The sequence below is a fragment of the Camelus dromedarius genome, chromosome 13 (genome assembly GCF_036321535.1).
Source record: "Camelus dromedarius isolate mCamDro1 chromosome 13, mCamDro1.pat, whole genome shotgun sequence".
NCBI classification, from domain to species: Eukaryota; Metazoa; Chordata; class Mammalia; order Artiodactyla; family Camelidae; genus Camelus; species Camelus dromedarius.
Window position 1 is genome coordinate 66,303,576 of NC_087448.1, and position 483,925 is coordinate 66,787,500.

General features: G+C 43.3%; 6 protein-coding genes and 2 long non-coding RNA genes across 25 annotated transcripts; 5 read left to right on the forward strand and 3 right to left on the reverse strand.

The window, feature by feature from the left end:
• Positions 1–5,592: 5,592 nt before the first annotated feature.
• Positions 5,593–165,308, forward strand: FLT1 (fms related receptor tyrosine kinase 1). 2 transcript variants are annotated; one of them, XM_064493239.1, is made up of 30 exons: positions 5,593–5,727; positions 30,510–30,606; positions 30,987–31,213; positions 52,206–52,330; positions 56,284–56,446; positions 56,574–56,710; positions 60,754–60,928; positions 61,902–62,019; positions 64,137–64,306; positions 64,716–64,875; positions 82,944–83,058; positions 91,292–91,400; positions 97,522–97,830; positions 102,244–102,390; positions 117,836–117,967; positions 129,200–129,306; positions 134,299–134,431; positions 137,153–137,257; positions 140,879–140,992; positions 142,214–142,302; positions 146,183–146,339; positions 146,771–146,868; positions 147,599–147,721; positions 149,215–149,326; positions 150,728–150,827; positions 155,364–155,469; positions 155,752–155,894; positions 157,767–157,851; positions 159,485–159,579; positions 162,475–165,308. In XM_064493239.1, the coding sequence occupies exons 1-30, from the start codon at positions 5,664–5,666 to the stop codon at positions 162,674–162,676; spliced, it is 4,017 nt and encodes a 1,338-aa protein (XP_064349309.1). In that variant the 5' UTR covers positions 5,593–5,663; the 3' UTR covers positions 162,677–165,308. The 2 variants fall into 2 exon arrangements, with proteins under 2 accessions (XP_064349309.1, XP_064349310.1); XM_064493240.1 differs by lacking the exons at positions 117,836–117,967; positions 129,200–129,306; positions 134,299–134,431; ... (11 more) ...; positions 159,485–159,579; positions 162,475–165,308 and adding an exon at positions 110,693–111,716.
• On the reverse strand, positions 84,174–89,501 carry LOC116157160 (uncharacterized). Its single transcript, XR_004141086.2, has 3 exons — positions 89,290–89,501; positions 88,739–88,841; positions 84,174–84,680 (listed from the first exon to the last, which is right to left on the reverse strand). It is a non-coding gene; the product is annotated as an uncharacterized LOC116157160 (long non-coding RNA).
• Positions 165,309–169,135: 3,827 nt separating the features above from the next.
• On the reverse strand, positions 169,136–279,581 carry PAN3 (poly(A) specific ribonuclease subunit PAN3). 14 transcript variants are annotated; one of them, XM_064493242.1, is made up of 21 exons: positions 278,683–279,570; positions 264,605–264,726; positions 263,455–263,521; positions 261,523–261,593; positions 257,447–257,560; positions 247,080–247,241; positions 229,604–229,751; positions 198,271–198,518; positions 197,097–197,153; positions 196,052–196,156; positions 195,170–195,227; positions 192,610–192,768; positions 192,257–192,373; positions 192,071–192,172; positions 189,289–189,454; positions 188,113–188,203; positions 183,578–183,717; positions 180,982–181,111; positions 180,449–180,513; positions 174,516–174,654; positions 169,136–172,079 (listed from the first exon to the last, which is right to left on the reverse strand). In XM_064493242.1, the coding sequence occupies exons 1-21, from the start codon at positions 279,101–279,103 to the stop codon at positions 171,939–171,941; spliced, it is 2,823 nt and encodes a 940-aa protein (XP_064349312.1). In that variant the 5' UTR covers positions 279,104–279,570; the 3' UTR covers positions 169,136–171,938. The 14 variants fall into 14 exon arrangements, 9 of the variants coding, with proteins under 9 accessions (XP_064349312.1, XP_064349311.1, XP_064349313.1 ...); XM_064493241.1 differs by having other exon boundaries at positions 192,610–192,771; positions 278,683–279,568; XR_010383697.1 differs by having other exon boundaries at positions 171,945–172,079; positions 173,520–174,654; positions 192,610–192,771; positions 278,683–279,572.
• Positions 279,582–296,254: 16,673 nt separating this feature from the next.
• Positions 296,255–364,537, forward strand: FLT3 (fms related receptor tyrosine kinase 3). 4 transcript variants are annotated; one of them, XM_064493248.1, is made up of 24 exons: positions 296,255–297,254; positions 324,444–324,565; positions 326,522–326,724; positions 329,547–329,662; positions 333,490–333,619; positions 335,335–335,462; positions 335,784–335,923; positions 336,021–336,174; positions 337,158–337,326; positions 345,360–345,463; positions 346,140–346,248; positions 346,706–346,884; positions 347,675–347,781; positions 347,869–348,001; positions 348,086–348,190; positions 350,410–350,520; positions 351,404–351,557; positions 353,370–353,452; positions 355,146–355,273; positions 357,750–357,872; positions 358,288–358,399; positions 358,708–358,807; positions 359,216–359,321; positions 364,039–364,530. In XM_064493248.1, exons 2-24 carry the CDS (start codon positions 324,458–324,460, stop codon positions 364,159–364,161), a joined length of 2,925 nt encoding a protein of 974 aa, XP_064349318.1. In that variant the 5' UTR covers positions 296,255–297,254; positions 324,444–324,457; the 3' UTR covers positions 364,162–364,530. The 4 variants fall into 4 exon arrangements, with proteins under 4 accessions (XP_064349318.1, XP_064349316.1, XP_031321664.1 ...); XM_064493246.1 differs by lacking the exon at positions 296,255–297,254 and adding an exon at positions 303,652–303,782 and having other exon boundaries at positions 350,410–350,502; positions 364,039–364,537; XM_031465804.2 differs by lacking the exon at positions 296,255–297,254 and adding an exon at positions 303,652–303,782 and having other exon boundaries at positions 364,039–364,534.
• A 200-nt stretch (positions 364,538–364,737) lies between these two features.
• Positions 364,738–380,731, forward strand: URAD (ureidoimidazoline (2-oxo-4-hydroxy-4-carboxy-5-) decarboxylase). Its single transcript, XM_031465803.2, has 4 exons — positions 364,738–364,917; positions 370,751–370,838; positions 372,602–372,939; positions 380,056–380,731. The coding sequence occupies exons 3-4, from the start codon at positions 372,765–372,767 to the stop codon at positions 380,400–380,402; spliced, it is 522 nt and encodes a 173-aa protein (XP_031321663.1). The 5' UTR covers positions 364,738–364,917; positions 370,751–370,838; positions 372,602–372,764; the 3' UTR covers positions 380,403–380,731.
• Positions 380,732–388,563: 7,832 nt separating this feature from the next.
• Positions 388,564–394,957, forward strand: CDX2 (caudal type homeobox 2). The gene is made up of 3 exons (XM_031465631.2): positions 388,564–389,252; positions 392,737–392,882; positions 393,767–394,957. Exons 1-3 carry the CDS (start codon positions 388,712–388,714, stop codon positions 394,004–394,006), a joined length of 927 nt encoding a protein of 308 aa, XP_031321491.2. The 5' UTR covers positions 388,564–388,711; the 3' UTR covers positions 394,007–394,957.
• Positions 394,958–401,755: 6,798 nt separating this feature from the next.
• On the forward strand, positions 401,756–422,027 carry LOC135322792 (uncharacterized). Its single transcript, XR_010383703.1, has 3 exons — positions 401,756–401,866; positions 417,845–417,952; positions 421,112–422,027. It is a non-coding gene; the product is annotated as an uncharacterized LOC135322792 (long non-coding RNA).
• Positions 422,028–422,666: 639 nt separating this feature from the next.
• On the reverse strand, positions 422,667–427,068 carry PDX1 (pancreatic and duodenal homeobox 1). Its single transcript, XM_010977108.3, has 2 exons — positions 426,666–427,068; positions 422,667–423,112 (listed from the first exon to the last, which is right to left on the reverse strand). Exons 1-2 carry the CDS (start codon positions 427,066–427,068, stop codon positions 422,667–422,669), a joined length of 849 nt encoding a protein of 282 aa, XP_010975410.2.
• Between the last annotated feature and the right edge of the window lie 56,857 nt (positions 427,069–483,925).

Consider the following 483,925-nt stretch of genomic DNA (forward strand, 5'->3'; position numbering starts at 1 on the left):
GCCCAGCCATTACCTAAAACTCACACGTTCTCTGTGTTGAAGATTTTGGTCTAGCATTAGGGGACAGCAGTCTGATGATGAATTTCTACTTCCTTAAAGTGTCTGGGCCTGAGCTAGACTATCACTTTAAACCCTGTCTTGGCTCCAGCAGGAAAATAAAGTAGGGTGCTTGCAAATGCCCTCTCACCTCACCCTGGCTGAAACCAACAAGTCCTCCCCTCTCTTCTCCCCTCCCCCTCCCCATCCTGGCTATGCTCAGCAGCCTTAGAGTCCTCCTTGGAACCTTGGGGTCCTCCTGGGCTCCTCTCTCTCCCTCACCTCAACCTCAAAGTTAATTTCTCTCCCCATCCCTTCCCTGAACTACTAGCCAGAGCCACCCCGCCTTCTTGTGCTCTCCTTCCCATCACCGACCTGGCCCCATCCTATGGCCTCTTAATAGTTTGTTTCTTCATAAATTTATTTCATAATACTTTATTCCTTGCCTCTCAGTCTCACTTCCCTTTAATCCCCTGTAGGCCAGTCTAACCGTCCTAAACCATCCCTCCCTAGGGCTGGTAGGATGAAACACATTTAAATTTACCTACCAAGCAGTCAGGGTCCCTCAGTCTCACCTGCTAGAACTTGCCCTCCTGTTCCCTGGTAACTTCCCTCCTCCGCTGGCTGCCTCTGCCCCACACTCTCCGCCAGCCCTACAGCTGCCTGGGTTTGCCCCCTTTCCTCCTTCACGGAATGCTTTCTCTTCTCCGCTGACAACTTCCAAACCGGCTCCCAATTCAGTGATTAATAATTCCTTTTAGTACTTACATCTGTACCTTGTTCTCTTTTAATTGCCATAGAACTGTTTCCTAACGTTTCAATGTGCACCTTCTCAAATAAACTGTAAGTCCTTCTAGGGCAATAATTCTATCTTCTGTGCTACTAATTTCAACAAGACTGACCCAGGATTGTGCTTCCGTGCCCCCACCCCAAAAAACACAAAACCAAAAACCAAAAAACAAAAGTTTACTGAATGAGCAAATGCATTTTGTGGATTTTGCACCATGACATGAACATTTTTCTTCTGATCACTTAGCCAGGTTTCTGTTGGACGAAGCTGGTGCAAGTCTCCAGTGAGACAAGAGTATTTGGGTGGGTGTGTGTGTGTATGAAAGGGGATTAGAGGAAGGGGTACTGAGTCTGTGGATGTGCCTAATGGACTAAAAGACATTCCAGTGTCAAATTAAATTCATTTTGGAATTATTTATATCAGTGAAATGGAAATGTCCAGCAGTAGGATAATATTTTATAGCAATTAAACACAATAATTATGAAAGCTATATAGAAACAGAAAAAAAAGCACTCTATAAGAAAAAGACTTAACATTTTCATCTGTCTAAAATGTTTTCTCACTAAAACAGTGTATTAAAAGTAATATCTTTAAAAGAAGAGGAAGTCAGGAGTGACAGATACAGGCTGCGATGAAACTAACCTTTGGGAAAAGCTGCTACCTCTGTTGGTTAGATGATCAATACGATGGGCAGACTTCTTGGCCAGCTGCTTTCCCTTCAGGAGTTAGTTCCTTCTCTGTTTCGCCTTTTCTCCTGCCCCAGTCTTCTCTGTTGATCTCAGTCTGGGCTTTTTTTTTAAACTTTCCTAAAATATTTTGAATAAAACTAAACTGTCTTGTTTCCTCTTGCTAGGACCATCAATTATCCCTGAATAATGACATGGTAAATGTTAAGCTAATGTGCAGCCTCCAATGGTGCAGCTACATCTAGAGATAATGACACAAATAATACTTGGGTTTACTCAGCCTCTACGGATTCCTCCCTCCCTCTCACCCTTCCTTCCTTCTTTACTTCTTTCCTTCCTTCCTCCCTTCCTTTATTCATTCATTCAGCTCTGCCCTAGTCAATGATTTTGATACTACAGAAGGCACATTTTTCAAAGTTTTGAAATAATTTGAAGCAGGACATACAGAAAATGCATTGAACAGCAGAATTGGAAACGAGCAAGATTTCAACAGGCCAGAAAGATGCACTAAATCAAACAAGAAGTTTAATAAGAGTGTGTATAAGGGTCTGCAGTTTGAGTTGTCAGACGCTGTGACTAATCCAGTACAGCCAGACCACAGCTCCTGTGAAAGAGCCTCAGGGCTTTTAACTCGAGAAAAAGTCCCACAGGCATCCAGGGTACCAAGTAGCCAACAGGAAGGGCTCCTTTGATCTAGGGCTGCAGTAACAGAAGTATAGTGTCTACATCACAGCCTCTAGGGAGGTAGTCACGGGCTGGGTGAAGCATGTGGAGCTAAAGCAAGAGAGAGAGGGAGCATGTCCACGCCCACAGGCCCCCAAGGGACGCCACCAGAACTTGTCAGCATCTGGGAATGGGAACAGGTGCGTCTGCCTGGTGAGCTCAGCAGAGCCTGCCGCACGGGAGCTGTGAGCATGCGCTGCTTAGAGCTAGGAGCCTGAACTGTCAAACGGAGATGCGCTAGGAAGTGTTTTTTCACATAACATGGAAGACTTCTATAAAGTCACTTGGTTCTTGTGCCCAACCTTATGTGTTTATGCTATGCAGCATGGAGCCATGGACTACAGTTTTTCTTTGCTCTGAAGCTACCTAACCCCTGGTGTGGGGGCAGAGAAGGGGGTGCATGGAACGAAGTCCTGATTGAGCCCCAGTGACTGCAATCTGACCAGTTCCACGCTTGGTCCACTTTAGGAAGATGAGGCCCTGGGTTCCCTTCTGTCTCTCACACGGATGCTCCCACACTATTCTCACTCTTGAATATTAAAGCTGTTCGTTTTTATCAACAGTGTGCCTCTGAATAGGGACTAGAAAGAATCCTCAAGAGAATGTTTGTAGCTGATAACGAGAGAGAGTGTCTGGTTTTGCAGGAGATGAAATGTTCTTTTGTATGGGAGCAGGAAGCAAGCAGCTAGTCTACTTCAATAGCTTTTTATACCCACTAAGCACGCTGAAATTGATCTTTTCCATCACTATTATCTATAAAACACCTTTCGTTAGTGATTTACTTAGAAGAGGGCTGTAGCCCATTCTCATTCAAACGTTATCTCTTTTGCAGGGAGGGGGAGGGTTGAGAATCATACTTTTATTTCCCATCATTTTAGCTTAGATATTCATTTACCTAAATGCTGAAATTTATGTGAGCTAAATGAAATCACAAACAAAACCTTGTGGTAACTTTTAGCATTTTGAGCTCTTTGTGAGGGAGGCTAATGCAGTTAACAAAAGAAAAAGTAGTAAAGCAATTGCTGACTATAATTAGAAGCCTGCAACTTTTCCAAAGAATTGTTGGGGAATTTGTGGAGGACCACTCTTAGTGCAGAATGATTTTGGTGTAAAGTTAGATTCAACCAGGACTCTTTTAATCTTAAATAATTGAGCAATATGCTACTATTGTTGCTTGACATCTGAGGCTATGAAGATTGTTTCAACTGTCCACCATATAGCTGTTCTGGCTTCACAAATCAACTCAATGTAGATTCATGCAGCAGGTAAGTGGAGTGTTGTAGCTCAAATAGCATTTGAAGAGCTGTAGTAAACTTCTGTAGATTGTACTACAGACCGCCTCTTCTCTGCCTATCGTGGACCCAAGCTCCCTCCAGCACCGTGACCCTCGTACTTCAACGTCAGCCAGGGCTCTTATGGTCAACCTCCTTTCCAGATTCTAAGCCCCTTGGAAGACATCTTCCCATCACAATGGTTTTGGTCCCAACACAATGTCTGGCTCTGTGAGGGGCTGCCGAAGGGCGATGCTGACAGCCTTTTCTTGGGAGAGAGCGTCGGAGTGACGACAGCTCTGAAGTGAGGCAGTGGGAAATTTCGGCTCTGCGCGTGTGTCCCAGGATATGACTGAGGATGGGGGACCGATTATGAGAAAGATCAGCGCTGTCAGCCTCTAATCCTGAGATTCATACTCAAGTGTTCACGGAGTGATCCTCCGGTTTTGCAAGATTAAGTCTGGGGGAGAAGAGAAAAGGAGCCAGGGAGAGTGGAGAGGAGCCCTGGAAAAATAAAGAAAAGGAGGTGAAGCCTGCAGGCGCACAAAAGCTCCACGTGGTCTTCCCCTGATCTGAGCTGCGTGGGGTTGCGGCTCCCGGGCCCCAGCGCCGGGTGCGCAGACGCATGGTTCCCGCGTGGGGCGCCCAGCGGGACGACCTGTCCTCGCCGTGCCGCCCAGAGGTGTGGCAACTTCAGGTTGAGCAGTCCAGCCCTTCAGTAAAAGTCGCTGGCCCTGTTTTTAGGAGCCATCACATTCTGACCATCTGTCAGGTTCTAATAGAGCTATTTTTCAAACCGGCAGTATCTACAGGGACGAGACTGGGCTACTCCGTGGAGCCTAGGACGGTATCAGCCTTCGAGGTAATGGAGACGTAATTGGAGAACAAGGTGGAATTAGTGTCATCGCAAAAGATCTAGGGCCTCATGTTAATTTCACCTAGTTTTGTTCGAAGAGCAGTGGAGTCACTCATCCTGCGTAGCAAGCTGCCACCAGAAAGATTCTTTTCGAGCACTTAGAAAATAAAGTTCAAGTGCTCGGCCCTTAAAAGTTGAAGGAGCAGCTTCATGCTTCAGCCCTTTAAAAGGTATCATGATGTTATTGCTTGTTTTGCTTCTAGGAAGCGGAGGGGTTAGGAAATGACTTGGGCGGGTGCATCTGTGCGGCCGAAAAAGCCACAGACGCGCTCCCCAGGGACCTGAGAGGCTTCGCTCTCTTCCCGAAGGTGCCAGCCGAGCGTCCGGGCCCCGCGGGAGCTCTTGGCGCAGTCCCCTGTGCCAAGGGTGTCCGGCGCCTTCCTAGACGTCTGGGGAGAGTCGCAGGGAGTCGGGGGCGGCGGGACAACGCGGGAAGAGCAAGGAAAGGGAGGGAGCCAGCCTGCGCCTCGCCCCTCCGTGCCAAGGACACCGTCGCGGAGGCGCAGCCAGCTTCCCAGGGTCGGACTTTCCGCCCCGGGGGCCGGGCGGTGGAGGTCCAGCCCTGTCCCCTTCCCAGCTTCGGGCGGCCCCCAGGGCTGAGTAAGCCGGGCGGAGGGAGACTGCAAGGATTTCCTGAGAGCTAAAGGAAGGAGGGAGGGGAGGAGGCAGGAGCCGGGAGCAGGAGCCGTGAACCTGCCCGGCGGCCCTGCGGGGCCCCGCCGCCCGCGCCTCCCCACGCACGCTCCCTCCCCGCCCCCGCCCCCGCCCCCGGCGGCCCCCTCCCCCTCCGGAGCCGGAGGGAATCAGGTCCCGGAGGAAGAGGGTTGTTGGGGAGGCGGATGAGGGGTGGGGGACCCCTTGACGTCACTGGAAGGAGGTGCCGGGGTAGGAAGTGGGTGGGGGGAAAGGTTATAAATTGCCCCCGCCCTCGGCTCCTCTTAATCGAGGTCCGCTGGAGGCTCGGAGCGCGCCGGGCGGACGCTCCTCGAGGCTCCTCCCCGGCGGCGGCGGCGGCTCGGAGCGGGCTCCGGAGCTGGAACGCAACGGCCAGAGGACGCCGGGCTGCGAGGATTACCGGGGGGAAGTGGCTGTCTCTCCGGCTGGAGCCGCGGAGAGGGGCGCTCGGGGCGTAGGGTCGGAGCGCGGGGCCGGCGGCGGCGCGAGGAGACAGGCTCGAGCGGCTGCGGCGGGCGCCCGCGAGGAGCGCGGGCACTGGGCGGGCAGGCCGCGTCGCGCTCACCATGGTCAGCTGCTGGGACACCGGGGTCCTGCTGTGCGCGCTGCTCGGCGGTCTGCTTCTCACAGGTGAGGCGCGGCCCGGGCGGGAAGCCGGCGCGGGCTGGCTGGGTGGCAGGGGCACGCCCCGGGGCGCCGGGTGCGCGTGGGGGGGGGGCGGGATGCAGCCGTGCGGAGCTCGCAGGGAACCCGCGGCACTAGTTGCGGTGGGCACTCCTGCGGCCATGGCGCCCTTTCTCCTCCGCCAAGCGGTCGGGGTAGGCGCCTCGGAGAGCAGCTTGCAGGGGTCCGCGAGCATCGCCGCTCTCGGGTCTACGCAGCGGCTGCCCCTTTGCGGCTGGAGTCGCTGATCCTCTCTGCCTGGCGACCTCCTCCAAGTCCGTTCTCTCCGCCCAGGCTCTGGGCTCCGAGAGCGCCGAGCCCTCGGACCTGCCGGTCTCCCAAAGCCTGCTCTCAGGCGGCCTGGCCGGGTCCGCGGCGCCCCCAGAGCGGCTGTTCCTAGGACGCCCGCGAGGCTGCCCCGGGGCTGGGCTGAGACCTGCAGTTGGTGATGTTGGGCACTGGCCACGACGTCGCGCCTCCTGAGGGAAGGTGAGCCCCCTTGAAGGGAATTGCGTTCCTGGTGGGAGCACACAGATTCCAGGAGATGGCAAGAGCTGTATCCGTTGACCCACTTCGGGCCCCCGAGCCCGCTTGCCCTGGGGAACCTTCCCCCAGCGGCCGCTCCTTCCCGCCGCTCGCCGACCGCTGGGCCTGAGCGCGCTGCGCGCGGTACCTCGAGTGGAGCCCCTGCCGCTGGTCCAGCCCAGGTCGCCGACCTGAATGACCGTAACCGACGAGGGCAGTCGAGGACCCAAATACTGTTAAGTTTCGGAATTGCAATTCTAGTCTTTACATTCCGCGAGAAGAAAGGGCAAACGATTTGGACCAAAAGATGCGGTTTGAGGAATCGGTGAGGTCCGTGGGCGGCAGGGAAAACCGCCGGGGGCCCGGAGGTGGTACTGCGGTTAGAGTGGAGGCAGCTCCCACAGAGGCGCCAAAACCCAAGGGCACTTAGCGGCCGGGACTTGCCATTCTGCTCAGCGGGGCTATATGGCCAAACCCCCTGGTTCAGTCCACCTGGGCGCAAAGAGCCAGATTTGGGGGGCGCTTGTCTTTTAAGCAACATGGAAGAAAGGTAAAATATGAAATAAATTACAATAACGTAAAATAACTCTCTGCAAAGATCTCTGGGAAAGCCAGTAGGGTTGAGCATATTTTTTAAAATACTTGTTAAAAGGCAGTAACAGATAATACTTTCTCAGTGGGAAGACTAATTTGACCATCAGTTTCTAAACAACAAGTAATGGTTCTAATTACCGAGATGCAAGGCGAAGTCCTACCGTCTGAGAGCTGGCTCTAAGTTGGAACTGTTGCTAAAATAACTGTTAATGAAGTACGGCTTTTCTATTTCAAAAACACCTTTTGGGGTTTGAAAAGTCACTTATTTTGAAATATAATTGCTTAGAGCATCAAAATAACTTGCTGATGTCCGTCTGTTATGTAAAAGTAAATATCGGTAAATTACTGTGAATTAAAAACATGGCAGGAAAAGTATGTTTTATTGGATTTTCTGTTTCACACGTATATATCTTTATTTTGTTTCAAAAACTAGCAAAGTCTAGTTCTGTTCGTGGTTTAGGAGCAATTTAAGATCGGTGAAAGCTTTTCAGAAACACGAATGAGATTCTGTTATGATTCTCTTAGATTTTATTTTACTTAAATGAGGCAGAAGTCTTGGAAGTCTTTTGTGATTTTGAAATTTTTTACATGTGTGTTACAGGGAGAAAGCAAGACAAAACATTGTCAAGGTGAGAACTTCACCTGCGGGTTTAGGGGAACGTTCTATCAGCAGCTGGAGTTTGTAATTGCAAATTGTGCCTTTGTAAACCACAGGCTTCTCCCATCAGTTAACTGCTGCCTCCCGTAAAACAGTCAGCCACCTGCTTTCTAAGTTGCCTCAGCTTTCAGGCTCAACGGAGGGGCTGCGTGTCTGGAGAGTGGAGTACAGACAGGGGCGAAGTTTCTGCCCTGTGCAAGGAGTCAACATGCACCCATCACGGGCCAGGTCTGCTCACTGTCGGGTGCTATATAATATTTATGAGTTATTAATATTGTGTATGCACAGTGCACTGAGATATAAAATAATCAGAGGTTCAGTAATACAAAAAGATAATGCATTTCCCCATAAAGAGTATATTTACCATCTTCCAAATATCTTGGGAAATAAAAAGATGCCAATAATTCAGATACTTCTAAGACTCTGTATTGCAATCTCTTCCTCTCAAAAGGATACCAGTCTTCCTTTCTCCAGCTCAAAGTCACATTTTCTTACTTTGAAGGCACCACACTCTTGATTAAAGCCACAGACCCTTTTCGTCTGCTCCCATTTTTCTTGAACTTTGGAGCAACTGACACGTACAGTTTGCTATAACTAACTGAAAATGCCCCACTTGCAAATTTTGTGAGGGAAGTCTAATTAGTAACATAAAGTTAAATCAAAATGTACACGAAAATAATACTCATTTCCAAAATGAATGTCACAAATCTCTCAAGCTAATTTTACATAAGTTTTTGTTTTCCCCAAGGTTTATGAAGCCACCGTTTTTTTGTTGTGTTTTTTGGAATTGCGTGTTTTGAAATGTTAATTACATAGCAGTCCACGTAGCTTTCCAAATGATGGAACCTTATCTATTTATTATTAAGTTTTTTCCTTTCCCTGTTGAAAATTCTCTAATGGACTATCCAGTTTCTTTTCTAGTGAGCACTAAGTGGAGTTTTTGTTTTGTTTTCATTTGTAAAATTCAGACATTAGCAAGATGGTTATTACTAGGGGCCTTTTCCAACTCTAAAATTCGATAAATGATTCCAAGAAATAGACTGACAGAGTGTCTCTTTGCCGCCCACCCCTAACTACAGTGCATATGGGATGGATGATAACCCGGTAATGCCAGAGCTGGGGCTGGAAGGATGAACTGGTTCCCCCTGCTCTCAGTAATCACAGTGTGTTATTCGTACTTTCACTAGTGGAATGCACCTGATTCCACCCCATCTCCTTGCTCTTTATTGGGTTGCAAGAACTAATTTGTTAAGAGTTTGCCCACACCAGTAGTAAACGTTATCTTGAGCTTTGTTTACTAACAGAATGTGTAACTCTATGAAGGAGAATCTACTTTATAACCCTAGTTACATCATCTCTTCTAAGGATATCACTCATTTTATGCTCGTGTGTATTTCTTGTTTTCTTCTTAATGAGTGCTCGCTTGAATTCCCAAATAACTTAAGTCTAAAAGAGTTTCAGATTTCAACGAAGATACTAACCGTTTTATTTAAAATTCAATCTATTTTTTATGACTTTTTAGAACCAAATAACCCCTTTGTTCCTCCTGAAACTATTGAGATATTCTAAATCTACTTTGACTGTATATAATATAGAAATTGAAAATGATACATTGCCCCCAAAATTCGTTTTGTATCTATGAAAAGAAATGCAGTGTCCTTGAGGAATGTTACTCAATCGATTGGAAAGTTATGACTGATGTTTACTCTGGCTTGGGAATTCTGCAAAGTGAGGACAAATAACAGAGTAAGTAGTTTCTGTGGCGCTTTAAATTGAGATGTGTATTCGAGTGAGTATGAGAGTGGAGAGAGAGTGATAGACGCTCTCTTGGCACTTGGGTGTTAAATGCAGAGCTGGCTGGTGTTAGGGTCTTGGTTCAGCTGCACGGTCAGGAGTTTGTTGGATATCAAGTAAATATCATCACTTTGCAGAGCATTTGTCACTGTGGACAGAGGAAGAAGGACATTTGAAATAACACCAGACCTTATTTTTTTTTAAGTAAAAATACGTCATTAGGAATGGTTAGAAGCATCTGTTGCATTTGACTTAAGTGATTTAATAGAACAGTCCATTCCATTCCACTGGGCTCAGTATACTGGTGAGGCTTGTGAAGGATGACACGATCCCCTGCCAGATGCTTCCCAGGATCATTGCTGATCCCTCACACACTTGGGTGCCTTGGAAATTGCACGCTGCTGATTAAAGTGCTTGATTTTATACCAGATTGAGGGAGGGGAAGGAAACGGGAGCAATGGGGTAATGGAGGGAGGGCTTGAAAGGAAAGCCTCCGGCTTAGTATCTGGGACCGCGGTGGGGGGGGGTGGTTTCATTAAGGAAATGGTTCCATTGAGTCTGCTGAAGATAGTGGACTGGATTTCCTGCATTGCTGCTGGGGCGGATGTCGAGGGGCGGGGTCAAGAATTCCTGGGGATTTCCCATCAGTCTTGGAGAAGCTGGAGGCCTGCGAGCCATGTCTGATTATCGCTCTTACCTGATTGGCAGCTCCTTGAGAGCCTAGATCTCCTCTCACAGACACATAGATTAGCAGCCTAGATGGAGCCTCATGGACTCAGTCTACTCCTTCAGAGATGAGAATATCCACCCAGGGCAGTTGAGGGATTTTTTTTTTCAAGGTCAACAGCTGGCTAGCGGTGGCTCCAGGAACAGAACCCAGTGTTCATTTTACATTTCTTCATTCTTGACATTTCTTCATTCTTGTATTTTGTATATAAGAGGAATCTCCCTTAAACAGAGTACATATGTTCAAATATCTGTTGAATGACATTATTACAGTGCTAAAATTTCTTTTTAAATGCTGGCATCTTTTTTTAAATCTTTTTTTTTCTTTAATACTTTTGGGGGGGGAGGTAATTAGATTTATTTACTTATTTTATTATTATTGTTTAATGGAGGTACTAGGGATTGAACCAGGACCTCGTGCATGCTAAGCATGGACTCTACCACTAAGCTCTACCCTCCCCACTCTTTTTAAATCTTATTTCTCATTTTACTGAATGCATTTAATGGTCTTTCCTGCCATTGACACACAATTTTTTTACACACATACACACAATCAGGACCATATGAGCATACTGCAGTGGTTGATATGTGTTTATAGGCTGCTCTGTGAAAAAATACATTTAAACTGCTTTTCTAAACTTAATGCTTCATTCATATTATAAGGCATCACCATTAATTTTTTTTACAACAGTGTTTTTAATGACTGTGTAGCATTTCATGGTATAGCTGTGCTGTAATTTATTAAACTAACTGGCATCTTTTTTAATATGAAAAAATATAAAAGCCCATCAGGCGTTTAATGAAGAATATCCAAATGGTGGCTGCTTCGTATTCCAAGAGATTTGGTAAGAAGACTGCTCATTTTTCTTGTGAGCAGTTGGAATCCTCCTTTTGAACTGATCTGGTTTAAACAGTTGTGGCTTATGGTACCAGTTTTGTCTGCCACCACCTCCCTGCACACACCCTGTGTCCCAGCCTGAAACTACCCCCGTCAGAGAGATTACTCACTAATCTTTAGCTGTGCCTTGCATTTTCATTATTCTGTGTTCGTGCTGTTTATCTGCCTGCAAGAGCCCTTTTCTCCCTCTGCATCTTCTCCCCTGCCTCCAAAATTCAGCTCAGAAATCGCCAGCTCTGTAAGCATCTCTGTACAGCCCCAGACAGAAGCCTAGTTTCCGCCACTCCTATGTGTCACCTCCTATACTCTCTGGGTCCCTCATCCCGTTCTTGTCACCTTGCATTGCTGGTATTCTGTTTGGGTGTCTGCCCTGGCTCTTGCAGGAGGAGAGCCCACGTCTTAGCTGTCCTCAGAGCTCCAGCACCTTGTGTCATGCCTGGCATGGAGGCTCTTGGTCAGTGTTGGGATGAATGAATGAGTGAATGATGTAGCCACGCTATCATTTCAAAGGAGAAATCTCTCAGGGCCAGGTATGAATTTATTCCAGTATATTCATGCACTCCTGCTTGTCCCTTTGGCCTCAGTTACAGTGGTTTCCTTAAAGGGGCTGTTCTCAATAGATAACATTTGTCCTCTGCAGTGAGTGGCTCAGCTGTAGGAAATCACCTGTGGTCTTCATCTCCCTGAGATACCCATGTCCTTAGTCCTGTTGTGTTCTGTCATGATGCTTCCCTGGGACCCCAGTCCACACAGTTCTGCCCGAGCCTCTACTGGCGAGGGGCCAGCACTTCGCCTTTCCTCCAGTGTCTTACACAGTTTTTAGTGTTCTCAGATTTCATGGTTTGATTTGCTCATCCTCTCGTAGACTCAAGCCTGAGTCACTGGGTGGTGGGCTGGGTTGCAAATCTGAATGACAGAGACCTGGCCACACTCAGAATCCAGGCTCTGTTTCAATAGGACCCTTGTTACCCAAGGAGGCTTGTTGTCTGATTTCCTCCTTCCTTAGAATGAGTTCTCCTCAACCATTCATGCAAATAGATTCCTGGCAGGACCCACCTACTAGGTGTGAAACTGTTTCTCTGATCCTGGCTCAAGCTGGTGCCTCCCTTCCCCCACGCCCACCCCCCCACGCCCACCCCCACACTTTGCATATGCCCGCAACATGCTTCTCAAAGCAGGATCCACAGCCCAGCGTCCCCTGGGAACTTAACAGGTCAGAACCTGTACACTAATAAAGTCCCCAGATGTTTTGTTTGCACATTAAAAACTGAGAAGCACTGATTTTAGTAAAGGGTTCTTAGCCCTAGTGTCTCTCTGCCAGCATCCTAGTGATGACCTTTGACCTGTGTGACCAAGGGACTAGGCCTGGGACAGCGAGGAGCCTCTTCCTGTTCTTGTCTTTGCTGGGACACCTGTGTCCTACTTCAAGACTTTTTTTTTTTTTTTTTTTTTTTAACAGAATCTTAGACTTAGCTTGGACCTGGAATCAGAGTAAACAGAGGTGGTGCTCTTGAAGAGTACCAGAGTTAAGCACCCCATGTGTGTAAGGTCAGGGTCTTAGAAAAGAGGGACCTGGTGAAGAACACTAGAAACAGCATTATATAGATAGGCTTTAACCAGAAATAGAAGTTTGACAAGGCATTTGCTTCCAAAGCAAAGCCACTTGGTGTAAAAATCAGCGAAGATTAAGTATCCTTCTCTGGAATCCCCGACGTCACGGCGGCATCGCCGTCCCATCGTGCTGGGCTGCGCCTTCTTCCTGGGCAGATCTTTTGTCTTTTCACAGGTGACCCCAGTGCTTCTGGGCACTTTTCCTCAGCCCCGTCCTCTCTCCTTCCATTTAACTGAGTTTGAATAAACTTCCATAAACTGGAGTTTGAATGCATTTCCTTTCAAGTGACAGCCCCACCCATGCAGTTGGTTGACACCAGTAAAGCTATAACAAGGATCAGATTCTTTTGTGAAGGAGGTCTTGTGTAAATGAGAAGCCTTGGCTTTTGTTACATACAAATACGAAATCACGTGAACTCAAGGCCACCTTCTGTGGCCTTGATTAGTAATTGGTATGCCAGCTGAGTTCTGTGAAGCCCTCTGCTTTTCTCTCGGGCCACGGTCCCCAGCCTTTGTTCTGCAGTAGAATCATCTGGGGAGCTTGATTTTTAGAATCCTTTTGCCCTGGCTGCACTTCTGACCAATTTGATCAGCAACTTTTGAATAGGACCCAGGCATCAGTAATTTTAAAGCTCCCAGGTCGGATTCTATCACGCACCCAGATCACCTGGAGAGGTTGCGCTGTGGTGCTGGGCCTGCCCCAGAGTTTCTGACTCAGTAGGTCTGGGGTGGGGCCAGGAATTTGCATTTCCAACAGGTTCCCAGGTGGTTCTGGGGCCCCTGCCCTCGGGCTGGTGTGAGAGGCCTGGTCACTGGGGAGGCATCTGACCGGGGCCAATCTGTCGAAGGCACTAAAACGTCACTGGACATCTAACACGGTGGGCTTCGGAGGAGGAGTGAGTGTCAGTGGAGGAACACCGGGATAAAGTGCTTGGGGCGACCCTGGACGTGATGCGGTTGCCTTCTGAGGAAAGCGGGTCTGTTTTGCCGAGTGAGGGATGTGAGTTGGGAGCCAGAGCCGAGCTGCTGGTCTGGACAATGAGGCTGACAGTAGCCCTCCTTCCCTGCCTCACCCGGTTGAGCCCTCAGCCTCGGCTCTACAGAAAAGTTGGCACGTGCCTGTAGGGTCCTTTGGAAAGGTGCCGTGCTGTTGGCCCAGCCTGGGCCACCACGTGCCTTGGTCCAGCCCTGCTTCCCTCCAGGGAGCCCCGCACGAAGCTGCCGGAAGTCTTGCGGTGCTCTGCCTCTGACCGAGCGTCTGTGTCTCTAGGTCTCTGCTGGGGTCAGCGTCCCCAGCTCGGGTGGCTGATGGAGCAGTCGGGCTCTGCTGACTTCCGTGACATGCTGTGGCTCTGTCCCCACTGGTGAGCTGCACCACCGCCATACTGGAGACCGAGCTGGCCTCCCACCGTGTGGCCTTCCCCTGAGAGCATCTGAGGGCACCGGGGGGCACTTAAGCCTATTCTGTGAGCTCCACTTGGACACTTTCGTTTTCAAATACAGAAAGAGCATAGCCTTTTTCCACTGCTGAATCACTGCTTCTGCAGGCCTGAGTCACCACACGATTTTGTCTGTCATCTGTTGCCACATAAGAGCCTGCCCCGAGACTCCATGGCCTAAAACAAGAACCCGAGATGTCTCCTGAGTCTGGGTTAGAAATCTGGGCGGGGCTAAGCTGCGTGGTTTTCTTTGGACTTCACCTGGGTTGCTCCTGCAGCTCTAGTCACCTGGCGTTGTAACTGGGACAGTGGCGCTGGCTTTCCCTGGCCTCCCTCCATACCCAGCCTCCTGCCATCCAGCCGTCTAGCCTGGCGTCCTTCCTGGAGGCAGGGGCTGTCTGAGAGGGCGACAGTGGATGCCTTAGGGCCTTTGCAAGTCCTGCAGCACCACTCCTGCGACCTGACATTGGGCTGGTCAGAGAGGTCCTAACTCAGAGTGGGGGCTGGGGAGAAGGCTCCTCTCTATTAGGGGCTGCCCAGTCTCGTGGCCACGCCCCTCAAGCTGAACACACTGCTGTCCAGCACTTAACCTTTCTTTTCAGTCTAGATATTAGGCTGGAGTTTGGCCAAGAAAATCATAGTGAATAATGCCTTGGCCCTTCTTAACCCATGAGCTAAGGACAGCTGAGCCCAAGGAAGAGTCCTATTCATAACTCTTGATTAGGGGCCATAGGCCACAGTGAAGGTGGCCTCTCACAAACCCCGTGGCATCGGCAAGGGGGGACGGTGGACCCCAGATTGTGAGTGGAGGCAGTCTGCAGCTTCTTGGCTTATCTCACAGGGTCTCTGAGCATCTTCTTCTGGATGATGTGGTGAGGCTGTGTGTGCTGGGGGAGGGAAAGGAGGAGACCAACCCTTATGAACTGTCAGGCACTTTGATTTACACATATTATATTACTCAGTCCCGAGGTAAGTGGGCTATGCTCTTAAATATGAGGAAACTGAGGCTTAAGTAAATTAAATACTTTTCCTAAGATCACAGATAACCTAAGTATTTAGGTAAATTAAATACCTCCCTAAACTGGGATAATTTCAGTCTGGTTTTATCAGACCCTCAACTTCCCTTCTCTCACTGTGCCTTACGGCCGAAAGGCAAAGGGGAGAAGGGACAGACTGTGGGTGAGAGCGGGCTAGTCTTTCTTCCCTTCTTTCAAAACCATTCTATCCTTGGAGTTTTGCCGTCTCCAAAGAACATGAGACACCACTGCGACTCCAACCTGGAGTGGCCTTGAGAGATCCCACTGCTGTGTGTCACAGGCACCATTAAATTCTCCACTAAGACAGAATTTTTTTCTTAATTGAAGTACAGTCAATTACAATATGTCAATTTCTGGTGTGCAACACAATGTCCCAGTCATGCATATACATACATACATTTGTTTTCATAATTTTTTTCGTTAAAGGTTATTATAAGATATTGAACATAGCTAAGAAAGAGATTTAATCATGTGGGTTTTCTTATCATTGGTATTCAAGGACCTTCCCAAAAATTCAAGTCAGGAAAGGATCTCCAACACCAGTATAAGAACTTGACTTTATATAGGTTTCCCAACTGCTCTCCGACATGTGACGTGTAACTGATTGAGATCACATAGAGGGACGGATGAGGCTATGCTTTGATTCTGGAAGAATTCCCTGAACAAGCTGGGGCTGCCTTTGGCCAGATTGTTTCCAGGAATCAAATGTCTACTTCTCTGCACCTTTTAGATCCCAGAAACCACAAAGACTTGGAGCTTTTTCTTAGTAAAACTGGACGATGAGAAAGGCCCCGAAGGCAGATGCTTCCTGAGCTGGCATGGGGGAGGACTCTGTCCCCGAGGCAAGGGGAGGAATGTGCAGCTGGGCACCTCCAAGCGCAGGTGCCGTGTGCCGTGAACCTCTTCCTAACCATCCAATGTGCGCACTTTTAACTCTGTTTTATGAATTGAAACCCTGAGGCTCAGGGAAACTGGTGATTTGCTGAGGGTCGCATTCTTACAGAGTGACCAAGCCAAGACTGAAAACATAGGTCTTTCCGATTTTAAAATTGGTACTCTTTCCACCAATATTTACCCAAAAGACCTTGAATGATAACATCTAGGAATTCAGGAAAACCACAGAGTTTGGTTTTCAGCGTTTAGTAGAAAAAGCTCCAATGCTCATGGGAAAAAGACAAACGTCCGAGGGCAGTGCACTAGAGGATGCTCCCGGCGCTCTGGGATGGGCACCGCCACAGGCTTTGGTTTCCCTGTTTGATTGACAGTCCTTGTACAGTTTTCAAAAATGGAAGCATTTCTATAAGCCCTGTTGCTCCTTGGGTCTCTTGCTCTTCCTTAGACCCTTTCTTTCAGATACTCAAAGCCTGCAAGTCAAGAAAGAGAAGGAAAGTATTTGACTTCTTCCTGGATCATTACTAGGAGAGGGACCCCTTCTGAAACCAGAATATGACCATGTTTATCTGAATCTGAGAAAAATCCAATTCTGCCACCTACAGAGGAGTTTTATCTTTCATCTCAGGGAAGCAGCTGAAAATGTGGTCAAATGGATGAAAGTTATAAGGAGTGGTAATATATATGCTGTTTGATTTTTATGATTGTTTTCTTTTTCTGAGTGGGCATTAGAGAAGCCAAAAATACATGTAAACAGACGGAAAGACGGGGTTGTATTAGAGGGAATTGCAAGCAAACAACTGTAAAAGGCAGTGTAAACTCGGGTGCCAGCGCTTCGTCTATGATTAATGGCAGTGTTTTCTTTTTGGAAAACCTGTTTAATTCTCTTTTCCACTCAGTGTCTCCTGCTGGATCAGATTTTTGTGTTCTGTTGTTATTTGGAAATTTTTATAGCTTTGAAATCTTCTCCAGAGGGAATTCTGCTAGAACTGGAGGGGAAGAAAAAGAAAGACATGGGAACTGAGCCATCGCGCGGCCCCGGATGGACTCTGTGTACCTGTAACTTCTCGGGGCCAGGGGATATTTGACACACATTGCTGGTGTACAGATTAGAAGTGGTTCTGCCACTCACTCCCCCGTCCCAGCCTCTGCCCTCAAAACTGGTAAATGGAAAATACCTTAAGCCAAGTATTTGCCACACAAAGTCGCTTAGATGTGCAGGAGACTAACATGAATGCTGATTTCCAAGAATTTCTACGTTGCTTTAGCCCTTTGGGACTGGACTTTAAAGTCAGTGATTCTAAATCCCAGTAGGTCTCTTTTTAGGGGGAATAAAATTCCGACGTGTGGAAATAGAGTTGTTGTTGATTTTAAATGTGCTTTGTAGTCCAAGCAGACGGGCGTGGAACTGCCGTGCTCAAATAATTCACTCACCAGTTTGGAAGAGTCTTAAGTACAGACTGAGGAGAGGAGATTTCTTTTAAGAAATGTATTTTCTTAACGATGTTTTTGTATGCCATATGTATATACCTATGTGTGTGTGTGTGTATATATATATATATATATATATATATATATTTTTTTTTTTTTTTGGCTGTGATTTCATGAGGGAAGACATGGATGATGTTGAATTTAATTCTCCTGATGCAGTTTCATAACCAGTCATGAGTCCGGGTTCCTGTTCAGCTGCCAGTGTGTGGTGCCTGGAAGCCCGTTTTATATTAGAACATTTTAATATATTCCCTTGAAAGGTGCTCAAGCAATTCTCACCAGTTAACCCACTATATTTTCTTTCAAGAGGGAAACAGGGTTGTATTTATTGTGCTCTGGGTTCACCATTGAGCAAGTCTCTTGCGAAGTGAACTGTGAAGTTAACTGAAGCTAATCACTTACGTTAGCAAAGAATTTATGACTCCCTGTACTCTAAAACATGTCCTTTAAAAAAAAAGTGTGCATAGCTTTGAGGTGATCTGTTTGTTGACTTAGATAATCTTGAACACAGCGTGGTGTTTACCTAATCTGCTTCTTTGTGACTCATGTCCTCAGGGGCCACTCAGGGCTGAAAGCCCTTCGGGAGGAAGGACTGGCTTCTGCTCCATTTTCACGGCTGTGATCCAGTACAGAGCCTGGCATGTAGTAGTCACTCAATAAACGGTTGAACTGCCTGGCACTGTATCCGAGTCGGCCCTCTGGGTCTCAGAGGCTCTTCTGGAGTCATGGTTCCATACTGGTTCACCTTCTGAGAACCTATGTGTGGCTGTAGTGGAGGAGGTTGGCAGAAATATGTCTAAGAGTTGGCAGGAATTCTCCCTACACATCTGAAATGTGCTGTTACCTACCTGGGCCATCCTCTGGTTTCAGTGACCCCTTTCGTATCCTTGGCCAAGCTGCCATGTTCTCCTGTACTGAATCTAGACTCAGGATTCAGAACGAGGATGTAAGTTGCCTGGCCGGGAGAGAAATGATCACCAAGAGATACTTCCTTTAGATAGACCCTCCTGCTGGGATGCTTTTAGTGGTCAAGTTTCCCAAACAGCCCAGAAGAGAGACAGTTGATTGGGAATCTTAATTTGTAGGTACATCAGCGCATCCTGAAGGTACCAGGTAGCATTGTTACCACTGCTGCTGGTTTTGCCATCTCAGTTAAGAACATTTGTGTTGGAAACGATTTCCTCTTGGCTCTGAACCGTCCGTCATGCAGGCCAGGAAGAGGAGAGAAAAGGAGGCACAGGTTAAGTTCTGGCTGGTATGTCACATCTGATCATTTTCGTTTATTCCCCTCACTCTGCATCCATCCTTACATGATTTCAAAAAGCACAATGTGACCTAGGCATATCTTCCAGTGAATATCTCAGCAAAGAGGTCAAGGAAAGCAGAGCTGTGGAAGCAAGAGAAGAATAGTTGGTAAAAGGGGAGGAGGGTATAGCTCAATTGGTAGAGTGCTTGCTTAGCATGCATGAGGTCCTGGGTTCAATGCCCAGTATCACCGTTAAAAAATAAATAAACCTAATTACCACCCCCCTCCAAAAAAAAAAGTAGTTGGTAAAGAAAACAATTGTTTAAAAAGTAAAGATGAGTTTTAGAGGGTCTGGAAACTCTAGACCCTAGAGTTTCCTTTAGCAAACACACACTCATTCTTCAGGTCTTACCTTTAGTGTCCTTCTCCTGAGAGAATGTCCTTCACTCCCTGGGCTCGGTTGGCCACCCCCATGTCGGGTGCTTCCCTGGGATAATGCATCAACATAATGTCACTTTATATTTGTACAAAAACTAGTTTGTACGTATATAGTTGCATCTATCATATATATATATAGAACACACACTTGTGTATCTGTTGTCCAGCCTAAGATATAAACACTTTAAAGAAGTGATCTTGCTTGTCATAGTTATTATTGGTTCCTTCTCTTAGTATATGTTTGCAGTATTAAGTGGAAGAATAAATGCTGAGGTTAAAGAGCAGAGAGAAACAGGTGAGGGGGTGAGAGGAACGGGTCACATTGGGAATGGAGTCGGGAAAATAAGCCAGGGTTGGCTGGCAGGGAAAGAGAGAGAAGAAGAGATAAATGAGAGTATCGCGTTTCCAGACTCCAGGAATCACAGATGGGGACCAGCCCTTAGCCCAGTCCGTCAGTGTCACATCAGGGTTGGTGGCTTTGCTTTACAGGGACCGCTCCAATATTGGGAACCTTACTGCCTCTCTTCAGAGTTCTTTCTTCTGGTTTTCTGTAACTTCCACTTACTGGTTTTGGTCTTGTCTTCCAGAAGGAGTTATTTTAAAGCCTGTGAGGTTGATGGCCAACCAATCACAGAAACTGGTGTTTTATTTTTTTTCTTCCGTCAGACGTATGATATCTTGGATGATATAAAAATGCTAATTCTATAATAGATTAATGAAGTTGTACGAGTAAAAATGCCCCAAGATTTAAAATCAGTATTCTCCAGGCAGGTCTGGGGTGCAAATGACTTTAAAGTCTTCCATGGATATTTGTAAGGAAGACCTTAGTATCGCATACCTAAGTAAGTGAGGGACCTTCAGTAAATTAGTTCTTTAAAAATTGAGATACTTCTGGTGCTGGCACGCTGCTTGTAATGGTTACTTTCCCGTCCAGAACCTTGGCTCTCAGCAAAACTGGTACCACATTAATTCAATTTGAGATAATATATTTTTTTTGAAGTCTGAAATCTTAGGGAGGCCAGCTCTTACAAATATTTACTATGTAAATTGAGTGTGTCTTAAGAAAACGTGAAAATTAAAGCAGACCAGTATTTAAAAGCACAGTTCAGTCAACACACCCATCCCATTGTCTATGTAGGATTAGTCTCAAAAATACGTGTAATGAAAAGCAATTGTATTCCAAATTGTTTAATTTAGAAGGAAACTGATTTTGACAACAGAAACACAATGGTCAAGGACAGTGTTTAATGAGCCTTAGAAAGTATGCTAACGTAGCTTTCAAAAACTCAATTCCCTGATGATGGATAACTTTACTGCACACTCTTGGCCAGTTAAATCTCGAGGGTCAGAAGGTTTGTATATGTTATTGGTAACAAAGACGGAGATCGCTCAACTTTCCTCTTAGGGAGTGAATTTATAAAGCACCTCCTTTATAGACGAACTCCAGAAAAATGTTTTCTATGTAGTCGAGACTTCATAAACTATCAGGGGAAGCTTAAAATTAACACCAGAACTTTATCTCACTCAGCCTTCCAATCTGTTTTCTTTCTCTCCTACTTTTATATGCAAAGCCAATGGTATTGTGTCCTTATTTATAACAGATTATGAAGTGGAAGAATATATGACAAGAATAGACCAAACTTTGGGTTTGCGATAATAATGTTTTCAGCTTTTTTCTCGCACGGACAGCTAGAGTGTTAAGGTGCGTGTTTGCCCACCTGCCTGCTTGCCAGCCTTCTTCATTTTATGATCCAAAAATTTAAGGCATTGTTTTGGATTTGAATTTAAGACTTCAGCATGATAGATTTTTTGTGGGTACTTAGCTGCGTTCCAGCATACAGCTCCATGATCTATTCATTTTTTTTCCAGAAAGAACTGTGTGTGAGTCTGAAGCTGATCAGTATTACACGACAGGTTATAGGCAATGGCTAAACTGAAATTTAAAGTTCCAATTCCTGTCCTTAAGCTTTCCCCATTCTATGGCAAGCTCTTATATCGAACCGATAAAATACTTCCCAGATCTTCTCTGTTGTGCTTTCCTTCTTAAAGGATCCCCAGGGATCATGTAAAGAACATGTCCACCTGCCGTCCTTGTCTCCAAAGACGCCTGGAACTCCGGCGTGGAACAGTAATGCACACAGAGAACTCGGCAAAGCATCTGGTGGCAGACCAACGTGTAATCGTACTGCCGCGTAGAGTCAGGATGGCTTTAGATTTTAAATGGTGGGTTGATACATCCTGTCCTGTGCTTCCAGACTAATAATTCTTTATTTAAAAACAGAAAAACCCCAGTTGCTTCCAGTCAGCCAAGTGTTGTGTGCATTGTGTGTGTGTGTGTTTACTGAGACTGCACCTCTGTTGAGCATTCTTTGTTTCAGGTGTTTATAACCTGAAAGTGAAGATATTCTAGTCCTGAAATAACTTGGGAATCAACATGAGTGATGGCAGAGCGGGCTGGTGCTTACGAGCCATTTTCGATGAGGGGGCATCAGGCCGCTTCCCCCACGGTCCTCTGAACGGTCGCATTGGATAAGCACAGAGGCCGGGAGGGTGTCTGCTTCGCATGTAGTGAGCTTCCCGCTCCTGGTAGAGACGCAGCCTTGTCTGAGCCCCCCGCCCCCGAAACCTGCCTCTGCATCTTCAGCGTGTAACGAGTGTCTGTTCTGTCCGTCTCCCTTGGTGTAGCCAGATGAAAGCGGGCCATCTTCTCTGCTGAATGCTTTGCAAGCTCTGTCCCGTGTCCTGTCGACAGATCTTGACCCTTGCTCCTGGCCGCTCAGATAACTTCCCTGACAACGTACGGTAAATTGAAATGACATGTTGTTAGACGGCTCTGTGGAGGTGGTTTTTGAACTGATTCAATAAAAAGACATCAGTGTGGGACGAGAGCATTTTTGGGGAAAAAGGTAACTCCTCGGTCGGCAGGAGATTTCTCACTGACCAACCTTAATTAACTCTGATGTCACGTGAAAAGGAGCTGTGCCCGGGTCCAGGTCATTGGGAGGGTAGGCTCCTGATGGTAGCTGGTGACAGGCCCGGTGATAAATGAATGTGCCCTGTTAAAACCATGACCCTCCGAGAAGCCAGTGTCAAGTAAAAAGCTCAGAGAGGAACCCTGGGGACGCGGCCCTCATAAACACTGACAGTAGGAATGTTCGTGTCGGTAGAGGACTTTCCTCTCGGTACACATCTTCCACCACACAGGTTTTCTTTTTCTTTCCAATAACTTTTATGGAGTTTTGTTGACTGATAATTACAGTATGAACTGTGAGACGGCTTTAAAATTATTCAAATGAACGTCTCTAGGGTTGTGCCAAAAGTCACTGATGAAATTAAATAATTTTCCCCCCTGAATTCAAGACATGCATGCTGTATAGATGACTTTGGAAATTTTCTATCAAGGCATGGTGATCAGATGCTTCACATTTCGGATCTGATGACTTGGGGATTATTCAGGAGAGCAGAAACTCCAAAGCAAGAAGCCAGTGAATTCTTTTTTGTGGGTCCGAGTGAGAAGACAGTTTAGCATGATGTAAAGATGAAAAGGGAGTAGCAAGTCTCCGGCGTCAGCAACTTTCTACAAGTTAGGTGAACTGCTGCTGGAAGCAGCCACCAAACTATTCATTTGTGGACCCGGAAGATCAATAACACAGTTACCCTGATCTAAAATATCCTGTATTTGTCCACTTGAAAGTCACAGTCTTATCTCCGCGAGGGATTAGTCAGCGGTGAGTCAGAGTTTCGTGCTCTTGCTGGATGCGTGTCAATTTCTGAATCCCAGCGTAGCAAGAGCTGTCCCTGCGCCTCCGAGAACGAAGAGTGCGGTTAAAACGCACGCGCCACCACCCCTCTCGTTTCTGCCCCCGCCGCCCACCACCTAAAACCAGCTTCCCAGGGAGAGAGGCATGCACCTACCCGTAGGTAGCAGTCTGTGCACCTGTGGTTACGTAAACAGCCTTTCCTTTCCTTAGGTCCTTCCCTGATTTAAGGCCAGTTGTTTATGGGGGGAAAATATCATTTAAAAGAGTAATATCACCTGTCGTTGTGGGATCCAGTGACGCTGCCGTCATACAAATTCCCATGGCTTTCCCACCTTCGGTTTAGTCTGTGGATCGAGGGAACGTGAGCGCGCTGGTCCTTCTCCATCATGCTCGAAGGGAGGAAAAATGCACATTGTGATGGGCTGGTGACATAATCTTTATTTAGGGCGGTCATTCTAACCAGTGTGTTCAGTTATAATGTCCCCTCCATACTATCTACGCAAGTATCAGATAATCTGAAGTCATGACACAGAAGTTAAGACCAAGAGTTAACTTTTTATTAAGTATTACAGCCCTTTAGGAATTAGCATCTCAAACAAAACTTCTGGTAGTTTCTGGAAATTTGGTTCATCTGCAACTGTATTCGTAACCTTTCTTCCACCCTCGCCACCAACCAAAAAGATTCTATGGGATTTAGTCTATGGGACTTAAGCTTTTAATAAGCTACATCTTGAGGAAAGAAAGTCTTCTTTTATTAGGAATTATGTTTCATTAACCTCACGCAACCTTGGTAAAGGCCCAGAGTCTTAAAATCAAATTTTAGAAACATGATACTTGGGGATTGATATTTAGATAAAGAGGTCATTTATCATGAAAGATTATGTAGTATTGAAAATGTGGTAGGCAAAATCAGAGACAGATGCATCTCATTTGAAATAAACCTAATATGCAAAGCTTTGCGTTAAAAACAAATAAATGGAAATCAATAATTTTAATATAAAAGGAAATAAAATACCAGTAGATTTCTTCCAAGAACTCAAGCAACATAATTTTTGATGTGCTCAATTTTTAAAAATTTAAATAGTTAAAATTCAAATTATGCAGTTAGAAATTTTAAATGAATGTTAAATTTAAAAGGTTACAATTTGGCGGAACAATAGTAAGGTTTTTGCAATATGTTTATAAATCTTCTACTACATAAATAATGATGTTATTGAACAGGAAGGAAAAATTATTTCTCTAAAATCAGCCTTCTAAAGCCCTAAGCTGGAAAAGCTAAAGTATAAAAATCTAACAGTGTTGAGATTATATGTAGCAACAAAGCTCAAAATAGCCCAATATTTGACTTAACTCTGTGATTATTTTAGTCATAAGACTTGTTTTTATAACAGCTCTATTGAGATAAAATTCACTTACCATAAAACTCACCATTTTAAATTGTGTAAGTCGGTGGTCTATAGTGTATTCACAGAATTGCACAACCATCACCACTATCAAATATTAGGACGTTTCCACCCCCAGAAGAACTCCCGTTACTAGCCAGTCTTGTTCCCTTCTCTCCCCAGCTCCTGCCAAGCACGCCTCTATTTCCTGTCGTTATGAATTCGCATATTCTGGACATTTCATAGAAATGGAATCATATAGTATGTGGCCTTTTGTGACTGGCTTCTTTTAATTAGCATAGTGGTTTCGTGTTTTGTTTTGTTTTTTTAACAAGAGAATGTGATTTTCTCACCATGCTGGAAGCTGGAAGTCTAAACTCAAGGTGTTACCAGTTCCAGTTTCTCCTGAGGCCTCTCTCGGTGGCTCGCAGACGGCCGTCTTCTCTCTGGGTCCCCATGCAGACTTTCCTCTGTGTGGACCAGCAGAATGTTCTCAGGGGTCATCTGTGTTGGAGCAGGTATCCATACTCCATCCATCCCTTTTCACTGCCAAATAATATTCAGTTGTACGGATCTCCTACATTTTGTTTATCCACCCATCATTTGGGTTGTTTCCACTTTTTGGCTATAATGAGTAATGCTGCTCTGGACATTTGTGTACAAGTTTTTCTGCAGACATATGTTTTTAGTTCCTTTGGGTGGATACCTAGGAGTAGAATTTCTGGGTCATATGTTTAACCATTTGAGGAACCGCCATCTGTTGTCCAACGCAATAGCGCCATTTTACAATCCTACCAACAATATATGGGGGCTCCCGTTTCTCCACATCCCCATCAACACTTGTTTAGTCTGTTTTTTTGAAGCTATCCTAGTGATTGTGAAGTTGGTGTCTCACTGTGGCTCTGATTTGTGTTTTCCTGAAGACTAATGCCATCCAGCGTCTTTTCCTCTGCTCATTAGCCATTTATATATCTTCTTTGGGAAAATGTCTATTCAGATCCTTTGTCTGTTTTTATATTGGGTTATTTGATTTTTTTCAGGAGTCTTAAGTATTTTACAATGTGATTTCTAACTTGTGCATTATTAATTACTGTGGATTTCAGAATCATTGACTTTTTAGGCTGAAAGCAAAGGTCAAAATCTCAGTCCAGCCCCCTCTGTTGGCAGATGAAGATTCTGGGGCTTAAAATGACTGGCTTGTGGACACAACAGAACTCGTTAGTAGCAGAGCTGGGGAGATTCATGATTCTAAATCAAAAATGGGAAAATGTAGCAGTTTCATGAGTCCTATTTGAATAAAGCCCCTTTCTTACAGGGAGCAGCTCTTGATTTCAGTGAGTTAGAGACAAGGAGGTGTCATCCGGAAGGAGGAGCTCAGGGACTTGTCTGAAGTTGCATTCAGCTGTCAGAACACTTGTTATTATTTAGATCAATAAAAATAGCTGTTTTCTACCCCACAAGTCACTGGCTATCTCCAGTATGGTTGCATCTCTGAACATGGTTTACTTTTTCCTGGCCATAAAAGTAATACATACTAACTACTTTTTTTTTTTTAAGTTCAGAAAAGTACTAAGAAATGGGGAAAAATTATCCATAATGTTACAACTCAGAAACACAATCCTTGCTAATATTCTGGAACCTTCCCTTTCACTGATTTTCTGTTGCCTTCTTATTTACATATTTGAGTTCATATTGTTTACACAAAAGTTGTAGGTTCTTCCCACTCCATTAACATTATAGAGCATAAAATATTTTCCAAGCCAGTAAAACTCTCCATGAACATCCAAAAAAAAGCTGTTTTCTAAAGATACTTTTAGTCAAACTTTACATAAGAATCTTCTCTCTGTCTTAAAAGTGATGGGCAAGACTGTCTGGCTCATAGTGGCCTATGGTGAGAGTTCCTGCTTTTAGTGTCCGGCACAGTAGCCTTGAAGAAAGAGCCTCAATCACTGGGACTTTGATTTGGTTGCAAAATAAAGCCTGTCTTAGAACAGTCTGTGTATGGCTTCTTCCTGGAGGTTCATCGTGTAGGGAGAGAAGGGTTTTGCCTTGTTTTGTTTTTGTAATTGGGTTTATTTTTTATTCTTTTAAAATGGAGTTGCTGGGGATTGAACCCAGGACCTCATGTGTGCTAAGCGTGCACTCTACCACTGAGCTATGCTCTCCCCTCTGAGAAGGGGTTTTGGTAAAGAGCGACAAAACTCTATTCTCTTTTTACCTACCAGATAATACAGAACAAACAATGAGGAAAATATTCAGACAAGAACAATACAAAGTGTTGGCGTGTCGGCGGACAATTCCACGGACACACATTGGCTTTTTAATGTTCTTAGCCCACTCTGCTTGACCTTAATAGTTTTTTCTAATAAAAAAGCATGTGATAAAGCCCATTTCCATAGTCTGCATTTGGTTTGTTTTGGTTTGGGGTTTTTTTTGGATTCCACAGGGATGTTTGTCTTTCTCTGACCTCCTTCACTTAGCATAATGCCCGCAAGGTCCACCCATGTTATCGCAAATGGCAGGATTTCATTCTTTTTTTTTTTATAGCTGAGTAATAGTCCATTGTAGACATAAGTATACCACATCTTCTTTATTCATCCATCAGTGGACACTGAAGTTGCTTCCATGTCTTGACTATTGTAAATAGTGCTGCTATGAACCTGTGAATGCTTATCTTTTCAAGTTAGTGTTCTCGTTTCATTCAGATAAATACCTAGAAGTGAAATTGCTGGATCATGTGATAGTTCTATTTTTATTTCTTAAAATGTTTTTGATAATTTTATTTTTAATTATTTGAGGAACAGCATACTGTTTTCCATAGTGGCTGCACCAATTTACATTCCCACCGGCAGCGCACAAGGGTTCCCTTTTTCCCACACCCTTTCTGACACTCGTTAACTTCTTGTCTTTCTGATAATAGTCATTCTAGGTGTCGAGGTGGTATCTCATTGTGGTTCTGATTTGCATTTCCCTGATAATTAGTGATGTTGAGCATATTTTCATGAACTTGTGGACCATGTGTCTGTCTTTGAAAAAAATGTCTATTTGGATCCTCTGCCCATTTTAAAAATTGGATTGTTTGTTTTTTTTCTATTGAGTTGTATATGTTATTTATGTTTTGGATATTAAGCCCTTATGAGATACATAATTAGCAAATATTTTCTCCCATTCAGTAGATGGCCTTTCCGTTTTGCTGATTGCATTGAGTTTTTTATTTGTTTTATTTAAATAATAATTTGCCCGATGTAAGGAGATCTCTCTGACCCTCGTGATTATACTGCAGTTGACTTTGATGAAAACAATAGCTCACGGACCACCTAGTTCACTAAGGGGACAATAATTCTTTTAAGCCAGACTTCGAGACTGCCATGGCAAACAGTGGAAAATTCTGATCCCCATCTGAGCTTCACAGTGGGGGATCATTGTTAAATTATAGCGCTCCACCCTTGGAAAGAAGCAGCCTGTGGATGTATTTCTAAATGGACAATGTGACTTTGAGCTACTCAGGAGAAGAGCAAACTGAGTTGTCTATGGTGGAGGCGGATCCTGCACTGGATCTTGGCTGTGTGCGCATTCACGTCCTCATACGCATCACAACCGAGGCTGAAAAGGTGTCTGAAGTGCAGGAGAAACTCCAAAAATGTTAAATATCCATTATTCCTCAAGTGGGTTAAACTGCTTCAAAGAAATATTTTAAGGCCTGATGTAATTTCAGAGCATTTGAGGAAGAAAGATTTCACTTTCCTTTTTCCTTACTAGTTTTCCTGTTAAACTATAGTCCTGGCACCTCCTTTCATCTTTCTGAGATTCTGGTTTCCTATTGGCTGAAGAATGGTGACATCTCAAAGTATCCAGTTACTTAGAAATGCCGTGTCTTTTCACTTCTCTTTTCTTTGGTTCCAACCAACCACTTTTATCTGGCTTCCTCATTCCAAGTGCAAAGTCATTATGTCCATGGAGAAAATTATATAACAAAATACCTCTCTTCCCCACATTTCCCCCTGAACTTTCCAGTAATCCCATGTCTCTCTCAGTGTCGTATTTTAAGTACTCAGCTGTGTTGTCTTCTTTGGGTTGGAGGGTGGCCTGGGGAGGGTGGAGTTGGACAGGCAGATGGCATGTTTTTAAGGAGATCGTCTCTACATAACACTTTTCTCTGCTGAGATTTGGGTGGTCCCTTATGTTTTAAGTTTCTCTCTGATGAGGGTCAGGAGTACCGGTGTTCTAGGGTGTTGATAGAGAAAGTTTCGGACGATGTGGAAACCAAGATAGCAGGCAGTAGGAACCACCTCGCCCATGAAAAGGAAGGCGTCTTCCCCTTCGCCTCCCCTGGGCGGGAAAGCTCACTGCCTGCCCACAAACCAGAGAGATACCTCCAAGTGATGCCAGAATTTTCCGCAGGAAGCTTGGCTAGCTCTGTGCCGACACGTGAACAACAGCGCAGCCACATCAGCAGAGTTTCATGCCGTAAAGAAGGGCAGAAACGAGCCTGCCGGGACATTTTCCAGGGCAGGTGTTATCAGTTGCTGGCTGTGGCTTTAGTAAAACCTAGTGTTCTCGTAGGTGGATCACAGCCACCCAGGGATGCCCGACTACAACAGCAAAACAACCATTAAAAAGAAAAACCTAGTCTTTTCCTGGGTCACTGCTTCTGAGCTACCTGTTGCCTCAGGAAACTCATCGAGATGAGGAAAGTACAAAATTTCCCCTCAGGTACCCGAATGGGTTGATTTGTTCAATAGGGTTATTTGATAGACCAATTGGATCTCTCCGAAACAGTCCTTTTAAGTTAAATTTAGCTAATAATGAGCCATTTGTTCCAGTCATAATTTGATACCAGGACCTAGCGTACGTAAAAGTGACTTCTCACATATTAATTTAGAACACCAGCAAAGCAGATCATGTCAGTTTAACACCGTTGCAATTACATACTCAGCAAAACATTTTCTGGTGGAAGTAGGGGAGGGGGTGATCCTGCTGGGAGGTCATGACAGGGGGCATCTGCACGGTGCCAGGTGGACTACATGGCACTGAGTCCACACACTGCGCCTGTGACGTAGGTCGTGGGCTGTGCAGTTTCACACACAAGGATGCTAAGGAGCAGCACATCAAGTCATGCCGAGGCCAGGCCGTTAGGAAGTGTAGACGTTTAGATTCCAGGGCAGGCCTCTGAGCCTTGTTTCTTTCCTTCCTCCCCTTGACACTTACCTCTCTAGTCCTGAGCCCCGATCTCCTATTTTTACCAGGAGGAGGAGGAAGGACAGGTGGATGGACGGACAGGACAGATGGGTGGGGGAAGGAGGGCGGAATGGGAGATGAGGGAAAGGAGGGAGGAGAATTCCTGATGGAGACCCCTGTTGATGAACAGTCAACAAGACCTTCAATCTCTATGACCCCAACGGCTCAAGGAATCGTGGGTCTGGGAGTGTCAGAAATGGACAGTCAGAGATGCAAAGTCACCTGGTCCAGTCTCCCATCTTACCGATAGGAGAACTGAGGCCTGGAGAGAGGTGACTTGGCCAGGGTCTCCCAACCTGCCGCTGGGGTGGACATCAGTATTGCTCTGTACAGAGATGTGCGGGTGGGGACCACTGCCACAACGCTTCTCTCACCGTCTCAGCACCCCCGTGAAATACACTTGTCAACTGTCACGTAGGAGCGGGTGGTTCCCTCTTTTCTGTTCCACTCTAGAGGGAACTTGAGGATGATGTAAGACAAACCGAATGGCTTCTAAAACTGATTTTGATTTTATAATTAGTCTTCCAAATGAGGAAACTGATTCAGAAAGAGCAATGACTTGCCCAAAATATGGTTCAAGTAATGACTGAACTATGTCTAGAAACCAGGAAAATTTCTATGCCTTTTATTCAGAAAAAAGATCAGACAGGCCTATATGTCCAGGTGACCCACGCTGCTAGTTCAGTGTTAGGAATATATTTTGCATGGCACTGATATTTAATCTTGAGTTTTTAATAAGTTACTATCTATTCCTCATATGGTTGCATTTTGAACCATGATTGGATTTATTAATGTTCTAAATTAATGGGCTTTTGGATATTTAGATCATTTAGCAAAGTAGGCTGTTTAATATCCGTAAGCAAGTCGTGGGCTAGCAAAAATTTGCAAATGAAATATGTATTAGGGGTACCTTTTTGCATATGAAAGTAAGAGGAAAATTTGCCTTTTATGGAAAGATTAAAAAAAAAAAAGACGAGAGGACAATCTGCAAATAATACATTTCAAAAATTTGTTTTCCAGGATCTAGTTCAGGTTCAAAATTCAAAGGTCCTGAGCTGAGTTTAAAAGGCACCCAGCACGTGATACAAGCAGGCCAGACGCTGTATCTCAAATGCAGGTGAGTGGCTGCGTTGGTCTGGGGGTCATCTGGTTGCTCTTCCTAAGGCAGGATCATTTCCCTGGTAGCGTAGACAGGTGGCCCCCCAGAGCAGACAGGTAGATTTCAGTGGTCTTCTGTGATCTGCCAAGTGCAAACCACACGTACCCAGCTTCCTGTGGACAGTGATTCATTCATCTGAGGGAGAGAATGACTCACTCCTGGGAAATCAGGGGAAGGGATGCCCTGAACATTTTCAGTTGTTTAAAAGCTTTTCTAAACATGTTGCTTTTATGAGTGTACTTAAGGAAGGACCTCAGAATAGCGCTTCCTGATGGAATGAATGCTTCGAAACTGGCCCCAGCCATGACTGAGTTTTGTTTTTTTCTCTGTGATGGCAGAGGGGAAGTGGCCCATGCGTGGTCTTTGCCTGCAACAGTGAGTCAGGAAAGCCGGAGGCTGAGCATAACTAAATCTGCCTGTGGAAGGAGTGGCAAGCAGTTCTGCAGTACTTTGACCTTGAACGCCGCTCAGGCAAACCACACCGGCTTCTACAGCTGCAGATACCTATCTCCACCTGCTTCAAAGAAGAAGAAAGCAGAATCCACCATCTACATATTTATTAATGGTAAGTCTCCCACCTTCCACGTGCTGTTTGCATTAGCTTTGCAGTGGTCGTAAACCCACCTGAGCCATTGGAAAGAGGACTTTCCTAGGGAGTGTGCAACCTGTGGCCCTGGCAAGAGAGTCCCCCCAAGCTGTAGAAACATGTGGAGTGCGTGTTCATGTATTTCTGAAGTGTCAGTTTCAACCAGAATTTTCAAGGACCCGTCAGTAGGCTCCCTGAAGGGAGAGATGCTGGTCTGTTTTGTTCACACTGTATCCAAGCACCTAGAATACTGTCTGGCGCATCGTGGAAGGAATAAATGAATGGCAAGGCTTTAGTTCTATTTCTTAATGATTGAGAAGCCCAAAACAGAACACAAGATTTTTATCCTTGAACACAACTGCGTTCTCGGATATGTTGGATATGTAAAATATTGTTCTTTACTAGATTCAAAAGTGTAATGTCGCTAATGTCTCTTGAAGGTTACACAGTTCATTTCGGTTGATGACGCTGTGTTATTTCATGCTCACGAAACGGGGATCATAATGATGTAAGAGCTGGCACGTGTCATTACGTGGTGAGAAGGGCGAAAGACAAACACGAACGATTTTCTGTGTATAATTTTTATGGCAGTGTTTTTCCCGCCTTGGAGGATGAACAAAAGAGGAAAGAAGTGCAAACTCCTTACAAGAAATGGAAGTTGACGAGAGAACTTCCCTGGAAAGAAGGGAGATGCCCTGTCCCTTTTTCCTTCCTTGCTGAGCTCCAGCCAGTCTCCAAATCTTGTTGAGAGAGGTTGAAAAGCAAACACAAGGCTCTAGCCTTAAAGCTGGAGCCCTAAGAAGGCGTAAAGCCCCATGAGTAGGCACGCAAGGCACTAACTCAAGTTGGAAACCAAGACAGCCAGTCATCGGGTGTCAGCAGACCTGCCTCTCATTGCAGGTCTACCTCCTGGTGAGTTAAAGAACCAGGTCTCTGCCCTGAAGGCAGCATCAGAGAATTCCGTTTGGGTGGGAATCTTTTTTGAAGTAAGGCAACTAGAGAGAGAGCATTGATTGTGTGTCGTAGGACGTTACTGTGGAATCCTGTGAATAACAGACACGTTCATTGGGAAGATCTTTGTGACCTGTTGTTTTTGAATAGCACTAGTACTAAAAGATACTTCAATCAACAATAGTAACCACAGAAAAGTGGTTAAATCTTCTTTCTTTGTTGCTTAATTAGCAAGTATTTAGGGAACACTTGCTTGGTGCCTGTAACTGTCCTGCCCTGAAGAGTAACTCTGTTGTCTGTTCCCTGGGAGATATTGGTCTCAAAACCACACTCGACTAAAATCCAGGTTAGCTGTGATATAATTCATCAAGCAGGTGTAACTTTTCCAAGTATCCTAACATTTTATGCATTTCCTGTTTTCATTCCTTAATTAATTTCATTTCTGAGAAAGTTTGGCTTTAAGCTTCCATTTTTAGGGAATACGTACAACATGACAGGTTTAATTTTATTCACGGGCACAAAACTTACCTCTGACTCAGGGTGACGCCAACCAGTTCCTGATACACAGCTGTGATTACTTACTAGATATTAAGGGGTTATCACTTGTTCGTTATTGCTGAGTATTTACTTCAGAACATGTTACTCTGTTTGGAGGGCCTGCAGATGTGCTGGCATTTCATTTTGGTTTCCTGTGACCATGAGGAACACTATTAGACGCGTCTTTTGAAAAGGCATAGATTTGTAGGCGAATAGGGCTCTGAGAAGAAGAATCAGGGTATAGCTTTGTCTCCGTAATGCCAAACCCAGCACGTGGATTACAAGCAAACTGTTATTTCGACATTATCGACTGCCTGCTGTCCAACAGACGTGGCTCCTGTGAGCCCCGATGTGGACGTAACATCAGATATGCATATATAATGTATAGAAAAATCAGTATCACCACTCTGTCATTATAGCTTATATAAATCCACCGAACCTCTGACATAATGCATTAAAATCAGTTAAATTACTCAAGGAATAATATTGAACTGCTTTGCTTAATTACTAAATTGTCTGATACATTTAAATTTCCTTTAATATAATAATGTCTTACACTTGTGGTTTCTTTTCATGTAAATATATAGTTTTTTTTTTTTTTTACATTTAATTCTCACAACAATCCCATGAAGATTTTGTCTCTTCATTTTACAAGCAAAGGACCTAGGATCCACTTCACATGAGGCTACCTGGGGAGTAATGGAGAAGTGTTAGCAGCAGAGTAAGGTGGTCAGATTTTCCCCTCCAGATTCTCAGTGGCTGGAGGAGATCAGAGGTGCAAGGCTGAGGCAGGAAGACCAGGTAGGGGCTACTGTGTGCGTTGAGGTGGGAGAGCTGGTGGCCCATGGTCACATCAGTCATATCGTAGCTGTGGGAAAGGAGAGAAGGTGATGGATAGAGGGATTCAATGGGCCTTAGTGGGTGAGGGGAAGGAGGAGGGAAAGTGACACTTGCAATTCTGTAGAGGCACCTGGCCAATGCGCCCCAGGTCCCATGGCCAAGGAGAGCTTCGTCTCACTAAATCACACTGATGCTAAGACTAACATCATCCGCTTCTTGGCCTGATCTTGAGAAATGGCTGTTGAATGAAAGTAGCTGGAAAAAGCTATATACATTTTGAAAAATTGCTTTTGTGAAAATGAATGGAATCCCCCAGCAGGTATAGCTACAAAATTCTGGGTCCTAAAGAAAAACAAACCGTAAAGTACTTATCAATGCCTTGCTAACTACAAAACAAAAAGATGTTAGACAAATGGTAATGTCAGGGCTGCTTAGGTGCTGTTCATCCCCTTTGTGGAGAAGGAACGCATTTGCATTTCTTTGCTGACCCTCTGGTATGCATAAGAAATTTGCTCCAGATCAGCCTTGTCTAAAAGAGGATTTCATTGCAATTAGTCTTGTAGTATATGAGTTGTGACTGTAAAGGAAGGAAACTGACCAGAAGAGTTTTTAATGGCATCTCCAAAGTATTTAGTACTTTGTCAGTGTCTCCAATTTAGTTAGGAAGACCTTGAACTTAGCCTGTTGAGCCCTCGACGCTTTGAAGTCAGCCTATATCCAGGCCCAAGACTTTCAGGGCTATTTAAGTGTAATGTCTTCTTTTGAAAAATTGTAATTGAAAAGGGGCGGGGGGGAATGGGAGTGCATGTGTTGTGGGCAAGTGCATAACTTCTCGTCTTTCCCTATAGAAGAGACTCATCTCTTTTCTTCTTCTTCTCTTTACTTGATTGATTTTCTCTGTGTGTCTGTTAAAGCAACCAGGTTGGAATATTGTCATAACAGATTTTTCTTCCTTTGATTCTCCAATGTGTATAAAATGGATGACATTTGCATAGCCGCTTAATTTCAGGTAGAAAAATTCCCAGACACACCGAGTATATAATTGGAAAGTAGTAGAAATTCTCACAACCTGATATTCTGGGGGAAAATGATCATTGTGCCTAGACATTAGTATATGTCGTGAGAAAAAGCTCCACATGGCTGTGGGACTCAGCAAGTAAAGATGCTAGCGGTGCAGATATTCTGAGAAGGACTCAGTGTCCTCACTGGTACAACACCTCCGATTTTCCTGAAGAGCTTTCACAGAGCTCTCTGAGAGAGAAACCACGCTGGAGTTACTTCTCCTACTTTAGATGTGAGAATGCAGCCTCCATGCCCTGCACAGGGTAGAGCTAATAAAACGACAAGCCAGGGTGAGGCTCCAGGTCAGACCCCCAGGTCAAGGCTGTTCCACCACACCGGAGTTTCAGCTGTTGACTTCAAACTATGAACCAGTTGTTGTTTTAATCTTTGAACATATAGATTATATAGTGTTTTTTTTAACATTTGAATTCAGTTTTTTTCTCTTTTGAGGAGTGATAGGTTACTCTGGTTTCAGGGTGTTTTTCTGAGCGACAGACCTGAGGTAAACAAACCCCGACCCCAGAGATCTTCATGCTGTCGCCTGTGGGGTCAGGACTGGCCCCTCACCATCTGCACGCACCCTTCCCTCGCTGTGTTCCAGCTCACAGCGCAAAGGGAGGAGATGCCACTTACTGTGACGAGCAGGGCTCTTAAAAATCTCAGCCGTTGGTGGGCTGTGGAGTAAAATGAGTGGGTTGTGATCAGCATTAAAAAAAATAGAGCAGAATAAAATGGAAAGTAGACAAATATATCGCAAGAAGTAATGGTATGTATTGTTACAGTGAAACTTTTTTTTTAATGAAATCCTTTGTTTCCATTTTATAAACACACGCACACATACATACTTTATACCCACGTATGTGTAAAATGCATATCAGTGTGTGTGTTTAATGGGTCTGTGAAATGTATTATTGTGGAACTCAGTACAATAAGTTGACAGGTTTTGATCTTTAAGTTGAAACAGGGAAACTTACTAAGATTTTAACAGATTTAGGCAGGTCCTATCAATGCTTTTTATTTAAGAAAACACCGATCGTAAGCACCACGGTGGTTTTTGCACACCGCTACTGAAACAGGCGCGACCAGAACGTGGTGGCGGAAACCACCTCTCCTCCCGTTGATGTGGTTCTTGGGGCTCCTGTGTGGCTTTATGCTGTGCACACTCATCACATTCCTGAAATGGGGTTTCCCACCAATAGGTCTGACCCAGCAGGTGTGGTCAGCAGGTAGCGTCTGTTGGTGGATGTGAATTAACACACCTGCAGTGTGCAAGGCCCTCGGAGGCACGAAGAGCAAAGCGATGGCATCTTAGGACCTAGGAGTCCCCTGGTCCCTCTGTGGGACCATGACTTACAGTAGATTTATGAGGATTTTAAAATGCGCATGTTTAACTTTTTAAAATAATAGCTATTGTCCCAAAGCGGGTCTTTCCAGGGGGTGAGGAGGACTCCTCCAACAGCCCTTACTGAGAGCGCCCCAGAACTTATTGATGTTCTGTGGATCCTGGAAGTTCTGCTCCAGCACCGCCCTCCACTGGACTCCTACCAGGGTCTGATGCCCCGCCGAGCACACACAGGATGCTGGGGCCACACCGCTTAGCTGGGTGGCAGCTGAGCAGCTGGCGTTTGTTGCTGGATTTGCCATACTTGTATGATTGGCCAGTCCAATCAGCACGGCCATGAAACGAGCAGGGACACTGATGGAAAGAGTAGTGATCAGCAGATTTACTCACAGAGTCTCACCGCTTCCACTTTCCCCCCGGTGGTGACAACATTTCTAAGGTGAGGATGCACTGGAGATACCAGCCCTCCAGCCAAAACTAAAGGAGTCTGGAGAATATGAAAACAAATAGATGTATGTATGTGCATGACTGGGACATTGTGCTGTACACCAGAAATCAACACATTGTAACTGACTGTACTTCAATTAAAAAAATAATTTAAAAAATAGTAAGGGAGGTCTGATGCGCTCAGCTACACCACTGGCTGCCTCATTAACCCATTGCCTCCTTGTGGGTCAGGACTGGGATGGGCTGAACAGATTTTCAGAGCCTCTAAAACATTTTCAGTGGCATCACTGTCATATTTTTGTGTGGAGAAACTTTAAAGAGAACTGTTTTTTTCTAGTCATCAAAATTTTCCTCTGGGGGAAAAACAGGCTAAAACAGCTTACATTTTGTGGGAAGAAAAAGTTAAGAAACCAATTAGAAAAAAAAAAACCCACTTAGCCACAGATTGGCAGAAATCTCAAGATCTGGATTTCTCAGCAAATTTATAACATTATCTGTTATTGCTGGGTTAATGTCCAGAGTCTTCTCTGGTTTTAAAAGCCCGTTTTCAGCAGGTACTCATCACCCCTTCCCATCCGTTCACCTCGCTTACTGCACCTCCATTCCCAGCTCGTGGCTGCTTCCATGTACTTTCTGAAACCTGTGTTTATTTTAGCATGAGTGTTTCAGTAAGAACTGGTTTCCAAAGTTTTGGTCTCAGGGCCTAAGATAGATGCTGCTTGAGCCCAAAGTTGTTGAGAAGAAAGTATACCAGACACCTTGTACCACCAGGATGCAGCCAGCGCAGCCAGGACGGGTGATAGATCGTGGTTCTCATTCTTTTCACATCGTTGCCTGCCGTATTTGATCAGGAGACAGATGAACACATTGGGGTGAACAAAGTTTGGACTCTCAGCCTCTGGATTGTGTCCCAGGTGGGTTTCCTAAAATGGCAGCAGTTTGAGTCTGCCTTGGATTTGCTGAATTCTACTTCAAATGATCTTCTGTAAATTCCTAGGAGTTTGGGGGCCTGCCTCTCTGCATACAGCTTCAGCAGAAATCTAGTACAAGGTCAGGTTTGGCTGGATTTTTTTCTTTGATTTTGATGAAGTTGTGAAAAAGAGGAAACCAGTATTGCTGGGATTTAAAAGATACACTGACGACATTGTTGATTGGAATTGCAGAGTTTTCCTTGGGAAACAGACTCCTCTATAGCCCTGCGCTGGGCTCCCTCTAGGGCTGAGGCTTGAAGGAGATTATCCGTTCTATCCATCATGGGGAGGGACAGCTGATTAGGACCACATGGCGAGAGCTCAGAGAAGAGTAACTTAACTCTTATCCATCTTCCTTTCCGGCTACATGAAAATTTGATGGAAGACAGTCTTGATATCGTTAAGCCCTGCCATTTCACATTTCCCTTCTAGAGACATTTTTGCTGTTAGACACCAAGGGACTTTCAGAAAAGACTTGCATGTGATTGGGACAGAAGCCACTTGTGTTGGTGGATTTGGTGGCTGTCAGGAGTGCCCCATCTTCTTTCCTTAGATCCTGCCCCAAACCCTATGTTGACCCAGCACATTCCTAGGAATTTCATCCTTAGTGCTTTTTTTTTTTTTTAAAGTATAGTCTGTTTACAGTGTTGTATTAATTTCTGGTGTACAGCATAGTGTTTTAGTTATACATATATATATTTCCTTTAAATAATCTTTTTCATTATAGGTTATTACAGGATATTGAATACAGTTCCCTGTGCTCTACAGTAGGTCCTTGTTGTTTATCTATTTTATGTACAGTAGTGTATATCTACAAATCCTGAACTCTAAAATGTATCCCTAACCCCTGATCCCTGCTGTAACCATAAATTTGTTTTCTGCGTCTGCGAGTCGGTTTTTGTTTTGTAAATAAGTTCATTTGTGTCATTTTTTTCAGACTCCATATGTAAGTGATGTGGTATCTTTCTTTCACTTTCTGGCTTATTTCACTTAGTATGACAATCTCCAGGTCCATCCATGTTGCTGCAAAAGGCGTTATTTTATTCTTTTTTATGGCTGAGTAGTATTCCATTGTGTGCATGTGTATGTGTGTATACACACACACATACACAGTACAATTTCTTTATCCAGTCATCTGTTGATGGGCGTTTAGGTTGCTTGCGTGTCTTGGCTGTTGTAAATGGTGCTGCTGTGAACATTGGGGTGCACGTATCTTTTCGAATTAGTTTCCTCTGGATGTATGCCCAGGAGTGGGGTTGCTGGATCACATGGTAACTCTGTTTTTAGTTTTTAAAGGAATCTCTGTACTGTTTCCATAATGGCTGCACCAATTTACATTCCCACCAACAGTGTACGAGTATCCTTAGCGCTTGGTGGTAACTGCCAGTTAAATGTTCAGTCATTCCTTGAGAAAGAGGGCATTTCTTGATGCTCTCTAGGCTCCATACCAGACGAATGTGACAGGCCACCTCTCTAGAGCCACACAGCTATTATAGACAGCATTGTCTATCACCAGGTGTTGAGTTCAACTACATAAATCCTCAGAAATAATCAGAACGAACTTACTCTTGAATGAGCCACTTGGATACGACCTAACACTTGGAAAAAGTTAGTGATTGAGGTAGAATGATAAAATCTCAAGAAGGGAGTGAAGTCCAAGGAAAAGTCCAATAAATCTGACCTTATCCTCTCATTTCCCCCCTACAAACCAGAAGTGTGAAAAATAGGTTAAAACTTTATGGTTTTAAGGATTTAAAAAATCTCCTCCATGTAATTTTTTTTGGTTTTGTTTTTTTTTTTTTTTTTTTTTTTTTTTTAAAGAAAAATGAGCAGGGGACTTTTTTCAGGAGAAATTCCCTTAAGCTGAAAAGGTTTTAGTTTCTGACATTTCCTAATTTTCTCTACCAATGGTAATGAAATGCCAGCCCTGCCTGGGGACAAAGAGGTGCCCTGGTTTGACCTTTGGGCCTTGCCGTTTGGACACTCTTCCGTTTTCTTTACTGTTGAAAATATTTGTCGATCGGTCATCTGATGCATTTTTGCTGGGTTATGTTGGCAGCCATCGTGGCTCACTGATTACACTATTCAAAATCGGAGACTTACTAATGCAATGAACGCCCCTCCCTTCCTTCCCATCATCAAATATCAATTAATAAACTATATTTGAAACAACATGAGCCAGGGTTCAAATTGGGTTCAAAGCCCTGTTCTGATACATGGGAGGTCTTTGACTCTGTACAGATTCCTTAGTAAGAATAACTGTTCACACTTCAGACCCACTGTGTGCCGGCTGCTGTGCTAGGCACCTGCGTCTGTTAAAGGGTTCATTCTCAGAACCCTGCGAGGTAGCGCGGTCATTTTCAGGTCCGTTTCACAGAGAGGTTAAGTATAAGTAACTGCCCATATAACTAGTCATATAACTAGTACCCGGTGGAGAAGGCAGCACGGCTCTTGTCCTAAGCCGCATCTCACATCAGCAGTTCATCTGCTGGAAACAGTTTCAGTGTCTGGCGTGTCGTGTGCACTGTTCACGTGTGCCCATTTCTGTTGCTAGTGTTCCCGTCTTCTGAGCCTTGGTTTCCGTGTGTGTAAAGAGAGAGGAGCGCACTCCGGGGGGTTTTCAGGGATTCAGTGAGGTGACGGCCACAGCGCTGCGCCCACAGTTAGGAGGACTAATCAGGAGTAATCACCACGGTGAGAGGCGCTGTGCCAGGCAGAGGAGTGAAGACAAAGATGATCCCGTCAACTTTCCTTCTTTTTTTTTTTTTTTAATTTTTTAATTTTTAAAATTTTTTTACATTGCTGTTTTTTAGATTTTTATTTATTTATTTATTTGTTGGGGGTGTAATTAGGCTTCCTTACTTTCTGTTTTTAGAGGAGGTGCTGGGGATGGAACCCAGGACCTTGTGCATGCTAAGCATGCACTCTACCACTGAGCTATATCCTCTCCCTCCCAGTTTTCAAGGGCCAATAATTAATTAGTAAGGCAACTGAAGTAGGTCACAGCTAACCATAGTGCAAAGCACCGTGGGAAGAGAGCGGTGAGAGTGTCGCAGACAAGGGATGCTCCCCGAGAACCCTCCACCCCTCCCCACCGTCTCCCCCCACCCAGCTCTCCTGCACCGCTGTGCCCTCACTCATCTTCCAGGTCTCGAGTTAAACATCACCTGTCCTGAGAAGCTCCCCCAAATTAGGTTTGACCTCCCTTCACATAGGACTCACCTCTCAAAGCTCTGTGAGGACCAGCACTATCTTGTTCACCCTGAAGGCTTCCAGCACAGGGTCTGCCACGTAGGAGATGCTTGGAAATGTTTGCTAAATAAAAGAAACTTGGGGTTTTCGCTTACATTAGTCTCACCTGTCCTCCTGAACGTTGATGAAGAAACTGAGGGCACAGTGAGCAAAGGAAGCAAATCTGGGAGCAAAAACTCACATATCGTGTGACAGAATCACCATCCAAAAAATTTCCAACAGACTAGAACTGTGACCTGGGATTAATAAGCAAATGAAGTTTGACAGGAATAAGTGTGAGAGTCTGTATTTAGCTTGGAAAGCCCGCTAACCACCCTGGGACTGAGGGGGAGGCGGTGGCTGGGACAGCACACGGGAGGAAGGCTTCAGGCTTTCAGTGGACTCCACATTCGCCAAGAAAATGAGCCCAAGCTCGGACTGTGTGAATAAATGTGCGGTCTTGGGGTAAAGGTGGCCCCAGTCTTACTGTTTAGTTTCCATTTCAAGAGGGACCATGAGAACAGGAATTCTAAGCAAATTACTTAACCCTTCTAAACTTCCTTTTCCTCATCCATAAAATGGGTACCTGCCAGATAAGGTTAGGAGCGTTAAGTAATTTGACAGGTTTATTATTTTCATTAGCAAGGAACAACTAAGGGTACTGAAATGTTTTTAAAAAGTAAAGAATTAGGTGGGAAAATAGGAGACACAAGTGTGTGACAGTCTCCTTCCAACCTTTCTAGATGATTAAGCTCCATCTTTGTCATCCCAGACAGCAGAACTACTGTCTAAGAAAGAGAGAAGTCAGGACAGGCAGATCAGCTTGACATAAGGAAAGACTTCCTCGCATCTAAAGCTAACCACCCGTAGAATGAACTGTCTGGGGAGATGGAGAGTTCCCCACGCGGCTAGGTAGTCAAGCACAGCACAGGTGCTCAGTTGGTGGGATTGGACGAGATGATGCCCCAGGGCCTTTGCACTGTTGAGATTTGGGCAGGGCCTGGTGTGTGTCACTCTCATTCACTGACGTCCGACTGAGGCTCATTACCATATATCATCTCATTTCATCCTTAACAGTCAGTGGGATAAATTCTATTTATCAATCTCCTTTTTCAAAAAAGTTGGAGACATTCAATACCATGCTCAAGCCTGCATACTTGGTAAGTTCCCAAGTCAAGCTTTGGACCCCGATCTGGCTGACTTTGAAGTCCCTGCTCTTTCCAACATGGCCTTGCTGAACTCCCCCTACCCGCCCCCCACCCCAACTCCTTGGAGCTTTGTGTGCAGGATGAAATGGAGTTGGGGGTGATGGGGCGCAGTGAAGGGTTACAGACAGGAACTGTTCAGGCCAGATTCAGCTGACTTACGTTTTGATTGGCAGGCGTAGTGCCTTGGGCTGCCAGTATTCAATAATTGGAGGAGTTCACAGAGAAATCTGATTTCCTACTTATCTTTAAAAACTGGAAATTCTAGCCACGCTGGCTCATAGCCCCACTTGGCAATACCTGGCTGCAGCCAGCAGGAACTGCCCCTGCCAGACCTGGCCCCACATCCTCCACTGCCACTGCTCCGACTGCCTCCCGTCCTGCTTGCCACCATCCTCCCCACTCCCCAAACAAGCGTTTGCCTCCCTTGCTCGGCCCCTGAGGGGTGTCAGTGTGCTACAACCAGAGTGAACATTCCATGTGAATGCATAACAAGTCCTAAGCCGGGGGACAGGAAAGTGCCAGTTGCATTTCCTAGAGGAAAACACAGTGCTGGACCTCAGCAGAAGCCTGGTTCCCGACTCCCGCTGCGCACCACCCTGGAGGGGCTGTTCTCCTGGTGGGAGACCTTGTCTGCCCTCCTCTCCCTTGCAGTCTCGTCAGGTTTACTGTCTACCTGGTACTCCACTCTTATGTGGGTCTTCAACTAACTGATTTAGATCTTCGCTGTAAATTTTTTAAAAATGTGTTCTCCTTCAAGGCAGAATTTAGCACTTAACTTTTCCCTCTAATCAGGAAGAAAGTTTCTGTGGGGGGACGTATGTGTGTTGTCTGTGCAGCTAGACTCTTAAGGACCTTGAGTTCGTGGATATGCTTTGTGCACAGGGCTGGGTACATAATATGTCCTAGTTTTACTTTTTTCTGGCTTCGTCTGGTATCTTCTCCATAAACATCAGTTGACTGTGCACCGTGTGCCCAGCCTGTGCTGGACGGTGGGGTGAAATGATTGATTATCCTGATCGCCTGCTGCTAGCTACCCACATTTCAAGGGGCAAGTTCATAGAAGAGATAAGAGGAAGGAGAGAGGGTGGACCACTGTCCCATTCTCTTCTCTCCTTTCTAAGCCTTGCTCTTTTTTACCCTCCTGCTATCCAGTCTGCTGTTGTAAGTAGACAGACAGGGCTTCAAAGTGAGATAAGGGAAAACGACATGTTTCTCTTTTGATGCAAGGTAGGTAGTCAGGAAAGAGCTTTTTGGAAAGAGGCACCTCTTATTTTGTACCACACAAATAATACATTTTTTAATTTTTAATTTTAGGATGGCATCTTGAGTCTGGAATATAGCGACCTTTCTCTATTTACCTTGCTCTAATGGAAATATTTGTGTAAGGTGACCTTTTTATTGCCAAATAATATTCCACTGTGTGGATCTCCCACATTTTTAAGCTCTCCACGTTTCAGTAGCTGGACAGTTGAATCATCTCCGTCGTTTGGCTATTATGAATGATGCCGCAGTGAAGAGCATTCACACGTTTTTGTGTGGATGTAAGTGTTCATTCTCGAGGGTGGATACCTAGGGGAGGAGAGGCTGGGTGGTATGGTAACTCTGTGCTTAACCATCTGAAGAACTGCCAGACTGTTTTCCACAGTGGCTGCACCACTTTACGTTCCCGCCAGCAGCGTGTGAGGGTTCCGGTTTCTCTAGATTCTCGCCGTCACTCGTCACCGTGTCTTTCCTGTCGTAGCCATCCCCGTGGGTGTGAGGCGGGATCCTCGTGGACTTGATGTGCGTTTCCCTGATGGCTCGGGATGCTGCGCCGTTTTCCATGTGCTTGCTGATTATTTGTGTATCTTCTTTGGAGAAATGTCTGTTCAGATCCCTTTTCCAATTTTAATTGGGTTATTTGTCTTTGTTACTGAGTTGTAAGAGTTCTTCAATTTTTTGTTATTAACATTATATATTAATATATTCTATATAATTTTCTAAATATATTGTGTTATGAAATATTTTATATTCTAGACATATAATTTAGAGATATATATTAAGATACACATAATATGTATATGTAGATTTAATATATTCTAGCTATATAAACATTTATATATTCTAGATACAAGTCCCTTATCGGACATATAATTTGCAAATATTTTCTCCTATTCTAGGTTCTCTTTTCACTTTCTTGATAGTATCCTTTGAAGCACTAAAGTTTTAAATTTTGATGAAGTCCAGTTGATCTAGTTTTTTCTCTTGTTGCTATGTCATGTGGAAGAATCCAGTGCCAAATCTGAGATCATGAAGATTAACCTCTATGGTTTTAAGAGTTTTAAAACTTTAGCTCTTAAATTTAGGAGTGATACATTGTGAGTTATTGTTTGTGTCTGGTGTGATATAAGGTCCAACTCCGTTCCCATTTGGCTTGTGGAGTTGCTCCAGCACCATTTGCTGAAAAGACTATTCTTTTCCCATTGAATGGTCTTGGCAGCCTTGTCAGAAACCGATTGACCATGGACTCCTGGGCTTATTTCTGGACTCTTGATTCTACTTCATCGATCTGATTGTCTGTTCTTATGCCAGTACCACGCTGTCTTAATCACTGTTGTTTATAGTGTTAGTAGTAATTTTTGAAATGCAGAAGCAGAGTCTCAGGGCTACTGAGTCCCTTTCAATTCTGAATTTTAGAATCCACTTTTCAGTTTCTACAAAGATGTCAGCTGGCATTCTGATAGGGACTGCAGATCAATTTGAGGAGAGCTGCCATCTTAACAATATCAAGGCTTCCAATTCATGAACATGGGATATTTTTCCATTTGTTTAGATGCTTAGTTTCTTTCCACAATGTTTTTGCAGTTTTCAAAGTATAAGTTTTACACTTCTTTTGTTAAATTGATTCCTACATATTTTATTCTTTTTGATGCTATTATAAATGAAATTGGTTTTTTAAATTTCATTTTCAGATTGTTCATTGCAAGTATATAGAAGTATGATTATTTTTTGTATATTGATCTTGAATCCTGAAATCTTGCTGAGCTCATTTACTAGTTCCAATTAACAGTTTTTTTTAGTGGATTCCTTAGGATGTTCTATATATAAGATCATGTATTTGAAAATACAGAAAATCTAGATGCCTTTTATTTCTTTTTCTTGCCTAATTGCACTGGCTGGAATGTTTATTGCAGCATTATTCATAATAGCCAGTGGATCCCTAGTACAATGTTGAATAGAGTGGACAACTTGTCTTGTTCCTAATCTTGGGGGGGGGGAACATCCAGTATTTCACCATTGAGTGTCATGTCAGCTGTTAGGTTTTTTTTAGTATATGCTCCCTATCAGGTTGAGGAAGTTCCCTTCTGTTCCTAGTTTGTTCAGTGTTTTTGTCATGAAAGGGGTTTAAATTTTTGTCAAATTTTTTTCTGCACCTAGTGAAATGATCATGTGGTTTTTATTTTTTATTCTATTGGTATGGTATATTAATGACATTAACTGATTTTTGGATGTTAAACCAACTTTCCATTCCTGGAACAAATCACATTTGGTCATGGTGAATCATTCTCTTACCTGTATTGAATTCCCTAGGAATTTGAGGTTTTTTGCATCCACGTTTAGAAAAGATATTGATCTATAGTTTCCTTGTGATGTCTTTGGTTTTGGTATCAGGGTAATACTGGCCTCGTATAATGAATTGGAAAGTTTCCCTTTTGTCCTGTTTTTTAGAAGTTTGTGAAGAATTGGCATTAGTTCTCTAAATATCTGATCGAATTCACTTGCCTTCTGGGCCTGGGTTTTTCTTAATGTCAGTGTTCTGATTACTAATTCAATCTCTCTACTTATATTCATGTTGCCTATTTGTTGTTGAGTTAGTTTCAGTAATTTATGTCTTTCTAGGAACTTGTCCATTTTACCTGTTATATAATTTATTGGCATACAATTGTACTACTGCTTTAAAATGCTTTTTATTTTACTAATGTCAGTAGTAATATCTATTGTTTCTCATTTTACTAATTTGTCTTTTCTTTTTTCTTGAGTTGTCTGGCAAAAGGTTTTTCAATCTGTTCATCTTTTCAAAGAACTAGCTTTTGACTTCATGGATTTTTTCCTGTTGCTTTTCTATTCTCTAGTTTAATTTCCACTTTAATCTTCACTATCATTTCCTCCCTCCTGCTTCCTTTAGGTTTGTTTGGTGTTCTTTACCTAGAGTTCTAAGGTGGAAGATAGGTTATTGATTTGAAGTCTCTCCTTTTTTCAATGTAGGCATACTGCTTTAAATTTCCCTATAAACATTGTTTTAGTTCCATCCCATGAGTTTTGATATGTTGTGTCTTCATTTTCATTCTTAAAAGTATTTTCCAATTTTCTTTTTGATTTCTTTTTTGATTCATTAGTTATTTAGGAGTGTGATATTTGATTTCCATGTATTTGTGAGTTTCTTTCTCTTGCTCGTTTCTAATTTAATTCCACTGTAGTCGGAGAACATTCTTTGTATTATTGGCATCCTTTTAAATGTATTGAAGTTTGTTTTATGGCCTAGTATGTAGTTCATCCTGTGGAGTGTTCCATGTCCACTTGAGAAGAGTGTATATCCTGCTGTGACGGGTGGAGTGTTCTGTTCATGTGTTAGGGCTAGTTGGTTATTAGTGTTGTTCAGGTTCTCTGTTTCCTTTTTTAGCTTCTGTCTAGTTGTTCTGTCCATTATTGAAAGTATGATATTGAAATCTTCATCCATTATTGTTGAATTTCCTCCTTCTCTTCGTTCCTTCATGTGTTTTGGTGCTCTGTTGTTAGTTGCCTATATATTTATAATTATTGTATCTTCCTGCTGGCTTGGCCCTGTCATTATTACAAAATGCCTTCTTTATCTCTAGTGACATTTCCTGTTTTAAAGTCTATTTTATCTAATGTTAGTATAGTTACTTCAGCTTTCTTGTGGTTGCTCCAAAGCTTTGATGGGCAATGAAAGTCGATGAAGAAATTACCTCTTCTCCGTTTTTTTTTTTTTTTTTCGCTCTTATCTCAAATGAAATACTTCACCAATCAGCAAACTTCCTTGAGCACTAGGTGTGGTTCACAAAGACTTGCATGATGTGAAAACTCTGTCTAGACAGAATCCTTTTCATGGATGGATTAATTAGTTTCTGAGCCTCTTCACTTCATCCTCAATAAAGTAACATCACGTCCTCCTTGAAAATAACTAGGAGTCCTTATGACCAGGACTTAGAGGTAAGGAAAATAAAATCAAAGGGAAAGGAAAGCAAGAAAAAGTTTATGAAAAATGGGAAGAGACAAGAGCTAGGAAGCAAGATGTTTACTCTTGCACTCCTCTTCAAGTCAGAAAAGCTCCCTAAATTCGTTGGGTCATTCACTTGCTCCAAGCCCAGTGGGAGAAGTCGCAGGCTATACCGTTGGGAAATGGAGTGGAATGAGAACTGGCACGCTGGGGCCTCGATGTCTGTGTGCTGTGATGTGCCAGTGTGATCACAGATTTCAAAAGGGAAAAAACACATTTAAAAAGCAGGTGTAATACCACGCTGAGCAAGGGTCCCTGTTTGATCTTTCCCTGTGTCCGAGCCTGCTCGTCCTGAAGGATAGCCCAGCTACTCCCATTGGATGGGAAAACCTCATATTCTGTGCCAGTTTCCTGTCACTGCTTTGAGTTCTAAGAGTTCAGAGGGGGGAGTGGGTGGCGTGACCTCTCCAGAGCTGTGTGTTGGCATGCGTCCCTGGTGACAGTGTGTCTGTAGCTGCGGGTACACCGGCAGTCTCGGGAGCAGCTCTTCCTCACTCTTTCAACAACCAGCCAATTTGGGCTCAGGAAACCACTCTGCAGTGCTGGCTGGGTTTGGAAGTCATTTTTAATTTTGTGACAAAGACAAATGCATCCTATGGGAGTAGTAAGTGGTTTTACTGGTGATATTAATGGAACCGTGACCTCTTCCGTATCTAGGTCCTACAAAACAAAAAATGTTTGTATTATAGTACGTCAGGCAAGTGCATTCTTAGCCCTTCCTTGAAACAAATTGCAGAGGAAATATACTATTAATAAGCCCAGAGAAGATCGTGCGTGCGTGTGTATCTACAGGCATAAGCTCATTTGCCAGCATAGTGGGTTTATAAGGCCACTCCTAACTGTGCTGCGAAGGATGTGTTTTGCACTGTGCTGGGATGGACACAAATCAGGGAAGTTCTGATATCTAGGAACAGACTTGCAGGGGACCCAGTGCTAAAATGGGTATTGGCTTTTAAAGGCCAATAGCTCTGATATCATTCAGGTGTTTGAGGGATCCAGAACAACCGACCGAAGGAAAGTTGCGTTAACCTTTTCTCTCTTCTTTCGGAATTGGCATTCATTAGCCTAAAAATGACCACCCTGATGTTTACTATTTCCTGCAGGAACTTTTTATGGCAGTGTCCTTTGTTGAAAATGGTTGCTTAAGGAGATACTAAATGAAATGTGAAGGATTTACAGTTCAGTTACATGAATTCAGCCATTTCCTGGTGTTTATGTTTACCTTGGGACTCACAAAGGAGACAAAAATATAGACTCACAGGAGGAAGGAAAAGAATGATCAAATCCCAGTAGTCCCTGCCTGAACGTCTAGCTCAGCAGTTTTATTTAGGGGAGGAATTTCGTGCTGATAAGTGAATCTTTGTCTCTGTGTAATTAACTTTTCCTCTCCACAAACGCTGCTACCCCCCAGTGAGCCTTCTTAATAGACATATAACTACTAATGTGATAGTTAGTGTCTCGTTCTATTATTTTGGACAAAACTGAAGTAAGCCAAACACAAAATTTATAGTTTTCCTCAAGTAAAAATGGATGATGCTTTAGAATTTGAGACTTAGACACAGTAATTTAAAATGTTATTCCTATACTTCAATTTAAAAAAATCAGACAGAAAATAAAATGTTATTATAAAATAATACGATTGTTCTAGAAAATTTGACGAATACAAAAGAAGGTAAATAAAATAACTCATAATACTCAAAGATAATCATTGCTAAGATTTTAGTGTATTCATTTTGTCATTTTCTGTGCCATTATATGAGTATATATTTATACTTTTTAATTTTTATTGATCTCAGAATGCTTTTGTTCTTTTTTAACAGTTTGGTGGGGGGAGGGGTTAGTAACTAGGTTTATTTATTTAATGGAGGCACTGGGGATTGAACCCTGGACCTCGTGTATGCTAGGCATGTGTTCTGCCACTGAGCTATACCCCTCCCTATATTTATACTTTTTATAGTTTGGATCTTGAATATAATTTGTGATTTTAATACATCCTAACCCCCTCTCTCCTTAAGTTCCAATCTCTCATAAGAAGAAGAAAATCAACAGCTGACACATACATAGTACTGTCTGCCGGGCACCGTTCTAAGCACTTTACATGTATGAATTCACGTCACCCTCATAATAACCCTTTGAGGCAGATTTTACAAATGAGGCACAGAGTGTAAAATGAGTTTGCCTGGCTCTCACAGCTAGGAAGGGGTTAGAGACTGGAGAGGGTGACATCTTAACCATGCTCTGTTTGTTGCCTGCCACTGACTCTAAGCCTCGTGCTGGCCAAGTCCCAAAGCCGCCCCACTGCTCTGCCCTGGGTGAGTGTCCTTGTCGCAGAATTCCCCCAACACTAGATGGTGTGACATAGCACCTACTTTCCCCTGGGAACCGAAAACAGTGGCCACCTACAGCCCTTCCTTGGATGGAGGAGGGGGCCCCACCTAGGGAGAAGGAGGCAGGACATCCAGGTCTGCATCCAGGGGGGCGGGGAGGAGCCCTGAGCTGGAGGTCAGGACGGACTGGCTCCAGGCCTGGCTCTGACCTCAGTGAGACAATTCACCTCTTTACACGTGTTTTCTCACCCTTAAAATGATGGGGCTGGATAGTAGTTCACTCGCTTGTTCATTTGTTCATTTAATACCCATCAGGCAGAGATGGATATGGCCTGGCTCCTCTCCTCTAGGAATCCTTCATCCAAAGTGTTCTAAGTGTGGTCATAGGAGAATGTGCGGGGGTGGTGGAAAAGCCCCCAGGGTGGGCTGGGGCCGAGAGGGTATCAGACAGAAGGGCCGGCTTAGCAAGGCTCCCCCTAGGACCAGTAGGAATTGTTGCGGCTTCTCGGGGCACACAGGGCACACTGTGCTGATCGGGTCTCTCTGGGGCCCCCTCGAATGTGTGTCCGACTCTCCCATGTTCAGCAGGCTACGGCAGTGCTGCTTGCCAGTGGGGGTGCGGGTTTAAACGTACAGAAGTTTCTTGTCTAACATCCTCGAAACTAGAATTCTGAAGTCCAGGTGCCAGCCCTCTGAAACCTTAGGGGATCCTTTTTTGCCTCTCCTTGCCTTCTGGCGGCCGCTGGCAATCCTTGGCGGTCCTTTGATACAGGAAAACGGGGCACGAGAGGATGGCTGTGTTCCAGGTCACAGGTGAGTCCCTGGGATGCACCCAACCAAGTCAGGGTCCCTGGCTTCGCACAGGAAAGAGTTCAAAAGCAAGCCATAGTTGAGTGAAGGTGGATTTATTTTTATCTGTATCTGTGTATCTATCTATATCTATATCTATCTATGTTTTAGCTATTTGTGTTTGTTAATGGAGGTACTGGGGATTGAACCCAGGACCTTGTGCCTGCTAAGCATGCGTGTACCACGGAGCTATACCCCCACCCCCCAAAAGTAGATTTATTCAGAGAGATGCAGACTCCATAGACAGAGTGTGGGCCATCTCAGAAGGCCAGAGGGAGACCTCAGGGTGCGGGGTGGTTAGTTTTTAGGGGCTCGGTAGCTTCACATGCAAGCGGGAGGATTATTCCAACTACTCTGGGGGAGGGCTGGGGGTTCCCAGGGAGTGGGCCACAGCCCACTTTTCGGCCCCTTATGGCCAGCCTCAGAACTGTCCTGGTGCCTGTTGGGGTGCCATTTACCTTGCTGATGTATTACAATGAGCATAAAATGAAGCTCAGGGTCTACTGGGAGTCTCCCACCACCTCGGGCCTCAAGGTCTCCTGGGAGTCAGATCTCTACCTGCTGTGTCACTCCTTCAGGGGCTGCACCCTGCCCCCTCCCTCCTGTCTCACCTTGACCTGCAGCTCCATCACTCCAGCCTTGCCTCGTCTTCACCTGACGTTCGTTCTCCCCGTCGCTCTGTCCTCCTCTGACCATCTTCTTACATGGACACCAGTCTTAATGGATGGGGCCTGCCTTACTTAACTGAAGTAATCGTATTGACAATGACCCTGTTTGATCCAAGTGAGGTCAAATTCTGATGTACCGGGGTTAGAATGTATCATGGCAGGGAGGCACAGTTTGACCCACAGTGATGTCCACAGCCACCATTTAGTCTGGGAGCCATGGCCTACTCTTCGCTTTGTTCTCCATCCAGCATCCAAGATGAGCTTCCGAAGCTACCGCAGGCAGGTGGAGGCTCAGGTAGTTCTTTCAGGCCCAGACAGAGAGTTAACACAGGACGTCTTTGCATCCGGGCATCTAAGGCTGGAGCCAAGGGGAGGAGATGAGAGCACCTTCTGAAGGATGGTTGTTGGTGGATTCCCGAGGGCCAGGGCCAGGTGGACTGTGAGAATGTTTCTGAAAGGTTCCGAAGCCCATTCTGGTCCAGAGGGATGACAGGGAAGCCGAGTAGGTGGTTTGAGCCCTTCTGACCCCTGAGACTAGCCCAGTGCCGCACATTTAAGGGTGGCCTTTTCCAGACCTCTCTGCGTGCACGTGCACATACTTGGCTGTTAGTAGGTGTGCAGTGCAAGCCAAGGAAACAGATGTGAAATAATTGCAGGATTCACGCTGCTGCTCCAGCCCTTCCCCGCCCTGAAGTCGCTCGCACCTTCCTTAGTAGTTGCCACGAAGGTCTAGAAACCGGGAAGCGATGCTTCTGTCATTCAAATGCTAATCGCCCCTCCAACCTGACACCTCTCTATCACCCTCTCCGCCCTCATCTGTGCCCCAAAGACAGCTGACCTGCACCCAGCCCCTTTGACTTCTTACAAAGGCTCTGGAGGGCGCCTCCCCAGGCACTTAGCATAGCTGTGGGAAGAAGTTTATGCGGAATATTCACCTTTCTCTCCCCCTGCCCTTTTATGGCTTTTCCCCTTAGTGGTCTAAACACCTCCCCAGCCCACCCCCAAGAGGTCGCAGTTGCAAAGGAGGCATAAGAGCAATCTGATCGGAGGCCAAGCCCGAACCAGGATTAGGTTTTTATTAGAGATGCACTCTTTTTTCTGGGCAGAAACACAGAGGGCCAGTCTCAGAAGAACGTGGATTTATGGGTTCCTGGACAATGATGTTAACTGCGGCAAGGCCCCCGTAGCCTCGCCAGCTCCGGAGTCCGCGAGTTCACAGTACGATCATTTATGTGTGTGTGTGTTCATTTTCTTATTCAGATACAGGTAGACCTTTCCTAGAGATGCACAGCGAAATCCCCCAAATCATAAACATGACGGAAGGAGAGGAGGTCGTCATCCCGTGCCGGGTCACGTCACCCAACATCACTGTCACTTTAACAAAGGTAAAGCCGAGCGGTGCTACTCCCCCAGTAGTTTTGCTGCCAGGGAGCACGGCGAATTTTGAGTCGTTTTATCTCTCTGGGATGCTTTTCTCATAGACCTTTGGGCTGTCGATTTCTAGGTAGACTTTTCTATGACAGCTTTTTACTTTAAAGTGTATGCCGTGCTGGAAGTTATATCCATGCATGCGTTTCAGTGGAATAAAATGATAATGTCTAAAGCATAAATCTATGTGAATGAAAGAAGGAAAATGAAATGAAAATTTCTATGTATTGCCACCAATTCAAATGCATGTAAATGTCAGAAAATCCAATTCTATTGTGCATATAAATCAATAATCCAGATTTTTGCTCAAGGCAGAACTGTCAGGCTGGGTGTCTGACTCTCTGGGCATTTAAGAGCTCTTGCTTTGCTTTGAGTTGGGAAGTTCCTGGTAACAAAAGCCTTATCTCCTGCTGGACATCCAAACTTAACCTCTTAGGGGGAGAAAAAAGGGAAAGGAAGTTATAAGTGAGATTGTTCTTCATATTATGTTGTAAATTGTGCACGGAGAGAAGATGATGATTCAGGGTAAAATCTAATAAAAACAAAACAAAACAAAAACCTAAAATGGGACGTGCCAGCCAGTTCATCTGCAGTAACTTCAGGAGTAAGCTAAGTCTGGGAATTGGATTAAAACCTTCCCAAAAGGGAAATCACAGTGAATCCTGAGAGCTCGGAGCTTTTAGAGGAAAAGTGAAGGCTGTCCCAAGGCAGCATTAAGAGTAGGGACTCAGCAAGTGTTTGGTGGCGACAGTAGTCAAGTCGGAAAAAGTCTCCAGCGATTTGCAGTATTGCAGGTTGCCCCTGAGTCCTGAGCTGTGATGGGTGGTCTGCCTGTCTTCTTCCCTGGCTTTCACCCTCCCGCGTTCTTGATTTAAGTCCTCAGTATAGCCCAGCGGTGACAGGTTCTGGCTTCCCTTCCCTCACCAGGAATTATAAAATCATTGTATGTTGGAGCTGGAAACACCAGAGGAGCCAAACTCCGTTGGCAGAATTAAAAATGGAGATCCCCAGGGGGTTGGGGACCTCCGGGCCCCCCTGGGCATTGGAGCCGAGGTCCTGACTTCTCCCTCTGGCTTCTTGCCATCCTTTGCTAATAGTTTAATTGGAATTGGTGTCAGAGGAAGACGGGAGTGTTCAGAGCAGGGGCCGGGGCCACACTGCCTGGATTCTTTCTTTACCTGCTACCACTGACCTGCTGGACAAACTGGCAAGTTCTCAAATCTCTCTCCACATCAGTGTCCTCATTTGAGAGATGGGAGCGGTTCCAGGGGCAGCCACCTCACCTGGCTGCTGGGACGGTGATGTGCCGAGCTGTGTGAACAGCACTGAGGACCGTGCCTGGCCCGAGCCCTGTTCAGGGCTTAGCTATTAATGTCATACATCTAACCCCCAGATGCCCAATAATTGATTTATTATCAAGCGATGTTTTCAGTGGCCTGACATCACTCTTAGTCCTGGATTGTAATTACTCCATGATTAACATGGGACAAACCATGAGGAGAGGAAACTTCTCTGTTTCTTTCAAACCCCTTGCCTTTTTGCCCTGATGCAGATCGCTGGTCTGTTTGAGGAACTTTCTCACGTTCCCACATGCAAACATTCCAGGGGAAAAAGCTTATTTTCTCTGTCCTGCCACCCAGATCTATAATACAAAGAGAGAGAGAGAGAGAGAGAGAGACGACTTTATTACTATGTTCTTATAGGTCACTTCCATTCTTAGAGAATGTGAGTGACTTGCCTCACTCAGGAATGATAGAAAAATCACAAACGGAAAGGTAATTCTGAGTAAGTTAAAATGTTGTTACATTGACAGCATGTAACAGAGTTCTTGTTTTTTGTTCTAACGGGGATTTTGGTTTGCCGCAGATATATTGCAGATATTCTAATCCAGGAGCTTTCTCTCCCGTCTCTCTCCCCTCTCCCTGTCCCCATGCCCCCCCCCCCCCCCCCCGTCTCTCTCCCCGTCCCTGCTGCCCATCTGCCGGCCCGCCCTCCCCTCCCACGCCCGCTCTGCCGCGCCCTGGTCAGCTGGAGAGAGTGCTTGTTCCCAAGGCTGTTCACCTGTCTGCCTCTTGACATACAGCAACACAGCTCATGAGCTACGTAGTCTTTTGTTATTTCAGCTCCTATCAGCTAGAAATAAAGTTACTTTGTCCATGGAGCTCTCCTAGCGACAGTAATGGATAGATTAAGAAAACACCTTACAGGAAATTTTCACGGGTTTTTAACCGGTGCAGAGGAAGGCCATCAACCAACCTTTTTTTAAGATTCAGTGCATGCTTGTTTTCACATGTTTTTATTTTTTATTTATTAATTTGGGAGGGGGCATTAGGTTTTTATTTATTTATTTTTAACAGAGATACTGCGGATTGAACCCAGGACCTTGTGCACGCTCAGCACATGCTGTACCACCGAGCTGTCCCCTCCTTCACATGTTTTTAAAGCATCACAAATTTCAGTCCCTGACGTACATTTTTCTGAGTTTTTCCTTTGATAGCACCAAATTAGAAGAGAAAGTTCTCCCCCTCCGCTGAATGTGGAGCATTCGTAAATTTACAAGTAGAATCCTAATTTACTAAAACGTGAAATGCATCCTTTCATTGCTTTCAGTTTTGCGTAAACAGGATGCAGTTCGTCTCAAACCCAGGTAGCACTCTGGGAACATGGATCCACACGGGCGTGTTCACTGGGAGAGGGAACTAGAGGCTTTTGGAATAGAAATCTGCTGGATCACACATCCCAGCTATCTATCCTCTATCTCCTTCCACAAGCAATAGAAATAAATGCTAAGTGGGTAGAGTGATCTAAGGTGTACTTTTTTTTTTAATGGAGGTACTGCGGATTGAACCCAGGACCTCGAACATGCTAACCATGTGCTTCACCGCTGATCTGTACCCTACCCTCTGAGATGTACTTTTTAAAAGAAGATAGGAAAGATTTGAAACTTCTTCATGACAGCTAATGCTGTGAATCTTTATAACCCATTGTGGGAGGGTGATCTGATACTTCCCCCCTTGTCCAACTGGAGATAAATCACAGTAGTTGGCAGGTTTCAGCCTCTGAAAGTGGCAGGCATTCTGGCATCAGGGGAGTTTGGTGGGGTGATGACCCTTTACAAAGTCAACCCCAAAGCCGATGGTTTCAATTACGTCCTTGGCAGATAGGAAAAGGCAGTAGGAGAGACTCAAACCGTGGACTCTTCTGTTTGGACTCGCTGGGTTTGGGACTTATAGGAATTTGAGAGCACTCCATCCATAACTGTCTCTGGCCTTGCATCTCTTTTCTGCTCTCTTCACGCTCAGCAGCCGCAGCCTCTGGGCGTTTCCCTCCCAGAGGCAGTCGATACCCTCAGTCTTCCCCAGAGTGATAACCCCAGTGAGTGTCAGGTGAACGCTAGCGTCTTGGGGGACCTGGAATTATGTACCATCCTTTTCAGGCAGCCACCTCTTTAACAAGTCACGTGAAGGTGGGAGGGCAAGGTCTGGCTTGTTAAAAGCTCCAGGTGGTGAGACTCGGAAGGATAACCCGGCAGCCCCAATGGAAAAAATACTAATTTTTTTTTTTTTTTTTTTTTTTTTTTTTTATTGAGCATAAGGCCAGTTTATTACCAGGATTCCCAGAGGCCAAAGAGATTCAGGCTCCCACCCGGAGGCTGACGTGACAACTAGGTCTGTCCCAGGTGGATGCAGCTTGTTGCAAAGGCCAGTAACAAATCATGTTTACCATAACTTATCATAGTAAATGTAGAGTTTGCTACACGCAAGGAAAACCGAAGAACCAATTACAACAAACAGGAGTTTCTACCCGCGCCATTCTCATCTTGGACTTATTACATTTCCACAAGCTGCGACTGAAGCTGCTGTCACGGCGCTAGTACAGTTTTGCTAAAACCTGTTGCTTCCTTTTCCAGTTTCCACTTGATACTCTGGTCCCAGATGGGAAAAGAATAACCTGGGATAGCAGGAAGGGTTTTACAATATCACGGGCAACCTACAAGGAAATCGGGCTTCTGACCTGTGAAACGGCTGTCGGCGGGCACTCGTTCAAGACCAACTATCTCACACTCCGACAGAGTAAGTGGCCTCCAGAGGCGCCAGCACGAGCCAGGGCGCTCAGGGGCTTCTCTGCTGAATGAAACGGGTTTTTTGTTTGTTTGTTTTGTGTTTTTGTTTTTTTTAATGTTATTTCTTATCCTCGCAGCCACCACAATCACAGACGTCCAGATCAGCACGCCCAGCCCAGCCAGGTTACTGAGAGGCCACACTCTCACCCTCAACTGCACGGCTACGACTCCCTTGAACACGAGAGTTCAGATGACCTGGAGTTACCCTGGGGAAGTGAGTGACCCACTTTTCTTTTCTTCTACAGGACAATATTTCGTTTTAGCCACTGAAAGGCTACACTGAGTTTTTGATGTGGGGAAAATCAGAATATTCTGACTCCTGTAGCCGTCTGAGTCAATACAGAAGCTTTGGGTTGGGTTGGGAAATGTCCCCTGCCTTGCATGTCATGAGTGTGATATGCAGAGATAGGGTCTTTTGATGTCTGGAGGTTTTGTTTTGAAGTGTATAGGCTGGCATTTCTACTGCAGGATTCTGGGTGGAAAAAGGGATTGTTTCCTCCTTGGAAACTATTCTCGAGGATTTAGAGATGAGAGAGAAATTTATCACTGCGTGCCAGGCAGGGGCTATCTTTTGTAACAATAACAACAGAAAGTTGTTGTCAGCACATTAATTTAAAGGACTGGCAGACAGGCAGGCACCTGATTGGAGCATGTTTGGGAAAGATAGTACAACTCAGCCGTCCCGGTGTTCTGTTTGTTCAGTGACAAAGGAGCGATTCTGTCCTTCAGAAAAACGAGAAGAGGGAAGGTTGAGTTGGCTTCCCTTATTCAAATGAAACATCCTTGCAAACAATCGTTGTTTTAAAAATGTGTAGGTGGACAATTTATGATAAACTGTTCAGAAACATTTGACAGTGTTTCCAGCCCCATTTCTCGTGCGTCTATATGATTTATGCGGCATTTCCCAACTAAATCATTTGCTACAGCATTTAGGTGACCCAGTCCTGAAGTTAGCTTGTGATTAAATTACGTATGGGCAATTGATGCATTGGCCCCAAACTAATTTTGTTTAATTGAGGTCTAGTTGATTTACAATGTTATATTGATTTCAGGTGTACAACATAGTGGTTCACAATTTTTATAGATTATACTCTTAAGTTATTATAAAATATTGGGCTATATTCTTTGTACAATATATCCTTGTACCCAAGCTCATTTTTTCTCATCAACGTTTCTTGCTATGAAAATAGAATAACAACAAATGGCAACAAAAATTGTGTCACAGGTGCGCTGTAGAGACACATTAATAACTCATCAGTCATAAAGTATTTTCTAGAAAATGGCATTGTTTCATTTAAATAAAAATGCTATGACTTGTAGCAACATTTTCTGGGTTTTGATAGAAATCATATATTCATTCTTTTTTAAATGGAGGTCCTGGGGATTGAACCCAGGACCTCATGTGTGCTAAGCATGCACTCTACCACTTGAGCTATACCCACCCCACCTCAGAAATCATATATTCTTAATAAATGCAAAGAGGGAAGAAACTTTCATCCTCTTGGTTTTGCTACTGTAAGTAAGAGTAGGGTAGTACATCTATCAAATGCCAGTAACCTTTGAAAATGGCACGGTCCAGGAGAACTTTCTGTAATAGAAGCAATCCATAGCTCTGCTGGCCAATACACTGACCACTAGCTGCATATGCCCTAATGAACACTTGGAGTGTGGCTAGTGGGACTGAGAACTGATTTTTTTTTTTAAACGAGAAAATCCATTTATTTAACTACAAAAAATCGTATCACCATAAAAAAGTCAAAAGACAAAGGACAGATGGAGGAATTTTTTTGTAATTCATCTCACAGACAAAAGTCTAATTTCCTTAATGTATAAGAATGCTTACAAATCAATAAGAAAAAGGTCAACATTCTAGAAAAATGGGCAAAATCTCAGGAACAAGGAAGTATATATACTATGAGAAATGCAAATACTGTGACAATAGGGTATTGAGAACTGAATTATTAATTTTGTTTAATTTTATGAGCAGAAGACTTAAACAGACATTCCTCTAGTGAAGACATACAGATGGCCAACAGGCACATGAAAAGATGCTGATTATTGCTAATTATCAGAGAAATGCAAATCAAAACTACAGTGAGGTATCACCTCAGACCTCACATGGGTCAGAATGGCCATCATTAAAAACTCCACAAATGGTAAATGCTGGAGAGGGTGTGGAGGAAAGGGAACCCTCCTACACTGCTGGTAGGAATGTAGGTTGGTGCCGCCATCATGGAAAACAGTATGGAGAGTCCTTAAAAAACTAAACATAGACTTACCATGTGATTCAGTCATCCCACTCTTGGATATACATCTGTGGAGAACTTAATTTGAAAAGATACATGCATCCCAATATTCATAGCAGCACTATTTACAAAAGCCAAGACATGGAAGCAATCTAAATGTCCGCTGACAGATGACTGGATAAAGAAGTTGTAGTATATGGACACAAACACACAGTGGAATACTACCCAGCCATAAAAAAGAATGAATAATGAAATAATGCCATCTGCAGCAACATGGATGGACCTAGAGATGATCATACTAAGTGAAATAAGTCAGGCAGAGAAATACAGATATCGTATGGTATCACCTATATGAGGAATCTTTAAAAAAATGACAAATGAACTTATTTACAAAACGGAAAGAGACTCACAGACATAGAAAACAAACTTACGGTTCCCAGGGGGTTAATGGGAGGGGAGGGATAAATTTGGAGTTTGGGACTCGCAGATTCACACTACTGTATCTAAAAAAGATAAACAACAAGGCCCTACTGTAGAGCACGGGGAACTGTATTCAATATCTTGTAAAACCTATAATGATAAAGAATATGGAGGAGAAAAAAATATATATATAAAACAACTGAATCACTGCTGTATACCAGGAACTAACACAACATCGTTAGGTCAACTATAATCCAACAGAAAAAAGAAATGATTGGAAGAAATTAATGAATTTTGTTTAATTTTAACGTCAATCGTGGTGCCCAGCTAGAGGCGTCGGCGCTCACAAAGCAGCTCTAATCCTGGGGCAGCTGCTTTCCGAGGCAGAAGCAATAGCGATGTTACTGGAACTTGGGGAGGGACGCATTCTCCAAGGGAGAAGGGAGAAGTAACACCCACGTAACAGTGCTGCCCAGAATCCCTGAGTCTGGTGTGCGGGGGATTGATTCTCTGAGTTTTGATGGCGATGACTGGTGTTCTCTCTCTGGTCAGTGCGGAGAGTGGAGAAGGTGGCGTCACGTGCATCTGGTCCAACAGGGCAGCGAGAGGACAGGTGGGTGGGATTTGTCACACAGGGCAGGGCTGAGTCACGACCCAGGGATCAGTTTGGCCCGCTTCCAAAGGCTTTTCCAGCCCTTCTCATGGGGCCAAACTGAAGGGAGGAAATAACATATTATGTGTTATAAAATATAATGCTTAAAAAAAAAGAAAGAAAAGAAAGAAAGGAAGAGACAATTAAAGGAAAAGGCAATGTGACTTCATCTTCCAAAACCAGGAGTGGGTCATTGTGGCTGGTTTCCACGGCTGAGCCTGAGGCCGGCTCTGGGCCCTCCCTGAGGGGACAACCCCTTCCCCCGTTACCCCACACTCACTCCCAGAGCGATGGTTGAACTTGTCAATGGCTTTGGGTGTCCCCAGATCCACGTAGCATGATTTAGCAGAAACCGGCAAGCATTTCTCAAACAACACAGCAATGAAGCCCGGAGTATCACACCTTAGTAGGTGGAGCCGGATGCGTGGTCTTTTCCTTCATTTCTAGGAAGAAGGCAAAAGAAAACCCACACAGTGACTTATTAAGAGAAACACTGTCATTAAACCCAGATACTAAAGATAATTACTGCCTGCATTTGTGTGTGATGTCCATGCTTAGAGGACAGGTTTGTGCTGGAGGGAAGCTGTTAGATTTAGCCTCAGAAGACCTGAGTGCCCAGCCTACTCTGGTCAGTGTCTCTGATGCTGTAATTTCTCCATTTGTAAAAGGGCATTGACCCTATCAGTCTCGCTGGCTTGTGGTGAGACACCGCGGAGATAATGTGTGTGAAAGTCCCTGCGAAGAAAATGAAGTGCTAACCAGACGCTCCTGCAGCCCGTATCTGACACACCTAGATGGAGCTGTGCTTTCCCAGCATCCTGGTCGAGGTGGGCTTGCCTCTTAGCATAGAATACTCATGCTAGGAAGCCTCTGGGAAACGCTGTAACTTGAAGCCCAAACTGTGACTACGTCCACATTTGTCATGCATTTTCTTTCTAGATAAATAAGAGAGCTTCTATAAGGAGAAGAATTGACCGACGCAGTTCCCATAACAATGTATTCTACAGCATCCTGATTATTGACAAAGTGCAGAGCAAAGACAAAGGACTGTACACTTGTCACGTGAAGAGTGGCCCATCCTTCAAATCTGTCAACACTTCCGTGCATGTCTATGGTAAGCAACTCACGCCCCGCTTCCTAATCGTCGCAGATTTTGGAGGGTTCTGCAACACAAGTCACTTTTCTTTTGGCCAAGAGGCCTACTGTCACAAACAAACACAATTTCCCGCCTCCCCACCACTGCCAAAGAGCAAAGCACATCAAGTGCTCTTTAAATGTAACACTTTTGCATTTTGGGCAGAGAGACCTTTCCTTATGAGTTCATTGTGATGAATGATTCAGTTAAGATCGTATGATAATCTCCGTGGCATTCTTATTTTAGGGTTTCCTATAAACAAAAATACAATCAGTTTTACCTTTATTTTCTGGGAGAAATTTCTCAGGTCCTACTAATTCAGAAGAAAATGTGGTGTGATAAATACTTTAGAATTGATGCTCTTTTATCCTTGGTTTTACTCTCATGAAATTCTGATATTGTTGCTTAATTCCAAGAGGCAAATTCTATAAAGAAACTACTTAAACTTAGAATGCTTAAAAACCTACTTTATTTCTACTGTTTATTTCTACTGTTGAAAAATTGTGAGGAACAGAAATGAAGGGACCGTTCTATCAGTGGTCTTGGTTATTCCAGTTGATTTTTTGTATCAAACTCACTGTTTTAGAGCACGTGAAACAGCCTCCTCCCATCACACTCATATTGCCCAGGTAGATTTTTAGAAGTATCTTTCTCCTTTTTATGTCATTGTGACATAGATGGTTAAGTGTTTCCCCTTCTCTTGCCCTGCCTCTGTGTTTCCAACTTCTGTCTCTGGGACCATTTGATTTTGAAAGTATTTCACCAGATAGGCAACTTTTAAATCATTTTATTCACCGAGCAATATGTGGGCTCACTGATGGACTTGATCATAATTCAGCTCTATTTCTTGTTGCACCTTCCTTGAAGGAGGCAGTGAGTTGGGGTTTCTGTTACTGTTTTGTTTACAAAAAGAGAGTCTTTCCTAATGGATTTGTCCCTTCTCCTTTCAAAGATAAAGCATTCATCACTGTGAAGCATCGAAAACAGCCTGTGCTGGAAACTGTAGCTGGCAAGCGGTCTTACCGGCTCTCCATGAAAGTGAAGGCGTTTCCCTCGCCGGAAGTCGTATGGTAGGACCACAGTTATGTTCATATCAGTTTAAGATAGGCTTTGTCAATAGAAGATGCAGGGGCCCGATGACTTGAATTCTTGGGAAAAACAAAACAAAACAAGATAAGTTTCCTAGACAGCCGTGGAGAGACTGTGTTGCTGGGCTGCGAGTGGTGTGGGTGGGAGAGGTTGGGGGTGGCGGAAATAATGTAACAGGATGGAGCGAGGGATGAGGGTTTCTGAGTGCTCATTTCAGTGTAGTCGTTCACTCACTGTGACTAAACTTCTGCTTCTCTAAACCTTCCTATGCTGTCAGCGTCCTCTGAATGGACTATGCCGGGCATCTTGAATATGTAACATGCTCTATTAACCCTGAAGAAGTGGGCCCTTGTCATGAGGATAATAATTCTTTTATTATCAGAAAATAATTCTTTTAGATACAGCTGGGCTGAAAGTTCCAGTCCTGTTTTAAAATTAAACAAACATTAATAGAGACAATACTTAATTCAGTTGCAGGGGTGCGCGAATGGACCTCCTTGAACCAATTAAGTGTTTTTTGGCTCAAGGTTTGCATATTCAGAAACTCCTTAAGCAGCTTTTTGCTTTTTTTTTTTTAATGCTAGCACAACACCTGATATAAAACAATGTAATCTTTCAAATCTGCATCATTTTGTTAAATCATTTTTAAGTGCCGGTATCTTTGGCTCAAGCCATCATATTCTAAACAAAGAGTATGGTGCAAAACTGATGAGAAAAACCACTCATACAATACAGACCTGGTGCCATTTTAGAACCTCCTCAACCAGGATTTGTTTTGCTTTCAGGATCATATGGGTGTGGTGTTTGTTTTCAGCCTCCTCAGTTAACTGGGAATTAGAGAGAAAGTTAGACTTTGTACTGTGCCCTTTCGTGCTGCTGGGAGTAGAAAGATTCTTTTTGGTTTCATAATATCTAAAGAGTTGAGTAGTAACTTTCCAATGAATGTGCATTCTTCCTGAATAGGAACTGAGTCACAGAGGAGCTGTATTTCCTCTTTCAGTGTCTGAGCGCGTCCGCATCTATTAAACACCACTAATTTCTTCAGGAACTAAGGAGCAAGAACCTAAAGCAAACAAGCAAAATCAGTCCATTTTTGAAAATACTGACTTGTTAATGGGAGATAATGTAGAGGAATATGGACCTGTAGTCACAGAGCAGAGCACGCTCACTTCAGCTGCTTTGGAACCGAGACCCACGCGTAAGGGGATTGGTTCCCGTGACTGTGGCACATTCACGAGCAGGACGGGATGCTGTTCCCACACGAAAGTTCTGTGCAGAACAGTCGCTTCCTACGCACAGATTTAAGGTGCCCATTTAAAGAACTGTGTACCTGAACGAAATCAGAGAATTTTAGAGCTAAAAGAGATCTTTAAGAAACCCAGAGAAACTGAGGCTCACATGGATAAGGCAAGGCCACAGCACGGGGCAAGCATTCAGGCCTGACTCTCAGTTCCGTATGCAACTGCATGATACCTGGGCATTGACTCTGTCTCTAAAGTTAAAAAAAAAAGTTTTATGTTCATTTATGTTTTGTTTGTGAGTTTTGTGCCTTAACTGTTCTTCCTCAGGGGAAAAGCCCTGATAACCTTGGTTTCACTATAGCTTATGAAAGGACAACTGGCGTGACCATTTAGATAACTAATACGAACTCCACATGAGGCCACAATGGGAAAGTCTATTTTTGTTTTTATCTGGAGAAGAGATCTAGTTGATCTGACTTACAATGACGCTTATATGGCTATTGGAGCCTTGCGGAGAATTCTGAAAAACATCTCTGATAGAATCAGCCTGTGCTTCTGGGTTAATACTTAAGTCATAGTGGTGACCGGCATCCCTGTGAATACAGTGAACCATCACTTACTTTTCTTTCTTCCTTCAGTTTATTTCTTCCTCTTTGCCAACAAGCATGAAGTGTTTCCCAGTCTAAAGATCACACTTGGCTTTACTGGAAAGTCAGTCTGTGCATTTTTTTTTAATGAATATTGAGGATCAAAGGCTTGAGATGTAGAACCACGAGCTCACGTCCTTAAATGGCAATGTTGAAGTGATGTCTGAGAGGTAGTGTCAAATGACTTACTGACCGTGCGCTTAACCACAGGTTAAAAGATGGGTTACCGGCCACTGAGAAATCTGCCCGCTACTTGGTTCATGGCTATTCGTTAATTATCAAAGATGTAACTGCAGAAGACGCAGGGGATTACACAATCTTGCTGGGCATAAAGCAGTCGAATGTGTTTAAAAACCTCACTGCCACTCTGATTGTAAATGGTAAGTTCGCCATTTCATGCTTTCTTCTGCTTCTGGTAGGGATAAAATTAGTGAAAATTTACAAGTTGAAAGTCAGTATAGCAAAATCAGAGAAAACAACATTTTAAATAATTGTTTTAAAACCATATCCTCCCCCATCACAACTCTGTCATGTTTGCTTCTTATCGTCCATAAAGCAATATGATTTTTTTTAATTATTGTGATCATAATGGACGTACAATGGAATCCATTTTTTAAAATGTTCTCAAAACACTTCTACTTCTTTTAAATTGGCATAAAATGACAAATATGAAGGTTTGATTTTTGTTCATGTGTTTGTTTCCTTGACATCAAAACCAGTGAGACTATGTGGTCCAGGAGAAAGTCATTAGAACTGTCTTGACTTTTGTCATTCTTTATCTCCTTTCAGTGAAACCCCAGATTTATGAAAAGGCTGTGTCATCGTTTCCAGACCCGATCCTCTACCCACTGGGCAGCAGACAGATCCTGACGTGTACAAGCTATGGTGTCCCTCAGCCTACGATCAGGTGGTTCTGGCATCCCTGTAACCGTAACCGTTCCAAAGCAAGGTAGGAGCCATTCACTTCTGGAATAACTCTCAAATGCTTTTTGACACGTGGACTCACGGTCTTTAATGGACACAGATGGGAGCCTGCAGCTGGGATGTGCAGTGCATTGAGGGCAAAGGCTTTCCCTGCCTTGGGGAAAGGCAGGCAATTATCTACTCTTCTTCCTTGCTCGTGTCTAACCGTTTCATCATTTTTCTCTCTAGTTTGTAGTTTGAGGATAGGCGCACACAGGGACAGAATTAAGGTCACCCCGTGAGCCATCCTTGGAACTCGGGTTGGAATTCCAGTCTCTTGTTTTCCACTCAGGGACGCCCAGACTTGGGCTCCAGTGCTGCGTCATTACACGGGTTTCCCCAGTTCTCATCCTGTAAGCATCGAGTGTGACGTGAAACCTTCCCATTGTGGAAGATGACCCCTTTCCCCAGGCTTTGCTCGTAAGTGCTCTTCCATCTGTCAGAATTGAGTGCCAGCCCATCTCCCGCCTCCTCAGAAGTCCTCCTTTATCCTCCCAGCTTGATCAAAAAATAAACAACACTTAAAAGAGGCTATTTGGTTTTCTAGATTCTACCCACAATTTCCAGTCCATCATCTTGTGTTTAACTTTCTGTTTGATGCATGTTATTCTGATTGCAAAAGTTACTGGTGAATTACAGAATTCTTGAGAAGTCGCTGTTTCCACATACCTGATTTCTCATCTGATTGAATCATTTGCTAAGAATAGAAATATGGAGAACTTACAAATCTTGAATACCTTCTTTTATCCCTGGGATGATTCCACCCAAAAGAAAGTGAGATCTACTGAGATTTTGTATTATTTTGCTAATTTGGGGGTAGGCATGCACACTTATGGACCCTCTGAGGCCTTGATATTTGTGCTAACATGCAAATAAATTAAAAATAACGAAGTAACTTAAGCTATTAGATTTGGACAAAAGTATGATTGAATTTTTATGAGATAAAATAGCCTTTTATAGATAACGTTAATTTCTTGTTTGACAGTAGCAAATCTAAGATTTCACCTCTATTTAGGATAAGAGTTAGTAACTATGTGAAAATAACAATTATGAGTGAGAGCATATAATAAAGCGAGGTTTGAATATTGCTGGTGAAACACAGTTTGGGAATGAGACCTGCTGAGGTGAAAGGTCGCCCTCTTTTTCGATTTCTGTTTGGTCTGTGGGATCCTTCTCCCACGTTACAGAGCAAGTTTGCTGAGGCTGGAAAGATGTCTTACTCCTCTTGGAATTCTCTCAAGATTCAGAGCAGTACCTTCAGTCTTCAATGTTTGTTGGCCTTTTGACTTACTCGCTTAATGTTAAACGCATTCTTTTTTTTAACCAATCACAAGATAGATCCAGAATGAAAGCTTTAACTCTTTCGTGATGATTTATTTTAAAAAAACATGTTGTTGTTTGAAATTATCTGCTGAACATGCACCTTTCCATAAGAAGTTCTCGTTTTTTAAGTCAGCAGACTGATCGAGTAGCTTACCTGTGTCAGGCTCAGATTTGATGCTTGGTGGTTAAATCAGTACATTTAACTTAGAAATATTTCAGAGAGAGATATGGGGCCTTTGTGTACTAGGAAACAAGCAGAGTAACTCTGTTTTATCCTGTCACAGAGAGAAAAGCTCAAATGGACAGATAAGTGAAACCCTCTTTAAATGTGAAAATCTTTCAAATATGTCTTTATATAAGTCTATTTTATATGCTTAGATTCAGTTGCAGACAGGAATTTTAGTGACATTTGAATATGGGATGTTCTATTCATGAATTTAAAAAACCTCATTTATTCTGGGGCACATAGTACATATTTGCACAGTAACTTGTTCATGATCTGATCGTCAAAAGGCGACTAACACATACACATTGCTCTTGAATATGTAGAATAATTCTTGGTATTTGAATTTTAGGCCCTAGTGAAGGGATATATCTATATAAGGACCACAACCAAAAAATTAGTTTAGTTTAGAGGTTAGAATATGTTTGCTTAAAGTAGCTCGAAATTAATTGGCTTAATATAGCCAGCTGGTCAGTGGATCTCAAGTCAAGAGGTGCAGACTTAACTTGTACAGTTTCCTGGACTCCAGTAAGTGTGTATTTTAAAATTATCAGGACTACTGCTCAACTCTTTCATTTTTATGGATCATTAAATACATTTAACAGAAATTTCCTCCTTTAAAAAGAGTAAGTGTGGTAAGCTACTGGGCTATGTTGTAACTGAATAACATTGTCGTTTTTGATTCACCTAGAATTTGTTTTTATAAAACATTAAGAATAGAGGGCAAGGGGAAGGGTAGTTATTTTTTTAACTCAGAATCTTTCCCCCTTTTACTTTTCTGCATAGTCTGGGTGGTCAAGTAGTAGAAGACAAGAATGTTCTTTTTGAATGTTTAATAACATTAAAATAAGTTATTAACACCGAATGGGGTGGAATTGGGGATTCTTCTCATCCTCAGCAACTGGCAGGGACTTCTCAATAGATCATCCTAAACTTGTTCCCTGTTGGCCTGAGCATAAACTCAGGGAGCGCACGGAAGGGTATGGAGCATGCAATTCCTTTCACACGTGTGTAGTTTACAGCTTGTGTTCATAAGAAATAGAGAAAATTACATACACGTCATGGAATGAGGATCAGAGGAAGTGGTAATGTATCTGGGAAAGGCATAGAGCGCTCCAGAAATGCGAGCGTGTAATTACTGCTGGTGTCAGGGTAAGTGTCTCTAAACAAGGCTCCAAAACTTTTAAGGAACTTGAACAGAGCTTTCCACTTACTGTAGAACTCGTTTCACAACAGGGAGGATTTTTACCTAATACTGCTAAGAAATGAACACAAATTGTGGAAAGTGAAATGTAATTTTGCTGTGCTTTAGATGTAGAAATTTAGTAGGTCTGGGTGGTAGGAGTGAGGAAAGTAGAAACTGTGATTTTTCAGAAGAAGCAAAAAGGAAATGGGAATAGAGATGAGTAAGTTAGGCGGAAGTAAAAGTAAGAATGAACAAAAGTGCTAGAACGGGGGAATGAGTGACTTCTCAGTTGGGTGGCCTGTCCCATTCATTTGTTTCCCGTCATGGGAGGAAGTGGTTCTGACCTGTGGGTGGGCTGACGCCGGCGTGGGGCAGAGTGGGACGGTCCCAAGAGCTGACTCCTGCTCCGAGAGCCCACACTAGATTTCTAGAACTTCACCTCCCCCGCTGGATTTTGAGGGACTAAGCAGGACTCCTGAACCGCCCGTGCCGTGAGCTGGTCTTGACCTCACAGCCCTGGGTGGGCTGGTCCAGTCTCAGAGGAAGCCTTGTTTGGATAGGGTCGCCCACCCCTAGAAGGACAGACGGTCTGTGAAGGAACAAGGAACCCCACTGGAGTGCTGGGAAGGGGCCCCTCTTTGGGGAGTGGATGGGATGGATTTGAGGAACCCAGAGGGCATTGTTAGAGGGCATCTTGGCATAAGAGCAGACAGTCTTCAGATCCCAGGTTGTTTTAATTCCCTCTCCGCATCTCACAGTCACAGGTTATAACTGCCAGGGAATGAGTAACCTGGTAAATTGCACTAGAGTTGCAACACATACTGTGTTATTGGTCTTCAGTGGGAAAAATGTTGGGTATATTGGGCTCTTTGCAAAAGCCTCATTTTCTATCAGCTATCTGTGATGAACAAAAACAATATGCAGAGAGAAACTTCCACTGTGTTGACAACGCTCACATCTTACAAATGCATTTTACGCATCATCAGTATTCAGTCGAAAGATGCTGTCAGCCATCTGTTAACCACACAGATATTTACTGGGCACCAACCAGGTGCAAAACACAGATACATACCATTTGTGTTTAGCATGTATGTTTGAATTATGTAAAATCTAATGAATTTGGTGATTCCTTACTCTATCTGTGTATGTACCTACAGAATCTCCCTTCCACAGCTGAGGGGTGGAGAACTGGGAATCAAGGAAATGGGTTCTATTCTTGGCACCGTCCCTGACTTCTGTGTGACCTTGGCCAGTTATTTAATCTGTGCTTCAATTTCCCCTTCTGTAAATGGTAATGGTTCTGCTTCCCTTTTCCTATAATACTCAGCTATGAATGAGTGAACGAGCAAGTCGCTTAAAATTACGTTGTCATCTTCAAAAAAGCTTGAAATAATTTCCTAGTTGTTGCGCACTAATTTTTTTTTCCCTTCTGCTTCTTACAAATTATAAAGGAATTTGGCCCAAGGGCTAACTCTGGGGATCAGGGCCAAATTAAAAGGGGAAAAATAAAACCAACTTATGAAAATAGAATGAGAACTCGAAAAAGAATGTGCCTACCTACGTATAACTGAATCACTGTGCTGTACACCAGAAATGAACACAACATTACAAATCGGGGGGAGGGTATAGCTCAAGTGGCAGAACATATGCTTAGCCCTGGGTTCAATCCCCAGTACCCCCTCTAAAAATAGATGAATAAGGAAACCTAATTACCTCCTCCCAAAAAAATGAAAAAAAATTTTTTTAATTTAAAAAAATTGCAAATCAATGATACTTCTATTTTTTTTTTAAAGTAGAATGGTTGTAAGAGAAGTCTTACATGTAATTATGTATTCTGTGATACAGAATTGACTCCATAATTATAATGTCAATAATGTCCTGTGAAGAAAAAAAAATACAGCCGCTGCTCCACCGCTGGTGTTGAGCCCCGTGTCCTTCACTGCCAGCCGGGGGTTCCTTGGTCGGTGATGGTCCAGCCCACACAGAGGAAGGCGCTCTCACTCTTCGCCCAATTAGCCCTAAAACCTTGCTTGCTTTATTTGGCCTTTTGCCAGCGAGCCCCCTTTAGAATGCAAAAAAAAAAAAAAAAAAGTGATTGGATTCTCAACTCATGGAAGGGTGGGGGGGGCAGGGTATACTTTATTACTTCCTTGGCTAAAATAGTCGATTTTTTAAGAAAAGCCGGATAGACATACATGGCTCTCAAGGAGCTGCTTCCAAACCTCTGGAGTCAGGCAGAGCTGGAGTCTCAATTGCACGCTTTAGAAGTTGGGTAGAAAATAGTACTTCCTGCCACACGATCTGATGCCCCAGTTCTGACACCCTCGCCCTCTGCCCCGGCAGCAGGGTGCGGCGGGGCGTCTAGAGGAGGCGATCACTCCAGGACTGAGTGTGGTTTGCTAGGGTTTTTACTGGAGTGCGGCTGGGGGGAGGGTGGCCTACAAACCAAAGGAAGGCAGGGGCACCCAGGAACTCTGAGGAGGGCTTGCCTAATTGCATTTCTTTGTTGTTTACGTCACCAAATTGGCAAAGAAAGGAAGGCCTGAATCATTAGGGACATGTTGGGGATAGATCATTTGGGAGAAACACAGTTTTGTGCATCAGTGGGGTATGTGAAATGACCAGGACAAAAACAAAACAATTGTTAATGGTAGTTAATTAGAAATGTATTCAAGGACCCAAATTTAATTGACTACCAGCATGAATGTCTATTATTTTTATGCCGAGACAGTTTTATGTCCCATATTCTCCTTGCTAGCTACAAAATGAAGGTTTTTAGCAATTTGAGTATCTCAAGTCACCCTTGCCTGGGGGCTGCATATAGGTCAGACGTCTGAGGGAAGCTGCCACTGCAGACTTCTTCTTTTGGAAATAAGGTCACATACCACACGTTTTAATATCCATCGCTCTCCCCTTAGTGTACATACAGTTTGCATCCGTGTGCCGTGTGTATGTGGGCAGGCATGCTACAGGGAATTTTAACTTGCCACACGCAAAACCTTGAATCAAAACGGGGACTTTAAGAAGACCGTGTCACCAAAGCGCACTTTAGCAGGACTTTGAGCGTGAAGGAGCCACCGAGCGGGAGAGCTGGCCATCTTGTACAGGGAGCTTTCATCACAAGCCAAAAGGGAGCGCTCACTTGCTAACGGGACACGTCCTGCTTTCTCTTACATAATTACGGGATGGGAGGTGCAGGTTGCCCCGCGTGAACGTTCAGACAACAGCCCTGATTGATGTTTCAGGCAAGTGCTGAGAACAGAGGGCGCTCGTTTGCCAAGTGCCTCTCTGCCACTTTTCTGTGCTCTGTGAGGTTTTCCTCCCTTCCCACTCTTCGTGGGAATACAGGGAGTCGGATGAAAAATTGTTTCTAATGAATTAACTGTCTCCTGTAATTCCTATCAAACGGTTCATTCTGGGTTTAAATTGAACCAAAACGCTGAGTCATAGGAAGTCTGTGCCGGATGGTTTTCAGAGGGGTCTTCTGAGCACACTTCAGCGCGGCTTCCCAGGGTGAGGAGCAGAAGGGAGGGACGCAGAGTTTGGGGAGATTTCTTGGGAAGATTGGCAGAACCTCTCAAATTTTCTTCAGCACATATTCACAGATTTTAAAGATTGAATGGACATTCTCATAACTGAATCTAGAAACTACTGCCCTGACCCCAGGCCTTAGGTGACAGATGAACAGGGCAAAGCAGCTGTGAAACATGCCCATTTCCTTGGAAAGCTGCGTTTCAGTTACACCTCCACTGCCTTGGGAGACTGTTTCTTGAAATATGGACCCTAGTGTGTGGTTTTAATGTCACTTCGGTGCCCTTTTAGGTGGAGAAGCAGAACCTGGTGGATTTGAGTAGAAGGAAAGGGTGTGATGGATTTAGACCGTGGCCCCGGTGCGCCTTTCTAATGATCGTCAATACTTGTTCTTCATACTTCCTCGAAGCCTCACAGGGTGTTTTGTCCCCTTGAATGCAGCTGACCACTTAATGACAAGGGCTGTCACGGATGTCATCAGTGAGCCCTTTCTGGTGCCAAAGCAGTGTCTGTCCCTTTCTATGCATTGTCTGTAATCTGTGCAACAATTGCGCACAGTGGACACAATTTCTCCAAACTTCCCATAAGGAAACTGAAACTCAAAGTCATTTCCCAGGTGTTTTCAGGTAATGGAATGAAAAAGGTCAAGGGGGCTGGCCTTTCAGAAGGTTACGGTTCATTGGTGAGCCGCGGGACTCCTCGAGGGGGGTCCTGGCAGGTTCCCAGGGGAAGGAGCAGAGATCTTTGAGGGGACAGGTTTAGGAGGGCGCCGGCCTGATTTATCGGTTTACTCTTGTCACCAGTTGAGTTTGACTTGAACTGAGGATGGGAGAGGAGAGGAGAAAGGTTAGCAGCTGTTGGGAGAATTTGACTCCAAGTTCACAGTTTCTTTGGGAACCAGTGATGATGTGGAGCTGGTTCGGCCCCAGACCTGCAGGTGGGAGCAGACCCTTTGATGAGGTGTAGAGCCCAGTGGGGTGAGCAAACCTCAGTAAGACCAGCCTCAGGAGGACAGCAAGTCAAAGTGTTCATTTAGCACTTTTCCCCTGACAGTGCCGTCCCTCTCTGGGACTTTCTCAGCCCGTGGGGTCATTTGATTTCTTGCAGGGAAGTCCCATTCCCTCATTTATTGTTCAGGATTAATTTTGTGAATCAGGGCTCAGCAAGCCCTCAGCGGGCCTCACGAGGCTCGTGGTTGTTCATGCGAGAGACACAGGGCAGGGGTTAAAGGAGATGAGAAAGCTTAAGGGTTTACGGCTGATGAGTGAGTGAAGTGGGGATACGGGGGCTGTGAATCCCAGCCTTGGCGTGCCTAGAGCTGGTCCCTCTCAATGATGAATTCACTTAGAATTTAAGGCATTTTCAAGATTTAAAAAAAAAAGAGAGCTTCTTTTATAGATGAGAAACAGGCTCCAGTATCCCTGACCTCACAGCTGATGATGGCGAGCCCAGGACGAGGCCCAAGTCTGATTTCTGTGTCTTCTCACTTCCACCACGACAGGGTGTTGGGCCCCACGGGAGATGCTTGTAAGCTGGGGGGCTCAGTGAACCAACATGGTTTCAGTGGCAGGTGGTGCAGTTTAGAGGCGGCACCGTGGGGGAAGGAAGATCTGAGTCCGAAAGGTGAGGGGAAGGTACTGGAAGGTCAAGTGGAAGGAGAGAGGGACAGATGGGGATAGAGTGGTGTGGGGATAGGAATGGGCTGAAGAGGCATTGGGCTGGCTTAGGTTGGGGGAAAATAAAAACCAAAACTTGGCCGGGGAGAGGGGAGGGTACAGCTCAGTGGCAGAGCACGTGCTTAGCATGCATGAGGTCCTGGGTTCAATCTCCAGTGCCTCCAGTACTTATTATTAAATAAATAAACCTAATTACCTCCCCCCTAAAAAAAATAAAGTAAAAAAAAATTATAAAAACCCAAGCTGGAAAGGGGGGTTTGGACCTGAGGTGGACTTTCTTGAGTGGGGGCTACATAGCTGAGCAAGCCATTTTCCTCCAGCCCGCCCTCCCTGGCCAGTGCCCAGGTGGTCTGCTCTCTGCTGTTTCCCGGAGGCGCACCCTGGCCTCCTGCAGAGGGACGGACTTGAGCGGACTCAGTGGGCCGGGGGAGTGGGTGTTTGGAGACTACCTAGAGCCGAATAGATTATGGCCAGTAGAGGATGGTAAAGCGAGGTAATTCTACCTGTATTTATTTATTTTTATTTTTCTAATGGAGATGCTGGGGACTGAACCCAGGACCTCATGCACGCTAAGCACGCGCTCTGCCACTGAGCTCTGTCCTCCCCAGCGCCTGTTTATATTCCTTTCGTAGCTGAAGTTTATTAAGCGCCTGTCTGGAGGACGCTAAGGGCTTTGTGTGTGCTATCTCACTAAATTCTTACAGCACTTCTGGGAGCGGGTACTGGGATTACTGCCCTCCCATCTCCAGCGACCTCCTCGATGAGGCACAGAGAGTTCCAGGTACCCTGGTAGGAACCCAGTCCTGGTCGGCATGTCAGAGACGGGAAATGAGTGGCCTCCCAGCACGTCATCGACCAGGCACTTCATCTGTCACAGCGAGGCTCGGTGTTGTATCAACTACTTAGAAATTCAGATGAGTAATTTTTTTATCAGAAGCTCATGATCCAGAAAGCAAGTATGTTTTGAGAAGCCTGTGTTACGGACACCAAGGGCCAACTCTACAGGGTGTGAGGCTGCAGCAGGGCCGCGTAGCCTTGGGCGTGAGAGCACGGGCTCCTGGGCCCGAATCCCAGCTCTGCCACCCACTACCCCTCACCAGCCGTGTGGCTCGGGGCAAGGGAAACCAGCTCTCCGGGTCCAGATTTCCTGGTCCTTACGGTTGAGGTAACAGCACTGACGTTGTACGGTTGTTGAGAGGAATTAAATGAGATAATATACAGGAAGTACGTAGCCCGGGCTGGCGCCGTTCAGTTTGCTGAAAGTTGTCCAGTGTTTTTAGCTTGGGGCTGCCCACCACAGAGCTGCTTCTCTCTGAAGTGGCATCACTACACTCCAGTGTCCGGGGGAAGCTGACCCCCTGACACAGTGGTCCGTGCTATTGGGTTAACATTCTCCCGGGAAAGATGCTTTTGCTCTCTGGACAGTTCTTCTGACGGTGGTTGATTTCCTCCAAAGCAATGAAGGTGGGACCAGAAATAGAGCTTTCAGATTGTTCAGGAGATTAGAGGAGTTGTAATATCCTGGACCTACTGGCGTTTGTGAATTCTCCCTCACTCACTCAGACGTTCACTGCCCCCAGCGCTGTCAAGCTTAGGGTGGCCCACGGGCTCCATATGCTTTACCAGCTCGCGCTCAGCTGTGTTCTGATGGTTCCCCATGTATTGGACTTACCTCTGGTAACATATTCTTAATAACAGAAGGAACTAATTCCTCTACTTCTTTTGGAGGATCTGAGTTTACTTCTTAAATAGAATATGTGTGAACCAATCATTTTTTGTTTGAATAAGATGGTGCTGGTAATTGCCTACCCGTGAGAAAGGGGAGGAGCATTTTCTGGTAGACCAGAAGGCTCTTCTCCACATGTCAGTGTCACTGCCTGAGTTGAAACTGTCCACGATTCTCAGTTTGTCAGATACGGATATTGCTGTGATGGGTTCATCCAGGTCACAGCCAGGGCCTTGTGTCATTAATGCTCCTCCTTGGGAGCAGGCAGCCCTGAAAGGTGGTGACATGGCGCTTGGTTGAGGGGTTATGTGTGAGGTCACTGGAGGGTCAGCAGTGCCCCCTTTTTCAACACGTTTGAGGTAAGTGATGGATGGGAGGGTTGACACACGAGGTTGAGTCCACAGCTAGTCAGGCTCTTATCAGGGTCCACTGAGCTGTCACTGAGCTAGAGACACCTGTGCTCTTCTGCGGTCCCCCAGGTAGCTGGGCTAAGCCCTGAGGTTAAGATGATGAATAAGACACAGTCCTCGCTCTTAAGTAGCTCTCAATCCGGTCCAGTGATGAAATGACCACTAACGTTAATGACCTGACCGCCATGTTCCAGGTCTCACAAGTCATTCACTTAATATCACCCTCGTGTGTGCTGAGGATTTCCCTTCTGTTTGTTTTTGAGCCCCTATGAGAAAACCAGTAAGGCGTGCTTCTTTTGAGTTGGCGATGTTAAGGCCACATCCGTGTGCAAAGAATTCATGATGGTTCACAAAAAGGATGATGAATAATTTAGCAAATTTGGATGAAAGGAGAAGGACGTGGGCTAAGACCAGGACAGAGGTATGGTCCACGTGCTTTACTTGTTGTCAAGAGAGGGCAAGAGGAATGAAATAGACATTTGCAAGATTAAGGGGCTCATAAGATAAAAACTGACCAAGAGAACTACAGCTTTTCAGGGAACTGAGATCTGAGAAAAATGACTTCTCCTCTTGCACTCTGTGGGCTGCAGTAGATAACCCCCTTGACCACGCTTCTGCTACAGGGAGCGTCACGGGACTGGTCACCACAGCCTCCTTCCGTGGTGACTGGTGGCATGACTCCAAAGCAGAATTTATTAAAAGGGATTGTGTGGGCCAGCATTTTCAGAACTATTTAAGGGATGGAAAAGACCGCCAGTCCTCTGAGCAATTTCCTAGGAGGATGATTCTCCCCATCTTGCTGTCCAGGGTTTCGTAACCAGAAAGTTGCAAAACCGTGATTTGAGCTCAGGTTCGACTAGCTGTAGGATCCGTGCTGGGTGTGATGCCCCACCCCCGCCCCCGCCGTCCTCCTGGAGATTTCAGTCTTGACCCCTATGTAGGAAGTAATCTGCTCTCTTCCTTTTTATGAGAATAAAATGTCACAATAGCTTGAAGTAGTCTTCACTGAGTGATGGGAGTTGATACCTTAAGACTCCCCGAATGTGTCAGAGGAAAGGATGTTATTTGTAGCCACTCCTAACATTTCCCTTAAGATTTTTCATTTATCGAATCACCCTTCCTCAGCTGGCCAGTCTTTCACTAGGAAGAAAAATGAATGAAGAAAATAGATGGCCTCTCGGAGGCTCCTGTCTGGGTGCGGCCGAGCACGTGTCCACCCTTCAGCCTCGCGGTCGCCCCAGTGTAGCTCTGTCAGGATGCCTTGGCCCCTGGCTCAGAGGCCCTAAAGGAGAGAGAGTCAGCGTCAGGGGTGGGTGATCCGTGGGGCTTTTGGTGGAAATGAGCAGGAGAGCGAGGAGGCAGGAGAATAGAGGCTGGGAAGACAGGCCTTGCTCTGAGGGTGAATGGAGCCCAGGGCCTTCGAGAGCAGGAAGCAAGGCAGGCCAAGATGCTCGCGGAAAAGCTCTTATCTAAACAGAGGTGGCCAGGACTCCACCATTGTCCAAAGAGCTGACCCACAGCCGTCAGTCCCCGAAGTCTTCCCTGCTCCCGGCTCCATTCAGACGAGGAGTCATTTTCATTGTGGGCTCCATCCAGGGCATCCCAGGGTCTCTCACAGCCGCAGGAAAATCCCCTCTCCAGAATCTCCCCAGCCTGACCCACTGGCCACCCCGAAGGCCCAGGCCCTTTTCCTGGAGCAGAAGGAGCAGGAACCCTTCTGTCTAAACACTCCTCCCCAACGCTGCGTCTTTCTCTGCCAGCATCCTCTCCCCTGTATTGTTTGATTTGTTTGAAGAGAATGTGAGAGAAGGGGAAAAGATAGTGCTGGCCAATTCTGTTAATCTGATGGCTCGGACACACTGTCACTAACGTGTTGACAACACCCCTAGTAGCAGCGGGAAGTTTACACGAGGCCCTTCTGCAGGCTGGCGGGCCGATGGGGAGCCGGCCCTGGCCCTGCCCTCTGGCAGGCTGCCAGTTCTCTGATTTATTTTTCCTTCTTTCCACTTTTTAAAAAGACATTTTACAGCCTCGACTTACTCTTTTTCGGGGGAGTAGGGGAATTAGATATTTATTTGTAGCAGAGGTACTGGGGATTGAACCCACAACCTCATGCATGCTAAGCACACGCTCTACCACTGAACTCTACCCTCCCTCCTCGACTGACTCTGACTGCTCTACCCCTTTGCTTCCTAACTTAGAATGATTCCACATTCTTTACACATGGATTCTCTTCCCAGCATGTGCAGTCAAATCCCATTAAACAGAGAAGCAGAATCCACGCAAGAAACCCTCACCTTTCATCATCCAAAAAAGAAAAGAAGAGAGGGGGAGATGACTGTCTTGGGACTTTGCAGAGCTTTCTAGAGCCTCTTTTTTCCTTCCCCAAGTTAAATACACTTTAACTATAAATTAATATATACGTTCATTCCTGGGCAATGGCTCAGACTCCCAGGAGGCAGCCATGGGTGGTGGGATGCTCAGCTCCCACTGTGGTCCCCCAGTCCCATCCCACAGGCCCTCTTGAAAGCCAGCTGCCTGCTGTAAAGGTAGTGGTGTTCTTCATAAAACAGGCCAGCTTCATCCCAAACATGTTCTGGAATCATGCAGACAAAAGTGTTACGTTATCAGGGGGGAAAAAGTTGATAAAAGTTGGATTTTTAAAATTTTTGCAAGATTTTTTAATATAATGAAATTCATCAAGCCTATAGAAGGCCAAGATTTTCTATATTTTAGCATTAAAACATCTTCGTAACTAAAACTAACCAGAATGTATGTAAAAAATGTAATGACGAGATAAATAACAAGGTCCTACTGTAGAGCACAGGGAACTATATTCAGTATCTTATAACAGCCTATAATGAAAAATATGAAAAGGAATATATATATAGCTGAATGACTGCGCTGTACACCAGAAACTAACACGACTTTGTAAATCAACTGTACTTCAATTTTAAAAATGTGACTATTGAGTTGTCCTCTGCCTCAGAGGACTAGGCGCTACTTCTGCCCTGAAAGCTAGTGTTTCACTTCTCTGGGTGTCTGACTTTGTACCTGCTGGATTCAGAGAACCCCAGAGTTTCCTCTCTAAAACGAGACTCTGAGGCATGGTGGTAAAGGTTTTTTTGGGGGGGAGGGGGCAGTGCTCCTTGGGAACGAATTCATCCTGTGTGACGGACTGAGTTCTGCCGTGGTGGAAAGAGGAATACTGGGTTCTAACCCCAGGTCTGCTACTTTCTCCCTGAATCTGAGCAAGACGTTTGATGTTTCTGAGTCTCAGTTTCCTTATTGGTAAAAGGATCTGTGAGATGAGGCCCGTGATGCCTGCTTCACCGCGTAGCTGAGCATTAGCTGAGCTTCAGTGTGTACAGCTGCTCCCCCAGCTGCCCAGCAACAACTGATATCCCTTCAGCCAAGCAAGAGTCCGATTTAGCAGAAGAGAGATTTTGAAAGAAAGGTCAGCTTAACATCATTTATCATAGGGTGGAAGGAGACCCTAAAAGAAAACCACAAAACTCTTAGGCAAGATTCTGGCTGTAAAGTAGACCTTCCAGTGTTGGGGTGGTTATTAAACATGCTAGAAACCATTTATGAAATGAGAATTTCACACAGGGCAACTACACGAGTCTTGGGTACCGTAACAGGCACATAACAGTACTAAACCGGGCAATTTCTAGAAGGGCTGAATGAAGGGCTGAACCATCCCTCCTCTGGCTCTTCAGAGAGTCTGCTGTTTTCTCATATGAGAATCCCTCCAAAGAAAACACAGGTCTGAACCGTGAGTGGCTAAAGCTCACCTCTCCCTTCTGGTTCCCCCAGATACAACAATCCATCCTGTAAAGAAAGTTCTAGCTCTGCATTTTAGGCTGGGGGAGGGGAACGGAAGGCAGGAGGGTTCAAGGACATCTGAATCGGAATGGTTCAAAGCCAACACCTAAGGAAAAGCACAGGTGGGCCCAGGAGGGTACCTGTGGGTGCACAGTCTGCGTTGTGTTTCCTGTGCTGGATTCATGAGGGTGCATGGGAACTGAGTTTAGAAACCTTGGGGTGACAGATGTGAACTGTCATGGCAGATCACACACACAGTGGGCACTCAGTACGTTCTGGTTGTGTCTGATGGGAGCTGTTTGCCAAATTTGGGAAGAAGCTGATCATATTATGTAAAAATGGCTGAAAAAAAAAAAAAAAAGACATTTCATCCCCAGTGCAGGAATGGGATGTGTGTAGTGAACACCTGAAAAGCCTTTTCTTCCCACATACAAAGCGCTGACGTAGAACAGCTTGTTTTCAGAAGACGCGAGACCACGGGTGTCACATCACACGCGGTGTGCTGGTTCCGTGCGCAGACTCCAGGATGACGGGTTCTGCCTCTGCCGCTCACTAGCTGTCTAGCCTTTAGGTTAACTTCCTTAACCTCTCTAATCCTCCGTGTCCTTATCGGTTAAACAGGGGGTGACAGTGCCTACTTTTCAGGATGTTGTACAGATCAGTGAGACAGTGTGTATGAGTCACTTAGCACAGTAGAAAATGACAGTAGAGTGTATTATCACATAGTGTTTGGTATAAATATTACAACCTGTGGCTTGCTGGCTGGAACCGGCAGTCAAGATAGTCAAGATTGTCAAGATTGTAGCTTGAGTCCCAGGGTTGGCTCTGCCTTTGCTCTGGCCCCGGTCTGCCTTCATCCATCTTTGGCCACCGAGGAGTCAAGTATTTATGAGCATGGAGGGAACAGGGCGAATCCATTAGCGCGACAGGAAAAAACCCAGAGCGTGTAACACGGTCAGTAACGTCCTCTACACCCACGGAGGGAGGTGCTTCCCCACCACGTGTCTGGTGGCGTTGACCAGAGGGGAGAGCCTCACAGGTGTCTCCCACGTGGCATTCGACTGACTGCCGTGTCACGTGGAGGGTCCCAGCTCTGTCTGTTGGAGGCGTCATTGGCTGCAGTCTTTTCATTTATTTCCATCAATCTCTAGTCTGAAACGAATTTGTTTCCACTCTGGGGCAGCTGAGATGACACGGAGTACACTCTTACCCCGGAAACCTTGCCCCGCCTCTCCAAGGTTATAAATACCTCCACGATATTGTCCTTGGCGTGCGGCATGCAAATGGAGGTAGGAGTCCTAAAGCTCATTAGGACAGGCCCGGGGCCTGGAGCCCCGAGAGGACGGCGAGGAGCTGAGGCTGATAACGGTGGCCTTGTCCAGAATAGTGCCTGGGAGCTTTCTTATCTCCCTTTGGCAGGAGGTGCTGAGGGCTTCCTGTGCGAAATCAGGAGCGAACGCTGCTTTCCTCTTGTTGTTCGATTTCCTCCCCCCTCAAGACGGTTCCCAGCACAGTGATTATCTTTGCATCTTCAAACATGGCACAATCTACTTCCTTAAGAGCTTGATGTATTCTTAAGGCTGTGGCAAATCCCCCTCCCCCTAAATCTCTTTTCAAGTGCTGTTATATAGTCAGGCTTCTAAATGACATTCTATTTTTACGGTTCCAATGACAAAGAGGGAAAAATAACAGGCCCCAAGTTGGAAAAGAGCCACAGAATCTGTCCTTTTCGTTTGGAGGAGCTAGCAGGCAGTCTGGCCTATATTCTCTCTACCAGAGCTTGTGCAAGTCAGTAGCTGCCCTTAGAGTGATGGGTGGGCAGGGGGAGGGGGTAGGATGGGGGGAGGGGGTGGGTGGCGGGTGGAGGTTGGCAGCCACGGCCCCGAGTGAACTCACAGCCGACTGCGTTTCCCTCGGGAAATGCCTCGACCTGCTTTACTCCAGCGAATTTCTTTGCATTTCCTGACAACCAAGAGCATGAAATTAAGAGCTTTGTCTAAGGCCTCCCTTCTCTTTTCTACTTCTTGGAGGAAGAAAGAATGAAATTAAAAGCTTCTCTTTCCGATGCAGAGAGCTTCAGCTCGTAGGCGTCGCAGTACCAAGTACGACTCTAGGCGTTCACGTCCATTACCTCTGCGCACACGGGCCCCTGCGAGCGTGAAAGATGTGAGATCAAACGGGAGTTCAAAACAGGTGTTCTCGTCTAGAGAATGGAGGATACTGGTGGTGAAAAATAGGGCAAAATGACCTGTCTCATGACTTTAAAACTATCATTGAAGTATGTCCAGTAAAGGAGAAAGTATGTAATTTCTCTTTGGTTCCGTTTTCTCTACTAATCAGTGAGGTAGGCTGTTCATTTATCTCACCTGATGATTATAAGGAACTCCTGGTCAAAATCACAGAAATTCCTCAAGGAATGGTTAGTCCTTTTTTTTTTTTTTTTTTCAGTCTTATACTCTAAACTGTAAAAAACAGACATTTTAAAAACATTCGGAGGAATCTGATGTATGGATCAGGTCCAGACAGCACCAGGGAATTACTGCTTATGCTATTAGGTATGATAATGGGGTTGTCACTGAATTAGAAAAAGTGTATAATTTTTAGGCACATGCACTAAAATGGGGCTAAAATGACATGCTTTCAATAGTTCACAAAAAAAATTTAAAAATTGGGGTAGATGAAACAAAGCTGGAAAAGTCATGATAATTACTAAGTCTGGGCGATGAGTGATGCTATGTCTCTGCTCATCGATGTGTCTGAAAATAATGAAGAGCAATGAAAATTCCTACTAGAAACAGTATGTTTCAGAAACCCAGGGCTGTATGTCTACAAATGTCTATGGAGTGCTGGTGAGTGAGGATGGAGGTCAGTTGCAGCCCTTTGTGACACAGGAAGAATAGTCCCTCACTTTTCTACAGTGCCTGTAATTCACAGAACTTCTCCGAGCAAATCAAGCCATTTAGTGCTTGTCTAATCCCATGAGGTTAACAGGGCAGGTGGCAATTTAGTCTTGTTTTTAAGAGCAGGAAACTGTCATACAGCTAGGAGAAGTCAGGGTGAGACTACGACTCAGGCCTTCTTGGGAGGAGCTGAACCAAACAGCGGTTTACCCAGGACCAGGGGTGCCGGTATGGGCAAGGCTGGAACGGCAGGTCGGGACTGACCTGCAGGCGGCCCTGTCAGTCACAGGAGCCCAGGCTTTCTTCAGAGCAGTTGTGGAAGCTTCTGGAGCAAAAAGGATTCCCCTAGAACCCAGGTCGTTCAGAGGGTTGGCCTGGCAGTTTCTGTGGGTGTTGACTTGGGAAAAGCCATCGCACAGCAAGGCCAGTCAAGATACTACTGCCCCGCCTGGGTTAGAGTGGACTTGAGTGTCTTTTTTGTTGCTTGGATTTTTGACTCCTGCATAACCTCGGGTACGTCGGACATAATAAACAATCCATAGAGATTTACACCAATAACCTGGGGAGTAAACTGTCTGAGGACAGAAATCTGCTGATGATAAGGCGTTGGAAAGACCATGCTAAGGTCCAGATGTAGGTCTGGTACCCCACCAGCTGCTTAAATAAGACTTTGTAGACTTTTAGAAGGAAAAAAGATCTTAAAGATAACCTCCACACACTTATAATACTTCAGGCTTGAGACATTGAAGAGTTTGCCATGGCCCCCAAAACCCAAAAAGAAATAGACTGAGTATAATAACTGCTCCGTGATGTGCATTTCCATACACACTTAATTAGCCCTGGAAAAAATTAGCTGTAATACGGAGTCTTCTCATTAAAGGCCATCCTTTTATAGATGTGAAATGCTGTTATTTCCCTGAGGTTTCTATTCGTTAACGTAACTTCGTTCTTTTCCCTGTGTTTGCATGTCTCCTCCACTAGGAACTAATTAAAATCAAAATGCTAAATTTTTGAATATGCGTTTTTATTTAATATTTAACATTTAGAACAGGAAGGTATGGATGGAGAGACACTGGTGTAGGGTTTTTCCCAGATCAGGCAAAATCTGTTTGCTACTTTTAAGTTTTGAGGATAGATATTAGCGGGGGGAGGAATCTAAGGAAAAGAAGAAAATTTTTCTTTTCACGCATTACCATGGGCTGGACCAGGCTGCAAAGCAACATAGTGATGACTTCCTTTCTTTAAAAATAGGTATGACTTTTGCTCAAGTAATGAAGAGTCCCTTATCCTGGATGCTGACAGCAACGTAGGAAACAGAATTGAGAGCATCACTCAGCGCACGGCAGTAATAGAAGGAAAGAATAAGGTATTGTTTGTATAAAAAAAAGCATTGGGATATTTATTCCAAAAACACGCACTCAGCTTCCAGTTCTGGGTTAATGGGAGCCGGAAGTAATTCAAAAGCTCAAACAAAAATTCTGAGAGAAGAAAGGCAGTATGTCTTCAGACTTCACAGACTGCTGGACTCACCAGCTGACCACCGGTTCCAAGGGAAGGGGCATGTGGTCCCAGTGGAAGAGGTGGAACCAGGCTCCTGAACATCCGACTGGTCCCCGTCAGTGGCTCTCGGCCCTGGCTGCATGTTAGTGTGCTCCACCAATTATTACCACTCTACCAACTATTTATAAATAAAAGATCACAGAATCTTTAAGGTGGAGCCCAGGGTTCACAGAAGCTCCCTGGGAGATTCTAACATAACCAGGACTGAGAATCTCTGGCATTTATCAAGTGGGATGTAAACAAGCAAATGCTAGTACAAGAGTGTAGGCTAAAATCAAATGTTCCCATTTCACCTAATGTCTTGTTTTCCCCTCTGTCTTTGCAAGGACAAAGCCTCACTCAGTTGGGGTAGAAAAACACACACAGTATATCAGATTCCCTGACCTGAGAAATGCAGATGAAAACCACCATGAGCTGTTACCTCCCACCTGTCAGAATGACTGTCGTCAAACAGACAAGAAGTAAATAGATGTGGGTGAGGATGTGCAGAACCCCTCGTCCCCTGTTGGTGGCAACATAATTGGTGTTATTATACAGCCACTGTGGATAGCAGTATGGAGGTTCCTTAAAGAGTTAAAAGCAGAACCACAATGTGATCCAGCAATTCCATTTCTGGGTAGAAACCCTTGAGGAAAACAAAAACACTAACTCAAAACGTATATGCACCCACATGTTCATTGCTGCATTACTTACAGTAGCCAAGATATGGAAACAACCTCAGTGTCCATTGATGGATGAATGGATAAAGAAAATGTGGTAGAGATACACAATCTAATATAATTTGGCCATAAAAAAGAATGAAATCTTGCCGTTTGTGACAACATGGACAGACCTTAAGGGTATTATGCTAAATGAAGTAAGTCAGACAGAGAAAGACAAACACCATATGACCTCCCTTATATGTGAACTAAAAAAAAAACCAAAAAACCAAGCTCATAGATTGGTGGTTGCCAGAGGCAGGAGGTAAGGGGGTAGATACATGGGTGAAGGGGGGGCAAAAGGTGCAAACTTCCAGGTAAAAAATAAATAAGCCATTGGGATGTCATGTACAGCACTGGGACAATCATAATACTAAAATGCGTATTTAAAAGTTGCTAAGAGAATAGGTCTTAAAATTTCTCATCACGGGAAAAAAATTTTAACTACATTATTTTGATGGATGTTAACTAGACTTACTGTGGTCATCATATTGCAATACATACAAATGTTGAATCTTTACCTTGTACACATGAAACCAATATAATGTCGTCACTTATACCTCAGTTTAGAACAAAATTCCCTGACCTAACCGGGCTCTGGCAGGCATGGAGAAAAGTCCCTCTCGCACATACTTCGTTCACGCCCCCGAGCTTCCTTAGCCGCGGCGGGAGCTGACAGCTCGGGAGCCAGGCAAATCTCAGCAGGTCTCAGAGCTGGCGGCTTGTTTCTCTGTTGAATGAGTGAAAAATACACTTAAACATCTATTATCAGGCCCCAGGGGTAGGGATGCTTTAAAAAGGAAAAAAAATTGATCAAATCACCGCTTGCTGAAGTGTCTACTTACACTTGCATGTCTTCATTTCGAATAATCTTAACACAGACACCATCTGCTTTAGTTTGGTTATGCTCGTGTTACCTGTTCAGCTACCTTCTTTGCGTTTGAAGGCAACAAGGTAGGTGGCATTGTTCTCCATGTAGGACTTGATTACTGAGTTTTGTTTGTTTGCCTTTTTCTTTTTTTTTTTTCCAGTGGAGGTACTGGGGCTTGAACCCAGGATCTCAAGCATGCTAAGATCTACCATTGAGCTGTTTTCCCTCCACCACCCATGTAGGGCTTAACAATAACAAATCACACCTGGATTCTTCATTCTGTAAAACTTTGTGACCTATGTAATGCCTGCATCATTCTTTGGCAGGCCAGAGAGTGGTTATCTCCATTTTAAAGATGAGGAAAACTGAGGCAATACGATGATTAATTCAAAGTCATACAACTTAAAACTGGCATATGAGGTGGGGGAGGGTGTAGCTCAGTGGTAGAGTGCATGCCTAGCCTGTAAGAGGTCCTGGGTTCAATCCCTAGTACCTCCATTAAAAATAAGTAAACCTAATTACCTACCCCCACCAAAATAATAATAAAATAAAATGGACAAAGAGAATTTAAAAAACAAAAAACTGGCATATGAGAAACTCAAACCAAAGTCTTTCTTTGCCAAAATCTAGTGCTCTGCCAACTAAGCCAATACAGAAATTAGTTAAGGTGCTGACAGCCTGCCTGATAATATCGGCAGTCACTTGTTCACTTAGGAACAGTCGTTTTAGCTACAGGCATTGCTGTGGGTGGCTTACAGCTCTTTTTCTCTAATACAGATGAACTGTGGTTTAAAACGCTCCATGATGTGTGGCTCTAGGTAAGAGAGCAGCTTAATGACATACTTAAGAGGAAATTCTGTAAACCTGAAAGTTTTAACTTGAGTGACACTACATGACTTAAGAAAGGAAACTGCCCCAGAGTAGAAAGCGAGCGAGTGGTCACGACGTACTAGGAAACTCCAAGATGCCCTTGAGCTTGTCAGTGCAGGCTTGCCTTTTCCTGACCATACCAGGTGGTCGCACTGTGAACCGCCGGATAGTAAAACAAGAATTTAAGAGCTTCATTTCAAGCGTAGCTTCTAGTCCTATTTTGGTATCCCAGCCACCTAAATATACAATAGAAAAGAAAGTGGAAACGAAAAGACTAGGTGAGGTTTCTGCTTAGCCTGAACCATGAAATAGCAACCTGATTCCATATAGAGTAACTTTTAAAAGAAAAAAAAAAAAAAAAAAGATGGGAGTAGAGTTAAGAAAACCTGGGTGAGAGGGAGGGTATAGCTCAATGGTAGAGCACATGCTTAGTATGCATGAGGTCCTGGGTTCAATCCCCAGTAGCCCTATTAATAAAAAAAATGAAATGAACCTAGTTACCTCCCCACTCCCATAAAAAAGCTTAAAAAAAAAAAAAAGCCCTGCATGAAATAAACGTACCTGCTTTTTTTTCATGCATGCTTGAGCCAAATTTATTGTCTTGTAATTCTGTAGTTATACAGAGGTTTTAAATATAGACCTCCAGACACAGTTGGCCCTGGTGCCATCCAGCCTGCAGTTAGGAGCCGTGGGCTAAGCTCTGTGCTTTCTAGTGTGCGTAACCACGTGCAATCAGTTCACCCCTCCGAACCTGAGTTCCCTCCTCCAGAAAAATGGAGCTCATATCTGACCTACCTCGTTTGCCTGTTATAAAGATTGTCATATATACCCTGCTGCAGTCCCCCAAACTGACTGAACATATGCAATGAAGACTGTTTGTGAAACTACTGTTTGCACTGAAAAAACTTTGAATACTCCTTCCAAACTATGTGTGTGTGCGCGTATATACATATATGCACACACACACACACATCCTATCAGTAACTAACATTAGACTATGAGTTATTAACTTGTCCTAAATTTAGAAGAATTTACTAATTTTACTTTTAGCATCTATAAATATATTTTTGTGTATGTGTGAAAAAAATCTAATGACAAATGGAAGTTTTGCTATCTCAGAATTCTTTGCACTGGTCTTTACAATTAAAACTGCTTTTATTTTCTGTACATTTTAAGAAAGCAAATTAAAATCCTAGCTTAGAGCACAGTGACCCCTCGACCCACAGGCATGTAGTCAGCACATCCAGCAGCCCCACTCCACCCAGCAGTGGAGCGAGGTCCTGCTGGACCACCTGTTGGATTTCAGGGACAGGATTTTTCCCCTCACTGTTGTGTTTTGTTTTGTTTAACCCAAGGAAGGGTGCCGAGGACAATAAAATTCAGTTTCCTTATGGCCAAGTTTTGGCCTAGATTTGTGAAAAGTGAGTCATCAACCGGAGTTGCTGTTAGCAAATGTGCAGCTTCGGTATTGTTTAAGTGCAGTTGCCAGACTGCTGGTTTGTAGAGATGGAGTAGGAAGTAGAGGGAACCCTGTGTGAGGGGGAAAAAAAAACAGGACATGCGTTTTATAGCATTAATTCTGTGAGGCTGGAAGATGGCGACAATTTAACGTCTTAGCAACATTCCCACTGAAATCGTTCTAAGGCTTCATTGAGAAGTGTGTGTGCCGTCAGAGACACGTCCAATCAGAGAAGCATGAGTACCTCGTCACAGAATGACAGCTTGGGTTCCGTTGCCCACACGCCACCCAGTTTTGTCTAGTTCTCACGTTCTGTTTTCCCATCAGTTGGCCCAAATGTGCCACCCTGAGATAATTTTAGATTCTTCCATGACCTTTACGTATCTGCTTTTATTTCTCCCTGAAACATTTAAAAGGAAACTGTATTAGAAACATCCCGAGATTATTTTTAAAAGCTGGTGCTGGAAATTAGGCTGAATTACACACAGCATCCCATTCATTCTATTCCGTGAGGTTCCAACCACACTGTAGTAGTGAATCACTGGGTTAGCGAAAGGGAAGGAAGGAAGGAGTATGAATAACTTCCAGATTTACAGGACCTGACGACAGCTGTCATCAGCGTTCCTGGGCCATACAAAAAGACCCAGAGGATGGATTTTAAGGGTCTGTTGCTAATATCTTAATCCTTGCAGTCCTGGCCGGGCCAGAAGAGGCATCCAAAGTGTAGGTTCAGAACTAAGAACATTGTGGCAAATGGAAACTAATTATAGAACTAACACAAGCAGACATCCTTGAGAACTTCTTTTGGTATCCCTTATAACGTATGATTTTAATTTCAAACACATTCTGCAACTCAATCTTGAGTCTGAAATACTTTCTCCTTTAAAGTGATATTTAGTGTTCCAACTGTTTTACTATCTCCATTTTTTTTCCCCTCTTGAAACAGTATTTGGTTATGAGCACTGGCGATCAGATTTGTCCCCTTAACTCAGAAAACCTCTGTCCTGTAAAAAGTTGTCTTCGGTCCAAACTACACTGACCTGCAGTTCACACCTGACCTCCTTTTCTGCCTCTATAGAATCTGTGCATCAGTTGTCATATAATTTTGTTTTTCATGAAAATGTGCTTTTGATTTATAACTTAAATATCCTCTAGAAGCAGATAAATTTTAATGTTGATCACAGGTTATAAGTTCCATCTTATTCCTAAATTTTCCTTATTTTCAACTTTTGCATTATCAATCATATTTTAAAACCATATTACACTATCATTTGGAAAACAGCTTGCAGCTTGCGTAAAATACTAAAAAAAAAAAACTTTTTTTTAGCTGAAGTGTAGTCAGTTTACAATGTCATTAATTTCTGGTGTACAGCATAACAGTTCAGTCATGCATATACATGCATGTATTTGCTTTCATAGGCTTTTTCATTATAGGTTAGTACAAGATATTGAATATATAGTTCCCTGTGCTGTACGGTAGAAACTTGTTGTTTATCTATTTTATATATAGTAGTTAATATCTTCAAATCTCGAACTCCCCGTTTATCCGTCCCCACCCCTGGTAACCGTAAGTAGGAGTCAGTCTTACCTGATGTCTCTCTTGTCCTTCCGGCCGCCACCAGCTAATACTTCCGTTCTCACTGCCACCTACAAGCTCCTCTTCCAGCTACTTTAACGTCTCATCCATGACTCTGAAGTGGTAGATGTAGTCATTAAAAGGAACAGCTGTCCAGACTTTGTTACTGCCCACCTCTTGTCAAGATTAATAATCAAGATAGAGAACGAGACACCTGAGCTCACCCCATACTCTCCTCCACTGGTTATTTGCCTTCGTGAGAGTGTTTCTCTGACAAAGAGAGAATAATATACACCTGACCTTCAAGTAGGGACATTCTTCCCCGTTGCCTTAAAGTAGTCCTTTGAGGTTAAGAATAGGGGTTGCATCAGATTGACCTCCCGCTCCCTCATGTCATCTGGACAGTGCCTTCACAAACAATAAATGTCTGCAAAGTTGAATGAAAAATGCCACCCAAGGCAGACACTTTCACTTCCCATCCTTTCAATAATACACAGAGGCTAGGTCAGTAGATGTAATTGAACATCCAACAAACAGAAGAGGAATCATCATGAAATACTTACTGTAGTGAAAATTACAGAGAATTGGGAGCAGTGAACTTGCTGGCTAAAACAAACAGGCGTGTATTTTTTAGTCTTCCTGATCTGTAGGTTAAAGACAGAAATACCTTAACTTATTGGAAGGGATATGAGAACACAAAGTACCCACCACATTGCTTAGCAACTCAGAAAAGGGTTACGACTTCTTGTAGAATTTTTGTTACCGTCTTAGAAAGTCTGTCGTCACATTTCGGCCTCTGTGTGACTTTAGCCCGTGAGTCTCTGGGTCGTCACACTCCAGCTCGGACACTCGCTGGTTGACAATTGCAGAGTTTGTGACCAGTTTTGTGTGTCTGAGGAGACAGGCTGCAATGATTTATAAATAACTAGAGCAACCTTTTTTGTTATTTTAAATATGAAAAACTTATTAGCTTTTTATTTTTCATATATAGCATGCATTCCCTCTTTTGCACAATTGGGTTAAATTTTTTAATTCTCAATTTATTTCATACTACTAATCTTTATCTTTAAACGAAGACAGCAAGGGCAGTCTAAGCTGTATAAATTCATGTCTTATTACTTTTTAATGTACTTTTTGTATTTTTTTAATTTTTTTTTTTGGGGGGGTGAGGTAATTAGGTTTGTTTATTTTTTAATGGAGGTACTGGGGGTTGAACCCAGGACCGCATGCATGCTGAGAACGTGCTCTACCACTGAGCTATTCCTGCCTTTTTTTTTGGGGGGGGAGACATCACTTTTTGCAACATCACAGCTTGGAAAGTGTTTTCGAGGTCACCCATTTTGATGACTCATGTTTCTGTGAGAGCTCATTTGCCAAACAGCAGCACTAAAGTCTAGTAAAACGATATTGTTAATTGGTAACGTATAGCTTCCTTTTGTAGAGCAGGAACGGACAGGCTGAGAGACTCTAACCTACAAACACACGCGAGGGTCTTAGGGAGCTGTCTGGCCTTCTTGGTCCTTGCTCACTTAGCACACCCGTCACAGAACCAAACAGCAAAGAGTCTCCTGTTGCCAAGTGGTGTCCACGATCGTGGGTCCTCCCAGCAGAAGGGCAGACCTGGGCCTCACCTGCCCTCTCCCTGACGTGGAGCTGACCACCTCGTTAGAGTAGGACGTGCCGGCCTGCAGCTCGGCCTCAGGTCGGTAATTGTTACGCCAGCAGCATCAGATAAATAAGCCTGAAGCCCTCGAATGAGTCGGATGTCGTAGCCCCCGGTCTCCTGAGGACCTGCTTTCCTGTTATTTTTCCATTCCTGCTGGGGCTCGGCGAGGAGAGTTTCTGGGAACCACCCCAACTGCAATGCTACCTTTGTTGAGTGATGGCACAGCCGACTCCTGCCCCCTCAGAAGGACCTGAGGGCTGTTCCAATGGTTCTTTGTTGTTTTCTTTTTTTTTTTCAATTTCATTGCTTTACAATGTTGTGTTGGTTTCAGGTATACAGCAAAGTGATTCAGTTACACATATACACACATATATATATACACACACACACTTTTTCAGATTTGTTTCCGTTATAGGTTATTACAAGCTATTGAATGTAATTCCCCATACTATATAGTAGGTTCTCATTTCTTTTATACATAGTCGTGTGTATCAGTTAATCCCAAATTCCTAGTTTATTCCTCCTCCACCCTTTTCCCCTTTGGTAACACAGTTTATTTTCTATGTCTGTGAGCCTCTTTGTTTTGTAAATAAGTTCATTTGTATAGTTTTTTTTAAGGTTCCACATATAGGTGATATCATGTGATATTTGTCTTTGTCTGAGTGACTTAATATGATGATCTCTAGGTCCGTCCATGTTCCTGCAAATGGCATTATTTCATTTTTTATGGCTGAGTAGTATTCCATTGTATATATACTACATCTCTATCCAAGCATCTGTCGATGGACATTTAGGTTGCTTCCATGTCTCGGCTTTTGTAAACAGTGCTGCTGTGACCACTGGGATGCATCTATAAATGGTTCTTTGTCTGGTTGCTAAAGTTGACTTTTCTTTTGCAGACGGCTAGCACCTTGGTTGTGGCTGATACTAGAATTTCTGGAATCTACAGTTGCATGGCTTCTAATAAAGTAGGGACTGTGGAAAGAAACATAAGCTTTTATGTCACAGGTAAGCCACATACCCTATACTCACAAAAACAGCCTGGTGACCTCAGTCTCTCTTCACATCTTGTTTTTTTCTCTGAGTGCACTTGAGTGATTTTAATTTAAAAAAAAAGTTTTCCATAGAATTGTTCAACTTTGAGTGCCTTCATCCTTGCTCTCAGGAACAGTTTCTCCATCACTGGGTCTCCTAAAGAGGTATTTCCCTGAATTCTGTAGAGCTATTTGTGTCTGTCTCCTTCCCTGGCTGGGCTGTGAATCTGGGATCTTGTCATATGCATTTTTGAACCCCCTTCAGTACCTCGCACAGGGCCCAGCACACAGAGGTTGTTTAATAATAATCAAGGAAACCAGTTATAATATGTGTGATGACATTTTTTTTTTAACCCAAGAAGTGAATTGTTTTACAACTTCAGTAATTCTGGGGGAAATGAGGCTTTCCTAAAGAAATCTGAAACTGACCTTCATTGACAATTATTCACGTGCTACTTTTTGGTAGCATTTCAGAATCTTTCACCTTAAAAGATGATGGTGTCTGCAAATCTGAAAATTTCCAAGGCACACAAATGGCACTCCCTGTGTCCCTCCATGGGTACAGGAAGGAAGTAAGAGCTCAAAGTATAAAAACAATTGCCTGGCTCCACACTCCCCCAATTTTCTGAGGAAACCTGGGCAGGTTGCCAACTCTCTGGAAACTTCGCCCTGTGTGAGGCAGGCCCTAGCAGTTGCCTTGAGTTCTCCAGAAAGAAATAGGTCGGTCCAATTTCATGAGAAGCGTGGGCTGCCAGATTACAGGGAGACTTCTGGCAAGTTCACCAGCCCTCAGGGAAGCCGTCCACGGGAGAGAGCCTTGAACAGGCCCTCGGAGACCATCAGAGTCAGGGCAGGCGTCAGGGGCTGCTGGGCCACACGGCCCTGCAGTTTCCAGACGAGGCAGTGGGATGTGGGGAGGAGCAGTGGCACACAGCAGGGCCTCTGAAAACCAAGCCGTCCCTGTCCTCCCACGCTCCAGAGGTGGAGGGAAAGTCACACTGACACCGTGCCAAGTAGGACAGCCCTCTGTTTAGAGGAGGATTCAGAGCCCTTTCACACATTGATTCTCTAATCAATCGCAGATGATTGGGACTAATTAGGTCCAAAGGTTTGTACTGTGCTTTGTATTTGGTTGGAAACAAGTTACCACTCACGGCCGCCGTCTGCGTGGCGTGGAGTACCAAAGAGGGAGCCGTGCCCGTCCTGCACACCCGGACGCGTCGCCGCGCTGAGCTTGCCAAGTGACGCCGCGAGGCCTGTCTTTCTAGGAAGAGTTTTGACCCCACAGAAACAAAAGAGATGTTCCGTGTAGCCTACTATCCAAAGAAAGAAATGAGCAGGAGTAAATACGACAGATGAATTTACCAAAGCTCAGCCCACACCTTCCAGTATCGTGTCGGCCACATACGTGACTTAAAATTGTCTAGTAGCCATTTCTTTTAAATACAAAAGGGAAAAGGTGAAACTAATTTGATTTAACCTAGTCTATCCAAAGTACTATCATTTTAACATGTAATAGGTATTTTTTTTTAAATATCACACTGCTTCCATTTTAAAAGCTGAAGTTGAAATAAAATTAATTGAATAAGATTGAGTTTAGTCACACTGGCCACATTTTCAGTGCTCAGCAGCCACTCGATGCCCTGTTCTGTACAGTGTTGCTCTGAGCCTCTGAGAAGGAAGCCGGGCTCAAGGTAGTCCTGGACTCAAGGTGGTCCTGAGGGGTTAGAACTTGAACAGGTAGATGGAGGACAGCCTTGTCCTGACACTGTCAGAGCCGAGGCGAGAGCGCCCCCGGAGGCCTGCGAGCTGTATGTCTAGCTTTAGCTGTTAGATGACTGCTTCTGTTTTAATTACTAATTTTCTAATGTGAATGAATCCCCAAACAAAAGTATATTATTTCTTCTTTTCAAAGTACTATCATATAACATTTTAGTATAGATCGTTTTCTTTTAGCAAAACCATTGAAAACCTGCAGTCATTAGATATTTTTAAGTATTCATTAAAGTTTGTGGATTTATAAGAAATCATTTTACCCTTCAGGCTCTTGAGAGCCTAAGAGCAACTTAAAAACTGGACCTATTATTAAATATCACAGAACCTATTATTAAATTATCAAAGGATTTGGGTTTGTCGTCATAGCAATTAACTACTTGCGAGTTCTGTCAAGCAAAGGAGCTGTTAAATATGTTTTAGCCTCCAGTGGACAAATAGACTTTCATGATGACCTGAAAGGTCAGGTCCAAATGTAGAATTCTGGGACTGCTCGGAGCAGATGGTGGCAATGCCTGGAGGTGCAGGGAGAGCCCACCCGTCCTGTCCTTTGGCTCCTGGCTCAGCCCCTGTGGCAAGCGGCCATGTACCCAGGTGGGTGGTCCCCAGCCCACACATCCAACTCTGCCCACACCTCCTGGTCCGAACAGTCAGTCTCCCTGGGCCACAGGAGGGTGCAAGGCTGGCCTCAGGAGGGCAGACTGAGCAAAGAGGGGAGAGGCCTGGGACAGTCAGGAAGCAGACTCAGAGACATCTTTGCAGAAGGAAGATGAAGAAATAGGGGTAGGGCTCTGGGTGGGCATGCTCACTTGGCCCCGCAGACTCTACACTGTGGAGGGATACAGCCAGCACAGAGAGCCCTCTTGACTGGGTCTGACGGCGGTACTGGCAGAGAATGTACTGAGAGGAGGGGGTGTCATGCTCTTTTCCTTATTGTTCAGAGATCCCAAGAAAGGGGTGTCGAGGCCAGTGTTAACGGCAGCACCATCTAGCCTACCTGTACCCCTGAGTTCTTCACTGCTTTGTCCGAGATCTGTGCACAGTACTGCTGCCCAAAGGACCCCAGTGGATAAATCTGATCACCTGCTGAATTCAGACAGAAACCACCTCCCACCACCTGATACTGTTTATAACCGTGCGACGGTGGGAAACTTTTCTAGATCCTGCTGAAAGGAGCAATGAGAACTCTATTCCAACATACCTAACTTGAAGTTCCCAACACTTTTCCTCTAGAAATGTAAGAGTTTTCATATTAAAACCAAGCACAAATTCATCCATTCAAGCCCCATTGCCTGGAACAGAATTCTTCGCTACCAGTTTTGAAAGATTCTAGTTTGGTTTGGTCACAATAGAGTAATTTACTTACATTGATTATTTCTAAAACTATTCTCTTTTTCTTAATCTCTGTCATGAGATTTATTCTCACTAGAGACGAGATTAAATACTCTTAGGACTGTTGCACCTTCCATGACTGTTTTCTGAAAAATGAATGTATGTTTGTTTCATGTTTATACTTGACCTAGTACAGTTACTGTTTTGAAAGATGTGTCTACAATGTAACTACTCTAAATCAAAAAATCTAAATTTGGATCTTTATTGATCCTCATTTCAATTACGTTGCCCCTTCCTTAAGATACAATAACAGAGCTGCCTTCCAAATTGATGCAAACTAGTTCACTCTGGCCATTCACATCCTTGCCTGCTGCTTCTCCAGACTTTGCGGTTCACTGGTACGTAGAATCTATTTGCAGCCAGCAACAGTTCCTAGTAACCCCTCACTGTCTTTTTTGAGAATGCTATTTCTATTCTTCAGTACAAGTAAAACCTTCTTATTTCTACCCGACAAATGAGATAACTTTCATTCTTTTCATTTCTTTGCTTGTCTCTTTCATGAGCTCAATTCACACATTGGATCCAGTCAAGTCAAAATGTTCACCCCCAAATGTGCCCCTTTGTAAATAGATTTCACCTAACCTTCAGTGGAATGTCTCTCCTGAGCAAGGGTTGACTCTTCTCCACGGCACCTTCTAAGACGTGATTTCTGTCAGATGGCTGAGTGTCTGCTGGTGCATTGACATCAGCTCCTGAAGTGTGGGAACATTTCTTGTTTTCACTCTGAGAGTTAGAAGGCAATTCTTTCTCGGGTCTGTTTTAGTACTCAGGAAAAAAAAACAAAAAACCTACGTAAATTAAGGGAAAAAAATCCCTCTGGATTCATTAACTAGTTTAGGACATTTTATCATCTTCCATGGATCAAAAAAGAATAGCAGAGGGTCTATGCTGAGAAACGGGTCATCATTCTAAGAGCTGTCTGACAACATATACCAAATTCGCCACCGAACAGTGTCTCCTGTGTGAGAAACCTACCGGGTTCTGAGTTCTTTTCTTTTCCAGCGTGTGTGCTTTTGTTGTTTTGCTGGCACTCAGCATGACCATGGGTGTGTTAGCAATTACTGAGGGTGAAACAGGAACAGCACTGCCTTATCTCCCTGGTTTCCCAATGTCACTAAATGCATTTTATTTTGAGATTCCTGGTGGTGCTTGGCAAAGATAAACAAAATCTTCCATCAGGAAACCTGTGAGCTATTTCCACAGGAAGTTTCAAATCACTAAAGTAAATAGGAACTCTCTCCACGCTCTCCGTGGTGTTACTTGGGCCCGCCTGGGTTCTAGCCACCGGGATGAGACTTCGCAAGTGGAAGTCCGTGGTCTTTGCAGACATGACTGGGTAGCAGCTCGCGCACAGTGCTTCTGCCCGAGTATCTGTGTAGAAGCTGATGGCCGATGTCTTACTCCTCGTGCTTGGAAAGCGTCCCAAGTGTAAAAAGACGCTGAACTAGAGGGGGCGATTTCTGACACCTTGTTGTTATGTTAAAAATGACGGTCAGCTGCTTCAGCATTTTCTGGAACATTCTTAGAGTTTCATTTTAAAAGCAGGAAACCCACCATGGGCCTCCTCTCTCTCCCGTTATTGACCACATCGTAAGCCACTCCCCGCTCCCAGGTTTCAGATGAATACTTTGGCATTTCTTCAGACGTGACACTTTATAATAAAGCCAAAGCCCAGAAAAATCAGAAAAACAAGCAAAGTGGGATTTAGGAAAGAGCTGATATGATGTCTAATTTTGGACTATTGTCCCCTTAAGGTTTAAAGGTTTCTTTATAGCTTTGTGTGCAAAGGATAATAATAATAATAGCATAACATAGCGCTTTTCATCTTCAAAGTACTTTGTAAAATGTTGGCCCCAATTCTTTACTTAAATACAGATGCGCCACTAGTAACTAGCAATGGGAGGGGTCTGAGAGCAGGCCAGTTCAGGGCCAGTAACCAATGATTTTCTAAAATCCTCTGGTGAAATGGTCCAAAGGGAGACTAAGGAACGCTGAGTGGAGAGGCTCAGTGATTGTCCAGGTGTAGAAAGCTGAGGAGGAGAGCTCACCAGGTGGGGCCAGAGGCCCTGAGAAAACGGACATGCAGGTTAGCCAGAAACTGACCTTGGAGAAAAGGACTTCAAATGATGCAGTCACTTTAAGAAAACGGTTCATGTTTGTTGAGAGTAAATTTGATTTAAAAATGATTTTCCCTGACGTTGCCCCTGCTCGGGAATCTGGCAACTCTTCCAGATTCGCTGTCCACATTTTCAGAAGAAATCTTGCTCTTTTATGTCTGAGTAAAACAATCACCATCAAAGGAGCCCTGAGAAAGTGAGCCGACTCCTCTCTGCCCCTCAGTACCAGCCAAGAACAGGGAAGGCGATGGACCAGTAGCGGGAGGAGACGGTCAGTCGAGCTGCAGGACACTCGGGATGTCAGTGGGTTTTTTACTGGAAAAGTTGAGGATTAAAGGGTTGACTGTCAGGACTGAAGTCCCCTAGTGTGGACCTGGGACGTCCTGTTCTCACTTGTTCACAGCTCATTTAAATAAGTGGCTGTAAAAGCACGTATGGTTTTTAGCATAAACTCCTCTTACACGACTTCCCTGTTTTGCCCACGCGCCAGGAGGAGTCCTGGACATGACCAGGAATGGAAGCGTGCCACTCTGAAGAGCAGCTCTGGGCAAATACGGAAAACGTACATCCTCATTACGTCCTGTTTTGCATTTCCTGCCTCACTTCTGATGGAACAAACTTGGTTGGTTCCTACCTGCTGTTTCTGCTCAGTTCCCCTAAAATAAAAAGACAAGCTCCCCCCTTTTACTGCTGATACCCAAAGAATTCGTGTGGGAACCGTTCTTAAGATCTTTGGGGATCTCGTGATGAGATACCGTTTCAGGAGCAGGCTGATTTTCCTGCGGACTCAGGTTCTTTATTCTTATCTTACAGACGTGCCAAATGGATTTCACATTCACGTGGAAAACATGCCTACGGAAGGAGAGGACCTGAAACTGTCTTGCACAGTTAACAAGTTCTTATACAGAGACATCACCTGGATTTTGCTGCGGACAGTTAATAACCGAACAATGCACCACAGTATCAGCAAGCAGAAGACGGCCGTCACTAAGGAGTACTCCGTGACTCTGAACCTTACTATCAAGAATGTTTCCCTGGAAGACTCAGGCACCTATGCCTGCCGAGCCAGGAACACGTACACAGGGGAAGAAGTCCTCCAGAAGAAAGAAGTTACAATTAGAGGTGAGCACTGCAACAAAAAGGCTGTTTTCTCTCGGATCTCCAAATTTAAAAGCACAAGGAATGATTGTACCACACAAAGTCATGTCAAACATTAAAGGACTCATTAAAAAAAAAAGTAACAGTTGTCTCATATCATCTTGATTTATTGCCACTGTTGCTAACTTTCCGGCTCAGAGGAGAAGCTCCTCCCAAAATGAGTTTGGAGATAGTAGGAGTAACAATGAGCCCCGGCCCCAGCTCTGGGCGCCCGTTCAGGCCGTGGGGGCCGCTCCCTGGGGCCGGCCTGGTGCACGTTTGGATTTGGATGATCCCTGCCCTGCGTTCTCTGTGTGCTCTGCTCTTTGCTGTCTCCTGCCTGATAAACCACCACCTGGGACTGACCCTTTCCTCCCACTTTGATGCCAACCTCTTTGTTATTTTTATGTGTCACAGCTGCAAAAAACCGAATAATTTAAACAGAGGCTGGTGTCTGCCAAAGATGGACACGAATAAGTTCGTTTTCCAGCTCAGAATGAGTACAGTTGAATTTGAGACTGTCGGACCTCCACCGGGTTTTATGTTGTACTGTTTCACCTGCTCTTGATTTGTAAATAGCACCTGGATAGCAAGTTATAAAGCTTATTTATTTGAAAATGCTTTTTTTTTTTTTTTTTTTTTTTTTTTACAGTAAGCACGTTAATCTTAAACTGGAGCTTTTAAAATGGGCCCCAGGGGTGCAAGGTGTTGGTGTCATTCAAGGGATTAAAGCTTTATCACAGCATGAATTATGAAAGTCCACCCAGGTCAGGCCCACTTTCCTCTTCTGCAATTCCAGTTGCTAGTAAATGTCCATTAAAAAAAATCTGCTTTCGCCATATGCAGAAGTTAACAGGATTTTTTAAAATGGGGATTAATGGCAAAACTAGAGAAGCAGAATGCAGAGTCATTTAAAAACGCACACCATTTGTGAATCAAGAGAGATTTGTAATCTCTTGTGTTCAGCTTACATTTGCGGGGAAAGTGACTTTTTCACCAATTTAATATGCATGGTTCTGTTGTTTTCATTTATGATTGATCATTATATGTGACTCACATGAACTACTGGAAAACAAACTATAATGACCAAAATAGCCCCGGCCGAGAACACAGTGGCTGAGCTGTTCAATAGGAGGTGACAACATGACAACTTTCCAGGCTTGGGAACTCACCAGACTGTTTCCTCCTTTAGGGAACAGACTCTGTCCCACGGCTAAACTTGTCTTTCACATGGGAATTGCTTGTCAAGTGTGAAGGAGTAAACAATAGCATTTCCCCAGAATGCCAGGTTTACGGAGCCCCAAATGCACTGAAAACAATTAGTAACCTGGAAGTTGTCAGCCCAGAGGAAAGAATAATCAATTGCATCTGGAAATTTTACCGATGGCTCTTTGGCTCGGGCGTCTTTGTTCATTATAAGTCAGTGTGTTCCTTCGGGAAACAAGGCCTCAGAACCCCAGGGTCTGGGGGGCCTTGGTCTTTATGAAAGCTGGAAAAGCAAATGCAATGGTTTAGGGGATTGCTTTGGAAAAACGTGGTGAATTGGACATGCAAAACCTGTCATTTCCTGGAGAGGGGAAGGGGGTCCAAATTTACAGAAGAGGATTTTCAGTACTCTCCAGGAGATGATTTTTTTAAGCGCCATAGAGGAATCAATTGTTCACGATGTAATTATTCCTTTCAGAGAGTTTCAGAAAGAAAAAAGCAATTTGGTAGGTTTTGTTTTTTATTAGTTTGTCTCTGGGTGTGAGAAAAGAGGATTGGATGGAGTGGAGGGCTCGAGGCTGGTTCCTCAGTCCCTGTTCCAAATGGAGAAAAGAAACTATGCATTTGTGGGGTGTGGCACATCTCTGGGGCTTCAAAAGAACCTGCTGGGAGCTATCTTTGGCTTCTGATAACCAGCAGAAATAGTCTGTTAATTCTGATTTTCTCAGTTTGAAGGGATCAGCTTCACTTTGTCCCATTTTAGAATGCAGCGATCTATTTCCATCAGATAACTTTGGTTTGAAAATATGGGTTCCATGTCCCTTCCTTACTGAAAGTGCCCAGATGACTAGAAAGCGGGAGTTGCTAAAACGATCCCTTTGGTGATCGCTTATTTAGAAATTTGCCCAAAATGAGACTTTTCACCTAGGAGAACATTTTTTCAGAAATGGGTACAAAGGAAAAATAAATCGTACTGCTGTATGTTTCAGACATGTTTGTATGAACTTTGTATTTAATTCAGAGTCCTCTGTTGATTCTGCAGCCACTCTGCTGCCTCTCTTCAGTTTGTATAGAACAGACAGGGCCTTGAGGTTTCTCTGTGACATTGATGTTACAAGAAAATGTTCTCTTTTATATAAGCACTGTTTTCCAGTTCACCTGTCAGGGAAGCCAAATCCTATGTGTTGATGATATTACAGTTTGTAGCCATGGAAAGAATTTGGGTGTGATAGGCCATGTATTCAGACTTCCTTTTTATAATAAGACCTACAGGCAATGGTAGATTATTTTATCACATTTAGTGCATGGGAAATAGCAGATGTGTTAGGAGAAGCTACCACAAGTATAACTCAGAGAACTGGCTCTGTTCTGAGTTTTAAATGAGATATGCCAAAGTGGGCTTGCCACTGTAAAAGAAGCTAAAGAGTAATATAATACTGTTCTTTGTTATCTTGTCATGTTTCGCTGATTTGTTTGAGGTCTTTACTGTGTCAAAATGTCAAAATTGTAATGATCAAGTGTGTAAAATTTATCAAAATTGGAGATTTTGATACATGGCTGCGTTTTCAATTAGGAAAAGCTATTTGACAGATTGGACAGGATGCAAACACAGAAATATTAAAGCGGGTCTGCCTGGGGCGCATGCTAGACCAGGAAAGCTACACTGAAACAGGCAGAAGGACTGTTGCTCTCATCCGTTTCACACTATTTTTGAAGAGTATAAACTAGCACTCCTTCAACTCTCTTCTTTGCCTTCAGATTTCATTTTGTATAAAATGAGAAAAGACGAATGATAAACTATAGAATCAAAATTGAATGAGAAATCTGTTTCTCCTAACAGATAATAACCCTGCCATGGTATACTCTGTCAACATGTTATGAGTCATATGGTAATATACTTTTTAACCTGAGATTTCTCAATTGCTTTAATAAATGCTAATCCTGAGAGTTTCCCTGCAGGAATAAAAACAGAGAGGTTTGGGGACTCAGCAGAATTCTGCAGGGACATGGAATCAAAGCCATCGAAAGGTGTCATCTCTTATAGCATTGTAATCACTCCTAAGCTGCTTTCACAGTTTTATTTAGTACAATAAGGTGAGGAAATCAAAAGCGGTTAGAGAAAGCTCAGACTGTGTAACTGAAACCAGTGACGCAGAATATGTTAAGTTATGCCAAAACTCTCTTGATTTCTATTCCAGGATTTGCAAGGAGATGGGGAAAGGATGACTGGGGAGGGTGGGAAAGACTGTAGATGTCTTTATTCTTTTACCTTGGAAGCTTGAGTTACCAAGCCCGCACCCGCGCAGCTAGAACGTGCACACACCAGCGGGACTGACGGACTACTTCATTACGACAGGCACACTGTGCTCGCGGGGCCTCGGGGGTGCTGCTGTTCCTGTGTGCGATTTTAATGTTGTAATGTATTACATTCTAATGTATTAAATTCATTTTGTTGTACTATATTGGTTGGCATTTTATTAAAATAAATTGTATTGTATCATATTTGTATGTTTTAAGAGAAAATAATATAAAATACAATATTTGTACTATTATATAGTGCAAAACCTACAAATCTGTGCCTCTGCCTCTTGAATTAATCCTTTGGTCGCTTGCATTTGGGAAGGGACTGGAGGAAGGAAACAATCAATAAAGCTTTCAAAGTCCAAGAGCTGCTCCCGTTTGGTCTGCTGCCCTACAATCTAGGCTGCTGACAGCGGAGTAGCGCAGGCGTGCCCTCACAGACACAGCAATAAAAGCACACACTTACATTAGTGCATTGCTGTCACTCTGCATATTTAGGTAAACGTTCATTACAAGCCTGTATCCAAAAGTCATGATCTTTTTTCCTTTTTAGTTCCTAAAATATCATACAAAATCCTTAGGTTTTAGGAAGAGCTTTTCTCAAAAAGGAAGAAAAGTAGTTGGCCAGGCAAAAACCATGATACTGAAATCTAACACTACAGAATTCAGTTCTTGATTTTACTCAGTGTTCTAACAGATTTCAATTTATTATAGTGACTTAAGAGGAAGCAGTAGGTTAACCATCAAAGAGAAATTTAGGGAGCAAACTGTGAATGAAACCTTACAGTGGAGTTTCACTCTTGTTCCATATATTTTTAAAATGTTGATATGCGTCTGTAACAAAAGCATAAAATTGCGGCGTAGTAACAATCCCCTTTCTTTATTCACTAGATCAGGAAGCGCCGTACCTCCTGCGCAACCTCAGTGACCACACAGTGGCTCTCAGCAGCTCCACGACCCTAGACTGTCATGCAAACGGCGTTCCAGAACCCCAGATAACCTGGTTTAAAAACAACCACAAAATACAACAAGAACCTGGTAAGAGACTTTTTTCCCCTTGTGTTTACTCTTTCTCCTTCCTTTAACCTTCCTATCACCTCCTTCCAGTTTGTTGAGAACCCCTTGCTGGTAGAGCTGCAAAAAAACGGGGCTCCGGTCTGGGTTTAGATCACTTCAGGTGAGGATTGTTTGAGCCAGTTCTTACGCAGACATATTCCTAAGCCTATAGAAAGAGCCTCATGGAATCTGCTTTAAATCGTGCATTCAGAAAGAAACGCTAAGAGCCGCTCAGAAAATATTTCAGTTTGTGACAACAACAGGGAAAGTAAATCCATTCCTTGGCTTGCAGTATAACAGAGTTTGGAAAATATATGAAGTTAAGAGCAGATTTATCATCTTAGTTCACCTATAGCGATGTTAATGATTTGGTAAAAAGAAGAATATTTTAAATTATGTTTTATCATACTGGTTAAAAAAAGACATCTAAACTCATGGTCATGTGTTGATCTTCTTTCAACCAAAGGTATATTTAAAGACGACTAGACTGAAATCAGAAAGTAGAAACAGTACCTATTGTGTGCCTCATGATCCCATGGTTAAGTAAGATTAAAATGAACTTATCTGTAAGTTTGATTAATAATTACGTTTATATTGAAGATAAACTTGCCATTTATTTCCAACATTCCAACACCCTAAAACATAACTGGCACATGGGGTCATCCTTCAATGTGAATCCTCTCCTCTAAATGAAGTCTCCACTTGAGTTTGATGCAACAAGAAAGGTCCTGGTGTAACATCTCCAATTTTCCAATATCTACAAATACCTTAGGAAGGCCTTACACTAAGCAGGTCCAGAACTAATCCCACAACACCATTCTTCTCCTCTTGCATGGACATCAAGTACTTCATCATCCACGCTAGGAGGTGACCCCTCTCCTTCCGCCTCTGATCCATCAGGCTGAGCAGGTTGGACCCACTAAACACAAAACGTGTCCCGGTCCATCCTCTCCTCTGCTTACTCTTGTCAGTCTCTCGGTTCAGGTGCTGCCCATCCCCTGGACATCCGCAGGGCTCTCCTAATTGGTCTCCCTGCCTCCCCCTCCTTTCTTTACATCTACTTTCCACTCAGTTGCATAAATTGTCACTTCCCCGTTTTGAGCCTTCCATTGGCTCTCCATCGCAGGACCGGGTTCACGCATCTGATGAGGAAGACCCTCAGCAACACGCCCTGCCTGCAGCTTACAGCTCTCTGCTTGCCCTCCCCGGCCTTGAACTTTAAATTCCAGCAACTGCCAAACTCATAGATCACGGCACATGTTCTGCTGCTTCATCTCCCACGCTTTTTTTGTTCTCGTGTCCCCTTTGCCTGGAGAAGCTTCCCTTCCTCTAATCCATCCCTTAAGACAGACTGGACGTCTTCTGTCCAGAAAGCCTTGTTCAACCCCTGCGAAGAGGAGGCAGGTCCTCTGTGCGTCTTAGGATCTGTGAGCATTTCTATTCTCTCACTGAGTTGTTTTCTGGTCATCAGTTCATGTGTGTCTGTATGATCTATGCCTGTTTCTACTGCCCTCTGACTGCAGTGTCATGACTTCCTGTGGACGCTCTCTTCCTCTGTGCGAATCCTATCACACTCGCATCCTGAGGACCAACAGTGTAGATACCACAGTGCATGGTAATCGATAAATGTTTCATGAATGAAAGAATGAGTAGTTTTCAGAAAATCTTATTCTATCCTTAGCAAGTTCACTTGGGAGCACAAATGCCCAGACTTTGGGGGAGGAGAGAGGCTATACCATAGAATTTTAAAACTGAAGGGATCTTTGGAATATCTTTAGTTCCATTTGTAGAAGAGAAAATTTAGGCACAAAGAGGGAAGGTGATTTGCTCAAGAAGACACACTATTAAGATGAGTAATTTCATAGAACGCTAATCCCTTGAACAATTCTACCAAAGTAAAAGGATGAATGAGTATGTGAGTTAGTAAACAGCTTGTGAAACAATGGCTGTAATATCCTCCCCCTGGAGATTCAGAGTTCCCATTAGTACATTAAAGACCCAAAGAAGTCCCGTAGTGAAGAAACCAGGTAAACCATGGTTTTACGTTCTGTATTCCTCAAGTGTACTTGATCACAAAATGTATTTTATGAAATGTTTTTATAAGATGTTGGTTCTTTGAAAGTAGTAGATTTGGCTTACATTCAGGTTTCATACTTTGGATGTGGGTTAAAGAATTGGAGTTGAACCGACTTGAAAGCTCACGACCACCCTGGGATTAGAGGAAAGACAAGGCAGTTACTGCAAATGGAGAAAGACGGTGAGGCGCTGGGAGGGGGTGGTCCCAGCATCGTCCTCAGGGGGCAGAGAATCTGGGCGACTCAACTGTCCTTACTCTCTGAGCCTCTGTTTCCTTATTCACAAAACTGGGATAATACTGACCACATAGGGATGTGGTGTGATTTAAACACGTTAATATAACTAAGCTGACCTATGTCATGGCTTAGTAAATATTACCTTCTGACCCACCTCATTGATACAGAAATTGGTCAATGAGTTGTCAGAATTTATTGGGTGGTTTCAGAGAGTTAATTAATAAGTCAGCTCAAATGTCAAACGACTCTAAATCTAACAAAGATGTCCTCTTCACAGCTTTCTTTGTTCTTCTGAGGGTCAAAAGAAGAATATCTAAAAAGAGTCATATAAATTCTTACATAAAATCTTTCGTATATATCATCCTAATATGTCATATTATTAGCATTTTTTGAGTTCAGCAATACTGTGTCAATTTTCTCTCTCTCTCTCTCTCTCTCTTAACTTTACTCTCTAAAACTAAGGTAGCTTTTTGGAATGGAACTTCTTAGTTTTCTGGAGATAATCTTTCTTACACGGATACGGTGTTTGTAAGGTTTCATACGTAAGATCCCCATCTGAGACGGCAAACTCAGCAGCCCAAGCAGCACGCTCCGTGACCGTGACCCGCGTGTCCGTGCGTGTGGGCGTCTTCAAAAGCACCAGTTCTTTCTATAGTTATTTCTTTTTACAAATCTGTAAGTAAAGATTATGGGCAACCAAAGGCCCATCCTTGACTCACTGGTTGTTCCCAAGCTGACAGGGAAAACCATCAACATCACCCCCCGAAAAAGACGGAAAACTAGTTCACTGTGTCCGAAGCCTCTGGAAAACTCAGCTGAGTTTTAAAACCCTGAGAATAAACTACATCCTTTGGAGACCTGAGATGCATCCTTTGTATGAAGCCTGGCGACCCAGAAAGCACTGACATGCGATCCGGCGAGTATTTTGGTGGCCCTGGCTCACGGCTGGGATGGAGCCCACTATCACGGAAGCAGGGCACGCACCAGCGTTCCCGCTCCAGACAAGCAGTGGGGGAACGCCTGCCTCCAGAACTCAGGGGGGTCGGACTTCTTCCCGCCCTTCTCATGTCCTTTCAGGGAAACCCTCAGTGGGGCACAGGCATTCTAGGGAAAAATACAATTTCAAGAAAGTTCTGTGAAAGCCAAGTAGGAAGTTCTTGGGATTAAAGCATCAAGCAGCAACAGGAGGGCCTCTAAGCATGCAGCCCAGGGAGTCATGTGCACAGCAGACACAAGGTCACCTCCCCGGGTACCCGCGGGGCGGGCTCCCTACTGCCCGGCACACAGCTGCAGGCTTTCCCGGGCCTCGACTGCCCGGCCACCCTACTAACTACCCCCAACGCCGCCCGGACAGCCTTTACTGTTTTTGTCTTTGTTTCGGGGGGGGGGGTAGGTTTGTTTATTTATGTAGTTAATGGAGGCACCGGGGAAGGAACCCAGGACCGTGTGCATTTTCATGCGCTCTACCACTGAGCTGTACCCTCCCCCGGACAGCCTTTACAGGATCCTCTTCTCCCCCCAGCCTCTGGCCCCATCAGGCTCCTCCCTTCCCGTCCCAGCACACGGACTGCTGCCTTCTCTCTGATGCCTGGGCTCGTGTATAGTCCGTGTCACGCCTTAGGGAGCCTCACTGGTTGCTCTCTCGTGTGATGTTTTGAAGCTCTACACTCTTCATATGTCTTTATTGAAAATAATTATAAAAATGCATTGAGCATCACCAGGCACCCAAGAACCGTTAGGAGTTTTACAACGGTCTCAGTTTCTTTTCACCCCTGTCACCTGTGGTAGGTGCCGTTACTAGACACGTTCCCATCTCTGCTTGGACTTCACACACTTGCTAGGTGGCCGGTGCTGTTCTAAGCTCTTTGCTAAAATTAATCTGTTTACTCCTCCTAACAAGTCTGTGAGGCTCGCTAAATTACGCCTGTTTTCCAGGCTAAGGTTTGAGGAAGCAAAGACACAGGAGAAATAACTGGCTCCAGGTGGTTGAGTTAGTGGGTAGCAGACCAAGCTTCAAACCAGAAGAGGGACTCAGAGCACGTGGAGCTAAACATTAGTTTGCATCTCTCAGGACAGAACAGATGCTGGTTTTAAATGACTCCATGCGCATTAACAAGCATTTATAACAATGACTATTTTCTCATTTCCAGTCCTTAAAGATTAAGCTTCCTGAAAACTATAGTTCATTCTTAAAATTTTATTTATTTTAAAAAATGTAATGCATATTAAAAATATTAAAGCATTTTTTTAGAAAGTGGACATGCTCTATATAAAATTTAAAATTATTTTGAACCAAAGTCTAGGTCTTTTTAAGTTTTAAAAGGTCCAGAATTCATTCCATATCAGCCCAACAATCTTACTCATTTAACAAACTTTCTCTTTTTCCCCATTTGAGAGATTTAATCCCATTAATGGTCTTTTTTTTTTTTAATTGAAGTGATGTCAGTTCAACAGTGTTAGTTTCAGGTGTACAGCAAAGAGATTCGGTTACACATATATATACATATATATTTTTTCAGTTTCTTTTCCATTACGGCTTATTATAAGAAATTAAATTAAGGTCCCTGTGCTCTACGCTGGGTCCTTGTTGTTTATCTATTTTATATATAGTAATGTGAATCTCTTAATCCCAAACTCCTAACCTATCCCCACCCTCCCCTTCCCACCCTGGTAACCACGGTTTGTTTTCTATGTCTTTCAGTCCGTTTCTGGTTTCAACAAACATTATTAAGGCACTACTTTGTGTATGGTGCCATGCTAGGCTCTGTGAACACAACAGTGACTAGGAAAACTAAAATCTGAAAAACCACATAGCTGAGGTAATGAATTAGTGTATGTGTTAAATGAGACGGTGTCTTCCCGCAGCAGCCACGTGGGTCCCAACTTACTCTTTATCAAGTGTCAACTGGGCACCAGAGTTAATGAGTCTAAAAATGGAATCAGGTGAACTAGCGAACAGGACAGGTAGAAAACGTGGTGCAATCACAGGATTAAAATATCTTTAATACATTAGATACATCCTTTATGCTTTAATTTGCCTACTTTAATGCTGAGCATACAAGAGATCTGCGATCATTCATTTTTAGTGGAATACACTGAATGGTAGAGAGAGAAAAAGGAAATAAGAGAAGATGTGCAAGAAGTAATAAAGGGAGAAGCTGCCAACCAGAGCCAAGTAAAGCAGCAGCTGGGAATGATTCCGAGGGACAGATAGGTGGAAAGAGAAAGGTGATTTGAGACATACTTACTTTTTTTTTGTTTTGTTTACTTACTGAAGTATAGTCAGTTTACAATGTTGCATCAGCTTCTGGTGTACAGCATCATGTTTCAGTCATACATACACACATATATTCCTTTACATAATAGGTCGCTACAAGATATTGAATATAGTTTCCTGTGCTACACAATAGAAACTTTTGTTTATCTATTTTATATATAGTAGTTAGTATCTGCAAATCTCAAACTCAAGACAACAGTGTTACTTTGAGGTGACAGGTGAAAAGAGGAGCCAGCTAAAGTGAGTATAGTATGAAGGACCAGACTTGAAAGAAAAACATGACGTGTTAGGACTAGTTCCAAAAATGCATCCTCAGCACTCTCAGCCAGAGACGAATCCTACCTGCCAGCGGCTGCTTTGAGCACAGTTTGATTCTTAGGAGCATACCAACAGCAAAGCTCCTTTAAGGAACATTCTTTCTGTCGGGCTGAACATTTTAAGGGTTTGCACCCAGACTTGGGACAGTAGTCTGAAGTCACCTGGGAGAACAGCTGCCTCCCCTGGGTGTCTTCATTTCTCTCCAGCCCCCTGCCCAAGGGACTGGCAGTTCCCCCCACCAAATGATCAGAAAGTCACCTTTCTAGCTCACACTTTTCCCAGATTCTCCAATGACGTCCTAAAAGTACTCAAAGGTGTGACAGAGCTGAGTTAGCACTGCGAGTGGAGCTGCTGGCCACTGACTTTGGAGCAGCGCTGTAAGGGATCAAGGTCAGTTTGCAAAGCAGAGGTGGCAGGAGGCGTCTGACTTGGCTCTACACGAAGTGATGCAAGCAAGCACCAGCTCCCAAATGGGGGTACAGAGAAAATGGGGTTCCTGGGGAAAAAGCCATTCAAATGCTGAAAAAAATCACGAACTCTTCTTCTCTGAAAATATTTAAGAGAACAGAAGGCAATGTGACCTGAGCTGTTTGAGTCAAGTCCACCTGAACCGAGAAATCATCATCAAAATTTCTAGGACGGCAGAACATTTTCAGAATATTTTAAGATTAAAGCAGTAGAATTGGAACCACAAAGTGTTTAGGAAGCATAAATTCTGTCTTGACTAGATGAAGGCTGGAACAGGAGAGAATCACTTGAGCCCACTGATCACTCCTCCTTCCCAAGTGGGGTCTTGGTCACTAGGACTGTTTATCTAATGATCTGAAAGGGACATCTTTCCTGTCATCACTGTAGCACTGACACCAAATACCTATACTTGGAAGCACATATTCAGATCAGGGTGCCCTCCTGTCCTAGTACCTGGGGGACAAAATTACAGCTGAAGTGCAAGGTGGCTGACAGAGATCATGGAAAGATCCTGAGGAAAAGCAGGAGAAAGATGGATGAGGATGTTGTAAGGCTCATAAACTGACTGTCACTCTCAGGCTATTCGAGCTTGATTTCCTAGAGTAATAAAATTCAGAAATATCAATTACCTTTTGCAAAACTTGGGTAGTAATTGCCTTTTCTTCCTCATGACATCTACCCTGAGAGTGCAAAATGAATTAAGAAACGTTTCAGGAAAAAAAATGAGTACAGGATCCCCAGGCACACGCGGGGCAGTGCATGGAAGGGGAGGCCGGCTGCTGTTACCCACGCTAAGCCCGTCAGTCTGCTCACGTGATTGGCTGCTGGTGACTGACTAAGCAGCCAATAACATCATTCCTTCCTCTTCAATGTGCCTTTAAGGTGAGGAGGTCTATGTACCCAGACCAAGAAGGGCCAAGCTTCACTAGAAGCTATACCAGGTGCTCTTCTCCCTTGCAGAAGCTTCTTAAGGTTTAGTTGTTCCTCTAACAGCCACCGAAGCACGAAGGACATCCTGAACAACTGGCAGAGCTAAGGCTCAGTCCCTTTCTGGGAATAAACTTCCATTTAGAAGGTGAGGAGAAAGCAATGCAATTAAGGAGTGGAGCTGGGGGAACAGCAGGGAACACAGTTCTTTGGTTGGCATCACCAGAGTCGAGAGCTACAAGCCCAGCCCCAGACAAAAGAGGACCCCTGGGCCCTAACCACTGCTCCAATCCGGTGAGAAAACAGTGGAGACAGTTACCTTCTGCACTTTTTGCAACGACTTGTTAACGTTTGGCTAGTTCTGTGAGACTGACCCACATGGGGCAGTGGAGCTGTAAGGTTTACACCCAGAAAAGTAACGTAGCCCAGGAGTAGAATCCCATTTTGTATTGGAAATAGAAAGTTACTTATGAAGACTCAATCCTGACACCCGTAAATATGCCTCTTTTCATTGTCAATTTCCACTGTACTGAGGTCTTGCATATACATACATAGCATCATATCCTAATGCTTTGCCCCCAAAAAAGCTTTTTGGATGCATTTTCCAGCCAGCATCCTCATCCCCGTTCAGCCCAAAAAGCCTCCTGAAAGCTGTTCGCTACAGCAGGACCCGGCTGAGGATCACAGCCCAGCTGGCACAGACTCGTTTATATAAATAACAGGGTCCCTCGTTAGTCGAGTTCAACTGGGTGCCTTTTTAGAAGTCATCTTGAATTTTCAAATGAAAAACTTAGAACCTAAGAAATGGGAGAGATCTTGCAGATGGGGGCATCACTTTAGAAAGAGCCTCTTCCTTTAAAAAAAAATTGTGGCAAAATACACAAAACAAATTTTACCACCGTACTCTTTAAAAGTGCACAATTCAGGGACACTATGTATATTCACAATGTTGTGCGATCATCACACCACTATCTAATTTCAGGACTTGTTCGTCACCTCAAACGGAAACCTCAGACCCATTACGACTCTTCCCTTTCGACTGTGAATTAACCTCCTCTTTTGATCCTTTTCTGTGACCTTCTGTGACACACGGAACTGTACTTTGAGCATGGCCACGATCAGAAGCCTGCTTTGTCGGAAGAGCAGTCAATGTCTGTGAAGCCAGGAGCAGAGGAAAATAGGGAATGAAGAAAAACAAAGAGACGAGAAATGTATGGAGTATGAGGGGGAGGAGGGAGGGCCGACTCTCCCAGGAGTCATCGCAGAGACTGTCAAGGACTGTGCCCCGTCCAACGTCACTAACTCCAAAACTAAGATCCACCATCTGGGCTCTTGGAGTGGAAGGGGCTCTCCAACCCCAATCCACAATTTCCTGCTTACACGGAAGCCTGGGTGACTAAGAAAGAAAACTCAGATACTACCTAGATAAGTTTTCTCCTCTAATCTCTCAGCAAAATAATTAGATGAGGTTTTTCTGTCTCACGAGTCCAGGATTTGCATGGAAGCCCCACCTGCCGCCAAGTACAAACTTTAAACAGCTTAACCAGGACTTAAAGTAACACAAGGCAAAGTAGCTGGGGTCACCGCTGTGCCTAATTCAATTAAGGAAAATATGCAAACAAATAAATTCTCAGATGACCTTAAGCTCAGCCCATCATTTGCATGACTAAATTGCTGCTGGAAAAAGTCAAATCAAGAAAGTTCACTCCAAACAAATATATGTAAGTATATGCCTGACTGGGACATTGTGCTGTACACCAGAAACTGACACATTGTAACTGACTGTACTTCAACTAAAAAAAAAAGAAATTCCTCCTCCACTCCACATTCAGGTGACAAGCTTGATTTTTGCATAATCTGCTACTTAGATGTCTTAAACAATAAGGTTATATATTAGCTTAAGCAGCCGTCTCATTTGACTCTGTCATAATTAAACTATCAGTGAAAAATCAAACACACACACACACACTCTATAGGGGCTAGTCTTCTAATGGAATAGGTTTTGGTTTGTCCTTTTATTGCTTTAATCCAAAATTGTAATTTATTATGAAGCAGAAATCTGCTTTTCTTGCTTCAAAAACATTTCATCATTCCATAGTCAATATTATAAAGTTTTGCAAATGTATACATATTTGGATCCATTAAACTTTCATCGGTGTCTCTTTGCTGATCGTAAAGAGGACTACAATTTCATTTTTAAAACTACTGTCATTTATTTTCATTAAATAAATAGTACAAGAATACGTTTTTGTTGTAAAAGATCACATAGTACCAAAATAGAATAAGCTATAAAGGTTTCCATTATGGAGAAATTACACATGCTAGCTGATGTGTATGTTGTCAAAGAGTTTTCCATTTTGCACCTATACATGTGCATATATGCAGCCGTGGGGCTTAGTTGTATGTGGGGCAAATGATAGGCAGGGGTCATTCACTCATGCATTCAGGAGCTGTTCACTGAGAGCCAGCTCTGTGGCCAGAATACACGAGGTGCTGGAAACAAATCAGGCACCTTGAATTTACTTTCTAATGGAAAAGCACAGGTAGTAAATTTAATGAACAGAACTATAAGCATATAGCATACCATTACATAGAAATACCTGCCGTGATGAACAAAACGAGGTAATGGATTGCAGCAGGGCTGCGTGGGGAAGCGGCCTCCCTAAGGAAAACCTGAGTGAGATCATACTCTGTTTTGTGACTTGCTTTTACTGCTGTGTATCCTGAAGGTCTTTCGTTATTGGGATATATTGTCTGCCTCATTCTCTTAGGAGCCATTTGCTGTATTTTCTTATTTTTATTTTTTATTGAAGTATAGTTGATTACAATGTTGTGTTGATTTCTGGTGTACCTCATAGTGATTCAGTTATATGTATATATATTCTTTTTCATTATAGATTATCACAAGATACTGAATATAGTTCTCTGTGCTCCAGAGTAGGACCTAGTTGTTTATCTATTTTATATACAGTAGTTAGTTTCTGCAAATCCCAAACTTCCAATTTATCCCTCCCCTTCCCCTTTTCCCCTGGTAACCATAAGTTTGTTTTCTATGTCTGTGAGTCTTCTTGTAAATAAATTCATTTGTGTCAGTTTTTTAGATTGCACATATAAGTGAAATCATGATGTTTATCCTTCTCTGACTTACTTCATCTAGTATGACCAGCTCTGAGTCCACCCATGCTGCTGCAAATGCAGCAGCCATCCACTATAATGTGGCATGTGTCCCCATACTTTATTTAGCTATTCTCCAATTGGCAGAAAAACACTTTTCTGACTTTAACAGGTATTCTACCACTGAGCTACACCCTCCCCACCTTCAAAGATTTGAAAAGTGTAGGAAAACTATAACCCATCATCAAGATAATCAGATGTCAGCATTTGGCCATATTTGCTTTAGACCCCACCCCCACCCCTTTTATATGTATGAAATTTGTACTGTCCCCACTCTTCGTCCCTCTCTCCAGAGGCACCACTGCCTTCTCAAGCCCGCTTGTGTGCTTGGCTGCACAGAAGTGTGTCTCTGGAGAGCGCAGAGTGCTGTTTTGTGGCCCATCTGATGCTGACGCTCCCACGTGGATCCCTTGAGTCCATCTTTTTTTTTTTTAAGTTAAAAAAATTTTTTTTGTTTTTCTTTGGGGGGGCTTAAATATATTTTTAAATGTTTATTTATTTTTAGAGGAGGTACTAAGAATTGAACCCAGGACCTTGTGCATGCTAAGCATGCACTCTACCACTTGAGCTATACGCTCCCCCTCAGCCATCCTTGTTACAGCAGCACAGAGTGAGGCAAAGTCAGAAAGAGGAGCTGTGCTTGTTGACTTTGGACTCCCTCGCACCCCATCTCCACTCCTCCCAGTGATGGAAAGAAGGACCTGTGCCAGACGATGTCAGCTCACCAGCATCCGTGGCACCACCCTCTCGCCTCCACAATGACACATCTGTCTCCCTGGGTGAAATCGAGGTCCTCTGGCTTTACTTGTTCGTGCTGTTAGCCTTACAACTGGAGATCTGAGCGACAGAAACTTGTTTGAGGTTCAGTGTGCTGCAGTGGAGAGGACTGCGGGTCAGCTACGTGTTCACTGCCCTGACCGCCCGCTATCCAGCCACGCTTTCACTTCCTGTGATCGCCACTTCTACTCTCTTAAACTTTTCAAAGCTTTCACTTAAATTCTTTCAGTTGATCCTCATAGCAATACCATGAAATAGGTAAAGCAGGTTGTTTTGGGTTTTTTTTGTTTTGTTTTTTTCCAACTAATGAGAAAACAGCCCCAAAAGGACTAAACGATTTAGCCAAGGTTACAGGGGAGAGCTCTCATGTTTTCCTGGAATCATCTTGGACTCATCTGTCTATTCCTGGATCCAGAAGCACCAATTCCTATAGGTTGTTTCTACAAAGGGTCTGTTTCCATTCCTTCCCCTCCACTTCCTTTCCCATCCTCCAGGTTTGGAGCCTCCTCATTCCCTGCCTGAATTACAACTGGTGAGCTGGACTGCCAGAGACCACTTTTCCTCATTCCAATCCATCCTGCATTCTCCTTCTAGACTAAACTTCCTTAAACATCACTGTCATTATGTCATTTCCCTCAAAAATCTTTGTGACCCTCTCTTTCCTTCTACATTGAATGGAAACTCCTCAGCCAGGATTTCAAAGCTCTCCATCTGAGCTCACCTTTCTTGGCCAAATACTCAAAACAGGTGCTTTCATTGAAAATAAAAACGGCTAACAGACACATGAAAGGTTGTGCCCCCCAAAATACAAATTAAGACAGTAATCATTTTTATCTAGGGAATCAACAAAATTTTGTGTTTTATATTTTGTAGATGATACTGCTCAGTCCTGGCAGGAGAATGATAGATGGTCTCTGCTCACAGAAGTGTTAACGGTGGGGGGAGGGGAGGGGGCGGGTAGAGCGCATGCCTAGCGTGCAGGAGGTCCTGGGTTCAATCCCCAGTATTTCCATTATAAATAAATAAATAAATAAACCTAATTACCTCCCCCACCAAAATAATTAATTAATTAAAGACTTAAAAAAAGAATATGAAAAAGTAACCAACAGCAACAACAAAAAAGTGTTAAAGGGTATAATCTTTTTGGAAGGCAGTTTGATTATGAGTCAAGAGCTTTTGACTCAATAGATCTGTTTCTAGAAATCTATCCTAAGGAAATAGTCTGAAATACAGAAGAATCTTTATGCCTAAAGACACAATGGCACTGTTACTTGCAGTTACGAGCAATTAGGTATAACCTCATACCAATCAGCAGGGACATACATAAAATGAACCATCATATTCAAAGCATGTAAGGCCATGGGAGAACATGCACAAGGTCCTGGGTTCAATCCCCAGTACCTCCATCAAAATAAATAAACAAACCTAATTACCTCCCCCCTCCAAAAATAACGTTGCAAACATTTCTCCTTTCTCCAAATTCTTCTGAATTTGTCTCCTTTCTCTCCCAGCACACTCTTTCACACCTTTTTCTCTCTCTTGAAAGCTCCAAAATTCCTTCCTCTTCCTCAACTGAAACAAATGAGGACCTCTTATCTACTGAGAAAATATATCACCAAATTGTCCAATCTACCGGTCCCTTTATGCTTAGCCATCCTTCCTGTTGAGGTGAACTATTTATCCCTACTTCTTTCCAAAGCCAATTTGGCCACTGAATTCCGTCCTCTCTCACTTCTTCAGGAATCCACTCCAGGCGTGGTTCCTTCTCTTCTCATTCTCTCTACCAATCTCTTCCTCCCGGATTATTCCTATCAGCACATATACATGCTGTAAAATTCCACATTTGAAACAGAATTCATTCCTTGATCCCCTGTTGATCTCCAGCTGCCTCCATGAAAGTAACCTCCTAACCAGCTCGACTCATCACCTCCTGTCTTCTCTTTAAGTGACATCAATCATGCTTTTGCTCCCAGACTTCACCGAACTGGCACATTGTCAAACCCAGCGGTGAGTAACCTCCCCTCTCCGGCCCTCAGCGCCGCTGACCGTCTTCCCCCTCTGGGACCTCTTCCCTCGCGCTCCAGGAATCACGGTCTCCTGGTTTCCTTGCAACCTGCGGGGCTACTCCGTCTTAGTCTCTGCTGTTTCCTCTTCTGCTTCCTCTAAGTTCCTGCAGCTCAGCCTTCAGACCTGCTGTCGGCCCTCCCTGCACTCACTTCCCATGAGGTCTGTTTCTGTTCCCACAGCTTCACTTGCCTCCCGAATGTTGATTCCACTTCACGGTCTCCAGCCCTGACCTCCTCCCTGAGCCCCCGTGAAACCTCCTTTGGATGTGTCGTGGGCCCCTCAAACTTGGTGTGCACGAGCAGAACTCTGGCCTTTCCTCCCTCACACCTGGCCCCACAGGAAAGGGACCACCATTCTCCTTGGTTCAAGCCATCAACCGTGAAGTCAGACACTTACTACTCTTTTATGTACCGCAAGCTAATCCAAAAGCAAGCCTTCAAACAGATCCCCGAGGCCACCAACTCCCAGCTCTTCCCACGGTCGCTCCAGGACAGAGCCGCCGTATCTTTCCCTCAGCAAGCTCCTTCCCGCCCCACGGGCTTCACACAGGTTACTCCCTGTGCCACCTCCCCGGACACCCCACCCAAAGCAGCCTCCCCGCCCTCCTTAACTCGTGACCCCCTTCACCCCATTTATTTTCCTCAGAGACTATTTGGCACCTTGAAGTGACATTCTTCACTTTTACTTCTCCCAGACTATAACTTAAGCCCTTTGTAGGCAAGGATTTATTTGCCTGGCTTATTATCACATGACCAGCCTCTGGAATCGTGTCTAGTACATGGTGGAGCTCAAAATATATATTTAAACAACAACTGGAAAAAAAATAAGTATGATGTCAATGAACAAAAGCTGTGCAAAAACATCCTCCTCAAGCAGACGAGTGCAGAGCTGACCGGAGAGGAGACTGCAGGCTTGTCTGTATTTCTACATATTCTTTCTGCTTGCCTGTATTTCTCAAGTTTTCTATATTGAATTTATTTTTTATAATCAGGAAGGTACAAGCTATTTAAAGTAACAAAATAATATAGCCGCTGGCCTGGTCAGGCCCATTTTATTCCAGAACGAGCATTCAGGGACTGTTCCTTTCAGAGTCATGCCTTTTATCAATGCCCCCATTTTTCTCATCGCCTCTGATAATCCTTGAGACCTCAACTCAAGGCCTGCCTCCTCCAGGCTGCCTTCCCTGATTATTACTGTTCTTACTGATCTCCCTGCCCGGGCTTTGCCTTTAATTGGGTGTGCTTGCTTACACGTATTCATTCTCACTTGTTGAACATTTTTCTGTTTGCTGGTGTAGGTGTGTGTCTGTGACAGAGCGTGTGTGCATGTGTGTGTGTGTGTGTTTGGTATGAGTTAATTTTCCCTCCTCAAAAATACCCCTGTATTTACCGAGCACCTACTATGTGCTGGGCACTTGCTGTTCATTTTCCCATTGATGGAGTAGAAACTGCTTTCATTTTCATCCGAAGACCGAGGAAGCGGAAGCTGAGAAAGGTTAAGGAACTCGCCTAAAGGGACAGAGCCACAGGCGGTGAGACCCAGCTGGAAGCCCAGCCCGAGGTCTTCCCCGCTGTGAGCCAAACGGGACTGGCTTCCAGCCCTGGGCCAAGGAGTGCTTTCTGTCCAGCTGTGTGCCCCGGGGGGGGCAGCGCCTGAACCTCGCCAAACCTCAGTCTCCCCGTCTGTCAGAGGGACAAGGACACCTCACAGGGTGGGCGCCAGGAGACGGGTGGCGCCCGGAGCCGTGCCTGGCCCCGGCAGGCGCTCAGGAAGCGGTAGTTACGCAGTTAGAGGCGCTGCCTCCTCGATGTTTGCTCTCTCCAGTCGGGGACGGCAGCCCCATCGTGTCTTTCTGCACAGTGAGTGGCCCGGGGCCGGTCTCCATCTCCAAACCCGGGGCTCAGAGCTCTGCCTCAGTGGTGAAGGTGCTTTAAAAAAAAAAAAAAGCCCAGACGAGAGAAAACAAATAAGCAGACCTGGTCCAGGTGAACCAGAGCTCGGATTTCCTCGTCTGAAGGCATAATGATCGGAAGAGGGCTGTGTTACAGAAGTAGCTGTTATTGTTTGACATCCAGGCTCACTAATCTAAACACCTCTCACTCCTCAGGAATTATTTTAGGACCAGGAAGCAGCACGCTGTTTATTGAAAGAGTCACGGAAGAGGATGAAGGCGTCTATCACTGCAAAGCCACCAACCAGAAGGGGTCCGCGGAGAGTTCAGCCTACCTCACCGTTCAAGGTAAACAGCTGCTTTGGGAAGCCATGAGAAACTGCTCAGACATCTCTTTCCCTGTTTGTTTAGCTTTCCACCTCCTGGTCTCCTGCTGCAGCTCCAGCCCATTCCTTTCCCTGACCCCCTCCTCCTCTCCCCATCCCTCTGGGGAGGCCTGTCTGGTCCCTCCTGGAAAGGCCAAAGGTGAGGACACTGGCCAGCCACCCTTGAGAGGTCACCATTGGAACAGCCTCCTTAGGGGAGGTGGTTTCTGGAGTGCCAGCTGCTGCGAGTGATGACACTGACCCGCAGAGAATGACCGGACTGGCCAGACCTGTGAGACAGAAATCCAAGAAGGAAGAAGATGAGGGGAGAGGCAGGGGAAAAAGTCCCCACACTGGAAATTATTCTTTTTCCTTTTCCACTTCCCACGAGTCACACATCTGCTGGCTCTCTCTCCAGGGTTTTCCTAAGCTGCTTTTTAACACGAAGTAGGCTGCAAAATATTATCAGAGAGAAGCAACAGTAGACAGGCCCAGTTAAAGAAAATATTCCAAGTGCTTCCTCAGACAGTTTGTGCAGCAGCAAAATCCAAAGAGGTCTAATCCTGCCCTGGGCGATGGCCACGTGGCTTCCATTTAGGAAGGAGATTAGACCTCAATTTCAATTTCCCAGTGCCAAGAGTCAGCCAAACACCTAACATTGACAGCACCATAAAGTATTCAGATTGGCGCCCCTTTAGATGTAAACAGCCCTGGCATGCTGAGGTTTTACAGGAAAAGATGGAATTTGCTCAGTAGCCTGTTTACAAAGGCTCCTCAGTAGACTTCAGAAAATGAGGCATTTCTGGAGGAGGAACTAAGGGAGAAGGCAAAATACATCAGTTCTTCCACCCTGGAAACTTACACTGCTTCAGGGTTGTAACTGAGAATTCCTTATCTCGTTCTTTTACCAGGAAATGATTTTTAAGTCTCCTGAAAAACCTGAAATGACTCTACCACAAATTTATATCTTCAGAAAAAGCCCGGGGTAGCATTTCCCAAATACTTTCAGTAATGGTTCTGTTTGTCTCCCGGATAATCCTTGTTTTAAAGTATTCTTTCTACCCTTCTGCTAACACATGGAGGAAACAGTGGATTAAGTGTGCCTCTCTCTTTAACACCTCCATCTTCAAAAGGTTGTTCATTTATCTTTTAACAAGGACCCCTGCCCCTCAGGAAGTAGCTGCCCCAGGCGAGGGAGGGACACAGGTCTGATTCAGGGGTAGCAGGAGGGAGCGAGGAGGGCTCCCTAATCCTCGGTCAGGAAGGCATTTTCCCCACATCCTCACAATAACCCTGTTCGACACACAGGACAGTCACTACGAAATGTGGAGAAAAATGGAATGACTAACCCAAATCCTATAGCCAGTAATAACAGACTTGCGGGGTTACCTGCTTTGATTCCCTCCAGCCCCCAACATTGCTGCCTTCCCTCCCCGACCTCCTTGATCAAGGAATGTTGTCCAGCAACGGCTGGGCAAAGATGGCTTGGGAGAAACCTTTGCCAATAGCAGAGATACTTATGCAAGTTTGTAGGCTTCCCCGTCCTGTCCCTTCCCCGTCCTGTCCCTTCCCCTTTTCTGCCAGGCTGATCTGGGTTTCCTAGAAGCCACGTTATCTTATGACATCAGTGAGTTAGTTATTTATCTGTAACAGAGGCACTGGGGATCCAGCAGTGCTAAGCACGTGCTCTACCACTGAGCTCTACCCTCCCCACAACCGGTGTTTACTTAGTATCTTTGTGTGTGGGCACCACACTAGGCACTTGTAATACTTAATCCCACTGACTTCATGAGAATCCAGAATAAGTCGACTGTCTTCAGTCTACAGATGAGAAGATGGAGGCTCAAAGAGGTTAAATTACTTGCCCAAAGTCACACAACGCACATGCGGTGAGGCTGAGACTTGAGTCCGTAGCTGTAAACTGGAAAAGCTTCATTCCTTCCTCCTGAGGCACCTCAGAACTTGTCTGCAAGGCCTTCATGTAAAACCGAGCCTGCAGACTCTTCCAGTCACCTGTGATGCGGTTTTCCCTCTGCCTGCTTCTAGATTGCCTCCAACGATTCCTTTTCCCGCTAATCTTATGCTTTTCAGAAAAGTCAGACGATGTTAAGAATACGCTGTCACTGATCGTTTCTGCAAGTTTCTATCAGCCTGTATCATTTGCGCTTGAGGAAAGGGGAGACCATTTTCACTCGGATTGCCCCCTATCAGCTGCCACTGCAGGTGTTCTGACCCCCATCATCCCTGGACACCATCGCTGAGCCGCACCAACAGCCTGCCCGCTTGTGCTCTCACCCTGCTCCAGCCCGCTCACAGATCTCCAGAGAGAGCTTTTTAAATGACAAATCTGTTGTCCCCCCGCTTCAGATCTCGCTGTGGCTCCTGACTACCCATGATCCTCATCCAGGCACACAGGGTCCTCCATGTGCTCCTTCTCCAGCCTCGTCTCTTCCCCCTGCCCACACGCCCCAGCCCCCAGCTGCACTAAACCACTCGTGAGTCCCTGAACACACCGCACCCCCTGACTCTTCTGCTCTTACACAGCACTTTCCTTCTGTCTGAACAGCCTTCCTTCCCAAATGGTTCTTCCCCAGACAATCCAGCTCATCTTTTAAAACTCACTTTTGCTCCCATGTCTTTCTCTACACCCAACCTCCTGTTTTACCGTCATTTTCCCTCCGTGCTCCCACAGCGATTGACGTGGCCCTTTAATGCAATGCTTATCCCTTTTCTCTTCCAGTGCACTCAAGAAATATTTGTTGGATTAATCTATTTAGAAAACCACCACTGAATGTCTGACAAAAAATAATGTATCAATGGGAGGGTATAGCTCAGTGGTAGATTACATGCTTAGCATGCTCGAGGTCCTGGGTTCAATCCCCAGTACCTCCATTTAAATAAAGAAACAAACTTAATTACCTCCTCCCCGCCCCCCCCCAACACACATAAGAAAAAAATACATCAATATATTGTTTAGGGCAATAGAGAGAAGGCAAATTAAATTAGTCGTTAGCTCAAAACTTACTTGCCCAAGACTATGCAGGATATGAATGTATAAGTCATGATCCCTAACCTCCGTGGATTTTGAAAACCTAGTTGGAAGGAGATTAAGGGGAACATGAAACAACTAGAACCAGACCAAGAAACATCTTGAGCTTGTCCTAGAGGTAAAAGAGGAACACTAGCTTGTATAAAACAGACTACACAATGCTGCTAATAAGGGCTAAAGGACTTCATAAACACAATAAATGATATAGAGAGTGACCCGACCTCTGAAGGAGGCATTGCAAGATGTCAGATTAGGAAAATGAATGAGGCAGGAAAGAAGACAGCAAGTTATGAGGCAGTCTGGGGCTTCCTACATGGATATCTCCCTTGGCAATGATACAGTCTAAGTAATTCTAAACATTTCTTATTGGCTAGTCCATTGAATTTTCTGAGGAATTGGTACTTTTGATTCATGACCTCTTTCTCCTCATGTGGCGTTAACCTTCAACATCACTTAAAGAGATGGTGTAATCTGCAAGGTAGCTGCAGACATTACATAGATGGCTCCTTCTTTTTACCCATTATTGTCCCAACAGCTGTGCTTTTTCTAGTTTTTCTGTCTTCTCCTTTGCTCTTTGTGATTTTTTTTCTACTCTCAGAGTGATGGCCGTATCCAGCCTCTCTGCTGAAAAATTGTGGTTAGCTGAGAAAATGATGACCTGATCAGCGTCATCAAACCACACCTGAAATATTGGTACCCATTTCTAAGAGAAGCACAAATAAATGAAGCCATGTCCTAACAGAGTAATGGTAAAATAGTGCAAGGAAATGAGGATGTTTAGTCTAAAAAGGGGTTAACTTCATGGTGACATGATTGTTTCCTTCAAATATTTAAGGAGCTTTCAGACAGGAGGCACTGACCTCATTCTGTGATACACCAGAAAAGATAACCAGAACCAAGGAAGGGAGATGCTGGTGAAGTTTCAAGGAGGCAGATTTCAGCCCATATAAGGATATAATTTTGCATAGGAAGAATTTTTGAAAGTTGGCATTATGTAGACCTTATAAAGCAGTATCTCGAACAGAAGTACTTTGGGCTCACTGAATAAAAATTTGATCTTTGGATGCTGTTCAGAACAGTTGAATGCCGTACCTGCTAAGTGATTTCATCACTGAAATTAAATTCTCGCTTCCAGAGTCTAAGTCAGTCTTCTCACTCTGGTGGCTGTGAAACGTTCCCTAATTTTCTAATATGTGCAATACAGACCCTTCACACTGACCTATCTTGTCAGGTGGAGTTGAGGAAATGAAACCAGGCAAGTAAGTTGTGTCTGTGGCTATGTTTAACAGATTTAAAGAGGTTCGTGAATTAGCCAGGAAGGAAACTGTCTGCTCTTTTTATTTCCCTTGAAAAAGGATTCTTATACTCAGAGATAAAACAATGTGTTATTTTTGTATCTGAAAAGGATGAGCGGACTGGGGAGTCAAAGTCATTTCTTTAAATAATCACAGGTCGTGTTTGGTTTGGACCGCGCAGGAGCACATGCGGAGTGCTCAAAGGGGAAGTTCTAATATTAAAAACAACAGCAACAAATCTGTTACTAACCAAAATAACTTCTGAAATTAACACAGCGCTCCACAGCCCAGGGAACTCAATGGCACTGTTACAATGGAAGTGTGGCACTTTTTCATCCAGGGACTTAAAATAAACTAGACTTTATCATTATTACTGCAAGGAATAACCACAATACATATATACATACATTCGTATAACAGATTTAGGCCTTGCTCTTGAAATGCTATTTCAACAGCATTTCTAATTACACAGGAGAAAACAACTTGAAGAATAGCTACCATTTTTAACATTTTTTGAGGATGACTGATGGATGCAAAAATCACGGGAAGCACAGAAAGACTGCCTCAAGGGTCCTGCATACTTGAAATGGCATTATGGGTGGGAATCTGTAAATTTTGTGCCACAAAAATTACACGTTAACACATTTCAGGAAAGGACTCACAGCAGGAAGGATACACTATGTTCTTTAATAAAGTCCCAAGAGTAAGAAGAGGAAGAGCTCAAAACAGACTCATCTTAGGCATCCAGCCTCTCCTGTTCACCGGCCTCCACCAGCGTTCAGTCTCCACCTCTCTTTTCTGAGCCTCCCGTGGTCCCTGACTCTCCACCAGGTTAGCGCCTCTCTTCCCGAAGCCGGCCCCCAGTGCTCTCCCAGGGCTATCCGGGCACCAGGAAGGATGTGGTAAACTAATTCACATGAAGATGTTGGTGACTGATGTCACCCCTCTCATGGGTGTCGGCAATTCCGGAGGGTTTCCTAAGGAGAAGACCGTCTGGAGACAGAGTTCGCTGTTCCACATGGGAGGGCTGGGGGCGGGCCGTGTGTGCCTTTGCACTTAAGGCTACACAGTGACACGCAGCTGGCCTTGATCAAGAATTCAAAAACTGGTGATGGAATTCGGCTATAACATCTTGTGCTTGTGGAACATGCCATGCACTGTGTTAAGCACATAACATGCATGAGCCTCCTTAACTTTTGCAACAATCCAGTGAGGATTTTTTTTTCCTACTTACAAGCGAGTATCTGAGGCACTGAGAGGGTTAGGACTTTGTCCAGGGTTTCAAAGCAAGGAGGTGGCAGTGCTGAGAACGGAGGCTCTCCTGACCCTCAGCTCTAAGGCAGTGGGACTGGGTGGGGCAGAGGCCCCGATCCGAAGCCAGGTGCGTCCCTGCTTTGTCACCTCAGGCAAATGACTTACATCCTGGTGCTTGAGTTTGCTCATTTGCAAAATGGGCGTGAATAACGGCCTCCCAACCTTACAGGGATGTGGCAAGGATGAACACATTTAAAACAGTATCTGACATGTGACTAAAAAAATCCTGCAAATAGTAGCTAGCATTACTGTTTGTTAATATGATAAACCAAATTCCATTTCAACAAAATTTTCCATGTTGTAGTTTTCTTACACTGAGCCAGTAAGTCACACAAATGGTGTTCCAAACCACAAAATTCCTATTGGACCTAAGGGTTTAACTTGCTGTGATAAAAATGTTATGAAACTGACAAGACAGAATTTTAATATCTTTACCTAAAATTACTCTTGAAATGCATTTCACATTTAATCCGATTATAGTATGTCCACACCTCACTGTCCTTAAGAGGGGTTCCAAACTGGTATGTGTACACTAATCTAGGTAGAGTCCTAAAAAGCTTCATAAACAGGATGAAGGCCAATTTTAATATCCAATAAGCCGTAGAGAAATTGCATAATCAGGTTAACTGGATCACTGGTTACTGGATTCGAGATAAAAGGAGGCAGCACTACTTGAGTGGCTCACGGGGGGAGCCAGCTCCAGATGTACCTGATTCATTTTATTTTTATCCACATATAAATATGTGTTGAGACTTCCACTAGGCCAGAGCTTAAGATGCAAAATGAACAAGAAACACATCCTTCCCTTGATGTCCTGATAGCTTCACAGGCCATAAACCCACACACACAGTTACCTCAAAATTAAAATAATGACAGAACCAGAGGACAACACCCAAGCCACACTGCAGTGCCAGGCACAATTCTCAGGGAAAGTAACTCGGTTGTTTGCAGAAAACAATCGGTACTTGGGTCAAAGGCTGTTTAGTTTTAGAACAAAAGGACGGACTGTGATTTATGCAATATGTTTGGATGAAAAGAAAAAATTATCTTGTACTTGAAGGTCCAGAAAGAGGGGAAAAGGGGGAGAGAGGGGAGCAAGAAGCCTTCAAAATAACAGCTCCCACTTGTTTTCTCCATCTCCTCTGCGGGGTGGGCTGCTGCCATCACCTCCACACTAAGGATGAGGGAGCTGGGGTGCAGAGTCCTTGTCTCGGGCACAGCTGCTCGTAGGGCCACTTTATATAAAGACTTACTGCCCTGATCAAACCTGCGTTCAGTCTCTGAGGTCCGGGCAGGCCCTGGGGCTGGGGGCATTGCCCTGACTTCTTGGGAAGTACCATCTGTTTACACCACGTGAGCTGAGCTGCCTGTTGGCGCGAGCAGTCTGGTGCCTCGTGTCAGGGTGGGTGTGATGCTTCCAGTGCCACAGCCTGGGCCTTGGGCAGATGGAGCTGCGTCACCGTCAGAAGAGCTCAGGGCAGGATGACCCAGCTGCCCAGGCAGAGGGGGCGAGGCGCCCTTCAGAAATCAGCCTGACCCCTGTCTGGCACCCACCTTCTCCATCCCAGGAGGGATGGTACGAGCCTGGAAGGGTAACTGACATGAACGCTCTGTACAACAGGGCAGCAATCTGTAACAGAAGGTCCAGTTACCCTAACTCTTCAAATCAGCCGCCTGCTGGTCAGTATTCCATGTAAATGTACCCTCGTACCAGGTCCTGGTGCCGGCCTTTCACACATGGCAGATGGGAGGGATGTCCCTGAGATCCAGGGCTAATGCCCAGGTGTTGTCAAATCCCACCCACGTTGCACTGGCCTCCTTTCCCCTGCCACGTGCAGCTGGGCTGTTTCACGCACTGAGTTCGCCAGCCAACACCAGCGAGGTGAGGCTGGGTCTAGTCGGGCCAGTGTGTGGATGTCTGACCTCTGAACAAACCTCCGAGAGCTGGACAGGAAGAGGTGCTGCCGACTTAACGTGCAGCCGCAGACCACCTTCACGGTTACTCCCCAAATAAAGACAGCGACGGGGCTGTCGAGCGAGACGAGACAGACGCTGCCTCTTGCGCAGTTTAGTTCTCAGTAAATAGTAACAGGATATTAGATAGATCTTCTCCTTCTAATAATGAGTGTTCATCCTAAAGATGTTTTTAACGAATTGATTCCTGAAATGCATAAGTGCACATAAACACATTTGGTCCCACTGAAAGGAATTCTGCCTGAGTAAGGACTGTGGAATTACTCTGGGGGTCCACGGCCTACCCTGGGGAATGCGGTGGGAAAGTTCCCACAAGGGGCGGGGCCTCTCCCAGGGCAGTCAAGCGGGAGGCATCTGCAGAGGTTTTATGCAGACAGTGCCTGTCTCAGGGTGCCTTCAGCACCTCTAGCTGCCAGAGGCTGCTGCACCTTGAGAACGTCTCAATCAGTTTTTCAGTTCCACAAAACTTATTTGCAGCATAAGCAAGGAAGTGTGCATGTGTGCATCTGTGCATGTGTGCATGCGTGTGAATACAGCGAGGCAGCATTAGACCCCTCACTGTGGGGGAGGAAATCCCACCATTACCTTGCACTTATAGTACTCCCATCAAGAGGATGCGTACTGAGAGGAAAGGTTAGCATCCTTTGAAATTTCTCCAAGTTTCAAAGGAGGCAGCAGGAGACGAAGCTTAAGAAATAGACAAGGTCAGGCACAAAGAACCTAAGAGTTCGGGTTTTTATTCTGACAGTGACAGGGCTGGGCAGCAATGATGGAATTTAGAGGAGTCACGGGATTAACTTCGTGATTTGGCAAGGTCACCCTGGCTAGAGTGTCAGGGAGGCAGGGGGGACTCAAGGCTGCTTAGGAAGCTAATGGTGGGGACTGAGGAGGCGAGAATGTGTAGGACAGGAGGTGAGAATTTCAGGGCCTACAGGAAGTGCGTGTACGGGGTGGCTGAACCGATAGGAGAGGAGAGGGAAGATGCCCAGGTTTCCAGCTGGTGTATTTGCTGTTGCTCAGGGCCGGGAACCTTCACTGGCTCCGACTGCCTGCACAGGGATGCTCAGAATTCTCCGTGGTCTGGTCCTGTCCTGTATCTCGCATCATGCTGCCATCAGAGTCCTATCGCTTCCCGATTCTGGGTTTTCACTCATACTGTTCCCTCTGCCGACAACGTCCTGTCCTGCCGTCATCCCCGTTAGGACAAAATCCATTTCAAATGTCACCTCTTCCAAAAGGCATTAGCTTCCCTCAATCTCCAGAACTCTTTGTACCCGATCTCTTAGTGTTCGGTTAGGCTGTGGGTGAGCTCCTGGAGTGACAACTCTCCCTTGTTCAGCTTCCTACCTCCTTGCCTGGAGCAGGGCTTAGTATGTCTTTGCTGATTTGAAGCAAAGAGCCTGCAAGACAAAGTGCTCATCTATGAAAGGGGGTTATTTCTGCTACTGCTTCACAGGGTGGTTGTAAGGATTTGGCACATAATAAATGCTCAATTAAAATTACCATCACCCACATCATCATTTCTAAAAGGAATAAGTTTCACTTGCTCTTGGCCTAACGTAATGATGAGCCCGTCTCCTTTTAGTAAACTTAAAGGAAAAGGGCATTGCTTCAGAGTTCCTAGGAAACTGTCCACTAGAATCAATAAGCTGGGAACAGAGGGTGTGGAGAAAAGGGCCCCATCCTACACTGTCGGTGGGAATGTAAATTGGTGCAGCCACTATGGAAAACAGTATGGAGATTCCTTAAAAACTAAAAACAGAATTACCATATGATCCTGCAATCCCACTCTTGGGCATATATCCAGAAAAAACTCTAATTCAAAAAGATATATGCACTGCAATGTACACAGCAGCACTATTTACAACAGCCAAGACATGGAAGCAACCAAATGTCCATCCACAGATGAACGGGTAAAGAAGATGTGGTGTATATACATACAATGGAATAGTACTCAGCCATAAAAAAGAATGAGATAGTGCCATTTGCAACAACATGGATAGACCTAGAGATTATCATGTTAAGTGCAGTAAGTCAGACAGAGAGAGACAAATATACAATGTCACTTATATGTAGAATCTAAAAAATAATGACACAAATGAACTTACTTACAAAATAGAAATAGACTCACAGACATAGAAAAACTATGGTTACCAAAGGGGAAAGGGAGAGAGGGATAAATTAGGAGTTTGGAATTAACAGATACAGACTACTGTACATAAAATAGGTAAACAACAAGGTCCTACTGTATAGCACAGGGAACCGTATTCAATAGCTTACAATAACCTATAATGGAAAAGACTCTGAAAAAGAATAGATGCATATGTGTAACTGAATCACTTTCCTGCACACCTGAAACTAACACACCATTGTAAATCAACTATACTTCAATTTTTAAAAATTTTAATCACATCACAAACCTTTCTATCCATGAGTTTCAATAAGTAAAATATATATAGGGGGAAAAGACTATATGGAACCTCTGACAGTGGTCACCTCAGGGAATTCAGATAATAAAAATTTACCTTCTTTACAAAAAAGAAAGAAAGAAAGCAAAGGCAAAGAACCACCATCCTGGCTTACTGGAGCATTTCTTTACAAATCCGAGAGCTTTCTCTCTGTGGAAGCTTCTCTTGGATACTTTAGGTCTTCTCTTTTTGGTTGTGGAGAAACAGTCCTCGGCTTTTGAGCTTTGTGATTCTGGGGAGTAAGGTGTTTGGGAAGAATCAGCCTCAGAAGTGAGCTCTTTGCATCTCAGCCCTGCAGGCTGACTGCCCGAAAGGCCAGAAACAGCCCCACATGTGAGCAGGATGGGGAGGGGCCGGCCTGGCTGGTCCGAAAGGAGTGAGCTGGCGATGATGACAGTCCTTGAGTTTTATTTTTATTCTTAAAATATACTTTGAAGAATTTGGTGAGTCCCAAAGGAGCTTTTTTATGTCATTTTTTCCCTTTTCTTTAGAATTTCCTCTAAAACCCATTAGGGAGATTTAACATAGTCCAGATTTAGCACTTTAATGGGCTTTGGTTCCTGCCTTAATTTTTTCCCATTTTTAACTTCTTCTCTAATTTTTTTTTATTCTTATTTTTTATTGACGCCTAGTCGATTTACAATGTTAGTTTCAGGTGTACAGCAAAGTGATTCAGTTATACATATACATACATACATATTTTTTTCAGTTTCTTTTCCATTATGGCTCATTACAAGAAACTGAATATAGTTCTCTGTGTTCCACAGCAGGTCCTTGACGTTTATCTGTTTTATATACAGAAATGGGTTTCTGTTAATCCCAAACTCCTATGATTTTTAATGAGCTATTTCTGGGCTTAGAAAGTTTGGAAACTCCACAGCAAGATTTCTGAAAACTCTTTTAGTTTACATATGAGTTTATGATGATTACAGCGTGGATCCCGCCTGACCTGGAAGCTACGAGGCTCTGTCCTGGAAACTGATCTCTGAGCCGGCCGACGTGGACCGCGTCTGCCATGATGAGCATTTCGGGGCCCTGGCCCACACCTGTCAGATCACAGACCCTGAGTTGGCGACTTGCCATTCAGCGCCCTCGTGGTGTTTTTGTCTCTCCAGGAACCTCAGACAAGTCCAACCTGGAGCTAATCACTCTGACGTGTACCTGTGTGGCTGCAACCCTCTTCTGGCTCCTGTTAACGCTCTTTATCCGAAAACTGAAAAGGGTAAGAACGTTTCAGATGAAGTTCTATCCTCCATCTTATGTAAGACTGCACAATGCCTGCCTGATGTCTGGTGCGGCCCTGAACCAATGCTCGACCCTCTTCTTACCCCCCTACCCCTTGTTCCTGTCTCTGACCTGGCGAACATGGAAAATGAATCATTCAAATGTCTCTCAACCGTAATGTGGGGTAGTCAAAAGAAAAACTAGAGTAATGAACAGATGACTATTTCCCAGGGACAGAAGGGACATTTTTTATATTAAAATATGTAATAAAGTCCTCGAATTAAATTCAACATGAGACCTAGAAAGCTTTCCTTTCCTCAACCTCACTCTTGGCTAAGAAACAAAAAGGAAAAAGCAAAATAAAGACCCACCTCTGCCTTATCTCTCCCAAATTTGTAGAAACGGACACCAGCACGGCTGTTCCATGCTCTCTGAGCCCCATGATAAAATCCCATCCCTTACTTAGAGTGTGACCTTCAGGCTGGAATGCAGGGCATCAGATTTCCATAATCAGGCCTGTAGCATGACCTGCTTCTCTGAAGTTTGGTGGGAAAGCACCAACACCCACTCACGCCTCAAATACTGGCTGTGGGCCTGCTGGATGCGAGTGCCAGGCCCTGTGTCAGGCTACTGGGTGGCAGTGCAGGGCAACTGTGCTTCTGTGTGCAGCCTGGGGATAGACTGACTTTAACCAACTGGACAGACAAACGTCAAGCTGCAACTCAGGGTGGCCGAATGAATGACATCTCCTGGAGGGAAAGTGTTGCAGGCAGAGAGGACAGCAGGTCGGCGCCGGGGGCTGGGCAGAGGGGACACGGTGAGGAGGAGAGACTGACTGAGGCGGCGATGGGGACGAGGCAGGAAGTGAGGCAGGAAAGGAGAGGGGAGGAAAGGCTGGGAAGGAGTTTCGTCCATGTTTCAGAAGTAATAGGAAGCCTTGTGGGCAGGGGGGGCGGGGGGGCTGTTAAGCAAAGATAGGTGTTCGTAAGTGTGAGAGATTTGTGTCTTGGAAGATGATTTTGGCCGTATGAGGAGAATGGACCAGAGAGGGAGCAGGAGTGACTAGAGGAACCCAGTAGAAGACTCTGTAGCGGTCCAAGTAAGGAATGATGGTAGCTTAGTCTAAATGATTTGAGTCAAGAGATACTTAGGACTGAGATTGACAGATACAAACTAATATACGTAAAAATAGATAAACAACAAGGTCCTACTGCAGAGCACAGGGAACTATATTCAATGGTTTATAATAACCTATAATGAAAAAGAATATCTATATAACTAATGATAATTTAAAAAACAAAATAAGGGGGGGAGGGTATAGCTCAGTGGTAGAGTGTGTGCTTAGCACACACAAGGTCCTGGGTTCAATCCCCAGTCCCTCCATTAAAAATAATTAAATAAACCTATCACCTCCTCCCCAGCAAAAATAAATAAATTTAAAAAATAAAAAACAAAAACAAAAAGAATGTATGTATAACTGAATCACTATGCCATACACCAGAAACTAACACACAATGTAATTCAACTATACTTCAACTTCTTAAAAAATAGAAAAAAGAGAAAGAGATTTAGGAGATAAAATGAACAGGACTTGCGAAGCACCCAGGAGGCCTCCTCAATTTCTGGAGATTTATTAGCCTCTATTAATGTACCTGGTCTTCTGGGAAGCTCTTCAGGTCGTATCTCAGTTAATCCTTCAAAACAACGCAAAGCTGGGAATACTATTACTCCCATTCTATAGAGAAGGAAACCAAGGCTCAGAGAGGTAAAGTCACTTGGCCAGAGTCCCTCAGCTAGCTTGAGTCAGAGCCGAGTTTTGAACCCAGGTTGTTTGACTTGCTGTTGAAAACCAGCAAGGGGTTCTTCACAGTGTTGGTGTGAGAGGCCAGGCGGGAGCCACCCTCCCTGGTGAATGTGTACCATTAGGCTTTTGTTACAAGGAGTGATTGGTTCTGAGACGCGACAATTAAGGCCACGGCTTTCGAAGGAAACGAAAGTTAAACAGTGGCATTTTGAAAGGGGAGAGACATTGTAAAGGGAAATAGATCTAACAAAAGCAAAACTTGCCAAATCTGTAAGGGAGCTACACAGACTACGGGAGTTCAAAGGAGGAGATGGGGAGAAAAACTTCAGAGAAAAGCAGAGCTTCGAGACAGACCTTGAAGGTGGTGCCTGGAAGGAAAAGCAACAGAAAAACACAGCCCAGGGCAGGAGTCTGGTTCCTTTGCACATCGGAGCTCAGCGGAAATAAAACTGGAAAGGTGCACTGGGGCTAAATTGAAGACATCCCTTGATTTAATGAAAATTTATGAAATTTTTAATATCAAAAAGAAAGGATGAAAACAAGAAATTGTCACTGCAGTAATAGAATGCCTATAGATTTTGAGAAGTATTTTGTTGTGGGAAGCAGAGAGGAACAAGGCATCAAAAAAGATTTCCATGTGATTTCTTTAACCACCATGTAAATTCCTCATTGATAAAGGCTGCATTTTATCTTCTTATCCCCAGCCTCCACAGGCCAGTGGTTTAACTAGAGATAATATTTATTCATGCCTACCATACACCAGGCGGTTCTAACAGCTTTACCTGGGTGATTTCATCTGATAGTCACAGCAACCCTGGGAGATAAGTACTATCGCCACCACTGTTTTACAGATAAGGAAACTAAGCTTAAAAAGCTTAAGCAACTGGCCCAAGGCTATACGCCACCCCGAAGCTGAGCTAGGATTCACATCCAGCCCCATGGGCCTGGGCTCTGAAGTGCCTGTCCGTGCACCTTCCTAGTCCGGCACCTGGTAACTGCTTAGCGTTAATGTCAATTGAAAGAATAAATATTTGTCAACCAAGATTCTGCTGTCACACTCGCCTCAGAGCCCTTCCCTAAGGCTGGTTTGGTGTTTCCTCTCATCTGCCTGATTGAGGTAAACCGTAAAATTCCACAGGTGCCCCGTGGGAAGACTGTCTCTGCGGCCTGCCCCCCAGCCTCCATCAACGCCACCACCCTCCCCTCGCTCCCTGCAGAACCCAAGCTGCCCCTCGCTGGGCTCCGGCTCTCCTGTGCTCTTGGAAGCCTGGGGATCGTTTCTCATGGCCTTGGTTAGACAGGACGTCGAAAGGTTTAGTCCCCAAATGGATAATACATCTATGCCTTTTTAAAGGAAAAAACAAAAGTTTAGTCCTGAAACCCCCTCCGGCATCTCTACTAATGAGCACCCAGCACCCTGGTGCAGGAACAGACGCTCCCCTACAAGCTTGCACGCTCGCGAGTGTCTGACGGGCTGGGCCCTCACAGTCTAACGCCGGTGGCGAACGCAGGCCGTGACAAACGTGTGCGCCCCCTCTTTCCCTGTTTTCCGCTCTTGGTGGAGGCCAGGCACATCTTCCTGCCTAGAGCTATTTGTCACCCATTTTAGTGATAATTTTTGTGATGGATGAGGTGAGGGGTGACAGCACAGAGCAGGGTGAGTCAGGGTGGAAGAACGCAGGCGGGTGTGAAATGTGGTGCATTTGAGAGATTGTCTTCTCTGCTGAACTCTGAGCCTATTTAGGGAAATGCGAGGAAAGACAGGGCCCTAAACTCATTTAAATGTGGTTTACATAACTTCTAGGCAAGAGTTATCAAAACCCAGCTGATGTGGGCAAACATACTTCCTCTCTGTCCTGCCCACGGAAATGCAGTCAATTCTACAAGAACCATGAACAGGGTATTACCCATTCATGTGACTCTAAGACAGTACATGCAAATCCAGTGATGTTTGATTGGAAATAAAGTGTCTTTTCTGGGCTTAATTTGCATTACCAAGATAAAACCAGCACTTGAAGCTCAGAGATGCCGCCTCACTTACTTGACATACTACCAAAAGAACTTCAAACGTTGCTATGTGTAAGTCTTACCCTTTGGCCTTTGAAATAATCAGTTTTGATTTCTTACTGAAGATAGATCTTTTTTTTTTTCTTTTTTGGAGGGGGTGGTAATTAGGTTTATTTTTTTTTTAATTAAAATTTTTTTGAACTCAGGACTTCAGGCATGCTAAGCACGCATGCAACCCCTGAGCTATAGCTTCCCCCCTAATCTTTTTTTTTTGTTACACTTTTCCTTTTTCACTTTTTCTTGTCTTTTTCCTGCTTGTGAGTCACAATAACATATGGTGAATATAAATTTGCAACATACTTAATACATTTGCATTTTATGTGAACTTTAACTTACATACATTCAAAATGAACAGTGTGAATGAATCCAATCCACTTGTGAACAACGACCCACAAAATTTTGGTCACCAGGACACTTGGGTAGCCTGCTTGTTGGTGGATTCCTTTCCAGTCTTCTTTCAGAAATGCAGACTTTTCAGTGTTAAGTTCTGAGTTCAGAATGCTTTTCCTTAAAACTCCTCCAGGTAAATTTTATTCTGATCTCACTAATGGACCCTGCAGTCTTTTCAGGGAGCTTCTGAGTGTATTTAAACACCTCATATGAACAGTGCCTCTCAACTGTCCCAGGGGTCCTGGGTTCTCTCTGCTACTTCTGGCCTTTCTTGCAAATGTAGAAAAGCCACAAACATGGACCCCACTGTTGCCTTCTATAGCATATATTCCTGCTTGTACAGAGGGTCATGGAAAGTTCTTTTTCGTCATGCTTGGAATGATTTATAAAAACACTTTGCAGTTTTCCGAGAAGGACTGTCAGGTAATAAGAACTTGTTTAAGAACAAGCAATGTGGTCACTGGAGGACCTGAGTGCATTCTGTCTGAGATGGGACGGGGGAGCTGGTACCACAGTGTGGAGACAGTAAGAGGTTGTTTGATGGAAACCGCACACTCGGCTGTGCTGTGTGTATGGGTGTGCACAGGGTACTTTCTGTACCTGGCCACGTGGGTTCAACCAAACACACCAAAACAGCAGCAGATGTTGCCACGGTTGGTTTCAGGCTGGCTATCTGGGGTTTGTAAGTTGTTTCCTTGTTGGTGACTTTGGGATCTCTTTATTTCTCAGTCTTCTTCTGAGATTAAAACTGACTATCTATCAATTATCATGGACCCAGATGAAGTTCCCCTGGACGAGCAGTGTGAACGGCTCCCTTATGATGCCAGCAAGTGGGAGTTTGCCCGGGAGAGACTTAAACTGGGTAATGTATTTGTTCCACAGATGCCTAAACCCATACTGAGCATCACTTCCCAAATACTGTGCTTTGAGGGAGACAAAAGTAAACCAGTCTCAGGATTCTACCCTCCAACTGCTTTCCAACTAGCAAGGGAGATAGACACAGAGGTAAACAACTCTAACAGAAGCCTAAGCCAGCAGGTCCAGGGGACCCGGGAGCAGCTGTTTATTCTTTCAACAGTTATGAAGCACCTTTGCTGAGCAGCAGACACCTAAGTCCTGGGGACACAAAGGTGCTTGAGTCTCTCCCCTTGAAGGGTGAAGGACACAGAAAAGCAGGTAAGTGAAGGTGAAGGGGAGAGACACCTTCCAGCAGACTCTTACCAGGATAGACACTATTCAATGATGAAATTTTTGAGGGTTGGACATTTGTGACCTAGACCACCATTCAGGATGGGGAGGCACAGTAAAACCAAGTATTTGGTCAAAGAGTTGGCATTCTTCAAGGCTGTGGATCAAAAACTCCCTCTGAACAAATCTACAAATGACATGCTTCAAATTTCCTGGGTGTCTGAAATGACCAGACGGAGAAGAAAGTCCAAGGAGGGGTCTTTAAGTTTTGTTTGTGAAGAGCGAGGACTGCTGTTTCCCAGGTAACAGAGATGCCATCAGTCCCGCTTATCCCGAAGTTCCTCCCACACAGACATCACCACGCAAAGTAGCCCCCAGCCCGTGGTGCAACAGAACGATACACAGGCAGACTGCACTGGGGTGGGGCATGAGGGCACAGAGAGGGAAAGCCTTGAAATGATTCCACTTCCACTTCTTCCTACCTGAGAAAGAATATTTGGCCCCCCAAATATGTTCTGTTTGGCTTGGGGAAGACAACTGGAAATTGATTAAAAGCTGGCGAGACAGGCAAAAGCCAGCAATGGCTGCTGACGGGGAAAAAAATCAACTAAATTGGGAGGAGTGAAAGGCAGGTGACACACTGGATGGGTTCCTTCTGCGAGTCTAAGTTGCACGGCAGCTAGCCTAGCCCCTCGGTGACCTAGGCAGGGAGCATCTTCCCACAACCGTAAGCCGCTGTCAGGCCACACTGCTTCCCAGAGTTGTTAGTCACAGCAGACATGCGTCTCCCAGTGTAGGATGTGGGAGCTTTCGGGCCCATTTCTTCATTCCTTGGCCGAGTACCGTTGTGATGGCACTTCCAGGGAGATGGCCAAGCCTGCTACCAGAAGTGCCCAGGGGCTCTGTGGGTTTAGATAATCTGATTTCAGAAGATTCTCCTATAGCTCTTTCCCTTCCTGGAGTTGCCAGAGGCTATGATTCGGCTAATGTGCATGTGAGTGTCTTTGATGGGTGAGAGAAAATATGTCAAACCCACTAACTCTGCCTTTCAATGCAGAGTGTGGCTGCAAGGGCCAGAAGAGTCCTCTCCTACTTACATGGGAGCAGAAAGGCCCAAAATGTGTTTTTTTTTAAGCCAAATAAACGACAGAAAGTAAACCAAAGTGATGTCTGGCAAGTGAAAGTAACCAAAATTATGTCTGGATGGATGAGGAGAAAAAGCTGGGCTGAGGGCAGAGTTACAGTGGGTTATAAATGGAGAGAAATACACCAAGCAAACGGCTTCTTACTGCAGCTGAACGTCCTCCATAGGTTACAACTAGCAGCCCTGCTGAGAGAAGACAGAGCTGATAGCACCTGATGGATAATCGAGTTGGAGGTTGGGTCAAAGGTGTTGCTACCATGGAAATTCCTGAAACCCAGTATTAAAGAAATCTGTTTTATTAATGATGCCTTACTAAACCTGGGAGAGAATTCAGCTCCTATAAATTTATCCCAGAAGTTGGGATAACGTCTGACCTTGCATCTTCCTATTAGAAAACAAAGTCAGAGTTATCTAATGTGGGAAACACAGAGTCTGGAATTTGGCAAGTGGATGTTGCCTGGACTGGTGCTGCCTCTTGTAAGACCAGCCCACAGATGAATAACAAGGTCCTACTGTACAGCACAGGGAACTATATTCAATACCTTATAATAGCCTACAATGAAAAAGAATACAAAAAGGAATATATAAATATATCTGAATCACTATGCTGTACACTTCTCTGTGGTTGAAACAAATTACTACCAGTGGTTGATAGGCCCGTGTACTGAACCCTGAAGATTTGTAATCATCATGTAAAGATGCGTTAGAAATACTGAGAATATTTTGCCTGGCAAGGACGTCTGAGAAACAACCCTGATTTTTTGGTAGCTCTGATGCATTATTATAGCCAACAGCAGTGACCACCCTTCCCAGTTTCTTCCCTCCTGCTGAAAACAGATCAGAAGAAATAACCTTAAGTGGCAAGAAAGGGGGCTTAGTTTAAACACAGGAAAATTTTTTGCAGTAATGATGTTATTAAACAATGGAAGAGACCACCCAGGATTTGGTAGCCTCTCCCCCAAAGAAGGGCTTTGTAAAAGAGGAAACAGGCCATCTACCTGCACCAAATCCTTTCTAGGGGCTTAGCTTAGCGGTGAAGGACGAAGGCAACTCAGAAGCACAGAGCTGGAAGGAAGATACCCCAGAAATGTGGCCCTTACTTCCCACTCTTGGAGTCAGTTCATTGGAGATTCCACTGAAAGCTACATGCCACACAAACATACACAGGGAAAAGGGCCCTTCCTTCTGAAAAAAGACATAAACTCATCCTGCTGGCTTGGCAAACAAACCAATTTCTCCTTTTCATTGTAGGCAAATCGCTCGGAAGAGGGGCTTTTGGAAAAGTGGTTCAAGCATCGGCTTTTGGCATTAAGAAATCCCCCACGTGCCGGACTGTGGCTGTAAAAATGCTGAAAGGTATGGATGCTGTAGTCTGGCTTTCGACTCACCCATTATGTTCCCTAAATGTTGGTGCATGTTGGATCCGGAGCTGGCCTAGGAGCAGACAGAAGCTCGCTCTGCTCTGGCCACGTAACTTTCTTTTGCTAGAAGTCCCTCTACCTCAGCGGCTTGAGATTGGGCCAGCAAGAGCTCAGAATAGACCTGGTAATGAAACCCAGCCCTGTCCCTGGGAAAATGACTGGTCATCTCAAAGACCTTTCTCCCACCGCATCTCATCCAGGGCCTTAAGTCCACTGTAACCACAGTTTCAAAATCTTGGAATGATCCACAGTGACGTTATCGTGGAAACTTAGCTGTCCATCACAAATCTCAAAGGCTTAGCTGGGTCTGGACCTAATTATAAAGTAAAACTATGAAGCTGGGACAATTGACTTGATCAGAACCTCAAGCTATTTTATACTGTCAAGTACCGCCCATTAAACATTTCCTCTTTAGAAAACAAAACAAAACCTGTACACCAGAAATTGACACATCATAAACCAACTATACTTCAATTTTTAAAAAAATTTTCTAATGTTGAAGATACCACCACTTTGTGAAGCACTGGGAGGTGGAGCCAAACCACATGGTGATTTACAACCACATCCTAACACAGAGTGAAAATGAAAATCACTGAAGATTGTGTAAACCAAACATCTCAAAGACTCCTAGGTCCTTTAAAGGGTAGACAGGACTTCATTTCTTCATTGTGATTAAACTGTCATGTTACTTCAACGTGTTTTAAGGTTCCAAAACCAAAAAAGAAACTAGACTAAGAACCCAAAGGGCAGTTTATAGCTTTCCAAAGTCTCCAAGAAACCGCCACGGGATTTTGGGGGAGGGGAGTGGGGAGCTATACACCCAACTAAGCAGGCAACAAAGACTGCAGGACAAAGGGCCACCTGCCCAGGGAGACTTCAGTCTTCGTCTTTGTCCAGCACGGACACCATCCCTGCAAAAAGTCCCATACAGTGATGTTTTCCACTTCAAAAGGCTGTCAAGTGAAGGCTCTGCTAAAACTTTACAAAGAGCCCGACAGTCCTACTCTGAGAGTAGCCAGGAAAGGAGTTTCACCTCCACGAATCTGCACTTGTTTGAGGTGGCCTGTCCAGACAATGGTGGGCGTTTCTGGAAGCAGACCTGCTTTCCAGCACCTCACCCTGTACGCCCCACCCCAGGTTCTGAAGAGAAGAGGCATCAGTATGTCTTCTGTGGGAGAAAGCACCAGACTAAGCACTTTTTTATTTTTCTGTTGGTGGAGGTACTGGGGATTGACCCCAAGACCTCATGCACTCTAAGCACGCGCCCTACCACTGGGCTGTACCCTCCCCCTAGACGAGATACTCTAATGCAGACCACATGAGATCGCCACTTTCCTTCCTGTTCTGTCTAAGCCTTTGGCGGTAGATGCTACTAACCCAGCTTGCAGGTGAAGACACGTGGCCCAGGAAGGTTAAGCAGCCTCTGCAAGGCCACACAGCTCTCCAGTGCGGAAGGGAGGTCTGAGTGCAAGGCTTGCAGCTTTGAGGGCAAGCTCTTCCCCACCCCACCCCCAGCCTCAACACTACAGAGAGGTTGCAGAGGCCCGGCCTCCTGGAAATGACCCATCGCTCCAAAATCCTACAAAGGATCCTGCCTGCATTCTGGAGGCAAGCTACACCCAGCCTCGAGAGAAGTCAAAACTCACCCTGGAAGCACCTGCTTCCTTGGCTTGCTGCGCCTCCCTGCTTGCTTGCTTACTTAGACCATCTCTAGGCGAGGCAAGTCTGCTGCCTGTGTTTGTCGATTGTGGGCCTAAGATAATACCTATGACCCTGCCCATAAATGGGACAGTCTGAACAAAAGAACCTGGTTTTCCCCCTGTGCTAAAAGGGGCATAAATGCATGGAAGGATGGATGAGTTTGAGGGGGGGATATTCTGACCTGAGTTGTTTTTGTTTTTGTTTTTATTAAAGCCCTGGAGAATCTGGTCTATGCAATATAGAAAGAGTGTGTGTAATAGCTTTATAAATGCTTACTTTTTTTTAAAAGCCATCAGCCTTGATTGAAAAAGATTGCTAAATCACTCATTATATAAAATTCCTAAAAAAAACTATTTTCATTCAAGCTTTCTTGTTTAAATTGGTCAGCCATCTGTTTCTGGGAGAAATTAGAAAGGCAGAATGTCAAGCAAAGGCCATAAGTCAGAAGCTCTTTCGAAGTGCCCTTGGAGTAAAACCTTTAACCTTTTTGGGCCTTAAGCCCATGTCTGGAATGAGAAGAGTCATCATGTTGTTTATTTGTCTAACAAATATTTGTTGAGCATCTACTGTGAGCCAATCCCAACCCCACTGGGAGGTTTCTAGAGTTTCTCTGGTTATTATTAAAAAGTGATTTGTGCTTATGAAACCCCATGTCGGTGTCTACCACAATGTTAAATGCACATCCTTCAACCCACTTCCAGGACTCTCCTGCAGAACACTTGCACATGAGCACAAAGGTCACAGGCTGTCTATTACAGTATATTTGTAATGGCAAAAACAAAACAAAACCGTAGACAGTCTAAATGTCAGGAATGCCGTTAATCAATTTTTAAAAATGGGAAAAGTCTATGATGTATTAAAAAGAGGGAAATCACCTGAAACTAACACACATTGCAAATCAACTATACTTCAATTAGAAAAATTTTTCAAAGAAGGGAAAAGCAAATTAAAAAAAATATATATGTATGTATATATATAATCCCATTTATGTAAACAAACAAAAAGGACCTTTGATTGGGTATATATTTATAAATGCATGGAGAAAGGTCTGCAACTGCAAATGACTAACTGTGGTTACTTCTAAGCAGGTTGAAGTGGCTTTCACTTTTTACTTGATAAACTTCATATTGTTGAAATACTTTACAGCAAGCTTATATGACCTTTTTTTTTTAAACTTCTAAACATAATTTACATTTTTAAATGCCTTAGACAGTAACCAATAAAAACAGACAGAACAAACTTAATTCAGGCTTTAGGCTCTGCTGAGTCTCAGACTGATACTGTTTATCTCCAAGAACGAAGCTGAAGTCAGATGCGTATGCATTCTCCCGACTCGAGATAACCCTGCAGGCTGCTGGGAGGAAAAGGTTATAGGAGAAAATAACATACGGCAAAGATGTTTACACAAGCGGCCATTCCGCTCTTGCAGGCCCCCTCTCGCTCCTCCTCGGTAACTCTCCAAAGGGGAAAAGTGCGAAAGACGTGAGGTGTGGGTGCATCCCCACCTGGAAGGTTCTTGCTGGCTCTGGTTCCGAGGGTAGGAAGCCTTTGGAAGGCGTTCCCATGAGGTGCCCAGCTCTGAGTCAGTGCGTTACTGAACAGGACCACCAGGGCCACCAAGAGGAAACGTCCAATGGCGAACCCCCCTACCGCTCTGGGCCTCACTGTAATCAAGAGGATGTTGGCTCAAGAGGATGGGGAATAAAAATAGGCTGGAGGCTTGGCCTTTCTGCAGAATGTGGGGAAGTGAATGCAGTAACGGCTGAGCAGTGGCAAACCTGGCGGGCAGGAGGGCCGCCCCAGAGGAAGAGCCCCATTGCCCTGTCGCCCTGACTCTCCCTTGCTCCTTACACAGAGGGGGCCACGGCCAGCGAGTACAAAGCTCTGATGACCGAGCTCAAGATCCTGACCCACATCGGCCACCATCTGAATGTCGTCAACCTGCTGGGAGCCTGTACCAAGCAAGGAGGTAAATGGGAAGGGAGGGCCCCTGCTCCCCCATTCACACGCCAGGGGCAGCTCCCCGTCCCTCAGCTCCTCCTCATCTCCTGGAAGATGGCCCCGCAACAGCCCAGAGGGAGCAGCCTGTTCGATTATGGAAGGTGCTCCCATCCTGGAAATGCCTTCCTTATATGTACACTTAACTTAAAGGCTCTGAACCGAAGGACGCCCTCTTAGACCTCCTTCCACAGGCCCGAGGTCAAGTGGAGGGCATTTTTCTCAGGATGACTTGGAAGGAGTATGAACGGGGCTGAGGTAAAGGCATAAAAGGATGAGCACTCCTTGAAGCTTCATCTGGAGAAAGGAATCAATCCTGGTAGGATCCTAGGAGGAGGTGGTGTGGGGACAGCACCTTCCCAGGCCTCAACCACTGGGGCAAGTGCAGGAACAGAGCTGTGGTTACGACTGAGGACTTGAAGACCATTCCCTCCTCCCTCATAGGGCAAGGTTAGCACTCCCAGCATGCCCTAGGGCAGGGCCCTTGGGAGCTTCTGTGAGGGCACTTCCTCTTTAACCTGGAACCGGAAGTTTTTCTTCACCGCGGGCCTCATCAGAGGGGACAGATGAGGCAACGGAATCTTTCAGGGCTCCCTGGGGATCCGCAGTGCAGTCCCGAGTTTTTCTTCCTTCCTGAACACCTTGCTACTTTAGCCCAGGGGTCCGCAAACGATGGCTGGCCAGCCTGTGAGCTTAGATTGACGGTTTTAAATATTTACCCTCTCTCCCTTTGCAAGAAAGTTTGCCGACCCCTGCTTTAGCCTTTCCAAAGCCCCAGGGCAATCTCTGTGCAGACACCCTCAGGTTGCTGTGCTGATGGGGACAGTCAGGCCAGTAGGACCAGAAGGGGGCGGGGTGCTGTGACAGTGTCCTGTGGCTCACAGGCGGAGACGGTGGCTGGCAGTTAGTTACAGGTAGAGCCCTGACCATGGCCCTTCCCCTCCCCAGAGTCTTTTGTCTCTTCTTCTCCTCTTTTTTCTGCTTCTTCCCCATCCCCCAAGTGTCTCCTGTTCCTTTTGTATTTTTCAAACCCCTACTCAGATTCAACTGAAAGAAATCTCTCACCCCTAAGTTGCATCTCCCAGACCCCGCTAATATAAAGGCAAGTTGGATGGAGGTGTCTCAGGCCCACTGAAGGCTGGCAGATGGCTGGCCGGCTCTATGTGACTGAGCATGTGCTGTTTTACTGCAGGGCCTCTGATGGTGATCGTGGAGTACTGCAAGTATGGAAATCTATCCAACTACCTCAAGAGCAAACGGGCCTTGTTCTTTCTCAACAAGGTAAGGAACTGAGGGTTGGAGGTTTGTAAAGACAGCAGTGAGTTTCTATTTAGGCTGTAGCAGCATAAAGCAAGGGAAACCTATATTTTTCCACTGCCAACTCAAAACGAATGTCGCTAGCTATCGCCCGGCTCTACGAGGGCTGAGTCACTCACCGCTGCCGTCGGTAACCTTTAACACACCCCGAAAGGAGTTCAGGGAGGAGATTAGGAATGGGACACTCTGCTCTGGGAAAACTGGCGGGACAGGCCTTCAGATATATTTAGGTATTTTCATGAAAATTTTTTTTTATGAACCTGGATTCCTGCATCTTCCCATACTTAGAAAAGCCCTAAAACCATTAACTAAGATATCTGTTTCCTGTGACTGTGACGCATAAGATGTGTGTCTGGTTGTACTTACCCTCTTTGCCGAAATCTCAGACATACTGACCTCCCCCTACCTCATCAACCCAGTTTCTGAGAGGCTGTCTCCCGGGCTATTGTCCTCAGAAAGACACTGAATAAACTCGACTCAGCTTTTACACTGTGCTTTTTTTTCCTTTTCAGTCAACACTATTAATGACAGCTTAAAACACAATCTCTGCTTTTTCCTTTTAAAAAATTCTTTTCTTTCCATGCTAATATATCATACTCTTTTTGTGTACAGCACAGAGAATATTTGATCCTACTGTATGCAGTGACAATTATGGATTAAAATTTACTAGCCATCCACCTGAATACCTATCAAGTCATCTTGATAAATTTATCTTTATATATATATATATACACACACGCACACTCTTAGACGTGCACAAATCAGTCACTCGTTTCTTAAAAGATGATTGCAAGTATAATTGTTTCCATTTATTAAAGACTCAATCAACAGACCAGTGATGGGGTCAGAGAAATCATTGCCTTCCCTTCCAATTACCCTTTCTCCCTCTCCCCCAACACCCTCCCCACCCATGTCACCCCTATACACACACTGAACCAGCCTTATCCACTAAAATAAGGCTGTGCAATTAAAGGAACACATGGGTCCAAGTCCTAAGGCAAACAAAGTTTAAAAGAAATTACTGAATGGAGGAGAAGGACTTTAATAAAGCTTTGCCAGTGTGACCTACCTCACCAATGTTGTGCCCTTCTCTGGACTAGGGAAGCTCTGGAGACAGTGATTTGACATGATTAACCTATAATCAGCAGTGTAGGTGGTAAGTCCATGTAGTGTGGTGGTTAAGCATTCAGACTTCGGAATCAGATTTCCTGGGTTTAAATCCTGTCTGTACTACTCATGAAATCTGGGACCTTGGGCAAGTTACTCCATCTCCCTAAGTTTCAGTTTCCTCATTTATTAAATGCAGGTAAGAATAGAACCCACCTCATGGAATTGTTGAGTCAGATTCCATTAATCACTCAATAAATGTGAACTATCGTCATCATTATTGCCCCACTGAGATAGAAAATTTGGGTCAGTCCAGCTAAATGCCACTCATCTCTATGAGCTGTATGACGGATAAAGTATATGGCGTCCAAGAACGATGCCCATCTCTGTCATGCGGGCAAGATTCTTCACACAAATAAGAACCACTAGACAGCTGGCCCATTCTCTCAGCTCTCAGACTTTGATCCAGCCGGAGACACAGGTGACCCACCATACTGGCAACACAGATGCAAGAACGTATTTTCCCCAATTTTAAACCATGGCCGCTAATAATTAGAATCTGAAGCAGAAAGGGACCTCTGTGATCAGCTCATTCGCACTCACATTATAGAAAAGTCAAGTGATTGGCTTAAGAATGCACACTTAGCAAGAGGTGAAGTCAGGGAGAAAGAACCCAGCTCTCTTGATTCCCCTTCAATGCTTTTTCCATGCACTACACTGGATAAGGAGAAGAAAAAACCTAAGAAAAACTGGAAAGTGGTGCCCTGAGCTGAGAGCAGTACAAATTCTCTCCAGTCCTGAAATCCTGGGCTGGCTTCAGGAAGAACTAAGCCAGCAGGATACCCCAGGGACCTGGGCAGGATGGAACGTTTGGGTTCGTGCGTCCTTTGTTTTGAAGAGCTTGCTTCCTTCTCTGGCTATATTTAATGATTCGCCTCCCTGTTGGTGGAGCTTAGTGTTTTCGTGGAAAACACATGGCTGTATTTCATACTTGGAACCTCAAGTAATATAAAGAGAAGGTGAAGGAAAAACCAAAAGGCTAAGTAGAAACGGGATATTTCATTTTCCACATAAACTCACTAGGATCTTTGAATATTATTTGTAATAAATTCACTGTATTCTGTCAGAGTCCTGAAAGTTTAGTAAATCAACCTTTATTTACCAGAGACAGTTACCAATAAGCAAAGCTCGGTATACCATTGCTTGGGGGTCGGGAAGGGGGTGGGGGAGTGTGAGTTATGGTCCTTGGAGTCACACCCCAGGCTGTGAATTTTGCAAGGAGGAGGAAGAAGGCTGCCCAGGGAACGCAGAGTGGGCCCGGGAGCCCTTTTCACCCCATCACCTCTGCCAGCACTTTTCCCTGCTGCCTTCTGTCCTGGGAAGGGTCTTTTGGAAAATAAAATTTCCGTGCCCAACTGAGCAGAATCAAATCTAACTGCCTCAGGGAGATACAATAACCGAGAGTTACACTATCTGTTCTCAGGTGGGTTACCTGGGTGGCGGCGGGTGTTCACTCTGAGGCCTCCCTCCCCTTCTGCAGCCCAGGAAGGTCTCTGCAGGGACAGGAGCCTGGGACCCTCCACACTTTGAGGGTTTATGGGGCAGAAGCACCCTTCTCGGTCTCTGCTTGCTCCCACTGCGCCCTCTGGTGGACGGATCACCCCGCTCTGTGACACTTCAGAGAAAAGCCAGGGTCAGGTGCAAGCCTGCTTAACCTTAGCACTGCCACACCACACAGGTAGACCAAGGGACACCACTGAACCCCAGTCCCTCTCAGCACCTGTTTGGTGCTGCCTCCTAGTGGACCTAGGTACATGTCGAGTCATGAAGCCCCTGGGAGTGCTGTTTCCGTGTCACAGCTATTAGATGAAGTACCAAAGGTGATTCAGGTCTTCTCTGGTTCCATCCAGAATCAACAGCTCCTTCCCTGGACATACAGATTTAAAAAAAAAAAAAAGATGATCGAGCTTTTCAGACGAGGAAAAAGAAATCCAGAAAAGGAAGGTGGTTTGCCCAAGATAACATGGTTAATGAAAGGGCCCAGGTACACGCCAGGGTTTGGGCGCCCAGTTCAGGATGAAAGGCCTTTTCTACCCTTGTTAGGATCAAACTGTACCTCTGTTTTGAATGGAGGGGAGAAAAAGAAACGAAACCAGAGAAATTGACAACTGCAGCCTTCCCTGATGACTCCTCATCAGGGTTACAAAGTGAAGCCCCAGCACCAGTGAGGCTCCTGTTCCAGCGCTCCAGATCACCTTTCACAGACGGCACACCATTCGGAAAAGTTCTCAAGTGCATAGACTAGGGCTGGCCAAACCTAGGTTCAAGCTCTGCCATTTACTATCTGCATGTGACTTTGATTACTTGATTTCTCTGAACCTATTTTCATGTATAAGCAAGAACAACTTCATAACATTGTTGGAAAGATTAAATGAGAAAATGCCCCTAAGATGCTTAGGATACTGGCTCACACAGAGCAGGCTCTCAGTAAGCACCAGCTGCTGTGAATACTCCCTTATCCTACCTGCGATGCTGCCTAGAAGCCCCGTCAAGAGCAGGACAGACCCACAGCCCCAGAGCAGCCAGCCACCTGGCCACTGTGGGGCCCCTGCTACTAATTTACTGTCTATGTTGTCGGGTGACATTCTCCCAACTCCAGTGATCGCCAGCCTGAGGGACTGGTTTCCCCATTGCTGTTCTGTCCCCTTCATCTGTGTCTTTCTTGGTCTACTCAAAGGATGCAGCATTACACATGGAGCCTAAGAAAGAAAAAATGGAGCCGGACCTGGAGCAAGACAAGAAACAAAGACTAGACAGTGTCACCAGCAGCGAGAGCTTCGCAAGCTCCGGGTTCCAGGAAGATAAAAGTCTGAGTGATGTTGAGGAAGAGGAGGGTAGGTATTAATTCCTTCCTGTCCTACAGTCTGAGATATTTTTACAACATACTGTGCATCTCTGAAATTTTTTTCTTATTTATCACCTTAATAAACATCCGTGGGAGACTCGAAGGGTAATGTCCTGGGGAGATAAGATGTGGATTTAGATTATTTACAGAGTTACTAATTCTGACAAGGAACTGTACAACTGTCTCCCCTTGGGCCTTTTTGTCTTAACGAATCACCCCCCCACCCCCATGCCTGGATAAAATGGGCTAGAGGCCTGGAAAAATCTCTGATACTCATGTTGAAACTCAAATGCTCTTGAAAATGAACTCTGGTCTACTTGTTGGTTTGTTTTATGTTTTGCTAACATTGTTCCAATAACCTGGGATTTGGTGGACTAGCGTGAGCCATTACAAACAGTTACAGTTTTTAATGCTTTCCAGATCCTGACGATTTCTACAAGCAGCCCATCACGATGGAAGATCTGATTTCTTACAGTTTTCAAGTGGCCAGAGGCATGGAGTTTTTGTCTTCTAGAAAGGTCAGCCTCACTCTCCACTGTTTATTTCTCAGCCAGGCCTGGACTTGTGGGTATTCACACAAACATACATCTTTGCTATAAATACACTTTTCCTCATACTCACTTACATTTATGTCCTTAGAATGTAGAGTGACCATCACCACACATGCCTTGGTTTGTCCTGATGTGAGTGGAGAGTTTTGAGAACAATGAGTCTTGGGGACCAGCGTGTAGCACTTAATTCCAGGAGAAAAGCTCGCTGGGTTTCAGCAGAGAGAAACCTGACATCCGTGCTCCGTCCGCACTGTCATTTGGCTGTTTTCAAAACTGGCCAGAATCTCAGAGTACCCGACTTCGCAGGAGCGTGTCTATTACTACATTCATGCGGGGTCCTCCCAGGAAACGCAGCTGCATCGTGATCTGGTCTCAGCAGCTTAGAATAAAAGGCTGTGGGAAGTTGTGCTCCCTGGGAGAACCTGACTGCCCACTTTGTTTACTAGGACGCTGTCCTGCGAAACAGTAGCAAAGGGGAGTCAGGGCATTTCTTGACTTTGGGGCCTCGAAGGGTCTGTGTTTGACAAGAAGTGCTTCAGGTCTGTGGTGACTGCACGCCCATCGGGAGCTGCTCCCTTCATGGAAAGGAAGCAGGTGAAATGGATCCTAGAATTAAGAAGAACAGCACCGAGAAGACACAGGAAACCAGTCGATGAGATTAAGGAAATGCACTGATTATGCAACTGCTTTCTTACAGTGCATTCATCGGGACCTGGCCGCAAGAAATATTCTTTTATCTGAGAACAATGTGGTGAAGATTTGCGATTTTGGCCTTGCCCGGGATATTTATAAGAACCCCGATTATGTGAGGAAAGGCGATGTAAGTCAGTTTGATGTTTATTTGCCTTCTTTATGCCCTGTCATTTCTAAACCACAGACCGAAGCCCTTGGTAAATATTTACACTTCCTTGGCAGAGGGCCCTGAAAACCATCATGTGCTTTCTGTGAAGACAAGCAGTCCAGATGGGCTGTGTACAGAGAGCTCCTGCTTGGGGCTCAGAGAGGCCACTGTCTCCTCGCCCTGCTCTTCCCCTGGTCCTGGCTTGGTTCCGTCCTCTGGGCACCTGTGCGCTGTTCAGGGGGCCCTGGTGAGACCGTGTCATCCCCTCCTTTGACCTCTGTGGGAGTTTCCTGTGCTGCTGGAAAGAACAGCCTGGACTCGTCCCCTCAAATAAACCTGGGTGATGGATTCAGCAGGTGTGCCTCTCAGGAAAGGGTGGGGAGGGCATCAATGTGATCTCGCAAGGAAGGAAGCGGCGCCCCTCCCCGTCTGCCTGCCCTGCTCAGCGTCTCTGCTGGCTCCCCTGGCCTCTCCTCCCCGCCTGCTTCTGGACAGAGTATTATTTTCAGTTTTGTGGGTGACCTCTGTGTCCCCTCTCTTCTCTGGCCTTTACCCTGAAGGCCTGAGTCTGTCTCTGGGCTCTGAAGACCTCTCTACAGTCGTGGTTCTCAAACTCGAGCGAGCACACAGATCACCTGGAGAGCTAATTAAACGGGGTCAGTCCGTCAGGGGTGGGACCTGAGAATGTGCCTTTCTAGCAGCTTTCCAGGGGCCTCAGCCCCAGCTGGCCCCAGGACCCTGCTTTGAGAACCGCTGCTCCACAGCCTCTTTTCACAAAAGGGAGATGACACGCACGAGCTCGCCCTGCAGCCCGAATTTGCAAAGGTGGCACCACCTGGGTGTCGGTCTGTCCTCCCTTTCTGTCCACCTGCATCTCTTTCAGCCTCCCCCCGGGCCTCTGCATCACCGCATACTTCCTGTCAGTTCCCATCCATCTGAAGCAGCAAGGCCTAACGCCTGGGATTCCTGCTTGAAGACCAGCCGTATGGTGTCCCAAATATTATCTGTCACCTTCCTCTTTCCAGCACCTTTGCCTACTCCCTACCCCCGTTCAATGGCTTTTAGAAGCCATCTTTTTACAGTGGAATGCCTCTCAGAGCCCCCCTTTTTGAGAACAATTCCTGGAAACCATCGATTTTCAGGACAGCTACTAATTCAGATCGCTCTTCACTCGGTCTCCCTGCGGAGCGCAGGCTTTTTAGGGGAGAAGGATGTCTTACAACCACTGAGTGAGGATGTACTGACAGCTGACGAAACGCTCCTTGCCGTCACCGAAGTTGGTGCCGCACACGGCCCTCTTGCTGCAGTGTCACAGTGCGTGTGACGAGTTTTCTCCATGTCAGGAAGCCACAGCTGCTCTGGGAAATGGCTTATGGGCCGAACGCCGTCTGGGCGGTGGCCGCACGGGTGCTTGGGCTGAATGTGCTCTGTCTGCATGTCCTTCTGCTCAAGGCCCCCTTGCCCTTTTCTAGACTCGACTTCCTCTGAAGTGGATGGCTCCTGAATCCATCTTTGACAAAATCTACAGCACCAAGAGTGACGTGTGGTCTTATGGAGTACTGCTGTGGGAAATCTTCTCCTTAGGTAAACCTGGGGAGGGAAGAGATCGAATAGCCCAGCACGGAGCAGCGCCGCCTCTGCCCAGTGTCCCTTGGGTAGATCAGCATCAAAAAGAACTGCAAGCCCACACAGGCTCTCAGATGAGGAGTGGTGCACACACGTGTCCCTGGGCCAAAAAGATGTTCCTACAAATGTGAACAAGGCTGAACCAGGACAAAATCTCAACTCAGATGTACCTTCAGCCCATCTGGCTACTCCTTCCCGTCCTTTGCTCCCTTCCCCTGATTCCTCAAACATCCATATCCTAATGCCTATTTCTCTTTCTTTCCTGCGTCCTCCCTCCCCTCAGAATTTCCCAGGAAGGCCCCAACAAACACAGCTCAACCAGCGCCTCTGATGTTAGCCCAGCCAGCCCTGGACATTGGCTTATGCAGGATGAACAGCAGGAACACTGGCTGTGTTTACTCTGCTTCCAACAACACCCACTCTGGGTGGCTGGAAGCCTTGTTCAGGGCCCCACACACACACGGGCGCACAGGGCCCACATCTGCTTGCAGTCACACACTGATGCTCTGAGGCCTCCCAAACATGGGGTCTAGCCAAGAGTCTTTTGGACTTTGCCAAAAATTTGCCTTTCCGAGCAAATAAAAATCACCCAGTAACATCCCTGGTTTCCTGTAATGTGTGAAAACCATTCCCCTGCTTTCGATGACAGGCACCTGTGGCTTCCAGTCTTTGAAAGCAGCTTGGCGGCCCCAGTGGCCCCGCAGTGACACAGTGCCAGCACTGCACGCCTCCCAGCTGCTTCCTTCCAGCAGCAATCACTAGAAAGTGCAAACAAGCGCTCAGATAGCCGAGGTTCGAGGTCTGGAACGGAGCAGACTGGGAGGCCTTGCTCACCCCACCCCCAGCCTCGTCCTGCGGCTCCAGGCCCCCTTCCCTCGGGCATATCACAGCAACCAGTCCCCCAGCCGTGTGCCGTTTACAAGAAAGTGAGTTAAAATCATTCTCAGTGAGGTGCGAATGAGCCACAAGTAACCTCAGAGTCCATTGACTTTTTCAAAAGAAGCTCATTAACCCAAGGAATGAGTCTCTAAATGATGGAATTCCTTTAGAGTTCCTCATAGGGAGAGGGGAGGGACCAAACCCTTCAGATGACACCCTTTCTCCAGACCAGACAGGAGTAGCCGTGGGAATGTTGGCATCAGGCACCCGGCACCAAGCAATCCAGCGTGTGCCACTAGCGAGGATGTGCTGGGTTTCCCTGTGGCCCGTCCCGTGCTCTGAGATCCAGTCCCATCACTGGGAATTTATTACTAAACCATCACTTTGAGGGGAGGAAATACACACGGTATTGGCCTCTCGTGGCCTCTCGGGCCCTGCAGCCTTAACGTGCCCTGTGTTTCCCCACATTGCCCTGTACAGGTGGGTCCCCGTATCCGGGCGTGCAGATGGATGAGGACTTCTGCAGCCGCCTGAAGGAAGGCATGCGGATGAGAGCCCCGGAATACGCCACTCCTGAAATGTGAGCCCTGCCTCCACCACTCCCTGCCCGGCCCCTCAGGAGAGGGGCGTGCTGTTCACCCTGGGAGGTGTCTTCAGGGATGCCCCTGAGTAGCCCTGTGGGGCCCAGCTGTGCTAGGAGTATTTTCCAAAAGTGGGCAGCACATCCTTGACCCTTCCCTACCTGTGTCTTCTCTTGACCCCTGACATGACTCTCCAAGGCCTCTAGCTGGGAACTGACGTTAGAAACGCAGCTTCTAGTGTGAATCCAGGCACAGCTGAACAGACCACCCAGGAACTGAAGGCCAGACCTGGTCCTCACTCACCAGGTGGGAGCCAGCGAGCTCAGAGCCAGGGATGGAGGGCCACACTGCCCATCCTCCACCCACACCAGAGACCTGAGCGGGCTGGTCTGGAGTGGGGGTGAGGGGATCTCCTGACAGGAGTAATCCTGCTCCACAGCAGCCCACGTGGAGAATGAGACTGTTTAGACTCATGTCAGGACACGTGTAAACTCGCTTTAGGACTTTGCTTGGCACCATCCGGAGCCGCTGCTCGCGGTGGTCCCCTGCCGCGCCGGCCTGCGACTCCAGGAGGACCATAGGCCCTGTGTGATGCCAGCCGGCCCCCTCGGACCCTGCGCAGACGCTTGCTCCTTCTCTCGGATACTTTCTTCCTAAAGCTTTGTGGATGTTTTGCACTCGGGGGCCTGGGCAGGAATGTGATGACGCTGGCAGTTTTGTGGAGCTGCTGACAAGGACTTGGGCCTGTCTGAGGCGGCACCACATTTCCTGAACTGGCAGAGCCCCCCACCACCACTTGCACAGTGGGGGCCTGGCGGGAGCCCTGCGATGGCCTTTGGGAGGAGTCAGAGGCAATGAAGGAAGTGCGGGCTTGGCCACAGTGCAAGGCCTCTGTCTCTCCTCCATTGTCCAGAGACAAGCTAGGTCAGACCCAGGACGAGGACAGGGGACTCGGGCCGCAAAGGCAGGGCTAGGGAGCAGCCTGAGGGCAGAGGAGAGAGGAGGGGCCTGTTCCTGTCAGTCGTAGGTGGTGTCCTGGCCAGGAAAGCGCTGGAGGCAGGGCCCAGGGCCACCTCTGGGCCGCAGAGAGAGCTCCCCACTGCTCGCTTCTTTACTTGCTGGAGAGGGGCAAACGCCAGGAGGTCTGGTTTAAAATGAGGGCACTTCGCTCTTTACAGCTTTCTAAGTATTTCACATGGGCCTCATGTGAAGATCTCAGCCTGCTTCACAGGGCAGGCAGGCTTCTCATATGAATTTGATGAGTAATGAAACTAAGCCCCTGAGAAGGACCGTGACTTGTCAGCTAAGTAGAGAGGACTCCGGTTTAGAAGGCCGCCCTCGGGACTGAGCTCCCTAGATCACAGGGCTGTTAAATGAGGAATCTACCCCACATTCCTTAGAAGAAATGTTTCTCTAATATGTCCACTCATGCTTTGAATTAAGTATTTCCTTCCACTTTTCATATGATCTGAAAATCACAAGGGCAAGTTCTCAATGACTAACAGTAATAATAATCATTGCAGTCATTAATAATAACATTCAATATTTATCAGTTATTTAGTGCTTATTAAGTGTCGCACTGTTTTAAACACTTTACGTATTAATTTACCCAGTTCTCATAAACAACCTCATAAAGCGGGTACTGTCATCTCCGTTCACAGATGAGGAAACCTAAGTGATATGCCACTTTGCTAATAAGTTAAGCAAACCGAGCCTGGGTCCAGAGTCCACGACACCATGCTACAAACCTTCAGGCTGTGTTTCCAATTCTTATCCTGGTTCTGGTCCAAAATAACTCTACAGGTACAAAGTCACATTGGACCAAAACCTCCCCTGGACCTGATCACACCTTCACGTCTGTGTAAGGCAGCACTTGAACCCCAGCCTGTAGAGAGAAGGGTGGCTCCTCGATCTGGAGAGTTTATTCTAGAAATTATAACAAGAAAGCAGGGGCTTTGTGAAGTGTTTGTTAAGAAGTCCAGGATTCAGACCTCCAGCCATCCTCGAGCCTTTGGAAGCCCATGGAGTAATTTCCTTCCTGTTTGCTCCCACAGTGGGAGGGCCTGGGCGAGGACGAGAGCAGCACTCTGAATCGGGTTCTGTGCCCTGAACTTGGCCTAAGTTGGCAAGCGCTTGGGAGCTTGGGTGACAGCTTGGAAAGGAAGCTCTTCCCACAACCCCCGCTTGTCTCAAGAAGGGGTGTGAGGCTGGGGGCAACTGGTGCCCCCTTTCCTTACTAAACCTGTTTACTCAGTGATGTAAAACTGTTCAACGTTGAGTCACAGGTCCCTTGTCCAGAGCCTGTTTAATCAGATGTCTTTCAATAAGATGATAAGTAATGAATGTCTTGATATTTTTTTCTCTTCCTTTGGTGTTTGCTGAGATGATTTGCATTGAATTTTAGGCAGAGGAATGGAAACCAGAAATCTGAAACCAAGAATCAAAATAAAAACCAGCAGTAGTCGTAGGTGTTCCCTCTGGCTGGTTTCAGCAGAAAGGGAACTATGCACGGTCCTTGTGCTGACAGCTGCTTCTCGGCGGCCAAGTGATGCTGGCCGAGATAAGCCTGCGGCCTCGGCCGGCCCGAACACTCTTCACTCTAGGCCTCTCTTTTTTGCCTGGTTCGAGCCCTTCTCGGTTTGGCGACCTTTGAGAGAATATCTGTGTATATACTTAAGGTTCTTCCATGCCTCTGAGAGTGTTTATTTCAAGAGACAAGGGAGACTTAGACGTAGGGCTGACGCAGGCCAGCCTCCACCACAGCCCATGCACCTGCGGTGCAGGTCTCAGCCTTGCATCTGGTGACCACCTGTCTCTGCAGGATGCATCTGTGTACCTGTCACAATAAACTAGCACGGGGGTAAACATGCCTTCCCAGGAGGGCCGCGCAGGCCCGCGCAGGCTCTGTCCTGTGTGCCTCAGACCTCTGGCCGCCAGCAGGCTGGCCCAGGTTGTCTGAATGGAGCCCATGCCTGGAGCCCTGACTGTGCGGCACTGCTGGGCAGGGAGAGGTAAGGGGTCTTGGGCACTGCAGCCCGTGTCCTGTGTCCCCAGAGAGCAGGGACAACAGCCCAGGGTTAAGAGCCCCCTTCCTCACTTGCAGCCTCCTAGGTGCCTGTAAACTGTGCCCAGTGCAGTGGTGCCTGACCCTGGCCCCTGGTCACACTCAGCCAAGGGCCCTCGCAGCTCAGAGCTGGTCGACCCCCGGGAGTTGGGTAAAAGGGGTACAGAAGATGGAATACAGGGTGGGAGGGACTGGAATCAGCTTCTGCAGAGTCTTGACTGGAGGTCTGGACCTAGGTGGGAGAACTAGTGATTCAGACGTGTGATCTTTATGAGCTCTTGTCCCTTCATCAAAGACTTAGGGCATCTGCCCACTGGGTACTTTTCAGAAAGCAGCACCTCAGCTCCACCCCCCAGCCATGAGGAGAGCTTGCTTGCGCTGATGGGTGCCCGTGGTACCACCATTCCCCCGGGCACCTAGAATTTTGTCCTTGGGTTAAATCAGAACCTTTGGACACACACTCCAACTTTGATCTGACCCCGCCAGAGTCCTCCACAGTCCAGGTGGTCTTCTGAGAGAAGAGACTACTCACGATAAACATCTCTTGAGGACAAAGAGCCCAAAGAGGAGTAACCCTTAAGGCAGCGTGTGTGCGCCCCAGCCCACCCACCGCAGGTGTTTTGCAAAGAAGGGGCAGACAGAGACCTGTCCTCCCCGCAAACGTGACCAAGAGAGGAGACCGATGCCTTTCCGTCTAAACAGTCAGGAGAATCACGGGGGAACCTGCAGACATTTAAGTCCCAGGACAAGAGTCGGCTTCTGTAATATTAAGATAAACGGTTTCAAACCCAGAGGCTCAGCCTGTACCTTTTGCTTGAGTGGGGAGAGGCCAGTGTTTACGAGGGCAGCTGTGAAATGTGAGGTGGGGGTACACAGCCACGTGCAGAAAGCTCGCACTCGGCCAAGGAGCGCCTCAGGCTGTGTGGATGGCCACCTTTTAAGAGGAAGTGACATGGGAGGTGGACACAGTGCCTTCCCCCGAATTGCCACAGCCCAGCTTGGTAATGGACTTGGACATGCTCATTAACAAGCCCAAGCCGACCCTCGTCACAGCCGTGTCGGCAGTCCTACAGCCTCCTCACCCACGGAGAGCTGCGTCTGCGTCTGCGTCACCTCCCCCCCTAAGGACACTGTCCTGCTCTTGACAAGGCGGGAGGGCACCACACTCCACAGCCCAGTGGCCAGGGCTGTTTCTGCTCCACTCGGAGCACAGGCCTCCCAAAAGCCGGGCCGTCAGGGGCTCCGGGGGCTGCTTTACTAGTTTGCCAGTGCAGACCTATTTTCCACTACCGGCAGGACCTGACCCAGGCAGCCCGTGTGTGTCGCAGCTGCGTCCCCAGATCTAAAAATGAAGCAAACACCACACGCGTGTGGTCTTCACTCGCGCGCCCCCAGCCCCTTTGCTGGTGCGCAGGGAGACCCCGGGAGTCACCTGCTCTCCAGCGACTTCCGCTCTGCTTTCACCCGGCAGCTATCAGACCATGCTGGACTGCTGGCACAGAGACCCCGCAGACAGGCCGCGATTCGCAGAGCTTGTGGAGAAACTAGGCGACCTGCTCCAAGCCAACGTACAGCAGGTAAGCTTACCCGGACTATCAGGACGCCAGACGCCTTGAATGTAAGGCAGGGGGTCTTATTTGTCTGGTGTTATTTTAATGGCTGTTAAAAGCTGAGATGAGCAGTAAAAGAAAAATACGTGTGTGTGTGTGTGTGCGCGCGCGCGCACGTACGCGCAGAACTGTCTTCCCCAAACACAACCAGGACTGTGGCAGGCACACAGTAGAAGCTGACGCGGTGGTCCGCGGACGCGGGATGAAGTGGGAACGTGGGCACCCAGAGCCCTGCCCTTGGTCTTGCAGGACGGGAAGGACTACATCCCACTCAACGCCATACTGACAGGAACCAGCGGGTTCACGTACTCAACTCCTGCCTTCTCTGAGGACTTCTTCAAGGAAGGTATTTCTGCTCCAAAGTTTAATTCAGGAAGTTCTGATAATGTCAGGTAAGATTTCTTTCTTTCTCCAAATTCATTTAATAAAATTTTAAACGTATTAAAAAAGCCCACCTCCTAAGCCCAACCAGAGCATCCTGCCTGTCCTGTCTCTCCCCTCCGAACACGCGTGTGTTTTCCTTTCTGCTGAACCATTAGAAAGAGGACAGCAGGCCCTGTGACACTTCCCTCTGAACACTGGTCCACCTCTGGGAAGGCTACTCTCCTGTGCAGCCACCACAGAAACGGGTGATTCCTTCATATTAAATTTTCAAATTTCCATTATTTTCCCCAAATGTCTTTCATACTTTTTAAAAAGCACCCTCTAATCGAGAATAACATACTGCATTCCCTCTGGTTTCTCTAGTCTGTCTTATTCTAGACGAACTGCTCCATCTTTCTTCCCCCAATGACCTTGACTTTTTTCATGATACCTTCCATAAAAGGAAACAAACTGGATTTTTCCCTCTTACCTAACAAACTAACGTCTCTCTCATTACTGAAGAGGAGACTGAGGAAGGGGTGAGAGACTGGGGGCAGGGAAAGGAAGAAAGATGCACTGAGCACATCCTGCAGCGCGGGGGGTCCACACTCCCATGCTAGCGGTTACTGTGTGTCCCCCACTCCCAGGGCCAGCGGCTGCAGACACGTGCTGGGTGTGGCCTGGCGCTGTGCTAGGCTCTCTGCAGACTCCACTCTCATGCTCAGAACAGTGCTATGCGGACGTCCAGATATCCTTCCTGTCATACAAACAGCAACATCAAAGCTCCACAGCTCGCCAAAACTGTGTGGCTAGAAAGCGGCAGAAATAGGATTTCTAACCCAGGCGTTCTGACACGCCCTCCCTGTCCCCTGCAGTCAGGACTCTCTCTAGGACTTTTAGACTATCCTGTGAGCCTTCTAGCATCTTTATATGCAGTAGGTACAGTCCCAGGGCTCTGACCTCAGTCCGGCCAACCTTGCCAGGCGACCAGGCAAGGCGAGGGAAGAGCCGCAATGTCTGAGAGGACTGAGCCTGTCACAGGCCTGGAGCAAGCCCTGGGCCAGCCGACATTTGTGAATGGCTTGCGGCCCTGTTTATACTTCACAACCAGCCCAAGAGGCTGAAAGAGATGAGCCGTCCATCTTTTGAAGATGAGAAAACTAGCTTGCATTAAGTCCATTAGCAAAGTCGGACTGGGTCAGACCTCGGGAGGAGGCGTCAGAGCTACGTGGGCCCGTCCGGCCTGCCACTTAGCCTAACAGGGTGCCTGCCTGGGAAGCGGGCCTCGTCCACAGTGACGGGGCATCAGCCGAGTGAGCATACAGTGGTGTCCCTGCTGGTCCCTCCTAGTACATGGTCCACAAAAGCTCAGTGGGCAGTTACAGGGAAATCATGTAAACACCACCCCGTCCCCCAGTCTGTAATCAGAGAACAGGGTGTGCAGGCCCCAGTCCCCAATTATGCCACCAAACTGGCTGTGTGGCCCGACAGGTCCTGGCCTTTCACGGTAACAGCTGTTCTGATGAAGCCGTGTCCCCGCTCTGGGCATCACTTCTCCCCTTTGGGATGTGAGTGTTTAGACCAGATGACGACTCAGGTGTCTTCTTGGCCTGACACCTGATTCTTCGAGGGACCAGAGGCCCGACCACTACCGAATCTCTGAAGGGTCCCCCTGGGGTTTTGCTCAAAACCATGCCATGTGGATTAGCAGCCATGGGAGGAAGTAGCATCACCTCAGGATTCCTAGGAGGGCACAGCCAGAGACTCACAGCCTCCCAGGGAGCGAGGCGAGCCCTCCTGGTGTTCTGGCTCCTCGTAGCGGGGCTGCGGTGCCCACGGTCTCCAGACTAACCAAAGCCGGAGGCACTTCCCTGTCCTGATTACTCTTTCTGCTTCTTTAGATATGTAAATGCTTTCAATTTCATCAGCCTGGAAAGAATCAAAACCTTCGAAGAACTTTCACCAAATGCCACCTCCATGCTTGATGTAAGTAATGGAATTAACCCACCAGTGCCCCCCTGGCAGGACCCTTGGCCAGACCCCATCCAAACACAAACCCCAGTGGTCTGGTGGCTCTCGGTCCATGGGGGCCAGTAATCAGCGGTGGCTGAAATGACAATTTCGGGGGACTGACAACAAGACTTAGCTATACAGAGCTAATTAGAAAGTAATTCTATAGTTTGAAGATGACCCAGAATTCACTCCAGGGCCTGAGTCCTTGCCTGGTCATAGTCTAGTCCCTCCGTGGTAGGTTCTCAGCTTCTGGGCTCTCAGTGACGGAACCCTGCTTTCAGAGTAACAGAGGGACCCAAAGCCTTCACAACAAAGCAGAGAGCCCTCTCCTACGAGCAGCTTCAGGATTCTGCAAGAAGCCTGCCTGGGCCTTCTGCTCCCTCCCGCTGAGGTTCCAGCCATGTTCCCACCCAGCCACACAGGGAGTAGCAGCCCAGACGGCCCGGCAAATGGGAAGCTAGACCAGCCTATCCTTTAGAGAACTGGCACACGGGGAGGAGAGGGAGGCCTGGGCCTGAGTGTGACCTCCAGACACCCTGCTGCTGAGGGAGCTAGAAATGCTGACCTCAGGGCCACCCCTATGTACCAAGCTGGCTCTGCACCGTCACAAGATCTCCAGGGGCTGCATACACGTTACAGTCTGAGAGGCGCCGGGGCTGCCCGTGACCTAGAGGGGCCCGGGAGACCAGCTGCGGTGCGAAGGTTATGACTGTGAGCAGTGCGGCCTTGAGGCCCAGCACAGCCACCACTGAAAACACCCAGCCCTCTCAGACACCAGATATAAAAAGACTTAAACATTAAAAACACTGCTAATAAGCTGGAGAATACAGAAGCAAGGTAGCTGGAAATTCTGCTTTGCTGCTCAGGATACTGGTTTTGGGTTTTCAGTCCAAGGAAATGATACTGAGCAAAACATGGAAGATTTCTTTGAACCTTAACCCTCGGCTCCCTGACACAGAGGGAACTCGAGCAGCCCCTTCACTGAGACTCCTTTCCTGGTAGTCAAGGACGTGCACACAGCCCTGCTGGAGACGGGAGGGGTGGCAGAGCACGTGAGGTCCGCTTACTGGAAATGCCCAATTAACCGGGTAGGAAGGGGTCTGTGTAAAACTCGATGCTAAATGTGAATCAGTGAGGAAGTAAAATTGCTGGAAACTGTGACCGAAGAGGGCCTAAAAATTCTATAGAATCTTCAAGAAAGAAACTTAAACCATGTCTTTAATCATGTCTCAGAACCTTCACATATCATAGCCAATGGTCATCTGCCAAATTAGCTTTAATATACTTATGCAGTAATTTTCATGAAAGTTTACTAAGAAAAATGCTCACCTGTCGCCTGCAGTTTTCCATTCTGTTTACATTTACTTTGTTCACCTTCAGGAAGAAGGGCCTCAGGGTCACTGGGAATAGGGATTCCTGCAGTGGACAGTTTAGACTAGCCAATACGGAGAGAACGCTTTGTCTTCACAGGCAGGGACTGCGAGAGGTGAGGGCAGAGCCTGGAGTGACTGCACATGTGCATCCCAGCATCACGCCCCCCCCCCCACTTGGCAAGGACCCCTCCGGGTCAAGCAGTTGGTGTAACCTTGTCCTTCTTCCCCGCCAGGACTACCAGGTGGACAGTGGCAGTCTGCTGGCATCCCCCTTGCTGAAGCGCTTCACCTGGGCTGAGAGCAAACCCAAGGCTGCGCTGAAGATCAAGTAAGGGTGCTGGGTGCCTCTTCTAGGGTCACTTCCCAGAGCGGGCGGGGCTAGGGTGAGAAGGAAGATGCTGGGGGGTGGGCTGGTTAATTGTGATATTTGAGGCCTACTTGCTCTCCTGAACTAGTGTCCAGGCACTGCAGGAAGCACTCTTCCCCCGGAAGGACAGGAAAGAAGGCAGAAAAATCAGGTACATGAGTGCCACGCTCTGGGAAGACTGCGATTTCAGAGAAAAACAGAAAATTCCAGCAGAGACAGGCAGCCCACGCACAGCCCCTCAGTTGAAAGGAGCCTGACACACTCAACTGTGAACAGCGCACGATTCAGACAGAGGCGTGCTTCTGGGGGCGGGGAGAACCCGCACCTGGTACCGTGCCCAGGGCCGCGGTGGAGCTGGTCCTGAGACAGGCCATCCAGAGGGCCCGACCTTTCCAAGTGAAGGCTCATTCCCCTGCGGTCCTGGCCCTCCTTCCTCCACACCTGACCCCTGACACTGCTGTCCGAATTCCCCACGGCCCTGCTTCTCTCTGCTCATCTCTGCCCAGGGACAGGGCTGAACAGGGTGAGGCCAGGCCTGTCAGCCATGCCTTCCTCTCCTGGTCCAAAGGCCAGCCCCTGTGTCACCCACAGGCAGAGCCGGCTCCTCTTTTATCTACATCAGGGCTCTGCCGACATAGTCTTAAAGGGCCAGATAGCAAACAACCACTCAGCTCTGCCACTAGAGAGTAAAAGCAGCCGTCAACAGTACCCGAGCGAGGAGGTGCAGCTGTGTCCAAGTCAGCTCTGCGCACAGAAACCGGTGTCCATGGCCCAGGAGCACAGGAAAATACACTTGTCATTAGTCACCAGGGAGATGCAAATGGAAACCACATGAGCTACCGCTTCACACCTGCTAGAACTTCAGAATCAGCATAGGCCGACGTGGAGAAGCTCGGGCTCGGGACGCCTGCTGGTGGGAACGTGAAGTGACGCACCACTTTAGAAGATGGCCTAGCAGTTCCTCCAAAGGTTAGAGTAACTCGGCCCCAGCCTTCCAGCTTCTTAGGGAGACGCCCACAGCAATGAAAACTCACGGCCACACAAAAATTTGCACAGAGATGTTCATAACAGCATTACTCATAAAAACCAAAAGTAGAAACAACTCGAATGTCCACCAATTAATGAATGGATAAATAAACAGTAGTATATCCATACAATAAAAAGTATGAAATACTGACGCACGCTACCGCATCGGTGAACCTTGAATACTTTAGGTAGACAAGTCTAGTCATAAAACACCATGTATTGTATGGTTCCACTTATGAAATGCCTGGAAGAGGCAAATCTAGAGACAGAAAACCCATCTGTGGTTGTCAGGGGCTGGGGGTGGAGGAGTCGGGAAGAGGAGTGACTGGTACACGAATGGGTGTGGGTTTCGGAGGATGACGAAACTGTTCTGAAACTTGTAATGGTGGCGCCAGCTATGAATATACAAAAGAACACTGACCTGTACGCTTGAACTAGGTAAAATTGTATGTCAATTATGTCAAGCTGTTGTTTAGAAAAGAAAAAAAAACACCACCGCCAAACAGGTGGCCAGTCCACAGGCTGCAGTTGGCTGACTCTGATGTAAATCAAAGGGTGGTAACAGACGCGTCCGAGTGACGGCCGGAGCACAACCCATCCGCTACCAGAGAATTCGCGGGACCGCACCGACTCCAGGCAGACACCTCGGCTCCCGCGCACAGCCGGGGTGCCAGAGCCGAGCCGCGGAGAGCAGCAGATTACAGGACTCGACGCGGGGTGAGGGGAGGCGCTCTTTGTTTATGTTTGGGGACACCTCTAGATCTTGGCGAAGAAAGGAAAAACATTCACTGCATTCTCCACTCTGAGACTGAAATACAGGACCCGAACCAGACGCCGGCGCCCAGAGCCAGTCTCACAACGCGCTGGTGCCCGGGGTTTTCTCATTCACACCCCGGCTGCTGACAAAACCCCGCACGAGAGGACAAGAGTGCCTCCCGCCCCCGCGTGTCCGTCTTAGCCAAGCAGGTGTCCTCACCTCCGCCCTTGCTGGCGACATACCGGCCCAGAACTTCAGTTTCTAGAACACAAACACGATAGGGAAACCACTGTACTAACCTTTCAGTAGGACGTTCTAGTCGTTTCTTGAAGCCGTTGTAACAGCCACAAACTCGGCGGCTCCAAACCAGAGAAATGCATTCTCTCGGCACTCCGGAGGCTAGAAGTCCAAGATCACGGCGTCAGCAGGGCCGCGCTCCTTCCGGAGGCCCTGGGGAGGGTGGGCTCCTCGCCGTTCAGCCCCGGCGTCCCCCTGGGCACCCCCCGGCTGCGGCCGCGTCCCTCCTCGGCCTTCCCACCACGTCCTCCCGCGTGCGCGCGCGCAGCCGGAAGCCCCGCCCCCTCTTTTATAAGGACGGGAGTGATTGCGCCGTGGGCCCACCTGGGTGATGCGGCCGCGGCACCTCCTCTGAAGGTCCTTTAGCGTAATCACAGCTCTTGCCCTGGAAGGTTCGAGTCACAGGTTGCAGGGATTCAACATGAGTGTATTTGGGGGTGGGGAGTGTTTTTTAGCCTATCCCGGCAGCTCACTGACCCGAGAGGAAGGGAGGGCTGGACACAAGCCTGGGAGTCCTTTCCCACCAGGAATTCTGGGTTTGCAGTAACTAGCCACACGCTCCGCCCCCTGCCAGTGGACCGACTCTTTCTGCCAATGACACGAGCTGAGGGGGAGAGAGGCCGTGTGCAGCTGTAGAGAATCTGAGTGGAGGTCGGGCTGGGACTCAGTGGCCATTACTTGCGGGGCAGTTACGAACAAGTGACCCACCACTTCAGTGTTTGTTTTCTAGAAACCAATTTTGTTCAATTGACTTTTGTTTCCTTTTCTTTTTTTAGCTTGAGAGTAACCAGTAAAAGCAAGGAGTCCGGGCTTTCTGACCTCCCCAGACCCACATTTTGCCATTCCAGTTGTGGGCACATCAGCACGGGCCAGCGCAGGTTCACCTACGACCACTCGGAGCTGGAGAAGGCCATCTCCTGCTGCTCCCCTCCCCCCGACTACAACTCGGTGGTCCTGTGTCCCACCCCGCCCGTCTAAAGCCTGACGCACAGCCTGACTTCTAGAGCCACGTGTGTACTTATAGCCCCCCAAAACTAGCTTTTGCCAGTATCATACATATATAAATGTACACCGCCCTCTCCCCCTGGGAGCAGCTGCTTGTTCTGATTTGTAACAGTGCTTTTTTCTCTTTTAACTAACAAAAATGTAACCCCAGACACGCAAAGGGCACCACGGCTAATCCTCACTTCACTCGGTGCGTAAGAGCCGTCCTCTCTGAGCCCAGGGACTGACCTCTGCTCCCGGACCTCAGGGCAGCAGGGCCCAGAGGGCTCGGGAGACACGCTGGGCACCAGCAGCGCGGGCTCCACGCCAGCTGCTGCGGCCCCAATCCTGGTCCTCCAGCAGCCGAGGCACGTAGGAGGGGAGGGAAGAAGGGAGCGAGGAAGAAGAGGAGAGAAAATAGGACAGGCCTCTGAGGAGGAAACGGAGGGATTTGAGCTGAACCGCGCGCGGGAGGGAGGAGAGGCCTTGGCATGGCCACCCGGTGGCACATGAAAGAACCCGGCCAGGGAGCAGACAGGACAGAGGGGTGCGGGGAGTGAGCAAAGGACAAACATTATTTTTGGAATTACATGGCAAATTTGTAAACGTCAGTGATGGGGACGGGTTCTGCGCCTACCACCAAGGCGCACATGGTTTATTTCTGGCATTTCGGCCCGGCCTCTGGACCCGCACCACGAGCCAAGTGTGCCCTGGGCTGACAGCCTCGCACCCCGCACACCGCCCGAGTGAGTCTGATCTGTTAGGTTATCTGCTGGGCTTAAAGCCACGCTTTCAACAGTAATGTCAGAGTCTATTTTGAGTATGAATACCTAGTCAAGACACTTTTTTTTTTTTTTGTATTAACCTGTTTCATGCAATTAGTTTTAAAAGGACGCTGAGAAGGAAAAAGCAGTCTTGTGGAGGTTTTCTCTAGATCCAAACTAGGAGAGATGGAATCATTTAGACCCCAGTTAGGATAGATGGAATAAAAGAGAAGGCAGAGTGAAAACCCCATCTCTCCACCAACCAAACTGACTCCCTGAAACAGTGGGGACCCAAAGGTCAGGAAGTCAGCCTGGCCCCCCCTTGTGTAATGGGGGCCCCAGTATCTCATGTCGTCTCCCAGACGGAAGAGCATTAACCAATGTCTATGAAGCACTTTATGCTCCTTGAGAAAAAAGGTGGTATGTAATGTATGCAAGATATTTCTAGAATTGGGACTCAGGATATTAGTTAATGAGCCATCAGTAGGAGAAATGCCTCTTTCGTCTACTGTGGGCCCTGCCTTTGGTCTGAGGATGATGGAAATGGGAGACAGGGTACCAAAGGGAAGCCCTGGTCTCTCACTGGCTCTGCATTTAGGATGTCTGCATCTTCTGGGGCCAGTCAGAGCCGGACAGGCTGCCGGAACTGCTGAGAACGGAGTCCTGCCAGTGGCTGAACGTGAGGGCCTTAGTCATAAGGGGCAGGCGAGTCTGGACCCCTTCCCTGTGTGCCAGTCTTGTTTCAAGGCTCTTGGTGTGAAGAGATTGGGAGAGGAGGCCTGTCCCCGGCGAGACAGTGGCTGCTCCCGTGGGGGCCTGGCTGGAGGGACTCTGGCCAGTCTCCACCAAAAGTCACGTCCACACACAACCCAGCCAGGGCAGGCGGGGGGGGGGGGGGCAAGGACTTCGTGCGCCCTCTTGTCTCCAAGCACGAGAGCACCTGTGACCGCTGGCCACAGTATCAGTCAGGTAACCCGGAGGAGGTGCAACAGGGAAAATGTAAGAAGACCACGATCAGTTCTCTTGTTTTTTTCAGATCAGTTAAGGATCCAGCAATTGGGGAAAACAAAGAAAAACCTTAGCTATACCTATGTCTCGATTTCAATACTCTTAACTCTTAGTCATCAAGAGACCTTAATGATACCATCTTTCCAAAACAAAAAGAACCTGTTAGAGGATGTTAATTCGCTTCCTTAAGACTCGGGTCTGTCCGCAGGCCAGCCTGTTCCAGTGGGAGTCCTAACGCAGAGAAAACAAGCTGGGGGTAGTGAGTACGTCTAGCTGCAAAGGGCTTGCCACAGACTAGTTCGCTGAAGCAGCACTGAAAATTTCAACACTGATTAACTGAACCATTTGTCATTTCTGACAAAAATGGTAGGTGGGAACAGTGCAGGAACAAGCACGTCCTTTCAGGACTGGGGGGACGTGTACCCTTGACAGGGAGTGGGGAGGGGGCTGGACCCACGCGCAAGCCTGCCTCTAGTCTAAGCATGATGCTCAGACCCGAGTCTCAGCCCGCGGAAACAGTGTGCCCAAATTCTGAAAATGTTGCCTAGGTCTTCTGGATATGCCTTATTCCCTAGCCCACGAGAATGGCAAATGTAATACTTGCCAGCCCCTTTTAACTGATTAAAGAAGGAGCGCATCTTTGACTGACAGTGGTAGTAACTATATGTATATGTGTGTGTGTGTTTTGTGCATAACTATTTAAGGAAACTGGAATTTTAAAGTTACTTTTATACAAACCAAGAATATATGCTGCAGATATAAGTAAGACATAATGTGGTCCTACATCTCTAGTCACTATGAATGTATTTTGTATGCTATCTTCATATAATAAAATTAACTTCCAAAAACATCTATATATTTTGTTTTGTGTGCACATTTTTAAAAGGGTCTTTTCCTGGGGGTGGAGGACAGGCGTTCCGGGAGATCTCGTGAGACGCCAGTTACTAAGCACAGCATGAGAGCGAGCACCACTTAAGACGGGGCACAGGGCTTCTGTCCGTCAGCCTACAGAGCGGCTGCTCTGAGCGATCGAGACACCGCCACCGGTGAATCAAATCAAACTCAGCGGGCGGCCCAGGAAACGAAACACTGAAGTGAGCAGGGTCACAGTGGAACATACAGACCCGGTGCGTGCTGGCTGCACACGGAGTGCCCTCAACTCGAGAAGAGGCGTGTTTTCCCAGACGCTCACCTTCAGCCAATAGTTACCACAGAATGGGTAACTATTGGGTGTGTGTACATGTCATGTGTATGTGTGTGTTTTACAGATTGTACAGGAAAACGTACAAAATAATTAGGCAAAAGCCTAAGACACAAGAGCTTCCTTAAGGATGCCAGCTAAGTATTCTTCAATTCTGTTTTGTGGATTGCATCCTAGAAAGAGAAACGATTTCGATAATCACTAACAGACATAGAATAAGTGACCAACACACTGTCTTAACACCACGAACAAACTAGATTGGAGAAACGTTTTCAAAGAAAACAGGCCTACTTTCTTCAGGACAAAGGCAAGAAAAAGGTATAAATGACTAATTTCAGTAAATTTGTGGTTAGCTGAAGAGGGCAAAAGGCATTTTATCTACAAGAATTTGAAATCCCTTTAAAACATTATTGCTTTTCATAACATGAAAGTCACTCATTTGGGCAAATGATTTGAAGAATGCTTAAGGAATTGGTCTCACGTCATACTTTAGAAATTTTCTCATGACTCTAGAAACTAACAGTACATTTGGGAATTGATTTTTTTTCTTTCCTGCAGCAGAAGGATGGCTCAGTAAGGTTTACTGGACCCTTCAGTGTTAAACATATTACCAGACTTTTGGGTTTCACAGGCCCGGAAATATTTCAAAAATATCCTGGGTCCCAACACAGGGATGATCAGCCTTCTATTTTTTGAACTAAGGACTTAAATGTTAAGAGAAAAAAACAAAACAAAACAACTCCAAAACCAAGTAGATGTCACTAATGTTCTATTTCTTGATCTGTGTGTGGTACATACGGTGTGTTCACTTTGTGATAATTCATGGCGCTGTACACTTATTGGCAAAAGTGTGTGTGTATGCTATTCTCCCAAAAAGATTATTAATAACAAAAAAAGTAAAAAGATAAAAAAATACAAAATAAAAAGTTTCTTAAAAGGAGAAAACAAAAAAGCTTATTGAAAGGAAAAAACCTGATGTACTACCACAACTTTCCATAGAAACCCATTTTAAAAAGAGTAAGGGCTTAGTCTGAGGCTAGAACGTATTAACTGCATTTTATATGCCAGCAAATAATTCTAGGTGCTTTAGAAAAAGAAGTCCGTTTTATTTTCAAAGCAATACAATGTGATAGGTACTACTAGTATACCCTTCACATCGATGGGAAAACTAAAGGCATCAAGAGAACTTCAAAATCCCAGCATGACACCTGCCCACCCACCAGCACCTGTACACACCCAAGTCCTCCCTTCTGGACAGCCGACTCAGAATGCGCGGTGATGCCCTCGCCCCTTCCTCTCATCTGCTCAAGGGCTTGGCTCCAGCGATTCACCACTCCCTCACCCGTCAATTTCTCCCTTTTCCACTGGACCATACAAACATGCTTTTTCTCCCCCCAATCTTGTGAAACCAAACAAACCTCCCTCCCTATTTTCCCCTCCAGCTACCACCTCATTTCTCTACTCCTTTGCACCGCAGAATTCCTCAAAAGAGCTGGTTATACTCCTTGTTTCTGATTCCTCCTGCTCAATTCTAGCTTCCACTCTCACTAAAAGGAGCTGCTCTTGATAAGTTTATCCATGACCGCCATACTGCTTAACCCAATGGCCATTTTCAGTCTCAATCTTTCTTGACTTTTTAAACACCTTACCCTTATTCCTAGAAACATTTTCTTTGATCCAGGACATTACAGGTTTTTCTTCCTATCTCATTGGTCATTTCTGTCTCTTACTGTTTTTCTCTGGTCAGTCTATACTCTCTTCATGATCTCAACCAATCTCAAGGCTTTAAATGACATCTATATGACAATGACTTGCAAATTGTATGTGTAGACCAGATCTCTCCCCCTAACTCCAAACTCATGTATGTGAGTGCTAAATTGACATCTCCTCCTGATGCTGTGGCAGATTTTATTTTCCAAAAAACAGTTCCAACAGTATCTCCATCCCACGTGATCTTTGGCCACATGTTCTTGCCACCTGTCCATCAAATTCCTCTCCCCTAAAACAACCTAAATGTCCATTTACAGATGACTGGATAAAGAAGTTGTGGTGTTTTTGTACAATGAAATACTATTCAGCCATAAAAATGACAACATGTCATTTGCAGCAACATAGATGTCCCTGGAGAATGTCATTCTAAGTGAAGTAAGCCAGAAAGAGAAAGAAAAATACCATATGAGATCGCTCATATGTGGAATCTAAAAACAAAAAAAAGAAAAAAACCCAAAAAAACACATAAATACAAAACAGAAACAGACTCACAGACATAGAATACAAACTTGTGGTTGCCGGGGGGAGAGGGGTGGGAAGCAACAGACTGGGGGTTCAAGATACGTAGACACTGACAGCTATACATAGCATAAACAAGTTTATACTGTATAGCACAGGGAAATATATTCAAGATCTTGTAGTAGCTCACAGTGAAAAAGAATATGAAAACAAATACATGTATATTCATGTATGACTGAAAAATTGTTCTGTACACCAGAAATTGACACAACATTGTAAACTGACTATAACTCAATTAAAAAAACAGTTCCTCTCCCCTAGAATCAGAGCTGGCTTTGTGAGTCACTTGTATCAACAGGATGTGGCAGCAGTGACACTGTGTTATTCCAAGGTGGGGTCAGAAAAGATCACGCAGCCTCCACCGGAGTCTCCAGTTGCACGTGTTCTCCAAAAGCTCCCACCAGAGACCCAGGCACCAGGCTTGGAGACGTCTCAGCCCCATGGAGAGGCCATGTGTGGGTGCTCCCACTGACAGTCCCCAGCTGAGTCCAGCCTTCAAGTCCTTCAGTTCAGGGGCCAGATCAGATGATTTCAGTCCCCAGCCTCTGGAGTCTTCCCAGCTGAGACCCAGCGTAACACATTAAAGAAAAGCCATCCCGGCTGTGCCCAGTCCTAGTTCCAGACCCACAGAATCCCTGAGGAGAAATGGTGGTGGTTTTATGCCATGAAGTTTGGAGTCTCTTGTTACAAAACAATAACCAGAACAAATGTGTACTAAACATCTCAAACTTAACAGGCCCCACACCAAGTGCCTTCTTGATCTACCCTTAGATTCCGAATGATGTTTCTGGAGGCTGTGGGGGGAGGGGCACCTTCACCCATACTGTCAATTCCCTGAGTCCCGAATCAAGGACCAGCTGGACGTCATTCCCTACCCTTCCACGGAAGCAGGAGCTCTCCCCTGAATTGCACCGTCTGGCACACATGATTCAGAAACACTGGGTATAGCTGAACACTCTGTGATTAACAAGTATTCCTATCTGCATTTTTAGTCCCCAGAACACATCCAAGTTAGGCACTTAACAGATACTTGGTAAATTAATGAATAAATCTTCTACCATTTCATCCAAAGATTGAAAATTCCTCCAAAACACATATGAAATACTCAGCCTTTTAAACCCCAATCATAAGACAAGTATCATCTTGTGAAATGAACTGGTATCAAAAAAAAGGGGGGGGGGAGGGACAATCTTCTCTCTGTAATTCTTTATTAAAAATACTGCTGTACACATAGAGACTGAAAACCGGATTAAAGATGAATAACCCATACTGGGATCATGACATTAGAACTTAACATACTGGTGCTTTTTAGGGAAGTTGCTGACACCCAAACCACAGAACCAAGGTCAAAAGCAAAATACAAAGGTACCCTCGAAAATATTTACAGTGAAGTAAATACACGAACAGAGTTTAAAATAGGTACAAAAAATGGAAATGACCAACATTACATGATCTCAAGGGTTGTCCCTTCTGTGCTTTTATCTGTCGTAACAGGAAGGTGTGGGAAGTTTACATCCTTAATTTGAGTGCTCTCAGATATTAAAATCTTCCTATGAATTAAAAAGACTAATTTTTAGACAACCTTAAGTGGAATTACACTATGGATAAGAGGGCTCCCCCAAAAAAACACCTAAGCAGAACTAAGAGTTCTATTGAAAACCATTCCCAATAAAAACTAGGTGAAAAATAAATATAAAACAAGGCTTAAAAAAAAGGTATCACCTGACACCAACTCTTTTCTGGCTGACAATATTTACTCACGAAGACACATCAGCTGTCTGCCTTTTATATTCAAACCAAGTCCTGAGCTTACCAGGGGCTGAAGCAAGCTAGCATTTATGATGCAAACACTCTTGGGTTTGTAATTTGAGCCTGCCTTGCAGAGGGAGGTTTGCTGGTCTACACAGAGTGAGAAAATCAAGCCCTATTTTACCCCTGCCCTTCCTTAGCTTTCATAAAACATTGGTCCACAAATGAAATTTTCAAAAAGTTCCCAGACCCCAAAACTAAAATAGATGATCCCCTTTCATTTTCAAAGAAAATAATATTGGAAAAAATCTCCAGCCCGCTTATAAATTAAGCATTTCATATTTCTTCTAGAATACAAGTAGTTCTTTTTTGTACAAAAGAATTACAATATGATTTGTCAAAAAACATATAAAAAGACAGCTGCTCTTTCTCAAATACATGAGCTAATAATGATAAAAGACTTTTGCATGTTAATGTCTCTAAGTTCTTGTTCCTTTTACATAAAAAAGAACATTATGGTGGCAAATGTTAATTATCCTTTGAATATTGAGCATTATGTTCTTTCAAAATCCATCCTGATCAAATGCAATAATTGATTTTCTTTTTAACTCAACAACTGATGCTACCGAACGTGGACTCAAACACACTTGGTAAAACATGGAAAGCATGTCTCTAGTCTTCAAAGCTTTCAGGTGAACAGAGGTGCTTTTTCTTGATGCAAATCTCAAGGCAGAGAAAATCATTTTAAAGCTTATAAAAAGTGTACAGAGAAATATTAAAAACTTCTCTGAAAACTACAAATATGTGTAATTATTAAAATTGAAGACTGTAACATCAGTTGCAAGTGCTTGGAAGTCTTTCCTGACCTTTTTTGAGTTTCCACATTTTCTTCATGGTTGCAGGGTGAGCACCCAGTGCAGGTAAAACATTCAGTGCTGGGAAAGGAGACGCAGTCTTCATTACTGTTTTTTATGAAAGAAAATTCCTATGTATTTGGCAGTCTTCAGTATCAAAGTACAGGTATTTCATTAACTAGAAATCCCATGAATACCCAGTTTGGCGACAACTGCACGTCCAAATATTACGAAAGTTAAGAGGAGGAAAATTCCAAACTTTTGAGATTGACTTACTCAGGAATACCTCACATAGTTAAGTTATTATCAAAAGTACTATTACTTTGGGCGAAGCAGTGACTGCAAAGGCACAGCAGATTGTTATTCCTCCAGATTCAGGCTGTAAAACTGCAGAAAGCTCTTGATGCCAGACCACTGCCGTGTTCAGTTCACCTCTGAACAGTGTCTGTGTCTGTATCCAGTGTCAAGTACCATAATAAAGCTGTGGTTCAAAGAACAGAACTTAACACAAAAAAGCAAACTGGAAGTAACCTAAAGCAATATACTCCTGAACTTCAGGCCTTTAACACAATTTCTTAATTTTTTTTTTCTATTTAAAAAAATGGCATAAATGTAAATGTATCTGATTAGCAGGGAAACACCTTTTTTAAAAAAAGGCTCCGGCTAAATTTGGAGCAAAGAGCTCTGTGTGCTCCTTCAGTTACTGTTTATCCAATCCTCATTTGCAAAGGATTTCAATCAACTAACAGGGGAATTTATATCCAACAACTCACTGATATTTCTCTTTGTGTGTTCTTAGAAACAAAACAAAAAACACAAATAATCTCAATTTGAACTAACAGTGGGTGGCATACAGAGCTTGCATACAATACTCTTACAAGAATTATGCACTATACTGTACTTCCATGAAATCATTACCTGGTCCATTATGTTATTCAGGGCAACCCATCCCCAAAGGAGCAAATTCCACAACCCTCAGTGACAAAAAATGCTCCCCAGCATTGTTTCCCCAAAATGTCCTTGCAAATAATTTCCCTTAATAAGTATACAATGTGGCAAAAGTTCAAAGATCAGAAAAAAGTCTTTAAAAAATTATAATTAGTGCATATACAAGTGGAAAAAGAAAAGCTGGAACATCATTCACCTAATGGTGCTCCTTAATCTAAAATAAATTCTTCACAGGTGTGGCCCCACCGGCAGCCACAGCTCGAGGAAAAGTGAGACATTCTTCCTTTCAAGTAACAGTGCACCTGACTGACGTGCAAGCAGCTCCGCTCATCTGCTGTTTGTTTCCCAAACGCGAAATGAGATGACAGAACAGTTCAGCTGTAGTGCAATTTGCTATTGGTTCAGCTCCTCGGCCAGATCCCGCCTGTTTTTTTCAGCAAATACTACAACTGACCATTCGCAGCTGCAATCAGCTCTTGAAAAGTATTTTCAAAGCATCGCTTTAAGTCACTGTAAGTCACCACAAGCACACTCTTCTCATCTCTGGAAATGAGGCTTATTTTTTCTGGCACACCAGCATCTAACTGAAACAGACAGGTACACAAAAGAGGAGTTTCAAACCATGCAGAAGATAATCTACTTCATCTCTTTTAGGACAACATTTGCAACAATGATACACGAAACATTTTTAAATATTCTGTCACATCCCCCTCCGTATACACATAAACACTTTTATGTACGCTTCAACCCGTATGTGTTTCTTTAAAGAACTGTCCTATGTTGCTACCTATCTCTTTCATGCTTAACACCTGTTTGCATTATAATTCCATCCAGCTGCGTATTCAATTGTGGCATACTCAATGATTACTGCATAATTCAGTTACTCCCCCAACACCTTCCAAGTTTTTGGCATCATGAGTTACAGTGCAATGAGCACATTCAGCCACCTATTTTCTTCTTCTGTAGAATTACTTCCCTAGGAGAAACACTTAAAAGTATAAATAATCAAGCAAAACTTATGAGTAATTTTATAGCTTAATACATACAAACTGCTTTCCAACGGATATCAGACACCACTGATTTACTGAATCATACCAATTTACCAGTGACTCTATACCAAATGAGTATCTTGCTATTTTAATTTAAATCTTTTTATTAATATTATGAAATGTTTTCACACATTTACTTTATTTCCACTTGTGTCAATGCCAGTATGTGACCTTTATCAAATTCTTATCTATCAGGATTTGGCAACAGTATTTTAATGAGGCCTTTATAAAGCATAAGGACGAATTCTTAGTCCACAGTCCATCAAATAACTTCTCGTTAGGGTTTTCACTTTACTTTTTAAAAGTTTTCAATGTACATTTTCCCTTCCTTTTTCACTAATTCATTAAAATGTGTTTAAAACTACTTCTGATGATACAACCATTCAAATCATTTTACCACTTAATTTGTCATCATTTCACGAAAATAAGCGATGCAAAATTTTAATTTTTATATCATCAAATGGTCATCCATCCCTTTTAATTTATTATACTCTTTCCAAACCTAAAAAAAAATTGTCACATTTTCAGATTTAAGGTAAATTTTACTTGCTCCTAGTTATTTTATGAAATGAACTAGAATTTCTTCAAATTTTCAATTATTCTAATATTCATTAAAGAATCTTCATACAAGATATCTGCCCACAGCTTATCCCACAGGATCTGCCTGTCAGTGCTCACACTAGCTCTACGTATTTTTAACTCCTGGGCCTTTGATACTGGGTACTGTTTTTGAAAATCTGGAAGAATTATTCTCCACTTGGTGCTCTCAAGAAAAACGCCTTCCCTTTATGGGAAAAGGGAAACTGAGTCTATAAATCATACCAGATGAGCTCAGTGGTACATACGGTTCTGTCCTGTCTTCATGTGCGTTACTGACAATGTTCTCTAAAGAGCTCTAAGGAAATTCAAGCAAAGAAAAGCAGTGCAGGGCTTAAAAACAAGACTCCACGTGTTTCACCTGAAGGGTTAGCATACCGGACAACAGTCCTAAATCGTGTGCCACCGTAGGTATCTTCTCCTCTAGTACCTGCAACTTAGGGGCAGTTCAGGCCAGGGGTCAGCAAATGTTTTCTATAAAGGGCCAGACAGTAAATGTTTTAAATTTCAGGGCCACATATAAGTCTGCCACATATTCTTCTTGTTTTTGTTTTTGCAATCTTTTAAAAATGTATAACCTTTTCTTATCTTGCAGGCTGTACAAAAACAGGCTGTTGAAAGGATCTGGTACAAAGGCCAGTCTGTCAACCCCTGACTTAGACATAAACCTATTCAAAGGCTAGGATTTACTTCTAGACCATTCTGCTCTCTGTAATTCCCAGTAATTCATAAGGAAAATGCACTCCTCCCTTCCTCTGTAAATTGTCTCCCTCCTAGCCCTTTCAGAAACACAAAGCCCGCCTCTCAAATCATGACATCTCTGTCTACTCAGTTCATCTGACGACCTGACTCCCCACGCACCACAGTGGGGCCTGCCGGTGCTCGTGGTCCTGCGCGTTTCCAAGTCTCACAACTGACGAGGACCCACCGCTAACGGTGGACAAACCGACGACATGAGCACGTTCAACATGACTCACGATGACTCAGAAGAAAGGAATCCAACTTTTGAAGGATACTTAAACACAAAATTATTTTTGTTTTTCCCACTCATTGCTTTATTTGTTGTAACAAACCACATTTGTTAAATAAAATACAGTATGCGGAGGAAGAGACGCAGTCATTTTGTGACATTTTATCACAACAAAAGGATTCACAATGAAAAATTCTGAAATTATTCATGTAGTTGCTAAAAAAATTTTCTCCCCATTCTAGAAATTAGTATTAAGTAGACACATCTAACAATTATTAATAAAATGTCTTGTAGATTACAGTAGAGTAGCACCTTAATTTCTTAAGTCTCTTAGTATTTGCAAAAGATGCAACTCTATAAATTGCAGACAGCATTCTGATCTTCAAAACCCAGATACAAATTACCTTGTTAAGACAAGAAATGATATGACTGAGGTCAATCCAGGGAGCACCCGCTTCTGTCACCTGATGAAAAAGATGATCCCTAAAGAGTTTCAACAGATAACGGTCTCCAGTCTCTGACCAGGTAGGATCCTTCTGAAACCTGGGGGAAGGTAATATTTTATCTCAATAATTCACGCTGTGGACCATGTGGCTACATGTTTATACTTCAGACTCAAAACTAGTTTAATTTTATTGTTTATAAGAAAGTTGGGGTTTTTTTGTGTGTGTAGTTTTTTTTTTTTTTTTAATCCTCCCAAAGTTACGGGAAAGCTAAAAAAACTTTTTTTCAAATTTTATGTCTAGATTGCTCATAGATGTTTTTAAAAAAAATAATCTCACTAAACATCAAAGTATGAATACCAGTTTCTACTCAAGGCGATCACCCCCTTACACACTCCTTTTTATAATTTTGAAAATAGTTTGAAAATAATTTTATAATCACTTCCTTATTTAGGCCCCTACCATTAGATAAAATGGGGAAGAAAGCAAATGTCTTTAGATATCTTTAGAAATAGGATGAAAGACAGTAACCTTTACTGGTGGGAATAAAATAGGGAAATGTTTAAGAAAAAAAAAGAGGGTAGATTTCAGTTTCCTCCCATCATGTGATGATATGAAAGTCAGCTACAAAGAACTGAAAAACGGACTAGATGATCACGGTTGGTTTTCAGTGATCTATGGAACATGCAGGCTGGTGGGAAAACACAGACATTCGAACAACCAAAAAAAGTTGTAACTGCATATTTAGATAACGCTATTAAGCAAAAGGGATAAGGCATAGGTCAGAGATATAAATTCATCTGGGAAGCAGAGGAAGGCCCTCCAGAGGAGGGAGTGGAAGGAAGCCTCTCAGTCACGGGCAGCAGCACTTGCAAAGCACAGAGGACGGGGCGCTCAGGAACGGTCAGCGTGGCTGGACGGGGCTTGGGGGGGAAGAGGAGGAGCAAGGACACGGAGGGGTGAGAGACAGGAGCACAGAGCACAAGAGGCGAAAGGACATTAAAAGGAAAAAGAGGCAGATCTGAAGCAAGTATAAAAAGGGAGAGGTCAGACCATGCAGCCCTGGATCATGTTTAAAACTCAGGTCTACATTCCAAGAACAAGGCGGGAAGCCCAGCACAAGTATGTGTCTGCTTTACAAAGATCATGCAAGGGACTTCTAATTAAAGTGCTGATTAAATAAACATGCCCATTTATCTCTGGTCCTTTTCAAAACTGACAATAAATGTCTAAGAAAGGGTATAAACATACAAGGACAAAGGGATCCAAAACAACAGGAGACAAAACATACTGACAGAAATCTAGAAGGTAGAAAGCAGACAGGCAAGTGTGTGACCTGGGAGACCTGAAGACACTGAACTCACGCTGTGGCGGGTGCATCACGGGGGGGCCACAAGACACAAGCCACCCAGGGAGGCTCAGGCAGTGAGGGAGTCATTAGGTCCGACTACAGGTGCAGGCATGCACCCAGGCTGGAAACAGAACTGATGAAAGATTCTGTAACAGCAAATAGATAACCCATTTCTCGTCCCCACCCCTGCTTCTGCCTAACAGAAATCTGCGAGAAAGGACACTAGACAAAGTGAACAGAGACACTCCAGCCTCCGGAAGGCCAGGTAAAGCAAGTCAGGAGATGAGCGGTGGGCGAGACTATTCAACCAGCGCTTTCTCACTATTTGGCTCCTCAGTGCTTGGCTATGGGTTTATACTACAGATGGTGGAAAACTCTTTTCTGGAGAAGCTGACCTTCCCAAGAGAAATATTAACATTTGGGAGTCTACCAACAACAAGCAAAAACCATACGTAGAGTATCACACTGCTTTCCCACACATTCTACAACCCCTGCCCAACAAGGAGCTTCCCATTAGCTTTTTAGGACCTCATTTTTAATATCAATGAATAGCCAAGGATCACAAATTCTTTGGGGAATAAAATAAAACAAGGCAAACTCCTGTTTCCTATAAGATACTGCAGGGAACAGAATAAAATTTAAGGCAGGGAGGAGGTTGGACATAGCTCAGTGGCATAGCGGCATGCTTAACATGCACAAGGTCTTGGGTTCCATCCCCAGTACTTCCATTATAAAAAAAAAAAAAGTTAAAAAAAAAAACCCACTAACCAAAAACTATAATTGACAGCCTCAAAGAAACAAGAATTAGATGTTATAAGACAGAAACATTTAGAAAGCAGAAAGCTCCTGAAAAATTCAAAATATGGTAGCAGAAATTTAAAAATTCAAAGGATTCGGGGAAAAAAATCTTTGACTTTAGACAAAATAAGTTGAGGTTATTGCCTAGAAAGTAGAACAAAAAGACACAATATAGAAAATAGAAGAGAATATTAGACAATCAATTGCAAAGGTCTAACAGCTAGGCGATGGGAATTCCAGAAAAAGTCAAGAAAAGTTATCAAAGAAACAGTAAGACAGCTTCCCAGAACGGAAGGACACAAGTTCCCAAGAGTAAAAGGCCCACTACTGACTCATCAGAATCAACCCAAAACCCACACCAAGGCACACCCTTGTGAATTTCTGTACATCAGTGATTTAGGGGAAAAAAAAAAAAAAAAAAAAGGTCCTAAAAGCATGGGGGTTGTGGAGAAGGATTTGGAAAGAAAATGGCTTTGAATCTACCTGGACATTTAAAGACAATGGAGCAAAGCTTCAAATTCTGAAAGAAACTGTCATTACTATTAACTAGAGGTAGTAGTTAACACAATCATGTAAGAGAAATAAAAAATACAGAAATTAGAAGGGAAAAAATGTAAGCATCATTATGTGAAAACATGACTATACGCCTGGGAAACCCAGAAGAATCCACTGAAAAACCATCCAAGCACTAAAGTACTAAGGCACAAAATTCCTAGAAATCAGTCATTTTCATGTATACCAATAACAAGCAGTCTAAGAAGACAGAATGGGGAGAAATTTCCATTTATAACAGCAACAAGGAAAAACACCTAAGATTAAACTTAGTGTGCTGTGGCTATATAAAGAGCAACCTGAAACACCGAGTACTAAAGTAGATGCCAGCAAATATAATGCCTGCCATTATCTTGATTAACTCCATGCCTAAAAACACGAACGCTCCTTCAGTTTACCAACAAACTGAATAAACATACCATCAAGTTTACTGATTTTTTTAACTAAAAAAGCTGACTCTAGAATTTATCCAGAAAATTAAAGTTTTAGGAAAACAAAAAACAGTAAAATGGAAAAAAGAAAGACCTCTAACACAACTATATTTAAAGACATCTATCATTAAGACAGTGTCAAAGAAGCACTGCCTTAATAAACCAGCGGGAATAAGCTGGACTATTCAATGAGTAGCTTCTGAACCACTGGGTAGTCACTGGGGGGGGGGGGGGGGGGGACTGGCCTCATACCTTATAGTTTATATAAATTTCAAATATATAAAAGTCTTTAATATGAAAAAATGAAACCATAACTATCCTAGCAGAATCTGTTCCTTCAGAACAGATTATTCCTTCAGAATCTTGGAGTAAAAGAAGCCTTTCTAACTATCTTATTAGACTCAGAATCCAAAAGCACAAAAGAAGTTTGATCAATTAGACTACATATAAAAATGTCTACATGGGAAAAAAATAAGCAGGTCAAAAAAAAAATGACAAACTTAAAAGAAAATGATCACAGAGGGTAAAACTCTCTGGCTTCTGCACATCAAAGACAGACAATCCAAATGAAAACAAAAATAGGCAAAGGATCCGGACAGACAGAAAAGAAAATAGAAATGAATCAAAAACATAAAAAAAAGATTGGCAACACGCTCATTCTGAGTAAGTACAAAAAAAAAAAAACAAAACTGCACTAAGATTCATTTTCTCATCTATTAGGTTCACAAAAATCCAAAAGTTTGAGAAAAGTATTGTTGGTGAAATACTCTCATGCACTGTATGCTGGTAAATTCTTCTAAGCTATCAAACTATAGTGGGCCCTGACCTAACAATCATTGCTGGGCCCATATTTATGCACACACAAAATTAAGTGTGCCTAAGTCAGTCCCCACAGAACTGCTTATACTAGCAAAAGGCTGAGAGCAACTCAAATGCCCACTGATGAGGAACTGGAGAAATAAAGGACAAGTATGTACAGGATGGACTGTCACACAGCTAGAAATCGTGGGGCAGCACAGCACAGCGGTTACAAACACGGACTTGGGAAATACGTGTGAGAGACTAATAAAATGAAAGACTGGTGGAAGGAACAGGGTAGACTGAGGGTGGCGGGTATGAAAGAGAAACTTAATATTTTTCACTACAAATCTCTGTCTATTTCTTAAGAAATTAGCTGGAATACAACCTATTCAAAGGATTTAATTAATAAGAAGAATTTTCTGGGGACAACCTGGAATTATATGCCCAATCCTACTAACAATAAAGTATGGAACTAGAATAGAGGCATTTTCAGACTTTCAAAGAATCAAAAAACTCACCTTTCCCAGGAAGCTACAGGAGGATATGCTCCATTAACTCAAAAGGATAAACCAAGGGAAAAAGCAAGGAACAGGGTATCCAACACAAAAGGAGAGGCACGAGGACCCCCAGGGCAAGAGTGAAGGGAAGCGCCAGTTCTAAAGTGAAAGTGCACAGGCTTTAAGCACAACCAGCCCAGAGAGGAAGAGGAACAGAGCTCCAGGGGCAATTTCTCTAGGGTGGAGGGAAACAGGGAGCTGACAGGGTACCTATTTTTGACCATATGGAAAGGTCAACTCTGGCAGAGAGTCTGCAATGAACTGGTGGTAAATATTTTTTTACTTGCTTAGTTTTCTATATGAGACAATTATTAACACCAGGAAAACAAAAATCAGAAAACAAAATGCGAAAGAAAGGAAATATGTTCATGATTTACTATGTGGTACAGCTATTAACAACATTTACCTTGTTTTAATAACGTCAACACTGAATAGAGATTTATCTCAAAAACATGGGTTACAAGGTGTATGTGTGTGTCTAGTTAAGGGAAGGGGGTCTGAAGGATATGGCCTCATCTTGCAGGACAAGATCATTAGCTGAGGAAGATACTGAAGAAAAAGCGAGAAATGGCACTCAAACCATGTATTTTTATATAAAGAGATAAATGCCAAAAGAAACAGCTGGTAGTCTTTTACATGGTTCAAGTCATGTTCTCTTTGTTTAGAAAGAGCAATAGGGAAAAGTGCCCACTGAGTCTTTTAACTTTGAAGAAAGGTAAGTGAACTTAAATACTGTGGTCAAGAAGTCCCCCAAGCAATGGTATTTCTCCATCACCTACCTCTGCTAACAGAGGTAACAGTCCTGAAATGTAACTTAACTGCAGGCACAACAGCTGCCCTGCTGCTCTGTCCGTCTTTGACATGTATAAAGAGCAAACATCAACCCCGCTTCTCTCTTGAGCATACGGCTAACTTAGCCTGCAAGCACGGCACAGCAAAACAACAAATAGTTAACACTGGACGGCAATCCCTACCCAATGTCAGTGATACGACAGCGATCAATACTGCACTTTAACAGAAGATAGGAGGCACGGAACAATTAGAAATTTCTGACGTTATCTGAATCTGACCAAGGCCAACTGAACTGAGCAGGCTTCAAAAAGGAGGCAGGACAGAGGCAGTACTGATGGTCGTGAAACGCTCCCTCGTGTGCAAACCACAACAGATTTCTAGCACAGTGTCTTTTCTGCATGCATGTGTGTATGTGAAATCTCAGGGGCCACCACGCCTAGGCTGTGGTTAAAAAACAGCCCCCTAATGGCTAACAACAAGCTTAAGGTCACTTCACCTGAGAATTCTTCCCTTCTTCCAAATAAAGCCAGTAAGAATAAGGTATACTCATTCTTGTTATGCAAAATAGTGCCCTTGATTGACAACACATTGTAAAATACTGTAAATCCTTACTCCGGCCTCTCATTGATTGTTCCCAATTTTGCTAGAAGCCTAAACAGTCTTCCATTTTGAACCTCCTATAAAACATTTTAAAAAGAGAGAGAATATTAATGTTCCAGCTAACTGAATATAAAAGCAAAAGTTTACAAAACTGGTATCCTGTATCAACATTACCTTTAAACAATAAATCCTAACATCTCCACCTTCTGGTTGTACTTTTGAACACAACAGGTCCATTTCATTCAACAGTAATACTCAAGAAGACTATGCGGTTGTCCATAGTTAAGAACTGATAAAGTATTAACAATTAAAAAAAAAAATCAAGACTGTCTCTCGTGACTACAGCAAAGTCATGAGCAAAAAAGAACAAAATAAATGCCCAGAGGATCTAAGAAATCAAAATACTGAACATTAAGTTTGGACAAATATATCTGCAAACCATCTTATTCAGCTTTGCACTATATTCAGCACAGTGATTACTGTTTTACATCTATTTACACACACAGATGCAAGTGTGTCAACACTCTTTTAACTACACAATTTACCTTTGCAAGGTCTTCCTCTATGACATCATTTCTCATTTGAGCAGCATCCAATTGAGTATAAAATCGAGCACCAATCATGGGCATGATGTCATTGACACTCCGCATCCTGTTCTGGTCAGTTAACAAGTATCTAACCAAAATAAAGAAGGATCACTTGAATGCCAAACATGCAATTTAAAAAACATAACCCACAAGCACACGGGTCCTGCTGCCACCATCATGTTAGTGTGCACAATTTTGAAAAAATTTTTCATGCAAGTTCATTTTTAAAGCTTAAAAATTACATTTCTTTTCTCTGGAAGACTTTAAAAGACAATGGAGAAAACTGTAAAAATGTCTCTTTCTCTAACTTTTTTGCTATTATGACAATGGGAAAGGAAAGGTGGGTAGGGTTACACTTACCATATTTCTATTCTCAAACCCTCCTTTACAATAGTAGGAGATGAAAAGATTGTTACAAGCTTTTTTGGAGAGGGGATGGGTGGCTGTAGGTAGGGAAATTTTTCCATTGCTCTTTGAAAATAATTTTTGTAACTAAAACTAGGTCTCCCACCTTGGAAGTCAAACAGGGTTCAGCTTTTTAGGAAGCCGTCTCCTGCTCTGCGACTTCTTTTACCAGCAGCTGTCACAGTACATATATTTATGAGAAATCTTCATGCACTAACACATATCAGAAAAGACCAAGTCAATTTCTTCTATCATAATTAAAGCAGAAAGATATTACGTATGTCAAAGGGTTACCTGTCCAAACACGATGATCATCACCTTTTTACTGCTTATTCTGATAGGGAAGCCATGTCCTAACCATTCACATTAGAGCAGGCTCCCACTCTTTCACTCTCTGTGAAATCTTTCTCTTATTTTATTCATAGGACTTGTCACTATCTGCAAACACCTTACTTGCTTATATGTTTAGCAGATCCTCCTCACTGGGCTGGAAGCTTCAGAGCATGGGGAATTTTGTTCACCGTATTCAAAGTACTGTCAGCATCTGGCATACAATAGCCATTCTTTTGTTGAATAAATGAATGTTATAAATCCATGTGGATAATCTATGTCTTAACCATTCATCTATAATTACTGACGTATTTTACATCTAACTACTCATACTTAAAAGTCATTTTAAGCTACGTTATTTTGGCAAGGTACTTTACATCTCCAAGCCTCAGTTTTGTCATCCTTGAAATGGAGCTAAGAATGGTACCTAATATATATAGTTATTGGGAGAATTAGGTGAATTAATTCGCATCAATCATTTCAAAAGTGCCTGACACATAGTTTATTGTTCTATAAATTTTAGTTATTCGTTAGTATGAAAGTATGACTTTTTTTATTCTTTTATTAAAGAAAATTTCAAACATTTATAAAAGTACAGAGACTGTATGATGAATCCCCATGTACCCATCACCCAGTTTCAGTAATTATTAATGTACAGCCAATTTGTTACATTTACATCCTTTACTCTCACTTTTTTAAAGAAGGAAAATTGTAACTTGGTATTATCTACGACGTCCTAGGCATCGCAAGGCACGCTAGGAATCACTGTCGTGGTAATACACGAAGCAAATATTTTCATTTAAAAGAGCAATCATCTCATTTGATTGTTAAAAGGAACCAGGTAACCACTGGCTTCCAGGGCTCTGTCACAAGCAAGACACTTATGCCAGTGCAACAAAGCACAGGTGGGCAGCCCCATCCTCCATCCCTCAATTCCATACCACAGGGCTAGTCCAAAAAGAAACTGGATCATCCAGGGTTACACAGAAAGATCAGAAGAAACAGCTGGAAGCTAAAAGAGACTGAAAAGGATCAATAAGCTCTAATTGCTTCTAGAACATAGTAGAAAAAAATTTCACAAGAGACTTCCTTGCATGTGTTCCCTTGAGTAACTTATGTTAAGAGTTACGGTTGTCCATCCTCTGGAACTCCCCAGTGTTAGATGTACCTTAGACAGGGAGAAGTCCTTCTGTGGGGACAGTAGTCCGCACTAGGCTTCTCTTAAGCCAAAACCATGCAAACCCATACTCAAGAATCCCCCGGAGTACGAAGCTACTGGAGGAGAAATGCGGGGCCCCTCACACACATGCTTTCTGGAGCTGGGCTGTACCTGAGGTTGTTTATGCCAGGCTGCTTTCACAAAGATACTTGATCCCTCTCCAGAGCAGCACTGTCTCATGGAACTTTCTGAGATGATGCAAATGTTCCATGTCCACACTGTCCAATTATTCGACAGAAGCTACACGCGGCTTCTGAGCTCTTAAAATATGGCTGGTGTGACTGAGGAACTGACTTTCACATTTTATTTAATTCATTTAAACTTAAAAGGTCACATGTAGCTAGAAGATACCAATGCAGCTTTATAGGGTCCATCCTTTGGCCAAATGTTTAAAATATCAGTAACTAATTTAAACACACTGGTTTATGAATGTATTCCAAGAAAGATACACTTAGCAATAAAAATAAAGAAATTAAAAGCTGTTTAATTATATTTCCCCTGATTTTAAACAGTGGAAACTAAAATACACAGAATCACTATTAAAAGGTCCTCATGAAAAAGCTCTATCTTATCTCATATGATCATTATATTAAAACTTACAAAATGAGATTCTTCAGGTCAGAGGAGTAGTTGATTGTCACCAGTTCCATGGCTTTCTGTAAATTCTCTCGCTGAATTCCTGCCAAAGAGTTGCAAGCCAAAGCCAACACAACTTTTCCTAATGATATCAGATCTGCTTGCTGACATGAAAGAATAAATATAACTTTTAATTTTTTTTTTGTAGGTACAAATTTAATACACTGACACTACTGCCTGCATGGAAAAAGCATTTGTACAAAGAGGCTGAAAAACCCAGCACAGGGCTGTCAAACACTGGTGCTCATCGGAATCACCCGGGAGCTCATTAAAAAGGCCACTTGTGAGCCACTCCACCCTCGGTTCTCATTCAGTAGGTCCAGGAACAGGCCCAACATTTTTAAAGCACCCAGGTAATTCTGATTAAGGTGATATTTTAAGAAACATTACTCCAAGCAATTCACATGCCAACTACAGAGCTGCTGCTTAAAAATTTTTCTGATTTTTGTATCTAAATAGAACAGATATTCTTACTATCACAAGAAATTTAAGGCTGGTTACCATACAGTTGCTTTGCAGTGATCATTACAATTCACGACAGGCACTTTTCTCATTTCCCATGAAGCACAAAATATAGTGGGATTTTGAAGAATTACTTGAAGAGAAGTTACTCCCTTACTTCAAACACAGCATCAGCATTACCTGACTTCAGAACACATCCTCCAGGACATCGGAAACGCTGCAAACCATCTGCCCTCGTTTCCAAATAGACAACTTTTACTGTAAAAAAGCACTGAGCTCTGTAACCACCTGGTCTCCTACCCATTAAAAAAAAATAATAATAAAAAAAGATTTGCCACTCTCAGGCTTTCCTTCTAAAAGGATTTTCAAAAGACAGCTGGCTCAACTGAGGTAAGCTCTCAATCACCCACTATAACTCCAGGAAACAGAATGGTCACCCCAAGTGGCCCTGCCTCGCAGGTAACTATTAATGATCATATTCCTAGAGAGTGGAGGAGCTCAGAGTTCAGTGAAATCATCTGAAGTAATTTCTAGAGAAAATTTACACGAATCTTCAAAACCTGGATCTCATCGGAATTACTGGATACGTGTTTATTTATGGAACAGCGCTTTACTACAGGAGTGCTCAAACCTAGCTATACATTAAAATCACTGGAGGAGCTCAAACAACAAACCGAGTCACCCAGAGGCTGTCCCTTCATCCCAGTTCTGGCGTTATTAGTCTAGGGTAAGAGCCACATGGTGGTATTTTTCAAAGCTTTGTAAGAGACAGATACGCAGCCAGGGCTGAGAACCACTGGTTTTGTGGATGTACATAAATGGTGTACGTGAGAAATCAAGTGAGTATTCCAAGGCAATCGCTAATGAAACTTTAGGACGATAAAGCTATCCTTAGCAACATTCTACAGAAATAATAAAGAATAAATGGAAGTAAAATAAATCCCATACTAAAATAACACATAAAAATTCACATTTAAAAATTTATCCCAAACTAGCATCTGTAAATCAGACACTTTGAACCTGATTAGACAAACAATTTGACTCTATCAGGACAAGAGATCCTAAGGATTCATGTCAGAAAAACTAAAACCTCATCCGTGGGAGAGTCAGGAGCCCAGACCGGCAGGAGGGAGGGGCCCTAACCCTGCTGCCACGGTCTCTGCTCTCTGGAGGGCACTGCTGGGAGTGAACTCAAGGAGGATCTTTCTCAACCCTTCTCAAGAATGAACATTTTTTAAAGTAAAACATTCAAAGTCATGTTAATGAAATCACAAAAATGCTGATCAAGAGAAATCAGTGCACGTAAATGCTAATTATAAATTTCTACAAGCGTTTCAATCCAAAGCCATCAGTAAAGCAAACTCAAGGTTCTTGGTATTTATTAGGTATTTTAGTAGCATGTACCAACACACAGCCTCCCAACCCTTAAACAGTAGAACTTTCAGTTTAGCTCCACCCTGAATCTACCTAGAACATTTCATCATTCCCTATTATAAGACAGGAAAACGAAAAGTGAAGACAACTGACAGGCTGTATGGGTTCTCATTCTGAGCACATCCCACCACCTTCCTAAAGCTGGCTCAAGGTGGGAATGCCAACTAGTAGGAATAAAGTACACATGACACGAAACCCAGATTAAATTAGAACTGATTTTTAAATGAAAGATGTTATTAATGAAGCCCTGCTTAATTAAGAGAGTTTAACAGCAGAGAAAGTCCATAGCTCTCCTTTCCTATTTCCCAGCTAAACAATTTTCCATTTGTTACTTTGCTTCTTACCTCCACCCGGCTTTCCCCTCATTTGCTGAATTCTGGAGGCTTTCCCCCCAACTCATTTTCAGTTTCTTCCTGATTCTTGATTTCTTGGTTATTCTCTGATTCTATCTATGGCTCTACTTATGTACATTTTACTGAAAGTCAGTCTCTATTCACGTGTCTGAAACTGACTATGAAAAATAGACTACAAGAAACAATGCACTCCTTTCTCATGCACCCTCTTCTCTGTAAAAATCACAAACCCCTGTTTGGGACTGTCTCCTGTACCTTACTATAAGCTATATGAAAAATCTTCTACATATATGCACCCATCCAAAAAAAAGGAAAGAACGAAAACCTGATATATCCTCTACCACTGAAAAATAAAGGGAAGGTGACAAGTGGCTGAAAGCAGCCTGAGTTATGAATGAAGGCAGTTCCTAACTTACCAGTCAGTTGCCCCAAATGCTTACTTTAAAGCTGTTTGTTTGGAACTCTGGAATTATTTTTTCTTAAGAAGAGCTGTTTTTCATGGTAACTATACAACCCATAACATGATGCAAATTATGTACATTTGCAAAGAAAAAATGGAAAACAATACTGCTTTGATACAGAAAAATAAAATCAAACTATTCTTACCTTACACTAGTAATTTTTAAAAAAGGAATTCTATTCAGAATAGAGAAGAATGAAGAGGTACTGTGAGGCTACATTTGTAAACCAAACCAAACCAAACCAAACCAAACCTAATATAGACATGCGGTTTCCAAACACTTGCAACAGAGGTTGATGGCACTGGTTCTAAACAATGCCTAAATTCTCTTCAAAAGTTTAATACTATTTTCCTGGATATAGAAAGATCACTAGTATTTTAACAGTCAACAGTCACTTTCAGGAGCACAAAGATTATAAGAAAAAATTTCAGAGCCAATTACTTAGGCACTAAGTGTAAGACAGAAGTTAAGCAGAAAAGTACCTAAGAAACAATCATCCTAGATAAGAAAGAAGGCGCAAACTCCCTTAGGCAGAAGACAGTGGTGGGTCGGGGTTTGGTGGGGGTTGAGTCTTCCACGCAGTGCCCACTAGATGGCGCTACCAACCAGGACAGCTTGGCTGCTGTCATGGTTAGCGGGGAACCAGCAGAGGGGAAGGACCAGGCTGTGAAAGGGCTGCATGCAACTGAGTGTGATGAGCGCCTCCAAGTCTGGGGACTGCACCATCCGTGGTCCAGTAGAAAAAGGAAGAGGTTTATGCATGAATTAACTGGAATACTAAACATTACTTAAACTCTACTGCTCATTCTGGCCTTTCTTTTTTGTTCTGAAATTTTGTCTTATATAGTGAAATAAATCTTTCAAAGATTTAAACAGAAGAAAATGAAAAGAGAAGGGTAGTGGAAGGTAAGATGGTCTTCTCCTTGTTTCTCCACATAAATAAGAGATTCTGCCTTATATCAAACCTCTGTAAGTTAATAAATATTCAGAAACACCAGAAATTTCTTACATGAAAAAAACTAACATTATCTTAAAATGACAGCTGCTTTGCATATCCTCCAAACAAACATAAAGCACTGTGGGACAAGCTGAATGATGTATTTACTTTAAACAGCTATCTTACTTCCATAGGGCAATCAAGGCAAAAGTAACTACACTTAATGCTCCTTGCAGAGATAAGTTCTTATTCTCCCACACCTTGTGTTAATCAAGAAAGAAGAACCAATAACTAAGAACATAATGGGACCTAAGTCCACAATGTTATGAAGTCATTCTGCAACCAACTTCTAACAATGTACAAGACATGAGTGACAGGCTTTGATTAAGCAAAAGAAAAAAATTATTTAGAAAATGGCAACACAACAATATTCCTTTGAAAATAAAATTTTTGGATTGGTAGTGGGACAACTGTTCTAAAAGTAAAAACTAGGTGTGATTTTAACACATTAAAAAGTGGGAAAAAGTACAATGTCATTTAATATGTTTCATTTAGCTAAGTAATCTGTTTTAATCTATGCTGAGGACAAATCTCCTAGTCATATAAATGCATTTTCATTTGAACAGCTACTGTCTCTAACACTGTCATTAATTCTGTGTATCCCAACGTATAAGGGCTCTACACTAAACACATCACAGTGATTAAGAATACAGGTTCAAACTTTGCAGAGAGATCACCCCAGAATAAATTGAAATCTAGACTTAAAACCCTGAAACACCTTAAAATAAAGTTTACCTTAAAAAAATCAAGCCTTCAGTTATTAAGAAAGTATCCATGTTAATTCTTACTCACCTGGTATTGAGCCATTAACGCCAATGGATTATTATTCTGACTGTTATCAAACGTTAAAACATCAAAAACTCCAACACAATTTACTCGCAACCTTTAAAGACCAGAAAATTAAAATAATTAAAATGAGATTTTAAAAAATTATATACTCGTGGAACTTTAACATTTCCTATAACAGCAAGGATCTCAGAACACTATCTGGTCTTACTTCCTGTCCATCCCCACTTTAGAGATAGGGAAATTAAGGCTCACAGGTATCGAGACAACAAGGTTATGAAAGTCAGGAACACATGAAGCCAGGACTATAACTCACATCTTTGGACTACCAGGCCAGTGGTCTTTTCACCACACCAAGCTGCTGCTTTATTAGTTATTCAAGAAAAGAGACTTAGTTTCATAACCACTTGCTGAAAAGGTCCTAGGCCCTATTCAAAGCATTTTATATGTATTAACTCACTCAATCCTCTCAATAATCTTATGCGGCAGGTATCTTATAAATATGGAAAATGGAGATAACAATAGTGCCTGTCTCACAGATTACTGACCACCAAGCCGTTCAGTAACCTGCTGTTAGTTAACGAACAGAGCCAGGATATGAACCCAAATAACCTGCTACTGGATCTTGAGCTTTTTATGCCAGGTTGTCCAAGACAATTCTCAAAATTTCAGCAACTCAAATAAAAATCCTGCTAATGTCAAGGTCTGTTTTACTTAACTCTGCATCAGTGGTTCTCAAAGCATGGGACCCAATCCAGCAACAGCACCTCCCAGGAACATGTCACAAACGCACACTCTCAGGCCCGCCCCAGACCTCCTGACTGAGAACTCTGGGGATGGAGCCCAGCAGCCTGTGCTCACTGAGCCCGCTGGTGACTCAGATTCACGCCGAAACCGGAGAAGCACAGCTGCATATAGAAAAGCTGTACTGGTATTACTCAGACATCTGCCCAACCCTAACCATATATACCTCCCAAACCCTTATAAGATCTTGGTTATCAATCAGCATTTTATTAAGAAGTCAACATTTTAAAGAAACTTACAAATGAAACCAAAGTCACAGCAGTTCTTCTGGATGGAATATATGAAAAGGTAGAATTAAAACAAATCATCATGCTATGTTTACTGAGCTCTCATAGGTCAGATGCTCAATAAAGAAGCCAACACTCAAAATGCTAGTACCTCGTTTTGCCAGTTATCAGAATCTTTGTTGGGTCCATAACTCGACATGCCAAACCTGCTGTATGAATGGTACGCAGCGCAGAACTCAGCTGGACGATATACGCCCAAATGAGAGATTCTGGCAGCAACCCAGCATGCTGTCTGGGCAGAGGCCCATCATGTTGACCTGTAACACAAACAAATTTTAAAATGGCATCTTTACTTAAGTAATCAGCTAAAAGACTAAAACAAACCAAAATTAACAAAGAAAATTCATGTTCATTCACTGCACAACTTGTTAATTTATGTGTATATATATAATTTAAGTTTAGGTTTTTAGTAAGAACTTAAAAAGTTTCTTATCGTTCTTAATTCTCAGCCTCCTCTACTACACCACGTCAGTTAGACAGGATGGCATCCAATTCACAAAAACATGAATGTAAAACACCGAATATGTCACTTATGTGTAATGATGAAACACAAAAGTAATCTGGTCTACCATGGAAAGTGATCCTTTTGATTCTCTCAACTCTTGGAAGTGCTTCTTAATACTACTTTCTGGGTCACTGTTAATCAGTAGAAAAGGAGCCATAAAAATTTAATCTAGATTCTGTCAGTTATTTCAGGGAATATGACCTGATAATCCAAGTGCTCGTATGGTTGTAAACAAACTTTTTCTGAATCAGTTATAAAAGAAACACAGTTATATGGTTAACTGTGGAGACAATAAACAACAAATAAGTACTTACGGCTTGTGACAAAATTTCTAGGGAAAAGCAAATACAAAATTCAAAAACTGCTATCCCTCAATTTAGACAGAATGAAAAAATATAACCTGGAAGACAGTGTTAGATGACTCAAAAAGTGGCTCTAGTGATAAAAGCCAAGACAAAGATGACCATGAAGAGTTTTAACAGAAGTATTTAATAAATGTGGTAATAGGAAAAGAAGTATTTATAGCAAACACAGTGCACAGTGTGCCAGATTCTGTCACTGTAAACTTCTCTCCACAATCCCTGCACGGCATGGCATTATTATTCCCATTTCATAATTACTACATCTTACAAAATGAGATTTTTCAGTTTGTGCTAAGTTAACAAATTAAATAATATAAGAAAGCATTAGACTTCCACTTAAGTCTCTACAAGATTAAACGAACACTGGCCCTTTTTTCCTTCTTTGTTAAATATTCACACTGGGAAAACAGAAGGTTGCCTTGTAATACAAGTGGCTGTGATTAAAGTACATATGGTACATTCAGGGAAGTTACTAACTTTCAACAACACTTTCAAATATCCGAAAGAGAACTTATTCCTGCAACAATGTAAACATACTATATCAAATAACCAGTCAACACTTACAACAGAATAATTAAGATTAAAAAAAAACACTGGAAAGGAGTGTTATAAATCAGTGGTTCTCAACAGGGGTCAATTCTGACCCCTGGGGACACTTAGCAGTGTCTAGAGATATTTTTGGTGTCACAACTGGAGGAGATGGTTGTAACTGGTGTGCAATGGGTGGAAGCCAGGGACGCTACTGCACACCCAGCAACGCACAGGACGGCCCCACAAAAATAAGGATCCAGCCTCAAACATCAACAGTGCTGAGGTTAAGAAACCCAGCTATAAATTAAAGCCAACAGTCATTTCACAGATGTTATTACTAAAATAAACTTGAACAACTCCAGCTATATTCATCTATAGGAAAAGTTATACCACATCCCCTTCAACAAAATTATGTATGTGCTCCAGATGACACGGCAAAAAGGGAAAACATGCCCACACTATGCAACCAGAGTTTTAATGTGAAACAGCCATGTAACCACAGCTTTCTTCTTCCAACTGTCAGAAAGCAGTTACGAGTAAACAGAAGTAACATATTTTTATCCATAACGCCGGTCCTTAAAGGAGTCACGAGCCAAAAGAGATTGGAACATGGACTCAAGTCTTCTCCCTCCTCACTTTCTCTCAGGATACAGTCAGAAAAATCTTAAACAAATTAAAAACCATAGCAAAGAAGGTAATGTTTCTTTTCTTTCCCCAAACAGGAAAATGACATATACATTTTCCTTCTGCAAATAAATAAATTAATAGATATCTCTAAAAGGATTTTTACTCTGAAATGATTTTATACTTTAATAAACATTTGTTAGAATGTAATTAAAATATTTTGGTTCTGTGTAATATTTGAACTATAAAACAATTCTTCAAGTAAATATTAGAAAGGGCCCCCCCCCCAAAAAAGTATTCTCCATTCAAGTAAAAGTTACCTGAAAATTTGTTTTGAAGACTAATTCCTTAAGTAACATGGAATCCTACCTTTAAGCAAAAGCATTTGTTTAGGGAAATAATTTCATAAATGACACACAGTCACACTGGACAATCTGAGAAGAAATCCACAAGATTTAAACGTGGCTGTGGTTTCAGTGATGAAGTTACAGGGATTATTTTTCAATTTACTGAATTTTCCAAACCACCTTTATTCAGAAAGCATTGTAGGTTTGAAAAATAAAAAATTTTAAGAGGAAAAAACTTTCATCATAGTTTCAGTCACTTAAGTTTCAAATATTTACATGATTCTTTCACAACCCACCTTCATCTCAGTCTGTACACATAATACGTTATTTCCTAACTTGTTACGTCTTGTCTCCATTTCTTTAATGTATTTCTTTTTTAAATGCCATAAGGTCTTTAAGCTGCATGATTACAGGGCTAAATTCACATGTATTTTAAAATACAAAACTACTCTTCCACAGAGCAAAGACACGTGTCAGACACAGCTTGCTGGCATCTTTTCTTACCCCACTTTCTCTTTGTGAAATAGGCATCGGCATTAGGGTCATTGAAGTGTCTGCTCATCATTGTTTCTCCTCCGGCGTGGAAATCATACGCAAACACAAGGGCTTAAAATAAAACACAAACACTCATTACTGCAAGCTGGCTTCAAATCCTGAAGCCCTCCAGCAGAACAATTACAAACTACTTACAAGGCTCTGCAAACGCTTTAGTGGTGAATACTTCACGCAAGGTTACAATATTTGAATGCTGAATTTTTTTCCACATATCGACCAATACCATGCACTTTGTGTTAACAAGACGAAAACCTGAAAAAGAAAATTTTTCTGCTGAGCTGTAAATGACACCTTCCCCTTACTTCATCAGAAATGTGAAGAAAAGGCCATGTTATACATCACTTATGAGATACTACTATACAGATGAAATAATACACTTATTTATTATCCTTTAAATTCATGTTAAATAACTAAACCTATTCAGGAATGTCTGAGTAATCTTAGCCTCAATAATACGCTCCTAAGAGAGGATAACTTATCTTCCTCACCATGAATCCTTCGAAGGCAATATGGCAGATCATCTTTGCTGTTTACAGCTTTGTAGCAAGACGTAATGTATCCAAAATTACTTGATTTCTGTATCCGGTTGGGTGGTGGCAGTGGTTCTAGAGGGAAGAGGCTATGGTAGCTGTCAACTTCTGTAGGGACTGCTAGAGTAATTCACAGGAACATGACTTTAACTTGCAGGCATTCACAGTCTCTCAGAGTAATCAAGAGAAATCAAATCTATAAACTATCAGTATCAAACACACTTTATATCCTACAACAATGTCTACATTCATAACAATTCTATAGAACAAACTGGTTTCACTATCAATAAAAATAGGCATTATAAAACAACCAAGGAACAACTAGATTTCATGAACTCAAAAATATTTATCTTTTATAGCACAACTCTTGTTTCTCAGTTATTAGAAACAATTTGCACTATCACTTAGAGATATTAAACATTACTGATTCTGCTGTTAAATAAAAATCAAGACAGATCTCTTCTTTAAACATTTTATTTTGTACAAAACGTAGACAATGGTGTTAAAGCACATGAATTCTGCTTTTTAAACAAAAAATTCAAAACAAGTAACAATAAATTAGAGTATATATGCAATACGCCCGTGTCTATGTGCATGTGCAAATACGGCAATCTGTATCAAACTCTCAAACTATTCGGTGAAATAGTTTTAATCCCTAGCAAAACAGTAAAAAATTAAAAAGAAAAATCAAAACAACTTTGCCTACCACATTCCCCAAAGAAAACACACAGTAAACAAAACCTCAGACCTTTAACTGTCATCTAAGTATACGGTTCTCTCTAACCTCCGCTGTCCTTCTCTCTTCCTCCCCTTTTTACATAGTTTTATTACACCTACATGTACTCCTCAAAAGATTGTGTATGTATATATACATATATATAAATGTAAATACATATATAAATTTTAACTTTATAAAAAGGTATACTAAATGTAATCTCTCTCCTTTTTTAAATTTCTTTAGCAGGAGGGTGTAATTAATTAGGTTCATTTATTTATTTGTTTGTTTTTTATGAAGGTACTGGGGGCTGAACCCAGGACCTTGTGCATGGTAAGCACGCACTCTACCACTGAGCTATACCCTTCCCTGTTATATACAGCTTCTTGCAACTCATTTTTTTTTACTTAACATTACATTACTAAGATTCTTCTGTATTGTTGCTTTCTTTCTGAAATGTCCTTTCTTCATTTAAACTACTGTTTAACATGCCACTGTCTGACAGTATCAGCTAATCCATCGGCTGTCCTTCAAGATGGGCGTCTGAAATGATCGCTGTATCTGCGACGGTGAGCAGTGATGTTATGAATACTTCATACATTCTCTGGTTAAAAATGTACAGCTTCCCTACATCTAGAAGCGGAGCTGGCTAAATCACTGGGTAACAGATATTCAACTTCAGGAACTGTCCAAACTGATTACAGGCTCACCCATCTATCCTATCAGCAGCAACAAGCTGGAGAACCCGCAGGTCCATATCCTAACGCTGACCATGGTCAGACTGTCAAATGATCTCGTCTTCCCCTAATCATCAGTAATTTTCAACATTTCTGCACATATTTTTGGTTGTGTGAATTTCCTCTTTCTTGAAACACCTATTCCTATCTTTTGGCCATTTTTCTGTTGAGTTTTTTACGCTCTTACTGGTTTGTGGTTTTTATTTTCTTTGTCAATTGTGTAAATATCTTCTCTGAAGTTTTTCCTTTACTACAAATATCTCTGGACTGTTTTTAATTCAATAAAATTCATCAGTATTTTCTTTAAGCGTCAACAATCTGTATTTGTCTCCTATATAGGAAATCTTTCCCTATGAAATGTTAAATCTATTCATTTATGTTTTATAGTAGGAGTTTTAAAGTTTTGTTTTAGACATTTATGTTCTTAAATCTATTTGGAGCTGATTTTTGCATGTGGTCTGAGATAATGATATCATCTTTTACCTTAAAGAAAACCAGTTTCCCCAAGCCTTCCTTTCCCCACCGATGCGCCCCCTCCATTACAAAGTGTGCCAGGGCTCTCCCGAGTCTGTTCCATTAATCAGCGTGTGTAACTCAGCACCATTACCACACTGTTTTAGTTACTGCAGATGCAAACCAAGCCTCTCCTCTCCCAGTACACCCAGATTCCTAATCAGAACCTTCAAAGTGCTTTCAGCAGTCGTGGACCTTTACTCTTTGAGAAATTTTATCATATACTATAAAAAGCTCTGCTATGCTGTATATAATAAAAAACAAATAAAGACCAAATCTTGATTAGAAGCATGGAACTTTCAGCTCCACCCCCAGCCTTCCAGGGAGAGGGGAAAGGCCAGCAACTGAGTTAATTACCAATGGCCAGAGATTTAATCAGCCATGCCCAGACAACCAGACTTCCACAAAAACTCCTGAAGAGTGGGATTCGGAGAGCTGACAGGTTGGTGAGCACAGTGAGGTGCTGGGAGGGTGGCGCAGCTAGTGAGGGCATGGAAGCTCCCCACCCCACCCTCCCACCTACCCCTTGCCCTATACAGCTATTCCATTTTACCTGGCATATCTGCTTGATCAATTTGAGCCATTGTTATTAAATGTCTGTTAATCAGCTCCTAAGAAAAGAAAATAAGTATATTTACATCTAAACACAGCTTCTGAAATCTGGATTTTCTATTATTACTAAATAGCATAAGTATCAATATTCTTGGCATGTGAGTTTTTAATGTTGATATCATGAAATAACATTCCTAATAAGGGTAAAGTGTTCAAATTCCAGTCCTAGATAGACAGCCCTGCCCATAATTCAGGACGGGTGCAAGCAGCAGTCTGTAACCCAAAACATACAACTAATTCTGTGGCTAAGCTCTTTAATAATCCACTCTATAAACATTATACTGGTGCAACCTACTTCTGTGAAATAAAAATATTTCTGAGATCTAAGTGTAAAAATAAAATTCTACACATCAAATAATATATAACTGTTTACAAAAAATTATTTTACGAAACCTACTTTATAGAAAATATTGAGCTCTCTTAAAATGAAGTTTATTTCTAAGCCAAACTACTTATTAGCTACTCCTTAGCTAACTACTAGAGATATTAGCAAAAAGTTGTCTAGCAGTTAGAAATGATTTAAATTATTGATTTATATATTTCACAGAGACCTTCCAATGCACTGCTCATGAGATGCAGAAAGGCAGCCCATTTAAATCGCTATTCCATGCTTTCTATCCTAACACAATTACTTGCAATCTTCTTGAAAAACAGGTTTCTTTAAATAAATATATCAGTTAGAACTCATGAATTCTAAGTTTTATCTGCTTTAGTACAGCATGTTTGATTAAATCAGATTTGAGAAGCGCTCTGTCCTTTCTCCAGTTCTTTGCTAAAACACAACAGACATGAAGTCTTCCCACAACGAATTCTGACAGCCTACCTGGCGGAGTTCGTCAGCCATGAAGAAGGAAGGTGCGTTCGCTTTTGGTTGCATGTAAGCAACATGAGGTGCAGTTGGAGGGTAAATATGATAGTTTGGAAACACCTAAAAGGTAGGGAGGGGGAAAGTGTAATGATCAATTTTTCTCAATTGATAGGCTTTATCTTTATTTTGATAATTTTTAAAACTCTGATGAGAAAAGAAACATTTGTTCAGACACAGTAAAATTATAGTTTCAATGAGAGGCAAAACTAAGTCTTTGAAAGAAATCTTACACAAACAGTTGGTAAGAATTTTTTAAAACAACTGGAAGAGAGGAAGAAAGTAGGTACTAAAAGTGCTTGGGAAGAGTCAGATAATGAAGCAACACTGCCTGGCCGCCCAAAGAACTGCCCTCTTAAAGGGTTTTTTGCAGCCAAACTAAACAAAGTGTTATCTAGATACTTGTTTAATACCTCAAACTACAACAGCAGAGGACCAACATACTCTGGGTCAGCAGCTGAAATGAACAGAAGGGGGCAACAATATATTTACCTTCCAATCAAACTACAACTAAGTGACCAAATTCTGCTTCCAGCTTCTTGTCTTTCATTTGTCCAGCAGGACTCTTCCCACCGCCCTGCTTTCTGCCCTTTTCCTCTGCCTCTCTTTGCCTTCACTGTATCTGCACAGTGGTTTGTAAGGTTTCCTTTAACCTATATCTGCAATGACAGTACTACCACTTTTTCTTGCCTTGGTTTCCTTACATCAGAATGTAGCAGAGTTTGGCCTGACTACCTCAGCTTTCCCAGGAGCGTATTTTTATTTAAGAATGGTTTGAAGAGTAAAAACATTATAAATATGTGCCATATATAATCTCTACAGAACAGCTGAGGCAGTTTTGTGACAAAAGAACCTCTTTATACATTACACCTTTTTTCTACAAATGTGATTAAAAGAAAGCATAATAAAAACGTAAATAATTATGAAATATAATAACCCCCCCCCAAAGTAAAACATTAATGGAATTCTTACTTGAAAGAATCAAGGAAAGTCTCTACTCTACCTCAATTATTTGACCTTCTGTTCGGCAAGCTGTTCTGTGATAATTTTTGAAAGATCTCTGACCAAAAACAAAACAGAACAAAAAACTATTAGCTATTTTATTATTTTTTAAAAAGTATTTTACATGGTTTACAAGTACTTCTATAAATACTTTCTCATCTACTTCTCACCCGGCAGTTAGGCACTATCACTCCCATTTACAACTCGGGAAACAGTCTCGGAGGCACCAAGATTCAAGAGCCACAAAACAATGGCAGAGCTGGGACTCTTACGAAGGAAAAACAAAAAAACCTGTTTTCTGTCCACTCAAATTGCCTTTTAGTAAAAGATTAAATACAATCAAAACGAAATCATGAATTTAACTTGTGGGATCAAAATCTGTTTCCGAAAATCCAAATGCACTTTTCATCTAAGCCTACTGTCCACAATCTTCTCAAATGTCTATGGTTCAGACCAGCTTTCATACTCTGATGGAATTTGGTTTTCTTACTCATGAGATCTTCATCTACTACTTATTTTTCTATAGTTACACAATTTTTCAACATAGACAAAGTTATGAAGCTAAAAAGGTACAATTAAGTTATGGAACACAGCACTTTGCTCTCTGCCCCCTCCCCCTCTCCTCTCCTGGCAGCTCTTTGGTAGCTCTTTCCTCTGGCACCATCAGCGCTCCCTAAACTTCCTCCCTCCTTCTCAGTGACCCACATTGGAGGCCTCTTATGACAGCAGCCACCACTCTGCAGGGTTCTAGCTATGAAATCACTGCCTTGCCTGAGAAAGTGTTTATCATCAGTCCACTTTCAGTAAGTACTGATAAGAAACCATCCACTTTCTCTAATTTCTTACTAGAGGTGCAACTACCTATAGCTAGAAACAAATGTCAGCAAACATCAACTCCAGCTAACAAAAGTACGAGGTAACCCCATAAGCCATGAAGCACGAAACCAGAGCTGGAGTAATCTAATGTCTGACTTGTCCAAAACTATACAGTTATTAAAAATGCAGAAACAGATTACTTTGAAGAGGTAAGAACAGATTAGAATTATCTAAATTAGGAAATTACATTTTCACATCACAGTAAAAAGATACAAGAGGGGATAACCTCCTCATTAACCTCATTTACAAGAAGAAACTGTTCTAGGAGCTCTGTCTTTTCTCCTTTAATGCAGACCTACCATTCCAGTCAAAGGTGCTGGGGTTGTGTCTGTATAAAAGTAAGTCGTCCCCCCGACGGTTTCCTTTTGGATCACCTGCCCAGAAGACGGAGTCTGAGAAACGGGATTACTGACGGACGTAGAGGCACTAGAAGGCACCATGTAATTTGCTGGATTTGGAGTGTGACTTCTTCTTCTGGGAGCAGGAGAAGTATGTGGAGTGATCTTGGGGGAATGAAGAGGAGAAGACCCAGCAGACAGTGACATTCCTGAAGAAGATATAAAACTGCTTCTTAGAAAGGAAAAATTGCTTTTAGAGAAAAAATCTGGCAAATAAATTGCAAACATTCATTTGGAAGAAATATCTTTAGCAAAACTTTTTAAATGTAAAGATAAAAGACAATTTTAGTTTGTTTTAGAGAAAGCTCTGATTAAAGAAAATGCAAAGAATTTTTTTTTCAAATGTAGTCTTTCCAAATAAATTAGGAAAATTGCTGTTAAAAAAAGTCTCCTCCGTATCAAGGTTCACACAGGAAAAACTTCAATAATAAGAATTACTGATAATTTAATAAACTGATTTAGTGGAAAACTGGGCCTATTATAAAATACCTTTTATAAAGGCCTTTCTTTTACAAAAAATAGAATTCCTTTTTTGCTAAGAATCATTTAAAACCATAGCTATAAGAAATACAAATACCACATTTCCCTAAAATATTACAGTATTTAAAAAATCAAACTACTTAATGAGATTTATTAGATTTCTTTTGGCAAAATACAATTAACAGAATGGCTTGAAAAAGCAAAAAAAATTAAGTCCAGTCTTAGCTGAAACAACTGGCAGCTTAAATATTGTATTTTTGACGCCTTTTAGCTTTAAACAGGCATACACTATAGTAGACAACTGAAAATTTCTGCACATGCACGCTTTTTAACATCAGGCCAGCTGACACCAGTCTGTTGTCGTGCAAGGTTCACCTAAACACAACTAGTCAGAAACCGCTGGGTGCAGAGCGCCCTCTCTTCCCGGGTCTACAGTGAAGAAAGGGAAGGACAACTGTCCTCACCTTTCAGGAGACTCCAAGCTAGCTGAGAAAACAAGACCAGGTCACATGTAAAACACATAAAATGACTTACAGAAACACTCAAATATAAAGTAACAGACTGCAAACTACATGCATAGATGTAGATGGAATGCAAATTAAGTAAAACCAGGTAGTCAGTCAAAGGCTCAATGGAGGTGATCAGTTCTGAGCAGAGACTGAAAACAATTTCTAGAGCTACAGTCATACTTCCTGAAAAAAATCAGCTTGTCCAGGGACTGTTTTCTGGCTACCTGGGGAATGACTCAAAACCTTCACCTTTGAATATGCCATCTCATGATTCAAGAAAAAAAGCTACCAAAACGCCTCTTGTCACATAAATCTGATTAACAGGGATATGAATTTCACTTGCTAAAAATTTATAAAACACCAATACTGTTTTTTGAAAAGATGTAGATGAACAAAAACAAGGTGAGAACTAAGATAATACTCATCTTTGCTCTGGATAGCCCTTCTTTTCTAAAGAGCCCTAACATAATCATTTCCTCTGATTTTCTCAGCAACTAAGTGGGCAGGTAGGTGAGGCAGGCCAGGCTACAAGCAATGTGGTACAGACTAGAACTCAGACACAAGGTGTTTGTTGTGCGACCAAGGACGTATGTGTAAAGTCAACACCAAAGCCAAGCCTCAAACCCAAGTCTCCAAACTTCCAATTTCATACTCCTCCTGCTGTACCAGTGTCTGCTGCACTGACATTAAAATAGGCCAAGAATTCTCAAGTATGCCTTAACTATATCTAAGAGAAACTTAAAAAATCTAAAACTCCTACAAAAGATATTTATAAGGAAGCCAAGCTATTATATTAAGATATAAGCCTAACTTTTAAAAAACTGTTCCAGAATTCTATGTTTTTCTAACTCTGTATTATACATTTAATTGTAGGTTAATCCATACCGTAAAAATTGGATTATTTTCAACAATTCTCAAAAGATAAATACTCCCCACTTATCTGATACAAAATGCATTTAGTTTTCCTAAAGCTAGTCTCTGTTTCCAAGATAAAACTAGTCAAGTCACCAAAAATAAGTAAATTTGTTTACTACCTTTAAATTAAACAACAGCAACAAATACAGCTACTGATTCTTAAGCACCTTCCATGTGTCAGGCATTAAAAAGAGCGCTTCACATACACCAGCCTATTTAGTCCTCACAATAACCCTGTGAGGCAGGTGACACAGTCACCTCATAGAGGAAGAAACAAGCTTAAAAACAAAAATTTAAAACAAAATTATTGCAAGGACAAACATAAGTTATTAAACAAAAGAATCAAGATTCAAACTCAGGTCTGTGTGATTCCAAAGCCCGTGCTCTTAGCCAATCCTCTGCACACCGCCCAGTCCCTCAGCCTCACACCAGAGCGCAGAGGGGGGTCTTCACATCAGCAGCACCAGCGGGACCACCTAAGCGGGGAGAGGGGGGATTCTGACACCAGAGCAGTGAAACAAAGGCTAGAATCTCTCTATAAGGCTAAATAAATGGAAAAAAATTACCAAAAACAATGGGAGTCAGTTAGGAAGGAAATTCATGTACAGTAGAATTTACAAGTTCTAAGTACAAGCTTTCTCTTAAGAATTGTAAATATTGTGGCTATTTCAGCACTGAAATCTGAGTTTGTATATCTGAACCGAGGCTGACTGGAGTCATGTAAATATATTAAAAATAAAACATGTGTGGTAGTAAGTATCACCACCCATAAAGGTAACAGGATACGGAACCTTCAAATTACTGAAACATCAGATCTAGTCACAAAAGGCAAAGTTTTGTCCCACCAAAATATTTTACAAAAACGTTAAAGAAATGGGTAAAATACACACATACCCACTTGAAGAGAGTTATTCTGTGCTTGGTATTGTGAAGACGACAACCACAACACAGTTAATATTAATTGCCTACATGTAACACTAAATTATAACCAGTACAAAGGGGTAGAACCATACTACAGAAATGAGTAGTTAAAAATAAAGGTGAATTAAATGAACAGGTGCAATTTCACCTCTCTCACATATAAATATTCCTTTTTAAGTTCTATCTTTCTGTGTGTGGGTGGAGGGAGTGAGGGGGCTACTTGTGGTTATGACAACAGCCTGCTATTAACCAGCACTCAGTCACTAGAGCATGTAAGCAAACACAGTCACACACTGAGGACACCGTAAGAGACAACCTTTAAGAGTGAAAATTTGTATTTTAAAAAATACGAACTAAAAATACTCCATTTGTGTATTTATTTTTTGCATTACTGTTGTAATTAACTCTTAAAATGACATCTTGGTGACATACATGATAGTTTCACTATAATTTCTTATTAAGTCAATATGCAAACTGAGATATAAATTAATTGCTTTAGAACTTTTTTTTTCTTGATTCTTCTTAAAAGTATCTTAAAAGTATTCTTCTTAAAAGTGAAGTATAATACAGAAATGCTCACTGGACGAATTAACCAAAACAATTAACAAAATAAGGAGATGAGATATAAATTTTTACAGCTAACTTATAGAAACAAAGTGTCAGTGTTTTTGGATGACATAATTCTACTCCTGAAAAACCCAAGGAAACAAATAAAAAAAAAAAAGACTCTTGTAAATACTGACAGAACACATAAAGTAAATGCCCAATATTAACATACACCAAATGAACACTGTTCCTAAATACAAACAACCACTTAAGCTAATACTACTTCTGGGAAATCAGAGGCTGAGCTAACATGGATACACTCCCTCAGTCCCAGCCAAAGCTACGAATACACAGAACTACAAGATAAAATATAAGACCTAAATTTTAAAATATAACTGAAATAAAAAGAACAAAAAATTCCAAGAGCAAGAAATCGGGGCAAAATTTGGAATTAAGAGGTGATGCTGTAGGAAGTAAAACTTGGAAAATACAAGAGTGGTTAAGTAGAAAAAGCAGAATGAGAAGGCAAATCTCCAGGATTTCTACCCGAGGCCAGATGTAGTTTCTACGAGGTGAGGCTTCAACGCCCACATGGGCAAATGAAATGTGGCCTCAAATGTGGAGACTGGAACTCAAATCCTAGTGTAAAGTCAGTGAAATCCTAGTGAAAAAGCTGTAACATTAGTCCAAGTTCGAGGAGAAAACTTCTACCTATCAGCCCAGAGGAAAAAGGTACGTTTGTTTGTGGAAGAGAGATGGAAGAGGAAGAGGGCTGGGGTGGTGTCAAGAGAAATGGAAACCCAACGCCTGTACCATGCACAGGAGGAGAGAAAACTCCCAGGAGAGTCCACGTTACAGGACCGCCAGAGAGAAACTAGCAAAAGTTTAAACTGCATCAGCACTGGACACCTGGATAAAGCAGACACCAACTATTCTGACAAACACTTCTACAACCCAAAACACACAAAAAATAATCCCACTTGAAAGAACTCCCAAAATGAGAACCAGCATGCACAATATACTTGAGAACCAGCACCTGAAAGCAATGAATCCCAGATAACAGAACCCTACAGATATTTTTTAAAACGACAATTAAAATGATTAAGAACATGAAAGAAGAGATAAATATCACCAAAAAAAAATTTTGTTCTTCTTAAACAGAACAAAGTAGACTCTATAGGGGCAAAAAATATAACCATTAAAATTAAAGGGGAAAAAACTTAACAGATGAGTTAAACAGCAAAGTAGACACAAAGACAGGAAATGTAAACCAGAGAAGAATCTAGAAGTAAAACTTGGAAAACACAAAAGAGTGGTTAAGTAGGAAAAGTAGAATGAGAAAGCCAATTTCCAGGACAAAAAAAAGAGTACTGGAGAAGCAATTTTCAAAGAAAAGATTTGGGACTTTCAAGATCTAATTTAGCAAAGAAATCCTCATTCCAGAAGTCCCGAACAAGAGTTCTGAACAGAATAAGCAAAAACAAATCCCTTCCAATTAACCAGACGAAACTGTGGCATGCCGAAGATAAAGAGAAAAATCTAAAAAGCTACGAAAGCTAAAAAAGATAGACTATCTTTAAAGAAGAAAAACATTAACAGGAGACTGATCAGTAACACTAGACAATGAAATCATATAGTCAAAGTAAGAAGGGAAAATACACTGTCATCTTAAAAGTTTATACACAACGGGCAAATGAGGGGACAAAAAGAGTTTTAAGGTTTGTCATTCACACCTCCCTAGTGAAGAACAATTTAATGATCAGCTACCTCTTTCCTCTTCAACAATTTCATACTTGGTAAAGCATGCATGTTAAAATTCTAGGGGTGACTACACATAAAATGGAAATACAGTATGTAACATTCAACCTCTACACCATATACAAAAACTACCTCAAAATGGATCAAAAATTTAAATATAGGAGTTAAACTATAAAACTCTAAGAAGACCAGTATATACTTCATAATCTTCAGTTAAACAATAGTGTAAGTTATGACACCTAAAGCACACATAACCAAAGGAAAAAGAAAAATAAGTTGGATTTCACCAAAACTTAACATTTTCTGTACTTCATAGGAAACCAGCAGGAAAGTAAAAAGGCAACATACAAAAGAGGAGAAAATACATACAAATCATACATTCAATGAAGGTCTAGTATGTAGAATATACAAAGAACTTGTATAACTCAACAATGAAAACAAATAGCCAAATTTTCAAATTGGCAAAGGATCTGAACAGACACTTCTCCAAAGAAGATACACAAATGGTCAATAAGCACATAAAAAGAAGCTCAACATCATTAATCCAATAGGGACATGCAAATCAAACCACAATGATACCACTTTATATCCACTATGAAGGTATAATCAAAAACAAAAATAACAATGTTAGCAAGAAAATGGAGAACTGAAATCCTCACACACTGCTGGTGGGAATCCAGCAGTCATGTTGGAAAACAATTCGGCAGGAACTCAAATTGTTAAACACAGAGAAACCACATGACCCAGCAATTCTACTCCTAAGTATGCTACACAAGAGAACTAAAAGCATTATGTTCATGCAAAAATTGGTACATGAATGTTCACAGCAGCATTAAGTATAATAGGTAGAAAGCAGCAACAACTTAAATGTCTATCAACTGATAAATAGGTGAACAAAATGTGATCTAGCTACACAATGGAATATTATTCACCTGTAAAAAGGAAAACATACTGATACATGTGACACTGGGGATGAACCCTGAAAACACTGTTAAGTGAAAGAAGCCAGACCAAAAAAGGCCACATAATGTATGATTCTTTTTATATAAAATATCCAGAACAGGAAAACCCATGAAGACACAAAGTAGCTTCATGGTTTCCAGGGACTGAGGAGGGGGGAAATGAGGAGTGACTACTAATAGGGATGAAGTTTCCTGCCGGAGTGCTGGGAATTTTGTGGAATTAGACTGTGATGGGGGATCACTGCTGAACACAGGGCAGAAGGATCAAGAAAATTCCATTAATCCAACAGAAGACTGTATGTGTGTGCGTGTGAGTGCGCACGTGTGTGTGTTGGGGGCAACAAATAAACTGAAAAATAATCCACTTACATTAATTGGCCCTTATAAACAGATAAAATACCTAGGCACAAACTTAACTAGAATGTGCAAGACTTCCATGAAGGAAAGGGAAAGACTACTGTCAGAAACAACAGAGAAGCTGAACAAAAGAAAATAAATACCTATATCTATTTGTTGTAAAAACGTCAATTCTACCCCTAACTAATCTAAAAGTATGCTAGCTCAATAAAAATACCAACAGCATCTTTTTTAATTAGCCAAACCAGTTATACTCACATGGAAAAATAACCATTAAGAATCGAGAGGAAAATTATTAAAGTAAAGCAAGGACACAGGAAGAAAAAGAGAAAAGAATGCAAAAGGAAAAGGGGAAGAAGTATGGTATAAGGCCACTAGATACTAAAAAGTGATGAGAGCTGTAGTTACAAAAATGTTTGATAAAAGCTCCTATGAATAGTGTGTCAATGCAATAGGGTAAGCATAAAACTTGAGCTCAAATACATATGAAAAAATAAGCATAAGACAAAACTTCAGGGGAGCAGGTGCACAGTAGTCAGATATGCCAGTTTACTAACCATCTTTAAATGATGGGATGAATGTATCAAAATAACCAACATACAAATGTCAATCACATATCTACACACTAGGAATAATCAGCTAGAAAAGTTTTATTTTTAAAGGTAACAATCATAATACCAACAAATACCACGAACTGTCTCAGATTATCTACCAATATACGTAAGACACAGAAAATTATAAACCTTTGTGGAAAGGCATTAAAGAAGACCTGCAAAAAAGAAATGGAGAGAGAGCCCACATTTGTGGACAGAAAGACAATACTGTGATGACGACAGTCGTCTTTAATCCATCTAGAGAGTCAGTACAAGTTCCCTGAAGACACAGAGCTGCTTCCGGATCTACAGGTCTTCAAGGCTGTTTCCTCCTCTGGCACATTTATCAACAACCTTCCTTGTCAACACCAAGTTCTCTACACCCCATCCTCACAGTAAATTCCAATTCAACTTTCTGAAAAATCTCTTACTCTACAAATGTTCCTGGTATCCAAATTCAAAAGTTATCCCCATCATTTTGTACTTTGTATTTTGCTACAAGTACCTCACAATTCAAACTGGGCCCTAATCCTCTCCGTATCCCCAACTACACACAGTGCCAGCACACAGCACATTTGCCGAAAAGAGCAAAGAGGCGAAAGTTTCCTCCTCTTGGTACTGCAACGACTATGATCAGGAAATGGAGAGTGCCACCACCAGAATTATCTGAGTGTAACAAGAAGCTGGGAGAAGAGAAGCAAATGTTCATGCCATCAAGTGGCATACATATCAGTCATCACTGTTTAAAGGCAAATGTGAAACAAGCGAATGCGAAGAAAGACTCTGAGGTGGAAGACATCCTTCTGACAAAGCGCTCTGATAATTCTCGCGCTACTCTCCCCAGGTCAGTGGAGTCTGGGTAAACCTAGGTCACCCTAATGTTATTAACTAAGTCGTTAATGCTGCTGTAACTGAAGTTGTTAACTTTCACAAAGTTCCGATAACCAAATTAAATCCTTAGAAATAAACTGTCACGTATGACTAGACTGAAGAGCATGGTTTAGATTAGAAGTCACCAAAACATACCTCATACTGAACAGACGAACTTGAACTAAAGACAAACAGAGGGAGCATTATCTTCATAAAAACAACGCCAGTATTTGGGGCCTCATTCAAGAGAAAATCATAGTAAGGAATTTGTATGATCATATCCAGGAATATAAAAAAGTTACTATTAAAGATTTATTTCTTTATTGATATTTCTTAACCAAATTCCCCAAACACACCCCTTCCCAAATAAAATAATGCACGGTTATTACAGCCCAAAAAGCAGACACTGAGTTTATGCTCCTAAATTCTAATAGGATCTTAAATATACTAAGAATTAATAAATTCTTTCCCTTGGCATTGTTTATGATGATTTAAAGGGTGGGTGTAACTCCAAAATGAGCTCGGAGCACTTTCCTCCACCTCCTACCCCCTCTTGTTCTTTCAGTGATTCAGAGACAAGCTTTCCTTCTTAGTCCGCTTCCATCACTAGCTGTTCTTAGCAGAAGGAGAAAGTGAGTTTAAAGAAAGTTTTAACTGTAATTATTTTAACAATTAGAAGTCTGGGATGTCACAGAGTTATCTGCAATTTGATGCAACCTGTCAAACAAATTCCCCAGGATACTCTAGGTAGCTACACTGCATGCAGGACAGATTACCATTGAATAGAACTTTCTGAAATAAAGGGTTAAGAGTTACGGAATAACATCAGAAATGCACTCTCCACATACTGCATAAATAGAACAGCTTTAAAATATAATCCTTTGAGATTCCCAGTAAATTTAATAACAAAGATCCTTGATTGGGGGTCCCCAAGACCACTCCCACGTTCAGAAATTCACTGGAACTCAAAGGACTCAGCATAGAGGTGCAGTCAGCACTAAGATTTATCTCAGCAATGCAGTGAACGTACACGTCCAGATCTCAAGACGGAAAGACACGCGGGAATCTAGAGGAACCCATGTGTGGGCTTCCTTGTGCTCTCCTCCTCACAAGGAGTCACACAGTCCACCCTTCCTCCAGGTGGAGAAGCCCATTAGAGACTTGGCAGCCAAGGCTTTTACAGGGGGACTGATCACACAGACACCTCTGCCTAGCCCGCACCAGAATTCTACACTCCCAGAAGGAAACCAGGTGTGCTGCATAAACCACACTGGTTGCACAAAGAGTCTAGGAACAGTAAACCACCCTAATCAGGTGGGGGGTGAGGGGAACACTCCCCAGCTCTGAGCTACAGGCTCCAGCCCAGGGCCAACTCTGCAAGCAGGCTTCGCTAAGGACAGCAGCCCTCAGCCTGCTGCGTTAACTCGTTCCTGCACAGATACCTTGAGCTGTCCCAGTATAGCCACTACGCCCTCATAATCCCACTCTACAGTATAGCGAACATTGTTACAGAGAAATACAAGGGCAAACTGTTTATTTTTTATGAGGGGAGGTAATTAGGTTATTTATTTATTTCTATTTGGAGGAGGTACTGGGGATTGAACCCAGGACCTCGTGCGTGGTAAACATACACTCTACCACTTGAGCTATACCCTCCCCAGCAAGGGCAAATGTTTTGCTTCTCACATCTAAACACATGCCCCGGGGAAGAGAGAGGAGGGGAAAAAAAATAAAAAATAAGCCTTAAGTTAGGGCAATGGATTTATGTTGATTTTTGTCCATACACACTGAGAAAAATTAACTAGTGATGTGCACTACATGGCTAGGAAATACAGCAGAGGAAAATTAAGTGCAGTTCACATAAACACGAGCTGAATCTGTGTGTTTCATCAGCTTCTTCAGTATCTGAATTGTCTAAACATACACAGTAAATATGTACACTATGGTTTAAAATAAGATTTCAGCTACTAATATTAAACATAAAAGACTTTGTAAAATCATTAGTTGTCATATTTTAGCTTCTAGTATACTGGAATTATAGAAGCCATTAAAGAAGTTTACTTATTTAAAAATTAAGTATATGAAACACAACTTTATTCTTAGTAAATAACTGTTGGACTTCCAGAGTAATCCCAAAGAGGAACAGCTAGGCTATGATCCAGTGTATGTGTCATAAAAAATAGCTGCTTTCAATTTCAGCAGCTTAAACACTAATCACAGCCATTGTCCCAGAAATTCTAGCTCCGGAAAGTATCCTGAAGAAATAGTCTTAAATCCTGGAAGACATTTATTAGTTAAAATAAATGTATATACACACAGAGCATAAACATATATGATGCTTTTTAAAAAGTAACACTGTAATTCAATGTTTTAATAGATAAAATAAATTTTTAAAAACTGAATGGCAATTTGAAGGATGGAGAAAACACTGTTAATCAACTGAAGTCTATTAAGGTGGTAAGAATGGGTTTTAGAGGAAAATAGCTCAGTATAAGTGATGTTCTATGACACATTAAATTTTTCACATGACACAATTATTTAGTTCAGTTCAGAAATAACAAAAAGCCATTTGAATACTTACTAACTTTACCTAAAATAAAATCAATTTCTTTTAAGTTTAGATTTTGAATAACCTTGAGCAGTGATGATACAAATGAAACTAAAATCCAGGTCCCTTGAGTGTTACTACAGCCCAGTGCAGCACTCTCATGCTGTTGAATTTAACCTAAATTTAAATCCCTAATGCTCATACAAAAATAATGCACTTAGAAGAAAAAGTTATAAGGAGAAAATGTGACTAAAAATAGAAGAATTGTCAAATTTTAGAATATATAAAATATTACAGGTGGGAGGATGGTACAACCAACTCAAAACATTTATCTGTTTTAAGTGTCTGCATTTCTACAATAAGCCTCAAAATTACACTGTCAATCCTAAAGGTTTAGATACTGTGAAAAGAAACAAGTCACTATGAAGCTATGTATAACCACTATGGACAAGGGTAATTCAGAAAATCCTTGAACTTAAACACTGAATTAGAATTAGACTTTAAAGACTTGAATTAGTGTTTCTGAAGAATTCAAGTCATATGGAAGTTTGAATTATTTTCTTACTAAATTTTTTTAAAGTTGTATGTCTAGTCACACTATTTTTTTTCTACTCTCAAAAGGTTATTATTACATTGATATTTTTGTAACAGATGGCATCTTAGAATCCAGGGGCTAAATGGCAACAATCCTTCAAGATGTTGCCATTAAGTAAGAAAGTCACTATTTTACTGAATTTTATTTTGGGAACATTTTACCATCACTTTTAAGCCACAAACTCAGATAAGAAAGGAGCTTTAAAAAATAGACATAAATATTTAACTGAGACAACCCCCATTTAGGCATGTTTGCATTTCAAATGTAGATCTAATCATCAGACTGTACAGAATAAAACCACTATTCAAAAAGAATTGAATTAGGAAGCAAAAGTTAAGATAATACTAGCCTTTACTTCTTTCCCCATAAAAATTTCATCTGTCAAATTCAGCTTTGCAGATAATTATCAAAACTGAATAGAAATGTTATTAATCAAAAGTGCCAGATACAAAGGAATACCAACTGTGCTACTAATGAACCTAAAGTTGAACTGTATAAAAGCTCGCTGTCTGAAGCCCCATTTTCCAAACACTGACATGATAAAGGATCACTGAACAGTAAAAGATATTTAATAATCAACCCAGATGTTGGCTAGGTAAAATTCCCATTATTCCTTTATATTTTAAATCATACTTTCAAGTGATTAAAATAAAGTTAATATATTTATAATCCTTTAACTCGTAAACCACAAAATTATGTGTCATCACACACATATATGTACCTTTGGCCAAAGCATTTCCTATGTTATGCTACACTCTGTTTTTAAAAGCCTCCAAAAAGACAACCCACAGAATTCCTGCATAATTTATAATGGCAAAAAAATATTGTAAGCTTTTAACATAAAAGCTGTTAATTATCAAAATCATATTACAATATTAGCCAAAAGCCAAAATATAAATTATTAACTAATCTAGTAAAATACACACTAATCAAATTACATTCAATTTAATCCTAAAAGTTTCAAGCCACAAATACAAACTACCTTTGCAAAGATGAAACAACCCAAATGCCAAAAGGTTTACCTGAGAGAAATGTTTATAACCCCGTGCAAGGAAAAGGGTAACTTGGGTTGGTAAGTAGACTGCAAAAGTCCTACGCGGACCTCTCAGGGGCATGCCAATTCTTGCTGGAAACAAACAGCAGTATAACTTCTACACTTGTAAAGGACTGTTCCAGTAGGTGTGGTGATAAAGGAAAACAAAGTCATTAAGAATACTGATGTTAATTGCCAGAACCAATTCCTTCACAAACCCTGTTTTCACAGCAGCAACCCCTTATGATCGGGGGAATTAAAAGTTGCTGAACTCAACAACCCCTTCAGTTAAACAAACAGACCCCTCAGAGCTGTCCAACGCTGCCCAAACTATCCATCCTTTAGTCGGATCAGTCAGTTTCATGAATTGTAGGGTTTATCTTCAAGTCCAGTGCTGACTCAGAGGGTAGCTTGTTCCCTAGAGAAAACAACCAACAAAAATCAGAACAGCTACTGCTCATAAGCTTTTTCAAACCCAAGTGGAAAGGACAACATAATGGGTCCAAAAAATAGTTCAGCTTCCTTTCAGCTACAGTAGTAGCCAACAAACTGAAGGCGTCTATACACCATAAGCAGTTCTTGGTTAAAGCTTTCACTCATTTACAGTAAGAAATGTTAAAACTAAAAAGCTTAAAAGAAAAGCTATCACACAAACCATAGGGTTTCTCACCCAAGAAGAAATCTGCAGGGACTCAAAATAGAAAGTATTCCAAGGGCCAAAGCTGTTGTTCTGCTTTAATCTTTGAAAAGCTGGGGGGGGGGGGGAGGTGTATATTAAATATTTCCACCCCAAAAGTGGTCTACATGTCCAGGGCAGCTTTGCTTATGGTCATATATAAAAAAACTAGTAAAATGGTACTTAATGCCCTAAACGCAAGGTCCTCATTCATTAGTCAGAGAAAATATTCTGAATCAAAAGATAAAAAGGGTAACACATTGTTACAAGACTTGTAATAGTGAACTACCTTCCCTGTTATCTCTAAAACAAAAACAAAACAAACAAACAAAAAAATGTACCGCCTCTGAGCTTCAGAATACACCGCAACAAGGAGGCCTTCCATTCCACGAGTTAGGGGTTCTGTCTACAATAACATGTTACGAAAGAGGGGAAAAAACCTCCATAAGAGAGGCAACCAAAGAGCTCAAGTTACTTTCAGAACACTGAAACATCATTTTTTGTCCTTTCACATGAATTAGGTTGAAAGCTTCTCATAAAACATGTTACTCAAGATTGCCTCCAGAAGGAGGCATGAAGGTGACCAATAGACCTCATTTTTTAAAAAAAACTATTCATTCACTTATTCGTATAGGAAAAAATTCTAATTAAAAATTTTCCCTTGTCATCTGCAATGTGGAAAATTCTTGATTCTCAACCAAGAATCTCAGGGTCTCAGAGCTCAGATTCACGGAGGACAAAACTAGCAGTGACTACACATTGTCTTGAAAACTGTTCTCATTTGAATACAGGCACCTGGCAGGTTGCAAGGAGGTTTTGGTTTGGTTTTAAAGCCTTGCTCACTCCTCACTTTCCCAGCCTTTCTCAGAGAAAGTAAAATCCTAATGAGCTCAGATCCCCACTGTGTGCAACAAATGCACCTGTGGTGTGCTACCTTCGGGAGAATCCATCAACAGCCACTCAAACCACTCCCTGTGTTCTTGGGGTTCAGGTGAGGAAACCACCCTCGCAGTCTCCGGCACCTGTGTCCTGGCGGGCTGACTCCTATCAAGAGGCAGGCCTCTGTGCCAGCGGTTCTCAACTGCATTAAGCAGAACTCCAGGCTTCCAGAAATGCTTTAGGGTTCTGTAAAACCTTAATCTGATTTTCATCTATTATTTCACTTTTATTAAATCAATAATAAAATCACAAATGCAGGTCCAAATTAGCATGCATTCATTTTTTAGCAAGCAAGGGATCATCACCAACATACTCAATCTGTGTTGGGTTAGGGTGTTTTCATGGAGACCTCAGAATAAACGTCTCTCTCCCGTCACCCCGTCAATGTCTATAGATCTTTTACTAGGAAGGTAGTGATTCAACAATAACCTTTATTTAAGTGCACATGTACCCAGATAAAAATGAACAAGTGGGTGCACAACTTATTCATGTGAATCATAATTTTTACATTACTATATGACAGAAAATACAGAAAAGGAGGCCGAGGAATGTAAGACTAATTATTACCCTTCACCCACCAATTTCAAGTTACTGTGTTCAACAAAATACCACACAGACTTGTTATTCCCACTGAATAACTTCGTGAGTAAATTTAATAAACCTGACCCTGTAAATGCCAGTTTCATCTGCTTTATATAATTTTAGATTTGGGGACTGCATATAGATGCCACAAGAGTTCTGCTGCTTTTAAAAAAAAAAGTTTGAAAACCACCGTTCTGAGCTCTAATTAAGCTCTGGTATTCCTGGTTCACAGGTCCTCTAGGGGCAGAAGTGGTAATTAAGTCTTAAGTTTCTGATGCAGGTTTCCTCTACAGATGTGCTCCAAACTCTCTCTAGTCTTGTCTCCTGGTGTCCTCTCCCCACATGCTGACAACCCTCAAACTCCAAGTGCCGAACTCTGGAGTGCTAATGGCAAATAAAATTAGTAATGATCTTGAGAGGTACTTCAAATACATAAAAATTTTATCTCAGTGCTATTTTTCATTAATTTGTCCAAGTTCCTGCCCAATCTAACCTTTTTACTTGCCTAGCAATTTTAAAATGAAATTTCCCTCTTCCGGTATTTCAGAGATGGCAGCTCTCCACATCACATAAATGGCAGGCTTCAAAAATATTTCTTTGAGACTAGGAATAGTCTTACCATATGACCCAGGAATCCCACTCCTGGGCTTGTATCCAGAAGGAACCCTACTTCAGGATGACACCTGCACCCCAATGTTCATAGCAGCACTATTTACAATAGCCAAAACATGGAAACAGCCTAAATGTCCATCAACAGGTGACTGGATAAAGAAGATGTGGTATATTTATACAATGGAATACTACTCAGCCATAAAAACTGACAACATAATGCCATTTGCAGCAACATGGATGCTCCTGGAGAATGTCATTCTAAGTGAAGTAAGCCAGAAAAAGAAAAATACCATATGAGATCGTTCATATATGGAATCTAAAAAACAAAAACAAACAAACAAACAAACAAAAACAAAACGTAAATACAGGACAGAAATAGACTCATAGGCAGAGAATACAGACTTGTGGTTGCCAGAGGGGTGGAGGGTGGGAAGGGATAGACTGGGATTTCAAAATTGTAGAATAGATAAACAAGATTACACTGTATAGCACAGGGAAATGTACACAAAATGTTATGATAACTCACAGAGAAAAAAATGTGACAATGAGTGTGTATATGTCCATGAATGACTGAAAAATTGTGCTGAACACTGGAATTTGACACACTGTAAAATGATTATAAGTCAATAAAAAATGGGAAAAAAATTCTTTGAAAAGATAAATGAGAAAGAAACTCCACATAATAAAAGCAGTGACCAAGAGCCTAAGGCAGAGAAAGAGAACCAGCCACATGTCAGGGGAATCACCGCACGCTGCCGGGACCAGCCCTGCCCAGTGCTTCCGAGGCAGCTCCGCCACTTCTCCACCACCTACCTGCGTGTCAGGGAGCGCCTGCTCCAGCAGGACCTGCTCCGAGTCTATGGCTCGGCACCAGGCCTGAGTTTCTTTCATGTCTGTTCAGTCTTTACCTAACTCAGACTGGATTACTTTTTGAAAGTTCACTGACTAAGGGAGAATATTTCTCTACCATGGTAATAAACTGGTTAAAACAGAAAAAAATAAACTTCACAGATTTGCAACTCTGTGTTAAAAATGTTTAAAATTTCTGTGTATCCTATCCATCCTTAACAACCCATCTCACGGGTTTTCCATAAACCTTTACTCCTAGATACTCTCATTCCAATCGATAAAATCTCACCTTCCAATTTTCTGGAATTTTCAACTTTTTCTTTCTAAAGTAAAAGGTAAATGTCAGAATTTCCTGTGAAATTTTAAACATACAAAGGCCAATGCACCAAATGTGGAGTTTCTGGTTTCGCAGGTCTTAGATGGGAACAGGGAAAGTTTTATGTTCAGGGCACCACAGGTGATTCTAACCTGTCACTACATCTGAAAGCTTACTGGAACCAATGTATGAGATCAGGCACTGAGCAAGGTTCCAGGAATTCAAGAAGTAAGATCTAGTCCTGATCTCATGAAGTTCATACTCTATTCATAAAACCGACTACAGTGCTTAAAAATTTTCAACTTTAGTATTTACTCTGGGTATAAACAAAATGATAAAAATGCCTCCAGAAGCATTTAACTTTGGTGAAGGAAATAAATATGTATAAAACATACAGGCAAAATTTTAAAAACATTAAGAGACACTCAACATATTATAGAAGCGCAGAGATGGAAGATAGTAATACTGACTAGAGAAGTAGAGGCGGCTTTGAGGGGAGGCAAAAAGAGAGGCATCTGACCTAGTCAGTGAAAAATGGCCCGATCTCAAGAAACTGAAGAGCCTTCCAGGTAGCCTAAGGCCACAGCAAAGGCACAGAGATGGGAAAAAAGCTGACCGTTTTCAAACACATATTCCCAAACAGAATGAGTAGGTCCTCCCCGAAGTAGAATTAAAGGGACCAGGCGTATCTAACCAGAAAAGCAAGCTGCTGGTCATTTCATAGTAATCTTCAATTATTTTAATTCTAAAAGTATTTTAAAAGCATCTAGACTTAGGTGGTTCCTGTCACAAAGGAGCTTATGTTCCGATGGGCATGAAGAGGACCACTCATTTAGTTTTTTTTTTTAAAAGTTCCAATTATAGTAAGTTCTACAAAGGAAATAAACAGGATAATATGATGAAAATTAATGATAGGAAATTTCTTTTTTATTAGGCAAAGGCCTTTCTTTGTGACACTTTAAGTCATTTTGTAAGTGACACCTAAGAGAAGGGAAGGAACCAGCCATGGAAAGAACAGATAAAAATAATAAATGCAGAGAACACGAGCCAGAAAGGGACTTGACAGATTTGAGACAGACCAGGAACTGAATACACAATGGAAAGAGTGAGAAGGTGAGATTAAAGAGGTATGTAAGACACAGATTATATAGGCCATAGTTAGGGGCCTGGATTTTACTCTAATGACAGTTAGAAAGCCATAACGTGGTTTATATTTATGATTATTTTTGCTTTTAACATGGAAAATGAACTGCAGGGGTAGACCAATAAGACTGTTTAAACAGATGTAGACAATACATATTTGAGATATAATATGCAGGATGAAGATGAAGGAAAGAGTAAAGATGAGTCCTAAGTTTCTTGCTCAAGCATCTTTCAGAGGGTTATAGTAGGTCTACTCTACATCCTAAGAGCCCAGACAAGAAAAAAACCTTACTCAGCAAATATACTGCGGAAGAAGAATTAATAAATTCCAAAATGAACTGAGGTACTACGGGAAGTTGGGACATATTCTTCTAAGATAATTAAGAGATTTTCATATGGCTTAGCTAATTTAAGAGGGAAATGAATCTGTGAAAATGAATTAAGTAGTTTATGATTTTTGCTACCTATAATTTCTTAATAACATGTAGAAAATACATTCATGTGCACACAGACAATAAAAACTGCGTAACAGTTACAGTAAAACTCCAAATTTCAAGACAATTTTCTTTTAATTATAAACATATGGAACTCAGAGTGTCTGAGGGGCGAAAAGGTCCTGCTCTACCTCCCTGTAAGAAGACTTGGCTTCTCCGCTGCCCCAGACCTCCTCAAGCACTGTTCCTAGTGGACATCAGAACTACTGGACACCAGAAGCAGAAGAAAGGCTTTCTAAAAACAGACGTCAGAACTGGAGGGAAAAGGGAGGGAGGCTCTGGGTGAGAAACTGAATGGCAGGTTTTGGACAGATCCTGGTCAGGAGTATATTTATTTTAAAAGCATCCTGGGAAATGTTGACACACATCCTTGGTTAATCTCTAAAAGAATTACACTGAACCAAGCTCAATTTTCACAAAACTTTAATTAGTAGCTTTTTGTTTTTTAGTATTAATGGCCGAAGCCATGAGATACATTCATTACTGTCAGAAATATTTCATGAACACAAGCTATAGTACTTTGTCTTATATTAGTCTTAAAAGTCAAAATTATTAAAGCAAATAAGGATTACTCTACACAATTATTTTTTTAAACCTTTCTTTTTGGGGAGTGGGTCATGTTCTCCACTGATTTTAGTTTAAATATACTATTACTTGATGATAAAACTAAGTCTAAATATCTGCTTAAAAGTTTCTCCAAGCAATTCTGCCATGGGATACTGATGTTATTTTCTGAGAATATAGGTATATACAAAATTATCTCCAGGAATTAAGTATGAGAAACAAAACCCCTCAATAAACCTTAAATTTCTCAAAATTTAAAAAATTAGAGATGCATTAATATTTATTTTATCAAGTAATTTTGTTTAATGCAATAAAACTGAAAACATTTCTCTGGAAATAAATTACTTTCCATTAGATAAAATTTTTTAATTACAAATATATACTTTTATACAAATATACATGGAAAACTCAGGGCTCTCTCATCAGGGAAATTAGATAGATGGGAAAGACTATAAACATGATTTTTGCCAGTGAAACGAAAAATCTGCTTCACCCCTACCCTGAGTTTATGACATCCTGAAATAACTTTAAATCTTCCTCAAGGAATAGATTAAATGTCCAATACAAAAAATTAGTTTGCAACATAAAAAATGCACACAAACCACACAACACACTTTTCCTCCAAAAGAAATAAGTCACAACTCCACAAATTAGACTGCCATAATTTCCAAATACTAGGAAATAATGCAAACAAGCAAATCACAAAAATCTTGCTTCTCCAGAGAAGAGATTAAAATGCATGACCAATTTTTAAATACTGTGTGAAGTAACTGGTGAGATGAAATGGAACAGATGTGTTTAACACAAGAAACTATAGAAATGTATGAAAACAAGAAAGCAGTACTATCCTATTTACAATGTTTTTCTCAAAACATTTTAAGATTTAATCTCATCATTAACAACTTACAAAAAAATACGAGGTTATTAAAAGAATTTCTCCCATTGTTTTAAGGATTACTAAAAGCAACCACCCAAAGTTACTATTTATTAAATCTTTTCAACTATACTAATACATTTGCCTTCATTTGAAATTACTTACTTAAAAATGAACATTTTCTAGTTTAGCACTATACATGCTGGACATTTGTTAATCTACTCAAGAAAAAGAAAAAGAGAAGAAAATAGTATTCTAATCTGTAAATTCAGGTAAAAAGTTTTGGACTGGGCCTAACCTAAAAACTCATTCTGTAAAAATGATAGGGAACACATATACTCACAGACCAGTATTTAATAGAGGTATGATTCATAGATCCTACATAAAAACATAAGGTGTTTTCCTATTAGAAGATTACAGCTTTTACCCAACGTGATAAAAGGGAGCATTAGAAAAATAACTGTGGATAAAGGTGATTCATGCCTGAACTCAAATTAAATTAATACAAAGTAAATACCTTACACTTAAATTTTATATATATATATATATAAATAAAAATTTGTGGACATTATTTCTATGCTTACAGAAATTAAATTCTCAATGATGTATGTATTTCATATATTTTTTAAAAGTTGAAGATAGTAAAGCTTCACATTCCATATGAAAATATATCCCACACAGAGGAGGACAGAATCAAATCATTGGCTACCACTGAAACTACGTTTTCTAAGATGTGATAAAACAATTTACTGTTCTTGAAGTCTTCAAAATCTAGTTTCATACTAAACTGAGCCTTGCATTCAAAGACCCTCCCTCCAGTATTTGTGGTGTATCTGGTTCTTCTCTTATTTTGCCATCCTTCAATGTGCACCTTAAATCTTGTAATATGTTAATGAGCAGAAGAAACTTGATTCTTGTTTTTAAAGCCTCCATCAAAAATAAAAAGAACTAAAAATTATTTGAATAGGCCCATGAAGATATCACAAATAGAGGATCCTTTTTCATTCATTTAAGACATACACTGAACCAGCATTATTTTTACTTTAGGAAAACATAAAGAAAAAGTACAAAATGTTTCTCTACTGATTTACAGTAACATTTCAATTATAAAAATCATATTTGATTAAAAGTACAAATAATCTTTCTTCATTCCATTACACAATAAAAATAACAAGTTTCAACACATTCCAAAATGCTTTGCTTTTTTAAAACGTAAGTAACCTTTCTAAAAGCTATGTGGACCTAGCCAAAACAAATGCACCTCGGTTTCCATCTCTGGTTTTTCCCTCAATATCTAAAGGATTTCAGCACCTGACTTATACAGTCATATTTATTCTGGTTGAGTCTATCTGTGAAAAAAGGTTTTTGAACTACCTGGGTATCAGAAACACTATGAGCATTAATAAAACTATTAAGTGTGCTAAAGCTTCCTCACAAAATTTATTTAATCTCACCAAATTTAGGCAAATTTACTAAAGTCAGTTCACATTATGAATTTAGCCTGAGTTTTATCAACCACACACTCTTACATAATATTTGATGGAAACCACAGCCCTGCACAACTATTTTGCTTTCCATGTCTGTACACAGTAATCTTCCATTTAGCATAACTTCAGCCTTACCTCCATCAATAGCCTCATTTCCACATGAGTTTTCATTAATTAATTCAACACACGTTATTAGATCATGTGTTAACTACAGTGCCTAAACCTCTAAAAATGTGAGTAACCTGTCCAGATTTTTAAGAACCGTTGTATTAAAAACAACTGAATTACAATTTTAAAAACTATACCCCCTGGACTGTGTATTAGGTAACTTACTTTGATCACTATAATATGTGAAGAGACAAAACAGTGACCTTTTTACCCCTAAACTTGGACAAATTATCTGAATTAATAGGATCTTCCCTAGCCTCTGCAATGGTGGCAGTCTTTTAAATCATAACACTTAGGTTATTTAAACAAAATCAAAACAAAATGGGAGGAGGAGAGATGCTAGCTACCAAACATTAACTCTTCTGGATCAAAACATCACTTTTCTTCTCAAGTGGCAGTGAATGTTTATGACTAAATGATAGCCTTCATCTATAATGATAAACAATGTTGTATTGTTTATAAATAATAAACTTACTCCAAGTGCCTGATTACAAAAAGTTATAGATACGCACAAAATAATGTAAGATTAATATTAGTTAACAATGTAATTTTAGTTTTGCATTTCTTTCCAATGAATAAAAGCTAATACCAAATTAAAAAGAAAAATTAAAGTTTGATTTCAAGAAATGCTCTCACTGAATCAATAAACACTTCCTATGTTTTCTTTAACATTAGAAACAGTTCAGTCGATCTTTACATAAAAATCTTAAAACATGCATATTAAAATGTAACATACAAACAAAAGATGTGTGATTACTAGTTCTAGATCCATGAAGTTTAAAATTTCAAACAGCCAAGGTACTTTTATGCTATTCATTTCTCAGGTATTCTGAACACTTTATTAGTTGTATCAATAATCAGTTTACATTATTTGTGTCCCATTACTACTACTATGGTAGAAGAAAGCCCTGTTGCCTAAGTTTTACTCAAAACTGGTATTGGTGATCTTGGCTGAGCTTCAGTAACCCCTGTAACAATTAATTCAATGGTTACTTATCTGATAACTCAGTTACTCAGAACATAGACTGGAACCAGGAAAGTAAAATTAGCCTCAGGCAAAGGATACTTTAAAGCCTCATGTACCTTATTCACAGGCAACAATTCAAGTCCTTGACTCAAAGTCTTTTTCTTATTTAAAAGAAGAATATTTGTGTTCTCAGCAGATCAGGAAGAGAAGGATTCCAAGAAAAAAGAGGAGAGAAGGCAGTAAAGAGCATTAAGTAGAGCAGTGGTCCTCAAAATGGTACCCCAGGAAAAGTAATCTTAATCACCACCACCTGGAAACACATTAGAAAAGTAAATTCTCTGGCTCACCCAGACAGACCTACGAAGTTAGCAGCTCTGGGAATGGGACCGAGGGAGCAGCAGGTTTTAATAGGTACTCCAGGTGATTCTGATGGACTCAAAAATTTGAGAGCCACTGTCCCAGAGATAGGAATCCTAACAGCACCGCAGAGTCATCAATAAGAAGCCAGTAAGAACTCACTAAAATGGTTCAAATAAACTACCACGAGTATGTTCATTCAAGGCACTACATTCGGGCACTTTACCAGATGTGGGGATCAAGACAAATTACCTCCAAGGAGTTATAATCTAACTGGAGCAGGAGGACAGTGGAAAGGGAAAAGAATACAAGAAATTATACAAAACACCAAAGCAAACTGCTCTTCAAACTCTCCCCTTTAGGGTATCAGCTGTATTCTGGTTCAATACAGTCACTGGAGCACATCAAGTCGAGCGTGAGTCATCACCGAAAGGTTACGTTCTTGTGAAACAACAGAGCACTACAAATCTGGGGAATCTTTCTGTGAAAAACTGCTGAGAATATAAAGCTTTGACAATAAAATCCGAAAAGCTACTTATATCCAAAAAGTTCAAGCTAGGAAACCTCATTTCCCACGATGCTAGACAAATCAGTTACTATAGCTGCTTTGGTGATTTCTTTAAAGTAGGTAAGTAGATACAAAAGATGTAAATAAGATAATGCCTCAAAAATGTATTTACATGAGATAACCAGGATCAACTTTAAACTGTGCATCCAAAGAAGACTGTAGATGAATAGATGCAGGGAATGTAGGATAGCTGCTTAAAAAAATGATGTCCGGATTTTGGTGGACAGTCATGATTGGAGAAGTTTTCAGACAACTTTCAGGTTTGTCCCTAACTCCCCACTCGTGCTCCTCCAGTGCTTTCCCCTTCCAGCCAACTGGAGAGAAGCCTACAAGCCACTTGATCCGGGTCCTTAACTGACTATGTGAAGGAGAGCATCCTGTCAACCTGAACAATCTGCCCTGTTCTGTTACAACAGTAAGAAATAAACAGTAATAAATAAATGTGAAGGCATTACTTTTGGATTTGCATGTTTAAGCAATTTAGCCTACAACATCCCAACAGTGGGCAGTAAGGTTATGGTCCATAATAACTATGGCTTAGAGAGTGTTTTGGTGGCTAAAATTATATTAATATCCTATCAATCTGTACTGTTTTCTAAAAGGCACAACCCACCCCCCACAAAGGGACTATTAGTTACTAGCTAATATTTATACGAATACCAGTCTAAAATTTGGATGACCACATCTCAAATATGGCAAAGATGTTTATGAAATCATAAACCATCTCATTTCAGACATATCAGTGTATGAGATTCATGACTAAAAACTTCAGAACCAAACATGACCACCACAAACACGCAGTCCACGCCTGTCTGCCAGTATGCACGGCTAGGTTTTACAGGCCTGTGTGCACGGGGGATTTTAAAGGGATGCGTCTCTGATGCCTTCCCTTTTACTCAGATCCTTCCCACATGCCCTACTCTAGGGTAACTGCACACCCAGAAGTCAAAAAGAGTAAGAAGAAAAGATGACTTTCACATATGAATATGATTAGCCAAGCTGAGAAGAATTCCCTGAAAATTCAAGAAATAAAAGAGGCTGCCACCATTCAGTTCTTTCCTACACAATTAGAGGACTGACCTCACTGGCACGTTACAAACAGTATAGTAATTTTGTACACACAAACTCTCTCTACTGAGTACCTACAGTGTACCAGGTACCACTGAGCCCAAAGTTTAAAGAAAAAATGATCCCTGGGGCTCTCAACCTATTTGACTCAAAGGAAATTTAAAAAAAAAAAATGACTTCTGACTCTACACTTCCAGCTGAGAACCAGGAGTGTTCTTGGGCATTTACTACACGCTTTCTCTGCCTCTCAGTTCACTCAGAGTCACTACAGTGCTCTGATTCACCCTAGATGCCAACCTTACACTGCTAAAACGAAACTCACTTCATCTCCACCTGTGACACGAAGGATCTTCCACTTACACATCCTTTATCAAGGAAGTCTATATGCCTTTAAAGTCCTTTTTAAGTCCAGGACAAAAATCAAACTCCTCTTTCCCTTCTGATACCTCTCATCACTGTCTTCATTCATGTCTCCTTTTAGTGTATCTATCTATTCCCTTTTGGTCAACGTGTCACAAAACAATAGAATTTTGGATCTGAAAGGCACTTTAAATTATCTAGTATCATCTTTTAATTACAGAAATGAAGATGCTAAAACACCAGGATCAAACATGTGCTGAAAGCTACACAGCTGCTTTAGTAGAAGAACTGGTACCATGTTCTAAAGACAGCAAGTCATTATCCAATGAAAGCAGCCCCAAAGCAGCAGGACATGTTGCCGCAGTTGTAGATCACTGAACCTACAGCCGAAGGGAACCCCTACCCTCTCCCATCCAGCCCCTACCTCTTAGTTAAGGGACAAGTTAGCCAATACATGAGATTTAAACAGGATGTCCACAATAGGAACTCTCAAACCTAACGGGACACAATAACCAGGGATTCCCCAACCAGCAGAAAAGGATCTACCAGTAACTATTTTAAGCCTTACCTGACCGGTCTCCAAGCCAGCTGCAGCAGCCACATCCCCCTCTGCGCCATTAACGTCATGCCTCAGTTTCCTGAAATTCCCAACTGGGAAGGAAATAGAGCCAGCAGGCACACCCAACCCAGTTACGGTTCTACAGCCGTGCTGTTAGTACTCTTCCCTGGGACGTCCCCATCTGCATCCATACACATGCGTGCGCAGAGCAGCCTCCGCCTAGGATAAGCTCCACATTACAGAGCAATGGAAAGGCCTGCTTCACAAAAACCTCAGGGACCCCTGATCTTAACTATAAAGTTTTCTTTTATTTTTTGATCCCCAATTAGAAAACCTGGACAAGTCTGAGTGATTCTGCTGAATACACCTGAAAAACAAAGTAGTTACAAAAATAATTTTAAAATAATACAAAAATTTAACTGGTTTTAAGAATATTTTAGCACCTCAAAACACACAGTGACTCTAGTTTTGATGAAGTTAAACTTTCAACAGGCATATTTCTGTTCCTCATGTGACTATTTATCTACATCCTCTTGAACATTTGCAGTTTTTAGGAGTTCTTCAAAGACGTTTGTGGAATTATTAAAATTCACTGAATTAAGAGATACCTACCAATTAAATTTTTTTTCTGAGATACAAATGCAGCTTAATTAAAGGAGCATTTATTAGGCACCATCTTTATGCCTAAATTTGCACTAGGTAAGAAATGACACAGCCTCTTCTTAAGGAATTTGTCATGTGCTTAGGAAACCTAGATTGATATTTAAAACAATTAGAAGAATATTTTAATAGTAAATTACCTCTAATGCTATTAAGTGTCAAAATAATTCAGAGAAATCAGTTAAGACTGAAATATCAAAATAAACTCATTGTAGAATTACTTGACTGTCCCACAAAATCCATGTAATAAAAAATAATTACAAGGAAAGTCTAAGTTACATCCTATAAAACACTGTGATGTTTTGGAATTATGTAAGTATTTTAAAAATAATTTTTATTTTCAGCAATTATACTACTTAGTAAAATACAAAATAATCTAAAATAATAGCTTATAGTTTTTATGCCTTGAATGATTTTAATATAAAGCATAAAATACACAGTGAAATTTAAAATAGGAACGTAGATATTTACCATCTGCAAAGCCATAGCTTCAACCTGTTAGCAGCCTATGTTCCCGGTGGTACATACACTCCTTAGCTGGGTATCCGAGTAGTCATACAGTTAGGTAGACATATTTGTGGATTTAATTCTACCCATATTAGCTGTTACAACTATTATGACCTACAAGAGTCCATGATTTCTGACCTATACAATTTGTTAATTTTACCAGTACTTTCCCAGTTTGTCCTCTTTATGAGCCACACAAACATCAGCTGTATGGACACACACATGCACGCCACTAGTCTAAAAAAAAAAGTGAAAGGGCTATAATGTAGGAAAGATTTTAATTTATTCCATTCAACACAAAGGGAAAGAACTAGGATTAGTGGATAAAAAAAGACAAGTCAGAGTTTAGTTCAACAAAAGATATTTTCTTTTTTATTCAAAATATTAAAATGTTCACTGGGCTGCCTTGGTTAGCTAAGTAACTCCTTATTACTAGGGGGAGGGTATAGCTCAGTGGTAGAGCGCCTGCTTAGCATGTACTACGTCCGGGGTTCAATCCCCAGTACCTCCCCCCAATAAATAAATAAATAAATTTTAAAAATTCCTTCTTACTGTAAGTGACAAAGCAGAAGCTATATGATAATCTCTCAGGAATGCCACCTCTAAACTGCCACAAGGCTAAACTATGTAAATCCCAAAACTTCCACCTACATCAATGACCAATATCAGACTATCACATAAGCCAACTGCAATGCAACTTAAATGAGTTAAGTCTCCATTTCTTCATTATGGTCTGAAATACTACAGAGCTAATGAATCACAGAACTTTATTTTTTAGCATAGAACTTTAAAACTAAAAAAAGATCTCCTTTTAACATTATAATAGTTTTAAATAGTACATTATACATATATAAAGTTGAATATTTTTAACAAAGAATGATGAATAAATATTAATTTCCCCTTTTTCTTCCCCTTCTTTTCCCCCACACCTTGCCCAAGCCAAAAAAATGAAGAATATTAGCCAATCTTATCTATCTATCTATCACTTTGGTACCCTCAGGAATATATAAGAAATGACTAAGTATTTCAAAAGACTGGATCTAAAAATATAGTTTACATTTATCTAAAATATAATAAAATTTGTAATAAGTGAATATATTTAATAATGGTAAGTTTAGTATAATAATTAAATGCTTCTCCTCAAATCTCACCTGAGATATTTGAAAATACTGAAAAGTCACTTATAGCTCTCTTTCTCATTCATTAATCAATAAAGGCATTTTTAAATTCAAGAACTATCCCCCTCAAGTGTGCACAAACAATTAAGCAGAACAAGATTCATGAGTCACAACTGTACATTAAACTACCAGATGATTTATCAAAACACCACCCAGAAATGTTCGCTCCTGTTGCTACCTCTCTTAAAATCACTTTCAAACAGATAGTGGCCAAGACTGAAGTAATTAAAGTACACCAAGACTAGTTTACTAAGTCTACTATCAAATCAAACTACTCTTAGGAAAAATTCTGATAAAAAACTACTCAGCATTTAGTTCTCATAATAAAATTATTTTTCATAGCACAAAAACCTGAAGTATAAGCTGCCTTTTCACATACTTAGTGACTGTTTCTAATGACTATTCAAAAAATGTTTGCCTAAAGTAGAGCTATTAGAAATCTGTATTTTAACACATTACTTTAAAAGTATTCTTACTACATCATACTCAGGAAATAAATTTTGCTAAGGGTGTGTTAAACCAGTGGTTCTTAACTTTTTGGAAGACTGTGAACCTCCAAGAGGATAATACAAGCTGTGACCAGAGAAAAATGCATATTTACAAAAAAAAAAAAATACGTATATAATTGCAGGGGTTCTAAAAGACAATGGAGCCCAAGTTAAGTGCCATACCCCAAATACACTTCATGAAAGATATTCAGAAATGTAGCTATTGTTCTCAGGTTAAATGTACACAAAACAACTAAACCTAAAGATCTTTGATTTCTTAAATAAAAATAAAATGACTGGATATACAATTCAATGGAAACTTGACATGTCCGGCTTATTTTAACACATTTAAATACCTTTAAACCTAATTAGCTATTTAAATTCAAATAACTTTTGTATAAAGTTTTACTTATTGCATTAAAACTTTTTTAAAATATAAATTATGCTATTTAAAGTAATCAGAACAAGTTTTAAATGAATTTGATTCCCTCAGGATCTACTCTGTTCCAGGCACTAGTGGGGTGTATGTATCTTTCTGAGTTAATTCTTATTTTGTGGTTGGCTTTATTCCTTTGATAACTATGTAAGTTTAAAAAGCTAAAGCTCTAAACATTCTTAGAAACAATGAACAGTACATAGATGTAAACTAAAAGGAGTATGTGCAGTATATTGCGGGTATGTATTTACACGCAATATACTGCATATATGCAGTCAATTTGTAACAATTCTACCTAATAAAACTGAAAAATGAAAAAGAAAAAAAGAAAACATAAAATGAAACAAAAAATAAATAAATCATGTTTTTAAAGTAATCAAAATGAGTTTTCAAGGAACTTGCTTCACTCAGGATCTACTCTGTTCCAGGCAATTCGAGGAAATTTGCTTCTGTTCCTTACAATTTGAGGAAATTCAAAATCTTAGTATCTACTCAACTTTGCTCAAAAGATATATTTTGAGCATATATTTTTGGTGAAAAAATATATTAAAATATGTATTTTTTGTATATAATGAAAATGACATTGTTCTATAGTTCACATTTGAGTGTCAAAATATTTAAGTTCTTGTATCTTTTAGGAAAACAGTAATGTGACAAATTTTCAAGGATAATAATTTCTGGAATAGAAATTGGAAAAAAGAGAAAATGAAACTTTACAACAGGAAGTTACCATTTTACACCTTCAGTAGACAAGGAGCACTAAAGATCAATTAAACGACCACTGAGGTAGGTAAAACTTCTACGACCTTCCTTATTCTACAATCTTAAATAAGTGGAAATGCCAAGAACCTTTCCTAAGTCTTCAAAAAAATAATAGTTATGGGTAAGAAGTAATGGAAGATACTGAAGGAATAAAATGGTTTTTTGAAAGTAGGCAGACCTAATTTTTTTTCTTTGTTCATCTCCAGAGTGTTAAGACATTATTAAAAGGAGAAAATAAAAAATGCAAAACCAATCATCAATCCAGTATTTTTTAAAATATTTTAGCTTAGTTGATTATCACTTAAATGAAGAACAGTTTTTAAATAACTGGTATAAAGAATTCAGGAATACATTTAATATAATATAGTGACCTATTTTCAATGATTCCAGACAGTAATTACTTTTATTAATAGGAAGTAGAATGACCATTTTAATGTTAGAGCTAAGCAGAAGAGTAAATAGTTTCTCAACTAATTTTTAAATTAATGCATTAAATCCTAAATTTAGGTTGTGAAACCGAATTGGGACTAATACCTACATACAAGTTAACTCCTACTGAAAAGCTTAAACAAATACCACAACATTAATAGATTTTATAATTAGATGTTTTCAAGATCTAAAATTCCCTTTGACATTTTTAACTCCCCCAATATTTAAAAAGCCTATCTTTTTAATGACAAGCCTGAACTAGTCTGTTCAAAGATATGAACAAAATATTTTCTCATGAAACAAGGGAAGATGTGTTGTTAGGCCAAAATAAATTGGTAATTAAGAAAGCCAAAGTTTTGTGTGGATACCATTTCTGTAGGTGCTTTATAAACACTGCTCAGAAGTCAGAACCATCCAATAAGAAACTTTAGATGTACAGCTGACATGTAGATTTTATGCTCATGTAAACACTGTGAACACACCTCAGAGGGAGAAAAATCATAGTAGCATATTACTTACAAGTAAAACTTTAAGGCTACCAGGGACATTCAATTCTGACACTGCTCTCTAGGGAAGAAGGGAAAATGTTTACAAATTTAACTGAACCTGAAAAGAGCCAAAGTAGAAGAAAAGGTAAAGGGACAAGTAAGGGCGAGGGAATTGCCAGGTACATCTCAAGGCCCTCCGTATAAAATTACTGAGGAAGTATCATCAGAGAATGATGTAATTCTTGCTTGTATTTTGTTAATAAAATGATCAAATGCTCACTGGGAAAAAAAACAGGATGAGTGAGGGATGAGTGGGAAGGAAGGGAGGGAGAGAGAAGGGGAGGGAGAGATGGGAGAAGAAAGGGAAGGGGGAAGGAGGAGTGGGGAGAGGGAGAGACGGGGAAAAGGAAGCATTAATAAAACTCTTGGCAACACAGTTATTCAGCCTCTGAGAACACTGGACATTTTAGAGCTACACCAGGTGCTCTGTTCTATACAGCTATTATCATTGTCTCTCATTCTTCTTCCCCAAAAGGTCGTTCAATATCAATATCAAAACCAACGACCTATCTGACTGATTAGACTAAGCCCGGGAGGCAGTACTAGTCCCAGGCTGACCTAGATAGATCTTTTGGCTTTACTGCATATATATTTCATCTTGTTTCTGTTTCTTGAAACATTCAAGACCAAGCACTGAGTATCCAGTACAAGTTCTAGAAACATAATCTGTGTGGGCAGCTTAACCATTTTACAAAGGTAACCCGCTCAGCACTTACTATGAATTCAATATAATTGTGCACACCTTGCTTTTCTAATTAAGGTACACAGCAGTAGGAATGGGTGATGTTAAAATTACCTAAGAAATTTTCATATTTTTATATAAATGTTTATGTTACAAAGCAGAATGCAGAATCCACGTGAATTTTTAAGAGGACCTTCTAAGACAATAGGGTTCCCAAAGGGTCACTATAAACTATGCCTCAAGTGCATTTGTTCAAATTCTTCTGCCACTAGGGGTAAACCTGGAAGAAAGTGACTGCGAAGTACTGTTTTCCCTACCTCAATGACCCCTAATGTTTTACATTTCTTTGCCACTATAGTTTATAATACTTTATCCAATTTAAAATTACTACTATAGATTTACAATAAAATATCAGAAGGCAATACGTTCTAAACTTTTATTTAGAATGATATAAATTATCTTTTAGAAATTTATTTCAAAAGGAGGACCCTGAAGCATACGTATACATCAATATTCTATTTTTGATGCTTTTACAAAAGTTTTTGAGTGAAATAGCATTATCATTAACTTTCAAAAATAGGGAACTATTAAAGTCCAGGTAGATTTTTTTCTCAATAACCATTTTCTCCTTTAAATTTTATTTTTGTGCTTTTATACATCTTTATATTTAATTTTTGTTCATATTTAAATTTTGCTTTAAAAGTTTCAACTACACATTTGATCTATGGTACCAGGACCTACAATATAACACTCATAACGTGTTCAAATGTGAACTGCTGAAAAATACAATTTCAGTTCTGATAAACTAACAGCAAATAAATGGTGCTTAGAGATCTGATACCTGGAACTCACTAGAAACAGTTACTCAACTTACCTGGTGCTAATCCAGCAGCAGCAGGACTTCCCAGGGATGGGTGAGAGAACACTTGAGAGAAGGCAGACATATTTGACTGGGACACGTTACTCAGCCTGGAGGTTGATCCTCCTTTAGGAATAAACTCGCTTGCAGTAGGATTTGGTGTCTATTTAAAAATCAAATATAGTAAGTTAACATACTTTAAGCCCAAAAAATACAATGAATCTACTAGGCATTATTCCACAGTGTTTTATTTACTGAGTAAAATATTTTATTGAAAGGATTTACAGGGTTTTTTGGTTTCCATATTTTGAGGTGGTATAATTAAATTTCTTGAAGGAAATGTTTAAATCAAATTTGAGTGCTTTAATCATTTAATTTGCAGAATTTTCAGAACATGAAAATTTGCCTTTATTGCTAAATGGATATCATTACTAAACTATCCTAACACATTTTAGAGAACTGGGAGGTTGAAACTACCTCAAAACTGAGCAACAAGTTTCAAATTTAATATCCTTAAACCACTTCTACCAGGATAAAGGTCAAAACTGCCTTTATTCCAAAATTAATCACTTCCTTCTTTATAAGCTCTTAAGACATTTCCCCAATAATACGGTGCCATGTATTTAAATAACAGTAAAGATGAGAAAAACACTTAAAAACAAGGCAAACATGTGGGAGGAATCAAGATAAAAGAAAAACACAACAGAGGCCCCAATGTATGCAAACTATCACATGTGACTTCTGTTATATTAAAAATATTTTACTGAGATTACATGAAAAAAAATTTCCTCCCAGTTGTACAATGTCACATTTTATCTAGTCAAGTGGCATGGTACTTTTGGCTTTAAGACTAGCACATTGTAAGACTGTAATTCAAATTCATAAACGGCCTATATTTTGTTTGTGTGGAACAAATGAATATCCTAAATATTTTTTTGAAATAGTGACCTACATCCTTAAGTATAATGAAAATCCAATGACCATCCAACATTAATGATATTTAAATTCAACTTCCAAAAGGGTCAACCAAGGAGATAATTTAGTATATTCGTACTTCAGCCTACAGTTTATGTGTACGTATAAACTAAGTTTAAAACACACTGAATCATGATGCAAAAATTTTAACCACCTAGATTATTTTAGAACTGGTCATTGGAATGTAAAAATACACTTCCACAGAAGACAGAAAATAAGAAGATGGACTAATTACAGTACAATCCAAGAACAACTTCCCTTTTTGATAAACGACACTTTAAACTGCCAAGTTAGAGTTCCAAATATTAGACTTGGAAGACAGCTAGTAAACAGGCTAACCTAATTTTAAGCTCTAAAACAATGGTATTTTACTAGTTACATTCCAGCTAAAATTAAATACAAAGTGACAAAATAGAGAAGAAATGTTAAAATCTGGGCTTAATTAAAATATATTAGGTATACAGAGAACCTCTTTTACTACCATATCTAAGACATGAAATTCTGAAGGGAAAAAAAAAAAAAAAAGAATCAGGCCTGAACCAAAATATATTTTCCAAAGAGGAAAAAAAAAGTCCTCTTCTATCAATTTATGTGTCTATTTTAAAACTTTCCAAATTCTAGTTTTCAAAAATACTGTCATGTCCTTTAAAACTATGGTCAAATCCTTAATTTCTGAAGGAGAAAATAAACCACCACATTTTATTGAAGTAGTAATCCTGCGTTATAAAGGAACAAATGGCTACCAACAGGACCACTTTAGTTAGAGCTTAACCAGCATGTAGCAGTTAATGCCAAATCTGTTTTAGAAGACGAGAGTAATGATAAAATCAAACAGACTGATAACTTGGTAAAAGGGTTCAAAACTCTTAGGAGAGGTGGGGACCTCAGGACTACAAGATTACCAAAACACAGCAAACTTAGCAACATTACGAAAGAATATCTAATCCTGAGGAGCAGGTTAACATACAGTTCCCAGTTCATTTATACCCTACATTTACCGTGAGTAACAGACTGTTGATTTCAAAGCTGAGTCTCTCTAAATCAAATCAATTTTAAATTAATTTGAAAGACTACTTTTAAAGGATCCTATAATGGAGAAAAAGGGGGGAAGAGTCTATTCTGCCTTTCTCAAACAAGTCATATATAAAATGTCATTGTAACAAATTACAAAGGTCCTCCAAATCTATTATGTTATTAAAAGTAATGTAAATGAAAATTTACCACTAACTGCAACTTTCAGAGACTCAACAACCATAGATGCAAAAAACCTATCAGCAGTGAATTTTAATTAAGAAGTAAAATGAAGGGAGTAAACTCTTCCATCCTTTTTTACCTAATTTAAGATGGGTGGTTTGAGAGTTAATTTCAGATGAGTTTGAAATGAGAAAAAAGGTAAAAGAATCTAAATGGTAGAAAAAAGACATGGGAGGTGCAACACGAAAAACAAAATCCAAGAATAAAAGAGTAGAGCTACTATTATTAACAGATAATATAAATTCCTCCAGCCCAATTAGAGAACTTAAAGAAACACTTCAAGAAATAAATTATTATAATAATTAGAATATTTTTTCATGGTAAAATTAGTTAAAATAATAAAAATGCATCCTTAAAACCACTTTAATATTACTCATTTAAGACATAAATAAGGGTTTTATGAAGTAATAAGATAGCATGGACATACACCTTTAACATGTTAAAAAGAGTATTACTTGTTTTGAAAGATAAAGCAAAACCGGCAACTAAAACCAGGATCACATTGTTGATGAAAATGAAATCTCTGCTCATTAGAAAATAAACAATTTCTTTTGGCTTTAGGAGGTGAAAGTCGTATCTAGAAAGAAGACTCAAGGACTTGGGTAACATAAATTTGTCTAACTTCACCACCACCACAGAGAATGGAATAAATGAGAAAAGAAATAGTGAAAAAGAATATCAAAGTTTTACTATTCCTGCCCTATGATTTACATAATCCCTTCATAACTTTCTAGCCATATTCCTATAATAATAAATGTATGGGTTTTTTAATATACAGATAATTATATTTCTATCCATAATTTCTATTCTAATTCCTACTCATATTTTAAATTCTAATTTTCATTCATATCTTAAACAGCTTTAAATGTACATTTGGAAAAAAATCAATGTTTATTTAAGTCAAATAATACATTCACTTTGTGAGAATTCATTAATAAAAACAGATTTTAGGTTCTCATACACTTAAATCTACACTGCAACTTTCACATCCAAAACAACCAAGTCCATTTTATTTTGTGAGTTCTCCAAACTGACATCATCCCCTAACATTTGGATATGATCCCTGTCCCTACTCACTGGACAAAAATATACTAAATCAGGAGTTACGACCCTCAGCTTAAAAAGTACTGTTGTCTAATTAATGTCATTATATTTTAAATGAAATAATAATTATTCAATTCAGACATCCTAACCAAACAAAATGAGAGTATTTCCTATTTACAAATGACCAATAAAGCTTTTTTTAACAAATGAAATAATTTCCTAATGAGGTTTCTAACTCAGGATTAAAACAACTTTATACTTTTCTATATGATTCCCTGGAAACTGTTACTTTTAAAGTATAATTCAATATTTAATACTCTGCTGGACTCCACTACAAATAAGAGTACTTATTAAGAACACAATAAAATTATTCAATTCTATTAATTAAGGGACTAATTTAATAAACAGTGCAACAAAATAAAAATTTCAGCCATTTTTTTTAATTAGATAGAATGACAGGAAGAAGTTTATACTAAATGAAAACAGAACACAAAATATTATGCAATATTTCATTGAAAATATGCCAAAAGGTCTGTAAGACCTAGAAAGTTGCCTTAAGGTGATGTGACAAATGATTGAGAAATCACTAGTATCCCTGAATATTGGTCAGGCTTTTAAAAAGTACATAGTAAACTCAAAAAAACGTAAAATATTTTCCAAAGTATATCTCCTTGTAATGAGCTTAACTTGCTCTACCTCCCAATAGCTTTGCAAGCTGCTAACAGTGATCTTTCTATTCCAAATGAAACATGAATGACCCGGTAAATTTTTCTTAACAGTTTTATTCTGGTAACTGCCATTTAACAACTGCTCATACTTAAATGTAAACTTTGATAACTCTTGACATAGGTGGACAATAGGAGGTCACTACCCAAATCATGAAAATCACTATCTCCATCATGCCCCAAAGTTTCCCCAACTTTTATGAAATCCCTCCCTCCCGTTCCTTTCTGCTCCCCTGCTTTGGACTCCAGGCAACCAATGATAAGCTTTCTATCACTACAGATTAGTCTGGATTTCCCAGAATTTAATATAAATGAATCTTACATACATATGTTTGTGCTGGGGTATATTTTTTACTAGCTTCATTCACTTTGTATCAGGATTCATCCATGTCATTGCCTCTATTAATATTTCATTCATTTTGTACTGATTAATATTCAGTGATAATCATTGATTTGGGAAAATTTCTCCTTTTCTAATACAGGCATTTAGTGCTATAAATTTCCCCTCTGATTACTGTTTCAGTGGCACAACTACTGACCTGTTTTCATTTTCATTCAGTTCAAAATACTTTTAAATTTCCCTTTCTAATTCTTCTTTGATTCATGAGTGATATTTAGAAGTGCGTTTTTCAGTTTCCAAATACTTGATTCTTCAAGAAACCAAGATTCTGTTATTGGTTTCTAATTTAATTCTACTGTGGTCAGAGAACACATCTGTATGACTTGAACTTTTTTAATTTACTGAGATTTATTCCATGACCCAGAACTAGTTTGTCTTGGTCAGTATTCTACGTGCACTTGAAAAGGATATGTATTTAGTTCTTGTTGTACAGTGTTCTATAAATACCAAACTGATTGAGTTGTTCGTCTCCCATCTCCTTTTAATTTTATTTTTTCTTCCTAACAGGCACTGAGGATTGAACCCAGGACCTTGTGCACACCAAGCATGTGCTCTACCACTGGGCTATACCCTCTACCCCTCTTACTGATTTTCCTTCTCTTCTATTACTGAGAGAGGAGTATTGAAATCCCTAACACTGTCTATTTCTCCTTGCAATTCTACTAGTCTTTGTCTCATATACTTTAACCTTCTGTTACTAGGTGCATAAACGTCTAAGAATGGTGTATCTATGCTCCTAATGAACTGTCCCCTTTATCTTTATCTAATGTGTTCCCAGTATATTCTCTGCTCTGAAATCTACTCTGTCTGATAGGAACACAGCTATGCCAGCTGTCTTTTGACCAGTGCATAGTATAACTTTCAACCTACTTCATGTTTATATTTAAAGTAGCTTTCTTGTCAGCTTCTTACAGGTGGAGTTTGCTTTTTTCTTTAATCCAATCTGAAAATCTTTACCTTTTTATTGGGATGTCTAGACTACTTACATTTATTGTGATTACCAACATGGTTGGGTTTAAATCTACTCACCGTCTGGCTATTTGCTATTTGTTCTTCTTTGGGATTAACTTGACTGTTTAAAACTTCATTTTATCTCCTCTCCTGGTCTGTTAGCTGTAATCCTCTCTGTTCTGTTATTGTAGTGACTGTCTTAGGTTCTACAGTATATACATATTTAACTTATCACTGACTGTCTTAGTCTGCTAGGACCATAACAAAATGTCACACATTGAGTGGATTAAACAATAAAAACTTATTTTCTCATAGTTCTAGAAGGTGAGAGTTCAAGATCAACGTGCCAAGAGGTTTGATTCCTCCTGAGGCAGCTCTTCTTGGCTTGAAGAAAGCCATCATGTCACTGTGTTCTCACAGCAACAGCCCTTTTCTCTGCGCCCATGCATCCCTGGTATGTCTTTGTCTTCTAAGGATACCAGTCATATTGGATTACTTTTTGCATATCTGGTAATTTTTGATTGGATGCCAAATATTGTTACTTTTATCTCATTGAGTGCTAGATTTTTTTTTAATTGTTATAAATATCCTTGTGCTTTGTTCTCCATTGTCATTAAACCACTTAAAAATTAGTCTGATTCTTTCAGGTCTTGCTATTTTAAGCTTCATTAGGAAAAATGAGGGTAGCGTTTAGTCTAAGGCTATTTTGGTCCAACTACTGAGGCAAAAGACTTCCCATCACCCTACTTAACGCTTCATGAATTATGATGTCTCCCATGTTGGCTGGTGAGAACAGGAACAACTCTCGGCCTTGCATGAGCTCTGAGAACTGTTTCTGTGATCTTTTCAAGAATTTCTTTTTCCAGCTTAAGTAGCCTCCTCACTACTACTCTCTGATCAGTACTCAGATAAAAATTCAAGGGGAACTTTTGCAAGTAACCAAAGCTCTCTATGTATGAGCTCTCTCCTCTCTAGTACTTCTCTGGTAACTATAACCACATTGGCTTCTGTAAACTTCTAGTTTGGTCTCCTTAATTAGAGAGATCACTAGACTCCACTTGAAGTCCCACTCCAGGCACCAGGCCTGGATACTGCCTCCAGACAGTACGCTAAGGTAATCATGGGGCTCACCTCCTTGGTTTCCCATCTGTCAAGGATCATCGTCCTTCACTGCCTGACCTCTAACGCCTTGAAAACTGTTGTTTCATATATTTTGTTCAGTTTTTTAGCTGTTTCTGGAGAGAGGGTAAGTCTAATTCCTGTTCTTCCATCGTGGCCCAGAAGACAAATGCAGTGGCGATGTTTTCAAAACATAAAGCGTTCCAAATTTCATCTTAAGTTATAAATATATAAAACTTAGCCAACTCCTTGTTTTGGTTAGATCAGACACCCACAAAGAGGTACTTTGCAACCCTCAATTCAAACTATTTATGAAAAAATACATTACTTCCATATAAAGTTGGTTTTTCTGTTCAAGTTTTATTGTGCTTTCTATATAATCTCTTTCCTAAACAGATAAAGTATGTCACAACTATCCTTTTGATAATCTATCTTTGAAGCATCAAGTCATGGAGTCTATTCTACATCCTAAATACTTTCACCTACTTCTACCCACGTCACTGTCAAAGCCCTAAGTTAAGGCTGTTATCATCTCAACTCAGGTTTATTGCAACATTGTCCCAACGGACCAACTGGACTCCAGTCTTGCTCAACTCCAATCATTCTACTTCTACTTTTCAGCCAGGATAAGAGAGAGAAAGGCAGAAAAAGAAAGGAAGAAGAAGAGGAGAAAAATGAGGGGGAAATGGGAAGTTGTTTAATGACTTTAGTCCTTAACTGAGTGAAATCATTTTGAAAAAGAGAGATAAAATGTTGATACTAATCTTAGCTTTGTATATTTTTTTCACAAAATCTCCCATCTTCACTACTCTTCTTCCCTCTTCGGAGTGACAAAGGAGCCTAGTTGGGACTAATTCAAAAGATTCATGTCCAAGGTAGAGGGTGTGTGTGTGTGTGTGTTTTCTGGCAAGGGCTCCACTCAATTATTTGGAAAGGTAGAAGATGGGGTGCTGATAGTGAGGAAAAAAGGCAGAAATAGTCAAATATTTTGCTTTGATAAAATTATCTTAAGAGGCATGAAAAGATGAGACCCATGGACATGAAGGGCAGCACTGTTCAGAGCTATTTCCACTAGTCTCCAGTGTTCATAAATAACACAGAATAAAGAGGAACAATGTACGATGGAAAGGAGAAGTCAAATGGCTAACCAGAACCTCCAACTTCACGTTTCCAGAAGGTTTTTTTTTTTTTTTACTTAATGGGTTGTCATTTCTCCATATTTCAAGTATATCCAAATATGGTCAATTTAAAATGTATCAAAATATATCCAACTTCTGGGTTATTCAGAAACTGATCTACTTAAGATCAGTCAAGTTTCATCTCGTAAGTTAAAAGCTAAATATAAATACTAAACTATTGTGAAATTAGTCTAATATCACAATTTGAAAATTTTCTGAAGCAAACTGAGCCCTCTGATAAACATCCTGACAGAGGAAATATGATTTTCTAAATAAACCAGATTTAGATTTGTGGAGACAGTGGAGGAAAGCTGGTCACTAGTGCTTCCAAGAGATTCACATCAGTGTTCTTTTAAATACAAGTTCTCATACTAATAATTTGACTGTCTCAAGGGGAAAGTAGCACGTGTATACCAGAACCTGCCAGATGAAAATCAATTAGTAATAAGCTTTATGTTATCATAGTTAATGAAAATTTTCATGAACTCAGCTTAAAGTAATTCTCTGTATTTAAGAGCATGAAAACTATGGGTACTTGAATTTCCAAAGATGCTCATGAGTTCATCTTTCAAAAGTTTTCCAGAAATGGGTAACACTATTCTTGAGAACAGTTTGATACTATGCATCAAAATGAAAAATAAGCATGCCCTTTGACCTAGTACTCCCACATCTAGTAATTTAGGCTAAGTGGAAAAAAAAAAATCACACAAGTAGGAAAGATTACATTTAGCACATTTTTAAATGATTTTTTAAAGGAGAGAGGCAGATAACTAAAATATCTATCAATAGGGATCCAGTTATGTGGATTACAGTACATAGAACAGTGTGTAGCCATTAAAAATCATGTGAATTGATATATTTACCAAGATAAGAGGCTCATACCACTACTGAGAATAAAATAAAATAAAAATTAGGCCACAAAACAGTAATTATACCAAACTGCTATTTGTAAAATGGTGTGCACATGCCTAAGAGAAAGGGGAGGGGAGGGAAGGGGAGAAAGAGAAGGCCTGTCTGTGTGTGTCTGTGTCTGTATGCAGGTGTGTAAAAGGATGACAACTAAAGATGCTCACTAAAACATTAAGTGAGACTGTGCCCCTAGGTGGTGACGGAACTGAAGACATTTTTGCTTCCTTCTTTGTACTTCTCTGTAGTATTTGTATTTTTTCGATAAGTATATGTAATTTTTACCAAAAAACTTTTCAGAAAGTTTAAGATTTGTAAATTACAAAGCCATTTACACCATTCCCTTTCCTTTGTAAACCATCATCCCTAAATGAAGTGGTATTACTATAAGTCGCATAGAATATGCAATATTCAAACTGAGACTAGTAGGAGCAATGTAGATAAAAAAGCAAAATCTGTATCTGGAGGATAGAAACCATTTAAAAACAGAAACAAATGAAACGCTCCTTTTATCATGTCAAAGTCAGAGTTCTCCAATAGCAGTAATCATTAGCGGTCACAGAAGCAATCTCAATAATCTATTTATGTGTCAACTACCTCAATAAAGCTGGAAAAAATATTACTCTACCTAAAAGGAGCACAAATATCCATTCAGATCAGTCCATGAGTTGTCCAGGAGAGTGGAAGACCATCGCCACGTTTCAGAGGTGGTAACTACCCTGTACAGTGGTAATTACCTTGTAAACCCATGTATGTCTTCTGTCCATAATTACGTAACAGTAAAAACCTATGCGTCACATTGCACAGTAAGAGAGATTTACTTAGAGGCATTCTCTCTAGCCCAGAGTCCTGCCAGATTTAATCACAAATTTTAACATATATTAAGATTTTTCAAACATTTTCCCATGATGATATTTTATGTCATGAAACTGTACCAAAGGAAAAGATTAAGAAAATGTACAAAGCATTAAATTTCAGAACATTAAATTTTAGGCCAAATACTCACCTTACAATATAATCATTAATGCAGGTTAATTCATTCAATTATTTGAATAGTTAATAATAAAAGGCCCTGTGCTAGGCAATGTGAAAAACATACACAAAACACAGGCACCATGTTCTAGCAGTTTACAGGCCAGCATTTCACATATATAGAATGTACCTTGAACCCAATTTCACAAAATACTAAGTGTCTATAGTGTGCCATACATTGCTAGCCTGTAAGACAAAAGTTACACACACATTAATCATAGCAACATAAGAGCTATGGGAAAGTGATTAGGTCATAAGACCATAAGTTTGAAATGAATCCTAAAAGACAAGTTTGCTGAGTCAAGACAGAGAGAAGGCCACAGTAAGCAAAGCAAATGTTCAAAGAAACTGAACGTGCAGAGGCAGAGGCAGGAAGAGCATGTTACTCGTCAGGCGCTGCAGACAGCTGAGCGGGTCTGCACCAGTACTCACAGTGCGATCCAGAGACACCCCCGGGACCTTTCTAAGGGATTTGGATTTTATTCTAATGACAAAGAACAGAAGACAAAGATGAGAAACAAGATCAGATAATCATTCAACTAGTGGTTTGAAACATAAGACCAGAAGCAGAAACCATGAAAGAGACTACAATAATAGCCCAGGTAAGAAATGAAGGTGAGCCCAAACTGCACCTCGGTAACAGTAAAAGTAAAGAGCATTTCAAAGTAGCACAACCAACAGATCTTAGTGGCTGAAGGATGTGGCAGACACAGAGGACAGAAGAATCAAGAACTCACAAGTTAGACAACTGGATTTAGACATACTGAATTTTAAAAAGCCTTATGCCATACTAATGAAGATGTCCAGAAGAAGCTAGAATTCAGAGTGAGTGCAGAGGACTGGGAAGAGAAAAAAATTATCTAAAAGTCAACTATGAATCAGGAGCAGATGAAATAATGAAGGCAGTGAGATCCCCGGGGGCACCGTGGGGAGGGAAAGAGGAGCGTCAAGGACAGAGCCTGGGGGAGTCCCGGAGGCACAGCAACAGACAAGGGGTCCTTGAGAGAGACTAACAAAGAACTGTCTAAGAGCCAGGGGTACAACAGTTCCAAGGAAAGAGGAATGGACTACATCACAAAGCAGCAGAAGTGAGAATGGTCAATTTTGGTAGTTAGGGAACCTTAGCAAAAAGAGTTTCAGTAGAGCACTAAGAGGGAAAGGCGAGCACTGGGGATTGACGGATGAATGAAAGGTGAAAAGTAGCACTAAGTAGGAAGCATTTCTCTAATTGTATCACAAGTTTTCCAAATGTTTCCACAGAACATTTCCTCATGTAGCATTCCTTGGTCCTGGGGTTCCAAAACAGACGAGACTAAACATGACATGTCTATGCTGGGAAGAAGGAATCACGTCAAGGGAGAGTCTGCCTAAAGCTGAAAAGGGATAAATCATGAAATAAATTGCTAGAGGGACTAAAGACAGGCTCTGAAGCAGGTAGTAAAGGAGCACCTCTTGTCTGAGACAAGAGGGACACGGAAGGGTATGAGTGAAAACGTGCACAGGTAAGAAATCAACACACGAGGCAAGTCATTCTCCATGCCCTCTTTTCCCCTCCTCTAAAGAGCACAAGGCATTTAGTCAAAAGTGACAGAGAGGCCATGAGCAGGTTTGCGGAGAACGTTAAAGTTTTAGAAGAGCAGCTACAGAGAAGAGAAAAGAACAGATCTGGGATGTGCTGGGGGTGACAAGGTAGAACATCTACAGTAGTGTCATTCTAGCTGCACCCTAGTTCTGTGACTTCTCAAAGCCCTAAGGAACTCTGAGCGGAGAGGCTGAAGCTTCACGCTTATAAATTCAAATCCACTCCATCTAAAACTCAAAAAAACTCCATCTCCTGGGGCATAGAAACTAGAAATCTCCTTAAATAACATGAAAAAATCAGTGATAACTAAGGAGTGAAGTACATCCAGTGAATTTCTAAAACCTCCCTAGGATCTTAAAAGCACCAGTAATAAGCAACTAGAATTCACAGAAGAATTTGTGGGCCAAGAGATTTTAATGTGAGTATTCTTATAAATAAAACACTTAACAAGAAACACCATTTAATCAGACCGCAGGGGGAAAAACTCCATCAAAAGAGGTGTTAACAAGTATGACTCTCACACCCCACAGCACCATTCCCGGGGTAGGCTAAAGCAACAGAAATGCTAGTACTTTATGATTCATAACCCCACTATTTCCAAAGGCCTAAGACAAAATGAAGAAGACTTTATTTGATATGTCATTACTTTTAGGTAAATCTTAACCTACAATAAATACCCTGAGAAGTTTACAAAATCATGCATTTCCCAGCCTTCCATTCAAGTTGACATCTAATTCTTACAGGAGGGATGGGAACACACTGTTATCCCTTCAAAACAACCATTTTCAAAATAATTTTTAAAACTATTCAAATGAGTCAGCATTAAAATGAGAGCCCCTAAAAGACATTCAGTGTCACTGCCTCATACTATATCCAGCACGATGCCACATACATCTGAGCACCATTAACTGAGAGACAGCGCCCAAAATAAACATAAAGACAAAGTTTAGGGGTGAGAGCACAAACCACCATGTGCTTAGAAATTTGAATCCTGACAACAATTCTGGAAGGTAGGTAATATTTCAATCCTGAACAATGGCATTTGAATTAAGGAATCACAGAACAAACGAAAACTCGTGAATCCACATACAGATTGGTCAGGCAGAGCAGTGGGCAATCATCCTAGGCGGAGATAAAAGTGAACTTGCACTTAGGTGAAATAAAGAATGTGGAGTCTCAGGTGACCTTCCATCTGCCACCTGCTTGGTGTTTAGACTGAGACCATGAGAAAAGTACAAAATGGAGACGCTCTGTCACTTCACAGCACTGTCAAGAAGTGAGAAAGACTACTACCAGGCTCAGAAAATTGAAAAATATCAGTATAACGGAATCACTCTGTTGTACACCTGAAACACCGTAAGTCAACTAAACTTCAACAATTTTTTTTTTAAAAATCAAAAATACTTGCGAGACAGGCTGGAATCCTTTACTGGAGTGTCTGCATCTGGACAAACATCTCCTCAAGATTCAGAATACAAAGAAACTTAGTACAAGGGATGAAAAGTAACAGCACACAGTGGGGGCAATTATGAACAAGATACAAAAAGACCAGAAACCCAAAAGGCACTTCTGAGGTGTTGGTAACAAAAGCAGGTACTGTGCATGATCCCTGCACACAGCACCAAGGGGGTAGGCAGACCATCTAAGCCAATCCTCTGGCCCGAACCACTGACCCGCCCCTACGCTCACCCCATTTAAGGAAGCAGCTTGCCACACACACCCTCCTCTGGGGAGCAAAGAAGGGCACCTGTTACTTGTTTTTGCTCCTTTGTGCTACAGCATGAGCCCCAATAAAGCCTTGCCTGAATTTCTCATCTGGCCTCTTATCAATTAATATTGATGCAAGAGTCCAAGAACCTAGGCTGGTCTCACTTGGAAAATGTTAAATTTTGACTTTAAAAAAACAAAACAAAAAACGAAAAAAAAAAAGATCCGTTAATCTTTCAAAAGAAATCACCACCCTATGTTCTAAATCATATGTGATAATAAAACTAAACAATAATAATATACGGTGGCTATAAATCCCAAAAAACCTATGATCAACTTTTCAAAATATACAAATTCTTAAATTACCACAAATTTCACATACTACCTAAGAAAATAAAATTAAACAACATTCAGAGATAAGCAAAATACCTTAAGGGTACAAAAATAAACAACACATGCCTAGTCACACATATTTACAATCCAGTGGGAAAAGATAAACAGGTAAACGAACTTAATATAAAACAGAATGAGATCAACAGTTAAATGACACCAAGTATTGTGAAAACAGTAAAAAAAAAAATTTTCTTTGAAGTGTTGGAACAAGTATTTACAGAAAAGGTAGCATTTGAGCTACTCTCAAAGGCAAAGGGAAGAAAGATTTTTTTTTTTAGTCTCGATTAACAATGGTACAGAGATATAAAGGTACTGAGAACTGACAGGGCATTTCATATCATATAAGGTATGAAAGATTCCATATGATTAGAATTTAGTATGTGCAGACAGTTAAAAAGAGACAGCCCTAAAAGGCAGAACAGACCCTGAAGGGATTTGACAAAAATTATTCAGAAAATACACTTAGGGTATATTCTATGTCAGTTGTATTAAAAAAAGGAAAGAAGAAAAAGATACTGCAGAATTTTAAGGAATGGGGATTAGAGGCAGAAGATACAGTAGGAAATCTCAGGACTAAAATTTAATAGATCTGGGCTGGAATCCCATCTGTATCACTTACTAAGAATAATAAGCCTTTTCTAAATTGCAATTTCCACATTTGTCAAATGGGGATAATATGTCATCATTGTGGTAAGGCTTTAATATGATGGCAAATGTAAACTGCCCAATGCATCATCTTTCAATTAATGGGCAGTCAAACCTCAGTAATTTCCTTCTCATAATAAATGGTGGAATGTGGGTGATAACAGGGAAGAAGTGAAGATATGTAGTCTCAGTAACTGGGAAGATGATAAAGCCATTAACTGAAGAAGGAACGTAAGAGAATACAAAAGAAGCAGTGTATCTGGAGAACAGAAAACACACACTGTTTCAGACATGCCAAATCTGCAGTGACAGAGGGATCTGTATCTACATGCAAGGATACCAGGAGGCATGAAAGATTTGGGTCTTGAACTCAGAACACACTTCTAATAGAAATAAAAATTTAAGACTTCAGGCATACAGGGGAAAGCAAAGAACAAGTGAGTCAAGGATAGAAGCTCACAAGAAGCCAGGGATGAAATAGAGTCAAGAATGCACACAGGAAAGAGTTTCAAATAAAAAGGCAGCCAGCAGTACTAAGTATTGGAGCGAACTGCTGGGTCTGTTGATTAAGGAGATCTCTGATAAACTTTGAGAGCAGTTTCAGCAAAATTTTGACACCACCAAACTGCAAGCATTGAAGGAAAAAAATGGGTTGTAAAGAAAGCAGAGAAAAGAATAGAATCCATTTCAAGACTCCCTAGGAGGGAACTCCACAAAAGCAGTAAAGGAGGCCAGATGGGCCCTATCAGTATCTCCAATAGCCATATGAAAAATAAATTTAGACTCCACCAACCTACCTGTACAATATAAGGAAAATATTAAGTTTCTTTTATTTTCCGATTAGCATATTATATATATATATTTTTAGAATGAAAGCATGCATGACTGTTTTACAATTGTCATGAGTTCAGGAGACAGACTATTCCATATCAAGAGATTCTTGGTAGAAAATAAATAAAAGATTATTAATAAGCACTAAGTGGGAATCATAGGGCTCTTGAAAGAAATCCGGCACTGAAGCAAATAAATGCACTTACAAATGATTCAGGTAGAAACTTTCAAAGAAAGTTTCTGTGATTGTTGTTGTTGTTTTAAGATTTGTGTTGGTTAGTTGTTTGGTTAGTTTTCTTTTGTTTTCAGAAGTGGAAAAACTTCTGTTTTCAAAATTTGTTTTCCAAAAAGATGTCAGGACAAGATTAAGAAATCAGTGTAAAGAAATGTTTAAAGTTCTAGAAAGAAATGTCACTGAGAAAAAAAAGTGGATCACGAGGGAAAAAGACTGGCCCCATAAATACTGTAGAGTTATGCATAAGTTACAGTCCATGTCTTGAAAACTAAGTATGCATTCTCATCCTTAAAAAAAGTTGTCCTATAGAAGTTCAGTTACCAGTTAGATAATTGAGCCAATTATCACAATAATACAGTCAGAGCCATGTTACAAAAAGTGAAGAGATTCTGAAGCCTGACAAACGTAGATTCAAATTTCGGCTCCTCTACCGACTACCGTTTCACCCTAATGTTACTTAGCTTCTCTGCAGACACTTTTTCATTTAACAATAAAATTTGTCCCATAAGCTATTTGGAAGACCAAAAGACACAAAATATATAAAGAGCTTAGCACAGTGCCTGGCACAAGGTAATCATTTAAAAGAAACATAGCTATATATCACTAAAATAAAACAGATAAATATTTCTCTGACCTTAGAATTGAGAAGACCTAAGCTTTAAAGGAAAGGAAACAATAGAAAAAGGAAAGATTAATATGTCTGAGTACACAATCCTTTAAAAGTTTTATATGCAAAAAATTAAAAAGAATTAGTGCAGAATTTATTTATATAAATCATTTCTCTTATAGAACAAAAAGATAGAAACCCCAAAAGAAAAAAAGTGTACTGATACGCTCTTTGCTCTGCATAAACAATACCAAGTGCCCAATTCAGGAATCCACAAGGACAGTAATGGACATCAGGTGGGTATTTTTCAACTTCAACAGATAGTGTAAGGTATTACTGCTCTTCCAGTATTAGAGCAAACTAATACGGCATTCTTCATATCCTTAAAAATATACATACATATGTGAAGTACAAAATAATATTAGTATTTGAAATATTAGATTCAGATACCACCAATTCAATCTTTAGCACACTGAATGCATATCTAGCTTTTTAAAAATTAAAACTAAAGCATAATTCCAGCATATATTATTAAACTAACCTAATGATTTTTCAAGCTGTGATAAAAAGAAGCACCTCAAATGGACACTGAGATAAGAGATACAAGTTGGGGGAGGTCAAGGGGCTAGCCCTCTGCACGGTCAGTGCTTCACCCCACAACCGACAAGCAGCTCCAGTTCCACTAGGATCTGTTCTTACATAATCAGGGCCCAATTTATTTTCGGACTTTCTTTTTAAAACTGAAAAATAATTCTAACAATTCACATCAAATCTCTCTCCTGATTCCAAAAATAAAAATTCAGTAAGCTATATTACTAGTTATAATTGACACGTCCAAAAATTTCCATTGAAATTTTAAGTCTTTGATCATGTGGACTCCCATTTCCCTGTTTTTCCTTATATTTAGAAAAATACTACCAAAATTTCAGTTAGGACAAATACCATGTTTTGCAATAGTTTTGGAATAACTTCTTTATTTCTGTGCCCAAGGCAACACAGATACTGATATGGCAATAATACTAAACAGACCAAAATACTGTGGAACCCTTCATAATGCAAGGTTGGTAACAGAAATAAAACCAATTTTTTTAACTTTGTTCCATCTTTTCTGTGTGTGATATGTGTATGTGGGATTATATACAGGCTTTTGGCTAGCAATATATTAAAAATGATAATTTACTCAAAGTTTGGGAGGAAAGATATTCTACTTCTAGTTAAACTGAAATTTTGATTAATAGAGCTATCTGTATTATACAATTACTAAATTCTTTATATGAGAATAACTATAATTCAAATTCAAATGGAATATAACAAATTATTTTGTAGTTACTTCAGATTCAGTGTTATACAAAAGCTAGCCTATGAGTTACAAAAATTCATTTTCATTAGCACTGACAATGCAAAGACTGAAATGTATCTGTAATAACTCTTTGGCAACATACTATTGAAGTTGGTTTTAGAGCCAACACTTGACAAGTTTCTTTACATACAATTTTTATCTCCTAGTAAAAATGTACAAAAAGACAATATATGGAGCTTCCTATTGTTCAGATTCCAAATAAATTAGATTTTCTGTAATAAATTTTATATTATGATTTTTTAATGTAGTACCCTGGAAAGTTTTGTGTGTTAAAAATAATTAAACTTAACTGTTAACAAAATCCAAAAAAGGAAAACTATATTTAACAAAACAAAAGGAAAATATACTATAAACAGAGAACACTCAAGAAGCCACCAAATAAAATCATTTAGTTAATGGGTCACTAACCTTACTTTGATAAAAATTAAAAATAAAAAAAATTTTAAATCACCTAAGTGTATCAGCTAAGCCATCCCCCCCACCCCCACAGACAGAGAAAGCAGCCAAAATATTCACTTTCAAAAATGTCTAATAAAATTATTTTTACCTGTAAATTGTTTTCTGTGACTCTGTTCCACCAAACCATATTGATGGGTACTCCTGATTTACACCTGTCAGCAAGGCAGCCGATAGGGTTCTTTGCTTTTCGTGCCTTTGATCCCATCGGAACTAGCCTCTCCTCCAGCATCCCCAGGCGATACTTCCTTGGCTAGGAAAAAGAAGGAAAGAAACCAGGCCACTCCTAACATCCCCCACACTAATCTAAACTAACATAACTAACATACAGAAGGTATCAGGAATGGTGGAATAGGAAACAAGGAAAATTTACAGACATTCCCTCTAATGTCCTTATCACCACCCATCACTTCCCACCCCCACTCCCAATACACACCTCCAAAACAACCCACAGTCCTAACAGGCTGAAAAACAATATTACATAAAGCAACAGATGTTTTCATGAAATATAATCTAATTTTATAAGACTTCAATGAATAGAAAATTAATTTATCAGCAAAGTAAATGCTTTGCAAAATATTTCCCACTGGCACTTACCTATTCTCACTGCAATATGAAGAAATGGCTTCAAGGGCACAAAATACAGGTAAAAGAATTCCTCAGACCTTATCTTTTTCTGCTCTCCATCTCACTACCTTATTTCCTGAGAACTACTCTGCTTAAAAAAGGAAGCTAATTCCTAAGGAATGGATTTTTTTCATTTTTAAAATTCTATGCACATTAGAGCAGACTACAAACCAATCTAAAGGCGGCATTCAACTTAAGGTACTCAATGAAGAGAAATAATCTCAGACTTAACAAAAATACACAAATTTCACTGGTCTTCCAAATTAAGTAATTTGAACCATCCGATATTAATTAAATAAGTTCTCCAATAAAAGCATAGATTCATTGGCTAATATTATAATAAAGTTAGTAAACAATCTTAATGGTGGTTGGCAGGGCTTTTTTACATGTCAAAGTTAATGATAGTTTCCACTGTCTTACTTCTCTTTTTTATAGCGAATTTGAACAAAATTGCACCTTAAAGGAATTTGTATATTTTTTTTCCCTTTAAGGAATACTGACACATTCTTGGGAAGTTATCTAACTTAGGACCTGAAATAAGAAAATCTGTATTACTCATTGTTCCGTTGTAAGATTGCTGAAGCAAATAGTTAAAATTAACTTTCTTCAGGTGTCAATTATATAAAATATGTAAGGAAAATAATTTTCCAGTACAAAGACAACCAATTTGAAGAAAACACCTGATTCCTAAATTTCAAAATGATACTGAAAATAACGCCTATGGAAATTATTCTATGTAAATTAGATTCTCCACTCCACAAATGGGCCTCTGCTATGCTGTATTTGATTTAAGGAGGGGGAAAAATTAAAATTGCATAATAAAGGCAACTAGACTACCTACCTCCCCAGTAATTACAGCTCTTAGTACGTTTCATGTGGCTAAAACATGTCCACCTCCATACAATCCTGAACCAACTGCTCTCTGCATCTACATCACAAGTAACTTTTGCGAATGAGAATAAAAATACACCCTTCAGAACCATATTATAAATGAAAGAATTTTGACTGAACTATTATGCTATACACCAGAAATTTACACACACTGTAAACTGACTATACTTCAATTAAAAAATTAAATTAAAAAAACAAAGAATTTTAAAGCAATCTATTTTTAATAACTTAGTTCACAACTATAAGGCTTTGACATACAGCAAAAATAACGTAGCCTTCATTAAGCCTTCACTAATTTAAAATTTATATTTTAGAAAATATCTGGACTAAAGATTATCCTACCAAGAGCTCAACAAATCAAACACTTATTTAAACAAAGTCACAATCTGTGAAATAGGATCTATATAAGGACACCTAAATTCCAGTCATATATTTGAAAGCAATAAAATTACTGCTTTAAATGTTCTCCAGTCATTTAGATCCATCACAAATCCAGACTTGTTTTTAACCTGATTATTACAATTAATGAAATGTATTTTCTTATAGGAGTGCACTAAGAAATATAGAAAAAAGGGTTTAAATAAAACCAATGTATAATTCTCCCTCCCCAACAGCTTTTATTATATGTTTCTTGTTTTTTCCAAAGAGGAATTCATTATTCCTCTCCCTCCACCCCATCCCCTCTAAAACCAGTAATTAGCCAAAGTCCTTTCCTCTTAGGTAGGAGATCCCCAAACTTGTATCATTACAGATTTGAGCTTCTTCAATAAATAGCCAGAGATTAAAGTCTAAACAAGAAGTAAAACCTTCTATCTGATAGTGAATGAAAACGCCTAGGGTATCAATACCAGGTAAGTACCATTATAAGCAACAGACGATAAATGACATGTGAAAAGAGGGCAGTAATACAAAGAATGACTGGTGAGGCAAAAAAGAGCACATGTAAATTACAGTAAAATCTCATCTGTAAGCTAATTTCCAAATTACATGAACTATTATTTATACCTTGAAGGAAAAATGTATTTTCAACTAAACACTGGAGAGCCTACTTTGTATCAAGAACTGTTCTAAGTACCTGGAATACAATGACAGATAAAACACACACCTTTCCCTCAAAAAGAGGACATAATCTAGTAGGTAACAAAGTCATGCAAGCAGGTCACACTCATTGTGATATAATAAATGTGTATATAATCAAAACACAAATAGAAGAGAGGCAAAGAAGCCTTCACAGAGAAGGCAAATACCTGAGCAGTGTTGAAGGAGGAGTGAGTACCTAGACAGGGGGAAAAAAAAAAAAAGGGCAGGACACGGGGATTATGTATTGCAGACAAGGGAAAAGTGTGTACAGGCACACAGGCACTGTGTGGTTATGGGAAAGCTAGAAGTACTCAGTCTACCATTAGTAGAGGGCCAACCAAAAGATGAGGCTTGAAAGCAATAAAACACCATGAATTGTTTTACATCCTATGCCAAGGAGTTTGGACTGCATTCTGCTGGCAATGGGAAACTCTTTAAAGCCTGCGAATGACAATTAAACTGGAGACAGGTAGACCAATTAATGGACTCTGGCAATAATTCAGGTTAGGGTTTCTCAGCCTCAGTACTACAGACTTTGGATAATCCTTTGCTGTGAAGGGCTGTCCCGGGCCACTGTGAGATGTATGGCAGCATCTGCCATGGTTGTGACAACCAAAAGTAACTTTGACAGCCTGTGGGAGTAGGCGGACAAAATTGTGCCCATTTGAGAATCACTGATCTAGGTGAAGGATGGGAACACAGAAACTGCAACAGAAAGAGAAGGTGAAGGCCTGGCCAGGGAAAGAGCTGCTGGGTTAAAAACAGCTATTGGTGATTAAATGCAAGCCAAGGCTACAGGAAATGGAAAAGTAAAATGAAGATCAGGAGACAAAAGGGCAAACAAAATTTTGTGGGAAATGTTTATTTTCCCCTAGTTTTCTGAGTTCTACAAAACTCCAAACTCCTCCTCCAGCGCAAACACTGGCACAACCCCTCTTCCCTTCCCTGTAGCTGCTAGCCATCCTTCCTAGACCCATCTTGAGGATGTGATGGTTCCCCCACACAAGACAAAAGGAGGTATGTCACCCAGCTGACCCACTTCTCTTGACAGCCTTGCCAGTCCAGCCCCTCATTATTATGAAATGGAAGCATTTTAAGATGTCGTGTCCTATCAGTAAATAATTAGCCTTCCTACTCTACTTCCTAGTCAGTCAACACAGGTCAACACCAAAATTCCCAATCTCTTTTTGTTTCTGTGGCACAATATCCAGGAGAGCATGTAACTCTTTTTCTCCTCCCTCTAACATATGCAATTTTTACTTTAAGTCTCAAGATTCACTACACAACTGATTGATCTTTATCATTCTTCATAAAATCTAAACAGCACAATAAGATAGTAGCTGAAAATAGTCTTACTCTTTTTTTGGACATGGGAAAAACAACTCAGGGCTCGAACAATAGTTTTTAAGGATAAGAAGTTTTCAAGGACAATAAGAAGAAATATACTCCAGACTAGCACTTCTCGATTATAATGAATATATGAATCTTCTGGGGATCTTGTTAAAATAAAGATTCTAATTCAGTAGGTCCAGAGTGAAGCTTGAGATTCTGTATTTCTAAAAGGCTCCCAAGACTGCTAGTGCTGCTGGTCTGGTGATCGCCCCCAAGTACTAAAGCTCTAGAGAATCTCAAGGAAAAGCCCTGGGTGAGAAACAACGTGTGGTGAAAGAAACTGGAGCCACTCCACAAAACAAAAAGGGACAGGGTTTCAACTATTTCAACATCCCAATTCATTAGAGCTTCAACTAAATACTCAGAGCCTTCAATAACATTACTCATAGCCTCCAAAGCCTTGGCTCTTCAAAAATCCTTGCCCTGGTCCACAGAAGTCCATTCCAATGGTTTAGGACTAAGAGACATCTACTCTCATTCCTAACCTTATTTGTTAGAGACTTATTTATAAGTCTCTAGATTCTGTCAAAAGGAAGAACAGTAAAAGTTAGGTTTTAGGACTGTTTTAGTTCAGAAGCTTAAATGTACACACATTTTTTTTCATTCATGCACTTAACATTTCAGCATGGGGCTCTTTACCTCCCTAAAAATACAATGGTAAGATCTATTCTCCTCCCCTAAAAAGTTCACAGTCTAGCAAAAAAAAAAAAAAAAAAAAGAAAAGTTCTATAAATACCCCTGCTTGTACAGAAAATGTTGTTACAGATCAATTTTCAGAGCACAATTCTTTTGGTAAAAGTGCAAAACAGCATCATCTCTACGACGCTTCACATCACAGGCTTTGTTATTATATATTATAATTAATCATTAGTGATAAAACTAACTAGAGAAATCAAATTGTTATCCTAGGACAACATTGTTTCCAATGCTCTGAATTTTAAGAACTCCCTTTTGAACATTAAAAACATAATAACTGCTTTCACTACTTATACTCTGAAACAGAGAAGGATGATTTAGAGTCACTATGAAGGGCACTTTTAAATGATTTGCATTTTATTAATCAGAACATCTTCACATACTTGGAAAATAGCAGGACACATACATGGAAAATTAACGTCCCTTCAGACAATATTTAATGAATATATTAACCCACTGACTTTTGCAGTAACGACTCAGCCACTTACCTCTTGCCACCCCTATGGGTCTGAAGTCCACTAACAGAAACCTCTGGCCTAGAATTTACTATATATTTATTTGGAAGTAAACTTGCATTTCTCTTTTATAACCTCTTCTGGTTCACAATGGTCTTCCCTCAATTAATCAAATGCCCTGAGAGTTAAGCATATTTGTAATTATGAGAACTAAATTTAAGAGTATAATTCCATTAACCATCAGTGGTTAGTCTAAAGTTACTGGGAAAAAACAGACCCCAAACTGATTAAAAACATCTAAATGTTTAAAATCAAATAAATTACCATATTTCCATACAAACATAGAGAGCTATCTCTATCTAATTTATTAGTTAACTGGGTGTTTTAATACACTTGGATTTTAGTAAATCCAAACCTACAAATAATTGTAGATTAGATTCCAATTTTCCTCTACAGGTTAAGATTTCAAAATCAAAAACAAAAACAAGTCAGTCTCAAAGATTGTGCTGTTATTTTGTCCTGCCATTCATTATCACTAACTGTAGGCTTTTCATGGAAATACATTAGGTTCCTTACGTTTCATTGTTTAAATAAAGACAGTTGTAGGAGCGATTGTGGGTAGGTCACAGAAAGTAGGTCTATGTTAAAACAGACTGTCATTGTTAAAGCCTCATGGGCAGGTAAACAACTGCAAATTAAAAAATACCTTTTTTAATCACATTACATTGAGAGGATGAAATCACATACAAATTGAGAGGATGAAAACAGAGAGCTCTGCCTGGTAAAAACTGATCTGAATTATATCAAATACAGCAAAACAGGAAATACATACAAAGAAACATATTTTTAAGCTCTACTGAGACAGATCCTCAGAGAAGAAACTATAATATTATCTACATTAATGTAAGAAAGCCTACAAAAGTTATCACTTCCATTCTTAAAACCTCAATGTTACAATGCAGTTTTATGCCACCAAAAATGAAATCAGTTAGAATACCTGTTAAGCAAGGCCACATTCAATTCCTAAAAAACTGGAACACGAAACTACAACTTTTTTTCTTTTGCTTTAGAATAGAACCAGATTACAAGATGTAGGAAAATAAAATTATATCCCAAAGTTATTAAAATATTTTTAGTGCAAATAAGTAAAGTTGTAAGTTGTGAAAGTTATTTTTACAATAAACATCTCCTGTAATGACCATAAAAGTTTTTACATGAATTTCAGTCCCTTGTCAAAAGCAACAATCATGCTAAAATACCTATTTGCTTATTAGCAGAAGTTTCCCTTTTGATTTATTTATATGTGTACTCTTGCTTAAATTCAATCTTGAAATGAAGCAGAATATCTTCATAATACCTTCACCTTTTACTAAGATTAAAATTAAGGCAGGCAGTGGTTAATCAAAAGTAATCTTATACATTCAGAAACAGATAAGCATGTTTTTCAACTGCAGATTTAAAAGCAATAGGAGACTGCAGCAACAACTACTATTTGACAAGCTCAAGGCGCCAGGCCAAGTACTTTATACTCAATGTATTTAATACTCAGAATTCTGTGAGATAGGCACAACAATAACACCAACTTTCCAGATGAGATGGGTGAAGCTTCGAAGAGGTTAAAATAAACTGCCTGTATAATCTCAAAATTAACATGAGGCCAGGCTTCACAGCTCGTACTCTTAACTATGGTATTCTGCCTCCAATTTAAAAAAAAACTCATCCCACATTCTTTAATATTCCTTAACATACTACAGTCTTAACATTATTCTAGCTAATCCTAAAATGACCAAATGCAAATTCCTAAATGAATCAATCTCTCTTTGAATATAACCTGCATGAATGAGATCAATGAGAAGCTCTAGCTACTGAGACTTCATTCAAAGAAATAAAATTAAGCCACTCTTTCCTCCCCAATTTCAAAATGCAAAGAGAACAAATTTTGGAAATTAAATAGAGTTGGGAAAAATTACATAGCTTTGGTTAAATTTAGCTTAAAACTTAGGCTAGCATGTTTGTGAATGAGAATTCTAAACTCACCTTTACTAATTTATTCCTGACCCCTATACCTCCTAGGGAAACAGGGATGAACCATCAGTAATGCCCAGCTCTTAAATATCAGCTACTACACTTCGTAAACACAGTGATCAGAGTAGAGTGTAATGAAGCCAATCAGATGATCTCAGAATGATCCACGAGTTCCTGGGTCCAAGTGGCAAATGCACCATACTTTTACTAAGCTATCATTATTAGGTAAGAAGAAAACCTCAAAATCTCCAAAGCTAAAGATGGATAATGACTTCAGTCAACAGCATCACACACCATATAGAAAGGCATGCTGTTCCAGGTCACATATTTAAATATGGTAAAGGGTTAAACATCAAACCACCACACACACCCAAAAAAAAGCCTCCAAAATAAAAATCTCTCAAGAGATCCTTTTTCAGTCAACTGATAGAATAAAATTCCCTTGCAGTTATAAATCCGGAAGACTCTTTCTTGACTCAACAAAAGCAAGTTGTCACTGCACACAAAGTACCAATAACAATAAAGTACAGAAAGTACGTGGTTGAAGTAATTTGTTAAAACAAAATTTAATCTGTTCTTTCCAAAGCACATCTTTATCTCAACGCAATCCTGGAAGTTCAACCTGGAGTACTCATTTATTTAGCAGGAAAATAAAATTAAGTCTTTCAAAGTTTAGTCCTTTTCTATAAGAACTATCATACTAAATTTCAATCTAATCTAATCTATCATTTTAAGAAAAGAATAGAGACTGGAGTTAAACAACAGGAAGAATACCATATTTAAGTCTGACAATTAAAATGCACCGGAGAGAACGTATCCATTTGCTAAGGGAGGTTGATTACTACATAGACCATTAGCAACAAAAATGATAGTGGATTCAACTTACATAAAAACAGTGACAGTCCCTTCAGTTTAAAAATCACTAGCTCATCAGACAGGAAATTATCATGCTATTTTAACAAAAAGGAGCTTAATATTTTCCTCTTTTCTTAATGTACCTAATAAAAGACAATCAGCGTTAAGTATGACATTTCAGAATTGACGGCATGAATTACTTATGAAATTCAAGACCAAAAACAAAATGGGGGGAGAAACGGAAGCATCTGATAGAAGCAGCTTAAATGCTTAATATACCAAGTGTTGACAACAAGTTAAAAAAGACAGTCCAACAGAAAAGTGAGTGAAAGATATGAAAAAACACCAAAGGTCAATAAACACAGAAGCTCAACAGTTCTGGTAATCAAATTTAAAAGTAAAACAATAAAATGACAAAGACATGAAAGCCTTTTACATCTCAGTGTTTTCAAGGCTATAGAAAAACCAGCAACCGTGAGTATAAATATAAATTTGTGCAGCATTTCTGAAAAATTACCCATCATCAAAAGCTTAATTGTGTATTCTTGCCCTAGAAATTTACACTGTTTACAGAAACCTACACTGCAATAATCACATAAATGGGGAAAAAAAAAAAAAAGGCAGGCATAAGATCAGTGTTTTATCTCCCCTCTGTGCGTTTCCAGCGGCATCTCTCCACCACCTCTTCATTTTTCACCTTACAGAAGACTCAGTCATCCTACCCTTCTCATATTGCTCTAGATAGACTTGTTTTTCTCTGAAATTTAACTAAATATTATTTACGTTATTCCAAGTAAATTACTTGATCTCTCAAAACTTCCATTTCCCAATCTGTAAAATAGAAAAAACAATACCTCTCAAAGAATTGACAGAGTGACTAAATAATATAATAAAATATAATAAATTTAAGTTTATAAAAGAATTATTTAAGTATATCATATAACCTGAAACAGATACAGGAAATTATTGTCAACATAATGAAATCGAGTTTCTATCTATTTGCCACTGCATCGTGAGAAAATTCCAAATGTATTTTTACCATATTTGAAGAGTATATGTTCGAAAAGCTAACAACTATGTCGAGGAGGAGGCAAAACATTAATGTTGGGGGAGGAGGGGCCAGAACACCTCAAAGAGAAGATGGACATCCTCAAAGCAACTACAGGAGAATGGCTTTTCCAAAGGGCAGTACAAATGCAGCCTGACCCACAGTGAGCAGCAACAGATATTCACTTGTTTAGTAATAGTTAACAATTCTCAGACTAGGTTAGAAAGGTTTGGCTAAGACCAAAGATCACCAATAACAGCTACCGCTCAGCGGAGCTTCTCATTTAGTCCTCTGAACAACTCTACCCAGCACCCACTAAGTACTATTCTTTTTGCAAATGAAGAAACAAAGATTTAACTAAGCTTAAAGACACAGAGGTAATCAGTGAAGATACAGGGATTCAACTCGGACTGCCTGGCATCCAACTCCAAACCCTAAAATCTAGATCATTATTCATCACCACTGGGTTATAACTATTCCTAACTGTTTGCTCTTTGAGAGAAGTGAAAACTCATCAGCAGTTCTGAGCAAGTTATGAACAGGAACCACGGTGACCCCGCCTACAGGAACTTGGACTCCCAACAAGTCTACAGCTTCAGTAAGGGACCCAGACATATCCTAAGTCCACAAGCTCACCTACATCTGACTCGACGTGGGGCAGTGCACATCCCACAGTGCAGCAAATGGAGGTGAATGTAGGTTTAGTTGATTCCAGCAAAAGAAGAATCGTTCCTGGTGTATTAATTTGGAATTCTAAACACAATTTTCCATAGAAACTTCACTGCACAATACCCATGGGTAAAAGACACTAATGTGACTGATCTGAAAAACTGAATACTAAGTAAACAATATTTGAGAACATACATAAAATTTTAAAAAATGGTTTTACAAGTGAATTTTTAGATTATGATTCCCATTAAGATTTTGGTTATTTTTCAATATCTTCTCCATTTTTTCATCTTTTATTTCCCCTGAGATCAATGCTTGGTTCCATGTTCAAAAATGAGCCTAACCACCAGAAGGATTAAGGCATGATTTACACCCCAGATTGTCTACACCATAATTCTATTAATTTCTCCAAATTTACTTTAGCTTTCTCCATAGAAGAACTCTACCATAAAACTCTCCAGTTTGTTACTCCTACTTTGTTCCCTAAAGTAGAAATGTAAAAGTCATCTTTCAAAGACATTAGAACAGAAATGCTACACAAAAAATTTTAAATGTCAGATTAATTAGAAAATGTATGATACATACCATCAGTAAATTTTGTAATAGAGATGGTAGAAAAGGGGACATATGCTCTTAAGATTGGAGTACAGTGGGAAAGAGGGTCCACACTGAGATCAAACAGGGAAAGAAGTGAAAAAAGTGCTGTTAGTAAACTTTTACCTCAAGCAGAATAACCCAGAAGCAGGCCTCCACCAGCTGTGTCTCCTCACAAGTACGCCTCCGCGGTAGATAAGCAGCCTCTCGTGACCCCACCTCCCTCGCCCTAACAAAGAGCTTAAAAATCAAGACAGAAGAAACAAACATGGTACTTCACAAGCCTCTGTCCTCTAACGCCAAAGAATTTAACGTGTTATTAACGCCTAAAAACTTTACGAAAGTAGAAATTTGTTATCCCATTATTAGAAATAAAATGCAAACGCCCAGGTAAAGCTGCCTATTGACTGAAACATCACACTAAAGCACAGTTAAAACAAGAAACGCAACAGACAAGCACCAGAACCGTTTTGCTTTAATGTGGGAAGGGGAGAAAGCTGAATAGGAAAATGACTAGATTTTAAAATAGAGGGCAAAGGGCCAAGAAGGATATAAAAGGGAAGCCAAGGGCAGCAGACACAAATACTAAGGGCTTCTCATTTTGCCTAAGATTTGTCTCAGTCACCTGTGGCTGCACTACATACAAACTCACACCTTAGCAAGAATAGTTAGCAAGATGTCATCACTACTTTTATGAATATCTGTATCTCTACATCTAACTTTGTTACAAAGGTACTTTGTTCCTAGAGGATTTCTTACTGAAAATTCTCCTGCTGTCTAGATCACATTTGTGATGCACAGCGATTCTGATCTCATGCCTTTTGCTGTCATTCCAGTTGTCAACTTTACCTACCTTGTTGTTAAGGTTTCCAAATGTATTCATCTCTAATATATTAACTCATTTTCAACAAAACTCCATCTCCAGTGTTTTGGGAGGCTTAATTCTCCCACTGACTATATAGCCATAATTCAATTTCTTCCACCACCACCCTTGGCCAACAATAATTATACACATTTTCAAATAATAGTTATTTTCCTATCTGTATGTATGTATTCCTGACATAAAAAATGTAAAACTCAGTGCTTCTCAAATATCAACTGTGGGGGATTACTTTTTTAAAAATTTTCCAATACATCATGGTCTTACACTTCTGTAAAATAAAAATGAAATAACTAGAAAAATGATGACATATTCAGATGTTGCAGTATTATCAAGTTGTTCTACGAGTTTCTAAACATTTACTTTCAATGTTTTAACTTATTTCCCTACAGACAGGTACAACTCATGGACTAGCTCTGGTCCCCTGACACACTATGAGCAGCAGGCATAAATTCTCAGCACACAACTCTTCAGAATTTTTTCACATTATCTAACAACAATAAGTCAACTCAGACGAATGGCTATGAACCTCTCTGTACTGTTTTTCACATCACACATTTTGTTTTAACAAGTCCTAATAGATACAAGGCCCTCAGCCACAGTTTCTTAGCTCATCTATGATAGAAGAGAATTTTAAAATTTATTGAAGATTCCAACTCTCCACTAGTAATCAAACAGAACCTTCTGCTTAATATCTTTGCTTCTTATTCCTCACCTTCAAAACCACAACTCAAAACCTATTTTCTCCATAAATGCTTCTGACCAGAGAGCTCCCTGCTACTTAGCAGTCATCAGACATTTAACTGGCACCGGTCACCGCGCTGCTGCATAATGTTCTCTAGAAGATTCCTGCATTGTCTCCTGAATCAGATTTGGGGAAAGCAGGAAAAACATCACCCCATTCTTTTTAAATTTTCCACACAGCTCACAGTAAGACTGCCTACAGTAAAAATATCTGACTGATCTGATCCAAATAATTCACAGATCCCACGCAAAAGGCAGCATACGTGGCCCAGGGATTGGGCCAACAGAGATTTTCAGAAAATAACTTAGCTAACTAGCTATGAGATAGTATTAAGTAAGGCTTAACTACTTGTTTTCCAAACTCATTATGAAATAAAATGTCACTGAGTAATCACGATAGCCTGCTTAGATCAACCTGGAATTACGATTAAACATTTTCATAAATTTGAGTTATTTCCACTATAATTACATGATTAAACTGACATGAATTACTACAACAAAAGAAAAATAGACAAAGTTCCCATATGCCTTCAATTCACAGCATGCAGTACTCTCATGCCAAGAGTATGTCTAATATAAAGGGATTTTAAACCTTCTCAACTCAACCATTAACAATTTTAAAATATATGCAGCCTGTACACACACAGACTCCTAACTTTATATAGCACATGTGTTGCAGGGGGGACCTCTATGTCTCTACATATTTTAAATGTAAATGGCAAGAAAATATGGTCCTTCAAAAATATACTATATGAGTCCTGAATTTCGAAGTAGAGGCTAACATGCAGGTCCTTTTAGTTTAACTAGACACTGAGTTCTAGAGATGAGACACACCACAGCAATTACCCAAGCCATGCTCGTCATTTCACAGATGTGAAGATTACAGCCTAGGAAGCTGGCCCAAGGTCACAAAGCTAGAGATCCAGGACCTCAAACATTGCAGCGAAGTACTTGTTTCACTATACTAATCTGTTTCCGTTTGGATATATTCTAATATTTCTCCAAATATAGGGGTCATACTTGTAGTAACATTTCCTTCTACTATTTTCCTCCACTAAAATAAATTTTTTAAATGGGTATTATAATCTCCTTTTCCCAATCTCCAGAGATTTTTACTCTTTTTCAAAAATAAATGTCAGTAGCCCTAAATCATATGTTTCAACTTTAAGATGCAGTCCATCAAACCCTCACATTAAGAAATATTTATGTGTATTTGTCATTCCACTTTTACTTTCTACTCATACATCAGAAATGCTACTCATCACTTTAACTGATTATTATTTTTTTTAATGTGAAAAAACCACTGGTGGACCCCTAAGACTACTTAAGGGCTTTTTATTTTCCTCAATCCTGAATAGCTCCAGATAACCTGATTTCTAGGCTGTACCTGCTTTTCAGCATTGGACCGTTTCCTTCCTTACTGAGAGGCTTTGTCTACCATCCCTGCTCACCACCCCCAATGAGTCTCGCTGTGTCCAACTCTATGCAACTTCTACTCTGGGGGTTAGGAAATACACACCCCCATTTATGAGAACAGTACCTAAAGCAAGAGTAAAAGTGTTCTTGGTGAGAGCCTATAAGGAAGTCTACAAAATCAAATTAAAACCCATACATTTTAGGCTACAATTCCAGTTGCTTAAAAGCATTTTGTAATTACCTCCTTGTTCTCATCTATGTCTCAAAATGCAGATAATACTAGGTACATGAGGCACTGATGTAATTTGTACCTGAGCCTATAATTTTTGGTCTTCAAAACACCTAGTCTTCTTGAAATTCTATCTATCCAACCCTCTGATCAGACACTTCCTAAAAGCATCATAAGCTCATATCACTTCTCTGAAATTAGTATTCTTTTCCTCCAGATTTTTCTCCTATTACTTACAAATCTGAATTAGTTATAACTCTAATCTCCACCAATCTCCTGAATATCTTTAGGTGCTACTGACCTTAACCAAAACACCACTTTCTCTAGATTACAATTATTATTAACATAATGATTATCATTAAGACTCAAAAGCATCAAACTATAATATACTATAAAGTCTTTAAAAACCTATTCATGGTCTACCAACCTCAATTCCAAATAAAATTAAATTTCTAATATGAAGAGATTTTTAAACTGTTTTTAAATAGTGAGGCCAATTATGAATAGTTGACTATTTTAAGTTTAATGAGGAGTTTAAATTAGGGGAGAAATCTTTGAAGTTTAAACAAAGCAGTCAGAAAATAAAGTTAACAGATGATGAATATGCCTACAATGTGTGACGTAACAGCAACCACAGCACTACATCAGATGTTACCTTGAAAACAGAATACGCCAAGATAAAGAAAATGAGGAAAAATAAGCAGGAGGATTTCATCCCTTCACATAGAATGTCTCTATTTCATGTACAGAGATCAAATAAAATTCTACATGTAAGAGATATGCAACAAGAAAAAAGGTAAACAAAAAGCAAGAGAAGTATTACAGCTCATAAGCAGCCCTCCCCCAACTTAAGAGAACACTGACCATCACATAAACATCCCAGTATCCCCACTACATTCCATTTAGTTTCACATAAGTTTCCATCTCACCTACCTTTCTTCTCTGAGAGATGTTGAGGGCACCAAAGTCATTAAACAAGGATGAAGCAGGTGAAGTTAGAGGATCTGGAAGGTAAGTTACATAAGTTTCCAAACAGACAACTCTGGAAACCTACCGATCTAATAAATGTTTAATTTGAATGCTTATAAAATAGTAATAAAAGCCATATACCACAATAATAGTTAAACTCAATGCCTAACACATAGTGGAAGCTCAAATATTTTCTGAGTGAATGAGACACGAACAGGTCATTCAGCCAATATTCAGTACACATTTATTCAGAAGCTATATCGATTAGGATGCATCTGTTTGCTTAGAACCAAAAGAAAAATCAAACAGGAAAAAAAAATGACTTTTAACCATGTTATTAGGAATGTGTTCAGAAAGGAAATCAACCTTTAGTGTGTGTTCCTGAGACCAAATGATAAGAAAAATAAGAACAGGGTGGGGTGAGGGGAGGGAAGTCAAACACACTCTGAGTGACTGGATACAGATTTTCATACTTAGGCAAGGCCCTAAAACCATCTACCCTACAGAATTGTCCATATTTTTACATTTATCACCAGATATTTGATATTCTTAGTAAAAAGATAAGGTAAATTAAGTTTTTAAAGATGGAAATACTATATACTTCACAATATAACATGAAATCCAAAGAATGAATAGGTTCAAAGCTCTATTACTCCATGGCCAAAAGTTACAAACAAAAATATATCTCTAAATTGTTTCTCACTTAACAAATCAGAAGGGTTTCTGAGAAGGAATGTATGATATACATTAAAATATTTTTCATTTCATTTCTGAGCTTTAGTCAATCTTGTTTCTCACTAAATAACCTATGAAATCCTACAAAATATAGTAAATGTTCTTGCTTAAAGGAACCTTAGATCTCCTCATAACGCAGTACATATAAATTGCTGCTTAATTTCTCTGGCTTCGTCTGGATTTTCATAGTCTAGTTCTTCGTCAGAATTAGCTTTAATTTAATATAACTAATAATACAAAGAGAAAGACGCTAATAAAATAATGCTAATAAAAGACAAGATTTTTGTGTAATTTACACATTCAAGACTCTTAAAAATAGGTATTACTCATCCGTTACGCTACCTTTGAGATCATTTAAAAGTCAGCCTATAAACTCTATGGGCATGCCAAAATATTATAATACTACACATTAGTTTCTAATAATTTTATTCAGTATTAAAATGCTGGTTTTTTCCTACAGCAAAGGAACAAAGGTTGAAATTTCCAAGTAGTGATAGAGACTTGACACACATAAAATGTCTATCTCAGGAAATAAATGCAAATTCTTTTCTTCATCATTATTAATAATTGTTAACACTTTACTGATAGAGAATATAACACTCATTTGTTACTTTTTTTTTTTTTTTAATTACTGAACATTTACTTTTAAAACAGGATACAGAAAGATACTCTTGTTTGTAAACTGGGATACAAAAAGGAAATTCTGTATCAGAAACCTTAAAAATGTCCATAATCTTTGAAACAACAATTCCACATCTAAGAATGTTCCAAAAGAAGTAACTCAAAACATGAACACAGATTCATACACATAGTCCAATACTGGAGTGTAACAGTCTTTTTTTAAAAAAGAACAGAAACAAAATTAGTTAAGTAAGTTATGAAAATAAACAACAAAATTCAATTTATAATGAGCAAGAAACACTCACATTACCATTTAAAAGTATATTTAATATGATCTTAAGTATTATTATATACTTAAGTATTATTATGTATTACATATATGTGTGTGTATGCATATATCCAAATCTTAATGGTTATCTCTGAGTGTAAAGATAACATCTTTCTTATTTTCTTCCTTTTATCTATCAATAACTTTCAAAATTTCTATAATGGACATATTATTTTCAGAGTCCGAGAGAGAGAAAAGAGACCAAGTCTTACCGTGGCCTCCATATGGCTTGGCACTGTCATTTAGAAGGCTTGGGGAACTGCTACTATTAGTCATTCTCTGAAAAATAAAATATAAATACATAATATCACGAGGAATACAGAATTAAGAATATTCAACTAGTTAAGCTAAAATTGACCCTTTTTGCACCTTCCCCTCCAATCCATGGTTCACATCACACTCTAATCCTCCTATAAACGTTGCTGCTTGGATTACCATCATCTATGCGAAAACTTCTAAATACTCTAACACATCAAATGAAAATTTTACTCACTAGCCAAGTATTTAAAACCAATGTCACAGACCTATTTTTTTGTTCTAATTCATGTATGGTTGATTTACAGTGTTGTGTTAGTTTCTGGTGCACAGCACAGCAATTCAGTTATACATACATATATATATTCTTTTGCATATTCTTTTTCATTATGGGTTATTACAAGATATTGAATATAGTTCCCTGTGCTGTACAATAGGACCTTGTTGTTTATCTATTGTTTATATATAGTAGTTTGTATCTGCTAATCCCAAACTCCTAATTTATCCCTCCCCTCCTTTCCCCTTTGGTAACCATAAGTTTGTTTTCTATGTCTGTTTTGAATTGCACTATTTTGAATTGCACTTCCGTAACTTATCAGCCTGGGCAAGACACATAACAACTACGTTTCCTTGTCCATAAAATATAAATTACAATATCCATCCGAGAAGATGTAAAGTGACTATGTATAAGTCAGTAAGTGCTCTCTAATATCCTCTCCCAATGCGTATGAGCCTTTGTACACTCTACAAATGCTATAAAATTAGGCTATTCTCTGCTCTCTAAATATGTCCCATGTTTTCTTAACACCCTCCCCAGCTTCTATGGTCTCACTATCCCAAAAGGCCATCATTCCATACTCACAAACACACAGAGGCGTGAAACTAGTCTCTTTCTAGCTATTCTCTACATACTCCAACCCCACTCTTAAAAGCTCACCCTGACTCTCAAACCTACAGGAGATGTCTTACCTGTACACCCCACTCCTCAACACCTCCTAAAACTCCACCTCCCACTAAACAAATCTGGGGATAAACGAAGACTCTACATGTCTCCCTCTTTGGAAAAACTTCAAAATTTAGTGCCATATAAATTCACACTAACAATACCTGCATCAAGGGATACTTCGTTTCTACAGGACTTCCAAAGCCATTAACGCCAATGAAGCTGGTGCTGAAATAGGAATCTGTGAGACTCGTATCAGTCAAAGCACCTCCATCTATTCCAGGAACTGAAAGAGAAGGAAAATCCAAGTCTAAATTATTTAAAAACACAGAACACTGATGTCGTTTCTCTGTTTCCAAATTAGTTTTAAAGTCTCAAATCTGTCACACTTACTTTTATTTACTTGTTCATAACAAAAGGCAGAACCAAATAAAACTGGCTCAACTCCAAAAATTTGTTAAACAATACTCAAGTTGAATAATTTTATTCCCACAGAGATAGCTATTTTATATTAGTCACCTGAGAACCACCAAGCACAACATGAAGAAACAAACCACACTGCATCTGTAGTTTTCTCATTAAGTTTTCTTTAACTTTGCAAGAGGACAGGGGATTATAAACCACTGCAATTTCTCCCGACTCTTCATATGCTAAGCAGAGACAAGTTCCTCAGGACTGTTTCTCATAACATATCTCATGAAACAGATCAGCAATCTCCCATTAACTCACAATTCAGTAGAACCAATTCTCCAGTGGTAGCAATGGGACAGAGCTGAGGAATACAGACAAGCTGTTGGTTGGCTCTAGGGTAGAATAGTCAGTAGAGAATGACTGACTGTAACTGCAAAAATAATCTACCATACATCAACAAAGCGACGGACAGTACCTTTTAGATGCTACTTCCTGGTGAGTACACTCAACCCTTGAACAACACAGGTTTGAATTGCATGGATCCAATTAAACAAATATATTGGAAAATTTTTTGGAGATTTATGACAATTTGAAAAACTCACAGATGAACTGCATAGCCTAGAAATATCAAAAAATTAAGAAAAAATTCGGTATGTCATAAATGCACAGAATATATGTAGATGTAGATACTAGTCTTTCCCTACACAGGCATAAGGTAAGTGATAGTTAACATAACATTAACAATGTGTTAGGTTTTTTTCACTGTTATATAGCTTTGCTTTTAAAGGATTACATTACTGTACAGTGTGCCTCTCTCTCTCCTACCTGGAGAAACCGCATATCAACCTATCAGCACAGGTAAGTGGTTTTTTTAAAGTAACATTTCCAATGCTATATTATGAACATGTCTGTAGCACTGTGTGCTATAGAGATTTTATAACCATTCATTCATTAGTGTACAGGCTAGGCTACTGTGAAGCCGTCGTATCACTTCTATTGCTGCTGCTTCCTTATCAATGCACAATAATTATACCTATAAATAAATATGAATTTCCTTTTCACATTATCTTTTCATCTTTAATGTCCAGTGTTAGTAAAATGTATGACACCTCTAGTATTTTGTGTCATATATATTGATGTAGGTACTGACATAAAATGATTCATCTGTTAACAGATGACATGAACTTACAGTATCGATAAATACAGTACAGTACTGGAAATGTGTTTTCTCTCTCTTACGGTTTTCTGAATAACATTTTCTTTTCTCTAGTTTACTTTATTGTAAGAATACAGTATATAATACATATAACATAGAAGAAAATACATTAATCAACTGTTTATTTCATCAATTAAGGCTTCCAACCAACAGTAGACTAATAGAATTAAGTTCTGGAGCAGCTTGAGAGACTGGAGTTCCATAGAACATACTTTTTAAAAAACAAAAGGAGCCCCGCTGAAAATAGTGAGTGGTTCTCCTCTGCCAACTAGGACAACACAGACAAGATGCTGGCAATGCTCATTCTAAGGGATGAAATCCAGACTTCTTAGCATGACATTAAAAAGCCCTCACCAATCTGTCCTCAACTTACTCTAGTATTTCCTAAAAGTGCTGGGTTTGAGTCTCTGTTCTGCCACTTACTAGATCTAGACTACAATGTCTTGGGCAAAATGTTGTAAAATGGATATTATACCATCATCTGTAATTGAGACTCACACCATCTACCTGTAAACATCAATGAAAAGTTATGAAAAGCAAAGAAACAGTATCTTAAAAGTTCTTGTAAAAATCGTGATTGTTGCATGACTGTAAATTCACTAAAAACAACTGAACTGTACATCTACAATGGGTGAATTTTATAGTATGTAAATTGTACTTCAGTAAAGCCACATTTTAAAGATCAGTGAAGAAAAAAGGGATTATTCAGTAAATAGACTTAAGACCTATGTATCCATCTGGGAGAAAACTGAGTACCTTACACAGATGTTTCCAAAAGATCAAAGATTACAATGTAATCTAAGTCTCATTGATAATATTGCCTCCATTTTTCTGATGAGGCAGGGAGATAGAGATGCTATGAGACAGAGCAGTGGATGCAGGTGCAAGAAACAGGCGCTCCTCTGACCACTCAGGAGACACTCACACCATCCTTTTCTCTACTGACTGTGGAATGAGCACAGACCAGACTTTGAGAAAATACAACTGTCCACAAGGTCTGTTTCAGTCAGTTGCCAACAACTGATCCTCGACAGCATATTTAATCTAAGTCTCAGTTTGCACCTCTGTAAAACGGAAATCGTAAGATCTACTTTCCAGTGTCGTTGTGTGGATAATTCAGTATACTGGCACACCTGGACATTATTAGGTGCCAAGTGGTTACTTTTTGTGGTTAAAACTTTTATCTATTTATAAATTTATTTGTAAAGGTTAGCTTACTTTCTAATGAAACACTAATATGTTCTTTGTATAGAATCCATTATGGGAAATTTCTTACGGTTTTTTAAAATATAAATAGTGAAATGGTAGCTTGGAACATTTTACACATCTGTTACAAAACCCACAGGAGTCATCTGGAAGAAAAGACTTGAATCCAAAGCAGGTGGCTGGGCAGGACATACTGATCTGTTTGAAGAGCTGGAATTCCCTCAAAGCTAATCAACTAAGAAAAAAGTCCAAGGGAAGTATGAGAAAACAGTAATTAATGACTACAAACACTGTATTTCCAATCCTCGCAATAAAGTTTCTGTGCAGAGCCACAATGAGATCAATTCCACATTTTAAACTCCCCACCCAACACTGAAGCATCATTATCCAATACGGGTGATTATCAGAGAGAAGTGAGGCCTCAGCAGCACAGAGCACTGATCATATGTCAAATGTCCAAGGCATTTTATGTGCACTACCTCATTGTGCTACCTACTCAACAACTGTTACAAGTTGAACTGTGCTCCTCCCAAAATTCCTATGTTCATGTCCTAGTTCTCAGTACCTCAGAACGTGATCTTATTGGCTACAGGGTTATTGCAGGTGTGATTCAATGAGATGAAGTCATTAAGGTGAGTGCTAATCCAATATGACTTACGACCTTATAAAAAGGGAGAATTTGGACACAAACACACACACGTGAAGATGAAAGCAAAGATTAGGGTGATGCTTCTATAAGCCAAAGACACCAATGATTACCAACAAACCACCAGAAGCTAATTGAAAAACACAGAACGGATAATCTCTCACAGCCCTTAGAAGAAATTAAACCAGCCAACACCCTAATCCTGGACTTCTAGGCTCCAAAACTGTTAAGACAATAAATTTTTGTTCTTTAAGTCAAAAAAAAAAAAAAAGTCATGTAATAAAAATGAAAGATTAAAATGGGAACCATTAAACCAAAAACATAGGCTAAAGAAAAATATTTCAGATGAACAGTATGCTCAGAAGTTTATAAAAGGCCAAGATAAAAAAGAAAACATTTAAGTTAAAAAAAAACTCACCTGATAAAATAACACCAATTTCTTAGAGCAAACATACTTGCTAGTACTAAACTCTTTAGAGAAATTGTCACAAGGATTTTTATATATGGTGCACTTAACATAATGCATCTTCAATACAGTTGTAAGGAAGATTTCCAGAAACACTTTATAGTCATTCTCAACAGAAGTAGAAAACATAATATTAAACCACAACCCAACTGAAGTAATTCCATAAAGAGCCAACAATATGTTTCAAGTACTTAGCTTTTCAGTGATCTACCTAGACCAATACTTCCCTCTTGAATTCCATTCTTTTGCTTTGAAACATTCATTCCTGGCTCAGATAGACAGACAGATATGAACTAATACCAGTCACCATGTATTGCTTTACATGCACAATCTCAACAGTCCTTTCAGACGTACATCATTCATTGACCATTTTGGCGGCAGTGCCAGTGATGAGATTTGAAACCAGAACAGTCGTACTTCAAAGGCTCCAAAAATCACATTCCACTTCTGTCATTCCTAAAGTCCAGACTTACATTTACAACTGCCTATTATTAAATGTCTCCAACTAGACATGTGAGAAGTACTTTGAAGTTAAAGTTTATCCTTAGCTCCTTTCTCTCATCCAACCCCCCCAAGTAGTTGCTCTGTCCAATCTCTCAAATATGCCCCCTATATTTCATTTCCACTTGCCAAAATCAAGTCCTTAGTATTTCTCCTTCCAGCTATTATTAAGCCTAATCTGAATGATTTCCCTATTCCCACCTTTAGAAGCCCAAAAAAAGTGTCTTCTTAAGACACAGACCTCATCACTTCACCAGCACAGCCCAGAATGGCTTTCACAACGTGGCCACACAATCTGTCCTCTGACACCACTCTCCATAGTAGAGCCTACTCACCACACTAGAGGACCAGAGAACAAAATCATGTATGATGCTTTCTCTCAAAGCCTGCGTCCTTGTTCTCATCTGCCTGGCATGCCCTTCTCTTCTACCATGTGTGCGTCATACATCTTTCAAAAACCAGTTGAAATAACGCCTCTTCCAAAACATCCCTGAACAGTGTTTGTTACACATTTTATATCTATACCATATCATACTATGCCAAAATGTATCCATTTCAAAATCCTTTACTAGGCCACGCATTTATAAATGGAAGGAACCATGCATCTCTTACTCCCCAACACCTGTATGCTATCTGGCACAGAGGTGTTCAGGAAATGTTTGATAATTAAATTAAGTTTCCCAGTCAGTGCCCAGTTATATATGTGCTGTGTCATTTACTAAAGAGTAAGTCATTTGCACAAAGTACCAGACCTCCAGAGAGGTAAGCTGGCATTGTTTTAAAAGCCACAAGGTCTATCTGGCAAACTGGCCCTTACGGAAGTCATCCTACCTTTGCACCAAGATTAGCCACAGCAATGCCTATAGCAAAAACAAAAATAAAAAGTCCTGAACCAACAATTTTAGATGAATCAAGAGGCTTAACAAGCAGCCAGCTAAGATCCTACTGTTCCACACCACAGCATATACAGTACACTGTTTTAACATTAAATTTTTTTTAAGATACACATTATTAGTCTCCTCAATCAGAAAGTAACTGCAGTGCTGCAAAACACCGGCAAGCACGATTCTGAAGGGAACGACAACACTAAGGCCTTCCCAGGTGAGCTGACTACCAGCCTGATCATAACTAACGACTCTCAGCTGCAGCTACTTAATCTTTAGTACTGCCCGTCTGATTACTTACTGAAAAATGTCTTTCAATAAAAGACAGTTTTAGTTTGGGATCCATGCCAAGATAATTGCTTTTCCTAACAATCAAAAGCTGACAACAAAGCAATAAATGTTTTGAAAGTCTTCCACTGTTCTTAATTGTTTTCTCAGTAAAGTGACTTGGAATTTAATAATGGAGAAATTTCATTTCTAAAACCAGCTTATTCCTTGGGCAAAATATCAGTTTAAGATCATCTAAACCCATGTTTTATTGAGAAATGAGAAGTCGTTTTTTGCTTTTTTTTTTTTTTTTTAAATAGCACCTGTCATCTCTTAACATACTATAAAATTACTGGAGCTGTATTTATAAATATTGTCAACTTTACCCATTAAAATGTAAGGACCGGACCACAAAGGAAAGGATCTTTCATTTATGTGATTCACTAATGTATTCCAAGAATCTAAAACAGTACCTGACACAGAGTAAGTGCTCAATAAATGTCTGTTAAATGAATGAATGAATGAATGAATGAATCCCCACTTTTAGCCCAAATTATACTAAGTTGAGAGCTTAGATAATCTTTTTTTCAAGCACACCACTTGTATACATTTAAATCTTTTTTACAATATGTGTCAGAGGACCTTGCTAAAACTTTAACTTTAAAAGCTGCCTTGATAATTTTTCCAAGCCTTGGGGACAGGAGTAAGATTCCCTGTCCTGTCTCTGTCAAGAAGACTCTCCCTCAAGATAGCCGACATATTGCCAGGAAGTCTAGGAACCATAAAGGTCACTTACGGAATTTAAACAGTCCCATTCCATTTGTCTTTCTTCACCCCGATCTCATCCTTTCAATAAAAGATACAGTCACATTCAGGAACAGCAATATTAATAGACAGAGTAAGTTTACGAACAAATAAGCGAAATAATTAAGCCAAATGCAATGTAAAGTCCTTGCCAGCTCTTCCAGCTCCACCTAGAATCTATGAAGGTAGTCTAACGTATCTATACTAAGAATGTAGACAAACAATGAAAGACTATTAAATAGTAACACTAGTCTTTTATTAAATACACAAATGCAATTCCCCCAGAGACTTATTTACAAATACTAGCTTATTACGTTGCAAAAGATGTGATTCACATAACTATCTCTAGATATATAAGCCACTGGGAAAAATTTCTTTCTGGGGAAAATCTTGAGATGGATGACTATTTCAAACATCTTATTTTCAGCTAACGGTGTGTAAAATACAGGTTTTTTTATTAAGATATAACTGACATATAACATTGTATTAGTCTTAGATGTAAAATGTGACTTGATACATGTTTATATTGCAAAATGATTACCACAATAAGTTTAGCTAACATCCATCACCACACAGTTAATATTTTTTTCACATGATGGAAACTTTTAAGATCCACTCTCTTAGCAACTTTCAAACATATGATACAGTATTGCTGTACATTATATTCTAAGGACTCATTTATCTTAGAACTGGAAGTTTGTACCTCTTGACTACCTTCACCTACCCCGCCTACCCTCACCTCTGGCAACCTCCAATCTGTTCTCTGTAATATCTAAGAGCTTGGGTTGTTTTAAGATTCCACATGTACGTGAGATCATACTGTACTTGTCTACACAGTTCTTTTTTTCTTTTAATGAACCAAGTTTGAACCAGATTGCTGAAGATTCTGTATGCTCCTTACCATTTGTGTATATCATATTTTGCATAAACTTATGTATCAGTATACATAATACATTAAGATATAACAGCTTTGTGCCATCATTGGTAATAACAAAAAACTATAAACAATCTAAATATCCACTAAAGAGAAAAGTAGAATTATACAGTGGAATAGTATGCAGCTGTTAAAAAGAATAAGGCAAATTTCTATGTGTGGATGTGGAACAAACTACAAGATATGCAATTCAGTGAGAACATTCAAAGAGCATTAGGCTTCCATGTGTGCCCACACATGTATACATGTGTTGGTATGTGCAAGAGATAGGAAATACAAACATAGTGATGGTACAAAGAATATTTCTGAATAGATACATCATAAATTGGAAAGAATAACAGTCTTTTGGAGAAGGATCTGGGAACCAAGGAAGGAGGGAGACTATTTTTCACTGTGTACCCTTTTGTGCTATTTAAATTTTTAACCAGTGCATGTAGTACATTTTCAATTCCAAAAACAAGATACTGTTCCTATTTTTCTAAAGCTGGAATTTTAAATATTAAAAATATAATTAAAAACTAGCTTGAGAAAAATAGGAATAATATTTTTTATTTTTTAAAGGAAAAGCAAGAGATACCAAAAAAAGACATCAAAAAAGGGAGAGGTTTTATTTCTTAGAAGACTGTTATCTACATGCCAATTAACTCAGCCAAGGTAAGTGAGATCAGCATGCTCTGCCCCAAAGTTAAGCTGCTGAGAGGTCAATGTTTTTAAAAGTTGTTGGGAAGGGAGGAGGATGAATTCCAAAGATTGAACATAAAATAATTTGTTTTCTAGAACACAAACATTTAGAAGCAGAGAAACATTTTAGAGCTGAAGGAATTTTAGACATCATGTACCATATCCCATTCTCCTGTTTTACAGACAAATAAATACATTTCCACAGGGACTAAATTACTAGCCTAAGATCACAAAGTTATTTTGTAAGAGAGAGTACTAAAATCAAAACCTCAGGACCCCCAGTCCAGTAGTAATTCCTATATACTGAAAGGAGACACCAATACTCTAGGTATTGATTTGCTAACAACTATATAACAATATATAAAACAAATATTTTATCATATTCCTTTATATAGCTTTGGCCAAAAAACTACTTGATAAACAGAATATAAAGTAAGTTAATAAGGAAAAATAAATGTAAGAAACTTGCTACAAAACTTGACTGTGTCTATGCAAGCACATGCTATGGACTGAAATGTTTCCCCCCAAAATTCACATATTGAAGTCCTAACCCCTAATGTGACTGTATTTGGAGATGAGGCCCTTAGGAAATAATTAAGGCTACACACACAAAAACTATTAATAATGATTAACCCCAGGCAATAAGATGAGGTTGGTTTACTTTAAATTTTACTGCTGTTTCAATGAAAATGTTACAATGTTTGACTTTTATAGCTTAAAAGCTAAATTAAGTAAATGAAATTCAACACTGAAATAGATTTTTAAAATATTTCTAGGTACTCTAAATATTCATAGTTTTGTATACAAAAGCAGATATGCCTAGAGGAAAGCAAACCAAAAAAAGCTGTTTCAAAATAGATAGATATAAATTTTCCATGTTAAAAAAAAGAAAAATTCAGCAAGAAAAACAAACTCTTGATACACAGAACTTGCCTGAAACTCAAGGGAATTATGCTGAGGAAAAAAAAAAAAAAAAAACTAATTCCAAAAGATCACATGCTACATAACTCCATTTATAGAACATTCTTGAAATGACAAAATTATAGAAATGGAGACCAAATTAGTGGTTGGCACGGATTGAGAGGGAGGGTTACAAAAGGGCCACTTGCGGGTGACAGAGCTGCTCTATGTTTTGGTTGTTGGCAGGCACACAAACACACAATAAAGCTCTATAGAACTGAATATGCACACGTATGCACACCAGTACAAATGAGACTTGGGAAATCTGAACAAGGTAAGTGGCCTGTCAATCAGCGTGGTTGCGATACTGCACTACAGTTAGGAAAGGTGTTACCACTGGGGGAACACAGTAATAGGACAAGCTCTTCCTGTGTTGTTTCTTACAACTGCATGGGACTCTACAGTTACCTTAAAATAGAAAGTTAGTTAAAAAAAAAAAAAACCAGAAAGAAAGAAAAGAAAAATTCTATAAAAGGGTAAAAACAGGAAGACGTTTTGGCAATAATTTCTCTTCTCACAGGGTCGTTTCAACTGTTACTTTCATGGAAAGAAGAGTTTTACTCGTTAACTGATTCTTACTGAGACTTATGTTAGTACAACCCTTTTTGAGTATTTCTGATAAAGCTTCAAGCTTTCCTCCTAAAACTTCTCAAGATCTAATATTAACTTATGCACGCATTTGTATTCCCCACTAGAATACAATCTCCATGAGGGATGAGGGCAGACTTCTGTTTCATTCAATGTTGTGTTTCTATCACCTAGATCAAAGCTTGCCACTAATGTTAAAAGAGTGAAAGGAATGGTGTTATAAGTGTTAGTTATCCACTCTATCGTCAAATAAAAATGTTTAAACCTACTCCAGCTCTCCTCCTGGCAAATTCCCAGTACTTGCTTCTCTGTCAGCTGATTCAGGGTCGTGGGATGACAAGCGTAATCCTGGCTTAAACAAAAACAGTTTTGCCATATTCCTTATCATACATTCCAGAGTTTGTACATGAACTTCAAGTTATCCCCTGCTTTCTTCCATTTGGGCAGACAACCACAGTTCAATCATCTGTAGCTATTTTACTAGTCTTGAAAATATTCTCAAAAATGCTGAGGTAAGGAAAGGCACAGGTAAATTGTAGGCTTATTAGTAGTAAATATTCAATAAGAGCAGCAACTAAGACTGAAACCTCACTACGTGCCAGGCAATGCTCTGAGGGACACATGCAATCCTATCACCTCTCTGAAATAGGCGCTATTACTAACTCCATTTTTTTAAATGAGAAAAACTGAAGCTTGAAAATTAAAAATTTGCCCAAGATCACACAGCCAGCAGATAAGAGAACCAGGCCCATTTTAAATATGTCTTATGGCAAAGCCTTCATTACTAACTAAATCAGTGGAACTAAAAATGTCTATTTTGGTAAAATAAAAGAAATCTGAGTTTCAAATAAAGTAAGCACATAAAATACAAATATTGGCATAATACCTTAGCTGCTAAAAAATGAACTTGAAGATGAAAAGTCTAGCTAGTTGAAAATATGAAAATTACATCATTAAAATGTAAAGAATCAAAAATTCAGCTGAACCTAAATCAAACCACATTTAAGCCTTAAAAGATACCAAGTCCAACAGAAATATGAAATGTCAAAGACTTAAAGTAAATGCTTTTAAAAATAAATAAATAAACTTATTTTCCAAACAACAATCCTGAATGCCAGAAGATGTTTACTACATTGCCAGGTCAACAGAAGAGCTGGAAGTAAGAAAACATAATACTCTGTATAGACAATAAATAAGTAACAAAGAAAGTATAGTTCCTTTACGAGATTGAAACATCATTGCAACAAACTATACTAAGAAGAAAAAAGCCTTTGTGCTTTAGTTTTCCAATGTTTGCAAAATAAGTATAAAATTTTCTCTTGCATTTACCTCTAAAGTTTTCACACACAATCTGAAACACTAACAAAACAATTCCTCAAATGTGAATTACTAAAACAAGGGTCAAAAACTCAACTACCAAGAGGAGCCAGGCATATAAAAGTCACCCAGTCAGTAAGAAGGAAATATGGAGTCTCACCCCATCAACAGTCCTAATTTCAATAAGAGCTGCCCTTCAAAGGAAGCCAGAAATCCACATTTCTATATTAAATCTCCTGGTGTTCTATATGTTGTCAACTAATTAAATTACAACCCACACACATGCAAATTAAAAACACAAGATTATACCATAAATTATGGCCACCAAAATGGCTAAAATTCTAAGATGGCTAATATGAAGTGTTGGGGAGAATGTGAAGCAACTGGAACTCTCATACGCTGCTGGAGGGAACGTAAACATGACACAGTCACTTCAGAAAACCGTCGGGCATCATCTACCAAAGCTGAATATACACATGCCCCAGTACAAGCCTGCAATTCCACTCCCACGTGATCCAACAGAAATTCGTAGACTTGAACCAAAAAACATGTTCAAGAATTTTTCAAACAGTGCTATCCTTAATAGACAAAACTGGCAACATTCCATTGCCCACTAAAATGAGAAAGTAAAATGTGGTACATTCATATCATGTAACACTACACAGGAATGAGACTAAGGAGGCTGCTCCTACATAACATGAATAGATCTTACAAATATGCTGAAAGAAAGCAGCCCACAGAAAGAGGGCACACTATCTGATTCCATTCTTATAAAGCTCGAAAAAGTGAAAAATGAATGCACAACGTTAGAACGTGGTGTCTGCAATCAGTAGTTACCTTTGGGAAAGGGTGGTGACTGGGAGGGGCAAGAGCGGGGCGTCCGGGGGAACCGATCATGTTCTAGTTCTTTATCTGTGTCCTGTTCTAAGTAGGTGTTCATCTGGTGAAAATTCCAAGAACTGAGGATTGGTATACTTTTTCTTGGGTACGTGTGCTTCAAATAAAAGCTTTTAAAACACATACACACACCTAGAAGATACCCAAGGAGCCCAAGCAAAATATTTCTGCAGGTATAGCCCGCTTATCAAAGTAAATCTGTTTATGACCTCTCAGCTAAGGAAATATTGTACATTTTTACTTTAAAGAAGAGCAAAGGAATAAGTAAAAGCAAAATAAAACTGTCTCAGTGACACTACATGATCAGGTCAGCAGCTAACAAAATTCAAATATCTCCTAACAGGAACACCTCTTAGAGTGTGTTGTCTATTTTAATTGCCTTATACACTTAATTAACAAATCAAGTCTGTCTCAAAAGGGGAGGTGGGTAGAGCTCAGTGGCAGAGCACATGCTTAGCATGCACGAGTTCCTGGGTTCAACCCCTAGTACCTCTATTAAAAAAAAAAAGTCTGTCTCAAAAGATAAGAATACCATAAAATGTAGAAAGTAGGCTAAAAATTAAAGTATAAAAATTCAAAGCACCAACACAATCCACTTCCCTGATTCCTGAACAACTTGACTTGCCATTCGTGATACGAGGCAATTTTATCTCATTCTTAAGGAGTCACAACCTGTACCACTGAGTTACCAAGAAGCCTACAGCAGAAAAGAGACTTAGGCTTCATTCAAGCCCGACAGAATCCAACTACATAATGCAGTTACCTAATGAAATAACTGCTAAATGACTAAATGTTAATTTTAAAATGCCTCTTACCACTCCTGCCAGTCCTCTCAAGACCCTACATCCCAGACAATTATTTCCCTTTTCTGAGATATATGAAGGATCCCCACCTTCAAGCCATCGCTAGTATTTCTCCTCCACCTCCCATTTTCACCTGTCCTATCTTTCATGTCCCAAATCTACTACCTCTGTGATTATAAAATCCTAGAAATATCATGTAATAAATCAAATCCCAGCATTTCTGAAAGTGCTTCCTCCTGTAGGTAACAAAACTACTGTTCAGTTTAATTGCTTACTAATCAAACATTACTCTTGCATTAATTTGAGCCACAACTCAATATACTCAGCAAGTTTACCTTGAAAATGCAAAGTTGCTGCTCAAAAGTGATAACATTCCACAAACAAGATAACCATTTTTACAAAACATTTTAAGTTACAAATTAATCTTCTTAGCGTATCACCCTCAGGAAATATACTGCACTAAAATCCAGCCCACCACAGCAAAAAGAAACAGACACAATCTTTTTTCAAAAAAACACAAATCTCCTCATTGAGCAAATTAAGTGCTAAAGCATCAAGCCAAGTTTACAGTTTAAAAAACAAAAAAGACAAAAACGTTCTGACGTCCAAGTTCAGCTGCCTATCAAATGATTTTAAGATCTAAAAACTGTCCAGAATTCCCAAGAAAGCAGGACTTTCCCATTTGGTTGAGAAGTGCTCAATACATCAGAAACAAAAAAGGAAAAAATTTGACACTTGCTCTACTCTTTCCTTCAGGGCAACATTCTGTAAACTAGATCCCACTTACACTTAACTATAATTGTAAACGCCACCCACGAACAACTAAAAAGTTGCAAGTCAATAGATAATAACAAGGGAAAGAGTAAAAAATACAGTCCTAAGACATCCGAACTCAAGGGCTCAGTCGCACACCCCTGGTGGCTCTCAAAGCTCCAGGCTAACAGTTCGCTTGATACAAAGCAGTGGAAGACAAGATCCTGACACCCCGCAAACTTCTTCCAGCTTTTGGGAGAACTATATTGAAATGCAAGTCTTGTGAAATTCCTACTCTCAACTCTCGACTAAACCCAACCATACTGTAAAAGCTGCTGTCCCTTCACTCCTAATCCTTAGAAAGCATTTCCTGCCTGGAAAACCTCTGTCCCAGCAGCTTTCCACAAACTTTTTCCGTTCGTTCGACCTACTCCAGGAAGCCTAGAGCCCGCCCTCACCTCCCGCCCCTACCCACACACACCCACTAGGGAACCTCCGCGCTCGGCCGACTGCACTCCACACGGGCACGCAAGACACATGTGCCTGCAAACCCAGCCCCTTTCCACACCCCCCGGAAACGACACCCCCTTTCCCACACCCCGAACGCCACAGCCCATCCCCCTTCCTCCCCGCCCCCACTCCCATCACCCCAGTCCACCACCCACGTTCCCGGGAAGCCGGCCTCCCCTCGCTCCCGGGCTCGCCGACGGCCGTGGGGAGGGGAAGCGGGAAGAAGGACGGAGGGCTCAGGCCGGGCCTAGGCCTCCCAGACCGCCCAGGGAGGCGAAGGCGGGGACCCGCGAGCCGGGCTCGCCCGCAGGGCCTCATCCGGCCCCCCTCCGGCCCCAGGCCTTCCCTCCGCCGCCGCCCCAAGGCCGAGGCCGCCCTCCCGCCCAGACCACACTCACTTGCCAACCGCGGTCCATCGAGGACGCCGCTGCCACCTCCTCCGCCGGCCGCGGCTCCGGCCCCCGGGCCCCCCAGGTCAGGCTTCTTGGGCCCCGGCGGCGGCCCGGCTCCCCCTCCCGGGACCGCTCCGGGCGGAAAGCCGGCCACGGGCGCGCCCGCCAGAGCCAGGGGGACGCTGTTGCTATGGAGGCCGAGGCCCGGGGCAGCCCCGGCGGCCGGGTCCTCATGCAGGAACTGACACTCCTCCCCGTAGAAGCAAGTCTTATCCTTGGCGTAGTAGCGGCAGTACTTCAGCTTCACTCCCGCCGCCGCCCCGCCGGGGACACCCCCGACCCCCGGCGGGGCCACTGCCGCCGCCAGCGAGGGGGAGGAAGAGGAGGCGGCGGCCGAGGGGGGCGGGAGGCCGCCGCCACTGTTCATGGCAACGCCGCAGCCTCGTCTTCCGCTGCCGCCCGAGGAGTCGCCGCCGCCGCCGCCACCATAGACCGGGGAGGGGAGGAGGACGCCGCCGGTGCCGGAGAAAAGCCTGGGCGGGTGGGTCTGTCCCGCTGCGGGAGCCGGAGCCGCCCGGGGAGCGGGGGGAGGGGAGAGGGGAGGGAGGAGGGGGTAGGAAGGAGGGAGGGGAGGGGGAGAGTTGGGATTCTCTCTCACTCACTCTCTCGTTCTCTTTTCTTAAAGGGGCCGCGCGGGACGACGGGGTGGGCGCGCGGGCCCAGACGGGGACGCCGAGGGCGCGGGCCAGGGGAGGGGCAGCGGCGGCGGCGGACGGGCGGGGAGGGCAGAGGGGCCGGTTTATTTTTAAATTCTGCCTCCACTCGCTGTCTCGCGCTCTGGTTCCTCCGAGTTGTTTATTCCATTTTCCTCTTCCTGAGACGGCCGTCGCTGCTGCGCCTGCGCGGCGAGGCGCGGGGGCTTGTGGGTAGCGAGAGCGCCAGGGAAGCCTCGCCGGGCGTCGGGCCCCCGGGGCATCCGCGAGCCGGCGGCGGTTGGACGGGAGGTCCGCTGAGCCGCCTGGCCAAGTTCTCACGAGACGAATGCCTTCCGTTTTTGTCTATCCTCTTACTTAGAAAACCAGACGTCATTTTTTTTAATTGAAAAGGCAAAATTAACAATGTGAGCGGTCATTTTGACGGTCCGCACCTGGGGACGGAGCCAAGCCCTTGCTCTGTCTGAAGAAGAGCTTCGTCTGTTCGCCACACTTCCGCGCCCTCATTTTTTCACCACCCTCTTTTTCCTTCCCGTTGAGGGTGCTGAGAACTACAGGACTGATTGCGTTAACTTCTGGGCCTTTCATCCAAAAATCGAACCGAAGAAGGTTGATTTAGTCAAACCCCCAGCTGAGTGCAGCACCTGTTTTCTCTATTTATATTATTGAAAGCCTGCAGTAAAATATTGTGAAAAAGTAAGATGCCACCTGGGAACGAGGCTGCCTTGACAGCGGCAGAAGGTTCATTTGTAACTGCGGTTGGTTTCTCTTCTCCAATCAGCTCCGTCTTGATGAGGAATTCATTTTTAAAGTGTAGTTTATGCCTCAGTGGTCTCTGATGTTCTGCTCTGCCATATTTAAAAAGGCAATTTTAAATTTTCAGGGATTTTAAAGAATTGCTATGAAGGAAAAATAATTTTAACATTTTAGTTTCCTCTGTGAAGGGTTTTCTAAAAAGGCAGTTGGAAGGGGGATGTTTGCTGGCAGTATTTGGGGAGTTGTGGCAAACAGTAGAGGTCGCAGGAGAACGGATGTAAGCAGGGGTGCCATGCTGCAGAAAGGGGGGAAGTGGAGTCCATAGACCGCAAACGGGTAAGCATGGTGATGTTCCTTAGCCAAATTCAAAATAGTAGTAACTGTCTTATGTCTCTGTTTAAAAACATGTTCACATGTATATGTATTCAACAGATATTTATTAATGCCCATTACGTGTACCAGGAACTGAGCTGGGAGCTGGGGAAGTAGAAGTAAACAAGGTGCAGTCTTGTCTGAGTTCAGATGGCTTGTTTATACTCTGGTTGGAGAGGCACAAGATTCACAGGTGATTACAAACCAGTGTCTTAGGTGCTAACCTTATGACATTAACCACTAGAGGATATTAAAGATGCTAGACTTCCTGGAGGAAGTTGATACTTTAATAGTAAAGAGTTGAGAATATCTGCTTTGAATTCACGCAGATCTGAGTTTTGCAACCCAGTGCCTATGCTTAATAGCTGTGTTACTTTGGGTAAGTTGCTTCACTTCTCTGTGCCTAATCCTTAAGCCAGGTAAGAATAATACGTGTTTCATAAAATAGAAACCAATAATGTATATGAAGTGTCCCATGCTTAGTAAATATTCAGTAGGTTGTAGCTAGTAGTAGTATTGCTGATACTAGTAGTTAACGTATGAGTACAGGAGGGAGCCTTCCCGGCAAAGCAAACAGCTTGTGCAAAAGGCTTTGAGGTGAAAAAGAGCTTAGATTGTTAGATTGGTGATAGTGGAGAATTGAGCAGGGACCATAACACAGAAGTCCTTGAAAGGCATGTTAAATGATTAGACTTTTTCTTGAGGGCAATAGAAAGTTATCACAGGGTTTTAAAAAGTCAAGAAATGACATCAGATTTCCCTTTAAAAAGAAAAAATTGATTCTCTTAAGAAACTCATGAGGAAAGTAAGGAAGATGGGCTATCACCAATTTGTAGATGAACAAACCCAGGCCTGGAGTTACCAGCTTGTAAATTGCAAAGCCAAGGCTTAAACTCAGACCTTCTGATTACAAAACATGTGCTCTTCCCATTACACATTTTACCATTTCTACATGAGCATATATGTCTATCGATAGCTTGGAAGGGAAAGTGGTTCTGTGCTGAGACAACAGAGATTCATTAAATTCATGCCAAATTAAGCATGTCATTCAAACCTTTATCAAGAATCTACTGTGTACTGTGTACTGAGCAAGTTTTGCGCTGGGCTCTGATACACAGAAGTGTGTGAGATACAGCCTTTGTTGTCATGAGTTAGTGCAATCGTGAGAGAAATGCCAAAGATAAAGTAAATCATTCCTCAGTACCACACTGAGTACCACGTTTGACAGAGTTCTATTAAATCCTTGTGAAGAAGATGGAGAAAAGTAGGCTCAGATTCCATGATTAAGTGACTTTAGTATTCTGATTAGTCATAATCAAAATGTTAATAAAGCTGGCTTTGCCTCTCCTTAAAGAATATCCAGAGTATTGATGAATTGATACTTGTCAGCTTGCTCTTTACTGTCCTCCTTTAGACTGTCCTTAACCTATTTTTAGGGAAAAAAAATGTTATCTACGCCCTAGATGAAGAAATATATAGCATATTTAGCAGATCTGCAATGTGTTGCAAAAACAGGGAGGATAGATAATGTGATAAATGACAGGTTAGGATTTGTCAGTCTCCATCATCTGGAAACATGGAGCAGTGCTAACAAAATGAAACCTAAAATAACATGAGGGAGAAAAAAGCAAACGGGCACTTTAATACATCACTGATGATACAACCTCACCCACCCCTCAACCCTGCCTCCTCAGAGCAAGTTAGCAAGGTTGTTTCAAAGGCCTTTAAAATGTACATCACCTTTGAACTATTGAACTAAAGTTCAAATACATTCTAAGAAAATAACCTTAAATAACAAGTTTTATGCTGCAATATTACTTATGAAAGCTAAAAAAGAGAAGTTGAAAACAACCTGAATTCTAAAATGGGAACGGTTAAATAGTAAACTGTCCGTGTTGAATATTATGCAGCCATTAAAAAGCCATGAATTGTGCAACAGTGTTTATGATACAGTGTGAATATTTAACATGATACAAAATTGCACATGCTGTTTTATTGTAATGGTGTAAACAGTAAAACTCTAATAGAAATAAAGGTTAAAGTAACTGCCTTAAAACATTAGCAGTGGTTTTAAGACAGTGGTAAGATGACAGTACGTTCTTCCTAACTTTTCTTCTATTTCCCAGATTTGTATCATGAACATATATTATTTCTATAATAGAAAAATAAACATTAAATTTGTAGTGTAATCTAAACCTTTTAATGCTGAGGAGTACATGGATGTTTGTTACAGTGTTCTCTGTATTTTTTATTTCGTTTTGTTTTCAAATAAATTATGAAGATAAGCTGAACACTTGGTCATTTCTTTCAATTTTCACTAGTCGAGTGTTTCTCAAAGTATATTTCATGGAAGTCTGGTTTAAGAGTATATTAATCAGTATTACACAAAGAAACAAGTTCTGTTGTTGCAAAACTTTGGGAAACTGAGTTAAGCAACTTTACTTCAGGTCTTTTTCAGAGCTTTTAATGTGTTGATATGTTATAATTCCCTAAAAGCGGGACTTAATATGCAGAGTTAACCAAAATTTTTACCACTTTTTTCAGAACACTTTTTACTTTGAGAAACACTGTCCAAGTCATCTGCTTTCTGATTTTCCCTCTGTTTTAAAATTTGTCCACATTCTTCAGTTTGCCATCCCGACCATGCTACCCTGCTTTCTATTTCTGTCCAGCCGTAAAAAGGAAATGCTACCTCAGCTCATCAGAACAGGGGGCTCCTTCCACCTGGGACAGTCCTTTTGCTCCAAACCTCCTCTGACATTTCCTTAGGAATCTTGTCATTCCCCATCCAATATCTTCTCTTTTCTGACCCTCTTCTTAGTATATGGATATGTAAATTTAAATAATTTTTAAGACCTTTATTCCTTCCTGTTGTGAACGTCTTGTTATCAGAAACAAAAGTGTTTTTGTTCTGTTTTTAAAAGTCCCAGAAACAAACACTGCTAGTAAGCAGGCTGACTGATACAGCCACATTGGAGGGCAATGGGCAATACTTATAAAACTGTTAAACATCTATACCCTAGTCCCAGCCGTGCCGCTCTTGGTATCTCCCCTAGAAAAGCACTTTAGTGCTCAAAGAGGCATACACCCAGTGCGCATTCGAGGCATTGTTGATAATAGCGAAATTGGAAATAACCTCCATGTTCATAGATGGGTCTATATGTACCATGATCCTTGAAGACCTATTGTTGAATGAAAAAGGCACAATGCAGATAAATATGTGTAATATAGCACCTTTTCTGTAAAACCATTAAAATATTTCCTATAAGAATATATATAAATGTATACAGAAAAGACTGGAAGGATAAACATTAAATTGCTAACAAGATGGGGGTCGGGAGTAGTATCAAAGAGGATTTCATCTGTAATATTTCACACTTCAGAAGAAGGTGTGCCTGCTTTTGTAATTAAAATTTTATTTTAAAAATTCCCATTGGTTTCCCTCTTTTGCCTTGTCTTCACGAGCAATTTATTTGAATCATCCATTCATAGCCAGTCTCTTCATCTCCCATTCATCCCTTAATCAAGATTAATCTGACATTTGCCCTTCCTATGTTAAAATATTTTTTTACAGGAGCCACCACTGATAATAGTTAGCAAATTTATTACATACTTTTCAGCCATTTTATATTTCCTCTGTAATATTCAATGGCGTTAACCATTTTCACAGCACTCCTCTCTCCTGGCTTCCAATCACCTCTTTCTCTTGTTTTTCCTGCGTTTTTAGCCCCTCGCTAATGTTTCCTCTGCGTCTGCCACTCAGTGCCACCTGCTTGGTAGGCCTTGCAGAAATATTTGTGAAATAACATTTCAAGTAATTCAGTTATTATAATTCCAGACAATTCACAAGTTATCCTCTGAGCTTTAAGCTTATATGGTGAACATGAAATATAATGTTAATGAGACAAAAAAGAACACTGGATTTGGAATTAAAATAACTGATTTGAAACAGTTTTTACTGCATTATACCCTTGTGGCTTTTAGCAAATCTCTTAACCTCTCTTAGCTTCAGTTTCTTAATTTTTTAAATGGAAATAATCCTTACTTGATGGGACTGTCCTGAGGATTCAATGATACAATGAGAACCTCATGGAGAAAATTATCTCTCTGCCACTAGGTAGACAAAGTTTTTATTTGAAAAGTAATTTTAACCACCTCTCTGTATAGAAGGCATTCTACTTCTTATAACTTTTATTACCTTTAATATTATTTCTTTTAGCTCTCTCTGTCTCTCTCATGCATCCCTTAACTTATATGATGATGATGTTGACAATTGCTGTAATGATGCTTCAAATTCCATAATGTTTCACAGCTTACAAAAGCAGCTAGGCGTGTTTTTCACTTCTTCTCCCAACTATCCTGTGAAACAGTTAAAATGAGGATATTATGTTAATATTGGGATTCTGAGACTTTGAAAAGATCTATAAAGTTCTATGACTTGCCCCAAAATGAGTCAGCTTAGGCTCTCTAAACTCCCATGTTCTGTGATCTTGCTCTCCTGAACTGCAACCATCTCATTAGAGTTAGTTGCTCAGGCCACCAAAGGGGTAGGAACCACCCTGAGGGGTCTCAGCTGTTCTTCCCCAGACTCTTAAACAGAACGTGGAAATAAGGTTAATGGAAAATAAAACGACAAAGACTTTCAGTTTGGATTAGGAAGAAAAGAAGAAAACTGTATGTGTATCAGGATTCCATCAAAGACGCAAAAGCACTATGAGCGATAAAGAACAAGGGGCCTGTTACAGAGATCAGAGACCCCACGACTGGGGGGGGGGGGGTCCCTGCAGTGCCGGCGTCTGCATCAGGTGCAGAGCTGAAGCCACCAGGGGTCATCCTAACCAACAGTGTGGAAGGACCGCTGGACGTGAACAAGAGCAGGGGCAACCTGGAGCCGAAAAGGGCACCCAGGATTCCCGAGGACAAACTGGAACCCGATCCGTTTCTCACTGACCTCAGTGGTCATTGTGGCACTGCACGTGCACTTGGCCCAGGAATCAGAAAAGCTGAAAGAAGAAGCTGAAGGAACTTCAGGCCCCAGCACTTCCCCGTACCAGGAAGGCCAGCTCGCACATGGTAACCCGTGTGCAGGCGGCCACAGTGCCTGGTGCCCTGCCCTGGCGGCTCTTCATCTTCACCCTCTGGGTCACACAAAAACTCCTCTTGTGGTCAGCACTAATGGAAACCATACTGGGAAATAAATTCTGCTAAATACAAGTTCCAGTTTGGCTAATTTGACAGTACAGAAACCACCACAGTCCATGATTTATCAACTTGGTGTCTGCATTCTTTTTCTTTAAATATCCTTAAAATAAAAATAAAAATAATAGTAGAGTCATGCTTCCAGCTTAGATGATCAACTAACCTTCATAAACTTAAAGCAAGCAATTCTATCCCCAAAAGAGGATACAAAATTTCCTTGTCCATCTTTCGGTGATACTCACTCCCAGCTGAATCACACTCTCCTAATAGCCTGTAACTTAAATACTATGTTATAAGGTTAATTACTGTTATTAAATATTTTAACACAAGTCATGTTAAATGGCAGGGGAATGGGAGAGGAGAGGAAAAAGTTGTTTAATATGCACAAATATATTCAAATCAAAACAAGAAATAGCTACTTCAACCCTTGTTTCTATAACTTAGTCACGTGGCCATAGCTTTATGTTACTTCCACGTGGCTCGCCATGGGTGCAGACCCCAAATTGCAGTTCTCTGCTGATCCTGAATAATCCCTGATAATAAAAGATGAGTGTATTCAGGAATGAAAGGGTGGTTTAATAGTTGAAAATCAATGTACTCTACCACATTAACAGAATAAAAGAGAAAAATCATCTTAATAGTCACAGAAAAAAACATTTTATGAAATGTTTTTGAATGCCCATGATATTTAAAAAAAAAAAAAACCCATAGCAAACTAGTAATGGGAAAGAGCATATTTAACCTAATAAATGGTATCTATTAAAAAATAAATCCTATAGCAAATAGCATATTTAATGGTGAGATGTTGGAAGTTTTCCTTTGGAAATCAGGACATTGGATGCCCGTTATAACCACTTACATTAACATGGTACCAGAGATTCTAACCAATATAAAAAGGGAGAGAAAAAAAGAATTAAGGATTGGAAAGGAAGAGATAAAACAAAAGAGCTGCAGAAATTATGTATGTGTATCATTGATACACAATTTTTGATTGTCGATACAAGATCAACATGCACAATTCAATCATATTTCTGTGTACCAGCAAAAATCAGAAAACTGAAATTTTAAAAATGATATAATTTATACAGCCATACCTAGAAACAATTCTAATAAAATGTGTGGAAGACCTCAAAACATAGAACCATAAAGCCAGTTAGAAAAACATGAATTATGATTAAAATTATCTAAATAAGTAGACATAGCAGGTTCACAGATTGGAAATATTAAAAAGATACCAATTCTCCCCAAATTACTATACAAATTTAGTACAATCTTAGTTAAACCCAAATAGAATGTGTGTATGTGTGTGTGTGTGAGAGAGAGAGAGAAAGACTGTTCACTACAGATCAGTGAAGAAACTGTTGTCTTTTCAATAAGTGATGCTGGTTTGATTAAATATCTATATATGAGTCGGGGGGGAAGAAAAGAAATTTGAAACTACCTCGCACCACTTAGAAAAATAAACTTAAGGTAGATTACAGATTTAAAATTAAAGCCATAAATCTTCTTGAAAATAACACATGGTAGACTATCTTCATGACCCTGACGTAGCAAAGATTTCATGAACAAGACATAAGACATTAACAAAAGGGAAAAGCATGAAAAATACATTAAAATTAACATCTTAATCTTTAAAGTGAAAAATGGGAGTGGGATAAAATATAACATGTATAACCAATAAAGGGCTTGTAAACATAATATATAAAGATCTCCTCCAATCAATAAGACAATGATAAACAACCCAATAGAAAAATTAGCAAGAGACTTGAAAAGCACTTTCCAAAAGATGACATGCAAAAGGCCAATAAGCATATGAAAAGATTTTTCAATGTCATTAGTAATCAAAATGAAAATTAAAACAAAAATGAATACTAACAACATAGCTGACAAAATGGCTAAAATTTTTTAAGTGATAATACCAAGTGTTATTATCAAGAATTGTAGAGTAGCTGAAATCTTTATATACTGCCACTGGAAGTTAAAATTGTTACTACATTGGGAAACAGTTTGGCAATATCTATTAAATTAAACATTAGCAGGCACAGAAATTCAACCCCTTGGTGAATTCCCAATAGAAATGCATATATGTGCATCAAAAGGCATGTACATTATTCCTAGAAACATTGTTTATTGTAGGCCAATACTAGAAAAAAATGCGTATATATATATATGTGTGTATGTGTGTGTGTGTATATATATATATACACCATATCTTCTTTATCCAGTCATCTGTTGATGGACATTTAGGTTGCTTCCATGTCTTGGCTATTGTAAATAGAGCTTCTGTGAACATTGAAGTTCAAGCATCTTTTTGAAACAATTTTTAAGTATTAATGAAGATTTCCCACTACCATCCTATCAAATTCACCAAGAAGCCTCTCAAATATTTTCCCTTATTTTCAAAAGAAAATGAAGCTAAGAATAGTTAAATAATTTACCTAAGATCATACAGCTAAGTTCAGAGAGCCATGTTCAACCTAGACAACCTAAATTTGAGAGCTCTGCTTTTTTTTCAGTACCCCATACTATCTCTCCAGCAGAATGAACATTGTTATTCCTTTTCCCCAAATACATCCCTCCCATTCCACCTATCTCCGCTTTCCCTTCTCTGTTCTCTCTCTCCCAGGTAGGGATAACTGCTCTGTAGTCAGGTGTGTATAATTAGGTGATTTTTGTTTAGGCCAAAAATTCATAGTGCATCAAGGAAAGTTGAGCATATTACATAGAAGATATAATTCCTCATTAAAGGTATTCTCATGCTAGAGAGCAGTTTTTAAATTTGATTATCATTTTCAAAAGTAAAGAATCATCAAAGTAGAGACATAGTTGTGGTAACTAATGTTAGAGGAATAGTTAATTGTGGGTTTTTACTGCCCCTGGGATTTGAATTAAGCATATGTGCAAGGGAAGATTCTTAGAGGACATCGATTTTGATAGTCATATACAAGATACTTGCCAGCATTTGTGGGCTCAAATTTTTCTTAAAAGCTAATGCATACAGCTAGAACTGTTGTCTCCTCAGCATACAATTCTAGTAGGATTATGTACACTTAATAATCATTCTGGGCAAAAAGTAAATGCTTATTAATTATTTAATCTGGTACCATTAATAATAAATGGCAATTTTTAAAAGTCAAGGTTTGTAAGAGAAAGACCTATACTCGGGAGCAAAAATGGTTCTTCTCAGTATGCACATGCTAGGAAAGAAGAAAAGAATACTGGCCATCAGTACCTCCAGAGCAGCAACTCAAACCACCACCTTGAGATTTCCCTAAGACTAGCTGACAGGAGGGTGTCAGGAGAGGGAAATAACTGTTCTGCCTGCAAGGAGAGGATAAAAGAGGAATCGAGTTGTAAGCATTCACATCTCTGTATTTGAAGATTTCATGCTCTGACCAGAGGTAGTTTTACTGCGAAACTAATGAGGTAGAACTTGCAAAGCACCCTGCTAAGGCTTTGGGAGGGGCCCAACACTGTGTTCCCATGGCCACATGTATTTATATAATTTTCAAAAGTGATATATTTTAATCACAAGAGCTACAACAATTGTCTCTTTCCATTGAGACTTCCCCTTGTGTTGGGTTATGTTGGTGATATATTTATGTAATTTAGGTGTAAGTGGGATATATTTATGGGATTCATAGTCACTTCCACGTATAATAAAGTCATTGATCGTCATCCACGTAATAGGAATGGCTCCCAAGAGCACCCCTACCTCCCAATGCCAGCTCGCCATGAACCACGACACAAAGATCTAGGACCAGAGGTCACATTGCTTTACAGAGCATGCAGTATCCAGGTCATGGAGGAGAAACAAGATTGAAAATGTGCAAATCTGGAGCCTAATCTGTAGAAAATTCCTCCAGCCATCAAACATGTGAGATGGTAAACTGGAGGCTTTGCTTCTCATCAACACCTAGTGAAAATGGAAGTCTTCTGGTGAGAGGGTAGAGCTCAGTGGTAGAGTACATGCTTAGTATGCACAAGGTCCTGGGTTCTATCCCCAGTACCTCCATTTAAAAAGAAAACAAAAAAGGAAGTCTTCTCCTTTTGGACAACTTACACAACTGTAAACAACCCATTCATTTTTTTAAAAATGGGAGAGACCCAAAATAGAATCTGTCAGAATCCCTGTGTTTGCTGGACAAAGCCTATAGCAGTGTTACAGATGGCAAGCATGTCTCGTGTGAAGTTACATGTTTTACGCCTCTATAATTGAATTGATTCTTAATATGTATCTTATACATCCTTTCATGACAAAGTCTGGTGGTTCTAAACAAGATGGCATGCAAAACTGGCACCAAGGCAGGGAAATGGCACTGAAATCTTACTGCTCATATGTCAAAAAATTTCATTGAGATTTTCCCAAGTTTGACAATGGTTCTAAAAACTGACATGGCATAACCTCATGAGTTGTGATGCAGAAATTTTAACCTAGTAATAAAAAAGATTTGATTGTTTTATAAAAGACTCAATTCTCTCTCTATTCTCTCTATAGAACATGATTTTCTAAAAGCAATGCCATGAAAAGAGATAATCAAAAATTATGCAGCCAAATATATATATGTATAACTGACTCACTTTGCTATGCACCAGAAACTAACACAACATTGTAAATCAACTATACTTCAATTTAAAAAATTATACAGCCAGAAAAGGTAGGAAAAATTAATATACACATATGTCAGGCTGTTAATTATTAATTAAAATAATTTTTAAATGGAAATAAAATTGCCTTGATTTTGTGACATCTCTGGTATTTGTCAACTTTTTAAAATCTATCATTTGTAGGAAGATCTTTTCCAATTCTAAATAAATATTTACTTTTGTGTCTAATTTTATAGACATTTGTAAAGTTAGATTTTTTTAAAAGAATGTTCCCCAAATTACACATGATTTAGGTTGCCCCCAAACGTGGATCCTCCCTTTGGCTCTGACAAGGGAAAAAATATCCCAGGACTTAGAAAGTGATAGATCTACATAAAAGAATGAATGAATGAATGAAATTATGAACCAATGGAAAGTGAAACCTGCCCACTGCTATAGTCCACTATTCAGAAGACTAGTTTCTCGTAGACTATGCGAATACACTTGGGCATCCTATGTTCTGGGCTCTCTTTGCTCCTCCCTCTGGACTGTCTCCCTAGGTGACCTCATTCAGCAGTCCCATGGCTTAAATACCATCCACAGACTAATGACTCCCAATTTTATATCTCCCAAATTATCACATGAGTCAAAAATACAAATAAATGAGTGTCATCAAAGAAGTTAAACATTTCAGAGGGACTCTCTGATGACTCAGATTTCAAATTTCACTGTGCAGATCATACTGTCAGTCAGTCTGCAGGTATTAATATAAGTAAAACCACATAAAACTGAAAATTCTCTGATTGTTACAAACAGATAATTATTCCTAACAATTCTTTTTCTGGAAGAAATCTCAGGCAGTCTTTTGCTTTAATTCATGGCTAATTTAATTGGTGAAATATTGTTGCAAAATTAATTCACCCAGCAACTATTTATTGAATGTGGACTCTACATCAGGGCTGTGCTGTGAAGTATGGTGCCCACCAGTCACTTGTCACTGCTGAGCACTTGAAAGATGATCAGTGCAATCAAGGAATTAAATTTTTAAATGTATGTGTTTAAGTTTAATCAATTTGTTTTTAAGAATTGATATTCAATTCAGTTATTGGAAAACTTTTAAGTATGTTTGAAACAACTTGGGTACGTAAATCAACTTTTTCAATTCTAAATTTTATGAAGTGCAAATGCAGTTCAAGTATTTATAAATACAAATTTAGCATCCAAGTTGAGATATACCGTAACTAAAATACAGACTGGATTTTGTACACACACACCAAAAAAACCCCACTAAAATAGCTAATTAATTTTTGTCTTGATTACATACTGAAATGATAGTATCTTTGATATTTGGGGCTAAATAAAATACATTATTAAAATTAATTTCACCTGTTTATTTTTCTTTAAAAGTGTGGCTACTAGGAAATTTCAAATTACATACGTGGCTTGCATCATATTTCTGTTGGATGACTCTGTGCTAGAGACCTCTAAGGTGGAGTCAAAGATGATTTCCTCTGTTCCTTGATCTCAAGAAAGCAACCACTTCAGTTTCAGTTAGCCGGAGCCATTTGCTCTCATCAGCTTTTTCAGCCATCAGTCACACCAGACATCCCAACCAGTACACAGATACAGGCTATTGGACCTAAAGATGGAAATGTGGATGGAACAACACGAATGCATTCATCCTCCTAAAAAAGGGCAGCCCAAGGGAAACTTTAAATTGATGATAGAATAAAAATATAATTTTTATATACAATTACTAGTAAATTCCAGTAAATTTCCAATAAATTCTCACTATTCTTTATTTTCAAACCCACTTCAACTTCTCCTTTCAGAGAATTTAATAATTTCCTGCTTTACAAAGTCCCGGGCATTTTTCAATTCCCTAAGAAAGGGGGGCGTATTAGTTATCTATTGCTGCTTAACCGTTTACCCCCAAATTTAGCAGCCTAGAACAAGGAACAGCTGCTATCTCCTGGCCTCCAAGGCCAGGAATCTGGGCGTGGCCAGGTCGGCCCCTCTGGCTTAGTCTCCCACTGGCTGCGTCAAGCCGGGGCTGCAGGCCACTCTAGACTTGACTCAGGGAGAATCGCCTTCTGAATTCACATTGTGCGGCTGCTGACAGGCCTCCCGCTTGTCCTCACTGGCTGTTGGCCAAGCCCTTGGTTCCTTGCTGCTGGGCCTCTCCACGGGGCAGCTTACAACAGGGCGGCCGACTTCCCTTAGAGCATGAATGAGAGAGGAGAGAGGACAGGCAAGATGCAAGCCTCACCCATCCTGTAGCCTCATCTCCCAACAGCATCCAGTCACTTCTGCCATTTTCTGTGTGTTAGAAGTGAGTCATTAGGTCTGGCCTACCTTCAGGGGAGGTTATTACACAAGGACATGAGTACCAGGAGGTGGGATGACCCTTGGGACCATCTTAAAGGCTGTCTACCACAAGGAGCACGTTAGTTGTGAGCCATTTGAACTTTAACCAAAACTGGTTAATGATCCTTTGAATAACTGAGACCGATTTCAAGGAAAGTCTTTAGTTACAGTGACTCTTTTGTCATCGTTAACCATAAATCTGCCGATGTAACCAAATGTTTTTGATAACTGTGTATATAATATTGTAGACATTTGGTGACTATTTGCTGAAACACTGGGATTTTTAGAATTATGTTTATGATTAATGAGAAAAAAAATCCCAAAGTATATAAAATATGGCCCATCCCCTAAAGTCTTAATAGCATCATTAAAATTCTCTGAAACTTGTATTTTAAAAATCAACAGCCAGAGGTGCCCAGGAGTGGTTTTGCTCATAGGCGAGTAAAATTAGTCCCCCCCAAGACTCTTCCATGTTATTGGCAAGGTTTAAGTATTTCTGCTGCCTTTCCAGGGCACAAAAACGTGCTGCTCTGAGAATGAAACCCAATCCCCATTTCAGATTAAAGGGCTCATATAAAATTGCTTCCCCTCCTTCCATGTAACTAACTCTGCTCTCACTATACACCCTGACAGGAGTTTTCCTTTGTGACCAGACTCATCCAGGGATCTTCTCCCTACAGGGCCAGCACATAGCAATCATTCAGATTGATGACAGAGCCCTTATATTTCTTTCTGTCAAACCATATTCTTCCCTTTCCTTCCTTTAAAGTTCTACTGAAGCTCACCTTCCAGACTAACCCCAGCAGATTTTTAATCACAAAAATCTAATCAGACTTGAATGAGGTGCAGACCAGGGAAGGATTGGAAGGATTGGTATATTGAAATTTAAGTTTTCAGAGGTAGAGGATTTTCAAGGTGTAACCATGACAGTGGACTGGTAGACCTTGATCAAAGTTGTTGGCGGCAATGGTGTGAATATTCTTCCAGGGTGGATGGTTGGACGGGTGTACAACTTCATAACAGCTGGATGGAGAGATGCAAAGAAATGAAGAGAGTAACTAGATGGGGGTGCAACTTGATTCAGGAAACGAAAAGTTGTGTAAGAAGCTACAGTTAGAGAAGGGTGGCAGTGGTCAAGAGGAGTACAGAGTGTACTGGATTTTAATTTAAACCAAAAAAAACCCAAAAACATGGTTTGAAGAAGTGATCAGCCAAACAGAGACTGGCCTGTGTGAGTTATTCTGAAAGATGCACCCAGGTTCTCACCTCCTGAAGCCAACTATATAATCTGTGATTCTAAGCACCTATCACAGCCGGTCTGAGCTTCTCTTGTCAGATAAGTAAACTTGCAACTCTGGGAAAATGTAAAAATCCGTTTTTATTTATTTTTAAATTAACCATTTTATTTTGGGGGAGGAGTAACTTGGTTTATTTATTTATTTATTTATTTAAGTAGAAGTTCTGGGGATTGAACCCAGGACCTTTTGCATGCTAAACACCCACTCTACCTCTAAGTTATACCCTCCTCGCTAAAAATAAGTTTTTAGATGGTAAAAAAAAAAAAAAAAAAAGATGCCAAATCATAATGTTAATATTTTTGTCTAGGTGTTGTAATAAGTTTTGTAGTCATTGTTATAATTTCCATGTTTTGTTCATGACTTTGAGATATTTGATATGCTTAAGAGAATCTGACAGATTTAGGTTTTTTTAAGTGAAATACACAGAAATATTTAACTGGTTAAATTTATAATCAATGTTTAAGCATTTAAGGAAATCTGATCGTCAAATCTACAAGTTTTGCTTTATTATGAGTGTAAATACTCTTTAAATGCTGAGGAAGTTTGATTAGGCTTTATTAGGTATTTGAGGTGCTAAAGAGGGATAATTTTACTGAATGTGTGACTTATGGTTTGAAATGTCTAGGAGAATTGGATAAAACTGCTAAGTGTTTAGGGGAATTTAATAATAAATTATAATGACTAATTTAAATTTATAAGATAAATATTTACTAAGTACAAGTAACAATGAGTGCTTTAAACTACAAGACAAACCATATTAGATTTATAAATAAAGTAAGATTTGCACATTGAGCTCAAAAGCTTCAGAAAGCTAAGTTCTAAAATTTGCAACCATAACTGAATATTAATTAAAATAAAAATAGCTGTAAAATGCCCCCAAAACACTGATTGGTTAAATAAATTATGATTCATCCATATGATGGAATTTCTAACTATTAAAAATAATTTTGTAGAAAAATCAATGTGGACAGCATTTGATTTTTTTAAAAGCGAGCTATAAAAGAGTGTGTATAAGATGCTCCTATTTTCTAAGAATATTAATTTTTTAAAATGTCTATGTATACATACGTGCATAGAGAAAAATTTGGATGGACTAACATTAAATTGTCAGCAGTTACTAGTTGGTACTTACAGGTATTTGTGTATGAGTGTGTACTTTTCAATTTTGAGGGATATTGAAGATATATACTTCTGCTAGAAAAAGAGAAAAAAGAAAGAGATAATAGTGCAGAAGTGACAATGAAGAACTAGGAGAATGCCCACATCCCAGGCTCCACCACACAGGTGTCCCTCAGTACCCACAGGGGATTGGTTTCAGGACCCCCACGGATACCAAATTCTGAGGATGCTCAAGTCCCTTATATAAAATGGTCTGCTATTTGCATATAACCTATGCACACCCTCCTGTATACTTTAAATTACTTCCAGATTACTTATAATACCAAATACATGTAAATAGTATGTAAAGAGCTGTAAATACATTGCAAATGATATGTAAATAGTTGCCTGGGTGTGTTAATTTCAAGTTTTGCTTTTTTGATACTTTCTGGAATTTTTTGCCTCCAGTATTTTCCCTCCATGGTTGGTTGAATCTTTGCATTTGGAACCCTCGGATACAGAGCCCACAGATAGAGAGGGCCGACTGTGTACAGAATCGGGGGAAATAAGCAGCATCTGAGAGGACTGCAGACGAAGCAGTTTCCTTGTGGGTAAAGCCAGGTTTCTAAGACCCAGAGGTGGAGGCAATGTTTTATAGAGAATTGACCACACTTTCCTTTGTGACCCTGTTATGCCTGCCACATTTCTGTCAAAGCCCTTGTCACACTTTGGTGCAAGTATTTATTTATTTGACTGTCAAGCCATATTAGATTACACACCTCTTTGTATATAGAAACGGAGTCTCACCTAGGTTCTTGCACAAAGAAGGCATTTAATAAATGAAAGAAGGAATGGAAAAATAACTATTTCTCTTATTTCCTCTCTACTTGAAAATGTAGACTCTGATTTGAAGACCTCCTCCCCCTTAAAAACCAACCTGCTCCAAAATATTTCCTTACCAGCTTGCCAGAGTGACTGAAATTCTCCCGATCGAAGTAAGCTTTTATAGTTAAAGTGCTGTCTCCAAAGATTCTTTTTTTAAATATATTTTTATTGACTCTTGAATTCTGTCCATTCCCAGGAATGGCGGAATGATCGTGATTGTTGAAACTGAGTGATGGATACATGTATCATTATATTGTTCCCTCAATTTTTGTGTATGTTTGAAAATTTTTATACTAATAAAAAGTGTTTCAGAAACCTGTCCAAAAATTCAACAAGCCATGCAACAAATAGTTAATGATTTGTGAGAGCATACCACATGCTAGTCATTGCGTTAAGGTCTAGGAGTACAAGTTAAGGGTGTGGATAGTAGTGGGTCAAACACAGTGCCATATACAGTCATGGGGAACTACAGGCTATACCTAACTCACAGCTGCGGGGAGGTGGGGCTGATAGTTTGAGTGGTCCAGGACAAATCTAGTTGGGGAATAGGAGTTAGGCAGACTGGAAGTGGTAAGGAAAATGGTGGGAAGGGGAGATGCTTCATTCCAGAAACAATACCAAGCATCAGGACATGGCAACCAGGTAGAACATAATGAATTTGGAGAAACTGCAGATGGAGAACCTGGAATCTTTGGCATTGAGAGGGTACCAAGAGTAGACGTGATGACCCGGAGGGTGGAGGGGAGAGTGGGGAGAAGGCTTTAACTCCAGGACAGAGAGAGAAGGTGGAGCCAGCAAAGAAGATTGAGAAGGTATTATCTGAGAGGTAGGACCATAAGAGAGAATGGTTGGAGTTAACAAGACATTAGCAGCTTAGCTGGCTACCCTCTAAGAGAAGTCTGAAAGAATAAAAACTAAGGCTAACGAGCTTTGCATGGGCATGGAGGAGTGTGGAGAAAGAGATAAAGAGGAAAGTGCCCTGGGTAGGCAGGGAGCAGCACGAAGACCCTAGGTGAACAGGTTTGTGCAGGAGAATGTACGACCGATAACTAATTAGCATTCCCTTTTCCTCCAACGACCTCTTGACACTGAGCCGGAGTGACTTTTTCCCCTGCCCTGAAGATTGTTTCCTTTCTTCCATCATCATCTGCTCCGCCGACTCACCACCTGGACCCCGAGAGGAACAGAAAATGTCACCAGCTTTACGGTTATCATCTTGTTATCAGACACAAACACATTTTCATTTTTTTGAATTATCTCCCTTCAAGAAACTACAAGAGAAATAAGGAGAAAAGAACAAAAAGTGAGTGAAACAGAGGCACAGAACTCTGCAAAAACAACATAAGAACTCTTTGTTAGTTACTGTTTTCTTGAAATGTGAACGAGTCTAGGACAGCTCTCAACCCCCTTCTCTGAGAACCGTATGAGATGGCTGGGAGAGTTCCCTTAGTTGGGTTGGATCCTGAATCAAATGATTTCTTTTTTAAACCCAAGGTTACTTCTGCTGTTGACTTTTGCACACATGTAATTCTGTTTCTTTCTTCCTTTTTTTTTTTTTGTTAAAAAAATACATTTACTGAGATAAAATCCCCATGCCACCAAAGTCACTCACTTAAAATGTACAACTCAGTGGTGATATTATATTCCCAGAGTTGTGCAACCATCACCATGACCTCAGTTAAGAGAATTTTATCACCATCCCAGAGAAACCTTAGACCCACCAGCTGTCACTCCTCATCTGTACCACCTCCCACCACACACCCTTCACCAGCCCTAAAACACTGCTAAGCTACTTTTGATCTCTCTTGATTTGCCTATTGTGGACATGTCATATTAATGGAATTGTATCACATGTGGTCTTCTGTGACTGGTTTCTTGCACTTAACTTAAAATAAGGTTTACCAGGTTGTAGTATCTCTCTTCCCTTTTTCTGGTCAAATAGTATTCCATTCTATGGATACACCAGATTTTTTCCATTCATCAGTTGGTGAACATTTGGGTTGTTTCCACTTTGGAGCTATAATTAATGAAGTTGCTAAGAACATTCACGTACAGATTTTTGTGTGGACCTATGTTTTCAATTCTCCTAGGTATGTACCTAGGAGTGGACCTGCTGGATCATGCGGTAACTCTATGTTTAACCTTGTGGGGAACTGCCTGACTGTTTCCCAAAGCAGCTGCACCATTTTACATGCCCACCAGCAATGTATGAGGGTTTGGATTTCTCTTCATCCTCACCAACACTTGCTATCTGTCTTCAATTCTTGGTTTCTTTTGATCAGTCCTTTCTGCTCTTTGGTCTGGATGTGTTATACACCCCAGCTAAACTGCCCTACTACACTTTAGCAGCCTCTGGTAATCATGAGCCCTGTGGATAAAAACGTAAGTCCTTTTTCAGTCTCTAAAAATTCCACTGCTAGGCTTTGGGCCAAGCTGCACTCAGCTGGCCTGCCTGTCTTTGCCCTTCCTGAAGTCCTCTTTGTCTGGCTCCCTACAGAGGAGGGATCTAGGATGCTATCCCACCCTCCCCCACCAACTAGTCCCTTTACACTTACCCCTGCAGGGTTGTGGCTCCTCAAAGGCCTTTCCTCTCTACTGGACACCAGCACAGTAGAGTCACCTTTGGTCCTTCATTGATATGTGAATGGACTAAGTTTGCTCCCTCCTCATCCCCATCCCATAGACCCACTCTTTTCTAGTCCATTTGTGTGAAGTACGTTAATTAGCTGGTTGTAAGACTTTCTTGGTTGGCTAAAACTCTATCCCATTCTATCAATTTTGTTCTTATTTTCAGTATTTTATATATCGCTGGTAATTGAATTCATGATTTCCTCCTTGAGCCCAATACTACTTAGCAGAGTGTTTAGAAACTTCTAAGATCTTGGAATAAAATTATAGATCATTAATCCTTTGGCTTTACTGTAGTGTGATCAGAGGGCATAACATATGCTTTTGAGATTAATTGATGTAACCTAGTATATCATCAATATTTATAAAGTGCCGTAGAAGTCCAAAATGGAGATATTTTCTCGGCTTGTCAAGATATAAATTCAAATAAATATGTTAACTTTTTCCTTGTTAATTATCTTGTTCAACTCCTCTATATCCTTAGTTATTTTGGGGGCAATTTAAGATGGGCCAGGTAGTCATTAAGTCATCACAGCAGTCATTAAGTCATTACATTCACAACTCGTCTTCTTTTTAGGATCTCTGTCCTTTGGCCTCTTGAACCATCCATCTCTCCCAGCTTCAGACTTTATGCTCATATTAGACTTCTTTGGTATGGAAATAATGGCACCTAACCTACGGCATTGTAATTAGAATTAAATGAGACACTAGTTGTAAAGTGATTAGTACATTGTTTGGCAACTTGTCGGCACTCAGATGGTAGCAATTATTATACTGAGGCAAATGGTTAAAAGCAGGGGATGTGATGCAAGCCAATCTGAATTCCATCAGCCTCTTACTAGCTGAAAGACCTTGGGCGTATCGCCTGACAGCTCTGAGCCTTAGATTTCTAATTGGAGAAATTAGTTCCATCTCACTCCTAAGGCAAGTCAGAGATGACCAGTTTGCACTTTGGTGTACTGCCCTCCGGTCATCTGGGCAGATATATACTTCTTTATTTGTTTTAACCTAACATGGGTCATACCATATAGTTTGTATCCTTTTTACCTTACACTCTTTGAAAGTATAATTTTTAATTCTCCTATTTTTGTGTTAACTTCTAAGTTAGCCATGCTATATTTCTGTGTAAAAACAATATCAAATTGAAATCTTTTTAATATAGCAATTAACAACTAATCTATAGGAGAATCACATGGATTAATTTCTAGGCATTGATTTTGAAACCTGTCTGTTGTGCATTAAATTCCTTCCCCCTTCCCCTGCCCCCTAAATATTTTGGAGTCCTAACCCCTTGTACCTCAGAATGTGACCTTATACAAAGATAGGGTCTTTTACAGGGGTCATCACATTACAATGCGGTCATGAGAGTGGGTCCCAATCCAATGTGCCTGATGTACTCATACAAAGGGGAAATGTGGACATGGAGACAGACACACAGGGAGAATGCCATGTGAAGACGAAGACAGAGAGCAAGGTGATGCACCAGAAGGCAAGGAATACCAGAGATCCCCAGCGAAGGACCGGAAGCTAGGAGCGCAAAGTCATCCATTATCCAGTGCCTAGAATTCTAAGGAGACAATTCTTTTGAAATCATCTTGGACATAAACAGTTATCTTGAAATTCTGCCATCAGAGTTTTGCAGTTCACCTGTGTGCCACCAAGTTTCCATCTTGGAAACAGTTCCCACGGTTATGCTACAGTTAATCTCATTTAGGCGGGTTAGTAAAATGACAGATGATGTCCCAGGAAAGAGTTCTCTTCTACACATTCAGGATGACTTCACTAATCAGTCTTCTCAAAGCCTTTCCCTCCTACCCCCCAAATCTTTTTACTACAAAACACTTCTAAGAGAATTGTAATGAGCTTATTTAATTATCAATTGGGTTCAATATTAGTCACTCATGATCAATTTTGACTCCTCCACTAAAACCTCCCACCTCAAATTATTTTGAAGTAGTTCTCAGACTTTGTATCATTTTTAAACAGCTTTTTGAGATCTAACTGACATGTCATATGGTTCACCAATTTTTAAATTAAAAAATTTTTATACAATTTTTTAAATGGAGGTACTGAGGATTGAACCCTGGACTTGACACATGCTAAGCACATGCCCTACCACTGAGCTATACTCCCACCCCACTAGACTTCCCCAATTTTTAGGTATTACAAATGATAACGCTATGGACATTCATGCTCATGGCTCTAGGTACACGTGGGCAGAGTTTCTCTAAGGTGTACATATGCCCAAGGGTGAAACTGCTGGAATAGGGTGTGCACATTTTCAACTCCAGTAAGTGATGGCAAATTATTTTCCACAGTGTTTACACCCATTTGGACTCCCATGAGCAGCAGACAAGAGTTACCCATTGATCTGAAATCTTGCCAATGTTTGGTATTGTCAGATTTTGCCAACTGGTAGGTTCAAATTCTCTATAATAAAAGATGTGTAAAATTGTACTGTACAGTTGATATTTCAGCTGAATTCACAGGACTCCTATTCAAACATTCCTTCTGCTTGTCCCTTATTATCTGGAAAGCTTCATATTTTACAAGTGACATTAAGGCATTTCACCTATAGACTTTCACTGAAGATATGTCACAAGTTTTGAAGTGGGAGAGAGAGAGATTTGCGTAACTTAAGGGCTGGAAAGATGTTTATGAGATGAAGGACCACTCACTCATAGCTGTGCAGTCTAGAATCTAGATAAAATGTATCTTTTGTAGGGCCAATGCAAGACCCTCCATTCAACTCAGAAACAAACTTACTCTTCTCTCTATTGTTTCTTCTTTCATCTCATTCCTCCTGGTTGCTTCTTGTCATGAGCTCAGGAATCAAAGTTTTACACAAGGGTGTGCATAACTAGTCATGTAATCTAGGGCTCCAGATAATGTAGGGTTACCTTCCTGAAAGTGTTGCTGTGATGAGTAACTTGGGTATCATGTTAGATAGGACTCCTGCCACACTTCCAGGAGCGATGGACATCCTCTCACCTCCTAAACGTTAGCCTATCCCTCATACTCCGAAATGTTTCCCGCCATAAAATTTGCTTTTTCGAGAATTATCTTCTCCACCAATTTCCAGGGAGAATCAAGTGCGTAGAAAGCATTCCTATTTTTCCCCTCTCAGAGATTTCTGCCTTGTGTTTAAGATTCTTTAAATAAAAAAAAGCAGTAATATCTTCATGATTTTGTGACCTTGAACAATGCCCCACCCAAGCTGATATGTTGCAAACCTGTAATCAGCAGTTTCTTTGAAAGCTTGCAGTAATCAAGCTGTAAATAAAAGGTAACGCGTTAGATCTCGACAATTGGAAGGCTTATAGCCCACCTTTCTTCCCATTACCAACCCGTTTCGTTGCTTTTATCTGTTCATGCCTCACTTAACTCACGTTGTCTTCCTCTAGTTCTGTCTGACCTAAGGTAGATGCTTAAACAAAATTTTTTAAACTTTTACTTGTGGTAAAATGCACATAACATAAAACTTACCACCATCTTAACCATTTTTAAATGTACAGTACCGTTCAGAACATGCACACTGTTGTGCAACCAACCTCCAGAATGCTTTTCATCTTGCAAAACTGAAACTGTGTACCCATTAAACAACTCTCCATTCCCCCATCTCCCCTCCTGCCATCCCAACCCAACCATTCTACTTTCTGTCTCTAGGAAAGTGACTACTCCAGGAAAGTCACATAAGTAGAACCAGTTTCTGTAACTGGCTCATTGCACTTAGCATGTCCTCAAGAATATCCTTTTTAAGAAAGCTGAATAATAGCCCACTGTATGTATATATCACATTTGTTTATCCACTCATTTTATTTTGTTTATTCATTCATCTGTGAGTGGACATCAGGGTTGCTTCCACTTTTGGCTATTGTGAAAAATATTGATATAAATACGGATGTACCAGATACCTTTTCATGACCCTGTTTTCAATTGTTTTGGGTGTATACCCAGAAGTGGAACTGCTGGATCACATGGTAATTCTATTTTTAATTTTTGGAGAAACCACCACACTGTTTTCCATAGTGGCTGCTGCACCACGGCGGACACGTCTAAAGTTTCTGTTGTGCCCTAGGGGAGAAAATTATCCTGCTATACAGACTACAGCTGAGGAAAAGGGTTGTATGGCCAAGAAGGAACACTGTCAATTATCATCCTTGATTAGAACATGATTAAAATAATTAAAAGCATGGAATTCCTAGAACCTAGGGGCACGTTAAAACCACTTGGTCCACTCTGCCCACTGACGGTGGGGAAACTGGGATTCTGAGAGGACAAATTCCTGGTGAAGGTCAGGGGCTGGCTGAGGGCAGAATCAGAGCCAGCCTCAAGGGCTTTCCAATCGTCAACTTCAGCAAAGGAAATCAGTTCAACTTGCAATATTATGCGCCAAAGAACAAGAATTATGGAGTGGATAATTGAAAACATCCCCGGGAGGTGCACTTTGTGTTTTGCTTTGGTTTCTATGGCTGGTTTTTAGCCTCCCTCATTGCCTTGGTTGACATTGAAACCGAGCCTGTTTTTCTTGCTGCCGCTGTTGACTGGGTCCTGGGCATCTAGGAGATGGGAGGGGAGACAAAGAAAATCAGTCCGCAATTAGGCTCCACCGAGCGTGGAACATGACCCTCCGCTCGCCTGCGCGCCGGCCAGAGGCGCCCGTGTGCGGCGCGGATTTAGCTCGCGTCCTGCGGCCTCAGAGACCCCGGCGCGCGCGGGGAGGACGGTAGCTGGCTCCCTGCTGTCCTCACGCTCCTGGACCCAAACCCGAGAGGGTTCAGGGACTCCCGGGGGCAAGGCAGCTCTTGTCGTGCGTCCTCCCCAGCCGGAGCCGCGGAGCCCCTGCGACTTCCCCGGCAGAACCGCGCCCAGTCTCCCCCGCCAGAGCCGGGGAGCCCCGGGCGCCGCGGAGCGCGGGCTGCGGACCACGGCGGGCACGTGGGCTCGGCCGCAGCGCTGCGCCAGGCACCGGCGCCCCGGCGCAGCCCCTGACGGTGGGGAGAGGGATCCTCCCCCCCTTCTACTTTGCACCAGTCCGAGGGAATTTGCGGTCGGTGACGCGCATCCTTAAGCGAGCCACCTGCAGCGCGGGGCGCGCCGCGGAGGGCGGCATCGCAGGGCTGGGCCGGCGCGGCCTGGGGACCCCGGGCTCCAGAGGCCATGCCGGCGTTGGCGCGCCTCGGCGGCCGGCTGCCGCTGCTCGGTAAGGCCCCGCTCGAGCCCCCGCAGCCCCCGGCGCGGCCCCCGGCCCCCTCCCAGCGCGGGGACCCGGCGCGCGCCTCCTCCGTCCCCGCCGCCGCGCTCCGCTCCTCCCCGCCCCGCTCCTTCCCTCGCTCCCGCGCCCCTCCCCTCTTTCGCGCCCTCTCGACTCGCCCAGAACTCGCCCGCGGCCCCGTCCTTGCCCACCCCACGTCCTCCTCCCCTCCTCTCGCGTCGCCACTCCGGCTTGGCCCGCGGCCCCCGCCGGCGGCCCCGACTCCCCGGCGGCCTCGCCGAAGCGCTGCCCGGGGCCGGGGCCGGGGCCGGGGCCCCACCGCCCGCCTCCCTGGCCGCCCGCTCGGCCCGCGCGCCCGGGTGTGGGCAGGCCGCCCGAGTCTGCGGCCCGGAGCTGGGCGCCAGGTGGCCCGGACCTCACCTGCACCGACCCTGGCCATCAGAGACTCCTGGGGGGCGTCTTCCACTCTTCTTTTGAGGTTTTGATTTAAGGAGTGAACTCTGATGGGGAAATGTGCCCGCGTTCTCGCTTTCCCAAGCGAGTCGTCTTGGGTAACGACCCCCACCCCGCCGAATTTCAGTTGGATCAATGAATAGTTACTTTGGAAATTTGGAAACGGGATTTACATCTTAAAATACTAGCTACCCTCTCCTCCTGTACTAGATTTTTATCCTGGCATTAAACCCCAAGAGGATTTTCAAGGACTCAGCTGACCATTCCCAAATAATCTAGGTGGAACAATTGTTATTGGGGGAAAAATATTCCCCTTTAGATCCAGTTCATCTATTTGGAGACATGAGCGGGTTGATTTGCTTATATGGTGCAGGAGACAGTTTTGGGAGCTAGGGAGCCTAAGGTCCCTGTCCTAGTTCTGCGACCTTGGGACCAGCGCTCACTGCCCCTGGCCCTGGCGTCCCCCTCTGTCCAGTGAGGGAATCCAGCTGTGTCTCCTCCAGCTCCAAAATTCGAGCATTCTAACTTGAAGCCTCTGTGGTACATAGAGAGAAAATATTGGCAGTATAGACGTGCAAGAATTATTTCCAATAGCTTTTGTTGTAAATAATTCAGAATTGCAGAGTAAAAAAATGTAGCATAAGGGAGTGGGCAAACATCTTGCACTTCCTAAACATCTCTGTTAACTGGTAAATATGTATATTTCAAATGTATAGTTCAATATGGTTTTCAGAGTCTGTGACAAAAAGCTTTCTGCTGTGTATAACATTAAGTAGTAAGTGAATTTTCCAGTAGCATATAAAGGCTTTCTAAAAGTATAAACATCAGTACATGCAACTATATTTAAGCTGCATTGAATTCTTATATATTTAGGGACAGTCTCAGAAATTCCTACATCTCTCTCTAGATTTTTATAAGTGAGGCATAATTTGCATACAGCAAACATGCATACATCTTCGTAGTACAACTCCATTAGTTTTTATATATGTACTACCTACCTAATCATTATCTGATCAAGACACAGAGCAATTCTAACTCCGCCCCCTCTCAGATTATACCCCTCAAAGGTAGCCACTATTCTGATTTCTAATACCATAGTTTTGCCTGTTTTTTCAACTTCATTAAAACAGTGGTTTTGGGGTTGGTTTGTTTTTCATTGCTAGGTGCTATTCCTTAGTATGAATAGACTATACGTCTTATTTATCCATTCTTTTGTTGAAGAACTTTTAGGTTGTCTCCAATTTTGTGTAATGGGGAACAACATTGCTATGAACAGTGTTTTACGTGTTTTTGGTGGACATAAACACCTGTTTCTCTTTGGCTGATATCCTCGAGTCGGATTCCTAGCTGATAGGAGGAGGCACACGTCAGTTTTGGTAGTCACTGTCAAAGAGTCTTCCAAAGTGGTTGTACCATTTTACATTCCCACTTGCAGTGTATGGGAGCTCCAGTTATTCACATCTTTGCCAACACTTGTTATTACAGATTTTCTTGAATAAAGAAGCGTACAGTGAGGAGCTTAAAAGTGAGGACTGTAAATGTTTAAAAGCTTTAAATTCCTTGAATGATAGGATGCCACCCCATTTCCCTTCTATTGTAAGTTCAACCTTTTGTGAATAATGTTGAGATTTTCCAATTAGTATTTAAAGGATGGAAACATATTCTCCGCGGCCTTAACTGCACTGTGTGCTGATAGTGGCTCAGAGGAGGGGGATTTCAATATTTCAATAACTGTGGTACTCTTTCCTTAGTGTCAGAAAATTCACATTCAAAGCCTTGACTTACACATTTTAGTTGCTGTCCTTTGCCCTTGCTGTTTATCTTACTTTATCTGCCTTCTAGTGAACTGCTAACCTAAGATGGGGGGGGGGGTGTTCGGGAAGAGATGGAGGGTAGGGATGCTGGGCAAAGACTGGTTTGGATTGGATAGGACACCAGACCTGGTGAGCTGGTGTTAAGGTCCCCTTTGATCCTAAAGTCTAGTCCTTTGATCCTAAAAGGGTAGTTCTAATTGTGGCCATCATACAAGTTAGATTGGCTATTCATTTCTTCTTGGATAGTTCACATGGATCTATTGTAAATTATCCTCTTAGGTTTAATTGTGAACTACTTGGCTCTCCTTTTTGTAACTAAAAAGGCACTTTCATTAACTCTTAGTTATCAGTGATTATTTTGGTGGTGGTGTTGAAGGCTCCTGTTATTTAGCTGAAAAACAGCCAGGTAATGAGATATTAAATGTGGAGGAGGGAGACTTACTTATATACCAGGAAAGACTTTGGATAAGGAAGATGAAGAGGAAGCCTGCACGAGGAAGAAAAAAAAATTTTTTTTTTATTTGACAAACTTTTGCTGAATACTTATTTCTGTGCTAGGCCCGAGGGGTACTAAGATGAAAGATGAAGGGGGGTACGTACTTATAAATAGCTAATTCCATTTTATTTTAAAAATGCATGGCCATCACCTTTCCCCAAGAAAACATTTTGGTACAAAGCTTGCTTTCAGTTAGTTAAACCTTTCTACACAGGTATGAGGATCACTAAATATCAATAGATGAAAAATTGCATGCTTCAGTAAAGGAAGCTGCCACCAGGTCAGAATAGGACTCCCAGAAGGTTTTTGTGCCCTAAAACTACTTAAACATGGATATGCTGTACTGCATTGTTGTGGGAAAGAAACTAGTCTTCCATTTAAAATAAAACAAATGGACTGTTCCAGAGTGAAACATGACCGTTTTTCAGGTCCTAGGAAGAAGTGATTTTCCAAATGGTTCTTTGAACAAATTTGTTGACTGTGTTTTACTCTCCAGAGAGCACTCCCGCTCAGTTGAAAAGCCCACAGGATAGCTCAGCTTCGTCACGTTCGCCACAATTCCCATCTTGTCATTCTCTAATGAAACTTAAAGTCATGTGACAAGAACCCTTATCATTCAGTGTTCAAGACTGCAGTCTTGCTGAACCCCCAAACAGCCACCAGATGTTGCCTTAATCTTTAAAGATTCTGATTTGGCAAAAAGCAAGGAATCTCAAAAGGAGTATATCTTATCATTTTTCTTGGTTTTTGAAAGGGACCTTGCAGAGAATAGGAAGAAGAATTTGGGGAGGGGAAGTGGTGGGGCTGCCAGTGAGCTTGGCCTTTCCATGGTGCTGTGTCCTTTATTCTCTCCAAATCAGCAGAGCCTTGTGAATCTCACAGTAGGCAGTTTGTCTGAGTAGAGCTTTTGGTTTTTGTCAGATGACTTTGTGATCTTAAGATTTTTCCATCAGGATTTTCAAAAAAGCCCACGCTACTGCTTAGTTAGGCGGCCACAGTGATATGACCAAAGGTTTTTCTGTCTCTTTGGGGTCCATGAGCTTCACACCTCTGTGATTTACTTACCCTTGGGTGATACCTTCTATGGCTAGATCAACCCTGGTCCTCAAGTGATGAAAGCTTTTGTAGGACTCACTGATGGTCGTTAGTTGGAATAGTGCAATTCTGTTCCATGGGTACCAACACATGGAGAGGAAATTTAAAAATAATATAAAGTACACACACGCACTGTTCTTTTGTGGCTAGAGGAATTGCATAAGATCCTAAAAGAGGAACTATTGTTATTTTTTAGGTTAAACAGTAGAAGTATTTTTTTCACTGCTGTCATTGTAAGTCAACTGGTAGCCAAGAATACGCTGTAAAATTATTTACGGTCTGCTCTAAAACAGGATATTGTCATTATTTATTTAAACCGTTGTGCTTTGATTGTAAGATAGCTGCTGAATTCAGTCTTCAGCTGCTCTGCTATTTGAGTTACAGTTTTCCTAATGTCAGGGATTCTGTCCTTGGAGCAATGCAGTTGGATATGTTAGGACTGACAACACAGTTGAGAAACGTGAGTTTTTATTCGGGCAGGGAAGTTCTCTGCACTTAAGTTCCTCATTTGTGAAAAGGAGATGAGCCGTATCTCACCCCTTCATCGGGCAATACCTGGAAAGTACAGTGGCATCCCTGGTCAGGCAGGTGTTTTGCAGAAAGAGAGATGCATCAAGTCTAAAGAAATCATTAGGGTTTAGAGTCCCAGGATGCTCCTCCTTCCCTTCTTAGACACATGGGAGTCCCATGTAGTCCAGGACTTGTGTTAGCTGCCGCGTAGTCCTGGTTCCTGCTCACAGCCCAGTGTCGGGGGTGTTGGTGGGAAGGGGCAGGCTTGTAGGAGGAAAATCTCAGTGCAATTTGAGAAATAGGCCCTGAGGTTGAGCCTTTCCCGCAAGCTGAGAAAACAAGGCAAGGCCTCCAAGAGTAGGTGAGGCCAGAGCCTTGGCTAGAAAGGTAAGTAAGAGTTGACGGGGAAACAGGAGGGTCAGGACACTCCAGGCAAATAGGGCAGCGAAGAAAAAGGTACAGAGGTCCAACACACGGAGTCGTTGAAAACTGTAACTTCATCCTGGGCTGCTGAGGCACAGTGTAGAAGGCCTCCAGGATAGGGTGACCGTCATTAAAAACTTGTAACTCAGAAAATTGAAAACTGTTCAATGGAAAGCTTTTTTAAAAAAATCAGGGTTGCCAGAGGCTCAGTGTATAATGTGGAAGGAGTATTTCAGTGATGAGATAAAGGACTTGGACTTTATCATATGGACCAAGAGTCTCTGGATGGAATTCAGGGGGTCTACTTCATCCTTTATGGTGTGTGTGCATGTGTGTGTGTGTGTGTGCGCACGCGTGTGTTTGTGTGTGTGTGTATGAAGGTAAATTGCTTCCATCAGATTTCAGTGGGGTCTGTGACTCAAGAAAGGGTAAGGACCATCACTGTAGGTTGTTGCAGGGTTTTAAGGGGAGGAGTGAGGTGCTCTGATATGTGTTTTAGAAAGACCATTGGGGTATCTGTGTAGAGGGTGGGTGTCAGGCAGACAGGACCATGGCGGGGAGGCCAGCTAGGAAGTTGCTGGCAGGAGTCCAGGCCACAGGCAGCAGGGACTGGAATTAGGGCAGGGGTAATAGAGACGAAGAGCCACGGAGAGATTTGGTGATTATCGAAGAGGTTAAAATGTCAAGGCTTGGCAGCTGCCTGGATGATGGAAAGTGAGGGAGAAGGATGAGTGGAAAATGACTTCTGGGTTTCTGGCTTCAAACAGTGGGTGTGTTGGCACCAACTGATGAAGAAGGAGAGGAGGGAGTAGATTTAGGAAAGAAAAGGGGAGATTAAATCCGAGTTTAAGATTCCTGGGGATGACCCAGATACAGAGCCTACACACAGGAAGTGTATGGTTGGAACTCATGGGCTAACAGACCATAGTTAAAATCATGAGAATTTACAGAGAAAGGGCATAGACTGAGTGGAGAGGATGAGAGGTCCCCAGTTCTAAGGAAGAACAAGCCCTGTGTGTCTCCTCCCTACTCACAGCGCGGCTCACAAGGACCACTTCTGGGCACCACGTATATGGGGTGGGAGGGGTCCCCACTCCAAGCAATTCTCAAACACCAGTTGGATGTCCTACACTTTAACTCAATTTTGACACTCTCTACCTGGAGAGAGCATCAGATCCCACAGGATCAGGGCTCAAACCCCTCTCAGCCCCCTTCAGAAGTCAGTCTCAGGTACCCCCTGGGCTTCTGATGGCCGGCTGTAAATCAGAGGTTCCCATGACCGCCTCCTTGAGTTCGATTAATTTGCTAGAGCGGCTCAAGGAGAACAGAACTCAGAAAACATTTTACTTACTGGATTACCAGTTTCTTATGGAAGGATGTGGCTCAGGGACAGCCAGATGTAAGAGGCACACAGGGCAAGGCAGATGGGAAGGGGCCTGGAGCGTCCGTGCCCCACCCCCCAGGCAGCCACTCTCCCAGCAACCACTCCTGCTCACCAGCCCAGAAGCTCACCAAATCTCAAGAATTTTTATAGAATTTAATCAGCACACCCTCTTCCCTTTTGCCCAGAGGTCAGCTTTCAGTCCCACCCTCCAGTCGCTCAGTCTTTCTTACAACCACCCCCATCCTGAGGCTACCGAGGGCCCCACCCTACGCCACCTGGTTAGCATAAACTCTGCTGTGATCAAAAGGGGCCATTATGCGTAACAACAGACACTCCTATCACTCAGGAAATTCCAAGGATTTTAGAAACTTTGTTCCAGAAACTGGGAGTAAGACCAAATATATTTACTATACCGCTCTAGTCTGCTGCCCTTTTATGCCACAGGAAAGTGGGACCCAAAGAGGTGAAACGACTTGCTGAAATTCAGGGTTATCGCAGCAGGTAACTCTTGAAGAGGGACTTGGAACTCAGGTCTCCAGGTCTTACCCAGTTCTCTTTGCCGCACTGGAGACTTGACTTGGAGAATTTGACAGTGAGGTGCCCTGACATTGCCTGATTTGTTCTGTAATGTCTAAATTCATCACTTTTTCGATAGAGCAGATTTTACTTTTACTTAAAATTTTGTTTCAGATTGGTGCCAAAGTTTTTCTCCACTCCCCCCACCCCACCAACACCCCTTTGGGAACTCTTTTCTAGTTCTAGAGCTGTCCTCGTTGCTCAGAAAGTGTTTGAAACTGTACTCTGGGACAAGCCACCAGGGTTCTGGAATGGATTCTCAGAAAGAACCTTGATAATCAATGGTGGAAAATTCTTCCTTTGGCTTTTTAAAAAGTCAGATTTATTGAGGTACAATTTTCATTTAGCAAATTCTGCCCTTTTTAGTGTTTGGTTCCATGAGTTTTACCAACACTTACAGTCCATAACTGCCACCCCTATCAAGATATAAAACATTTCCTTCCCCTCAAAACTTCCGTTCTGCTCCTTTGTAGTCAACCTTAATGCCCACTCCCAACCCCTGGCAACCAGTAATCTCTTTTTTGTTCCCATCATTTTTCCATGTTCTAGAATGTCATTTAAGTGGAATTTTACAGTATGTAGACTTACTTTTGAGTCTGTTTCTTTCACATAGTATAATTATTTGAGATTAATCCACATTGTTACATATATCAGTTCTTTTTTTCCTTTCTATTGCTGAGTAATACTCCATTGTATGGATGTGCCATAGTTTATCTACTAATGAGTTGAAGCTCATGAGTTTACTTCTAGTTTCTGACAATTATGAAAAAAACACTATAAATACTTGAATGTAAGTTTCGGTGTGAGCATAGGTTTTCATTTCTTGTGGGTAAATACCTTAAGAGTGGTGTCGTATTGCTGGAATGCATGCTAAGTGAATATTCAGCTTTATGAGAAACTGCCAGTTTTTCAAAGTGTTTGTACCATTTTCTGTCCACACCAACAAGATATGAGAGTTGCAGTTGCTCAACATCATTGTTGTCACTTGGTATGGTCAGTTTTTTGGTTTTGTTTTTTAATCTTTCTAATAGGGGTGTAGCAATATGTCATCATGGTTTTAATTTGCATTTCCTAATTACTAATGATGATGATCAACTTTTTGTGTGCCTAATTGCCTTGCTATATTTTTTCGGTAAAGTGTCAAAATCTTTTGCATGTGTTTTATCAGGTTATTTGTTTTGAAAATATTTTCTCCCATTCTGTGGCTTGTCTTTTCATTTTTTTAGCAATGTCTTTTGAAGTTATTAATTTTGATGAAGTCCACTAGTGGAAAAAAATTTGCCCTATACTAAACACTGCTCACCTAATGAAGCTTAAAAGCAAAGACCTAAAAAGAACAAGGAACTTAACTACATCCCAGAAAAAAAGTTCAAGAATATTTAACAGAATACAAAAACATCTGACACCTGGTTAAATTCATAATGTCATCCCATTACAAATTTACAAACACAGGATAAAAATTCAGCCCATAATAAGGAGAAAACTCAAACATTCAAAAGGGACCCCAAAATGACATAGACTATACAATTAGTAGGCAAGAACATTGAAATAGTTGTTTTAACTATATTCCATATATTCCTGAAGCTAGAGGAAAGCTTGTACATGTTAAGTAGGGAAATAGTAAATATGAAAAATCACGCAGATTAAACTTCTAGAGGTAAAAACTATAAACACACTGGATGGGATTCATAGCAGATTAGATACTGCAGAAGAAAAGATTAGTAAACTTGAAGGCACAGCAATAGAAACTGTCCAAACTCAACAGAGAAAACAGACAAAGTGAAATGAACAGAGAATCAGCGAGCTACATGAGGACTTCATTTGGTCAAATATACACGTAAGTCTGATGTGTGAATGCATCTGTTTTCTCTGGATGCATTAAAGATTTTCTCTTTATCATGGTCTTTAAACAATTTGATTATAATGTATCTTTTGTAGTTTTCTTCCTGAGTCATGTGCTTGGGTTTTGTTGGGCTTCTTGGGTATGTGGATTCATTATTTGCATCAGATTTGGAAAAACTTTCTCCATTATTTTATTAAATATTTTTTCTGTCCTCCTTCCCCCCATTCTCTCCAAGAACTCTAATTACATGTATATTTGACCACCCAAAGTGGTCATTTTACTAAATGTAAGACATAAAACAAAGAATAGGATACTGGTCCTAGATGCCTATGGTGCATATCAAAGGAATGATTTCAATAGGCCCAGACTCTTGCATCTATACAGAAAAGTGCTAAATTCATTGATTTGAGATGTCTGGTTTTCTTTAACAATAATCTTTTGATGTTTGAATACTTGATTTTTATTGCAAAACTCCTATATATCGTGGTCCCTCCTTTGCCTCCTTGGGGCAGTCCCTCAGAGTAATCTGAAGAGTCTGCCTCCCAGGCTTGAAGTCCTCAGAAAGTCTGCCACATAAAACATAATTCTCAACTTTTAGGTTGTGCGGTTTTTTTAGTTGACCTGCCTGATATGTAGGAGTTGCTTAGTTTCTGGATTTCTTTCAGAGTGAACTGTTCCATGTGTACCTTTAGATTTGGTGTATCCATGGGAGCAGGTGAGCTCAGGGGCCTCTTTCCTGGTCATCTGTGAATTTTGAGTTTTTAAAAAATACATATTTTAGATATAAGGCCTTTATCAGATAAGTAATTTACAACTATTTTTCTGCCAATCTGCGCTTGTTTTTTGGAAACCAGACATTCTTAATCTTGAAGATGTCCAATTAATCAATTTTTCTTTCATAGATCATGCTATTGGTTTTGTATCTAAAAAAAAAAATCTTGGTCCAATCTAAGATTAGAAAGATTTTCCTCCTAGAAGTTTTACAATTTTAGGTTTTACATTTAGGTTTCTACATTTGCGTTTTAGTTTTACATTTAGGTCTATGATCCATTTTGAGTAAACTGTTTATATGGTATGATGCATGAATCAAAGTTTTTCATAGAATACATTTGGAAATGAATATCCAATTGTTTCAGCACCATTTATTGAAATATTATGATTTTTCCATTGAATTACCTCTCGACTTTCATAAAAAATAAATTGACTACATATTTCTGGAGTTCCTATACTTTTCCATTGTTCTATTTGTCTATCTTGATGTCTACTCCCCACTGTCTTAAATATTGCTTTATAATAAGCCCTGAAATCAAGTATTATAAATCTTCCAACTTTGTCTTGTTTTCAAAATTTTTTTGGCTATTCTAGGTCTCCTTCATTTCCATGTGAACTTTAAAATTGGTTTGTCAATTTCTGCAGGAAGTTCTGCAGAGATTTTGATAGGAAAAACACCTGGCTCTGAAAGCCAAGGGGTGTGTTCACAAGATCCACCAGATTATGGCAAACAAAGAAACAGTTCATAAATGCCTTGCAAGGACTCATTGTGACTAGATCCCCCAGGCTCAGTGCAGAGGCAACAGACAGAAAACGTCCTTCTCCCAGTCTTTCTCTTAAAGAGGCCAATGTTCAACCTGAGGGTCAGGCTCCTAGTTTAACATGCATCTAGGAACTGACTGCAATTATGCCTGAAACTGAGAAGGCTGGCAAGCACCATCTACACGATCCCCCTCTGGTATCTGTCTGAATGGAGTTTGCGCACATATCGAGAGCCCTGGCCTTTGTGGCTGCCACCCAGAGGACACACTCCTTGATCTGGTGGCCAGCAGGACTTGTATTTATGGGTCCCACTGGACTGTAGCAAACAAAGAAGTGGTTATTAATCAGCTGTCCTTTAGGGCTCAGTGCAGAGAGAGCAGACAGAACACTAGCTCCCATTCTTTCCCTGAAAGAGGTCTTTTTGCGTACTTTAAAAGCTACTGCCTGAGAGTCCAGCTTCCAATCCCTATGCATCTAGGTGCTGGCTGGGAGCCCCTCCTTTGAGACACTGACAAGTCTTGTCACGCCGTCACTACTGGGAGCCAATAAGCACAAAGAAGGCAGTTTGAGAGACAACCAAGACCTAAGCCTGGGCTGACCGATAAGGTGTATCTGCTGCGGGAGCCCACTCTGTGAAGACAGAGAAGGTGGCTGTTTTATCTGATCCACAGGAACCAACACAGAGAATCAAGGAAAATGAAGGAGAGAAATATGTTTCAAACAAAACAACAAGATAGAACTCCAGAAACAAACCTTAATGAAATTGAGATAAGTAATTTACCTGTAAAGTGTTTAAACTAACGGTCATAAAGATGCTTACTGAGGTCAGGAGAACAATGCATGAATAAAATGAGAATTTCAACAGATAGAAAGCTTAAGAAAGCATTAAACATAAATCATAGAGCTGAGTGATACAATAATGGAACTGAAAAATGCAACAAAGGTATTCAACAGCAGACTGCATGAAGTGGAAGAAAGGATCATTGAAATTGAGGACAGAGTGGTGGAATTCATCCAATCAGAGGAGTAGTAAGGAAAAAATAAAAATAAAAAGATTGAAGATAGCTTAAGGGACACCATCAAACTGAACAATATCATATTATAGGGGTCCCAGAAGGAGAAGAAAAAGAGAAAGGGACAGAAAGTTTACTCAAAGAGATAATGGCTGAAAAACTCCCTAATCTGGGGAAAGAAACAGATATCCAGATCCAGGAAGCCCAGAGAGTCTAAATAAAATGAATCTAAAGAGACCCACCAAGACGCATTATAAATAGTCAGAAATTAAAGACATGGAGAACATTTTAAAGGCAGCAAGAAAAAAAAAATCTTGTTACATATAACAGAACCCCTATAATACCATCAGCAGATTTTTCAGCAGCAGCTTTGCAGTCCAGAAGGGAATGGCATTATTTAGAATGCTGAAAGAAAAAACTGCTAACTAAGAATACTCTACCTGGCAAACTGTTTTTCAAAACTGAAGGAGAGGGAGTTTTCCACATGAGCAAAAGCTGAGGGAGTTCATTACCACTAGACTAGCTTTAAAAGAAATGTTGAAGAGGACTTTTCAAGCTGAAATGAAAGGACATTAATTAGTAACAGGAAAACATCTGAAAGTATAAATATCTTTGGTAAAGATAAATATATAGTTAAATTCAGAATATTTTAGTGTTGTAAGGATGATGGATAAATCATTTGTAAATCTAGTATGAAAGCTAAATGACAAAAGTAGTAAAAATATAACCATGATAATTTGTTAATGGATACAAAAAATAAAAAGGTATAATTATGATATCAGACTTGCATGAGGCAAGGTTGCCACAATCCTTCAATTTATTAAAAGCGCAATATCTGCAAAGCACAATAAGGCAAAGTGCAATAAAGCAAGGTATGCCTGTGCTATGAACAATTATATACCAACAAATTGGACAACCTAAAAGAAATGGATAAAATTCTAAAAACATACAGCCTACCTAAAACCAAATCATGAAGAAACAGAAAATTTGAACAGAATTATTAGTAAGGAGATTGAATCAATCGAAAAAAAAAAAGCTCCCAACAAAATCCAGGACCAGGTGGCTTCACTGATGAATTCTAACAAACATTTAAAGAAGAATTAATACCAGTTTTTCTCAAACTCTTCCAAAAAAAAAAAACAGAAGGGGAAGGAACATTTCCAAATTCATTTTATGAGCTCATCATTGCCCTAACACAAAAGCCAGACAAGGACACTTCAAGAAAAGAAAATTATAGGCCAATATCCCTGATGAACATAGATGTAAAAATCCTAAACAATATATTAGCAACCCAAATCCAATATTACATTAAAGTGATCATATACCATCATCCAGTGGGCTTTATTCCAGGAATGCAAGGACCATTCAACATCCACAGATCAGTCAATGTGATATGAACAAAATGAAGGGTAAAAATTATATGATCATCTCAATAGATGCAGAAAAAGTATTTGATAAAATTCAACACCATTCATGATAAAAACTCTCAACAAAGTGGGTACAGAGGGAATATGCCTCAACATAATAAGGCTCTATATGACAGGTCCACAACTAACAATCATAATCAATGGTGAGAAGTTGAAAGCTTCTCCTCTAAGATCAGGGACAGGACAAGGATGCCCACTCTCACCATTTTTATTCAGTAAAGTACTAGAAGTCCTAGCCAGAGCAATTAGGCAAGAAAAATAAATAAAGTCAGAAAGAAAGAAAACTGATTCTATTTGCAGATAGCATGTTATATATAGAAACCTGTAAAGACCAAAAAACTATGAGGACTAATCAATGAATCCAGTAAAGTTGTAGAATACAAATTCAATCAATATACAACAATCACTTGCAGTTCTATCCACTAACAACAAACTATCAGAAAGAGGAATTAAGGAAGTAATTCCATTTATAATTACATCATAAAGAATAAAATAACTAGGAATAAATATAACCAAGGAGGAGAAAAATCTGTACAGTGAAAAGTACAAGATATTGATGGAAGAAAATGACTAACTCACAAATTCCTGGAAAGAATTTATGTTCTTGTGGATTGGAAGAATTAATATAGTTAAAATGTCCATATTATTTAAAGCAATATATAGATTCAGTACAATCTCAATCAAAATTCAAATGGCATTTTTCACAGAGATAGAAAAAAATTCTAAAATGTGTATGGAACATAAAATACCCTAAAGAGCCAAAACAATCTTGAGAAAGAAGAACAAAGTGGGAGACATCACACTTCCTGATTTCAAACACTATTACAGATACAGTGATCAAAACAGTATGGTATTGGCATAAAAAACAGACACATAGATCAATGGAACAAAGTAGAGAGCCCAGAAATAAATCCATGCACATATGGTTAATTAATTTGTGACAAAGGAGCCAAGTATATACAATGGGGAAAATATAATCTCTTCAGTAAATGGTATTGGGAAAACTGGATGGCAACACCCAACATAATGAGAGTGGACCCATATCTTTTACCATCCACAAAAATCAATTCAAAATGGATTAAAGACTTGAACATAAGACCTGAAACCATTAAACTCCTAGAAAAAAACATAGGAGATAAACTCTCTGACATTTATCTTAGCAATTATTTTTTGTATTTGACACCAAAAGCAAAGGCAACAAGAGCAAAAATTAGTTAACAGGGACCACATCAAACTAGAAAGCTTTCGCATAGTCAAGGAAACCATCAACAAAATGAAAAGGTAACCTACGAAATGGGAAGAAATAGTCCCAAATCATGTGTCCAAAAAATATAAAGAACTCTTACAACTCAATAGGAAAAAAAAATACACCCAAACAATCTGGTTTAAAATGTGCAGAGGAAGTGAATAGACATTTTTGTAAAGAAGACCTTCAAGTGGCCAACAGGTCAGTGAAAAGGTGCACAACATCACTACTCATCAGTGGAAATGCAAACCAAAACCATGAGACATTAGTCATATCTGTTAGAATGATTGTCATTAAAAGGCAAAACATAACAAGTGTTGGTGAGGATGTGGACAAAGGGGAACCCTTATGCACTGTTGGAGGGAATGTAAATTAGTGCAGTAACTATGGAGATCCATATAGAGGTTCCTCAAAAAATTAAAAATAGGACTACCATATAACCCAGGAATTCTACTTCTGGGTGTATATCTGAAGGAAACAAAATCACTATCTCAAAGAGATATCTGCAGTCCCATATTCATTGCAGCATTGTTTATGGTAACCAAGACATGTAGACAACTTAAGCGCCCTTTGATGGATGAGTGAATAAAGAAAATGCAGCATGCAGTTGACCCTTGAACAACGGAGAGGTTAGGGGTACCGACTCCCTGTGCAGTTGTAAATCTTAGTATAACTTTTGACACCCCCATAACTTAACTAATAATAGCCTGCTGCTAACCAGAAGCCTTACTGATAACATAAAGAGCTCATTAATAATTATTTTGTATGTTATCTATATACATGCTGTATTCTTACAATAAAATAAGCTTAGAGAAAAGAAAATGCTATTAAGAAAATCGTAAGTAAAAGAAAATACATTTGCAGTACTGTCCTGTATTTATCAATACTGTGAGTTTCCATCGTGTTTGCAGAACGAATTGTCTGTCAGTATCTACATCAATATTGTCTTACATGGTACAAAACAGGGTAGATGTTATACGTGTTACTAACACTAGGCTTCAAAAGTGAAAAGGTAATGTGAAAAAGAAATTCATATTTATTTACAGGTGTAATGATTCTTGCCTTGATAATGAAGAAGCAGCTTTACAGTGGCCTAGTGTAAGTGATATGATCGCTCTTCACGGTAGCCTAGCCTATACATGAATGAATGAATTGTTACAGTTTTTATGACATACAATGTTACAGTCATATTCATAAAACAGTAGTGGAAAGTTCATTATATTTTTTACAAAACCTCTCACCTGTGGTGACAGACTGATAATGCAATTACTCCAAGTATGAGAGAGAGAGAGTCATATTGTACAGTAATGTAATTCTTTGAAAGCAAAGTTATAAACCAGTAAGAACACTAAAACCTTATTAATTTTATATTAAACATCACTCACCTTATGCCTACGTAAGGATAGGCTATCTATATAAATACGAGTCTGGCATACAATGTTCTGCTTGATGAATATGTAGGTGATGATGATAATGACCCAAAAAACATCTCATACAGTTCTTGCTTCCCATTTATTAGATAGTCCCACCAAGATGTGCACACACACACACCAGACAAGTTTATTAACTGTAAGACATGGTGATGATTTACTATTTATTAAGTGGAAGTGGATCTTCATAAAGATTTCCATCCTCATCGTCTTCACGTTGAGGATGCTGAGGAGGAGAGAGAAGGGGAGGGGTTGGTCCTGTTGTCTCAGGGGCAGCAGAGGAGAGAGATGGAGGACAGGGTGGGGGAGGCAGTCACACTAAGTGTAATTTTATGGAAATACATCATAATTTCTGTCCGACCTTTTTGCCTTTTAATTTCTCTAAAAATGTTTCTATATGGTACCACTCCTTTCCCCACCATCTGCTTTAGTTTCGGCCCTTGTATCATAGAAGGGTCCCTGTCATAAATTAAGAAGTCAACAGCAGCCTTGAGTAGTCAGAACCCTTCTGCCAGATTGTCTGATGTCAGTCTGTTTTCTGGCACTCCTGCTTCTACGTCGTCTTCTTCCTCGTCATCTGGCACTGGTGAGAAGTGTTCATCTCCATCAAACTGTCTTCGTTAATTCCTCTGATGTGATGCCTGTCAGCTCTTGAGTTTCTCCAAGATCCGTGTCTTGAACCCTTCACCTCCCACGTCTTTTGCCAGGTCCACATCTCTTTCATGATTTCTTGATTGGCTCTGTTGTGAATCCTGTGAAGTCAGGCACACCCCATCTAGACTGTTTTCTCCAGCAGGAATGTACTGTTTGGGGCTTGGTGGCTTTCACAGCTTTTTGTATAACAGCAACGGCATCTTCCGTGGTGTGAGCCTTTCAGACTTTCATGATCAATCGGATTCTCCTCCACAGCACCGACAGTCCTTTCTGTAGTGTACTGTGTATAATGAGCCTTAAAGGTCCTTGTGAACCCCCCAATCTAGAGGCTGAGTTAGAGATGTTGTGTTTGGGGGCAAGTAGAACACTTCGATGCCCTTGTGCGTTAAACTCATGGGGCTCTGGTCCAACATCAAAAGAACTTTAAAAGGCAGTCCCTTACCAGCAAGGTGCTTTCTGACTTCGGGGACAAAGCATCAATGAAACTAGTTCAGAAAAAGCATACTCGTTGTCCAGGCCTTCTTGTTGTGCAACCAAAAGACAGGCAGTTGGTGTGTACCTTTCCCTTCAGGGCTTGTTATCAGCTTTGTAGATACGAGTAGCCCTGATCATAAACCTGTTGCTGAACCCAAGTTCATGTGCCTGATGTACAGTGAGGCTAACCAAACGACAACATCAAAGTTTGGAGCAGAGAAAGATTTATGGAAAGGGCCATGCAAGAACGGGCAGCTTGTGCTCAAAAGACACGGACTCCTTGACGGTTTTCAGAGGAGAGATTTTAAAGGCAAAATTGGGTGTGAGGGCAGCAGCAGGTGTGACTTTCTTCTGGTTGGTTGGTGGTGAGATAACAGAGAGGCGCTCCAGGATTCCTGTGCTCAGCCTGAAGTTACCATCCTCCCCTGGGTGGGGGGCCTTGGTTCCTGTAAAAGAACTCAATGGAAGTATCAGATTGTTATGTCTGTCCACCGGGGAGGAACCACGACTCTGCTTTATTGCTTCACTATTGTTTCTTGACTGTTTTCCTTTGTTTCTGCATTCCCTCCCTTTCCTAACTAGTAACTGTTTGAATCTGCCCTTTGGAACTCAGGGAAGGTCTAGGAGGCTGAAGCCTTTTTCCTACAAACTAGAAACGGGGGACGTGGAAAGACTTTTGTAGCCAGGAGAGCCCCCCAGGTTCCCGCTCCGTTTCAAACCCAGCTGCATTTGCACAAAGCAGTAGAATCAGCCTACCCCTTCCTGCCTTAAATCTCGGTGCTCTTTCTGTTCCTTACTAATAAATGTCCTTTGTGGCGTTTTTTTCCAAAATAGAGTGCTTTCATCTGCATTAAAAGTCTGTTTAGACAGATGTATCTCCTTTCTCCTCGATGATTTTCTTAATGGCATCTGGGACCTGACTGCTGCCTCTGGTTCAGCAGAAGCTGCTTCTCCTGTTATCTTGACATTTTTTAAAGCCAAACTTCCTTCTAAAATTATCAAACCTTCCTTTGCTGGCATTAAATTCTCCAACTTCACCTTCCTTTGGCTTTAAGTTGTCATATCATGTCTTTGTTTTTCTCTAATCATATTGGAATCCACAGGTATGCCTTTCTTATACCAATCCTGCACCCACATCCTGCATTTTCAATATGAGCTAAAAAGTTACTTTGCAAAAAGTGCAATATTTTCACATCTGCTGGTGTAGTTGCAGCAACTGCTTCACAAATTTCCTTTTCTTTTCTTTCTTTCTTTTTTTTTTTTACAATGGTCCTTAAGGTGAATTTATTTGTCTTGAAATGGTAGACGACCACTGCAGACGTCCATCTGTGGAACAGAGCAAGCAATTCAACTTTTTCCTGTAATATCATGACTTGTCTCTGCTTCTTGGGAACACTTCCAGCATCACTAGTGAAACTTTGTATGGGTCCCATGGTGTGATTCAAGGTTTATGGCAATGGACTAAACAATGAAAAATACGCAAGAACCTAAAGAGACCACTTTTTACCGTGATGTGCAATTTACCAGAGAGAGGAACTGCTCACTGGAGATCATGAGCATCACATGGTGTTTTAAGCAGGTACTGGCAGTACTTGAGCTCATCACAATAGCAGCAGGAGGTGGTTATGAAATTACTACAGTATGACAGTGTGTATGACAGTCAATTTTATGCAGCTGTGATTTAGCATCTCATCTTTACATCTGTTTACATTTCTCTCAACTGCACATGGTGCCACATTCAGTATGTAAGTGTTCATGTGCCTAAGTTTTGATAAGTTTCAACTTTTCATAATAGATTTATGTTTATTTTATGGTAGTAAGTGATAAAATAGACTAGTATCTACATATATTTTATGTGTTCATGCACACTTTACTTTTTCTTAATTTCTTAGATATTTCTAGGCTATATAGTTCCTCTGTGGGTTTTTTCAAATAGTCATAAATCTCCAAAAAATTGCCTAATATATCTATTGAACAAAATCCATGTATAAGTGGACCTGTGCAGTTCAGACCCGTGTTGTTCAAGGGTCAACAGGATATATACAATGGAGTATTATTTAACCATAAAAAAGAAATAAATCCTGCCACTTGTGACAACATAGATACACTTTGAGGGCGTTATGCTACATGACGTAAGTCAGGAAAATTCTGTATAATCTAATCTCACTTATACGTAGAATCTAAAAAGAAAACCTCATAGAAACAGAGAACAGATTGGTGTCTGCCAGAGGTGGGGTTAGGAGGTGGGAGATATATGTGAAGGTGGTCAAAAGGTACAAACTTCCGGCTCTAACATAAATAAGTTCTGGGGATATAATGTACAAGATGGTGACTATAGTTACCAATACAGATTTCCCCACTACCTCAAAGTAGAGCATTCCTGTGGAATCTCTGTAAGCTGAAATGATGTAAAGTGAAGAAGCTATTACCTTAGGACACATCTTGATGACAGATACACAGAATAAACAGATAACGTACAGATGCTCATAGACACAGTTCAAAGCTCTGGCAGCTTGATGCCAAGATGCTGAGTATAGTTTCCAGGGTAAGAGCTTGTCAGGGCCCCTCTCCTTGCTTGGGGTTCAAGCTGCCTCTGTAAGAGTTCGCCACAAAACATACTCTGAATGCTGTTTTTGCTTTTCACCTTTTTTCGTAAAAGCAAAAATCCTCTTCAGATTTCTTTCAGTTAGTGAAAACAGGTACTAACGTAGGTCTTTTATAAAAGGGAAGTGGTGCAAAGCGAACTTTCGGAAAGTGGGAGGTACCTGTAGTCTTTTATATATTTGAAAGTTGCTAAGAGAGTAGATCTTAAAAGTTCTCATCACAAGAAATAAATGTTGTAACTCAGTGAGTTGATAGATGTTAATGAAACTTTTGTGGTAATCGTTATCACTATATATATATATATATATATACATGTCTCCTCATTCTGTTGTACACCTGAAACGAATACAATGTTATATGTCAACAATATCTCAATAAAACTGAAGGGTAAAAACTCTCAAAACTCTATAAAATACCCCAATTGTAAAAGACTTGATTTGGGCAAAAGATGTGAACAGACACACTACTAAAGAGTATGTAAGATGTCATATAAGCACCTGAAAGGATGTTCCAAATCATTAGGAAAATGCAAGTTAAAACCACAGTGAGATATACTACATCTATAAGAATGGCTAAAATTAAATATTTTCATCATACCGAGCGTTGGTGAGGACGTGGCAGACTGGAATTGCCACATACACTGCCAACAGGAATACTAAGTGATGCAACCTCTTTGGCGAACAGTTCACACTTTCTGAAAAAGTTACACAGACACCTCCCACGTGACCGAGGTATTCTAGTCCTTGGTATTTACTCAAGAAAAATGAAAGCGTATGTCCATACCGTGACTTTTATACAAATGTTCATAGCAGCTCTGTTTGTAAGCTCACCAAAGTAGAAACAGTCCAAAGTCTACCAACAGGGGGATGAATTTAAACACTGCGTTGTATCCGTGCAATAGATTACCACTCAGCAATTTAAAGGAATGCGCTACTGATATAGGCGTACCTTGTTTTACTGCCTTTTGCTATGCTGTACTTCACAGATACTGCATTTTTTATAAATTGAAGGGCTGTGACAACCCTGCCTCGAGCCAGTCTAGGAGCGCAATTTTTCCAACACCATTTGCTCCCTTCGTGTCTTTGTGCCACGTTTTGGCAATTCTCACAATACTTCAAACTTTTTTTATTACTATTGTATTTGTTATGGTGATCTGCAATCAGAGATCTTTGATGTTACTACTACAATTCACTGAAGGCTGGTGACGGTTAGCAGTTTTTAGCAAGAATGTATTTTTTAATTAAGGTACATACAGTTTTCTTAGATATAATGCCGTTGCACACTGAGACTACAATATAGTGTAAACATAACTTTTGTATGCACTGGAGAACCATAAAGAAGAAAAAATGGCTTTTATACAAATAATCAGTTCCCCAGTTGCGCTGGCCTCATTTCAAATGCCTAATAGCTGCGTGCAGCTAGTGACTACCATATTGGACAGCACAGATTAGGAAAGTTTCCATCACTGCAGAACGTTCCCTTGGACAACACTGCTCTGAGTACCTCTGCTCCTGATTTATAGTAAGACTTTGCCTTCTATGAAATTATAGTCCCTACATACTTTCCTGTTGGCCACTTTTCCTTGGTTACATTTCATTTTGTTGTAAGATGAATGCGTATGTCTTTTTAGGGTGTGCGCGTTATCAACAGCATTGTCTTTACTTTGCTTTACAGTTGTTTTTTCAGCAATGACATTCAAGACTATTACAAATCAAGAGCTGCCTGTGATCAAATGCTTTTTAATCAACCATAGGAACAATGATTCATCAGTGGGGACATCGACATCGAATCCCATGGTAAAGTAATATTAAAATTATAACTTTAGCTATTTTCTCTAGAGACCATACTTTGTAAGCTATTGAGACCTGCCATGGCTTATGGGCCTTTCTGTTTGGTATTTAAGTATACGATGCACTCATATCTGGTGCAGATGAGGATCTATGCTCATTCCTGGCACTTTATTCCATCAAGAGTCAGGTTCATTTTGGGTTTGGATTCAGGAAGGGTACTGACGGTCAGAATGAATAAGAAACAAGAATTTCCCTTTCTCCTTCAAAAGAAGCCAGGCTTCTCACTCAAATCTAAATCCCTTATTTCCAACTGCCTCCTGGATATAGATAAATAGATTTCCCATTTGTTCGTTAAAATCCACCTCTATGATTTTTATTTCTATTTCCCCAAACTTGCTGCTATTCTCGTTTTTATTGATTTCTGTTCGTGGCCCTGTCCAGTTCCTAGGCTTGACAGCTCAGTGCCGTCGTGGGCTGCTTCCTCTCCCTGCCTTCACGTTCGGTCAGTTACCAAGTCTTATCAATTTTCTTTCTTGACTAGTCCTCATATAATCACCTCATGTGCTCCAGTCTCGCTGCCACTTCCCTAATCCAAGCCCTCATTAACTCCCCCCCGGTCACAATAATATCGTAAGTGACTTCTTCCTTCTACAGTTCGGCTCAGGTTGGGCTGCCAGGCTGTTCTTCCTGAAGCACAGCTACATCCTGTGCAGCCTGGCTTGGACTCCTCTCTGCTTAAAACTGACATGCAAACTGCACACTGTAATCTTGCTCCAGCTCCTTCAAGTTCCAGCCTTGTTTCTTCATTACTCTTCTCCTTCATGGTATTCATCTAATGGAGCCTAGATATTTACTCCAATGAAGGAAGCCTAAATGATAGATAACTGAAAATACGTGAAGTCTCTATACAACAAAAAGTGAACATAAAGTAGGCAATTCCATGCACATTATCCAGTTAAGGATTCACACAAATATACAGTCACTCTGTTTTGTTTTATGTGAGTGTAATACATAGACGCGTAACGTGATGCCCTGGGCTCCCACTTCCCCCCCAGAATCAGAGGTATTAAAAATATTCTCAAATTTTAAACAGCGTGAAATAAGTTTCAATAACAGCATTCTACATGAATATAAAACTCCTGATTTATTCATCATTAATACATGATTTTTTTATGTCAGAAGCATGGTTAGTTTTAATCTTTTTTAACAGATATTGGTGTTGTAAAACATTGGGTTATTAATAATTAAGGCTTTTTGCATATACAATATTTCAGTATGGACAGAAGTTTTTTAACATTATTTGCTATGATTTTTTAAACCTTTAGTGTCTTTTCAATGTGAGAAAATAGCTGCACATATTTAAGTGTTTTCTTATAAAATATCATCTTAAAAACGTAACTTTGAAGGGTCATGGTTTCTAGTGTTAAGCCCTGCATTTTTTTTTTTCATGTAACATAAATTGATATGCAGCACTCAGGACTGTGTTAAGACCTGGTAATTCTTAAACAACATCAGACAGCCATGCAAACCCTCACTGTGGCAGAGCCGAGCTTCCACCTTCCTGATATGGAAGCCGCTCCTTATGGATGTTTTTCCACTTTGGTGTGAAGTGGCTTGTTAGGGTGTCGATGGCTTTTAAAAAAAAAAATGGCTTTGATTTCTTCTACCATTTACAGTTCTCAGATGAGACATCTTTCTAAAAATCCTATAGTTCAGGTGTGTTTTGAAGAACGAAGCACTCTTTTGTAGAAACAACTCCATCCTTGGCTGTATTACAGAATATCCTGGAACCAAAATAAGAGGATTTTATTGTTTTCACAATGGTAGAGCTCATGCCTAGCATGCACAAGGTCCTGGGTTCAATCCCCGGCACCTCCGTTAAAAAAAAGCAACCTAATAACCACCCCCTGCAAAAAAGCCATGCATTGGCAGTAAATTCACATTGCTTCATCTATGACACAGGCGTCAGAATCCCCAGAAGACCTGGAGTGTGCCTTAAGGCCCGAGAGCGCAGGGGCAGTCTACGAAGCAGCCACCGTGGAGGTGGACATGTCTGTGTCCATCACACTGCGAGTGCTCGTCACCACCCCAGGGAACATTTCCTGTCTCTGGGTCTTTAAACACAGCTCCCTCAACTGCCAGCCACACTTCGATTTACAAAACAGGTGAGAGGCGGGGATGTGCAACCATGAGGATTTGGGGAAAGATACTTTATTGCTATACAAGTGCTTTCTTGTTTCATTTAGAGTTTATTTTCAAATTTCTGTACATGTCCCTTGTAACTCTTATCTGCAGTGAAATAATGAACCAAAAATATACTTAGAGCATGAATATGTGACATTTTATAGTGGTTAAAAACCTGTAAGATGTACAACACAGAAAGGGAACCCTAATGTCAACTGTGGACTTTAGTTGATATCAGTATTGGTTCATCAGTTGTAATAAACACACCACACCTTTGCAAGATGTTAATAAGAGAACTCGGTGAGCGTGGGTGGGAGAGAAGGAAGGGGAGGGTGTATGTGGGATCTCTCTGAGCTTCCTGATTTTTCTATAAACTAAAATTGCTCTAGAAAATAGTCTATTAATTTAAAAAATGATATATAGATATATTTAGGGCCTGAGAAATCAGTGAAAGCTGGCAAAATGTAAAATAGTGAAAAGAATATTTGGAATTTTAAAGATGGCTTGTTTTCTTTTTTTAAATTTAATCATAGTGAATTTACAATGTGTTAATTTCTGGTGTGCAGTTATACATTTTTATATATTCTTTGTCATATTCTTTTTTAATATAGGTTAATATAAGATACTGAATATAGTTCCCTGTGCTGTGCAGGAGGATCTGCTTGTTCATCTGTTTTATATGTAGTAGTTAGTATATGCAAATCCCAAAGATGGATTGTTTTCTAATTGGATTTTGTCTTAGATAAAAAGTTAGAAAGTTTTCATTCCATTTTAGTTGCAGTAGCAAGGAGCTTACCAGCTGAAGCAGTAAGACGCTTCATGCTGGGTGATGCTTGGAGAAGAACATTTGTCTTTACCTATTTTGTTCCCCAGTATGATGAGCAGAAATCGCAAGGATGTGTGATATCCGTGAGACATTTTAGTATGAAGTTAATCTGTGTGTGTAGAACATTGGTCTCATGATCCAGAAAGATGTCTGAGCCAAGGTTTATAGGTTGACATCCAAGCCTGTATCTAACCCTGTGCTGACCACTGCCCCCTGCTGTCCCTGTCCTCTCACGAGACCAGGTAGGGCAGGGAGCAAGGGGCACCTGCCATTTAAATGCCCACTTAATGATTCTAAGGGCCTTTGTTTTCTAATTTTTGGGGGTCTTCTGGTGCCCCAAAGCTGTAGAAGAGGCACTATCTCTAGAACAATGCAGGCAGTGGCCCCCAGGGGCCTAAAGGGGGGTTCCAGGCCACTTGACTGAGGGGTCCATCTCTGTGACTGACTTGTACCAAGTATTTGCATTTGTTTCTTTAAGGTCAAACCAACTTTTATGTAATTTTCAGGACAGGAGCAGCTACAATTCTGAAGTTTGGTTCTAAATCTTGGAGCACATTCATTTTCCTTTCCTCTTTTGAGAGCATACTACTCACTTCTGTTTTTTGGTTACTTTTTTCTTGGGGTTAAACCAAAACACTCTCCTGTTAAGCATTTTGGCTTAAAGAAATGTTCTGGTAATCTTATTAAAACTTGATGCCACAATAGTTCTTGTTGGATTGAGAACAAAAAGTAAAGTAAAAAAGTAGGGTTCTTTTTACTCTGCTGAGAGTTTGCCTTTTTTGGTTCTAGGACAGACAGCCAAAGTCAGAGGTCTTATGTAGATTAGTTAACTTAGTATCAAAATATTTTTAACAACTTTTCCACACTTAAGAGTTATAGAAATTAAATCCAGACTCAGACTCATAGCCAGAAAGATTGCACACTAAGTTTTGATGCCCAGGAGCTCACCAGTGGCCCTGTGAAAGTGAAGTGTTCACAGGGAGAAAGCATATCACCAAAATACCTGCATAAGCAGGTACTTTGTATTTCTTACTAGTATTTCTTACTAGTTTACTGCCTATGTGAATGCAGGCACAGTGCTCTGGAACCATGCTGCTTGGAGTTCTAGAGCAGGGCTGCTCCAATACTGTGTGCACTTGGATTGGCTGGGGATCTTGTTGAACTGCAGATTCTGATTCAGTAGATGTGGGTAGGACCTGAGATTCTGCATTTCTGTCCATTCCCAGCAGATGCCACACCTTGAGCAGTAACATCTAAAGGTCAGAAAGTGTCCATTTAAATTCAACAGACTGCTAGATAGAATTTAAGCTTTAACGAGAATAGATATCACCAAACATACACCAGTGTTGTTTCTTTGAAGAGAATGCTTCCAGCCAAATTTATCCTTAGCAAGTATCTGAAAAGTTAGAAATACTCACATTGAGTATGCAGCTCTCTTTGGATCTATGTGATATGTCAGTGTGATTACCTGATAGGAAGATGTATTGTGTCAGATTTTGCTTGAATTCTTTCCTCTAGAGAGAGAGAGAGAGAGGCACAAAACGAGCTGTTCTTTATCTCAATGTATCTTGCTTGTACCAGAATCTGGTTCTGCAAATGGGGAACCAAGGGTGGGGACCAGGTGGCTGGGGAAACACGGCTGTGGAGAGAGCTTGGTTGTGGAAGCAAGTGGTCCACTGCTGCCGATGAGGGCGACCCAACCACCTGTGGATTTTTTGTGGGAGTTTTTCCATCAGGGGGCTCAGGCAGCATGAGGTGATGGCGCTCACTCCCCAGAGAGAACTGGTTAAAGGTCAAGGTCCAACTGACAAGGCCCAGGCTGCATGCTGAGCACAAGACAGGAGCTCCCTCCCGCCACCACAGTCAGAGATGGACCAGCAGAGACACCCAGCCGCCTTCTGACTCAGGGTGAAATTGGATAGTTTTCGTTTCACGCAAAATTTTCCAAAGTAACCAGTTCTCTTTCCTGTGTTTCAGAGGAGTTGTTTCCATGGTCATTTTGAAAATGACAGAAAACCAAGCTGGAGAATACCTACTTTTTATTCAGGCTGAAGCTACCAATTACACAGTATTGTTTACAGTGAGTATAAGAAGTAAGTGCCTTTTGCTTCCAGGTATTCTCAATATTCCAGGCCCAAAGCTTTCCCCAGTTGCTGCAGACACATAAGCCAGGTTTTCCTCCATGTGTAGTTGAATTAACTGAAGTCACGTCAACCACCCCCACGCCTGCTGAGACTCTGATGTGCCCCATGGATGTCAGAGTGAGCGCTTCTAAGAATCTGGGGTGTCCTCTATTTTCGGGCTCCCCACCTTTTTCAGTGACAGATGGATGATGACAGGCAAGAAATGGAAAACATTTTGACCTTGGTGTCAGAATAAGACCTGAGTTCTTATTCTGGATCTGACAGGACCACCTTTGTTTGGCACATCCCGTAATTCTTTCTGAGCCTCAATTTTCCAATCTGTAAAACGGGGGTGAAAATAAACACCTCCCAGGATAGCAAGATCTTAGCACCATCCAACAGAGGCCTCTGAGGGTGAGAACGTGCCTGCTTGGCAGCCGCTGGCCACGTGTGGCCTTTGAAAACTTGAAATGTGGCCAGTGTGTCTGGGGACCAAATTTTCGTTTTATTTAATTTTTGCAAATTAAAAATCAAATTTGAGTAACTACGTGTCCCTGATGTGTTCATATAAATGCCAGATCGCTTCGCAGAGCGTCAGGAGCAATGCAGACATTCTCACCCAGGCAGGCCGTGGTGCAGGTGGCGGGACCCCCGCCTGCCCGTCTCCTGGCTTCTGCTGGTTTCCGCCCAGTTACGCGCAGGCCCAGTGGCTGCCCGGACTCGATCCCAAGCCCGCTGATTGCTTTATCTCAGGGACAAATGAGGACTGGAGGTGGGGGCATTCAAATAGGCCCCAGTGCTGGCGGGGGCCAGGGCAGGGCCCCGGAAACTCTGGGTTTATGCCATTTTAAATCAAGCCCGCCGGCTACACCTTGGCACGACCTGCCAGGCCCACTCCCTTCCTTGTCAGCGCCTCGAAGTGACAGCGGCGGGTCGGTGCAGCCCGCAGAGGGCCCGGGCTCGGGGTCAGCACGGCTCCCGTTTGCGGAGGGTGTTCTGCGCGCAGCATCGCAGATAAACGGACGCGCGGAGATAAACGGAGAGGGGTGGAAGTGGGGTCACAGCCAGAGGCCGAGCGTAGCCAGGTCTGCACCTGGCATCACTGCGCTGGGTCTTGAGGTCAGGGCTGCTATCAGCAGAGGACTCCTGGTCACTTAGACTCCCAGGAGTGTCATCTGATGGGGCGGGGGGCGGAGGGGGGACGGGGTAGTGCGTTAGGTTCCAAAGTCAGCCTGTAAGGCAAAACTCAGGCCAAGTCAAAATTGGTCAAAATTTGTCTTGAAAAGTCCTACGATTACTCCGAAATTTGTAAGACCAGGGTCCTACAAGGTCAAAAGTCAAGAGGGCCCCCTTCGTTTCTCTTCGATTTTGATCTTATTTTCGGTCCCCTCCCCAGTCCCCGACTCCCTTCTGTGGGACAGTAAGTCCTCACATGGAAAGAGAATGAGATTGTTGCTCTCTTTCTCTCTCTCTCCTTTTTTTTTTTTTTTTTTTTGCAAAGTGTTTATATTTGAGTTTGTGTAGAGTAAATGGGCATCTGTTGTCTTTATTATCTTTAGGGTGACTTCTTTTTACTTAAGATTTACAAAGTACAAATATCACAACGATCATTCAATTAAATTGTGACTATTTTTAACACACTGCTGGGTGGTGGGGTTCAAAAACATCAGGTGGGGGAGACGTGGCGACAGTCAACTTGAAAAAGAGGGAAGTCTTTAGTGAACCACACGTTCAGTGTTAACCAGCAGTTTGGCATGATTCCTAAAAAAAGGAGATCTGAACTTTGGCAGCATTCATGAAAATGTAATGTCTGGGTTAAGGAAATTAATGGAAAATTATTATTTTCAGTTCTACATTTTTTTTTCAGGTGAATATTGACAAAACAGAGCAACCAGGAGAGTGAAGAACTTGTGATTCTTTATATTAGGAGCTGCTGAGGGAATTAAGAATGTTTAGCAGAGAGAAGGGACTGTTTTGAGGAGAGAAGGTTGATTTCAGGGAATGCAGGGGAATTTCTCCAGGCATGAGTCAGGAGACCTGGGCTAACTGCTTAAAACACCTTCGATGGTAATGGTCTCCCTTGGCCTATTTGATTTTAAATATTTGAAAGATTTTCATGTGGAAGCAAAGCTACACTTAAAAAATTTTGCACTAGAGGGAAGAATTGGGACCAATGGTCAGAAATTACAGGGAGAGAAAGTATAAACCACCACAAAATGGGAAAAGATGTTTGCAATCACGTGATCAACAAAGGAAGAAGAGTTGTAATAGGTAAAGAACTTATATAAATCAATAAGAAAAAAACTGTAGAAAAGTGAACAAAAGACATGAGCAGGCATTTCACGATTGTCAATCAGCATATTAAGTTAAATCATATTAAATCACTGAGAAATGCAAATTAAGGCCACAATCAGGTATCATTTTAGACCCACCAGATTGTTGAAGACAAATTGTCACTATGTGTAAAGCTGAAGTTCTCATACCATATGAAGCACCTCCACCCCCAGGTGTATTGTTACAGAAACTTACACACTTGGCAGAAGTGTGCAGTGTTCATAGCACCATTGTGGGGATACAAAGCCCTGGAAACAACACAAATGTCCTCGGCAAGAAAATGGAATCATGAACTGTGATCTGTTCACCAATGGAATCCCACGTGGTGGTAACAAAATGAATTAAGCATAGCCATGTGCAAAACCATGGGTGAATCTTAAAAACATAAAGTTGGATGAAAAACTGAAGTTGTAGAAGACTGCATATTGAGTCATGCCCCGTGTTGAACCTCAAAAACACACAAAACAAACCAATATGTTGTTTAAGGCCACACAGCCATGTGGTGAAAACATTTTTTTAACGTGTGAGAATGATAAACAAATTCAGGTTAATGCGTACCCAGGGTCAAGAGATGGGGAGAAGCACTGAAGTAGATACAAGGGCATTTATTCTTCTTCTGGTTATTACATTGACCATCAGTCTGGTATTCGTTTTTATTATCCTGCTTCAAAATTAACCTTCATGTATTATTTTGTGTATATATATATACATATGTATGTATGTGTGTGTGTGTATATATATATATATATAAAGTACTATATACTATTTTAAAACTATATTAAGAAGGAAGACTGACATTTAGCATAGGGAAACTTTCTTTAAAAAAAAAGTTTGCTGAAAAATGGAAGGATCTACTCTGAGAGGTAGTGATCTCCTGTCCCTGAGGGGTTGGGGCAGAAGGAGAGAGTTTACACGTTACACAGGGTGGGGAGTGCAAGGTGGGGAGGTCGGGGAGGGGAGAGGTGTGATGGTCCACCGTGAATGGGAGGCCAAACTAAACCTCTCATTTCTTTTCCAGTTCCAACTCCATCCTACTGTGTTTCTGCATTTCTAAATGGTTGTATTTCTGCTTAGTTCTAGATAAAATTATAGGAGGAAAGTTGGGTCTCACACTAAATAAGGGTGTGTTTTAAACTGTGTTGTTTCTAGTTTTCTCTTTCCTCTGCGTACCAATACTTGTATTTTTACACGGCTTCGCTCCACTTAACTTGTTGTCTTTGAATTATAAAATACACAAAGAAATTAGCTAAGAGAATAAATGCTGAAGTTGGCATTTCAGCCAGAGTTGAATTTAAACACTGGCGAAGAGGCGCTATACTATTATGCATATTTGGAGTGAAGCAGAAGACACTACTATGGTATAAAATATCAACTTTTCTTAACAGTGTAGAGTTCTTTGTTTTGAGGAAGCTGCTAAGACAGTTTTTTTAATATTAAAATGTGAATCGTTTATGATGTTTTAGATACACTGCTTTACACATTAAGGAGACCTTACTTTCGAAAACTGGAAAATCAGGACGCCCTGGTCTGCATCTCTGAGGGCACTCCAGAACCGACTGTGGAGTGGGTGTTCTGCGAGTCCCAGGGTGACAGGTATGACACCTGCAGGGAACCTGCTGTTACACCTTCCTTTCTCGGCCTTTCTCTGATGTAGCTGACATCGGTCTGCATGTGCAGTTTGTCACCATGTCAACAGGAGGCTCTGGCTGTTTACAGAATGGTTAGCATGGACTTCCCGGGGAGGATGGTGGGGTGTTTTCACGAGGAGGCCTTTCGGGACTCCTCGTCTGTCCTGTCACTGACCTCTAGGACCCTCCCTGGATACCACACAACACAAATAAAAGCACTTTTTAAGTTACAGGATTGTCGGCTCTTTAAGTATCTGGTTGGAGAAAAAGAGAGGTATAGATTTCAGTGCATAATTCCCTGTAAGTAAGAAATCTGTGAATAAATGATTGTGATTATTCTGTTTATTCTGGAAGAGCAGTTTAATATGATTGTTTAAGGATGTAGAATCTGCCTGGGTTTGAACCCTGCTTTGCTTATACCTGGGTGGCCTTGGACAAGTTGCTTAACCCCTCTTCACCTCATCAGAAGAATGGGGATGGTAGCCGTCCTTACCTTATAAAATCACTATGAAAAAAAATCAGTAAATAAAATTGCTGTGATGATGAAATGAACTGATACTTGTGAGGCACATAGAACAGTGCCTGGTAGGTAGTAAGGACCATATGAATGTTTACTTTTGTTTTTCACACATGTCATAGCTAGGTGTTTGCAAAGTAAGGGTTCATGCCTTTTGAACTAATTAAAATCAACTAAACAACTTTTATTGAAAAATGGGACTAAAGAAAATGAGAAAAAGTAAAAAAAAAAAAATCAGGTTATCAAATGATATGAATGGTATCCCAAATTTTAAAGGCAAATAAAAGTGATTACATGTAGATATATATGTAATATGTGCATAGGAAAAAAATATTGAAAAGCCACACACCGCTAAATACTGACAGTTGTTATCTCTGGCTGCTAGGAATATGGGCAATTTAAAATTCTTTTCTTTGGGTTTTTCTGCATTTCCATAATGCATTTTCTGCATTTCTATAATTTCACAATTATTGTTGTCTTCTAATTAAAAAAAAACCCTCAAGGAATAATACATAAACAAAGAAAAGATGACACTTGACTAAAGTGATAAAGAGGAGAAAAGTGACCTCAGGCAGATTCCGACAGCCGAATCTGCTCTGGGAAAGGTGATGGTTAGGGAGGCGAGAGGGGGAAGCGGTCCCGCAAATCCGGCTGTGGCCGCTTCCCTCCAGTGACACCGCGCCCCCCTCCTCTCGTAGCTCTGGGGACTCTGGCCTCTCTCCCTCTCACCAGTTGTCCTCTTCAGAGCTTCAGAGCTGCACCTCGTTAAGCAGTATTAAAACCTCATCATGTTTTTCCTTTTCTCCATTTTCTCTTTCTCCCCCCGCCCCCTTTTTCAGTCTCCTCTCAATTCTTCCATTCTTTGTCTTGAAACAACAACAAAAAAGAGGTCACCAAACACAAAACCTTTTAAACTCTTTTATTATGTGATTCCCTCTTGGGTTATTCTCATTGGTTGAGGTGATGAGTGACTGACCCGTTCCCTTACGAGCTCTGGGCTGGCGCCGTAGATTTGGGTTGGTTAACATTTCGACCAGCTGCCGTCTTTGCCCTTGTCCCCAGGCTCTTAAACTCTAGAATCTTTAACTTTGTTCTACTCCTGAGCTTCCGTTTGTAATTTTAAAAGATGTTTAATCAACTGACGTTTATTTCTTTAATTGCAGCTGTAAAGGAGAAAGCTCAGCTGTTGTTACAAAGGAGGAGAGCGTCCTCCATGAGTTATTTGGAACAGACATAAGGTGCTGTGCAAGAAATGAGCTGGGCAGGGAGTGTACCAAGCTCTTTACTATAGGTACGACCATCATATCCTGTCCTTCTGTTTTCAGTGACTGTTCCTTAGCGACCATCTAGGACTAAGTGTCCGTCCTTGGGCCATCGTTCAATTTCAGAAGTTGTATAGTTCCTTCAGGCCATTTCCAGGGCAATATTATGGATTCTGTAAGTCCTGCTCTCCGCCTAAAAGACAAGCCAATCTCTAAAAGACTCTTTTCTTTTGAGATGGGTCGTAAAATTGAGATGACCTTACAATCTCTGTTCTGTGGAATATTCAGGATATATTTTGTGATGTGGGAAAAATCACGTTTTTCTTACCCGGGATGTTTTCATCTCCTAGATCTAAACCAAACTCCTCAGACCACACCACCACAATTATTTCTTAAAGTAGGGGAACCCTTGTGGATAAGGTGCAAAGCAGTTCATGTAAACCACGGATTCGGGCTCACCTGGGAGTTAGAGAACAAAGCACTGGAGAAGGTGAGATGATCAGTTTGCATCCTGAAAATGCAGAAAAGATGAACCAAGAGTCCAGGTGGAAACCATTCAATTCAAACTCTGTTTTATTAAAATCTAGGGCAGCTACTTTGAGATGAGTACCTATTCCACAAACAGAACTATGATACGGATTCTGTTTGCTTTTGTATCATCAGTGGGAAGAAACGACACTGGCTATTACACTTGTTCCTCTTCAGAGCATCCCAGTAAATCAGCTTTGGTCACCATCCTAGGTAATGCTGGCCGCTCGCACAACCTGTGCTCATGTTTTTAGTCGTTTTAGAGTGCAATGTGGGGTACATACTGCAAGTTCTGCTTTCAGCATTATGTTAGTATCAAAAAGTGAGGAAGAAACTGAATGTGGATGAAAATAAGCTGCCCCCTCCCTTCTTTTTCCAGTTAAACCGTGCCCACTTGAATGCCACTGTCTCACCACGTTGTAGGGTGACCCTCTATGGATTTTTGCCTTCCAGTAGACTGGAAGTTTCCTAAAGACCGGGACAATCCCTTCTTTTCTTGTAGTCCCAGACCTGGCAGAGAGCCAGACAAAATCAGCCCTCAGTAAACACCTGTTCTAAGAACTAACTGGGGGGCGGGGGGAGGGCAGGGAGCAGTGGCTGAACTGGACAGGCACTTAGATGCGTGGAATTCGGGTGGGCTGTGTAGGGTCTGACAATAATCCCAGGTCAAGCGATGTCAGAATAGGTGGCAGCCTTCAGTCATCATGAAGATGCCAAGATGTGAAGTGATTCTCTTATCAGACTGAAAAGGAGGTGTTCCATAAGGAAACCTTGTGATTATCACTGGCTAGACTGTTTTTCATTTGTGCCCTGAGATTATCATCTGTAGGATGTGTCACTGAGAGAGCCGTTCTGGCTGAGGACAGGGGCTTCCAGATTTTGTCAGTGGATCCCTGCTAGATCCCTGTTGGCAAGGCTAGGGGAGCCCTTCAACCCCGTGAACTTGTCTGAAAAATCTATAGCTTTATTTATATGTTTCTTTGGAAAGAGAATCAATTATTTACATCTGATTCTAAGAGGATTCAGGAGCTGAAGTGTTCAGGCTTATAACTGGGGACAAGACTCCTGTGTTTCTTGTTGGACCATCAAATCTGAGTTTTCTTGCATAAAACCAATGAATAAAAATTTATCTTCTCACTCTATTTCCATATGAATCTCATCCTCTAATTTATAAATTCCTCTTCTTTTTTCTGCAGAAAAGGGATTTATTAACGCTTCCAAATCAAATGAAGATTATGAAATTGACCAGTATGAAGAGTTTTGCTTTTCTGTCAGGTTTAAAGCGTACCCACAAATCAGATGCTCATGGACCTTCTCTCGAAAATCATTTCCTTGCGAGCAAAGTGGCCTCGATGACGGGTACAGGTGAGCCAGCAAAGCCTGGGACCCATCATTCTTGGCACAACCCTTCTGGTCACCTTCGAGGATAGTTTGGTATTCTAAGTTTGCGTGTTACTACGTTGACACTGAAAGTGAGAAGACAAGCAGCAGATACGAGGGTAACAGTTCTTTAATCAGCTCAGATAGTGTACACCCACCACATGAAAAACGAAAAAAGCTGTGTGTTTGAGGATGGTTCGGTGGCGTTTTCTGAGTCACCAGATAGTTACTTCCTGTTTAACAATATGTGCTATTCGGTACAGCGAATCTCCCTCAGCACGTTTGCAGACAATTGAGGAAGTAAAACCCCTTAAAAACAGGAAAACCTTACCTATACGTGTCTTGATTTAAGTTTTCAAAAAATAAACGCAGAAAGAGCCCAATGGTAAGTGATAAAGGGAAATTTCATTTTCCTGGGGATTTGAACAGCTGCACTCAGGGTTCTTTTCTGGGAGAAATTCTTCATTCTCTCTTTGGAAAACAAAAACCAACTCTTTCTAGTGTTTTCTATGCCTAAGATACCTCTTATCTCTTAAAACTAATCTTAGATAACATGGTTTCAAGATAGATTGTGAGCGACTGAGAGGCACCTGTCATCCCCCAAGCCAGGTGACGGTTTACAGTCCGTAGTCAACTGTGTAGGACTCATCTGAGTAAATGTTAACAATGTGGATTCTTGGCTCCCGTTCCAGACATGCTGACCCCCAATTGAGGGATAATGCCCAGATTCTACATTTTTAATGAGAACCTCTGGGGATCCCAATCACCGTTCTGTATCTGTGCTCTGTGGTCCAGTAGCTACCAGCCACATGTGGCTGTTGAGAGCTTGAATTGTGGCTGGTCAAAATGGAGATGCGCTGTAAACTATAAAATGCACACCAGATTTTGAAAACTTAGAATGCAAAAAAGCATGTAAAACATCTCAATAATTTTTATCTTGATTATATGTTAACACAGTAGGATTTTAGATATATTGAGTTAAATAAACCTATTAAATACGGTTTACTCCTTTTTACTCTTTGTGTAGCTACCTGGAAACTTTCGAAGTACGTATGTGGCTTGAGTTACATTCCTATTGGACAGCACGGGCCTAGGTGAAGAGTAAGCGTTCAGCCCTTTCCATCTGATTCTTCGCGGTGTTTGTCTCGCGATCACCGCGCTGTTCTTCATGCCCCGGAGTGATTTGTAACTGATCCTCGTTTGCATTTTTTAAAAGAGTTGTAATGCAGGGTTTGCATGGAACCGTCTACCCTCTCTCACCGAAACCTCCTGACGTGTTCAAAGCATTTGTTTCTCAGGTAGTTAAGAACGCAGCCTTTGGCCTGTGAGCTGATGAACACACAATCCCCTGACTTGGGGTTTCTCAACAGCAGCACCACTGACATCCTGGGCGGGGTAATGCTGGGTTCTGAGGTCTCTCCTGCAAGTGGTGGGAAATTTAACGGCATCCCTGGCCTCCACCCACTGGGTGTCAGTAGCACCACCATCCCCAGTTGTGATAACCAAAAATATCTCCAGACATTGCCACACGTCCCCTGGTGAGGAAAAATGCCTGTGGTTGAGAACCACTGCCTTGGAGGGGTCACTCTCTTGTCGTAAGCCCTTATTATCGGACGTTGGAAAGCGGAAGGCCAGGGAGTCGGCACCTCTCTTTCCGGTTGAGTTGACTGCCTGTGTCCAGGATATCAGTGCCGTCACTTTCCCCGTCCTCCTTTGTACTGTGACCCCATGTCAGAGAAGCCCTGAGCACTATGGGGTTCTCTTTTGAACCTGATTCAAAGAGACAGAGGATCCATTCAATTTAGTTCAACAAATACTCCTTTAATATCTTCTTGATGAGCCTGATGCTGTAAGGGGCTACAAGGGTGAATAAAGTACCCCCACCCTCTCAATTATCCAGGCACATTTAAATGCCAGGGGCCACCTGGGAGATCATTGCTACTTGTGCTGGTGACACCTGGCACAATCCTTAAGATTTTCCAGACTCACTGATTAGAGGACCGTGTCTCTGATATACAGGTCTTGGGCCATTCTAGTGGACTAGTTAATCTGGTTTCATTGTGTGATCCCCATCTGCACCCCTGACAGAAGTCATTACCTTGTAGAGGTGGCCGATGAATAAGTCACAGCAGGTCCTGATTTTGATGGTGTTGTGCACCTCTCATTCCTAATTACCTGGCCATAGAGTTAACCTCTTTGTGTGTCGAATCCCACCAGTGAGTTTATAACCTGCATTAGAAGAGATGCTGTCATTTCTCTGTCTTTGTACAATGCCTTGTTCAGTCAACGGCTGATTAATAAATGAGTGAATTCATCATCACCCTTTCTACAGAACTCAAAGTGCATAGTCTGAGCCAAAGATGAGTCAGTGGCATCCTCTTTGCACTGCAAGGACCACACAAACAGCACTTACCACAACACCTAACCCTTAGTGTTTATTTTATTTAAAAATTTCTTGAAGAGCTAGGATATTAATTGGTGATAGTGATGCGCTAGGTGTGATGGGCTGCTTGATTCACAATGTGAAGGCAAGATGGAGCCTCTTTCTTCATGAAAAAGATGCTCAAAATATTGAGTAGAAAAATGAACTACAAAAAAATTGAACACACGTGCTCTAAATGTCTTTTGCTCTCCACACGAGGCTCTGTGTTGAGATCAGAGATGCAGACTAAGTTCTAATCTGAGTTGTTTTCAATTTTTTGTTGTAAAAAGTTTCTAATTTACTAACAAACTCAAAGAACAGTACATTGAGCATCCTTTACCCACCACCTAGATTCAACAGTTGAGTCAAACTGAATTTTCTCTATGAGGTACAGTGTTTTAATCATGTGGCAAGAGATGACTTTATAAGCAAAGCAACACAAGTTTTTATATGTAACTGAAAAGTCTGTGTAATAGCAGTACTCTTGAAAAAGGTGTGGTCAGAGGGTTTGTGCCAGAAATCTTTCAGCTTCCCCACCTTCACAGCTTCGTTTCTCCAATTTACTTCCTCAAATATTACACTAAAGTTTATTAGGGCTTGCCTTTGTGTGTTTACACTTTATGAAATTGTAACTTTCCAGTAGTCCTGACAGCATAGTCTTGGGAAAAGATCCTAGGATATTTTATCTGTTAGCTTGCATCATTTCTTATCTCTGTAGACTTAATTATAAACAAGGCTGCCTTAGCTTTTCCTTGTTTCATGGTGAAAAAAAAAACCACACACATAACTTAAGATGTTATAATTATTTAAGTAATTTCTTCTGAGAGACTCTCCTTAGATGTGCTCAATCCCTGCGTTTTCCTTTTCCCTGAATTATTTAATTTCCCTGCTCCAGAAGTCTAAGTTCTGCCCACAGCAAACATTACCTGAGCACTTACTGTAACAGCAGTGTGGGAGAAGTCTGGGTTTCTCTGGACAAACAGAGAAAAGCAAGCTGTCGAATCAATCAATGGTTGTAATTACAGGAGTGACCTCAGTTTCTTTGGGAGGATTTGCTGTTGTTGTTGTTGTTGTTCCCTGAAGATAAGCCATGAGTGAATACAGAAAGGAGGGAGAGACGTTTGGGTATAGTGATGTAGCAGGAGCCTCCAACCAAACCCTGCCCCTCCGCTGTAAGGTGTTAACCACGTCATGTGCAGCTGCTGACTGAGACCAAAAGAAACTTCTCTGAGCCCTTACCAGTGCCAGTGTGCAAGTCCTTTATGTGCATTATCTCATTTAATCCTCATAATCCTATTTTATGAAGTATGGAACCAGGCTAAGTTACCTTCCCCATCAGCTGGGGCAAAGTCCACATCTTTCAGTCACTCTTGTTTTCTGAAATTATCTTTTTTAAAAAACCCAGAAATAACACCCATAACTCCATCTGTAGGGATTGTATTTCAGGCCTTGTGTATGTAAGCACCAGAATAGAAACATGTAAGTATAGGTTTTTGTACAAACGTGGTATTAATTGGGCCATTTGTCACCTGATTTTGGACTTTAAAAATTTCACCTCTTGCCATGTTAATATTTTTATTTATATTTTCATTTTAATGGCTACATGAGAGTCCACTTTTCCGAAAATTTTATTTTAACTAACTTGTTGGTGGGCATTTGATTCTTTTTTTCTTTGCATCTTTCTTTTTATTTCTATGTAATTTTCTCACTTCCTGTATACCCCAGAGTAAAGCTTCTAAATGTCTTTTTATTCAAAATGATTACTGGACTTAATAAGCCTCATAGTGATGATAATCTAACAAATATATCATGTTTACTACATACTAGGCACTGTTATAGGCACTTTATACAAAACTGCTGTAATAAAAACAGAGTTCTCCTCTAGCGATGTGAAGTAGATACTGTTACTGTCTTCCATTTTTACAGGTGAGGAAACTGAGGTACAGAAAGGTTCAATGACTTGCCCAAGGGCACATCCGGAGGCGGAGGCAGAGTTGGCTTCAAAGCTTGCGTTTTTTTTTTTTTTTCGTTTGATTGATTGGGGTTTTTTTTGCATTCTTTTTTTATTGAAATGTGGTCAGTTTGCAATATTGTGTCCATTTCTGGTGTGCAGCATAATGTTTCAGTCATCATATACACACATGTATTTGTTTTCATGCTCTTTTTCATCACAAAGCCTGCATTTTTAACCATCACTTTGGTCCTGCCTCTTGATACAACTCATTTCAGAAGTGTGAGATCCTCAAGCCCAGAATATAAGAAAACAAAAATACAAGCATGCTCTTTGATTGTTTAAAAGTGCACCCCTCCTTAGGATCGGTGCCATGCTTCGCTATTGAGTTTTTAATGGTTGTACTTCCCCAGGCTTGTCGCTCCCCTGAAATACAATAAAAGTGAGCACAGGATGACACAGAGTGATATAAACCCCTCAGCACCTACCCCCCACCCCCTCGCCTAACTCAGGACAAAACTGTGTGCAGGTTGGATTCAACTTCTGTACCCCGCTCCCCAGCTCCCTCCCACCTCCCACCCCGACACCCACCCCCTGCAGTCCGAGGGGCAGGCTTTCCTGATCAGGGGTCCCCCAGTTCCAGGTAAAGTCACTCAGTCCTGCCAGCTCCTCGCTCCCCAGTTTCAGAAGCTGTCAGCTTCCCCAATACGTGCTTTATTATCCTCTGTTCTCTGGTTTGACTTTGATCATCCTTTGGTCTTTGAAAAAAGCATTCTTCCCTTTATAGTGAAATGTCTCCTTGACCCATTGGAAAGACCAGCCCCTCCCCACTCCTCCCCTCTGGGCACTAGATGGAAAATAAAAATCACCTGCATTTTGCTTGTAACAGAGGCGAAAACCCTTCCCATAGCTGTAATGAGAAGACATCTCAGTCTTAGTCACCAAGGAGATTTCACTGTAAACTCCAGTTTCCTGACCTCCCATCTCGGGCCCACTGGCCATTTTCAGAAAAACCCGAGGGAAAGAGGAAGCTGTGAAACTCCCCGTCCCTCACTGGTTAGTGCCCTCGGAGTTTCCAGGGGAGGGTCAGCGGTGGCCTTGCTGCTCTTGCCGGGGTTAACTGTCACAAACAGGACGACCAGCGGCTTGGAACCGCCTGGGTATTCAGCTTCACATTCAGGCTATTTCTGTGACCAATTTCCCACCTGGAAGAGTGAGACTGTTTCCGATGCTACCTTGTCTGTCCCACGGCAAGCCACGCTCCTAATGGACAGCACAAAAGACCTTAGAAGGGGAAAAGTTTGCAAAACAGTTTGCCTTGGGCTGTATGAGAATCAATAGTTGTATTGGTGATTTCTTTCTTTTCCATTTTTTTTTTTCAAATCAAATTGCTTGGTGCTTTTGGCCTGGTCCCTGACCACCCACACTGACTCCCCTTTTCTTTTTTACTTCCTCTCCTATTCCTTTTCAGGGTCTTTGGCTCTTGTCCAGTGAGAGTTACATCTTCCCTTTTAGAAGCTTACATCTTTCTTTTCTTGGTCCACTTAAACTGCCTTCGTAAAGTCTGGAAATCACATGTATCTGTACTTACCTGTCTCCCTAAAGTTATCATTTGGCTTTCCGCCAACCTTTCTGTCACTTCCACTTCACCAACCATTTTCTTCTTGTCCAGAAGTAGGTCAAGATAAGAAATTCCCTTCTACTTCTTCAGTCTTCTGGTTAACAAGGCAAACAAAAAGCTTGTGAAATGGTCACTTGGTAGGTCAGAGAAATGAAATCTCCCGGCACTATACACAGTCGGAGCTAAGGACGCAGAACATTGGTGTCAGATAAACCTGGGCTCCCAAGCTGCTCTACCAGTTGCGAGGTGTGTGGTTTGACTCAGGGATCGACTGGGATTCTGTCCCCTCCTTCGTCTTCCACGTCGGATCCAGCACCTCCTGCTTCTTGTTTCCTGGTGCCTCTTGGCTTGGCTCTTTCCTTTCCCTTCCCATTTTCCCTGCCTTAGACCCCTCTCTTCTTGTCTTGTTGTCTGAACTCTCAACTCTGAGCCCTCACCTCCCCTCTCCCAGGACTTCCCACATTACCCCAGAGCCGCTAGTTACTTGTCTGCCTTCACCCCCAAACTGTCAATTCCCTGAGAACAGAAACCTGCTTTTCCTAACTCACTGTTGTATTCTTGATTCCTGCCACAAATAGCCTCCACCCTGGACCAGAGAATGAATAAGTGAATTCACGAAGGGATGAATGACTTCCTGGGTTATTTCTGCAACTCCCTCCAGACGTCCCTCCCATAACCTTTCCCGCTGCCGTCACCCTAAACTGCAGTGGTGTTGGTAACATTCCTCTCCTGCTCAGGGATCCACAGCACCTCCTCCCCGCTTTCTCCATCAGGTTTAAATAATTAGGCTTGTTTTTCAAGGTCCCTGATGCGACCCGTTGGACCCTCTTTTCTGCTATATTGCAATGTGCACCCCTGTTTCAGCTAAGAGGTCTCCCCGCTGCTCTCCCTGTGGCCTCGTGAATTCCCCCATCTCATGTCTTAAGTCATGCTGTTGCCTCCTCCTTGGATGTCTTTTCTTTGCTCTCATTAAAACAAACTCATCTGTGAAGACTTAACTCAATTCCTGCTTCTCTGAAGCCCTCTGAACGTTTCTCACTGTCACTGGTCTGCCTTCTTTGATCGTCTATGGGCCTTCAGTTTAAAGCTTTAATTATTCCATGTGGGCAGGTTTGGTCACCCACATGGATTATGGTGTGTCTGAGGACAGGAGCCATCCTTATAGGTCTTTTGCACCCTACACAGTTCCTCCTGTTTATATTTCTTGCCCATACATAGTCTTGTCTGTCTGTCTGTCTGTCTTTCTTTTCAAATAGGCTATATAGAAGTGGCCTAATTCAGTATCTTCTGAACAAGCCTTAGATTTTCTTATTCTAAGGGAATTTTTTTCTATTTCTTCAATGCATGAAGGCATGTTCAGCAGCTCCTGGGTCCCCCACCCCTCCTGTATTATCCACCATCCCAGGTACCTGGTAGGCTCAGTGGATAATCCCCAATCCCATATACCCGGTAGGCATGGCGGATGAACACTTCAAGTAGATACTAAAGCCTGCTTAGAACACCCAAAGACTTCTGTACAAACTCAGTGGGTTTGAGCCCTCTTCACTGTTAATCGCTATGTAAGGAGACCAATGTCAGAAAGCTGTTCTTTCAGGAAGCTGGGGAGTTACAGGTTCCCCCACCTACAGAGGGTCTTCAATATTTCTGGGGAGTTAGACTAGTCTGGGATGTATATAAGAGTAGAGGCTGGAACCTCCTTGTCTCTCTTAGGAGCCCCAACTTCTCAACCTTTAATGTGCGTATGAATCACACTTGGATTATCTTAAAATGCGAACTCTGAGTCAGTGGATTTGGGGTGGGGCCTGAGATTTTGTATTTCTAGCAAGGTCCCAGATAATACGGAGTCTGATGCTGCCTATCCGTGGACCACACTTTGAGCAGCAGGAGCACACAGGCACCTCCCTGTCCATTGAACTTTAGAGAGTGAGTGTCTCCAAGAAGACGCCTTCCATGTCCACCACCACCCATTTCAGCATCTCCTAAGAGAACCTGACTAAGTCTGTCTTCAATTCTTTCTCATACAGTGTATCTAAGTTTTGCAACCATAAACACCAGCCAGGACAATATATATTCCATGCAGAAAATGATGACGCCCAGTTCACAAAAACGTTCACGCTGAATATAAGAAGTAAGTTAAATTGCCAAGAAATTTGATTTTAATCTCTTAACTCCTTAATTATGTACTAACGCGGACCAGAAAGATCTAAGCAGTGGCTTAGGGAAGGAATGCTGTAAAACTGTTTTGACATGCTGACGTGTTTTGAAATTTTAATCCGTATCTACTGGCTTTGTTTATACACAGATCTCTTTCTGGGCTCATCCTTTGAAGCTCAGAGGCTGATTCCATGTCCTCTCCGAAGGTGCTTGAGTGTGGCTTTACTGATCTTAGTATTTTGAAAGGTCATGTTAAGGAAAGGCCAAAAGTCATGTTACCCACTGTTGAGTTGTTTTGATATTTTTGTGTCTTTGGTCGATAAAAAGATGAGAGTACATCTCACTGGACTTTTTGCAGATGCTTCTCCTGAAGCTAAGACTCATTTTGAGGGGCGCAGGTAGACAGGGGGCCACAGCTCAGCCCTCTCCAGGAGGGGCCCAGCAGTGGAAAAGGGGTGCTCCCCAGAGAGGTGGTGGGGCTGCCCGCACAGGTTTGCATGACAAGGGGAAAGAGGGAAAATCCAGTCACCCTGCATGAGACCCTCCTAGAAGCACGAACCGCTTGGCGCACTCGGGCAGTCTATGTAAAGCTGACTTTGAAGCCCTTTCTAGAAAGTACATGATCTTATTTTTCCTGTCGTCTTCTGCAGGGAAACCTCAAGTGCTCGCCGAGGCATCGGCGAGTCAGGCTTCCTGCTCCTCTGATGGGTACCCGTTACCATCCTGGACCTGGAAGAAGTGTTCAGACAAGTCCCCCAAGTAATAAGGACATTGGCGTCTCTTGTATTAGAAGAATGTAACACTCACACTCTTTCTGACATATTAACACTTTCTCATCAACACAGTTTCAGAAGAAACGATAAAGGATTTAAAATGCTTACCTGCCAGGAGGGAGGGTATAGCTCCGTGGTGGAGCACATGCTTAGCATGCACAAAGTCCTGGGTTCAATCCCCAGCACCTCCATCTAATAAACAAACAAGCAAATAAATAAACCTAATTATCCCCCCCCCCCAAAATCCCCAAAATTTAAATAAATAAATAAATAAATAAATAAATGCTTACCTTCCTAGTCAACCATAATTCTAAGTGGTCACAGACTGTTTCTGATAACATACAATAGGTGTGTCTCTGGTAGAGCCCACTCGAGAAGCCCTCACTCCCAATCCGGTGATGCCCCCTCCCCTTCTAACTTCTCTGTCCGCCCTGTCTTTTCAGCTGCACGGAAGAAATCACAGAAGGAGTCTGGAATAAAAAGGCTAACAGGAAAGTGTTTGGCCAGTGGGTGTCCAGCAGCACTCTGAACATGAGTGAGGCCGTCAAAGGGCTCCTGGTGAAGTGCTGTGCATACAACTCCCTGGGCACGTCTTGTGAAACGATCCTGTTAAACTCCCCAGGTAGACAGCAGTCACTGCTGTAAAGCACCACCGTCAGGAATTCCCCACGAGAAGTTAGTCCCCGTAGTTCACTTTTATTTGGGGGAATTTTACAAGAGGATGTAGGTTCAGTGTGTGAGACAAGGCTTTTGGGGTCAGGCAGGAACCCCCACTGAACATATATGTTTCGTAGTTCAAGGGCAGTGTGACTTCTGCTTACGTCATTGTGACCCACAAATTCGAGTGACGTGGGTAGGACCGTAAACCCTCAGTGTAGTGGTTACCTCCTGAAAGATCCCGGAAGCGGACTTAGCCATTTGGAGGCTACCATTTTCCCTTTTGGTTAATCTCCTCATTTACCTTTAGCCTGCTGTTTTATCACTTGGGTTCGGTTCTCAGAGCCCTCATAAGTTAAGCAATTCCGAAACCCAGCCGCCTACACGAACAGTTTAGCATCCCCAAACTAACTTCTCCACGTTCGCAGGACATCTTCATTCCGGGAACATGAACTTCTTTTTTTCTTTAATCTGACTTGCGTATCCTGTGGGTTTAAATGGATGCAATTCTTAAAACCCTTGGTACATGGAGTTTCTAAGTGGGTTCAGAATCGTTTAGAATTTTCTGGGAAGGAAGCGTCCTTTGTTATGAACGTGGCCTGATTTTCTGTGGGGAGTAGCATGTTTGCAGAGGGCTTGTCAGGATGAAAAGAATGTTTCCTCTAGGAGCATGTGAGAGGCTGTAAGGAGCATCCTGGGCTGCAGTGTCCCCCAGGAATTCTCACCCGCTGCTCTGCAATGCTCTTCTGTTGCAGGCCCCTTCCCTTTCATCCAGGACAACATCTCATTCTATGCAACGATTGGCCTCTGTCTTCCCTTCATTGCAGTTTTGACCATGCTAATTTGTCACAAGTACAAAAAGGTAAGAGCGAAGGTTAAAAAGTCATCACTGTGTCCCACTTCTGGAGAATGCCCTGTGGCTAATAGACTCCTTATTTCATCTCCGAAGCAATTTCGGTATGAAAGCCAGCTGCAGATGGTGCAGGTGACCGGCTCTTTGGATAACGAGTACTTCTACATCGATTTCAGAGAATACGAATATGATCTCAAATGGGAGTTTCCAAGAGAAAATTTAGAATTTGGTAAGGATGTTCCAAATGTTTCTGTCGCATTTTGTTCCTGTCGGGAGCTCTCTGACGTGCACTCACTCACCGTTTATCTTGCAGGGAAGGTCCTGGGATCGGGTGCTTTTGGAAAAGTGATGAATGCAACCGCCTATGGAATTAGTAAAACAGGAGTCTCAATCCAGGTGGCAGTCAAAATGCTGAAAGGTACGGTTACGTGGAACGTACCCATGGAGATGCACAGAGGGGGGAGGTGCCGTCCCCCACCTCCTCTTTTCCATCATTTTTATGGCTACCACTTGCCATGTTTCAGAGCTAAAGAGGGAGCGAGATGGGGTTAGTGTCAACCAAGTCATGAATATAAAATGCAAGTCATGAATGCAGAATGCCACCTCTTCTTCCTCCTCTCGCTTTGTATAGGTTTTTTTCAGCTTCAATATTTGGGGTACCATTGCTAAGGCAGCTCTTGTGTCTTACCTTTTGACACAGAGTCTGGGTAGAAGAGGGAATTGGAACCTTCTGTACAACTTTCCACCCATTTCTCATCCGCTCTCATCTCCCCCCACCCCCAGGTCCTCCCCTTAGCATCGCTCTCTTTTTGAGAGCACCCCAAGCGGGCTTTGGCTAAGTGCTCAGTGACACATCCCCACCAATGAACTAAGTCTAACAGGCATTCTTCTGTCCTTGTGTTACTTGAACTTTGAGCAGAAATTGGCATGATTGCCTGTTCTCTCCGTCTTTACATGCTTCAGTCCTTGGGTTTCCATCTTGCCGTATTCTCCTGGTTTTCCTCCCACTGCTCTGACTGCGTCCCAGTCCTCTGCTGGCCCGTCATCTTCTCACGCAGCTTCTTGTGCCGAGTTCCTGAAGGCTTGCTCCTGCGCCTCCTTCCATTTCCCTCCACGCCCTCACCATCGGCTAGCTCAGCTCTGCCCGGGACTCCATCCTACATCCCAGGGGTTCTCACAGTGACATCTCCCTTCTGAGCTTCAGGTTATGACCAAATGTTTGCAAGTCTCAAAAGTCCCTCTGATTCATCCAGAGTGGACTCCTCCAACCCTGGCCCCCCATCAACACTCCCTCTCTCACTGGTTGGTTACGGGTGCCAATGACTAACCACATTCCATGCAATTGGGCAGACCAGAAACCTAGGACTGACTCATCCTTGAAACCATCCTCATTCTAGTTTTCTGCTGGGTGCCTCTTGAGTGCGTCCTCTTTTCTCTTCATTTCTATTACTGCCACCTGGTCCAAGTCTAGCTCTTCTGAATGGCCTCACTAGCCTTCCGAGCAGCTCCCCTATGTGCGCTCTTCCCTCCTTTTGGATTCTGTTATACTGGAGCTCAAGTGATGGTTATGAAATACAAAGCAGATCATACACTTTTCTTACTTAATGTCTTCAGTTGCTTTCAATTTCTCTTGGACAGTCCGTACCTCCCAGGACAACTTGGCTGCTCACCTCTCCCCTTGCACCCTCTGCACGGCATCATGAGGCCGTCTCTTGGTTCCTCTGGAGCTCTGTGCTCCCTCCTCCCACCTCAGGGCCTTTGCACAGGCCATCCTTCCGCTTCCCCTTTCACACAGTTATCTCCCACTCCTCCTGTAGATCTTGGCTCAGATACCACTTCCTCAGGGAAGTCTTCTCTCACGCCACAGATGAGTGCAAGCTCCCTGCTAGATGTTATAGTCTATATATAGACTATGTAGCCTGGTCTGAGCTGTCCCATCCCACAAAAGGCACATTATTTGATTCAGCTTTCATACTAAAATCTTTAAAATTCTGTCTGAAAACACAAGGTATTGTTATTCCAAATGTATGTATTATTTTATGCATTTAAACATTTTTATGAGGGTATAGCTCAGTGCTAGAGTGTGTGCTTACCACACAAGGTCCTGGATTCAATCCCCAGTACCGCCATTAAAAAAATTGAAAAGAAAGAAAGAGAGAAAGAGAGAGAAAGAAAGAAAGGAGGAAAGAAAGAAGGAAAGAAGGAAAGAAGGAAAGAGAAAGAAAGAAAGAAAGAAAGAAAGAAAGAAAGAAAGAAAGAAAGAAAGAAAGAAAGAAAGAAAGAAAGAAAGAGAGGGTGCAGCTCAGTGGCAGAGCGCATGCTTAGCATGCATGACATGAGGTCCTGGGTTCAATCCCAGAACTTCCTCGAAGAATAAATAAATAAGCCTAATTAACTCACCCCCCTCAAAAAAAAAAACTACTAAATAAATAAACCTAATTACCTTCCCCCTCACAAACAAATGAATTAAAAGAAATAATAAAATGAATAAACTTCATGAAAACCTTTTTTAAAAAATAAAAAAAATTAAAATTTTATGCAAATCTTCTCTGACCTGTGGAAAATGTTAATTTTTTAAAAGACATAAAATACCTATTTGACTTCCACCTTCCATTTGTAATGCTCTTCCGCTGACAGAAAAAGCAGACAGCTCAGAAAGAGAGGCTCTCATGTCTGAACTCAAAATGATGACTCACCTGGGCAGTCATGAAAACATCGTGAACCTGCTGGGTGCGTGCACGCTGTCAGGTAACTGGTTCCCCCTGGGGACACCTAACCGGGAACACTGTAGCCTGAAGACAAAGGGGACATTTGTGCTCATTTTCCTCTCCTTTGCTCAGTCCTGGTGGGGGCCCTCGAATCCAAGTGGGGCAGGACATTGAGCGCTCTGTAGTCAGGTGGGTCTGTGTAGGCAAGGCCTGTCTTCACTGGGATAAGCCACTTAATTCTAACCTACTTAAAACAATATCAACGCGGCAAGCGCATTTTGTGGCGTCTCTCTCCTCCTCGACTGTGAAACTGGCACAGATGCGGCGGTGAGGACAGCTGAACAGCTTGGCCGCAGCCCCTGCTGGGCTGCTTCAAATGAGGCACAGCCAAGGAGGCATGTCCAACTTTACTTTCCCAGAATCCAATGGAGCACATGCCCTGATTCTCGCACTTCTGCCTAGAAGTACCCAAACCATGGGCCCAGCAGTTGTTCCTTCTGGGACAGCCAGCCTGGGACTGGGACGAAGGGATAAAGAGAAGATGAACTTAAGAGGTGACTAGGGATGTACCTCTCCCTCCTCAGGCAAATGACAGATCAGCCTGTGTTTACCAAGTGCTCCCCGTGCAGTCAGCATCTCATCCCCAGTTGCAAACTGGAGAATCCCGGTGGCCAGTGGTTACTGGTGAGGCTACATGGACCACAAGGGGGAAAGTGGGAGGCAGGAAGGTACAGCTTTCCAAGCGGGTTTGAGCAAAAAGCTGAAATTGAATTTCAAGTGTAAGAAGAGAGAGGTTCAGAGAAAGGGGTACGCTTCCCAAGTCAGGGGAGAAGGGAGCGCTCATGTATGTTTCCTGCTACACAGAGAGCTGAAAGAATTATTTCGTGTTTGTACACCTATAAATAAAATTGTCACTGTTTCAGGACCTATCTACCTGATTTTTGAATATTGCTGCTACGGCGATCTTCTCAACTATCTGAGAAGTAAAAGAGAAAAATTTCACAGGACGTGGACGGAGATTTTCAAGGAACATAATTTCAGCTTTTATCCCACTTTCCAGTCACACCCAAATTCCAGGTAAGATGCTGGGTCAGTTTCCTAATTAAAGATTATAGAACAGACAGAGTAAGATGGTTCAGCACCCCTCACCAGCCAGTTTCTAAAGGCCATCGTCCGGCATTGTGTGGTCTGTGGGTTCCAAGACTAGAAAGGTCAGTTATCTTTGCTCTAGTTCCCCCATTGACTTGGAACAATGAGGCTTTTCCTTTCCTGTAGCAGGTGCTGTAGCTGAACCGGTCTCTGTCCACCTGCACCTAATCGCAGCCTAGACATAGATTCAGTCTTGGGAAAGATGCATTATTCGATCTTTCAGGCCTCCTGGTTGACACATAGGAATTGGCAGAAAGAATGAACACTTTTCCCCAAATCCTTGACATATTCATGGAAAGTAGTGCAGGTCCTGGGAGTATTGCACAAAAGAGTTCTAATCTCATGAACTGGACGTTTTAAAGTGAGGATGGATTGACTGACTAATGACAAGGACAAACAGTCCCTCTGCCCTGCATTGTGTATTCTGCCATCCCTGGGACCCTGAGTGATTCTCGGTCCCAAGAGGGCTGCGGGTTTGGTAGGATGCTCTTCCTCATCCTTGGAGATTTCTTGCTAATCCCTTGAACATGGTCGCTCTAGACCACCCTCCTCTGCATGAGTTCACAGGCACTCTGTGAGAGTGCCTCCTCCAGCCACAGTGCATTCCTGTTTCCATCCTACGTGAAAGCGCTCCCTTTTTCTGAAGGCAGATGTGCTTAGAGACTTTTATCCTTTACTGGTAGACACTTGGAGAATGAGTTTGAGATTCCAGCCGTGTTTTCCCAGCACGTGGGCTTCCGAACAGCTCGCTAGCCTTCTAATGCTGAGAAAGAGGCTCCGCATGATAAGCCGGGGGCCCCGTGGGGACCTCCACGCACACCTGCGTGCAGCTGCCCTCAGTCCATTCCCACCGGTCTTCCCTTTTCCTCTGAGTTCGTATTCCCAAACCGAGAGGCTTCTGTAACGTCATCTGTATGCCGGAACAGAGAGTCAGAGTCTGTGACCCACCGCTCCTTGGTTAGTGCCAGCAGCGCTGGTCAGCTCAGGGCCTTTGATTCATCCCAGTCGCTGGGGCATTTGATACACCAAAGCAATTACTTTGGGAGTATTTGTGGTCTGAAAACATTAAGCCATTTTCTAAAGGTGTGGAAATTGTAATTGGGGTTAACTATTACACTGGAATGAATTAAATCATTGTATAATGCATGCAAAATTCCTCGGTGAAGAGTTCTATATTAGGTACCATAAAAGGGGTTGGCGTTATTACTATTATTAATTTCACAGGAAGAGGAAATGAGCTTTACAAAAGGCCAACCTGGGGAAAAAGGGATGGTGAAACACTTAAAGGTCTCTACAGAAAATCTGCGTTCCATGAGCTGTTATAGGGAGTGGGCTGAGTTTAAAAACAAGAACAAGGTGGGAGTCCTGGTCACACTCTTTCGCAGCTTTGTGATTTCAGCAAATCATATTTATCTCACCAAATTAATTTTTCTTTTATAAAATGTGACTTTGACACCCAGCTCGTAAGGTTGTGGGAAGGACTGAGTGAGATCCTCTTGGAACCGTAGGAGTCCATACAGATTACAGAGATCCCTCTTACCCCAGCTGGACTGGCAAGCTCAGTTACACACGTGTTTTTAATGCCCACAAAAAAAAAAAAAGGAAAGGTTGATGCTATGCTTTTAATTTAAAAGCTCATGTATAATTGGAATTCATTTCTTTGATGAACTGTGTTTTTTAAAATAAACTGTCTACTCCAGAGAAGAACATAATTAATGAAATAACTTTTTTTAAAAATAGTATGCCTGGATCAAGAGAAGTTCAAATACACCAGGACTCAGATCCTGCCTCAGGTTTCAATGGGAATTCATTTCAATCCGAAGGTAAGATTTTATTCTAAAATAGTAGCACTTTAAAATAGAAACGGATACAAGAGGTCTGTGTGTTAGCTGTTTTTACAAAGTGTGTAAGTGTGACAGCATGTTTTTCTTTGCTAATGTCTTCTATAGGTTTTATTAATGCATATTTGCTTTAAAGGCAGTGAAGATCCAACGGTTTGTATATTATGAATTTCATGTCACTGTTTCAACTAATAAACACTGAGGGTTATTTTATTTGATCAGGTTATTCTTTTAAAAAGTCATGAATTAATTAGCGCCATCCTCCTCCCTGGCAAGTGGAAGAGGTACTGAGTTGTGGAGTCAGACAGAAGTTGGGGGGGCCTCCAGCTGCCCCACTTTCTGGGTGGATGACTGTGGACAACCAAGCTGCAATGTTCTCATTTGTAAAATGGGCCTGCTCGTACCTTCCTCATAGGACTGTTAGAGGATTGGCTGCAAGCACAGTAAGTGCACAAACAGTCCATAAAATGTGGCAGATAATTGTAATTCTTTTACAATGTGACGAAACCACTTAGCGCAGAGGAAGGGCGTCTGTAAGTGCTGCCTCACCAGGCGGCCACACATCACCGAGGGCTGGGAAGGGGCTCCTCTAGCCGAAGAGACTCTTTGGGGAGCCGTCCTGGGCCGTGCAGTTCCCAGCGCGAACAGGTTAGCCCTAGCGCTACCAGGAAGACCATGTGATGGCGCCTTCTTTTTTTTTTAACATTTCTTCTGAATTCTTAGAAGATATGTTAGTCAAGTACAGCCTCCCACAAAGTTAATTGCCCTGTGAAATGTAAGAAACTCTATAATTCTATAATTTTTATAATGCTAGGCAATTTCAGATAATTATTTGAGCATTCGGTTAAGGCAAACTTTTATATCTTTATGAGTCAGCATTTTCTTTTTGTTGAAGAGGGATTCCTGACGCTGTCTTTTTTTTGGGTGGAGGTGTTGAACCCAGGACCTCGTGCATACTAATAAGCTGTGCACTGCTGAATAACCTATACGCTCCCCTGCTCATTTGTTGCATCTAGTGTATCTTTAGCTGGTTAAACACTGTTTCTGTTTATTCGTCTATTTATTCAAATGTCAACGTTCAGACAGATTGCTCTGTGAGTGCTCTTTAATGGTGCGTGAACACTGAACCCGGTTACAGTGAGTTGAATGTGATCCAGTTTTCAAATTTGATGACAAAGATGCGGCTTCTTTGAATCAGAAGACTTTTACAAGTTGCAAATGTTTTCTGACCTCTTGCTGACTCATTGACCTTTTTGTGAATCCAGCCAAATGTTTCTTACCCAAAAGGACACTCAGTGCTTAAAGAAAGATGACGAAAGGTGGCTGGGTAAAGGAGTTGCCTCAGCAGAACCCTGAATAATAGCTGCTTTTGTATGTGAAGTCCTCACAAAGATTTCACAAGGCAACTTTTCTTTTTCTGACATGTAACTGATGATATACAATATTATATAAATTTAAGATAATACAGTGATTCACAATTTTTAAAGGTTCACTCCACTTGCAGTTATTATAGAATATTAGCCGTGGTCCCTGTGCTGTGCAGCATTTCCTTGTAGCTTACTGTATAGATGCTAGATTGTACCTCAGCTCCCTACCCTTGTGCTGCCCCCACCCCCCTCCCAGAAGGCAGCTTCTTCGCATTTTGGCAAAAATGAGGACCAGTTCTATTTTGCAGATGAAATTGAATATGAAAACCAAAAGAGGCTGGAGGAGGAAGAGGACCTGAATGTACTTACCTTTGAAGACCTTCTTTGCTTTGCTTATCAAGTGGCCAAAGGAATGGAATTTCTGGAATTTAAGTCGGTAAGCTCCTTTGAAAGAGGAAACTCACCACCACCACAACAAAAAAAGATGATTTTGAAAAAGAGGTGTGCTTTTTTTCCCCTGGTGTAACTTGTATCCATCCCTTAAAGTGTGTCTTTCCCGCCTCTTCACTGTTGGAGTCACCTAGGATGCTACATGGGTTCTTGGCTAATTACAGTGTAAAGGCCCCGAATCCCTTAGCAGATGTCGGTTATCACAGCCCTCCAGGCTGTGCAAAGCCCCTGAAGCTTCCAGACAGGAAACAGTCGGGAATCCCTCCTCAAAATGAGGTGCAGCGTTGTCGGGCCTTCCGTGGACAGTCAGGCCAGGTTATTCAGGCTGTGTCCTGCTCGTGAGCGTTTGACCCTGGGCTGAGTGGAGGCTCAGATCCCAGGCGCTCTGCAGCCAGACCTGCCACCCTGGGCGCTGTGTCCCTTCTGAGTGTCTGCTGTGGGCCAGCAGCCACTTTGTGGGCCCACTGGTGTTACCCGGCCCACTGGTGTTACCCGGTCCACGCTCGCCGCACACAGGCCAATGAATCAAGAGACAAGTCGCTGGGGCAAGGAATAGTGATGTTATTTGGGACCATGTTGCCCAAGTTAGAAATCAGGCTTATTTTATACGAAAAGGGGAGGATGTAATGACAAACACTTCCTGGTTCCAGTCAGCCTCCAGAGGGGCTGTGTTCACTTCTTCCTGCCTGCAGCCGTTCCCGGGTGGGCCTGGGCAGGCAAGCAGGCAGGCAGATCAAAGATTACCCTGGAGTGAGACAAATACTGTGTTCAGCCAGGTTCTGGGAGCAGAGCAGCGACAGGCCCAGCAGGCCTGGCAGACAGGCAGTGGTGCAGAAAGGCTTTCTGGAAGAGTTCGTCCTGGGCCCAAGGAGGTTTCTGAAGGAAAAGGACACCCAGCGGGGAATGCAGGCTAGGGTAGGGGACCTGGAACCAGGAGGAAGTCTACTGAGAAAGGTCAGGAGTTAAACGTGTTAAATGTCAGGCTCCGTGTTCAGGCAACACAGGGGAGCTGAGGCCAGCAGATCCTTGGACATTCCTGCCCGGAGCTGGAGGGGGGCATTCGGGCTGGAGACAGAGGTCTGGGTGACGGGGGGGGCATCCCTGGGTTTGGAGGCAGCGGCTCGGGGAGGCTGTGGGCTGAGAGGACGCGGCCGCGGGGGTGAGGGTGCCGCGCAGAGGCCACGGAAGGGAGGATCTGCAAAGGGAGGAGCTGCCAGGTGGGACCAGATGCACCGAGGGGCCAGGTCACATCCCTGCAGGTCACTACGGGGCTCAGCCTGGCAGCCGAAGGCAGGCTGCGGGCAAAGTCAGGAATGGACCTGGATGACACTTGGAGGACAGGGTGGGGAGGGGCGAGCCGGAGGGATTGCAGCCTTCATGGCTTTGGCTTTTATTTCTTAAAGATTGAAGAGAGCCCTTTGGACCTTTGCTCCCAGTGCCCTGTTCTTTTGAACTCTTCCTGTAACCAAGCAGGAGTCCATGTGGTCTTCCTGGGACAGACCTCCTCCCCCATGACCTCTGTGGTAGCTCCTCCCTGAAGCACCCAGATAATAGTATGTCACATATGTTTCCTGAGTGTTTCAGATGCTAAAAACCACCACCAAATGGAAGAAATTAACTACGTGATGGTCATGAGCCTGTAGACCCCAGGCCTTCTGGCGCCTGAGGACCGATCACATCAACCGATCAGAGAACCGTGCTCCGCTGGGCGCCCCGCCCTCAGCTGGCCTTTCAAAATGCTCAGCTGAAACCCTTTGGGGAGTTCAGGGGTTCTTTTGGGCTGAGCCACCCGTCCTCCTTGCTCGGCCCTGCAGTAAACCTCTCTCTTTTCCAAACTCTGACGTTTCTCTTTGTTTGGCCTCATGGTACATCGGGCACAGGAACTTGGCATTCAGTAACATTCCTTCGTGGAGTTAATTTTCTTGCCAGACCACTCAAATTAAAGTCATGTCATCTCTCAATTCAGAGTCTGCTTCTAATTCCTCTTTAGTCAACCTTCCCAAACTTCTAGTCTTTTCCCCATTTTTTTTTTTTAATATTATGCCATTTTATTGCCAGAGCTTTATTCCCTGGTCAGAAAAGACATTACTGTCTCCACTCCCACCAGGAGAGTGCTCTGAAAGCCCCTCCGGGAGCCCAGCCGAGGGCCTGGGCCGTGTCTCTTACCAACAGTAGGATACGGCACCTGGCCAGGTGTGACCCCCTTTCTCAGGACCCGGCCCCCTCGGCCTCTGGGAATGTTCTGTAAGCAGCACACGTGGCTGCAGCTGCAAGGGCTGAAGAGTCATCCACACACTTGTTCCGCATGGTGAGGATGACTGGTAGCCCAGTAAAGATAAGACACCTTGATGAACTCCACCTCCGTCATCCGGAACACCTACTGAGCTGGAAGCTAGAAGGAAGATCACGGTCCAGGGTTACGCACGTTGTGGTAAACAGCACTTCCACTCTGTTCTTTCCAGTGTGTTCACAGAGACCTGGCCGCCAGGAATGTCCTCGTGACCCATGGGAAAGTGGTGAAGATCGGTGACTTCGGGCTGGCTCGGGACATTATGAGTGATTCCAACTACGTGATCAGGGGCAACGTGAGGCTGCTGTTTCTTACCTTGTTTATCCTGTCATTTTGTGTTTTGTCATGGCTTTGGGGGGGTGGGGAATTAGGTTTATTTATTCTTTTTTAAATTTATTTTCTTATATAGAGGGACCAGGGATTGAACCCAGGACCTCATGCATGCTAAGCACGCGCTCTGCCACTGAGCTATACTCTCCCCAACAAGTTTGCGTTTTAAAGAAATATGATTGGTTGGTTTGTTTAAGGCCTCTATGCTAGAAGGTTAATTTGAAGGTGAAAAACATCCCCTTGAGGAATACGAGTTTCTCCAGTAAGCACTAAGAGTGGCCTTAGGGAGGTAGTAAACATTACCACCAGCCAACAGGAGAAAAGAAGGACTGTCTGTGTGTGGAAAACTCACCATCGATCTCCTCTTGGGTTGTACACAGGCCCGTCTGCCTGTAAAGTGGATGGCCCCTGAAAGCTTATTTGAGGGGATCTACACAATTAAGAGTGATGTCTGGTCATATGGAATATTACTCTGGGAAATATTCTCGCTTGGTAAGTTCTGCACTTCGCTGCCCACCTGCCCTGGGCTTCGGCTCTCTCTGCTCCCTCCCCGACTCCTAAGTCAAAGAGTGGAGGAAACGCCACCTCCCAGAGTCCCCTGGTCTTACTTCTGTTGCAACATGAGCCCTTTATTTTTATTTGCTGGTGTCCGTCAGTCTGTCCTGCTCTCAAGCAGGAACCATGGCATCTGCTGACACCACGATGCTGGGCCAGGGAGCCACAACCGTGTCTGCTAACTGAGTGACTGATAAACAAGGGAAGAGCGAGTGGATGGTCAGCAAGCCTCATGTTTTTCTCAGGTGTCAACCCTTACCCCGGCATCCCGGCTGACGCCAACTTCTACAAGCTCATTCAGAGTGGATTTAAGATGGATCAGCCGTTTTATGCTACGGAAGAAATGTAAGTTCACATCAGACTGGAAGGTCTGAAAGCAGAGATGTCCAGGTTGTCTAGTTCCAAAGCCCTGAGAAAAACAGTAAAACTCCTTAGTGCAGAGTTCACATAATTCCTCTTACAAAAAGAAAAGAGTTTTCCTTTTAGTTTCGGGAATTTCTGAACAAAACTGAACCTTTTCTGGGTTTCAATTCCCTTCCTTGAAGGGCCCTTCTCCTGACGTCTGGTCCACACTGTATTTTTCAAAATCCATCATCGATTTGACCTTTCTGATGTGAGTTCGAAATTGAGGAGAGTACTTGCCTCAAGACAACGTCCAGAAATACGTAGCTCCACAGATTTACTAAGTGGAAAGTGACCCATTTGGCTTCCTGCACATTGCCTATCTTGCTCCTGGTCCTGTTGTTTTTACAGATACTTTATAATGCAGTCCTGCTGGGCTTTTGACTCGAGGAAACGGCCGTCCTTCCCTAACCTGACTTCATTTTTAGGATGTCAGCTGGCGGACGCAGAAGAAGCGGTACGTAGCACGGTGTGTCTTATAAAACATTCCTAGAAGGAGCAATAGCTCATAACACTCCCTGCGGTTTCCTAAGGACCAGAGTTACCAACGTGTGTCTCTCACCGCAGCTGGTCTTGATTGCTCTTTAAAATTGTATGGGGTTAAGCACAGCGAACTATACTCAATACCTTATAATAGCCTATAATGAAAAAGAATATGAAAAGGAATATGTATGTATATATGTGTAACTGAATCACTGTGCTGTACAGAAGAAATTAATCCAACATTGTAAGTCGTCTATACTTCAATTTTAAAAGAATCCCCAGGGAAAAATAAAATAAAACTGTATAAGGTTAGATATACTTATGGATAAGTGGTTTTAGGGGAAAAGGGGGGGGGAGCTTTTCTTGAAGATTTCACCCCTTTGATTAAGGAATTAAATGCTTTTCAGTGACCAGTGCAGAGGACTAGACAAGTAAATGAAATGCAGTCACTAACTTCCGGAAGCCACTGACCTTTCCTAATTCAACATGAAGCTTTAGTACGGAATAGTCGTATAACTCAGTCATGTCATAAGGCGGAGTGGAGAGAGCACTGACCTGGAGAACCTAATACCAGCTCTGGGCCTCAGTTTTCTCACCTGTAAAATGGGTTGCTAAGCTGGGCGATCTTTGAGCTTTGAGAACTTGGAATGACTTTGCTGACTCGTCCCTCATCGGTAGCACCTGATGTAGTGACAGGAGCCATCCCCTAGATGGAGCCAACAAAGGATGGGGCCTGAAACTCCCACTACCTCCCTTCAAATCTTTGCTTCTTATATGGGTTAATTAGGTTGCTTTGTTACCCCAAAAGGTAAAGACCCCAGTGTTTGTGATATCCGAAAGGTAAGTTACAGTCAGGAGACAGTGCATTCTGTAGCGAGAGATTTTAAAGATTTATTTAGAAAAGGAAAAGTACGCCAGGAACGGGAGGCAGGCTGGCCCCGGGGGAGGTGACACGGTGGCTTCTATCTCCCTTTCTCTCACACCCGCGCTGAGAGGTGGGCTTTTGATTGATTGGCGGCTCTTGTCCCTGGAGTGCTTACTCATGTTTGGCCCCTTTTGCTCATGTCCTTACTTACGGTGTCCACAGAAAAACCCATGGAGGGGGGCCTAAACCGCAGTGTTAATTACAATACAGAGAGCATTGGGTCCTGTCCGTTAAGTCCTCTCTGCTGCCCCACAGTCGTGGCTGTCAGGTTTAACCAGTTTCTAGCTGACGCTCATTTAGAAGTAAAGTCTCTTTTTGCTGGAGGCGGGTCATCTTCCAGACCATCCTCCCCCTCCTCCATCTGTCTGCCCGGTGCCCCCACTTATCTAACTACCTAACAACTTAATCTTTCTGGGGGGGGGGTTGGGGGCTCAGTTTCCTTTTCTAAAATATAGGGTTAACAAATCTTCCTTCATGGATGTGTACAGAGTGAATAAGACGATGTAGTGAAAAGACACAGCAGGCAGAGGGCACTTGGTAGTTAATAAACAGTAGTTAAATGTGAATCTGAGTCTTTAAATGGATTGTCTGTCCTCTTTTTCTAAATTAGGAAGAGTCTGTTTTCAATTCTGTAGCCTCTCCAGAGACCTGCATGGACAGTGTGTGTCTTCTCCTCCTATCATGATTTTTTTTTAAAAAAATCACATATGGAAACTCAGTTATTGTCAGGGAATTAGGTCAAAAAGGAAAGATGGAAAGCCCCCAGGGACTCTGCTGAGCAGATGACACTGTAAGATAAACTGAGAGGAGAGCTATTTAGAGACACAAGGAATGAGTCATTTTTATCTGTTGGGCAGTTGGTCGCGGATCCACAGAGGTGTCATTTGAGCCAAGCTGTGAGGAGTGAGTAGGATTTGGGCTGCTCGCTGGGGAGTGGGGGCCACCAGGGTGTCCCAGGCTGGGTGAGGAATGTGAACGAAGGTTCAGTGCTGAGAAAGTAGAAGGGAAAACAAAGGGTCACGGCTGAAGTAGAGGCTGGTGGGGGGACGTGGGGGAAAACGAGACTGGACAGCCAGCGTGAGCAGGGTGCAGGGCCCACGGCTGCCGGGGCGGCCTTGGCTTTGTTCCGCACAGCCTTACGGGGCAGCTCCGCCCACGGTGGGCAGAGCCTTGCTCCTCCTGCGTCTCTCCTCTTCACACCTCCTAACACAGTCGCATCCGGTCCCTTGGATGGGAAAACAGGCCTTGCCAGCATGCCTGGGCCCATCTTTCCTGGCATGCATCTGAATGGTTTTTGTAGAATCTCTGTTTCTGCTTCATCATGGACCAGGGAAGAAAAATGGCTCTTGGAGAGCAAGTGGGACAGGGAGGGAAACACATCTGGAAAACGTGGGTTAGCCCTTTGGGTCTAACCCAACCCCAGTGGTACGGAGTGAGAGCAGAGAGATCACTGAGTAACACGCTAAGGCATTACTTAGACAATGACAAGCCAATGAGGCTTTTGGAATGGACAGACATGCTTCAATATTTGTCTTAAAGACCCAGATCACTGTGTGTGATGACGGATGTTTACTGGGCTTATTGAGGTGACCCTTTTGCCGTGTATACAAATATCGGTCACTGTGATGTACACATGAAACTAATATAGTGTTGTATGTCATTTATACCTCAATAATAAAGAAAGAGCCTGACCCAATGTTCTCTCCTCTCCAGAATCTCCCTGCCAACTTCCCCAGTCAGATTTCAGGCTGCTTCTTCTGAATGCCCACAACACTGTATATATCACTCTATATGGGACTCAAGTCATGTTGTGTGATAGTTCTGCTTTAAGAGTCTGTCTGTCTCATCACTAGACTTGATTCACGAGGCCAAGGATGATGTGTCCTCATCTTTACATCAGCTGGTGTCACCCCATAGTCAGCAGACAGTAACAGGTCACTAAACGAATGGATGTCGGCCTGAAAGTAGGTGAGGGCCGCATGTGTCTTGTTCACCATCGTGTACCTGGCTGCTAGCATCATCTTAGCATAAAGCAGGTACTAAGCAAATATTTTTGGATGGAAGGAAGGAAAGGAAGCATAAAACTAAGTCTGGGAAAACAAAGGCAAAGAGTGGAAGGAAGGACCTCAGTGAAGAGGTGACCACAGCAGCAGACAGGAGCAGACAGGAGTAAGGGAGGCGCTGGCAGTGGGAGGAAGGCGCGGGGGCGGACATGCGTGTGCCCTGCTTCCAGAAAGGGGCCTGGACTCCTGCCGTCTCTCTTCTCCTATCAGCCCCTATACATTATGGGAAATATATACATCTTTAAAATAGGACTGAGGCCATATTTCCCTTTGAAAGAAAGAAGGAGATCTCTGTGGACCAGGAATTAGGGACAATCCCTGGGACAATGAAAGCAGTTAAAGCCGAGGTGGGAAGACCCACAACAGAGGATTCTTTGAAAGACTAGAGAAAAGTGCTTTCCTAAAAGGGTACGAAGAGGTCTGGTGAGATTCTGCAGAAGTTCTGCAGTGGGAGCAACACCGCTGTTATAAACACAAGAATAAAATGGGTTGGGGGAGGGTGTAGCTCAGTGGCAGAGCACGTGCTTAGTATGCACAAGGTCCTGGGGGTTGAACCCACGACCTCCACTAAAAAATACACAAACCAAGTTAGCGCCCCGCCCCCAATTTTTTTTAAAGAATAAAATGGGTGTTAAAAGTGTAAGTATAACCCCTGGTAAATAGGAATATATAACCTCAGGTTCGGTGTAAAAGGGAAAAAGAGAAAACATGATCAATCCAATAAAGTGGTAAAGAGAGAAACAAAAAGAATTCATGGAAATAGAAAAGACAAAATGGCAAGAATCAGTGAACTCACTTAAGAAAGAGAATTTCAAAAGTGGGTCCACATCTCGAGCCCTGGAGCCCTGGGAAGGCTCCGGAGGAGAGTGCTGGCAGACCCAGATGAAGCAAGGCCCTCTGCAGGGCAGCCTGGCGATGCGATTCACAATTCAAGGTGCAGCCTCTCTGACCCAGCAGTTCCACTTCCCTCATTTATCCCAAAGGCAGACAAGGTCATGTGCGCACTTCTCAGTTTATATTATGCACCTAAATTCATCAGAAGGTTGATCATGGTACGTCAGTACTGTGCAGCCCTGGGTTGCCAAGGAAAAGATGAGATGTGTTCGTGTTTAGTAAACAGTGAAGAGATGTAACACAGGTAACATATTAGCGATTCACAGCAAAGTACTGCGACAGAATCGACGTCCGCGCCTGCTGACGCCAAACTGGGTGTGAACAGCAAGCCCCCTCTAATGGCGATTTTAGCTTTTTTTCTATATATCTTTCTATATTGTTCAGATTATCTATATGAATGTGTATTAGCTTTACAATGAGACCAAAAAAAGTAGAGCTGTTCTCATTTTGGACGAAAATTTAAAGGTCACTAAACTCCCAAATAAAAGCCCAAGAAATCGGCTCTCTGTTTCTATTGCCTGAAGAACTGATCTCCTTCTGTGGCCTTTGTCTTTTATGTTCTCTCTGCCTGGCCATAGGAGTTCTAGTCTGAGATTTTACATCTAAGAGAAGAAACAATAATAACATAACATCTTTGACTGTGACTTGATTTCTCCATTAATAAAAGGACCAGATTTGCTTTGTCCATTAATACGTAGATTATCCTCTAAGATCAAAGCATAATAAAGGTAATACTTTGCACTGTAGGCACATGACATGGAAGTCTTAATCAGATGGTAACCAGCGTCCTGTCTCTTTCCCTCTGGCAGATGTATCAGAACATGGATGGCCGCGTCTCCGAGCGTGCTTCGGTCTACCAGAACAGGCGGCCTTACAGCAGAGAGGTGGATGCCGGGCTACCCTCTCCACAGGCTCACGTCGAAGATTCATAGAGAAACGATTTAGTCTAAGGACTTCATTCCCTGCCCCCACACCTACCTTAAACAGGCTGTAGATTACCAAAACAAGATTAATGTCATCACTAAATGAAAATATATTCTCAACTGCTGCTTTGCTGGACTTTTCTCTAGAAGCTCTCTGTGTTTACTCTTGTTTCCAAAGGGACTTTTGTAAATCCAGTCATCCTTTGCACAAGGCAGGACGAGCTGATAAGTAACTTTATTGGAGCATCTGCCTACATCCAAAGGCCTTCTCAGGCTGGCTTGAGTGAAAATTGTGTACCTGAAGTATACTATATTCTTGTAAATATATAAGACAAAAGCATTTTGCTAAGGAGAAGCAAATATGATTTTTTAACTCTATGTTTTAAAATAATATGTAACTTTTTCAGCTATTTAGTGATATATTTTATGAATGGAAATAAAATTTCTACTATAGAAATGTTCATTATTGAATTGTTTACATAGTAGATTGAGGGTGAGACTTAGATGGCATTCACGAACCTTCTGAAACCATGTGAGATGTTTCGTTTGTGCCTGTGTGTTTTTCTTCTTGCAGGAAGGCTGATTCCTTCATCAGATTTTTGAGTGGATCCATGACTCCTGCCCCCAGACTGAGTGAGGGACAGCTGATGTGGACTTCTGCTGGCTTCCCTGAAGCAGTCCTTTGCTTCTGTACCCTTCATCCTTTGAAGCTCACCATCCTTCATCCCACAAGCTTGTAAACTTGGATTTGTCCTCATCCCCTTGGTGAGGAACTTGAAGTTCTGCCTTTCTTTCTTTTTCTTGTCCCCCTTCCCCTGTAGTGATTGCAGAGAAGAGCTCTCAGCCAGTCTGTCTAGGCTGGAATCCTCTTCCCACCACCTCTTAGCTGTGGGACCTTCAGCAGGTAACTTAACCTCTCTAGGCCTCAGTTTCCCCTTCCAGAAAATGGGATAATAATGGCATCTATCTTACAAGATTGTTGTAAGAATTAGATGAATTACACATGTAGTATATGTACGTTACACATATATACATATACAGTCGTCCTTCAGTATCCGTGGGGGACTGGTTCCATGACACCCCTCAGATACCAATATCCACAGATGCTCAACTCCCTTACATAAAATGGGATCATAGAGCTGGCACTCTGTGTTCGCGCCTTCCGTATCCACAGATTCAACCAATCGCGGGTACAGGAGGCCAACTGGATTAGATAAACATAAATCAGTTAGATCCACGCCTAGCTGGTGAGTATAACGTGATATTGTCGTTGGCTCGTAACTTTCTGGCTTTAATCCTTTGCTTTAGACCAGCCGCTGTACACTCAGACCACACGCATCCCTTCTTCCCCTAACTCTTCTCCCAGTCTCTCCACCCCCGAAGTTTTCTGTGCCGCTGACAAATTCTTCTTCCTAACGCACTGGTTGGCGGGTACGGTGCCTCGGCGGGAGCGCTTTCAGTGCCTCTGGGTCCACCAGTTAAAACCCACTGCTCATGCCAGCTTTCCATGGTCTCTTTAGCCAGACCCACCGCTCATGTCCAGCGGGGATGTCTTGGGCAGCCCCATGTCCAGTTTTTCTTTTCTTAACTGTCTATCCGGGATGCCAGCTCCCTTCTCCCCATACTTGAGTCCTTGCTGGGGACGAGAGGACAAGACCTGAGCGCCGTCTTCTCCCCCGTCTCTCTCGGCCCCGCCCTGAGTGACAGGTCCTCCTCTGAATCCTTGCGGGGGCTTTTTGCCTGGGTCATCCCGTTGGCTCTTAATATTGAGTCTACCTACTTAAAGTACTTACCTTCTTAAGTAAACTTCAGTAAAAGTCCTTTCTTTTTTTTAGATTGAAGTAGTTGATTTACAATATAGTTTCAAGCCTACCACATAACGTAAACATCCTTTCTCTGGCTTGGATTTTAAGACGTTTGAAAGTAGGTGTGATTTTCTCCGAATTCTATGCCTGACTCCCTTTGTGCGCACAGTCAGGACACAGTAAGTCTAAGCAGTCAATTTCTACCTCCTCAAAGCATACCATATGCGTGATGTTAAAAATTCAAATAACTTTGTATTTTTACCTGTAGTAATATGTGAACTTTCCCCTTTAGGCACCCAAACCCCAAATTCTTCTCTGAGGAGCTACCGTTACAGTTTCAGCTGTAGTTTCCCATCCTTGTATTTGCTATCATTTTATTTATTGTATTTTTAATAGTGGTGGGGAAAAAACATGTAACCTAAAACTTACCATCTTAACCACTTTTAAGTGTACAGCTCAGTAGTGTTAAGCATACTCACTTTGTTGTGAAACAGACCTCTGAAACTTTTTCATCTTGCAAAATCGGAAACTTGGTTCCCATTAAACGGAAGCCCCCCACCCTTTCCCTCTCCCTTCACCCCGTGGTAACCATCTTTTCTGTCTGTAGGAATTGGATGACACTAGGCACCTCACAGAAGGGGGATCATACAGTGTTTGTCTTTTTGTGACTGGTTTATTTCACATGGCACGATGTCCTCAAGGTTCATCCATGTTGTCGCAGGTGTCAAGACTTCCTTTTGAAGGCTGAACCGTATTCCATGGTATGGATAGACCACATTTTGTTTATCTAGTTGTCCATTAGTGGATATTTAGTTTGTATCCACCTCTTGGCTATTGTGAATAATGTGGCTATCACCATGGGGGTGTAAATACCTCTGAGACCCTGCTTTCAGTTCTTCTGTTTATACACCCAGGTGTGGGATTGCTGAGCACATGGTAGTTCCATTTTAGATGTTTTATTGTGCTTACTATTTTCAAAGACCCTGTGGCAGTGATCAAGGGTTTTGTTAGCCATCCAGTTACCCACTCCCGTTTCACTGGTCACAGCCCCGTGATTCGAGGACTTACGTCTCCCTGTTGTATGCAGTGAGGTGGGATGACTGTCAGGGGGCTTTGCCTTGAAGCCAAGGTGGGTCCTTGACTCAAGCCAAGTTAATAAACTTCCCCCTTGTTCTGGAACTTTGTAGCTTCACTGGATCAGACAAGGATGGACAAGGAGTTGGAGCTGATTACTCACACGTACCGTCTCCGGCAGGAGTGACAGCAGCTCTAACTTCCTGGGTCCTTGGGGCTGCCTTGGTCCCTCCTCTTGCCGAAGCCTGGGTCACTAGCCTTCCTGCTGGGCCTGTGAGCCGCCCGAGCGCTGCCCTACCTTCTCCAGAAAGTCCTCTATTTTTGATCACCCCACGGTCTTTCTAGCTTTGAGGGCTGCACTGATTTATTCTCCTCTGTACCTTCTGCGATTTTGATAGTAGTTGAGGAGGGAGTCGAGCGGCAGGCATTGGGGAAGCCCTCTTGAACTGCTTGTGTGTTGGTGATCACAGGGGGGAAAATAAAAGTGGGTTAACGTTTATAGGCATGTTCTCCTTTTCCTTCTGCTCCAGTGATTGTGGTCAGGACACACGTACTTTCTGAACATGACTTCACTGTGGATGGCGCCAAATAAATACATTTGTACGTGGACTGACCTGTAGAGCACCCCTCTGGTTGCTGCAGTATTACAGGCACCAAACAATTTAATTTTCTTGAAAATGAGTACTCTCTTGTTCGGGAGCTTTATAAAAAAAAAGTGTTAGGGGGAGGGTTTAGCTTAGTGGTAGAGCACGTGCTTAGAATGCAGGAGGGCTTGGGTTCAATCCCCAGTACCTCCACTGACAAACAAAACAAAACACCCCCAAAATGTGTCATACACCATATCGACTTCCAGAGGCTAATTTCTTAAAAAAAGAATCAACATTATGCTAGATTTCACTCAAGATATTACACGGAACTGTGGTTATATAATTATCACTGTTTATTCATGATCGAGGAAGGGTACAGCTCCGCGGCAGAGCGCATGGTTAGCGTACAAGAGGTCCTGAGTTCGGTCCCCAGGACCTCCATTAAAAATAGGTAAATAAATAAATAAATCTAATTACCCCCCCAAAAAATTCATTATCACATGTTGACATTTGAAGTTTCGGGGTTTGGGTGGGGTCATGGGTTCACAGGTGTTCCTCATGGTATTATCCTTAATAACGTAACTTTTGTAAACACCAAATATGATATAAAAAAGCCCACATTTTCTTAGGAAGGATGGTGTTGGAAAATGAAATTAGACTCTTTTAAACCCAGCCCTTACCCCAGATTTGGTTTTAGTTTGGGTCAAATTGTGTCCCTGACACACTACACATTTTTGTCTCGTGTCAGAGCACACCTGCCCCGATCTCAGGCAAGTGCTGCTGCTGCCGCCTGGACAGCCCTGCGGCAGCCCCTTGCAGGGGTCTTGCCAGCAGGTGGCGCCCTGGGACTGCTGTTGTCCTTCTGGCAGCCTGACTCCAGGACACACCCTGCCTGGGGAAAAGCACATTTTAAGAAGCAGAATTGAAGGGAAGGCCAATGTGTTGATTAGATGGAAAAACAACCTCTATGCAGATAACTTGACTTCATTTATTCACCAACTGTGGTAGGGATTGTGCACTCATTGTGCATTGTTTACACAGTCCCAACAGTAACAGCAGCCTGATGTCAGATTCCTTCACAGGACCTGGTAGTCACCACTCTGTTTGATACCGTGCGTTCATTTGCACAGGGAATTGACTTTTGAACTTATTTTTCTTGGAGCCCCTTCTTTGTTGAATTGTCTGAGCCTGGACTGGCCTCCTGTACTGAAAACGAAGACTGTGTCCGGGAGTAAGAGAAACACCCCGCGGCGAGGGCTTGCGGCAGGCAGATGCCTGGGTGACCTCCCGTCACAGAGGCAGCCCTTCTCCCACTGCCCTCACTTGTCTTTCTTCTTGATCTTGCTTCTCTCCCCTCAGCTCTTCACGAAGGATCATCTCAGTAACAGATTTGTCTGCTCTCCCCTACCGCGCCCACTATCATTTTTGTCAAAAATAAATGACGTATCAGTGTTCACATTTGTTACTGTCTGTGTCACAATCACCACCAGCAACAGAGAAAAAGTAGGGAACACTTATCACCTAAAAAAACACATCTTTTTAGTTCCTGGAAATCCAACACATATTAAATTTTAAATTATCTTAAAGAGGCAGAAAAATCTTTGATGATTTTTTTTGTGGTAAAATATACATACGTAAAATTTACCATTTTAGCCATTTTGAAGTGTACAGCTGAGTGGCATTAAGTACATTTACACTGTTGTGCAACCATCACTGCCATCCATCTCCAGAACTTTTTCATCTTCTCAAACTGAAACTCTGTTCCCATTAAATAGTCCCTATTCCCCCTCCCCCCGGCCCCTGGCAGCCCCTTCCCTCCCGTTTTCTGCTTCTATGAATGTGGTTACTTCATATAAGTGAGATCATGCACTACATGTCTTTGTGTAACTGGCTTATTTCAGCTAGCCTAATGTCTTCAAGGTTCGCTTTGAATAATTCTTTATATTATACTGATTTATGGATAACACATTATGTGCCAGAGCTATGCTGAATTTACATGGACTGCTGCACTGAACACATTGAGAGGTAGGAGCTGGTTCTGTGCATTCAACACACAGTGAAACCAAGGCTTAAGCTTAAGAAGGTTAAGTCACTTACTTAGGTAAGTGGAGATACTAAGTGCAGGCTTGACCTGTCACCCACGCCTGCCACCTCCTCACAGCCCCACCGGCCGCAGCAGCCCCCCTGGGCTCCTTCTGCTAGAAATTCATCTTGCTTTGTCTCAGTCCTCAGCCAGTGAAAGGAGCCTGGTAACAGCAAGATTACAGGAGTTCCAACTCCCAATTCGCCTCAAATTTACAGTGTGCACATAGGAAAGCAATTTGCCTTTCTGGTATTTAACTGAGAAAACATTTCTGCACAAGCTCTGCTCATGCAAAATTAAGGGCTGTAGTTAGTTGAAGGGAGCAGATGCTGGAAATGTTTCAGCTAAAAAACAATGAAAATTTGACTGGGCCTATTTAAGAATTTTCTCTAAGTACTGTTAGAAGTCTCTTATCTTACAAGAAAAATGATAATAATGTCAAATATAATCTATTCAGCCATCAGAAGAGAAGAATCATATCTTGAATGGTTAAAGGCGAATTATGAGGCTACTTCTCTGTATAAATTAACTTGAAAATAATAGCTTTATTGATACATAACTCATATACCAGACAATTCACCATTTACAGTGGACAGTTCAATAACTTAACTTTTTGCTCAGATGAAAATTGCCTTACCTCTGACCCTCTTCCATACCTTTGATAGATTCGACTGGAGAGAGTCAAACAGCAGACGTTGAGCCCATGCAAGTGTTGCCAAGTTCCATTTTAGGAATTTGGGTGTGTTTTACGTTTTTGTTTTTGGAGGGTTTTTTTTTGTTTTGGGGATTTTTTTGGTGGATGTTGTTTCTATATCCATGACTACTTAATATCTTCACCTTTTGTGTCTTGAAGGTTCAGCCCTTAGTAGGCGATTTGGAATTAGTAGGCTACTGTTATGCAATAGGTAACACAAAATAAAAGGAGGTTAGCTTCCCAGTCTCTGGCAGAAATTCAGCACTGTCTGAAGCCAGGCCCTTCCTATCGCTCATATCAGCATTTCCATGAGAGGAGTTTCCACTTGCAACTTCAGGTGTCTGTCTCTTTTCAGCTGCTCTCAGAGGACCTGAGAACCGCCAGGCTCCAAGCCCAGGCCAGAGGACCATTGGTGGGGGATCCTCCGTGTGCAGAAATAAGAGGTAAGGGTCACACAAAAGGGGAGGGGGCGAAGAGCCGTGGAGCCGGGACCCCTTCTCCCTCAGCTGCTGTGCCCATCTGCTCACCCAGGACCAGGGTGGGAACAAGGCTGGGGAGCCTGGACAGATGGATGGTGGGGGCTAGACAGACCGCATCCTCCCCTCCCCACAGTCAGAATGAACCCAGGCTGAGGGCGCTGGTGGAGGGAGAGGGGAAGACATGGACATTGGCCATGAATTGAGTCTGCGGGGAAACCTGCAGGGAAACCTGCAGGGACAGGAAAGGTGGCAGAAGAAAAGAGAAAATTCCATGGTTGGTCCCTTGCAGAGATCGCGCACAGGAAATGTTATGTCAGCCCACATCTCTGCAGTGCTATGAAACTTTGATATATGAATGCACTGAATCTTTGCAAAAATCCCATGAGGGAAGTACTCTTATTATCCCCATTGTACAGACAGAGAAACTGAGGCACAGAAAAGTTCAATAACTAGCCAATGTCAGATGGCAGGTGGCAGAGCCTGGGTCATAATTCTCCCAGGCCTATGATCTCCACACTGTGCTGTTTGCCGGAAACTGCACACCCACTACAGGACCCAGTGTGTTTCCACATATCTCTGTGAGGGATATGCTATGTAAGTATTAATCTTACATATACAGCTTCCTTTATATTCGGAGACATGGCCTATAATTGTGGTATTTCTGGGGTCAGATTTACCCCTTTGAAAAGCAAATTTTATCAACTGCTTTTCAAGAGACAAGGCCTCTGTGGGTTCTTCAGTCATGACCCTTTGGCCCAGGCAGTCAGGGCGAGGCCTGTGCTGAGAAACGCCAGCGACAGAGTTAGAACAGGTATCTGTGGCTGCTGGTAGATTTTCACGGGCACTATTGTCGCCTGTCACCTCTCATAGACCACAGGGGCCAGCGTGACCAATTTATTAACGCTAATGTGGTTGCCCACTTACCAACTTTTCATTCCGATGAAAGCAGGTGTGGAAGTAGCATGACTTTTGGAGATACGTTTGCATTTTCAGTTCTAAAGGGAAATAGCAATATCTTTCTTTATTTTGAAATTTTGACCCCTCCTTTTCTCTGACTTGATCTTCCACAGTATTTCTGTTTTGAGTATATGTCAAAGATGTCAGGGTGAGAAATTTAATCTATGTGGTCATCTAATCAGCTAATTCACTACATGGTGTTTATCACATGCCTACTGTGGGCAGGGTTCTCGGCACCCAGGACACGGAAGCAGACAAGGCACACCGTCTCTGGGTTTGTGGAATTTGCCGTGGCTGAGAGGGGTACGCAAAGAAATAAACACAAAGAGCAAGGTGATTTCAGACAGGGACAGGCACGTCCAGAAGGAAAACAGCACAGCGATGTCTGAGTGACTGAGAATGGGGCAGAGTGATTCCCTAGATTCTGCAGCTTGTTGAATGAGCATTCGTTAAGCGCCTATTGTGTTCCGCATGGGAGATACAGAGAAAGGTTGAAAGTACTACCTGTTCACAGCAGCAACAAGACGGGAAATTGAATGTCAAGTGTGTTGACTTGTGACCTAGCTGGGTTACCAGGAAGCGTTCCCTGGGATAACATAGATGTTAAACCCTTAATGGCACCAAAAGTATATCTGGCTTGAATGCTGAGAGGGAAATACGGCCTCTGCTGGCTTTGATGGTGGGGAGAGTTTGACTGGACACGTTTACCCCTTTGCAAGATCTCCGCTCCCTAGATTAGACCTTAAGCCTGTGTTTGTTCATTGCACAAGGACTCCAGGTCCGATTCTCCCAGAGGCATTTAAAACATGCCAAGCTGGTGTTGCATAAAAGACAAGCTTGTGCGTTCGGCAAATATAACCGGTGAGCAGAGCCGCGCCGCTCACTCGCCCAGTGGGGGACTGAAGACCTGCTGCCTCTTGTGGGACACAAGCGATGGACATTGAGAAGGTCAACTCCATGGACTTCAGAGAATTTGTGGATGTGTTTGGGAATGTCATCGAGAGATGTCCTCTGATCGCAGCCGCTGTGTGGTCCCAGCGCCCATTCTCTAACTTGGAAGATTTAGAGAAGCACTTTTTTGCCTTTATTGATGCTCTCCCGCTGTCAGGTAAGGCTTTGGCATTAGACACTGAGATTCTCCACCGAGGGCTTTCAGATGCGCTTATGGTGGGGGAAGGCCTGGTGGCTTCTTTTTTGAATTTTTAAGTTATAAAAAATTTTATACAATTTTAAAGGTTACTTTCCACTTACAGTTAGTACAAAATATTGGCCATATTCCTCGTGTTGTCCAACGCATCCCCGCGTCTCAGCCCCAGCGGTCTGTACCCGCCTCCCCCACCGCGGCCTGCCCCTCCCTCCTCCGGTAATCACGCGTTTGTTTCCTACATCAGTAAGTCTGCTTTTTTTGTTATCAAGACATTTTTAGATATTTTAGCCTCATTGCTCATCACTGGTGCACATATTTAGTTACTTTTGGGGCCAGGGTCAGTTTCCTCAGACTTTATAAGTGAGAACCCGGTGCCTGTGGCATCAAGCTGGCAGCGGAGTGAAAGAAGGTTCTTGGCTCAGCTAAACTGGTTGTTAAATATTAAAGCTGGGGTGGGGTGGAGGGTTCCCGGGAACAAGCACTGTCTCCTCAGGCCGCACAGTGGCCCAGGGGCCAGAGGTCAGGCTGGGGGCCCACCCTCCCAGCCCCATGCTCACTTTGGGAATGTCCTGATGCAAGAGAGGAGACGGCTCCGTATCAGAGTATCTCCGCAGCCCAGGGGAAAGAGCAAAGGGCTGACGTTTTTACCAGAAACAGCCGGTTTGGACCAGACTGCTAAGGAACGTCCACGACTCGGGTCAGAACTCCCCTGGGGGAATGAGGGGGACAAAGACAAAAACCTGAAGGAATCCCTCTGGAGAAAGGGGGGAAATGGCTGGTATCCTTTGGGTGGAGAGAGAAAAGGAGGCACTTGTGGGTGTGGGGTGTGAGGTTAGGGTCAGGCCAACCCCAAGTGACTCAGAATGACACACAGCCCCATAGGAGTTCAGAGGCCAAAGGTTAGCAGCCAAGGCTGCCCCCTGGGCTGTCCTCCAGCCAGCTGAAGGGATGGCGAGGGAGAGCGCTGCCTTGCCAGGGGGGCTTCCACAGAAACCCGGGCGGGAGAGAGGAGGGTGGTCTCCTCTCTTCCGCAGCAAGGACCCCAGTCTTGCCTGTCGGCCCCAGTCTTTGACACCAGGCATGGTTTCTGATTGTCAGAGGAATGGCTCCCAAATAAGGAACTCGTTTTAATTCATTTCTGGCACATCTAGGAAGAGTGGAGGATGGGGGATAAAATCAGACTGACAGGAATTCAGGGGCCATGCTGACACTCACCCACTTCTCAGGACCACTCCAAAGCTGAACCCTCAGCTCTGCCACTGGGCTCAGACACCAGGGAGCCTCTGCATGGTGGCCGGTGTCAGAATCCCCATCACTCCGTGGATAGGAAATTGGGACTTGATAAAGGCCTGCTGAACGAGTGAATGAAATTGTTCCTAAGAGGATTTTGAAAGATCCTGGTATTAGCCCATCCCCACACGTTCTAACTAGAGGGACTTTAGTGGCAGTTCAGTGGGACAAAGTGCCTGGAGGGAGCTAGGGCCGCCTGGACAGTTGTTTGCTGCTGCACGGGACACAGTTCATTCGAGGGCCCTCCCTGCTGGTGGAGCCTGCTTCTCAGCCCTAGGCTGGTGTCTACACTCGCCTCGGGCAGCTGGGAGCGGAGCCCGACTCTTATCACCTTGCCCTGTATCTAATCACCTTAATGGCATTAGACGGGTGGGGCTAGCAATAGTAATAAATAAGTCACTAAAATGTATTTAATCCTTGCTATTGGTGTGTTTCAGACAGTTTTCCAGACACTTCAAGTTTGTTAACTGATTTAATCTTCATAATAATTCTATAAAACAAGTATTATCACTACTCTCCCCATTTTACAAATAATAAAATTGAGGCACAGAAAGATTAAGTAACTTGATCAAGGACACACAGGATTCAAACCCTGATGGTCAACCCAATACCTTTTGAAGGATTTTCCAGAGAATCAAAAAATCTAGAAAGAGTTTCTGGGGGTTTCATTTATTTATTCATTAATTTATTCAATTTACATTAATTCTCTATGTCCCAGGTCCCATGGTTGTTTGTTTATTTTTAAATAATCAAATAAAATGCGATTCACTGCATAGTCTAGCTTTGCTCCTTGGATAGTCAGCAAAACACTGGGTGTAACAGAGTCTTTGAATCCTAAAACTAAAAGGGACCTTAAAGAGATGTTCAGGATATAGTGATCTACCTGGTCAAGGATTTATTTTTTAGATGATCTAAGAAACTCCGCTGCCGTTAACAGAAAACTGATCATCCTGTTTCTAGAGTAAACCAAGGTTGACAACCCATTTAGGTGAAGCTATGATGATTATTAACCAGTAGGTGGCAGTCCAGGATTAATATTCAGCTCCAGTGCTAATTGGCAAGGAACCCTTTCAAGCCAGTTTCTGATTTCCAAGCCAGAGGAATGGGAATACTAAAGGGAGGAAGGTTCACACATAGACACACACAGACACACACACACATGCACACCCCAATAACAACCCAATTCAGTACTGATTAGTGATAAAAAATAAAAGAGCAATAAAATTGTCATAACAATCATGCATCTCTTTGTGACATTTCAGAATTGCAATAATGCCATAATTCCTTATTTAATACTTATTTCAGGACATAGTTGTTGAGTGAATGAAACAGTTGGATACTAAACATTTCCTTAAATACAGGCTATAAGGTATTTAGATGAAGCTATTAAAATGTGTTCATTCGGTCAAAGAATATATAACACTCCTTTCCAAGAGTGATGTGTTAGTCAGTAAGCACTTACTGAGTGCCTGCTGTGCCTGAGGAATCGCCCCAGGCATCGGGATAGAGCCATGAACAAGACGAGCCCCTGCCCTCAGTGAGTTTACGCTCTAGGGAACAGAGGCAGAATTAACATAAGTAGGATCACTTCAATTCTAGACACTGGTAGAATGTAATATGTTTTTTTGTAATACGGTAGCAAGTATGTAATAAAAGAGGTCTTTCTTAGGAAGTGATATTTGAGTGTGAAACCAAAAGAAGAGAAGGAAGCCATCAAAGATCTCAGAGGATGCCACCCTAGGAAAAGGAACATGAGATTTTTGACATTTGGTGGCGGGGTGGGGCACAGAAAGACCAAGGTGTTTGGAGAATGGTGGTGAGTGGAGGGATATGAGGAAAGAGGGCTCGGGTGGTGGAACTGTGGCAGCAGGAGAAGTGAGAGGTGATGGCAGGGTGGCCCAGGGTTGGAGCAGGAGGGATGAAGAGATGTGGCTGGATTCTCAGAATTAGTTTTAGAGTCAGAGCCATCCGGTGTTTTTGATGGGTTTCTTGGGGGAAGGCAGGTCAGAAGCAGAGAAATTAAAACTACCTCCAATGCTTTTAGTCTGAGCAACTGAGTAGGTGATGGTGCTCTTTTCTACAATGAAGAAGAGTTCAGAATTGAGAGGACATGATGGAGAAAGGGAAGTTGTGAAGTCTGGAATGCCTAGTAATCATCCAAGTGGAAGCATGGAGTGTTCTGTTGGCCCGTAACAAAGGAACTCAGTGGAAAGCCATGGACTAGACTAGATCTGGGTGTCGTGAAAGAACCAATGGCATTTAAAGTCATGGGACTAGATGAGAACCCTTAGGGCATCAGTGTGGATACGGAAGGGAAGAGGTGTGAGTACTGAGTTAGGGTACTTCAGTGTTAGTGATCTGGCAGAGCAAGGACCAGTGATGAGAGTACGCGAATGTGGTAATCTTCCAAGGAGAGAGAGTCAACCATGTGACATACTTAGAGGTTGAAAGACAAGAGGACAGAGCACTGGTCACTGGGCTCCAGCCAGAGGTCATCTGTGACCTGATGGGTGCAGATTGATGGGTGGGTGAGGCTAGGAGCTTAATGGAGTGAACCTGGAAGGAGAGGTGAAGTGGAGATGGTGCGTTGACCATTCCTTTGAGGAGTTTTGCTGTATAAAGGAGCAGAGCCCAGAGAGGAACCAGAGGACACCCGAGAATCAAGGGAAGCTTTTAATTTTGTTTACAGGATGAGTGATTCCAGCACATGTTTGTGTGTTGATGAAGCTAAGGTGGTGGTAGTGGGGCAGGGGGGACTGATGTCTGAATTGTAGCCTTTAAGATGGAAGGAGGGGCTGGCTTCAAGGACACAAGTGAAGAGGCTGGTCTTCGACAGACAGGACAGGTGATCCATTGTACCTGGAGGAAGAACACACTAGTAGGGGCACTAGTGGACTGTAATGGGGTTCAAGGACAACTGCCTGCTCTTCAGTGGCCATGACTGTCTGGCCTGTTCTTCTGTTGAAACAGGGAATGTCAGCTCTATGTCAGGAACTCTTCTAGGTGCAGAGAGTCATGATTTGCAGTTGCAGGAAGAAAAAAAGCTTGTCCACACCTACATCTCTAGAGGTCGCATACCAACAGCACAGGCAGTACTGTCTAAGATTTTAGGAATGACTGAAGAACAGGCAGCACTGAGAGGCCCTGTGAGCCACAGGACATTGACCGATCGGACTGGGCTTGGGCATTCCGGGTGGGAGGCCCCCAGGACTGAGGCTGGGAGGTGGGAGGCACCCAGGCACAGTCTCCAGCCCCCTCCTGGGGTTTAAGAGCACGTTTGGTGATGCAGTGCCGTAGGCCAGTGTGGCTGGGTCAGTGCTTCCTGGGCGACACCCAAGGGGTCAGTGGCTTGGGGCAATAAAGATGAAGTCTTTGGGTCAGATTCTGTTTTTTCAGAGCTACCATCGCCTGCTCTGCTGGACTCCCCACACCTTCTTCTTTTTATCTGCAGCTGAGGGTGTGTGTGTGTGTGTCTGTAAATTCCAGTTCCTCTTTTCTAGTCTCTTCTTCTTTTCGCTCTGCCCTTTTCTCGGCCTCCCTTCTTTCCTCTTCCTCCTCTTCTCCCGCAAACAGTGGGAAACACATGCTCAGCCCTAGGCAAACATTAACCCCCGGTGATGTTCTCAAGGAGGGAGACCAACCAGAGGAGTCAGAAGCGAGATGCCAGGACCAGAAGGGAGAGGCGGGTCCGGGGTGCGGGGCGGCTGTGCCCCGCGTGGGAGAGGGAGGGCTGTCAGGGGCGGCAAGGGGGCCGACCCTCCCCTCCTCCCCGGGACCCTCCCACCAATAACTGCTTCCTCCAAGCTGGGCCTCTGCAGAGTAAAAAACAGGAGGAAGGGAAGCCCGAGAGAGGGGGAAGTCTGGTGAGAAGCCGGGGTCTCAGTCCCCTCGCCTCCAGGCGGCTTTGTAAATCGGAATAAGCCGGGAGGGGGCGGGGCGGGGCGGGGCGGGCCCGGGGGCCGCCCAGGACTCGGCTCCCAGGCCCCGCCCCCCCCAGGCCGCCCGCAGACCCCCCGCCCGCCGCCGGTGCGGCCCAGGCTGGGTGGGTGCGGAGCAGATTCCGGCGCAGCTCGGCCTCAGGCCCTGGAAGCGGCCTCAGCACAGTCACCTCCCGGCCCAGGGCTGGGCCCCGCTCCCCAGGTAGGGAATTTAACGCCTACATTTTCTCACCACCCGGACACGGCTGCACGCGGGAAGCGGGAACCAACCAATTCCGGTTTGCAGTGCCCGAGGGGCAGGGCCCAGGAGAGGGGTTCTAAAAAAGTGGTGTTACAGAGATGGGATTATTGGTGACATGCGTTTCGTTGTGAACTCCTCTTTAACCTTGTAGGGGCAGCTAGTGCCCCAAGACGCCCGCGGTTTGGAGCCCTGGATCCCGGCACAGGCGGCCACTGGCTAAGTGACCTTGGGCAGGTCACCTAAGCCTTTCTGAGCCTCTGTTGAGTCCTCTCTTCAATGCAGATGTTTCCCCCCAGTTCTCCCTGCGTCTCAGGACACTGGTCCACAAATTAGACAGCACAACCCCAGTCATCCTTTAATAGGGCAGAAACTGTAAGATTTAAGCAAGGGAAATTTATACCATAATTAAAGGAGGGGGTTAATGATTCCCTTTTCCAGTGGAGACCCCTGCCTGTCCCCAGCCCCCGGGTCAGTTGCTTCCAGCTGCACCCAGCGCAGTTGCACTGAGTGTACTAGGACAAATAATATGGCTGTTTATGGAATGTTTGCTAGCGTTAGGCGCTGTTTGGGTATATGAGTTGTGTCTAATCCTGGCCAATACTCAGCAAGTTAAGTGTCATTACCCCAATTGTACAGATCGGGCTTCCTGCTTACCAAATCTGAAATCTTGCCCAGCCCCAAGGATCCTAACTCTCTTTAGAGAGCTAAGCAAAATGATTGGCCGGAGCTCAGGAAAACTTCCTGGATTAGGACTTAAAATCCCAGGTATTACACCAGGGGTTGCCAATTTTAGGAGATTATGGGAAGCTGTCTTCCAAGGAAACCTTACGCTCTAAGATCGCTTTCAGATCGACAGTCAGAGAAAGAAAATGAGCCTCAGACAGGGTGGATGGTGAGTGGGTGCTATTTTCCTAGAAGGAGGAAAGCCACTTTCGTTCAAAGGGCCTGAAGAATTCGGCTGGAAATGGGTTTCTTTGCAGTTAATCATCTGCAAAGCTCTTTGGCTGCCTGATTCCAGAAGCCCAGAACTCACACTTAGGGTCACAAAAGCCTGGGCATTTATTTGCCAAGTCCCATGGATGTTATCCCTATGGACCCTCCCCGCCCCCCCCCCCACCTTTGGAACAGAGAGAAACCCATTCCATGGCTTTTGCAGGAAGTCTTCAGGCCCTTGTGTCCGGCCCTCTTCGACATCAAAGCCCCCCTGAGAGCAAAGGACTTTGAAAAGATACGAAATGCTCAGGCTCCTTATCGCGTCCCTGCTCCCTCCCGAGCAAGTCGTAAATTCCGAGCCTCAGCGGCCTCTCCCTCCGCTCTTCTTGCCCCAAGGTCTCAAAGGACAAACTTGTCACTTCCCGCCCCGCCCCTGGGTCCTGGCCGAGGCCTAATGAAGTGGGGACAGAGGGGTGCAAGATTCGGGACGTGTTTGAGGGGCGCCCCGAGCCTCCAGGACACCCCCTTGTCCCTCAGCACCACCCAGGACACTGCTTCCCTCTGAAGCCCTGTTCGGGGCGGGGCAGGAGGTCCGGCTGGGCCCGCACGCGGCCTGCTGCGCCCTCTCCGCGGCGCCGTAACGCGCTCCTGCCTCGTGTCTGTGCTTCTCCGCAGGCCGAGAGGGCATCCTGCGCTGCCACCCGGACCTGGCGGGCCCCGAGCTGCAGCGGGGCACGCTCACCCCCGAGTCGCAGCGGGAGCAGAGCGGCGCGGGCCTGATGAACCTGGGCGCGGCCGAGCGGCTCCGGCTGGCCGAGCTCAACGCGCGGTACCAGGCGCGCTTCGGCTTCCCCTTCGTGCTCGCCGCGCGCCTCAGCGACCGGGAGGCGGTGCCGCGGGAGCTGGCGCGCCGGTTGCGCTGCCTGCGGGCGCAGGAGCTGAGCACCGCCATGGACGAGGTGAAGAAGATTGGCCGCCTGCGTCTCGCCGACCTTCTCGGGAGCGACTTCCCCAAGCCGTAGCGGGACCCGGGACCCCGGACGCACATCGGGACGCGCGGGGGCCGCGGCTGCACGCGGTGTGCCCGGAACGGCGTCCGCACCCGCGCACATAGGCCACGGAGAATTGAATCGCACAAATAATGAACCCTTTTGTCCACCTACCCTTATGCGCACGCTTTGCTGAAATATCCAGATAGTTTCGTGCTTTGCCCCCGATTTATCTAGCTCACTGCTTCAATTCTTCACTCCTTTGCGGCCCATGACACACCAGCCTTTGTGGATTCCAAAGCGCTTATTCAGCCCTTTTGGTTCCCCCACCCTCTCCTGCTAAGCCCGAACCGCAAAGTAAAACGGACGAAAAAGGAATCTTTTATTCCACAGCAGTTAGTCTGTTTTTTCTTCTCCAACCCCAGTGGCTGCACCCGACATTTACATGTGAGCGGAAGCGGCTTTCTCGCTCTGGGACACCTACGGGAGCCGGTGCAAGGACAGCAGAGCCCCGGGGAAGGCACGCGAGGGGCACGGTGGGCGGGCGAGAGCCCCACAGTGGGCTGCGCTGGGAAGGCACCCGGTGGGGGCAGGCAGAGAGCGCTGGGAGTGGGGGTTCTCCAACCCGACAGGCCTGAAGGTCAGGGCCAGCGGCCTCCTGTCTCTCCCGAAGGTCGGCCCCTGAGAGCAGGTTGGTCAGAAGCTCAGACTGGCCCTGGAAACCATGTCGTTAAACATAATTTTTAAAATAATTGAATAATACTCATGACTAGTGCTGGATATTGTGGTCCCCAGGATGAAGATGGGACCCCATAGCTGATAAAGTGGGTGATGGAGGAAAATCAGTGCCCATAGAAATCTTTCTGACCAGAGAAGGCCGGCTCTGGGGAGCTTGTCAACTCGGGCTCCAGAGACTGTCCGCTCACAAAGAAGGAGCCCACCCATGTCTCTCTCTCTCAGCCATACCCACTGGAAGATCTAACCGACCCCGACAAATACTACTTAGGTTTCTGTTGGCAGAGGAGAAACGAGCCACAGTGTCCTCCTCAACACACACCAGGCAAGGAGTGAAGGCAGAGTCGGCCCTTTTGAAGACTAGAACCTCCCGCCCGGGTCTGAGTTGGCAGCAGCAATAGCAGCCAGAAAGCCTTCTTTCCATAAAAATCGGTGTGGCTGCACCCTCAGTTGGGGGCTGAATTCCTCAGAAAGAAGCTGCGGTGGTAGCGCAGGAATGTAAAGGAAACCTCCCCTTTCCCATCTTACAGGTGTTGCCTGCTAGCGGTAAGGGTGAGGGCCAGAGCTGGTGAGGGCAGTAGGTGGGGGTGCCAGGAAGCTAATTGTGGCCTCATTGTTCCTGTAGACCAGCCCCAGGGCCCCCTCTGCCGTGGGCCGGTGCCAGGCGCCTTCCCTGGGTGTAGGAGCACCAGGTGCAAGCCACAAGGGAAATGCAGTGACTCAGTGTCTGTGCTCTGGACCTGGATGCAACGGTGAGGCCCTTGGGCCTGGGGCTAGACGCCTGCCTCCCTCCAGCCAGGGTAACTTGGGGGCTTTCCTGACTCACACACAAAACCTGCTGCTTAGCAAGGAGGGTTTTCTGGCCCAGGATACAAGGGCCAACGGCTGGGCCTGAGACTCAGAAAAATGCATTATATTGAAGGCAGTCACCCTGTCCAACCCCTGGGGTGAGTGCAGCTCTTAGATGGACCCCAAAATGCAGAGTCTGAGCTCTTTATGTAAATATGCTCAAGCTAGGCAGGACTCAGGTCAAGATTCCCAGCCGTCTTTTTAGAACAAGAGGGGAATGTGATCTGGACCTCTAGGCCGATCTGGTGTCTCCAATTACACAGTTAAATTTCAAGGGCTCAACGCTTGTCAGTAAAATTGTTTATTTCTGCAGGAGGGGATACAGGTTGGGGAAGACGCTGGATCCGCCCCTTCAAAGGAGCTGGGGGAGAAGGGGGAGGAAGAGCTGGCTGCACAGCATCTCTTTCAAAGACCTGAGTACTTGCAGACGCAGGGGCGGGCGCGGGACGCAGACCTGGGCGCCGGCTGGGAAGACCCTGGCAGAAACCCCCGAGGGCTGCTGCTTCCTTCTCGGTAGGAGCAGAGAGGCGAGGTGGTGCTCCTCGTGCGGGCGGGTCACCTGAGGCTGCCGGGGTCTGGTAAGGCAGTTTTCTCCAGTCACTTCTGGGCTCAAACAGCGACACGCCCTGGGCTTCTCCCGGCCTCGGAAATGTTTTCTGGTTTCCGCGCTCCGATGCGCAGGATGCGGGAGACGAACCCCGACGGCGGGGACCGCGGCCCCTACTGCAGCCTCGGCGTGCGCACCAGCAGGGGCGGCGGGGTGGCCCTGAGCTGCTCAGAGATGTCCGGGGGCGCAGAAGCGGTGGGTGCAGAGTCCAGGGTAAATAACTAACACCGTACGTACTAATTCGTTTATAAAGCACGATGGCAACTCTAAGAAGAATTGGAGAGCTACGAGCTGATTTCAGTTTCCGTAACCCTCAACCCCTCCATGCACGCTGCCTTCCGAGGTGGGGGGTTGCTTCGCCTACTTTCACTCCCCCTTAAAATGGCCAAGCCCAGCCGGCGAATCTCCGAGCTGAGCGCCCCCGAGAGCGCTGGCGCTAGGGTTTCCCGAGCCCAGTCCCATTCACCTATGTTCTTCTCCCGGACAGGTGGGCTTTTTGATCTGTGTGTCCAAAAGATGGCACGGACACTGACACCGGAAGTAGACAAGGGGCAAAAAGACAACCCAGTTTCTTCGCATAACTTTCACTCGTTTTAAATTTGACACATCTCCAGAGATCTGCTACAGAATATGAATTCCAATTCAAAAATCAAGATGAGTTCTTTTTCAGAAAGTAATTTACTGTAGGACAAAAGGAGATGGGTACCTTCTTTGGCAACTGAAGAAAAATCTGGGGTGGAATTTATGGAAAACTCGCCATTCAATAAACTAACAAACTGCAGTTAGCAGGTGCCTGTGAAAGGTAGAAATAAATAGGACTGGGAAAGCAGGCAGAATTGTCGCCACAGCTGAGCTCCATTGTTCTGGTACTATTTGGTATGCGGAGTGGAGTGGGGAGTTTGGATGTGGGCAATGACATCAGTTGGTTTTGGGTTGGGGAGGCAGTGTTTCCAGGGTGGCACCAGCAGCCTTAGTAATCATTAACATCTGTACAGGGTGCTATGGGTGGCAAAGAACACACCTAGAGTAGCTCATTTAATGTTAGTGACTGGGACAGCTAGCTGTGCAACCTTGGGAACATCACCCAACCTCTCTGGGCTTCAGATTTCTCCTTTGTAAAGTGGAAGGGATACCTGGACACTAAGTCCTCTGCCTCCCCTCTAGGGAGAGTAGCTTCCCAGTGGGCCCAGTGACTCCAGGAGAGCTGAACCTTTGTCTGAGCCCCTTCCCTCAGCCGCATAAGCCTACTGTGTAGGGCTTCCTAGGAACACATTTTCATATGACAAACACAGGACACTCTAAGTATGAGACACTGGTGAGTGACCAAATGATAACTCCATGCCAAAGCCATGTGACATGATAACTTTAGCTGTTGCTGGCCTTAGGGCCTGGTCCTCCCCGGCATCAAGGGGGTCTCTATGGGGTGAGGTCCCACGCACTCCTTGGGCTTTTAAGTCATTCTCTGTGCTCATCCATCACAGAGAATGAGTCTGTTATCCAATACCCGCACTGTGTCCACAGACTGATTTTAGAAAAAAAAAAAAAGGAAGAAAATGAGCAACCACTATTTATTTTCATAACTGTCAGCCACTGACCAAAACTAGATTTCTGCACCCAAATATCAGCTCCCCTCCTGAGGATTTTTATTTTCCTTGATCCAGCTTTGAGCAGAAAGGAAGTATTCCTTGCTCTGGATCAGAAAGTGTAGTATTTCCCGCAGTCTCCTGCACCCTGAGTGTTAAAACGTTAGTCCACCAGTGACCTCCCACAATTTCAGGAGATTTTTTCCCAGGTGGAGAGGACTGGACACTCAGTTTGCTTGGGGGGAAAACATTCTTGCCCACTGGGCGGGGCCACATCTGCTCCTGTAAATGAAGCCTGGGCAGCTATTGGCAGCTGCGGCCCCTCCGTGCTGTTCAGGGTGAACACGTTGGGCTCCATTGTGACCTGACAGGGCTGAGCAGGCCATGGACTCTGGGGAGGCCCCACAGAAAGGACACTGTGATCGATTTTCTTCCCAGAGACGTTAGCTGAGTGGGTTGTGGCCAGGCAGGGTTGGTTGGGGTCAAATCACCCATTATAGAGTCTTCCTTTGTGTGGGGCATTGCTGATTGAGTGCAACGGCTGAAGAACTCCCTAACTCCAAATTAAGTGAAGACCGAGGCATTTTCCCACAGCAGTGTAGACTGCCAAGCTGAACCACTTTATCAGACAATGCTCTCTTCCTCCTCACTCTTTCTTAATTATCCTGGAAACTCAGGTCGATGCAGGGTGAAGGTTTCCTGTGCAGGAGAGAAAAGGGCGCCTTCAAGAGCTGCACTGTTTGGATAATTTCCTTGATCTACAAGGGATTCAGAAAGTAGACTTGCATGCTGAGATGGATGTAGACCGCCTGTCCTATCTGGGTTCCAAGGGTCACAGGAGCCCCAGTTCCAGGAACCATGAATATTGGTGGCAAGCAGGGTCCCCCAAGCTGGAGCAAACACTGGGGACCTTTGAGCAGGGAGGGAGCCCTGTCAATGATCTGTGGATTCAAGGAGTGTCTCATCTGCCAGGAGGAGCAGCCCGCCCCTTCCGGAGCCTCCCGGTCCCCACCTCACTCGTGTGCCTGCCCTTGCCAGCAGCCGGGATCCCGGAAGCCCTGACCCTCTCTGAGAAATGTGGCATGGCCCCTACACTGTCAGTAACAAAGAGACATCCCTTTGATAACCAAGTCATGGCTGCTCCTGGAGTCTTCCTGATGCTTCATTTACCTGGGTCTCTTTCTTCTCTTAATAGCCCTTTCCAGCTCTGGCTCCATGGGGGGTCACAGCTTCAGCCGCAGCCCAACTCCAGCCCCAAGCTTCCAGAACAGGGCTTCCTCCTCCAGAGCAACTTGCTGAAGGCTTCTTTGGAGGCAGAGGTACTGGCTGGAAGAAAGCCTTGAGCAGTGGAGGTTGGGGATGATCATCCAAGATAGTTCTCTGCTCAGGCCACAAGTCTCTTTAAAAAGCCACCAAGCACCTTGGGTCTAGGGCTGAGAACACTCTGCTTGGGGCCCTGTTGCAGGTGGCATCTGCATCTTCCCAGGGACACACACCTGCACCCAGAGGCTGGAGGAGCCACCTCCCACCCACTGACCCCCTGACCAGAGCGGGTTTCCAGGGGGTAGGCACCCAACAAAGAGCTGGCAGAGGCTACACCATCAGAATGAAAAGACACCCAGGCTTCCTTCCCGGCAGCCACCTTCCACCCCTCTCTGACTGCTCCTGCTGCCCTGCGCCTGCAGGAACCCGCATGGACCCTCTCTTGGCTGAGAGGGCCACCCAGATGCGACGGGACACCTCCGCTGCAAGGAGCTTGTCCAAGTACATCATCATTGGCTCCTTTCCCCTCACCAAAGACCTCAGACCCCAGGACTATGGGTGGGGCCATGCTACTGCCATGAGGGGCCCATTTTTCATGGAGGAAACTGATCAATGTCCCTTCCCCAGCCCTCACACCCCAAACCCCAAGTGACCAGTAGGCTTCGATGAGTTCTGGCCAGCTCTGGGGCCTGGTGTGACCCCTGGGGCCAGATCAACCCTGGCTGCTCCCAAAGCATTCAGACAGGCAGGCCAGAGCCCTTTCTCCAGGGCAGAGCACAGAGACACAGCTGGAAAACCGGGACAATTAGCCAGCAGCCCGGCGGCCGAGCCATAAAAACGCAGGAAGCGGCCACCGCAGGGCGGAGGGGATGGCTGTCCCCAATAAAGTGATTGTTCCAAAGAATGCCCACATTCCGAAGATGCAGGCTCAAGCCTGGGCCTCGGCTTCCAGAGCTGGAGGCTTGGGCGGGGGTTATGGGGGGGCGGAAAGAGGGATTGTGTCTCCCAGGAAGAGGAGGAAGATGTTTGCTAGATCAAAAGTCTGCAGTGCCCACCACTTAACCTCCCACATTCCCGACCCATCAGGACTGCAGACTCCTGCCCGCCTCTTGTATACCCCACCCCAATTCAGTGATTTGGATTCTGTAATTTGTTTTTTTGCAATTTTTTCCTATTTTATTTCTCCAGGGATGGTATTCAGCTGTCCTGAATTCAGCCAGCCCCCGGAGGTCCACAAGGGTGATCTGCTCTGGTCTCTACCACTAGAGCACCCAGTTTGCTGCCCTACCCCCTACATTTAACTTTCTCTTTTAGGAAACACCGAGGACGGGAGGAACCACAAGCAGGAGGTCCACAGCCCTGATCTTGCTTGGGCCTGGCCTCTCTGCCCTCTGTAGTGGGGTGGATGTCATCTTGTAAAACAGAGATGACAACACCCATTTATTCCCCATCCAGGGAGATGTGAGAGTCTAGGGAGATAAAGGACACTGGAAGCAGCTCCAGAGATGATGAGATGAAGTGACAAATGCCAGAGAGCGCTGGCCAGTGAGAACCGACAGGGGCAGACCGGGAGGAGAGTGGCAGCGCACCGCTGGTTCCTAGAGCGCTCAAAGCCAACCAGCCAGCCTGCACCGCCCGCGGCCCTGGCCGCCGCAATCGTCAGATCCGAGTCGGGCAGCGCCGTCTGGGTTTCAAAGAGAAGGCAGACGACGACCGCGGGCCCACTCCCCGCTGCCGCACAACCGAGATGGGTGCCTCCGGAGCCGAATCTAGTCGCCCTGCGCTCCTGTCCCTGGTGGCAGGTCCCGAGCCAGGCTGAGCAACACAGAGTCCCAAGTCACCACTGCCAGCCCTGGCCCCTGGGACACTGTGCTTCAAAAACCAAGGAGGATCCTTTCTCGATCCTTCCCCACTCGGTGCTTTTCAGAAGCAATCCTTAGTGATGGCCCCGGGTTACCTGCACATGCCCTGGAGATGAAAAACAATTTTCTCCAAAGAATGTTTTATTTCGCAAATGACAAAGTGTTTTTAAGCTTTTATTAATCATGATAACATATAAAGACCTACTAGCAGAAATTCTAGACTCCGTTTTCGTTGATTTTTGACCTCGTATTTAAGTGTGATAAACATACACGTGTAACTCGCTGAACTTTCACAAACACCAGACACCGTGTATCAGCACCCTGCTCAAGAAACAGTATGTTACAAGCTCTGTAGGAAGCTGTCCTGCTCCCCTCCATTACCGCCCTCCAGTAGTTTGACTTCTCCCACCGGCTCCTTGGTTTGCAGTTAAGACTTTTGAATCTTGCGTGTAAATGCTTTTTAAAAATTAATTGCTTTAATTCAAATTAAATCCCAAATATGAGATGAACTCAGATGCAACCTGTAGCTACAGTCTTAGGTTATCTCGTGTGAAGGGCAAGCGGTTTCCTTGGGGAAAAAAATAAATGACTAGCGGTGACAGTTGTTCAGGGTGTCAGGGTGCGCAGTCGTTTTGACAAGAGGCACAGACCGTGAAGAAACCGGCCCATTTCTCCTGGCCCTCCTCGTCACCTCCCGGGTTGGCCAGAAACGTTGTCATCAAAGCAATGGTCTCCCTTTTCTTTTCTCTTTGGGATGGAAGGAGCTTCTTGACAGCACCCCCCCCCCGCCCTTTCCTGCAAAAGCGTAAACACGTCGTCTCTAAACCAAGATTCCCACCAAGATAGCTCTTTCCCCTTCTCTTTTGCAAGTCTCTTGATTTCATTCTTTGAACCTGTGATTGGAGGTTAAAGTGCACCAGGTTGGAAGGAGGAAGCTCTTAACAATAAAGGTTTGAATATTTAGCTGTGATGGGTCGTTGCCCTCTCGCGAGCTCCCCCTCCTTATCTTTTAAAATGCAAATCATGTTTCGGGGGGTTGCGCGCCGGGTGCGCGCTGCGCCTCGACGTCTCCAGCCATTGGTGTCTGTGTCATTACTAATAGAGTCTTGTAAACACTCGTTAATCACGTAAGGCCGCCGGCCTGGGGCTCCGCACGCCAGCTTGTGGCGGGTCTTCCCCGCCTCTGCAGCCTAGTGGGAAGGAGGTGGGAGGAAAGAAGGAAGAGAGGGAGGGAGGGAGGGAGGAGGCAGGCCAGAGGGAGGGACCGCCTCAGAGGCAGAAGCGCCGCGAGGAGCCGGCGGAGCACCGCGGTCTGAGGCGCAGCCACCCGCTGTTCCTGCGCCCCCTCGACCCTTCCCCATCGCGGCCCCCAGCGGCCCCCAGCAGCCTCCAGCGTCCGTCCCCAGGCAGCATGGTGAGGTTTGCTGTCGGGCCCTCGCCACCATGTACGTGAGCTACCTCCTGGACAAGGACGTGAGCATGTATCCCAGCTCCGTGCGCCACTCTGGCGGCCTCAACCTGGCCCCGCAGAACTTCGTCAGTCCCCCGCAGTACCCGGACTACGGCGGCTACCACGTGGCGGCCGCGGCCGCTGCCGCCGCGAACTTGGACAGCGCGCAGTCCCCGGGGCCGTCCTGGCCGGCCGCATACGGCGCCCCGCTCCGCGAGGACTGGAACGGCTACGCGCCGGGGGGCGCGGCGGCCGCCGCCAACGCCGTGGCGCACGGCCTCAACGGGGGCTCCCCGGCCGCCGCCATGGGCTACAGCAGCCCCGCTGACTATCACCCGCACCACCACCCGCACCACCACCCGCACCACCCGGCCGCTGCGCCCTCCTGCGCCTCGGGCTTGCTGCAGACGCTCAACCCCGGCCCCCCCGGGCCCGCCGCCACCGCCGCCGCCGAGCAGCTGTCCCCCGGCGGCCAGCGGCGGAACCTGTGCGAGTGGATGCGGAAGCCCGCGCAGCCGTCGCTCGGCAGCCAAGGTAAGCGGCGGTGGCGCCCCGCCGGCGGGCGCCCGGAAAGGCGCGGTCCCAGCCGCCGGCTGCGGGGCCGCGTGTGTCCAGGGCCGACCGCCATCCGGGGCGGTGTGGGGACTCCGGGCCAGGGGGGCGGGGCGACAGAGTCAGGGGGCTCTGGCCTCCGGAGCTTCTCTAATCCCTGAGTCTGGGCTGATGGAAGTCGAGAGTGAGTATTTTGGTCTCACGAGCCACGTTCAGTTTAGGGCAGAGGAGAGGCTTCCTCTTTCCAGCGGTCCCTCATTCATAACGTCCGAACACTCCCGGGAGACTCCTGGGAGTGTCGGCGGAGCTTGGCTGCACGGGAGTGGGGATGCCCTCCCCACATGCTGCCACTCGCTCGGCGCGCCGCAGCTTCCCAGCACCTCCACCGGGCCGGGCTCTAGACCAACTGTGTACACCCTCCTCCCGCGTCGGAGCCACTTGGGAAGAGTGGTGGCCTGGGGGCCAGGAGGCGGCGAGGCTGCGCGTGGCACCAGGTTTGGCCAATAGATCCAACTTCAGGAATCGGAGCTCCGGCGCCTAGGGAGAACCGGCAAAGCTGCTGCAGCTGGAAAGAAGGTGTTAGCCCCAGGAGCTAAAGGAAGGGGGGCACCCCAATCTTGAACCTTTGATCCGCAAAGGGATTATTTCAATCAAAACCTGGAGGACTAGGACAAGATGCCCTGGGAGTCCCTTCGTGTCTGCAGAGGAAGAAAGGGAGGAAGTGGTGGTGGGAATTCTGCCGCTGCTCCAGACAGGGATCATTTCTCCGGAACCCTCCTTGCCAGGATCGTGTGTGTGTGTGTGTGTGTGTGCGTGTGCGTGTGTGTGTTTTCGCGCGCGCTCGCGCGCGCGTGCATACGATCAAGAAGCTTGTTCCAGAGATGTCTCTGCAAAGATCCTAGGTTTGCCGGACTGTGGGGGCTCTAGGTTCCGGGTCTGCCCCCTTCCGATGTGATAATGTGTGTCAAGTGGGAAGGAAGTTCAATAGGTGTGTTGGGAGAGTCCTGATGGCTCCCCTTTTACTCCATGAAGTCTTTCCCAGCCCTCCGCACTTCCGCTTTTTCCTCTTCCCTCTTTTCTAGCCCAGCCTGGCCTGCATGCAGGTTATGGGCACTTTGCAGAGGTTTATAGCCAATTACAGCCGTATAAATCAGAGCAGCCGTTGGGGGCTGTCTCTGGGCATCAGTTTTTGCGTCACCGGGCACATGCTGAGACCGACCGGGTGGGAAATACAGCCTCCCTGGGAGAAGGCTTCAGGGCCGACCTGGACCCTCGGCTGGGTCCCTTTCCTAAGAGGAGGCGCCCTCTCTGTACAGAGTGCGCTCCCAAGGGACGCCCTTTTCCACAGAGCCCGCCCGAGGAGCAGCTGGCGGGTCCCGGGGCGGCCTAAGGGAGACCTTTGGCGTCTCGGGGTAGTGTCTATGGAGCTGTGGCCGGGCAGGGGGGAGGGAGGGGAGCCGCAGGAGCCCAGGCAGATGAGAGGCCGCTGTGATGTCCCTCGCAGAGGTGGCAAGGCCGCAGTCGGCGCCGGGCGCCCTTGTGATGTTAATGTGGGGAGGCCGCGGCCCGCGGGCCGGAGCCGGACTCCTCTGCGGAGTGTCATCTGTCAAGGGGCGAGGGGGGTGGGTGGTACTCGGCCCGGCCCGCTTTGATATACACCTTCCCAGCCCTGCCATTGTCTCTTTTAGGGCCCGGAAAGAGGGTGGTGACTTTCGCAGTCAATAATGAATTCTGACAAGTCCCTCTCATCTCTCCCCTCCTCCAACCCCCTCCTTGGTTCCCAGGGGGTGCGGGGCGCCTCCAAGGCCCTTGGGGCGCGGGCTGCAGAGCGCACAGAGGTCCTGGTTACCGCGCGCTCTGGCCCCTCCGGGATACTGAAAGGGCAGCCCCCGAGCCAGAGCCGCTCCCAAACACCCCCAAGGCGAATATCGCTACTAGAGAATTCGGCTCGGAGAATTTTGCGTCTGGCTCTCCAGCCCCAGAGGTGTCTTTTGTGGCTCCAACCTGGCTCCGGTGCCAGCCCCGCTTTATGCTGTCTGTGTAACCTAGTCTGATTCTCAGTTTCCTCCTCCGTAAAAAGCGGCCGCCACCACTGGCAGCTCGAGCGGGTTGGAGGCGGCAGCGCAGGCTCTCAGGACGTGTCAGTTCCCTTTACTGTCTTCGCAGGCGCGGGGTCGGGGCCGCTGCGCCCATTCAAATGCGCCTGCCGGCCGTGTTGATGTTAATGCGCCTGGCGGGGAGGGGGATGAAAGCCGGGCCGCCATTTGCTCAGTAGTGGTAATTCAAACAGAATGTGGTTGTTATTAAGGCATTGAAAGGGCTTTTCTTTGATAAGATCGCCTTGTCCTGCATTGTTTGCGACTGTGTTCTCCTTTCAGCGGCTCGGGGGAGCCTCCTCTGATCCCGCCTGTATCCTCCCAGGGCGCTTTTGTTGTGGTTTGCAAAGAGTTTTACCTGAACAAAGTCGGCCTGCGGGGTATTAAACACCTCCAAGCAACTCTCAGACCCTTTAGATCTTCCTGTAGCACTGAGCGCCGCGCGATTGAACCTGTTCTGCTGGGAGAAGACCCCGACCTGGGGCCGCGCGGGAGAGAACAGCTCTCTCCCAGCTCTGCCAAGGGCTGACCCGGGACAGACCTGGTGGAGACGCCAGGCTCGGGCCTGCTCTGACTGCGTCGGACTATTTGTCAAGGCCCTTCAGTAAAACAATCAATCCAAGGTTTAATATGTTGACTCAATCCAATGAGCATAGATCTCTGGTCAGGATAGCTCTGGCAGGGTTTGCAGCAGAAATAAATGGAGGATTAAAAAAGAAAGAGTGCCAAATGCCAAACCAGGTTTAGCCATGTATACAGTGTCCCCAGAGAGAGGGATTATCTGCCTGCCAAACCCCGGCTTCGAATTCCACCCGATAGGGCTGGTGAGCGGTGTGTGTGTGCGTGTGTGCGTGTGTGCGTGTGTGTGTGTGTGTGTGTGTTTCTGGTGATTTGAGGGAAGCCACCCCCTTTCCACTTCTAATAAAACAAAGTAACACACACACCCATACCCACCATCCCAGCTGTTTTTAGGGTGGGCTTCCCTAAAAAGCCTGAATATCTGAATATCCCCAAGACTCTGGTGACTCTCTTCTACCCTTTTCCCCTTTGGGCCTCACCAGCTCCAGGATGTTTGATTTACAAAAATGGTAGTGGGGTTCTGCTATCTTCTGTGTGTATGAATTTCTAGTTTTTCTTAATTTAAAAAAAACCATTTAATCCCAAGACTGATTTAGCTGTCTAGGATAGCCCCACACCCTCCTCTCAGGACCCTCTAGGGGGTCTTGTCAGACTCAGCAGGAAACAGCCAAACCCTGGCCCCCCAGGGCGGCGGAGGAAGAGAAATGGCCCTTGGTTAGGGAGGTTTGTCATTACCCATGACTGATGGGCTGCCTTGCAGTTCTCAGCGCTAACTTCTCCTTCCTCCACAGTGAAAACCAGGACGAAAGACAAATACCGAGTCGTGTACACGGACCACCAGCGTTTGGAGCTGGAGAAGGAGTTTCACTACAGTCGCTACATCACCATCCGGAGGAAAGCCGAACTGGCTGCCACGCTGGGGCTCTCGGAGAGGCAGGTGAGACCCCTCCAGGGCCTGGTCACTGCCCCAAGGAGTCCCGTGGGGAGGATTAGAAGCCAGGCCCCAGAATCCACCTAGTTCTGTGGGCAGATTAAAGCAAGAGGATGGAGGGTATTTTCTTCCCAGATGCTCTTTTAGAAGGCTTCTTCCACCTCTAGTTGTCTTTTTTGGATGTTGTTGGATACTTTTTTTTTTTTTTCTATTTTGGGAGATCTGGGAGATACAAGAAAAAACTGAGTCTAGTGTGACCTAGAATTCTGTTTGGGTCAATAGAAACTTAAAGACTTACTCTTTGGATCCAGCACTATCCTGGGGGCAAAATTAGTATAAGACCCTAATCCCTGCCCATAAAATCTAGAAGGTGAGGCTTGGCGCATGAATTCTCTATATGGTCTAGGAAAAAAATAGGTCAAACTCACAGCCAGGAACCCCCACATTAAAATTCACTCTCAGCTCCAAGGTGAGGAATATTACATTTCAGTTTAGCTATGAGAGGCCAAAGGTTGTCATTTTGAAGCACTTCTGCACTGGCTTCCTCTTGCTTGGTGTGGAAAGGGCCTGGCAGTTTCTGTTTCCCTTGGTTCTAAGACTCTGAACTTTTCCAGTAAAGTTGTAGATAAAGGCTGCCTTGGAACGAAACCTGGGGAACAGGAGGGAGGGAGGTTCTTCTCTTTTGAGGCCGAATGGGGCTTGGAAATGCCCCCCACCCACCACTCCAGTGGACAGCCCGGGACAGGCTGTGCGAAGGGCTGGGGTTGCTCAGGTCTGAGGGCACTTCTTTCGCTGGAGAAGGAGGTACTGGTGCTCGTGCTGAGCACAGTCCCTTTTTCCTTGACACCTTCTTCACCATCTCCTTTTTTCCTCTACCTTTCCATGTCCAGGTTAAAATCTGGTTTCAGAACCGCAGAGCAAAGGAAAGGAAAATCAACAAGAAGAAGTTGCAGCAGCAGCAGCCGCAGCCCCCACCTGCCCCGCAGCCCCCCCAGCCTCAGCCCGGCCCCCTGAGGAGCGTCCCCGAGCCCCTGAGTCCTGTGTCTTCCCTGCAAGGCTCGGTGCCCGGCTCTGTCGCTGGGGTTCTGGGGCCAACTGGGGGGGTGTTAAACCCCACTGTCACCCAGTGACCCGCAGCGGTCTGCAGCAGCAGAGCTATTCCAGGCTGAGCCACGAGGAGCGTGGAATCTGCTAGAATCCTCAGGAAAGGCCCCTCCCCTCCCACCCACAAATGTTTGCCAACTTCCCTAGCACTCAGAGGAAAAAGCTAGGGTAAAGACAAGTGTGGTTGGAGGCCTCAAGGAAGACATTCTCCCAGATTTTGACTCTTTCTACCAGGGAGGAGATGGGAAATGACTACTGGGGCTTCCTCTAGTACTGGCAGAAACATTGCCTGGACTGGCTAAACAGACCAGCCTTTCAGCTCCCTCCTCCCCAGCTCTTTGCCTCCAAAATCTGCAGGCTGCATCTCTCGTTGGAGCCATGGGGAGAGAGGGACTCAGGGGACTGACAGGGCTGGGAGTCAAAGTGGCTGCTGTCTCCTCACTGCCCTCCAAGGACCAGCTAGCCCCTCTTGCCTCAAGGGCAGGCACGATTTAAACTGCAGGAGCCAGAGACAGCTGAGATGGAAACCTGGACCCACCAAAGCGTGCAGAACCCCCAGGTCTTTGTCTTTTTTCTCTTCCCTTCCCAGACCAGGCAAGGCTTGGCTGGTGTATGTGTGGTGTATGGTGTGAGGGGGTGGTTATTGGACTCCAGGCCTGACAAGGGGGCCCGGGACAGGGCCTTGTTTAGAAAGCCTGTCACCAGAGCTTCTCTGGGCTGAATGTATGTCAGTGCTATAAATGCCAGAGCCAACCTGGACTTCCTGTCATTTTCACAATCTTGGGGCTGATGAAAAAGGGGAGTTTTTGTTTTTGTTGCTGCTGTTTGGGTTGTTGGTCTGGGTAACATCCAAGCCAGCATTGAAAAAGCCTTCTGGATCCGTGGGGAGAGAAGTGATATGGTGAAGGGCAGTGGTGGGGGTGGGGGGGATTTGAACACATGGATTTTTTTTCTAAAAAGAAAAAAAGATAAATGAGCTTTCCAGATTTCGGATTTTGTATTTACCATCTTCAGATTTTGTCTGGAATTATTATCTTACAAGAAATGAAATATTTTCTCTACTTACAAGTGAGAATTAGGAAGAGCAGAGAGATGGGGTGGAGAAGGTTATCTGGACAACCTCATTTTACCCCTGAGCGTCAGAAGCCTGAGGGAGCAGGTTCCGAGACCTTCCCTGCCCCCGAGCCTGAGCCCAGCCTTGGATTGTGGAATGTGTGGTTCTTGTAGGGGTGCCTGTGGGCAAAACGCACAGCTGAGCGCACAGCTGCTTCTCAGCTGGGGGAATGATGGGGAGTGGGAGGGCGCTGAGAGCCCGCTCGTAGCGTCTCCTCAAATCCCCACTGCGGCGATTGCGCGCATTCCCCTCATCGGTGAGTCACTTCTCCCCAAGACGCCCCACAATCCAGCGAAACACAAGCATCAAGTTAAAAATTCGATTTTCTATTCTCCTAAGGCAACGTTTCCACGAACTTAGTCTTCTGTAAATAACTTTCCGAGAGGCCCCTCTGACTCCATCCTTTTCCTTGTCCCGCTCGGTTTCCTTTCCCCACCCCCTCCTTCCCAGCTACTCCCACAGAGAGGAATTTGAGACCCAGCAAAAGAAGATCCTTTCAGTGATGGTTGCTTGTTATCTGGCGGAGCCGCTGGGGACCGGGCTGCTGCCCTTGAGGTTTTTGGTCCTGGAAGCCATCGACCTGGGCGCTCTCGGCAGGGCCTGGGGAGAAGGGCTTTGCTCTCCTTGTCGTTCTTGCCACAAGCACCTTCGAGCCCTAATCAGCGCCTCCACCGAGGGAGGAGATGCCCCGAGGGCTGGGCAGGACGAGCCGAGCTGCGAGACAGAAATACCCCCTGCAGCATCTCCCCAATTCCGCGGCCCTTCCGGGTAGCGCATTCCGTTCCAGGATTGAGAAAAGGGCTCTGGGGTTGGGCCCGCGGCGCCCGGAGTTGGAAGTTGGAGGGAGAGTGCCTGGCCCGCCTCTCGGGGCAGAGGCTTCCCGACCGAGGGGGAAGCCGCACCAGGGTCTGCTGAGCTGCAGATGATCCCCAGGGGCCCCCGCGGACCCTGCGCCCGCACGCCCCCCCACCCCCACCCCGGCCGCCGCCGCGGTTGCTATGCGTTGCTGTGAAACGCCTGTCAATAAACCCTGTTTGGACAGTGGAGCGAGAGCACAAGGGTTGTTTGCTTAGTGGTTACAGGTTCAAAAGTCGGCATTGTCCCGCTGCAAGCGATTACAAGTTCTTCCCCTTCCCGGGGCTCGGCCCGCGCGCACAAACGCCCGCGCGCGGCGCGCATCCGGGCGCGGAGGGGCGCTCGGCTGGTCTCGGACAGGCCAGGACCCTGCTCCAGGAGGCGAGCGGCCCATCGGTCATCCTGGCCACGGAAAAGTCCACGAATGAGGGTCCGCGCCTCCGACGCCAAGGCACTAAACCTGGAGCAAGCCCAGGGGAACACGGGGACAGGGCGCGAGTGGGCGGCGCCCGGACGCCCGCGTATATTTTTGACAACACAACTTTGCGGCTCCGAGCGCCCCCCGCGCGTTGCGGCGGGAGGGGGGTGGGGGGCGGGGCCGGGGCCCTAATCCCTCCATCCTCCAGGCGCGCAGCCTCGTGTTCGGGCCGCCAGGGGGCGTGCGCGCTCTGGGAAGAATTGGGGACACCGCTCGCGCTCCTTGCCGCCCCTAGAGGAGAAGGGGCGCAGTTCTGACCCAGCTGAGAGGTGCAAGGTCCACCGCCTCTCCCACCCCGCTGCTCCCAGACTGGGGCACCGCGAGACTTCCTCGCCATGGCCACCGGGCTGTTGAAAACTAAGTTCAGAGTAAGTCAGGCGCAGAAGATTCTTGGATCTGGTGAATGTTTAAGAAAAAAAAAATGGGGGACAGGGGAGCTATCTACCATTCTGAAAGGTTCTTCGTGCACGTTTCTTTTTAAGAAATTACAGAAATTTGGGTACGATATTGATATACGGAAAGAGTGAGAACTCAGGATAAATATGGGGAGTGGGGGTGGGATGTACCAGTATTGTGGAACTCATATCAAAAAAGGTATATATGGGGAGAAAACAGCCCGAGTCTTTTTAACTCGATCATATTCATTTAATGAAGTTAATAAGATGGACTACTAATGAAAGCAGTGAAAAGTTTCATGAGTTTAATTTCTTTCTGATACTATCTCGTAGAATGCCTACATTAGCCAAGAAAACTAAATAGATACCTAAATATATAAGTAGCAATATTCTCGCTGTTGTTATTCACAGCCGCTCAGGAAAAGATAAGAGAAGGCAACAAACAGAAATAAAGACATCTCAGCTACAGAATCTTAAGTGATTATACATTTTAGGGGCACTATTTGCACCTTGTTTTTGAGTTTGCTGTTTGCCAGTTTAACAGCCTTGGGGAGATCACAACCTCTTAGCAAATGCAAGTTACAGGGTACCCTGATGATTAGACCCCAGTGATGACATGAACTCCTTTTAATCATGAACCATCTTCTCCCAGGTGCTCAAGGGTCCTTGCAAAGTATTTTTGAACAAGGATAATATCTCAAATCACAATAGAATAACCCCTTCTCTGAAGTTTTTCTAATGTATTCAGCTTTGCTTACTTTGTCAAAATAGCCTCAAGTCTGTTGTCTCTTGGTCTCCACTGCACGAAATCTCAAGTGGCAAAGCACAAACATTCCAGATGAGAAGACGGGTTGCTCCGGATAGCTTACTCGCCCTTTCATCTAGGAAAGGAAAGACATCCTCAGACACCTCTAATTGTGTGTAGGAGACTCAGATCAGTTGAAGATGCAGTTGGGGGCCTCCTCACAATTCATCAGGATCCTTCAACCCAAAAGGGGCAGAGACAGATACTCTACCTAGATGGTATTAAAAGTTTCTTTATTTTGAAACAATTTCCATTTTGACACCTCAATATAAGTTCTGTACTCTTCCAGGAGCCACCCCCAAAAAGCCACTGTGAATTTAATTTTTCAAGGCTGACTCTTCCTTTGAAGTCGTTTTAAGGCAAGCATTTCAGTCTAGTCCCCACAATTTCCCCTCACATTAAAACTACAGCAGCAGGTCTTGTGTTGAATTGGTTTTGCTTTGGATACTAAAAAAGAATAAGGAAAACAGTCATATCTAAATAATGTAGATTGCCTTGTAAATGTTTAAAATTAATATTTAAATTGTCTTAAATTTATTACTTTTAATTTTTGATTTTAATGTTAATATAATTTTAATGTAATTTACTTTTCTTAAATCACATTTAGAATATACCACTTTGTAACTCCCATAATTCCTACATTTAGCCTTTTTTTTTTTTTTTTTTTTTGCCTTTCTCCTTTTGCCACCTTCTCTTCAAGAGATGACTATGATTTTAGGAAACCAAGTAGGTTTTATTGACAACTGTGGGACGAGATGATTGATACTGGACCAAAACAATTAGTAAATATTTTCTTTACTTAGCTACAAACCAGAGGGCATATATATACTTCTTATATCATCTGTTTCTTGAAGGTTATGAAATAAGATCTAGGGGAAAAAAACCCTTAAATTCCAAATAAGGAAAGTAGAATCTGTCAATTCCAGAGATTATACATTTACCTTGACATTCTTCTTGAAAGAATCAGTTAAGGGACCGTGGGGGCAAGTGCATAGGTGAACTTTTGGGTCTGTATCTCTAGTCTCCAAACATTTTCTTTAACAACTTTTTCAAATTGGAATTTGTCTCTAACCTCAGTGGATATGGATAATATCAATTAAGTTGCTAGAGACCCAAAGTTAAGTGACCAGTTTGTTCTTCTTTCTGCAGAATCCTGGCAATTCTGTGCTGGAGATCTAATCCATAAACCAGAACACAAACCAGTTTTGATCCACAAAGAATAGTGCCCTGGGATTCAATGACAACCAAACTGCCCCTTCACACACAAACACACATTTACTTTAAAAATAATATTCAGGTCATATATTGGGTTTAGGCATCAAATAATGTTATTGGTAAGTAGGGACCTAGGTATTGCTTGCCTTTAATATTTGCATTTTAATTTCTAGGAAAGGAATTCTTTTCTAATTGTTCATGTGTTATCTCAGAACTTTCAGGATCAACAGTCTGTATATCATAACTCTTTGTATATGACAGTAATAGGTTTTATATAAGCAGTGGTTGATAAATTCCTCTCCCACCTCAGGAAAGTAAACAATGAAAAACAATGTAAAAGCTAAAGTCATTGTAGTATAAACAGACAATTGCTTGTTGGGTGGCATTTAAATAATTTTAACTTACTGACAATTAGTAGAATCAGGGACAAAGATTAAGTGCCTAAACCACAAATTAGGAGCTGTGAAAAATGCCCTGGGCAGGCTTCTTTACTCATGAAAGACAGTGAATGTTCTTTCACTTTGTGTATCTAATGTATTAAAAACAATAACCACAACAAAACTCAATAGATCTAGATTATGTGTTCAGCCCCCCCCCCATTTACTAGGCAGAATTATGATAGGGTGTGCATGCGCATTGCCAGAAGCCAACAGAAGAAAGACATAAGTGAGAACCAGAGACCATTATCCAATAAATAGCAATATAGGAGGATGCAGGAAGCACAAAAAGAAAGACTGCTCGTCCGGGAATCCACACATATAAAAATAAAAACATAATTTTTCCCCTCAAGTCACTTTATTCAAAATAATGCACATTTCAGAAATCCATATTCCTCTAGTCAGTTTCATGTGTTCCTGTTAAATTTTCATCTTATCTATGAATTTCATGTAACTGTCTTTATGCTTTTAGATATGTTAATGATACATATTGTTAAACACAGTAGACATTAACTCAGAGTGACATTGCTTGGTCATGACCTTAAGCCCACGGAAAACCGACAACCAACATTTATTCATTTCTCGAGTTGGACTTGAAATGTACTACAGTGTAATGATGACTGCTGTTGTGTGGACACATGGCCAGAACTGAGAACCCAAAGGCCAAATGACCATATGATCGTGCCATCTGAAGCTGTTCAGGGAGTAAATTTTTAGATGGACTTGGTATTAATTACTGAATAAAGCTGGGCGCTACTTTTGCAAATGTAAAACCAAACAAAACAGACAAGCAGCAAGGTGCTCCCTTTGCGGGAACGTTAAATTTATTCCCACCTCATACCTCTGTCTCAGAGAAACTACTGCCTGGATTTGAGTCTTTGAATGTTTTTAGACAGAAAAAGGAAAGCAAATTTGGCCCGTGCCCAAATAGACCAGTTGTCTCATCAAGCCTGGGGGAAGCATTCGGCCTGGCATTGAGCTCGGCGGCGTCTGCGTGCGGCCCCAGCCATCCGGGAAGAGGCCAGCGCCACGAGCCGCAGGAGCGCACGGCGGCGTCTGGGCGCAGGTGTGGCCCCTCTCCTGCCCTCGGATGCCGCGCCGGGCGGACGGAAGGCCGCGCTCGTCTCTGCGGAGGCCTGGCGCCTCCGGAGGTGGGAGCTCAGCACGGCCCCCGCGGCCGCCGCGCCAGCCCGGCGGGGAGCCCCGGAAGTCGCGCCTCCAGATCCCAGGCACGTTCCTTTTCTTCCTCGGAGCAGCTTGGTTGCCACAGTTGCTTTTGTCATTACAGTCAAATTACTCTGACTCTCACCGGCGCGCCCCGCTATGGGCAGGGGAGGTAGGTGCCAAGAGCTCGGTCCCCAGGCGCCGGCGGGCCCGGGCGAGGAGAGCGGGCAGCGGCTTCCACCGTCCGGCCTGAGCGCCCCGGGCGGCGGCTGCAGCAGCCGGGCGGGAGGGACTTGACTTTGAAGGGCAGGCGGGAGCTTCGGCGCTCGGCCCCACTCCCCCCCGCCCCGCCCGCGGCCGCGCTAGCGCCAGGTGCCCGGCAGGCGGCGCTGCTGCTCTGGTGGAGCAGCCGGGGCCCCGACGGTCCACGGACCCGAAAGCCGAGACCAGCAGGGCGTGAAGCGGGAGGTACGGCAGGGACGGCAAGAGCGGCCCCAGGGAGAGCCCGCGCCCCTCGGCTGCTTCTCTCGCCTCCCCGCGGAGGGCAGGGAGCCGGAGTCCACGGCAGGGGGTGTCGCCTCGCACTTTGGGCAAAAGATCCCACATCTTTCTGCCTCTCCCGGCCGCTCTCTGGCACTTTCGCCCCCAGCCCCCTCCCTGCACAGCCTCCAGAAGGCGAGGCCGGCGCAGAGGCCACATCCCCCAGAGCCCGAGGCGCCCGCTGGGTGCCCGCCGCCCTCGCGCCTCATCTCGCAGACAAACGTCTTCCTGGTTTGCTCCTCACCAGACTCCAGATATTGTCCAGCTTAAAGGATGAGTGGCGGTTTGAGGGCTGATTCCCAACCTGGCCCCACTTTGGGGGATGTAGGGAGGGGAGGAGGGCGGAATCACTCTTAATCTCGTCGCGCGGCTAAATAATTTACTCAGGGTTTTCTCTTCCTGCCAATTCCCTTCCCTGCACCACTGCCCTGGACTTCCGGCTATGAGAAGCCCCGGGGAGAGAGGGGCCAAGTCTTAATAAAAGTTAATATTAATAGTGGTGGAGGCGCCGGGCAGGTACTTCAAACCTCATCTTCCCCTCTCGCCCCCTCCTCCTCTAAGCCCAGCCCCCTCCTGTGGTATTCTTTCTAAAACTGGAGATGAGCCTTGTGCTTTGGGGCCCCCTTGGGAAATAAGGACGCTGGAGTAAGAAGCCTTGGGCCACGACTTTGTAAACCACATCCTCCTCCAGTCCACGTGAGCGCGGCAAGTGGCAAAGGTCGGGCGTGCACACGGTGGCTGCCCTGCAGCGGCGGCGGCGGCGGCGCCCGCCCGCGCCGCGGCTCCGCCTGCAGAGCCCCGGGGAGATAAGCGCGCAGGAGTCAGCAGGTTGGACGGGAGAGATACCCGCGGGAAGGGGACCGGCCGAGCAGCCTCGGGAGAGGTGTGTGTGTTGGGGCGGTGTGGTGGGGAGGGAGCAAAACTCACTGGGAACGCCGTGAACTGTTCAACAAACACAAACATTTAAAAGGCAGCAAACCAGTAATGCAAGGACACTTTTTCCTAACGCGGGGGCAGAAGACTGCAACAGGCTCCTTTCCCATAGCAAAGCCTGGTTTGGTTTAAGCTTGTACGAACACAAGCGGAGGGCGTCCACGAACAATTCCTTCCAACAAATTTAAACAATGCAGAGGTGTGGAAAAAGTGAAAATTTCCCCATTCTTTCAGTCTCATACCTCTGGGATACCAATGGTAACACCCTGGTCCATATCATTCCAAGAATTTTTTTGTGCTAATACAAACATGTATCACATATTATCTTCCTCTTCCTTTGTCTCTCTCCTTAAAAAAAAAAAAAAAAGAAGAAGCTTTTATCAGTTAATATATCATGGGCATTTCTCCAGGTCATTATGTATAAATCCAACTGACTCTTTGAAGGCCACTGCGTTTTACAAATTTGGATACACCAGAATTTTACTCACTCATTTATTCAACAATTTCTTTGAATGTTTTTTATGTTCTAAGTGCTGGGAAAACAGCATTAAGATCACAGATAAAAACCTTTGCTCTTGGGGAGGTCACATGCTAGTGCGTAGAGACTGAAAATAAACATTTATTCAACCACTTCCCTATTGATGGATTTTCACGTTGTTGCTATTATAAGTGGTATGAAGGTAAACATCTTTTTACATGTATCCTTTTGTGTGTTTGTATTTTTAAGGGATAGATTACTCAAATTGGAACTCCCAGGTCAAAGAAAATGCTCATTTTAAAACTTTTTTTCATTTTTTAACTTTAATAAATATAGTTATTGTTTTCCAAAAAGGTTTAGCAATTCACACTACCGCACAGGTGCCTATAAGTGAGTTCTCCTTTCTTCATGGCCTCTTTGCACTAGAGGTTATTGCTTAAATTTTTGTTAATCTGATGGACTAACTAGTGAATGGTGACTAATTTAATGTTCTGTAATTACTAAGCAGATTGAGCATATTTTCATATTTTTTGACATTTGCATTTTTTGTGATCTGCTTGAATCTATTATTTTCTATTAAACAAAAGGAAAAGAAATGAAATGTTTACACATCCTGGGTCTTGTGCTTGATTCTTTAGCTTAAATGATTTCATTTAATCTTTGCAAAAACCAACATCTATCTCTGTAAGATAGATTATAATCCAGGCCTTTCTGATATCAAATACCGTGCCATTTTAACCACTCTGTGAGAGAATAAACATGCTGTTTTATAACCAGCAGATTTGTGATCACTTGTTCCAGCAGCCACAGGAAAACGGATCTAGTGGTGTTTTTATTGCTTAACAAACAAGTCCAAACTCAGTGTCATATAACATGTATCTCCTTAAGTTCACAGAGTCTGTGGGTCAGGAATCTGGACAAGGTACAGCAAGAATGACTTGTTTCCACTCCAGTGTCTGCACCCTCAGGAAGACTTGAGTTGCTGGGGCAGAAGTCATCTGGACGTTTCTTTACTCATGTACTTGGTGTCTAGGCTGCAGTGAGCCAAAAGTTAGGATTGTCTGAGATTGTTAACCAGAGTTCCTTCCTCTTCATGTGGCTTGGGCTTCTTCATAGCATGGACGCCTCAGGGCTGTCGGACTGTTTATATTGTTGTTCAGAGCTCTGAAAGGTTGTGTTCTGAGTGAGCCAGAGGGAAGCTGTATGGCCTACCTTCAGAAGTCATGTAATGCCACTTTCACTTTCCATTTATTGATTGAAGCATTGACAAATCCTCTCAGATTCAAGAGGAAAGGAAGAAATCCACCTCTCTATGGGAGGATGTCAAAAAACTTGCACCGTATTTTAAAACTGCCAAGCTGTAAAACTGTCATAGTTCCATGCCCACAAATTATTCACATTCTCCCTATCCAAGTTCTCCCCTCCTTAAAGTTTATCTTACTTACTAAGGCATTGGGCTTAGGCTCAGGTTACAGGGTCTCCTAATACAAATCAGGTCCAGGTGGATGTTAGGCTCCTTGACTTAAGCTCTTTGGGTTTGGTTCCACTTGATCTGAAAGCTGTTGAATGAAAGAGACAAGCTTCCCGCCACTCCTCCCTCAGGTAAACCCAGCATACAACAGCGGGACAAGTACGGGATACACGCTGTAGATATTCCTGTTCTAAAGTGGAGAAAACAGAAATGCAGAGCAGTCACTGGTTTATATTAATTTTGAACTCCATCCAAGCATATGTTGTTTATTGATTAGGACTCTGTCCTTCTCCCTGGGAGTAACTATCTGGGACTTTTCCCTCTGTCCTCTGGGCCTTTGTTCCAAGTCTCTGAATCCTCCTTCCTTTTTCCATAAAATGTAGTCAATGACTATAATTTTTTTCAGCCTGTTTTCTGCCTAAGTTTGGGGAGCCAAAGGCCTCATTTCATTTTGTACCTTCAGTTCCTCTAATTCAAGCTGATATAATTCCCGTAACATCTTTGTGGATTTCTTATGTTGCAACTGATTTTAAAAATCCATTCTATTAGATAAAGCCTTTGAGAGAAGGCCTTCTCTACCTTGCGCCCCCATGAGGCTGTTATGCAGCAATTCCCTGAAGATTTTTAGAAGCCCTATTGTTTACTAGAGATTGTTTGTAAGGCCTGCCCTAAAATCCTTGGAAGGCTGAAGAGGTCCAGAATGTGCCGTCTCAAAATGTGCCACTTTGCCTTGAGCTGTAGGCAACTGAGAGTCAGTAGATCCAGAGAGAGTGCTCTGTCTTTCCCTTTCCTGCCTAAAAGTAGGGCATACATTTCCCTTTGTGAAGGTATCACCACTCTCCTGTACCAGGAACTGGAGAGGAACTTTTTATCTTTTATTAAAGTATAGTTGATTTACAATGTTGCGGTACTTTCTGGTGTACAGCATAGTGATTCAGTTTTTTATATATACATATATATTCTTTATGTATGTATATATACATATATATACACATACATATACATTCTTTTTCAGATTCCTTTTCATTATAGGTTGTTACAAGATATTGAAGGTACTTCCCTGTGCTCTACAGTAGGACCTTGTTGTTTATCTATTTTATATATAGTAGTTTGTATCTGCTAATCCCGAACTCCTAATTTAGCTCTCCCCTCCTTTGCACTTTGGTAACCATAAATTTGTTTTCTATATCTGTGAGTCTGTTTCTATTTTGTACATAAGTTCATTTGTATCATTTTTTAAGATTCCACATATAAATGATATCATATGGTATTTGTCTTTTTCTGTATGACCTACTTGACTTAGTATGATCATCTGTAGGTCCATCCATGTTGCTGCAAATAATGCAAATGGCATTATTTCCTTCTTTTTATGGCTGAGTAGTATTCAGTTGTATAGATATACCACAACTTCTTTATCCAGTCATCTGTTGATGGACATTTAGGTTGCTTCCATGTTTCGGCTGTTGTAAACAGTGATGCTGTGAACATTGGGGTGCATGTGTCTTTTTGAATTAGAGTTTTCTGGAGAGCAACTTTTATCACTGGAGGTGGAGAGCCAGCACTAAGATGAGCCTGCATAGACACACTTTACTAAAGTAACTGCATCTTCCATTTGTTTCCTCATTTATTTCCTAGTCACTTTCCACATTTATCATTTCTCAAAGCCCAAACCTCCTTTTCTCTGTTAAAATGGTTTATAAGTCCCTGAGTCTAGTCACTCCTTTGAGTTTCACTTCTTTTCTGTGAACTCCCATGCAGGTAAAATATTAACAAAATGTGTGTTCTTTTTCTCCTGTTAACCTGACTTTCTTCAGTTAAATTCGAAGGCTCCCAGGTCCAGAAATCTCCTCTGTCGGATTACTGAGTTTATTAAGTACATTTCCTATTTTCCATGTTACCACCGGTGACCGTGTTGACCAACATTCTGCCAACACATAACACAGATCTCCTTTCCTTAGCATCCAGTAACGTTTTCCTCATTCTATTCAATCCTTCACCATCAGCTTTTCCCCTCCAGCCAGTCCCCAAACAAATTACACACTTGAGGCATTTTTATGGCAGTAACCTACTTCCAGGTCGCACATTCTGTTCCTATAATTTACTACTGTGTAGCCAACCACCTCAGACGCCAACTAGTTCACTATGTTTATGGGTTCTGTGGGTCAGCAGCTGGGACAGGGACGAGCAGTGAGAGATGCCCTTCTTTCTCTACCTTGCGCCCCCATGAGGCTGTTATGCAGCAATGGTCTGTGTTCAAAGTAACAATTGTCTCATAAATGACACAAATGTCTTGTAAATGTTTTATTTTATAATTTTGTTTTTTTAATGGGGTACAAAAATGGTTCACAAATTATTATTGGTTGATATGTCTCTTACGGCTTTATTAATCTATGGTAGAGAGACCTCAGAGCCTCAATCTCTTTGTTTTTTTAATCTTACAGTTTAGTTGTTGAAGAAAACAGGTTTGTTTGTCCCATGGGGAAGTCTACATTCTGATTTGTTGGTTATATCATCATAGTGTATATATATATTCATAATAATACGTATAGTCCCCCTTTCTGAGCTGAATGGTAAATGGAAGTGTGCTTTACATATGAAGAGTTATTTTGAGAACATGACTGTAACTCTTAACTGAAAGAAAATCCAAGCAGGCTCCTGAAATTTCACCAGGAACCATGTTAAAGAGGATCAGAGAGTAAAAGTGATAAATAAAATGAAAAGTATAAAGAAATCCACGGAAGCTATTGGCATCAGGGGAGGCAAAAGAAAGAAGGAAGTGAATCCATTGGGAAATTGTAACCTAACAATGAAAAACCAGTCAGAAGCATGACAGGATGGGAAGGAGGGAGATGCTGGCTGCATTGAATTCCTTCGGGCCTTCGTTCCTTCGGTGAATCTTTCCCTGTTTACTGAGCAGCTGTCAAGCACAGGACTCTGTTGTGTCTTACAGTGCTGATAAGCCTACAGGAGGAAAGTCAAGTGGGAAAAAGGAAGTACATGGAAAAGAAACATGGAAACTCTGTCTATAGTTCCCTGGGCACTTGTTTGGCTTAGCACATCCCAGAATCATAGGTCAAAAGGAGGGAGATGCAGTGGGCTGTCTTGGACAGTGGAACTTCGTCATGGTTGATGTGAGAGGTGTGAGGTCCACGCCTGGCAGCCCTCAGGAGTAGAGTCTTCAGTTTTAGGACTTGAACAATGACATTCATAATGAACAAATTTAAGGAACTTTTGCAAATTTCTATTAATTTATTTAAAAATTATGTCTTTTTTAGTCCAAATGTGGCAGTGATTGTGAAAAATACAAACCATCAGGAATATAAATTATTGAAAGTGAAGCCCTTCCCCCCAACCACTAGTAAGGGTATTCTAAATTTTTCAGATATGCAATTTAACTTTTTAAAAATTTAAATGTTTTAAATTAAGAAGTAAAAAGAAACAGCTGGAATTGATGTTAATATGTTTTATGTAACCCAATATCTCTAAATTATTGTCATTTTAACATGCAAACAATATGAAAATCATTAATGAGATATTTAACACTCTTTGTTTTCACCCAAAGTCTTCTAACTTTGATGTGCATTTTGCATGTCCAGCAAATCTCAGTTTGGATTAGCCAGATTTCAAGTGTTCAGTAGCCGTGTGCGGCCAGTGGCTACTCTATTGGATGATGTAGGGCTAGGGAGTTTGATATGCTCATTCACAGATGTTTACTGCAGGTCACCATGTGTCAAGTGTCAGGTGCAGGGGAATCTGTGATGCGTGAAACCTACGTCTCACATTCTAGTGAGGGAGGCGGAGGAAAAGCAGAAAATAAATAAATACACGTCACAGGCAATTTCATGTGCTTGTGATCATTACTATGAACAAAAGAAAGAAAGAAACAAAGAGATATGTAGAGGGTCACTGGAGGGACTACTTTAGGTAGGGTGGCCAGGAAAGATGGTCCTGAGGAAGTGATGTTGGAATAGAGACCTCGGTGATAAAAGCAGTGACGGTGACAATAACAATAGAAGTCTAGTTCTTCTGGAAACTTATTATATCCAGCTCTGCTCTGAGCATTTTCCATACACTAACTCATTTTAGCGTCACAAAAATGGACAAGGCTGGATCTCTTATTATCCCCATTTTCCAGATGAAGAGACCAAAATATGAGAAGTGAAGCTAATGGCCCAAGTTTACACAGCAACTGGGAAGGAGCCACTCATGCAGACCTGAGGGAGAAGAGCTGTCCAGGCAGGAGAACCCGGGTAAAGCCTCAGGGGAAAGCGGCAGGCTGAGCCCTAGCCCCCCGCCATCGCCAGCCCATCCTGGAACCTGTGACTGTGGCCTTGCAGAGCCAAAGGGATTGTGCAGATGGGATTACGTTAAGGATCTTGAGATGGCGAAGATCACTTTGGATTATCCGGGTAGGCCCAGTGCCATCTCAGGGGTTCTGATAAGAGCTGGGGATAGGAAAACAGTGATGGAAGCAAGACTTGGAGCGGTGGGAGGAAGGGGTAGTAGTGGAGGCGGCCAGCAGCTGGAGACACCAGGGAACAGACTCCCCTGAAGCCTCCCACAAATTGTAGCCCTGCCAACACTTTGGCCTCTGACCTCTAGAACTGTAAGAGAATACATCTGTGCCATTGAAAGCCACTAAGTTTGTAGTAATTTGATGGCAGCAATACTTGCAAAACGAATATGGGAGCTACTTGGGTGCCTCTTCTCTGCGCCCTTTCTGGCCTCCAGGTTTGTCCATAGTGTCCTCTGCACAGAACATCCTCTCTCCACCCTCTCTCTCCAGCTTGCCTCCTTCAAACTCTGCTAGATTCCCTTGAATCCCCCAGGTTCAGTGTCTCCTTCCTCTGTATTCCTTGAACATTTTGCATAAAGCTGTGTTAAAGCACATATTACACTGTATTATAATGTCTGATTCTTGCTTTTGATGATGGGCTTTTTCTTTTTGCTTTTTTTATAGTTGAGATATAAGTGATATGTGACTTTATGTTAGTTTCAGGTGTACTACATAATGATTTGACGTTTGCATACATTGCAAAATGATCACTGCAGTAAGTGCAGTTAAAATCCCTCACGACACAAGGTCACAATCTTTTTTCTTGCAACGAGACTTTTAAGATCTACTCTCTTAGCGTCTTTCAAATATACAATACAGCATTATTAACTATACATGACAGATGATGAGTTTTTGAGAGCAGGGATCCTATATTTTGTCTCTTTCTATTCCCAGTAATTGGCACAGGGTCTGGTAAATAGTAAGCAGTTCATCCAAGTTTATTGAATAAAAACAAACAAAAAAAATCAAACAGAAAACCGTAGTGAAGAATCACACCACATGAAGTCCTATCATAAAGGTGACTCACTCCACAGTCCGGGAATCAGGTGAGACTGTGTCTTCCTGCCCCTTCACTCTCACAGCCCCGAGCTGTCCCCTTCGCGCCCCAGGCAGTCTGACCTTGACCTGTCCCATCTGAGGGCATCCTGAGTCTGACAGCTTCCAAAGTGCTGTGCAGTTTGACCCCTGCCCTTTTTCTGATTGTTGAAGCTCACAGGTCAGCCAATGATGAATGAGGTGAAGAGGGGTTTAGGACATCTGAGAGCAGACCCAGCTGTAACTCGATACATTTGTTGTACTTTCTATAGGAGAAGCAACAATTTAGTCAATATTCTGTAAATCACTCCCCTTTCTTCTCCACATAAAGTAAGGCTCAAATGAGAAAAAAATTTAAAAATCATCTGCAATCCCTCTACTCATAGTTAATCAACAATAACGTTAAATATAGTATTATTAACGCTAAAATTGACATTACTATTGTCAAAAATATAAACTATGCAGAACATAAAGTGTAAACCAATACCGAGTTCCAGTCGCCAGAGTTAACTACTAATTAATATTCGGTTATAGTTTCGTTTAGCCTTTTAAAAAAAAAGTAAATCAACTCTTTTTTTTTATAATTTCATATTTTCATTTAAAAAAACTTTTGGGGGGAGGTAATTAGGTTTTAATTTATTTATTTTTAATGGAGGTACTGGGGATGGAACCCAGGACCGTGCATGCTGAGCACACACTCTACCACTCAACTATACGCTCCCCCTATGAAGGAACTCTTAAAAAAAAACCAACAAGATCTTAACAATAGTAATGTCAATAAATAACAAAAATTCCACAAAACCTACTAAGATCAGTTAATTTCTTTAAAAAGAATCTTTATGAATGGCTGAACTACTCACGTGGGGGTGTTTTGTAAGTGTACGGGAGCCGTGTGGTCACACCGACCCTCTCAGATATTCAGTCTGCGGTGGATGAGGATAATGGAATTGGTGGGGATTTGCCCAATATTTGTTTGGTGACCCATCTAATACCTGCATTTTACAAATGGTGAAAATAACATTGTTGAAAACGAGCTCTTAACCTGCCTGGACTCGTTAATGGCTAAACTAAGTAAAGAAACCTGGAATCTTGAGTTTCTATTTCTGGTCTCTGGTCCTCATCCCTGGGGAATCAACAGCTATGGGGCACTGTCGTGACAGCTTGGATAAGTACATAGTACGTGTGAAGTGATTTATTTAACCTCCAAGGTTAAATAAAGTTCAAGGTGAAGCCATGGAGTTTACCTGTCAATGTGGGCCTTAGTCGTGACTGCTTTCAAGAATCGAGCCTCTGTGGCTGATTTATTTTCTTTAAACATGCTTTGTGTTTCCAGAATCAGCTCCAAGGCTGGCTTTGGAAAAGCAACCTCCTTACTTCCAGGAGAAATTGGTTACATTTTCAAGACAGATTGAAAAGTTAACACCTGAAATGGATTCTGTATTTGCCTGTTTACTTTCATAGCAAGACAGGGATACAGGCTCCACAAACAAACAGCAGTGACAGCCCTACAAAATTCACCCCACCCCGAGGTCCACCCATGCCATGACTCAGCTCCACCCTCAGATTTTGCATTTTGGGAATATTTATATATATATGTGTGTGTGTGTGTGTGTGTGTGTGTGTGTGTGTGTATACATATATATATATATATATATATTTTTTTTTTTTTACCATACAGTCACCTTTTCCTTCACAGCATCCAGTGAGGAAAAAGTCCCTAACAGACCTATAATTGTAGGCTAGAATGACTGATTGATAAGCTAGTTAATTTGTGTATTCATCCATCCATTCAACAAGCCTGTCCTGAAGACTTACTACTTACAGGGCATTGGGTCACAGGCTGGAAACGCACATGTGTTGTCCATTGGCCCTCATCATCCATTTCTAACCTCATCCAGCGTCTCCCCTGTTTGGCATTAGCTGGAAGGCTGACATCTACAATTCCCAGAAGTCTTAGTAGCAAGACTCTGGGGTGCAGTTAAAGTCCTGCGGGTGAGATGCACTGATGTGATATTTGGAAGACAGGAGGAAGGCAGAAGTCATTCTTCCTGTGAGAGCTGCAGCTGACTGTTTCTGGCAGATGTGGGTATTCCCGGGGCCACATTCCACATTCCGCTGTTCAGCCATCGTCTCCTTGGCCGTGGGGCAGCCCTTTGCAGAGCTCGGTATTACCACCGTGGTCAGATGACCCTGCAGCCAAACGTCTAGTGGCGGCTTGCCTGGCAACGACTTGGTAAATGCTGAATCATCTTTTGCTTGGAATATCTCGTGCGGTTTCTATTTTCATACTGAATCTTTTCAGATAAAAGAAATAAATAGGATTGCCCTTAAGAAACTTACTATCCATTAGAGGAGAAAGGCAATGCAAAGTGGTTAGGAATGTAAGGGTGCGAACGCAGAAGGTGCTGCGGCGGCAGGGAGGAGGAAAGCACAGGCCGGGGGAGGGGTGCGCCAGGGCTTTACCACTGCACAGCCAACACCCCCAAACCTGGGCCTTCGTGTCCCTCGCAGTTTTGTGGGTTGACTGGGCTTGGCTGGGCGGTTCTCCTGCTCTTCTTGTGGAATTGCTGTCACGGTGGCTGGGGCTTCCAGAGGCTCCACTGAGACACTGGGATGCAGGGCCTCCCTCTCTCCCCGGATCTCCCAGGGCCTCTCCTTTTCATGTAGTCTCGCCAGCAAGGTGGCTCCCCAAAGCACACTTATTAGGCCCCCCTAAGTTTTAGGCCCAGAACCGGCACAGCATCCGTGATGCTGCAGATTTCCGGTCAAGGTGAGTCACAGGCCCAGCCCAGGTGTAGTGGGCAGGGACGATGCCAAGATGTGGAGACGGAGAGGCGTGATTCCCTGGGGGCCGTCTCAGGAACCAGCTACCATGGAGGGGCACTCTAGAAGTCAGGGAAGGTCCATGGAGAACACCCAGTGGTCGAGCAGCTGGTAGACTTGACGGAGGAACTAGGGCCTGGTCCAGAGCCCAGCATAGCTATTCCTCAGTAAATCTCAACATAAGGAAGGGTGGGAGACAAAGGGAGGGCAGGCAAACACAGGAAGTGTCAGCTGGTGGCCCTTCGGGTCAGGCCAAAGAACACTGTTTAGTAGGGAGGAGAGTATAACTCAGTGGTGGAGCGTGTGCTTAGTATGCACAAGGTCCTGAGTTCAATCCCCAGCACCTCCATTAAAAAACAAACAAACAAACCTGATCTCTCCTTATCTTAAAAAATTTTTAAATTAAAAAAAAAAAAGAAAGAAAAAGAACATTGTTTAGAGGCAGCAAGGTGGGTTTCAGGACCTGCACGGATACGCGTGGGCTCAGAGGACAGAGGGGCCGGAGGGTCTGGGCTGGGGGATTTGGACTTGACCTTCAGGCGGTGGAGGCTACTGAACAGCTTTGGGCAATGGAGAGGCACGACCACATTCGTATATTAGAAGGATCCTTCTGGCTGAAGGACAGTGAGGAGTTGGTCTGAGGAAGGGGGTCCTGGAGGCAGTGAGACCAGTTAGACTATGGCAGTGGAGCCTGTGAGGAAGGAAGAGGGTAAGAAAAAATCTGGCAGTGGGGAAGCAGAGGAGGAGGAAACAGATTTGAGGTGGTCCTGGAAGGCAGAGTGAAGGGACCCAATCACCTCTGATTTGTGGTGTGACACAGAGGACTGGGATACGCATGAGGACATGAGCTCTCCCCACCGCCCTCCTCCCCTTTCTCTTTCATTTTTCAGCCCAACTTTCTCCCTCCAAAGAGAATTTGAGTTGGTTTCTACTCCAGGCACACCCTAAAGAGGACATTTAAAACAAAAATGCTTAAAACTATTCTGAAGTAAACATTTTATTGAAAATTTGTCACATAGAAAAAAGGCTTAAAATAAGGATCAAACACCATTTAAAACAGTGTTTTCCAAACTTTGTATGGCAATTAAAGTAGAAATACATATTTATATAATGACTTATTAGGCATATACATATATAACTGAAAAAGCTTCATGAACCAATCCTTAACCTCACTATGCATAATGCGCTCTGATATTTGCTATTTTATTTTGTTTTATTTTTTAAAATTCTGGTAACAACCCACTAAACTGACTTCATCAGTGGTTAATGGGTTGCAACCTCCTCTTCGAAAAACACTGATTTAGAGGATGGGGAGATACAATGTTTTATAAAGACATAAAACGTTCAGGGCCCATTTCATACCAAAGGTACTTTTGAAGTACCTTGTTGTACACAGCAATCCTGTGAGGTGGATATTTCCCACAATTTACCAATGAGAAGACAGGCTTTAAGAGACCAAGTCATTTGCTATGCAGTTCGGAAGAGTGATGGACAGTGAACGCAGAACTGGAAGCCAATTTTTCTCCTTTAAAATTTTTTTTTCAATTGAACTATAGTTGATTTACAATGTTGTGTTAGTTTCTGGTTTACAGTAAAGTGATTCAATCATATATACAGTCATACATATACACACACACACGCTTATATCTTTTTCCAGATTCTTTTCCATTAAGGTTTATTACAAAATATTGAATATAGTTCCCTGGGCTCTATCTTGCTTATCTATTTTATATATAGGATCTTATTTATTTTATGTATAGTAGTGTGTATATGTTAATCCCAAACTCCTAATTTATCCCTCCCCCTCTTTCCCCTTTGGTACCATAAGTTTGTTTTCTATCTCTGTGAGTCTCTTTCTGTTTTGTAAATAAGTTCAGTTGTATCATTTTTTGGATTCCACATATAAGTGATATCATATGATATTTGTCTTTGTCTGACTTACTTATGATAATCTCTAGGTCCAACCACGTTGCAGCAAATGGCATTATTTCATTCTTTTTTCTGGCTGAGTAATATTCTATTCTATATGTATATTACATGTTATATATAAAACATCTTCTTTATCCATTTATCTGTCAATGGACATTTAGGTTGCTTCTGTGTCTTGGCTTTTGTAAATAGTGCTGCTACGAACATGGGGAGTGTATGTACCTTTTTGAATTAGAGTTTTCTGCAGATATATGCCCAGGAGTGGGATCATATGGTAAGTCTATTTTTAGTTTTTTAAGGAACCTCCAAACTGTTCACCAATTTACATTCCCACCAATAGTGTAGGAGCATTCCCTTTCTTCCTCACCCTCTCCAGCATTTATTACTTGTAGACTTAATGATGGCCATTCTGACCAGTGTGAGGTGATATCTCATTATAGTTTTGATTTCCACTTCTCTAACAATTAGCACATCTTCTCATGTGCCTATTGGCCATCCATATGTCTTCTTTGGAGAAATGTCTATTTAGGTCTTCTGCCCATTTTTTAATTGGGTGAAAGCCAGTTTTTCTGACTAAAAATCTCAGCCTTCCTCAATATGCTTTGCCTGGATAAGAGACACAGTTGAGCTCTAACTGAAGACCGATTTTAATTTTGAACACTCTGACATACAAGGCAAACAAGTGTCTGATAAAAACAAACAGGCAAGTTTGTCCAAACAAGCTTCCCTCCAGCACTAAATCCCAGGACGTGGGCTCCATGTGTAGCCCGGGCTATGTGTGATAATGACTATTGTTTTCATCTATGACTTTTGCAGAAGATGCCAAATTATGAGTATAATTTTTTAAACACAGACTCTTGGTAGCATTGGTGGGGGCTGTTAGCTGTCCCCAGTATCCGTTCTACCCTTCCTCCTTCAATGTTGCCCCTCCTATTTTTACTTAGAAAAACAGCCACCCAGAATGAAGACTGCGCCTTCAGGCCTGCTGTTCTGCTGGGTGTTGTCATGCACCTAAGCCTGTTAATGAAGTGTCAGCAGGCATGGTGCAGCATCCTCCAAGTGCCACTCAAGTAAAGGGGACTGTTTCCATTTTCTATTGCTTCAGTGACAGCAGCACCGAACAACACAAATGTGTTATCTCCCAGATTCTGTAGGCCAGGGGTCCCCTTTGTCTCAGCAGGTTTCTCTGCTCCAGGTTTCACAAGGTCAGAATCAACTTGCTGGCCAGCTGGGCTCTACTAGGGAGGCTCTGGGCAGAACTCAGGCTGCTGGCAGAATCCAGGTCCTGTGGTTATAGGACCGAGGTCCTCATTCTTGGCTGATTGTCACGTGGGGGCATCTCTTGGCTCCTGGAGGCCTCTCCCCAGTCCTGGCACATGGGCCCTGCATCCCAGAGCCAGCAGTGGCACATGGGATCCTCTCACACACTGAATCCCTCTGACTCTTCCCTCTGCTGCATCTCCTGGATTCCAGCTGGTGAACATAGTCTGCTTTTAAGGGCTTGTATGATTAGATTGGGTCCACCAGATAACCCGAGATTAAATTAAGGTCCCTAACCTAGCTATATCTGCAAAGTCCCTTTTGTTCTGTAATGGAACATACCCACGGGTTCAAGGGATGACAATGTGGACATCTCACAGGGACTAAAATTCCACCCTTATCACAGGGGCCTACACTTTTTCCTTGTTTCTTCTCTCCTGCTGCTTAGAAAGTGGGTGTCATATTGGAGTGCCCTACGGGCCTGTAAAATGAGGGGCACAAGTTAGAGGCAGCAGAAAGGGAAGGGAAAGTAATCTGGGCCCCAGATGACTCTGGAACAATAGTCCAGTCCCGAGCCCCCTCCCTCCAGACTTCTGTGTAGGAAGGAAGTTAACTTCACTCTTCAGCCACTGCTATTTGCGGTTTGTAGCAGTCACAGCCAGGCCTAGCCCCACAGTAACATCTAAGGGAGTGACTTACTAAGGGAGTCCTGGGACAATCACCTATTCTTGGGAGCCTAAAGACCCCTAAAAAAAGTCAACTTTGTAAAGAGACTTTCTATTGCTGGTCATCAGAGGATCCTTAAGTTACTTGAAACATGTGTGCCTTACATCTAAAGCTAGTTGAAACATCAATGCTGTTTGAAGTGTAACTTCAGTGGGACTGGCTTTTGCCTCTTGAATTTATAGAGTTGGTGGTTTGGTTTTGCTCCTGCCTGGTCAGCACCAAGGTGACTTTTCAGCCCAGACACTCTCTTGTGAAGACCCAGACAAGACCTAGCTACCCCCATCAGAGGGAGGAAGGACCTAGGGCCCCGGGGGAAAAAAACGCACACACACCCATTTTGTATCACTGTTGTCACGCTTGAAGCCCACTGAGCAAAGTGCTGTCCTTGCTCTAGGGGGATGAGAAAGACCGCAGTTTCTGGAGGAACCACCCCAAACACCCATGCACGTACTCTTTACGTACGTTATTTTATTTAACCGTCACGCAATCACATGAGGTGGCACTGTTGGTAATTCACAGGTGAGCAGACAGGCCCAAAGCGATTACGTTACTTGCCCTAGTCCGGAAGAGCAGTTACTAGTGGATGCGGAACGAGGAAAACAGGTGGCATGAGAGTTGGCTTGTGCTTTACAAAGTCTGTGTGTTTGTGTGTCTGTGAAAGACCTGCTCGTCCAGAGGAGAAATAATCTCCTGTATTGCACTTCTGGTCTAGAAAATTAGCCTTTCAATGTTAAACTGAAATAAACCATGCATTTATTTATGGCAATAAATTCAGTCATACAGTATTTTCAATGTTCTTAAATCTTGGAGGCTATTTTATTGTGTTTTTAGAACTACCAAAGCAGAAATAATTCCATGTAATATATCAGTTTCAGACTGGCAGTATTTCCAGATGCATCTAGACGTGTGAAACATCTGAATTTTTTAGAGCATGTATAATTAGAAGAAACGATTTTTCAAACTCTCATTCCCTTGGAAGTAAGACTCATTGAGAATTTGGGGAAATAATAGAATGTATTCAAGTAATATAAACAGCTCCCAGCAAAAATATTGTTACAATTTTTATATGTGTAATTATGACCAGACCTGAGAGTTCAGTGTATTCTGTAATGCAGACAAGAATGCTGACTGCATGCTGGTGATCTGACACATATGCAACGTGTCTGTATGCTCCATGTTTAGGGAAAGACTCTAAGCAATTCAACTTGAAAGTGAATTACAAAATATCACTTGAGGTTGGAGCTGTCTATGCTTTCAACAGCCACAGCATTTCCATAATAGAGAAAATAATTTTAATAAAAAAGGAATAAAATTGTATTACCATTCTATCTCATGATATATAAATACAGCATACTTTAATATGGGCACCTGGCTTCGGCAGGTTATCACTAGGTAGTCCAAAAGATGAGCAGTCACTTTCACTCTTAAGACAGCTATTGGTACCTCTTCTTCCTACTGGGAGTCACCGGCAGATCGTTTCTCACGGCTCCAGCTGTCCACGTGGAGCGATTTCCTGAAGGCTGGCTGCCAGCTGAGAGGCTACATCACTCCCGGTTCTTTTGCAGAGGAGCCTTTCTGCTTCCTGCTGCCCTGTCTCAGTTTCCTATCAGGTTTACTGCTGCTCCATCCAGCTTGTCAGAATGGGTTTGAATATAATTTGATTTAGTGTCAACCCAGAACTTCCCTCTTCTGACCCTTCTAAGTACTTGATTTTCAGGAGGTTTCCAGGTAACGCTGCTGACCTATGAAAGACCTCAGCTGTGAACACTTTTTCTTCAAAAGAAAAACAATTTTAATTCCTTATGCAATCATGCAATCCTTTAGCAATTAGCCAGCTTCTACCAAAATTCCAACTTGTGTTCTTCTGCAGATAGCGTTTCCTGCCTTCAAACATTGTATCAACACAAGGAATTGAGACAGTTACCCGAGTGGACAGTTTTCATCAGCAGCAATGTCATCAGGCACTTGGGAGATGGCTGTGAGTATATATGAAGATGCCCCTGGTCCCTGCATACACATTTATGACTGTCACCACGGCAACCCACATAAAACACACCTTAAACACATGCACACAAATGCACGCTGGCCAACAGGAAAACACAGACATATGAAGATAGAGAAGCCCACCCTAAGACACACCCACACCTACACAGACACACCGATCTAGAGAGAAAGAGAAGGGGTGGGGGGAGAGAGATTGGGAATGGAAAAACAGGCAGGTTTCACCAACTTGAAAGGGCAGTGCAGTTCTTAGATTTCATTCAAACTTTAATGCTTTGAACTGAATTAGTTGAAGGAGAGGATATGGAGAAGGTGACAGCGCTAGACTACAGGGGCCAAAAATGATTTGGGAAATCAAAACAGCCTTTGCTGTTCAAAAAGGAGAAATTTGGGGACCCTAAATGACTCCTATATACTCTGATAAATTCACCCATAATCAATCCAATCCCCATGACTGTGGCGACCATCAGGAGACGAGGTGATCGGCTTTTTAAAAACTGAGAGCTTCCAGGGTAAGCACTGTACGGTTTCCAGGGGTGCCCGGCACAAAGTAAGAGCCTAATAAACGTTGCTGGATGCACTCAGGCGCCAGTCCAGATCGAAAGTTGCAAGCGAATTACAGATGCCAAATCCGTTAAAAGCAATAAGCAGGACCTGAAATCATCACCAACCAACTCTCAGATGTTGTTCTTGCGTGGTATGAATTTAGCTCTTAAGGTGAGAACTTCTTGGAGTAACCGTTAAACCTAGAGGAAAAAATAAATCGCAAAAGGAGCCTTTGCCGCGCACTGTTCCTGGCACTGTGTAACACGATGCTCTGCACCAGGAGGCCCCCGGCCTCACAGCGGCGCGCTCTCCACGGCTTCTGCGTGAGGATGTGCGTGGCGAGGAGCCCATGCGGGCTCTTCCAAATCCCGGGACCGCGGCTTTGGCTGAGCCAGGACGGTGCTTCGGCCGTCAGCGCGCGTGGAGCGCTCTGCCTCATCTGGGCGCGCCAGCAGCGCCCAGCGGCACGGCACAAACGTCTCTCACGGCGGATGGAAGATTCCAGGAGGAATGGTGGGGCTTGCGGTCCAGCGTGGATGACCTCTGGGGAGTGGAGGGTGGGGGCGGAGACGCGGGCGGCGACCCCAGGATGCGGGGCGCTTGCGGCGGCGCGCGCTCGCGGGCGTACTGCGCACGGCGTCGGCCGGAACCCTGGTCTCCCTCCGCGCCGAGGCCGCTTTCTCTGGGCGTCCGAGGGCCGCGGGGCTCTGTTCACTCCGCGTGAGGAGCGCGCCGGCCTGAAGAGCTGAGGGAGGCTGCCAGCCCCACCGGGAGGTAGGTGCCGCGGTCACCTCTGGGGTTTTGACACCTGGACATCGCTTGACTGGCAGAAGGAGGCCTTGCCCCAGGCCCGGCTAGCTGACGTTTTTCGGGCTTCAGGGCGGTCTAATGGTTTAGGCCTCGTCACTCGGGAGCCTGGACTGCGCGCGTGTGTTCGGCCGGGAGTGCCGAGCGCCCGCTCTCCTCCGCCCGGTTCGCGGCCGCCAGCCAGTCGGCCGAGGGTGGCGGCGCTGGCTTGGAGACGCGCAGGTCCGGCCTCACTCGGGTCGCCCTGTGGGGCTGACCTGGACCCTGCGGCCGGAGGGTTTGGGACCACGGGCTGCACCACGCTTCTTCCGCTCGGGTGGGGCCCCGTGTGGCTCCCGGCCCGAGCACGGCCGCCCCCTTCCTCCCTTCCAGGCCCACTTGGCTTCGCTCTCCACCGCCTCCCTGGGCCTCCCAGGAAGGCCGGCCTCGGTTGGCAGCACCACCTCGCCTCCGCCACCCCCCACCCCACGTGTCCTGGCCACTACGCCCCAGGCCTGGTAGTAAACTCTCGAAGGACATAGTCTCATTCCATCCTCGTTTTGAGCTCATTTTACGGAGAATTCAGGGATTTACTCCAGGGCCCTCGTAGTTAAGGGCGGGGGGCGGGTCAGGGAGGGCGTAATTAAAGCCCAGGGAGGCGCGACTGAAAGCCGGGCCTCGTGTGCGCGGCGGTACGGTCCCCAAGCCCCGGACCGCGGCCCAGGCGCGCTTTGCGCCCAGCTCGGCGATCGCAGCACGCTCAGCTGGAGGCGGCGCGCGCCCCGGAGTAGGACCGCGCCCTCCGCCGCCGAGCCCGGCCCCGGGAGCGGTTGTCTCGGGAGCCTCGGAGGGGGCGGCTGCTTCCCCGTGGAGCCCCGAAGTCCTCCTTGTTCTCCGAGGACAAGTCTCCGCACCTCGGCCAACTGGGCGGCGGAGCTCCAGCAGGTCGTCCCTCCACTCCAGCATCAGCTTCCCTTGAGTAAGATGAAGACAGCCTCACCTGGTGCAGGGTGCTGTGGGAAGTCAGAGGACTTTATTTATGGGGAATGGCGTCGTAAAACTAGGACTTGCTCAAGAAAGATCAGTCGTTGTGTGAACCAGAGGCACAGCGACGGCGGAGGTCACGGGTGAGGGGGATTTGTCAAAGGAGACCCGGAAAATCTCCGCAGCCACAGTTCCCCAGCGGCTTCTGAAAATGATGATGATCATAAAACAATAGCTGATATTTGCGGATGGATTCTAGACACTGAATTAAGCTGTTTACGCGTATTCTTTGGTTTAAACCGCACCACTTGATCAGGTGATATTCAGCTCCACTTTACAGATGAGGAAACCGAGACACTGGGAAGTTGAGTAGTTTTATCAGGGTCGTGGGCCAGTATTTGAAGGATGCGGGGTTCAAAAGCAGATTTGCTAGACTCCAGAGCCCAGGCGGGTGTGGAGAGGCTGCGAGGGAAGGGCCCCCTCTTCCTTGTGAGACGTAATGGATGAGATCCTTCTGATCCACAGAACCTTCTTTTCGGAGGGACGTTATGACTCGATTTCTCTCTTTCTCAAAAAGTAAAAGCAAAACCCAACAACAAAACAAAAACCTCTTGTCTCATTTCAAAAAAAAAAATTAATATAAGCGACTCTTGGGATTCAGCAGATGTCCGGAAACTGGTTAGAGCGTTTAGGAGGTGCTACCCAGAGGGGCTATGACCCCGGTCCAAGAGCTGCATGGAGCAGCAGGGTGGCCCGGGGGTTGGAAACCCACTAAGTCAGAGCCTGTTGGCCCCTAACACAAGACACTCTTGACCCTCAGGCTCCAGGAGTGGAGACACCCAAAGCAACATCTCCTTTGGAAGAACCACAGGAAAACGTCTCACCCAGGACCGCCAATTTGGGAGGAAAGAAGAGACGTGGCAGGGCTCTGGTCTTCGAGTCACTGCCTGCCCCGGTTTGTGCATGCCGGCAGCTTTTGGCTCTGTACCTGTTCTGTGACAGCCAGTGACACTCCAAACCCCTGATGCCTCTGGCCTGTATTGCCCAAGAAATTCATCTTCAGAAGTGACTTTAAAATAAAACAAAACAAAGCCCAAAATTCATCCCAAAATTGCTCATATGGTGCCCCAACCCAAAACCCAAGGATGGTGTCTTAATTACCAGGTTTTCCCTGGTTGGTACCCCCCAAAAATACTGCTTTAATTTTTAGAAAATGAATTGGAATCATTGCACCATAAGAAGAGTTTGCTACAAGCGAGAGGAATCAAATTTTATCTCTTTCCATGTTGCCTATATTTATTAAACATTTCTCATACACATCACCTGAATCAAGTCCCGGACTCTGAAACAAGCAACTGACCTGGAAACCACCGACCTATTTGTAAAGAACTGTTAGGTAATTTTAAAACTTTAAGTAAAAGTAACCATTTCCACCCATACTCCCTACACACCAACCTTTTTATCATTTCTAAGGATGTGGAAGTCATACTGGCCCTGAGACTAATGTCCAGGGTGGGTCAGGTCACCCTACTTGCCTCCCACATACTCTTCTCTGCCCCGGGACCAGGCACTAAATCCACATCCTGAATAGAAAGCTCCACATATCTTCAGTTTAGTGATTGCTCAGGGGCTGCCTTTCTTACCCAAAACCTTTGCTCCAGGTCCATCTCCCTTAGCCCTCTCGGAAGTATTGAAACGTTGGGGTGTACAGGGACTCAGGCACTGCCCCTACACCCTAGCCCTGCCGCTGCCCAGCCACCCTTGCGAGATGTTCTCTTCTCCAGAGGAAGGAGGTGGAGGTTGAAGGATGGGGGTGAAGTATGTGACTACGCTAAACAGATTTTAAAAAGAGGAAGGATTATTCTAGTCCACAGGCGTTGATTTTACTAGGTCTTTGAAACCTCTGACATTTCCTTTCAATTATTTCTAAACGTTAAAGTGGAGGCTGGAGTGAAAATGGCTGTTTCCAGGAAGGTTAAGGCGCTCTATCCAGCTTGCCTGCCGTGTTGGGGAGTGTTGCAGTTTGTATAGTTTCTGCTGTCTTTTGAAGAGTTGCTTTCTCTAAAGAAGTCCACGGTTCTGGAGTGCTGGGACCTGTGCAACAGGCAGCAGACGTTGTCAATCCAACAACGTCACCAGAAGAGGCCCCAGATATTACAGAAAATGTCTCTTCTCCTTCCAGAAGTTAGAGCAGCTACGCGCCCCAGTAGACACAGGCGCCTCGCGGCGCGGGTTCTCCCCTCCAGTCTGCGGTGGGTCCCTCAGCTCCTGCCCCATCGAAGGACCAGAACCGGTGGTCCACACCCGGGGTCCTAGCTCCGCTCCTCCCTCCTTTGCGAGGGGTCGAAGCCACCTGGTGGGAGGAGCCCCATCTCTCACCGGGGTTCCTGTGGCCGCAGGGGCGCGACACTGGAAGGCTGAGGCGAAGCACTCAGGCCAGGCGGCAGGCGGCCCTCTCGGGCGGCGGCCGGGACAGCGGGCGGCACGGCACCCCCGGGGGGCGGCGGTGGTGGCAGCGCCAGCAGCTCCTCGCCAGAGGTCACCGCGCAGTCCTGCTCGGGCTCCGCGTCCCTGCCACCTGCGGACACGGTCCCGCAGCTGCGCTTCTTGTCCTCCTCCTTTTTCCACTTCATGCGGCGATTTTGGAACCAGATCTTGATGTGTCTCTCGGTCAAGTTCAGCATGACGGCCAGCTCCACCCGGCGCGGCCTGGAGATGTATTTGTTAAATAGGAACTCCTTCTCCAGCTCGAGCAGCTGCGCGCGAGTGTAGGCGGTGCGCGTCCGCTTGTTCTCCTCGGGCTCGGCCGCGTAGGCACCGCCTGCGGACGACACAGCACGTGAATGTGGTCCCGACCCCTGGCTCCTCCGGTCTGCCCCGACCCACGCAGCCCAACACTTCAGCCCCAGTCCTAGGAGCGCTGGACCCCTCCGATCCTCTCCAGCCACTGAGTCTCAGCCCCCAGTCCAAGAGCCCGGTCTGGGGCACGCAGCCCTTTCCTAGTGAGACTGCTTTTTCCTGAAGACCGAAGCTGTGCGGGCTCTGTCAACGAGTGGTTCTAGAATGAGTTCACTTAATATTTTGGGTTGATACTGATTAAAATGCACATAATATCTAAACTGATTGGATTCTACAAAGGCAAAAATGCCTTTCATACGGGACTAAGAAAAGAAACTTTTCTGAGATGACCCTGGGTAAAATAGATTTCAGATCATCTCCCAGTTCACACACCAATATGTAACTGATACAAAAAATTTAGGACATTAAACTAAACTTTACCACATATGATGCTATCTAGTTTTTCCTACGTTACTATTTCGTTTTAAAAAAATGGTCTCAACCCAGTAAATTGATTTCATGACCGACTAATGGGTGCAACCCTCAGTTTGAAAAACCTTGAGCTAATAAAACTCCCGAGGTTATGACATATTGTTATATCTGACCTATATATTATCTCTATATATTGTTATATTGTAATCAGACCCAACTCAAGAGCTGGTAAATCCTCTGTAATTGTCATTCTACCCTCTGCTGAGCCCCTGCCCTGGGCGAGAAGGGAAACTGTTCTGAGCTCTGGAGAAGATCGCTGTCAGCCCCAGCCTCTGCGTCTGGGACGTAAATGCTGGCAGATGTGGAAGGGGAGGCTGGAGGAAGCCTGGATCTCCCACTGGGGAGCTGAGAGCCCCGCCGGTGGCCGCGGTACTGGCGGGGTGGTAGAGGAGCCCCAAGCCCGGTTCGTGCGGAAGCAGCAGCCAGGCCTGGCTTGGTAGACCAGCGCCGCAGGCCCGGTGTTTACGGCTGCGCGCCTCCAGGTCCCGATCTTTTCCTGAGCGGAATACCGACGGCACCAGGGCTGTGGACGCTGGGGCGGTAAGGGGCCACCAAAGATGGGGAAGAGGCCTGAGTCGGCTTGTTGTAGAGCAAATGTATGCGACATTTCTCCCGTGACTGTTGGCTAGAGTTGAAAAGCGAGTGTGTGTGTTTCGGGGGGAGGGTTAGTTACTGGATACAACCCGCTCCGGTTTCTACCCAGGCGGAAAGGAGCCAGCCAGAAGCCAAGGCAGAAGCTCAGGCCCCAGTCCGTGGAGTCCTGCTCTCTGGGGGCTTCTCAGAGTCTTAACACTTCCAAGCCTTCCTTGGCTTGGGAGAGAAGCGAGGGAGCCTTAAAAGAACATTTAAAAGGTCCCCCAAACTTTGTAAATTCAACCCACAATCTTGTGAGGCTCTGGCCCTTTTTCGCGGGCCTCACTGAGGTTCTCTGAGAGGCTGCCCTCGGTCCAGTAGCCCAGGGGCCCTGTGCCAGGTTGGCAGGGAACACAGGTTGAGGATGGAGGCTGTTGTTGATGGTGTTGGGAGGATGTCAAGGGCCCTGGGGCTGCACCTTTCTCCGAGGCGCAGAGGGAGGCGTTTAGGCACCAGCCGGCCAATGAGGCTGGTGCAGTTCATTTTTTTAGGCTGACAATTTTGAAAGTCCCTATTACTAGTATTCATATCCCTGTTATGAATGGAAGCCCCTTGGTCATCTCATTCTCCCCAGGGGCATGAAACCTCACTAGGAGCGGCAGGCGGTTCAGACCTTGAAGTTCGGCTCCTTCCAAAGTCCCCAGGGAGGACCGCAAGCACCGCAGCAGGCTGCAGACAGCTGCCAGGGTGCCCCCCCACCCCACCACGAGCTGAGCATGCAGTGGGTCAGAGGGGTTACAACCGCCTCTCTGGTCCCAGCTCTCCAGCCCCAAGACCCTTCCAGGGTCCCTCCCATCTGCTCCAAGGTTGCTGATTTTCCTTCGGGTTTTTCTTTCTGGCTCCTTCGGTCTGCCCGAGCCCAAGCTCCATCGGAGCAGGGGTTAACACCCGCGGGGGTGGGGAAGTTGTCCCGCCTCGGAAAGGCTCTTTCAGAACCTGCATGCCTTTTTCCTGAGGAAGCTGTGAGGAGAGCCAGGAATTCGGGAACCCTGGCCTGCAGTGCACAGCTGGAAGGGAGACCTGGAGGGAAGCAGCTCCCGTAGGAAACTACAGACTGAGAGTCCCGCTGCCCGAATCGAAGGGCGCTGTCCTCCCGCCTCCCAAGAATCCCGCATTTCCTTTGGCGGCAGCGCGCAGGCAGAGTAAGAGGGCCTCACAGCACCTGGCCCCCTTTCTCCCTGGGTTTCGCCGGAAGTGGAGGAGAACGCAGCCGAGTTGGGCCCTGTCCTGCCTCAGGACCTGCCCGGTCCCCACACAGCCGTCGAGAGTGAGGAAAGCCGGGCCCCGGGGATCCTGGGTGAGCCCAGATACCCCCTCCAAAGTCCTGCCGTGTCAGGGTCAGTGTCAGGCAAGCCAGCCAGACCTGGCAGACCAGGGCCGAGGACTCTTGGGGTGGCGGGGATGAGGAGCGGGGGGCTGACAGCTCCAGCCTCTTCCTCTGAGTCCCGACAGTTAGTTGGAAGGAAAAGAAAAGTCAACTATTTGCAGGGCAGGTGCGACTGGAAGCGGCTTCAGCACGGAAGCGATAACACTGTGTAGTGGTGACAGCGGCCGCGCCGGAACTCGTCACCCGCTGGGGCAGGGGAGGGACCTGGGAGCCCCCTCCAGCTCCCCGTCCGGGGAGACCGTCCGTTACACGCCGGCGCCTTGAGGCCTCCCTGAGCCCCGGGCGCCTTCTCTGTGTAAGGAGAGCATCTCCTTCCGCAAACCGACTCGCTGGGAGCAGCGCGAGGAGAGCCCTTCAAACGCTTCTGTTTGCTCAAAAATGAACTAGCATCGCTTTCGCCTCTCTCAGCTGCCTGGCTCCGAGGGTGAGTGGTCATCCTCGGCCTTGCGGTGAGCCCCCCCACCTCACCCCTAACCCAGACGGGGCAGCTGGACAACTTGGCAAGCTTGGGTGCACCTACTCGGTGCCCTTGAGATGGCCTGGCTTTCTTTAATGAAGCCTCCAGGGAGCGGGCTCAAGGCGAGAAGGATCCCAGGGCTCTGAAGGTGGGCTCAGGCCGGGTCGGGAGCATCCCGAAGCCCTGCTCAACTCCTTCAGTGTGCACTCCCGGGAGCCCTGGGCGGGTGGACCCCTCGCTGGAGGAGGATTGGAGCCTTGAGCTCTGCCAGGCCTAGGCTGGCAGGGAGCGCGTGGGTTCCTGGACTTCAGAGTATAGGGAAGGACGGGGTTTAAGCTCCCAGGAGGAGCTTTCTACTGGAGAAGATGCTCTAAATTGGACCGGAGAAGCTCTTCTGTTTAGGATAGCCTTGTTAGCTCCCTGCACGGTTTAGTGGTTTAGTCCGACTCTGGGTTATCCCTAGGGGCAGGGGACGCGAACTGGGAGAGAGTCCTGGGGAGTGCTTGGAGGTAGGGGCAGTCGGGTCGAGAGCAGGTGAGGACAAAGGGGGCGGGGAGCCAGGCTTACCTGCCCACTGGCCTTTCCACGCGTGAGCCTTTGTAGACTTCATCCACGGGAAAGGCAGCTGGACGCGGCTCGGCTCCTCCAGGGCGCCTGATTCGGCTCCATCCGGGAAGGGCCCGGAGGGCGGATGGGGGAGCGAGAGCTGAGCCGGTAGGTGGTGGTGGACGTGAGCCACCACGGGGTCGTCTGCTAGCGGGGGCACCTCGTACGGGGAGATGTCTGGGGGGCTGCCCTGCTCCAGTGCGCCCAGGGCGCCGGGGAACGGAGGCAGCGGCGGCGGGGGTTGGCGGCCCATATACAGACACGCAGGGGGGCTGGCGCTGAACTCCGGCGCCGGGCCCCGCTGGAATGCGCAAGGGTCCTTGTACAGCTGCGTGGCCGCGTAGTACTGCTCCTCGCCATTCATGATTGCCTCCCGGGCTTGGCGACCCGGAGTAGGTTGCTGGAGCCGGGGTCTTGGAGCTGTGCGGCGCTCCCGCTCCCGGCGCCACCCCTTCTGCTTTGACAGCTCGGCACCGCTCGCAGTGGGAACCCGCTGCCGGCGGGGACGGGCGGGCGGCCTCAGCGCCATAGGCTCCCCTGTGCCCCACGTGGCTCAGTCTGAGGCCATTATTGGCCTGGCTGACTGCTTAAGAAGCCAGGCCCAGGTACCCACGAGCACCTGAATGTATCAGTTTTCTCTCTGAGCTGAGTTTACCGCACACACCTGTATGTGTAGTTGGCAGTACGCTCCAGAGTAAGGCACACATGAAAATAATAGAACTTTATTCATTTATAGAAACATTTTCATCGTACTTTGATCTATTTTCCTTGTATGTTTGATGACGTACATAGTTCATTAATATAAATTATAAATATGCATATGTTGAGGTTGTACACTTAAGCTTTTTTTTTTTAAACTGTTAGGGAATACGGTCAAAGAAGTTTGCAGACCCCAGGTCTACGGGTCGGAAGCAGCTGGTTCTATTTTATTTATGAGATTTGTACACAACCACGAGTGATGTCAGTGATCTAACACATGAAGATCCAGCATTCCTAGTATGTTTTTGTCTGTGGCTGTGCTCCGGGGATTTCTGGAGTGCAAACTATAACTTCAGAAGCATTCACAATGACTTTTAAATTTCTTCTTCAAATTGAAAGTCATTGATTCTGATTTTGGGAAAATTGGGGCTCATTTGGCCAACTCAGAATGCGGTTTCATAATGTGGCAACGGGGAAAAGAAGTGGCGTCCCCTCTGTGGCTGAGAGGCGGGGGCGGGGGTTGGGTTCCAGAGCCTAGACCGCTCCCTGCGGACCCTGAGACTTCTGCAGAGACGTCAGCTGCAGAAGTCTACTCTTGCGTCCAACTGAAACAAGGCAGGACAGGGAGAGGAGGAGAGTGTTCAAAAAAGAAGTTAAAGCGCAGTGTTCTGATGACAAGTCAGTGTTTGGCTTCCACTGGTTCGGTAACTTCTGGGCACTCTGGGGTCCTCACTAAATAGATTTTTTCGGACCCAATGGTGCAGACAGAGTACCTCCGGGTCGCGGTGGCACCTAACCCCTGGCATGACCTTCGCCGCCGACCGGTTTGCCCTGGGCATCCTGTCCAAATGACCACAATCCAAGAACCGCCACGAAGGTTTTAGAAAAACTGCACACCTTTGCAGAAAGCCTTAGAGGGAGCGTGAACCACAAGGAGCCAACAAGAGAAGAATCACTGCACTGACTTTCCTAAACTACAGACTACTAGCAGCCTTTTAGGAGGCAGCTTTTTAATGTATTTTCTCCTGATGGAAAGATCCGTATGCGTATGGATTGAGTGTGCTACTTTGAAATACGCCTCATTTTCATTAGAAAGCAGAAGCCCGTTAGGAGTCTGGACTTCTCTGCAGATTCCTTCTTTGAGATGCTGGTAGCGTGTTAACATCAGTGCTCCGATGAGCGCTCAGCATCGGGTGGTCCGGGTGGGCCGGATGGTCCGCACGAGGGTGAGAACGCGTGTTGCTCTGCGGCTCGTCTAAGCAACGGGTCTCCCCCAAGGGCAGGCTGAGAGAGGCTGGTTGGTGGGGGAGTTTCGGCGATTTCTTCAGGGAAAAGGGCCACCTGCAGTCCCATGGGGCAAGGGAGCGAAAGACTGTGGGACCAGCGCACCTAATCTCTCCGCGCCGGCGTCAATGAGTCCATTGTTCGCGGCGTCCGCGGAGGACCCGGCGTTATCACCCGGCCGCGAGTGACCACATCGATCAGAAGGGCAGGGCCGGAGGGGGTTGCCCGGCCGCGGCGTGTTGACCCTCTGAGATAATCTGCTGAGTCGCCACGGGTTGACTTGGCGACGCGGTTATGAGCGGGCGGCAGCTCCGCTCAGGACAAAGATCGGCCACCTTTCCCCTCCTCCTCTTTCTTCTTCTCCCTTCGCCCCCTCGGCTGCCCCTCTACTCGGGACGCGGCTGCGGCCCCCTCCTCCTCCCACCCACTCCCGACCTCGCCCGCCCCCTCCCCCCCGACCCAGAGTGTTTACTTTGCACTTCTGGTCTAATTGCGTGTTTCTGTAAATTGGTCTCCATTTCGATGCTTCATTTGCTCCCATTTAATATTTTTGCTCGGCCCTGCAGAAAGAAAAGAGGCGCTCAGCAGAAAGCGAATCCGCCTGGGCTCTCGCTGGAAAAATCCGGGGACCCCCAGCTGAACAACAACAAAAAAAATGGGGGTGGCACGCGGGGGCGAGGGGCACTGAAGGTGTTTCCCCGAGGCCCTCCCACCCTCACACTAGCTTATTCTGCTGCTGGCTACCTAAAGGAGCGACCCAGGAAGCTAAAGTCAAACAGCCATTTGTTACTACTATTAGGTGGGACAAAGGTAACAGGATTTTTGCATTAGCTAATTATATTGTATATACATATAAAAGACGCACCCAGAAGAACCTGCCACTGGGCAAGATCGTGGGTTGTGTTTCTTCTGTGGCTGTAGCTCAGGGTATCATAAAAGCGCCAAGTCCATTACAGGTGAAATGCGTTTCCGCTCTGAATCCCCGCTGACGCCTGCGCGCCTCTCGCCTCCCACAGGCCCGGGAGCGATACCGAGCCATTAGGCGAGCGCCTTGCCGAGCCATTTAACAGCAGCTCTTATGGATAAATAAACAAAAAAGGCTGTAAACCAATTATAGTGTGGACAGTGAAAAAGTCGTTTATTAGCGGGACGTCCTGATGGCCCTCGCTGATATTGGAGGCCCTGGCCTGCCCTCTTCCCCCTTCCCTTCCCGAGATGCAGTTTGTACCTGGAAAACAGAATTACCTTGTTTTTGGTAAATGGCTGAGTCTGCCTTGGTGGTTTCCCAAGCATGCCAAGGGCTGAATTTGGCTTAGCAGTAAGAATTTTTAAGCCATTGTATCCCATTAAAGGAAAACAGTACATGAACATCACTTAACTCCATGGATGTGTTTGTGATGAATTTGTGTGGAGCTTAGTTTATTAGAGTATATATTTTTTATAATTAATTTGCTCTCAAAATTAAATTATACTTTGGGTTGGAGCAGTAAAGCGAATGATGTGATGTAAATAATGAGAATATTTTTTCCATAATGTGCTTTGAATTTTGGTAGGTTACCTTTCCTTACTTACATGCAGGCGGTTTTTATTCCCCCAGGGAATCCTTCCTTCCTACTCTGGGATTTCCTTAGAGTCTGGTATCCAGGTCTGACAGGGGCCAAGAAAGATCTAACTCGTTCAGGAAAAAGGACCTCAGACTTTGAATCAAAGGCTTGCCATTGACTCCTAGGGGAAAAAAAAAATCAAGCAGAAATAGGTGGAGAGTCAAAATTATTTTCCAGATAGTTAAGCACTCCTCCCAGTCATATAGATAAATACAGCCTGAGAATCTAATTTAATTGGACAATTTTCTTGTTCGCTACCTCACTGGCTCTCTCTGCCATAAGAGAAATGTGGAAGGGGCAATATAGGAGACTGCACCCCAGGACTGGGTTTAGTGCTTTCTCCCCGGGAGTGGACCCCCACCCTCCAAGACAGCAGCCCTTTCCTCCTGTTTTTGTTTAATCTTTCTGAGGCCCTCAGTTTACTTTGCAGCTGAAAGGAAAAGTGTGAACGGAAGTTGAGACTCCAAAGGATCTAAGCGTACCCCTCCTCCAGCACCCCTGCAGTCACCCTTGCAGCCCTGGGCTCATCCCTGTGGCTCTGCTCTGTCATCCAGATACGCAGTGGCTAGAAACCCCGGGCCTCATCGTTTCCCTTCTCATCTGAGCCCTGGGTAACCAGCTTCTTGCTTCCATTGAGATTCCCTTTCTTCGCCCTCCCCCCACCCATCACCGTTTCCTGTGACTAATCCTTTGTTCTCCTGGGAACCTTTCCTTACCTCCAGATTCCTGCTGGAGCCCAAAAAAGCCTTGCCCCTCACTTTAGGGTTACTCCTGCCGCCTTCGTGAACCAACCTGCATTTCACATGATTTATTGGTTAGAAGAAGGAATATTTTCAATAATATTTATTGATCCAACACATATATAGCCCTTACTGCGTGCCTGTTTGCAATCTCTTTGAGTGACAAAAACTCAGTAGTAGAAAGATGTCTTGGCCTTGGTGTATGACAGAGGTCTTAGGAGCTGCTTATACCTGTCTTCCAAATCTGCCCTGCACAAGCTGTGTCCCCTGGCAAGTCATATAGCTCCACAAGACCTCTGTCCTTACTGTAAAATGAAAACAGTAATACTCCTCCACAAGGTATACCCGAGGCGTGGAGTGATAATAACGGCAGACACGTGGAGCCAGGCACTGTTTCAAGTACTTTACAGATGTCAGTCCTCACTGAGATCCCACGCGGTGGATACTGTCATTCCCATTTTGCTGTACAGGAAACTGAGGCATAGAGGTGTTGCTTAACTTGCCTGGAATCACACAGCCAGTAAGTGGCAGCACCTAGGTCCGGGCTGAGGAGGTCTGGCTTTAGAGCTCATTCTCTTGCCCACGGCGTTATACTGTCTTGCTGTGTGGCAGCACTCAATAATTAAAAAAGAATATTTTAAATTTATTTTTATGAGATTTCAATATGTCTAATGTTCCTGGCACTTTGTAGGCACTCAGTAGATGGTCATCTCTCCCTTTCTCCGCTGGCATTACTTTAAATGCACCTGCAAGCATTTGATGGTTGGTCATTACAGCATCCCAAAGAATTGCAGAGCTGTTTCCACAAGCCCAGGTCTAACGACCTCCCCAGACAGGTAGGCCTGGAAAGGTATGCTCAGGAACACTGAGAGGAAGCTCGAGGTGGGTATATCCTGTGCTTTAGGGGAATATGCCCCCAAGTGGAGCTTTGCTTAAAGGGCTAGGGGAGGAGGGAGAGCGGGGTGGCACCCACCCCAGCCAGCATCAGCACACCACAGAGAGAGAAACAGTGGAGGGGCAGAGGCAGGGGCTGCTTCTCTATATCCAGCAAAGCCTGAAAGAATGACTTGAAGGGGTGAGCTGATGACATCCCTACTGGGATGAACTCCCCGCAGATGAGGACAGCAGCATCTGAGAGTGTCTGGCATCTAAGAGGCCCTGCGCACGGCACTTCCCGTGCCCCCCACCCCCCACCCCATTTCCAGGTTGGAGTGGAAGCTGTTATCGTAAACCCGGAGGAAACCCTGAAAGGCTCAGGAGAGAAGGAGTGAGTCTAGTGTCTGGGTCCGAGCAGGGCTGGAACCCTGCTCCACTCCTGCCTTCTCCAGGTCATAGTGGTGGTCACTTGAAACCCTGGCCTTCTTTGTGAGGATGCAGAAACACCCTTGTCAAACTGTTTCCCCTGCGAGTCCCCCAAACCTGAGACCCACACAAAAGTGTTACCGTTAGAAATCTATGGGGATTGAAGTGGGAGAGTCAGCTCCAAACTCAGAAGGGCTCCACCTCACTTTTGATCGCCTGCAATCGATTTGTACCTTCTCTTGCAGTGGTTCAAGTAAAGGCTCATTGTTTGACTGTGGTCTCAACCCCATTGTATTTTCCCCTTGGTAATTCTTCCTACGGTAGATAACGCTTATCAGTGTATCCTCGTGCAGAGATAAGCTGTATTTGAATACATTTATTTTGTGTATTTCTCCAGTTACATATTGCAACACATTACCTTTAGGCAAATCCCACAAAGGCCCAGACTCCTACCAATCAATGAAATCACATGGGTTCCTAGTGTTTGTGAAAGTGCAAGTCATGAACCATATGTATCAAAATCACTGGGATGCTCATAACATGTGATTTCCAAGCCCAATCCCAGACCTACTGAATAGTCACACGGCGGGTGGGGACGGGACTTGGGAACCTACATTTTAAACACACCCAAGATCATTCTTATGCAGACTGTGAATTGAGAACAACAACAAACACTTAAAACTATAATTATTTTGATATACGGAGGCTCACAGATGCTCTTAAGGAACAAGCAGGAAGTATAGACATGCAAATAAAAATATACCTCCATGTCATAAGATGGTTGTGAGGTTAAAGTGAGGAAATGTATGGAAAAATGCCCAAGTCAGTGCAGAAAGCCTGTTACTTGAATTTTTATGTGGACAAAACACAGATAAATCCTAAGCATTTCCACAGTAGGTTATAAATCCTGAACATTTTTATGGATTTTTCTCTTCTCTCTTATACATTCATTCTTCTGTGTGACTAAGGATTTAGAAAGGATGAGCATGGTCTTACTGTATTATTTCACTTACTCCCACGGAACCCTTTGGAAACACTGGGACTCTCCCTGGGGTGTTAATGTGGCCCCAGCGTGGGCTCCACGAGGTTGAACTGAGCATTTCCAGCCACAGTAGCTAACACATAAGGGCAAATAAAGGGAGACAATAAAACCAAAGCAAATTGATCCATCTCCAGGCAGTACCATTAAGTTGTGTCTTAATGCCATACGCTCCCTACACTGAACATGACCAAATAGCTTCCTTTAAAGGTAAATGAATTTTATATAATTTGCAGCTAATTCCATTTAATTCTGCCCACATGAGCATGTGATAAGGGAATGTTAAGCTGGTCAATAGTAACAGGCTAAAAGGGGCATCAGGAGGAGGCCAGTGTTTGATTTCCAAGTGGTCTGGCTCAGCGCAGAGAAATCCAGATTACTAGGAGTGTGCTGGTTTCTCGGTTGTTTGCTTTCTGTTCTCCTAGCTCCTGAGTAAAGAGCAGTGAGAAAACACTGGGACCCCATCTGTCACAACGAGGCCAGTTACAACAATAACAACTACTCCTTTTTATAAAACCATTCTTGGTCTGACAAACTCCCTTTGGACTGCAGGGAATCAGGAAGAGTAAAAATAATAGAATCAATAACAGCTTTGTTATCTAGTAACTTAAACAACTCTTGCCTGCCGCGATGGCAGAACAGGCTTCCTTATCTTGGAAACAGGAAAACTTTCTGAATAGTAAATTATTTTTCACAAAATGTTTCTAGCTGGATTGGGCTTCTAGAGAAAGTGCCTGTGGTAGGAACATGCCAAATTCTAATCACTTAAAGCACAGTACTTTAAAACATGGGAAGGAATTTGGGTCTTTAAATCTAATACATATTATTTCTTCTTTTTCTTTCAATAGGTGTACAACTTTTGAATTTTGAAAACCATAAATGCAAAATTCTCATTTAAATGTCTGGATCATCTGGCCAGCCTGATTTTTGTTCCTACAACAGCATTTGCCCCATATGTGCTCTTCTGAGAGCTTTCCTCATTCACACCCAAGTCTTCAGAGTCCGGAAATGCTCTCTTTACTGAACTATCTATCTGAAAAACAGCAGGGAGTTGGTCTGGTTTGATTTGGGGCTTTCTTGTTTATTTCTTTGTGTGTAAATATTTATGACTCAGCTCAAGAGTCATGAAGTACATCTTGGTTTGAACAGAGCCGTCTCTCCTACAGCGCAGGCGCTTGTAACAGCAGATAACTAGATGCACACACCACAGAGATTCTCCTGAATGGATTCATTCAGATAACCGAAGGGAGAATCAGGGAAAGTCGAAGCTGAGGGCTTAAATGGTCAAGTTAGTCCACCTTTACTGCACTGGCTCACGCCTGAGTTGTCACTTGTGTGCTGAGCTTTCAGGACGGACCCAGTCGGTTCACATTTCATTGTCATTCTAACACCTTATCTAGGGTGTTCTTGAAGTCCGAAGCAAGTGGCTATATGTGATATTTTGTATTCCATATATCCAAAAATATATATATTTATACATAATCTATGCATCCCAGATTGAATAAGCAGCCTATATGTAAACTGGCCTAATTTCTATTGGTTTTCTTGGGAAGGAGGCACACACATATGGACCTAAAATTCAGTTTAGGAGAAAGGAAATCTTTCTCTTTTCTACTAATGCTATATTGTACAATGTAACCAGTCAGCATTGTCTGCTTCATTTACAAAGCAATTTATTAGACTCTGTCATTGTGGTCACAGCCAAACCTTGACGTTTCTAGAAGTTGGAGTTAGAGATTGCCACGAATCCAGATAAACAGCAGTGTTTTCTTACCTTCCCAGCAAATTGTGACAAGTGATAACAAAAAGGCAAACAAAGCCTCTAGCCCCTAAGCTGGTGTTATCTGTCTCCTGGCCTGAAATTACACAGGATTTGGAGTTTTCTCAAGAGAGTGGAGTGACACTATTTACCTTGTTGTATTTGTATGACCAATAGCCAAACTTAAATACAATAACTAGAGAAATTCAGTAAGAAAGAGTACTTCCCGGGAAACACTCAAACGTTCCTCTTCCTCCTGCTGGTTTCCTTACGAATCTCTCCCCTTCAAGCCCCAGGGCCGTTTTGAAAGAGAAGATCTTTTCCGTCTACTCTTTTTTTTTTTTTTTTAATTGTTGTTGTTGAGGTATAGTCAATTACAACGTGAGTCCATCTACTCTTTATAATGTTCTAGGACTTTGGTTCTGATGATTGCTTGATATGAAGAGAGAAAAGAACTGGAGATGGTTTATGCACAGATCAGCTGAAAAAAGAATTTAACAGAGTTAAGTGGTGTTTCCATGATTTTTTTTTTCAGTATGTTGGGTAAAGGGTGGTGGAATGGTCCAGAAAAGAAGTAGATAGGCACATGGCCCGACCAGCTCCTCATTCTTCATCTAATTCAAGCTCCCTTTTCTCAAAAATGTACTTGAAAAAACTCAATTTTGTTAAACTTTTAAGAAAATCACTAATTAGGGGAATAGAAGGAAATAGCACCTTAGCACCACATTTGGTACACAACCTTCACATCTGTCGAGTTACTGAGGGTTTCACAAATTCCCTCTCCTTCCTCTCATCCACTCTGTCCGCAAGGGGCCCTGAGGCACTTCTTCAGTTTATACCAAGCAGTCATTAGAGTTCCTTCTCATTTGGTGCCTGGAAGGAAAACACGGCACTGCAATCAGTAAGCAAAGATACTGAAGCCCTAGTCCTGATGTTGTTGTTTTAGTCAAGTAGCTCTTTGATGTTGCAATAAATGCTATGGATCATTTCTCCAGAAAAATGCACAAGTGTGTCAGCACACTAATTCTGCATGAGATTTCAGGAAATTCATGACTCCCTGCCTCCCCAGCCCATCCACTGCCATCCTTCACCTGGCATGGTTTACCTGGACCTGGCCCATGCCCGACTAGTGCTTTTTTATCTCCCCTTGGGGAGTTGGGGTGACGGTGCTGTGTGCTGGCTGGGACTCTGCAAAAGCTGCTTCCTTGTAAATATTCACTATGGTCACTGTTTATTTGACTAAATACTCATACTGGGTACAGAGCACTTACACGCTGGATGGTGACTGCTTGACTTTCTGACCGTAGTCACGTGCTCCACGAGGATGATAAACATCATGAGGGCAAATGGTGAGTTGGGAAGGGGTGAAACTATAATTCTGAGATTTATTAGGAGTTTGTAGGCTTACAGATACATTGGGCTGTGACCTCATTCTCTTGCTGTAAGTGGTGGTTTGGCTGAAGATTGTTCTTCCCTTTGTCCCTTCAGTTAGACTCCTGTCTGAATGTCTAGTCTGTACCAGGCACTGTGGCAGGTGTTGGGGGTCGAGCAGAATAAGACATGATCCTACCCTGGAGGCCTTAGATTCCAGTGGTGGGAAGAAAGCAAACTCATCAGCACACACGCAGCAAAGAACTCCAGATGCCCCGATAGTGCGGTTCTTCCAGCTCTTACTGGGCCTGGTGAGCACGCTACTCACAGAGAGACGCTCTGGCTTTCCCCTGTGGCCCAGTTTTCAGGCATTTCCTGAAAGCAGGTGGGGTATGGTCTGGCCCCATCACCAACGAGCAGTTTGACTTTGGACTTTCAGCTGACCAGTGTTCAGATTTCTCCTCTACCCAGTGGCAGCTTGACGGGTGCTTAAGAGCCTGGACTCTGGAGCTGGACTGTCCTGGTTTGAATCCCGGCATCACTACTTAGTTGTGTGACCTTGGGTGAGCTCCTTAACCTCTCCGTGCTTCTGTTTCCTCTTCTGTAAAATGGGAATGAGGATAATACCTCCCACAGAGAGTTGTAGCCCATGAGTTAACAATGAATATGTGAGGAGCATTCCAAAGCGAACACACGTACAAAGTGCCTGGCTCTTCATTCATTCATATTCAACAAATATTTATCAAACGCCTGTTCTGTGCCCCACACAGTGCTACGCATAGGGGATGCCAGGGTAAAGAACGAGTTTCTGCTTTAAAGAAACCTCTAGTCTAGTAGGGGAATCTGGCGACCAGAGATGAAGTTTAAATGCAGTGGCATGATCTCTGTGCTAGAGGCAAGTGTAGACTGTGATGAGAACCCGTGGCAGGGGCACACTCCCCCAGCCTAGGGGCGCTTTCCCTCCTGCTTCATTAATTCCCCAGCTAAGATGCACACCCTCATCTCCTTAAGGCTTTTCCTCAGAGGTTTTTTTGTTTTGTTTTGTTTTGTTTTGTTTTGTTAGGAACTTAAAATTTTGTGTTAAAAAGCACATAACATAAAATTTACTTAGTGGGGAGGGTATAGCTCAGTGGTAGTGTGTGCACAAGATCCTGGGTTCAATCCTCAGTACCTCCATCTAAATAAATAAATAAACTAATAAGTGAATAAATAAACCTAATTACCTCCTCCCAAATAAAAATAAAAGTAAAATAGATTACAGTTTAAAAACTAGTAAGATTTACCATCTTAGCTCTTTCTAAGAGTACCAACTGGTAGTGTTAAGTATATTCACATGGTTGTGTAATCCGTTTCTTTGCATCTTGCAAAACTGCGACTCCATAGCCTTAAAACAACCCAGCCCCTGGCAGCCACCTCCCAGGGCTTTATAGCTTTCTTGCATGGCCATCGCGTTAATTTCTCCATGTTTTGTCATTATAGTCACAGTTATGGGACGTTGTTTTCCATCATGGGTTCCACCTGGCTGGAGACTTTACTCTAAAATCATACTGACCTTTCCTTTTCCATTACTACTGCTGTTTTCTGGAGTTCCATGAATTCATGAACTTTGTGTCTTCCAGAAAATAAATGGCTGTAAATTAAGCAATGTTCTCGGAACAGGCTTGTTAATCACTGGGCTGATGGCGGTGACTGACTCTCACTGTTGGCTGACCCCTGAGCTCACCTCCGTTGGAAGATAGACTGAGAGAGTCAGAAAGGTCTGCTTCACAGAAGTTACAAGAAAACAAGTGAGCGAGGAAGCACCTGCACATAAGTGTCCACGTGTGTCTTACACACATGGAAGGGCCCAAACTGCACCACGTATGTCTAACGGGATAAAAGCAGTGTTTTAGGGACAGGAATGCGACAAAGTGGAGTATGGACTGGAACATGAGAGATTAAAGTAGTTAGACCAGTTCAGAAGCTGTTAGGAGTTGAGACAGGAGAACATGCGGTCTAGAATCATAATGAAAGTGAAGAAAAAGAGAAAAATCCAGAGTGTAACAGGAAGAGACTATGGGACTTGATGACCTGTCGAGCAGAAAGTAAAGGGAGAGGTGTGGGAGATTCGTGAGTGCTGGGCCGAGCCCAGGGGACCTCGTTTACATCTGTGACATCCCTCAGAGTTAAATATTATTACCCCCTTTTTACCTGAAGAAGCAGAGGTTCAGAAAGTTGGATTAGCTTGCCCAGAGTTGTATGAGTAGCAGCTGGTTGAGTCGCACATACTCACCCAGAATCTGTCTGACTTCAAGACCTTTGCTCTTTTCTTTCTAAGGTGGCTTCAAGGCTGCTAGTTTGGGACACTGGAAAAATCATTTTACTATGGACAGAAAAGGGAGTGTTGAGGGAAGGGGCCAATTTTCAGGGAAAGATATGCTGAGTGTGGGGTGAAGGTGGGCAATGTAAATTTAAGGGATTTACAGGCATTTGGAGATGAAGAACTGAGTGAGAGGACAGGGCTGGGCAGGTGGGTGGCTGGAGACCCAGGTGTTGACTGGCTGACTGAAAGATCGAGTTAAAAAGGAAAGAGTCATGGCTACATTCTTGAGGATTTCCCCAGTTAGGGGGCAGAGAAGAGAAAGGGGAGTCAGCAAGGTCAGTAAAGGAAAGTCCGTGGGAAGATAGTCCAGGTGCTTCCGCGAGGAGAAGCGTGCCACGGCAGCGGGCTCTCGGCTGTCCGTCGTAACTCAGGAAAATTACTTAAGGGTTCTGAGTAGAGGAGTTCACTCCCCTAATCTCAGCGCAAGTACCGTGATTCCTCCGATGTCCTTGGCGTTTGCTTTATACCTTTATCTATCCACTAGGTTCCCAATTTCTGTCCTTCCTTCCTCTTAAACAGCTCTTGAGTTGGTCTTTCCTCAATGCCCTTGGCACGGCCTTAGGGAAGATTGGGTCTCATCAGGCTTTGGGACAGGTGTCCACCCAGGCTCCCTGCTGCCTTCTTTACACCCCAGCATGTGTACATCACCAACAGAGTCATTTTTCTTACACTGTGAGTTTTATAATTTTCTCAGTCTGAAAGTCTATTTTCTCCACTGCCTATAGATTAAAGTCAACTCCTTAGCCAAATCCAGAGAGTCCTTTGATGTGGTCCCAACCCTGTCTTCAAGCTGCCTTTCTCACCAATTCTCCCCCCTCACTGAGCACCCAATTCTCCATCAAGTGTCCATTCTCAGCATTTCCTGGGGCATCCTGCGCTCCCAGAGCCCCCACCTACCGCCTGGATCCACACTCTTCCATGCTTGATCCTGGCAAACTTCCCTTTGCCCTTTGAAGGCCAACAAGATGGCAGGTGGCATAGAAAGGATGTTGGGATGAAGCAGAAAATATTATTAGATCCAAAACCAAGGAATAGACACCTGTGATCTAGGCAGTTATGGTTCTTGTAGGAAAAAGGCGTGAGGAGAACCACTATTTTTTTTCTCCTTCCTTGCTAGGTTTCTCAGGTGGTGTTCCCAGATGGAATGTTGACATCCACAGAAGAGCTCTTCCCTGTTTCCACTCTCCTCTCATCTGAGAAGAATAACCTCCTCTTGTCACAATAAGTTGTCCTCCTTGTCTTCTGCTCAGGACTTTGTCCGCATGGCAGGTGCCCTTAGCATTCTCTGAGCCCTAGGATGTATCCTTAAGGCCTGGATGATGAACAGATTTCTTACTTGATTGTTTTGTAGCACCCAGGATGGGTGGTTAAGATGGTCCAGAGAAGACCAGCACACATGATATGTCCCTGGAATTGAACTTGGAAAACCTAAGAAAACTGAAAAGCTGAAATGGTGCTTTGCACTCAGAGCCTGGAGATCTGCATTTCAGATTTGTCCCTGCTACTTAGTGACTGTGATCTAAAGAGACAGACAGTGATTTAGAGGTGGACATTTGTGGAACATCTTTGACATAGAATTCAGCAGGAGTTTCCAATGTGGCACCTGCAAGGTCAGCCATGAGCCATCCATCTGCTGAAGGACTCTCCAAACACCTGAAGGAATTATTTGAAGCTCGAGGATCTGGTGACCTTCATGAAGAGTTAATTAAGGATGCTGCCCATGGAGGTGTTGCTAAGGTGGAAGATTTGCTAAAATGAGAACATAAGGGCTGAAGCTATGTTTCTGACTTTAGGTAAAATTGGCTGGTTACCACAGATATTTTTCCAGCAGGGGTGTGTCTGCAAGCCACGGACTGCCTGCCACCAGGAGGGAAAAGAGGCGTACAACCATTCCTCCCTCAAGAGCCTCCAGAGGGAAGCGACCCTGCTGACACCTTGCTGACACTCCCAGTCTGTCAGAGGATACATTTCTGTTGTTCTAAGCCACCCAGTCTGTGGTAACCTGTGATGGCAGCCTCAGAAAAGGAAAAGAGACAGATCTTACTTTTCCTCCCCATGAATTGCCAATAATAATAACACTACCTCGTGGGGCTGTTGTGAGATTAAAAGAGAAAATATTTTTGGAGGCACACTGGTACCCTTTCCAAATGCTTCCCATTTCGGGGGTTTGCTTTTGAGCAATTTTTTTCCTCAAAATCAGATGACTTATAACTCTTCCCTATCTCACTCTGCAGTCCCACAGATGAGAAAAAACAAACAAACACCCCCCAGTGCAGAGGTGAGCATACCTGGTGGCCAGGTGAGTTTGGGACCACAGGTAGATATTTTTGAACCTGTAGCCTAGGAAATTCCAGTTCGCTTCAAGGAGGATGGGTAAGCCCTGGTGATGGCTGCACCAGCGGGCTGCCCAGGAGTTAGTCATTTTCATAGGAAAGTGACTCATCTCTATCAAAGGCAGGCGCGTGCTTGCGTGTACCTGGGAGCCGTTTCTGGGAGTGCGTTTTCTTATACTCGAAAGAGACCTTTAAATAATCTTAGTTTTTAGACCTGGAAGTACTGAAAAAAATGATATCCAGAAAACTTTAATGCGTTTCCTAAGGTCATAGAGCTATTTCAAGAAATTACCCTTTGGTGTTCTGAAGGTACATGTCAGACATTTACTATTACACAGCAGATTTTTTAAAGTTCTTTTTCCTCAAGCTTATTTTGTGGTTTTGAAATTCCCAAGCTTTTTAGGTCCTTTGATTAAATTTGAACTCAGTTCTTATCAACTATTCTTTGCCTTAGTACCCTCCTGTCCTGCTCATTTTATAAAAATTTGCACCATTCTGCCTGCATGCTTAGCACAATGGGCACACCGTAAGCTTGGGTTCTAGAAGGACAGGCACCCGACTCAGGTGCGGGTCCCTAAGACTTGGCAGGGATGCCCCAGGACATGCACAAGCAAGGTCCACTGGAACCTTCCCACCCTGCAGGGAAGGAAGAGGAAGGAGCAGTTCTGGAATTCTGCCAACACAAACTGTTCAGCCACGTGACCTTAACCACATGGTCAACCTCATTTGCTCTGCCTTAGTGGGAAGAGGAAGGACCAGCGTGGGGTACTTTAGACTGAATTTTGAATCCTCCCCAAATTCCTATGTTGAAATCCCAACCCCCTCAGTGTGAGGGTATTTGGAGGTGGGGCCTTTGGAAGGTGCTAAGGTTATAAGGATGGAGCCCCCATGAGTGGGATCAGTGTCCGTATCAAAGAGACCCCGGAGAGCTCCCTTGCCCCTCTGCCATTGGGGACACAGTGAGAAGGCTCTCTGGGAACCAGGAAGTGGGCTCTCATCAGACATCGATCTGCTGGTGCCTCGATCTTGAACTTTCCAGCCTCTAGAACCATGAGAGGTAGATTTCTGTTATTTGTAAGCCACCCAGTCTGTGGTGCTGTGTTGTAGAAACCTGAATGGCTAAGATGCAGGATGAGACAGTTATCAGCCCACTGTGCTTGGCTTACAGCTGCTCTGTGCTTCTGTCTGGTCCAAGGACTCTCACATCCCTGCGGATGGAGCTGAGGCCCTTCAGCACCATCAGATACAGACCCGTGCCTATAAACGCCATGCCTCTGCGATCCCGTTTCCTCAGTGCTTAGCTTGTAGCAAGTGCACAATAACGGCTGATTCTCCTGCCCTCCCTCCCTCCTTCCTTCTTCTCACCTTCATAACTTGGGTGTGTCAGTCACTGCTGTGCTGGGTCCTGGATCTGAAGACGAATTAGGCTTAGCCACTGCTATTGATTGTTTTATTGATTTGGAAATTTCTGGCAAAAGAGATTCACTTACTGATTGCTTCTTTCCTTACACTTTTTTTTTTTTTTTTTTTTTTTTTTTTTTTTTTTTACCAAAGCAGAACAAATGCTGGGCTCAGAGGCCTGAAAGGAGGGAAGAACAAGTGAAGGAACAGGATGGGTTTGCAGGTCCAGGGTTTATGGTGGGTGGGAAGGCAGTGGGGAAGGAGGAAAGGGAGGCAGGGAACAGTTTCTGCAGGAATTGATTTTTAGCCCCCCAACCCCGACACACATCAATATTCTCCACAGAGCTGGTTAATTATCAATTTCCATGAGAAAGCAAAGCTGTCTCACTCTTTTCAAAGCATCTGAGCACAAAGCAGGCTGTGTATGATATGCCTTCAGCCCACTGAAACGTTTGCCTTTTGAGGAATCCAGTGATTTGTTCCTTATAATAGTTTCTACGGCAAAAATAGGTGGTTTACCTTTACTGTCTTTTTTGGCCTTATTTCTTTTCCCTCTCCTTCTTGCTGTCTTTAAAATTGATTAAATTTCTATTTGGAAACTATAGGTTAAATTGCTGGTCTTTGAGTAGTTTCCTTAAAATTTTTAAAATATCCATTATGATCATAAATTCCAACAGGGTCTAGAGTTATCTAAGACTGCTGTCTTCCTCAGAACAAGAAGGGACATTATTGCACTTAATTACTCATTGAAACACCCATTGTTTCATCTAAGGACTTATATCATCTGTTTAAAACCCCAGAATTAGGTCTCTTGGTGGTTAACAAATGTTTAATCGAATATCTCAACATATTCTGTTCACTTCCAATCTCACTTTCCTGTATCTCCATTCTCCCCTCCAAGGTAACTTTCCTTCTTCAGACAACACTCTCTTAATGATGGTTGGGGTAGGTAAATACTCTGAGTCTTTGCATATTTTAAACATTTGGATTTTTCCTCCTCCAAAAAATGGTGGTTGTGCTGGGTGTTCTCTGCTGGTCTCTCCGAAACCACTCTTCGCCCTTCTCCCTCCTGCTCTGGGCTCTTTGAGAGTCTGCCTTCCAGTCTGGCACTGACATCTCCTTTACCCTCCCGCTGGCAGTTGGGTTTAGTCAGCAAGAGGCACTAAGAGAAGATCAGACTTGCAGTCTAGACGAGAAGGTGTTGTCTTAGCTAGCTCTCTCTGTCCTTCCCCTCTAAGTACAGCAGTGAGCTCTGGAAACAACGTAAGGGTTACCAAGGGACAGCTCTGAAAGGTGGAAAGAGGAAGGAGGACTGGTTGGGGACCCCAGGACAGGGGAAGCAACACGGTGGTGGGGCGTCTTACAGCTACCCAGCCGACAGAAACACGTGAGCCAGGCCCGATGCTCGCTGACCACCAGTCTAGCAACAGAAGGCGGCGGAGGTGGCTCATTCTTTTCCTGGATCAAACGGAAGACTCACCGGTAATACCAGGTGAACACAGCAGCGTCAGCATGTGGGACAAGTAAGGAAACCACGGACACTAAGTGACCAAGGGAGGTACTTGTTCTTCCCTGCCTGGTCAGAGAGCCCCTGCCCCACCGAGAGACGCTGGGAGGCAGGGTGGCACCGGCCAGGGGGGATCCCACCACAACAGATGGGCAGCTTGGAAGCCTAATTGTTCCCATGGGCCTGGAGCTCCCCCGCCCCACCTCCAGGTGCAGGTGGCCTGGTCTACAGAGGCTCCTTCTGCCCCATTAGGCAGTGCATGCAGGGCCGAGTAGAAGCCCAAGCTGCACCAAGTAAAGCAAGCAAACCAGAACAGCACTGCAAGGGCTCCAAAAGTTGATCTGTCTTTAGAACCAGAGCCCACAAAATTAGGCAGGAATCTGCGTGCTAAATCTAAACAAGGTGACTGCTTGCTAAAATAAGCGATTTAAATAGGACGCAGAGACTTCTAACATGGTAACCAAATGTCTAGAATATAATAAAAATATCACCTCTCACCAAGAACCAGGAAAACCACAACTTGAATGAGAAAAGACAGTCAACTGGCAGCAACACCACAGTAAGTCAGATACTGGAATTATCTGGCAAGTATTTTAAAGCAGCCATCCATAAGTAAAAAAAAAAGGAAAGACCTAAATTTCATACCTTATATAAAAATTAACTGAAAATGTATCATCTTCTAAGTATAAAACTATAAAACTTCCAGAAGAGAATCTTCAGGAACTAGGGCTAGGCAAAGGGTTCTTAGACTTGACACCAGAAGCACAGTCTCTAAAAGGAACAGTTGACAAGCTGGACTTCATTAAAATTAAAACCTTTTCTCTATGAAAGACTGTTAAGTGGGTAGAAAGACAAGCTAGACTTGCAGACCACGTATTTGACAAAAAGCCAGCATCCAGAATATGTGAAGAGTTCTCAAGAGTCAACAGTTTTTTTAAAAAAATCCATCTAGAAAATGGGCAAAGTCATGAACACACATTTCACTGAAGAAGATACGCAGATGGCACATAAGCACATGACAAGGTGCTCTTCCTCATTAGCTGTTAGGGAAATGCAAATTAAAGCTGCAATGTGATAGCCTACTATGATTTTGTGTGTCAGCTTGACTGGGCCATGGGGTGCCAGATACTTGGTTAAGCATTATTCTGGGTGTTTTTGTGAGGGTGTTTCTGGATGAGATTAACATTTGAATCAATACATTTTTAAAAAATCCAAAAGAAGCAGATTGTCCCCCCAGTGTGGGCGGGCCTCACCCGGTCCACTGAATGCCTGAATAGAACAGAAGGCTGAGGAAGGGAGGATTCTCTCTGCCTGACTGTCTGAGCTAGGGTATTAGTCTTCTGCCTTTGGACTTGGACTCAGCCTGGAACCTACACCGCTGGCTCCCCTGGTTCTTAAGCCTTTGGAATCAAATTAGAACTGACATCAGCTCTCCTAGGTCTCCAGCTTGCCAACGGCAGGTTTTGGAGCTTCTCAGCCTCCATACCTAAACGAACCAATTTCTTAAAATAAATCTCATTCATTTTTATATATGAATCCTGCTTTCAGCAACTGTTTCAGCAACTGTTAGCAAAATAACGTGTATACATAGACACACATATCTCTCCTGTGGGTTCTGTTTCTCTGGAGAACCCAGACTACTATTGCTACACACTGTGGCTACGTAAAAAATAGTGACACCAGGTACTTGTGAGGGTGTGGAGAAACTGGGTCTCATATGTTGCTGGTGGTAATGTAAAATGGTACAGCCACTCTAGAAAACAGTTGGACAGTTTCTTAAAAAGCTAAACATGTGGTTAGCACATGGCCTGGCAGTTGCTCTCTTGGGTATTTATCTCAGAGAAAGAGAAGCTTGTGTTTACATGAAAATCTGTACCAGAGTGTGCACACCAGTTTATTCGTAATAGTCCCCAAACTGGTAACAGCCCTAGCATCCTTCCACAGGTGCATGGTTAAGCTGCAGAGCATCCGTACCGCAGAATACCACTCAACAGTAAGGGAGTGAACTGTTGGCAGACACAACAACTTGGATGGTTGTTGAGTGAAAAAAGCCAATACCCAAAAGTTACATACTTTTCATCCTCTCAACAGAGTCTTTTGCAAAAGTTTTACATTTTGATTAGGTTGAATTCATCATTTTTTCCTACCGTGGATCAGGCTTTGGGTGTCAAGTCTAAGAACTCTTCGCCTGGCCCTCAGCCCTAATGACTTTCTGCTACATTTTGTTCTAAAAGTTTCAGTTTTATATTTTACCTTAAATCCATCTTGAGTTAATTTTTGTATAAGGTGTGAGATTTTGTCATTTTGCTTCTTGTTGAAGTCAGCTGGGCATCTCTGTGTTGGTCTGTTTCTGGGTTCTCTCTTTCGTTTCATTCCTCCTAAGAGCACACTGTCTTGGTTAGTGTAGCTATAAATCAAAATTTAAAACCTAGTAGATCAATTCCTCACACTTAATTCTTCACTTCAAAATTGTTTCCCTATTTTAGTTCCTTTTCCCTTCTGTGTAAATTTTCAAATGAGCTTGCTGACATTTTGATAAGAACTGTGTTAAATCTATAGATCAGTTTGAAGGAGAACTGACAACCTTATTATGTTGAGTCTTCTAATCCATGAATATAATATGTCTCCATTTATTTAGGTCTTTAGTTTCTTTCATCAGCATTTTGGCCACTCTTGTGTCTTTAAAAGTTAATATTTGTTAATATTTTTGCCCATCCTTTGATCTTCAACCTTCCCTCCAACTTTTTATAAAGTATGTTTCTTACAAACAATGTATAACAGAGCGTTTCTTTCTTTCCCCATCCCTGTCTTTCACCTTACCTTCTACCTTATTTTTTTAACTTGCTTATTTTATTGTGTTATTTGCTTTTTATTTTTGCTGGTTGATCCAGTTGGTGTCTATTCTCTTCCCTCCCTCAGATAAATTTGGAAATTTTGCTCTCCTTTTCCATTCAGTATTCCATTCCTAATCATTGCCTTTGGGCACACACTGCTAAAGTCTTCCCCAAGGTGGCGTGCCGGCCACTGTTACTTCACCACGTGCTCCCCGCTGCCCCCGCTGGGCTTTCCTCATCCTCAATGAGAAGAGAATTTTAGTGTCACTGCTGTTTTATGAAGGCCTACCCAAATCCCAATTCCTGGATATCGCTGAGATGAACAGTACTTTTAGCCCCAGACTATTATGACGCTTTCTTCTGCACTGTGTCTCATATTTCAAGGATCTTAGTGTTCATAGTACACATTCCCAGTCAATTATTATCCAGTTAGATTAACCACAGATGTCGCAGAGTTCTTTGCCTGCCATCGACCTCTTTTCTGCTTCTTTGTTTTATCCATTTTTTTTCGTCTTCTCCTTCTCATTGGCATTTTTCCTCCTCCCTCTTCTTGGCAGAGTCCTTTCTGGAACCTTCTCCTCAGGTTATGTGAACGATGGCACTGGAATCCTTGCGTGCCAGAAAATATCTTTCTTTCACTCTAACAAGTGGATCATATCTTGACATGTTATGCATTCCTGGCTCCTGGTTTTTTTCTCTTAGCAATTTGTAAACATCATTCCTCCATTCCACTGACTTCTGGGACTGATATAAGTCCAGGGCCAGCTGATTTTTTTCTTCTTCTGTAGGTAATCTGTCCTCTTGGTCTAGAAGCAGGCAAAATTTCTCTTTAACTGTGGAATTTTAAAATTTTACTAGGATATGCCTAGGCGTGTGCCTTTTTATCACCTCTCCTAAAAACCTGCGTAAATAACTCCACAAGTAACAAACATTTCTCTGGTCATTTATTTATTACTACTTCCTCTACCTGTTACATTTTTTCCCTCCTGGTATTCATGTTATTTGCATATCGAGTTCTTAGGACCTAACTTCCAGGTAACTTTTGTTTTATGTAATGCTTCTCTTTGCGCTTCTGTCCTAGTTTTTGAAATTATTTCTCACATGGTCTTTAAAACCACCATTTTAAATTTCAAGAGTGGCAATTCTGTCCTTCAATTTGCCTTCTGAATTTTTAAGCTTGGGAAGAATTTCTTTTGTTAAATTTCAGGAGTTGGTTGGCTTAATGCTTTAACTGAATCTTCCTAAGTCTTAACTAGGGCAACATTAGTTACTGTAACATACCCTTCCAGATCATATGACCTGGAGTAGAGAAGGGCCTGCTTCCTGCAGTCATTCCAGCACCTATGCCAACAGAAACGGACATCTTCAATGTTCGACTTAAAAAGATGGATTGAGACATTATGAAAAAGGCCTCCAGAACGAGGTGAGCCAGTTTTTAGGCTCCGTGGTCATTGGAAGAGGAGCAGAAGTGACAGCTGGTGCCACAGTAGCAGGTTTAAGTCTAAAAGCCCTTGCCTGGGTCCTCTCCCTTCAGGTGGCGTCTTGATCCAGGCTCCCGTCTGACCCAGAGGTGGACGAAAGTCTTACTTCTGCTGAATCTTTCCCGAGATGCTTTATCTGCCCTTTCCCTCCTCCTCAGTTCTCCCGCTGAGGAGCACAGAGGCGCGTGGTGGTGAAGCCCCTGTGCCCGGGATGAAGACCAGGGCTGGCTCTGCCACTGACTAGTGTGGGACTTTCAGCTGGTCCCTGTGAAGGGCCAGCTCTGTAAGCCTTATTTCAAACTTCGACTCCAAAATGGGATTGAAAAAAAAAAAACAGTGCCTACCTTACAGGGTTTCTCTAAGGATTAAATAAAACTATGCACATACCAGATATCAGCATTAACGTCTAACCTGTGTAAAGGCTGCAGGTACGTTAGTGGCCGTTACTGTGCGGGGCTCAGCACCTGGAGGCTTGGAAAATAGTTTTTCTGCAGACAACGCCCAGCCCATGTCTCCAGCCCTCACTGCTCTCCCGAGATACAGCATGACATTTTCCTTGTCCAGCTGGACAAGACGACTGGGGTAGTCTGTCGGAATGCAAGGTCCTCCACCAAGCAGCCCAAACTCACCTTTTTCGTCCTGGTTCCCACACTGCTCGGCTGTGAATACACTCTTGCCAGTTTGGACGGTTTGTTGCCGCTTCCCCTTGTTCCTTCCACCTGAGGCGTTCTCTTGGCCATTTCTACTTACCACGGTTTAATAGGCTTCTTAGGGACAAGCTCAGATGTCACTGTTTTCTGATCTTCCCTAAGGGAGGAGAACTCTCGTAACTGAATTTTTGTAGTTTTTTCTCTTGTCACTCATGATTACTATAATCTTTCTGAGGCAGGACCCTCTCAGCTGCAAGTGACAGGGTCTCCATGCAAACCAGCGAGGAGAGAACGTCCAGGCTCTGAAGCCCTGGGCGAGGCCAGGGGGCTCGCAGCCCCCACACCTGATTTCACTTCTTTTTGTGAATCGGCTTAATTCTCACCTGCTGCTGCCTGGTTTCCTCTGTGAAGGGAAAATAGTTATCAGTTAGCCCGGTGCCAATGCTATGGCTTGGGATCCATGTGCGAAAGAAACTTCCCGTCTGCCTCTGACTGCAGACCCCTGGGAGGAACTCGGACCATCCTGGCTTCGGCGGCCTGACCACTCCTGTCCCATGTAGGGGCCGGTGGGATGGAAGGGTCTGACTGTCCGGGTCTGGGTCACGCGCGCATCTTCAGGTGAAGGGGGAGGGACAGCTTGCTAGAAGGGTCGGAGGATCAGCACTTACAGCTCACTGTCCTCCTGTGCCGCTGCCGCTCCTGGAGGACAAGAGGCTTGTTCTGTCACGGAGCCCCTTGAATGATGCCTCGTTCACGATAAATACTTAGCAAAGTTTTACTGGATAAGGAGATAAATTGTCCTAGAACCAAATCAGGAGGTTCAATAGGCTATTTCTGAACAGAGTAGTCAGGCTTTGGAGAAGAATAAAAATTCTTGGGCGGATGTGCTATTTATTGGTGCATAGCATCTACGCAGAAAGTCCAAGGGTAGTAGGAAACCCCACTGAGGCAGTAGCTGGGAATTCCCTTTTACTTAAGTTACTTGTAGATAGAAAAAGTGACTCACTTGTCTTTCACTTTGAGGTAAAATTTCCTTTTCTTTAAAAAATGTCTGCACACTGAGGGTAACTTGACTGTAGCCAGAGCAGGGTACTAAAAACATAAAAAAGAGACTTAGTTGATTTAGTTATGACAGTGTTTATGGTTGTGTTTCTACGATAGCAGTGTGGCCTGGAAACAGGAGACATCCCTCCAGAAGAGGATGTAGGAATACAAAACAGGAGCTTAGCCTGGTTTTCTTGGCGCTGTCTCTTTGAGGGAGAGGATTAATGATTAAAAAGTTGAAAACTTGCATGACAAGTGTGGCCTCAGAAAGCATGAGGGGTTGAGATGCTGAGATCAAGGTTAGGGCAGGAGAGCTGACTAGGAGCAGGTGTGTCCAGGAAGAGGGCAACACGTGCAGAAAATTCTGTGGGGGAAAAGCAGGGAAACCGCCACGTGCAGGTTCAGGTGGCCTCCGGGACAGTGGCTTTCACAGGGAACCCAGGAGTCGACAGCAGGAAGGGCAGGAAGAACCTTGACTCCCAGTGACCTGAGGAATTAGCACTGAAGTGAGGGAGGACGTGAGCGTGAGCCAGGGGTGGAACTGGAGGAAACTAGTCCCCGAGTTAATGGTGCCATGGGAGGTGACTCAGTTTAGATGAAGTAATGAGGGTGGAGCCCCCGGCTTGGACTCGTGTCCTTGTAAGAAGAGGACCAGACCAGAGCTCTCTCTGCCACGTGAGGACCCAGCAAGAAGCTGGCCCTCTGCCAGCCAGGAGGGGGGCTTGTGTCATGAACAACCTCCCCCCCCACCCCGCACCTTGATCTCAGACTTCCCAGCCTCCCAAACTGTGAGAAGTCAGTACCTTCTGCTGGAGTCACCCAGTCTGTATTTATCACGGTAGCCCAAGACAACCAGTCATCAGATTAGTTCCCTCCTTCACTCAGCAGACGTTTATTGAGTACCTGGGATGGGCCAGGTACTGGGGATGCACACAAGTGCAGGCAGGTTTTTTTCTGAGTCATTTGCAGGTCAGCTACATCTGTCATGGCCTGGTACTCCTAACTACTTTCTGTATTTTTTGTTTGTTTGTTTGTATTTCTTCTCTCTCTCTCTCTCATGGTTTCTATTTTTTTATTTTGGGGAGGCATTGCATTTTTTTTTTATTGAAGTGTAGGTGATTTACAATGCTGTGTTAATCTCTGGTGCACAGCATCGTGATTCAGTGATACACATACGTATATTCCTTTTCGTGGTCTTTTTCATTATAGGCCATTACAATGTATTGGATGTAGTTCCTTGGGCTCTACAGTAGGACCTTGTTGTATTTCTTAAGAATAGGAATATGGTCTTACATAAGTAATCAACAGTAATCAACTTGATACCTTTATATTGATATAATTCTTTAGTCTACTGCTACTATTCCAATTTTGTCAGTTGAACTAACATTCCAGTTTGTCAAGCATTGCATGTCTCTTTAGCCTCTGTTAACTCTGAACATTTCCATAGCCTTTATCTTTTACAACATTGACAGTTTTAGAGAATACAGCCCCTCCCCCCATTTTCCTAATGGGATATTCTTTTAAAAAAATTTAATTAATTTATTTACTATTGTATTATTTTATTATTATTATTTTTTGGCAGGAGGGAGGTAATTAGGTTTTACTATTTATTTTTAGAGAAGGTACTGGGGATTGAACCCAGGACCTCCTGCATGCTAAGCAGACACTCTATCACTTGAGCTATACCCTCCCCTAGAATATTCTTTATTATTTGTTTGTCTGATGTTTCTCATGTCCTTCTAAGGACATCACACCTGGAGACACATGATGTGCATCTAGCTCTTCTTGGTGATGTTAATTTTGATCCTTCTATTAAGTTGTTGCTAGATTTGTTCATTGCAACCAATAAGCAATCTATGAAGAGACATTTTTTTTAAAATGAAGAATCGTATTCCTCGTCACAGTTTCCCTCTAGGATTGTCATCCAGAGATGATTATTTAAAAAAAACTCTTGTATGTACATAGACATATATTTTAAAAATGCGCTTACACTAGTATCTCCAAACCCCACAGAGTTCTTTCTGACCTTCCCATATATCATATTGCATGAACTTGTTTTCCGGTGAGAACTGGGTCCCAGTAACATTTTGGGGAGTTTTACCCTAAAGAGATAATTTGAAAATACAGGAAAATAAAATTATGCCCAAAGTATCATTATGAACAATAAATTGTTAGAAATGTAATGAAAAAAGATCTGATATATGATTACAAAAAAATCTAGGGATAAGTTTTGTAAGAAATATGCAGGGCCCACATGCAACAGAAAACTACAGATCTCCTGGATGTCAAAGAACTTGAAAGAAGATTTGAATAAAATTTTGGATGAGAAGACTCAATACTGTAAATCTGCCAATTTTTTCCAAGATAACATGTACATATAATGGCATTCCTTAAAAAATTCCAATGGGATTTTTTTTTTTGAGTATGACTGAATGTTTCTAAAATTTATCTAGATGAATAAATGTTTGAAAATATTCTTTAAGCTTTTGGGAAAAAAAAGGAACATAATCAGGAAAAATTTGTCCTAATAGGTATTAAAATATGTTTTTATATATATACATATATATGTGTGTATATGTATATTTTAACATTTCTTTATTGAGTTATAGTTTACAATATGTCAATTTCTGGTGTACAGCACAATTTTTCAGTCATACATGAATATATATATATTTGTTTTCATATTCTTTTTCACTATGAGCTACTACAAGATCTTGAATATATTTCCCTGTGCTATACAGTATAATCTTGTTTATCTATTCTATATATGCCTGTCAGTATATATAAATCTCGTACTGCCAGTCTGTCCCTTCCCACCCCCCTCCCCCCGGCAACCACAAGTTTGTATTCTATGTCTGTGAGTCTGTTTCTGCTTTATATTTAAGTTCATTTGTCTTCTTTTTTTTTTTTTTTCAGATTCCACATATGAGTGATACCATATGGTATTTTTCTTTCTCTTTCTGGCTTACTTCACTTAGAATGACATTTTCCAGGGACATCCATGTTGCTGCAAATGACATTATGGTCTCATTTTTTGTGGCTAAATAGTATTCCATTGTATAAATATACCACAACTTCTTTATCCAGTCATCTGTCAATGGACATTTAGGTTGTTTCCATGTCTTGGCTAGTATAAATAGTGCTGCTATGAACATTGGGGTGCAGGTGTCTTTTTGAATTAGGGTTCCTTCTGGATATATGCCAGGAGTGAAAATATGTTTTATATTTATAATCAAGCAGTATTATTCCAGGGCTAAAACAGATAAATAGACATGTGGAATAAAAGAGATATCCAGGTGTATATTAGAATTTACTAGATGATGAAGGTAGTGTTTTATTATTTATGTGGGAGCTGACTATTTAATAAGTGGTATTGTGTGAAGTGGGTAAGCATTTGTTAAGATGGGTAAGCATTTGTTAAGAATATAAGAATAGCTACTCTTTCATTCTTTGTACCAATTAAATTTCAAACATATTAAAGATTTAAGAAGAAGTAATACCATTAAACTAGGAGAAAATATAAATGAATATAATATTGAAGTGGGGAATTCTTTTCTAAACATGACACCACAAGTAGAAACCATAAAGAAAATGATCAACTAAAAAAATCAAAAGCTTCTGTACTTTAAAAAAACTCAAAAACCTCAACACATGAGACAAATAAGTAATCAACACCCTTAAAATATAAAGAGTTCTAACAAATCAATAAGCAAAGGACAAGTTCCTTTTCCACATTACATTTTATTAAATGTTAAACTTACATTAAATAGAAAACTTAGTTTAAAAATAAGTAGGAAATTTATAAAAACTGAGTAACATTGACTGTCACTAAGCCTATGAAAAATGTTAATTCTATCTTGTAAGAGAAAATAGGAAAAAACTCAAGATAATAATTTTTGCACATCATTTTGGCAAACATTTAAAGGAATCTTAGTATCCAGTCATGAAGATGTGTGGAAGTGAGTATTTTTATATTTTACTGGTGGGTGTGTGAATTGATGCAGCCTTTGTGTAGGTTAATTTGACAACAGATAACAAAGCCTTAAAAATCGGCATATTCTTATATGATATTAAAATTTTGTTTAGGAAGCCTTTTAGTAACCTGAGAAAATTTTTGTTAAAATGCTAGGTGGCAAAAACATTTTATATAATGAAGTTTAAAAATTCAGGTTTAAAAAAAATCTTCAGAAAAAAAATTTAGATTGAAGTACACTATAATATTAATAGTAGTTTTCATTGGATGGTTGTATTATGGGCAGTCTTACTCTCTTTTTTAAATTTTCCAGGGCTGCACAATGAGTATTTTTATAGCTAAAAAATAAAATTCATCGTATTTTAACAGAGGCTGCTCAATACCTAACCCTGTGCCTGGTCCTTAGGGGGCATTCAATAAATGTTTGTTAAATTGAATTGTTCCCTGGTGACTTAGCTCATTCGCAGTTTTTAAACATTTAGAATTCTCTCCTTCTGGAAAGAATTTAAAAACTGGTTCACATAACACTTAATCCCTGAGTACATATGAGTTTAGTAATTCATTAATTATCCGGGCTTTAGATTTTCCAGGAAATACAGAGAATTTAGATATCAATGTGGCTAGATGTCTTCTTGGCACCAAAGTTAAAATTTAAAACTTTCATATGTCTACAAATATTTTTAAATCATTTCTACTTAGGTTCCTTAGATTAAAAAAGTATACGAGCTTTTCTTACATTAAAGTGTCAGACATTTTCATACTCAGATTATCTTTGGTCTGTGCATAGTTTTATTGTCATTTCACTAGGTGGCGATTTAGACATAGCTTTTTATAAAGGGCAGGCTCACATTCGTAAAACTTAACTGTGGAAAGAGTTACTGACCCCACATAATAGCATAAATTCGACTTTGGGCCCTAAAAACTTGCAGAAAGGGATTTCTCAGAGAGGGACTTCTTAACTAAAGGGGGCTCTGGGTGATACACCTGCAGAAGTGTATCTTTTCTCAGGTCCCCGTGTGAGTGTGTCAAGTAGTAAGGTTACTTTTGTGCTCTCAGTGCCCCTGTGCTCTTGGATTTCTTTTCTCAATTATCCAGAGATTTTAAAATTCAGCTCAAAAAGAAAACATGGCGCCACCTACTAGCATCCTCTAGTATTACATTATGACCAGCTGTTTGCTTATTTATCAGACACTTTTTGAACTCTCCTGTAGTCAAGCATAAACATTATAGCTCTGCCACGACCAAACTTTCAGTCTGGCTGAGAAGACAGACATTTTTTGAGGCATGTAGTACCAGGAGAATGGGTCATAAATACATGTGTCATTTCAGCCCTTGAATTCAGCATGGGCTTGAGAGAGACCAGACTGTAGACAGGAAGATGAGATAGGAGGTGGTTAATAACATAGCCTCAATCATCCAAACACAAAATTCCCCTTCTAAATTCAAAGCTAGTATTTATTTGTCTAGTCCTTAAATAGTTAGGGAAAAGCTCCAGGATTTGACATCGGTTGCCTGTCCTCATGCCAGCTGGGGATGTCATACCAAAATTCTTCATTTTAAACAAATAGTCCTGTCTGAGATTCTGAGGATTGTCTCTCAGCTCAAGGTCACCTATGGATGGTTGTTGCCAAACATTTTTAGCTTCCTAGTATAACTCCTGGGGAATAAACTTAAACTGATTCTCAGTTTCCCCTTTTCCCTGTTCCTGGCAACTATGAGATGATCTGGTTGCTCCTCTATCATAACTCAACAGAAGAGTCAAAGGGGATTGGTCACAGACTACACACAAGAGATTCTGGCCAAAAGACTGAGAGGAGATCAACTCTAAGTAGGATCATGTGGGTTTTGAATTAACTGAGTTTCATGTGTTTACATGACCTCTGCAGGTGTGGCCAGATTGGCAGCCCATTGAAACTGTCAGATGCCCTAAACATTCTCAGTCCAAACAATAGACTGTACTATTTCTTTCAAATCTAAAAAGTGTTGAAAGATGTAACAGGTAAATTTCCCAGAAGGAAATTTTTCAGAAGAAAAATATATAACTTCACCATTAATGATCCTTAGCCATCTTTCAATTCTTCTTGAGTTGAAGGGTTCAGAGGTCTAAACACATGTTTCTGGTGGAGGGTTCATTATAATTTCTGAGGAGTATTCCTCTTGATGGGTGTAGGTACAATTTATTCATTTTAATTGCTGTTTCGTCTTCTGTTGTGTGACTGTAGCATAATTTACTCATTTTCCTGTTGTTAAATATTTAGTCTAGCTGTTGCTTGGTGAGTTGTTCTTTTTTAAAATTATCCCTGCATTCCTATAAATGCAGGGTAGGTTCATAGCTAAGAATCCGGATTGTGGAGCTAAGACTGTCTGGGTTTAAATCCCACCTGTGGAATCTTAAGAGGATTACTTAAGCTAGCAATGTCTTAGTTTACTCCTCCGGAGATGTTAGTAGTACCTACACAGACAGTTCTCTCAGCACTTTCCAAGATGCTGCCTTATTACCTTCTGGCGTTTACTGTTATGATAAGAAGTCTGTTGAAATTCCTTGGTAGATAATATATCTTTTTTCTATCATGGCTCCTGAAATTGCCCCTGTCTCCTTAATGTTCTCAAGTTTCACTGTAATGTACCGTGTGTAGGATTTATTTTTCTGATTTTTCCTGCTTAGTATCCAACATGCATTAGAACATGTTTCTTCCATTCTGACAAAGTACCTGCATTATTAAGAAAAATGTTTCTTCTTTGTCATGCTTCATTCTTTTCTTTATTTTGAAACTCCTGTTACACATTTCTTTGACTCTCTCAGTCTTATCTCCAAGTCTGTTTAGCTCTCATTAATTTTTTATTGCCTCTGTATACTGCATTCTGAGTTAATTTCTCACTGTTTTTCAATTTGCTGACTTTATCTTTGACTATGTCGGGTTCAGAGTTTATCCCATCTGTTGCATTTTTTATTTCAATGGTTGTAGTTTTTGTTTCTGAGATTTCCTAATGGTTTCTTTTTTTTAAAAAAATAGACCTATTTCTGTTTTAGTTCTGCTTGTTTTTGTTTTATATTTTCTTTTTCATTTTCAATTGAAGTTACGCTTTCATTTCCCTCTTTAAAAATTCTAGACCTATCTATGTATGTTTTTATCAGACCATTTTATAATATTAGTTTTATGTGGAATGATTTAGTATTTTGGTTTTGTTAGCTTTTGTTTCTTTTTTTCTTTAAGACAAGTTTTTCAGGGATTGATTGATTACTTGTTTGTTTGTTTTAACTGTTAAGAACAAGACTACCTAGAAGGTAAAAGTTGTAGAGAATGGAGTGATTGAAAAATGGGGACTTTTTAACAGGGTAAGTTTGCTTTAAGCCCCCAAATTTATTTGATGTTCTGATAGTCAGTGGTTTAATTTGGAAAAACAAACAAAAAAATGCATTGCACCTATGAATATCCACAGAGTCCTTAATGTACACAAATAAATAGAAGAGAGGGAGGACTGGGGCAGTGCATTAAACAGCAGTGGATACTGTGCTGCAGCAGTTAGGATGTTACTGAGCCCAACTATTATGTTTTTTCTAATTACAAACATAACATTGTCTCTTGGATTAAGTGAAAATTAGCAAGTTTTTCCTTCTACAGACGCCTTCCATGTGCTGCTGGAACCCAATATTTTGATCCCTGCCTCCCATTTCTGGTATCATGGGACCACTGGGCTTTCTACCCTCAAAGAAACGGAATGGCTGTTTCCCTTGTGCATGGCTTGGCATCTTCCCACTTTCATTTTTCTTCATTTTTCGTTTTTACTGTTCTCGGAGTTACAATGCACAGAGGAATCCACCACTCCTATGGTTTTGTTGAAAAACAGCAGTTCCTCATCCCTTCCTTTTTTTCTTTTTCCTTAAAGGCAAGCATTTTTACCTCCTAGCCAATTATTTTGGCATTTACATCCATGTCTATAAATAATATAATTGAATGTTTACTTCTTGGTTTTGTTTTGTTTTTTTTTTCAGTTTAGGCATTTTTCCATTGGTTTTCTACCATGATAAGTAATAATATCACTCACTCATAGAGCATGTGCCAGGCACTTTGGAGGGTACTTCCTACTATATTAATTTATTTACTGGTCATAACAGCTCTGAGAAGTGAGTATTGTTATTAGTGCCATTTTACAGATGAGGAAACTGAGGAACAGAGAGATTCAGTGACTTGCCCAAGGTCACACATCTTATAAGTGGCTGAGTTGGGATTCAAACCCAAGTGATCTGGCCCTACAGCTCACACTCTTAACTACTGCAATACTCTCTGCAGATAAGGATTTCGCTTTTTTCCTGTCCTACCCACCACCCATATTCACCCTTTCCACCCCATCATTCTCCAAATACAGTTATATTGCAATTTTGCTTCTATCACTGTTAAGTATTTACACACAGATCAGAACCTCTCCAGGTGACCTGCAGACTCAGAGCCTGAAGGAGAGTCATTTCTGCTAATCTTGCATAAAAGCAAGAGTAAAAATGCATATTGTGTATGCTTGTAAAAGCTGTGGTTGTCCATTATACAGCAAAAGCTGGCTGAGACAACATGTCTGAAGTGACTTCACTCTAACCCTCAAGCTTTATTGACCATTTGGCTGGGAGTAATAGTCTCAGCTGGGAGTAAGTTTCAGAATTTGAAGGCAATGCTTTATTGCCTTCTGTCAGTATTTGAGAAATCTAAAGCCATTCCAATTTCTGATCCTTTATGTTTGATACATTTATTTTTCTTTGTGAAATCTTTATTTTTGACGTTCTGAATTTTAACAGTAATGTGGCTTGGTGTGGATCTGTTTTCACCTGTTCTGTCAGGCATTCAGCAAGCATTTTCAATCAGGAAATTCATGTCCTTTAGTTCCAGAAATTTTTATTGAATTATTTCATTGTTGAATATTTTCAGCCTGGTTTATTTTTTCTCCACCAGGAAATCCATTATTAAGCTGTGGTGCCTCCTGGACTGGTTCTCAAAATTTTTTAACAATTTTTTTTTGCCTTCTTTTTATATCTTTGGTTTTTGGTCTATCATTTGAAGAGACTTCCCTAGTTTTCTATCCATTCCTTCTACTGAGTTTTTCATTTCTGCTGAATATTTTAAAAATTTACAACAGTTCTCACTATTCTCTGACTTTCCCTTTAGACACGGCATCTGTCCTTACTTCATGGGTGCAGTGCGTTTTCTCTTTAAGGATATTCATGGTAGTTTTTTTTTTTTTAACTTCTCGTCCTCCTGTACAAACTCGGTTTTGTCCAAGTTGATTTTTTCCCTGTTTATTTGTTTTGGTCTCTATTTTTCAAGTTCAAAGATTTCCTCAGATGACTGACAATTCTTGGTTGTCCACCCATATCAAAGAGCAAAAAACTGACAGTGATGGAAATGCCGAGGTCTTAGGTGTTGTGGCCCATAGTTCACCATCAGGCGATCGAGCTGGGCCGGTTACCTGTGAGATATTTGATGCTGGTATCTGTAGATTTTTCTTCTTGCACGGAAATCTCCACAGGAGAATCTTCCAGTCTCCTCCCAGGATCTCAGCATCCAATATACACTTTTTAATTTAATCTACCTATTTTCTTTTCTTTTGGTTGAGGTATGATGGACATATAACAGGAGTGGGATTGCTGGAGCAGATGGTAAGTCTATTTTTAGTTTCTTAGGGAAATTCCATACTGTTCTCCATAGTGGCTGCACCAATTACATTCACACCAGCAGGGGAGGAGGATTTCATTAGGTCTGTTTTTGATTTTCCACATTTCCAAAGGTGGAATTTTGCTAAACTTTTTGCCATTTTATAACAAGGGTCTGCTTTCCTCTTTCCAATAGCATTTCTCTCATTTTCCTTTAAGCCACCACGGACAACCTCTTTAAGTTTTACTAAAAATCTCCTCGAAGTCCTCTGAGCTTTGCTCGGCTCAGCCCCACAGCCAGCCCTACACGTCTAAAACGTGTTTGCTCAAGGAGCTCCTTACCACCAGCGCCAAAATCTGTTTGTTACTGCTGCTGTGTAACAATCTGCCCCCAAAGCTTAGCAACTGAAAACACCGGCCATTTAACTTTCTTCGTGATTTTGTAGAATAAGAATTTGAGAAGGGCTGGGGGGAAGCTCTTGCTTGAAGTGACTTGTGCAAAGTCAGATATCCATTGGGGCTGGGGTCATCTGAAGGCTGGACAGGGCTGGAGGTCCAAGGGGCTCATTCACATGGCTGGTAGGGGACATAATCCATCAGGTAGGGGTTCACATAGGCTGTTACCTGGGGCACCTGGTTGTGGCTCTCCAGCACAGCAGACTCAGCATAGTCAGACTTTTGATGTGGTGTCTCATTTTGCCCAGAAGTGAGCATCTCAAGACCAGCCTCAAGTTTCATGGTATTTTCTGACGTAGCTTCAGAAGTCCCACAATGCCTCTTCTGCTCTACTCTCTTGGTTAGAACAGTCATAAACCAGCCCAGATTCAAGGGGAAGGGACAGAGGCACCAGCTCTCATGGGAAGAATGTAAATAATGGGAGGGGGCATGTTTTTAAAACCATTACACCATTCTCCTGAGACTGTTCAAAGGTTAGAAATAACTTTCTTTTGTTGTTCTTGTTTGTTTTAATTTAATTAATTTGTTTGTTGAAGTGTAGTTGATTTACAATAGTTCATTAGTTTCTGGAGTACAACATAGTGATTCAATATTTTTGTAGATTATATTCCATTTAAAGTCATTATAAACTATTGGCTGTATTTCCTGTGCTGTACAGTAAATCCTTGTAGCTAACTTTTTTATACATAGTAGTTTGCACCTCTTAACCCCCTACCCCTGTCTTGCCCTCCCTATGTCCCTCTCCCATTGATAATCACTAGTTTGTTTTCTATATCTGAGAGTCTATTTCTGTTTGTTATATACACTTGTTTCATTTTTAGATTCCACTAATAAGTGAGAACGTGCACTATTTGTCTTTCTCTGTCTGACTTACTTTACTTAGCATAATACCCTCCAGGTCCATCCATGTTGTTGCAAATGGCAAAATTTCATTCTTTTTTATGGCTGAGTAGTGTTCCTGTGTGTGTGTGAGTGTGTGTGTGAGTGTGTGTGTGTGTGTAAGTAGCATCTTTATCCGTTCCTCTGTTGATGGACACTTAGGTTGCTCTCATATGTTAGTTATTGTGAATAATGCTGCTATAAACATTTTGGTACATGTGTCTTTTTGAATTAGTGTTTTAGTTTTTTCTGGATGTGTACCCAGGAGTGGAATTGCTGGATCATATGGTAGTTCTATTTTTAGTTTTCTGAGGACCCTCCCCACTGTTTTCACAGTCGCTGCGCCAGTGTACATTCCCACCAGCAGTGCGCAAGGCTTTCCTTTTCTATACATGATTGTCAACATTTGTTATTTGTAGACTTGTTGATGATAGCCATTCTGCCAGGTGTGAGGTGATATCACATTGTGGCTTTGATTTGCGTTTCTCTGGTGATTAGTGATGTAGCAATACTTTCCAGTCAGTAAGTCCAGCAGCCTCTTCCTAGCTCTCATGGTATTGAACTTCTATAGCACTTACCACTTTTTTGAAATGCTCTCCTCTCTCTCAGGGTATTTCCATAACGTTTTCTTAGAATCATTCTCATAACTCCTTTGACTTCCACACCCTCCCTGTTAGACTGTCTCTTTTCTCTTGCCCCTTAGATGCAGCCACCTCCGAAGCTCTGTCCTCAGCTGGAGCCCCTCCCACCCTCTCAGCTAGTTCCCCTCTCTCGGAGGCATACTTGTGTCTGCTCAGCACCCCTTTCTTTGAAGGGAAATGAGTACCTTCAACCCGAATGTTGGACACCTGTGTCAGTCGAGATCTTGGGGAGGAGCAGAATTCCATTGATATGGGTCAACTGAGGAGATTTTAAAGGAGGAATTGTTTGTAGAGGTGCTGGCAGGGCTAAGAGAACCAACAGCAGGAAGCCATTCTCATCCCTCAGTCTGAAGGGAGACAGAGGAAGAAATATGGTTATCAGCACCCAGTGAGAGCCAGGTTTTGTAGAACGAACTCCTCTGTAGTAGCTGAGAAGGGATGCAACCACTGACAATTTGCAACCCAAAGCAAGGAGGGTGCAGGGAAGAAAGACTCTAACCTTTCTCTCCTCCTGCCCTCTAAGTACCTACCAGTGCCTTTTACTGGCTAAATTCAGCTAGAAGCCAGTGGGTGAGGGAATGTCGGGGATGCACTCATTGGAGTCAGCATCTGCCACATTGAGGACAGACGAGGATGGAGAATTGGTCCAGGGGGCTGGTCAGTGGAGAGTAACCAGCATGGCACTTGATATAGGTTTGGTCAAGTGGAGTACTCTCCCCTCTTTTCCACTATGATTGGTCTAGTGTTGGTCACGTGATCTAAACTGAACTGATGGAATCCTCCCTGTGTCTTTTCCTTATGTTACCAGGAATCCTGGGACTAGAGCTCTAAGGACCAAGAAGGCCTGGAGCTGCCAAGGAACAATTCGTTGACAAGTGGCTGGAACCCGCATGTGAATCACAGCAAGCAGAGGCGAGCCGGGCTGTGCGGCGGATGTGGGACGGCAGAGCGCGGTAGGAGAGAAGTCAGCATCCTCTTTCTGTGCATGTGATGACCGTCTTACCTGCTCCGTCAGGAGGGCTGTGTCGCTCTGTGTGAACCCAGCAAGTGTTGTTCTCGGGTAGAGCTGGGAGAAGCATGGGTTTTGGGGATGAGCTGGCTTGTGCCTTCATTGTGGCTGGTTTCCAGATGTGGCGCTGGTGTGAGACTCACATCGAGTGACGGGGATGGCTTTAAAACCTTGTGTGTGGCTACATGTTCATGGCTTGGGAGTAGGGCTAAATAACAATGTCTTTTCTTTCTTGAATTTACAGAATAGGGACTTCCCCCCTCAGAATCCCAGGGAGGTTTTTTTCAATCCCTCGATCCAACCAGATCTGTGCTTCTCCTTGGATTTCACACTAATTTATTCTAACAAATTCCCTCCTCCTTTTATTTTTTAAGGCAGGCAGAGTTAGGTTTCTGCCCCTCTCACCTGGAAGACTAGCCCATCATCCATTTCCACGGCCATAAATGTCCCTTCTGAGATGACGGCCCCAAATCTCTGCTTCTGTACCACCTCATCTCGTGAGCTCTCCTGACACATCTTCAATTCCCTGCTAAGTGTCTTAATTTGGATATTCCTTGCATTTCCACCTCAACAGTCCAAGTTTACATTTATTTGCTTTCCCCCAAAACCTTCCCTTTTTTATGGGGTCTGTATTTGAGCCAAGCCAGTCATGCAGACTGGCATCTCAGAATCACCTCTGACGTCTGCCCCTCTCTGCCCTCCTGCACACCCTGTCCTGTCAGTCACCAAATCCTACTGATGTTACTTGACTTTTTAAAAGTTTTTCGGTGAAGAGCTAATATACTCATGTAGTTGAAATTCAGAAGGGGAAGGATGGCAGAAGTGTCCCTTTCCGCCTTCTCCCTGATCATGGGGGTCTCCGTCTAGGAAATAGCCCACGCCATCAGTTCCTTGTAAAGTCCTTCGGAGATAACATGGAAGTACATACGGTGCTCCTGTCCCTTTCTCGTGACAGGTACTATGCACATCAGGTTCTATATTCTGCTCCTCACATGTCAGTGCATTTTGGAGTTCATTTGGTATCAGTGCTTTTTTTTTAAGTGACTGTGATGTGTTCCATGGTGGGGAGGCACTTACACTTCCTAACTGATCCCCGCTGGTGGGCATGTCCAGTGCACTTGACTCTGCTGGGCTGGGTCGTGCCGAGCCTGACTCAGGGGAATGGAATTGCCTGTGGACACTCAGCTAGTAAGAGTCAGGGTGGAATCCAGGTGCCGGGTCTGGGCATGGCCATCCCTCCAAAAGGACACTGAGCGGGTACAGAAAGCCAAGGTCCTGGGTGGAGAGACCCCATCCAAGACAGAGCCTGGACCCTTCCATGCAAAAACCGTCGTAACGAGACTTCCCTTGGGCCCCAGACTGCCTTCTGAAGCCTCGTGTGACGCTGACAGCCAGACCAAAATGCAGCCGCTTGAATTTGGGCCCCAGAGCTGGCTTTGAAATGTGTGAGTGGGCGTGTCTCTGAGCACTGTGCTTTCAAGGACTTAGTCCCTGGATGTCTGGTCACGCCCGCTGTGTTTAAGCTGTAAGACCCCTGCTTTCTCGACTTGGCCTGATGATGGTCAGCCACACCAACCAAGCCCTTAACCAGGTAGGGGAGGGCCAGCGGCCCCTCCCAGGGGTGGCCTGAGGTGACAGTCCTGCCCAGCTCTGTGGACACTCCTACTTGTGTGGGCAGAGCTGGCCCCTCTCTGACTGGCCAGTGGTTGTGGGACCCTGTAATCACTCCTCACTCCCTTCTCCGGCTTGGATTCCAGCTCTTCTCTTCCCAGGGGGTCTGGGGAGAACAGGTCCGTCTGCTCGCCTGCCCTGTGCTGTGCTGGGCCCGGTCAGATGAGCACAGGAGAGCAAATCCCTCCCTGTCCTGACCAAGCCCCGCTGTGGCCTCTACGCTCTCTCAGCTGTGAAGTGAGTGGGCGGATTCCTCTTCTGGCCTGATTCCTTTCCAAAGCTATAGGAGCTGAGGCTCTCGGGCCCTAATGGTTGAGGGGTTCAGCTTCCTGGGCAGCTGTCCTGAGCCGGACACTGGGCTGCCCTCTGGAGTTGTGGGTGAGAAGCGGTACCCAGCCTGTGCTCTCGGGAGTCTGCACCGCGCGGGGAGGAGACAGATGGTGGGGCGCACGGTGAAGTGTGCTCCACGTGGACAGAGGCAGGGGGCCGGACGGGAAGACGGGGGTTGCTGGGCCCAGCCTGGAGCGGCACCAGGAGCTTCCATCAGAGTCAAGAAGAAAGTCTATGAGTTGGCGAGACAAAGACAGGGAGGGGGGTGGAAGGGGAGCCGGTGGGGCCCAGGTGAGGGGCATGCAGCAGCAGGGTACTGGGGAGCCAGGGTTGGCGTGTAAGCCTCTGTCTTTGCACAGTGGGCTCCAGGAAGGGCCTCTAAGATCTTGTGCTGTGATGACAGTGGAAGAGGCAGGGGCTGAGGGTGCAGTGGGAGGGACAGAAGTGGCCAGGGAACCAGTCAGAAGGGAGGCTATGGGCATGGTTCAGAAGCCTGGACCAGGGAAGGAGCAGAGGGAAAGGTCAGATTGGCAGGACTTAGTTTTCCACGGGATGTGGATGGGAGGCTCCTTCAGAGCCCCACAGGGTGTGGCAAGAAGCCCACATCCCAGGGGCCACCTCCGGTACAGCCCTGTAACCCGCTCTGCAGGGAGGAGGGGGAGATGAGTGTTACTGGAACGGTGAATGCCGACGCTGGGTAGCTCTTGGCTCTACACTTTTCCTTTTTTTCTAGTGAGGTTCAGGTTTGTTGGCCTTTGGACCAACATACAGACCTCTGTTTATGAAAGTGGCGGCTTAGGGCTGATTCTGAGCTTATTGGAGACACTCCGTTACTGTTACGTCGTTGTCATCATCATCACGTCATCATTTATTATTGTTTTAAAAACTCTTTTTACCATAGTTTTTGCCCAAAGGTAAGGGACTCAGGGGCACAGGGGGGCCTGTATTTCCCACTGGGGTATCTTCCGGCATTTTCAGTCAGTTTTTCTCCCATGTCGGTGCTGGCTCTTGATGGGGATTATGCGATATGTTAGTGATAAATAGTTTTTATTTTGGCAGGAGTTAAACCTTCTATGAGACAATCAGTTCCCTCCCTCTGTTCCTTTAATAAGAGTAACATCAAGTCAAGTAACCAGCAGCTCCTCCCCTTCAAAGAGCTGAGACTCAGTAGAGGAAACAGGGGGAACACGGATGGCAGGAGGGAATAAACTAAAGGAGGGTGGCAGAGGGGGGCGCTCAGGAAGGAGCCACCAGCCTCAAAGTTCCATCTAGAACAGGGGATGACGGTTATGGGGCCTGTATCTTCCAAACTGAAGATGCAGAGTGTGTACTGATTGCCTTGGAAAACCTGGGGCACAGGGAGACCACGTTCCCCTGACCCTCAAAACCCCGTCTGAGGAGCAATGGAGGCTGGAGAACAGACCAGCTGATGCTGCAAGGCTGACAGAGGAGAGTCCCAGCCGGGTGACAGAGGTGGACAATCGCTGTCATGTGTGTCATGTTGTGGGTGGTGGGACCTGGAAGCCAACTGAGATAGAGATTAACAGCAGAAGCCCTAGCGTGAGACTGTTGCCTACATTTAAATACTGATACGAACACTAATTTTGCTGTGTGACCTTGTGTAAGTTACTTAACCTTTCTGTGCCTCAGTTTACTCTTCTGTAGAATGGGGATGACCGTATCTCAGGGTCTTTGTGAGGATGAAATGAGATAGGACAGTAAGCACTCAAAAACACTCTCATAGTTATTATATGAGTTATTATTATGTGTAGTTATTACTTTCTCTGACAATTGACCATGAACATGAATATAAGCCAGACATAGATTAGATGAACACTAATTTTCACTCATGTTGACAAAAAAATAAGGCAAATAAAAAATAAAGCACAATCCTCCCAGGACGAAGACATTGGGAAAAAACTGAATGAGAGAAGGATATTCAAATGGCCGTTACACTTAGGAAAAGGTGTTCAACATCCATCATCTTAAGAGAAACACAAATGAAAACCAGGATACTATACACCCAGCAGGATGGCACTTTGAGGAAGACAGCCAATCCTGAGGGTTGGTGAGGTGGGATGTAAATGGATAGGCCCACTTTGAAAACTCACTGCAGCATCCTGCAAAGCTAGACCTCTGCAGACCCAGTACGCTAGCAGCCCCACGCCGGAGCACACACTCATCAGACACGGTGCCCACCTCATCGAAGACAAGTACAGGATGGCTTATCACCATACTGGCTGTGGCGGCACCAGAGCAGGGACGGGCCAGGCGTCCAGCAGCACAGAAGGGATCAACGGAGCCCAATGCCCACCCACGGGAGCGGTCTCCAGCCACGACGCGTGGATGGGTGAACAAGCTGCAGCTCTGGGCAAAACCACGGCGAGCCTCACAGAGCTCACCCAGAGCAAAGGGAGCCAGAGACAAAGTGTACACACGTGGTTCAGTTTGTACGACGTTTCACGCTGTTCAGAGGCAGGATCCTGGTTACCGTTGGTGGGGGAGGGGAGGTGGCTGGAGCGGTGACTCCTGTGGGTGCTGGTCAGGTTGTGTTTCTTGATCTGGTTGCTGGTTACATGAGTGTGGACGTTCATCGAGCTCGTGAGCTGTGTGCTCCTCCGTGTGCACACAGTGCTTGAAGAAAACATTTTGGCCATATTTGCCAAGTCATCCCTATGCCTAGAACATTCCTCTCAACACAGCTTCATCCCAGGAAACGACAGTCACTGCCTCCCTCCCCTGCAGTGAAAGGACCTTAGGTCCAGGCCAGGAAGTGAGGGCTCCAGGGGCAGTGGTTTCTGGGGCCAGTGATGGGAGTGAGGGCTCTGTTCAGCACTGTGTCCATAGTGGCCGGCCCAGAGCTGGACACGTGGTGCTCAGTCAGGCACAGTAGGTGGAAGGAATAAAGGGAGGAGGGGATGAAGGATGAAGGAAAGAGCTGAGTTGCAGTCAGAGGAACCAAGTACAGATTTTTCCTTCTTGCAAGTCGCCTTTGGGTTTTGACCAGCCCGAGCAGAAGTACGTGGCCATTTAGAGTGACATTCCTGGCCAGTGAGGGTTACACACAGACTCCATCCTAGAGGCCGACTTGCAGTGCTTCTGTTTGTCCTGAGTGAGACCTAAGAAGTCATTCAGATACGTGTTTCTAAAGCTTCAGATGAATCCGAGCTCTGCCACGAAGGCACAGCCACCGCCTGGAGGAGGGGACAGTGGGGGAGGGGGCACCACCATCTGGAGGAGTGTGGGGTGGGGTGGGGGTGGGGTGGAGGAGCCTGGAGCTCACCACGGTGCCTCCTGCCTACGTGACCAGCTGCCAGCCAAGGACCGGAAGGGAGTCTGCACAAGGACTTTGAGGCAGAGGTGGGTGTGGTGACGGCTGGGGCAGATGAAAGGAGGCCGTGGATTGAGAGAGGCCTAGGGTCCTTCCCAGGGAGTAACCTGAAAGCACACGCAGGGCTTGGCTGGAGAGAAGAGAAAGGGGAAAAGCCACCTCTGCTGCTCTTGCTGATGCAGAGAGCTGATGACAGGGTGGACATGACCAGCCTTTAATTTGCTGTTTCTTTACCCATGATGGCGGCGCCTACCTTCCAGAGGCTTCTTCTTGTCCTTGCTTTTTTTCACCTGACATGTGCCGGGTTGTGCCCTTTTCTTAAAAGCACGCACATGCGGTGTCCCGGGGAGAGGCTGGTTAGGGAGCCCCAGGCATCAAGAGCAGTCTGATGTGAAGGTGGGAGCAGTGCTGACCCCGTGAAGCGGGACTTGAAGGGGAAAGTCCAGGCCCCCCAGAGACAGACCTGCTGCCTGAAATGCTGCCATCCCCAGCGCAGTCCGTGGTGTTAGGCACGGTCCTCTCCCTCCTGTTCCGTGTCGGTGACCCCTGGAAAGGAGGATGGCTGAAGGTGACAGCAACTCTGAACTTCCTGCATGCAGGACGGGATACATGAGAACTGAGAACCGTCCCTCAGGGAGTTTGGATGAGGGGAGGGTGTGTGAGCAAGGGGGTGGGGAGAGCAGAGGCTGGAACCCAGTATTGTTGGCGGACAACCTTGACCAGCCGTGACCTGGGACCCCAGGTGAGCATCACAGATTGCAAAGTGGTTCTCGAAGTGGGGTCCCTGGACCACCTGGGAGCATATTAGAAATGCACATTCTTAGGCTCCAGGTCTACTAGACAAGAGAACTGTGAGCAGGGCCCAGCAATCTGGCTTGAACAAGCCCGCCGATGGACGGATGGTGCCGAAGTCTGAGACTCTCCAAGGGAGGGGTCGGTTTTCTGACTGACTCTCTTTTACTGCCTGCTCTACTGTCAACATTCTCTGACCTTGGAAAAGATATCAAAACAAAGTGGTGTCAGGTTGAAGCTCATGAATTTGAGATGTTTTCTGGGAGTCTTTGCCCCTGGCCCAGGCTGATGAAGCCCCTGTCATCCTCTCCTGTCAAGAGTCCCAGTTTTGAGAACACACTGAGTATGATTTCTAGCCCTGGCTCTGCCACAGTGGGAACCTGAGCAGGTTACTTGGCCTCTTTGCCCCTCCTTCCCATCTGTGAAATGGGGCTCATATGGGCTCACCAGACCAGGGTTTACCTGGAGGCCCCCATGCCGTAAACACAGGAGGTGCCCAGAGATGGATCGAATCCGTCAGCCGTGCAGCATCACCTGAACTTGAAGGAATTAGACTAGACCTCAAGGAAGTCAGCCTGTGTGGGTGGGTGGGAGGTAGGGTAGGAGACCACCCGTAACACTTAGCGGTACGTGTTTAGGCTCTGAGACATGGGTTACTATTTCCTATGACTCTGAAATTGTGGAAAGAACAGGGAAATAGGAAAATATCTTGTAGATCAGGCAGTGCAGCTTTCAAGGCTAGTGGATTTCTTCTGCCCTGCCTGCCAGGGTGTGGTACCCGGTAGAAGGAATGGTGGGCACTAGCCAGGCCCTGCAGTGGGCGAGGCAGGGCCGACAGTCTGCAGACTTGTTCACTAGATAGAGGAACACACCTGGCTGGCAAGCTTACATGGAAGGCTGCCCCTCAGCCCCCATGATTACCTGCCCACAGAGTGATTTATGGCCACTCAGTTTCCGTTTATAAAACTGACAATATTCCTGCTGATAAATATGATGTACGTGAAATTCAGCAGCCGCAGGATAAAAGCCGCTGGCCCCACGGCGACATCTGGCCGCCTTGTGAAGTCGTCATCCAGTGGCCTTCACCCTGTGGAGCGCTGACTGCTGTTAGATACAATAAAGGGTGTTTAAGGTCCATGGGGATAGGACAACAGGGTTAAATTCAACAGGTAGGTTCCACTGCCGGGGTCCATCCCAGGCAGTAATGTTTGGAATCAAGCTCACCAAGAAGCACTCTGCAGCGTGGTCCCCACCCAGACACAGATTTTTGCAAAGTGGAGCCGGGAGGGTGACTTTGATGACTGAGGACACAGCAGGTTGGCTGGCATTTTCGCTCACAGGGGGTCTGCGAAAGCGCTGGCCCTGTGCCCTCCCAGGAGAGCGTTCTCTGTGACAACAGTTCCAGTGAGGGCTCGGCACTGCCTTTTCTCTGCAGATTTCAAAGTTCTCAGGGTGAGTCACTCCTCCCCCGTGCCTCGGAAGAGCAGTAGTGTTCGTTTCTCCAGACGGGAGCCCGAGCGCACGTGGAGCAGCGGAGGGGCTGGCAGAGTGCTCGCCTGTCCCGACTCACTGGTGTGGCAGCCGGCGTGGGGCAGGGGGCTCCAGGGGAGGGAACCGGGACCTGGGAGAAACAGAGTTCTCTGTGCCTTGGTTCCCAAACTTGGTGCTATATCTAAAGCAACCATCAAATATGTTAAAAATTTGGATTTCTGGCCAAACTGGTTTCTCTCTTCAAAAATTTTGATTCAGACAGTTTCAGTTAAGGTGGGGACCAGAATGCTGTATGTCAACAAATTCCACAGGTGACCATGATGCACAACCTAATTTAGCTACTACGGGTCGATAAATAAGGGATGCTTTGGACAGAGGGGCTGGGGGCCTCCCCAGGACCAGACAATTGGGGGTTTCTGTCTTCACAGCAGCCACCAGCAGGCACTATCCCCTCGGACTCCACTTCCTCTCCACTCAGGCTCAGGGGGGCACAGTTGAACCCCACTTCCCTCAGCACAGTGGTTCTCAACCTTTCTGGGGTCTTGTGCACCTTTGAGAAGCCGATTTTTAAAAACCTTCCTGAAAAACATTCATATGCCTGCACAATTTAAGCTGTGACCTCAGGAGTGTCCGTAAGAAGCAGGTTTAGTGTTGGGGGAGGCAGATGACAATACTCAAGCACTTAGCCAGAAACTAAGAGAATCTAAAAAAAAATTCAAATAAAATGTTGGTCTTGTTTAGTCCTACTATAAATAGTGCTTCCCAAGGCTGCCCTGGGGTCCTGGTCTGTTAGAGGATAAGGAATGCTAAGCAGGCTTTGCTCCGGGCTAGTCCAGGGGTGCTCATCACTGAACTCCACCTCCTTCTAGTGTTGCCTTTCTGACCACAGAGCCTGCAAAGCCGAGAACCTGATTTGCCCTGCTCCCTTGCAGCTGAGTATAAATCAGGCTACATTCCACGCATGCTTGCGAGGATGTGGAAGGCAGAGGTGAGGCAGAGGTCCTGGGGGTGCTCTTGGATAATCTCTGCAGATGGTGAGGCTGCTGCTGCACTGCCTTTCCTGGGTCCAGTGCCCACATCCCGGGTGATGGGAGTAGAGGGCTTTTGCAGTACGTGTAGTAGCATCTTCCTGTTTGGGGGGTCTCAGCTACAGCAATGTGTTCTAGAAGTCATTGGGTGGAGAGGAGAAATGGGCTGTAGGCTGGGCCCCCAGGAACTCCCGGCCACAGGGCCTTTCCGGGGAAACCGCTCCCTCTGCCGTGGTCAGCAAGGTGCAGAAGCAGGAGCTGCCATGGGACGAGAGCTGCTGCCCACCATCCATGCTGCTGGTGGCTGGACACAGATCCCTACTGATGATCTTTCACAGCATTTCTAGTATGTTGCCATGATACAGCGCGGAAATCCTTGTGTATCTGTCTTTGTGCATTTATGTGATTGTGTCTTCAGAGGGTGAATTCCTGGATCAAAAGTTTTGGACACCTTGGTAGATATTGTTTATTCTCTACAAATGGCTTATTAATTTACATTGCCACCGACGTTTCACCTCTCCTTTGCTAACGCAGAGTAAAACCCAGGCATGACTTCCAGAATGCCCAGCAGCTTGGCAGATACCAGTGCAGGGCAGGAGTGCTGGTCAACGGGCAGCGAAGCTCAGTCACACGGGACAGGAGCACACCCCCCCGCCAAACAGACGCCAGCTGGATGAACACGTTTACATGCTGAATGTCAGCTCTAGTGTAACCAGTGGTTTTAATCTTTGGCAATATGAGAGGAGAGAGATGACAGCTTATTGTTACACATTTATGTCCCTTTGAGATCAATGATGTTGAGACCTTTTTAATGTCCCTTTAAAGTTTAAACTTTAAAGTTTCTGTTTTAAATCTTGAATTTTAAAAAGTTACACAAAATATCCCACAGTTAAGTTCAGCAGAAATGTTCTAAGAGATTACTATGAGTCAAGTTTTATGTTTTGGAGGTAAAGTAATAGTTCCCACTCTTGAGCAGTTTATACACAGCAGGAGAATCCACACACACACACACAGGTCATTTCAAAGCAAGGAGCACCAGGATTTCCAGGAAAAATGAAATCATTGAGTACTTTTAAAAGATACGTGTGTGGGAAAATCTAGTGAACACAGAGTTATCAAAGAGAAAACAGCTGTCATCTAGCCAATAATTTTTAAATGAATTAAAAAGTTGTCCCCATGCTGTGAGTAAGTTCCTTGTTTATTTTAATTGATATATTTTGGCACGCATGTTGGAAGGGACACTAAAATATTGTTGTGTGATTTCTTCTCTTTCTACAATACATTTTGTGTAAGAAAATGAAATAGAAAGGGATTGAATAAATGTAAGGAAGTCTCCTCTCTCCCTGCAGTGGTGGTGTCAATGTAGACCTGCTAAAATAGAGATTGTCAATGAGATCCAGGGTCACATAATGTAGTACTCCAAATGTCCAGGATACAATTGAAAATCCCCTATCATACCAAGAGCCAGGAAAATCTTAGCGTGAATAAGAAAACACATTCGACAAATGCCAGTATGCCCACTAAACAGATGTTGGAATTACCTGACATGGATGTTACAACAGTGATCATAAAAAAAAAAAAAAAAAAAAAAAAAAAAGCTTCCATAAGCAATACAAACATGCTGAAAACAAATAAAAGAGCAGAAAAATCTCAGCAAAGAAATAGAAGGTGTAAAGAATAAACAAAATAGTAGATACAAAGAGAGACTTTATATTAGGGAAGACTATTTGGGATAAAAATATTCCTCCTCTAGCTTCCTATTTTTAGAAGTCTTTGGAGAGGAACTATGCAATCTGCTTAGCTAACTGGGGTTTCATGAGCCTTGCCTTCAGAAAACTCACTCTGCTGAATCTAAATCCCACTGGCCCAGCATCCAAGCCCTTTATTTTCCTTTCTGTTCTCTCCTGCCTTCTTATGGATTATTTTGAACTTTAAAACTGAGGGGTTTTTTCATTGCTTATAGTCCCTAACACAGCCTAAGGAAGGCCCCAATAAATATTTTCTTACTAGTGAATGACACGGGTTGTCACTCTGTGTACGGGAGGGGTACAGAAGAATTTGGATTTTATTCAGTATATAGAATAATGAGCTTTCGAAGGTGTTGGACATGGAAGTGACACAATCAGCTGAAATATGACCAAAATAGCCCTGGCTAGCTCTGGGTTTTAAGAAGGAAACATGGATAAAATGAATAAGATGAACTGAAAGCATAATGGATCTGTAGCAATATAAAATGTCAGAGTCTGTCTGTTGTAAAATCATCTGTCTTTGCCTGAAGGGCATGTGTTTTGATCTACCCATTCATGTCCTCACCCCACAGATATTTATTGAGAACCTGCCATATGCCAGGTATTCTGCTAGGTGCTCTGGCAGTTACAAAGATGAGCAAGATGCAATTTCTGTCTTGAAGACATTCTTGCTTCACCCTGGAGGTGACACCCTGGAGATGTCTTTGATCAAATCACACTGTGGGTGTTAGGTGGAAGCAAATAAAAATTTGATAGCAACCCAAGAAGACTTTTCTGTAGACACGGATAAACTTATGCTAAGAAGGATATGGAAGGCCAGGCCCTAGAATAGCTAAAGTGACCTTGAAAAAGAAGAAAAAACTGGGAGGAATCACTCTACCTCCTATTAAGTCCTCCTGTAAAGCTACAGCAATCAAGACATACTCACACAATGTAACTCATTTTCAACAAAGTTGCAAAAGCAGTTCAATGGAGGAAGGAAGGTCCTTTCAACAAATGGTGCTGGAGCAGTTGGACCTCCATGGGCAAAACATTGACTCAAATTGGAGTATAGCTTTAAGTGTAAAACATAAATCTATTAAACTTTTAAGAAAATACAGGAGAAAAATCTTTGGGACCTAAGGCTACACAGAGTTCTTTGACTTGATCCCAAAAGCATAATTCAAAAAAGGGAAAAATGGATAAACTGGACTTTAATCAAAATTTAAAACTTTTGCTCTGTGAAGGACCTGGTTAAGACGATGAAAAGGCAAACTACAGACTGGAAAGAACATTTGTGAGCCAAATATCCAACAAAGGAAAAGAATCTGGAACATAGCAAGAACTCTCAAAATGCAGCAGTGAAAAAAAAGAAAGCCATCCAATTAGAAAATGGCAAAAGAAATGAATAGACATTTCAGTAAAGAAGATACACAGATGGTGAATAAACACGTGAAAATATGTTCAACATCATTAGTCATTAAGGAAATGCAAACTAAGACCACAGTGAGACATCGCTGCGTATGTAACAGAATGGCTAAAATAAATGACAACCCCGAATGCTGGTGAGGATGAGGAGAAACGGAGTTTCTCATACATTGATAGTGAGACTCTAAAGTGGTACCACCACTCTGGAAAATGGTTTGGCAGTTTTTTACAAAAACTAAGGATGTATTTACCATACAAAACAGCAACTGCACTCTTGGGCATTTACCCCAAAGAAATGGAAGACTTACGTTCATGCAAAAAACTGTACCTGGATGTTTATGGCCATTTTATTTGTTAAAACCCAAAACTGGAAACAAGCTAGATGTCCTTCAATAGGTAAATGGTTAAACATTCACCATCCACCATGGCACACCCATGCCATGGGATACTACTGCGTAACATAAAAGAACAAGATATTGATCCGTGCAAAATCTCAGATGAAGCTTGCAGGAACTATGGTAAATGTAAAAACAATCTCAAAAGTTATATGCGATATGATTCCATTTCTATATCGTTCTTGCAATGACAGTATTAACAGCAATGAAGGACAGATTAGTGGTTGCCAGGACCTAGGGACAAGGTGGAGGAGGAAAAAGAGAGGTAGGTGTGGGTATAAAAGGGCATCAGGCAGGAAGGATGTTTGTGGTGATGGAACTGTCTTGTGTGTTAACCGCATCAGCGTCAATATACTGGTTGTGGTATTATACTACAGGTTTGCAAAATATTTCCACTGGGAGAACTTGAGCGAAGAGAGTACACTGTATTTCCCATTATAACTGCATGTGAGTCTACAATTGCCTCAAAAGACAAGGTTTCATTTAAAAAACTTAGTAGGTTCATTAGGTTGTATCTATTTAAACAAAAATAAAATGTATAAAGAAAAAAAAAAAGATGCAGCAGAGAGGAAAGAATGAGAAACTCAGCCTGGAGTCAGGAAGGGATCTGAACGGAGGCGAGATTTGAGTTAAACCTTGCAAATCTCTTACAAGGTACTATTTGCAAATAAGTCCTTTTATGATCATTTTCTCTGAAGGCAGATGATTCATTACTCAGGTGCTATTTATTGGGTTAAAATGCAGAATTATAATAATAGCAAACACACTGAGGCCCTACTGTGTGTCAGGCAGTGTTCTAAGAGCTCTGCATATGTTAATTCATGCATTCCTCAAAGTCGCTCTCTGAGGCAGCTCAGGCCGGCAGGTGTAAGCACCCAGGGCCGCTTGGCTGTACTTGGAGAAGCTGTGTCTTGAGCAGAACCCAGGGTTGAGCACTAGCTGTGCTGTTCATTTTCCCTCGTCTTCAGATTGTAGTTCTCACATCCCATTTTCAAGGCGCCAGAAAACTTCTTTCTTTTTTTTTAATAGACTTTATTTTTAGATTCATAGCAAAATTGAGATTTTCCATACACTCCCTGCCGCACTCATGCACAGCCTCCCCCGGTATCAACATGTCCCACCAGAATGGTCCATTTGCTGCAGGTTTTTACAAATTAAAAGTTTTTTCCAGATTTACTGAGATATAATTGACAAATAAAAATTGTATATATTTAAGGTGTACAGAGTGATAATTTTATATATGTATACATTATGAAATGATTACCACAGTCAAGCTAATTAACACGTCTGCCAGCTCACATGGTTACGTGTGTGTGTGTGTGTGTGTGTGATGAAAACACTTGAGATCTACCCTCTTAGCAAATTTCAAGTACATAAGACAGTATTATTAACTATAGTCGCCTTGCTTTACTGTAGACCCCCAGAACTTACCCACCTTAAGACTGAAAGTTTGTACCCTTTGGCCAACATTTCCCTAATTCTCCTACCTCCCCCAGCTCCTGGCAACCACCATTTCTGCTCTCTGGTTCGATGAGTTTAACCTTTTTGGATTCTAAATGAGTGAAATCATGGAATATTTGTCTTTCTCTGGCTTATTTCACTCAGCATAATGTCCTCTAGGTTAATCCATGTTGCTGCCAATGGCAGAATTTCTTTCTTTTCTATGACTGCATAGCATCCCATTGTACATATATGCCACATTTTCTTTATCCAGTCATCTGTCCGTGGACACTTAGGTTGTTTCCATGTCTTGGCTATTGTGAATAACACTGCAGTGAACATAGGGGTGCAGATACCTCTTTGAGATGCTGATTTTATTTCCTTTGGGTAAATGCCCAAAAGCAGCAGGGGGGTTTATGATAGGGATTGGACCATATGCAGTTGTGGGAGCTGGTGAGGAAGCCCACGGAAGGCTGAGACCTCTCTATTTGGTGGTGGCCTGAAGTCACTGTCGACACAGGGAGGCAGCTGGGAAAGAAAAGCTGGATGTGAAGTGGGCAAGGGCAGCAACAAACTGGAACCTGCAAGGACTACCTGGAACCCATGAGGACCAACTGAAACCGATGAGGACAAGCCGGACCCTGCACCTCTCTCTTGCTGCCTCTGCTGGATGAGGAGCTAGTGCGCGTGGGCCTGGAGCTGCACACACCCCTGGCCCAACACGGAGATGTTCTAGGAGACCTGGTGGCAGCCAGAGCAACCACGGGCCCCAGTGCCGCCCACACCAGCACGCCGTGCAGCCCAGCCCACAGTGGCAGTGTGGGCACGCACCAGGAATGCCGAGTCCCAAGTCGACTTCGGGACATCATGGCCAGGCTGCACCCCGACCTCCCAATGTGTATATGTCTTTCTTGGGTCCAACCTGAACTCAGAACCTTGCAGGGAAGGAGGTCCTGGGAAGCTCAGTGGACAAAGCCTCCCCATCAGGCGTGAGACGTTGCAGTACAATGTCCTGGTCTCCACTGACAGGAAGGATGCACCCCATGGCGAAAGGCACTGGAGGGTCATTCTGTGCATCAGTTACAGACCAGCGGCCTCCCAGGGTTTGGTGCTGTGACGTGTGGCCAGGAGGGACCTGTGTACCAGCCACAGCCACCCCAACAATCTCCAGAGTGCCCTGCCTCCCTTGTTCCTTGGAGCCAAGGAGGCGGGTGCAGGAAGCAGGGAGAAACTGGCCTTCACAGCAATCTGGAAAGCTCTGGTCACGCTGAACTTCGGTCACTGACTTCTGATCTCTGCAGTGGACCCTCCACCACTGAACCTTCATCCAGTTTTTCAGAGAAGGAGGAGGTTTCCCACGTTGACCGCCCTTGGGTGGCATGTCAGCTGCGTTACCTGTGCAAGCGCGGCTAGGGTTGGGGTTGGTCTCCAGAGCTTCATGAGAACATGAGTCTGAAATCTGTCCCTGTGTGACTTGTGGGCATCCTCCGGCCTCGATGAGAAACAAAGGTTTGGAGAAGAGAGCTTCTGCTTCTGGGTTCCCTCCTCACCTATCAGGACTAAGAAATGGTGGAGGCTCATGGATATTAAAAAATAAGAAGAAGAAGAAGCAGAGATTAGCTGGAAGGCGCTGGGACCTGGAGGCACATGCTCAGCATCTCCGAAGGGGAAACATCAGAGAAGGGCTTGATCTGCCACAAAGGACTCAGCTCACTGAACGTTACTAGGAGCCTTCAGTGAAAGATTAAGGACCAGGTGCTTTTTATTCTGACTGGCTCTGAACCATGTAGCCGGAATGCAGCAAGTGGCTCAATTAAGGTAGAAAAAAATGGAAATAGCTTTTAGTTTAGTGCCTAAAACTTCTTCACAAAATTCCAGTCACTCTTGTTCAAAGAGTTAAAAAAAATGATAGTTATTCTGAGGAGGCACGATTCTTCAGGTGTTGTGGCCATAATAATCAGGTTATAATAGTTAATATTTCTGTAGGATTTTCTGTGCACACAGCACTAGTTTAACTTTCCATTTATGACCTCATTTAATTCTCCCAGCACCCCTAGGAGATCAGGACTGGTTGTTTCCACTTAAAGGTGGGGAAATTGGGGCTTGGAAAGGTTGTGACTTGTGTGCTGCAATTCTATAAAAAAATCGCATTGATCAGTGGGTAAATAGCAATGTGCAAAAAATATATATATGTGGATGAATAGGAGTGTTTGGTACAGTGTCATTTGTAAGAGCTTAACATTTGACAAATCTGTGTCTCAATAAGGGTTTGATTAAAGTAATGAACGTAGTCCATTCAGTGGAGTAAACAGGCATCTTAAAAGTTGGCGAATGTTCTCTTGGAATTATGATGTAGAAGTTTACTGACGTGGGAAAGTGGTCAAGATACGTCAGCTCACACACAAGGGTACCAAGCAGCATGGCGAGTGGGGTGTGGTTTTAGGAAACTGATATGGGTTTTGATATAAGTACTGATTTAAGTTCAAAAGTCTGGAAAATTAAACAGCAGAAACACTAGCAATGACTGTCTTGAAGTGGCAGGATTCCGGGATATGAGAATCATTCGGTTTTCCCCTCCTTTCCTGCAGTGATTGTGTTGTAAATAGTAGAGTGATAGCTTAACACACACCGTGGTCTTTTCACGGAGACAGCTTCCCTCCAGATCCAGGCTGGAATTCGGCCCCATCACACTCGAGGGCCCTGTGGCCTTGGACGAGTCCTCATCCCCTCTGGGCCTCCTGTTCCATCCACCCAACAACGAGAAGGTGGTTTAATTTCAAAACTTTCTTCCAGCTTTGACGTCCTTTGACTGAATGCATCTCATTCCCAGCAGAGGTGTGTGTGTGTTGAGGAAGTTTGGGAGTGGGGGGCGCGGGAGGAAGTTAGGAGGACAGGACTTAAAGGTTGGCGAACGTTCTCTTGGAACCTTGTCTATTTTCTTTGACATATAAGTTGTTGTTCCCCTCAAGTCCTTTGAGAAGGGAAATTTAATGCATTTCACCAGGGATGTGTCCAACCACTCTGGGGAAAAAGTACCTCTTCCCAGAATGACAAATTTTAACCTATGCATTAAAACAAACAAACAAGCAAGCAAAACCCATTACCCACTGGAACAACACACTCCACAAACAAAAACCAGCTACCCAAACACACCCCCACTCCTGCCCTTATCCCAAAGACTCTTGGCTTCTAAGATCACCTGTCACCTATGCACTGTTAGCAGTAATAATAACCATAACAGCAGCCAGCATGTACTTTTCAGATATCCGGAGGGTCACTTAGCATACTCCCACACAGAAGCATAGTGAAACCGCGGCGGCGCAGAGAGGGGCGGGAAGGAGGAGGGGTCCTGTCCGGGAGGCGGGGCGGGCTGGGCGCTCCTTGCACATCGGCGGCGGGGCCGGCCGCTGCCCGGCTCTCTGGCGCCCTCTGCTGTGCGGTCCCTTGGCGCGCCCGGCTCCCCAGAGCCAAATGCAGCGTTCGGGCCGCTAGGTCACCACGACCCCCGATCCCCGCGCCCCGCAGCCTTCGCGCTCTGCTCGGGGAGCAGCCAGGCCTCGTGCAATGTCCCAGGCACCTTTTAAACCCTCATGCTTCCGACAAACCCCAAAAGCTGTCCCCAGAGGAGAAGTCCTGTACTGACTGTTCTCCCCAGACAGGGGGGTCTTGCCCGGGACCTTGACTCTCGGCACTCTGACGAAAACAAAAAGTATTTTCCGCAACCAGGGTAAATATTGAATACGCTTCTCTCACACTCCTAAGCAGCCCCTCTCTAGGGGGAGGCTGAGAATCGCTGCTGTAGAATCCGTTCACCTGCCTGCCCCTCTCCCCCACCTCCCACTGCTGGGCAGTCTCCCAGGGGGCGCGCTCACCTGGGGCCGCACGCCCGCCTGCTAGACGTGTAGCTGCAGGAAGTCACTAACCCTCTCTGAGCTAGTGACGTCGAGCTCCTGAGCCCACGCACATCAGCTGAGCTCTGACCCTGGCTGGGCCAGGGCGTGGCGCTGGGGACACGTCAGTGAACGAGACAGATGCTTGCTTTACCATCACGAAACTTCCCACCCAAGGAGGAAGCAAGACTGAAAACCAGTAAACGCAGAAATGGTTGTCCATGTAAGGAAGGCGACACGTGAGAAAGAATACTTTAGGTTGAGAGCTCACAGCCGGGGCATTAAACCTGAGGCTGAAGGATTAGTAAGAATAAACCGGGAGGAAAATGTTGGACAAAGACTCTGAGATGAGAAGGTGTCATCAATTTCAGGAGGGGCTGTGTGGCTGAGTCAACAGGAGTGAGGAGGACAAGGCTCAGAGGAGGCTGGACAGGCCGGAGGCCGATACCCAAAGACTTGAAGGCCAGGCTAAGCATTTGGATAAAATCCTAGAAAACCACTGAATGTGTTGGTGATCATTGCTGATGTAGGTTTTGGAAGGATTGTTCTGTGTGAGGCCAGTAGAGGGGAGGGAAGCAGAAGTGAGGGCAGGGGCCTTGTAGGGAGCTGGGATGAGCTGGGATTGGTTCCGAGTGGGAGCTGTGGGGTGGCTAGAAGGAGCCAGGCAGGGATGCAGGCTGAGGAAGAGGGTGACCATGGATGGCATCTAGGTCTCTGACTGTGGCGGGAAGGACTCCCTGGGGAGCAGGTGAAGCTGCATCAGGGTGAACTGTTGAGAAATGCATGCAGGATGTGGAAAGGCCCATTTGGTACCAAACTTGTGTATTAACAGGTCTTGAGGAAGGCATTTATTGATATTGTTTTGGTATTTAGGATATAAAGGAAAGAAAATTGAGAAGTGTGTTTTCATGTCACAAGTTCAAATTTTATTTTTTGGTCCGACGTGCATTTAACTCTGGCAGAGGGCTCACATGAAAACAGGACCTGGGAAAGACATGGGAGGGGCTGGGAAGAATGGAAGGTCCAAGTCAAGTCAGGAATTGGACCAGAGTCTTTGCAGCCTTTTGAACTTTTAGTCAAGTGACACGCTCTCATACCTTGCTGTCCATGCAGTGCCTTTGTTACTGTTTTTTTTCAGGGCTGCTGGGCCCGGGAGTAAGAGTAACCAGAAGCCCATCTTGTTCTAACCTTTGAGCAGCACTTGAGATGCTCACAATATGGGGTGAGCATAATATACTTGAGATGCTGGTAAGGATAATGGTGAGGCTCCCATCCCAGCACCTAATCAGGAAGGCGGTCACAAAGCAAACTGGGGCTGGGGGAGTGGTCAGGCCAGCCTGCAGAACGCCAGGGGGACCCTGCTACGTCCTTTACTGGCTCCTGGGTCCTCTTCGGGCAGTGGGGGAGGGGAAGAGGGAAGGCCAGCACTGAGACACCTGCATTTCAGAGGAATCTCAGATTCCCGTGGGAGCCCAGCTGCGCCTTGAAGCCCATGAGAGGCCCTTCCCCGGGCCTGGGCGGCTTCACCTAGTGGCCCCGCTCCAGAGGCCTGCTGGCTGTTGTGGCCGCACGCTGGCAGGGGGCGCTGCTACTTCATGGTTTCACAGGCAGCCTCTTTCTGGCCAAGGCTGAGGAGTTCTGCCTCATTGAGTTTCCTTAGCTCTGCCAGAACATGCTGGCCGCCTGCGAGCCCAGGGCCATACTGACAAGGCCCGCAGAGGGCTGGCCCTCCACAGGGCACCTAGTGGACCCCAGAGTGGGGCTTCCAGCAGCTGCGGGGACTGCGGTCACAGGGGCTCACCCCCCGCAGATAGGCCGTCAGCCCTAAAGTGGCTCCTCCAGAAAACACACGGGTTTATCGTATCTTTTGTCATACTGCGTGCCACACACATGCAGCAGACCAAGAAGGTGGCTCACTCCTCGGCGCCACTCTCCGTGATCATCTTTTTGTAACAGACTGAGTGATGGGCTCCATTGCAGCCTTCTGCCTGCAGTGCCTGATGTCAGCACTGTCCTTGGCAGAGGGGTGTGCAGACATCTGGACTGAGAAGGGGAGGCTTAAAGCAGACATGGGACCCTCCTCTTGTCTGGGGGCAGCTGCCACCAACCCCTACCCCAAAGCAGCTGGAGCTTGGAGGCACATGTTTTCTCCTTTCTGGCCCTTAGGTCTGTCAGCAGGGGTGATGCCGGCCTTGGCAGCATTGGTCTTGGTGCGGGTGGAGGGGGCGCCTGGGTTCTGTGTGTGCGCCGGGCATTTTTCAGGAACTGGAGTCACGGGGATTTGTCTGTCCTTCATCCTAAGATGTGAAAAGTATGGAGGTGAGTGGCCGTCCTGGCCCTGCTGGCCCGGTGGCCCTCTTGACTCTTGCGAATCTTTCCTGGGAGTGAGGGTTTCGAGGGCTCACCCATCTCTCCTGTCCTTTTCGTCTCTCTCGGGGGCCCGGGAGCTTTGGTGGTTGGGGTTTAGAAACACACCCACAGAAGCTCCAGGTTTGCTCTTCCTGTGGGGGCATCGCTGCGTAGCTTCCACTGGCCACGGATTCCAGCACCGGTGGGCCTCTCCCTCTGGGCATCCTGGACGGCCTCTGTGCTGTGGAGGGCCTGACACCCACAGGTGCTGCAGAAAGAGAATCCAAAGTGGTACCCGGTGACCTGTGTCCCGCCACCTGACCCCGGGCTGGGAAGTACTTTCCTCCCTGCTGTCAGCGCAGCCTTGGGCCTGAGTGAGGAGACGTGGCCCGAGGCTGGGATGTCCCTCACTTCTCCACCTAACTGAGAGCACTGAAGGGCTGTCCCCTTTATTCTGCCTTCTCCTTCAGTGGAGTCCAGCAATTTAGCCAGCTCACCAAGCTGTGTCCTGCTTCATGACTAATTCACATATTTAAATAGGATCGGTCAAAGCCGAACTATTTGATGCCAGCCAAGCGCATTTATCAGGTCAAACTGCTCACAAAAGCTGGGGGCCCGCGTGGCTGTGTGAGCGTGTGTGGACTGAATGTGCAGGATAGTTATTTATTTTTAGTCTCCAATTTCAAAAGTAAGGGACCATATCAGAGGCTGCCACTGCTCCAGGTGCCCTCCCAGTCTCACTTGCTTTTGGCTCAGCCTCCCCATCCTGTTCCTCTCCCCCTCCCCCAACCCTGAGCTCCTCGTCTCTGATGGGGCTTCAGAGAATGAATCTACTCAATTACAGCCCTTTTCACGTGACTGAGCAGTTTCAAAGATACCACATTTTATTATTTGGTGACCTCTGACATCACAGGTGCAAATTTAATGGTGGAAAAGTTGAAATTGGCCAAAGCGAACTTTTTCCTCCAGTCCCAGTGTGGAGAGATGTTACGGCCTGTTCCAGCTGGAGCTGCCCTAACTTTGCTGAGTGTGCCAGCCACAGCCCCCACATGCCCCCAGCTGGATGCGTTCCAGGGCCAGGGGAGAAGAGAGTTAAACACAGAGGTGTCGGCTATAATCCCCTTTGGCGAGGGAAACTCAGCCTCCTGTTTCCCTTTTGGGGTGCCCTGCAGTCAGTCATACAGTGAGTGTGTGGCATCAGCCCCAAGGGGAGCGTCATGTTCAAGTGAAATGAGCAAACTTAGCTCACGGCTTCCAGGCTGGTAAGTGTTGTCACTACAAGGTCACAATCGATCAGCACACACTGTCGAGATGGATTTCGTGACTGGATGGCTCTCCACAAT

Bases quoted from the DNA above. Each gene is read 5' to 3' on its own strand.
- FLT1 (XM_064493239.1), top strand. From the start codon at position 5,664: ATGGTCAGCTGCTGGGACACCGGGGTCCTGCTGTGCGCGCTGCTCGGC. The intron at 62,020-64,136 runs GTAGGACCACAG...GCTTAACCACAG, and splicing joins CCCTCGCCGGAAGTCGTATG to GTTAAAAGATGGGTTACCGG. The intron at 64,876-82,943 runs GTAGGAGCCATT...CTTTAAAAATAG, and splicing joins CGTAACCGTTCCAAAGCAAG to GTATGACTTTTGCTCAAGTA.
- PAN3 (XM_064493241.1), bottom strand. From the start codon at position 279,103: ATGAACAGTGGCGGCGGCCTCCCGCCCCCCTCGGCCGCCGCCTCCTCT. The intron at 247,242-257,446 runs GTAAAAGTTTAC...TCTTTTTCCTAG, and splicing joins TCTGGGTTATTCTGCTTGAG to CCAAGGAAGTATCGCCTGGG. The intron at 196,157-197,096 runs GTAGAGTAGAGA...CCTACCTTTTAG, and splicing joins CAGAAGGTCAAATAATTGAG to GTGTTTCCAAACTATCATAT.
- FLT3 (XM_031465804.2), top strand. From the start codon at position 303,740: ATGCCGGCGTTGGCGCGCCTCGGCGGCCGGCTGCCGCTGCTCG. The intron at 348,191-350,409 runs GTACGGTTACGT...TTCCGCTGACAG, and splicing joins GGCAGTCAAAATGCTGAAAG to AAAAAGCAGACAGCTCAGAA. The intron at 351,558-353,369 runs GTAAGATGCTGG...TTTTAAAAATAG, and splicing joins CAGTCACACCCAAATTCCAG to TATGCCTGGATCAAGAGAAG.
- URAD (XM_031465803.2), top strand. From the start codon at position 372,765: ATGGACATTGAGAAGGTCAACTCCATGGACTTCAGAGAATTTGTGGAT. The intron at 372,940-380,055 runs GTAAGGCTTTGG...GCTTCTCCGCAG, and splicing joins TGATGCTCTCCCGCTGTCAG to GCCGAGAGGGCATCCTGCGC.
- CDX2 (XM_031465631.2), top strand. From the start codon at position 388,712: ATGTACGTGAGCTACCTCCTGGACAAGGACGTGAGCATGTATCCCAGC. The intron at 389,253-392,736 runs GTAAGCGGCGGT...CTTCCTCCACAG, and splicing joins GCCGTCGCTCGGCAGCCAAG to TGAAAACCAGGACGAAAGAC. The intron at 392,883-393,766 runs GTGAGACCCCTC...TTCCATGTCCAG, and splicing joins TGGGGCTCTCGGAGAGGCAG to GTTAAAATCTGGTTTCAGAA.
- PDX1 (XM_010977108.3), bottom strand. From the start codon at position 427,068: ATGAATGGCGAGGAGCAGTACTACGCGGCCACGCAGCTGTACAAGGAC. The intron at 423,113-426,665 runs GTAAGCCTGGCT...TGTCGTCCGCAG, and splicing joins GTGGAAAGGCCAGTGGGCAG to GCGGTGCCTACGCGGCCGAG.